This window comes from Ahaetulla prasina, chromosome 1, assembly GCF_028640845.1.
Source record: "Ahaetulla prasina isolate Xishuangbanna chromosome 1, ASM2864084v1, whole genome shotgun sequence".
Taxonomy (NCBI): Eukaryota; Metazoa; Chordata; class Lepidosauria; order Squamata; family Colubridae; genus Ahaetulla; species Ahaetulla prasina.
Genome location: NC_080539.1, coordinates 94341489 through 94859339, shown reverse-complemented (window position 1 = coordinate 94859339; position 517851 = coordinate 94341489). Strand labels below are relative to the sequence as shown.

Sequence of the window (517851 nt, the reverse complement as noted above, 5' to 3'; positions counted from 1 at the left end):
AAAAAATACTTTAAAAAAGTTCTGACGATCAGCTGAGCAACGTGAAATCGTCGGAACTTTTTTTTTTTTACTTTTTTTAAGCATTTTTTTCTACCTATTCACCGAAACTGGTAGCAAAAAATGCTTTTAAAAAGTTTTTAAAAAGATTCCCAAGATCGCGCGCTACAGCTGATTGGCACCCTCCCCCCCACTGTTCTACTTACCTTCCCAAGCCTTCTTTTGGTGTGTATTGTGCATGCACATGTAGCACGTTTGGTGCGAACTGCGCATGTGCGTGCACAGCACATGCGCAACCAGCAAACCAGTAGCAAATTAGTTCAGATTTCACCACTGCATCAAACCTCAAAAATACAAAAGGTTTCCACAATTTTGGCCACTACTATAGATAGATTGATTTATAAAATTTATTGTCGCTCACCTTACCACAGGGTAAGTCAAAGAGATGGAAGATCAAACAAAAATGAAAGGACAATATTGAAATTTTATATAATAGAGATATCAACATCCAAGATACCTTAAAAGATATTCTTACTTACAAAAACCTCTAGGACTAGAAGATGAAATTAGATCATCACTCTGGTCATTACCAGTTTGGAAGGCTACAGGAACTGATGGAATAACCACTAAAATATGGAGTTCAAATGCAATGATGTCTCTACACTTACAAAGATCAGTATTGTGCAACCAAAGCATTCCTGTAACTCTCTGGAAGCAAAAGTTGGACTTTGAAGAAGCAAAATAGGAAGAGTATTGATGCTTTTGAACTGGTATTAGAGAAGATTTCTGAGAATACCATGGCCAGCCAAGAAAACAAACTAATGGATTGTCTGACAAATCAACCCAGAGTTCATACTCAAGGCACAATTTACCAGGTTCAAATTATCCTACTCATTTTGCAAACACTTATCTCTCTGGAGAGGGCTCTGATGCTGGAAAAGTTGGAAGGAAAGAGAAGAAGAGACCAACCAACAACAAGGTGGGTAGACTCAGCAACAGTAATTATGAGTGCACTATTGAAAACACTGAAGGACCAAATTGGGGACAGATCATCACGGGAGAAAAAACCTATTGTGATCATTAAGAGCCGACAATGACTCAATGGCCTATTATCACCATCATCATAATCAAACCATTGCAGTCTTTCCGCTGAAAGATTGATATATTTATATCAGTTTACTAAGATTTAAGCCCCAGTTTACTGAGTATAAATAAAATTGTAACTTCAGAAATAAATAAAGGTTCCCTATCCCCTGAAATATTTTAGCATGTTTGTTTTAAAATGTGTTTATTCTGATGGTTTTTTTAACATCACTTGAAGACAGTGAGAGAGGAAAATCCTTTCAAGCTTGCTTTAATCAACAAAAGTATGTCAATCAGTACTTTCTTCAAATCTAAAACCGAAACCTGGCACAGGCTTCAAATACCTCAGGCCTCATTTTTGTTGACATATTTTCCTGCCAACTGGTACATTTACTAACATGACTGTGTTGGCAGACGTGGCAAAACATTTCCCCACTCCCATCACACGATGTGCACGCATGCATACGCACAGACGTACATACTAGGAATTGTCTTTCTGCCTAAAGCTCAAAGGTTGGGAGGAGCTGGTATTTCAATAGCACATTTTATAAACTAGGCCCAAATATTTTTGAGTAGTAAGAAGATGAAAAATAACAGTTGTAAGCGCAGAACAATGATTTTGTACACATCGTGGGTGATTTGGTATGTCTTTTGTAACAGGGAAAATTAGCCATGTTAAAGCAAATGGTCCTATTTTTATGCTTAGACCAGGAGTGTCAAACTCAAGGCCTGGGGCTGGATCCAGCCCACGAGGTGCTTAGATCTGGCCCGAGGAACCACCTTGGAAACAGCGAAGGACTGGCCCGTAGTGCCTCTGCCAGCAAAAATGGAGGCCCTTCAGAGTTCCGTTTTTATTGGCAGAGGATTGCAGGAGACCATCACAGGGAGCCCATTTTCACTGGCAGAGCACTCGGGCCACCACAGGTGCCCCCAACATGAGTAATGTTGAGCTGGTCATGCCCACCTTGGCCACGCCCACTCCCCCCAAGGTCAAACACAACCCTGATGCAGCCCTCAATGAAATTGAGTCCCTGGTTTAGACTGCAGTTTGATACTCACCAGCTGAAAATAAACTCCATTGAACTCACTGGGACTTCTTGTGGTCTGCCAACAGCCTGCAGAGCTTTCAACGGGGTCAGACAGCAATGAGGCTGAGGAGGAGTGTGGGCCAGTCCTGGAGGCTGGGAAAGGCCTGGATGAGGGCTCTGCATCAGAGGCTGAGGTAGGGCCAGGGCCACTGGGGAGTGAGTTCCAGACTCCAGAGCTTCCAGAGACTGACAGTAGCGAGGCAAAGGAACTGGAGGAGTCTGTTCCTAATGCATGCATGAGAAGAGATGCCAGAAGGTAAGAGCAGCTCAAGCAAAGAGGACGACTCGGGAGTAGGGCTAAGAGATGATTGGCCCCTCCCATAAGGCTTAAAAGACCAGCAACAGTGTTTGGGCTCTTTGCCGGAAAACAACGTTGATAGCTTCATTTATTTTCTATCGGTGTCTTCTGAACTTTTGCCAAGAAAAGCCTTTGGCAGTTTGTGTCAGCGTTCCAGAAAACCCCTTCCTGCAGAAAAGACTCCAAAGCAAACATCTTTCAAAGTTCTTTTACTAGCATAGGTAAACTGGCACAACTGGGGAAACTCCGAATCTGGGGATCCGGGTTTTTCCTCAGCAAGACAAACTCCAAAATCACCAGCCCCTTGATCCTCTGCCGATCACTTGCTTCAATCACCAACTGTCCCATCTCGAGACATCACTCCGGCCACTCCTTCTCCAGATGCTTCTCCTGACCTTGATCGGCAGGAAGAATGTTTTTATGTCTAATGGCTCCCGCTACCAAATTCCCCCTCCTACTTTCCCACACATGGTCTAGTATGGCTTCCAAAGCTGACATTTTGCTTAATTGGACCAAGGTTGATGGTTGATTGGATAGGATTGAGGAATTGTGTTGGGAGGAATTTGCTTTAATTTAGTTGAACTACGCTGAGAATGAAGTAATTCTCAGCTATTTGAATAAAGTTTGTTTGTTTTTATATGACTGAGTTTCCTACTACATACTTGGGCCTGGGTCACTATAGGATAACTTCTTAGGAGACCTGTATAGGCTTGACTCATGACAGGCTATTGTTGCAAAATACAGCTGTACCAATAAACCTGCAAAGGTGAGCCATTATTGCACCTTTATTAAAAAAAAATATCTCCAGACGCAGCAGGAAATAAGGGATCCTTGTCTTCTCTGCACACCTTTGTCCTTTCTTTGGTATGTGGCAAAACTGGAACTCTGATCAGTTGAAGCAGGTTGGGAAGAGGATGCTGATGGCAAGGAACAGGCAGGAAGGAGAAACCTCTGTTGATCCCCATGCTATATGAGAAGCGGTAAAGGTGTGCAACAGGTAGTCTTCGATTTTGACCCACAATTGAGCTGTTTCTGTTACTAAGCAAGGCAGTTTAGTAAGTGAGTTGTGCTTCATTCTATGACCTTTCTGCCACAGTTGTTAAGCAAACCACTGCATTTGTTAAGTGAATCATGTGGCCATTAAGCTAATCTGCCTTCCCCAGTTGACTTTGCTTGTCGGAATTACCTGGAAAGGATACAAATGGTGATCACGTGAGCCTAGGACTGTGTAAGTGTCATAAATGCATGCCACTTGCCAAGCACCCAAATTCTGATCACATGACCATGAGGATACTGTAATGGTCATAAAGTGTGAAAAATGATCATAAGTCACTTTTTTCAGTGCTGTTGTTCACTAAACAAATGATTGTAACTCGAGGACTACCTGAATTTATTTGTTTAATGACCAACAGCACTGAAAAAAGTGACTTATGATCGTTTTTCACACTTTATGACCATGTTTGAATTGGGAATTTCCCAGAGGATACTATTGTGCCAGGGAAATCTTCTAGAGCTGTCTTTCTCAACTCTCAACTCCCAGAATCCCCAACCAGCATGATAGTTTTAATGCCCAACTCACAGAGACATAGATGCTTTTAAAGAGGAATCTCTCTCAGTGGTTCACCGCTAAGGATAACTGATGGAAGAACATTGTAACCTGCCAAGTGGAAGGAAGTTAGGTACATCGGAGCTTACATTTGCTTAGAGTAAACCAAAGAGAAATTAAGAACACTACAGAAGCCAGACTGGCCCTCAACATTCATTATTTACTGCTTTAGAAGTGATCTGGCTTGCTCACAGCCCAAGAAACCCAGTCCAAGTCTATAATCATAGTGGCAAGAATGACTATCCCTCTGTAAGTATGTGCAAGAGTTAGTTTAGTTACAAAATGGGATCGGTCTAAATTTTCCACACAAACTAAATACTTTCAAATGTGGAGAGGAGCAGATGCATCTATAGGGACTCAAAGGGAACAACTAATAAAAGCAGGGTCATGCTATCGCAATGCAAACTCTGCTCCTTTTGTATGTATGAAAAAGATAGAGCTGACTGCATGAAATTGCTTTTTTGCACTTTGACAAAAGCATCAGATCCTGCAAATGCCTCTGTAGGACATTGGCCAATCCTGAATTAGATATCCACTTAGTTGAAAATTCCTTGAACTGTAGTTAGTAATTATTGGACCTCAACTCCCATTAGTCCCAGGCTGGAAGGCCAACGGTCAGATGATGTAGTCCCATAACTTTGGAAGACCACAAATTCTTCATCCCTGATCTATACTGACTGCTGGGAGTTGCTCTCCAGATTTCCAAATCATGTTTCCTGGCATCTGCTTAGAAATGCCAGGATGAACTTAGAACCTTTTGTACGAAAAGCCAAAGCGATATAGCTCTGTTTTCCATAGGCAGGTGTGATTCACTCTACAGAACTTGGAAAACCTAGCTCTTATTTAAAAAAAATGATTAATGCACAATGTATAGTAAATCTCAGCTCAGGACTTGTTCCATTTATTTTTCTCTTCTTCTGGGAAACAAATTTTCTATTCTGCAGGAACAGATAAAAAGCTTTACCAATTTAAGATCAACGTATTAACATGTGCATTTTCATCTTGCTCTTTTCCTCCATGAAGTTTATTTCAGGCACATGTCTGTTTTTTATTTGGATCTTTGATATGTTTTGATGACTTAGATACTTAACACAGCATTCAGAGCAGTGGTGGCTTTCAAAATGTCTTACTACCAGTTCTGGGGGGTGTGACTTAGTGGGCGTGGCATGGCCTGGCGGGTGTAACTTGGTGGGTGTGGCATGGCCTGGCGGGTGTGGCTTGGTGGGCGTGGCAGGGGAAGGTCCCCCTTTTCCTCCTGATCAGCTGGGACTTGGGAGGCAGAGAATAGATGGGGGGTGGGTCCAGTCAGAATTTTTACTACCGGTTCTCCGAACTACTCAAAATTTCCGCTACCGGAAACTGGTCAGAACCTGCTGAAACCCATCTCTGATTCAGAGTAGAACCCCAAATTCTGTCTGGGAAAGAGAAAGAAGAGTCAGCTTTCTGGGGTGTAATTTTGGAGAACCACAATAATTAATTATTCCCTCTTTCTCTGAGTTATAAACCAGATTTGCAAAGGAGTTCCTTTGGGTTCAACCTGGAATAATATGGTCTTTGTGTAAACAAGTTATATTGTCTTTCCCACTCTACTATATAGAATGAAGTCAGTGAGTTCAGTCTATTCAGGAAATAAAAGGTCCTCATTGTGTCTCATGGTAGCATCATCTTCATTAGTTCATATTCATTCATAGCTCTCCTGGGACAGACAGTGCTAGAGGAGTAGGGTGTGACAGAAGATGAACTGACTCATTGCGTTAGAAACAAAACTAGATTTAAGACCATGGGGCATCTTCCCCATTGTGAGAGTCTTCCATTGTGGGAGTGCTGGAGCTGCATCACACAAAACATCTGAGGGTGCCAGGCTAGAAAAAGCTATCTGAAATGATTCTCTAAGTTTTCCAAGACTACTGATTTGCAGTATGGACACAGAATGACCAAATGACTAAATGAATGTTCAGCCTGCAGAAAATAAAACTAGAAAATAAAAAATGGAAGAGGGGGATAAAGGGTAGTGCCATGGTAGTGCTTGGCTATGAGGGAATGGGAATTTGAACTCTTTCAGAAGGAAATGAAGGGAATAAGTTCCCAATTATTTTTGTATCACATGTTGGAAGGAACTCACATCAGAGGTGCAGAAAATCCTGGGCCTGAATTCAAATACAGATCTATTCCATAAGAGGGGCTGGCCATATATAGAAACTGGTCAGGTCATGGGACATTTTCCTTTCACTTTCAAAAACTAAGTGCTTCCTTATTTAAAGCCAAGAATACACAGAAGGATCCCTACCAAGGCAGAAAAATCAGAGTTTTGTAAAGGTTTCCCAGATTCAAAATGGATCTAAATGGATCAAGATTCTGATCCCTGCACTGATACCAGTTTCCGACTAAATCCCGAATGTTCTGAGGCATTATAATAGCCTTAGACTTAGATATTTGGCTAAACCAATGCTATATAATTCATTCTTGGGGGTAGGGAGGGTTTACACAAAGTTGGATTTGTGTAGGAAAAAAGGAGGGATAGAAACCTGATTTCATTGTTTTCAATTACCTTACTGTATTGTATTCATTAATGTAATCATTTTATCCAGAATTCATAGGACCACACCTTCTGCATTAAATAATTGCTCTCTACTGTCCCATTCGTCAGTGGCATGTTTTGGAGTCTCTTGAGAGTCATACCCAAGTCTTTTATTGGGGGGGATGCAAGGGCTGTAGGTGGTGCATCTGAGGTAAAAGCCACATGAAGTTAAGAGATGTCAAAATAGTTGGATTTGTTTTGCTCAGGCTGCCTGAACATGCCAAATTAAAGATCTAATTCAGTGTGCATACCAATGTGACTAGCAATTTCTCATAATACACAGGCTACTGGATTGGAACCAGGTGCAGTCGAGCTCAAAACACAACAAGTCTGTAGAGATTCTCCAGGTCTGTAGAGAGTCATCCAGGTCATAGTTGTCCCACAGGTGCTTTTTCAGGAGGCAACTGGACTTTCTTGTTTTTTCTTTGAAGACGTTTTGCTTCTCATCCAAGAAGCTTCTTCAGCTCTGACAGGATATTCCATATATAAATGACCAGCTGTCTGCAAGGAATATAAATCCTTCCATTTCCCACTATCCTATCAGAGCTGAAGAAGCTTCTTGGATGAGAAGCGAAAGTCTTCTAAGAAAAAACAGGGTCCAGTTGCCTCCTGAAAAAAACATTTGGGTCAAATCACAACAGCAAACTAAGAAAATTTAGTATCTATCTTGATACAAATGTGTGGAGAGCAATGGGAAGAAAGCAACTTATCCTCATTTCCAGATAGGATTTAGAAGTTGAAATCAGGTGGAAGTGGCGATTTTATAATCTGGGGCCTTTGGGAATCATAATACACTATACTGATTCAGAATGGGACGCTCTCAGCCCTCCTCCTTTTGTTGTTGCGGTGGTGGTAGTACCACCTTCAAGTCAGTCTTGACTCCTGGCAACTGCCTGGACCAGTCCCTACAGTTTTCTTGGCAATATTTTTTTTTGAAGTGTTTTGCCCTTGCCTCTTTCCTAAGATTGAGAAAAAGTCATTGGCCCAAGGTCACTTAGCTGGGTTTGTAACCTTAGGAAAATAACTCACAGTCTTCAGTGTCTAGCTTAGTGCTTTAAACAACCACACCAAACTGACTCCATAGCAATCTCATAACCATCTCATCCTATGGTGTCCCCTTCTCCTTTTGCCTTCTGTCTTTCCCAACACCAGGGCCTTTCCAATGATTTTTTTTTCCTGAACACTATCACTCTACTAAACAAATAATTCTCTCAACACTGTCAAACTATTCACTAAGGCCACTTTACTATTACTCTTCTCATCATTCCTATCATCCATCTGCTCTCACTCCTCTCACTGCATGACTGTAACTTTGTTGCTTGTATCCTTATGATTTATATTGATATTGTTTCCCGATTACTTATTTGTACCCTATGATTATCATTAAGTGTTGTACCATGATTCTTGACGAATGTATCTTGTCTTTTTATGTACACTGAGAGCATATGCACCAAAGACAAATTCCTTGTGTGTCCAATCACACTTGGCCAATAAAGAATTCTATTCTATTCTATTCTATTCTATTCTATTCTATTCTATTCTATTCTATTCTATTCTATTCTATTCCTCTCTTCTTATTTGTTGGCCAAACTATTTGAGCTTCAGCTTCAACATCTGTCCTTCCAAAGGACAGTCGGGTGATTTCCTTTAGATTGAAATTTCATGGGTAGTTCAACAATATTACAGTTAATTCTGTAAAATGTTTTGGTAATCTTTTAAAAAAGCATTCACATTGGTAGGCAACTTTCTAGAACATGCTTTCTAATATGGATGCATTTTCTCCTTAATATATGTTTTTTGTATGTAGTTTCTGAACTACAAACAACATCACAACCTATGGGCAAATGCAAAACCTGGTGATCTGCTCTGTTCCTTCTATATATTAATCTAGGAAGGGCAAATGAGGTTAGTTTCTGTAAAAATTACTGGCACCCTTTGTGCCTGTTTATGCATTTCTGGCTTGTAAAATAAAAAAGTATTATGGAGCAACTCGACAAGTCTTCACTATTGTTTTAGTCACAAGAAACCTGGCAAGCAGTCCTAAATCACCTCATCACTTGGAAAGTTGGGCATGCCAAACAATATTCATTTGGGTTTTTCATAAAAAAAAACCACCAGTTGTGTATGTGTTTGTTTGCAAGTTTATGAAACGTGGCTGATGATATATGGTGTGAATAAAAAGTATGTCAAAGGGAACAAAGGGAACATTAGGACAGGAATGGTAGGCACGTTGGTGCTCTTATGCACGCCCATTACAGACCTCTTAGGAATTATTTTTATTATTTTAATAATATTAATGTAACAATATTTTAATATTATTTAATAATATTATTAATATTATTTTAATATTATTTATTATTAGGATTATTTGTTAATCACATGTTTGTTCTGTCTTAATTTCTTTAATTCCTTTATTTCTTTTCCTGGCTTTTAACATTTTTCATCTTTTGCTGAATCCAACAGCAGGTCAGCAAATCTGGAAGAAGGTAGTCTCTGTTTTCTCAATGCAACCATCTGTCAGCGGCTGGCTGGATTTTTGTAGAAGGCAATGTAAGCTGTCAATGAATGGCCTAAATTTAACTAATGACATGGAAAGAACACTTTTCTAAAATAAAGAATGATAAAGCATATTAATGGTGGAAAATTATCTTTTCAAAATCTGTCTGATTCCTGACGTAGATTTAGTGGTCCCTAATAGGGTAGTAATTTTCTTAGCAGAAGCCTGGCCGCTTTTCCTTTCAGAAAAAAAAACAACCACAAAAAAATAACAAAAAAACCTCCAATACTGCTACATACAAAACCAGAATTCCCTGGTTCTTCAATAAGAAAGTGATTGTATTTCCTTTCTCATTTTAGAAAGACTAACTAGAGTCTGACATTATAATTAAATGATCTAAGACTTGGCAAAAAAATGGAAACTTGGATGTCAAGAATCTTGTTCTCTCTTCATGCCCTTAACACATTGTAGTGTGGTAAAGTTGCAAATATACTGTAGCTTCATAAAGCAAGAGTCAAGAACAACTATGACAATATATTTTGCTGATGTTGGGAGTCAAATGACCACATTAGAATCTGACTTTTTGCAATATTTTATACTTTTTAAAGGGTGACTTTCCTCAGGTGTTAGAACGTAACTGAGGGGGACGTCATGGCAAAATTGAAGTCTTAATAAAGAGGTTCTATAATCAAGAAAATGGGATTTGTTAAGGCTACCAGACCCAGGTTGGAAAAAATCCAGGTGGCCATTAATGGCAGGAAAAAGTACATGGTAGTGTTTTTCTGCTGTCTAGTGCAGTGTTTATCAATCTTGGCAGATTTAAGATGTGTGGATTTCAATTCCCAGAATGCTAGCTAGGAAATTCTGGGAGTTGAAATCCACGCATCTTAAAGCAGCCAATACTGAGAAACTGTGGTCTAGTAGCTATATGAATTTTTGCAGCCCAGATTTAGCAGTCTTGTCCCTCACCTATCGTAGGAAAACTAGGTAATATTCTACTTGAGGTATAGAGCATATTTTATGCAAACCTCAGCAAAGAAGTGGATAAATGTCTACTGTTGCAAATTCATTTATTAATTCAATTTATATATGTAGCTGCCTATCTCACATTCATGATTCTGGATATTTCATAATTTAAACAATACCAAAAATACAAAATAAAATAAATCATAAAAAATACAAAATATAGAAACAATTTAAAACAAAGCCATGCAATACATTTATTGGAAAAACACAAAAATTCACGAACTGTACACTTTATGGGATCTACATCTCTGTGATCCCCAGGCCGGATGGCAAAGCCAAATCTTCAAGTCCTTCTGAAGGCCATCAAGGTCAGGTTAGGGTTTAGTGGCAGTGACAACTTTGGTATGAACGATGTTCCTTGTTCTGATTGAATTCGTCTTAAGATGACCCTTGAAAATGCTAGAAAATGCTAAAAGTATTCACATATGTAATGCCTAGTGTAATTTTTTCAATAATGTACTCTAAACAATGTTTAACTTAACTGATCAAAAAAGTAGCCTGAAGCATTAAACCATAACAGAATGCTAATTAACACCTCTAATATAGAACAACTTTCCTGCAGCTACTACATATGGACTGCCAAAATCCAACCACTAGATGGCAACAAACAGCTAAGAGTTTTTTTAAAAATCTCTTTGCTGCCCTCTAGTGTCACCTGAATTTAGGCAGCCTAAATGTGTAAACATGCCTGACTTATTTCCTGCCAGATGGGTTTTGGTGTACACGATAACATGTTTAAGCATTAAACAAATGAGAATATCATTAGCAGTTTAGCTAAAGGCACTTTTACCAGATGGGATTTAATTGTGGTGTTTTCCATTGTGGATTCTTCCTTTATTGTCTTCTTGCCTGCAGCCTTAATATGAAGCCAGGTAAATACATTTGCCACTGTGAAAGTAGGAACCATTCCGCAATAATGCTTTTTTTTAAACTTCAAATTAAATGCAGTTTTGAGATTTTTGAATCATTTGAAAATGTTAGGATGATATAGGGGAAAAAAAGTATATTGATTACTTTAAGAGACCCATGTAAGTTGTAAATAGAGAGGAGCTGTTGCACTAAAGCAAGAGAATGCTTTGGGATACTAGAATTGAATTGCAAAATTGCAATTGCAAGATCTGGACAACATTTGCAGTAGTGTCATATATTTGTTGTCCCGCCTTAGTATATTGTACAAACCCAGATATTTAATAAACTGTGATTAAGCAACTGATAGTTTAGTTCAATGTGTTGAAGTCAGTTTGTCTTTCAGTTTCTCATTTATTGCCCAAATATAGACATTCCTACTCAGTGGAAAGTATCACTGAGTTCTATGGAGTTTCTTCCCAAGAAATCAGATCAGGCCAGCAAATTTAATTATTTCTTTGGGGCTTCAAAAATGTGATACTGAAATGAAATTCATGAAATATTCATAAAACATTTTCTAATATCTGGCTTGCATGTTTGATTATTATTCAAATGCATCCTTATACTTTTTAATTTCAGAAGATATTAAGATCATATTGATATAACAAAAATAAGTTACTAAAGTTGTACAATGAATGTTCAATTTAATATTTACAAAGGTTGACTATACCAAAGTACATGGAGTTTTTTATAAAATGAGAGTATGTATGTGAGTGTGTATGTGTATTTTATATATATATATATATATATATATATATATATATATATATATATATATATATTGGAAGTGTCTTGGCGGCGTTTGACGAAGTCTCATTCGTCATCTTCAGGCTTCAGCCGTGCTTCTGGGAGCAAGAAGCACAAAGCTGAAGCCTGAAGGTGACGAATGAGACTTCGTCGAAACGTCGCCAAGACACTTCCAATTTTACATGGGAGAAAACCCGAACAACCAAAGACCTACATACAAACACCCGTGAAAACCTCAGAAAACAAATATATATATATATACACACACACACAGAGGTATATAAATATAGGTCATTCTCAAGTTACAACAGTTCATTTAGTGACCATTCAAAGTTACAACAGCACTGAAAAAAGTGACTTATGACTGTTTTTCACACATATGGCCATTGAAGTTTCCCCACAGTCATATTACCAAAATTCAGACACTTGGAAACTGATACATATTTATGATGAGTGCAATGTTCCAGGGTCATGTGATCACCTTTCTCCCAATCAATGGGAAAGACAGATTCACTTTACAATCACGTTACTAACTTAACAACTTCAGTGATTCACTTGAAAAGAAAGGTCGTAAAATGAGATAAAATTCATTTTAACATCTGTCTTGCTTAGCACAGAAATTTCGGGCTCAGTTAGAGTCGTAAGTCAAGGAAAATACCTGTAAGTGTTTGTATTTGCCTTGCTGTGTAATATTTATGCTACACTTATTAAAAGAGGATGTAGTTACTAAAATAACAGGCACACTTTACTATATGGTCCTGGACATGTGACTAAATTGTATTATATGTAGTCCTTGCTTAAGTCACTTAACAAGTGTTACTATTGACCCTCCCCAAAAGCTATTAAGACTCGGTTTCAGAGTTCCAATTACTGCACAACAACCTGTGGTCACATGTCCACATTTCGGGCACTTGGCCACTGGTTCCCCTTTACAGATGGTTGCAGCACTCCATGGTCACAAGATCACAATTCATTTTTTTCTGGCTTCTGGCAAAACACACTCATAAAAATAAATGGATTCACTTAACGATCGCAGTGTTTGCAAAACAAATTATAAAATCAAATCCAGTCACATCGGTGCCTCACAACCATCACAATTTACAATGGACTCCATTACACGAAAAAGTACCTGTAAAAGTACCTCCATTACACGAAAAAGTACCTGTATAGTCCTTAGAATTACCCCAGGAGATGCAGGCTGCCCGTTATTGTCTTTACATTAAGATAATTTTCTCTGTATCAGGTCTGCATGGCTATAGGAATTTCTGCTGGCAGGGGGTATCAGAAATGGCTTCTTGGCTTAACTCTATAGCCTTTTTCAATTAATTAGGCTATAGGGACGCGGGGGCTCAGTGGCTAAGACGCTGAACTTGTCGATCGGAAGGTTGACAGTTCAGCGGTTTGAATACCTAGTGCCGTGTAATGGGGTGAGCTCCTGTTACTGGTCCCAGCTTCTGCCAACCTAACAGTTCAAAAGCATGTAAAAAATGCGAGTAGAAAAATAGGGACCACCTTTGGTGGGAAGGTAACACTGTTCTGTGCATCTTTGGCATTTAATCATGCCAGCCACATGACCACAGAGACATCTTCGGACAGCGTTGGCTCTTCGGCTTTGAAACGGAGATGAGCACCACCCCCTAGAGTCGACAACAACTAGCGATGGGAACCTTTACCTTTACCTTTTATGTTGCTGTTGTTAGTTGCGAATTCATGTCTGACCCATCGCGACCCCATGGACAATGTTTCTCCAGGCCTTCCTGTCCTCTACCATCCTCTGGAGTCCATTTAAGCTCACGCCTACTGCTTCAGTGACTCCATTCAGCGCCCTCATTCTCTGACGTCCCCTTCTTCTTTTGCCCTCAATCTTTCCCAAAATTAGGCTCTTCTCCAGTGAGTCCTTCCTTCTCATTAGGTGGCCAAAGTATTTGAGTTTCATCTTCAGGAACTGGCCTTCTAAAGAGCAGTCAGGGTTGATCTCCACTAGGACTCACCGGTTTGATCACCTTTTAGTCCAAGGGACTTGCAGGTGTCTGAAATACAATCACATTAGTACAGGGGAAGCAACAGTCATAACTTTAAGGATGGATCATGGCTTTTATTAAGCCCATCATAACTTTGAGCGGTCATTAAGCAATCAATCGTAAGTTGAGGATATTTGTTCTTTACTCAAGAGAAAAACAACTTGTAAAATCTGTTTCTGGAAAACTCAGATGAGCTCCAAATACAGCATGTATTTCTAAAATGTTGGCTATTTCTGCTAAATATCCAACATTTTAGAAATACATGCTGTATTTGGACAGCTTCTGCCAGGATTGTGCCAATATATATGCCTTGCTTCACTTGTTTTTCAGATAGCTCCAGTTTTTCAAAATTGAAATACTTTCCAAATCCATTAAAGCTGCAGTGTAACTATATCAAACTCCAATTAATTGTTACAATTCTTTTCTCTGCAACTTCAAATGAAACTGCCATAAATATGCATATATCAACATAAGTCAGTGTGTATGCAGACAAATATATATTGTGGCAGTTGAAAGACTTATATTATTCTCCGGTTACTCTGAGTGGGAAATAGGTTGGTTGCATTGTATGAATTCACCAGTAATTATCTTTGTCATTTTTTTTCAAGAAGTAAATATCTTGACACAAAATGGCATAATTATAGCAAATAAAGGAAAATGGTAGAAAATGTAACTTGGAATAATTACATTAACAGAGATGATTCACAAACCAGCTGTTGCTGCTAAATTATCTGTTTGGTTCTCTCAAGTTCAAAACTTGCCTCAAGCTTTCAAAAGAAATGTTGTGCCCATACTGATCAGTTGGAATTTAATATTTAAATAAAGGAAGCAAATAAAATAAGAAGAAATTAAGACTATGTAAACAGAACAACAGAACTCAGACTGACAAACTGACTCAGTGGGCCAGTTTGGTCTAGTGGTTAAGGCACTAGGCTACAAAATGGAAGACAATGATTTCAAATCCCTCCTTAGCCATGAAAGTGAGCTGGATGACCTTGGACCAGTCACTCACTCTCAGTGCAACCACCTCACAGGATAATTGTGGGAAAATAGGAGGAGGAAGGTACATTGAATATCTTTGCCATCTTGAGTTATTTATAAAAATAATAAGAGTATGATAATGAATTGAATTAATGAATGAATAAATGAATGAATGATCAGAAGCATTGGTGTATCACATTGCAAGCCCCATATCTCTCCAGCCTGCATTGCAGGGGTGAAATGCTCCCGGTTTGGACTGGATCAGCCGATCCGGTAGCGATGGTGGCGGGTAGTTCGGAGAACCAGTAGCAAAGCTGGCTGAGGAATTCTGGGAGCTGAAGTCCACAAGTCTTAAAGTTGCCAAGGTTGGAGACCTCTGAGCCAGAGGAAGGATGGCTTGACAGCTTTGCAGCTCCCCTAAACACAAACTGCTCAGATTTTTTAAAATGTAATCAAATGAATGACCACCACATACAAGATGGGGGATACCTGTCATTTTTTTCTATTTCTCTTTTCATGGAGAGGAAGCAAGGGAATATTTATTTTCAGACCAGTAGCAACTTTAAAGAAATGGTGAATGTTTTGCTCCTTCTTCCCTGTGTTGTGAGGTTAGCAAGACAGTCACAGATCATATACAGCCTTCCTTTGAGGAATGGAAGAAATGCCACGGTAGGACTACCAAAGATTTAATAACTCATAGAATTAGATTAACAGGTCATTTCCAATACCCTGAAAACTTTGCACACTTATCTACGCTTGAGAAGAGACCTTGAATGGAAAAGTCTCATTATCTTCAGAAAAAGAAAATTTTGACTGAAGTTTAAGGGAAACATTGATATTTAATCTGGCCTAAATCTTTTATCCATTTATAACAGACAAACCTGGCTCTTCCTTAAAATAGCCTCTTCTCTATTCTGTCGTCTCATCTGCTGTGATTCCCATTTAGCATTAAACCAGCTCTAAGTATTCTGCTGTCTGGATACAGCTGCAGTTCTTCTTTCTCATTCCCTGTATATTTCTTTGCTTGGCCAGGCAAATACTCCAGTGTTTTCTTCCAGGGTTTTAGCTAAAAAGATTATTTTATGTGCATAGAGTACTGTTAATTATCATTCCAAATGTTCTAACAGGGCTCCAGTTACTATTCAAACAATTGAATCTCCTGCTGAAATCCACACCACTTAATGTTAATGAGACTGAAATGACTTAAACCATATTCCCAATTCCGAGGACATCCTGTTTATTTTTCAAGGAAAGTTCATATTCTAGAGTATATATATGTTATAAAATGGAAATAAAACCAGTTTTGCTTTCCCAGTTTGATGCACTATGATAATTAAAGGTTTAAGTAATTCCTAAAAGAGGCTTTGCTTGCACTTTCAGTAAGGTGAGATAAAACACTAAAAAATACAAGTTTTTTTTAATCCCTTAAAGAGAGCCAAATTAAACCACGCCCAGTTACTTGGATAGTGAAAGGGGCGATGTTTAAATTTGATGAATGAATAAATAAATAAAAATTGATCCAAATACTTAAAAGTAAGTTTCTGATACCCCTGCCAACAGAAATTCCTATAGGCATGCACAACTGATACAAACATATTTCTGTCAACACAGAAACAATTAAAGGGTGCCTGAATGTATTTGGGAAACTTCAGAGGCCTAGATTAGATTATTGTACAAATTTGCTTCTGGTTTCAGGATCTGATATTAAAGTACATTGATATTTGAGCAGTTATCTCCTCTCCTGTTAGCATGCAGCAGCAAGAACATACTTGGACATTAAACAAGCAAACCAAACATTACATACTGTTATTTGAGAGTGTCCATACTGGGATATATGAGTAGAAGGTGGGATAGTGATTCTAAATCAGTTACTACCAGTATATAAAGATTGCTTCAATGATTTATCCCAGCTTCAAATTTAATTTAGTCTTCCTACTTCACAACAGTAACAGTATTTTCAGCTGAAGCATGCTTAAGCAGTCTGTCATTTGCACCTCTATAACTGTCTGGTTCGGTTCTGCAACCCAACAAGAAAAACACAGACTTCAGAGGATAATTAGAACTGCAGAAAAAATAATTGCTACCAACCTGCCTTCCATTGAGGACCTGTATACTGCACGAATCAAGAAGAGGGCCGTGAAAATATTTACAGACCCCTCGCATCCTGGACATAAACTGTTTCAACTCCTACCCTCAAAACAACGCTATAGAGCACTGCACACCAGAACAACTAAACACAAGAACAGTTTTTTCCCGAAGGCCATCACTCTGCTAAACAAATAATTCCATCAACACTGTCAAACTATTTACTGAATCTGCACTACTATTAATCGTCTCATAGTTCCCATCACCAATCTCTTTCCACTTATGACTGTATGACTATAACTTGTTGCTGGCAATCCTTATGATTTATATTGATATATTGACCATCAATTGTGTTGTAAATGTTGTACCTTGATGAACGTATCTTTTCTTTTATGTATGCTGAGAGCATATGCACCAAGACAAATTCCTTGTGTGTCCAATCACACTTGGCCAATAAAAATTCTATTCTATTCTATTCTATTCTATTCTATTCTATTCTTAATATAAGCCCAATGCATTGGCCACCTCAACAGTACTGGAGATCTTTTCTCATTTGATAGAATCCATGATGGAAGTTAAATGCACAACGTATCTGTAAGAAAAGTTCAAGAACATTTTTAAAGTGGATGTCACTTACAGATTAAAGAAATGGAACTTCCAATAATGCCATGTCAGTGGTCATAAGTCTTTAAGAAAATTAAATTTGTATTGACTGATTTGAGACTGAAATTGATTACAGATCATTGAAGACTATACGAGCCTGACTTACAGCTGTAAGTCATGCTGGTTGTTAAGTGGATCGCCATGTAACCATGCCTGATTGTGTGACCTTTCTTGCAGCAGTTATTAAGCAAACATACAATCTAGATTTGAAGTTCTGACAGTCACACCCCACCCTATTTGGGACACTTGGCACCTTTCTTTTATCTACCACCATTATATGTATATGTGTCATGTAGTCTTGAAATCCGAAATCAGAAGTAGTTTTCTGTTCCACAGAATATATTCACTGTTAACTACAGGAACAGTTATAGAAAATGACACATTAGTTATCTAGATAGTATAATAAGTATAGACAAACACCACATTTAAAAAAATAGATTTTCATACATATGTTACCTATAAATATGATCAGTAAGTATCTTGTGTGTAGTACCAATGTCATTTCACCAAATCATGAGACATGCATAAGTATAAACACATCAAAGACGGAAAGAGCTGACGAGACTTGAAAATCTGTGACCTGGTCACATGAATTAAAACAGAGGATTACGGTGGTTTTCCACTTCAGTGCTTTAGGTTATCTCCACTTCTGTATCTCTTGTCAACTCAAGTCAGATCAGTATAACTCTAGTTTCCAAGAAAAAAAGAATCACACTTTATTTTTGTTTAAAAAATAAATCTGCTGTATACCACCATATATCGTTATGATTATTTCCTGGCTGCCTTTCTGATCAAGCTAGAAAGCAGAAATTCAGACAATTGGCTAAACTATATTAGGAAAAGTCTGAGTTTGGCTAAATGTCATGATGTAAAAATCTCAGTGGATTTTAGAAAGAGAGAGAAGTATTAGAAGAAAGATTTAAAGCAGAAGATGTCTACAATATGTGTGCCTAAATCTGGTTCCCTGCCAAAATATTTAAACACAAAACTGGACAGGTTATCTTTCAGAATCTCACTCTGTCTTTGTTGAAAACACAATAGCCAATTTTTTTAATTTTTATTTTAATTCATTAAGAATCTTCATTCAATTGGCATACCAATATCTCAGGCAGTGGTGGGATTCAAATAATTTAACAACTGGTTCTCTGCCCTAATGATTTCTTCCAACAACCAGTTCACCAAACTGCTCAGAAAGTTAACAACTGGTTCTCCTGAAGTGGTGCAAACTAGCTGAATCCCACCACTGATCTCAGGTAATATGAAAGGCCACCTGCTAAAAACTGTAAATGCAAGGTAAGAATTAATGCAGTGGTTCAAATAATTTAACAACTGGTTCTCTGCCCTAATGACTAGCTGGGTGGGTGTGGCCATGGTAGGCGTGGCCAGGGGGTGTGACAGGCAGCACCTGTCCTCCTGCATCCTCTGGGATAAAAACGGGGCACAGGGGGTGGGGTGCTGCTGCCCCCATGCCCCATTTTGGGCCTAGTAGGCTTCCCTGCACTTATCTGGGAGCCAAAACGGGGCGCGTGGGGGCTCCTGGAAGGTTAGGGCAGGGCAGGGAGAGGCAGGCAGGCCAGCCAGCAATTTAACAACTGGTTTGCCTGAATTGGCCCAAATTGGCTGAATCTCATCACTGAATTAATGTAGATAAAAGAAATCTTGATAATTTTTATCTGGAGCTAATCTTTTCAGTCTAGTGCTAGCCCTTCCATAATTCATATTAACATAAGGCTTTTTCAACAACTTTTTAAACTTGATATACAATGTGATAATAGCATTCCTTAGCAATTTCAAATGACAGAAGGTCCTTTCTCAAGCCTATCTTTAAAAAATTAGATATTTACAGTTCTGTCTGCCTATTTCTTATGGCCTTTGACCACTAGATCTGGAAGAGAAGGCTATCTTCAGATCCCAAACCTAAAAGATCCCAGGAGACAACAATCCATTAAAGTTGGGAGTAAAGGCTTTCCCTCTGATATCTTTTCTTCTGGTTTTCCCTCACAGTTCTTAAGGACTGGCTTATGAGGTCTGAGGTGTTGTATTTGTTTTGTTCCCTCCTGCTAGGAGGGAACATTCCTAGTGTGGGGAAATGTTGTTCTTATTTTTCTTACAGATACCATTCTATATAGTTGAATCTTATTATTGGCTGTAGATCTGTAAGATGCTCAGCTATGACTGGAGTAGCATTTAAATGAAATAAACAATCGATTCAAGACTTTTTGAGATTTAAGTTGCAGCAATTTAAGATCAGCAATATTCCTCCTGAGATTAGTGTGGCAGTGATAATAAATTCCTGGGTATAATACTTAGACTATCTAGAGAATAACCAACAATGGTATAGTGGATGAGATCCATTTACAGGAGTAAAGTTCTGGGACTTTTTTGTTTTAATGCAAATGTGAGTATATAATCTGCTGGCCCACTAGGACTATGGAAGTTGAGGGACACAGCACTCCAGTTGCCAGTTTTTTCAACAAACAGCAGTTACTCAGCTTCAAGACTAAGAGGCATAGGACAGAAGACCTGTTAAACTGTCAGAAGGATAAAATAAAGAGTTAGAATTACTGTGGCTGCAAAGAAAAAAAATGCATATTTTTGTTGACCAACAGAAATCAAGTGTTTTGGTAGCTTCTTCCTAAGATGCTAAAAGAATACATATCTCAGACACATGTTGTATTGAATAACCTAAGTTCTAGTATGTACCTAGAGCCTAACCTAGTGAAATTCTGCTACAGTCTTGACAGTAAATCTGACAAGGATAATTTATAGGTTTTCCTTGTTCTAGTGAGTGAATTAAACCTTAGTAAATAGCCAGATTTCCGTGCAAGGTTGTATTTTTGATTAAAAACAAATGGTTGCAATTCAGTTAACTAAACGTATTTTGTGTAAGTTTATTATTTATTACATTAAATACATCTGAATTCAATTTAACTTTCCTTGTTTCTAGGTTTAGGATTATAGGTTTAGGATTATATTTTACAACTTGATTATGAATTTATCATTGATTTGTTTTCGTTGTAGTTTATCCTCTGGGCCTGGTATAGATTCTGTTTGGGAGGAGTAATTAAAAGAGCTGTATTGATGAACTCCTGCACTTCGCCATCATCTACCCATAACTTTTGGGATGTAATGAATAGCCAGGAAATATAGAGTGTAAATCTAGTGCTGTTTCATTAATGCCCTTAAAAGTTTACTGCATGCTTATATAATCATGTCTGACACATACGAAACAACTGTGAGGGGATGATGGAAATGACGGAATAGAAAGCAGGTGTAGTAAAGCATATTAACTTCTTTGGTTTGCTGGAGTTTGCACTTTTAAGTGTGTCTGTCCCTCAGAAATCCTTAGCATTCTTTGCAACAGCTGGATTTTTCCTCAATGAGTCAACATAGCTAGACTTTTGTGTTGGGAAGAAGGAATTCCTTCTAAACACTTGGAGTTGAGACATCCCTAATGAGAGTTTTCTCAGGAGTGTGCTGAACAGCTGTTGCGGGGATAATGAATTGTCTCCTCAAGTTTATGGGAAAGGACGGGTTGACAAGTTTAACTTCTCATAGAATCTTCTTGGCTGAAAGCCAACATGGGAAACTTGTGAAATGTTACTCATCATGAACATACCTGTTTTAAAATAGGTGCACAGATGGGAGCATTTTTAAAAGGCCAGAATGTTAAACAAATGAAAACATCGAAGCTGCTCAAGGAAACTGATATAGTTACAGTATTTATAAATGAACAAGAATATAATATATAAACCAGATTTTTTGGAGGCGGGTTGGGGGTAGGGGTGGGTGAGAGAGAGTGAGTCTGAAGAAGCAAATCAACTCTTGCCTGAATTGACACAAAGCCAGAAGACAAATTCAGGCATGTTACTTAGCCTTTGAGTGACATTTGAACTGTGTGGGTATTTCAGCAAAAATAAATTTCCAGAAAGTATCTGTCTTGGGGAAGAAGGATCCTATGTAATTGAATGTACTGAAACTGCCAGAATGATACAACGCAATAGCCTCTTTTCTGTTTCTAACGTCTGCAAAAGTCATTTTGGTTCAGCAATGAATAGCAGATAATCTACTCATTGCCACGGTACAAGCTAGGTACAGAAAGGCCTTTAATATTTTCTCTATAGGACCTTTAAGGAAGAAAGGGATGTAGATCAGGAACACACAACAGAGGAAAGACCATAACTCAAAGATGAAGCATATTATCAACATGCTCAAGCTATAAAAGCTTTCTTTGGATATTAAATTAAGATGTGAAAATTAAGAAAATGTCCTCTTAAGAAACTGCTCCCAGACCATACTAAGTTAGGAAGCCCAATAGCCTTGGTCAGAATTTGGCCTAAACCATGATTTGCTGAATCATCGTTTCTAGAACCAATCATGTTGGTTAAGCCAAAACCAACAAATACGATGGTTTAGAATTACATGTGAACAAAATCAGGATAAAGCAGATTTCTTTGAATCCAGCAGCCTCAGTAAATGAAGGGTAGGTGGAGAAATGAGACAGCTAACTATATTAGAGTAGCAAATGCAATTAAAGTTATTAACGTACAACTGCAGGATTTGAAAACAATTGGAAGAACTGCTTCAGACCCTGACTGTATGTGAGAATAGCACCTCTTTCTGATTCTTAAAGCAAATCTTTTTTTGGGGGGGAGGGGCTTCCATGTGCAAATGTTTATGGAGTCAACTATCCAATGTGACTCATAAAATAGCTATTTAGTAGCTTTCAGAAGCCCGAAGAAAGACAGGATGCTCTAATGAATAGCAGAGAACTCCAAAATACTTCTGAATCATTTTCAAATTGTGCTGTATATATGCTCTTAAGAGGGACGCGGTGGCTCAGGGACTAAGTCGTTGAGCTTGTCGATCGAAAGGTCGGCAGCTCAGTGGTTTGAATCCCTAGTGCTGCCGTGTAACAGGGTGAGCTCCCGTTACTTGTCCCAGCTTCTGCCAACCTAGCATTTTTAAAAGCACTTAAAAATGCAAGTAGAAAAAATAGGGACCACCTTTGGTAGGACGGTAACAGCATTCCATGCACCTTTGGCGTTGAGTCATGCCGGCCACATGACCACGGAGAAGTCTACGGACAGCGCTGGCTCTTCGGCTTTGAAACGGAGATGAGCATCGCCCCCTAGAGTTGGCAACGACTAGCACGTATGTGCGAGGAGAACCTTTACCTTTATCTATATGCCCTTATATTTGGGGTGGTGTATCATCTACTCTCTATCAGTGTTCTTTAGGTATGGTTAAAAAGGTAAAGAAATCCATAAGAAGAAACAAAAGAGGGAAGTAAGGGGCAGATAGTTAGACTGAGCTAAAGTCTTGTAGATTTATTCTTTGGCAGTTTTTGTCTTATGATGAAACTTGATGATTGGATAATAACAGTATAGTCAAGGTCTTCATTGCAGAGCAATCTTGGCAAGCCAGTAGTTTGCATTTGATTTTACATTTCATCTGATTTAATTTAATTAGTGACTCTGCTAACTGGTTATACAAACCAATCTGAAAGCAATGAAATGATCATACTTATGGAGGATGCCACTGGCTTGAACTTCAAGGATATTTGCCATTACTAATTCAGAGAAGAATTAAACATAAAATATCTTAACAATTGACTCTTAGAAAGAGAGTTGAAAAGGACTGCTATCCAAAGGACTTATAAAATGATGTAGACTAATTATCTACATCACGGGTTTCAAACTCACGGCGTCAAGTGATGTATCCTGATGTTTTTCCCTTTCGCGGACCTGGGGTGGGCGTGGCCTGTGCATGACGCATCCGGCCCACAGGCCGCCAGTTTGACACCCCTTGTCTGCATGCTCATTCTGAAGGGATAGGAATATAGTTCCAAGATTTCCCAGCCAGCAGAATCATAAGACAGGTAGTCTAATAATTAATTAGGTTATTCATAGCTACAATTAAGCCTCAAACAATTGTCAAGCATTAGAAGATCAGGGAAGGGCCTCTGGTGGCTCAGCAGACTAAGTCTGTCTGTTATTAACACAGCTGCTTGCAATTACTGCAAGTTCAAGTCCCACCAGGCCCAAGTTGACTCAGCCTTCCATCCAGGGGTGAAATGCTCCCGGTTTGCACCGGCTCTCCCGATTAGGTAGCGATTGCAGCTGCTGGTTCGGAGGACCGATAGCAAAAATCCCTGCCCCCCCCTCCGCCCCTGCTGAGCCGCACCATCTGCAGAGGTTTTTTTTTTTTAACTTTTAAAAGCCGGTTTTGCTTCAGCCAAAACAGGCCTTTAAAAGTAAAAAAAAGCCTTTGAGGATCCCGCCCCTCAGCTGAGACCGGCAGAGACTTAAAAAAAAAATATTAAAGGCTACTCTGGGGATCTCACCTGAGTTCCTCATCAGCAGAACCTTAAAAAACTCCTTTTAAAAGAGTCTAAGCCACTTACCTGATTACTGATCGACCTCATGGCTCTGCTCACAGCCCAAAAGCCCCAGTTTCGCTTTTAGCACAAGACAGAACTAATCTAAACTTAGCTAATCTATTTATTTTATTTATTTATTTATTTATTTATTCAAATTTATATACCGCCCTATCTCCCGAAGGACTCAGGGCGGTGTACAGGCATTTAAAAGACATATAAATACAATATAAAACAATTAAAAAACTGATTCTAACAGCCCGTAAATTTAGAATTAAAATATCAAATAAAACCCAATTTAAAACCAATAATTTAAAATCTAGCTCAGCCCTGCACAATTAAATAAATACGTTTTAAGCCCGCGGCGGAAGGTCCGGAGGTCCGAAAGCTGACGAAGTCCGGGGTAGTTCATTCCAGAGGTGGGGGCCCCACAGAAGGCCCTTCCTGGGTGTCGCCAGACGACATTGCCGCTACCGACGGCACCCTGAGGAGACCCTCTCTGTGAGAGCGCACGGGTCGGTGAGAGATATTCGGTAGCAGTAGGCGGTCCCGTAAGTAGCCCGGCCCAATGCCATGGGCGCTTTAAAGGTGGTCACCAAAACCTTGAAGCGCACCGGAAAGCCACAGGTAGCCAGTGCAGCCTGCGCAGGATGGGTGTTATCACGGGAGCCACGAGGGCTCCATCTATCACCAGCGCAGCCGCATTCTGGACTAACTGTAGCCTCGGATGCCCTTCAAGGGAGCCCCATGTAGAGAGCATTGCAGTAATCCAGGCGAGGCGTCACGAGTGCGTGGTGACCGTGCATAGGGCATCCCGGTCCAGAAAGGCGCAACTGGCGTACCAGGCGAACCTGGTAGAACGCTCTCCTGGAGCGGCCGTCAAATGGTCTTCTAGAGACAGCCGTTCATCCAGGAGGGCGCCTAAGTTGCGGACCCTTTCCATCGGGGCCAATGACTCGCCACCGATGGTCAGCCGCGGTTAGCTGACTGTATCGGGATGCCGGCATCCACAGCCACTCTGTCTTGGAGGATTGAGCTTGAGCCTATTTCTCCCCATCCAGACCCGTCGGCCTCCAGGCACGGGACAGCACTTGATAACCGTTGGGGTGGTCCGGTGTAGAAAAGTACAGCTGGGTGTCATCCGCATACAGCTGGTACTTCACACCGAAACCACTGATGATCTCACCCAGCGGCTTCATGTAGATGTTAAACAGAAGGGGCGAGAGGATCGACCCCTGCGGCACCCCACAAGTGAGGCGCCTCGGGGCCGACCTCTGCCCCCCCGTCAACCCGATTTCATCTCTGAGTGATTAATGCTGTCTGGCTATGCTTGCTGAGGAACTCTGGGAATTGAAGTCCACAATAAAATAAAATAAAATAAAATAAAATAAAATAAAATAAAATAAAATACTTGTGCAGCTTTCTGAGATTTGGTGTGTTTCTGTAGTGTTTCACTCTAACTACACAAACACACAAAATCTCAGAAAGCTATATGTAGTATTTGTGTGTGTGTCAGTTGTGTTGTGTGTGTGTAAAGTGTGAAAGTTGGTTTTTGAGCTTTTTTGTGGCTGTGTGAAGTGTGAAGTGCAGCTGCTTTTACATTGTGTGTGAGTCAGTTGTGTTGTGTTGTGTGTGTGTGTAAAGTGTGAAAGTTGGTTTTTGGTACCTCTTATTGTTTTTTATACTTTGTTTATTATTTTTATTATTTATTGTTATTGGCCACGCCCAGCCAGCCATCTGACCACCAAGCCATGCCCACCAATTAAGCCACGCCCACAGAACCGGTAGGGAAAATTTTTAGATTTCACCTCTGCTTCCATCCTTTATAAGGTAGGTAAAATGAGGACCCAGATTGTTGGGGGCAATAAAAGTTGACTTTGTATATAATATACAAATGGAGGAGACTATTGCTTAACACAATGTAAGCTGCCCTGAGTCTTCGGAGAAGGGCAGGATATAAATTCAAATTAAAAAAAAAGTTTACGGTCAAAACCATGGACTTTCTATGCTTCATTAGTCATTTGGCCTATGTTGCTGCATAACCTAGATTTCAGTTGTCACATAGTAACGTTGGGTGTGTAAGAAAAACTAACCTGTGCAGTAATTATTTATTTTGTTTAAACTAGAATAACTCATCACTTGCATGTATGAATTTAGCACTGAGTGATGCTGCCACTTGTGTGATGGCTTGGAATCTTTTATCCCCATATTAATTCTATTTAAAATATTTACATAGCTTTCCATCTTATATCAAACACTGAGCAGTTCCTAATCAATGATTAAAATATTAAAAATAAAACTTAATACGTATTTTTTTTTTTACATTTATATCCCGCCCTTCTCCAAAGACTCAGGGCGGCTTACAGTGTATAAGGCAATAGTCTCATTCTATTTGTATATTTACAAAGTCAACTTATTGCCCCCCCAACAATCTGGGTCCTCATTTTACCTACCTTATAAAGGATGGAAGGCTGAGTCAACCTTGGGCCGGGCTTGAACCTGCAGTAATTGCAGGCTACTGTGTTCTAATAACAGGCTCCTTACAGCCTGAGCTATTCCGGCCCAAGGTTGACTTTATAACTATTAAAGTAATAAACGTTAAAAACCTGGTACCAAAATTGATTACTTAGAATCTTGATGTGTTTGCCTTTCCATCCACCATTAGGTTGCATAGACCCAGTTAGCAATAAAATAAAGCAAGTAAACAAAATGTTATTAACAATAAAGTTCAGAAAAAAATGAAACAACAGTTACCTGGAACAGAGTTAATTATTATTTAACAATTCCATCCTTTGAGTTTACCATCTTAATGTCATAAAAAAATCAAGCAGTGAAAACATCAAAGACAGCCTTCTTGGGATGAAACATTGGCCAAATCAATGGAGTTTGCCCTTGATTCACCTGGAAATCAGAGTTATTCCGTGTGTTTGTGCGTGTGTGTGTGTGTGTGTGTAAAAACTGAGATAATTTATGTCAGTCAATTAAAGAGGCTCCTCTACTGGAACTGGACTCATGTACCTTGGATTTTGCCCTGGTGACTTACTATTGAGCTGTGATGTCCTGATGACTTACTATTAAGCCGAGGTGGCGCAGTGGTTAGAATGCAGTATTGCTGGCTAATTCTGCACACTGCCAGCAGTTCAATCCTGAGCGGCTCAAGGTTGACTCAGCCTTCCAAGGTTGGTAAAATAAAAACCTAGATCGTTGGGCAATATGCTGACTCTATAAACCGCTTAGAGAGAATTGTAAAGCACTGTGAAGCGGTATATAAGTTTAAGTGCTATTGCTATTGCTATTCTTGGCCTCTAATCCATTTTTCTTCAACCTGGCATATTCCAGATGGGTTACATTCATGGCTGGACACCAGGAAGAAGAGAAGGACTCTTTATGCTATGCAGCTTCTTGTAGTGGTTTCAACCCATTAAACTGGCTAAAGGCAGTAATGATGGGGAATGCTGAATGTTCCATGGCATCTCATAATTTGCATTGGGGGTTGAACAGAAGGAATGCTACTCTCTCATTGTTTGCCTCCTTAAAAAATATACCATGTAAATTTTGGGAGTTAACAAAAGCACTTTCCAAAATATTGTTTTTATGCTCCCCTTCCCTCATCTCAAAGGGTGTGGGAAGAGGGAGCTCTTATCATTACTAAATGAAAAATACACACTGGACAAAAAATTAATTGAAATTGAAGGAGTCAAAAGATAATAAGAAAGAAGACCTACTTTAATTCACATATATTCAGTTTAAGATTCTCTAAGATTCTCCTTTTTTTCTTACAGTAAACCTAGCTGACAAGATTTGGTAAAAAATCTAGCATTCTTGGTTACTTTTAGGGAGTAGATCATCTTAAGAAATTATTCTGATAGAAAGGGCTCTCTCCTTCTCTTCCCCCAAGTATTAATTTAATTTTAGATTCTTTAAGATGTAATAGCAGGAGAATCGTTTAACACATAGAGCTAATTAATTAGCATCAGTGGTGGAATTCAATTTTTTTTACTACCGATTCTGTGGGCGTGGCTTGGTGGGCGTGGTGTGGCTTGGTAGGCGTGGCAGGGGAAGGATACTGCAAAATCCCCATTCCTTCCCCACTCCAGGGGAAGGATACTGCAAAATCTCCATTCCCACCCCAGTCCAGGGGAAGGATACTGCAAAATCTCCATTCCCATCCCACTCCAGGGGAAGGATACTGCAAAATCCCCATTCCCTCTGCACTCCTGGGGGAAGGATATTGCAAAATCTCCATTTCCACCCCACTCTGGGGCCAGCCAGAGGTGGTATTTGCCAGTTCTCCAAACTACTCAAAATTTCCGCTACCGGTTCTCCAGAACCTGTCAGAACCTGCTGAATAGCATCCCTGGTTAGAACGCAGTCTAGCATGATGCTTAGCAATATGGATGTTACAAATATAAGAAAAATAATAGTAACAGCTAATAAAAATGAACCATTTTGCTGCTGTAGGCACATCCTGATACAACATCTCCACTCCTTAGTCCCTCTGAAACAGTTTAAATTTGACCTGCCAATCAGATTTGCTCCTCTTGACCTTCAAGTCACCACCAGGAACTTGCTAGAAAAACATCAGTCTGTGCCTTACACTCCTGTTAATGGAACAAGAAAAAAAATTCCCCCAAACCACAGAAAAAGTATTGAAATAAATTGCTAGAACTCCCCCCCATCCATGTTTTCAGCAGATGGTCATTTACTCCACATTTTTATCTTTGTATATGTTTGTATAGCAGCCTCGCTATCAGACTTTCCTTCGTCTGTCCCTTTGATCTCTTTGAGAGCTGAGAAGATAGTATGTGTCACTTATTTTGCAATTGTTTTTCCATTGTTAGTAGCTTCCCAACTTGGCAGAATGATTTCGTTCACAAACTGCAGTAAACAATTCTTTATTTAAATCAGGGGTCTCCGACCTTGACAACTTTAAGACTTGTAGACTTCAACTCCCAGAATTCTGGGAGTTGAATTCCATAAGTCTTAAAGTTGCCAAGGTTGGAGACCCCTGATTTAAATCATGGTTTCTTCAATGAGTTTGGGATCATGTATCTGTCGTGTCCCACTCCTCCGCTGACGGCTGGGTCCGGGAAATCCGAATCAGGCTTGCCTCTGCAGCTCTGCCCAAAGTCCTAGCAAAGTCCTCAGAGCAGGCAGGAGACCAGTAAGTGACTTCAGCAAGATAAGTTTGACTTTTGCCTGACTCAGAGACTGCCAGAAAGTAGCTCCTTTATATAGGCCATGGGGTGTGGCTCCATGACTCAGCACTCATTAAGGCCTGCCCCTCCCTTCCCTCTGTTGCCTCCGCCTCTCCAATCTTCTGATGCGAGGGTCACTCCAATCAGCTGTTCTTGGGAGTAAACCCTCCTCAGGCTCACCTGTTGTGGAGGAGGGGGAGGGGTCTAGCTGCTCCGTTTGCCTGGGCATGGAGTCAGGGCTGGGGCAGGGAGATGCTCCTTCTTCTGCAGTTTGTGGGGGCATGGAGCCAGGACTTGGGCCGGAAGGCATACATTCCTCAGTGTTGGGGAGCAGGTAAGAAGGCCCCGGCTGCTCTGAGGGCGGGCAAGACACAACAGTAGCTTTTCATACAACATACAGAGACAATACAGGTAGTCCTCAAATTACAACCACAATTTTGAGCCCAAAATTTCTGTTGCTAAGTGAGACATCGGTTACGTGAGCTTTTCTCCCTTTTACGACCTTTCTTGCCACAATTGTAAGTGAATCATTGCAATTGTTAAGTTAGTAACCCAGATACTAAGTGAAGCAGCCTTCCTCTTTGGTTTTGCTTGTCGGAAGGTCGCACAAGATGATCACATGACCTCAAGACATTGCCAAATGTCCTAAATATGAGTCAGTTGCCAAGCGTTTTGATAACATGGCCATGGAGAACTGGCTTATGACCATGGAGAAGTGGTCATAAGTGTGAAAAATGGTCATACATCACTTTTTTCTGTGGCGTTGTAATTTTGAACAGTCACTAAACGAACTTTATAAATCAAGGATTACCTGTATCAAACGAATCCTCTTGCTTCGTACGTGTGGATAACTGTTATAGCAGTGGCGGCGCAGTGGTTAGAGTACAGTACTGCAGGCTACTTCTGCTGATCACCAGCTGCCAGCAGTTTGGCAGATCGAATCTCACTAGGCTCAAGGTTGACTCAGCCTTCCATCCTTCTGAGGTCGGGAAAATGAGGACCCAGATTGTTGGGGGCAATAGACTGACTATGTAAAACCACTTAGAGAGGGCTGTAAAGCACTATGAAGCAGAATATAAGTGCTATTGCTATATTTCTTAACAGCAAAACATTAAACTGGTATGTGAATCGTTGGTAAACTGATGGAAACTCCACTGCTGATTCAATTCTGAAGCTTCCTTGGCCAATTCTGGGACCACCACTATCTCACAGTCTAATCTACTTTGGCAGATGACATGAGATTAAATTTAGAGAAAGGCAAAACAGAGACATGATAAATAAATGAACAACATAAATTACAGGAGGGAACTAAAAGTATGAGCTCATCCTTCTGTTCACTGATGACTGCAGACCTCCACCCTGGTTGAGCAACATTGTCCTAGTAGCTTTCTTTGTGTATATATTTAGCCACTTTTGTAACAAGCCAGCTTGACCCTAAGCTGTGTTTGATTCAGTTAATAAAAATACATTCTTACCCATGCAGTGAACTCTAACATCAGCCAAGTTTAAATTATTACCAGGAATATCTGTCAAAGGGAAGGAATTTCCCTCCAGTGCAGGCACAGACATACCATATACATATACACAAAGAGCAATGGATGCATAAATAAATGAATAAATAAATGTAAGCTTGAAATAGTCCCTGATGTAATTAAATACAGATGTTTCATAATCCTGAAGTTTTGGAGACAAGAAGGGGAGATATATTTGATATCTATCTATGACAACATTCAGATAGCATTTGACACTGATTTAGTATAAGTAAGTAAATTCAACGAGGCAGCTGAAGAATGCTAAATGAAGCTAATTCCCATGTCACTGAATTCTCAGTGTGTTTTCTGGTGCCAAATTTCATTTGTTAAACTACATTTTGTAATGCAGTAATAAAATTAAAGGATTCGGGGACTGTGAAGGTACTGAAATTAGAAACATTGAAATCTGAGCCAACTGAGACTTTTACAGAAAGAGGAGGTCAATCTCTCTTTTGGAAAAAGAAAAAATGTTGGCGATCTTGGAGAAAAATTGCAGCTACCAACCAGAATAGGTTACATTGCTCACTTCCTTGAAATCAACTCTACACTATAGAGTTAAATTGGAATATCATGGGGTGGGGTTTTTTTCCCCCTAATGTCCCTGAAAAGATTCATCTGGGAATTGCCTATCTTTATTATCCACATCAAACTGGCATGTTTCCAAGCCTGTTGGACTACTGTGTCTGTCATCTCTATGACTAGTAGAGAAAATAATGCAATGGATGAGTCATTGCTGTTCTGGAAGAGAATTTTTAGTAGCATTTATTTATTTCCTTTTATTTATTTTAGAAATTTAGAAGGCCACCCAACTGCACAACAGCTCTGGGCGGCCTGCAGCAAAAGCAATCATAAAATACAGGGGAAACCTCAGATGCCAGAAGAAAAACAATCATTAAAAAACAATCCAACACATAGAACCTGTCACCCACCCTAATCCAAGGCCTGGGGGGAAGAACTGTTTTCAGGAGTCTCTTAAATATAACCAGGGTAGGAGCCAGTCATATGTACACTGAGAGCATATGCACCAAGACAAATTCCTTGTGTGTCCAATCACACTTGGCCAATAAAAATTCTATTCTATTCTATTCTATATGTCGAGAGTAGGGGGATGATAATTGCTAAAATACAGAAGGCATACTCCCTAGGTCTCATCCTACTCAGGATTCCTATTGAACAGACCACAGTCCATTTAATGCAAAAATGGAAATTGGTGTCAGGCACTCACTTTCTGTCTCTTCTGTTTGCTGAGCCATACTGACTTTGATACGTTCTGCAGATGATCAGCAGTCCTAAAACAACCATATTTTTTTAAAATGATGATTGCCGTTAGATATTTGCTTTAACAAAATGAAAACAATGACCAGTGCATAGAATTCTACTGTCAACATTCCCTTGCAATCGTAATGAGTTCTCCTTTGTGTAAAAAATAAGGAGTAAGAAAGAGTTTTTCTAAGCCAACAAATAGGAAAGTATACAAAAAGGCTTTTCTAAGGGTATTATTTGAAAACATTGAGATAACGTGTTTACCTTCCAGAAAATCTTCCCATTTTGTCAAAGAGATTTCAGGAATTTTTAATGTCAGAATTTAGGACAAAATTTTGTACTAAACCAATTTGAATGAGAGGTTAATTTCTAGTCTAAATATAGGAATCATCATGATCTAGTTCATTCCCGTTTAGATTGTGAGAACACAGCAAAGTGGCTATGTTCACATAGCACAATAAGTCACAATGTGATTTGTTTAATCCCATTGCATGAACTATGCATTAAGACTTGGAAACCATTAAATCATGACTTAGAGTGAAACATGAACTTTTCCAGCAACAGACAATATTATTTTTTATGTTAGCTGTAGCTACTGACTTCACTCATGCCCTAGTCATCTCCTGTTTGGACTTCTGTAATGCTCTGTCATGACTGTCTATGGAGATTCTCAATCATCTAGGTCATGTTTGTCTCAAAGGTACTTTTTTTCAAAAAGCAATTGGACGTTCTTGTTTGTTTGTTTGTTTTTTCCTTAGAAAACATTTCACTTCTCATCCAAGAAGTTTTGTTAGATCTCTGTAATGTGTTCTACATGGGACTGCCCTCAAAGAAGCTTCCACGGGTATAAAATTCAGTGACAAAAGTATGTGCCCCTAAAGCAGCGGTTCTCAACCTATGGGTCGCGACCCCATTGGGGGTCGAATGACAATTTGCCAGGGCTCACCTAAGACCATCGGAAATATGGGAAGTATACTTGCGAGTCAAAGAATCGCGCTCCAATGGTTGACTCCACAAGCCAGCTGCAGGCTCTTCAAATCGCTAGCCGAATTCGGCTTCAGGCGCGATGAATTAAAAAAGAGAGAAATCTTTGCTCTGATGTCTCCCTCTCAAGCCAGCTGCAATCACTCCCAATCGCTAGCCTAATCTGGCTTCAGGCACGATAAACTTAATAGGGGAGGAGTCTCCGCTTTAATGCCTCCATCCTCAGGGCAATCGCAAGCAGTTCAGATCGCTAGCCAATACGGCTTCAGGCGCAATAAATTAAAAAAAACTGTTTGCCACTTTTTTTCCCCTTCTGTGGTTGGGGTCGCCACATCGTGGGGAATTGTATTAAAGGGGTCGCAGCACTATAAAGGTTGAGAACCACTGCCCTAAAGCAGTAAACATTACATTTCTGCTCCGCAAGCTGCATTGGTTGCCAGTTTGCTTCCAGGTCCAAATCAAGGTGCTGGTTTACGGTTCTTCATGATATGGGGCCAGATTATCAGAGGGACTACCTGCCCCCAATTACATCTGCCTGGCCCATCAGGTTTGGCAGAGAAGACAAGCTGCAGGCCCTGACTCAATTGTATTTGGTGGGTCTCAGAAGGCAGGCCTTTTCTGCTGCAGAGCTCACCTTGTGGAAATCTTCTCTCTTTTTAGTGAGTGAGATTAGCTCCATCTGTCCTCCCAGCCCCCACCCAGGACTGAGGAGATTTTGTGCTGGCTCTTTTATTGTGGGGTGTTTTTTTTTTGTCACAACAATATATGTAAGTATCATACAGAAAGGTTATATAGTATATAAAGGTTAGTATAATCCTCTTTTGTTTTGTGTGCCTTTTTATAGTTACCTTTTAAATTGTGACCAGTTTTATATATTTATTATTTTTAATTAAGTGTTGCATGCCATCCAGAGTCACTTTCATGTGAAATGTGCAGTTATACAAATATGATAGATGGATAGACAGACATATAGTAATATGACTTATATACTGCTTTACAGCTCTCTCTAAGCGCTTTACAGAGTCAGCATATTGCCCCCAACAATTTGGGTCCTTATTTTATCAGGGGTGAAATGTAAAATTTGTTACTACAGGGTCTGTGGGTGTGGCTTGGGGGGGTAATGTGACTGGGTGGGCATGGCCAACTTTTTTTTTTTTACTTTTAAAAGCATTTTTTCTAGAACCTGTTCGGCCAAAGAGGTTGTAAAAAAATGCTTTTAAAGGGTTCCGATGATCAGGCAACTCAGCTGGGATTGCCAGAGGAAAAAAAGCTTTTAAAGGGTTCTGACAATCCCAGCTGAGTTTCCTGATCGCCAGAACCTTTTAAAAGCATTTTTTCTACAACCTCTTCCGCCGAAGAACTTGTTAAAAAATGCTTTTAAAAGGTTCTGTTGATCAGGCAACTCAACTGGGATCGCCAGAGGACCCTTTTAAAAGCATTTTTACAGCCTTTCCGGCCGAAGAGGTTATAGAAAAAATGCTTTTAAAGGGTTCTGACGATGCCAGCTGATCATCAGAGGCATTTTTTTTTTACTTTTAGAAGCATTTTTTCGGTGGAAGAAAAAATGGTTTTAAAAGTAAAAAAAAACCCTCTGAAGATCGTGTGGCTCAGCTGAGGTGGGGGGCGCAGGGATTTTTGCTACCGGTTCTCCGAACCACCCGCCGCCATCACTACTGGATCGGGTGATCCAGTCCAAACCAGGAGCATTTTACCCCTGCATTTTATCCACCTCGGAAGGATGGAAGGCTGAATCAGTCTTGAGTCTGGTGAGATTTGAACTGCCAAATGGCAGGCAGCCGGCAGGCAGCAGAAGTAGCCTGCAGTACTGCATTCTAACCACTTCGCCACTGTGACTCATAGACAGAGATAGAGAGGGAGGGAGGGAGAGAGAGAGAGAGTGAGTGAGTCACAATCACTACCAATAAAGCTCAGCTGACCAAGGAAACTTCAGTTCCATCAAATTCTCACACCAAGTGTATCTCACTTGAATTACAAAGTAAGGCAGGATCTAAGGCAATTGTGCAAAAATGGCCACGCTCTTCTTCGTTTACTGAAGATTCTTTAAAAGATTATTTTGTGTTGTAAAATAAGTTTGGGTGGTCTTTCCTCTTTTTGAAATCACTCTGGATGTATGAAGACTCTTAAGAGTCAGGAACATTTGCTCCAACAGCTGTCCTAGCTGAGATAATCCAGGAAACACTTTGCTTTTCATGACCACTTGCTCCATCTACCACAGCGGTTATCCTTGTTCAAGAGGCATTTGGTGACATGGTGCATGTGGACTTGGCAAGGATATGTGTTGTTGTTCCTGAGAAAACATCTGCCTTCTAATGTTATTGCTAAAAGCCCTTTTAGTATAGGGCATAAAGGCTCTAGCAGCACAGAATTACTTCAAAGGAGTTTCACTAGGAGTACACAGCTTACTTCAAAGGAGTTTCACGTTGGCACTGAAAAAACAACAACCCTCCAGTTCCTACAGTAGAATAAAAGAGCCTAGAGCAATTATTAATATTAAGAGGAGCATTATAAAAAGTTAACCTAAACAAAGCATGAACAAGAATTTAATGCAATGACATCTACTTCTCCAGCTGTAACCCAGGACTGTGTAGCTCAAAGCCACATTAAACTAAAAGACATCTATCTTTGTTTTAAAAGGTATCCCCACTCCAGTTTTCACCCAATAGGTTTGATTGACAGCTTCCCAAATCTCCATGGAAATTAGCTAAGAATTCTGGGTATTGGCATTTTAACAAAATGTTTCTCAACCTTGGCAACTTTAAGCTGCGTGAACTCCAGAATTCCCCAGTCAGCAAGAAGATGAAGTCCACACATCTTAAAGTTGTTGAGGTTGGAAAACATTATTCTAATTCATCGGGAGGTAATCCGGTGGGGAAAATTGTTAAGGAGGAACCAGAAATTTTTCAGGAAATAGATGCCATAATGTTTTAATTTTCAAAAATAAATTCTCACAAGATGGTAGGATCTTCCAAAAGATTTCTTAGTTTTCACATGAGAACATAGACATCTTCAACATAGACAAAGTCCTATATGGTCTTCTGGGGATTTTGTGACATCCCCACTATTCTTTTTTTTTATAAAAAAACTATTTTTTTTATTTTTTTATTTATTTTGTCACACAATATATATAAACATAAGCTTGAAATAATTATACAATATATAAGCATATATATGAGTTTATAATAACTATATTAATTGGATATAACGAAAGGAAACAATAGGACAGGAATGGTAGGCACGTTTGTGCTCTTATGCACACCCCTTACACCCCTTAGGAATGGGGTGAAGTCAATGGTAGACAGTTTTTGGTGGAAGCTTTGGGGATTTTGAGAAGAGACCACAGAGTCAGGTAGTGTGTTCCAAGTATTAATAACTCTGTTACAGAAGTCATATTTTCTGCAATCAAGATTGAAGTGGTTAACATTAAGCTTAAATCTATTGTGTGCTCATGTATTGTTGCAATTGAAGCTGAGGTAGTCTTCGACAGGAAGGATATTTTGATAGATGATTCTATGAGTTAAACTCTCATGTCGAAGGCGGCGTAGTTCTAAATTTTCTAAACCCAGGATTTCAAGTCTGGTGGCATAAGGTATTTTGTTGTATTCAGAGGAGTGGATAACTCTTCTTGTAAAATATTGCTGGACACATTCAATTGTATTGATGTCAGAAATGTGGTGTGGGTTCCAAACAGTCGAGCTATATTCAAGAATTGGTCTAGCAAATGTTTTATATGCTCTGGTTAGTAGTGTAGTGTTTTTGGAGAAGAAGCTACGCAATATTAAGTTTACAACTTTTAAGGCCTTTTTTGTGATGTAATTACAGTGGGCTTTGGCACTTAGAACATTTGATATGAAAACTCCAAGATCTTTAACAGGGTGGGAGTCATCAGTAAGGTAATGTCCATCAAGCTTGTACTTAGTGTTTAGGTTCTTTTTTCCAATGTGTAAGACTGAGCATTTGCTGGTTGAGATTTGGAGTTGCCAAGTTTTAAACCATTCAGATAAAAAGTCAAGGTCTTTCTGGAGGATAGCTGTATTGTTGGTGGTGTTAAATAGTTTGACATCGTCAGCAAAGAGAACACAATTACTTGTAATATGGTCACAGAGATCATTAATGTATAATATGAAGAGTGTTGGTCCAAGAACACTGCCTTGGGGAACGCCACTTTTAACAGGAACAGGATTTGATGGAGCATTGCCAATTTTGACCACTTGTTGTCTGTTTGATAGAAAAACTGTTATCCAATTGTGGAGGGGTCCTGAGATGCCGTATGATTTTAGTTTTAGGAGAAGTTTATCATGTACTACTGAGTTAAAAGCTTTACAGAAGTCTGTGTAGATTGCATCTATTGCTTTGCCCTGATCAAGATTTGTAGTCCATACGTTTTTACAGTGAAGAAGTTGTAAATTACATGATAATTTTTTTCTGAAACCAAATTGTTTATTAGAGAGTAGGTTGTTTGTTTCTAGATGGATGGGTAATGGATTGGTTGATGATAGATTCCATTACTTTGCAGGTGACACAGCAAAGAGAGATAGGTCTGTAATTTTCAACTAGGCTGGGGTCTCCTTTTTTGAAGATAGGGATGACTTTATTTAATATTGGGGTTCTGCAGAAGATCACGTATGGGTGTTCTGTTGCTGTTTTGCTAAGCTCTACTGTATACTCTCTATAGCTGATCATTTGTTAAAAAACCAGAAGAAAAAAATAAGCAAACATTGAAATAAGATGAAGATTCATTCCCCATTATAAACCAAGAACAATACATAGCTATGGATGTCTCTCACAAACTTAATAACTTGTAGCCAGTATGTCACATGAAGCAGCCAACCCCAAAGTCAACCCAGTTCCTGGCTATGTTTTTGTAAGATCTTAGCTACGCATTAAGCTTAACATAAGAAATATGTCACTTTAATCATAATTAATTATAGTGAGAGAAATGGATCAGATCCTCCTGCCTCAGTATTTATACACAAACAATAGGGCTGAGAAGACAATTTCCCTCTTTCCAGAACTTCAAACAGAGATCAATAAACTCATTTCAAACTTAGCAATTTTTAAGATGTGTCAACTTCAACTCCTATAACTTCCCAGCCAACATGCATTTATTGGTCTCACATCTTTCACAAAAATTTTAAGCGGGGTGGGAATTAGGCATTGGTCCCTTGCTTTTGTTGTCCTACATGATCTTCTGCCATTTCTTCCATTTTTATGGCAGAAAAACCAGGAAAGCTGCCCAGTGCATTTTAATTGGAAGTCCTAAGGCCCATCCATCAACTCACCATATTAAAGAATAAAAGTATCGAGAGCAGGGGTGTCAAACTCAATTTCATTGAGGGCTGCATCAGGGTTGTGTTTGACCCTGAGGGCTGCATCAGGGTTGTGATGTTTTAAACTGTGATGTTAGCCATGGCACGGAATGCATCTAATATTGTATGGACATTGAAGAGCTACATCTTAATATTCTCCAGTGTGCAATGAAACACGTAAGGTAACTGAAGAAAGCCCATTAAATCACAGCATTGCGATGATTGCAAATACAGACATATGCAAGGATGCACATGTCAGAAAAACAGCTTTTAAAATGTACTGTGAAATTAATGCCTTTTGAAATGCAGGAATTCTTATTTTAAAAGTGATTTTAACACCAGTCTTTCTATCTGTCTTTCAAAATCAAAGTTTGACAGAATCATTCCAAGAAGGAAGGGAGAGTTTGGAGTGCACTCGTATGTCATTCGGCAATGCTTCTCAGCTCAGTGCAGTGGTGTGGGATAATTTCTTGCTTTTCCACTAAGAACTCAGAACAAGCTCGGAAGTAGAAATAGTTAGTGTTGTCATAAGTACTGAGCAAGCATTTCTCATATACAAAAATTATGCTTGCTTTTTAAATGTAACATGGATAGATGATTGGATTTTCCCAGATACAAAATACAGCTGTTCATTTTCTCTAGCAAAGGTGCACAAATTGCACGAAATATGCCTGGGATCCAAAAACTATCACATCCATATGACAGCTGCACAAGATTTGTGTTAAAACAGACTTTCTGGCTTGTCAGGAATTACAGTTCTCATTGCCTTATCCAGCTGCTCTTGATTGGAATTGTAGTTGAATGCTAGACATCAAGTTGGGGAAAGTGGCATTAAAATATCATGTTGGGGGGAAAAATGCTCCCTTTTGGAGTATTTGAGGCATAAAGAATCCTGGAAAATGGACAGATTAACTCCAGTTAAATGAGATTTTCACATCTTGTTTCCTTAACATTAGAGCATACAAAAGATATACACAAGCATCTGCTGTTGAGGTTAGTGGTCATATTTTATCTGGGGAATGAATAGAGGCATTTCCTGTCTATAAAAAGAAAGGAAACTTATAAAATACAGCTATTGCCTGTTGTGCAAAAGATTATTGAGGGATTAAGTGACAACGATATGTAGGTCCTTGATCAAATGAAGAGTTTGGCAACCTACTTCTTTCTTCTGGGGAATAGAATAGAATAGAATAGAATAGAATAGAATAGAATAGAATAGAATAGAATAGAATTTTTATTGGCCAGGTGTGATTGGACACACAAGGAATTTGTCTTGGTGCATATGCTCTCAGTGTACATAAAAAAAAAGATACGTTCATCAAGGTACAACATTTACAACACAATTGATGGTCAGTATATCAATATAAATCATAAAGATTGCCAGCAACAAAGTTACAGTCATACAGTCATAAGTGGAAAGAGATTGGTGATGGGAACTATGAGAAGATTAATAGTAGTGCAGATTTAGTAAATAGTTTGATAGTGTTGATGGAATTATTTGTTTAGCAGAGTGATGGCCTTCGGGAAAAAACTGTTCTTGTGTCTAGTTGTTCTGGTGTGCAGTGCTCTATAGTGTCGTTTTGAGGGTAGGAGTTGAAACAGTTTATGTCCCGGATGTGAGGGATCTGTAAATATTTTCACGGCCCTCTTCTCGATTCGTGCAGTATACAGGTCCTCAATGGAAGGCAGGTTGGTAGCAATTATTTTTTCTGCAGTTCTGATTATCCTCTGAAGTCTGTGTTTTTCTTGTTGGGTTGCAGAACCGAACCAGACACTTATAGTGGTGCAAATGACAGACTCAATAACTCAATCATTAGAGTCTGATCACCATATGTGGAACCAAGATGAATATATGATAGTATTTTGTTATCATAGCTGATCCACCATAATATTAACAGCTTGGTTTAAAGTACCACTAATCACATCTTATCCGCTGTATGTGTATTTCTCATGGTAAACAGCGCAACAACCAGATATGAATTCTCTACCATACTATATAATAGAGCTATGTCAGATTAGCAATGAGTAATATATATCCATACGATTGATTGCAGTGGGCTTATTTCATTCTCATCCTGGAGTAGGAGAACCCATTAGTAAGGAATTGAATTTCTCAAGAGTTAACTCCTTCTATTACAAATGCAGAGAGCTATGCAGAGAGCCCTGCTTTTGTGAAAGAAAAAGTCAAAACTGCTTTGTGTTACTTGTCTTTGGAGGGGTTGAATGGTTGAAAAGGCCAACAGTGCATATTAAGTCTTGTAGATGCTTAAGGTCTCTATTGTAGTTTTTATAACCTTCGAAATCTTGACTTGGCTTCACTCATTTAAGTGCAGCCTTTGGCCATGCCATGCAAAAGCTGGTGCACATTTGATGTTGCATAGCTCCACTTTACACTTTCTTTGCCTCCCAGCTGACCTCTCACTTGTTCAAAGTTAATGATCGTCTTAAATCACAGTCTTTGACTTGTCAGATACTTACTGTGTTGGGAGTCTTCAAAGCAGGGATTAGGGGTACCCATCTTAGCTTTCAAATTCCATTTTTCTTGTGAAGGAGAAAACCATGAAGGGTCATAGATCATTCTTCTTTAATAGCTATAATGCCATGCACTGTAATTACTTTTTCTTCGGCAGTGATTACAGAAAGCGTTGCACATTTTTCATCATGGAAGACCTGTACATATTGTTCAGTTCCAAAATACGTGTGAGTCCACTCCAAACTTTCAGAATTCCAGAACTGGATTTTTGGATTTAAGCCTATTTGTATACTTCTTTTTAACTTTTAGATAAAGGAAGCCTTTCTGAAGACATCCTTTATCTAGAAGTTGAGGTATTATTGCTTTTCTAGCTGCACACAGTAAATTAATAAAACACTTCAACTTGTATTCTTAACATAAGACATGAGAATCTACAGACCATTAACAGTCTGTCTCTCAGCCTGATCATCTTCCAGTCTGCTAAATTTAATTTTCTAGTATTCCTCGTCAAGCATGGTCATTGCTTAAAACTGCAGAAGTTGAAATCCATATGTTTTGATTAAAGTCAACACATGTCTGAGGAAGCGAGATATGTCTAGCCTATCAAAGAGAAAGATTAGGGGGAACATTACAGCTGTCATCCAGAACTTGAGGGGCTGTCACAGAGAAAAAGGGATTGAGTTATTCTTCAAAGCACCAGAGGCCAGGACCAGAAATAATAGGTGGAAGCTTGTTACAGACAGATCCAACCTAGAAGTAGGGAGAAATTTTCTGACCGTGATCAATTGAATAGCTTGTCTCCCAGAGTTGTGGATGTTCCATCACTGGAGTTTTTAAAAAAACAGACTGGACATTTTCGGACTATAAGACACACCGGAGTATAAGACGCACCTTAGTTTTTGGGGAGGAAAATAAGAAAAAAGCTGATTGGTGGGTGGATTGGCCTCCAATCAGCTGTTCCCAGAGGTGAACTTTAGCAACAGGTTCCTTGGTTGTGAGCTCTGCGCCTTGCTTTTTTTTTTTTTCCAGCCTCTGAAACTTCCATTTGAGAGGCTTTTTTCCCAGCCTCTCAAAAGGAGGTTTCAGAGGTTTTTTTCAGCCTCTGGGTTGGGCGGAGCTACATTCGGACTATAAGATGCACCCAGATTTTCACCCTTTTTTGGGGGGTAAAAAGGTGTGTCTTATACTCTGAAAAATATGGTATTTCACAAGGATAGTGTCACATCTCTTGCCTTAATCAGGGGGGTTGAACTCTGAAGTCCCTTCCAGCCGAGTGATTCTGCGTTCTCGGAAAATAGACTGATCAAGGAAGGCAGTCATATGAAGTCTACCACCTTACTGAACGCTTAGAAGGAAGGTCTGTGAATCCAGAAAGGTGAAAGTAAGAAGAATCACATGGCTAGAAGTAGCCTCACAGAAAGGAAGCTGAGCCATCTCATACAGGTGAATTACCTGGCAGAAAATGAGGAAGCTCCCTGTTATTCAATTAAGGTTCTTTCAACATATAAAGAAGATACATGGGTGACCATATCCACTGAGATGTCATTCATTTCCATTCAAAATATATCATATCCTACTTGGATCTTGATTAAAAAAAAATAGATCCCCATAATGCCAACAAGAACTCATGTATGTATGTATGTATGTATGTATGTATGTATGTATGTATATATGTATATAGGTCTTGGCATTTTTGGGTCTTTTTCCGTGTAAGATTGAGAGTATCTTGGCGACGTTTTGGCGAGGTCTCACTCATCATCTTCAGGCTGGTGTTTTTGGCTTTGTGCTTCTCGAGCAAAGAGTGGTCGGAGCTGCCGTCTCTCTATAAATACTGGTGGGGAGGTGGAGAGTGTTGCTGTGAGTGGGTTGGTTGGCTGTGTCGTTGCATCTTGATTGGTAGATGGAGTGGGTATTTGCAAATTGGTCGAGGTGGGGAGTGTTGCTGTGAGCAGATTGGTTGGCTCTGTAGTTGCATCCTGACAACAGCAATGCAGCTCACCAGCTCAAATCCCCCTGCAACTCAGACTAATCTGAGCACAACCAAGCCCCCACCCAAACAGGACACACCCCCAGCCAATCAGAGCACAAAAAACCCCCATCCAATCAGAGCACAGCCAAGCTCCCACCCAATCAGTTCAAACCCCCACTAGCAGTTAAAAAGGAAGAAACAGCTGCAATCCCAGGCTTAGGGCCTGGGTACTTACGGGACCGCCTGCTGTTACCACATGCCTCCCACCGACCCGTACGCTCTCACAGAGAGGGACTTCTCAGGGTGCCGTCCGCCAAGCAATGTCGGCTGGCGGCCCCCAGGGGAAGGTCCTTCTCTGTGGGGGCTCCCACCCTCTGGAACGAACTTCCCTCGGGTTTACGCCAAATACCTGACCTTCGGACATTCCGTCGCGAACTGAAGACACATCTTTTTATTCGCGCGGGGCTGGCTTAAATTGATTTTAACAAATTTTTAAATTCTTAGAAATTAATTTTAAATGGGGTTTTTTAGCTTATTATATATTTTACTTCTCAGGCCAATTTTAAAATAAGTTTTTTAACTGCATTTTAAATTTGTATATTGTACCGTCTGTTTTATTTTTGCCTGTACACCGCCCTGAGTCCTTCGGGAGAAGGGCGGTATAGAAATCAAATAAATAAAATAAATAAATAAATAAATCACACATTGCTCCCAGAAACACAAAGCTGAAGCCTGAAGATGACGAATGAGACTTTGTTGAAACATCACCAAGACACTTCCAATTTTACGCGGGAGAAAACCCGAATAACCAAAGACCTACACACACACACACACACACACACACACACACACATATATATACACACACACACACACACACACACACATATACATATACATACATACATACATACATACATACATATATATATATATATATATATATATATATATATATGTATGTCTTTGGTTATTCGGGTTTTCTCCACGTAAAATTGGAAGTGTCTTGGCGACGTTTCGACGAAGTCTCATTAGTCATCTTCAGGCTTCAGCTTCGTGCTTCTGGGAGCAATGTGATAGCAGCTGTTTCTTCCTTTTAACTGCTAGTGGGGTTTGAACTGATTGGGTGGGAGCTTGGCTGTGCTCTGATTGGATGGGGTTTTTGTTTGCTCTGATTGGCTGGGGGTGTGTCCTGTTTGGGTGGGGGCTTGGTTGTGCTCAGATTAGTTTGAGTTGCAGGGGATTTGAGCTGGTGAGCTGCATTGCCGTTGTTTGGCTTCGTGTTCGTGGTCGTGCTACATCTTCATAGTGGGTGTCAGTCTGCTGCATGTATGGATTGGGGGGGTTTGAAATGGCTAATGTTGCTGCTGGGGTCTGGCTTCTGGTCCTTGGTCGTGCTTCCTGATCAGTGTGGGTTTGGGCCTGCTTTCTGGGTGGATATGTGGTGGTGACATCCTGTGTGGACCTCGTGAGTGTGGGTCTGGTGTCATTCCTCGTGTTAGGGACTCGTTTGTCAATAAGGGCGGGTTTCCAAATGGCTGGTAGGCGGGAGGTATCATCTCGTTTGTTCATGCTGTGTGGGCGTTTTTCTATCTTGATGGCTTCTCTGATTATTCTGTTGTTAAAGTGTTCAGTTTTGGCGATAGTTCTGGTCTTTTTAAAGTCAATATCGTGTCCTGTGGCTTTAAGGTGTTGGACCAGGGAAGAAGTTGGTTCCTCTTTTTTGACTGAGTTCTTGTGTTCTTCAATGCGTGCACTTATTCTTCTGTTGGTTTGTCCGATGTATGTGGTGGGGCAGGCGGTGCATGGGATTTCATATACACCTTGATTTTCTAACTCAATTTTCTAACACACCCCCATCCAATCAGAGCACAAAAAAAACCCCATCCAATCAGAGCACAGCCAAGCTCCCACCCAATCAGTTCAAACCCCCACTAGCAGTTAAAAAGGAAGAAACAGCTGCAATCACACATTGCTCCCAGAAGCACGAAGCTGAAGCCTGAAGATGACGAATGAGACTTCGTTGAAACATCGCCAAGACACTTCCAATTTTACGTGGGAGAAAACCCGAATAACCAAAGACCTACATACAAACACCCACGAAAACCTCAGAAAACAAATATATATATATATTTTCATACATACACACACACATATACACACACAAATAGCCTTTACAATAGCAATAGCAGCCTTGGTCTTAGGACATTATTTGTTTGATCATTTCAGATAAGACTACAAATCTGTCCCTGTCAGGCTCTGCAAACAGACATCAGCCATTTTTCAAACAAATCAGCTCTTTAAAAGGAAGGCAGCAAATAACAGAGATATTGCCTTCAAACCTACGGTAAAGAGGGCCCAAACAGACCAAATGAAAAGCAAACAAAATTACAATTAGTTCCCTGCTGATATAAGGAAATATGATGAAAAGCATAAATGGGACACGCACAACAGTGAAGAAATTAAATTTACAGTTCTTTAGAAACAGGGGTCTTCTCAGGTTGCAAAATATCCTGTTCTTTAGATTGTATTTGCAAAATGATTGAATGGGAGAAATTGTAAAAATGCTAATATTTTGACAAAAAATATGCAGTTTAGAAATCATCCTTTTTTATCAAGGACACATACATTCACACAAGACACAAAGGAGATTTCAGACATAACTTTTATCAAAGGAGAATTGGTAGAAAAAACGTTTTCTACCAATTTTTTCTACCAGAAAAAACATACTTGGGGAAGCATATAAAGAAACTGATCAAAATTAGCAGCAGAATAGACTAATTCAAGCAAACTACATAATTAAAATATGGATTATTTATTTACTGCTAGAAGATGTATTGGGGTTGATAGACACCAAAATAGCAAAACCTACAGCTGAAACATTTAGGTCATGAATTCCAGTCCTCTGTTCATTGTAGGAATGTAGATGAACAGACCCTTGGCAGGTGGCTCTTTTACCAGATCCACTGAATGGAAAAGGCCATCAGTTTTCCATGATAATGGGTTCCTCTGACAGATAGTTCATGCTCTTAGTAATTCTTAAAAAATATTTTCAGTATTTAGTATTTTTAAAAAATATCAAGAAAAATAATAGACAAAATTACAAAAAAAGAAGGTAAAAAAGGGAAACAATATATAAATATACAAACTTATGACATACATATATAAATTCAGACCATGATTTATTATAGGCATCCATGGTTGGGTGATATTCATTAATTCTGCAAACCACGGAATAATGGGACCTTGTATTTGTGTTTCTGATGCTGAACAATCCTTTTTTTGGGGTGGGGGGAGTGGCTAGCTAGCTACGGTTAAGCACATTTTTTTCTTAACTTTCAATTGGAATCTTTCTTCCTGTGATTGAAGACCATCATTTCATGTCTTGAATGCTGGACGGTAGAAAAAAAGTCATGGCCCTCTTCCGTGTGACTTCCCTTGCCAATATTTCAAGGCAAAGCCACCTGATTCTACCATCTAAGACCAAAGTTTTTCCTCCATGCCCTTCTCTGAATCAATGCTTGTCTCAGTGGTGAAATCCAAATTTTTTTTACTACCGGTTCTGTGGCCGTGGCTTGGTAAATGTTGTTTGGTTTGGTGGATGTTGCAGGAGAAGGATACTGCAAAATCCCCATTCCCTCCCCACTCCTGGGGGAAGGATATTGCAAAATCTCCATTCCCACCTCACTCTGGGGCCAGCCAGAGGTGGTATTTGCTAGTTCTCCGAACTTCTCAAAATTTCCGCTGCCAGTTCTCCCAACTGCTCAAAATTTCCGCTACCGGTTCTCCAGAACTTGTCAGAACCTGCTGGATTTCACCCCGGTTTGTCTTAAACATTCTTAAAACATATTGCTCAGAAATTGACACTGTAGTTACAATGGAATCTAATCAAAGAAGAATACAGTAGAGTAGAATTATTACTTCCATCATCGGGCTTCCAGTACCAGGAGAGAACAACCATTTATACACTGAGAAAGAACTGAATTACTTGTTTATTTTAGTAGGTTCAAGTTTAATACTAATACCTGTTCAATGGCTATATTTGCATTTGATGTTAATTATTGTTAGCATTTTTGATAGGGCTTCAGCACCTGGATTGCAAATATCCAAATCTTCACTAGATAGCAGAATTCCATTTTTTTTTACTGTTATCTCTTTGCTACCATTTAATGATGATCTTGTTGCAGCCCAATTATGGTAATCTTAATGCTTGTAAGTTTTAAAGTAATAATGATAAATTTTATTAATATATCAGTACGTTTAAACCTTAGTTTTTCTATAATATGCATTTTAACAATTAAAAAATGTTTAATGGCAGCAGAGCAAGCAGATTTTATAATGAAGGGAGCTATAACTTTATCACTTATAAAAATTATATTATACTTTTCATTAACAAATTCAAAGATATATCCACCTGGTGAGGTAAGTATTAGTATTCTATCCTTTAAATACTGATCTAACAGTAATGGCCACTGAATCTGATGGATCTTATGCCTGAATTGAGATGAAGAAGACAGTGTTGTGGAGGTATTTGTTTTCTCGATCTATATATTTGTTAAATTTATTTGCCACCTTGATTTTCTTGCTTTTTTTTAACTCTTCCTTTCCTTTCCTTTCCTTTCCATCTTGTTTTTCTTTTTCTTTTTGGCCACCTATTGATTTGCTGAAACTTGCAGCATAAGATTTTGAGCCTGTTTACTATATTGTGGCAATATGGAAAAACCATATATATTCTGTATATAACTAAGCAGTAATAAGCAATAAAAAATCCCTGGGATCAGTGTGCTTGCACTTCCATTAGTACATTGGCCATCTGACTTTTATCTTTTATCAAAGTTGCATTAAGTATCTGCAACTTTTCCCAGGCTGGCTGCTCACTATGCAATCAAAGTGCCCATCCCTGTGACAAATATCTGTTCCTAATGAAACAACCAAGATCCAATCAGAATTTGAGATTCAGTAAGCCAAGTGCACTCTATCTGGATTTTCAATGTGGCGGCTCAAGTCAATTTGCATTGCTATTTGAATCATTACACAGAATTTATTAGATTTGAATAAAAATGTGGGTGTGGGAATGGATGTGCCTGCCTGAATCACTATGAATATGTGAATCAGCCAGGATCTAGTTGAGATCCCAGGTTTGATTTAAAGAGTCGCTTCTATTAGAAAGTATTACTCACACAAGACAAATCAAACTGGATTTGTAATTCAAATAATTAAACTGATTGTTTGAAAATTCAACTAAACTGTCAGTTTTAAAGTGACTGTACATGTGCCAAAGTAAATTGAAGACAACCTAATTTTATTTGAAATATTAGTGTAAAAGCCAGATTCAGCTGAATTTTTTTCAGTTTGAGGAATTACTCAGCCCAATGAAACTTGGTGCTCATAAGACCATTCGCTATTTATCCCAAAGGAAAGATTCTCATTCTCCCAGGATCTGTTTGTTTTCCCTCACAGAAACACTGTCTTCTTTTCTGGACAACAGAAGCACATCGCTGAATGTCTCATTTTTAGGACTTGGTAGAAGCTCCACCTGGAGCTTCATTGCAGATTATTATGTGAAATATATGGGCAAAATTTCCCAACAGTACCAATGAAGCAATCTTATTGGGGGTCTTCCTTGATGTACAGGCAACATGTAAAAAATTTTCTGGTTTGGTGGGAATTAACAGTTGAGTACTGGCAATATTTACATAGAAATTGGGCACGTCTCTATGATCTCAATGCTTGTAGTTTACGGTTCCGTATTTCTCCCAGCTTCCAACTGCACTGAACACATACAGGAAAAGCAACAGTTGCACTATTAGAGTGTCTCTAATTCTGCCACTACATGCCCACCTCAATTAGCATAATCTCATGATCTCAAGCAAAAATTCCAATATTTTGGTCAGACATAATAATGCTCAATAAAAATGCCCCATAGAGAAGAACTCCAAAATATGTTTGATCCCTGCTGTAACAGTCCAGTGTACAGTGTGCTGTATTATGGAGCACAAGAGAAAAACAAATAGCATATAGCACAGTTTAAGTAAAAAGTACTAAGATCAGCAGAGCAGAGCACACTAGAATTTTTTATTGGCTAAGTGTGATGTGAAACACAAGGAATTTGCCTTTGGTGCATATGCTCTCGGTACTAATCTGAAATGCAAGCATTTTAAAAATATTTTTTTAAAAGTATAATTGCCTTTTTAAACTTTACATACTGGCTGCATTTGGGAAGTCAAACTTGCAGGCTGACAATAATTTGGAAGGTGGCTTATTGTCAATTTTACTTCTTTCAGAAGTAATGGAATGAATTTGGGTGGTCTAGTGAAAGAAAAAGAAATGGCAATGACAGCTGTTGTATGTAATGGGGATTCTTTAGAAGGTCAAAATTCATAATTAGAGCTGCAGTGGGAAGCAAGGTCCTTGAATGTAAGTTCGTTTGTATCTGAATCTTTGGAGTCTTGCTCCAAAAATCTTGGACAATTCCTTAAAGACTTACTAGAGTAGATAGACTGAACTGTATAATATAATTAACAATGGGATTTATTTATTTTTTTTGCATTTATATCCCGCTCTTCTCCGAAGACTCAGGGCGGCTTACACTATGTCAAGCAATAGTCTTCATCCATTTGTATATTATATACGAAGTCAACTTATTGCCCCCAACAATCTGGGTCCTCATTTTACCTACTTTATAAAGGATGGAAGGCTGAGTCAACCTTGGGCCTGGTGGGGCTTGAACCTGCAGTAATTGCAAGCAGTTGCTGTTAATAACAGACTGTCTTACCAGTCTGAGCCACAGAGGCCCTGTGGCTATTATTAATTATTAATGATTAAATCTATTAATCACAGATTTAATAATCTGTTATGAGCTTACTGAAAAACTTGAGGTTCAAGATCTATTCAAGCGGGGAAACTTATTTTTCAACAGATGTTTGCCAATGCATGTTGCCAGCAACTTTAGAAATGTGAAGATATTCTATAGAAGTGATACAACATACTTTGCATTGGGAGCATGGCTTTAGTTCTACATGCACTTAGGCCATTCTCCCAGTGGTGACTTATAATGTCATCCAGCCATCACTGAGATAATATAAACCCTGTTCTTACTGTTACTATATCAACATGATGATGATTAGGTGAGTCCAGATGATGGTTTCAATCACTAGTGGGAATTCTGCTTTAGTGGAGGGTAATATCCTATGCTGAGCTAAGTGGGAATCCAGTTTCATGTATGAAAATAGAGAATGACTGAGAGATGGAGGGAGAAGTTAGATGCCACCTATTCTAATGTCATAACAGCGAAAGCCAAAGGCTGACATAGAGGCATGCAGTGCCATCCAAACCTAACACTTATTCTTTCTTTATTTATTCTCAGCTTTCTATCTCTCATAGAAAAATTATGTGAGCGTGAGATGAGGCCCGTGAATCTTTATATAAGGAAATTCCAGAGTCCATTCCATCAGCACCCTCTGCTGGTGCAGCTTCTGTAAGATTAAACAGATCATCTAATTGTGACAAAACAGGAGGCTGTATTTAGTACTACTGACTTCCGTAATTTGCTATCGAAGTCAAGAGAAATCCTATCTTTAACACTGCGGTAGGCATGCTTATCTCCAAATAAATAAGTCAGAATGCATAGAATGGCAAGAGTAGACTAGAACCTTTCCTGAGTGCAGTTATGGGACCTGGTGTTTGGTCATCTCAATATTATCTGAGTTGAATGCTGCTGCCATTATCTATAAATTCATAAATTTATAAATTAATTTAATTTAAATTAAGATTAAAGCAGAGGAAAAAGCAAAAAAGGCAAAAAAAGTGGAAAAAAGTATTTAAGAGAACATATGTATATAGAATTTGATCATTTTCATCAAGATGGAGACTCTGATAAAATCACCTGCTTTTTCTCCCCATGGATTACAATCACGGATGCTCCTCTTAGCTCTTTTCCTGCATCAACAAAATATTTTAGTGCGCTGTATTCCTATTTGTTGTTGTTAGTTACAAAGTTGTATCCAACCCGTTACAACCCCATGGATAACTTTCCTCCAGGCCTTCCTGTCCTCTACCATCCCCTGGAGACCATTTAAGCTCATGCCTACTGCTTCAGTGACTCCATCCAGCCCCCTCAGTCTCTGCCATCCCATTCTTCTTTTGCCCTCAATCTTTCCCAGCATTAGGCTCTTCTCAGTGAGTCCTTCCTTCTCATTAGGTGGCCAAAGTATTTCAGTTTCATCTTCAGGATCTGGCCTTCTAAAGAGCAGTCAGGGTTGATCTCCTCTAGTGTATTCTTATAGTAGGGTCCATTTCTGTCCTGTCCTCCTGCTTCCTTGTCCATCTTTTTCTTCCCTAAGCACTCTTCCCTAAGCACTGAGCATGTCCAGGTGTCTGTAGATTCGTTTTCTTCTTATAAGCTTTCATTTGTATTTTGGAACATTCAGGCATTCTCTCCCAAGGCTCCTTCTACCTACCTGTGGTTCATATCTGATGGCTTCAAGGCACACCTAGTGAATATACCCTCAGTAGGCAGAGATAGGAATCTGTTCTCTCTAGAATCCTAAGCATTCTGAGCACCAGAACACATGTAGAACTGTTCAGCTTGCAGATCCCATCGCAGCTCACTTGGTAACATGTCACGATCTGTCCTTTCCCTTTTAACTGGTTCAGTTTCTTTCCCTCAATACTCATACATAATAAAACAGCCTGGACTGAGAATAGGGATGGCAGCGGTTGAGATCCCGTAACAAAGATCCCGTCTTCTTTGCAAAGAAGACAGTGAAATGCTTTTATCTTTTGTAGGGATGCCAGCTCACTTGGCACTTCTTTGCCCTTCAATCTAAACTGTTTTGCTGAAAAATACATTACAGCATTCAGTAAGGTTTCTACATTATGCAGCTGAGGCCTGAATTATAATCAGAAAGAATTACTGCATTTTTTAAAAAAAAGAAAGAAAAAGAAAAATGAAAACCTTGTGACTTTGGCCAAGAGCAGAAGTCAGCTGCAGAATCAGGCCAAATAGTTTGTGCTGTTGAGACCATTTGATGGTTGACTTTACAGATGGCCATCTCTTGTTCCCTCCAGATGTTGATGACCCTGACTGCAGTGAGAAAGGCAGCACCTCTGGGTGGCAGCCATCCTACCCAGAGGAAGAGTGGTGGAGGCTAAAACAGACAATGCATGACAAAGTTTAGAAAGAGCAGTATAAACTGGAGTAAGTGGGAGTAACTGGAGGAGGGGAGACATGATAGCAGTATACCAATATCTCAAGGGCTACCACAAAGAAGAGGGAGTCAAACTATTCTCCCAAGCACCTGAGGGTAGAACAAGAAACAATGGGTGGAAACTGATCAAGGAAAGAAGGAACTTAGAACTAAGAAGAAATTTCCTGACAGTCAGAACAATTAAGAAGTGGAACAACTTCTTGCCTGCAGAAGTTGTGAATGCTCCAACACTGGAAGTTAAGGAAAATGTTGGATAACCATTAGTCTGAAGTGGTGTAAGGTTTCCTGTCTGGGCAGGGGGTTGGACTAGAAGACCTCCAAGGTCCCTTCCAACTCTGTTGTTGTTGTTATTTACTACATATTTGCTTCTAATTTATATCAACAGAGATTTTATTAGAACAAAGATAACTTAATATATTAAATATTGAGATGTTGAGACTCTAGAAAGAGTGCAGAGAAGAGCAACAAAGATGATTAGGGGACTGGAGGCTAAAACATATAAAGAACGGTTGCAGGAACTGGGTATGTCTAGTTTAATAAAAAGAAGGACTAGGGGAGACATGATAGCTGTGTTCCAATATCTCAGGGGTTGCCACAAAGAAGAGGGAGTCAGACTGTTCTCCAAAGCACCTGAGGGTAGAACAAGAAGCAATGGGTGGAAACTGATCAAGGAAAGAAGCAACTTAGAACTAAGGAGAAATTTCCTGACAGTTAGAACAATTAATAAGTGGAACGACTTGCCTGCAGAAGTTGTGAATGCTCCAACACTGGAAATTTTTAAGAAAATGTTGGATAACCATCTGACTGAGATGGTGTATGGTTTCCTGCCTGGGCAGGGGGTTGGACTAGAAGGCCTCCAAGGTCCCTTCCAACTCTGTTGTTATATTATATTATATATATTATTGCCTTGTTTGCCTCCTTATATATGGTGATAAGAAAGCATTCCCAGAACCCAAGCAATGGAAGCATTCTTGTAGGCATTCTTTGTAGGCATAACTTCTTGAAGTATAGATAAGTCTTCCTTGATTCCCATTGCAACTGGCAGCATTGTGCAGCCGCAATACAACTGCAGTATCAGGACTAAAATGATAATGAGGGGGCCTCTAAAGGGCTGCTTCCCCTGGCCATGTTTAATCCATGGTTAAGTATCTGTAATGCAATGGAAGAAGCCTATGGCTGTCATTTTGGTCTCTGAATGTGGTTGCAGCAAAGCCATGGAAAACAAAGACCACATTTACTTAATAATTTAGTAGACTGAAACTGCTACTGCCAAGAGCATGGGAAGAAGGAAACAGAAGGAATTAACTCTATGCTGCCTGGAGATGCACAGGAAAATCTCTCTTCCTGGAAATATGACAACAAATAAAAGGAAACAGAAAAAATGTAGTTTGGGGAAATGAAATTGAGTACACTGTTATTTATATGTATATACGTAAATAAATTAATATTAGACTTGTATGTAAAAAGGCTACTTTCAAATAAGGGAGAAAAAATGGACAAGTAAGAAATGTTTAACCGTTGCGAAATTCTTAGAAACTATCGCTTAAAGATTCTCTTTTGTTTTTTTGAAACAAAATTCAATTTAATAAAATTGTTTTGAAACAAAACAATTTAATAAAAATTGTGTTGTTTTTTTTTAAAAATATCTCTCTTCCTGGAATTGCTTGCATTATCATTGGTGGAGACTTCCCTTGCAGTATCAAGTAACAAACAAACAAAATCATTTATAACACGTGCACCAAAGTTTGATCCAATATAATAGAAATAAATATATAAAAATTAAATGACAGTTACAATTACATGTGAACAATAAGACCAAAATTCACCAGGGTATATTAACAGTCGCAGCAGAAGTAATACGGAGCTATGAAATTCTAAACCTATAAACCTAACACCCCTGTCACCTAATATTGCTAAAATGATTTATAACAAAACAGCCCATAATCTCTGTCATTCTCTAACCATCTTCCATCTCTACAAACTGCCACCAATTGGGCTGCTTTGTTAAATAGGTTTTCCATTTCTCTGTATAGAAAATTTTAGATTAGTTTGGCCTTTACTATTTAAACCACAGATTGACTCTTTCCTGTAATATCTTCCTGCTGTAATGCAATAGACACTCCCAAATTGTAAAAATGTCTCCTGAATCCTTCTCAAACATCCACGTACGAGTTCCTTTTTAAAAAAAAGAAAAATAAAGGAAGACTGACTTTGCCCTATCATTTTACTTTTATTATATATTTTTTAAATCTCCCCTTTATTACATTTCTAAGTAATTCAGGGTGGCGAACATACATAATATTCTTTTCTCCTCCTATTTTGGGGAGCCATCTAGAGTTTGTTTTAAGATGAGCAGCTCTGTAACTGTTCTAAATAAATAAATAACTTTTTCCCATAACAACTCTTTGAGATAGGTTGGACTGAAAGAAACTGACTGGTCCAAAGCCAGTTTTCATGCCTAAGGTGGAACTAGAACTCACAGTCTTCTGGTTTCTGGCCCAGCATCTTAATCACTACATCAAACTGACTTTCTAAACTCACATCTCTAATGTGTTTTTTCGGCATATATTGAATGAAGGCTTAGAAATATTTATTCTTCTTAAGAAGAATTATGCTTGGAGAAAAAAAATTCACATAGATGTAATTCACAGGTAGTTTTCCTCCTTTTCCTCAAATTGAAGGAAAGCTATTATACTTACCTTACATGATCAGAGAAACAAGGATGAGTCTGCAGTTGTGGAAAACAGTAAGTAACTCAAGCACCTGCACAGTTTGTTTCTTTTTGTCCATCCATCCAGCAAATCTGCCTGAATTTGGAACAAAGCAAACATTCTGCTTTGTTTTCCAATTGCTTCTCTATTTATACAATTCCGAGAAAACCATCACTATATCTATATATATCTATATCTATATACCGCTTGGTCTAAAACTTGGCAACTCCAAATCTCAACCAGCAAATGCTCAGTCTTACATATAGGAAAAAATAACCCAAACACTAAGTACTTGCTTGATGGACATTACCTCACAGATGACCCCCATCCCGTTAAAGACCTTGGAGTTTTCATGTCAAATGATCTAAGTGCCAAAGCCCACTGCAAATACATAGCAAAAAAAGCTCTAAGAGTTGTAAACCTAATCTTGCGTAGCTTCTTTTCCAAAAACACTACACTACTAACCAGAGCATATAAAACATTTGCTAGACCAATTCTAGAATACAGCTCACCTGTTTGGAACCCTCACCATATCTCTGACATCAATACAATTGAACGTGTCCAGAAATATTTTACAAGAAGAGTTCTCCATTCCTCTGTAAACAACAAAATACCTTATCCCACTAGACTTGAAATCCTGGGCTTGGAAAACTTGGAACTTCGTCGCCTTCGACAAGACCTAAGTTTAACTCATAGAATCATCTATTGTAATGTCCTTCCTGTCAAAGACTACTTCAGCTTTAATTGCAATAATACAAGAGCAACCAATAGATTTAAACTTAATGTCTTTAATCTAGATTGCAGAAAACATGACTTCTGTAACAGAATCATCAGTGCTTGGAATACTTTACCTGACTCTGTGGTCTCTTCCCATAATCCTAAAAGCTTTAACCAAAAACTTTCTACTATTGACCTCACCCCATTCCTAAGAGGACCATAAGGGGCGTGCATAAGCGCACAAACGTGCCTACCGTTCCTGTTGTTTTTCTTTTCTTCTATACCTTTATATACTATATAACCTTTCTGTATGATAGTTACATATATTGTTGTGAAAAAATAAATAAATAAATAAATATCTGTTTAAAGATGAAAAATAGTATGGACAGAGGTTAGCTAAAACTTATGAAGCATAGATCAGCTCTACTCTTCTGCTGCTGATATCCATAAAGAATCACTCCAAAATGTCAGTAATCTTCCGTTCCTTTCTTCTCCAAGATGAAACTAGTCTTATAAAACAATATCCTGATTTTTCCAGCATTTATAAGACAATAAAAAAATGTTGATAACCGCACATATTATGGCCAGGGGTGGGTTCTACTTACCTTTACTACCGGTTCACATCATGCCCGCTCGCACACGCTTGCTCTGCTCACATGCATGCTCTTCTGAGCATGCACAGATCACTTTTGATGACATTTAGGTCAGTGGGCGGAGCCTCCCGCCGGTTTTACTACCAGTTCTATAGAACCAGTCTGAACTGGGGGCAACCCACCACTGATTACGGCATGTCTTAAGTTAGTAGTTGTGTGATATTCCCAACTGTTGGCAATTTAAAGGGGTTCCTTTCTAATGTTACATTTCCTGCATTTTGTGTCAGAAGAAAGCTTGTACTTTGCCATAACTTCCTCAATAGAAATGGTATCTCCCGGAGTCCGCATTCTTATGGTCATTTTGTGACAACTGGTTTGACCAAGTCAAGAGTGTTGTTCTTTCTCCAGTTTCTGTTATCTTCTTTTCAGTCCATTGAGAACAGCTCACTGTAGCACTTGGGCGATCTATTTTTGCATATGTTGCTTGTTGAATGGAAATGGCTGGGATTTGCAAGTTTGTGGAGTTGGCATAAATAAGCACCAGATTTTTATTGTACAAATATTTCTCCCTTTTGCTACATATATCAGATGAGTTTCTGAGTCATAAGAGAGATGGATATTTTAAAATATAATTCTAGACTAACTGCAAAAGATGAAACATTTATCTGTGAGCAATTGTTTACTCTCTCTCTTTAACCAAATAGAGATAGGTCAAGATAGCAATAGCAATAGCACTGTGACTTATATACTGCTTCATGGTGCTTTACAACCCTCTCTAAGCAGTTTGTAGAGTCGGCCCTATTGTCCCCAACAATTTGGGTCCTCATTTTACTCAGGATGGAAGGCTGAGTCAACCTTGAGCCTGGTGAGATTTGAACTGCCAAATTGCAGGCAGCTGGCAGTCAGCAGAAGTAGCCTGTAGTACTGCATTCTAACCATTGCGCCACCAAGATGGCAGCTGCAGAAGTCCTACCCTTTTGTCTTAACATGTATGAAGGAGTTGGTCTTTAATTGCACTATCACTTCATTTTGACTTGTTGCTGTTGCCATATTTTGTACAATTTATAATATTTTAAGGCAATTAGTGTTTTTAATCTCTTAAATAAACCATTGTTGAAATGCTTTTGAGGGAAAGCAAAAGGAGCAACGGTTTGCAATTTATTAAAGAAGCTGCATGTTTTCCCCAGGATCACAGGATGGCTGGGCAATCCACAAAATAGACACGGCTGCTTTAAAGAGTTGCAGTTTATGCCACATCTTTTCATCTTTTCTGAATTACAAATTACTTTCGAAGCCCCGCACAGCTCTAGTCATGTCTCTTCTCTCACTGTTATTATTTTTATATCTAGCCTCTCTCTTCTAGGAATTCTTCCCATTTTTATCTTTGCCAATATTCTAATGGTAGAGCTGAGAGACAAAGCCTTCCAGTGAGAAATTAGGAACAGTTGCCAGTCTGTTTTAGGCTGGCAAATAATATCTGGGTCCAAATCTGACGATGTCTGTGGATTTCATTCTGTTGCCTTCTCCGTCACACCTTGGTCTCTAGCAATTGGTATATCTATACCAGGGGTCTCCAACCTTGGTTACTTTAAGACTTGTGGACTTCAACTCCTAGAGTCCCTTAGCCAGCAAAGCTGGCTGAGGAACTCTGGGAGTTGAAGTCCACAAGTCTTAAAGTGACCAAGGTTGGAGACCCCTGATCTATACTGTTTCCCTTGAAATGTTCTGTCATGATTATGATATTAACGTTTGATTTACAGGAAACCATTATAATTTCTAAGATATACAGTATGCAAAGGGACATTTGCACAAAGGAGATTATGTATTTACAAAACCTACCAATGTCTTTCATTTTTAAATCAGCCTGTAGACTTTAAAGAGAGGGATGCTTTCCTGGCCAACTAATCCCTGAACTCATCACGACCCTGATCTGACCCTATCAGTTCCATGGTATGAACGGTATGTGATGATTTTTACTTTTGCTTCACTTCATTATGCATGCAGCATTCCACTGAAGGGACACCCAGCTTCATCCCATGCAGGACGAAGCACTCGTGAATAACTCAGAATTAGGGAGCTGTCATGTACCTGCCTGTCTCCACTTGCACTTAACCATGGCACAGACATGCCCTGACTGCATTTTTCTTTCCACTGCTGCTTCTTCGTTATTATATTGCTTTCAGCTCATCCTTACAGCCAATGAGTAAGTTGAGCTTAACTATGTGGGTGGCAAAGAAAACCATCTGAGACACTTTCCAAGGGCAATCTCAGAAAAATGAAAAATTTGCGTAGCGTTGTTGCCCATTCTCTTGCAGAGTGCAGTAACTTGAAACGGAGGCAAAAGAAACAGGATAGGAACTGGCATTGGGGCACTTTAACTCAGCAGCGAAGAAAAGACCCTGTTGTGACCCAGGTTCCCGGACTCGGACTCCTGGAGGAGGATGATTCAGAGAGTGAGGAAGAGGAGCTGGCAAGGCCTGCTTCCCCTGGGCCCTCTCCCTCCCTGGAACCCACCCAGGAGGAGGAGGAGAGGCTGGCAAGGCCTGATTCCCCCGGGCCTTCTTTGATTTGGCAACACCCCAAGAACAATCTTGGCTTGATGCGAGACTGCGCAAACGTGACTGGCGTGCGCAGCAGAGGAGGCGTTGGGACAAGGTCAAAGAATGATGAGTCACGGAGTGATACCCACAGGCGCTATAAAGCAGGAGGCAGAGCTTCCTGGCTTTTTGTCTTGGACAAAGCAGTGAATTTGCGTGGGCAAACTGTTTCAATGGAGGGAAGAATATATTCGTGAGTGACTCTTGCCTTATCTATAATTTCCCAGTTATCTCCAGAGACTTGGCAGGCGCATGGGTAGACGTGGCCAGAACATCTCTGTGCCAGAAGCAATCCAGCCAAATGTAAATAAACTTGAAAAAAAGGCCTTTGACTGACTTTTTGTTGGGAGTATTGGGAGAGGGAAACAGAACAGACCCACAGGTACAGGTAGACTTACAACAGTTCATTTAGTGATGGTTCGAAGTTACAATGGCACTGAAAAAAGTGACTTATGACTGTTTTTCACACGAGCTTTGTAGCATCCCCTTGGTCACATGATCAAAATTCGGATTCTTGGCAACTGATTCATATTCATGATGGTTGCCGTGTCCCGGGGTCATGTCATCCCCTTTTGCGACCTTCTGACAACCAAAGTCAAAGTCACTTAACAACGGCTGTTACTAATTTAATGCCTGCAGTGATTCACTTAAACAATTGTGGCAAGGAAGATCATACAATGGGACAAAACTCACTTATTTATTTATTTATTTATTTGATTTCTATACCGCCCTTCTCCCGAAGGACTCAGGGCGGTGTACAGGCAAGAATAAAACAGACGGTACAATATACAAATTTAAAATGCAGTTAAAAAACTTATTTTAAAATTGGCCTGAGAAGTAAAATATATAATAAGCTAAAAAACCCCATTTAAAATTAATTTCTAAGAATTTAAAAATTTGTTAAAATCAATTTAAGCCAGCCCCGCGCGAATAAAAAGATGTGTCTTCAGTTCGCGACGGAATGTCCGAAGGTCAGGTATTTGGCGTAAACCCAGGGGAAGTTCGTTCCAGAGGGTGGGAGCCCCCACAGAGAAGGACCTTCCCCTAGGGGCCGCCAGCCGACATTGCTTGGCGGACGGCACCCTGAGAAGTCCCTCTCTGTGAGAGCGTACGGGTCAGTGGGAGGCATGTGGTAACAGCAGGCGGTCCCGTAAGTACCCAGGCCCTAAGCCATGGAGCGCTTTAAAGGTAGTAACCAACACCTTAAAGTGCACTCGAAAGGCCACAGGTAGCCAGTGCAGTCTGCGCAGGAGCGGTGTTATATGGGAGCTACGCGGAGCTCCTTCTATCACCCGCGCAGCTGCATTCTGGACTAACTGAAGCCTCGAGTGCACTTCAAGGGAGCCCCATGTAGAGAGCATTACAATAATCCAGCGAGAGGTAACGAGCGCATGAGTGACCGTGCACAAGGCATCCCGATCAAGGAAGGCGCAACTGCGAACCAGGCGAACCTGGTGGAAGGCCCCCTGGAGACGGCCATCAAATGATCTTCAAGCGACAGCCGTTCATCCAGGAGGACACCTAAGTTGCGCACCCTATCCTTTGGGGCCAATAACTGCCTCCAACAGTCAGCCGCGGCTGCAGCTGACTGAATCGGGTGCCGCATCCACAGCCACTCCGTCTTGGAGGATTAAGCTTGAGCCTGTTTCTCCCCATCCAGACCCGTCGGCTTCCACACACGGGACAGCACTTCAACAGCTTCATTGGGGTGGCCTGGGGTGGAGAAGTACAGCTGGGTGTCATCAGCGTACAGCTGGTATCTCACCCCAAAGCCACTGATGATCTCACCCAACGGCTTCATATAGATGTTGAACAGAAGGGGCGAGAGAATCGACCCCTGCGGCACCCCACAAGTGAGGTCCCTCGCGGTCAACCTCTGCCCCTGTCAACACCGTCTGCGACCGGTCAGAGATAGGAGGAGAACCACCGATACACGGTGCCTCCCACTCCCAATCCCCCCAACCGGTGCAGCAGGATACCATGGTCGATGGTATCAAAAGCCGCTGAGAGATCTAATAGGACCAGGGCAGAGGAATAGCCCCTGTCCCTGGCCCTCCAGAGATCATCCACCAATGCGACCAAAGCTGTCTCCGTGCTGTACCCGGGTCGGAAGCCGGACTGGAACGGGTCTAGATAGACGGCTTCATCCAGGTATTGGGGTAGCTGTCGCACCACAGCACTCTCTACAACCTTCGCAACAAAGCGAAGGTTGGAGACTGGACGATAATTACCCAAAATAGCTGGGTCCAGGGAGGGCTTCTTGAGGAGGGGTCTCACCACCGCCTCTTTCAAGGCGGCAGGGAAAACCCCTTCCAACAAAGAAGCGTTGATAATCTCCTGGAGCCAGCCTCGTGTCACCTCCTGAGTGGCCAGTACCAGCCAGGAAGGACACGGGTCCAGTAAACATGTAGTGGCGTGAAGTCTCCCCAACAACCTGTCCACGTCCTCGGGAGCCACAGGGTCAAACTCATCCCAAATGGACTCAACAAGACGTGTCTCCTCTCCCTCGCTTGGATCATCCCAATTTCGGTCCAGACCATCAGCTGAGCGATTTTATCGTATAGATAACCACTAAACTCCTCAGCACGCCCCTGCAACGGGTCATCCCGCACCTCCTGATGAAGGAGGGAGCGGGTCACCCGAAACAGGGCGGCCGGGCGGTTATCTGCCGACGCAATGAGGGTGGAGGCATATGAGCGCCTCGCCTCCCTCATTGCCACTAGGTAGGTCCTAGAATAGGACCTAACTAGTGTCCGATCAGCTTCGGAACGGCTGGACCTCCAGGTGCTCTCTAGGCGTCTTCTCCGGCGTTTCATCTCCCTCAGCCCCTCGGAGAACCAAGGGGCCAAACGAGATCTGCGCCGGGTCAGAGGTCGCAAAGGCACGACACGGTCCAAGGCCCCAGCCGCGGCCCGCTCCCAGGCCGCAACTAGTTCCTCAGTCGTGCCGTGGGCCAGATCCTCAGGGAATGGCCCAAGCTCCGTCCGGAACCTCTCAGGGTCCATCAGGCGCCTGGGACGGAACCACCGTATAGGTTCCATCTCCCTGCGATGGTGGATGGTGGTTCGGAAGTCTAGTCGAAGGAGAAAATGATCGGACCATGACATCGGTTCTGTTACTAAATCATCTAATTCCAGATCATTTAACCACTGACCAGAGATATAAATCAGGTCCAGTGTGCCTCCCCCCATGTGCGTGGGGCCATCATTTACCCGAATCAGGTCCAAGGCCATCATGGAAGCCTGGAACTCCCGAGCTGCAGTCGATAGCAAGCCAGCCGATGGCAAGTTGAAATCCCCCATGACTATAAGTCTGGGGGTCTCAACCGCCACAGAGGCAAGTACCTCCAACAGCTCGGGCAGGGCTGTGGTCACGCAGCAAGGAGCCAGGTACGCGATCAACAAGCCCAACTGATTCCTATGGCCCCACCTCACATAGAGGGATTCACAACCGGCAATCTGAGGAACAGTGGCCTCCCTCGGTTCTAGATCTTCCTTAATGACAACCGCCACCCCCCCACCCCTACCTTGGGACCTCGGCTGATGAAATGCTCAACGAGGGGAACCCCCCCCTCCGGACCCAACCAGGTCTCCGTAATGCCCATAAGGTCCGCGGACTCCCCCTGAATAAGATCGCAAATCAGGGGGGCTTTATTAGCCACGGACCGGGCATTACATAACATCAACCGAAGATCCAGGCTCTGAGGATCATGGCCGCCTGAGGAACGGGTAGGGACTGAGGGGCCGGAGCACGTGATCGCCGTCAAACATCGAGCACGTGCTCCCAACACTCGATACGCCCCCCCCCTCCGCCATATCTGCCTCTCCCACTTACCGTACAGATTGGACAGCCCTCTAGTCCTGGAACAGAACCCTCCCCCCCTGCCTTCAGACCAGATGTAACAATGTCGCGAACAAGCACAGGGGCTGGATCCCTCCCCGACGGGTTCTCTCCCCTACCCGTCAAATCCCTCCCCCCCTCCCAACCCTTAAAATCCCCATTAAAACTCCCCTAAAAATCTATTAAAACAACTAATTAAAAAACCCCTAAGCCTCCTATTTTTCGCATGCCACCTCTCGGGACTCCAAAGCCCGTCCTCAAGTGGGCCTCGATAATCTGAGGCCAAACCCGAGAGGGGCATCTCGCAGGGCAAGTAGGTCAGCCGCAGTAAATGTTCGCATCACTGAGAAGGTCCGGCAAAAGGCCCATCCTGGGCTGGTCAAGATGATAGCAGATGACAAAGCAGATGGTAAAGTGACCATGACCAGTCTGTCCTGATGGGAAACAGTTAGAGGTAATCCATGTGCGGTAGATGACCAAACCGCTGACTCAGTCAATTCACCACCCCATACAAGCAACCAGGGGTGGACTATGGAAGAAGGGGGGGAGGAACGATGATAAAGATGTTATTTAAAGATGTTAAATAATGGAGGGGTATCCGTTGGGCCCGTGGGCCTTCCTCAGGCACCACCAGATATCCACACCACTAGGGCAAGGCCACAAACCACCTTGGGCCTACCGGGCCATCCGCCGCCTCAAAGCACCGGGGCAGGCCGCCGCCGCCTACCGCCTCCACCCGGCCATCGCCGCCGGGAAAGCCCCATCGCCACCGCAAGCAGGCCACTGAAATCCCCATCATCCGGGAGGGGGCACCAGTCGCCAAGTCCCGCCAGCAGTCCCGGGGTTCCACCGGCGCCAACGCCCGACGAAGAGAACCAGGCCGCCGCCGCCGCCGAGAGTTCGAAGAGGCCGATGGAGCCCGGGCGGCCCTCCAGATCTTCATTGGGGCGCAGCCCCTCCGGGGCTCCTCCCATCGCCCCCGAAGACGCCCAGCTCCAAAACCCATCCTCGAATTGCCCGAGTCCTCCAGGCAGGGGTCCAGGGGGTCCGCGATACCAACGCCCCCCACCGCCACCGCCGCCGCCGCCAAAATGCCGAAAAGGCCGCCGGCGGCTCGGCAGGCCGCCAGGATTACCCACAAGGCGCCGTGACTCCGGGGCTCCTCCCAACGCCCCTCGGAGTCGCACAGCGCCCAGCCACCCCTCTTTCGGGTGGCTAGATCTTCCTCCATCAGGGCGGGGGCCCAAGATGTCACTAAGGCCCCCCCCAGACCCGGACAGAGCCCGAAAAGGCCCGTCGCCGCTCCCCCGATCAGCAGGGCGGCGCCATCTTGGACATGCGCCAAATGTCTCACTTGACAACAGAAATGTTGGGCTCAATTGTGGTCATAAGTCAAAGACTACCTGTAATGCTTGGGAGGGTAAACAGTACGGGTAGTCCTCGACTTATGACCACTGTTGAGCCCAAAGTTTCTTTGCTAAGTGAGACAGTCGTTAAATGAGTCTTGTCCCCATTTTACATTTCTTGTCATAGTTGTTAAGTGAATCACTGCAGTTGTTAAGTTATTAACACGGTTGTTAAGGCAATTTGGCTTCCCCGTTGACTTTGATTGTCAGAAGGTCGCAAAAAGTAATCACATGACCCCGGGACACTACAATCGTCCTAAATATGAACCAATTGCCAAGCACCTAAATTTTGATCACATGACTATGGGGATGCTGAATTTTGATCACGACCATGGGGATGCTGCAACAGTCATATGCGCAAAAAAGGTTGTAACGGTCACTTTTTTCAATGCCGTTTTAACTTCGACAAATGGGTGTTAAGTTGAGAGCTACCTTTACAATAGGCATATTTCTCAGAACTGAACAGTTAGGAGAGAGAAATTGCAACATAAAGAGAAAGGAGTTTTTAGAAACCTTTCTTCCACACTGAGATTTTCATAGCACTCACCCCAAATCATGAATTGTGTTCCAAGCAATTCTGCAAAAAATAATAAAAACATGAACCTTTCGTATTAAAGTTCTGTATCACCCTGCTTATAAGGATGTTCAAACATTGGTACTTTCCCTGTTTTTCTAGGTAATGGACAAAGAGAATTCACCAGTGTTATGTCTGAATTGCATTTTTGTGGTTAGTGAAATCTAAAGTGCAGAACTGAAAGTAACTTTGTGTGTATTATTTAATCTTTGACAGAGAGAGAGAAAAATCCTATTTCAAAGAAAAACCCTCCCTTTCCATTTCTTTTTTTGGGAGAAGAGAGGTTTTTGTGATGAACATACTTTGTAAAAGCTTTCTCTATTTGCTCGCTGTCACCAGCAGAGGCCATGAGATCATCTACCATTGCTAAATTGGTTTGATTCGGCGGAAACAAGTCAGTTACTTCAAAAGACCCCCCATAAACTTAATATCAGGAAATTTATTAAGCAATTCTTGGTACAGAGGTTGCCAACAGTTATAAAATCATATCATGTTTTGAGGCACTTGAGATAATACATGCTCACCGTGTTCAAACATTTGTTTTATAAAATAAGATTTTGCCAAATTGGAAGGCCCGCTTATAATACAAGAGAAAGGATGTACAAACTTGCACACTGCTTTTCATCATATTTAATAGCCGTAAGATAGCTTACAATAATCCTCTATTTTGAGCACCCTTTTATTATAGACAACATGTAGAGTTTTTCTGAGCACCCGTGTTTCCAGGGCCCACTGCTTTTTAATCCTTTAAATCCTTGATCATAGGTTGAATCAAGCACTCTGTTGAAGTCATGGGCCTTGTAGCTTATAGGGCAGCCATGAAAAAAACTGCCAAAAATTCCGGGAACCCCAGGAAAAGTAAGATCGGTACTGGATTGGCAACCCCCACACACCTGTAAGCAACTCCAGAGCTTCCTGAGGTTTGCAAACTTTTAGACAATTAATTCCAGCTTTTGCTGAGGTAGCCCTGCCCCTGATGGAACTGCTGAAAACACAGCTGAACCAATCACTGGCTTGGTCTCTGGGTTGCCAACAAGTGTTCAAAAACCTAAAAAAGCTCTTCGCAGAAGAACCCATCCTTCAGCACAAATGTTTTCACAAATTCCTTCAGACACTTATCACCATTTCCTAAAAGCACCATCATCCAGCATGTCCATGGCATAGACATAGTTTGGTATGGGTGTCCCTGTTTCTTGACAGCATTCAAAATCATACACAATGTACCTGTAGCTGACATTTGGCTTAAAAATCCTTTTTAGAAAACAAAAATGGCCTGTCAAGCTATCTACCTTGGTATCACACTGTCCACACTTCAACTTCTTACATTCATCATGTGGTGTAGGCACATAGATGCCACACCTGGACAAAGTACATTATCCTCACAAACAATTTTTCCTTCCTCAGACAACCGTTCATGTCTTTCAAGACATGCCTTAAAACGGCAAAACTTACAGCATATCACCCTCTCACCAGCCACTTCGCGACATTCTGACCCCGAACAGGCTCGACAAAAGTATTGACAAGTGTCTAAATTTGTTGTGATACACTGTGTGACATAGTTCTCAGAAATAATGTACACCCGTGAATCCTTTGATTTTTTTACCCTATAGTAATGCCTGTCATGTAGCAACATAAACACTACTCTTTCTTGTTGGGTCCCTCCAGTTACAAAAAACCTCCAACCCCCTTCATGATCTTTATAGTTATACCAAAGTGGTCCTCAAATATGTGAAAAATCAATTCTGTGGTCCCGAGAGTGTTATGGAGGTCCCTGGCTCTGGTAATAATGTCTTGTTTTTTTATCTAACAATGACAACAGGCTGTCTGCAAAACACAGAAATATCCCCTCTACATAGAAATCAACCAGGTGTTGTCTTTTCTTCTCCAAAATCTTACCGAATAGAACTGTACCTAATTTCCTAAGCCCGCCCTCCTCATGGTTCTTCACAATAGTGACTGTTAGTTCTAAAGAGTTCCTCCATAATATCTCCACATTTGCTTTGTAATAAACTCTCTACAAAACTAAGGAACTGATCAGCATTTAGTTCATCCAGAGGTCTCCTAACACTAAAGAGAGGCCTACCTAATTCCTCAGCATCCACCGCAATTGCACAAAATCACTTGATCTTATCTCGCTGGAAATATGGTTCAAAAGGTTCTGTATGAATAACACGTATAGCTTGTGTGAATGATCGAATATGTTCCACATTTACACATCTGTAATGTTCACAGTACTCTATAGCTCTGTAGTGTTGCACTTCCTTCTGCCATGATCAGTTGCTCTCCAGGTAGACATCAGGTTCTTCTGGTGTACTTCTGAGTGTTCTTATTCCTCTACTGATTGTGTTTCTGACATATCACACTCTTCACTGGTAATATCTGGGTGTACGACTGTAGGCTGTTAGTCCTCATTCCCCTTTTTTGACTTTTTACAAACAGGTTCTAGATAAATAAAAAAGACATATCGAAGAGATGTCACTGGTTTAATGAATACAAACATCCATATTTAGAAATTATTGTGCATTTTAATGAACCTTGTATGACACGGGATGTGGACGGCCAGGGTTCAATTTCCTGTCCCTGTACTTCCCATGCATTGCATAAAGCTGTTGTGGTTCAATACTCTATTGAACTCGTTGTGAAACAGTAAGCATTGGAATTTCTGCAGAGAACTGTTCACTGTCTTTATCTGTAGGTACATGAATAATTAACAGTTAGGATTCTTACTTATTATAGTACAAATAACATATTGAATGCAGAGTGGGGAAAAAAAGCCAGACCTCCTTACATTTCAATTATTTTGGAGTAGATTGGGCAAATGACAGATCAAAATTCATGTTTTCTAAATTTAGAAAAATTTAGATTTTTCTAAAACTTGCATGTGAATAACAGATCCTACCTTGCATTTCCATTTCTTCTGATACATATGTTGCGGATAGCTGCTCCATTTCCTGCATCTGTTCCTCCACAGGTCCATATGACATGCTTGGTTGTGGTTTCCCAACTCACTGAGAATCTGTGGGCATTGTAAATGCTGCAAACATTTCATCATCATCCCATTCTGAAAGAAATGCCAAATCACATAGGTGTCATTCTTGCTACAGAAATGTAGAGCCACCCTTAAAATACTAACAACATATAGCAGTGTTGGCAAACTTTTTCTGCACTGAGTGCCGAAACGGGGACGTGCGCATGCGCACGTACCAGAAACTGGAAGAGCAGCTGCCCAGTGTGCATGTGCACACCTGGAAGATGATCTTCCGGTTTCCGGTGCACACATGTGCGCCAGCCACCTCGTCTTCCAATTTCTGGCACACATGCGCACACTGGAAACTGGAAGATCATCTTCCTGGCTCATGCATGCGCACCGGGCGGCTGTTCTTCTGGTTTCTGGCGCTTCTGCATGCATGACCAGCTGGCCAGTGCACTGGAACCCGGAACAGCAACGGGCGACAGGTCGTGTGCCCAGAGAGAATAGAATAGAATAGAATAGAATAGAATAGAATAGAATAGAATTTTATTGGCCAAGTGTGATTGGACACACAAGGAATTTGTCTTGGTGCATATGCTCTCAGTGTACATAAAAGAAAAGATACGTTCATCAAGGTACAACATTTACAACACAATTGATGGTCAATATATCAATATAAATCATAAGGATTGCCAGCAACAAGTTATAGTCATACAGTCATAAGTGGAAAGAGATTGGTGATGGGAACTATGAGACGATTAATAGTAGTGCAGATTCAGTAAATAGTCTGACAGTGTTGATGGAATTATTTGTTTAGCAGAGTGATGGCGTTCGGGGAAAAAACTGTTCTTGTGTCTAGTTGTTCTGGTGTGCAGTGCTCTATAGCGTCGTTTTGAGGGTAGGAGTTGAAACAGTTTATGTTTCAACTCCTACCCTTTATCTCTGTGTGCCCTTTAGTGGCACACAGAGATGGCTCTGTGTGCCACTTCCGGCATGCGTGCCATAGGTTCGGCATCACGGACTTACAGCTTGAAACAGGAGGTCATCCTTACACATTATTGTTTGGTGATAGACCTTCATTGCATTTCCTAACAAGCAAGGTCCTTTATTCCAGGGGTCACCAACTTTTCGGACCTCAGGGACCACTAACTTCATAATTTTTTTTAAATTATTATTTACATTTATACCCCGCCCTTCTCCGAAGACTCAGGGCGGCTTACAGTGTATAAGGCAATAGTCTCATTCTATTTGTATATTTTACAAAGTCAACTTATTGCCCCCCCCAACAATCTGGGTCCTCATTTTACCTACCTTATAAAGGATGGAAGGCTGAGTCAACCTCGGGCCGGGCTTGAACCTGCAGTAATTGCAGGCTGCTGTGTTCTAATAACAGGCTTCTAACAGCCTGAGCTATTACGGCCCTTCCATAATTTTAAATCCTGTGGACTACTAATATGATCTGCCTAATGACTGGCTGGGTGGGCATGGCTAGGTGGTCATGTGACTGGGTGGGTGTGACCAACTTTATGTCACTCACATTGAGGGGCATCTTGCCAGCCTCTACTCGCCCCTCCCCTGCCAGCCACTCCTCGCCTCCCTGCTTGGGCTCCTTAGGGCCCCAACAGGAAGCAGTTGTTGGAGCTAAGCAGCCACCATGAGAAAGAGTTGGCAAAACAGCTCAGTTCATATTGGATCTGGCTGAGAAGGGGGCTCAGCAGAAGCACCTCACTGAGGACTACAAGCATAGGCTTTCTAAGCAGAGGGAAGATCTGTGGGAGTGCAAGGCCAGGTACTGGCACCTGGAGGCTCAGCACGCTGAGATGGTCAGCCAGTTCCAGGACATGATGCAGTCCCACTGGAATGAGGCCCATCGGCTCTTTGCCACCAGCAGCACTTCCCTTCAGCCTTAGCCCAAAGCCCCACACCAGAAGGCTGAAACAGACCCCAAGTTGGAATTTCTGCCCCCCTCCAACCCACACAAAAAGACCCTGAAGGGGGAGACTCTCTGCAGCAACACAAACATTCATTGCACGTATCTGGCCCAGGGGCTGTAATTTGAGGACCCCTGATTTAGTGCAATATAAAAAATGCAAATAATTTTTCTGCGGACCACCAGTTGCTGACCACTGCTTTATACAATAGTTATGTCTGCAAATTAAATAACATATCTCTATTTCCCTCTCCCTCATAATGTGGTTGCACTGCAACCCCTGTTATATATGCATCATTGTGAATCTGTGGGCACTGCAAATGTGGCAAACAGTTCATCTTCCTCACATTCTGAAAGAAAAATTGAATCAGACTGGAATCCGTATTGCTACATAAAAGGACAACCCGACCCTCTAATATTTGCATGTTAAAAGGAAAAAGAATACCTTCACATGCTTTAACACACTGCGAATCTGTAGCCTCAGCCTAATAAACCCCCAACACCTGATATAAATATTATTTAATACATCTATGCCATGCAATATCTTAAAATAGTTATAAAAACACATTTGTATCAGCCATCCTGAAGAGTTCTTCTTTACCGGTCAGCAGAGCAAGGCTTCTATGGTTAACTGACTAGCACCTTCTTATCTGTTTCAACTAGCTACACTTCCAGTGCTGTTGGCATCACATTTATTCCAGCAATCATTACCCATTACAGAACAGAAATAACAAGAGATTACCAAGTGTTTCAGTATACATGTTTTATTTGAAATTCAAACCCTTTACATTAACGTTTTCTTTCTTTTTTTTAGAAATATTTTTTTATTTTTTTAACACACACACACACATCAGCATACAATGCATTATTCTAGGACCTACCTAGTGGCAATGAGGGAAGCGAGGCGTTCTTACACCTCCACCCTCATTGCGTCGGCAGATAACCGCCCGGCCGCCCTGTTTCGGGTGACCCGCTCTCTCCTACATCAGGAGGTGCGGGATGACCCTTTGCAGGGACGAGCCGAGGAGTTTAGTGGTTATCTATACGATAAAATCACTCAGCTGAGGGACGGTCTGGACCGAATTTGGGATGATCCAAGCGAGGGAGAGGAGGCACGTCTTGTTGAGCCCATTTGGGATGAGTTTAACCCTGTGGCTCCCGAGGACGTGGACAGGTTGTTGGGGAGGCTGCATGGCACGACATGTTTACTGGACCCGTGCCCTTCCTGGCTGGTACTGGCCACTCAGGCGGTGACACGAGGCTGGCTCCAGAGGATTATCAACGCTTCTTTGTTGGAAGGGGTTTTCCCTGCCGCCTTGAAAGAGGCGGTGGTGAGACCCCTCCTTAAGAAGCCCTCCCTGGACCCAGCTATCTTGGGTAATTATCGTCCAGTCTCCAACCTTCGCTTTGTTGCGAAGGTTGTAGAGAGTGCTGTGGCGCGACAGCTACCCCAATACCTGGATGAAGATGTCTATCTAGACCCGTTCCAGTCCGGCTTCCGACCCGGATACAGCACGGAGACAGCTTTGGTCGCATTGGTGGATGATCTCTGGAGGCCAGGACAGGGTTATTCCTCTGCCCTGGTCCTATTAGACCTCTCAGCGGCGCTCGATACCATCGACCATGGTATCTTGCTGCGCTGGTTGGGGGATTGGGAGTGGAGGCACCGATATCGGTGGTTCTCCTCCTATCTCTCCGACCGGACGCAGACGGTGTTGACGGGGGGGCAGAGGTCGACCGCGAGGTGCCTCACTTGTGGGGTCCCACAGGGGTCGATTCTCTCGCCCCTGCTGTTCAATATCTACATGAAGCCGTTGGGTGAGATCATCAGTGGTTTCGGGGTGAGATACCAGCAGTACGCTGATGACACCCAGCTGTACTTTTCCACCCCGGGCCACCCCAATGAAGTTGTTGAGGTGCTGTCCCGGTGTTTGGAAGCCGTACGGGTCTGGATGGGGAGAAACAGGCTCAAGCTTAATCCCTCCAAGGACAGCTGGCTGTCGGAGGCGAGTTATTGGCCCCAAAGGATAGGGTGCGCAACTTAGGTGTCCTCCTGGATGATCGGCTGTTGTTTGAAGATCATTTGACGGCCGTCTCCAGGAGGGCCTTCCACCAGGTTCGCCTGGTTCGGCAGTTGCGCCCCTTCCTTGATCGGGATGCCTTATGCACAGTCACTCATGCGCTCGTTACCTCTCGCTTGGATTACTGTAATGCTCTCTACATGGGGCTCCCCTTGAAGTGCACTCGGAGGCTTCAGTTAGTCCAGAATGCAGCTGCGCGGGTGATAGAGGGAGCTACGCGTAGCTCCCATGTAACACCGCTCCTGCGCAGACTGCACTGGCTGCCTGTGGCCTTCCGAGTGCACTTTAAGGTGTTGGTTACGACCTTTAAAGCGCTCCATGGCTTAGGACCTGGGTACTTACGGGACCGCCTGCTGTTACCACATGCCTCCCACCGACCCGTACGCTCCCATAGAGAGGGACTTCTCAGGGTGCTGTCCGCCAAACAATGTCAGCTGGCGGCCCCCAGGGGAAGGGCCTTCTCTGTGGGGGCTCCCACACTCTGGAACGAGCTTCCCCCGGGTTTACGTCAAATACCTGACCTTCGGACATTCCGTCGCGAACTGAAGACACATCTCTTTATTCGCGCGGGGCTGGCTTAAATTGGATTTTTAATTGTGAAATTCTATTAATTTTTAAACGGGGTTTTTAGTTTACGGTAATTTTAATTTCAGGCTAATTTTAAATAAGTTTTTTAAATGGTATTTTAACCTGTATATTTGTATTGTTGGTTTTATCTTGCCTGTACACCGCCCTGAGTCCTTCGGGAGAAGGGCGGTATAAAAATCAAATAAATAATAATAATAATAATTTCTGAACAGAATAGTGGCCAGTTTTCAAATTCATACATCTTTTAGTTCTCATCCAACACATTTTATATATTTACATTTGCTTCATTCAAAGAATGAAGAAGGGAATGGAGGCTTGATGGTTAGCAATAATCCTTTATTAACAACAAACTAACAGCGAGTAAAACTAGGGCAATATTCCCGAACAAACCAACTTCACTCACAGTTGCTACTTATATAGCAGCTATCACGTTGGCCAATGATGGCCACTCATTTATAAGCCAATAGGCAACGATTCTCTAGCCTCATACGCTGCACTCCTCCCCCCATGGATAGCACATGCATAATCCTGCAAGTATGCAGGGCGCCGACGCAATCGTCCCAATCGACGCAGTTCAGGGCTTCCAGCAGGTTGAACAGAAGGAGGTAGCTCTGGAACCGCAGGAACAACCGGGACCGATGCGGGCGATACCACAGGAGGGCTGGAAGGCGGCACCGCAGGAGTACTGGAGGGCAGCACCTCAGGAGGGCTAGCCGACGGAAGTGTTGAACCATCCAATAAAGTAGTCATCGGAAACTTTGGTTGTAGTGAGACATCGAAATTGCCGACCGGCTGAAGAGTAGGAACCGAACGTAATCCATCAGGGGTTCTGCCAGGCGAATCTTGGGGTATTGCAGGGGCAATAAATTTACATCCCCGAATCTGGTCCACATGACGCCGCCAAATCCGCCCATCCCCGAGCTCCACCCTGTAAGAACGAGGCCCCGTTACTTGGACAATTCGGCCTGGCAACCACAAGGGATAACCCCCATGGTTCTGGACAAAACCCTGTTCCCCCTCAGTAAAGGTCCTGATACCGCTAGTCGAGGCCAACGGGGTATCAGAGACATAATTAGGATGTAATTTGTCTAGGGTCGTTCGCAGGCGCCAGCCCATAAGAAGCTCGGCTGGGCTGCGATTGGTCATCGGACACGGGGTAGTATGCTGCGCCAAGAGATATTTTGTTAATTTCCCCTTCCATGTTCCCGATCCAAACCGGGCCAGGGCATCCTTAACAGACCGGACAGCTTGTTCAGCCCGGCCATTAATGGCCGGATGGTAGGGCGCAACCTGGGCATGCCTAATGCCCAAACTAGCCATGAACATCTGAAAAACGGCCGAGGTGAACTGTGGCCCATTATCTGAAACTACGACATCAGGCAAACCGTGGGTGGCAAACAATTTGCTCAGCGCCCGTTTGATAGCCTCAGACGTGGTTGATGCCATAAGAACTGCCTCCACCCAATTAGAGTAAGCATCAACCACTATCAGAAAATTATGCCCATGGACCGGGCCAGCCAGGTCGATATGAACCCGGGACCAAGGGCTTCCAGGGACCTCCCACCTCGTGGGCATGGCCGCAGGCGGCACAGCCCGGGACAGTTGGCAACTCTGGCAATTCTCTACCCATTCTGAGATGGCCTGATCCACTTTAGGCCACCAAACATAACTGCGGCCTAAAGCTTTCATCCTGGCAATGCCCGGATGACCTTCGTGTAGGTATTGCAATACAGAGGTGCGTAAAGGACGAGGGACCACTACCCGACTGCCCCACTGTAAACAGCCCCTCAAGACAGACAGCTCATGTTGCCTAGTCTTGTAGGGTTGGAACTCCCCCGGCAGGCGGTCTTGTGGCCACCCCCGTCGTACCCAATCCAGAACCTGTGCCAGAATAGGGTCACGCTTGGAATGATATGCAATATCATCTGCAGTCATCAAGGCAGGAAGCTCATCCACACAAAAAATGGAGGAGGCAGGGGCTGGGTCCTCGACCCCCAAAGGGAGAGGACAACGGCTAAGGCCATCTGCATTGGAAAGCTCTTTCCCAGGGCGATAGATCAACCGATAATTGTACGCTGCCAAAAAAATAGACCACCTTAATAGGCGAGGAGACATGATCTGAGGGGTCTGTTTGTCACCAGCCAACAACCCCAAAAGAGGCTTATGATCAGTGATCAATTGAAAAAAACGGCCATAAATGTAATCATGAAACCGTTTAACGGCAGCTACAATGGCCAGAGCCTCCTTGTCTAGTTGACTATAATTCCTCTCTGCACCGGTTGGGGGGTTTAGGAGTGGGAGGCACTGTTTATCGGTGGTTCTCCTCCTATCTCTCCGACCAGTCGCAGACGGTGTTGACAGGGGGGCAGAGATTGACCGTGAGGCGCCTCACTTGTGGGGTGCCACAGGGGTCGATTCTCTCGCCTCTCCTGTTCAACATCTACATGAAGCCGTTGGGTGAGGTCATCAGTGGTTTCGGGGTGAGTTACCATCTGTACGCTGATGATACGCAGCTGTACTTTTCCACCCCGGATCACCCCAACGAAGCTGTCGAAGTGCTGTCCCGGTGCTTGGAAGCCGTACGGGTCTGGATGGGGAGAAACAGACTCAAGCTCAATCCCTCCAAGACGGAGTGGCTGTGGATGCCGGCACCCCGGTACAGCCAGCTGCAGCCGCAGCTGGCTGTCGGGGGCGAGTTATTGGCCCCAATGGAAAGGGTGCGCAACTTGGGCGTCCTCCTGGATGGGCGGCTGTCGTTTGATGATCATTTGGCGGCCGTCTCCAGGAGGGCTTTTTACCAGGTACGCTTGGTCCGCCAGTTGCGCCCCTTCCTTGACCGGGATGCCTTATGCACGGTCACTCACGCTCTTGTCACTTCCCGTTTGGATTATTGCAATGCTCTCTACATGGGGCTGCCCTTGAAGTGCACCCAGAGACTGCAGCTAGTCCAGAATGCAGCTGCGCGGGTTATAGTGGGAGCAACTCATTGCTCCCATGTAACACCAATCCTGCGCGGCTTGCACTGGCTTCCTGTAGTCTTTCGGGTGCGCTTTAAGATCCTGGTCACCACCTTCAAAGCGCTCCATGGCTTAGGGCCCGGGTACTTACGGGACCGCCTGCTGTTACCTTATGCCTCCCACCGACCCATACGCTCACATAGAGAGGGACTTCTCAGGGTGCCGTCCGCCAAACAATGCCGGCTGGCAGCCCCCAGGGGCAGGGCCTTCTCTGTGGGAGCTCCTACGCTCTGGAACGAACTTCCCCCTGGATTACGTCAAGTGCCCGATCTTCGGACCTTTCGCCGTGAGCTGAAAACATATTTATTTATTCAAGCGGGACTGGCCTAATATTTTTAAATTTTAATTGGGGTTTTATCATTTTAGGGTTGAAATTTGAAATTTGAAATTTTTAATACTGGCCATTTTTTCTAATTTGCTCGGTTTTAAATTGTTGTTTTAATTGTATATTTTTATATTTCTTATCTTTTGGCTGTACACCGCCCTGAGTCCCTTGGGAGAAGGGCGGTATAAAAATTTAATAAAACTAAAACTAAAACTAAACTCTCTGCCGACGACAGAGTCCGAGAAAAATAAGCAATTGGAGCCTCAGATCCATTTGGTAGTAGGTGGCTCAGAACAGCCCCTACGCCATATGGAGAGGCATCACAAGCTAAAGTAAGGGGGACACTGTCGCTATATTGGACCAACACGGCATCCGAGGTAAGGAGAGCCTTGACAGCAGCAAAAGCAGAGGCCTGGGCTTTGCCCCATGACCAAGGAGTCCTACCATCGAGTAATCTATGAAGAGGCTCCGCCACAGAAGCCTTATGGGGCAGGAACACGCTATAAAGGTTAAGGAGTCCCAAGAACGACTGCAAGTCTGCTTTGCAGGTAGGAGTAGGAGCATTTTTTATCGCCTCCACCTTTGACGGGGTTGGATGCAACCCATCAGCATCAATTACGAACCCCAGGAACTCAACCCTAGGCACCCCGAATTTACACTTAGACTTTTTAAGCTTAAGGCCCGTCTGTTGGAAACAGGTAAGAACCTGTCGCAGGCGGCTAATAAGGGCATCCTGGCTGGTAGCAGAGACCAACACATCGTCAAAATATGGAACGACTCCAGGTATGCCCTGCAAGAGCCGCTCCATAAGACTCTGAAACAACCCGGGGGCCACACTAATCCCAAACTGCAGGCGGCGGCATTTAAAAGCGCCCCTGTGAGTGACAATGGTTTGTGCAACCGCCGTTGCATCATCCACAGGAAGCTACTGATAAGCTTGTGCCATATCTAACTTAGCAAAGATAGACCCCTGGCCCAAAGAGTGGAGAAGGTGTTGGACTACGGGAACTGGATAAGGGTGTGCCTGCAAAGCACGGTTCAATGTGCATTTAAAATCACCACAGATGCGTACCGAACCATCCGGCTTAATGGGGGTGACAACAGGAGTCTCCCACTTAGAGTGGTCGGTGGGCTCCAGCACCCCTTGCGCAATCAACTTATCCAGTTCCTTGTCCACCTTTGGACGCAGCGCAAAAGGCACCCGTCGAGGCTTAAGCCTAATAGGAGACACCTGGGGATCAAGGTTTAGAGATATAGGGTTGCCCTTATATTGACCCAGGGAATCAGCAAATACCTCAGCAAACTCAGACATCAGGGCCTCAAACCCATCTGTGGTGGTAGAATGAATGCCTGTGATGTTAAGGCCCAATGCTGAGAACCAATCCAACCCCAATAAGCTGGGTAGGTCACCCTTAATTACAAGCAATGGGAGGCGACCGGAGAAAACACCTTTCTCCACCCGAAGGCAGGCACCTCAAGAATGGGAATATCGTTCTGATAGTCCTTCAGTCTGGTGGTACAGGCAGTCAACCGACTTTCAGTGAAGCTTGAGCTATCTTCTGTAAGGTGTTCCAGGCAATAATAGATTTAGAAGAGCCTGTGTCCACCTCCATTTTACAGGGCACCCCCTCCAACTTGATAGTAAGAAAAATTTTCTTGTTGGAGCCAGTCGAAGCCTGGCTGATCGACACTGCAGGGTTGGTGTTTCCTCGGTTCACGGTGAAGCAATCATCTTGGGACACAGGAGGACCTCTCTGGAACCGTCTAACCGGACGAGGACCTGATGGAATATTGTCCAGTGGGGTAGAACAACAAACCCTAGCAAGATGTCCCCGTTTGCCACATTTGCGGCAAACTGCAGTTTTGAAACGACACAACGAGCGAGGGTGATTCTCTCCGCATCCCAGGCAAGGCGCTGTCTGTGGTTTCCGCTCTGTTGGCCGCTTGGCTCCTGGGGCTACTCGGAGGCGACCCACCTCGTCTCCCTCACCCTCAAATTCCTCGGAGAGAACATCGGCATGGTGAATAGAAGCAGAGTGGGCCACTGTATGTGTGGCCGGAACCCTATGCATCTCCGCCGATGACTTCTCTGACATTTCATAGGCACGTGCCTCATCCAAGGCAGACTGGAGGGTAATGTCCGTTCTAGATAAAAGACGGCGTTGCAATCTCAAACTTCTCACGCCGCACACCAGCTGCTCAAGAAGGGAGTCATCCAAGTTAGGGAACTCACACTCTATAGCAGCGGTCCGGAGAGAAGCCATATACGAGTTGATGGACTCCCCATCCATTTGAACCCTCTGGCGAAAGGTAAACTGTCTGGAAATGCACGAAGGAGCAGGCGCATAATGAGCTCGCAATGTGCCCATCAAGGTGGCCCAAGGCACCGCAGAAACTGATTGAGGAGCCAACAGAGCTCTGGCCGTTGCAAATATTTGTGGGCCACAGAGCTCGGTGAAATCGTTGGCTAGAAGATAACAGTCAAAACGCTCAACATACGCATCCCACGTCTCGCCGGGTCATATGGAGCGAAAGATATCTTAGCCGCCATGGAGCAATGTGGATTGACAAGAATAGAGGATAAATAAACTCCCCTACTGTAACCAGTACTCAACCGTCGCCTCAGATATCCCACCTCCTTCGTCGCCAGTGCTTCATTCAAAGAATGAAGAAGGGAATGGAGGCTTGACGGTTAGCAATAATCCTTTATTAACAACAAACTAACAGCGAGTAAAACTAGGACAATATTCCCGAACAAACCAACTTCATTCACAGCTGCTACTTATATAGCAGCTATCACCTGTTGGCCAATGATGGCCACTCATTTATAAGCCAATAGGCAACGATTCTCTAGCCTCATACGCTGCAACATTAATATATTTTCTCTCATGTTTATTTTCCTTCTTTTATTTATGTTGTATATCCAATCTTACCCTTCACCCTAAATTCTAATCATTTATCAACTCCTCTCTATCCCCCCTCTCCTTACTCCCTTTAAATTAAATCCTTTATTTCCCAGTTAATATTTGTAATCTTTTATATATACTACTTATCAGAGTCATTCATATATTTACCATTAAATAACAATTCATATAGTATTAACCATAGTCCAAAAAAAAAAAGAAAACTCAATTTATCTTCATAGTATCATTTCATGCTTTAAGTAAATTCCATAGTTACATTTAAAGACTTTTTCTAGTTTCAAATTCCATTATTAACATTTAAGCCATTTAATATATTATCAGGTATTTTTTGTGCTTTCAAAGTCCATTATTAATATTTAAACCTTTAATATATTTTCAGCTATTTTTTAGTTTTCCTCTTTTCTCTCTTTCTCCTTTTTTTTTTCTTTTTTCTCTTTACTCTCTTTGCTTGTCCTGCATTTCCATCCCCTCTCCTCCTCCCCTCTTCTCTTGTTCTTATCTTCTCACTATTAATCCCAACGTGGTCCTTTAACTTTGTATTTTTTTCCTCCCCTCTTTTTTTTCCTCCATGTTTCTTTCTTCCGTCCCTGTTTTTATCTGCCCTCCTAGTTTGCAATGTTTTTCCAGTTGCTCTCCTTATTCCTTTAGTTATTCTTTTTTTGCCACTGTCAATCTCAGTGTAATCTTTTAAGTTTTTTGTTCTTTTTCTCTTCCTCACTTCTTTCTCCCTTTGGCTCTTTCCACCTTTTCTGTTTTTATCATCGTTTTTTCATCATTACTCCTCACACAATCATTTAATGTTTCACAATTAGTATTTTTTTCCTTTATCTTCCATAACACTCTCTTGCTCCTTCTTCATAGTTTCCCTGTTTTCTTGAGTCGATTCCAACACAGTTCCTGGTTCATCTGGTTTAAATTGTCCATAAGGTCCTGTAATTATTTCTTTTATTTCCCGCTTTAGAGTCATATGCATCCTTTTCATCATTTCCATTGTTTCCTGCGCCATTCTGTATTTTCTGGGTTATATTTCGCCTTCCTTAGTTATCAAAGTCAAACAGCTTGCAGACACACAAATCCTCCCCCAAAGTTCACACTGGTCTTATCACTTTAAAGAAAAAAATTTTTCCTCAACACGTTAGTTGTTGTAATTTTCCCTTCCGCCTGAGGGTGTCTTGCTCTAATCCACAATTCCAATCAACAATCTGCAAAAGTATCCATTTTGTTTTTTAAAACCAAATTTACTTCTACTTTTTTTTTTCCTCCAAAAGTTCAGTTTAAAGTCTGTGTTCAAATCTATGTCTTTTAAGATCTAGTCCAAATCCAATTTAACAAGGAAAAGGGAAAGTCAAGAGAAGCTTCACCAAGTTTTAGTTATAATTCCCCCAACTCTTCCTTTTACAATCCAAAAGGTGTTCTGAAATTTTCAAGCTTCTCCAAATCTATTTAAGGGTTTTTTTTTCCTTCCTTCTATTTTGGGTATCACAAATTAAATTCCAAAAAACCGAACTCCCTTTCAGGCTTTAGAGTTAGTATTTCCATTTCCTTTTGTGCTTGCTGTATTCACGTTCCTCTCTCAAGTTAGCCGCTGTTTCACCGCCGGGACACCTTTTACCAAATTAAAATTAGTTGAATTGGTATTCATTCACCCGGCTTCAATATTCCATCCAAATCACCGCTCCTGCTCAAAATCTTGATCCGGTTGCCCCAGCTTAATGGATGGCCGCTATGGCCACCTCCCCCGTCACCGAGTCAAAGAGTTTTCTCTGACCTTCGAGGAACTTGCCAGTTTTCTCTTGGTCTTCCGAGATGCCTCTCTCTCTTCCCCATCCCTACAGGATGGATCTGATCCAAAGACCCCTTGGCATCAGTTCATCAGCCCAGGATTCCGCAAAGCTTGTAAGAGCTCGCTATTCCCTGATTGTCTCGCCGTAACGCTTCCAGTCATCTCCCCTCATTAACATCTTCTTGTAATAAATTTCTGATACAGTTTGGCATACCAATCTCTTGACAGATATAGGCATCTCATCTCGAATCCTTGTCATTAACACCAGCGATTCCTTCACTTTCTCAATGCTTTGCATATGCCTTGACTTCATCCAGTGTATCCCTTGTGAAATATAATTTATTCATTTTGTTGGAAATACTAATGATTATCAATTCAATTTGAGGTATAGATATGTTATTATTAAACACGTGCTACACTTTAAGTGGCTGAAATACACTACTGCCTGCAGAGACCCTTTTTATCAGACCGTGAAAAGCAGGCCACACCTGGGGCAGCCCTGAGCACGCCTGTCACACACGCAGTCACATGTATCTACAGTGCATGCCCAGAATGCTAACTTTCTGGGACATGTCGTTTTCTTTATTGTTTTATCCTGTTACGTGCCTCTTTGATTGAATCTGCATTTGATGCATTAGTGCTAATTGATGTGATGATCCCCACATCTTATACACCCGTCCACTTTCTTAATTTTATTTTTTCCAGCCTTTTAATGCTACCCCTGAACCATTTCGGAAAGAGCAAATTGGGCTTTTGCAAAGTAGTATTTTTTACATCTCTGCAATGTAAAACATCCTAGAACAAAGAAACGGCAATGCCCAAATTTCCTTGCATTACAACAGGAAGCAGGTACTGGAACAGGGACAGGGTCTGTTTAATTTACATTGATAACGCCTTTATTCGCTGTGGTGCGCAAATAGGCTTTTTAATTAATTTTTGGGGCCTTCCCGCTGCTCGAACAGGCAACTGTCCAATCAGATATGCCTCTGGTTTTTTTTTTATTAGGCAGACTTGTGCTCAATTTGGCCAATGGAAAACCGATCTGAGGCATAGCAGAAATGTCATAGGCTGCTGCTACCAATTGTCGCCTCTACAAATACGGACCAATGAGAACGCTCTCTGGTGAATAATTAATACAGCACATTATTTTCAGTTGATAGGAATTGTGGGATGGTACAGACCCCTTGCTGTTACAAAACTTCTGAGTGAAAGGCATGTGGTTCCGTGGGTGGGATGGTTTGTGGTGATCTCACGGTACCCCTGTGGGAAAGGATTATGGGCAAGACAGAGTAAACCGGGACAGTGTTACACTACTTCTGGCAAATAGGATTGTGGGGCATAAAGGGCCAAGGGAAACATCATCTCACTGCTTCCGGTAAAAAGGACTGTGGGGCAGGTGGGGTGGAGGGGTATGATGTCACAGTCCTCCAAGGAATGGGGCAGAAGTGATGTCAAAAAGGGGTGGGGCTAAACCTCCTAGTAAAAATGGTATGTAAATGGTACCTTTCGCCGCGAACTTAAAACTTATTTATTCCGTATGGCTGGACTAGCCTGATTCTTATTTTTATTGGATGGGTTTTTAAAATTCTGTGATTTTATGGGGAAGTACGTTTTTTAATATTTTGGGCATTTAAATTAGTTTTTTAAGGGATGTTTTTAATTATTGTATGTATGTATATTTTATCTGCCTGTTCACCGCCCTGAGTCCTTCGGGAGAAGGGCGGTATACAAATTAAAATATTATTATTATTATTATTATTATTATTACATACTATTTCTGCAGGATCAGGGCTGGCTAAGCTTAAAGACTTCTCTGGTGAAAAGGCAAAGAGGATGGGGTTAGAGAAGAAGATATACCAGAGAATTACTTTGGCTTAATGAATTATGCAACTTGTGACAACAATAAAGTCCCTTATTCCTCAGCCTTTTCTAAAAAAGAAATCTGAGAAATTAGTTGTTAAATTTGTTTTTAGATCTTTCATTTGGTTTAGATTTTTCTTTCCACCATCTGTTCTGATGTCCAATTTGGGTCTTTTTTTGTTTTGTTTCTTGATCTATAACAATCTTTTTTCACATTCATCCTTAACAGCTTCTTTAATTTCATTTCGTAATTCCTCTGAGCTTCAGATCTTCAAAGTGATCTCTGATGTTCTTTTTGAAAATTGCGGAGATGTGCTCAAAATCATACCATAGAAACTGGCTGGTTTTCTTTTTCTGAGTCTTAGACTCAGAACATGCACACGATGAATTCATGATCAGTTCCACAGTTATTCCTGGGCCACATATTTATTGTTGTTAACCTATCTCTTCTGTTTCATTGTACAAATAACAAATGCAATTTGATTTCTATGTGCTTCCTTTGGCAATGTCAATCTATATAGATGTCATTTGGTTATTTGAAAACAATGTTAGCAAGTGAAGAAAGGATTAAATTGGCAGAAACTAATAAATCATTCTCCCGTTTCATTTCTGTATCCTGGGGCATATAGTCTAGCTATATTTTCCTCATTATTTCTATTCTGAGCATTCCAACCTGGAACCCCATGTAGCACATCTTGCTAGCATGTTTTGTCAATTTCAGATTGAGCGTGTCAGTTTCCTCTTCTTCTGCATCAGTGGTTGGAGGATAAACTTGGATAGCCATTATATTAAATAGCTGTCCACAAAGTCTGATATTATTCAGTCATTATTCAGTACTGTCTGTCGTATCTTTCCTGACTACAAAGGCAAAGCTGTTCGTTCTGTGTTTGTCATGTCCTGAATAGTAAACCGTGTGATTTTTCTCACTGAGTGTCCAGTTCCAATCCATTTTAATTTGGGATGTCTAACATGTCAATGTGTAATCAATACATTTCATTTGTCACTGCACTAAGCTTTTCCATATCCATGGCTTCTAACATTTCATGTTCACAATGTAATTCTGTCTTTGCAGTTTCTAATATTTTTTTCTTGCATAGCAACATCCGTAACTAGATACAGCAAAGGCTTTAATTTAACTGCTTTATAAACACCATTAGTACTCCCAAAGATCCTCAGCTGTTCCTTAGTAGCATGTTGAATGTCATATGATTTGAGTGCCCCATCATCCAGCGTTATATCATCAATCACTTTATCTAGCCATGTAGTTTTCTTGTTAAAATAGCCGTGGTGGTGCAGTGGTCGGAATGCAATAGTGCAGGCTAATTCTGCCCATTGCCAGGAGTTCGATCCTGATCGGTTCAAGGTTGACCCAGTCTTCCAACCCTCCAATAAAAGGAGGATCCAGATTATTGGAAGCAATATGTTGACTCTGTAAACTGCTATAAAGCACTATGAAGTGGTATATAAGTCTGAGTTGCTAAGTCTAAGTACTATTGTACTAGGTACTAAAATACAAGAGTAGTCTACTTTTGCCTTCTCCCACCTGTATGAAATGATGCCTTTGCTTTTGTCATAAAATAACTATCCACCTTCGGAATCTTCCTTTGTCACAGTTGCCTGATATAGGAACCAGCTAGTTATACCGGGCAGCTGGGATGGCTTTTACACCTTGGTTGACCTTGCTGGGAGAAACCACTCTTGGTCTACACCAAGGATCTCAAAACTCGCATTGTCATGGCAGCATCATGTGACACATCAGGACTTTTCCCCCCTTTACTAAACTGGGTAGGGGCAGGGCCAGTAAGTTTGACAGCCCTGCTCTACACTCCATGTTCTTTGCTCATTCCTCCCAGGATCACAATCCCCCCCATCCTACAGAAGATGAAGACCGAGGGGGGAGGGATAGGTTTCTGAAAACTAAAGTTACCAGGTTATAAGGCAGAGAAAATGACATTTTCTGTGGAACTTCACATGTAGGTTTCACCTCTATCTATTTGCAGAGATTTCCAAGACCTGATTAAGAAGTACCCTTTCTGGACCACTGCTTTTGTTGGAATGTAGCTGCACAATCTTTCCTCCTGGATAAGTAACCACAATATAGGCAATCTCCCTTTTCAGTCCTTTGTTCAGAGATTTTTTTAATAGTATGCCATTATAAGCCAAGTAGTCCTGGAAACAGCATCCACAGTTCTACAACACCCTGTACAAAGCATCCATTGGAAAGTCCGTTGAGAGGCTAGAGACTAAAATACTCTGGTTTCTTTTTCTGCAAAATCCTCCAAATATATTTTGTTTTTCTTTTTGGCCTTTTAATACGTTGATGAGTAACAGCAGTTTAAGATCTCAGATAAAAAGATTTCCCACCTCTTGCAGTCCGACACCTTTTTATTTATCTATCTCTATCTCTGTGGCATATAGTTATTAGTGGCCTGGCCTGGCTGCAGTTCTGCTGCTGTGAGTCAGCAAATGTTTGGGAAGAGCCTCTGTGGCTCAGGCTGTAAGAAGCCTGTTATTAAACACAGCTGCTTACAATTACTGCAGGTTCTAGTCCCACCAGGCCCAAGGTTGACTCAGCCTTCCATCCCTTTATAAGGTAGGTAAAATGAGGACCCAGATTGTTGGGGGCAATAAGTTGACTTTGTATATAAATATACAAATAGGATGAAGACTATCGCTAACATAGTGTAAGCCACCCTGAGTCTTCGGAGAAGGGCGGGATATAAATGCAAATTTAAAAAAAAGTGTGAGGAAAAGGGACTCAGTTGGGGCCTTGAAGGTTAGTTGTGCTATCCTAAGGGCTGATGAGTTGACTTGGCTAATAGCCAGGGCCATGGTGGGAAGGTATTGGTTCAGTCTGATATCATTTGAGTATTGAGTACTAGAACTTAGAGGGGACACCTGCACCTTCAGTTGCCGGGTGACATGCTGCCAGTCTGGCCCAAAATTGGAGAAAGATTGCATGAAACAAGAGTGTCTAAAGACAAAAGTTGGAGAGTGAAGTTATGTTCGCGTGCAGAGCAGCGGTGGGTTTCCAATATTCTTACCACTAGTTCGCGTGCACGCCTTCCATGCATGCACCTGGCCTTCTGCGCATGCGCTTTACTCACTTGTGCGTCTTCCACACATTGCCTCAGAAACATCCCTAAATAGGACGTCATAAATCCTGGGCGGCGGGAGGCAGCAGGCCCACCCACAATCTCCACTACCAGTTCGCCTGAACCGGTACGAACCGGCTAAATACCATCTCTGGTGCAGAGTAATGGGCCGTTCCTGCTCAGGAGAAAGAGAACAAAACGATCCATGGGTAGCTTCCCTGAAGGAACGAAAATGAAGACCCAGAAAGAAGACATCTTCAAAACAGAAAGGAGGGACCCAGGTGGCTATAGACAGCATCTTCACCTTTCAAGGACCAAAACAAGGAGGGACAAAGCCCTGGTCTCTGAGGAAGGACTGAGCCGAAGACCCAGAGAGAAGTTCTTCCCCCAATAAAGAAACAATGGTCTGAGCAGATCCAGGAGAAAGTCAAGCTGTTTTGTGTTTGTGCCCACCCGAGCCAGAAAGTGACTCGGACAGTGAGGGGGAAGGGCCATCAGGACTTACCTCTGGAGCACCGGCTTCCCTGGCTCAGCTCCAGGAGCCAGAGGCAGGCCAGGTGGAGGAGATAACGAGGCCTTCGTCCCCTGACTCTTTCCCCCCACCCGCCAGGCCATGCCTCCAGACCCAGCTGATGGCAGTCAGGCCTGGCTGGACCCTAGGTTTCGTAGGCAGGAACAACAGAAGCAGGGGTGGGGCAGGCGTAGGAAGTGCTGAGTCATGGAGCCACGCCCCACAGGATATAAAAGCAGCAAGGGCTGTTAGACCGCTTCGTGGCGAGCAAATCAACTGCTTAGAGGGAGAATTAGAACTGAAGTCCTGTTTGTTCCTGGTTTCCTGGCTGACTCATCGCATCAAGAGAGATAACAGAGACACTTGGCAGACGCTCGCTAGTTTGCTGCCAGAGCTGATAGTTGCCGGCTAATTAAGTCATCGCTCATGTCTCCCAGACTGCGGAGAGGGACAGAACAAGCTGTGCTGAGCACACTATAGTGAATTCAGCTGTTTCCTTTCTTTTCACTCTCTCTTGATAAGCCCAGAAAGGGGAAAGGAAGCAGGCGAGTTAGAGAGGGTTAGCCTTCGAGAGAGTGACCCGGAAGGAAACTATGTGAAAACCCCATCCCCATAGGTAGGTTGTAAATACCTATTGTAAATACTTTCTGTAAATGGCTTCATTGTAAATAGTAAAAAGTATCAGAGCCTATACTGTCTTATTTTGTGTGTCAATTGCCACCCTTTCAAACCAAAATACGCCTCTAATTCAAAAAAAAATAAAAAATCCTGTCACAATGAGACTATCTCAATGACAGAAATTGAATTTAGATCATTTTACGTACAAAGCAGTGAAAATAATTTTAAAAAGGATCCATCCATCAATTTAAAAAAAAAACCAATTCAAATTATTTGAGAAGTGCAACAGCACAGGCCATCGACCAATCCTGTGTACTCTATCAAAGACTCATTGAGAGGAGCTTGTTTTGATAAAGGGCCTTTACAAACACTAGTGAAGAAAAAAAGGCAGGAGACTTGGACATGGCATTGGAACACTCAAAGTTCTCAAGCTAAATCTCAGCATTATTCCAGAAAAGGGAAAAAAAATGTATCTTACCCCTGGAATGTTGGAACCGTTTGCTGGATCCAGATGGACGTTGCTGTGGTTTTGCAAAAGCGAATGTGGCTTTGCTTAAAGTACTCTAAACGGATATACGTTGGATGACCCTTAAAAACAATGCAAAAACTGTAGCTGGTCCAGAAGGCAGTGGGTTGCCTCGGGCCTCGTATAGATTAAAGAGAGTTGATCAGTTTTGATTTTCCTGCATTGGAAATCAAATCTCTTTTGAACCTAGTTTCCAATCCTGCTGCAAGCTTTTAAATCGCTTAATGGTTTTAAGCTGAAATCTCTAATTGAGTCAAAGATGCCTTACGATATTCTGGTACTGTCATTACAAGTTTGCAGATTTATTTATGTATTTCAGGTTATATGCTTCACTAATCCAGAAGGACCCTAAAATGGAATTGATCGCATATTATGCATTTAGATAGGACTTTTGAGAAAACTCTGGTTTTAAAATAAGTAAGGTATACAAGAATTTCAGTATTGCATAGTACAGGCAGTCTTCAACTTACAACAGTTCATTTAGTGACCATTCAAAGCAGTGGTGGATTTCAAAAAAATTTACCACCGGTTCTGTGGGTGTGGTTTGGCGGGTATGGTAGGGGAAGGATATTGTAAAATCTCCATTCCCACCGCACTCCAGGGAAAGAATATTGCAAAATCTCCATTCCCTCCCCAATCCAGGGGAAGGTTATTGCAAAATCTCCATTTCCTCCCCATCAGCTGGGACTCAGGAGGCAGAGAATAGATGGTCAGTCAGAATTTTTACTACCGGTTCTCCGAACTACTCAAAAACTCCACTACTGGTTCTCCAGAACTGGTCAGAACCTGCTGAAACCCTTTCCTTTTCTTTTTATGTATTTCCCTTTCTTGACTTATGACCATTTTTCACACTTGCAATCTTTGTAGCAGCCCATGATCATGTGATCAAAATTCAGATGCTCGGCAATTGTTTCATAGTTATGACCATTGCTGTATCTCCGGGTCATGTGAACCCCTTTTGCAACCTTTTGACAAGCAAAATCAGTGAGGAAACCAGATTCACTTAACAACCTTAAGTTAGTAACAACCTTACTAACTTGTCGACAAAAAACAACAGTGGCACGGTCGTAAAATGGGGCAAAACTTAACAAATGTCTCACTTAATAAATTTTGGGCTCAATTGTGGTCGCAAGTCGAGGACTATCTGTATTATCTAAATATGTCGTGCACTTGGAAAAAGTTGCTGAATTCTCCTTTGGCTCAAGAGTGACAGTTTTCTTTTGCATTAAAATGTAACTATTAGATTGATAAACTTGCAGAACACACATGCCCTTACCCTATTGTGTTATCCTCTGCAATTCCTTTCTATGAAGAGATGTCTCATTATTCACGGCCTTTCTGCTTTTTATAAATGCGTTGTGATATTTATATCCCTTTTATTTGTATTTCCTTGAGAATTCACAGGGGAGGTAATGGCTTTCATATTTTATGAGGGTATCCTGTTTCGAAGTGGGAGGAAATAATAGATGATTGGGCAAGATTGAAGGATATTGGATCATCCAAATGAAAACTATGTACTCTTCTTCGTTTACAGTTGGGATCAATTGTTTCCAAAGAGAATTTGAGGCAATTTCAGTGTTTTACCATGCAGAAATTATATTGAAGTTCTACAACTATTAGAGCTATGCAAAGCTTCAGGATGAAGATTCCCCAGTTTCAGAACCAAATTGTATTTGGGGGGAGACTCATTACATCAAACTGGATAAATCGATTCAAATTGTCAAATTCAGAATGAATCTTATGATTCAAATTGTGTCAGAATCATGTCCCAATTTTTCTAGATAAGATTAGAAAGTCATTTGTCCTTGGTCCTTTTTTGAACCAATACAGATTCCACCACACACACACACACCCGCCCTTTGTATCCTTTTTCTTCCCTGTACATTTTTGGTCCCTTTTCATCTTTGCACGCAATAGAATATTGCTGTTTCAAAACAAGCAGCGCCATCTAGCGAATTCAATAGATATGCTTTTCTTATATGTGAATACATCAGACCTATCAGATAAAGGACTTGAGTTTTAGATTCCCCCCCAACCGCCGGCTTTTATTACTTTTATAAATAACTCAAGATGGCAAACATACCTAACACTTTCCTCTTCTTCTTCTTGTGCCATATCCGTCATCGGACGTTGGCAATTCTATTTTTGTCAACAGCTGTATGAAAAAGTGCTGCTGAGTTTTGCCCAAACCAGTCCTTTAGGTTTTGAATCCATGATGTTCTTCTTCTGCCTGGACCTCATTTGCCTTCAATCTTTCCTTGGAGGTTTAAGTGAAGGATGCCGTATTTTTCTGGGTGTCACATCACATTTTGTTTTTGTTTACATTTATACCCCGCCCTTCTCCGAAGACTCAGGGCGGCTTACAATGTATAAGGCAATAGTCCAAAATATTCTAACTTTCGCTTTTTAACGGCTTTGATGATTTCCCTTTGCTTTCCCAGGCGGCTTATCACCTTCTCCTTTGTGATTTTGTTAACTTTCCTCTTAGAGAAATATATCTAATACTCCTTCCTATTTTTTAATTTATATTTATATTGCAAGTACTATTCATTTTATTTATCTTTTTTAACAAAAACAGTCTCAACTAGAAAAAACATTCAAAACTTTTTTTTCATTTGAGGATAGCTCATACCACCAGTGTTTCTACTTACCTTAACACAGTAGCTGAGAGCTGGTGGTCTTTACTCTTTGCAGATTTCTGCTGGTGTTCAAAATATCTCAAACAACATCATTTCTATGTTTGCGAAATGTAATATTCACAGATTATGAATCAATCAGTATTCATTCTCAATCCCCAGAGAGCCAAGAGAAAAGCACCGTCATCCGATCAACATCTTGACATCCGAGATGGCAAAAAGGAAATGATAGCCAACCTCCTTTCCTGGCAGAATTAAATACAGCTTCACATAAAAATGGATTTCTGGTGATTCCATAAACAAAGGCATGCACTGTTTTTAGCCTTCAAAGGAAAACACTTTGCCATTGCTTCCTTCCAGGATTTTTTTTAAACTTTTGAATCTAGCATGCAATTAGTTTTCTAATCAATGAATTGGAATCAATAAATCAACAATTGGCTACGTGCTTCCACCTCCTCTGATGGCTATTAGAGGTAGTCTCCAGGGTGAAATGCTACCAGTACAGGTGAACCAGTAGTAAAAAATACTACCGGTTCGGGTGAACTGGTATTTCCAACAATCAGCTGGGTGATGATCAGCTGTGACACATAATTTATATTAGGTAGAATCATCGGATTTCCTGCTTTCTAGCTAATCTAAATCACGTGGCACAGCGGATTCCCCTTCCCCCCGCTGTTCTACTTACCTTTGCAGACTGGGAAGGCTACAAAATGTTCCTTTTTCGCACTGCACAAGTGAGCCTCAGGCGCGCATGTGCGCGCAAAGCATGCACTCGGTAGCAGATTAACAGAATTGGTAGCAGACTTCAGAGGATTTCACAGCTGGTAGCCTCCAATTAATATTCCTATGCCATTAACACCCTCTTCTTATCATTTGAGTACTTTGTATAACTTTATGGTTATTTCCCTTCCTACCATTTCAGACCTATAACTCAGAATGGTCAGGGTGTTTTAACCATGTCATGACATTCTTTTAAAGTTGTCACGGAATGAACACCACATCAGGTGTCCCCAGTGTTATGGGTTAAAAAAAAAAACAACTTTGTGGCCTTTAGCCTCGCTGTTGAGGATGCATTGTTCTCATCCTTAAATAAGAACTATCTGACATTCAAAGGTGTATAAGCAACATTCTGCTAGAATTCTGTAAATGTGAAGCGGATTACAAATGAACAGGGCAAAAAGGGAATCAAAAGAACTTTTCTGTCCCTGCCAACCATTCATTCTTTGGTCATATCAACAGCATTTCCTGCCAAGTCAATGACACAAGCAGAAAGGGTTTTTTAAAAGTCAGATTCTGTTTAGCTGGAAATATAGCTAATTGTAGCTAATTGTAATATAGATACTAGAAGAAATAAGCACCTGATTTGTATTTATTGCCCAGATACCTAATCCTACAGTCTAATCTAGACCTAACACTGATTTCACATTATGCTGATTTCACATTACAGTAAGAATTCAAGGACAAACATTCAAATTTACAATGCCTAGATAAGAGGTGTCAAACTTGCCGTGCATCACGTTGCTGTCACGTGACATATCGTGATTTTTTTCCCCCTTCGCGGGACTGGAGTGGGCATGGCCTGCATGTGACGCATCCTGTTTTTCCACTGCATTTAAAGATCCTGTAAAAAGCTTTCCTAGCTGAGGAACTCTGGGAGCTGAAGTCCACAAACCTTAAAGTTACTAAGGTTGGAAACCCTTGATCTAAAAAATATAAATAAAATAAAATAATAAAATAAAATACTTGTGCAGCTTTCTGCGATTTGGTGTGTTTCTGTAGTGTTTCACTCTAACTACACAAAAACACAAAATCTCACAGCTGTATGTGGTATTTTCTGTGTGTGTGTGTGTGTCAGTTGTGTTGTGTTGTGTATGCAAAGTGTGAAAGTTGGTTTTTGAGCTTTTTGTGGCTGTGTGAGGTTTCTGCTTGTTGCAGGGGCCATTTTGGGTGAAGTGCAGCTGTTTTTACATTGTGTGTGAGTCAGTTGTGTTGTGTTGTGTTGTGTGTGTGTAAAGTGTGAAAGTTGTTTTTTGGTATCTCTTATTGTTTTATATACTTTGTTTAGTATTTTTATTATTTATTGTTATTGGTCACGCCCACCGTCATCTGACCACCAAGCCACGCCCACCAATTAAGCCATGCCCACAGAACCGGTAGGGAAATTTTTTAGATTTCACCCCTACCCTGGTTTGGCCCCATGGGAGTGTGACAATCAATCAGAATACAAGCTCAAATTCAAAGCCCAACAGAGGGCATAAAACCAAGGCACTCTCAGCATCTCTGCCCTTTTCTGCTCAGGAACTCAAGCCATGCGATCCTGTTCATCAATAAACCTTCTTTCCAAGCAACTTCCATGAATCCAGTGTCTTTGTCCCTACTAGGAACTGAACCCAGAAGGATATTTCTTCCAACAACAATTAAAAATATTTCCCCAAAACTATACCTTGCATTACAATGATTATCTCATCAAAATCATCCTACAGTACCAGGTTCCTCCATTTTTACAACTTTTATCTTTTAATAACTGATTTGTGCTAGTTTGCTATAGGATTCCTCAGTATTTTCTTGCATTGCCTCTGTTGTAAATTTGTATGTTGGTAAATGAAATTTACTACTAATTTACCACTAGTAGTAATATACTAATTTACCACTAATTCTAGTAGGTATGAACTTGTCAGTTATTGAGTTAAATCTGAGAGTTTACTCAGCAATATCCTTTTTGAATACCACTGTATCTCCATCTCTCTGGCTTCCTCCTTGGCTCTGTAGCCTTACCTGGCTAATGTGAATTACTCACGGTCTATCTCTGCCCCCAGCCCCTTTGACCTTGCCAGATGTCCCTCCTACTAGAATAGAATAGAATAGAATAGAATAGAATAGAATAGAATAGAATAGAATAGAATAGAATTTTTATTGGCCAAGTGTGATTGGACACACAAGGAATTTGTCTTGGTGCATATGCTCTCAGTGTACATAAAAGAAAAGATACGTTCACCAAGGTACAACATTTACAACACTTAATGATAGTCATAGGGTACAAATTTAACACTTAATGATACAACACTTAATGATAGTCATAGGCTACAAATAAGCAATCAGGAAACAGTATCAGTATAAATCGTAAGGATACAAGCAACAAAGTTATAGTCGTAAGTGGAAGGAGATGGATGATGGGAATGATGAGAAGATTAATAGTAGTGCTGATTTAGTAAATAGTTTGACAGTGTTGAGGGAATTATTTGTTTAGCAGAATGATGGTGTTCGGGAAAAAAATGTTCTTGTGTCTAGTTGTTCTGATATGCAGTACTCTATAGCGTCGTTTTGAGGGTAGGAATTGAAACAGTTTATGTCCAGGATGTGAGGGATCTGTAAATATTTTCACAGCCCTCTTTTTGATTCGTGCAGTATACAGGTCCTCAATGAAAGGCAGGTTGGTAACACTGCTACTACTGGTAGTTGTGGTTTCGAACTTAGTAGAACTTCTAAGTCCTTCCACCACATCAAAATAGTAATCCCCTGGAAAGGATATCTACATAATACCATAAGTACATGGAAAATACATCTATAATTAAAGATGCTAAAAGTTTTTTGTTGTTGGTGGTGATGGGTATGAGGGTTGTTTCCTTATTTCTTTGTTTCAGGTCATTATCTTTATCTTTGCTCCTTTCAGTTCCTGAGATCCATTAGCAAATTGCCTCACTTAAAAAATATATTCACTGAATAACAGCAAGTGGTTCACAAAGAATAGCAAATGGGTGGTGAAAAACTTTGTGGAAGCCTATCTCCATAGCAATGTACTAAGAGATCATTAACTGCAGCAACTGATTTTATATCACCTGTTATCACATGTTCTGCTTTTTAAAATAAGCATTAGCCATTTTTCTATTCAGTTTTCAAGTTGACATGGCAGGAAAGAGCGATGGAGAAAGAGTAACTGCCCAGCAGCTCTACACATTGCTGTTTCTTGCAAGGCAGATGAAGACTTTAAGTCCGGATCTTCAGCAGAAACTGCTACTGTACACAGCAGAAAGGGGCATAGCTTTCCTCTTCCCCGAGATGCTATAGAAGGGGCTTGGCAATACAGGTAGCCTTTGACTTATGACCACAATCGAGCCTAACATTTCTGTTGCTAAGTGAAACATTTGTTAAGTGAGTTTCGCCCCATTTTACGACCTTCATTGCCAGAGTTGTTAAGTGAATCACTGCAGTTGTCAAGCTAGGAACATGGTTGTTAATTGATTCTGGCTTCCCCATTGACGTTGCTTTTTATTTGATCTTAGAGAATCAGAAAGCTAGTGATTTAATGCCTGGGATGGGGGATGGATCAGATATAAGTGAATAAAACTAGAATGTAATCAGAAACACTCCTACGCTCTGCATCAACTGATCCAGAAAAAGATAGACAAAATCTAGACTAGTGTCTTCCCTTAATAACCAGATTTTTGCAGCTTGTTTTTGTGAAAATTGGGGGACAGAAATAAAGAGCACCTTTGTAGAGGAAAAATTGATGATATATTCCATACTACTAGACTGCACCCTCTCTAGGTAATACACAAAGGACTTGGCTACCTTCAAAATAGACTTCCTTGCTACTTCAATGAATGAGAAAATAGTAATTTATAAGGTGGCATCTTGCCATACTGACTCCACCAAGAAGGAAGATCAAATTGCATCCCTGCTCAAGTTCGGATATACATCACAAAATTGCTGAACAGTCAATTTTTACTTTCATCCGCACTAAAGGTTTTCCTGTCCAGTTTTGTCTGACAATGGGGCATGGTGCTCATCTCCGTTTCTTGTCTGAGAGAGCCAGCATTGTCCAAAGATATTTCCATGATCATATGACCAGCATGGCTATATGTTCCCATCAAAGCCAAAGCCAAAGCCAAGCAATGTCGGCTGGCAGCCCCCAGGGGGAGGGCCTTCTCTGTGGGGGCTCCCACCCTTTGGAACGAACTTCCCCCTGGACTTCGGCAACTGCCGGACCTTCGGACTTTCTGCCGAGAACTGAAGACCTATTTGTTTGTTCGCGCAGGACTGGCATAGGATTTTAATAGGATTTTAATTAGTTTCAATGTTTTAACATTTTAAATTTTGGGTTTATTTTAAATGTTTTAATTCGGCCATCTGTAAAATAAGTTTTTTAAATTATGGTTTTATGTGTACCCTGTTGTTGTTTTTATCATGGCTGTAAACCGCCCTGAGTCCTTCGGGAGAAGGGCGGTATAAAAATTTAATAAATAAATAAATAAAAATAAATAAAAGTGGTACCTATTAATCTACTTGCATTTGTAGGCTTTCAAACTGCTAGGTGGGCAGGAGCTGGGGCAAGTAACAGGAACTCATCCTGTTGCAGGGGCTCAAGTCTTTCCAGCTGACCAGCTCAGTGTCTTTAACTGCTGAGTCATTGTGTCCACTTCATCCACACTATGCTTCCTTAAATGTACACAGTTGCACACAGGACAGGACAAGAATACTGGATTAGGATAGGATAGGATAGGATAGGATAGGATAGGACAGGACAGGACAGGACAGGACAGGACAGGACAGGATAGGATAGGATAGGATAGGATAGGATAGGATAGGATTTTTTATTGGCCAAGTGTGATTGGACACACAAGGAATTTGTCTTGGTGCATATGCTCTCAGTGCACATAAAAGATCCTCAAGAATTCTAAGGTACAACACTTAATGATAGTCATAGGGTACAAATAAGCAATCAGGAACTAATCAATATCAATATAAATTGTAAGGATACAAGCAACAAAGTTACAGTCATAAGTGGAAGGAGATGGTGATGGGAAGGATGAGAAGATGAATAATTAATTACTCTGCAGGGGTGACCTACATCATTCTATCCCATCTCCAATAACAATATATGACTACCTAGCAGCACTGGCATAAATCATCATCTGCCATAATTATGCATAATGATGCCCAACTAGTTGACAATAGCTGACCTTGGTAGGTCTCAAAAAGCTAAGCAAAATAAGTACTTGGATGGGTTACCACTATGAAATATTAGGACAGTATGTTAAACATGAAAGCTAACAGAGGAAGGCAATGGTAAACTATTTTCAAGTTTTTGCCAAGAAAACTGTACGGATGAATCTGTAAAGTTACCAGAAATCAGGGTTTACCTGAAGGAGATTTCACTTATAATACTGCTGCAGGATAACTTGAGAACAGACTGAGTTAGGAACATTAGAAATTTACTGCACTTTTACAGTGATTTGGGGAATCGTGTTTTTCCCCCCACTCCAGCTGTTGATTAGAAAAGGTTTCAATTTTCTAGATAAGCCACAAAGCACACTGAATTCTCAGATTAAATGGATGACAACTTCGGCTTCCTGGAAGCCTTTGCTGACAAGCTGTATTAGAATGTGCATTATCTTTTATCTTTAAAACTGTTATAAACAAACAATGGTGGCAGGATTCAGGATTCAACACAAGAAACCAACCAAACTACTTTTTTGCTTGTTTGTTTTGTGCACTCGGCCAGTAAATAATCAAGAAGTACTATTCTTGGAAAAGGTGAAAAGTGCTTAATATGCCAAAAGGGTATCTAATTGAGAAGTCCTTGGTGCTCCCTGAGCGTTTTTTTCCCCTCACTGAGAGCAAAGCTCACTGCTCACTAGCACAAATGATGTTACCTAGTTTGAGTATTGAGATGCCTACAAGAAAACAACCAAGTTCAGAGAGCACCAAAGACTTCTGATTTCAACCCTGAGCCAGAGGTGGGTTTCAGCAGGTTCTGACTAGTTCTGGAGAAACGATAGCGAAAATTTGGTTACTTCGGAGAACTGGTAGTAAAAATTCTGACTCTCTGCCTCCCAAATCCCAGCTGATCAGGAGGAAATGGGGATTTTGCAGTAAACTTCCCTTAGATTGGGGGGGGAATGGAGATTTTACAGTATCCTTCCCCTGCCACGCCCACCAAGCCATGCCCACAGAACCGGTAGTAAAAAAAATTGAACCCCACCACTGCCTGAGCTACAAATATTTTCCTTTATTGGGATACATAATTCCACAAGTAGGCTAATGTGTATGTTTGGATGCAAATGTAGAAGTTATGGGTCTAATTTAAACTAAAATACAGGTAGTCTTTGAGTTACAGCCATAATTGAGCCTAAAGTTTATGTCGCTCAGTGAAACATTTGTTAAATGAGTTTGCTCCATTTTACCTGCCACAGTTGTTAAGTGAATCATTTTATTTGTTAAGTTAGTGATACAGTTGTTAAGTGAATCTGGATTCCCCAATGACTTTCCTTATCAGAAGGTCTCAAAAGTTGATCACATGACTCCAAGATACTGCAGCTGTCATAAATATGAACCAGTTGAAAAACATCTGAATTTTGATCATGTGACGATAGGAATGCTGCAACGGTTGTAAGTGTGAAAATGATCATAAGTTACTTTTTTCAGAGCTGTTGTAACTTTGAAAGGTCACTAAAAGAACTGTTGTAAGTGGAGGACTACCAGTATTATATATCTCAGTCTGCTGTTATTTAGGTTATACCCGATGGACAATTTTAAAACTCTGCTAATCCATTTAATAGTTATTTAAATGTGTCATTTTTGATTGGTGCAGGTCTCATTTATTCTTTAAAGGAACATTTTCTCAGGACAGTTTTCTGCAAAACGGGGTATGTGTCCTTCTATGCAAAAAAAGATGGAGCTCTAGAGAAAAAGAGTTAATGTGTATTTGCTCAGCTATCACAGGAGAAATTTCTTGGAACTTCAAGGTCCAGGAGAGGGACTATTTAATATATGGGAAATTAAATCTCTTATATGTAATTTACAATTTAATCCCAGACAAATTAAATGCTCCTGTACTCCTTAGAGCAATAACTTTAATTGAAAATGCCAGAAAAATTGTTTCCTTCCCGTCATTGCTTGAAATGAAACAGCAGCGGACTTTATTTAATTATTAAGGTTTATATACTGTCCCATTGAAAAATTATTTTAAATCGTTTACAATCTATAATACCATTTTATGACCCATGGTCTTCTGTGCGCTTTCAAATTACTGAACTCCAAAACTGAATTAGGTATAAAACTGCTCTCCCTCAAAATCAAAAGTGTTGATATGATTACATAACGCATTCTGATATTTCCCTAAAAGAACTGATTCCTCACTAATTGATTCTCTATGTATTTTAGGAGAGAGAATTTCTGCCTCTGTAACAAAAGGAAATATTTTAATGGATGCATCTTACAGCTCTCTTTCTCAGAGCTATTAAATAAATCTCTTATTCCTCCTTGTCATTCTTGCTCTGAATTATGGAATGGTAATGCCTTTGCTTATCTCCCAGTTTTTATGTAGATAAATCAACAGTTTTCATAGTTTCTTCTTAACAAGAAGTGTTGTTTTTTAAATGTATATTCATTCTTTCATTGCAGTTTTGAAAACCTTTAGTTCCAGTATAGACTGTACTGAAAGAAAGGCATTTTTAAGGTAATAATAGCCTTTTTATGTGAGATTCAATACAGTATACGGTAATAAACATTTGCTTGCTGTCCACAGTGATATTCACTAGATGGTGCTGTTGTTTTCCAGATGAACAATTTAAAATATTCTGTATTGCCTTCATCAGTATCCCTAATAGTATTGTCTAAATCAGGGGTGTCAAACTTGATTTCATTGAGGGCTGCATCAGGGTTGTATTTGAGCGAGGGGAGGGGGGCATGGTCAGCTCAACATCACTCATGTCGGGGTACCTGTAATGGCCCCAGCACTCTGTCAGCAAAAACAGGCTCCAGAGCTCCGTTCTCTGGTTTTTGGCTGCAACAGCCTCCTATGGCCCTCCGGAGCTGTTTTTGCTGGCAGAGGCACCGTGGGCCGGTCCTTTGCTGTTTCCAAGGCAGCCCCGCGGGCCAGATCTAAGCACCCACAGGCCGGATCTGGCTCCTGGGCCTTGAGTGTGACACTCCTAGTGTAGATCTAAAATAACATAAAATATTGTATTTTATATCAGTACAATATATACCCAGTATAATATTAATGATTAAGATGGTAAACTAGAACTGCCGAGATCCAGGTTTAGATTCAGGAAGATGTAAGCTACAACAATCATTCTCTTAGCCCAGCCTACTTAACAGAATTGTCGCTGGTGTGTGTGTGTGTGTGTGGGGGGAAATTAGAGGCAGTATTATATAAGAAAAACAGGATACAAATCTAACAAATAATCAGTAATTATTTCTTTCTTTTTACGATCCTGTAATCCCTTCTATCAGGTTGGAGTCAGGACGACTGAATGGAGCTGATCATTAACTGGCTAGATTGCCCTTCCTGATGCCTACATGGAATTTGCAGCAGATATTTTCTCTTTACGCTCTGATAGAGAAAAATCTATCGCTGCCTAGGATTGAATTCATAACCTCCCAAGTGTGAGACGAATGCCTTCACCTCTAGGCCACTCAGCAAATAAACAGTAAATAAATGAAAGTTAAGGATTTTTCCCATAGATTGTCAGTAATCTATTCAACAACCATGAAAGATGCTCTTATATTATTCCCCTGCTGCAGACAGGATTGAGTGAAAGAGGTTTGCCTGTAAAATTGACAGTATAATCTTTATTTAGGAAAAAAAGACAGATGTATGCAATACACTGTATTCTCTAAAAAACCTATTTACAATCCTGCTGAGCCCTTAATTCAAGTAGGAAATGAGAGTTGGAAAATTACTCATATGACAGTAAAGCATTTATCAACTGGATGATCCAAAAGAACACTGTTAACTGGAATCTACTTCTTAGACCAGGTCTGATTTTTATGCTATTTAGCTATTATTCTATTATGGCATAGAATACAGGTAGTCCTCCATGTACGATCACAATGGAGCCCATCTTGCTAAGTGAGACATTCGTTAAGTGAGCTTTGCCCCATTTTATGACTTTTCTTGCCACATTTGTTGAGTGAATCACTGCAGGTGTTAAATTAGTAACCCAATTGTTAAGGGAATCTATTTTCTCCATTGGCTTTGCTTGTCAGAAAGTCACAAAAGGGGATCACATGACCACAGGACACTAAAACCATCATAAATGTGAGTCAAGCGTCAAGCATCCAAATGTAAATCATGTGACCATGGAAATGGTGCCATGGAGGTAAGTCTGAAAAATGGTTATAGGCAATGGTAGGTTGCTCACGGTCGCGCAAACCAGTAGTGGCGGTGGCAGAAGGCTCCGCCCACCCACTCAGACACCATCAAAAACACTCTGCGCACAAGCAGAAATAGCATGTGCACCCACACGTTACCGAAAGCAAACCGGTAGCCTTGGGATTTGAAACCCATTATTGGTTATAGGTCACTTTTTTCAGTGCCATTGTAACTTCAAATTGTCACTAAGGGAACTGCTGTAAGTTAAGGACTACCTGTATACTATCTTGGCTGGCCAAAGGTAATTTGCTGGTCCAGGCAGATGTAAGATAGGACTCTTTACTCTGTTTATGTACAGAAATCAGTTGGGCTGATAACTGGATCTTATGTTACTAGTAGTATCAAATGACTTTTTCTTAATAACAATAGAGTAGCTGGAAGTGCATCTGATGCATTTTCAAGTGGGACAAACAGATGATTATCCAGATGTTGATTTGCTGAATGTCTTTTAGTCTTAATGTCTATGGGCAGTTGAGAAGGAGGTTTAAAATTAAATTTCAACTGCAGTAGGAGGGCCACAAGTTCCTCATTTCTATGCTTTAGTTGCATCCCATGCTTTTGGCCACTCCTTAAGTACCATTATCAATCAACTATAGTGAATTAAAGTGATGCCTAGTTTCTGATGAACAATTTACTGGGTACACACCTAGAACTGACTTAGCTAGAGTTCAGCAGGTGGCAAGCTGAGTAGAAGGGGCGTGCATAAGAGCACAAACGTGCCTATTATTCCCTGTCCTATTGTTCCTCTTCATTATATCCAATTAATACAGTTATTACATACTTATGCTCATATATATGCTTATATGTTATATAGTTATTTCATGTTAATGCTTATATACACTGTTATGACAAAAATAAAATAAATAAAAAAATAGAATCCATCCCGATGACCACCTGAATACCCAGAAGGGTCCAGGGCTGTTGGGTCAGCTTCAGATTTTTTTTTAATTGAAAAAAAGTAAATTAACTGATTGCTATGTTTTGTTTGGTTTTATTAAATTTTAGGATTGTATTAACAACCCTTCCCCAAATTAAGGCTACACTAGATATGGAATCTCAAAGTTTGCAGAAGGGAAATGTGGCGGAGGATGAGAACACATTTAGAGACTTCGGATTTTTGACAGATTTAAGCAAAAACAACCAAAATATTTTACCAAAGGAGTAGGAGAATTACTCATATGACAGTAAAGCATTTATCAACTGGATGATCCAAAAGAACACTGTTAACTGGAATCTACTTCTTAGACCAGGTCTGATTTTTATGCTATTTAGCTATTATTCTATTATGGCATAGAATACAGGTAGTCCTCCATGTACGATCACAATGGAGCCCATCTTGCTAAGTGAGACATTCGTTAAGTGAGCTTTGCCCCATTTTATGACTTTTCTTGCCACATTTGTTGAGTGAATCACTGCAGGTGTTAAATTAGTAATCCAATTGTTAAGGGAATTTTCTCCATTGGCTTTGCTTGTCAGAAAGTCACAAAAGGGGATCACATGACCACAGGACACTAAAACCATCATAAATGTGAGTCAAGCGTCAAGCATCCAAATGTAAATCATGTGACCATGGAAATGGTACCATGGAGGTAAGTCTGAAAAATGGTTATAGGCGATGGTAGGTTGCTCACGGTCGCGCAAACCAGTAGTGGCGGTGGCAGAAGGCTCTGCCCACCCACTCAGACACCATCAAAAACACTCTGCGCACAAGCAGAAATAGCATGTGCACCCACACGTTACCGAAAGCAAACCGGTAGCCCTGGGATTTGAAACCCATTATTGGTTATAGGTCACTTTTTTCAGTGCCATTGTAACTTCAAACTGTCACTAAGGGAACTGCTGTAAGTTAAGGACTACCTGTATACTATCTTGGCTGGCCAAAGGTAATTTGCTGGTCCAGGCAGATGTAAGATAGGACTCTTTACTCTGTTTATGTACAGAAACCAGTTGGGCTGATAACTGGATCTTATGTTACTAGTAGTATCAAATGACTTTTTCTTAATAACAATAGAGTAGCTTGAAGTGCATCTGATGCATTTTCAAGTGGGACAAACAGATGATTATCCAGATGTTGATTTGCTGAATGTCTTTTAGTCTTAATGTCTATGGGCAGTTGAGAAGGAGGTTTAAAATTAAATTTCAACTGCAGTAGGAGGGCCACAAGTTCCTCATTTCTATGCTTTAGTTGCATCCCATGCTTTTGGCCACTCCTTAAGTACCATTATCAATCAACTATAGTGGATTAAAGCGATGCCTAGTTTCTGATGAACAATTTACTGGGTACACACCTAGAACTGACTTAGCTAGAGTTCAGCAGGTGGCAAGCTGAGTAGAAGGGGCATGCATAAGAGCACAAACGTGCCTATTGTTCCTCTTCATTATATCCAATTAATACAGTTATTACATACTTATGCTCATATATATGCTTATATGTTATATAGTTATTTCATGTTAATGCTTATATACACTGTTATGACAAAAATAAAGTAAATAAAAAAATAGAATCCATCCCGATGACCACCTGAATACCCAAAAGGGTCCAGGGCTGTTGGGTCAGCTTCAGATTTTTTTTTAATTGAAAAAAAGTAAATTAACTGATTGCTATGTTTTGTTTGGTTTTATTAAATTTTAGGATTGTATTAACAACCCTTCCCCAAATTAAGGCTACACTAGATATGGAATCTCAAAGTTTGCAGAAGGGAAATGTGGCGGAGGATGAGAACACATTTAGAGACTTTGGATTTTTGACAGATTTAAGCAAAAACAACCAAAATATTTTACCAAAGGAGTAGGAGAATTAGAACAAATAGAGAAAGGAAGATCTTCTAGTTCAGCCCTCTGCTCAAGCAGAAGAATCTGTACCATTTCAGATAACCATTTCAGATAAGCGGCCAGGAGTGTCAAACTTGATTTCATTGAGAGCCACATCAGGGTTGTGTTTGACCTTGGCGGGCAGGGCAGGGCCAGCTCAATGTCAATTGTGTTGGGGAGCACCTGTGGTGACCTGAGTGCTCTGCCAGTTAAAATGGGCTCCCGAACTCAGTTTTCGGGTGCGACAGCCTCCTGCAAAAACCTGCTCTTCCAGCAAAAACGGAGCTCTGGAGGGCTGTATGTGGCCCGAGCTCCATTTTCACTGATAAGAGGCACCGCAGGCTGGTCCTTTACTGTTTCCAGGGCGGCCTGTGGGCCAGGTCTGAGCACCCCACCACCACATTGAGTTTGACACTCTTGGTCTAGACCAGGGGTCTCCAACCTTGACAACTTTAAACCTGGAGGACTTCAACTCCCAGAATTCTGGGAGTTGAAGTCCTCCAGGCTTAAAGTTGCCAAGGTTAGAGACCCCTGATCTAGACTCTTCTAAAAAACCTCCAGTGACGGAGCAAACTGAAGGCAAACTGTTCCACTGTTTAATTGTCCTGTTAGGAAGTTTCTCCTTAATTCAGGTTGCTTCTTTCTTTAATTAGTTGATTAGGAGATGATACATAACCCGTGCTGACCCAGCACCTCCTGGAAAATAAACCCTACTGATCTCAAGCAAGAGCAAGCATCACTTTCCGAAGAGCTCCGTTTAATGTATTTCAGCAAGGCAGGCTTTCTTTCCTAGACATGCAACTTTTCAGTCAGATTCCTCGCGTGTCCGCAAGCCGTTTAATCTTCGAATAGGCTCAACCGCTAAAATAAAGCCATGGGACTCCATTCTCTTTCCCAATTTTGCCCGTCTCCCCCGGGTCTGAATTGGGGGGGAACGACAGTCCCTCGGTGCTGCCGTCTCTCACTCCGCTGCAGTACCGCCGTTCTCCTGCGAGGGGAGTTCGCTCTCTGGCCGAGCCCTCTCTAAGGGTACCAGGATAAACCACCCTAAAAAAAAGACACTCCGCCCTCTACCTCGCTGGCGGCCGCCGCGCCTCTCCACGGCTCGCGTTCTGCCGCTAAGGAGCCGCTCTGGCCCGCGCGTCTCGGCTGCTCTCGGAGGGAAGTACGCCGCTGCGAGCCAAGAGCCCTCCCGCCCGCCATATTGGTGCCCGCGCCGCAGCTATTGCGTGTTTGTCCCTGCAGCGCCAGCCGAGCCAGCCCTGGGGCGGCCCAGCGGACTAGGGAGGAGCCCCCCCTTTTCCCGACCCGTCCGCCGCCGCCCCCTCCCCCCCTCTTGACCCCGTCCGCTACCCCGTCATGGCGACGAGGCCCGGTGGCCCATGAAAGAAGCCGACCGCCGTCACTCCAGCGGAGAACAACCCCCTTTCGGCGCGGTTCTAAAGGCTTTTTCCCCTCCGCCACACAACATGGAGGCCGTGAAAGCTTTTAACAGCGAGGTCTGTCTTGGGACTCTTTTTGAGGAGGGGATGCGGGGTTGGGGAAGAGGTTGTCGTCGCCCGAGATCGGGGAGAAGGTGCGGGGGGGGGGGAGGGTTTGCTGCGGCTGCTGCCATTCTTCTGCAATACTACGGGGAGAGAGGCCTAGATGCCGTTGGGGGGTGGAGACGACCAAGGCTATTCGAGGAAGAAAAGTGGAGCGGGGAATGTGGCGGGGAACGACGACGACGACGACGACGTCTTCCTACTTCCACTGGAGAGTCACGATTAGGGCTGGAATTGAGGAGGAGGGGGGAAATAACAACCCCAAACAAGATCGGTTTTTTTTTTCTGGGATTTTAACCACCCGCTTGGCCCAGCTTCTGCCCCTCCCCCCCAAAAAATTATTTTCAATCCCATTTTCTGCCCCTTTTAAAATAACCTTTTTCCCCCCTCTCGGCGGGGGCCCATATTTTTCCCAACAACCCCCTCCCCGCAAATAACAGTTGTGCTAGCTTACGTTAATATAGAACGTAGGTGAATAACCGCAGATGGAAGATTTGGGTCTGCTTGCAGCCGCCCTAAAGTGTAAAATATATATAAATCTCTCTCTATATATAGCCTTTGCTTACATTAGGTTGGGTTTGGGATATGGAGATGGAGACGGCAACACTCCGGATGATGGAAGAGGCCTAATGAGAGAAAAAGTCTGCATCTCCTTCCGTTAGCCTGGGAAAGCAGCCCATGCACAACAACTCCTAAGCAAAGGGTATCTTTAGGAGTTTTGCTATATACGCGGAATAGCCTCCTTAAGGGGGGTGGGGAGTGACTTAATTTCAACCAATCGAAACTGCTGAGTTCATAACAAGAGAGGCTATTTCATTTATTTTGGTTAATTTGGGGGGGTGGGAATGATGCAGAGATGTAGAAGAAACGCAGGTTGCTAAGAAAGAGGACCATCTATTTCCTGAGCTTATCGTATTGTTTACTTGGCTTTACCTTGTGCAGATATTATGCTACTTTATGAAGCAAATGGATTTGATACTTTGAAAAGAAAGTACCTTTTGGGAGAGTGGTGAAAGGAGAAAATAACCCCACATTTGTTTTATGAGGAACTCGGATATGGTTAAAACTTTTAGTAGTGCTACCATTTTTAAGTTCAGTTTGCAAGAAGATTTCTACAATTATGAAATTATATGTGGGCTGTTTAGATGATATGTGAAATCACAGATTTTTAGCTTGGTTTGTTATATGTACCCAGCTTCTGTGATTAATTGTTTTTTATATGAACCCAGCTCCTATGATTAACCCATCATTCAGTTTACCTTAAATTAAGAAAATGTAAGTAAACCATGGTTCACTTAACTATGGGTTAAGTGTCATAGAATACAGACATCAAATTGAATTACTGGTTATGCTGTATTGAACATGTTGGACCTACTTTTGAGTAAACAAAAAAACTAAAGGGGTGATAATTAATACATACCTACTTCAGAGTAAGTCACTTTGAAAGCCACCATGGAAATTGCTTCTCAGAGAATATTAATTGGATTAGTTAGACTATAAACATAAAACACACATCAGTTATAAATGAAGTATGATAAGCATTTAATTTTTATGTAAATCTATTTGCTTTGAAAACAAAAGACTTCATGTATGTTTTAGATGCTTTCAAGTGTACAGAGAGCTTGTATAGGTACCATTTGTGGTTAATATTAATTGTCCTAAAATGTGTGAATAAATTTACAACAACATTACATACATAGAATATTGTAGAGTGTAATCTAAAAAGTTTCATTAAATTTTACTCTTCACATTTACTTTTGAATAGACAGCTATAGGATTGCACTATAATTCTATTTTTGCCTGCATTTAGGTTACACCTATATGGAATAAGCATTATTAGATTTAATAGATTTTACTTCTGGCTAAACATGCCTAAAATTATATTTAATGAGATTCAACCTTTGTGATTTTACATTCAAATGTACATTTATAGGATTGAATAGTTCAGCTACAGATTATTGGTATCTGGCTTAACCCTAGATTCATAAATATATTATGATTTTCAAACTGTAATTGTTGGGTTAATAAAAGAACTTACGTGAAACCTAAAACATATTTAATGAACTGATTATCAAGGAATATTAACTCAGAAAAACAATCCAAGTTTGAACTGTTTGTCTTAAGTTTTTCAGAATTTTTCAATGCCCAGCCCTTCAAGATGTACTATAGGGGTGATATCCAATCAGTTGGCTGGATTTTTTTAAGGGTTATAATGCAATTTATGTGATCACTTTGTTTTAATGGTATATAATGTGGCTAAATCTAGTAGAAAACCATTTATAGATTTTTATTTTTAGAAAAAAACCCACTTTTTTTCTGTAGATCTTTTAATTCAGTTTCAAGCTTGGCAAGAATAGAAGGTTCCTTAATAAAACCCCAAATTCATAATAAATATAAATATTCTAAACAGGAATCATTTTATATAGTGCCAGTATTAAAGAAAAATTTCATTGTGCATCAAATTAAACTTCATATGCCATGGAAAATTGATATCCATATTTAGGTGAAATTATTCACAAACTTTGCAAATTGCTTTGTATATACAAATGTTCATCCTGTGCATTTTGAACAATTTTTAACCATTTAGTCATTGTAAAACAGAAAATATTGAATAATAAGATTGTTCTCCACTGCAAAATTTTCATTTCAGTTTTTCATCTTTTTTCCTGTATTTTTTTACAGGTCTTCAGATCTGTAGCTGCTATCATTTATACTTACATTTGAAACAAATATTCTTTATTTTTCTCTGTTATGTCCCTTTGAAATAAGAAACTTATTTCATTTATATATCTTTGTTTTGAGTTTAAGGCAGGTTAACTAAGATTCTTTAATGTTCTTCCATTCAGATATTTCCTAGACATGTTTGGCTTCAACAATATTGTAGAATCATGAACTGAACTGCTTCTGATTTCACTTAATTAATTCTGTATCCAGAAAATTAAGAAGGAAAACCTAATGTTGATTAAATATAAAAAACCCATGACATAACATGTGTGGGATATTGGAATAGGCAGCATAGCCTATCTGCAATATCTTGAAAGTAAATCCTTCTATAACAGAATATTTTCAAAATGTTAGCAAAGATTTCTGTGGTTAGAGTTTTGTAATACCATCTTCAAAAAAGCTGTCTATTGACAGTGCTAACCATGACTTGTCAGAGTTCCAGTCCAAAATATATGGAGGGCATCATATTGCCTTCTATGTTCATGTTTTGAAAATGATTTTGTAAAATTGCTTTGGGAAATACAGAAGTACCAGTACAGTGAGTTTTTCATACAACCCATTAAAGGAGCTGTGACTTTCTCAAGCTCATAAGGAAGATGCTTCTTCTTTAAAGAAGTCCTTGGGCATGGACTCCCATGCATTCCAAACTACAACTTCCTAATAATTTTCAAAATAAACAGCCTGTTTGTTGTTGATTTATAAAATACATTAGTGTTTATTTTAATAAAGCTTGAGACCATTTGAACTTACGTTTACTCTTGTTAATTGTATAACTGTTTATTCTATATGTTGAATTAATTTCAAATGAATGAAAAAATCTAGGCACAATTATCAGTCTACTTATAAATTTCCTGTGCAATCCTATCTGCAAATATGGTAGTACACATTAACATTGCCATTCATTAGGAATTTTAGTAAGGGGAAGCCCAATATGATTTGTAAAGAGAATTTGGACTATTTCTGCTAATATTTCTTGACTCAAAGTCAGTTCTATTTACTCTGTTTCAGCACCATGCTCAGCAGCATCATTGACTGTTTTCTGTTCCTCCCTGTGCATTTTACATTCTCGTTTACAAAGTGAACCAATAGAGATGGGGCAGAAGTCAGCTAGATGCAGATAACAAAAAACAACTACTTTCTTAGAATATGTAAACAACAAAAGCCATTCTTAAGTTTTAAGTAAACTATAGAAAGTATCTCTGTTTCACCTTCTGCTAAAATACTTCAAGTCTGCGAATTGCACATAGAGACATGTTATTGGCACTGAATAATGTAATGTGTAATATGTAACATAATTTGTAACATGCAAGTTTTCAATATCCATTTAAGTTATTTATTCATTATAGTTTATAATATTTATAGTACTTATTAAGTTTAAATTTATTTCCCCAAATACAAGGAAATAGTATCATTTAAAAAAAATCAGGTAGCTTTGGCCTAAATTTTCAAATTTGTTTTAAAATATTAGTTCACAAAGATTTCTATTAAGCAGTATTTAAGCTTGTTTCCTATACTGTATTTCTGTAAAATAATTTGGGAATAGCTGAGAATTTTTTAAAAAATAGATTTTATATTCACTGTTCTTTCTTTTACAGGGATACAGAAACAAAATCTTGTATATAAACAATAAAAAACATACCGTATATTATTGATTACCAACCAGATATTGGTTTCTCTAGTTGAGACATTAATAGATGTTAATGTTTATGTACGGTCAACCCAAAAAACTGCTTATTAGGGCTGTGTGGTTGTTTCAAGTTTGTAATGGGTTATTCTAACCATTTCAGAAATATTCTAATCTTGAAGTAGATATGATTTGAGGTCAGAGGGGGGATATTTCAGAATGAGAACATATCCAGATTTGTAAGACTATCCAGTCTTGTTCAAAATAACTGTTTTGAATTCAAATAGTAGTCTTTAGAACAGAGGTGTCAAAACTGGCAGCCAACGGGCTGGATGCATCATGCACAGGCCACATCCACCCCAGCTCCACGAATGGGAAAAAATGTGAAACGGCAACATGACGCAGCAAGTTTGACACTCGTGCTTTAGAATTACACACATTTAGAATTTGCAGTATTTTGCAAACCCCTACCGCTACATTTCAATGTTTTTCTTAAAAATAACCTTTATTTTGTACTGAAGTGATGGTAGAAATAGTGTGTCGAAGAATGCTTGTTTAAAAATTATAAATATAAAAGAATTAGATGGAACATATAGCATTAACTATTATATCTCTGGCAATTCTATTCATTTTACAAATAGTTAAAATAGTTAAAAGGTAGTTTGGAAGTAAGTACCGTATATACTCGAGTATAAGCCGAGTTTTTCAGCACGTTTTTTGTGCTGAAAAACTTCCCCATGGCTTATACTCGGGTCTATACGGCTTATACTCAAGTTTTTTTTTTTTAAAGCCCCTCGGCTTATACTCGAGTATATACGGCTTATACTCGAGTTTTTTTTTTTCTTTTTTTCACATTTTACCGGACGGAAGCCCTGCCGGTGCAGTGAGAGGCGGGCGGGGAGCCGCCAGCCTTCTCAGCTGAGGGAGGGAGGTTTCAACCGGTAGGTGCCTCATTTCCACCGCATACTGAGTCCCCAGTTTACCCCAGTTTTTGGGGTAAAATTGGGGACCTCGGCTTATACTCGGATCGGCTTATATTCGAGTATATACGGTAAATTGGCAGTGTGGTGGCTCAGTGTTTAAGATGCTGGACTTGTCAGCTGGAAAGCTGGCAGCCCAGATTTGAGACCCGAGTGCCACACGACAGGATGAGCTCCTGTCCTTACCCCACTTCTGCCCACCTAGCAGTTCGAAAGCATGCAGATGCGAGTAGATAGATAGATACCATGTTGGTGGGAAGATAACAATACTCTGTGATATCATGTTGGCCACATGACATGGAAATGTCTTCAGACAGCGCTGGCTGAATCGCCTTGAAATAGATATGAGCATTGCTCCCTATAGTTGCTAATCACTAGCAGAGTAAAATCCACAGGGATTGCTTTACCTTTATCTTATTGATTGATGGAGATGCTTTGGTTACCTGCTTTTTAAAAAGTTTTTTCAAATTTATTGTAAGATAAAATACAAGTAGAAATAAAAAATAAGAAAGAAAGAAAAGAGAAGTGCACAAATAAAGGTAAAAAAATATACAATCAAAATCTTTTGTATTACAGTTCTAAATGTTTCAAGCAATTTCTATAACAACAAAATCATTCTAATCATCACAACCTGCAATCATAATTTCAATTTTTTCAGTTTTGAGTATAAAATCCAGATTTAATTTTAAAATCAAAACAAAATTTGAAATTCTTCTCTGTAATTAGAATAGCCAATTTTGCTATCGTTGCCAACTCTTCCAATCTCTGCCTTTACCATCAGTTCTTCCATTGTGGGAATTAATGTGTTTTTCTACCTTTGTGCATTTAAGAATCTTACTGCTGTCAACATGTATAACAACAAAGTTCTGGATTTTCTATCAAGTTCCTTATCCTTCAAACCTGAAAAAAAACCCTTCTGGTTTCAGTTTTACATATTTTTTAAAAAATCTTCTGAATTAAGAAAAAAATCTGGTCTCGATATTTCTTTGTTTTTTAAGTCCACCAGAGATGACAAAAAGTACCATCTTTATAGTTGCATTTCTAGTTTGAAACTCCTTTATACATCTCTGACAATTTTTCAGCCGTTAAATACTAACAATACATCATCTTACAAAAATTATATTTCAGTGTAATTTTTATCCACATATTTTCCATTGATCAGTCATTATATGTTATAACCAAATCATACAATCTTTAACATACTCATTTTCTTAATTCAGTTTTAACATTTTATAAATCTTAGAAATAACATGTTCATCATTAGCACTCAATGCATTTCAAATTTACTTTTTGCAAATTCAAAACCATGCTTTTGTTACCTAAATTAAACCATTCTTTTTGTGATATATATGTGAATCAATGGCAAACACACCTTTCTGTCTTCAATTTTTCTTTGCTCAAAATTAGTTTTATCTTGAATAAAACCTAAAACCACTTTAAAACCTGATATTTTCATCAAAAATTCCTTATCCAGTATTGTTATATTATTAACCAACATTTTGGTTTTATTGTTTCTTTATGTTGATGCTGGCTGGAGTACCAAAGTCTTTCAGTTTCTTCATTAAATATTCCATTCCATTATTTGCTTCTTGTAGAATCAAAACTAATCGGCAAAAGTTCTCAATTTATACATCTTTTTTGATCTTCAAAACTAATATTTTCTTGTCCTGTCTAATCTCTCTAATCAGAACTTCTAGAACCAAAATGAAAAGTATAGGAGATACAGGACAGCCTTGCCTTGTAGCCTTTTCAATTTGACATGGCTTAGTCAAATCTCCATTAAAAAGATAAAAAGGGGTAAAGCAACAGGTTCATATGGACTTCAAAGTCAATATAGGTAATATCTTTTCCAAATCCATTTCCTGTTTTTTACATAAGTTGGGGAGAAAGTTATAAAAGTATCTCTGAAAAGATTCATTAACACAGTATCACCCCTCTTGAATTTTCTCTATGAGTTTCTTTTTCCTTTCTTTTGTTAATTTATATGCCAGTCATTTCCTTGGCTTTTAATACTCAAAAAAAACCCTTTAACTCTGAGATGAAACCTGGTTGTAAGGGTTATAGAGGATTGTAAAAAGAATCTGAATATTTTTTTGACAACAGTTTGTAAAAAGGTGCAGATTTAATGACTGTTTGAGATGCTAGTAATCTTGTTAAGAGCGGTTATCTTACTCAGCACAGTTGCCTTGTGAAAAAGAAATCTCAAGAGAAGATACAAACAATATTGGATAAAATAAAAAAAAAGATATTGAAGTACAGAAAATGGGAACAGACTCAAAGATTTTATTTCAGATAAAATTGCTAAGCTAGCAAATATCTATGTTAACTGTGGAGGAAATAGAAACTAATTGAATTTGGTTACTTGACTATTTCTGTCCACCTGTTTGACAGGTGGAAGTAAATTTCCCACTGCTCATTTTCAATTTACTACAGTAATAGTAAGAATAGTCAGAATATCTTCTTGAACTTCACTAACATAGTGATAGGATTTTTTGTTTAATTTGTTTTGTTCTCTAATAATAGTTTAATTGTGAATTGTTTCAGATTATCATGTTTTGACCATTCATACATATGTTTATTATTTCGTGCTTTTATTTACTAATGCATTTAGAAAGTGTTGCCATCTATTGTAAATTAATATATTGGTATAAATTCATACTAATTTTATTGCATCTGATTGATCAATTCATTCATTCTTTTTGTTCCTGTACATCAGGGGTGTCCAAACTTGGTCCCTTTAAGACTTGTGGACTTCAACTCCCAGAGTCCCTCAGCCAGCAAAGCTGGCTGAGGAACTCTGGGTTCCTTTAATGGCAATTTGAACAAACAGCATGCTGATGCACAGATTGTTATATTTGTGTACAACATACATAACGTAGTGTGAAATCCAATTCCAGAATTATGCTTTGTTATACCGAAACAAGTTAACATTTGTAAATCAGCTTTAAGTTAGAGTTTCTGGTTGATGTATAAATCCTAGCCTCTTTGGATACATAAAAGATAATTCCAAATTTGATACCATGTTAAGTCTGCTTATTTGCTTGCACATGTGGAGCAATAAATCTGTAATACAGGTTGCATGTGCAGACACAACTTGTTTACATTTTTCAGTAAAGTGAAAGAAAACCATTTTGTTTATAATTTTTATATACAATTGTAGACTTTGTTTTTATCATTACTTGCTGTTTTAAATATTCTCCCAATTTTTATGTATAGTGTGACAAAATCTGGACACCAGTCTATTGGAAGTCTGCTACTTGTAAAGAATTTAGAAAAGACACAGAACATGCAAAGAATAACAGCACATTATGATTTGATGATATTTTTCAGGTGTTCATTGCTATTAATTGGCAATTTACATAAATTAATAGATCAAGGCTATATGAATATCCCATACAGGAATCAAGTAACTTGCTTTCTCCCACCATATCAAGTATATTTTAGATATTTACAAAATAAAATATTTCTGTAATTCAAAAAACATAATGCAGGCAGACTTACAGTTTTATAGAATAGATCTATATCAGATGAAATATAATACAGAAAGAGCCATAAGGTGAACTATTAATGTTCCAATCACTTTTGGAACAGAATACTGGATTAAATAGATATTTAATCTAAATGAAGATAATTCCTTTTAAATGTAATCTCTAGTTTAATATATCTTCCTTTATCTAAACTATTTACCCTTTTCTCGCGATTCGTACATATTCTTAAAATAAAATTACCCTTTAAAATAAAATTTATTTTATTTATTTATTTTATTTGATTTTTATACCGCCCTTCTCCCGAAGGACTCAGGGCGGTGTACAGGCATAATAAAAAACCGACAATACAATATACAGATTTAAAATACGATTTAAAAAACTTATTTAAATTAGCCCAGTGATTAAAATTTACCATACTAAAACCCCGTTTAAAATTAATAAATTTAAGATTAAAATCCCGATTTAAGCCAGCCCCGCGCGGATAAAAAGGTGAGTCTTGAGTTCGCGACGAAATAGGCATAGCCTCAAATTCAGTTCTCAGGGAAGTTTATCTGGAATTAGGGTAGTTTGTGGTAACTTCTTTGTCAAGGTACTTAATTCCTCTGCAGAGGAAAATCAAGCAAATAACAAGGGTTCACAGTTATATATTTCCACAGGGGCGAGTATAGCAAAGAAATGTTATTTTGCTTCCTTAGTACATGTTCAGTATTTGTCCAGTGCAGTTTTTGTTGTCATCCATTCTGGAAAACAGAGAGAAAATTCTGCAACTCTCAAGTGCTTTCTGCAAAAAATGTGCATGAAAGATAACTTTTATATGGAAGGAAAACTCACTAGTTCCATAAGTTTATAATTACCACTAATTATCAATTTTAATATTCCTCTTTTGGGCAGGTTGATTGAACTTATATTTGTGATTCATCTACTGTATAAATATTTTTCAAGATTAATATTAGTATTTGCTTTATTTTATAAATTTCTGTTGTAATCCATTTGCTTTGGGATTTGCATAAATCAGAAATAGTTTTTCAATATTTTTAATACATGAAAAGTATTGGGTATACAGTGGGAAATAGCACTTAGATTTAGATATAGTTAACATCTGTATATGTTAACTTAGTGCCCCATAGTACTGTTGTATGTAAAGGGAACAGGAAGTAAGATCAAGGTTGTCAATCATTTTAATTAGGAGATCTGCTTGAGGCCTGCAAATAGCTAAGAATTTATTTTCCATATGTATGCAAGGACTCGTGCAAAATCCCTGAAAGCTTGTGCAATTGCTTAATTATTGTTTCATTGGTGGCATTTAGGGATGCTGGGTACTATGGTGGCCAGAGGCATTACATTGCTTATTTATGGACTAGGAAAACTGCATAACACTGAACAGCGTAAAAATATATGAACCTGTGTTGGTGTGTTCAGGAGTTGTGTCTAGAATATTTTTTGTATTTAAGAATAGTACATATGGCCTTCGTTTATTTAAACTTCATTGAACACAGGAAAATTTGGTCTAGCTATTTAACATCTTAAATTCCTGATTATGCTCTGAATTTTCCTATTGCACCCTCCAGGTGAAGTGGAATTATTCCATTCAAAAATACATAGTGGCAAGTAAAACACTTGATCAGATATAACGTTTTCATGGGGGAATGCTCAAATCCAGGTATTGTGGATCTTAGGTAGAAAGGGCATAAGAGTGAAAATCTCAAGAAGCAATCTGGCAGGCAAATATTGGTTTCAGTGAAAGAGTGAGATTACCTCCATACTATACATCAGTAAATCATCTTCATCTGTTAATCTTCGGGTAGAATATCCAATTATGATCAGCTGCTGATCATGATAATAATTGGTAGCTCTCCAGTGCAGACAGTATCATAATCATCTTTATGGTGGCTTTATGGTATCTATCACTTTTGATTTTTCTTTTTTTTTAAATTACATGGTTAACTTCTTCCTGATGTATGAATGTCAAGCTAGATTGTGCTGTAAGTAACATCATTGATGAACTGTACATTCAGATAATGGTTATAGTACTTCATCTGAATTTGTACCTTGCTCACACCAAGCCTTACCATAACACTTTTTAGTGGTGTTATGCAAATATATTTAATATTTATTCATTTATTGAATGTATATGTTGCCTGACTTTGGGCAGTTTTCAAAATGGGTGGGGGGAGGAGCAACATAACATAAACCAAAGCAAAAATGGCAGAGATAACTAACCCAGATGGGAATAAAAGAAAAAGAAGAAAAGGGGGCTGTAATAATTGTTAACACTTTGTAATGCATCTAGATCAGGGATGTCAAACTGGTGGCCCACGGGCTAGATGCGTCACGCACAGGCCATCCCAACCCAGCTCTGTGAATGGGAAAAACGGCAATGTGACGCTGTGAGTTTGACACCTGTGATCTAAATGAACATTGATTTCAGGCTTTACTCAATCTGATCCTTAATGTGGTGAAACTGAAAATGATTCTTTGATTCACTGTGACACATTTGACTTTAAGTTTAAATTCAACAAAAAAATTGCTAGCCCTGCTTCTATAAAAAACAGTGTCTTTTAAGGGATAGAGTTAAGGTAAGACAAAAGCTACTGCTTTTTTCAGTTCTAGACTTAACTAACAGATTCTCTACTTCTACTCCAAAAACTGGAGAATGCTACTATTTTTGTATTTAGGATCCATACTGTTCTCTCAATCAGTGCAAAATCATCCTGGGTTTCAAGAAAGTGCAATATCAATAATGGACATGATTAATTGCAATAAATTAAACTTCAATTGTGATCTGATGAAAATATTACTAGTGGATCTAACATTCTTACATAATTTTAATAGTTTTTTTCCATTTATATTCACAGTAATTTCTCTTTTCTTTCAGCTTTACTCACTGAATGATTACAAGCCTCCTATTTCAAAGGCTAAAATGACACAGATTACTAAGGCAGCAATCAAGGCCATAAAGGTAAGAAAATGATTATATAGCTTACAAATGTTTCTTAGCTTTAAATGATCCAGATAGTTAGTGCAGAGCAATACCCAGGTATCCTTGACATTATCTCAATTTCCATTTATTTATTTTTTTACTGTAAGTTAAAATTTAATGTGTGGAACCTTTAAACAGTTATATGTTTTCATATTGTTTGTGGCATTTTCTTAGTTTTGCATAAAGAAATTTGTCTGGAAATATGTTAAATATTAACAATTGCATGTATCCCTATAGCTCTAATACTTTGGGGCTTTTAATTCATAGCACACATACTGATACACATACATACATATACAAATACATACATGCACACACACACAAACACACACTAAATGGAAAGGTTTTGTTTACATCAAATAAATAATGTAATCAATAGATAAAAAAGGTCATTAATGGGTACAAAAGCCAAAAATAATGGATCCTAAATACCCATTCAATGAAGGATTTCCATTAGAAACTGTAAAATGCTTTTCCTTCCTACTGTGTCCTCCTTTCCCATTAAAAATAATGTTAGTATTTGGTTATGCATTTAGTCAAAAAGAAGAAGCCATTCCTTTTTTACTGTATTCTTAAACTCTATTTTCTATTAAAGGAATATTTTATAAAAAACAAAGAAATAGAGAGTAGGAAATCTTCCAAATGTGGGTCTTGAGGGTATCGTTCACTAAATTAAATAACATATATTAACCAGAAAATTGCTAAAACAAGAAAGAAGATAGTACATAGTGGAAACTATATAAACGTTAGCTGCCCGGAGTATAACCAATGTGTGTGTTGGATGACTATATCAATTTCCATTTATTTATTTTTTTACTGTAAGTTAAAATTTAATGTGTGGAACCTTTAAACAGTTATATGTTTTCATATTGTTTGTGGCATTTTCTTAGTTTTGCATAAAGAAATTTGTCTGGAAATATGTTAAATATTAACAATTGCATGTATCCCTATAGCTCTAATACTTTGGGGCTTTTAATTCATAGCACACATACTGATACACATACATACATATACAAATACATACATGCACACACACACAAACACACACTAAATGGAAAGGTTTTGTTTACATCAAATAAATAATGTAATCAATAGATCAAAAAGGTCATTAATGGGTACAAAAGCCAAAAATAATGGATCCTAAATACCCATTCAATGAAGGATTTCCATTAGAAACTGTAAAATGCTTTTCCTTCCTACTGTGTCCTCCTTTCCCATTAAAAATAATGTTAGTATTTGGTTATGCATTTAGTCAAAAAGAAGAAGCCATTCCTTTTTTACTGTATTCTTAAACTCTATTTTCTATTAAAGGAATATTTTATAAAAAACAAAGAAATAGAGAGTAGGAAATCTTCCAAATGTGGGTCTTGAGGGTATCGTTCACTAAATTAAATAACATATATTAACCAGAAAATTGCTAAAACAAGAAAGAAGATAGTACATAGTGGAAACTATATAAATGTTAGCTGCCCGGAGTATAACCAATGTGTGTGTTGGATGACTATATCAATTTATTTAATAAATAAATAAATAAATAATAAACCTATTGAACAAATTATTTATTTTTATTTTTAGTTCTACAAACATGTTGTACAGAGTGTTGAGAAATTCATTCAAAAGGTAAGTCACCATACAAAACATTATAGTTTTAGTAATTTAAATACTCATGAATCTAGATGTTTACATATAGATAAATATATTAAAGGCATTAATGTTAGTGGATATATTATCACAGTTTACAATCTGATGAGGTACAGTAGGTTATTTTTCCTCTGTGGTGCAGTTGTAAGGGCAAGCGTGAAATGAGAGATGTTACTTGAATGTCAGAATATGAAGAGTCCTTTATGTGATTCAGTTCACTTATTGTTTCCTTTACCTGGATTACTTTGCAACCAGTGTGTCCCTTGGGTCACAAAAACTAGCATTCTTGACTGCTTGCTTATCATAAAGGGTTTTATCTATTACATGGATATTATTTGAATTCAATTTAATAAAAGCTCAACTTCCTTTGGAATTTACCCATACATTTTCAGAGTAACAGAACAGGGCCACATATTTGCCTCAGATGATGCACTAAATAACAGCTCTACCAGAGGTTGAGAACAGATATTTGAACATCTTGCCATGTCATGTGCAGCCATTTGCCACTCATCTATCTACTTGAACAATAAATAAATCATGTTCCATAGAATGACAACATTTAGAGGAATCAGAATTGGTAAACCTCAGCCTGGCATTGGTTTGACATTTATTGTCCGTATGAGATTGAATTGCTTAGCTGTCTTACTGCATTTTTTTTGTAAGAGCACAGGTGGCAATGTCCATGCATGGAGATAATAAACTTGTTGCTTGTCCTATCCAACCCAATGCCATTCTATGTGAGCAAATTGTGAGCAACACAGTTAATACTAACAAACTATACATGATGGTGTGTTTTTTTAATACCGGCCCTACTCATCAATAGTTATTGCACAATTTCAGTTACCCCTATCACACAAGGGTGTGATCTCAGTTCCAGAAAAACTTTTATGAATTGACCTTCTGTAAATCAGTACCAAGCAATTGATTTCTAATTTGCCTTTTTGTTTTCATATAATCATACCTTCATAAATGAAAGAGTTCTCTTGGAGGGTAAATTTTGGTGTGCACTGAGCCAAAAGCTCAGCATGTCCAAGCTAAAGTATCAATTGCAGTAGAATTACATCAAGTCTGTAGAGGTGCAGGTAGCATATCATGGGTCTTAAGCAAGTTTGAAATGCTCCCATAAAATGGATCTCTGTGGGTGACAGAGAACAGTGAACATTACCATGTTTGGTACCACTCCTTTCTGCTGTGGACTCTGACTTTCACTCAGTGCTTGGGCTTTCAACCAATAAGAATGAATTGATAAGGGGAGCACTTAGTGTCACAATGTTTTTTGTTTCTTCCAGAGGAAAAGCCTCCCCACGTATTGAGTTTTGTCTTAATTTTACCCCCCTCCCCATAATACCAGCTGGTGCCGTAACTGCTGCCTAGCGTACATATTAGTAGAGTCATGCCTCTGGGAAATTGCTATGTTCCCTATGACTAGCTGTGTTATTATTTAAATAGTTAAAAAACTTAGAATATTTCAACTGTTAACATCAAAATGTAGGTACATTTCCCTAAAATTATCTAGTTTTTATTACCTTTATATAAATGAAGTCTGAAATTTTCCAACATGATTATACAATACTATATGCATGACTCATTGTAATATAAAACAATACTATATAGGAAAAAAGCGCATTCATAGTTTCTATAGCTTATCTAATAAATCTTATAGGAAATTTGTATTCTTATTGTATTTCTATGTAGTGTAAACCAGAATACAAGGTGCCTGGATTATATGTCATTGACTCAATTGTACGGCAGTCTCGGCATCAGTTTGGACAAGAAAAGGATGTCTTTGCTCCTCGGTTTAGCAATAACATCATTAGCACTTTCCAGAATTTATATCGTTGCCCTGGGGATGATAAGGTATGGATTCTTTTACATTTCATTCTTTCCCCAATAAACTATTTCAGTTTACATTAAAAATATAATTTTACAATTTTTAAATGAAGTCTGAAATTTTCCAACATGATTATACCATACTATATTTTTTTACTTGACAATGTTCCTGAGTAATAGATAACACTATTTGTGAATAGGGGAGAAAGAACTGTGTATGCCTTCACTGTAGTCCCTCTTGGGGTAAAAATTGTTATGCAGAGTACTGAAAAAGAATAAGAAATAATAAACCAAAAGAAAAAAGAGATGAGATTAAAAAGAAAAAGTAGGTGTAGCTAAACCATTCACTATATTTGTCTATATCTTTCTGCCCTGGTGTATTTTATCATGTTTTATATATTGCCTTATTTTTTTCTTTTTCTCATTTCTTTCTTAAGAACACATCAATTTATTATAGTCACAATTTTCTTTACCTTTGTTTTGGTAGATAACATCATCCAACATGTATTAATTTTGCAATTTCAGTCTCATTAATTCTTTCTGTAAGACCAAACCATCTCAATGTGTTTTCATAATGGTCACTGCCTTTTGTATTCTGTCCAGTGATGGATTGCTACTGGTTTGCCGCGGATCGGGTGAACCAGTAGTAGCGGGAGGCTCCACCCAACCGCCCAGTCCCGCGTAAGCGTGTGCACATGAGCAAGCCACTAGCAAACTAAATTGAAACCCACTACTGATTCAGTCCATATTAATTCCCTACTCATTGAATGATAATTTTTTATGGTTATACCACACATATCCTTCATAAGAAACAGTCCCATTACATTTAGCTTTTATGTTTTCCTTGCCCTACCAATACTCAATTCAGTATGATAAAATACTTTTGGCATAAACACATTCTTATTTCTTTTGGAAAGAATAGTTTTTTGCAGCAGTTCACATACTGCTTCCTATCTTTCTACCATCATCTGTACATTTTAAATGTTTTCCATTTTCACTCTTTGGAAGGGACACACATTCATCTTCTAATAAGTATTGCAGTATTCTGTTTCCCTTGCATTTCAGTACATTAAGTTTCAGGTTGTTACTCATCCAGGCAGATATTTGTTTATTTTGGAAAAATTAACACTATATCAATCAGCATTTTCCAATATTTTTAGTGCTATTTTTGATGTGTGGAACAAATGAAAGGAATATACCATATTTTTTGGAGTATAAGATGCCCTCCCCCCCCCCAAATGTCTGTGCATCTTATACAGTGAATATTGCGGAGGGGGGAGGGGGTTATTGCGGTGCTGTTCTAGAGCTGTTCTCTAGAACGGGCCGCGGCAGTGGCGAATGGGCTATGGCGGCAGTGGCAAATGGGCCATGGTGATCAGGTAGAGAACGGGCTGTGGCAAATGGGCTGCGGCGAACAGGCGGCAGCGAACAGGCCATGGTTAATGGGCGGGCACAGCAAACGGCATGGCAAATGGGCAGTGGTGAATGGGGTGCGGCAAATAGGGCATGGCAAACAGGCTGGATAGATACTCGGAGGCAGAGGCAGATTTTTTTTTTTTCATTTTCCTCCCCAAAAGCTAGTTGCATCTTATAGTTTGAAAAATAGGGTAATTTTATTGAATAATGAATTGCAGATGGAAAAAAATATAATTGTTTATTGGTACTTAATATCATTTCAACGTATAGCATGTGGGCCATATTTTTGAACCCCATAATGAAGTCAAAAGCATAAATAGACTTTGGCTCTAGCAGATGACCTGATTTTGATCTTCACTGTTATTGTACATCAAACATTGCATAATATAGTCATACCAAGGTAATCCAATAATATTCTTATAGAATGGATATAAAATTAAGCATGACAGTACCTAACCTGAAGCTATACATTATGTAATATAAATGAGCTAAACTCTATAAAATTGAGAAAAGGAGTTCTTGGGAATTTAAAATAATAGTTTAAACAGAATGCTAAAAATTTAGATTGGATGGAATCTAGGTTCACATAAACATTTTATTCCTATGAATGCACTAGAATCACATTCAGTGCATTCATAGGAATAAAATGAGGAAATCTAATGCAAATTGAACAAGTCTGTTAATTGTGTCTGTTAATAGATCAGGAGTCCCCAACCACTATCGGGCCATGGTCTGTTCAGAACAGGGGTGTGGAAGCGGCTGGCTGGAGCACGTGCACAGCTCAACATGTGTTAATGGCGGGCTGGTTCCCCTCTCCCCCCCCCCCCAGGCTGCCAACCCATAAAGGTTGTGGACCGCATAGACTATTTTTTTATTCTCTAAGACTGGAGAAGGCAACTTTTTTTCAAGTAGGGATTGGAATGTACCATCAGCTGTTTACTAATCTACCTTTCTTCTTGTTTTCTTCATTCATTTCTTGACTGTAACTATAGTTGGTTATGATGTCTGAATCAGTGGTGGGTTGCTACTGGTTCGCCCAGGATCAGGGGAACCGGTAGCAGCGGTGGGAGGCTTCGTCCACCCACCCGGACATCTCTGCATGTGCAGAAGCGTTGCATGTGAGGGCGCGCACGTCCATGAGCGAACCATTAGCGACAGCATTTGAAACTACTGGTCTGAATGTAATCAACTGATTATGTTTGTCTCCAGATCATGGTTTAATGAGTATGTCAAATCATAGTTTAGATCTTAGCAGTAGTGTTGACTGAAATATAGTGGTTGATTGAGACAAGTTAGGAAATAGTGGTTAATTATATCAATCAAAGAAAATAAAAGTTCCTAAGTAATAAATAGAGGTTTTTGACTCATCTGCTAACTCTATGACAAATAATTTTGAAGTTTCATGATTTCCAGTCCTAATATAAAAAGGACACTGAAATCCTTGTAACCATCATAAGGAATATTGAATATAGCCTCAGTAGTTTTATTTTAAAAGCTGTTTAACTTGGAATAGAAATTTGTATGATGTAAAGTCTAAAATTAAATATTATCTCTTTCCTTCCTAGAGTAAAATTGTTAGAGTGCTCAATTTGTGGCAGAAGAACAATGTGTTCAAAAGTGAAATTATCCAGCCTCTATTGGATATGGCAGCAGGAATTCCTCCTCCAGTTGTGACTCCTGTTTTGCCAGGAACAACTGCAACTTTGAGTAACAATACACCAGGTAACAAGAACCCAACATTATCCTTTTGTTTTACATGCATAACAAATATCCATGTTCAACAGCTTTCCCTTTGTTACATATTTAATATTTAAATTTGCAAGAATAATAGATTTTTGTTGCATTACTATTTTGCAGTTACATTCCTTTCTGATATGTATATATTTTTCCTTGAATAGTATTTTTTCCTGATATGTATACAGAAATATATATTCAAATTTCTTAGGTTTTTTATTTTGTTTCTTTGAATAGGGACTTACTTTATTTTTTATATTTTTATAGCTGTTTTGTATTTTATTTCTGGTCTTTGAAAGGTGCACCATAACTATGAGAGGGCATTATAAGGGGGAAATGAAAACAATATTTTTTTCTATAAGGATTTGAATGAAATAAATACTTAAATTGATTAATATTTGCTTGTGAAATTTCTACTGGTAGAAAAATAGATTATAATTCAGTATCAGACAGAAGAGTCCAGAGTTAAGACATACACATACATGTCTAATGAGGATGGTTAAGTTCAACATCATTTTTAAGTTAAAAGTGCCATTGTTAAGAACTTTATTTTTCCAGGAAAATAGTATATTTGCACATTAGCCATTAGGGGTCAGCATATCCTACAACATTAAGTCCACTAATCTAAAAGATAGGCTTATGCTCTCTCAATAATACTATAGCTTTTTATGTATAAAATCATATTTTATAACAATACGATGGTAATATGTTACAAGTTGTTGATACCAAAACCATATTTTGGAACCAGAGCACATGCTTTCATGCAATGTGTTGAGACTCACCAGATTGAAGAAGGATTTAGTAATGATTGGGTTGCACTCATAAGGAACCACTTTATGTTCATTGAGCCGTGGTGGTACAGTAGTTAGAATGCAGTATTACAGGCTAACTCACTGCTCGCTCCCAAGAGTTTGATTCTGACCGGCTCAAGGTTGACTCAGCCTTCCATACTTCCAAGGTCAGTAAAATGAGACCCGAGATTGTTAGGGGCAATATGCAGACTCTGTAAACCAGTGGTGCTTATATCTGGCCCATGGGGCTACCCTGGAAACAGTGAGGGACCGGTCCACGGTGCCTCTGCCAGTAAAAACGGAGCTTGCAAGCATTGTGTGTGGCCCTCCAGAGCTCTGTTTTTGCTAGCAGAGTGTTGCAGAAGTCCGTTGGAGCCAGAAACTAATTTCAGGAGCCTGTTTTCACTGGCAGAGTTCTCAAGTCACCAAAGGCGCCCCTGACACAAGTGATGTCTAGCTGCCAGACCTATCCTGGCCAGGCCCCCCCCAGGCTCCCCAAGGTCAACACAACCCTGATGCAGCCCTCAAGGAAATTGAATTTAACACCCCTGCTGTAAACTGCTTAGAGAGAGATATAAAACACTATAAAGTGGTATATAAGTCTTTTGCTATTACTATTACTATTTCTTCAGAATAGGTCAAGGGTACTGCTTTCAGACCCACTTTTTCTTTATGTTAGTCAACACTGAACACCAAGTCTTGATTACCCTTCTCAGACTCATTAAACAAATTCCCACCCACTTTTGTTATATGGAACTTAGCCTTAGTTTGGAAGATAGGGACTTTCAGTTAGTTAATCTGTACATATTCCATAAAAACAAATGTTTTTAGGTCTGATATGAATTTTGAGCTCTGAGTTATTCAAAATTCTAACAAGCACAAGAAAATATCCTTGCCAACTGATAACACATGGCTCAAACAAGATGTACAAAGGGCTCTGAAACTCAAACTGGAGAGATAGTTTGTTTCCTATAAATAGAGAATCAGGGAAAATAACTTTCAGTTCCAGAATTGACAGATGACTTGGAGAATGCTTTGTCCTTTTGCTCACAGCAAACACAGGGGATCATGCTTCACAGCATTCTATGTAAAAAATGACTATGTTGGCAATCTTTAATAGCAGGACTACCATTAATAGACATTTTTAGGGTGAATCTGGGATAAAGATACCTTAAAAATATTATGAAACAGGTAAAATTGCCTTTCAGAGGTGGGCTTTGATCTCCTTTGGGTCATGTGGAACACTGATCCAACCTGGGAATACTACTATATTATATTGCTTTTCTGTTCACTGTTATCTCCTCCAATCAAGAAAAGTAGGTGGACTTACTATGATGTACTGTCTGCTCACCAAAAGATAGACTTGATAAGCTCACTTTATTTAGGAAGGGAAGTAGCTTGAACAAGCATCCTAGTCACCCAAGAGTTGAGATTCAAGGTACTTTACTCCACTAAATATTATACATTATTTTTCTGTTCCCATGTGTGTTGTAATGGGGAATTTGTGGGTTACAATGGTATTCATATTAATGCATTGAATGCATGATAAAGAAGGAGCTGAACTGAACTCAGAATAGATGGGAGACATTTACGTATTGTATTTATATCACAACATTCAAGAGTTCAGATGCCTACAGAGCACTCTTGCTGTTTTTACCTTAAAAATCCTGTGAAGTAGGTCGGATTGAGACAGAAAGATTGTTCCAAAGTCAGCCAGTTATTTTTTATGGCTAAGAATGGATTAGATGAAATACAAATGTGATTAATTTCTTGCTATTTTCTACTTCTTTCCAACAAGTATCTGCTATATTGCTATATCTGCAATATAACTGCTTATCTTCTTTTCAGGAACTCCAGTAACTCCTGCTACTCCAGCCAATATAATCCAAAGTTTACCTGATCCATGGGTATCTCAGATAACTAATACAGATACACTTGCTGCTGTAGCACAGATCCTGCAAAGTCCACAAGGCCAACAGGTAATAAGTCCATTTTGGACTCTACTTCGAAATACATAATTCTGCTTTTCTGCTTCATATAGTTTAAATTGCTGTTGAAGAGTTAAATACTAATTTCTTTGTTCAGTCCTGGTCAGCAAAAGGCCCTTAAAGGGTTACTAGAGATAATAATATATCTGTTTTAACTTCAATCAAATAAACCAACTTTATATTCCTTCCCTGTAACTAACAAACTGGATTTTTAATCCCTTCAAATAATGTTTTAGAACTTGATTTTTTTTCATTTTTTCTACATCCCTTCTCCGACATTCCTTCAAAACAGAACAATTCTTGTAAACCTAGTGTAGAAAAGTTATTTCAGTTATTACCTTGTTATTTTTATATCTTTTCAAATTATTTTTCAAGGTTCCAGAAAAAACCTCTTCTGCATAAAAAAAACTCAGAAGCCATTGTTTTTCAGAGTTCTTTACTAGCATGAGGAAACTGGCACACGATGAGTGAAATTCCAAAACTGAATTTCCGGATTCTTTTCCCAGTTATACAAACCCCAAAGTCCCACTCTCCTGACCCCTTTGATGGTCACATGGTCCTACGTTCTCCCAGTACATTCGAATATCTTCTTGCCACTCTTCCTGCAGATGTGAACACCATCCGACCTTGACCGCTTGAAGAATGTTACCATACCCCTCAGCCCCCCTTCTTCCCCTCAGGGGAAAAATGTGGCAGCGTCTGGAACCCTAAAGTCTAGTATGGTTTCCAGGCCTGACATTATTAACACTTCAGTTGGTTTCATTTGTATATCCAGTTTATCATCCTTTTCCATATTCTTATAGCTTGTCATTTTTAAATCCATATTCAAATCAATTTCAGTCTTGCCAGTAGACCTTGTTCCTTTAATATTTATACAACATTTATCTATTATAACAACATTCTTAAAATTCACTTCTGAGTCCTTGTTCACAAGCATCTTTGAAAATACCCATTGTTAAAATATTTTGCTCCATTCTGAATTAACAAGATGACTAAGTATTCTTCTTTAATTGTAATTTTTAGTTTCTTTTAGCTTCCTCTAGTGTTTAGCTTTCAAACTCCCATTTTTCCATGTTTTTTTCCTAAGGAATCCAAACAACAACAACTTTCCATGAGAAGAATTCTTATAATTAATTTCAAAATCTTATTTCAAATCCTTCTGGACCCTTAGTCTGTTTTTAACTTTCCAGAATCAGTGCTCTAAATCCTTTGCTGTTTATTCCCAAAAATATTTCTCTCTTCTGTCTTTGTCATTGGCCACCTCTTCTGTCTTTTTTCTGCAGTGCAGGAATCAATAGGCAGAGCTGCCACATGAGAGGACACCTATCTCTCAGGCTCCGCCTGCTTCCCCCCCCTCCTTGTTTCCTCCTCTAAACCTAGATGCGTCTTATGGTCGGGTGTACCTTATAGTGCAAAAAATATCATATTTAAAAAGTAAATATAGTGTTTAAAAATTTAAAAGTAAAAGTAAAAAAATAATTTCAAAAGCAATTAAGAAATGAGGCCCAGCTAAATATTATGTCCATATAGGCTATATACAATTGTGAGCTGAGATGAAATTGCTTAACTTCCAGATGCTTGCATAAGCTGACCACTAAAATTTCGGTTCCTATGGTCTAGGAAGGAGCAGCTACGATGAGTTGTATCTACCTACCCACCTATCAAATCTATCATCATCTGTCTTGTTCTTTTCTTTCTCTGGAGAGATTTGATAGCCATGGTGCAAGATCTGGCCACTGATTTCTGCTGTAAACGATATCCTGCTCTTTCGCCATGTTCTCACCAGACATCTGTGCCAAATCAGATGCAAAATACTCTCTCTGATTATGACATGCATTTCCATCCTGTTTCTTTTGTGAGTGCATTGAAAATTGTTTATATTTTACAAAATGTTTGAAAATTTAAAATTAGGAATTATGTACTTGGAATTGAAATTTTGATTTAGGATATTTTATCCTATCTTTGAAAGCAGTGCTAGAATGGATGCTTAATTTCAGATTTTATTTATAGCAAAACTATCTTCTTCCGAACTCCATTTCAGCTTCAGCAGTTAATACAGACGTTGCAGATGCAACAACAAAAACCACAACCATCATTGCTTCAAGCACTGGATGCTGGTCTTGTTGTTCAACTACAGGCTCTCACTGCTCAACTTACGGCCGCTGCTGCCGCTGCCAATACACTCAATCCACTAGAACAGAGTGTCTCTTTTAACAAGGTAAGTTATTCATAAGATTTCTAAACAAAATATATTGATTAAAGTTATACTAAGTTCTCCACAGTGTAAATCCTTTTGTTTGACTCATTTCATAAATTTTCTCTTTACAATATTAGATGGGAAGTACAGTGGGATTCCATTCACTGAATGAATCTGGGACCCTTAGTCATACTCAATTTCTCTTTCTGTGGTAATTTACCTATTAACTAAAATCATCTTGGTTATGAAGGAAAAAAGTTCATTTCTACTCTCAGATTGAAAACTTTCTGACTAATAGAGTTGGGAGTTCTTATGTGCAGCAATTTCCATAAGAAGTTTAGAGATGTTCTAATCATGGAATGGTAATATGAAATTTTAAAATAGTGCTTTTCTTGTTCAACAGTGCCTTTTTAATGCATAATTTGTTTGTTCCTAGAAGCTGATAGATAGGTTTGGCGATTTTGGAGAAGAAGCTGATTTGAATGAAGAGTCCAAAAAGGAAACCCCAACTTCTCAATTGTAAGTCTTAATTTGTGATTGGAAGCACCTTGTTTTATATTTTAATTTGAATTTATTTGCAAAGTAAATCTGCAGTTAAGTCCAACTTCTTATTTTAATTTGCTTGTCCTAATCCAGAGGCTTTTCACCTATGCAAAATGGTTTTGGAGTATTTGTGACATTGACTGGTGATGGAGGAGAAGTTATGGATTTTTTTTAATTGCTTAGTTTTTTTAAAAAATTCAGACAGTTCAGACTTCCCCTACTTGAGATTTCCAGTACATTTCAGTCTTACTAAAATATTATTTTAAGTCATTTTCGTACATCTGAGAAAGAGGGAAGAAGGGAGACAGGAGTTGTTGAGGATAAACCATAATTTCTTAAATCAGCAGTTGGGTTCATTTAAGATATTAATCTATAAGTTGTTTAAAAGTCACAGTGTTGGGTTCTCCCTACCACATTAAGTGCAATATGACCTACAACAGTGTTGGAATCCCATTATAACCCCCTTAGATCAGGCTAGTCTTCTTGTCTTTCCTTTTCTCACCACATTTTGAGACAACATCGAATTCTGGTTCTACAAAGTTCTGTTATTCAATGAATTCTGAATTTATTTATACAATTACTGTAAACAATAGGGTAACTACTAAATTATTTATTTTAGGCCCCTTGTATCTGAATCCGTGAACAACTCACTTTTTCATCAGCTAGCTGAACAACTACAGCAACAAAATTTAGAACATCTTCGGCAACAGCTTCTAGATCAGCAGCCACCAAAGGTATATTATTTTTCTTACTTTTGAAAATATCAATTTTGCCATTTCCGCCAACTCCATCATCTTCAGCAACTATTCATCCATTGTAGGAATCAAAGTATCCTTCCATTCTCCTGTGCGCTGCTTAGAGAGTCCAAGCAATGGGTGTTAACTTTGTCTGATTGGCCAGAGACTGAGTTGGAATTTGTTTAACCACGCCTCCTTCTTCCTGTTGAGCTCCAGTTTGTTAACTCAGTCGGCCTAGAGAGACATAGCTCCATTGCTTGGATTTTACTTAACAGCACATTCGAGGAGAAGTAGATCATTTCAAGGAACTTCCTTGTTGCTGCAAAAGCGGCTCCTTGCCTCGCACCTGACTGGGCGCTAATCAGTTGAGCCGCAGAGCAGAGCTGGTTCATTCAACTCCGGCAGGCCTGTGTGGCAGTGCGGAATTGCTGGCCGATTCCAACAGGCCCAGCAGTCATCCAACAGTGAGTTTGCGTCCAGAACAGTGTCTTGGAAGCCGTGGTATCAGCTTTGCGCTGTCTGGGCATTGGGGATCGAGTCTGTGGTGTCAGACTCTAGTTTAGTCCCCGGGCACACTGCGGAGTCGTAGGCGCCTTTGAAGCTGTGGTGTCGGGTTCGCACCATTTTCCTTCCTCTCTACCCCCCACCAGTGATCTTTCGCACTCACAAGCCGTGGTGTCGGTTTGGCGCAAGTGGAAGCCCTAAGCCATTAAACATCTCAGAAGCCCATCTCTGTGAGGCATATTGGAGTGAACAGAGCAGCTTTTTTGAGGGCTGATTTCCAATCCAGGCCTCAATTTTTAGTCTGGACAAGGCCTCCTTTCGGCTCTCAAGATGGTGGATCATAATCGGTCTCCCTCTCACACCTCTGCTTCCTCTAGGTCCCAAAAAAAGATGCCCAGAGATGTCAGCGTGCATTAGAAAAGCAATTTGACAAGGCCCAAAAAAGGGCAGAGGCTGGCAGGAATTCCGCCATTCCTGAATGCAGTAGAGAGGCAAATGTGCCTTGGAGGAGGAAATCTTAACTCAGGCTCCTCAGAACAGCTAGGCTGGTTTCCTAATGATTCACCTGGCAGACAGGAATTTCAGGCAGGAGACATGGATCCTCCTTTGGAGGCAAACAACCCAGAACCAGGACCCTCCCATCACCTTGGGTCTTCCCATGCCTCTGCCACTTTTACTCCTATCGCGGCGGGGCTCCGCCCAGAGGAGGGGCATCAATCTGCATTTTCACAGGAAATGTATGACATGATTGCACAGACTATTTCTAAGGGCATTGATGCTGCCCTAATTCAAAGAGACATTTTGGCCCCATTACCAGCGGCAGAACCGGGTTCACGGGCCCTTCACCCAATCGATCATACTGACAGGGAGTATATGCAGGAGCCTCACTCTACTTCGCCTTCACATCATAGCGACATGTCACTTATGGGCAAAGAAGATATGGCAGACTATAATCTTTCCGAGAATGAGAGAGTCCTCCCTGACAAACCTGTTGCCACGGGCCTCTTTCATCATGACCTATTTAAAACCTTATTGTACAAGGCAAAAACAATGCCCAATATGGGAGCGTTTATTGGGCACTCTAAGGGCTCTGTGGGCCCTCAAGATCCCACTGCTCTTCTCTTCACGGTCACAGAGCAGGAGGCTATTCCATCGCTCAAGCTTTTTGTCAATGTTATACAACGACAATGGAATCAGTGCAGGTCCATTTCTGCCCCCAGTGGTATGGATAGAAAAATGTTTACAGTAGAGCAAGAAGTTGAGGAGCTCCTGAAACTTCCAACTGTTGATGTTCCAATAGCCAACTTGGCCTCATCTAACATCTTCCCTTCTGACTCAGCCGAAGGTTTGAGAACCGAGGACAGAAGGACAGAGCTCTCTACTTGTAAGATCCATCAGGCAGCCACCTGGGCCATTCAATCTGCCATGGCGGCATCCTTCTTCATAGAACGTCCCTAATTTGGCTTTGCCAAATGCAGTCCTGTACATCACCGGATGATGCCTGTGTGCACCAGGACATAAGCTGATTGCTGCAGCTGAATTTTCCGCAAATGCAATCCTCAATGCGGCAAAATTTGCCTCACTGGCCCTTGCGTCCAATGTCACCTCCAGACGCCTCGTATGGCTGAGGCAGTGGCAAGCCGACATAAAAACAAAATGGCGACTGGCAGCAGTCCCATTTAAGGGAGGCTTCCTCTTCCGGGAGGCCCTTGATCCTATTTTGGTGGAGGGTAAGGACAAGAGGAAGGTCCTTCCCCATGTTTACAGACGGACAGACAGAAGGTCCTCTTTTCCATATCGCAGGCAGCTTTTTCGGGCGCATGACACCGGGTTTCAGGCCCCAGGCTACCAAAGGTCCTTCCCACAACTACGGACAGATCAAATGACAGACAACTCTTTCAGGAACGTACCAGAGAATCACAGGCCAGGCGTCCCTTTCGGGAAGCCAGTTATCACAGGGCCCAGGAAGTCATCTTACCTAACTTTTGTCCAAATCCCGGGCATCCTAGGGAATGTAGATGGCACTCCTTAGATGTTTGCAGGGCCCTGCGCAAATACCTCACCGGGACAGCACCGTTCAGGAAGACAGAATCGTTATTCATCTCATTTCAGCCCAGGTCCATGGGCACGAAGGTGACTCCATCCACCATCAGTCGCTGGCTCAAGGCCTGCATAGCCCTAGCCTACGATTATCAGGCCCGACCACAGCCTGGCCATATTACAGCCCACTCAACAAGGAACGCAGCCACTATGGCAGCCTGGGCCATTCAAGCTTCGATACTAGAAATTTGCAGGGTGACCACCTGGACCTCGCCCTCACCCTTCATCAGAAATTACAAGCTAGACAAGTTTGACCTCGGCTGAGGCGGCTTTTGGGAGAAGGGTTCTACAGCAGGTCCTTCCAGTCGAAGGGACCCTGGACGCCTCAGCTTCTGGCCCTTGGGATAATTAGCTTGGGTATATCCCATTGCTTGGACTTTCTAAGCAGTGCATGGGAGAAGGAATGTTGCTCTTACCTGAACGTTTGTTCTGTGTGTTCTGTGTGAGAGTCCAACCCCTCCCTAATTCTGTATGGGTCCAGGAGAGAATGTATTTCATTACAGGCTACGTCTTCTCCAGATCCAGATCCTAGTTAACAAACGAGCTCAACAGAAAGGAGGAGGCATGGTTAAACAAATTCCAACTCCGCCTCTGGCCAATCAGATGAAGTTAACACCCATTGCTTGGACTCTCACGCAGCGCACATAGAACGAACGTTCAGGTAAGAGCAACGTTCCTTTTTGTGCATACAATAGTCTTGCTGTTGTGAACGTATATAATAACTAAGTTCCAAATTTTTTGTCCAGTTCTTTTTCCATTAAGACCAAAAGAAAAAGTTCTGGCTTCATTTTTATCTCCATTTTCAAAATTTTCTGTATTAAAAAATGGATCATACTCCAAAATGTTTTTGCTTTATCACGTCCACCGTAGATGATAAAAAGTCCCTCACTTTTACACTTCCAACATTCATTTGACATATTTTTATACACCTTAGATAACTTACCTGGTGTTAAATACAACGATACATCATCTCATAGAAAAATTATGTACTAGTTATTGAAACCCAGGGAGAGAAACAGACAGACAGACATGTGTTGTAGAGTTTGATGCTAAAAAAATAATGTAAACATTCTTCGCTGCAGGTAAGCCCTGAGGAAACTCAAGAAGACAATTTTGGTTCTGAGCATTCAGCATCACCTTCACAAGATAGCAGTCACCAACAGTTTTTAGAAGTGGAAACAAAGCTTGACAATTCAATGGATGTTCAACAGCAGGTAAAAATTAGTATTTCTATTTAAATTATGAATTTAGTGGATCATAAAATTGTAAAATAAACACTGTATACTATTTTTACTCTCATTGGTGCCTAATTACTGGGAATGTAAATGATTAACATTAGTTTTGATGTCATAATATAATCTGTTGGAGAGCAGGATGTTCTGTCCATGAGCATAATAAGGACACGTATATTGAGTAAGAAGATTTTCCTAGATGCTAGAGCAAGGATGTCAAACTCGAATTGTCATGGCATTGTCTTGCAACTTCCCCCCCTTCACTAAAGCAGGAGTGGGTGTGGCTAGTGCATGACATATCCAGCCATGGGCCTAAAGTTTGACACCCCTGCTCTAGAGCAAACTGATGTATTCAGGATTATATGAAAAAAACCTCCATTAACAAATATAGATAAGAATGAATGTATTTTCCAATATGTTGGCATCTCATTTCCTCCTTATTTTTAGGACATGGATATAGATGAAGCCCAGGAGATTATAGAACAAGAAGTCTTTGAGCAAGAAGAAAAGAAACCAGCAGTTCTTTCAAGATCACGAACACGTTCAAGATCACGTTCAAGGTTTTTGTAACTTTATTACGAAGATATTTGTCTTCATGCTTAAAACCCATATTTTGTTTCTCTTATGTATGCTATGTTTTACATTAACATAATTTTAACTGATTATTTTATAGGTCACCAAGAAAAAGAAGGTCAAGATCACGGTCTGGTTCTCGAAAGCGTAAACACAGAAAGCGTTCACGTTCTAGATCAAGAGAAAGAAAGAGGAAGTCATCAAGGTCATACTCAAGTGAAAGAAGAGCTAGAGAAAGGGAAAAAGAAAGACAGAAAAAAGGGTTACCTCCTGTCCGATCAAAAACACTAAGTGGTATGTATTATCAGGTTTATTTGATTATTTGTATGGGTATTTTCTAAAATGTTTGTAGTACATTTTCATTCTGGTCTAAGATTCTCAATGACTATTTCCTTTCATTAAAATTACATTACCACTCCTTAAATAATTTTGGGGTAAATTTTAGCATGATCGACTGTAATAGACAAAATAGTTTGATTTCTGGGATAACACACTCTAGAATTGATAAATCAGGGAGAAACTGGAGAAGCAGAACTATTACTACTACTGTTATTATTAACCTTAACGATCCCGGCCTGTAAAAGAGATGCAGTTCTGTAGAAAGATGAGCACTGTGCTAAATAGTACTGTTCAGTTTAGTGAGACTTCCTGGGTTTCAGGGTCAACTCAGAATTAAGAGCTGCTTACTATTTCTAGGACTTAGCTTGTCCTATGTGATATTTATTGTGGAAGAAATATTATTAAACAAATTTAAATTTTTCTGTGATTAGTTACTTGCCATTTCTATCCATTTTGTTAGTTTGTCTGCACATAATATTTTAATAATATATGCATGGTGTAAAAATAGTGCAAGATTTGATATAAATCTGTTTTTATTGTAATAATCCAATAAATTGGGTGTATTGTTAAGATACATTTAACTAATTTTAATGAAAGCATTTTAAAAACATTTCTTAAAAATATATTGCAAGAAGCTAAATAAGTTGCTCATAAATATTCAGTGGTATGCCCACTATAGCTTTCTATATTATTCCATAAATAATTTTTGCCATTTTTGTTCTGTAACGTGGGGACAGAAGTTATATTCTTCTCTCCCTAACTTAGAGGAGCTTCAAGAAAAGTTTTGAAGATAATAAATTGGTTTCTAAGAGGAAGGAAGAACTAAAGAATACTACTCCCTCTTTCATGGCATCACCTGCTATTTCAAACATACTTCTGTTCAGCATTGATTTTGATTCCTTTGTTAATCATTGCATTAGTAGTAACCAGATCTACAATATTTCTGTATTCTCCCCATGTCTCTGTTTTTTTATGTGCATAAAAGTATTCTTATTTATATGCAGCTTTCATAAAAAATTAGTGTTTCAGGATTTTGTTATCCTGCTATTCACTTCTCGGAAAACGGTTGACATTTTCCATTTCCACTGCTTTAAATTAAATAATTGTATTGATTTTTACATATAGGTAAGTGGTAAATCGTTTCAGCTTGTCTTTCCCTCTGTGACAATAAAAGATTGTAGTGATGATAAATGACAAATGATATGAATAAAATATAAACCTTTGCCATTATAATTTATCGTGGCAGTCTGCAGTACCACGCTTTGGGTTGGTCAAGTGGACAAGAAAGCCACACAGCAAGATTTAACCAATTTATTTGAAGAATTTGGACAAATAGAATCTATAAATGTAAGTAAAATAATCTGTAACTTTTAAAAAGAATGGTAATTTTGAGTTTTCATAAATACTTTATTTTACATAAAAGGAAGTTTTATATGATTTATTTTAAAATAAAGGTACCTAGAAGTTTTGTGGCTGGATGCAGAGAAATATAAATTGTAAGATATTTTTTTGTTACTCCATTTGTGCCTCTTAAAACATTTCTCCTGAATTTCAGGAAGTCATTTAGAATGGCATTGTAAATAAATTGGGGGTTGCTGCAAGAGGTTTTCTGAAATTCGGTTATTAATTTCTGTTTTAATTTTATTTGTTGCCTTGTTTTGTTTTTATTTTATAGATGATCCCTCCCAGAGGTTGTGCATATGTCTGTATGGTTCATAGGCAAGATGCTTATCGTGCTCTTCAGAAACTAAGCTCTGGATCCTACAAAATTGGATCTAAAATTATTAAGGTATAGTTTTAGTGGTCCTGCTTATATGCAGTCTGAATTATAGTTTATTATCATAATAATGTGCTTTTTGTATATAATGAAGGAAAGCCACTGTGTGTGGTCTTAAGATTTTGAACTAGAACTGGGGACAACAAGATTCAAATCCATTGTGACCCATAGAAACTCATTGGTAGACTTGAGCAAGTCATTGTGTTTCTCATCCTATTTCATATGGTTGTTATAATAATAAGTTGATCAGTTTGCAAGAATAACAAAGAGCAATAGCACTTAGATTTACATACAGCTTGACAGTGTTCTACAGTGGTTTATAGAATCCGCATATTGCTCCCAACAATTTGGATCCTCATTTTACCAACCTCAGAAGGATGGAAGGCTGAGTCAACTTGAGCCTGATGAGATTTGTGCTACCAAATTGCAGGCAGCAGGCAGCAGAAGTAGCCTGCAGTACCACACTCTAACCACTGCGCCACCACGGTTCATGGTGGAAAATAAATCTAACAACAGTAATAGTAATAGAAGAATGTGAATCAGGAGGTGAAGAAGTAATGTCCAGGACCAATAGAAAAATCTCTGTCCACTATACTCATCTCCAAATCATGTAGATGGGAGTTGAATGTGTTGGACGTTATTGGAAATTGGAATGTGTTGAGTGTCGTGTAAGTAGGGTTTGGCTAGGAGGTGGGCTGAGTGATTTGCCAGATTGTTAACTCCAAGCATAGGTTAGGTAGGAAAGATGGTTAGTGAGAATTGGGATGAAATAAGTGCTTGCCTTAGATCAGTGATGGCTAATCTTTTTGCCGTTGCGTGCCAAAAGCGGGGGGAGCACAGAGAGGTCACATGTGTGCATGCCCTCACCTATAATGCAATGGCCCCCCACACGCCTCGCCCCCCTGCACATGCACACGTGACCCCCCCTGCTCCCCCATGCATGTGCATCCTCCCCCCCCATGCATGTGGGCTGCACCTCCGACGTCCATCGGGCCTGGCAAGCCTCCCTGAAGCCTCCTGGGACCAAAAACAGGCTTCAGTGGGGTGCCGCCGGAACCCGGAAGGGTGTGAATAAAGTGTTTCCCCAGCCCGCCCCCAAGAACAAACCAGTGCAGCCCCCCTGCCCCTTCTGCCAAGAGAGCATGCCCACTTCCTGCCCGGTGCTTCTCTTATCCTGGCATAGGACAAATGTTCCTTTGGCACAGACTGTTTCTGCAGCACCGCTGTTTGCTCTCGGTGGCTGGCGGGGGAGAGGCAGCGATTCTCCTCCAGAATCCTGGCCACAAGCGGTAGGGTAAGAACCATTGCACAGCCCCGCAGTCCGAGGAAAGTAGCAGGGGAAGCACTGTTTTTTCCTCGGTGGCTGGTGAGGGGAGGCAGCGGTTCTCCTCCAGAATTCCGGGATTCTGGAGGAGAACCACCTCCCCCCCTCATCTGCCACCGAGAACAAGCAGTGTTGCTGCTGCTGCTCTTCTGGGACTGTGGGGCTATGCAGTGGTTCTCATCCTGCTGCTTGCGCCTAGGATTCTGGAGGAGAACTGCCCCCCCTTTTGCCCACCACCAATAAGAAGCAGCACTGCCCCTGCTACTTTCCTGAGGCTGTGGGGCTGTGCAGCAGCTCTCTTGTGCACAGTCACTCACGTCCTTGTGACGTCTCGTCTGGACTACTGCAATGCTCTCTACATGGGCTCCCCTTGAGGGGCATCCGGAGGCTACAGTTAGTCCAGAATGCAGCTGCGCGGGTGATAGAGGGAGCCCCTCGTGGCTCCCGAGTGACACCTATCCTGCGCAGGCTGCACTGGCTACCTGTGGCCTTCCGGGTGCGCTTCAAGGTGTTGGTGAACGTCTTTAAAGCGCTCCATGGCATAGGGCCGGGTTACTTACGGGACCGCCTGCTGCTACCGAATACCTCTCACCGACCCGTGCGCTCTCACAGAGAGGGACTCCTCAGGGTGCCGTCGGCGCGACAGTGTCGTCTGGCGACGCCCAGGAAGGGCCTTCTGTGGGGCTCCCGCCTCTGGAACGAACTCCCCCCAGGACTCCGTCAACTTCCGGACCTCCGAACCTTTCGCCGTGAGCTTAAAACTCACTTATTTATCTGCGCTGGACTGGGTTAGTTTTTTAAGTTTATGGGTTTTTAATGGGTTTTATTTCTAAATTTTAATTCTGGCCAATTTAATAAGTCTTTTAATAGTATTTTAATTGTATTTATAGTTTATTATGTATTTTTACCTGGCTGTGAACCGCCCTGAGTCCTTCGGGAGAAGGGCGGTATACAAATTTAAATAAATAAATAAATAAATCACCCTGCCGCTTCCGCCCGAGATTCTGGAGGAGAACCACTGCCCCCACCTCACCTGCCACCGAGAATAAGCAGTGCTGTTGCTGTTCTGGGGTGCCCAAGATTGCCTGGCGCTCTGGACCATGGACATGCATTGCCATGGGCTAGAGGGCTGAGGCCACGCAAGAAGCCCGCTCAGGCAGGGAGGGAGGGAAGCCCTGGCCCACCTGTCCTGGCTGACAGCTCTTTCCCCTAGGAAGCCACCGCCGGGATCCCATCTCCACATATTTGGGCATGTGAGCTGTTCTTCGCGCCTGCATGTGTGCCAGAAGATCAGGTGGCCAGCACACATGCGCATGCCGGAAACTGGAAAATCATTTTCACGGTGCACGCATGCACACTGGATGACTGCTCTTTTGGTTTCTGGCATTCCCGCATGTGTGAAGACCAGCTGGCTGGCACTCTGGAATCGGAAGAGCAACAGGCGATGGCTCTGTGTGTCCGGAGAGATGGCTCTGTGTGCCACTTCCGGCACGTGTGTCATAGGTTCGCCATCATGGCCTTAGATGAACAGGGTGGTTGGATGGGAAGAGTATAGAATACATATGCCAAGTACCAGTGTTTTCAGCTAGGGGAAATATGGTCAAAGGCATCGGGTTCACTATTTCAGGGGACAGATGATTTGTGGTGGTCTCTTTTTTTCCAATTCAGTAGCTCCATGCTGGGGACCTTGTGGTCAGATTATCAGACTACTTGGCCTCATAGTGTTCCAGGTAAACAGCAGATCTTTCTGTAATAAAGCAGCATCTATTCATGATTTAGTGATGGACAGACAAGTAGATCTGGTGTATTTTACTCATTCCTAACTGCATGAGAGTAGTAATATCCTTCTTTCAAAAATTTGCCCAACCAGGTTTTGGGTCCTGCCTCTGCTTGTGTACCAGGGTCAGGGAGATAGGGTGATGTTGATATGAGATCTTACCTGTGACCAAGATCATTATTTTGAAGGTTGCAGGATGTGATTGCCTTTTAAGTTGTGCCTAAGGACAAACTAGGGGTACTGTTGCTATATCAGTGCCCCTGATGTCTATCTGGATCTTTCCCAGGGTTTCTGGGCCTGGTTGTTGGGTTGATGATTGAGTTTCCTCCGCCTATGGATATGGGGGATTTTAACCTCCGTACAGTGGGTGCTGGGAAAGCCTAGGAGTTTCATGAAGATCTGCATACATAGGTGGTCATGAATTAGATCTAATTTTTACTTTGGAGCAATTGTCTTATGATCTGATCGATATGCAAGGTATTACCATTACTCCTTTGTCATGGTTAAATTAGCACCCTGTGTTATCCATGGGATCAGGTCCATTTGGCTTGTCAGCTGGATTTAATTTTAAATTTAAAAGTTGGCATTGGAAGGGACCTTGGAAGCCATCTAGCCTAATCCCCTGCTTATGCAGGAGATCTGTACTAGGGATTCAAACCGCTGAACTGCTGATCTTTCTGTTCAACAAACTCAGTGGATTGGTGAATCCATCAGTTAAAATAGAAATAGGTGCCTATTTCACCACTTGCAAGAAATAACTCAGACTCTTGCTCCTGAATGGCCTCACTCCACCGGCTGATCCAGGCAGCCTCTTGGGTTTTAGTGACCTTCTGGAAAACGAAGCAGCAGGAACGATGCCTGGAGCATAGGCGAAAGATGAATAGTGAAACTAACAAAGCACAGCTAACTGTCCAGGTTCAAGCTTATTCCAGAGCAATAAGAAAGGCAAAGCATTCCTACTTTTCTCTCTCTTAAGGGATTGTGGCAGGTAATAAATATAATAAATAAGTTTCTATATAGATTCTTACGTTGTGTAGATTTTTATATTTATATTACTGGGGGAAAAATGCTTCTAGGAAAGAATTCATTTGAAGAATGCATTTTTAATGACTCCAATTAAATGGAGATGTTATCCAAAAATAGAAAAGAAAAAATTTAAAATGAATTCAAAATGTTTATTGTTTGATTATTAGAAAGGAAAAAACTGTCCTGTAAAATAATAAAACATAACTAAAAATTTTGGATAAACAGTAAGCCTGTGATTGGGAAGAATAATGTCCAAATTCTTTGGGACTGAGAACTAAAATTCTTTAAAAGGTGACATATTGGAAGAATTTAAGACAAGCACAGGAAGGTTCTTGATAGATCAACCGATTGTCTTATGTTTTTCTGTGCTACGTAACTTTGATACCTCCTTTCCTATAAAAAGGAAATTTCATGATGAGGAATTAATCTTTTAATGTCAAATAAAAGATATCATTACAATGTATTTGGATACTGCATTTTTCTGTTCTGCAAGTATGTCCTGTTCAGCAAATGAATTGTTGATCAGGCTGTGTAAAAATAAACAGAATGCTATGATGCCTTGTAGAGATTATTATACTTTTTTTTCTACCACCAATGAATTTGCTTTATTTTCAGATTGCATGGGCTTTAAACAAAGGGGTGAAAACTGAATACAAACAGTTTTGGGATGTGGATCTTGGAGTATCATATATACCCTGGGAAAAAGTTAAGCTGGATGATTTAGATGGCTTTGCAGAAGGAGGCATGATTGACCAGGAAACAGTAAATAGTGGTAAGAACAATTTAAAATTCTTTGTAATTAAAACTTTTTTTTCATTTTTTCATATTTTGTTCCAGAGAAATGTGTTTCCAATACTCTAAATATCCACTACAAGTGTTTTTCCTCTCAGGCTATTTAAGAAGTAGGCTGATGGTGGCAGTCAAGCCGAATCACAGTTCCTCTTTGTGACATATGTAGAAATTTTTCTTCTTCAACTGGGATATATGCTAGTTTCCAAAGGAAATGTATTTACTTATTATTTATTTAAATAAATAAACTTGTTTGCTTACTTATTTAGTAAATAAACTTATTTACTAATTATTTAGTTTCCAAAGGAAATTTATTTATTAATTAAATAAATCATATATTTTAATATTTAAGATTTAATGTAAATATATCCTTAGTCCAAAATTGTAGAGAATTTGTAAATAGGAGAAATCAATTGCTACTTAAAAAATAATGCTTTGCCAAAAACTGTGGAGTTGGGTTGGGTTGGGTTGGGTTTGGTTTGGTTTAAGTTGATACACAGAAAAAAACAGGAAAAACATGCAAAGAAAAGAAAAATAAAACAATATATATTATGAAATACTCAGATCTAAATCTCCCAGAGGTGCTTTTGATCCAAATAGTGTACATGTCTAATAATATATTTAAAAAGTAGTTTTTAAACAGAGTTAAATTTTGTCTAAACACAGTAATATTGATCAGTCTTTCTGTTACACTGTTAAAAACTGAGCAAACTAATCCAAGGTTGTAAATTTCAAGAATCACAAAATACCCACCAAAAATCTCTTGCTCTACATCAGAGGTGTCAAACTCTATTTTATTGAGGGCTACATCAGGATTGTGTTTGGCCATGTGGGTGGGTGGCTGGGGTGGGTAGGTGTGGTTAGCTCGACATCACTCGTGTCTGGGGCACCTGTTTCCGGTTTTGGCCTGGGTGGCCGCCTGCAGCTCTCTGCAAACAACCCCCTCCCCAACAGCTCCGTTTTTGCTGGTAGAGGTACTGAGGCCTTGTCCTTCGCTGTTTCCACAGACCAGATCTAAGCACACCACGGGCCGGATCCAGTCCACAGGCCTTGAATTTGACACCTCTGCTCTACGTAAAACAGTCTGGGAATGTGCCGTTCATATAGTTTTTTTAAAATATATTTTTCAATCTCCATTAATTGCGAAAATGTAGGCTATTGTAGGTAGTAGAGCAAATGCTTATTATCTTCTAATGTGTTTTTCAAAACACTGGTCTGTTGTTGTTTTGTATAGACTGGGAAACTACAAGGACTTCAGAGACTGTAAAAGAGAATGTGCAGATAACCCAGAGTGCAACTGTGGAGAAAACCACAGTTGTCACAACACAGACAGAAACTTACACACAGTCTGTCGCTATGTTACAGGTTAGTATTGTACTTCATTTTCTGACTACACTTTTCTTCCAGGAGTAAAGGACATTCAGATTATTGATTAGATTGACAACTCTACTTTTGTATCAGATGCATATAATATCTTCTTGTACTTTCTCAGTGATTCTAATATTTGCTACTTGTTGAGACATTTTTTTTCCTTTTATTGTGAAAAACTCTCTAAACTTAAGCATGCACAAAACTGAAAATGCATTGGTTTGACACATAGAATAAAGAACTCCACTCAGACATCTCAGGAACATCTCATGTTGGTTGTTTCCTAAGGAGGCTCCCAAAAAGTACGTAGTAAAAAATTACCTCAACAAGAAAAAGTAAGAGGCAGCAAAACTGGGAATGATACCATGGCAAGTTGCCTCAAAAAAAAAGTTATGATTTTCTTCTCCTATATAAGTAAATCACTCTGTGAAGGAGATGAACGTTTTAAAAATGTGATAAATTAAATTTTAAAATCTTGAGCCAGAGTTATTTTGGGAATTAACTGGCAAGTTTTCAGTTTCACTGATAGGAGAGAGAGAATTTGGAAAGAAAATGAAAAGTAGTTATGTGGACTTTCTAGAAGTTCATTTGTTAGTCAACTATTAAAAGACTTAAGTCTGAATTTAAATAAACAGAACTACTTTTACATTGAAAAGACAGAAATAATACTACATTGCCTTTCCTGCATGCTTTTCTCTGACAATTTGCAAGCTATAAATCTCCTTATTTGGGGGCTCCAGCTGAAATTTAACAGCAAAATAGCCGAAGGAGGCCAATTTCCAGGGGTGCAATTTTAAAATTTCCTTCTTATAACTGTGTATGGATTAAATATCATCAGGAATATTTTCCCATTATAACAGATTCCTGTAGCTCCAACTGTGCCAGCTGTTAATTTAGTTCCACCTGCGTTTCCTGTTACAATGTCTGTCCCTCCACCTGGTTACAGTGGAATTCCTCCGCCACCATTCTTGAGAGCAAGCTTTAATCCTTCACAACCGCCTCCTGGTAAAGTTATCTTTCCATTCTATAATATATATCAAAATGTATTGGCAGTGTTATTTATTTATCTTAAGTTTACATTTGCTGAGAATTTTGCATAAATAGTCAGAAAAGCTTTTCTCCTCTTTGCAAAGCAGGGCCCAATGTTGTGAATAGGGAGTTGGATTCAATGGGAATCCCTTTCAGCTTATGAATCTATGACTCTCCTTAATTTTAAAATACTAATTTAATCTGTAGTCATCTATTTGCATAGTGAAGTGGCAGTAAACCTTGTTTAATTCAGTGGATCTTATTTCCATATATATCCGCATATATGCATTTAATTACAACACTTTCTTGAATTAGGTAATATATGCTTGAACATATTTATAATTCAGTTAAGAATTTAAGTTAAGAATTTGCTATTTTTCATAAACTTTAACAGATTTGTCTATTAATATTTATTCTTTCTTTCTTCTAGGTTTCATGCCTCCACCTGTTCCACCACCTGTTCCGCCACCAGTAGTTCCAGCATGTAAGCTGTTTTAACTTTTCTTCATAGGATTCCAATAAAACTGTCACAGTTGAAAAAAAGAGTTTGGTTGAATTGGCTAACGTTGGATTTATTTTTATAAATGACATTATAAAGCTTAGAACTGAATTCTTGCTACTCTTAAATAAGTGGACAAGTTTACCTGTATTAGGTAGGATGGCACCTGTACAGGCATTATCAAGAACTGTATATAAACAGTCCTGTTCTGTATGAGATTTTTTCCTAGCAAGACTTCCAGTTAGGGTTAGGATTAAACTGGAGAATATTGGAGTCCAGAACTTAAAAATTTTGCATGTAGATAACATTTCTTTGTTCAGGAAGTCATTGATTCACAATTACAGTTTGGATTGGAATTTCTGTCACAAATCAATGCAGTCATTGGGTTATTACAACCAGTTGTCAAGCGTCTTGTGATCATATGATTGCCACTGCCTGCTGAGAGGGCTCTCACTCAATTTCCGCAGGGTGGCTGACAGAGCTGCTAGCTAAGGAGAGCTGACATCTTTTCATGGGATGCAGAAAAAGAAGCTTAAATCATGAAGATCTAAGCTCTATTTCTGCACCCCTTGCAGATGTCAGCTCTCCTTCATGCATGGAAGGGAATTCCTCTGGTGTGGTGTAGAAAAGAAGCTTAAATCATGACGATCTAAGCCCCGTTTCTTCACTCTCCCATAGTGGGACTTACATCTTCCAGTCTTTGCACTTGTATAATATCAATTTAATAGTATTTGTGCTTAAAGTACAGTGTGCCTCCTACAGACAGGTTTTGGCCTTTCTGCCCATAAAATGAAATAAAGAGTATCATTCTAGAACAGGGGTAGTCAACCTTTTTATACCTACCGCCCACTTTTGTATCTCTGTTAGTAGTTAAATTTTCTAACCACTCACTGGTTCCACAGTAATGCACCATGTATTGTCGTCGGCGCATGCCTCTCGCGCATCGTCGATTGGGTTGGCGGGGGGGGGCACCGGCTACCAGCTCTGCTTGTTTGTTACAGCTGGGTGGTGTGGGGGGAGATGCGCGAGCTATTTTGGGACGAGGCTCTTTTGTTTGCGGTCGCACTTTAGCGCCATTTAGTTTCACTTACGTAATGTGAACCAAACTTATGCGCGGGCGATATAAATGGTATATTTTCAGAAATTTAAATTGTCATGGGGAATTTTATGAAAATCTAATGAAAATGTTTTTAAATAATGCTATGAAAATTTTTGAAAAAGTCAATTAAAAAAAAAAAAGGAAAGTGCTTCAGTATCGGACAAAAACCATAACGCCCACCGTGAAAGCTGGAATGCCCACTAGTGGGCAGTAGGGACCAGGTTGACTACCACTGTTCTAGAATATACCTATTCTATGAACTCTCAACTTAATTCTTTCTTAAAACAACAATTAATATCAGGCAGAATTGCAGAACAAGGTTGACTCAGCCTTCTATCCTTCCGAGGTGGGTAAAATGAGGACCCAAATTGTTGGGGGCAGTGTTCTGTCTGATCCCAAGAGGCTCATGCTGTTTACAGATAGCTGCCCTATCACTATTAACTGCCCCAAATTAATAGGTAATAGATTGTATTTATTGTTATCAATGAGTAGTGATTAGAATTTTTTAAAATTATAATCCAACTGTATAATTTTGATGGGTTTTCTAATAGCTTTCTTCACTCTGGATGTTTTAAAGATTATATTTTTAACTTACTTGTGATTACTTTTTTATACAGCAAGTAGAGAGATGTTTCAGAGTTTCATTAACATACTGGTGGATTCTTTTAGAAAGACATGCATAGATTTGCACAAGAATTAATGTGCATATGTATTGATTTACAGCTCTTGTACAGTCGTCGATGACTATTGCTCAAGAATCAATGAAAGATTTTAGCAGCCTTGTTCTACCAGGTGGTACTGTTTCTAGTAGTCTTACGACACCAACATTATCTGCCGGAAGTGTCTTTTCTTCTCTTTCAAAGAACAGTTCAGAATTAGATGAAAAAGGATCTCTTCGTGCTGATCTTCAGACCTCTTCTACCGAAAAGAGAACTGGTAAATAACATTATAAAACCTTTTGGGAGGGTTATATGTGTGCTTGCATGTGCATGTATATATGTATGTACATGGACAAATGCATATGCACATACACACATACATGCTTGCATAATATAGGAATGTCATAACTTTCAAGAATTCTAGTCCTGTATCAGATGTCACTTTTGGGAGAGTATTGAACTTACCGTATTTTTCGTAGTATAAGACTCACCTTTTTCCACCCTAAAAGAGGGTGAAAATTTGGGTGCATCTTATACACCAAATGTAGCCTCGCCCAGCCTCTGAAACCTCCATTTCAGAAGCTGAAAAAAAGCCTCCCAAACGGAGGTTTCAGAGGCTTTTTTCAGCCTCTCAAACCTCAATTTCAGAAGCTGAAAAAAAAGCAAGGCGCAGAGTTCACAACCAAGGAACCTGTTGCTAAAGTTCACCTCTGGGAACAGCTGATTGGGGGTATTCTGGGAGGCCGATCCACCCTGAATCAGCTTTTTTCTTATTTTCTTCCCCAAAAACTAAGGTGCGCCTTATACTCCGGTGCATCTTGTAGTCCAAAAAATACGGTACCTGTTGTTTCTAAGAGCTAAATAAAGACATACATACATACATACATACATACATACATACATACATACATACATACTAGAAGGATAGGAAATAGGATCAGCATAACTGGAGTTGTTTATTAGCCCAGTTGCAATATAATTTCTGGTTTTTTGATACAGTGGTCTGTTTTCAATTAGATCTGTTATTCACTCATCACTATATTGCCACAATACTTTTTTGTTCATTTAATCTGAATTGTATTAATATTAATATACAAATAATTAAAAAGCTTTTAACATAATTTTTATAGTTTCTATTCACTCAAATATACAAGAAGATAGGAAAATGATATGCCAAATCCTAGTTCTTTTTTTTAGTTCTCTATAATTTTCTAGATAAAATATTTTAAAAGCTTACAATTTTTCTAAACATTTATTTTATAAGCTATTCTTCAGTAAGAAATATTGTTTAGTTTTCCTTAAGTAGATATTGTTGCAGATTATAATGTGAAACCTACCAGTAGATGTTGAATTTAGTTTAATCTGACTCTATAACTAAACAGTTAAAGTATTAGTTAGGCATGGTTGTTTCAATTCTCTGATTTAAGTTTTTGTATTTCAGTTCAAGATGACGTTTCAAGCAGTTCTGGACTTACCGAGGGAATACAGCCACCTGGTATCACAACCAGTTCTGGGCATGTAGGGGGAATCCAGCCACCCCATGTCTCAAGTAGTGCTGGACTTGTGCAGCCAGTCAATGTTTCAAGCAGCTCTGGGCTTTTGACAAGAGTTCAACCACCCACTGCTTCAAATAGTTCCGGTCTTATAACAGGTGTTCAGGCTCCAAGTGTCTCAAGTAGCTCTGGGCTTTTGACAGGACTTCAGCCCATAAATGTTTCAAGCAGCTCCAACCTTTTAATGGGAATCCAACCACCCATAGTCTCAAATAATACTGGACGTTTGTCAGGAATCCAGCCACCCATTGTATCAAGTAGTTCTGGGCTTTTGACAGCACTCCAGCCACCCATTGTATCAAACAGTTCTGCAATTTTAGGATTGCCACCACCAATAGTTTCAAGTAGTTCTGGACTGTTAGGATTACCACCACCAAATATTTCAGGTGGTTCTGGACTATTAGGACTACAACCACCCACTGGAATGCAAAATTTGTCCCATTTAACTCTTGCTAGTCAACGGTTGCCTGGAATTCCTCTAGTAGAAATCCGATCGGGATTAATACCACAACCACCTGGTCCTAGGTTTCCACTACTGCAACCTGGGATGCCACCACAACGTACAATTCCTCCTCCAGCTATACTTGATCCATCCCTTCCTCCACCTAGAGTTCCTTTCCTTCCAGGAGATATTTTTACTCAAACAGAGAGGTCATTTGCAACTTCCAGTAGGCAAAATATGGATATTTCTAACCCAGATAAAAGATTGCCTGTTGGGGAAGATAGCATTCAACAAGAAGGAGATAGAGACTATCGATTCCCTCCAGTGGAAAGTAGAGATCGAACATCTTCAGTAGATATAAGGGATTCTATTGGAAGGCCACCACTAGATCCAAGAGAAGGTCTAGGTCGACCTCCTATAGATGGAAGAGAACATCTTATGAGGCCACATATAGATTTACGGGAGAACTTTGGAAGGCCAGGTATGGATAATCTAAGAAGAGAGCATTTTGCTTTCAACTCAGAAAAACACTGGGGTCAAAGAGGAGATTATGATGAAAGAGAACATCAGGCCTTTCCTGTATATGGTGGTCTCAAGGGGTTCCAGGATTTTCGAGAGAGATATCGGCAAACAAACTACAGATTTGAAACTCGAAGTGGTCCTATCTGGAACAGAGGACTTGAACAAGATGCTCACAGAGACTTTGATGACCGTCGTAGACCATGGGAAAGACAAAGGGACAGGGATGATAGAGATTTTAATTTTGGTAGAGAAATTAATGGAAACAGATTTGGGAGAGAAAGAACACAGAACAACTGGCTACACCCTCCACATCTAAGAGCGTTTGAATATTTTGAAGGTGGTGCTTCTCAACAAAAAGTTGATAGTGTACCCCAAGTTAATGGTGAAAACACAGAGACAGAGAATCAGCCATCTGCTGTGCAAGTGCAAGATGAATTGGAACTTTATGAAAAGTTGGCGACTTCAAATGAGACAAAAAAAGAGAAGAGTGACACAGAAGCTGAATTAGAAAATGAACCAGTGGTAGAAAGCACAGAAACTGAGGGGACATAATCATCACTCAGTAGGTAAAAAGATACCTTTTGTAAAGTTGTCATCTCTCTCTGTAATAGATGAATGGCTGACTGGACCTTAGTAGTTCATTTTTTTCCTTCCAGAATTAAGTTAATCTAATATTCATGTTCATCTTTCACTTAAATAGTTGTACAACTGACCTGTATAGAATATTGTTTTTAATTTGAATATGGTAGGTAAAGTTTGTCTTTCTTTTCTTTTTTCTTTTTTCCCCCCTGGCAAATTGCAAACTTTCCCCACTTGCTTTTACTTCTGAAGGATAAATTACAGCTTGTCAAACAAAGAAAAAGACTTCCTATGGAAGAATTTGATTTTTTTAGATGCTATTAGGTTGGCCATAGAAATTGTTATACTTGAAAACAGGCACTGGTATATCTTATCCAGATTTCTAGGCTGCTGCAAATTTTTAAAACGTAGGCAGAGCTGTGATACTAAATGTTCGCTCAGTTTGGCCCAGAAAAGGAGCATAAATAATACAGAGATGGTGTGTTTTTGAAATTTCTGCATTATAGTCTCTGTTTCTCAAAAAAGTGTCCATGATCTGTCCTCCTCGTACTGCAATGAATTAAAAAATAACATACGTTTTAAATGTTTTTTTAGATGCCAATAAAACATTATTTGTTTGATAAGCATTCTAGGTATTGTATTTTTTATATACAATCTATAACATTCTGGTTGAATTGTGCTTTAATTAATTGTTGCAAAAGGTTTATAATGCTCTTGTAAAACTAGTGCAACAATTATGTATGCTACAAAAGCATATGCCTTTCTACTAAAAAAATCATGGAATCACATTAGTTTGTGTATAATATATGTATGTAAATATTTGTGTAAAACTGTATGTAGATACCACTGTTTCTGTGTGTGATGGTGCATGCGCACGCACTCACAGAATAATGTAGACAGTTAAATAAAATGAAATGAATTAGGTTATGCAATTTCATATTTAATCTTCTTTAGGTAGAAAGAAACTTGTAGATGCTGATGTGACAGGTTAAACAAATTAATATTTGCTCTTCTAAATTCTTATTACTTCAGAAGGTGGACTGGCATGCTCTGAAGGCTGAAGAGTAAGATTTAAGGATGCTTTTTAAGTGTGGCAATATATGGTGCAAAAATGAAGCAAATGTTTGAATTGTCATTTTTGTAATGCTTCTGGTGTTTTGGGTAGAAAGTGATATATAAAAATACTTTGTTGATGATTTGCTTGCTGTGACTATTGAGTTCATAGTTGTTATCTAAAACATATTGAGCCACTTTAAGAACAAAACACTCTTGCTTATCTCAAATAACTGACCACGTAAGGTTTAGGTTTGAAGATTCTTTAGGCTACAATCGTGTATACATTTAACTTGGATTAACTTCACTGATATCAATATTGAATATTGGCATCTAGATATTTGGAATTTTTTAAACTCTGGGCTAGCTAGTTTTCATTATTTGAAATGGCCTCATAAAAATATTTCTGTCCAAACTAAAAATATGTTTTTAGGATCTACTCTCTAACAAGTTGATAGAATGTAACCATTTATCCTTTATTTTTTTCTTTTAAAAAGCCTTCAAAATCTAAAGAATATGATAGTTCTAGAATTTATATTGTGCTAACTTAATATTTTATGTAGAAAATGACATTCTTTAATTCAAGAAAATTTTGAATTTTCAATAATATGAATTATTCAAGTTCCACAAAATTATGCTTCTATAATACTATGAAATATATGAAAGTCACAGAAATTTCATTAATATTATGAAGTCAATACATTTTTATTGCAATAAAGTTTGAGAATTACAAACTTACAATTTGGAAATTCACAGTTCCACTACCATTTTTGCTTTTGGTCAACTTAAGTCTTAAATTACAAATGCATTATTGTTGCATACTTATTGGCAGTCTGCCTGTCAGGATGGATTCACTTTCACTGAATTACTGTTGCCAAATATAATAGCATTAAGAATCAGTATAATCTAGCTACAATGCCCCAGATTTGTGTTTGCTCATTGAAAATAATGCAACAGTGGAATATAATTGCATTTTTTACTTTGGGACAGTAGCTCTAATAAGATAACTGTGTTTGATTGCATTCTTGATTTTTACAAATGGCCAAAAACATGTTATGTGGTTTAAATTTAAATCTTGGAATAGCACTGGCTACATATCACTATCATATAAAAAGATACCTTGGAACTATATAAAAGCTGTATTTTTTTAAATTTTAAATAGCATAAAAGTATGTCATACTTTGTTATCTTTGGACATAACATCTCGTGAGTAAGACAGGCTTGGCATAACTCAGATCTACTAGTTGAGGAAAAAGTAGGATGAGGCAAAGATGCCTCTTAGATAGAAGGGATCTCCAGACAAGATAGTTATGTTCTGTTGGCAGAAAGTTACTGCTAGTGGTATTCCAAATTATGGTAGTAAACATAACACTTACATGAGTCAGTACCATTTTGAGAACTACTGAATTTGTAGCTGTTCCATTTTCTGGCTGAGAAATTGTAATTTACCTCTATCCATCAACATATTGAAAACAGGATCAGCTGTGAGTCTTTTTCTTGTTATGATTGTTTTTCTTATAAGGCTAAAGTTGATAACTTAAGTGAATGAAATTAATAGTCTAATCACTATTATAATAGCAAACTATTATGGTCTAGAAATTATTTGAGAGTATACTGCTTTTGCCCTATATTTTTCTCTTGTTCCCATATATGTAATAAACATTTGTATTATAGAGAAAAACTGTCCTTTTTCAGCAACAAAAAGGCTAATTGTTGTAAACATAATTTCTATTTCTATTTTTCAGGGGCATATTGGTTTAACATGTAACTTTTAAATGTGTTTTGATAAGTTTATTATAGAAAACAAAGTAAAATCTCAAACAAATGAAGTAACCAAAATAGAAATATAATTAGCAAATGAAATTATTATACTCTAATTCAAAAGATTGACAGGACTATAAAAGCTTCATTAGGCACCAATTGATCTCTTCAAAAGAAAATTAAATCATAACCAGAAATTTGCACTATAATTGACACCATACAGAATATGCATAGCATCTTTGAGAAGCTAATTTGACATTCCCAGAATGTTAAACTCATCATTTAAAAAGAGATTGCTCCCATATACATATTTAAATACAAATAATCCATGTGTCTGATTCCCATAATTCTATTTCCAGTGGTGCTCATGAAATTATAATTTATCAGGAATTTCCCATAGATTCTGTACTTCATGCAAAACGTGAAATGCCAGTAGTAGTTGCCTTGCTTTATTTTAAAAAATATGTATATTTCCAAATGCATTTTTTACTCTAAGACCTTTCAAAAATCACAAGCAAGCGTGACCACAAATTGATGCTAAAATTATAACAGTGATTTTCAGACTTTATAGTGGTTACTAATAAGTCTGCGGCACTTCTTTCTTGATGATTTTTTGTTGGTTTTCTAGTATGAAAAGATGGGTTTTTTGCTTTTAGTGTAGTCCAGTGCATGTTTGTTCAAACCTACTCCATTGAGTTGAGTTGAATTTGCATAGGATTGCAGCCTTGAAATGCAATGTATATTGAGCCATGAAGTTTTTCTTGCTTGGTTTTTAATTAATCTTGCTTATGAAATGCCCTGATATGTTTTTGCAAATACTTAAAACTGATTACAGTACCTATAAAAATGAATATGACTGGAAATTATATTTTAGTGTGTTATACTAGATGTTCCTAGTTTCTCACATGAGGAAGAATTTTATGAGCTTGACAGTTCCTAACATTCCATCCCTAATTTCTGAAAGAACTTTTCTTTTTGACAATTGTTTTGCTTCTTTCTTTCCATATTATTAGATGTGATTCCTTCCTTTGATATTTGAATAATCATCTTCTTTCGATAAAATCCAAGAATATACAAAAACAAAGTTTACTTCAAAATGTATGAACTACTTAACAAATTTAATACCAAAAAAAAGATTGATAATAACAGTATATTTCATTTGACACTGTGTAATCTACTACTCTGACACTTCCTCTTACAGTAAAGCTTACTCTTAACAGTTCCAGTAGGGTAATTGTCATCCAGTTTATAGTCCCAGTGGAAAAAACTGAAAAATCAGAATCATACAATATGAATTTTGTATTAGTACTACACGTTATGTGAAATAGAATCTATTTTGAAATGGTTTTTTTTTCTTGATATAATTGAAATCTCCTCAAAGTATGAGCCTGGAATTCTTTTAGTGTGCTTGAATAAACAACTCATAGTTCCAGAACTACAGTGATGAGGATATCCATATATACAGTGCATTCAAAAATTATTCAGACCCCCTTTACTTTTGTCAATTTTGTTATGCTGCAGCATGATTATACAGTTGTTGAAATTCATTTTTTTCTCATCAATCTACACTCAATACCCCATAATGACAAAGTGAAAACAGAATTTTAGAAATGTTTGTAAATTTATTAAAAAGAAAAAATTGAAATACAGGTAAAATTGACTCAGCCTTCCATCCTTTATAAGGTAGGTAAAATGAGGACCCAGATTGTTGGGGGCAATAAGTTGACTTTGTATATAATATACAAATGGATGAAGACTATTGCTTGACATAGTGTAAGCCGCCCTGAGTCTTTGGAGAAGGGCGGGATATAAATGCAAATTTAAAAAAAAAATTCTCGAGTTACGACAGTTTACGAATGACTGCAGAGATACTGCAATATTCACCCCATTCACCCCTCTCCCCACAACCGCTTCCCCCTCCCATCTTGTCATGTTGGATTCAACTTGCAAAGATCTGTCTCTTCTCTGCAGTGGTTTCTTTGCCTTTGAGAGAGAGGAGAGCAGGATGATTTCCCTTCCTGTATCCAGTCAGCTTGCAAATGCTTTTTGCTCCAAGAGTGTTCTGGGGGCCATGATCTTGTGTAACTTCAGGTAATCACTCTCTGCAAAAGGAGATGGGTGGCTTAAGTCGCGTGAGATTACAACCTCCAGAACATTTCACTCTTGGAACAAAAAGCATTTGCACACCGATTGGATGTTGGAAGGGAAATTGCCCATCTCTCCCTCAAAGGCAAAGAAACTGCGGCAGAGGGGAGACAGGACTTTACAAGTTAAGTGAGTCTAGCGTGGCAGGATGGGAGAGAGAAGCGATATCTCAGTGGGTTGGGGAGGTCTTGGGTGGCCTGTTCTATCACAGGCCCCCATGGCCTTCCCTACCCTTAAATATCTTGTGCACATTTGATTAGTGAATGCATGGGTAAGAGCAGGGAGTGATCACATTCAAGTTACACGATTCCCTCCTATGTATCCTTGACTTACAAATGTAATTGTCAGTCTCCATTACATTCATAACTCAAGGATTACCTGTATCACATTGGCATAAGTATTCAGACCTTTCACTCAGTAATTTTTTTGAAGCATCTTTGGCAATAATTATGGCCTCAAGTCTTTTTGGCTATGATGTAACAAGCTTTGTACATCTGAATTGGGGGATATTTTGACATTCTTCCTGGCAAATCCTCTCAAGCTCAGTCAGGTTGGATGGTGACCGTCAGTGGACAGCCATTTTCAGGTTGCTCCAGAGATGTCCAATAGGGTTGAAGTCAGGGCTCTGGCTGGGCCACTCTAGGACATTCACAGAGTTGTTCCTAAGCCACTCCTGCATTATCTTGACTGTGTTCTTAGGATCATTGTCATGTAGGAAAGTGAGCCTTCGGCCCAATCTGAGGTCCTAAACGCTGTGGAAGAAGGTTTTCATCGAGGACATCCCTGTACTTTGCTCCATTCAGCTTTCCCTCAACCCTGACCAGTCTCCCAGCCCCTGTGCTGAAATACAGCCCCACAGCATGATGGCTGCCACCACCATGCTTCAGTGTTGGGGTGATGTTGGGCAGGTAATGAGCGGCAATGCCCCTGTAGAATTGAGGCCAAACAATTCAATTTTGGCTTCATCAGACCAGAGAACCTTGTTCCTCACAGTCTGAGAGCCCTTCAGGTGTTTTTTTGCAAACTCCAAATGGGCTTTCATGTGTGGAGAGGCACTGAGGCAGTAGTGGGTTATAAATCCCATCGCTACTGGTTTGTTCATGTGCAGAAGCGTCCGTGCAGGTGGGCAGAGTCTCCCACCGCTACTGGTATGCCCAATCCGGGGCAAACCGGTAACAACCGATCAGAGGCTTCTGTCTAGTCATTCTGCCATAAAGCCCAAATCAGGGGAGAGCTGCAGTGATGGTTGTCCTTCTGGGACTCTCTCCTATCTCCACATAGGATCTCGAGTTCAATTAGAGTGACCATTGGGTTCTTGGTCACCATCTTACTAAGGCCCTTCTCCCCCAGTTGCGCAGTTTGATCAGGCAACTAGCTCTTGGAAGAGTCATGGCCGTGCCAAATTTCTTCCATTTGAAAATTATGGAGGCCATTCATTGCGCTCTTAGGAACGAACCTTCAGTGCAGCAGAAATTTTATTGTAGCCTTCCCAGATCTGGGCCTTGCAATAATCCTGTCTCTGAGCTCAGTAAGCGGTTCCTTTGACCTCATGGCTTTTGCTCTGCTACAGTATGAATTGTCAGCTGTGAAGCCTTCAACAGAGAGGTGTGTGCCTTTTCAAATCATGTCCAATTAATTTAATTTACCACAGGTGGACTCCAATCAAGGTGTGGAAACATGTTAGCACCGATCAAGAGAAATGGGAGGCACCACAGAGCTAAATTTCAAGTGTTGTTGCAAAGCTCTGAATACTTTACACCAATGTGATATTTCTGGTTTTTTTTCTTTTTAATAAATTTACAACATTTCTAAAATTCTGTTTCACTTTGTCATTATGGGGTACTAAGTATAGATTAATGAGAAAAAAATGAATTTTCAACAACTGTAGAAACAGGCTGCAGCATAACAAAATCGACAAAAGTGAAGAGTACTTTTTGAATGCACTGTATAATGATACTTTTGCTATCTTCAGTACATTAGTAGCAAAGGAATTTTAGTATGGCTGTAGAGGCAAATATATGGCACATGATTATAGGAGCATGGGTGCGATATGCTCTGGCATTGTAGTTTATTTGGTAATGCAGACTGGACTTCCTGGTTCATGATAGATATCTTAAGGTGAATTTAAAGTTCTAAACTTAAGGGAAATACCAAGTTGCTTATCTTTATACTAATTGAACTTGCTGAAGCATCTTGTGATCAGACACTACCTTTTACCCTGAAAGTAAAAGATCTTTTGTTATTTCAATTTTATATTATTGCTCATTTCAAATGATTCTGGGGGACTCCAGTAATTAAAATTATATATTTAAAAATACAAGAATCGGAAACGATTTTGATATCCATATAACAAAACAGTAGCCAAGGTATCAGACAATTCACCAATAATAGAGTTATCTGATGGGTGGCCAATGCATTTTATAAATAAATAAATGTCAACATTACTACTGCACAGCCTCTGCTGCACACCCAGATTCCCACATACAAGTAAAATTGTATCCATAAAGTTTTATGAAAAGCTAATAGGCTTTTCATTCAATAGCCTATTATTCAGTAGCCATTCCTTTGGGGAATGATTTCCAAAGGGTGAGTGCCACAACAGAAAAAGGCTTTCATCCTGAATCCAACCAGATGACATTCTGTAACAAAAGGGACCCAAAGCATGCTTGTCCTGCCAGACCTAATGGGACAGATAGACAAAACCAGAGAGGCATTCCCTCAAATAACCCCACAAAAATAAAAAGGGAGGAACACTAGCAAACAGCATCTAAATCTAATTTTGATTGTGAAACTATATTACTGCACATGCTAAATTATCATATAAATGCTTAAAATCAAATCATCACAAAGAAGGAACCATCAGATTGCTCATTTATAATGTAATACCTATCAAGATATACATTCTTAAAAGAAAGCAAGAGAAGAAGAATTTTTTCTCTGATGTTAAAAGTCCTTCTATTACCAGGTAAACCATAGTATTCCTTTAAATGGTTTGAAATAAGGCAAATGGAATTGTTTGGATTCCTTACTAAGTATTATGAATCTTGTTTTAAGAGTAACAATAAACTTGGGACAGCTGCTTGGACATTTGCCACCAATAGGATTTCCTGAAAATAAACATTTTTTTTCTAATTTATACTATAAAGAAAATTCTGGCTGTCCAGAATAATAATATTATTGACAATATTTTATTCCTGATAGGGAAAAAGTTCTTTTTGATGCTTTTTTGAGAAGGAAAGCAGTCACAGCATCAAGAACAGAACTTGGAATGCAGCTTTTGTACTGTAATACTATCAACAATACTATTAATGTAAAAGTATTTAGTATTGTAACTAAAATTATACTGAGGAAGTTAATTTAGGTTGCCCTTCTATATCACTTATTTTGGAGCAAATCTTGTTAGATTATTTGGGGTAAACATGTAGGTTTATTCTGTTGTTGCTGCTTTCAGGTTCTTACATGAAATAAAGCCAAGAATTTTAAATTTTTATCTATTCGCTGATGTTGGAGTTACGACACACATTACATTTTAAACTCATTCTTTATTATATATTCACTACTGTTAGAGGAACATAAAGTAATTTTAAAACTACATGAATAAAATTGCCATTTTTCTTGGGCAAATACATATCACTTTTAATTTTGCAACATTTCTTCTGTAAGCTGCTTCTTCTGATCTAGCTACTGATGGAAATTTCAGCTTTTACTGCACATTGGAAACTATAACTTTGCTGTATTTCAGTTCAGCTTGTATGAAATACATATTCCTTTTAAATGAATAATTTTCAAACATCGGTGTACAATTTGTTATATAACTTTCAACAAGAGACATGAGATGCAAATAACATTATGGTATATGTACTGTAACAGTTCATAGACTTAAGAGTCAAATACAGAGGAGAACACATCCATTTGTCCTGCATCAGACGTAAGTAGCCTACTTGGGGTAATACAAGTGAAAATGATACTCCCAAAATTTAAGAGAAAATATTCCCAACAAAGTTTACTTAAGAAAGTTAAGGGCTGCATTCTATAAGAAAATTCATAAACTCAGAGGAAGATTTGTCTGATAAAACACATCTATAGAAAGTTGGGCAAAGGCTTTGAAAGAGGGGTGATTAAGAAAGAATAAATAGCAACAAGGACTTTCCCAAATCTGAATCGGGCAGGCCATACCTTTTAACTTTTAAATAAATAAATAAGGAAGCTTAAAACAGAATAAACACATATGACATGAGAAATTTAGAATTGCCTTTTGCAATTCTTTGCCTAACAGATACAGTTTTGGTTCATAGATGAAAGGAACTGTGGCAATAAATATAAATTGTGTTGCTTAACTATAGAGAGTAAGCTGAATCCAGAATATTTTAAATACTCCTTAGCCCATTCTTGCAGAAATATTTTGACTTCTTACTGTCCCATAGATCATTGTATTAACTTTCAATTAATATCTAGGCAGTTAAGATTAATGCCTACTATGGATTTTTGTTGTTGTAAGTCACAAAGTCGTGTTCGATCCATTGTGACCCATGGACAACGTTCCTCTAGGCCTCCCTGTCCTCTTATCATCCTCCGGAGTCCATTTAAGCTCACGCCGACTGCTTCAGTGACTCCATCCAGCCACCTCATTATCTATCGTTCCATTCTTCTTTTGCCCTCAATTGTTCCCAGCATTAGGCTCTTCTCCAGTGACTCCTTCCTTCTCATTAGCCCAAAGTATTTGAGTTTCATCTTCAGGATCTGGCCTTCGAAAGAGCAGGATTTTACTGCTGATAATTCCAGTGAAGACCACAAAATTTCCTGATTCAGTACCTGCTGGTTATGATATCCCTTACTTGATCCCACCATGTATGTCAATTGCAAAAGGCAGTTTTACTTGGAACAGTTTCCATTCTCTAACAATACATCGAACAATACCTGCCTAACTCAGGTCCTTGGAAAGGACTCAATAGGCAGATTAAAAATTGCCAAATCCAGCCTAAACACCTGGCTGACTGTATCCAACCATAGTAATACCTTAATATTATTAAACAAAAACTTCTGTCTAGGGCCTCTGTGGCTCAGACTGGTAAGACAGTCTGTTATTAACAGCAGCTGCCTGCAATTACTGCAGGTTCAAGCCCCACCAGGCCCAAGGTTGACTCAGCCTTCCATCCTTTATAAGGTAGGTAAAATGAGGACCCAGATTGTTGGGGGCAATAAGTTGACTTTGTATATAAGATACAAATGGATGAAGACTATTGCTTGACATAGTGTAAGCCGCACTGAGTCTTCGGAGAAGGGCGGGATATAAATGCAAATAAATAAAATAAATAAATAAATAAATATTGTAGGTCCTTGGGAAGGACACAAAAGCTGGACAAAAATGTCAAATCCAATCTAAATATTGTGTACCAACCACATTAATAATAATTTTTAAAACGTATTCTTCCTGACTCCCAATGACTAAGCATCTTACAGCAATCAAATGAATTATAAGGTAAAGGTAAAGGTTCCCCTCGCACATACATGCTAGCTGCTGCCGACTCTAGGGGGCAGTGCTCATCTCTGTTTCAAAGAGCCAGTGCTGTCCGAAGACGTCTCCATGGTCATGTGGCCGGCATGACTCTATGCCAAAGGCGCATGGAACACTGTTACCTTCCCACCAAGGTGGTCCCTATTTTTTCTACTTGCATTTTTACGTGCTTTTGAAACTGCTAGGTTGGCAGAAGCTGGGACAAGTAACGGGAGCTCACCCCGTTACACGGCAGCACCTGGGATTCGAACTGCTTAGCTGCCGACCTTTCGATTGACAAGCTCAACTTCCTAGCCCCTTGAGCCACCGCGTCCCTTTTAAATTAATTATAGTAACCTATAAAAGATGGCTTGCATATCAGATCAGAACGAACAAAGCAAAGGATTTCACTCTCCCTTACCAAAACCTTTTATCCGGGGTGAAATCCAGCTGGTTTTGACAGATTCTGAAGAACCGGTAGCAGAAATTTTGAGCAGTTCAAAGAACCGGTAGCGGAAAATTTGAGTAGTTTGGAGAATCAGCAAATACCAACTCTGGCTGGCCCCAGAATGGGGTGGGAATGGAGATTTTGCAATATCCTCCCCCCAGGAGTGGGGAGGGAATGGAGATTTTGCAGTATCCTTCCGCTGCCATGCCCACCAAGCAACGCCATGCCCACAGAACCGGTAGTTAAAAATTTTGGATTTTACCACTGCTTTTATGAGGAGCCAGGTCTTCACAGCCCTTCTAAATAACAACAGATTCCAGCTCTCATGGGTGGTGGTGGTGGGGAACCTCATTCCAGAGGGTAGGAGTTATTACAGAGAAAGCATATTTCCAAAGTCTTGATAGTGATATTGTTTAATCAAGGGAATCTGGAGCACACTAAATACTGCAAGATCAAATTGGCCAGGTAAATATAGGAAACAAGACAGCAAACAGCCCATATGCTATATAGGACATTATAGCTAGCATCTTTAAATGCACCTGGAATCAAACTGGAAAGCAGTGCAATTCATGAAACAAAAATGTAACGTGCATACCATAGCAGCCTCATCTACAGTGTCTTGTAGTAGTTAGACCTCAAGGCTAAGTGTGAATTGACTGAAGACCTCCCCGCCCCCAATTTGGTGAAGAGTGTACGTCGGGGATCCCCAGGCCGTGACCCACTACCGGGCTGTGGTCTATATCCAATGGGCCATAGGCCAGCACATACACTCACATGCATACAGCGCAATTTGTGTGAATAGTGGTCCAGCGCACATGCACAAGTTGACCTGTGAAGCGGCGGGCTGATGCACCCATGGATGTGCATGCAGCTCGACTTACAGTCCAGCTGTGTGCATGCGCATGAGTGCCAGCCTGCCGCTCTTGTAAGTCAAGCTGCACACCTGGGTATGTGCTGGCCCACTACTCACACAAATTAAGTTGTGTGTGTGTGTGTGTGTGTGTGTGTGCTGCCTGTGGCCCAGTTGCGAATAGGCCACAGCCTGATTCCCCTCTTTCCCACCCCGCAGCTGGCCAAGCCACAAAAGTTGGAGACCGCTGGGGTAACTGGTGCAGCAGATAAAGTTGTAAAGTTTTCTTGGCTCCAGATTGTGCACCAACTTTTGCAGCTTAGTTGCCTTGATGGGGGATGGCGGAGAGGGGAACCAGACCACACAAGTGATGGTCCAGTAGGTATGTGCATGCAGCTCAACACATGCATGCACACATGGCTCAACTGCAAGTAGAGCTGTGTGCACATCCACCTGCATGTTGGCCCACCACTTGTGCAAGTCAAGCTCCGCACATGTGCTGCTTGCATGAGTTGAGTTACGCACAGTAGTGGGCCTGGGGATTGGGGACCCCTATGCTACCCAATTCATCAATGGAATATCCCAAATTATGGATAGTGCAAACTTTCACAGTCAACTGGTCTTGATAGGATTGAATCAGAGGTGGTTTCTCCTCATTCAAACTTCCATCTGAACAGCTTCACTTGACTGTCCCAGAGTTTAAAGATACACTTGGGTCTCACAAGGTTACTCGTGATACCAGATCCCAGATAAGTGGATGACAACAACTGGTGGTTTCATATAGTTGTTGAAAAGCAAGGAGAGAGATTTGTACCCTGCAGCATACCAAATAGGTTGTGGTCTCTTTATGATTGTAAGCTGGTCAGAGTTACCTTGAGGTAAGATGGGCAGTCAATCAATTTTACATATAAAAATATTTATATATTTTTAAATATATAAATAAATATTTTCACCTAATCAACACCGACTAGAACCAACCCAAGAGAAAAGAAGAGAACAACAGTAAAATGTTGCCCTTAATCCCTAACCCATGGACACTGACAGAAGGATGCTGTGGTTGATGGTATCAAAAGTGCTCAGAGATCAAGATACACAAGAATAGCATCTTCAATCCCGCAAGTTATCAGCAAATATAACTAAGCCTGTTCCAGTACAAAATCCTGGCCTGAAATCCAATCAAAACGTATCTAGATAATCTGTTTTCTCCAGACTCCTTATCAGCTGCAGACCAAACACCTTCTCACCAACCTACCCAAACACAGAATGTGGGGTACTGTTGGTAGTTGCCAAAAATTGCTGGATCCAAGATGGCCTCTTGAGGAGGGAGCACATGTTTTTTCTTCCAAGGCAGTCTACTAGTACTTCCTCCTTTAGGGAAGCTGATGCTAAGCCTGGAAATTATTATTATTATTTTTTATTATTATTATTATTATTTATTTGATTTTTATACCGCCCTTCTCCCGAAGGACTCAGGGCGGTGTACAGGGAAAAATAAAACAGATAATACAATATACAATTTAAAAAGCAGATTAAAAAACTTATTTTAAAATTAGCCTGATAGGTTAAAATATACTAGACTAAAAAACCCCATTTAAAATTAATTAATAAAAATTTAAAATTAATAAAATTCAATTCAAGCCAGCCCCGCGCGAATGAAAAGATGTGTTTTCAGTTCGCGACAGAAAGTCCGAAGGTCAGGTATTTGGCGTAAACCCGGGGGAAGCTCGTTCCAGAGTGTGGGAGCCCCCACAGAGAAGGCCCTTCCCCTGGGGGCCGCCAGCCGACATTGTTTGGCGGATGGCACCCTGAGAAGTCCCTCTCTGTGAGAGCGTACGGGTCGGTGGGAGGCATGTGGTAACAGCAGGCGGTCCCGTAAGTACCCAGGCCCTAAGCCATGGAGCGCTTTAAAGGTCATAACCAACACTTTAAAGTGCACTCGAAAGGCCACAGGTAGCCAGTGCAGTCTGCGCAGGAGCGGTGTTACGTGGGAGCTACGCGTAGCTCCCTCTATCACCCGCGCAGCTGCATTCTGGACTAACTGAAGCCTCCGAGTGCACTTCAAGGGGAGCCCCATGTAGAGAGCATTACAATAATCCAAGCGAGAGGTAACGAGCACATGAGTGACTGTGCACAAGGCATCCCGATCAAGGAAGGGGCGCAACTGCCGAACCAGGCGAACCTGGTGGAAGGCCCTCCTGGAGACGGCCGTCAAATGATCTTCAAACGACAGCCGATCATCCAGGAGGACACCTAAGTTGCGCACCCTATCCTTTGGGGCCAGTAACTCGCCTCCAACAGTCAGCCGCGGCTGCAGCTGACTGAATCGGGATGCCGGCATCCACAGCCACTCCGTCTTGGAGGGATTAAGCTTGAGCCTGTTTCTCCCCATCCAGACCCGTACGGCTTCCAAACACCGGGACAGCACTTCAACAACTTCATTGGGGTGGCCCGGGGTGGAAAAGTACAGCTGAGTGTCATCAGCGTACTGCTGGTATCTCACCCCGAAGCCACTGATGATCTCACCCAACGGCTTCATGTAGATGTTGAACAGCAGGGGCGAGAGAATCGACCCCTGCGGTACCCCACAAGTGAGGCACCTCGCGGTCGACCTCTGCCCCCCTGTCAACACCGTCTGCGACCGGTCGGAGAGATAGGAGGAGAACCACCGATACACGGTGCCTCCCACTCCCAATCCCCCCAACCGGCGCAGCAAGATACCATGGTCGATGGTATCAAAAGCCGCTGAGAGGTCTAATAGGACCAGGGCAGAGGAGTACCCCCTGTCCCTGGCCCTCCAGAGATCATCCACCAATGCGACCAAAGCTGTCTCCGTGCTGTATCCGGGTCGGAAGCCGGACTGGAACGGGTCTAGATAGACATCTTCATCCAGGTATTGGGGTAGCTGTCGCGCCACAGCACTCTCTACAACCTTCGCCACAAAGCGAAGGTTGGAGACTGGACGATAATTACCCAAAATAGCTGGGTCCAGGGAGGGCTTCTTGAGGAGGGGTCTCACCACCGCCTCTTTCAAGGCGGCAGGGAAAACCCCTTCCAACAAAGAGGCGTTGATAATCCTCTGAGCCAGCCTCGTGTCACCTCCTGAGTGGCCAGTACCAGCCAGGAAGGACACGGTCCAGTAAACATGTCGTGGCGTGAAGCCTCCCCAACAACCTGTCCACGCCTCGGAGCCACAGGGTCAAACTCATCCCAAACAGACTCACAAGACGTGCCTCCTCTCCCTCGCTTGATCATCCCAATTTCGGTCCAGACCGTCCCGAGCTGAGCGATTTTATCGTATAGATAACCACTAAACTCCTCGGCTCGTCCCTGCAAGGGTCATCCCGCACCTCCTGATGAAGGAGGAGCGGGTCACCAAACAGGGCGGCCGGGCGGTTATCTGCCGACGCAATGAGGGTGGAGGCGAGAACGCCGCCTCCCTCATTGCCACTAGGTAGGTCCTAGAATAGGACCCAACTAGTGTCCGATCAGCTTCGAACGACTGGACCTCCAGGTGCTCTCTAGGCGTCTTCTCCGGCGTTTCATCTCCTCAGCCTCGGAGAACCAAGGGGCCGGACGAGATCTGCGCCGGGTCAGAGGTCGCAAAGGCGCGACACGGTCCAAGGCCCCAGCCGGCCTGTTCCCAGGCCCCAGACTAGTTCCTCAGTCGTGCCGTGGGCCAGATCCTCAGGAATGGCCCAAGCTCCGCCAGGAACCTCTCAGGGTCCATCAGGCGCCTGGGACGGAACCAACGATAGGTTCCGTCTCCCTGCGATGGTGAGTGGCGGTTCGGAAGTCTAGGCGAAGGAGAAAATGATCGACCATGACATTGGTTCTGTTACTAAATCATCTAATTCCAGATCATTTAACCACTGTCCAGAGATATAAATCAGATCCAGCGTGCCTCCCCATGTGCGAGGGGCCATCATTTATTCGAATCAGGTCCAAGGCCGTCATGGAAGCCTGAACTCCCGAGCTGCCGTCGATAACAAGCCAGCCGATGGCAGGTTGAAATCCCCATGACTATAAGTCTGGGGTCTCAACCACCACAGCGGCAAGTACCTCCAACAGCTCAGGCAGGGCTGTGGTCACGCAGCAAGGAGCCAGGTACGCGATCAACAAGCCCAACTGATTCCTATGGCCCCACCGCACATAGAGGGATTCACAGCCAGCAATCTGAGGAACAGTGGCCTCCCTCGGCTCTAGATCTTCCTTAATGACAACCGCCCCCCCCCCCACCCCTACCTTGGGCCCTCGGCTGATGAAATGCTCGGAAACCTGGAGGGCACATCTCAACAAGGGGAACCCCCCCCTCTGGGCAGGTCTCCGTAATGCCCATGAGGTCCGCGGACTCCCCCTGAATAAGATCGCAGATCAGGGGAGCCTTATTAGCCACGGACCGGGCATTACATAACATCAGCCGAAGATCCAAGCTCTGAGGATCATGGCCGCCCGAGGAACGGGTAGGGACTGGGGGGCCGGAGCACGTGATCGCTTTAAGACATCAAACACGTGCCCCCAACTCTCGATACACCCCCCCCCACCATATCTGCCTCTCCCACTTACCGTACAGATCGAACCACCCTCTAGTCCTGGAACAACGCCCTCCCCCCCTGCCTTCAGACCAGATGGAGTAGTGCCGCGAACTTTCACGGGGGCTGGATCCCTCCCCGACGGGTTCTCATCCCCACCCGTCAAATCCTTCCCCCCCCTCCCAACCCGAACCCATCAGTTCCCACCCTCCCCTTAAAATTCCCATTAAAACTCCCCTTTAAAAACCGATTAAAACAATTAATTAAAAATCCCCTGAGTCTCCTATTTTTGGCATTGCCAAAATAATTGCAGGTCATTTTCCTGGATACATTATGATGTAGGAGAGGCTCTGATTCAGCAAAGAGGTGGCCAAACCGACAGCAAGATAATCCTGTTCACTTTCTTGGGAGTCACCACCTCCTTCCCAACCCATGTCCCCAGGGATCAGTCTGCCCTATTAAGTCTGAGTCCAGGTTGGAGCAAATCAAAAAGATTTTATCCACTAATGGCCCAACAGATGTTCCAAAGAGCCTACTTTACCTAATAGGGACCAAAGGAAATGGAGCATCTATAAAACACATTCCAACAAAATCTATGCAACTTTAAGAAAAAGTCCCTGACCACTCAACCCAACCACTCAACCAACGCAAACTCTAAAAAAATTACACTGCCAAACATAAAAAATATCTCGGAAACCACAATAGACAACCACATGGAATCAGTGTAGTACACAAGTCAACTAAAGCCCTTCAAAACATCTTAAGGAAACCATAAAACCCAGCAACAATGTAAGTACTGCAACAACCACTTTATAGGATAAACAGGCAGAAGACTGGCAGAACACATCCATGAACACCAACTGGCAGTCAAAAGACATGACGATTTTTTATTTTATTTTGCAACATATAAACAGATTTAACCATAGTTTCAATTGGGAAAATGTGACAATCCTAGCCCAGGCCAAGTCCAAAAATGCCGGGGAATTTCTAGAAGCCTGGCACTCTGACAAATCAGCCATTAATAGACACATAGACATTAACAACATCTATAGACTATGCAAAAGAGATAATCAACCAGCCCAAAAGAGAAAAAGATTCAAGACCTCGCCACCAGTAATCAACACTCAGATCAGCATAGATTAACTCCAAGGTCAACTTCAGACCAACAATCAAGTTAGCAATACCCCAATCAAGAAACTGCCAAAGAGCTATCAGTAAACAGCCCAACCAAAGAATCTTTAATCCCTAAATCATATAAAACACTTATGTTCAAAAAGAACTGAATTGCTGATGATTGATGTATAAACATACCCATTACCTTCTCTCTGGAAGTTTTTCAGCTTCTCCATCTAGTTTAGAGTCCTGGATTTTCCAAATGTTCACATCCAAATACAAACAAGGGCCATCTCTACTGAGGAAAAATGAGAAATGGCAACATGCATGTTAGTAAACATGAATATCTGTACATAAAAATATAGGTTTATTCCTGATTCGTATTTAGAGGTATGAAAAGTTTTACAAATGCTCAGGAAGGAGAGGTTTTGAAGCCATTTAGAGAATACTAAAGTTAGAAGGGCTTTATTACTGTTAAAGAATATACATTTTGTTAAAAAAAAAGTATACGGTTTAGAAAACAGATGAGAGACTAATGCAAGCAGTGGTGGGTTGCTCCCGATTCGCTCCGGTTCTGGAGAGCCGGTAGTATAAATCTGCTGGCATTCAGAGAACCGGTAGTAATGGCTGGCTGGCCATGCCCCCGAACCGGTTCCCCGATCATCAGAGGTTTGTGGTTTTTTTACTTTTAAAAGCCTCTTTTCTTCAGCCAAAAAAAGGCTTTTAAAAGTAAAAAAAAACACTCTGAAGATTGTTCGGCTCAGCAGGGATCATCAGAACCCTTTAAAAGTTTTTTTTTAACCACCTCTTCGGCCGAAGAGGTTGTTAAAACAAAAGGTTTTAAAAGGCTCCTCTGGTGATCCCAGCTGAGTTAAGAGCTTCTGGGCTGCTATTAGGCAACTTCAGCTGGGATCGTCAGAGAAGCCTTTTAAAATCTTTTTTTTCCTCTGGCCCACCCAATCCCCCCTCCCCACTTACATAATTATGGGCTCGCTTTCCTTCGGCTTCTGCAATCAGTTGCATCAGCTAGCAACTGAATCTGCCTGCCCAAAATCCATCTCCTCAGTGCCTTTGCTGACTGAGGAACTCTGGGAGTTGAAGTCCACAAACCTTAAAGTTACTAAGGTTGGAGACCCCTGATCTAAAAAATATAAATAAAATAAAAATAAAATATTTGTGCAGCTTTCTGAGATTTGGTGTGTTTCTGTAGTGTTTCACTCTGACTACACAAACACAGAATCTCACAAAGCTGTATGTGTCATTTTTTATGTGTGTGAGTCAATTGTGTTGTGTGTGTGTAAAGTGTGAAAGTTGGTTTTTGAGCTTTTTGTGGCTATGTGAGGTTCCTGCTGTTGCAGGGACCATTTTGGGTGAAGTGCAGCTGCTTTTACATTGTGTGTGAGTCTGTCATGTTGTGTTGTGTGTGTGTATGTGTGTGTCCCTTCGCAAGGACTTTGAGGCAGCTCCTCTGAGGAAAAGAGGAGGTGGCAAAGCTCTGGCTGTCCCCCGGGAGAAATTGCCATGTCTCTGCAGCATTGGTCATGAGACTGAGTGGGCGTGGCCAACTTTATGTCATTCACAGCAAGGTGCCACCCCATCTTGCCGTGAGTGACTTCAAATTGGCCACACCCACTCAGTCACATGACCACCAAGCTACGCCCACAAAAAAGCCACCCCCACAGAACCGGTAGTAAAAAAAATTTGGAACCCACATATATACGAGTGTCTAAATACTTTTCCTCACGAAACCGTAGTAATGTGGGACTAATAGTAAATTTGGACTTTTTATTACTTTATTGTTATTTTCTCTAGTCCATGTAAACCTTTAAGATTTGGTTTAAGGCAGGGATGTCCAAACTTAGCTCCTTGAAGAGTGGTGGACTTCAACTCCCAGAATTCCCCAGCAAGCAAGTTGCTCATATTTATAGCTCATGCTGGCTGGGGAATTCTGGAAGTTGAAGTCCACCACTTTTCAAGGGGCCAAGTTTGGAAACCCCTGGTTTAAGGGATTATCCTCACTTTATTTTCATAGTTGTTTCTTTCATTCTTCCTTTCCTTGTTTTCCACATCATCATAGATTTTCTTCTACACCCAATAATCTTGGTTTCAACTTCTTGAAAAATAAATTTAGTTGCTTGAGATTTTGTGACAACAGAGTTTACAGAAGCTTCACAAGCCTAGAGTTTTTATCTTTTTTCCAAAGGCATGATCCAAAAAATAAATAATTCCTGCACACATCCTGCTTGAAGCTTTAAAAATAACTTTTCGTAATGAATAAATTAGAAAATTATCAATCCCTGTGGAGATCTTCATCATTTAACAGAAGTCATGCTCTCTTAATATCCAGAAGTTAATTTGAAAGGTTGTCAGTTCTGCCTTTAAAGCATTTGAGTGTCAGACTACCTAAATTTAAGTAGAAATGGTATGGTTATTTATACCATAAAGATGGTCATGTTTTTCTCTGCATATTTTATTTTAAGAAAGACTAAATTTTCATTTCACTGTAAATGAACAATGCCATTTGACGCTTCAATTAATCTGAAACAACCAACTTTGTAGTTATTCTCATTTGCTATCAGGCAAAAAATGAAAGAGAAATACCAATTGTTCCTTTCTGAAGCTTCTCATTTTTTGAGGGGGGGGAGGGGAGAGAGATTTTAATCTCATAGTTTACCTCACTTCAGTTCCTTTTCTCAGCATATTAGAAGCTGAGCCAATCAGTTATTTATCTTCCCAATCCTTAATTGGTTCCTCTATTGTACTTCTCTTTAAAAAGTAACCCATTTTTGGTAGATTAAAGAAGTATAAATCCTTGCTAGGCCATTTTTTAAAAAAATTAATGACCTTTTAATTTGAAGACTAATAGGTTTCTACATAGCCTAGTATGTAAAGTGCTATATTATTTTCAGTACACATTTTGCATACTTATACTACCAAATACTTTGCTCTTGCTGTCTGCCTGACCTTGTTCCTTTAAATATTATTTTACTCCCACCTAGCTGAACTATTACACAAAGAAATCAATAAAAAATATGCAAGTTTTTTTTTACTGTTGTAATGACAGTATATGTGTGTATAAGTTCCTTATGCTACAAATGAAGAAGAGCAGCAAACTCTTTTGTTTGTTTTCCACTGAACTGCTAAGTGCTTCTTCTCTGGTCAGTGAATATTTTTAGCTCTACTTCTCAGCTTTCAGTAGGTCTTGGAAACCCTGAAATTATTTTTATATACCTTTCTTTTTTTTTTTTAATATTTCACATATATGTATGTACAGTATCCATCCAAGAATGCTGAAACCATTGCTTTATTTTTAATAACTGTTTTGTTTTTAAGTCAGCAGACCACCCAAGTATTTATCTTAGTTTTTGAAGGAAGCAATATATTTTATATCTGTTTTTAAATATTTATATTTTATTCATTTGCATTAGCAAATGATCTTCACACAGCAAATAATCTTCACACAGACTTTATAGGAGTGTTTACATTATAACCTACACCATTAACTTCCTAAAGAAATGGCTCTAAAAATGATGACAATGCTTTGAATTGAAAGTGCAAGCTCCATCCCTTCACAATACACAGCTTTGGACTCATCTCCAAGATATCAGTGAATGCTTGTTTCTGTATGTTAAGTAGGCTTAGAAAGCTGCCATATGTTTAGCCAAACGTTGTTCCATGTAGACATGTCTTTACTGAAGCTGACCTGAAGGAGCAGTTCTTTGTGCAAATACTTTCCACAGCACTGAAAAAGCATTTTCAGATTTTGCCAGTAAGCAAAATCAGAAATATACACACATCAATAAAGGAGAATATTTGTAGCTCAGGGTTGAAAGGAGGGGTCCTTGGTGCTCTCCGAGCTTGCTTGTTTTCTTGCATACGTTTCATTACCTATCCTAGGTAACATCATCAGTAATAGCAATGAGTAATGAAACATCTGCAAGAAAACAAGCAAACTCGAAGAGCATTAAGGATCCCTCATATACAAACATATTTATTTATTTGTATCTTGCCTTTATGATTTTTACACATAAAGTGGCAAATATATCCAATACACCTTCCTTCTCTTATTTTCCCTACAACAACAGCCCTGTGAGGTGGCTTGGGCTGAGACAAGAGTGACTGGCCCAAGGTCATCCAGCTGGCTTTCATGGCTAAGGCAGGACTAGAACTCAAGGTTTCCCAGGTTCTAGGCTGGTCCTCACAACCAATCCCAACAATAATTTTGACATAAAACTAACCAGAAAAATGTGAAGCATCCTATACAGGATTTGGGTTTTGTTTTGTTTTTTTAAAAAAGGAGGGGGTATTTAATTTTGTTTTGTTCTTCATGTTCAAATCTTTAAAGAAAAACTTTCTAGGTAGCCAAGCCATTCATTCATTTTTATTTGCCCTTTCATTACTTTGAACAGAACTTTGTATTATAATCCATCCAAGTTGGCAATTAAATTGTCTTCTCTTATACATTAGGAGAAATATTTTCTAATAGGGCTTCAAGCGATCTCAGAAGCAATTTCACAGTGCTAAATTGCATTTGAAATATAATGACTTTAAAATTTACCAATGAGCATCTCTCCTGTTTACATTAAATATTCTCTGCTGAACTAAAGTTCACCTTATCATAGTAAATGAAAAAAAACAGGAAAGAAAACTTTTTTAAAAATTATAACCAAAGTGGAAAATTTTTAATTTTAGAAAATTAAAAATATATTATGGGGGATCTTTAAGTATATATACAATTCTAATTAAAATATACTTAAAATATTTATCACTTGCAAGAAGATCTTGATCCTATTAGGTGTCATTGTTCAACACTTTGAATTCAGAAACAAAAAGGTACTTCAGAATGCATTCTCTTAAACTAAATGTATCTTTCCTGTAATTAAAAAGCAGCAATAGCTGTGCAAAGCCAGGAACAGGTGTGATTGCCTTAAGGAGTTTCAAATAGGTGTTCTGATCTGACCCCCTCCCCCCAGTGACCAAAGTACTGTGTAGTATCTCACACAACTAATCTGATGGTCTAAAAACGTAGTGCTGTTATGTTATGTAATAGGTCACACTTTCTAGTTTAAAAAAAGTATCAGAATTTGTAATAAGCATTTATTTGCTCAGCTCTTAATCATGCCGTGATTTTCCTACATTCACACCACCTCATGTAATTAACATCTAATTGCAGATGGATCACAGGTTTTTAAAATTACACTTTGTAGCATTACAGACTGAGAAGTTTATGTTGAAGTTGAATGACAAGGTTTTTTCCTGTGTCTTGCCTGCTGCTGTTTACCTAGACCCAGAAAGAGAAAGGAGATCGGTGAAAACTGGAGATTTTCCCTTGTGCAAATGAGAACACTTTCTACTCATACCAAGGGATTTTTCTTCTGTATGCTGCAATTTTTTTTTCTTATTTATTTTATGTGCTGATTTTTCTGTTTGAATAAACACTTAAGGTGTTGATGGAGATTCTCGATCATCCAGGTCATGGTTGTCCCAAGGTTGTTTTTCAAAAGGCAACTTGTCCAGTTGAAGAAAGCCTAGTTGGCTTTTGAAAAGCACCTTTGGGAAACGCTCGAGGCATTTGCAGTTGAAACAGTGCAGGTACAAACAAATGCAGAACACAGAAGATACGTTACAATGTAAATAAAAACATGAATAATATAATTTTCACTATCAAAGACCAAGCAGAAGAAAGGCATATTTGCAGAAAAGGCAAATTCATCTCCAAGAGTAAAATACAGTTTATAACCTGGGAGAAACACAGCAAAAAAATTGTCTCCTACCTGTTCTATAGGCAAACCTCTGAAAGTGGGAACACTTTCAGAAGGGCTCTTTGTACAGATCTTTAAAGTACGTGAAGGCAAGTTACTTCATATAGTTACAGCCTAAACGGTTTGAAGTTTTTCTGTGTACCATATCAGCTGTTCTCTACATTATGTATATTTTCAAATGATTCTGAAAAAAAATAGGCTTTTGGGACACGGTAATTTTATTTTGCTGACTGATATGAAGTTCTTCATTTGCACATCTCGGATGATCATGACGTTAGTCATGGAGCATGGATGTTCCTCATCTCTTAAATCTTTGGTCTATACCTGTCAATTTTGGCTAATAGCCTTGGCCTTTACAATCACTAGCTATATTTCTAGGCAAATCGCTTCTAATAAAACTGTCTTTACAAATAACTGAACTTGTTGTTTCTTATTGTGCCTCTCTGCATGCAAGTTAGTTGATGCAGTCACCAAACTGACTACCACTTCACAAGATTAGCATTTTTTTTCTTCCGTTCATAAACATAATAAAAGTACTTCTAATGTATTTTTTAAGCCTCCACATAGCTAGAGCCCAATGATTCAGAGCAATGTTTTGTATATGCACTAGACGTTTCCTGGTTCTGAAATGCCACTTTTGAAATATAGGGATTCTCTCCTGACATATATAATAGCAATAATGGTTCATTGTAAGAAAGAAAAGACATATTGACCAATTCAGATTCTGACCTAGAACATAGAAACATAGGAAATGACTTTAGAGTGGCTGGATTACCACATTACAGTAAGCCATTATGTTATTAGATTTTGGATTAGTATATGATATGAATTAGCCATGATACATTAACTCAATCAATTGTGACTTATCCAATAAACCACAGTTGTGCTTATATGTGAATCCAGTATTGTTTATGCTCATTGACATGAGCTTTTCAGGACTTCAGTCAAAAGCTTTTTCAAAATCTGCCAAGAGCTGAGTCTCGGAACGTTCTCATAATGCATTGGTTTTACAGCTCTTCTCTACTATTTCAGCTGACTCCAATATTCTTGTTCTAGAATTATCTGATCTGTGGTTGACAAAGAATTTAGCAATACATTCATATATATTGGATCAGCAACATTTTCTGATGGTGAGTGGCATCTACAGCAAGCTTATCAAAATGAAGACACGTGGGCAACGACATCACATAAATAACATCCTTAGGTACTTGTATCTCAATCTTTTATGCAAATATCTAAGTTGTGGCATACACATGATGACATCAAATATATTTTGTCATTCTACCCATGTAGATGTCCACATTCATTGTAGGTTCTACTATGCAATCTTCAATGATTTCACAATTGCAAAACATAGAAAAAATTAATTTTAAATAAGTGAAATCCTATGAAATCTTCCTCAAGAATTCCAAAATATCAAAAATGCAAGAGTGTTTTTCAAATCATATGAAGTCTCATATAAAAAGACTTTAAGGAGTTGGTTATCTTGCAATATTTTGGCCATTTTTCTTTAAAAGATAATGCATCTTTTAAGTATAAGGTGCAGCATTGCTGATTCCTGATAAACATATTTTTGCATTAGATGATTATCTAATGGTGCTGAAACTAGCTAAGGTGGATTTAATACCTTTTTTACATTGACATATGTAAAATATGTTCATTATTTCTCCTAACTTCAGCTGTAAATTAATCATTTCAACATATAATACAAACTGATATTGAAATGCTAACCAAATTCTAAGGAATATTTTTTCTATCACAAATGTTCACCTGAAAAATTGAGTATTAACTCAACACTACTGTTAACACTACTGGGCTGCAGTGTGGCTCAGGCTGTAAGAAGCCTGTTATTAAACACAGCTGCCTGCAATTATTGCAGGTTCTAGTCCCACCAGGCCCAAGGTTGACTCAGCCTTCCACCCTTTATAAGGTAGGTAAAATGAGGACCCAGATTGTTGGGGGGGGCAATAAGTTGACTTTGTATATAAATATACAAATAGAATGAGACTATTGCCTTACACAATGTAAGCCGCCCTGAGTCTTCGGAGAAGGGCGGGATATAAATGTAAAAAAACAAAACAAAACAAAACTAATTAATCACTATAATTTTAAGACAAATTCTTAGGGTACTTCTGCCTTTTCCCCTGAAACGTAGACATCTATTTATTTATTTATTTAATCAAATTTTTATACAGCCCTATCTCCCGAAGGACTCAGGGCGGTTTACAGCCAGATGAAATACAGAAATCAAGTTTGTATTCTTAATAAATGGCAAGAATTATTGAAATCCACTAAGCCAGAGGTCTCCAAACTTGGCACCTTTCAGACTGGTGGATTTCAATTCCCAGAATTCCCCAACCAGTATGACTGGCTGAAGAATTCTGAGAGTTGAAATCCACCAGTCTTAAAGGTGCCAAGTTTGGAGACCCCTGCTCTAAACACTAGATAAGGCCAAAGCTGGTGCATCAACTAAAATGGCTAGCAACAGCTTCCATATGTTGTATTAGGCACAGAAGGATTCCCAGATCCTAAACTTCTTGTTCGGGGTAGTGCATACCTATCCATACCTCCATCAACGTTGATGTTAAGAACGTTGAGAACCTCAGTAAACAAACAGTATTGTTGTCTTGTTTGTGTTCAGCTTCAACCTGTTTCCCATACAGACCGTGACACCTTCCAGACACTGGGACAAGATGTTGGCTGCATCTGTCCTACAGGGTAGCAATGTGCAGTTAGGTATTACCAGCAGAATAATGATACCCCCATCCTAAACTGACAGATGACCTCATTCAATGGCTTCATGATAGATATTAAAAACAAGAGACAGAAGATTGATCTTTGGAATTCTGCAAAATAGGTCCACCAAGCCAACCTTTGTTCCCTACCTCAGCAGCCTGAAACCAATGCCTCTATTCTCTAATCCCAGAGGGCATTCCAACAATATACTATTGTAGTTGACATCAAAAATTGATGAAGTGTCTAGAGAGACCGGGAGAGGTGCACTTTCCCCATCCAAATCCTGAATGAGACAAAATGACTAATTCTGTCTCCAACCAATACCCAATTCTGTTCATGTAGAATCTATTGGAATTGATCTGCCACTGCCATTTCAACAATGTTGACTGTTATAAAGACTCATGGCACAATATTTTTGTTGTAAGTTATTTCCTTAGAAGTAACTCCCATTGAGTTGGGTGAAGCTTTCAGCCTAGCGGTTTATAGTAGTGGTATAGTTGTGGTATTTTAAGGTACCAAATATTTGTCAAATTTAAAAAAAAAGGTGCATTATGTACCTGCTATTTCCAAAACCAAGCCTATTTTAAAGCAGATTTTGCCAATAATAATAATAATAATAATAATAATAATAATAATAATAATAATAATAATAATTTAATTTGTATACCGCCCTTCTCCTGAAGGACTCAGGGCGGTGAACAGGCAAGTAAAATACAAACAGAAACATACACAATATTAAAACAATCCTTAAGAAACTTATTAAATTAGCCCGGAAATTTAAAATAACATTACACCCTATAAAATTACATAAATTTAAAACCCATTAAATTCAATTAAAATTTAAAAATCAGGCCAGTCCAGCTATACGAAATAAATAGGTTTTAAGTTCGCGGCGAAAGGTCCTAAGGTCGGGTAATTGTCGAAGCCCAAGGGGAAGCTCGTTCCACAGGGTAGGAGCCCCCACAGAGAAGGCCCTCCCCCTGGGGGCTGCCAGTCAACACTGTTTGGCTGACGGCACCCTGAGGAGTCCCTCTCTGTGGGAACGCACCGGACGCTGGGAGATAGAAGACGGCAGTAGACGGTCCCGTAAGTAACCCGGTCCTAAGCCATGGAGCGCTTTAAAGGTGGTAACCAATACCTTGAAGCGCACCCGGAAAACAACAGGTAGCCAGTGCAGTCTGCGCAGGATAGGTGTTACGTGGGAGCTCCGAACCGCTCCCTCAATAACCCACGCAGCCGCATTCTGGACTAGCTGAAGTCTCCGAGTGCTCTTCAAGGGGAGCCCCATGTAGAGAGCATTGCAGTAGTCCAAGCGAGAGGTAACGAGAGCATGAGTGACCGTGCATAGGGCATCCCGGTCCAGGAAGGGACGCAACTGGCGGATCAGGCGAACCTGATAAAAAGCTCTCCTGGAGACGGTCGTCAAATGATCTTCAAAGGACAACCGCCCATCCAGGAGCACGCCCAAGTTGCGTACCCTCTCCATCGGGGCCAACGACTCGCCCCCGACAGACAGCCGCATCTGCAGCTGACTGTACCGGGGTGCCGGCATCCACAGCCACTCCGTCTTGGAGGGATTAAGTTTGAGCCTGTTCCTCCCCATCCAGACCCGTACGGCTTCCAAACACCGGGACAGCACTTCGACAGCTTCGCTGGGGTGGCCTGGGGTGGAAAAGTACAGCTGCGTGTCATCAGCGTACAGTTGGTATCTCACCCCAAAACCACTGATGATCTCACCCAGCGGCTTCATGTAGATGTTGAACAGGAGGGGTGAGAGAATCGATCCCTGCGGCACCCCACACATGAGGCACCCCTGTCAACACCGTCTGCGCCCGGTCAGAGAGGTAGGAGGAGAACCACCGATAAATGGTGCCTCCCACTCCCAACCCCTCCAACCGGCGCAGCAGGATATCATGGTCGATGGTATCAAAAGCCGCTGAGAGGTCTAATAGGACCAGGGCAGAGGAATAACCCTTATCCCTGGCCCTCCAGAGATCATCCACCAGCGAGATGCTCATCCAATATGAGCATCTCGCAAATACACAGACTTCAGCTTTCTGAATTTCCAAACAGCATGGTTATAGCTGAATTCTGACAGTTAAAATTAACATGTAAGCATTCATGTTTACTTTGTTTATTTATTTCACAGTTTTTTGTAACCTGCCCCTATCCATAGATTCTCTAGGTAATATACAAGAATAAAAGCAAGATAAACAATAGAAATTCCTCAGATCCTCATGAGAAATAAACATTTTAGTTAAGTGCACAATGGAATAGTGTTGCTTTAAAAGCTTTATGAAGCTTATGATATGCATACAGAAGGCCTACAGGAATTTGGTATTCCTGCCTCATGTCACTTTACAGACTGTAAGCAGGTTTCCTTGACACTGACTTAATAATATGAGGTCTTTGTAAGTACAATTCAGAATATGTTAGTTGTTGTATCTTAAATGTGGACATGGCATACTTTGGAACAGCCTATCAGATGCTACTAAACAGCAAAACCCAAATCCTCTGCAGATCTAAGTGTCATCCGGATTTTTGCAACCCAAATCTAATAGCCTTAACCTTCCTCAAATTAAGGATAGGTTAGGGAAGGTTGCTTGAAGTACTAATCCGATCATGTCATACTTAATACTCTGCTGCCCTTTACCTTTTTCAAAGTAGTGCTCTCAAGATGTTTTGGACAAAAATTCCAGACTTTCTCAGGCAATACAGGAATATCTGTCATCTCTACATAAAAACACATCTTCTAGATCAGGCGGATGGCTAATAACAGTATAAAAGAGTTGGAAGGGGCATAGGGGTCATCTACTCCAACCCTTTGCTCAATTAGGAAACCTTACACCATTCCAGACAAGTGACTGTCCAGTCTCTTCTTAAAACCTCCATCGATGGAGCACCCACAATTTCTGAAGGCAAGCCTTTCCACTGGTTAATTGTTCTCACTCTTAGGAGATTTCTCCTTACCTCTAGGTTGCTTCTTTCCCTGATGAGTTTCCATACATTATTTCTTGTCTTGCCTTCTGTGCTTTGAAAATAAGTTGAGTCCCTCTTCTTTGTAACAGCCCCTCAAATACTGGAATACTGCTATCATGTCATCCCTAGTCCTTTTCACTAGAATAGACATATATAATTCCTGCAACTGTTCTTCATATGTTTTAGCTTTCAACTCCCTAATCATCTTTGTTGTTCTTTTTTTTTTTTTGCATTCTTTCCAGTACCCAAGAAGTTAAGCATTTTGTGGACTATGATAACAGACCAGATAAGTTCAGGAAGCTTACAAGGACAGGAGGATAATAACCTTCTGTTGTGCCTTTTTTAGTAACTAGTTTTGCTTTATGTGATTCTGTAGCAAATAATCAGCCAATGATAACATGATCTTTCATAAATTTCTCCAACTCCTTTTTAAAGCTATTTTAAAATGCACCATACCACAGCATCAGAGATCCACAATTTAACTGTATTGTGCAATCAAGTACTTTATTGGTTCTGAATGTCCTTCATTGTGTTTGATGAGTGACTAGTTCTAGCTCTATACAATCCATGTGTGAGCTTATATATCTCTGTTATCTTCCCTTGCCCACTCTTATGCCAATCTAAAAAAACTCCAGGCACTGTAATATTTCCTTGTAGAATAATTCCTATTGCTCCTATGCTAATATTTTTAGTTTCTTTTTTTTTACTTGCACTTTTTCCAGCTCTTAAAATTCTTTTCAGATGCATGCAATACTCCAAGTGCAGTTTCTGTTACTATTATACTGTTATTTCCAATTGTTTTCCCAAAAGCATGGAATTTATTATTTTTTGTTTTATATGGGTATACAATGGATTTTTATTTTCATTGAACTGTCCATAATGACTCCATAATTTCTCCTGATCAGTTACTACTAATTAACTCCTGATAACTTTAGTTCCAATTAATGTGAGACGCTCATTTTTTGTGTGCTAATGTGCCTTAATTGTAGGTCCTTCCATTTTACTAAAATTACCATTTAGCAGTACAGTCCCCTCTTTTGGAAATCCTTTTTGGAGATTTCTTTAATTTTCTTTCAATTTTAATATCCTAAGTAGTTTGGTACCATTGGCAAATTTGGCTATCTGATATAAGAGTGTGGAAATTTCCCATACTCTAGAACAGGGGTGAAATGCTCCCGGTTCAGACTGGATCGCATGATCCGGTAGCGATCGGGACCAGTGGTTCGGCGATCCGGTAGCAATCATCCTGGGAGATTTTTTAAATAACAAATTATTAGAAAGAATTGGGTCCTTGACATATAGTGAAAAAGATGTTTGATTATGTATTACTGCTTATAGGTCTGCAATGCTAATTCCTATCATAAAACATTATATATGTAGATAAACTGGTACAAGTTTAGGTATATATCATAGTAGATAAAATCTTGCAGTGTTATGAGAAGCCAGTTTTAATCTTAACAGTTGGTCACACAACATCTCTGTAAAGATCTAGAATCTTTTTATATTAACTTTTTAGTTGCATATTTTGAGTCTTATTAAAATGTAGAAAAACAAAAGTGCTACACAGTATTGCAATGATAGTCCTCAACTTACGACCACAATTAGAACTTCCATTGGTAAGCAATTCTACCATTAAGTAGAATTAAGCAATTCTACCATTAAGTGAGTTGTGCCCACTTTTACAGCCTTTTTCTTGTTGCAGTTGTTAAGCGAATCACACTGTCATTAAAACGAATCTGGCTTCCCCATTGATTTTGCTTCTCAGAGAGCCCCTGGGAAGATGGCAAATGACAATCAAATCCTGGACACTGCAACCTCATAACTATATGTCAGTTGCCAAGTACCTGAATTTCTGATCACATGATTGCAGGACCATGATGATGACCAATCATGACTCTTTTTTTTCAGCATCAAATGACTGGTCGTCAGTTGAGGACTTCCTGTACTGAACTTCTAACTATTCTTAAACCCAGATAGTCATTAGCTTAATTAGGACTGTCTTTATTCCTTATCCAGACCTGTTTTTAATTCCTCTAACACAGGGGTGTCCAAACTTGGTCCCTTTAAGACTTGTGGACTTCAACTCCCAGAGTCCCTCAGCCAGCTTTGCTGGCTGAGGAACTCTGGGAGTTGAAGTCCACAAGTCTTAAAGGGACCAAGTTTGGACACCCCTGCTCTAACATATAACCTTAACATAGATGTGACAAGAAGATCCTCCCATAGGCGGGCGTTACTTTGCACTTTGGTATGAGGGTGCAGAAAGGAAATATATTCGAATCTTAAAGGTAGAAATTCAGGCCTTCCTAAATTTGGAGTCCTAAAACCTATATTTTTGAAGTCTATTTTTAATGCTGGCTTCTTTTTTTCCTCAAGCCCTAACATGTCAGGGCCATAAGTTCTTTATGCTTTGCGTTTTGTATTTTACTCACCACTCTTACCTTATCACTAAAAACTGAGAATTTGGAGCCCGCTCCCAATATGGTAACATAACATTACACATTTTGGGGTTACAGATATTTTTAAAATGATTAAACTTGAGATTTAATCCGTAAATTGAGAATGCGTTGATATCTGAGCTTTCAGCTCTTTAACGCTGCTTTCACATCAGCTCATGAGAGTTGTGCGCAGTGACTTGGAATATCTAAGAGTTGTCATCTATGTGGACTTTTGTTTGATAATTGAACAGATTGTAAGAATTAATTATAGGAGCTTAATACAAGGAAATCTGTTTCATGATTAAATGTCATTTGTCACATATTTCCTCACATACCGTATAAATAAGCACAGGAAAAGTTGCAAGCGTACATGTTTATGCACACCCACAAACACAGTTGCTTGATTAGAGCATCTGGTTAGCGTTTCATCTGAAAGGAATTATTATTATTCCCTATCCTCTTGCAAATGACTCACCGCAAGATTCATTTAACTATTTGAGATACTTATCATTCTTTCCCCCCATCTTCTTGCCAAGATTCTGAAGTACATCCAAATAAAAGACTGTCGTGTCCCACTCCTCCGCTGACGGCTGGGTCAGGGAAATCCGAATCAGGCGTGCCTCTGCAGCTCTGCCAAAGTCCTAGCAAAGTTCTCAAGGCAGGCAGGAGACCAGAAAGTGATTTCAGCAAGATAAGGTAGACTTTGCCTGACTCAGAGAATGCCAGAAAGCAAATCCTTTATATAGGCCATGGGGTGTGGCTCCATGACTCAGCACTTATCTCGGCCTGCCCCTCCCTTCCTTCTGTTGACGCCGCTTATCAATTCTCCTGAAGCGAGGGTCACCCCAGTCTGCAGCTGTTGGTAATTGACCTTCCTCAGGCTCACATGTTGTGGGGGAGGGGGAGGGGTCTAGTTGCTCCGTTTGCCTGGGCATGGAACCAGAGCTGGGGGCTGGAGGTGCTTCTTCTTCCTCAGCCTGTCTGGGCATGAAGCCAGGGCTGGGGCCGGGAGGCATGCTAGGACATTCCTCAGCGTTCGGAAGCAGATAAGAAGGCCCCGGCTGCGGGGAAAGCGGACGAGGCACAACAAAGACAAAATATATAGAAGAAAAGAAGCAAGAATTAAAACAACAACAACAAAAACTATTGTGCAAAGGCAGGACATCAGGGATAGTGTGAAAACTGGCATTTGGGTCCCCTGACAGCATTTTTAAAATAAATTTTGTATAGGTTTAATCACCTCTGGCTTCTTTATGATCACTTGCAGCTCATGAATAAGTAGGACAGGAAGAGCGCATGTTGCATAAAGATAAAATGTGCATGTTATTTATTTTTATTGCTTAGCTTAAAGTTACTTTAATTTACTCCTAGTTGAAAGACAATAGCAATGAATATAGCACCAATTTTTAACAGGTCACAATAAAAATAATTAGAGAAAAAAAATTCAAACCTTTGTTGCCTTCGCACATGGTGAAATCTTACCATGATCCAGTACAAATTATTTCTTTCTTTATAATTTGCAATCTATTATTACATTACAAGAATGAATCAGGTGCCAAGGCATGGTGTTTCTTAATTGATCTCATATATATATCAGCACTGGGCAGTAGTCATTAGTCTTCTCTGAACATCTTACCGAGTCTAGCTTACAGGAATGGCTAAAGGGACCTAAAAGGTCATATTAAAAAAGTTTGAACACTTGAACATTTAACTTATCATCTTTCTCCCTTCCATAGAAGAGAGGAATTCTCCTTAATTACAGGAGTATAATTGTATAAAATAGAATTACACTGTCCTTCAGATTCTATTTTAGATTAATACAAAATAATTGATAAAATGAGAGGTGAAAAATAACTGAAAAATTACCTAGGCGGTCTTCTAGGAGAAATTATTATTAGGCAATTTACATATAAGATTTAAATTAGCAGATTTAGACTTCCAGCCAAATCTGCTAATTTGTTCCATTTATGTACGGTGAAACATCATTACATTTAGTCTGATTTTAATCTTCAACTCAGTCAGTAGAGGCAGAGACTTGATTCCTAAACCTGTTATGAGGTTAAAAAAAAGAATAATAATTAGTCTAAATGAGGTTTATTGCTTTTGGGACACAGTAGGGTAAATAGGCATCCTCTCTAGAGTTCTTTTGTATCTGCGTATATTCAAAAAAATTGGACATTGCATCAATAATTCATCTACTTCAGTTTTCATTAATTGAAAATGTATTATTTAATTCTGTAAAAGAACTGTAAGATAGATCATACATAAAATAAAATAAATCATATAATCATTGTGTTGTCTCAATGAAACTTAACTGAAACTTAATATTTTCCTTTGTACTATGTCTGAATACCATTTCAACTTCTGGTCTTGAAAAATTCTGCTCCCAACACAGGGTACAAAAATTCAGCAATAGTAGTATGCAACATGTTTTATATTGATGACATTCAGAAATTGTTCCCAGTACTCAATTATTTATAGATTCTAGACCTGTACATATTTACTTTTGTTAGAATTTACTTTTAAGTAAGATCTTTTGTTCAATGAGCCCTAGTGCTAGGCTAACTATCTGATTTTTAAACTTAGTGTTTGCCATTAAGTTGGTCTCTACAAGACTAAAACTAGTCATTTTATACTAGTATTCCAACAATATCCTATTTAAAGTACTGTACAGTAGCATATTTAGAATAGGATAATTTTCACTTTCAATGCTGTGCAGATAGTCCTTGCTTAATGTTACTAATTGGGACAGGAAACTTTGTTATTAAGCAATGCAGTTGTATACTGAAAAACTATGTGACCATCCCCTTAGCAGCCTCAGTTGCAGTCATTAAATGAGGGTTACATGGGTCATTAAGTAAAGACTTCACATGATCCCAACTTCCTGCCAGCTTGCCCATTGATTTTGCTTGTCAGCTGCTGGCAGAAAAGGTCACAAATTACGGTCATATGACTGGAGGACACTGCAATATTGTAACTGCAAGCCAAGCACTGAGCATGTGGACCATGATTATGTGACTACAGGGATGCTGCAATGGCCATAAGTATGAGGATTGGTCATAACTACCACTTGTTCAGTGCCTTTGTAAAGACAAATGGTTGCGAACACATGGTCATTAAGCAAGGACCACCTCCATGACTTAGCCTATTGTTATGAATACTAACTGAAAATGGCATGTACATAACTTCTAACTTCTAACCCAATATTTTGCACACTCTTTTGATGCAAAAAGCTGCAATCAAGTACAGACTTCTATATTTCTCAACTGGCAATTTGTCACAGTCTTCTTGAGCAAACTGCTCCAATTGTCTTAGGTTTGATTGATTCCTTCTCTAAACTCTGATTTTCAGCAATTTCCATAGATGTTCTATGGGATTCAAATCAGGACTCATAGCTGGCTACTTAAAAATATTCCACTGTTTACACAGGACTCATTACTGTCAACTTAACTTCTGAACATCATTAATGAAATGTCTGGGCACTTTGAATTGAATCCAGAAGCTAGTAATACGTTTTCAGCATTGGGAAATTGTGAGCGAGCAGCTGAAATTATAGGTACCAGTTAATATCTGACCATTGTTTTTTGAACCATTTTGTTCAACATGTAACCTTGTATGGAGCTTTGGGTACAAGCATACAGATATTCTTATTGTTAATTAATCATGGCAATAACAAATCACATAACAGATATTGCTATAAATAATTCTAGAAAATTATATTTTTTTCCAGTAGGCATCATAGCACATCAGTTGAACTGGTTATGTGTTTGAACTATAGATGTTGTGGAATCATCATTTGTCATTATCATCATCATGTGGCAATGCCTTTAACACCAGCAAACCACATCTATCTAGCCCAGATCCTTCAGATGGATCTGAAAAGGTGGATAAAAATGCCAAATCCAATCTAAATATCTGGCATCCCAGACTATGGGATAAATCATAATAACAATAAAAGTTTATTTATTTTTATTTTATTTATAATTTAATTTCTATACCACCCTTCTCCCAGGGCGGTTTACAGCCATATTAAAAACCATCACAAAATACAAACAACAAATTTAAAAGCAAAATTAAAACCAAATATTCACAATAGGCCGAATCAAACTAAAACAGTCATAGACCGACATAAAACCCAATTAAAATTTTCCATTTAAAATTTTCGCTTAGGCCAGTCCCGCATGATGAAATAATAAAGTCTTAAGTTATCCCTTCAGATCTTAGCAGAAGAGCCAGACTAAGTGTATCCCTCAACCCATTTAATATGTGGGAAAATAGAAAAAGAATCCTTTTTTGAATTGTTGCCACCCAGGTCATCATGGACTATGTCAGATGTTAGAGTTTCTGGACGTCTGCAGGCAATGAGATTCAGGAACTATGGGTGGGCAACCAAGACTTAACCATGTAGGATTACTGGAAGAACAACCACAGGCAAAACAAACATACACTGTGAAAACTGCCCCATTATTGGTCTGCTACTATAATTTGGAACTGAAAAGTGCGATACTTGAAATGACTGTTTGAGCATTACTCAGACTCAAATATCACTGAGCAATGATTAGCAAACCTAAGAAGATTCGTTACCAGAAATAAAATACTTCTGAAAACTATTCAGAAAAATTGTGTAAATGGAAGACTTGAAAACGGTATTAGAATAGAGGAAGAAACTCAGCTAGGTTGGCATATTATAAATGAAAAAGCTGATATAAACTTTAGAAATGATAACTTAGAAGACGTAATAACAATAGAGCCAAGACAGCCAGCACTGAAACAATCTATGAAGTGATACCCCCCCCAGTTAGTACCAGAAAAAATGAAGAAGTTTTGGAAATTAACGAATAACAGCAATAGTGAGGAAAATTGAACAATATGAGGCATAAATCATCCAATTTAAACAAAATCAGCTATTTCTATCAGACCAGATACAATTGTACCAAAGTATAATATACTGAGAGCATATGCAAAGCAGGGGTGAAATGTTCCCGGTTTGGACTGGATCGCCCGATCCGGTAGTGATGGCAGCAGGTGGTTCGGAGAACCAGTAACAAAAATCCCTGCGCGCCCCCCCCCCCACATGCCCAGCTGAGCCGCACGATCATCAGAGGTTTGTTTTTTTGCTTTTAAAAGCATTTTTTCTTTGGCTGAAAAAATGCTTTTAAAAGTAAAAAAAAAGCCTCTGATTATCGCGCGGCTTAGCTGGGATTGTCAGAACCCTTTAGAAGCATTTTTTCTACAGCCTCTTTGGCCGAAGAGTTTGTAGAAAAAATGCTTTTAAAAGTTAAAAAAAAAAAAGTTGGCCACGCCCACCCAGTCACATTACACACACACACCCCAGCCATGCCCACGGAACCCGTAGTAACAAATTTTACATTTCACCCCTGATGCAAAGTATATATACACTGTGAGCATATGCATCAAGACAAATTCCTTGTGTGTCCAATCACAGCTGGCCAATAAAAAATTATATTCTATTCTATAAATGGCCATAGAAATTCTGAAAATGGAAAATCAAACAAAAAAGAAACAATCCAGTTTTGGAAAGATCTATGGGAAACTCATCAAGGTACTCCTTGACTTACAACAGTTCATTTAATAACTGTTCAACATTACAATGGTTCAGAAAATGACTGATGACCATTTTTCATACTTATGACAGTTGCAATGGTCACGTGATCAAAATTCAAATGCTTGGCAACTGGTTCATATTTATGACGGTTGTAGTGTCCTGGGGTCACTTTTGCGACTTTCTAATAAGCAAAGTCAGTGGCGAATCCAGATTCACTTAACAACCATGTTACTAACTTAACAAATGCAATGATTCACTTAACAACTGTGGCAAGAAAAGTTATAAAATGGGACAAACTCAAAAATGTTTCACTTAGCAACATAAATTTTGGGCTCAATTGTGGTAGTAACTGGAGGACTACCTGTTTAATGAAAATTCTGAATGGATAAAAGAATTTGTGGATGAATTTAATAAAAATTACATGGATCGACTAATAAGAATAGCAGAAATGGTTAAAAATCAAGTGAAAAGGATTAAAGTCCTTTTAAGTCCCTTGGGAGATAGGGCGGTATATAAATATGATTAAATAAATAAATAAATAAATAAATAAAAACTGAAAAGGATTCACTGCATGACTTTTGGCTCAAATATCTGAAAGCTTAGATGCAATTGTAGCTAAACAGTTTAATGAAGTATTACCGTATATACTCGAGTATAAGCCGAGTTTTTCAGCACGTTTTTTGTGCTGAAAAGCGCCCCCTCGGCTTATACTCGAGTCTACCCTTGCAGCTGGGCCGGCAGGACGAGCCCAAATGCTGCCGGCATGCTTTGCCAGCTCGGCCGGCTCGTTTTGGGGCGGCGGCTGGCCTCCGGCGTTTTCTTTCGCCGCTTTTTGATGGCGGCGGCGGCGGTGGTCGGCGGAGGGGGGGGGGGGGGGGGGGGGCGGTCGCCATTTTCGCCCTCTCACTGCCCTCCTCTCGCCTCGGAGGGGCGGAGGGGCGTTGTCACCCCGCCTCCTCTCCGAAAGCCGAAATTGAGTGCGGCGGCAGTGGGTGGGTGGGTGGTGGGGAGGCCGCCGTGAAGTGCCGGCAGGACGAGCCCAAATGCTGCCGGCATGCTTTGCCAGCTCAGCCGGCTCGCTTTGGGGCGGCGGCTGGCCTCCGGCGTTTCTTCCGCCACTTTTGATGGCGGCGGCGGAGGGGCGGGGCGGAGGGGCGTCGACATTTTCGCCTCTCACTGCTCCTCCTCGCCTCGGAGGGGCGGAGGCGTTGTCACCCCGCCTCCTCTCCGAAAGCCGAAATTGAGTGCGGCGGCAGTGGGTGGGTGGTGGGGAGGCCGTGAAGTGCCGGCAGGACGAGCCCAAATGCTGCCGGCATGCTTTGCCAGCTCAGCCGGCTCGTTTTGGGGCGGCGGCTGGGCTCCCGCGTTTTCTTCCGCCACTTTTGATGGCGGCGGCGGAGGGGCGGGGCGGAGGGGCGTTCGACATTTTCGCCTCTCACTGCTCCTCCTCTCGCCTCGGAGGGGCGGAGGGGCGTTGTCACCCTCGCCTCCTCTCCGAAAGCCGAAATTGAGTGCGGCGGCAGTGGGTGGGTGGGTGGGTGGGGAGGCCGTGAAGTGCCGCAGGACGAGCCCAAATGCTGCCGCATGCTTTGCCAGCGCGGCCGGCTCGTTTGGGGGCGGCGGCTGGCCCCCGGCGTTTTCTTCCGCCACTTTTTGATGGCGGCGGCGGCGGTGGTGGGTGGAGGGGGCGGGGGGCGGAGGGGGCGTTCGGCATTTTCGCCCCCCTCTCCCTCGGCCTCCTCTTGCCCGCGTGGGGGCGGAGGGGCGTTGTCACTCTCGCCTCCTCTCACTGCCCTCCTCTCGCCTCGGAGGGGCGGAGGGGCGTTGTCACTGAATACATCCCAATAAAATGCAAAGGTTTCAAAGCATGTTTTGGAAAAGCAGCGAGGGATGGGGGGAGAATGCTGCCTTGAATGTGAAAGAAACGTGGAAAACTCCAACTACAGTATAAAAAAAAAACATTTGCACTCAGTACTTTTTATTTTATTTTATTTTTTGCCAAGTTTTCCCCAGGGTTTTTTTTTCCCCCTATGGAAATTGGGGAGGTGGGGAGAAAGAGGTGAAAAAGAAAAGCCTCTTGGAAAGCGGAGAAATACGGCAAGAACAAACGATTTCTCCCCCCCGCCCCTCCCGGCGCCGTCCTTCTCTCCCGCCAGTCACACGGTTCAGTTTTTTTTCAGGCTAACTATACTTTGCGTTTCACTCCCCCGAGTGAACATTGTAACCCAGATCACCCGAGACTTGCTCGTAAACAGCGAGCAAAATTACGGTAATCTCCTCTGCCAAATCTATTCCCAAACCCTCCCCCCCCAACACCTCCGCTCCGCAAAGGCAAGAAATGAACGCCGAATCCGAGAGGGGGGCAGGAGGAGGAGGAGGAGGAGAGATGGGGGCATTGCAAGCTAGGGTGGGAAGAAGGAGGAGGAAGAAGAAGGGAGGCAAAAGAAACCGACCCTCGCGCAGATCAGCAAATTAGCTTTCCTTCTCCAAACCAATTTTTTTTTTAAAAAAAAAACCGTTCTACCCAGAGCAAATGGCAAATAAGCAGCCCGTTTTGAGTCTGATTATTGTTTCGCGGTGGTTGCCCTCTCTGATCTCCTTGTACATGACAAGGCACCTCTAACCCAGCGCTTTGTGTTTGTTATTGGTAATTCTCCTCTCCCTTCTTCCATTGGAGTCCTCTCCCCTTCCTTTCCGAACGGGGCGGGCGATTTACCTTCTCTGCCTCTTTTTATTTTCCTGGAGGTGGAGGTGTATTCCTAAGGATGCCTTCAGTGCTGGGGAAGGAGCCGATCCATGGAGGGGAGGGGGGCGACGCTGCCGAGAAGCCGCTGCTTACAGAGAGCGAAAGAGCCAGGGAGACCTTGGCATAGGTGGGCGGCTGGTGTAAGGAAGGAAAAGAAAAGAAAAGGGGGAGTGAAAATAAGAGCAGTCCGAGCTCTGAACTGGGGAACGAGAAGGAAAGAAAGAGGGAAAGAGAGAGTAAGGACTGCCACTGGGGTCAGGGAGCAGAGCACCAGGAAACAGGGTGGCCAACGCGCGCATACTACACACACACAAACACAGAGCCAGCTCCTCCCTGCCGCTGTTGAATCTTACTTCACCGCACTGAGTCCTTCGGGAGAAGGGCGGTATAATAATAATAATAATAATAATAATAATAATAATAATAATAATAATGATGATGATGATGATGATGATGATGATGATGATGATGATGATGATGATAATGATAATAATGATAATGATAATAATAATAATAATAATAATGATGATGATGATAATGATAATAATGATAATGATAATAATAATAATAATAATAATGATAATGATGATGATGATGATAATGATAATGATAATAATGATAATGATGATGATGATAATGATGATAATGATAATGATAATAATAATAATAATAATAATAATAATAATAATAATAATAATAATAATAATATTCAGCCGTGCTTCGCTTTGATGGCAGCCTGACGTAAAATGGGGGGCAGGGGGATACATACACGGTTAGGGAAAAATAACAAAACAACGTTTTGGGCTCAATTGCAGTCTTAAATTGAGGACTACTTGCAATTTGAACCTTATTGGACACTTCATTCCTGGAGGGTTTTTAAAGAACAGACTGGACAATCCTTTGTCTGAAACAGTATAGGATCTCTTGCTTGAGGAGTGGGGACTGGACTAGAAGATCACTGTTAGTTTGGGATATGTTCAGAGCCCACACATCTGATGACATAAAAAAATTGGCAAAGTCATCTCAAGTCACTTTGGCCGTTATTCCAGGTGGGCTTACATCTGTATTGCAGCCCCTAGATGTCAGTTTAAATAAACCTTTCAAGGACCGTGCGAAGGATGTGGCATGAATGGATGACATCTGGTCAAGCTCGTCTGACAAAAGTTGGAAATCTGAGAAAGCCAGACATAGAACAAATTTTACATTTCACCCCTGATGCAAAGTATATATACACTGTGAGCATATGCCTCAAGACAAATTCCTTGTGTGTCCAATCACAGCTGGCCAATAAAAAATTCTATTCTATTCTATAAATGGCCATAGAAATTCTGAAAATGGAAAATCAAACAAAAAAGAAACAATCCAGTTTTGGAAAGATCTATGGGAAACTCATCAAGGTACTCCTTGACTTACAACAGTTCATTTAATAACTGTTCAACATTACAATGGTTCAGAAAATGACTGATGACCATTTTTCATACTTATGACAGTTGCAATGGTCACATGATCAAAATTCAAATGCTTGGCAACTGGTTCATATTTATGACAGTTGTAGTGTCCTGGGGTCACTTTTGCGACTTTCTAATAAGCAAAGTCAGTGGCGAATCCAGATTCACTTAACAACCATGTTACTAACTTAACAAATGCAATGATTCACTTAACAACTGTGGCAAGAAAAGTTATAAAATGGGGCAAACTCAAAAATGTTTCACTTAGCAACGTAAATTTTGGGCTCAATTGTGGTAGTAACTGGAGGACTACCTGTTTAATGAAAATTCTGAATGGATAAAAGAATTTGTGGATGAATTTAATAAAAATTACATGGATCGACTAATAAGAATAGCAGAAATGGTTAAAAATCAAGTGAAAAGGATTAAAAACTGAAAAGGATTCACTGCATGACTTTTGGCTCAAATATCTGAAAGCTTAGATGCAATTGTAGCTAAACAGTTTAATGAAGTATTATATGAAGAAGACATCAGCGGCTGATTAATAACTGGGAAAACCTATTTGAGTCAAAAAATCCCAGCAAAAGTATAGCCAATAACATACTTGTGTCAATTGTGTAAATTACTCGCAGACATATCTAAAATAATTTAAGAAGATTATAACATCCTTCTAGTACAGGGTGGCCAAACTGGTGGCCCACAGGCCAGATTCATCATACACAGGCCACGCCCACTCCAGCTCCATGAAGGGAAAAAACATTGTGATACGTCAAATGACGACAACGTGACATGGCGAGTTTGACACCCATGTCCTAGTAGAACAGAAAGGAAATAAAAGGAAAAATCCACCTCTGATTAATAAAATGGTTTTGGAAAATTCCAATGGGGGAAAAAAATTTACATGTGGTCTGGATTAATTATAAAAAAAGTTTCATTGACTACATACCGGTAACTGGATCATCAAGTGTTTAGAAATAAATAAAAACATATAACGTTTGGAGAAAAAATAATGATATAGTGGAAGACAGATTGGTGGTTGCAAATAGTGTAAGAATTTTTAGCACGGTTATAGCAATGGAATTTGGCCAAGCGATATGTTTTACAGTAGCAATGAATTAGGGTTAAATCACAATAGTAATGGAATTGAAATGCTGAATGGCCAAACCGTCCAGAACCATTACAATGAAGTCTACAAGTATCTGCACATTTTACAGTTGAATAACATGAAGCATGCACAAGATATAATTGTTATTAATAGAAAATCCATCCAAAAAGTGAGAAACCTGATAAAGTTGAATACTGGAAACACCATCAAAGCCATCAATACATGGGCCATTCCTGTCACATGATATACTTCTAAAATTATTAACTGGACACAAGCAGAACTGGACAGTTTGACTCCCAAAAACAAGAAAGCTAATGACTATTCACCAGTGGTGGGATTCAGCCAGTGGGATTCAACCATTTCAGGAGAACCGGTTGTTAACTTTCTGAGCAGTTTGGCAAACTGATTGTTGGAAGAAATCATATGAGTAGAGAACCGGTTGTTAAATTACTTGAATCCCACCACTGCTATTCACTATGCATTACATCCCTATAGTAATACTGATAGACTATACCTGTCCTGCAGAATTGGAACAGAGGTTTACTTCAAGTCAAACCAACTGAAAAGAAAAAACATGTATTAACTGATTGCATAAAAAAGCAGCCAAGAACAAACACTGATAAAGTTAAAGTTTAGCTTAAAAAGTGTGTAGGAAGCAAGACCTGACTACTAAAATAATGTAATGTAAAGAAGAAGAGAATTCTGGCAAGAAAAAGCACTATATGGTTAATTTCCACAAAAAATCAAGGGGAAAGTGGGTAAGAGAATATTTCATAGCCTACGAACCACACAGAGGAAGGTCTTCTACTACATACCAGATACCTTGGTTTTAGGCAGTATAGGGTTTCTTTTGCTTATGCCCAGCAGTGTAATTAAATTTAACAGAGCCTCTTTTGCTTATGCTGACAATATAATTTAATTACCTAGAGTTGAACTAGTAATGTAACTGACTGAAAAAAGACCTCTTCTTAGAACATATCGACAGTCCGGTTTAAAGAATCAGGTGTAATATTTTAGAGTCCCTCTGATAACAAGAAATGTGGCTGGTTTCTTCTTTGCTCCTTTTGTACCAAGCAAGCCAGTTGGTCCATCTTACCCAGCCATCTGGTTGAGAGGAATCCTTTTGTTATTCCTCCTCTTTAATGCCTTCTTAACAAACACTCTGCTGGATGGAACTGTGGACTCTCAACATGCAAATAATGTCCTTTTGTAGTTATTTCTTATTGTTGTCTATAAACATGTTTCCCTGAAAACCATTACTTGGTGGTGTCTGAGCCATCTAATGTTTGTAGCTACTCAGAGAATTGTGAATGCACCTGTAAAGGAGAATATTTGTAGCTCAGGGTTGACATAAGAGGTCCTTGGAACTCTCTGAGTTTGGTTATTTTCTTGCAGACATTTTATTACCCATGGCTAGGTAATGACATCAGTGTATGATGAGGGTATCTAGTTTGGGTAATGAAACGTCTGCAAGAAAACAACCAAGCTCAAGAGAGCATCAAAGACCCCTCAATTGTGAATGTGTTTCAGTAAGAAACCCACAATAGTCATGATTTATACAATACTTATTGAGTATTAATCAGGGATGGGATGCTGAGGGTTCACAGGCATCTGTATCTAGCTAAGATACTCTGCAGTTTGGAAAACCCCCAAATCCCACTCCTGGCTGGCCCTTCCCACCTCACCCTGCCCCTCCCAGGAGTCCCCATGCAGCACATTTTGGATGCTGGTAAGGGCAGGGCGTACACAGAGGCTTGGGGAGGGTGAAAAACGGGCCTACCGGAAGTTCAGGATGGCCGGAAACAGGTCCATTTCTGGCATCCAGGGGACCTCCGGAGCCTGGGGAGGCCGTTTTCACTCTCCCAGAGGCTTGAGGAAAGCCTCCAGAGCCCAGGGAGGAACCCCCCTCCACCGCCACCATGGTGCAGGAGGCTGACTAGGACACGCCCACCATGGCCACGCCCATCCAGCAACGAGACAGAGAACCCCTTGCTAAAAATTTTCAAGCCCACCCCTGGTTAGAATGCTTTGTTGCCTGAACAACAGCAGTTTGGTAATTTCAGAAAGATACAAATTTTAATTTCATTTTCAGAGGTAGATTCACTATGGGAATTCCAAAGCCAGAGACAAACATGTGGACAAACATCTTCTTGGATCCCTCAACATTCCATAAGTTAATTGTTTTTGTTTTCAACTGTTGTGCTCAAGATATTTTTAAATGAGAAAGCCCTCGTAGCAATTGCAGCATCCATCATTAATTCTCAGAATTGGTCCAAAAAGTTTGCAGACCCCTGATTTAGGTGAGGAGAGCAACTTTCTGAAAATCAATGTATTTAGTATGAAATAGCCAGAAATTGGCAGTGAACTATTTTCACTTGAGGTTCTAAACAGTGGGTTTCTTACTTGTCATCTGCTGGGGAAATGTTGAGAATGGATGCGGAATGGTTGCAAAAATGTTGAAAATCATCTTTTCATGACATCTGTGTTGATTATCTGTATAAACCCATTACATCTCCAGCCTTACTGACTTCATTGTTTGATTTATGTTTAAACATTCTTCTGTAGGCCTTTAAACAGATACATATAACAGAAGGGCCATTTATTTCATCCTTAGCTCTCTTTGTTTTTATTTATTTATTTTATTTTATTTTTAATTTACATTTATATCCTGCCCTTCTCCGAAGACTCAGGGCGGTATAGAAATCAAATAAATAAATAAATAAATAAATGTATTTAGTATGAAATAGCCAGAAATTGGCAGTGAACTATTTTCACTTGAGGTTCTAAACAGTGCCGCAGTGGGTTTTTTACTTGTCATCTGCTGGGGAAATGTTGAGAATGGATGCGGAATGGTTGCAAAAATGTTGAAAATAATCTTTTCATGACATCTGTGTTGATTATCTGCATAAACCCATTACATCTCCAGCCTTACTGACTTCATTGTTTGATTTATGTTTAAACATTCTTCTGTAGGCCTTTAAACAGATACATATAACAGAAGGGCCATTTATTTCATCCTTAGCTCTCTTTGCTCAGAGATTCACCACCACCACCCGCTGTTTCAACACTTCTAACTGTAAATCCTGTACTACCTTGCTTTGATGGGGATCTTGCTATTTTACTACTGTACCTCCGATAAGTCTAAGCAATAAGACTCCTATATTTGCATTTCCACTTCTATAGCCAATGTATACCACATTGTAATGCTCAAGCATGATTCCATCATGTTTTATGCCAGGGCATAGGATGAAAAGTCTGTTCAGAGAATCAAGTACAGCTTTCCTACGTCAATGGCCTATGCCCGTGATGGCGAACCTATGGCACACGTGCCACAGGTGACACGCAGAGACATATCTGTGGGCACGTGAGCGTTGCCCTTGCTCAGCTCGAGCGCACATGCGCATGCCAGCCACCTAATTTTTGGGTCTTCTGGGCCCACAGAAGTCAGGAAACGGGCTGTTTCCAGCCTCTGGGGGACCTCTGGGGTGGGGGGAAGGCCATTTTCGCCCTCCCCAGGCTCCTAAAAAGCCTCTGGAGCCTGGGAGAGTGAAGGAGAGTCACACCGGAAGTCGGGAAATAGGCCATTTCCGGACTCTGGAGGGCCTCCGGGGGGGTTGGCCCACTGTGCCATCACATGCCAAAAGCGGGGGGAATGCAGGGGAGTCATGGGGGGGAGGTCACACGCGTATGCAAGGGGGGGGGTAGGACACATTATATTATGGGTGTGGGCATGCATGCGCATGACCACCACCACCCCGCACTCCCCCCTGCTTTTGGCACGCGACAGCAAAAAAGTTAGCCATCACTGGCCTATGCGCATAGGATTAATCTTTCAGTTTTAATCCATCTTAATATTTTCAAAGTTGCACCTTGTTATGCCCTTTGAAATATTTGAGGTAGCGAGAAAGGGGCTAGAAAGTAGTGCTCTAGATTTAAACTAGCTAGTTATTCTTACACTGTTCTGCATGAAGAGAAATCTTGCAATCATGACCTGTCTTGTGTTTTGTACATGCCACGTCAAATAAATGCATTCACAATTTATCATATTTGCATATGTAATTCATAGTGAGCATTCATTGCATTGCAACAAATTTACTTAAATTTTCCATTCTTTGAATGGGCATTTTAGCACTTTGCCAATTTGAAAAGAAATCTAGGAAAAATTTCCCTATATTCCAGTTTGTTATGTTACATTTATCGTACTGTAACCTCTGATATTTCAACTGTAGTGCTTTAGTGCAGCAGAAATAACTAACTCTGATTGACAAGTCTCTCCATGATTGCATTGGTCTGACAAGCAGATTTTTATTCATTCATTGAGCCTTAATGTGCTGGATCAATACTTATGGGCTTTTTTTCAAATAAGGATCTATTTGAATGGTTTAGACTGCAGTTTTGCAACTGCCTGGAATTAATGTTAGTAATTCACACTTCAAAGCAGGTATGTCCAACCCACAGCCCTGGATAGCTAATAATGCAGCCTCACAAGACAATAAAAATATATTAAAAATGAAGTTTGTTATTTATATACATTAACTATATTATATAGTTTATATGTGGCCCAAGACAATTCCTCTTCACTCAGTGCAACCCAAAATCATGCTTTAAAGCAGGGGTAGTCAACTTTTTTATACCTACTGCCCACTTATGAATCTCTGTTAGTAATAAAATTTTCTAATTGCCCACCGGTTTCACAGTAATGTGCCGTGCATCGTTGTCTGCGCATGCCTCTCGTGGATTGGGTTTGGGGGGTGCCAGCTACCAGCTCTGCTTGTCTGTTACAGCTGGGTGGTGTGGGGGGAGATGTGGGAGCTATTCTGGGACGAGGCTCTTTTGTTTGCAGTTGCACTATAGCGCCATTTAGTTTCACTTACGTAACGTGAACTAAACTTATGCGCGAGCGATACAAATAGTATATTTTCAGAAATTTAAATTGTCATGGGGAATTTTATGAAAACCTAATGAAAATGTTTTTAAATAATGCTATGAAATTTTTTTTAGAAGTCAATTAAATTAAAAAAAAGGAAAGTGCTTCAGTATCGGACAAAACCCCTACCGCCCACCATGAAAGCTGGAACGCCCACTAGTGGGCGGTAGGGACCAGGTTGACTACCACTGCTTTAAAGTAACATGTATAGGCTTTTATTGCTGCAGAATTGCAGATAAGAGTATCTTTTTTTAAAAAAAAAAAGTTTTTTATTTTTTAGAAACATACAAACATAAAAGCATCTTCCATTCAATTTCAAATACAGTGTGTCGGTGTGTGGGTTGCATTTTTGTGCAAACAACAATTACCTATCATTAATTTATTTAATCCTCCATTTTATCATCCAATTGTAGTCAAATGTTTTAATAATTAATCTCTAATAATCATTCTGGAAAGATAAGAGTATCTTATGTGACTTCATAGTCACATTCCCCATGAATTTCTTATTTCAAGCCAATGAAATACATAATTAATTTATTTTGTTCAATGTTGAGATTATTTTATTTTCTCATGAATTCTACAGGTAAAATAACGAAAAGTAAATGCCTTATACTGGGAGTCCTTAATTTACAACATTTCGTTCAGTGACCGTTCAAAATTACAGAGGCACTGAAAAAAATGACATGACCGTTTTTCATACAACCATTGCAGCATCCCCATAGCCACATGATCAAAATTTGGATGCAACTGAGTCATGCTTATGACGGTTGCAGTGTCCCAGGATCATGTGATCATCTTTTGTGACCGTCTGACAAGCAAAGTTAACGGGGAAAGCAGATTCATGTAACAACTGTGTTACTTATTTAACAAGTGCAGTGATTCACTTAACAAATGTGGAACGAAAGGTCATACAATGGGGTAAAACTCAGTTAACAATTGTCTCTAACTGTTTAGCAACCGTTGTGTGTCGAGCACTACCTATAATGAATGAATGCAATACCTGAATACCAGGTGAGGCAATTTTGCCTACTAGCTGGAAATCAGCATTTTGATATCAAAAGTAATTTTGTTAGGAAAAGTATGCACAATAATTATTGAATTTAGTGTGGAATAGTTATTGTAATAATAGTCATCGAAGTTCGTGGTTTTCTAGGAAGATGCTGAAAGAATGTTGAATGTGAATTCAAAGGTACTCTACATTTTTCTTTCAATGTTAGTGTCTCTGTATTTTGGGAATTGATTTTTTAAAAAGTCAAACCATATGTCCTGTGTCGACTAGTAATTATTCCTTTTGTCAACAGGCAATATGATGAAGGAGCTTGTGGCAACTTTACCGTATGCTGGGCTCGGCAGACTTAAATGAGAAGTACTTCAGTGTTCTAATGGGCACCACATCGCATCTTGATTATGAAGTATTAGAAGGAAGGAACCTGGCCTTGCGTATTGAGGAGGCAATGTGTGCCAAAACACACATTCTGATTCTTTAAAAAATAGAGATTGCAAACATATCTACCAGTATTACCTGTCTGGAGCAGGCTTAATTTTATAAATTGAAAGCAATAAACTCCATGAGTTTTTTTTAAAGAATACTCTTTTTTTCCTGTGTTTTTGAGGATTATTTGTTCAAATGAAAGTTTTTGCATCCAGTAGAGAGAAAGGCTCTTCTGCAGGATCAGAAGATAACACTGGACTGTAAATTATAATTAAACCCATATCTTCTAATGTTATTAATCAAAGGACAGGTTGCAAGAAAAATACTTAGTGGTTTTGCTTTTGGATTAGACATTTTGAAATGTGTCGCTAAGAAGTTCCATTTGATGTAACACCAAATCTGCAGTCACTGTATAGATACTGCATTAAGGATATACCCTTGGTTCTAGACATTTCCATCAGCAAGTGGTCAGTGTCAAACTACATGTTCTGCAATCTTTGAGTATATCGGTCCATAAGCACTTAATCTGTTATGCAGAAAGTCTTGAAGAAGTGTTGAGACAACCACAGAAGACCTGAGCCTTTTTAGGTTCTTGAATCCCAAAGCCTTCAGAATTTTAGAAAAATATGAAATTAAATCACAAAGCCAGTACTTGTCCTCAGTCAATTTTGAGGCTTTTTGTTAACATTGAAAAAGTGAGGTCCAAATAGAAGTGATTGAGGATAAAATGAAACGTTATAATGAATTCATTTTAAAAGGCACTCAGTGGACACCTTAAAAAATGACCTCAGTAAGCTCAAAGCTTTATCTACATTCCAGGTTCAAACGTGTAGACCTGGTTTACTGATCAGCTTTAGAGAGGAAAAAAGCAATGTGGTTATGCATCACATGCAGGGAGCTTCTGTCTCAAGTTTCTTTTCTTCGAGAAGTAATGGGACAGTTATTCAAAATGTTGTAGCTTATGATCTCGTGGAAACTTCAGCAAAACCATTCCCCTTATGCTGTATTTGCATGGTGACAAGAGCTTTGGACTTGTGTAACAATAAAAAAAAAATAGATGCAGCAGAGTCCTATTTTTGTCATCAGTTTCTTCATCTGGTAAGACTATAAATCGTACAGTTTGACCTCCTCACTGTACCATAATACCTTAACCCTAACCTTCTCCGATCTGATGCTGTTTGTTGAGATGGCAACCACAAAATCCCCAGCTCCCTTGACTATTCGTGATGCTAGCAGGGAATTGTAATTCTAGTCGATTTTGAGGGCAGCAGCTTGGGAAGCATTGCATAAAACCTACTCATTTAGGTACCTTGCCATTACAGTAATGATAAGCAACAGCATAGCAATGAACACAGTAAAAATCAACGTTCTATTGCATTTTTTATTTAAAAATGTAGAAATTAGTACACAGCTGTATTGTCAATATCAAAGCTGACCTTTTGAAGACCAGGTTCTACTTGCACATGCCCACATTCTAGCTACCACCACCATCCATAACACTGTTCCTCTGATATTTCTACTGCTCTGGTTCCTCTATTGATGGCTCTTGATTTGTGTGCAGCTTTATCTAAATTCTAATTTGTTTTTATCACGAACAAAACAATGTGAGCTTTCAAACACGATTACACCATGAGCCTACAAACTGTTTCCATGTTCTGTAATAGAACAAAGGCTTTATAAGAATCAACTGCCATTTTAAAAAAAAATAGCCACACTTGAATTGATTTTAATAGTGGTATTTTATTATATTGAGGTCTATGTATTTTCCCCTAATGGGTCAATTAAGCTGTTTCGATCTATTAAAGAAAAATAATGGCTCAGCAGAGACATTCCTGAAGAAATGTTTGGAGCAATGGATATTCTTAGGAGAAAGGAATACATGAATAATGTTTTAGCTGAGGAAATCATTACAAATGTGTGCCTGACTTTATACACCAGGGTGTTATGTTCTAGGATATGATTTCTAATTGTGTTCATGTTATTTAACACAAGGCACTTCTTAAGTGTAATTTGAATTTGCCAAGTCATGCTTGTGTAGTCATGCAGTTATAGTATTGTCCATCTGATGAATAATTCTTTGTGGCTAAATAGAGCATTAAGAAAAGAAAATTAAATAAGTTTACATTTTTCAGTCTGAAGTGTCTGATGATATTTGAATATTAAGCTATTCCTAGTAACTATTTTCAATTACTTTTTCCCTTTATCTGTCCATTGAGTAGTTGCCCATTTATAGAATAATCCAAATGTGGCATAAAAGTTGTCTCACTCCCAAAGAGACTATAGATTCCCTGTAATATGGCATAAAATTGTATCATATAGATAGAAACCCAGATTTCCTCATAGTAAATACTGTATCTGTTATAATTAACTATTCTCTTTCATTGTAAACATAGTGGAATCCTAACCTGCGTGATATACAGCAGTGTTTATTAAACTATGTGGCGATTATTGATATTTTTAGTAAAAAGATAAGCAGAAATGGGCAAGGTTTCCTCAAACAGAACCTATTCACATTGACTAAATTTCCAATTACATGAAAGTTCAAAAAAAATTAGAAATAAAAATGTTTTATAAGTTTGATTAGCCAACAGCCCTGAAATCTGCCTTCTGTGATTGAGATAAATTTGAACATCAACATTGAATGCAGGTAGTTTTCGACTTACAACAGTTCATTTAGTGACTGTTTAAAGTCACAATGACACTGAAAAAGTGACTTACGACTGTTTTTCGCACATGACCATTGCAGCATCCCCAGGGTCATGTGATCAAAATTCAGAGACTTGGCAACTGACTCATATTTATAACAGTTGCAGTGTCTTAGGGTCATGTGATCACCTTTTGCAACCTTCTGACAAGCAAAGTCAACCGGGGAGTTAGAGTCACTGAACAACTGTGTTACTCACAACTGCAGTGATTCATTTAATAACTGTGGCAAAAAAGGTCGTAAAATGGAGTAAAATTCACTTAACAGCTGTCTCACTTAGCAGCTGAAATTTTAGGCTCAATTGCGCTCATGACTACCTATAAAATTCCTTACCCTATTCACACATTTAAAAGACTAGGGAAGCCAAGAATTGTAGAAGTATGCTATTAGGTAAAATCAAGCCTGGCTTAAGGCTGAATCCCTGAATCCTGAAGAAATATATGGCCTTGGAAGAGAAACAATCGTCCCTTATCCAGTCTCTAGATCAGGGGTGTCAAACTCGTGTCATCACGGCGGTGCCCCGTGACGTATCGGGACTTTTTACCCCTTCGCTAAACCGGGTATGGGCATGGCCAGCGTGTGACGCATCCAGTCTGTGGGCCAGGAAATTGACAGTGTCTGAAACTCCAGTCTTACCTGAAGGGCTGACTGGAGTAAAAAAATAAGTCTAAGATTCAAAAGTTTGTTTGTTTGTTTGTCAACAAGTACAAGGAAATAAGTCACAGTATAGACATAGTCACAGGAAACATTTTTGGTGCAAATAAAAGAAAATAAATGAGCAAAATATAGCCATAAACACATAAAATGAGTACGTATAAATAGGAACAGTAGGACAGGGATGGTAGGCATGCTGGTGCGCTTATGCACGTCCCCTTAGGGACCTCTTAAAAAACAGGAAAGGTCCACAGCAGACTGTTTAAGGTAAAACGTATGGAGATTCAAACGTTCCAAGTTCTCTGCCATACTCAAAACCCATGAAATATGTAGATCATCTCCGTTATAACATGCTTCCTGTTATAAGCAATATAAGGGATTTCTTTCCATTTAGAACGGTTCTTTCTTCCTATTTTTGTACTGCTGGTCCTTTGATAGCAGAGCATCTGGAAGTGTTGGACTGCTCTGTCACCAGAGAATTCCAACCAGCCGATGGCATTGATCCATCAAAAGCCTTGAAGTGGCTGCCTAATGAATGAATCTTCAATGGCATTATTGTTCTCCTTGTGTGATTCGTAGACTTGATGTTTGCTTGTTTGTCAATTTATTTCTATGCTGCCTGAAGTATGGTGTCACTTTTTGCCATGCCTGTCCTCTAAGTCAGGAGTCTCCAACCTTGGCAACTTTAAGCCTGGAGGACTTCAACTCCCAGAATTCCCCAGCCAGCAAAGCTGGCTGGGGCATTCTGGGAGTTGAAGTCCTCCAGGCTTAAAGTTGCCAAGGTTGGAGACCCTTAGGACCCTAAGTCCTGCTGTCCTGCTGTCCAGCTGGAGCTGCAAAAGAGCTCTTCTTCCATGGGTTGAAGAGCAGTATTCTGACAAGGGTATGAATTGAAACGTTTTGTTCTCTCTGATTCAAAAGTCTTCACTTCTCAGCATTTGGACAAGCCCACCTTTGTGAATAACGTATGAATATTTACAAGGTTAACCCTCCTTTCTTCTCTTTCTGAAGTTTCAAAGACTAGCATTCAAATGCCATCGCTTTCTAGGGATTTCAGACAGTTGGACGCAAGGATTCATGCATAATATCAGTTGAATTAGATAAGCTGAATTGATTCCATACTTACACAATTAGAACAATATTACATTCACATTCAAATAAGATGATGGATGGATGAAGGGTTCTTTGATTGGCAGGGTTTTTTTAAAAAACAAATCTGGCATTATTTCAGCTTGATTTGAATGAAGACAGCCAGTTAATTTGAATAACAAACATTTTCTATCCACAGACAGAGTGAGGCTTAAAATTACAGCTAGTGTGTTCAGAAGGAAAGAAAGCATTCCAAAGTTTCTAATGTACTTTTGTAATATGTAGAGTTTAAAGTAAATTGCATTAGAAATCCTGCAGGGTCCTTTCTAGTTTATTTAACCCCATTTTTTGTCACTTTGGAAAAAAAGTTTCATTTAATTGTCCTTGTTGGCATCTATTGATTATATAAATTTGGCTAAACTTTTCTCTGTGTTGCAATTAGTAGATGATCAAAATTATCCTATTTATAGGCTTGTGATTCCTCATGTTAGCATCAGAGGGTGCTCTCTTCTAAGCTTAGCATATCTTGCCTATTTCATATCTCAGTTATGTGTTATGTGCACATGAAGTACACTATTCTAGACTATTCTGAGAGAAGAAATAAAAAAACACTACCCTCATAGATTCCCACAGATTATATATTTCTGCTGCTTTCCTGATATTTTAAAGCTCGGGAGATTTTTTTTTTCATTTTTCATTTTTTTATTACAATTCACTTGGCAGCTTCATTTTCAATTTGCTTGTTTTAAAAAATAAATAGAACGATGAGAACTTTCGTTTAACACCCAGCAAATCTTTCAAAACAAAATAATAGTTATAATCAAAAACCAATTGAATCTTCACAGAGAATTCTAAAAGAAGGATTGCTTATACTTCGGAAGAGTTTTGAATTTAGCCTACTCAATATAAAGTGGGTATTTAAATTCATTAACTAAGAACTGAGTAGATTTTCTAGGTATTCCCTATTGACACAAGAATGGCAAATAATTCTAGCTCCTTTAGAAGATCACAATGTTTTTGAACATCCAAATCCTCTGCATGCAAAGGTAGTTTAAAACAGGGGGTTCCAAGGTTCTTTTCAGACTGGTGAGCATATTTTGAATTTTGTGGATTAGTTGAGACTCTTCTTCCACAGTATTGCTGGAAGCTATTCATGCTATGAGGGATAATCTGCATCATAATGCTATCTGTCATCCTTTGAGCTTATTTTCTTGCACAGAATTCCACCTCTGGTTATTTCTGAGAAGGTGGGCACAGAGTTTCAACCATCCATTGTTTTTATTTCCTACTCAAATACCAGTGATTGATCAAGGATACCTTTCTGAACATAAAGAGTACCTCAGATCTCATTGTCTCCATGGCTGTGGCTATATGACCCACAGAGAACGGCAATGTGATCCAAAACTATACATAAAGGATATGGCAGCTACCTCCATGATGGCAGAAGCCAGAAAAAATAATAATCATAATCAAAAAAAAAAAAAATGGCTGCTCCTTCCCCATCAGTCATTTTTTTTTCTCCTGCCTGTTCCACATAGAGGATTTCATAAATTCCATAACAGCACAGCTCCTTCCATTGCCTTCTTGGCTGTGCTAATTAATTCAACAGCTGACATTTTCTACTTCCTGCTCACTCATACAGCTTCTATCCCTTTTTCTCTCAGATGCTTCAATATATGCACAAATCCTTCAGATCGTCTCTTGTCATTGCTATCATGAGTAACCGTTGAGATAATGCTCACCCCACCCCCAAATAAGACATTTAACTGTGAAATTAAAACCATACAATTGATACTGTAGTGCTTTACACTACTTCCAGGTGTAAAAGGATATATAGCACCCAGGCAATATGAAAGATAGGGATGGATCTGATCATTATTGCAAGACAGATTTAGTATAGTATAGATTTAGGAAAACAATGTTCCAATCATGTCTCAACCCAAGGCACTGCAATAGCACAGTTGGTGTTTCTGTGTTCTCATGGGAGATTGCCGGAAAAATTGGAAGAAATCAGGACCAATTTCTGATCTTCATGACTCAGTGTGAACTGTTTATTGCTGGTACACCAGCGGAGTTTCCTACATATAGCTCCAAGGTGACTAAGTTTATTAAATGAGTAGCACATGGGTATTTCATTTCCATGATGAATTTTCTGTGGAAACATGGGAGAGGGGACTGACGCTGAAGTGAGAAATGATGTAGAGGGAAGAAGGAAAGAAAGAATGGCCTTGAGGGACAGGAAGAAGAGTCTACCAAGACAATAATCAGTCAAAAGATAACTGAATCCAGGATAGGGAAGTAACCTGAATAAACATCTCAGACTAGACCAGGGGTCTCTAAACTCTTAAGCCCATCAAACCCATCATGAAGTTTCAGATTATTCATCAACTTCCAAACATATATTATACTATATGAAAATAATTTAATAAATGCTACTTTAATTAAAGACAGCCAGTTTTGTGGGATGGTTAAGGCATTGGCTGGAAATGGAGAGACCATGAATTCTAGTATTGCATTAGGTATGAACCCAGCTCGGTGACTTTGGGCCAGTCTCTCAGTCCTAGGAAGCAGGTAAGGGGAAACCACTTCTGAAATCTTGCCAAGAGAACTGTGGGGACTCGTGCAGGTAGTCATCAGGAGTCAACGTACACTCAAAGTCATGCATAAACAAATACACACTTTAACTTATAGTACCATGAATAATAATAATAATGCCAAGCCTTAAGATCAAGCCTTAAGGACAAATGTATACAAAGCCAGAATTGAGAAGACAGCAATAGACAGCAAGTGCAAAGAAGCTGAAGAAACAGTGGACCACCTGGTAAGCTGCTGTAAGAAAATTGTCCAGGCTGACTACAAACAGAGGCATGACAAAGTAGCAACAATGGTGCATTGGAAGATCTGCAAGAAATATCATTTGCCTGTAAGCAAGAACTGGTGGGACCATAAAATAGAAAAAGTCATAGAAAATGAAAAAGTTAAATTGCTCTGGGACTTCAGAATCCAGACAGACAAGCACCTTCCAGATAACACCTTGGATGTAACGGTTGTCGATAAGAAAGACAAAAAATCTGGAGAGTGGATGTGGCAGTACCTGGAGACAGCAGATTAGAAGAAAAAGAACTGGAGAAGATCACTAAATACAAAGAACTAAAAATAGAAATAGAACAACTATGGCAACAGCAAGCAAGGGTAGTACCAATAGTAATAGATGCCTTGGTGCAGTCCCAAAACAACTGGAGCACCACTTGAACACCATAGGCATTGACAAATTTGCCATCAGTCAATTGCAGAAGGCAGCTTTATTTGGAACTGCTTCCACCCTGCGAAGATATCTGTAACACTGTTAAATGTCCAGATTTGCCTATCCCAGATCCTTGGTAAGGACTCGATAGGTAGACAAAAATGCCAAACCTAGTCTGAACAGCTGGCTGACTGTGATTAATAATAATAATAACAACAGCAGCAGCAGCAGCAACAGCAACAACAACAATTCCCTTTTTACGACCCTATAATCCCTTAATTCTGGGTAAACTGGATGGACCTGAGCATTTATTAGCCGGATGCCCTTCCTGATGCTATGCAGAGTTTGCAGCTTATATTTTTTCTTTAGCCCTAGGAGAGAAACATCTGCTGTTACCTCGAATAAACTCTCAACCTTCCAAGTATGCAGGAAAACTATATTTTTCAATAGAATAGAATAGAATAGAATAGAATAGAATAGAATAGAATAGAATAGAATAGAATAGAATTTTATTGGCCAAGTGTGATTGGACACACAAGGAATTTGTCTTGGTGCATATGCTCTCAGTGTACATAAAAGAAAAGATACGTTCATCAAGGTACGACATTTACAACACAATTGATGGTCAATATATCAATATAAATCATAAGGATTGCTAGCAATAGAGAAGGAAGAAGAATAAGGAAATGAAAGGGCCATATCTTTCTTTCTTTAAACTAAATAGATGGAAACCTAGGACCAAAGATGACATGAAGGCAAGACTTTGGGTCAAAAATCCAGCCAACAGAATAAGCAAATCCTCCAAAGACAGAATGACTGGCGTACCACCTATTGAAGTAAGTGAAGCTAACCAGTTCATTATACAAGAAGTGTGGGTGAAACCACACTGTCCAGGCCTCAAAACTTTCCCAATTTGTAGAACCACTTACCTTGTCATTAGGCGCAATATTTCCTTTTTGTGTTTCCATATCCCTTATCCCCATACTAGTACGATCGCTTAATTATTTATTTATCTGTTTAATTAATTTGAAAAAAAATTATGGATGCCCAATTTATATGCCTTATCCAGGATGGCTCACAAAGCAACAGCTGCCATGGTTCAGAGGATTCCAAGGAGAAGACATGACAGCTAGCTACTAGTCAAAGACAAGAGCTTCCATGAAATAGCAACTCCTTTCTCAGTTTCTGACTCTTAAATTGGTGGGTTTCAATGTTCTCCACCATGTCTGAATGCTTGGGTGCAGCTGAACTTGAGATAAATAATTACATGCTTTTAAGAGAATTAGTGTTACCTCTGTACATTTCATCATCGTCATCATCATCATCATTTTAGCCATTTTTTATCCACTGCAGGATTAAGGCCTCTTCTGCATGTTTCCAACCAATATGGTCCTGAGCTTTCTTTAGCCAATTGTTTGTACTACCAGCACATTTTCTTTTCTTCCCTGACAGCATTTTGCAATGAACAAGCAGAAGTTGTAGTGTGCTTTATTGTTAATTTGTATCTGTAGTTGCTTTATAAAGGTTCCAATGAGCCGATGGACACTTGACTTTTTTTAGAGGCTAACTGCCTTTTGCGTCAAAAGTCTTGCAACATATATTTTGGCTGGTGAACGCATCATGTAATCTTTCTACAAAAATGACTGCTATGAAAATGATTTGGCACCATTCACATTATTACAGGATTTTTTTTCCAAGTTGGCAACTTCAGGTGAATGGGCTACCAATCCCATTATCCGCAGACAATAAATATAATGTTTGTGCTATTTGGGAATGGTGAAAAAGATTGCCAGGTTCAGGAAGACTGCCCAGCACAGATGTTTCATTGTTGAAAAAGATGATGCATGAAGGGGCCACCAGATCGATTATAGGCAAGGGCATAGCCAATGGACGTACCAGGCCCTCATGATTGGTTTTAATATGACAATCCTTTATGTTTGTATGGTGGTTATAATGACTAACAGCTTGGACTCCTGGACAGGACTAGGGAACATTTGTCATCGTAAAATCTCACATCTATGTTCATGAGGACTTTCTTATGCCTTCTCATTAATTTCAATGGGCTTGTGGAGACTGAGTCATGTTCTCAGAACAAAAAATGTTCCATGTGTCATCAGCTATCATGGATTCAGCTTCCACTCTCCAGATTTAGAAAGTGGCATTTCTCTTTTTCTTTCCTTCTTCCTTCCTTCCTTCCTTCCTTCCTTCCTTCCTTCCTTCCTTTCCTTTTCTTTTCTTTCTTTCCTTCTCTCTCTCTCTTTCCTTTCTTCCCTCTTCCTTCTTTCCTTCCTTCCTTCCTTTCTCTCTCTCTCTTCCTTCCTTCTTTTCTTTCTTCCTTTCTTTCTCTCTCTCTTCCTTCCTTCTTTTCTTCCTTCCTTTCTTTCTCTCTCTCTCTTCCTTCTTTTCTTCCTTCCTTCCTTCCTTTTTTTCTTTCCACCGTTTATTTAGTTTAGTGTTAATTTCATTTCATGCCTTTATAGCTTCTTCTTTTTTAAAAAAAAACCAAAACCTTAACTTACCCATCAAGTCTTGCTAGAGAGTAGAAAGCAGGGATATGAATCTATTTTATAAAAAATAAATGAATGCTTCTAAAAAAAAATACAAAGGGTTAGCTTTCTGGCTTCATAAATGGTTGCTCTTCTTTTAAAGCTGCATTTAATGTGTCACGCTTGTCATACATTCAATCCAGGTTTCACCAACACTGAGACCAATTCACTAGCATCAGAGGGAGGAAAAAGGTGATAACCCCAGACAATGCAGAATGGGTTTCCAGTTAGGAGTTCTAAAACATGCTAGTCCCAGACAGACGCAGAATGCCTACGTTGTTTCCCTGATCTTCCTGGTCTTCTTCTCCATTTGAAGAGGGCTCAAAAGAGAAGCTCAGAACAATGCAAAATAGTCCTAGCATCTCTGAGGGCAATAACTTACTAAAGAAAGATCTTGGGTTTGGTTCCTCGGAATATCCAAATCAAGTTATCCTATCCTTAGGCAATGAGTAAATTGCCTCGAGAAAGTGATCTTGGGTATAATGACCCAAGATCACTATAAATAACCATAGCAAATTGTAAGTTGCTGTTATTAGTTGATATTAGGTGGATATAGAATATCACAACCAAATATAGATACCCAAATACTTTGCCAATGGCTTTTCATATCACTTGGTAAGTGGAACCATAATTGAGTACTCTGCTTAAGCTGCAAAATATCTTAAGTCAATTTGATTTTGCTCCACTTGTATTATGGAAGATATAATAGCCTGAACCAGAATCTATGGAGGGTCATCATTAGTCCATGTAAAATGTTTGCGAAGAGCAGAACGAAGTGACCCATTGTTTTCTGATTCTTGTTTTTTCTTTGCCATATATAGTTCTAGTTTTAAAGTCGTGTTGTCACCAAGTTTCATGCACCTGATAAAATTTATAATCACATTTACTATTATTTCTTGCTGTATTTTTTGTTGTACACAGATTTTAGAAGGCTGGAAAAAATGAGAACATAGCCATGTCTCTGATTCTCATCACACTGTGGGCACTGAACATTGTGCAAATGTTCGTGAAACTCTGGCTATGAATCACACTTGGAATGTGTTGACTTGTTAAATTCATTTGGCATTGTGAGGTGATTTATCTTCAATTTGGGAAATAAATTTTTAATTATCTATGACAGAAAAAAATAAATCAAGACTAATATTACAACTCATATATAACTCATATATAACTATATATATCTACCAGTGTGTGTATGTGTATGTGTGTGTATAATATATATAAAACAAATTAGATAGATAGATAGATAGATAGATAGATAGATAGATAGATAGACAGACAGACAGACAGACAAATAGGGTGTGTATATATGTATATGTACACACACACATACATACATATATGAACATTTTCGCAATATACTTGAATATTGAATTGCATAGTCAAATATATATATATATATACCTAGGAACCTAGGAATCAGCACTGTCCAAAGATGTCTCTGGGTTATGTGACCGGCATGACTCAACGCCAAAGGCACACAGAACACTGTTACCTTCCCACCAAAGGTGGTCCCTATTTTTCTACTTCCATTTTTTATGTGCTAGGTTGGCAGAAGAGAATATATATATATATATTTGGTTATTCGGGTTTTCTCCCGCGTAAAATTGGAAGTGTCTTGGCGACGTTTCGACGAAATCTCATCCGTCATCTTCAGGCTGGTGTTTTCAGCTTCGTGCTTCAGCTTCTAGGAGCAATGCACAAAGCTGAAAACACCAGCCTGAAGATGATGGATGAGACTTCGTGGAAATGTCGCCAAGACACTTCCAATTTTACGCGGGAGAAAACCAAAATAACCAAAGACCTACATACACACACACACACACACACAATTTGACTATACAATTCAATACTCAAGTATATTGTGAAAATGTGTTTTAATCGTTAATAGATGGGATTTGACTGGGATTAGTGGTTTTGTGGTTAAGGTATTGGAACTGAATGAGGAAACTCACATTCAAGTCCATTCACAGCCACAGAAATTCACTTGCAATCTAACCTAGGATTGATATTGTTAGCAAAAACAAGAGTAGGAGTGGTAAGTATGCTGTCTTGATCTTCTGAAAGATTGATATAAATATATAAATAAACAAATTGTAGGATGATGCTGAGAGAGCTTGACTTTTTAGTGCATTCTGTATCACTTTCTAGCTAAAAATATATAGTAAATGTATAGGAATTGTTCCTTTCAAGCAAGTATATGTTCAAGTATATTGACATATTGCAGTAAATAAAAAGCCTTTGCCTGCACCAGGAATTCACACACAAACTGAAGGACAAGACATGGCATCTAAATCTTGTCCTTCAGAAAAAGCATGACGGAAATCTTGGAAGAATTGTGGTAGAGGGGTAGAAGTTGCTGCAGGTACCGGCAACTTCAATGTTGCAATAGCATTGAGAAGATTGTGAGACGTAATATGCGGGGCTGCCTGTGTCACACCACAGAACTGGGGAAAGTACCAACAGCCAAAAAGAGAGACTCTTCTCTCTTCCAGAATGTCCTATAGGCTAAGTTAGGAATGATAACATGGTATGGCTTTGGAAGCATCTGGATGACAGGTGATAGGAAAAGAGCGTGAGAGTTAATCCTTATTAGGCCCTAGCTAAAAGCCTACGTCCAATCAGCGGCTAAGATGCTGAGCTTGTCGACCGAAAAGTCAGCAGTTCAGTGGTTTGAATCCCTAGTGCTGGTAACGGGGTGAGCTCCTGTTACTTGTCCCAGCTTCTGCCAACCTAGCAGTTCAAAAGCACATAAAAAATGGCAAGTAGAAAAATAGGGACCACCTTTGGTGGGAAGGTAACAGCGTTCCATGCGCATTTGGTGTTTAGTCATGCCAGCCACAAGATCATATTAATGAACCTGTTCAATGCCTACTTTTTGTTCTTTTCTTATACATTTCCAAACTGCATACATGCGTGGTGTAGTGGATGTTCTTAAAGAAATATGGACTATTTTTATTATCCCTCAGTATTTCTACTCATCCTTGTCAGACTGGTATTCTGTTTTTTTGAGTTGTAGTAGGGTACCTTAAAGTGACTTTCAACAATTTCTTGCCCTTGTGCTTGTACTACATTTATGATCTAATACAAATTCATATTATCAGTGGCTTACATGTTTAAGGGCCACTAATAGGATGCTGGCTAAATGGAAATAATCCTGTGAGAAAAGAAAACACAGTAATGAGACTTTGTTCAAAGAACCCCAATGGATTTCCAGCAAGCTTGTCAACACTAGTTCCAGGAGAGCAGCTGCAGCAGTAGAATTGCTGGCTATTAGTCTTGTTTGTAAGCTTCCTGAAGACATTTATTGGTCATTATGGAAATTCAGATACTAGAAAAGAAGAACAATTGATTTTATGTAATTCCTAGTAAGTACGGTGCATTTATGATGAAAGCCAGTTTGCTGTAGTGATATGTATCAGGCTAGAAACTGGGAAACTGTGAGTTCTACTTCTGCCTGAGACACAAAGCCAGCTGGGTGATCTTAGGCCTTTCTCTCTTTCCCTCTCTCCCTCCCTCTCTCAAGAAGGGAAGGGGCAAATCACTTCTGAAAAACCATTGATTCGGGGGGTGGGTTCTACTTACCTTTACTACCGGTTCGCAATGGGGCCGTGTGCGCACGCTCGCTTCGCTCGTGTGTGCACACTTCTGCACATGCGCAGAAGCTTCCTGATGACATCAGGGTCCGTGGGCAGAGCCTCCCATCGGTTTTACTGCTGGTTCTATAGAACCGGTCTGAACCAGGGGCAACCCACCACTGCATTGACTCAAAGAACAAAATAATGTTTAGGATTGCAATCTAGACAGGCTTTCATATTAATTAATTAATGTTTGATATACTATCAAACAAATATTGGATAAAGTTTCAATAACCAATAGGTTCTGTTTATTTTATTTATTCCAGGTCTGACATTATGGGTGAAACATGGTTCTGGAAATGGATCACCATAAAATGATAGATAGCAAGAAAACCACACACATATCCCGTCTCAGTCCAAAGACTCTCTATGGTTTCCATAATTTGAAATGTTAATTAAAACATCCATGATACATTCAGCACAACTCATTTATTTCATAGTCTAGATTTAAAATGATGTGTATACAATTGCAGATCAAAATGGCGTAGGTTTTTATGAGATTTATTCTCGAGCATGAATATGCATCGTATCAAGGGCAATGTACATGATGATTATTTTCAACATGAGGCATATAGGGAGGCATGTTAAGATCCGATCAAGTTCTAAAAGCGTATATTGTAAGGAGGAATAGGATTAAAAAGGCATGTACACATGGTTCATATTTGATATGCCATTCATGTCTTTTCAATTAAGATAGTCATTTTAAGATTTGATCTAGTCCATAAACTGTCTGAAATAATTAAAAATGAGAACTTATTCTCACTTGAGCACCCTATTTGTCCATATTTTTATTCTTTTCTGTGTGTTCAAGTCCCACTTGGTAACAGTCTGGAAAAGCCTATGCAGTTTCCTAAATATTTTTTTGAAAGTGGTTTGTCCTATCTTCTTTCTAGGTTTGAGAAAGACTGATGGTCCCAAAGTCATCCAGTTGGCTTCATGCCTAAGGCAGGACTGTAACTCATAGTCTTCTGGTTTTGAACCCAGTGCCTTTAACCAATACACCAAAATGGTGCTTGTCACTCAATATATTGCATTTTTAACAGACGGTTGAGATATTAAATGAAGGGCTTGTAGCTCAAACCAGAAAAGGAGGGGTGAACCTGTATTTCAAAGATAGATCCCAACCTTCCTTTAAAGTAGATATAAAAGATTCACAAATGGTTAATGAGAAGCAGTTCTCATTTCCCTCTTTAAGATGCTGTTGTAAAAATGTGCAGGCAACTATGTGTGAAATTGCACCCTCCCCCCCATGTGCTGACACATCTGTGTTTGCTCAGACAGCTTACTTAGATATGTGATGGTTTTGGAAAAGTGGTACATTAAACTAATAATGCATCCCTTGATTTTTTCTTGTCCATGTATCTTGTTCTTGCCCCCAAAATACTGTTTTCCTGGTATTTCATGCTGGGGATTTGGATCATTTTTAAGGACATTGTGTTTATGAGAAAAAAAGAAAAGCATTTAAACTTCTTTGCAAGGAAATGAGATGTATCTTTGAAAGAGATGTGTTGCAATGAGGGAATGCATTTGTATGGCCTGGACCCTTTCCCCTCCCTCAGTTTAAACCTTTTTAACCAGAAAGTTTTCTCATGAGTACAAATCTATTTGCACTTCATTGGCGATCATATGTTACAGTTGGTTTCAATTTATACAACACATTAAATTGAAGAGAAGCAAATCTTCTGTTGGGCTGCAACCCCACCAGCCTCAGTAAATCCGGGCTATTGAAAGAAATTTGGGGAGTTAAAATCCAAACCATATGGAAGGCACCATGTTGTCTGCCCTAGCCCTGCTCTGACATAATTTGAAACAAGCCATTGGGTTTGCAGGTAGCTGAGAGTGGGATTTGAGAATTTTTTACTCTAAAAGGTAAAGGTAAAGGTTCCCCTCGCACATACGTGCTAGTCGTTGCCGACTCTATTTTTACTCTACTGAGAGTCAATTTCTGTTAGTTGCACTAACAAATTTAGAAGAGTTCTAACTACTACTAATGTCTGATTTTGGCAAAACAGCTTTGGAAACCATAATTTGAACATTATACATTTGATGTGCTGGATTTATTGGATTTTCATTCAGGAGTTCTGACAAATGGTAGTTTATAAAAAAAAATCTTGGCGAAAGTAAATCCTGTTTTGCATGGTGATCATTTAAAAGTGCTTCAGACTGTAGTAATCCACAATTCTCTCTCTCAAGTGTCCCATTCCTAGTCTGTGTAATTTATTGAAGAACCTATAGCAAAAAACAACTTCATTTTTTTTTGTAAGGAGCAGTTACTGAAAGAGATTGTAAAGAAGTTCTTCATGTGCTGAGTTAAAATGTAAATTTGATGTCTAGACTCATTTTGTGTCATCTCTGCGCAAATTTTTCTGGCACATTCAAGCCTTATTTTCTCTTTGTAAAATCCCAAAGATTGACTAACCTTGGAAGTAAGCATTACTGATAAAATATGTCCTACACAAAATGTAGTAACATTGATGGGGAAACATACAGGGCAGCTACTGTAGCTCTTAGAGTAATTATCTTTCCAAGAATTACTTAATGAAGGAGAAAGCAGTAGTGAATTTCAAGGGGTTTTCTTTGGCAAATTCCATCAGCAGCATGATTTAGAAACAAACATCAGACACACAGTTCAATTTTGGAAGGTCTAATTCTCCATTTCACTTATTTTTACGTGCATACAGATACATGTATCCACAACTAGTGTAAACCTGGGAGACTGGCAAACTAAATTAAGCTGATACCCTTTGCTATCTATAAATGTACCTGATATTCGTGTGCTGTGAACCTAACCAAAAGTTTGAGGTAATTAATTTTCCTAATGGTTCCACTCTTGTCCAGCTGCTGAAGAACAGAGAAGCCAAAATGTCCAAAAGGTTAACTTTACTTCCTTTTATTTGCAGTCATGGACTTACTTCCACAAAATATATAGCTATCGCAAGCTTAAGAATTTTTAAAAGAGAGAAAACCAACATGCATAGGGCAATCAGTGGCTAATGGACAGGCTGTTGGGGAGGTTGAACGCCACCACGTGTTTATTGGACCCGTGTCCCTCCTGGCTGGTGCTGGCCACTCAGGAGGTGACACGAGGCTGGCTCCAGGGAATTATAAATGCTTCTTTGTTGGAGGGGGTCTTTCCCGCCACCTTGACCCCTCCTTAAGAAGTCTTCCCTGGACCCAGCTATTTTGGGTAATTACCGTCCAGTCTCCAACCTTCGCTTTGTTGCGAAGGTTGTAGAGAGTGTGGTGGCATGGCAGCTTTCCCAGTACCTGGATGAAGCCGTCTATCTAGACCCGTTCCAGTCCGGCTTCCGGTCCGGGTATAGCACGGAGACAGCTTTGGTCGCGTTGGTGGATGACCTCTGGAGGGCTCGGGACAGGGGATGTTCCTCTGCCCTGGTCCTATTAGATCTCTCAGCGGCTTTTGATACCATCGACCGGTATCCTGCTGCACCGGTTGGAGAGGTTGGGAGTGGGAGGCACCGTTTATCGGTTCTCCTGACCGGTGGTTCTCTCTGACCGGTCGCAGACGATGTTGACAGGGGGGCAGAGATCGACCGCGAGGCGCCTCACTTGTGGGGTGCCGCAGGGGTCAATTCTCTCGCCTCTCCTGTTCAACATCTATATGAAGCCGCTGGGCGAGATCATCAGTGGCTTTGGGGTGAGATACCAACTGTACGCTGATGATACGCAGCTGTACTTTTCCACCCCAGGCCACCCCAATGAAGCTGTTGAAGTGCTTTCCCGGTGCTTGGAAGCCGTATGGGTCTGGATGGGGAGAAACAGGCTCAAGCTCAATCCCTCCAAGACGGAGTGGCTGTGGATACCGGCACCCCGGTACAGTCAGCTGCAGTTGCAGCTGACTGTTGGGGGCGAGTCATTGGCCCCAGTGGAAAGGGTGCGCAACTTGGGTGTTCTCCTGGATGGACGGCTGTCGTTTGAAGATCATTTGACGGCCGTCTCCAGGAGAGCTTTTCACCAGGTTCGCCTGGTGCGCCAGTTGCGCCCCTTCCTCGACCGGGATGCCTTATGCACAGTCACTCATGCTCTTGTTACCTCTCGCTTGGATTATTGCAATGCTCTCTACATGGGGCTCCCCTTGAAGTGCACTCGGAGGCTTCAGTTAGTCCAGAATGCAGCTGCACGGGTTATAGAGGGAGCCACACATGGTGCCCGTGTAACAAACCTCCTGTGCAGACTCACTGGCTGGCTGTGGTCTTTCAGGTGCACTTTAAGGTGCTGGTCACTACCTTTAAAGCGCTCCATGGCTTAGGGCCTGGGTACTTACGGGACCACCTGCTGTTACCACATGCCTCCCACCGACCCGTACGCTCACACAGAGAGGGACTCCTTAGAATAGAATAGAATAGAATAGAATAGAATAGAATAGAATAGAATAGAATAGAATAGAAGACAAGGAATTTGTCTTGGTGCATATGCTCTCAGTGTACATAAAAGAAAAGATATGTTCATCAAGGTACAACATTTAAAACACAATTGATGGACAATATATCAATATAAATCATAAGGATTGCCAGCAACAAGTTATAGTCATACAGTCGTAAGTGGAAAGAGATTGGTGATGGGAACTATGAAACGATTAATAATAGTGCAGATTCAGTAAATAGTCTGACAGTGTTGATGGAATTATTTGTTTAGCAGAGTGATGGCCTTCGGGAAAAAACTGTTCTTGTGTCTAGTTGTTCTGGTGTGCAGTGCTCTATAGCGTCGTTTTGAGGGTAGGAGTTGAAACAGTTTATGTCCAGGATGCGAGTGATCTGCAAATATTTTCACGGCCCTCTTCTTGATTCGTGCAGTATACAGGTCCTCAATGGAAGGCAGGTTGGTAGCAATTATTTTTTCTGCAGTTCTAATTATCCTCTGAAGTCTGTGTTTTTCTTGTTGGGTTGCAGAACCGAACCAGACAGTTATAGAGGTGCAAATGAGGGTGCCGTCCGCCAAGCAATGTCGGCTGGCGGCGCCCAGGGGAAGAGCCTTCTCTGTGGGGGCTCCTACTCTCTGGAACGAACTTCCCCCTGGCTTGTGCCAATTGCCTGACCTTCGGACCTTTCGCCGCGAGCTGAAGACGTATTTATTTACTCGCGCGGGGTTGGCTTAAATTTTAAATTCTAAATTTTAATTTTTTGGATGTATTTTAATGGGTTTTAAATTTTTAATATGTTTTAAATTTTTGCCCAATTTTGTAATAAGTTTTTTAACTGTTTATTTTAAATTGTATTTGTTACTGTTTTTATTTCTGGCTGTACACCGCCCTGAGTCCTTTGGGAGAAGGGCGGTATAAAAATCTAATTAATAATAATAATAATAATAATAATAATAATAATAATAATAATAATAATAATAATAATAATAATAATAATGGTCATTATTACCTACTTTTCCAGCATGCCTCTGACTATGACCCTGTGGAATGTTCCTAGTGGTTAGTGCTAGATTTCCTGCTTGTGCATTTTCCTTTGGTTGACATCTTTGTCTACTCTGACGATTAGAATACAGTTATAGCTTTGCTTTGATTCAGCTAGAGCAGGAGTGTCAAACTGGGTGCCCATAGGCCGGATGCATCACATACAGGCCATGCCCAACCCAGGTCTGCGAAGGCAAAAAACGCTGCGATACGCCACATGACATCAATGTGACATGTCAAGTTTAACACCCGTGAGCTAGAGTGTTATACCTTTATAAAGCTTTTAACTTTTGTAGACATTGCAATTCATTGTACAGATTTCTATCAGGCATTAGGTAAAGACATATTGTGTTTGTATGGCATGGTTAATCTAAACACAGTTTACTTAGTTAATCCAAATCTTTGAATTTTCAAGGGATTGGTTTATGAAACATAAGCAAAATACATTTGGCTAATTTGTGGCTCAGTGTGTATTGTATGAGCACAATTGTAGTGGGTAAGAAAATGAGAAGCAAAATTAGCAGAATTAGCCTGTAATCTTGGTATTTACTTGGGACAAAGTACTACCAATAGATTGTACCATAATTAATTATTCGCTTGACATTTATTTCCCTTTCTTGTGGTTGCATTCGCACTAAGTGTACTAATAATATATTAGTTTCAGTTTACCGTAATGTGGTAACTATTCATTGTGGCTTAGTTAAACTTAGCTTACCCTAGAGCAGGGCTGTCAATCTTGTAGCCTGTGGGCAGATGTGTCACACGCTGGCCATGTTCACACCTGGTTTAGCAAAGGGGGGAACGTCCCGATATGTCACATGGCAACGACGTGATGACACGGGTTTGACACCCCTGACCTAGAGCATTGAATGATTGTAATCAATTAAGTAATTTGCGTTAAGCAAATTATTATTAAAAAGGTAAAGGTTCCCCTCGCACATACGTGCTAGTCGTTGCCGACTCTAGGGGCGGTGCTCATCTCCGTTTCAAAGCCGAAGAGCCAGCGCTGTCCGAAGACGTCTCCGTGATCATGTGGCCGGCATGACTCAACGCCAAAGGCGCACGGAACGCTGTTATCTTCCCAGCAAAGATGGTCCCTATTTTTTCTACTTGCATTTTTACGTGCTTTCGAAACTGCTAGGTTGGCAGAAGCTGGGACAAGTAACAGGACCTCACCCTGTTATACGGCAGCAGGGATTCGAACCGCTGAACTGCCAACCTTTTGATTGACAAGCTCAACATCCTAGCCCCTGACCCACCCTATTAAATTATTATTAGTACAATGTAAAAATTGTATGCATACCTCTGATTTTGCATTAAACCATTCCTTATTTAAACAACTATAATTTGGCCAAAACAATTGGATAAACTATTGGTGGGACCGGATGAGAAATTAATAACTAAAATTTATAATTATTTACTAGAATTTGATAGAGCTGAAGATGTAGTAAAAGGAGCTATGATAGCCTGGTAAAAAATGTTGGGCATAATATTGGGCATAGAGGATTGGGAAAAAATTTGGAATAGAAATTTTAAATTAACCAGATTGGCAAAATATAAAGAAAATCAATATAAAATGTTTTACTGTTGGTATTTGGCACCCTCTAGATTGGCAAAAATATATCCAAATTTTAATCCCAAATGTTGGAAATGTGGACTAGAGATATCAAAGATTTAATTAAATTAGCACTCTGGTCATTATCAAGTCATAACTCTACAGCTATTGATGGCATATCTATAGAAAGATGACAAGCAACAGACGAGCAATCAGTAAAAGTTCTAACTATGTTAGAAAAAGAAAATAATTACACATCTAGAATTTGGGTTTGCACAATACATTAAATCAAAATGTGGTTTCTTTATGAATTAGCCTGTTGGTGACCTTGGAAAGTGTGACTTGTAAACCATGATTAAACAAATTTAGGCTCAGCTTGCATAAGCCCCACTGGAAACTCTAGAGTTGTGGAGGGTCACCATATTTTTATATTTTGTCATTTGACTAGACAAACCTGTAATAACAACCTTAACAGAGAGGAAAATATCTTCAGCATTCACATCAAAGACTATGCATTTGATAAAAAGATTGAAGTTTGCACCAACCGTTGCCCAAACTCTTTCAGCTAATGTTGTGGTCTGTCAGCAGCCTATGGAACTGGCAATAGAGTTGGACAGTGATGAGGCTGAGGTGAGGCCAGGGCCATCGGGAAGTGAGGTGCGGACTCCAGAGTCTCCAGAGACTGATAGTAGTGAGGCAGAGGAACAGGAGGAGCATGTTCCTAATGCTCGCATGAGAAGAGCTGCCAGAAGGCAAGAAAAGCTCAAGCAGAGAGGACAACCATCTCTTAGCCCCTCCCATAAGGCTTAAAACGGCGTTTGAGCTTTGCCGGAAAACAACGTTGTAGCTGCGTCTTCTGCTTCATCTTCTCCTTCGTCTACGTCAGTGGTAGTCAACCTGCTCCCTACCACCCACTAGTGGGCATTCCAGCTTTCATGGTGGGTGGTAGGGGTTTTGTCCAATACCCCTTTTGTCCTTTTTTTTAATTTAATTGACTTTTAAAAAAAATTCAGAGCATTATTTAAAAACATTTTCATTAGGTTTTCATAAAATTCCCCGTGACAATTTAAATTTCTGAAAATATACTATTTGTATCTCCTGCGCATAAGTTTAGTTCACATTACGTAAGTGAAACTAAATGGCGCTATAGTGCGACCACAAACAAAAGAGCCTTGTCCCAGAATAGCTCGCGCATCTCCCCCACCACCCAGCTGTAACAGACAAGCAGAGCTGGTAGCCAGCGCCCCTCCTAACCCCAATCCACGATGTGCGAGAGGCATGCGCAGATGACGATACATGGCGCATTACTGTGGAACCGGTGGGCGGTTAGAAAATTTTACTACTAACAGAGATACAAAAGTGGGCGATAGTTATAAAAAGGTTGACTACCCCTGGTCTACGTCTTTGTTTTTGTGGCTTCTGGACATTAGCCAGGAAGGGCCTTTGGCAGCTTGCCTAATTGGACCAAGGTTTGCGAGATAACTGAGGAATTTGTGTTGGGAGGCATTTGTTTTACTTTGAGTTGAAGGAAGCTGGGAATGAAGTAATTCCCAGCTGTTCGAATAAAGTTTGTTTGTTTTTCCAAGGACTAAGTTTATTACTACCTACTTGGGCCTGGGTCACAACAGCTAAAGCTAAGCAAATACCCTAATAGCAATTTGGAAAGGTGCCACTTTGTAGGCAGTTCTCTAGTCTAAGTAAGAGCTAGTTTAATGAGTGACATTTCAGAAATCTGTCAAGGTGGTGGTGGTATTGTCAGCCATTATTGGTCTTCATTTTTCTATTCAGGAAGTTTCAGCAAGAAACGCTGTGTGAAAAAGACATGATGTCAAAGAGACTATTTGCAATATGGGACACCTCAAGGCAAGAGAATCCTTCTGATCACCCTTAGCTCACACTTGTAGTTTCCTAGAAAGCAATGCCTTTTGGGGCTGCCAGACTAAACCTGGCACCCAGAATTTAGCTGCAGATTACATGTGCCGGGGAGAACATCTTGGTCTAGTTGTAGGAAATATTTGAATGTAAATGTAATGGAAATTTAGAGGAGCAACTCTTATTTTTTTTAAAGGTCATGATAAATAAATAGCTTCATTAAAAAATAACCTACTTAAATGACTTGGATTTGGTACAAATATATTTGACCCCTATGAGCTCTTCTCTTCTAAGGGTTTCTGACCAAAACAGTAGCTGGGTTGTTCTAAGTGTGGTTTGTTGTCAGCCCTCTGAGGGATTATCTTTATTGTTATAAGGAGAATAACAGAATCCTCAGAATTCTCTCTGCCCCATTTTATACAAAATAATAACAAGGCGGGTTATGTTAAGTTCAGAAATGGTGTAGGGCAGTGATGGGCAACCTTTTCCGGACCAAGTGCCCAAAGCGAGCATGCGTGTGCCCGAACCCCCAAAATGCAATGCCCGCATGCCCCCTGTGCATGCCCCCTCACGCTTGTGCATGCAGCCCCCCACATGCACCCTGCCATTCCATGCATGCGTGGCAGAGACCCGAAGACCAGCTGGCTGGTGGAAGGCACACACGCAAGTGTGGCAAAGCTGAACTGGGATGCCAGCTCACATGCCCACAGAGAGGGCGTTGCATGCCATCTCTGGCACACGTGCCACAGGTTCGCCATCACGGGTATAGGGTCTCCTGCTTGGGTGGGGGGTTGGACTAGATGATCTACAAGATCCCTTCCAACTCTGTTAATCTGTAGTCTGTAAATTTCTTTCTCATACATTTTTCTTCCTCAGGGAGCTGAATAATCTTTTCTGAAAGTGCCCCCTTCATGCTTTGCTCAATTCTTCCCCATCCCCTAGGCCAGGTTTACATTCCTTTGCATTTATTTTACCATGCCTTATTAAACAATCCAGAATGACCTGCCTCACATATAGTTTATAAACTGCAGTTGGATTGGGTTCATATATTGAGGTAAAACCCCAAAACACGACATTATAGCTCAGTATAGCAATTTTCATTAAACCATTTCAACCATCCAGAGTCTTTTCATATTGGTCCAATCGTTTATGTTATTTGGCCTTTTTAAAACAGGTTAAAGATGGGATTGGTAATTACCATAAATAAATGTTGATCTTTTTTTTTATAAATCCTAATACTGTGTATTTTTTGAATCAGTGTCAGGAATAACTAAACTAAATCCAAAAATAAATTGCTTAATGGACTATGACATTGGCTTTGATCCAGTGAATTTTTACACTTTGCTTGCCTAATTGAATTTAGAAATCTTTTTGCTGCTGTCTTTTTAAACCATAATATTTAAAATAGAGAAAGTGCAAGTTTGATTATAAGCCATTGCACATCAAATTTTGCATATCTACAGACAAGTTAGATTAGATTTCTAAAGTGCTGCTATCAAGTAGCTTCTCAGCAGTTTAGAAAATATATCAACATAAATATTCCAGAATATAATCATTCAACAATTTAAGTTATAAAAATAATTATCTTTTCCTGGAAATTTTTTTTATAGTATTATGTATTGGGATATGAACTGAGAGATTCATGCTCCAGCTCCAGCATAGGAGCGTAATGGCGAACCTATGGCACGCTATACTCGGTGGGCACACGCGCCATCGCCAGCTGCTCTTCCGGGTTGCAGCACCCGCATGTGCGCGCCGAAACCCGGAAGGGAGCAGCTGGTTGGCGTGCTTGCATGCGACAGAACCTGGAAGAGAAGCTGGCCCTCTGGCGTGAGAGCTCCAGTTTCAGCACTCGGTGCAAAAAGGTTAGCCATCACTGGCACAGGATCTTCTCACGCTACTCTAGCAACATGGAAGGAAATAAAGTGTCTCCTTTCCTGTTAAAAACTAAATGTTGAATATAGACAAGTGGCTGAGAAGCAAATTTATCTTGTAAATAGATTTATAAAACGGTTACATTGAACATTAGAGAGAATGCTAGTTTTTGTTTTCATAAAGATCTTAGCATACAGTAAAGTTCATAATCTGAATAATTTATGTATATCTGCACATAAATGATTTCAATCTATTTGGATTAATTTTCTTAATTTTTCAAAATGATATGGAATTAAATTCCAATTTGGAACTGTGGTAATAAAACTGCTATTAATGCTAAACTAACCCAGAATATTAATACTATGAGGTTCCTTTCCCTGGCTCAAATCACTTTTTAAAACAATTTCCCATTATTTAGCTGCAAGAGCAACTTGCAATGCAAAGTCTCAGAATTATAAGCCATCCATCTGGTAGCAAGTATCTGTTTTAAAAAAGCTTTAGTTTGCTGCAAAAACACATCTCATTGCTAGATATTTAATACATAGTAATGGAGACTAGTCCTTCCTAGATGAACCCTAGAACCATATTTTTTGGAGTATAAGACGCACCTTTTTACCTCCAAAAAGAGGGTGAAAATCTGGGTGCATTTTATAATCCGAATGTAGCCCCGTCCACCCACCAGCCCCCACCCTTCGGACATTTTTGGGCAGTTCCAGGTGGCGGGGATCTGGGTCGGGGCACAGCCTGAGGAACAAAACTCTTTGGGACAGTTTGGAAGGGGGGAATCTGCCCGGCGGCTTTGATGAACAAGGCAGGCCCCACGGTTTGGGTCTGGTCACCCCTCTGGCCGCCCAGCGGGCAGCTCAGGCCAGACAATGGTTGCAATAACTTCATTCCAAGTGGGAGCCCCTAAAGTGAAACGTCCCTCCTTTCCAGCCACCACTGCCCATTGGCCTGATTCCCCAATGCAATTCTCAGAGCCACATTTCAGGCGGCGGCCAGTTCCCCTGCAATGTGCAGTGGGGAACCGGGAACCATTTTGGTTTCGGGGAGGGGATCGCAGCACTGCTGCCTGAAAATGCTTTCCTTCCCATTGCACATTGCAGAGCCGCACACCCTCGTCCTCCTTATTAGCAGACTCACCTTCTCTTTCCTCCTGGCCAGATCCACCGCCTGAAACACGATGTACTTTTTTTGGAATTGGGAATAGATTCCAAAGACAGCTTTCCTTCACGATTCCAAAGGAAAGCATTTTTGGGCGGCAGACCCATGATCCCCTTCCTGATTCCAAAAATGGGGTGTGCAGAGGCAAAAAAAGTGCGGCCCGCAGTACCTCTGCCAGTGAAAATGGAGCTCAGGAGGGCTACGTGCGGCCTTCTTGAGTGATGTCTGTGGCCCACTTGAGCTCCATTTTCGTTGGCAGAGGACTGCAGGCCATAACAGTGGAAAACAGAGCTCAGGAGCCCATTTTCGCTGGCAGAGTGCTCAGGCCACCACAGGCACACCCGACACACCCACCCTGGCCCCACCCAACCCAGCCCCTCGAGGTCAAACACAACTCTGATATGGCCTTCAATGAAATCAAGTTTGATATCCCTCATCTAGACTCTAGAGACAGCTGGATTCCTTTATACAGATAAAGGACATGATATTCAGCCTTTCAGTGTACTTCTATGAAATAAGATATTCCAATTAGCATTCATTCAGATATCTATAGATTAGTGTGAATGCTACCAAACATAAACATTCAAAATTATGATACCATTTAATGAGTAATCTACCATAACAGCCTCAATGCAATACCCAAGAGTTCTAGGATACTCTCCAAAATCAAATCAAATCAAATAAAAATGATTTATTTCTTTTTAATACTCACAAGATAGCCAAGACTCATTTGCATGTTATGTGAATTCAGCCCATGGAGTTAGTTTAGAGTTCAGCGAGTTACATCAACTTAGGCAAGTGAGTTTAGTAAACCAGGTTTTAGTGTGCTACACAAACAGTGTGAGAATTAGGTCAATTGTCTTTTTTCACTAAAAATAAATTATTAGCTGATTTTTGTAGCTGCTTTCCATGTAACATGAAATAATAGAATTGTTTGCACTATCTTTTCCTCGCATTGTGGTTGGCAATTTAATATAGCAAACAAGTTATTTCCTTTTTGGCAATGCTGAACAATTATTAATCTTGAAATGTTCTAGTATAGAGAATTCTGACATTTTCTTTGTTTTGTTAGGGAACACAAAACAAGCTTCAACACTCTCACGGCAAATTTATTATCAAATTTATTTGGCCATCCATCACACAGAAAGTGTATCTGGGCAGTGTACAACAATCCATTATAACAGTAAATAAGTAAAAAAATCAATACCTAAAATCAAATTATAAGAAAATACCATACAGAGAGCTAGGCAAGACATTTCTCTAACGAGAAAAGAACAAGGAATGATTAGGGTAAAGATCCCCACTAAGAGATACACAGTATCTTCTAAAATAATCCAATCATTGGTATGCAAAAATAAAAATAATTATAATAAGTGACATATCACTCATAAGTTACCTAGATGACCTAGAATGATGAAAATCATTAGGGGGAATCCTGCTAAGTCACCTCCAAATAAAATGAAATCCAACGCAATCCAATGGATAAACTTTAAAATTAGAGTTTGTCACAAAAATGTGAAGTAACAAAAACTATAGGCAGACTAAGAAGGAAATATGAACTAAAGACTATACAGTATCTGAAGCATTAAGCAAGCCAGAATTCAGGAAAAACCAACTATGAAGTCAAATCAGAGCCTAGGAAAATCACATTAAATAATAAAACTCAAATCAAACATGAAACTCAATTATATTCTTTTCTGTCCAGATGCATGTGCCCATCGCCAGAGATAAAAATCAGAATTCTTTCCAGAAAAGGCTGCTTCTTATAATTCAAGGATTCACTATAGAGATCTGTAGGTTCTGATAAGTATGTATAACTCTAGAGAATGGCAACATACAAAAAGCAATTACAAAAAGTAATCTTGCAAGACTGTGGAACAGCAGTTTAGAGGCAAGAAAAAATGGCAATGTAAAAGACAGGGGAGGCAGAATCTCATCTCGAAAGATAGCCAGAGATATTTTTGATAAAAGCTTAACTGAAATTTGATCTCATAGTGGTTACACTGAAAGCCAAAATATTCCAATGGAGAGACAGTCTTGCCCTCAACACTACACAGTGGTGGGAGTGGTTTAATGTACTGTAAAAACATATATTAGGGATTATGTCATTGAGGAATGAATGCCACATTTAATCTAATCCTGCACTAGAGGTTTTTTTGGTAAACATTTCAGGATGCAGAACAAAATTGTTACATGGTTATTTTCAGATTCTTTGCTTTTACAACTCAAATATCCTTCAAGATTCCATCTGGGCTCCTTTAACTTTGCCATTGTTTTGTTGAATTAATGCACATTGGCTTAGTACAGCTGCCACCCTCATAGATCTGCTAGCTGGAAAATAGATGTATAGGGTCTCCTATTTGAGCAGGGGGTTGGACTAGAAGACCTCAAAGGTCCCTTTCAGCTCTATTCAGATTGATATTGATTGATAAAGGCCAATTTAAATGTTTCCAAATGAATCAATATGATACATTGCCTCTTTCCCTTGATTTCTATTTTTTATAATAGTTTTCTTTGTAGGGTTCATCTTCACATATATCCTTTGTGTGAGCAAATATAATAATGAACTCTGAGCTTGCAAAAATGGGCTAATCAACAACTACTGTAATTCCAATTTCAAGCGCTTATGCTGACTAATTGGGAATGGCAGCCTCTTCAGATTTGGAAGACCCACTGGCTTTCGGTAAATTTGGAATCTTGATTAAAAGGGTGTGCACTGGACAAGAGCCTAAAGTATTATTATTATTATTATTATTATTATTATTATTATTATTATTATTATTATTATTATTATTATTATTGAATTTTTATACCGCCCTTCTCCCGAAGGACTCAGGGCGGTGTACAGCCGGAGATAAAATACAAAATATGTACAATTAAAACAAATTAAAACATATCAAAATTACAAAAACGGCTAATAATTAAAATTAAATTTAAAATATTTAAAAATATTAATAAAACCCCAATTTAAAATCAAACTATTATGCCAGTCCCGCTTGAATAAATAAGTATGTTTTTAGCTCACGACGGAAGGTCCGAAGATCAGGCACTTGACGTAGGCCAGGGGGGAGTTCATTCCAGAGCGTCGATGCTCCCACAGAGAAGGCCCTACCCCTGGGGGCCGCCAGCCGACACTGTTTGGCGGACGGCACCCTGAGGAGACCCTCTCTATGAGAGTGTATGGGTCGGTGGGAGGCATAGGGTAACAGCAGGCGGTCTCGTAAGTACCCGGGTCCTAAGCCATGGAGCGCTTTAAAGGTGGTAACCAAAATCAAGTAGATGTATAGTACTAGTTCTAGAATATATAGACTAGTGTTAATTTGAAAGTAAAAATTGCTCCAAGTTTACTTGTCATGCATAATCACAAAAAAGGCATTGTGATTAACTACTAGCCCCTCGAGACACAGATAACAAGGCAGCATGAATAGTCCTTGACTGACAACTATTTAGCCACTGTTCAAAGTTAAAATTACACTGAAAAACAGTGACTTATGACCAGTCCTTATACGTATGAACTGGTATGTATTTACAACAGTTGCAGTGTTCCATGATTCACATGATTGCCATCTGCAATTTCCCAGATGGCTTCTGACAAGCAAAGTCAATGGGAGAAGCCAGCTTAGTTTAACAACTGTGTGACTCACTAAATAGTGGTAGTTTCAATGATTTGTTTAACAACGGTGGCAAAAAAGGTAATAAAAATCAGGCAAGAGTCACTTAATAACAGCCTTGCTTAGTAATGCAAATTCTGGTCCTAACTATAGTCTTAGAGGACTACTGTATTTATGTTAGCTATGCAGAATGCTTTATCCTGTTGTGCTATTACAGCTAGTTTATAAAAAAATTTGTTCCACGAATCCATCTAGTGTTTTGACTGTGTTGCACACTGTTAAATAAGAGTTTATATAGCAGCTAAAAGTTTTATCACATAGACTATGATTATGCAACCTACTAAGCTAAAATGTGGTTGGCTAGTCTATGGTTTATTGTGCATAAATTCAGCTAACTAGGTTAAATAAGCAGTGGGTTATCTTTACATCTAGCCCCTCAAAATCCCTTCAGATATACAAACAGATACTTCATGTTTGCAAAACACAGTAAACTGCAAGCCTCAATTTAAGAGTAATTTTTAAAGCAAAGTCTCCCTCCCCTGACCATGATAATTAAAGTGGTTTGTTTCGATCACATAGCACAAGCTAACATGCAAGCTTAATGTCTATGGAGATTCTCAGTCATCCGGGTCATGGTTGTCCCAAAGGTCCCAAATCTTCAGCTCTAAGTTCTGAGCTGAAGAAGCTTCTTGGATGAGAAGGGAAACGTCTTCAAAGAAAAACCAGAAAGTCCAATTGCCTGTTGAAAAAGCACCTTTGGAACAACATGCAGGCTTGTTTTACCCAACATTTGATTGGAGAGTGAGGGAGAACGATACGATTTTTGCTTCAGAGAAAAATGAACCTCAAAGAGTTTTTACCATCGGTTAAAACTAAACCTAGACCTATATAACAGATTTATTTATTTTTTACCATAGGAGAAAAGGAAGCTTGGTCACACTGTAGATTTTTTTATAATTATTATTTTAGGAAAGGGAAGATGCTGGAGATTAAACCTGGAGTCTTCCTGATGCAGAACAAGTACTTTCCGCATATATTTTCTTTAATCTGGCCATTCACGGGAGTAAACCTCATCTAGACCACCCTTTTGCTCCTCGGCGTCTGTTAGAAAAGTTGGCTAACCCAATCCGGGCGGAGGACGAGGAAAGGCGGCTATCTTTAACGCAGCCGCAAAAGGAAGCACAAAGGAAGGAGCTTGGAGACAGGGGGTGGGTGGGAGCGGCGAATAAGCTCACTCTCGCAAGCCCCCTTCCCTTCCCCTCGCGCCGCCCGCAAGCCTGTGGAGCGTGAAAAGGGGCGAGGCGGAGTAGGAGCGCTTCAGAGGAGAGAGAAGAAGGAGAAGGAGGAGGCGGAGGCGGCTCGCTCTTGTCAGAAGCGACCGCACGAGAGCTGAGTCCGGGAGGAGTCAGTTCTTCGAGCAAACTTCAGGCTCCGGACCGCCTTCCCTCCCGCTGCTCGGTTTATTTTTTTGCAAGGAGCCAGCGCTCCTGGAGGCCTCGGAGCAACACCCTTCCAGTGCGGTGGGCTTGGCTCAAGCTGGTTGGGTTTGGGATTCTATCAGCCCGGACTGACGGACGGACGGACTCTCAGGGTGGAGAGCGCGGCGTCCTCCCCACACCGCCCGAACGGAAGGTAAGCGGAGCGCTGGCAGGGGATGGGTGGGGAACGGCGTGCCGCCTTTTTGGCCCTCAGGGGCGCGCGTCAGTCGCGGGTGGCCCTCTGTAGGCGCGCGGACGGCGTGGCTGCCTGCAGTTGAAACTTTCGGGGATTGAAGACGAGGACTCCGTTAAAAGGGCGAGCCTTTTAAAGCCCGTTAAGGCGAGGCGGGCGGCGTCGTCCTTGTTGTGGGGTCCAAGACAAGGTCGAGTTGAGTTCAAAAGAGTTGCCTGAGTCCCTAGGGAGATAGGGCGGTATATAAATGTGATAAATAAATAAAATAAATAAATAAATAAATAAATAAAAGACTGCTGGGTTCGCCTAAACGGGCTTGGTTACTTTGCGACACGTGTAAACCCAGTGAAGGAAGGTTTGGTCGCTTTTCTTTCTCCCTCCCTCAAACCGAGGGTGTTTCTCTGCGGCCAGAAATTCAGCTGGGGTGGGGGGGTCGGAGAAGGTTGGGGCTAGCGTAGAAGTTACCATGTTATAGTTACTTTGTTCTCCTTTGCTGCGGGAAGCGTTCGTTCCGCCGAAAGCGACCGGGTTATTTAAAAAGGTTGATTTTTTTCCTGCTCTGTATTCTCCGCGTTGCTCAGAGTGTGTATGGGTGTATCCCGAAGGCGCTTTTCAAAAGGCACCTGGACTTTCTTGGTTCTCCCCCCACACCCCGGAAACATTTCGCTTCTCATCTAAGAAAAGCTTCTTGCTGGAATTGAAGAAGCTTCTTGGAAGAGAAGCGAAACGTTTTCAAGGAAAAAAAAAACCCAAGAAAGTCCAGGTGCCTTTTGAAAAGCACCTTTGGGACAAACATGACCTGGATGGCTGAGGATCTCCATAGACACGTGTGTGTGTGTTTTCGTTCATTTAGACTGTCTGTTTGGATGGCAGGAATATTAATGTCCATGTGTAATAATACCATCGTTGCATTGCTTTTGTGCCTTTGCGTTGGACAGAACTTGAACAATCGTCTTCATAAACCTCACCACATTTCTAAGTTGTGTGCATGGCAAACCACAGGTTTAAGAGTACAGTATCCTCCTGAATTTCTAGAGTGGCAGTGACTTACTTCCCTCCCTGTGTTAGCTTGACTATATCGTTCACATAGTAGAAGCTAGCATTGTAGACTTGTTTTACCCAACATAATTAGCACAACACATAGACTTGGCTAGATTCTCTTTTCCTGTTCTATATGAACAAATTATTCTCCCTTCAACACCTCAATATCACTGGTTAACGCCTGGGTCAAAATCCTGCCTTTTTAAAGACTATAATCTAAAGGTAATTCTTTTTCACTTCTCCTAATTTGTGATGTATTAGAGATCTTTGGCATTGGGCCAGTATAATGAGTAATAGTAGTTCAGAAATACATTTTTATTTTATTTATCTGTACAGTTAAGACTGCTGTCCATCTCGCAGCAATGTTCCTTGCATGTGTGGTGAAACATTCATGTGCCAATGTGCATAGGACAGCCATACTTTGCATTATTGCTTTCATTTCTGCAGTGATTTTACATTATCTTGAGTGGTAACTTCTGGTTATCGTTGTTTCAGAACAAGGCATTCGTTCTCCCAGAGTGCCTGGTTAATTTCACTGCAGCCTTTTTGTCAGAAAATATCCAAGAAGATACTAAAAATAAGCCTTTTGTTATGAAAATGTTTCTGAACTTTTGCTGCTGGGAAATCCTCAGTGCCTGAACTGTACAAATACTGATTCACGGGGTATCTAGTTTACATTGGCTTGTAAATATTTTTCTTACTGCAGTTTATAATGGTTCCCTTGTGTGGTGGATACTCTAAAAGCAAGAAAGGAAAGAGAGATACTATTTAGTAATCTTTAAGTCTTCTCTAGAATTGTTCCTGGGTTTTCCCTTATCAAAGGTTGAAGAGATTTATTGAGTTTGTTTTTATGGACTTGAATGCAATTGAAAAGAGGATTGTTTGCTTGGTTTGTTACTTATGGTATTTAGCTCATCTTTCTTTGTCTTTGGTATTTGGATTTTGCACAATTGCTTATATTTTCCAAATTGTGATGCACAGTAACTGTTGTGTTTGTGTGTGGGCTTGTAAGACAAAAAAAATGTATGTAGCGTATACACCCAAAACAACACATTTCTTAGAACTCGTTTCTGACTGTTTCTGATGGTTATGTAGGTTGAGATTTAACATTTACAGGAATAAATAACTGTACATTGGGGACATAAAAAATAACCAAATGTTGGCGATAGCAGTACATGAGATTAAAAAATGCAAATTTTCTCAGGAATGTAGTTAATTATAAGTACTCTAAGAGAGATGATTGTATTTCTCAGATGTTTCTCTTAAGCAGAGAAAACATTAACATACTTAGTAGATGATGGTGACAAAGAACATTTACTTTTATGTATTGTTATAGTCTTGTATAACATCTCCTGATATTTAGTATAATATAAACTCTTTAGATACCTGGAACAAAAAGGTAAGCATAGATTTATTTAGCACACTAATTGAAGCTGGCTCATGAAGTTTGCAATGCAGATATAGATTCTGCATAAGTGTAAACCAATCTGATTCTCTGGTACCTCTGAGCACTTGGTGATGCTTTTATTATTTAAGGCATCTGATATTGTGACAGAGTGATTATTCACATGTAAGTGTCTGTATTCCCATCTGTCTTCTATTAAGATTGATGGCTTGGTCTTGCCCCTATAGCTGGCAATACACCAGGAACTGCTTCTCTTAATCTGTTCTGATTTTTGGACTCCTGCCACCTGTATACATTAACATGTTTACAAATAAAGTATATTATTTCTACACTTAAAAAGTAGCTCTGCCAAGGGAGAAAGATAGACTCAGTTGCCTAAGGTTTCATTAAAACATAGAGTCACGCAGTTACTGCAAGACTAATATCACTTGTATACCCATTACTTTATTCCCCTTTGGATAAGCAACTTTTGCAAAGTATAGAAATAAATTGCAATTTGAGGAAAGTAGAGGTATTAAATTATATAAATCCTAATAGATTCATTTTTATATGGTAAAGGTTTCCTTTGACTAGTCATGTGCAACTCTGGAGGTCAATGCTCATCTCTGTTTCCTAGTCGAAGGAGACAGTGTTGTCCAAAGACGCTTTCATGGACATGTGGCCAGCATGACTATATGCTGGCGCACATGGAACACAGTTACCTTCCCACAAATGGTACCTATTCATCTACTCACAGTTGCATTTTTTTGAACTTCTAGATAGGTGGTGGCGATGCGGAAATGTTGCACGCACTCGTTGGGGCCACACTCCGGCAAAGCCGAACTTCTGGGTTCTAGCACGCATGTACAACCGACAATCAGGTGGCCAGTCCACATGCGCAGGCTGGCTTTTGGCACTGCCACATGCACAAAGGACAGCTGATCATTGCACGCGCATGCTCGCCAGAAACCTGGAAGACGACAGGCAAGGCTGTGCATGCTGGGCGACATGGCTTCGTGTGCCACTTTGAGCATGCGTGCCATAGATTCACCATCACGGTTCTAGATTGATGGGCTAGGGCAAGATCGGGAGTTCGTCTCATCGTGTGGTGCTTGGGTCTTCAACTACCAACCTTCCAGTCAACAAGCCTTCATATAGCTTTATAAATTGGTTGTTTTGTGTCTTATTTTATATGGTGTTTTTAATCTGTTGTTGGCTACCCAGAATCACTGTGGGCAGCATAAGTGGTTAGAATGCTACTTATTGCAGGCTACTTCTGCTGATCATCGGCTGCCAGCAGTATGGCAGCTTGGGTCTCACTGGCTCAAGGTTGATTTAGCCTTCCATCCTTCTGAAGTCAGTAAAATGAGGACCCAGATTATTGAGGGCAATATGCTGACTTTGTAAACTGCTTAGAGAGGGCTGTAAAAGCACTGTGAAGTGGTATATAAGTCTAAGTGCTATTGCTATATATATATGCAATTTGCACTAACAACATCACCATTTCCTTTCCTTTCCTTTCTACCTTTGGAAACCCTTCCTGTTTCCATCCATTTTCATATACTCTTATATATTTTCAATAAATCACTAGAGATGTGCTATGTTCCTTCTTGCTTCAAACGCTCTACCATCATCCCAGTGCCGAAGAAGCCCACCATCAAGGAACTAAATGACTACAGACCAGTTGCTCTAACATCTGTAGTCATGAAAACCTTTGAAAGGCTAGTGCTTTCCTACCTGAAAACCATCACGAATCCGCTTTTAGACCCCTTGCAATTTGCATACCGAGCAAATAGATCAACAGATGATGCTGTTAATATGGCTCTGCACTACATCCTACAACATCTTGAGTCTCCAAAGACCTATGCAAGGGTCCTTTTTGTAGACTTTAGTTCAGCATTCAATACCATCATTCCAGACATTCTTCTAACTAAGCTAAACCAGCTACAGGTACCGGAACAGACTTGTAAGTGGATCACAAGCTTCCTAACAAACAGGAAGCAGCAGGTGAAGCTAAGCAAGATCACATCAAATACCTGTACAATTAGCACAGGGCCCCCCCAAGGCTGTGTGCTCTCCCCACTTCTCTTCTCTCTGTATACCAATGACTGCATCTCCAATGATCCATTTGTTAAGCTACTGAAGTTCGCAGATGACACAACAGTGATTGGTCTCATTCGAGACAATGACGAATCCGCATATAGACGAGAGGTCGAACGACTAGCCTTGTGGTGCAACCAAAACAATCTGGAACTGAACACACTCAAAACCGTAGAAATGGTGGTAGACTTTAGGAAAAACCCTTCCATACTTCCACCTCTCACAATACTTGACAACACAGTATCAACAGTAGAAACCTTCAAATTTCTGGGTTCTATCATATCGCAAGATCTCAAATGGACAGCTAACATCAAAACATCATTAAAAAGGACAACAAAGAATGTTCTTTCTGCGCCAACTCAGTAAGCTCAAACTGCCCAAGGAGCTGCTGATCCAGTTCTACAGAGGAATTATTGAGTCTGTCATTTGCACCTCTATAACTGTCTGGTTCGGTTCTGCAACCCAACAAGAAAAACACAGACTTCAGAGGATAATTAGAACTGCAGAAAAATAATTGCTACCAACTTGCCTTCCATTGAGGACCTGTATACTGCACGAATCAAGAAGAGGGCCGTGAAAATATTTGCAGATCCCTCGCATCCTGGACATAAACTGTTTCAACTCCTACCCTCAAAACGACGCTATAGAGCACTGCACACCAGAACAACTAGACACAAGAACAGTTTTTTCCCGAAGGCCATCACTCTGCTAAACAAATAATTCCCTCAACACTGTCAGACTATTTACTGAATCTGCACTACTATTAATCGTTTCATAGTTCCCATCACCAATCTCTTTCCACTTATGACTGTATGACTATAACTTGTTGCTGGCAATCCTTATGATTTATATTGATATATTGATCATCAATTGTGTTGTAAATGTTGTACCTTGATGAACGTATCTTTTCTTTTATGTACACTGAGAACATATGCACCAAGACAAATTCCTTGTGTGTCCAATCACACTTGGCCAATAAAATTCTATTCTATTCTATTCTATTCTATACTATTTCACGTGTAAATTTCCCATTACAATGCACATTCTTAATTAGTCTGTAGAAATGATTATAAAATTCATGTTCTCTTCTACATAATAGTATGGGAAGAAGCAAATATTTTGAAAAAACATAAGTTTTAAATTTAGGGTTTGTAATAATTGCCTTTTGCTAGATGCTGACAGTGAGACATTACCAAGAATTATCTGTTAATTATCAGTACTGTAGTTTTACTGGGTTCATTTTCTAATATATTAATTAAAAGTGAGTTCATTTGTAGTGGGTAGCGTCATAAAAAACAAATGTACTCACATACTTGTGACAAAAATGAGAGGGTTTTAAGCCATGTGACAACAATGGGTCAGAAAAGAATTAGTTTTGGCATCCCAAAGGGGAAATGATTAATGCATTGAATTGACGCTTTCACCAAGGGGATTGATAGGAAGGGCTTATTTTCCCAGTTTTGTACATGGAAAAGTGACACAATGCACAGATACTTAATTTGCTTATTTCTTAGGAACATGCAGAATGTTCTGTGTAAGTAATGCAAGGCAGAAAAATATGTAAAATGGGCCAGTGGGCCTGCTTCTGCAGTGCAATACCCAACAAAGGAAATCCAGAAAAAAATCAGTGCTTCTTTCCAAGGCTCTCATGTACAAGCATAACATATCAATCTGGTTGTCCAGATTGCATAGTATTTTTTAAACCATGGTAATTCCTAACAGCTACGAGATTTACCTAGGTGAAAAGATTGCCAAAGCATATCTATAGAAATTTCTGTCATCTAGGACATAGTTGCCCCAAAGGTGCTTTTTCAAAAGGCAACTGGGAGTTGCTTTGTTTTGCTTGAAGACGTTTCATTTCTCATTTCTAAAGCATTCTGTTTCATTTTTCTCATCCTCATTTCAATTTCCAAAGCATCCTGTTTTGACTATTGCTAGAATCAGTAAACTGAAATGCTTTGGGCTTTGTAAACTAGAGCATTGAGGAAGTATTTTAGAATAGAATAGAATTATTTATTAGTCAAGTGTGATTGGACACAGTGCTCTCAGTGTACATAAAAAGAAAAAAGTTCATCAAGAAGCATAAGATACAACACTTAGTGATAGTCATAGGTTACTAAATAAGCAATCAAATCATACTAGGAAAACCTAGAGATACAAGCAACGAGGTTTATAGTTATAAGTGGGAGGAGATAGGTAATAGGAAAGATGAGAATAATAATAATAATACAGTCTTAGTAAATAGTTTGACAGTGTTGTGGGAATTAGTTGTTTAGCAGAGTGATGGCATTTGGGGAAAAAACTGTCCTTGTGTCTAGTAGTTGTTCTGGTGTGCAGTGCCCTATAGCATCGTTTTGAGGGTAGAAGTTGAAACAATTTATGTCCAGGATGTGAGGGGTCTGTAGATACTTTCACAATAGTATGGTATTTTATAAGAAAGATTTTTACTTCTAAACCCTTCCTAGCAATTTTATTTTTTCTGAGATCCAACCAGTATAAATGTCTCAGAGGAACTTCAGAGGAAGAAATTTCATTTATTTGGTGTTATGTGTTGCTGTATGGAAAATGTAAAAAAAAAAAAAAGTCTGCTCATTATACTAATAATCAATGTAGTGCCAAGGAAAGAGCATTTAAAATATTTACTTTTATGTGCTGTTATGGTTTTATATACCATCTCCTGGTGTGTAGTGTATAATGTGAATTCTCTAGATACCTGGAACAAACGTTGACATATGTAGCTATAAATCCCCTGCCAGGTGAGTCTCCATTGCATATTCAAACCTTGGTGGTCTCCATACGGATGGAATTATTGTCTGTTCTCGCTCATCAACCTGCCCTTAATTGACTCCATGTCCTCCATTGAGCCAAAGTGGAGAATTCAAGCTGAATAACATTTGAGTGTTTTATTCAAATGTTTGGACTGAAAGCAAGGCATCTAGGTTTGGATATGTGAGTAGGATGTATTGATTTTAAAGAATTAAAAACCAGTGTTTCAAGCTGTTTAACCTGTTTAGTTTCTTATATAAATATAAATTAGTTGACAGTTTACAAGAACTTTGTTTACATACACTGTTCAAAAAGAAATCCTTACTCTATACAGATGGAGGAGGATGGGGAGAAGCAACATGTTTTTATAATTAATTCAGTCTGTTCACATCATTAGATCATCACAAATGTATATGTTTCTTTTAAACAACAGAAATCCTGGAATAACAGCAATTTTGTAAGCTAACCCTATTAAAACCAGAGAATGAGTAGCATTGGCATGTAGATTAAATATATATTATGCCTAATAATTGTATTAACTTTTATGTCTGCATAACATGATTTACAATCAAATGTTTGGAAATGTATTAATTGTAAACTGAAACTATGATTGATCTTTCATTTACAGTCAAAGGCCCTTATATTTTCATAAACTATGCTAATAGCCTCTTTTGTAACCAATCCTTTCCTGTCTGTAATAAATATAATTTTTTTATGTTCTTTTTGGAAGACTTGCCTATCCTGGGGTATAGGAATACATTGTATGCTTGATAGCTGCAAGAAACAAGGGATTTATTCAACATTCACACAAACATGAAAAAATGCCATGGTTATAACAACTGTAAATGGACTTTGTCAATTTGCAGTTTGTTTCACCACATGACTTGGTTATCCTAGAGGGGCTGGAAAAGATTTCATGAAGAGGCGAAAAAGAATTCCATTAATATATGTGTATGTAGAATCATAGGGTAAAGCTTGGGATGATAAATAGAAATGAAGAAAACAAAAATGACTTGAATAACATTTGTGTCAATTGGAATTGGGACACAAGGTGAACAAATAACATTGCATGTATCATAGTTTCAATCATTTGGGTTGGTAATGTAAAATTATCAAAGTTCAAAAATTGTATGAGCTGCATAATGATGCATTCTCTCTCAACCCAACTTACCTCACAGTGTTGTGGGGGAAATAGGAGGAAGGCGTATTGTGTGTGTTCAGTGCCTTGAGTTATTTAGAAAAATAATAAAGGCAGTATATAAATAAGATATCAGTTACTTATCTGTTTACTGGGTTAACATTTCTGATTCCTTTGTGAACTGATGATATAGCCCTAGATATATTTTAGTATTAACTAACTATAGTGAAACAAAGATCCTGTCTTTAGTGGTCAGATAGGGACTTCTGCATTTTGGAGACAGGTTTATTTATGATAATGCTGAGTTTATTCAGAGAGAATGCAATTGGGCTTTAACTTGGTAAACTTGGAATTAAATATAATTCCTGTCTTATTTAAAAGAAGCACCTTTGGGGAAAAGTACCTTTGTTTCTGTGTAAGTTTTGTAATAAAACATACTTCTATATTTATTTCTGTTTATACAAATGTATCAACACAGTGGCTCAGTGGCTAAAACACTGAGCTTGTTTTTTTTTTTTTATTTACATAAAAAGCTTGTTGATCAAAAGGTTGGCAGTTCAGCGGTTCAAATCCCTAGTGCCATGTAACAGGGTGAGCTCCCGTTACTTATCCCAGCTTCTGCCAACCTAGCAGTTTGAAAGCACGTAAAAAAAAATGCAAGTAGAAAAATAGGGACCACCTTTGGTGGGAAGGTAACAGCGTTCCGTGCGCCTTTGACGTTCAGTCATGGTGGCCACATGACCACGGAGACATCTTTGGACATCACTGGCTCTTCAGCTTTGAAAAGGGGATGATCACCGCCCCCTAGAGTCAAGAATGATTAGCACATATGTGCGAGGGGAACCTTTACCTTTTATACAAATGTACAAAAATAGAAAATGTGTGTGTGGTAAAACAAAAGATGGGTCAAACAATAAATGAATATAGTCCTATATATGATCAACCTGCTTCTTTTTTTACACTGACCACTCATTTTTGTACCAATAAAGAAGAATATTTATCAGGGTTGAAATGAGGAGTCCTCATTATTACAAAGATTAAATCAATTTAAAGATGGGAACAAACATGCCTCTGAGAGGTCCTCTGAGCTTGCTTGTTTTCTTCCAGACATTTTATTATCGAAACTAGATAACATCATCAGTGCACTGTTGATGTTGCCTAGTTTGGATAATGAAACATCTGCAAGAAAACATACATGCACAGAGAGTACCAAGGACCCCTCACTCATTTTTGTATTCTATCTCTGTTCATTTATTAGCCATTCAGTTCAACCTGTCTGCTCTTATTTTACCATGCACACTTATTCCACCACAATCAAATGTTGTGCTTCTTGTGCCATACCAGATTCTCCCTTTCATATAACACAGGGGTCTGCAAACTTGGCTCTTTTAAGACTTGTGGACTTCAACTCCCAGAGTTCCTCAGCCAAGTTGATTTAAATCAAGCCTTTTTACTAGTGATTTAAATCATGATTTAAATCAAATCCACCCTGATCAGGGCTGCTTATATTAAAAATGTGTATTGTATTTGAATTACTGTGATGGAATAGTAAAAGCATTCTTCCAGTCATCTCATACAGGTTCAGTTTTCACACAGTTAATAAATCACACAGTCCTTCAGGGGACTACATCCACATTTTAATTTTTCTTCTATTACAATGAAGAGGTTAAAAGCATTCATCCTAATAAAGATTCCTTATTTGGGAGGAGTTGTTTTCTTTTCTGCAATTGTTTATCAGTGTATGTAACTTAATCAGTGCAAAGGAGAGTGAAGTTTTCTAGTTGCTTATATATCAGTATGCCCTGCCAGTCTTGCTTGGACTATGGCTTCTTCTTTGATCTTTAATTAACATTGTTCCTTTCATGATTGTTTATCTATTTACACAGACAGCAAACTCTTTTCTCCCATGTATTGATGATGTTATCTAGCCTGGTAATGAAATATCTGCAGGGGAAAAAAAAACTAAGCTTGGAAAAGATCAGAGACCCAGGAATTTAAATTTTACATGACAATTGTTTGTGCATACTGTTGTGACAAAAAGAAATAAAAAAAATATGGACTCTACTATTGGAGATTCTTTATTTAATATTAAATTTCTACAGTAGTTGAAAAGATTTCAAGATGGATATCTTGGACTGAAATATCATACATGAAATATTTTTCTGAATATGATTTTATTAAAGATAGGACTGAAAAAGGTTTATATGTGGGGTCATTGATGTTCTCTGAGTTTGGTTGTTTTCTTGCTGATGTTTCATTACTCAACTAGAATCCTCATTAATGCTAGAAGGGAATGGGATTTGCTCTCTTTCACTTATATATAAAAAGAGATATATAAAATCCCACTTTCTTCTAGCACTGATAATGTTATCTAGTTGGGTAATGAAAATCTGCAAGAAAACCGTCAAGTTCAGAGAGCATCAGTGACCCCACAGTTCAATCCTGAGCAGAGGATTCTATTGGAAGCCTTCTATTGGCAGGCTTATATTGTTGAAACTATAATAACAGGAGATCAATCAGTAACAATCAATTAAAGTTTTGGTGTTTAAATACTTGGTTTTTTGTAAACTCAGAAACTTGAATGGTCTTCTGGTTCTTCATTCTTAGTCATAAATACTTAACAACCTCTGACTAAACAATAATTGCATGGAAAATATTTTAAACAGAACATTTTGTAGACATTTTAAGACATGAAAAAATGCCAATTTCAATATAACGGTGGTTTGTTCAGTCATCATTTACGTTGGTTAACTTTGAATCTATAATTTCAGTTTGTATATTTATTATTAAATCATATATACTTAAGATTATTTTTAGTAATCGCTCCCTTTTAAAAAAAAAGATAAGGAAAACTTTTAACCAATAGTAAACATGTTATATTTAGTTAGTATAGATGGAAAGTTATATTCAATTCCAACTTTTGAGAAGTCTTTTGGGAGATTGCATGTGGATCTCCAATGCTAAACCATAGCTATCTGGGTTTACATACTGTGTTAAGTAAAATCCAAACAACTTGTAGTGTGATAAAGTTTGAGTCCATCCATAATTTTTTGATACTTTATGTATCAAGTACCATTAAATGTAACTTTGAAAGCCACATGAATGCATTGTATTTATTTTGAGAAGACTGAAACTATGATTAACACACCTTTGTTTTAATAAATCTATTTAATATAAAGCACACACATGACAGTAGATTGGTGTTAAATGGCTGGTTCTTTATCTAGTTTGATCAATAATTATCTTTATTCAGTATTCTCATTTTACATTAGAAGCTGCAATTGGCATTCTGTTGTTTGGTTTCAGATGAAAAGTTCTCAACCAGTAGTGAGATTTTCCTTTTATTTCCCCAAACTATAACCCATACATACCATATATATTTTCACATGTACATCTTTTCCCTTTCACATACATTTTATGCTGATATAAGACAGATTCAACTGTGTCTTACTTGGCACAGGAATTATATGCTTATAGCATATTGGTTTATGCATATTACATTTGCTCATTGTATATAACATAAAGCAGTACTAGGTAATGAGGAATATTCATTATGATTTAGTATCTAGGTGGTCCTCAGTTAATAAACTTGTACAGCAACTGTTTGAACATACAATGGCACTGAATTGACAGTTACAACCGATTGTTGTGCCTCGTCCGCTTTCACCGCAGCCGGGGCCTTCTTATCTGCTTCCGAACGCTGAGGAATGTCCTAGTATGCCTCCTGGCCCCAGCCCTGGCTCCATGCCCAGACAGGCTGAGGAGGAAGAAGTACCTCCAGCCCCCAGTTCTGGCTCCATGCCCAGGCAAACGGAGCAACTAGACCCCTCCCCCTCCCCCACAGCATGTGAGCCTGAGGAAGGTCAATTACCAACAGCTGCAGACTGGAGTGACCCTCGCTTCAGAAGAATTGATAACAGAAGGAAGGAGGGCAGGCCTGGATAAGTGCTGAGTCATGGAGCCACACCCCATGGCCTATATAAAGGATCTGCTTTCTGGCATTCTCTGAGTCAGGCAAAGTCTAACATATCTTGCTGAAGTCACTTTCTGGTCTCCTGCCTGCCTTGAGAACTTTGCTAGGACTTTGGCAGAGCTGCAGAGGCACGCCTGATTCGGATTTCCCTGACCCGGCCGTCAGCGGAGGAGTGGGACATGACACCGATCTTTGTACTCATGACTGTTTCAGGTCCCCATGTTTACATGAACTTGATCTGAGTGCTTAGCATCCAGCCAGTGGTGGGATCAGCCGGTTTGCCGAACTGCAGAAGTTTACCGGTTCATCAGGGAGCTGCAGCAGCGGGGTCAAAAAGCCACACGTGGCTCTAGAGCCACGGATTGCTGATCCTTGGTTTAGATGTATGGGGCTTCTTATTGAACATATCTTTATTTTTGCTTATGATTGTTCTGTTTTGTCTTGGATTTTTTATGGTACATTATATTGCGATCTATACAGAGTCATTGAATTGGCTGCAGTATAAATGGAAATAAATAAAAAAAATGGATTGAAAGCTCTGAGCAACTAATATTGCAAGGAAAAAAGATAGGAATATCTGTTTTCCCCCCTCTAATACAAGGTTGTACATACAGTATGCATAGACATAGACATGTCATTATTATTTTCAAAAGAATTGGTATTGCCTTGATGAAAATTGCCTTTCCAGTGTGCAGGGCTACAAAGCATAAAATGGAAGGATGGTATCTTTAGCTGAACCATAGGGAAATAATGTTAGTGGGGATGGCAGGTGTTGAATGTTCTGCTCCACTTGCCATTGGCAGACAGCTTGTTAGAGATTGGGCAGGATATTTATAGCCCCATCCCGTCTGTTAATTTCACAAGTCCTGTGTTTTGTGTCTTTTGAGTTTCTTTTGAAAAATTCTCTTAACGATGATGTTAATTAGTTGCATTTGTGTGACAAAATAATTCTTATTGTTTCTGAGCCTATTTTCCATTGTAAAGAAGGAGGATTTCTTTCCCTATTTTTTTTAGAAACATGAACCCTAGGAAGAGTTTTGATATGTCCCATTTGAAGGCACAAATCATAACTTGTTTAGCATGTTGAAATAGCCCAAATGATAAGATGTGTACAGTCTGGCAATGAATATCATTGTATGAGCAATATGTGGAATAGCAATAGACTTATATACGCTTCACAATGCTTTACAGCCCTCTCTAAGCAGTTTACAGAGTCAGCATATTTCCCCCAACAATCTGGGTCCTCATTTTACCGACTTCTGAAGGATGGAAGGCTGAGTCAACCTTGAGCTACGTGAGATTCGAACTGCCAAATTGCTGGTAGCCGGTGATCAGCAGAAGTAGCCCGCAGTATTGCATTCTAACCACTGAGCCACCACGGCTCTAACTGTACATGTAGTGCTTGGCTTACAACCATAATGGTGCCTGCCAATTATGGTTGTAAGTAGTGATGGTCATAAAGAGGTCACACGTGATTTTACAACCTTTTTACAGCAGACGTTAAACCAGGGGTGAACAAAATATTTTCCCAAGGGGCCATATGAGAAATTGGGAATGTTGTGGACAGCCACCACTGCATCATGCCCTCCAGTGCTGTACCCCCACCTCGCTACTATTGCTGCTCTGCTGCCCTGTCCTTTGTTGATGTTGCCTCCAACTCCCTCACCCCTGTTGCTGGTGCTCCACTCCCCGTCGCTGCCAACACTCCATCACTGCTGCTGATACAGTGAGCTGGACTAGGACTGTTTGCAGGCTGGATGAGGCCCACAGGCCATAAAATGCCTGCGTTAAACAAATGTAGCCGATTGTAATGTCAAAGGCGTGGACATTATGCAAATACCATGGTCACTAAGAAATCTGTTGTACGCTATAGGGTGTTTTTTTCTGGGAATTAGAAGTAAATAACAGTTTCCGCAAAAAATATAAATCATGTCTATGTGACCATGGAGCACTGCCTATGGCCATAATTGCAGGCATGTGAACACAGGTGGGGGAGAGACATTGTAACTGTGAATCTGGGTCATAAGTAGCTTTTGAAGGGTCCATTGGAACTTCATTACTAAGCAACTGATTATAAGTAAAGGACTACTTGTAATCTGGTCCAGAATTGTACTGTTGCAGCTTTAATGTAAATGATTCCTCTCCCTCCCCAAATTATTTTTGATATTTGAGATTGCATGCAATTTTCTTCGCAAGGTTTTTCAGAAGTGATTTGTCCTTGCCTCCCTCCTAGGGCTGAGAAAAAGTAACTAGCCCAAGGACACCCAACTGGTTTTGGTGCGTAATGTGGGACCAGTCTCCTGGTTTTTGACCTGATGTTTTAACCAGTTCGTTAAACTGGATGTCAATATAAATGATGCATTCCGGTAAATATGGAATGCATTGATTATATCCCAATTAAAATTACTATTTTTTTCCAGATCTATGTAGTTTTCAACTGACTGTTATGAATAGGCTGGAAAAGATGTGCAATATGGCATTAAGAGCTTTAGTACATTTTTCACCTTATATGGAAAGGTATCTGCAATTTATCCAGCAATCCAGTAATATTTCCAGCTGTTGCCATTCTTGGAAGTTAGAAGAAATTGTTTTCATTGAAAGTTTGCTAACTGGATGGATATTTAAAATTCATTAACCAAATCTGCACTTATTTTAGCTAATTATTCTTAAAGAAGAGGGTATCTTTGGTTTTCCTGCTATCTGGCTGGAGTCTTTTTTTTTTTTTTTGGTTCAGTTGTGGATAATTGCGGTTGAATCCATGATCCTAGTGAATAGTTCTGCCAGAGCCCTTCCCCATCCCAAACAACTCTACTGAGATTCCATTGTTAGCTCTGGATGGAGTTGTGCTTCCCAAACAGAGCCACTTTGCGAATCCTCACAAATACAATGCAAACTATAAATAAAATGAGAAATAAGCACATTAGGAAAGTAGAGCTTGTAGCAAAGTTTTTTTTAAAAAAATCAGCTTTGAACATCCAACATAGATAATTACTCTTGTATTTTGAATTATACCTGGAAGCCAAATAGCAGCCAGTGTAGTTCTCGTAGCTCTTCTTCGAAGAGACATTTGTTTGGCAGGCTGAGGCAAAGAGGCAGTCCTGGAACCAGCGAAATCTGGGGGCTGGGCAGGGGACACAAAGTATCTGCCCTCAGTGTGGAAGGGATTGCCACTCTCGAATTGGCCTTTTTAGCCACACTAGATGCTGTTTCCAGAGCACGATACCATAGTCTTTTGAGACTGAAGGATGCCAATAGTTATAATAATTCTTGTAGTACGGTAGTCCTCCTTTAATGGCTGGCCGCTTAATAATTATTCAAAGCTACAACAGACTAAAAAAAGTTACTTATGAACTCATAGTTATGACTGTTGCACACTCACCCTTGGTCAAGTGATCACAATTGCTTGAGGAATAGGTGGCCGATGTGGCCATGAAGACTTTTGCACAACTTCATTTCATGGCCAATTATGATCTTGGAACAGGCTACTTATTGTGACTTATTCAGTGTGCTCTAAAAGGGGCTGCAGTTGAAGGATATTTGAAAGCTTTCACGGGATTATATAGTAGTATCTTGAATAGTTATGGGTACATCTTAATTCACCCATATAATACCACTATAGGTAGTCCTTGCTTAACAACCGCAATTAGTCCTGTAATTTGGTTATAAATAATTGTGCTTGTTAAGTGGTCATGACCTGATTAGATTGTACAATTGTTTTTATGATGATTGTAAATGCAGTTGTTCAGAAAATCATATAGTAGTTAACAGCATATTCAACGGTTATTTTTTGCCATTTTCTATCTGAAAAAAATAATAATCACAAATCACACTTGTGTGACCACAGGACACCCGTCTTAAATGTGAGCCAGTTGCTATCTGCCCAAAATGTGATCACTTGACCAGTCCAGAAGTAAATAATTAGGAGGATATATAGTAACTTTTTTTAGTCTATTGTAGCTTTGAATGGTTGTTAAGCAACCAGTTGTTAAATGAGGACTACCTGTACTACAAGAACTGCACTGGCTGCTATTTGGCTTCTAGGTATAATTCATTTGGAGTGATTGCATCAGCTATGCTTGGTTGTTCAAAAATGATTTTTAAAAAACATTTCCTACAAGCTCCACTTCCCTAATGTGCTTATTTCTCATTTTGTTTATAGTTTGCATTGTATTTGTGATTTTAGAATCTTTGCTTGAAAATTTAATTTTAAAAAAATCTTCCATCAGTACAGTTAGTAAGCTTTTTAGAAATTTTGCCTACTATCTTTTAAAGGTGTTTGAATTGCAAAATGGCTATAATCCATAGGATACTTCTGTTCCGTATAGAATTTGCATGTAAAATGAAATATTTTATCATACCATTCATATAAGATTTCTGAACTATTTCTATATACTCTTGGGTTTCCACCCATGGGCTTAAGCAGTGCTATTTTAGTAACTTGAAGTCTATATATAGAAAAAGTGGTGTATTTAAATACTATGCATAATTTTGTCTTAAAAACAGAAACCTTTGAAAAAATCTAGTTATAAAACAAAATGACATTGTATGAAAACCAAATTTGAAGGATTTCATTTTGGTTTGTTACTAAGCAAATGACTAATGTCTCTCCTGGCACCGAGACCCTGTAATTGCAGAATGTAGCTTGTTTAAATACCAGTCTTGTTTCTTGTAAAGCTTGGAGACCAGGATATCCTAGATGCACATAGTTTAAACTAATGCATTCTTTTTTTGTTTTTAACTTTAAACATATTCTCAGATTTCTGCAGTAGGTTTTTAGTTTAGAAAACTAAGTTGTGCCCTACAGCGTTTGTAGATTGCATCAGGAAAAAAGAGAGATTTCCTTTCTTTATTGAAAGATAAATAGCATAAATCCCTTAACATTTACAGTTTACAGTTAAGTAAGTGAAGATATGAACTACCTTGTATTGAGTCTATCTAATGTAAGATATCTGCTGTGGCTGGTCACAGTTCCTAGAACGAGCCACCACATCTTTTTGCTGCTAAGGACTATAATTTCTGTAGTGTTGTTTTTAGTGACCGAACTCTCATATTTTGGAGGGGAGTGTCAGAGGAAGGTGGTGTGAATGCTAATTCTTTTGAAAATTGCTTGTGATAGTAATCTGATTCTGGGAGATTCTAGGCAACGGCACCCAACCTTTTGGGCAACGGGAACCAGTTCTGTGGAGAGAGGTTTTTCAGAGGACTGCAGGGGGTGTAGTTTCGCGTGCTACCTGCTTCCTGCGGATGGGGCTTTGCTTGATTGCACGGACCGGTCTCTGGCATGCCATGGACCAGTGCCAGTCCATGGACCAGGGGTTGGGGACCCCTGTTCTAGGGTATAAGAAATCCGGTCAAGAGACCACTCAAAGGCAGTGACCATCCATGCTCTAGGATTTTCTAATATGAGATCTTTAAACTAGAGATGGGCTACAGGTAGTCCTTGATCCACAATTGAGACCAGTTTGCTAAGTGATGTGGTCATTAAGTGAGTCATGCCCAATTTTACAAGCTTTTTTGCAATGGTTATTAAGCAAATCTGGCTTCTCCCATTGACTTTACTTCACAGAGGCCCCTCTGGAAAGGTTGTAAGTGGCTATCGCGTGACCCTAGGATGCTGCAACTATTGTAAATACATGCTAGTTGCCAGGTATCAATGGGAGCCAGATTTGCTTAACGACTGTATGATTCACTTAACAACCACACTGATTCACTTAACAATTGAGGCAGAAAAGTTCATAAAATGGGACACAACTCCTTTAACAACTGCCTGCTTAGAAATGAATATTTTGGGCTCAATTTTGGTTGTAAGTCAAGGACTACCGTATGCACATTATAATGTGACAATGCTAAGATTAGCAGATGTTATTTTTAAATAAGTAAATCAGATGCACATAAAATGTTACATGCAATCTTGCTATAAAGTTGAATTTGACTTGTTTTGTAAGGGGGGGTTTCATTAATCATTTAAAAACTATTATAGAATATGACTGGTTTTCATTTGATAAAATAAATTTATATTCAGTTTGATAATTTTGATTAAATTTAACAAGAAGATGGATGACTTTTATTTATTTTGCATTTAATTTGAAGAAGAAATTGCAATATTTTTCTTAATGTAATTTAATAAAATCAAGCTCATTTAAGTCATGGGAGTTAAGGAAGTAATTTGTGCTTGCTGCATTAGCCGATAGACCAGGAAACATCAATTCAGATAAAGTTCCATTATGGACTATGAACAGTAAAAACAATTATTTTTGGATGAAACTCCATTATGCAATTTTTTTTTTTTTTAAATCCCTTTGTGGATTTTCATTCCTAAGGATAAGCCCATATTAAGGAACCAAATTCAGTTTTGAAATAATTACGACAGATAATAAATACATCATGATATAAAACATCTGACTATAACATGGCAAAGTAGTAATGAAGCATGACGGGAATACGGACATATAAGTTCTTTGTACCCATATTTTAAAACTAAAGTGAACTCTGAAAATAGACAATATTCTGGAAGAAAGACGTTCAAGCTACTTTTCTTCTTTTGTCCAGAAAATTGCATGGATATAATCTATATCAGGAGTGTCAAACTCAATTTCATTGAGGGCCGCATTAGGGTTGTGTTGGACCTTGGTGAGTGTGGCCAGGATGGGTGTGGCCAGCTTGACGTCACTCATGTCGGGGCGCCTGTGGTGGCCTGAGTGCTCTGCCAGTGAAAACAGGCTCCCAAGCCCTGTTTTCAGCTACAGCGGCCTCCTGCAACCCTCTGCCAGCAAAAATTGAGCTCGGGAAAGCCGTGTGCGGCCCTTTGCTTTTTTCAGGGCAGCCCTGCGTGTCAGATCTAAGCACCTCGTGGGTCGGATCTGGCCCCTGGGCCTTGAGTTTGACACCCATGATTTATATCATTCACAGTGGTTGAGTTTGACTTGAAGGCATTAACCTTTAGAATTCTGAACCTGAATAATAATTCAGTCTTGTCTAGATTAAAAAGACCTCAAAAATAAAAATTAGCATGATTTTTTTTTAAAAAATGGGCAAATCTCAGACAATTATTGCATAGTGCCTGTTTTCATTCTTCTTTTATCTTTAGAGTTTCAGTAGTTCTTACAGTAGAGTACAGTAGTCCTTGACTTATGATCATAATTGAAAATCTGGTCATAAATCATTACTTTCAGAAGTTGAGGGACCCACATGACTGGAAGTAATTTTTTTGTGGTATGGGTTTTCATTTTCTTTCCTCTAAGATGATAGAAATGGGAGGGAAAAAGCTCCAAATATCCATTCTTATCCATAGACCTAAAATTACACTGCTCAAATTCAGCAGCAAATCCCAATTTCCCTCAATAACAAGTCCCCAAATCAAACCTGCCATTCACGTCAAACCGCCCATTCTCAGATATAAAACCCTCAATAATGCCAACACTTTGTTACTTAGAGTAATAGATTCTATTGGTAGAACTTGAAAAGGCTTTGTAATAATTGGCTCTTTGGGCCATCCAGTGAAAGATTTGTGTATCTAAAATGCTACATGGAGCACCCTTTATTCTTGAATCTATAATATGCATAACAGATGGGACAATTGTGTTCCTGAATAATTTCGTTTTCTGAGTGTTGGTTGCCATTCCTCATCGCTTAACTGATTACCCAGTAACCATGGGGTTTCTCTTTGCATTTGGAGAGACTGAAATCCTGCCAAGAAAAACCAATAGCTACTAATGGTACAGCTACTTATTTTCAGTGCCCTCTGAATTATTTTTTCAGTGTAAAAGTGGCTTTAAAAAGATGACAGTATTTTTTTGGAAATGATTCTTCTGCATTTAAAAAGGGAAAAAAATGTGAGTATAAATTGCACACAATTTAAATTAGTCATATTTTCTTATTGAAGTTGGGTTAAAAATAGTCTTACACTAAATAAACTCTGAGTTTATCGCTGAGTGTTCATCTTATTAACTTGTCCTTTTTTTGCTATAATTAAAATGTTGGCAACTGTTCAATTTGTTTTTGCAGTGCATTTTTAGGTGTATTTATATATGGATTAAAGAGCTGTAAGTATTTTCCTAAATTTACTGAACGCTGCAACATTTCTTTGATCAGGTTCTTTGCAGGAGTGAATCTGTTGACAGTAAGGTCTACAGCCCAGTTTTTATCTGTTTGTAAAAATAAGATATGTTTCACTTGTAATGGAATATATATATATATATATATATATATATATATATATATATATATATATATATATTCAGCTTCGTGCTTCTGGGAGCAATGTGTGATCGCAGCTGTTTCTTCCTTTTAACTGCTAGTGGGGGTTTGAACTGATTGGGTGGGAGCTTGGCTGTGCTCTGATTGGATGGAGGTTTTTTTGTGCTCTGATTGGCTGGGGGTGTGTCCTGTTTGGGTGGGGGCTTGGTTGTGCTCAATTTAGTCTGTGTTGCAGGGGGATTTGAGCTGGTGAGCTGCATAGCTGTTGTTTGGCTACACACAGCATGAACAAACGAGATGATACCTCCCGCCTACCAGCCATTTGGAAACCCGCCCTTATTGACAAACGAGTCCCTAACACGAGGAATGACACCAGACCCACACTCACGAGGTCCACACAGGATGTCACCACCGCACATCCACCCAGAAAGCAGACCCAAACCCACACTGATCATGAAGCACGACCAAGGACCAGAAGCCAGACCGCAGCTGCAACATAGCCATTTCAAACACCTCCAATCCATACATGCAGCAGACTGACACCCACTATGAAGATGTAGCACCACCACAAAGCCAAACAACAGCTATGCAGCTCACCAGCTCAAATCCCCCTGCAACACAGACTAAATTGAGCACAACCAAGCCCCCACCCAAACAGGACACACCCCCAGCCAATCAGAGCACAAAAAAACCTCCATCCAATCAGAGCACAGCCAAGCTCCCACCCAATCAGTTCAAACCCCCACTAGCAGTTAAAAGGAAGAAACAGCTGCGATCACACATTGCTCCCAGAAGCACGAAGCTGAAGCCTGAAGATGACGAATGAGACTTTGTCGAAATGTCGCCAAGACACTTCCAATTTTACGCGGGAGAAAACCCGAATAACCAAAGACCTACATACAAACACCCGCAAAAACGTCAGAAAACATATATATATATATATATATATAGTTGTTAGGAATGGAAAACAATTTGATGGCACATAATCAACAGAGATACATCCATGCAGTTTCTTTCAACAGTACAATAGTTGTGGGGGTTGTGACTTTTTTGTTGTTCTTGGCTTCCCAATCTAGCTTCACAGGCATGGGGATTCCTTGGTGGTCTCCTGTCCAATAAAGCCCAATCCTGTTTAGCTTCTGACCCAGAGAGGGTCTATCAGCTGTTACCATCTTCTAAAACAAAGAAGAACTCAGATATTATAAACAGATTACTTGGGAGAATAGAGTTAAGCTTCCCTTATTTTTCTAAATCCCTTCTAGTATCAAACGCTGGGTGAGATCATCAGTGGCTTCGGTGTGAGGTACCAGCTGTACGCTGATGACACCCAGCTGTACTTTTCCACACCGGGCCACCCCAATGAAGCCATCGAAGTGCTGTCCCGGTGTTTGGAAGCCGTACGGGTCTGGATGGGGAGGAACAGGCTCAAGCTCAATCCCTCCAAGACGGAGTGGCTGTGGATGCCGGCATCCCGGTACAGTCAGCTGAGTCCGCGGCTGACTGTTGGGAGCGAGTCATTGGCCCCGATGGAGAGGGTGCGCAATTTGGGCGTTCTCCTGGATGAACGGCTGTCTTTTGAAGACCATTTGACGGCCGTCTCCAGGAGAGCTTTCCACCAGGTCCGCCTGGTGCGCCAATTGCGCCCCTTTCTAGACCGGGATGCCTTGTGCACAGTCACTCACGCCCTTGTGACGTCTCGTCTGGACTACTGCAATGCTCTCTACATGGGGCTCCCCTTGAGGGGCATCCGGAGGCTACAGTTAGTCCAGAATGCAGCTGCGCGGGTGATAGAGGGAGCCCCTCGTGGCTCCCGAGTGACACCTATCGTGCGTCGGCTGCACTGGCTACCTGTGGCCTTCCGGGTGCGCTTCAAGGTGTTGGTGAATGTCTTTAAAGCGCTCCATGGCATAGGGCCGGGATACTTACGGGACCGCCTGCTGCTACCGAATACCTCTCACCGACCCGTGCGCTCTCACAGAGAGGGGCTCCTCAGGGTGCCATCGGCGCAACAGTGTCGTCTGGCGACACTCAGGGGAAGGGCGTTCTCTGTGGGGGCTCCCGCCCTCTGGAACGAACTCCCCCCAGGACTTCGTCAACTTCCGGACCTCCGAACCTTTCGCCGCGAGCTTAAAACCTATTTATTCATCTGCGCTGGACTGGGTTAGTGTTTTAATGGGTTTTAATGGGTTTTAGTTCTAAATTTTAATTCTGGCCAATTTTAATAAGTTTTTTAATTGTATTTTAATTTGTATTTATAGTATTGTATTTTTACTTGGCTGTGAACCGCCCTGAGTCCTTCGGGAGAAGGGCGGTATACAAATTTAAATAATAAATAAATAAATAAATAAATAAACTTAAAAAATGCTTGAAGAATTACCTAGGAACACAGTAGTTTTTCAATGTAAGTACTGCTCTGGAATGTTTCTGTTAAGTTTGGGTATTGACGAGGCAGGAGACCAGGTTAGTGACAACAGCTCTTTAATATAGTGTGACCCAGCAAAACTCTGGAGAAAAACCTCTCCTTATATACACTTCAGCCAGAGGCTGCATCCAATCAGAAGCGAGATACTTCCCGCCTAAAACTCCCGCCAAAACTTACAGTAATACATTACACTCCTTCCCTCCCAGAAGGCACTTTGCCAATATTTACATATTACTTCTCTACGTAGTCCCGCAGGTACGTGGGGCGTCTCCTGACTCTCCCGGACCTGCGCACTTCACTTTCTGGAGTTGAGTCGAGCTTGCCGGAGGGGTTTTTCGTTCCTCTGAGCTCCTCCTCCCGCCATCCGCCCTGGATTAATTGCCGGCTCGGACCTGCTGTCCTCTAGAGGGACCGGAGGGTGTCGCTGGACTTCGCCTGACTCAGATAAGTCTCTGTTTGGTTCTACGCTTTCTGTTTGTTCTCGGCTCCAGTCAGCTGTGGGGTTAATTAAATCATAGTCAGGGCTGGTCTCGCCTAATTCTGCCTTATCGCTCAATCTGTTTCTTAATTGATCTATGTGGCGCCTCCAAACTCTGCCATCGTCTATTTCCACTAGGTAAGATTTGGGGCCCGTTTTGTCTATGACTATCCCCCTCTTCCAGCTTGGGCCGTCGCTGTAATTATGTGCCCACACTGAGTCTCCTATGTTTAATTCCCGGATTCTATCTGGTTTTGTTTTGAACCCGTCCTGCACGTAGTTCGGGTGTAGCCGGTCTAGTGGGCACCGTAGCTTCCGCCCCATTAATAGCTCGGCTGGGCTGCGGCCGGTGGCCACACAGGGGGTCCTGTGTTGGACGGTTAGGAATGCGTCGATCTGTGCCTGCCAATCGCCGGGGCCGCCGTGATAGCGCTTCTTCGCACTCGAACAAAACGTTCAGCAAGGCCGTTCGACGCAGGGTGGAACGGCGCTGAGAGGGCATGTCGGATGCCCTCTTCAGCCAGGTACCCTTCAAATAATGCTGCGGTGAACTGTGGGCCGTTATCGGACACGAGGGTGTCCGGTAGCCCGTGCGTGGCGAAAAGGTGTTTTAGTGCTGCAATGACAGCTCCCGCGGTTGTGGATTTCATTAAGATGATCTCCAGCCATTTGGAGAATGCATCCACCACAATTAGAAATGTTTGGCCGTGGAAGGGGCCGGCAAAATCAATGTGTATGCGGGACCAAGGGCCTTGGGGTTTCTCCCACTCCAACACTGGGGCCGTAGGTGGTAGTGGTCTGGATTCCTGACATACCTGGCATCGGCCAACCCTGTCACCGATTTCCTGTCCATTAGGGGCCACCAAACATAGCTCCTGGCTAGCCCCTTCATCCTTACAATTCCTGGGTGACCCTCATGCAGTAGTTCCAGGACTTTTTTTCTCAGCTTCTCTGGAACTACCACCCTATCCCCCCAGAGCAGGCACCCCCCTTGCACAGACAATTCCCCTCTTTTCTTTGCAAACTCTCTAAAACGGTCGCCCAGCGGCCATCCCTTTGAACCCAACCGATTACAGTTCTTAAAACAATGTCGGTAGGAGGCCCGAGCCACTTCCTGCGATGTGACTGGGCCAGAGTCCCAAGAGTCAATTAGTAGAACGGGGTGCCCGGAGTAGGGTCCTCGATTTCCCGGCAATGGGCATCTGCTCAATGCGTCCGCATGCCCCAGCTCTTTCCAGGTCGATGCTGCAGTTTGTAAGAGTAGGCGGCCAGAAAAATAGTCCATCTGGTCAGCCGGGTGATAGTGCCACTGGCGTTGGGCGGTCGCCAGCCAGTAATCCCAATAGCGGTCTGTGGTCAGTGATAATTTCAAAGTCTCTCCCAAAACGTATTCGTGAAATTTTTCACCCTGACACTATTAGAGCCTCCTATCTAGCTGGCTGTAATTCCTCTCAGCCGGGACATCGCTCGTGAATAGAACGCTATAGGGGCTTCAGTGCCGTTTGGGAGTCTGTGGCTAAGTACAGCTCCTACTCCATAGGGGACGATCACAAACCAATACTAACGGCAGTCTGTTGTTGTATTGTATTAACAGGCTATCGCTTGATAGCAAACTTTTACTGCCTCAAATGCCCTATTCTCTGACTTCCCCACGACCAAGCAGTGTTTTTCCAAGCAACTTATGCAGCGGTTCAGCAACGGTTGCCTTGTCTTTTAAAAACACGGCGTAAAGTTTACCAGACCCAGGAAAGCCTGGAGTTCTGTCTTGTTTTTGGGTGCTGGGGCTCTCTTTATCGCCTTGACTTTGCTCTCAGTGGGTGAATCCTTTTTGTCTATTCTATAGCCCAAAATTCAACAGATTCGACCCCTATCTGACACTTGCTTGCTTTGACTTTTAATCCTGCCGCCTAAAATTGCCAAAACTTTCCTTAACCGCTTCCCCAGTTCTCTTAAATCTTCCCCTGATACCAACACATCATCGAAATAGGGTACGACTCCCGGTAACCCTTGTAGGAGCCGCTCCATCAAATTTTGGAATAGCCCCCGGGCCACCCTCACCCGAACTGTAACCGGGTGCACTTAAAGGCCCCCCGGTGCGTTACAATGGTCTGGGCTTCAGCTGTGCTAGCATCTACGGGTAGCTGTTGGTACGCTTGTGCCAAGTCTAATTTGGCGAAAACTTGTCCGTGCCCTAGTGAGTGCAATAAGTGTTGCACTACTGGAACTGGGGAGGCGCTCTTTGCAATGCTTTGTTCAAGGTAGCCTTGTAATCAGCGCAAATTCTTATGGACCCGTCTGGTTTTATAGGGTGACGATTGGCGTCTCCCATTTGGCATGGTCAACTGGCACTAGTATCCCCTGGCTGACTAATTTATCTAACTCTTTGTCGATTTTAGGTTTGAGTGCAAAAGGAACCCTCCTTGCCTTTAACCTAATGGGAGCTATTTGGGGGTCTAAATTGAAGGAGATAGGGGTCCCTTGTACTTGCCTAAACGGTCCTCGAATCGTCTGCGAATTCCTCCATTAGGGCGTTTGCAGGTTGCATCCGCTCCGGTGGGCGCCAGTCACCCCATTCCCAACGCCTGAACCAGTCTAACCCCAGCAAGCTTGGCAAGGTTCCTCGACTAACGTGATGGGCAGGGTCTTTTCGTATGTCCCGTACTTGACCTCGACGGTCGTTGTCCCTCGAACAGGGATGCGGTTGCCCTGGTAATCCTGCACCCGGAGCCGTTGTTTCTGTAGCTTGCGCTTTGCGATGTGCGGCAAGGCTTTCACAAAAGTGTCCCAGGACATGATTGTGATTGCTGATCCTGTGTCTACTTCCAGTCGGCACGGTACGCCTTCAATTGTCGGGTTTGTGAAGATCTTTTCTTCGATGCGGGTAGCTGCGTGGTCTATGGTAACAGTCATTCGGTTTGACTTCGCGCTCTTTCTTTCCTGGCCAATCGCTGGTCGCCTCGCCGATCTCGCGCTCTGATTGGCTGGTTTGAAATTTCGGCGGAATGTGGGTTTGCATCTCTGACTCAGAGCCGCTCTGATTGGCCGATTTGAATTTTCGCGGAAGGTTGGGGTGCTCGGCAGACTTGAGCCAGGTGCCCTTCCTTTCACACCGCCGCAAATGGCGCCCTGAACTTACATCTTTGGCGCTGATGTCGCCCGCAACTTCCGCATTCCTCCGGGTCTTCCTTGTCGATTTTCCGTGTAGTGGACTTCTTCCTCCTCTTCGCTGGTTGACTCACGATAGGTTTCTTCGTGGTGGACTGTGCTCGGCTTTGCGCCCGCCATCGGCGTGAGTCGCTTTTGTAAGGTGTCTGCTGCATGGTTGGACATCTCATGGGCTCTGGCTTCGTCCAGAGCGTTTGCCAATGTCAGGTTGCTCTTGGCTAGCAACCGTCTCCTCAAACGGATGTCTCTGACCCCCCGTATAAGTTGTTCCAGCAGCTCTTCGTCCAGATCGCGGTACTTGCAATGCTTGGAGGCTTGTCTCAGGGGTGCCATGTAGTCGCTGATAGACTCGCCTTCTTGTTGCCTCGCTCCCCAAACTCGTACCGTCGAACGTATTTGGACGGGGCTGGTGCGTAGTGATTCTTCAGGAGGGTCTGAAGGGTCTGCCACGATACGGAGTGTAGCGGTGTTGGCTCCGCTAGGGCTTCTGCGACGGCGATGACTGCGGACCCACAGTGGCTTATGAAGTAAGCCCGTTTGCGGTTGTCGGAGACTCCCTGTAGCTCGTTTGCCTCCAGGAAACTTTCGAAACGGGTCATATATATTCCCCATGTCTCCTGGGCAGGGTCAAACGGAGTGGGTGGCGTGTAGCCGGTCATCGCTGCATTCGCTATCACCTTGCTGGGTTTGATTCTCGTAGTGAGTTCAGCTCTGTTCTGGTGCTCTGCCTCAAGATCCCACCTTCGTCGCCAATGTTAAGTTTGGGTATTGACGAGGCAGGAGACCAGGTTAGTGACAACAGCTCTTTAATATAGTGTGACCCAGCAAAACTCTGGAGAAAAACCTCTCCTTATATACACTTCAGCCAGAGGCTGCATCCAATCAGAAGCGAGATACTTCCCGCCTAAAACTCCCGCCAAAACTTACAGTAATACATTACAGTTTCCATCTGTTCTGATAAATTGCAGGAATGGCATTTCCCTATATATGATCTGTATATTCAGAACCTCTTGTCAGATATTCAGTGTGAGCAGATTAAACATATATTGGGGAAGCTATGACGGTTTCCACCCAAATTTTCTTGTCTGCTGTCAGAATACATTTTTATACTGGCATCCAAAGCATACGGCCAACAGGTGTATACTTTTATGTATAGCCTAAGCAGGTTATATATCCTCCTCCTTATCACCGTGTAGAGGCTGAATGCCTACATTGTAATATAAAGCTGTTCATTGCTTTTTCTCATTTATCTATCACATGATATTTGGGAAAGGGAGAGAAGAAACCACAGATGCTCTGATAGAAGCAGAAGCAAGCAAGAATATTGGCTGGCAATATATGTGATCCAAGACAATAAATATTCAGTGGGAAAATAAATGGGGCTGGAAAAATCACTGCTCACAAAGAATAGAAGCTGTTTTATTTGACAAGCAGCATGATGGCCACATTAGACACCGGACTGCTTGTCTAAAAGCTAATTAGCTTTAGGGTACAGATTAAGGACCTGGCTTATTCATCATCCTGACCCCATTTGCAAAATTCTTCTTTGTTACTCTGCCATGTGCAAAACAAAGCAATTCTTATATTTGCATGTAAGATTTGTCTCTCGGGAGCTAATTGGTATGTGTGTCCATGAGGCAAGCAAGTTCCACTGCTTTTAATCACGACTGCCATGTTACAGTGCACCTCTCAAATGCTGATGATATGTACTGTATGTAACATACATCTGGTTTATGTTTTAGTATATGTTTTAGGAAAGCAGTGTGACTTTTTCTACAACCTGACATAAATTCAGGGGCCTTCACTTGTATTGTTTGGCTCCACTAGAAAAGGACAATTGTCTCTATTGATTTTTGTAGTTAGCATCTTAGTTATAAGAAGGAAACCAGTATCCAAGATCCATTGTCTTGGATACACAGTTCACAGTTACCGTGATCTTCGACAATGATGTGTTATAATTGCTTCAGGGAGATCTAATTTTGATAGCATGGCTAAGCTCTATTATACACTTGAATGATGTTGGAATACATGATTGCATTTCTCCAGGCAACTCTGTAATGAGAGCAAGTGAGCATGAGATAATTTAATCTGTAATTTCAACAGTCTTTTCTTTAAACGACAGGCAAAAAAGCCAGGTGTACACAGCACTTTTCCCCATCAATATTCATTGACAACTCTTTTTATTCCCTTACTTATAAAAGTGTGTTTACAGATTTATTTCTGTTAGTTATTCTTCTTCCTGAACTGTGAAAGAAATGTTCACTTTCAAAACAGTCATTTATTTTAAAATTGTATAAAGAAAGATCTGTGACAACAAGGAGCTAAATGTTAATAAGTTGGCAAAAACAGGAGTGTTAATGTCAGTTTCATATAAGAGGATTCCAGCAGTAAAAAAGGAAGGTGCCTTGCCAACTGGAGAGTGACTCAGATGATGTGGAATGAAAAGCTTCATTTAGCTTTTTAAATGTTTATTAATCAAGCTGCTTTATTTGGACAGAGCAGTAAAAAGATGATGCCATCGGTTTTATTATTACAAACAATATGGGAGAAGAAGGAACCAGAGTAAACGAGTCGTGGCCTATATAAAGTAAAATTTGTACATACAATATAAAAAACAAACACTCGGGTATTGTTCTGGTATTTTTTTCACTTTTATTGTAAATTTATTTCTTTATCAGATTTACACAGCCACTCATCTCACAGATGGAAGCATACAATAAACAACCAGTTAGACTTGGAATAAATTTTTTGTCGCTTTGAATGTACACTGATCAGCATGCATTAAAATGACATTTCATTGGATACAGCTCTCTCAAAGGGTCACCACCTCCAATATACATTACATAAACATGACAAATAAATTCAAAATTATGCATATATCCAAATGTATTATATGATACAGAGAAACAACACAGTCTAGTTTGGATGTATATACATGTACATGACGAGAAAAATAAGCCTTGCGAGTTTTCTTGATGGTTGGCAAAGCTGTGACAGAATCTGGTAGTTCTGCTAGAAATACTCTGGAATAGAATAGAATAGAATAGAATAGAATTTTATTGGCCAAGTGTGATTGGACACACAAGGAATTTGTCTTGGTGCATATGCTCTCAGTGTACATAAAAGAAAAGATACGTTCATCAAGGTACAACATTTACAACACAATTGATGATCAATATATCAATATAAATCATAAGGATTGCCAGCAACAAGTTATAGTCATACAGTCATAAGTGGAAAGAGATTGGTGATGGGAACTATGAAACGATTAATAGTCGTGCAGATTCAGTAAATAGTCTGACAGTGTTGAGGGAATTATTTGTTTAGCAGAGTGATGGCCTTCGGGAAAAAACTGTTCTTGTGTCTAGTTGTTCTGGTGTGCAGTGCTCTATAGCGTCATTTTGAGGGTAGGAGTTGAAACAGTTTATGTCCAGGATGCGAGGGATCTGCAAATATTTTCACGGCCCTCTTCTTGATTCGTGCAGTATACAGGTCCTCAATGGAAGGCAGGTTGGTAGCAATTATTTTTTCTGCAGTTCTAATTATCCTCTGAAGTCTGTGTTTTTCTTGTTGGGTTGCAGAACCGAACCAGACAGTTATAGAGGTGCAAATGACAGACTCAATAATTCCTCTGTAGAATTGGATCAGCAGCTCCTTGGGCAGTTTGAGCTTACTGAGTTGGCGCAGAAAGAACATTCTTTGTTGTCCTTTTTTAATGATGGAACCTCCTCCCAGAGGAGAACAACAGAAATAGACCGTAAAGTGGGTGTCAGGTCTCTAACAATGATTTGAGCTCTAAGCACATAGCGCTTATAAGCAGTATCCTGAATTAAAACAGTTAAAACAACAGTTAAAACAGTTAAAAGAAGGGCTACCTTTGGTTTGATTTGATTTGTGATACATTTTAATGTTCTTGGATCACTTGTGTCAGTCACTGTGAAAAAAAACAAATCATGCCATATGAACTAAAGTGGCTGTTTCTGACAATTGTTTCTGGTATTGTAATGTAACAACAAACAACCACATTGTAACTTCATGCAATGTATTTTTTTTTGTTAGAACCTCCCTCCTATATACAGTATTCTTGGAAAGTTTTATCAGTGACCAGAGGATAGACTTGACTGAAATATGGTACTTTGTAGAAACAGACCAACTGGTTGTTGCTATGGCTTTTGCTCATCACTTTTGTAGAGTCAAATCTTTGCTTTTGGGTTACTAAGATCTGAATGTGATAGGATATCTGTTACAGTGAAAAGGGACTTTTTAGATCAGATTGAATATATAGTGAAATTCATATGTATATAACTTGCACAGATACATTAGTATTGTTTTTAGTTTCCCACTCAAATCTGGCTTCTTAAATTCCAGTTGAGTTCCAATGCCTTTTGTCAGTTCCTCTGGGAGGTTTTATTTTGCTCAAAAGACTTCTTTTTCATAATTGGCAATCATTTGGTTTGATCTTACATTAGACTCTTTGTGATCTCTTACGATGATGTATTGGTCTTTTTAGTAATTCCACTTGTTTTCCATGTAATAAATGGCCTTTGACATATTGAGTGCCACATTTAATATCCTGTTGAGGCTTTTGATCTTGTATATTTATGAATGAATTCTTTAATTATTTGACATAGATAATACTGTGAAGCTAGGAATGTTGTGATTATCTATGTCTTTTGAGCAATTGCTACATTTTGAAGTTTTTTGATTTAAACTCAACTTGGGTTTTTTATTCTTTATAATTCTTTATAAAAAATTCTCTTCTGTAATTTTATTCTTTATAAATTATTTAAAAATTATAATTTATAGTTATAATTTTATAATTCTTTATTTATTCTGTAATTCTTATATTACAGATTAAAAGGTTATAGAGTAGTAAAATAGGGATTTTACAAGCATAACTTAAACAGTGTGATTATATTTATAAAATCAGATTATTCCTTCATATGGAATCATGTGACATTTGTATTTTTTTTAATATGGATCTGAAGGTTGCCTTTTTTATTAGAGTCTATGAGTTTTTTAGAGTGTAATTAATATCTTTCATCTTTATTTTGTTATAGAATGAAATGTTGGGATTTAATTCTGCTTACAATAAGCAATACTCAATTTTTCATATTATTTATATTTATGTTCCGTCAAGAACTGCATATTTGAAAAGTTCATTTTTTGATAAGTAATGTATTCTATTTCTGTTATTGTTGTCATGATCATATACACATTCACATACATAAACATAGATGTATATAATGAGTGCAATACTGAGACTATAAACTGCCTGAAGCATTTTCTTTTTTCTTTTATATTTTACTAAGATTGCAATTTAATAACTATTAATATAACTTGCCAGTAGGATCACACACAGAGCAAATATGAATGTGAGTCCCTGCTTTGCTTCAAGAAGATGCCACTCTTTTTAACCATATTTTTTTCACTTACCGTATATACTCGAGTATAAGCCGAGTTTTTCAGCACATTTTTTGTGCTGAAAAACGTCCCCTCGGCTTATACTCGGGTCTATACGGCTTATACTCAAGTTTTTTTTTTTAAGCCCCTCGGCTTATACTCGAGTATATACGGCTTATACTCGAGTTTTTTTTTTTTTTTTTTTTTTCACATTTTACCGGACTGAAGCCCTGCCGGTGCAGTGAGAGGGCGGGGCGGGGGAGCCGCCAGCCTTCTCAGCTGAGGGAGGGAGGGTTTCCCCAACCGGTAGGTGCCTCATTTCCCACCCTCGGCTTATACTCGAGTCCCCAGTTTACCCCAGTTTTTGGGGTAAAATTGGGGACCTCGGCTTATACTCGGATCGGCTTATATTCGAGTATATACGGTATTTGTCTTGGGATATTTGACACTAATCCTAATGATCTGGGTGTCCTATATAAATAAAAATATAAATAAAAATAAGTCTTTTAATTTGTATTTTAATTGTATATTGTATTGCCTGTTTTTACTTTTGGCTGTACACCGCCCTGAGTCCTTCGTATAAAAATCGAATAAATAATAATAATAATAATAATAATAAAAAGAATAAAAAGAATTTTTGGGTTTGGGAACTCTGTGTTCGGTTTGTGGGCAAACCTGAGTAGCTAAAATTTGAGTGTGGGTTCAGTATAACTTCCCTTTTTTTAACTACAGAAAGATTGGTGATAAAAAAAGCCTAGCTGAAGAGTGATTCCTCTGAAATCGATTTTTGAAATGTGTTTCTCAAAATAGCTGGATAATTATATTCATTAGCAAAGCATTTGGTGCTTTTTAAAGTACATTTAGCAAATGCTTCCATAGCTGAAGGTCCACCCATTTAAAAGGAAACAGGATGTGGGTAGAAACTGTAAGGAAAAAGTCTAAGCTAATAATTATAAAGGATCTTACTGTTCATTTTTTAACTTATTTAATGCTTGGAAGCAGTTCGACAGATGAATGCCTAAAAATGATGAGAAAACTATTTAAATACTTGAATAAAGTAAAATGGGATGAGCAAACAAACTATACTTGGTATTATGAACTAAAGGTGTTAGGAAAATATATATTAGGACAAAGGACTGGCTGTCTTGGAGAAGGGGAAGCATTTGAAAATAATCTGGATGTGAAGTTGTTTTAATTGGGCTCTAAAGGGAAGGTGGGATTGCTACCATTGTACTTTCTCCTCTGCTGCAAAATGTGCTTGTTGGGACAGCTGTAGCTGACCTCAAGGTTTTCAGTAGGGTTCCATTGGTGAGTGGAGCTGGTTGACTTCAACCTGTCTTCCCTTGGGCAGAGATTTGGCAGTTCATGAGTTCATGGCCTCCATTACAATCATGGAGTTGGCCCAGGTCATTACAGTGGAAGTCACAAATGCATTGCATCTGCTTTTTATCTTGAAGCAGATGTAATGTGAGTTGAAGGTGTAGGATATTAACATCTGACCTTTCTTATAGTCAGGTCACTTTTGATCCGTTCTTAGCATACTGTATGCTTGACTGCTGTAAAGAATTTGTGGGGCATCTAGAGGATAAAACTGTTTGAATTCTATCTGTGGTTACTTTTTTTTTTTTTAAAAAGTGATTGAGTGATATCTTGCTATCTGGGATGAGTTTGTGCCAGCTGGTTTCAAGCAAATGAAAAGAATTCTCTATGATATCAGCTGTGCCACCAATAATTTGGTTCCTTCCTCTTGGATAAAGCTCCTAGAAATATAATAGGTAGGATTGGATGGTGGTGAACACTATTGAAGAAGGCAGTAATAAACCTCCCCAAGAAGACATCCCTTTTTGACACAGATGAGACAGTAATGGGTTGTAGTTGCAGAGAGGTCTGGGGGAGGGGAAAATGTCTTATTGGAATTGTGAACACTATGAATGATGTATGGTGGAACTGGGAGAAAGAGAGTATGGCGTGCTTTGACTTGATCTTTCAATAGCTTTCAATACCATTGATCATGGTATCCTTCTGGATAATCTGTCCAGAAGGCTGGCAGTGCTCAGCAGTGATCCTCATCCTTCCAAAATGATCTTTTAATCTTGTTACTGCTTTTGAGGTCTATAAGCTGCTTGGAATCAGACATAATAGGAGTAGCACATATAATCCCAATTAAATGTGGAGAAATAAAATTAGTAACTAGAAATGCATAAAAATATATATTCTTTCCTTTTCACTCACGAATCACAAGAAGAGAACTTGACATCATTAGAATGTGACCCTATTAGTGACCTCCAAACCACTACTATGTTTATTAAGTTTTCTGGCTCCATTTTATGAAAATTCAAATATGTAGAATAGTCCTTTGTAAGAGATTAGTTTGGGCATCTGGTTAGAGGTTTTGTTGCGTTTGCTGACGTTTGCTGCTTGTGAGATAGAGGGAAGGGTGTGTCCGAGGGAAAATAGGTTGTTTCGTAGACTTTGGATTTTAAGCTGTTCTTTGCTTCAGCTCTGTCCATAAAACAATTTATTACATAATAAAAAATGTCAAAACATTTCCTGTGTGTTTGACTGTGCTACACATGGGCCATTTTCAAGGTAGGTAATCTCTGAATGTTTTCCAATAATGGCAGTAGATTGGAGGTTGTTGTAGGAATCTGGTAAGGAAATATCTCTGAAAAGATGGCCCAATAGGTCACATGTTAATAATATTCATTTGTTTTTTTAAATCATTCTAACAGTGTTGGTTATGAGCATGCAGGCTGTGCTGAATTAGGTTGGGTTTGTACAACAGGCTAAGCTATAAGTCAGTTGTAAGCCAGAGTGTCAAGATTCACACACAACCTCATATATTCCAAAGAGACAAATTGCATGCTGATTAATTTGTTTTGACTTTAGTCTTTAAAATGACTTGATAAAAAAAGCCAGTGGTTTCATTTTGTTCTTAATTGGCCTTTTGTTGGTATAAGGAGGCAGGATGTAGTCTCAGAATGGTAGTTCTCAATAAATGACAGAAGAAACCTGGAGTTTGTTTACTAGTATGAGGGGAGTCAGGGAAAGGAAGCAATGATGGACGGTATTTGTGATAAACACTGTGTTCTGACTTAGGCTTCCTTAGAAATTAAACAGCACAAACTTAGTCGCGGCAAAACTCTTTAATTCATAGGCTGTAAATTACTTTCATTCTCTCAGTCGGGGAAAACGGCCGTCAGGAATGGGTTAAATCTCCTCGTTGCTGATTGGACCAAGTCTTTAACTTGTTGCTTATAGCCCCCGCCTTCTCTTTCCTTCCAGCTTTTTCGACTCGGTTTTGCTCAGACCAGTCGTGTTTGGAATTGCCTCAGGCGTTTTTTTCTTACATTGCTAGAGGTTTCCAGACTTGTTGCTTTTTCTATTTTTTTCCATTTTTCTATTTTTTCTATTTTTCTATTTTTCTGAATTTTATTTGCCTTTTTGTGCATCCGGTTGAGGAGACTGGCTCCCAAGCCGCTGAGGACCGCCGCGGCGGTTTAGCGGCTTGCCGAACAGCTGGGAAGCGCTCACGGGCTAGTTCCCGCCGCGCTGAGGCCGCAGCAGCAGCAAATTACGAGGCATTTGTCGGAGGAGCTCACGGGCAGGTCCCCGACGCTCTCTCGATCGGCGGCTCGCTCTTTCCGCTCCCCGCTTCGCTTCAGAGATCGCAGCATTGGATTGCCTCAGGGAGCCCTGCTAAGCCGCGCCAGAAGCCACGAGGTGAGCGGCCCGCCCCGCCCATCGACAGGAGGTTTTTTTGGAGGCTACGGAAGCTTGGGAGAGCCTAGTCAGTGGCTATCGGGCTAGAGATCGAGCGGCGATACACAAAGCGCGGCAAAATAATAATAAATAATAAATAATTAAAAAAAAAAAAGAGGTCATTTTAAAATTTGCTGCTTGACTGCCAGCGATCAAGATCCAAGCTGGGCATTGTTCGGCAGCCTCCTCAAAGAGCCGGTGATTCAACAGAGAAATTGTGAGTAGGCCGCAGAGGCCGTAAATTGGCGGGAAAGTTGCAAAATGGCGGACGCCTGTATTAATCAGCCAGATTTAACGGTTTCACCTCCACAGTATTTAAGTCAGGAGGATCCTGGGGAGGGTCCATCTTCAGCCCCTCAAGTTTCCCCTTCTAGGGGGCGGAGAGTAGCCAAGACCAAAGCAAAAAAGGGGGTGTGGGCGGAAGAAAGGCGCCACAAGGCTCTTGAAAGGGTCTTTTCCAGGGCCTCCAAGAGGGCCCACAGGTCCCCTTCACCTGTTGATAAGGGGAAACAGATTAGGACAGACATTCCTACCCCCCCAAGCCCAGACCGTATCGCCCAGACCATGCAGGGATCTGGGGCCTGGTCCCTGGATAGGACATCCCAGTTGTCCATTATTCAGGCGGGGACTGCCCCATTATTCTGTACCCTATCGGAGATGGAATTTCAGGATAATCCTAGCTCCATTCCAGGCCAGGCGGTGGTTGTGTCACAGGGGACTGGGGCATCTGCACTACAACTAGAGACTAGTTTTCCCAGATCACCAGTGCTTCAGCTCCCTGACTCCATTGGGTTGATGATCCAACAGGCGGTACGCCAGGAGTTAGCAAAATCCCGAAGAAAGGAGAGGCAGAGTAGGTCTACAAGTTCTGCATCAGCCATGTTTAGGCCTCATAGGGAGGAATCCTCGGAGGAGGGCAGTCAATCCTCAATATCTGGAGAGGAAGATACTGGAGAAGCCTTGTCAGAGGACGAAGGCCTTGGGCCAGAACAACCTTCATTTGTGGGACTCTTTAAGCCACATTTGTTTCGTTCCCTTCTGTTTAAAGCATTGGCTACCACGGGGCTGGGTTCAGCTCAGACTCCTTTTACGGATTCCCAGGCCTTACCTAGTACTTCATCTAGCCTCTTTGTGGAACCCACGGTGGTGGCAGAAGCCATTCCTGCGCCAAAGATGTTTGTGGACGTGGTCCAGCGGCAGTGGTCTTATCCGGGTTCGGGCCCTCTCCCCAGTGCCACAGACAAAAAGTTCTTTAACTGCGCTCCTGATCTAGAAAACATTCTACAGGTGCCCACAGTGGATGCTCCAGTAGTCGCTCTCACGACGACCTCTCACGTGACGGGTCCTGAGAATGAGGCTCTTCGTCCGGAAGACAAAAGGGCAGACCAATCCCTGGTCAAATCCCACCAAGCCTCGGCCTGGGCCATCAGATCTTCAATGGCATCTTCATTTTTTAATAGAGCTTCCATTATGTGGCTTAGACAGCTTCAGGGTCGTTTATCATCATCAGACGTGAGAGCTCACCAGGACCTTAACAAGGTTATTGCAGCTTTAGAATTTTCGGCTGATTCGACGCTTAACGCTGCTAGATTTTCAGCCAAGGCTATTGGGTCTACGGTTACATCTCGCCGACTCTTATGGTTGCGCCACTGGAAGGCAGACACTAGAAACAAGTGGCGGCTGGCATCTTTCGCGTACGCAGGTTCGAAGTTGTTCGGAGCCTCCCTGGACCCAATCCTGGTGGAAACTAAAGACAAGAAAAAGGTGTTACTGTCTTTGTCGCGCAGAGGCGAACTGCGACAACAACCTTATTTTCGTCCCTCGGCTGCCTCTTCTTCTTCCTTTCGTAACCAGGAATTCGGAGGATCACGACGACAAAGATATTCACCGTACAGAGGAAACTCCCAACGGGCCGACCAGGTTAGAACAGGGTCCAAATTCTCCTCCCGTAAACCATTCCGGGGAGGGCGAGGTAAACCGTTCAACCGTTTCAAATAATACCTTACCAGATCTACCCATTGGAGGCAGACTAGCTTATTTCTATTCCCAATGGGAGTCTTCCACTTCAGATCGATGGGTCCTAGAGACCATCAGACATGGTCTAGCTTTAGAGTTCCTCTCCACCCCCCCGACGGTCTTCTTGCAGTTTCCTGTTTCTAACCGCTCTTCCAGTGTTTCCCTTGTGGAGTCTGCGGTCAAACATCTTCTATCTATCCGGGCCATCCAACAGGTCCCTGTTGATCAGCACAAACAGGGTTTCTATTCTAGACTTTTCGTTGTAAGCAAACCGTCCGGGGGATGGAGAGCTATTCTTGACCTGAAAGCATGAACAAATATATTGTTTACCACCGTTTCAAAATGCACTCGTTACGTTCCATCTTAGAGTGCATACGACAGGGGGATTACATGGCTTCCATCGATTTAACGGAAGCTTATCTGCATATCCCAATTAGAAGAGATCACCGTAAGTTTCTCCGGTTTTGCTTTAAAGGCTCTCATTTTCAATATAGAGCTTTACCCTTTGGGTTGTCTTCGGCCCCCAGGGTTTTCACTAAGGTTATGGCGGTGTTAATGGCCCATATTCGGGGGATTCCTGTCCGGCTTCAGGCCTACCTAGACGATATTCTCATTTTGTCGACCTCTCAGGATAGGGCATACAGGGATATCTCCTTGACCATAGACATATTACAATTACACGGGTTCTCGATTAACTGGGAAAAGAGCCATCTGGTCCCTTCCAACTCCATTGTCCACTTGGGGGCACAAATTGATTCACGTAAGTCGATGGTTTTTCTGTCGACAGATCGTCAGACTAGTTTAGCTGAGTTAGCTAGTATCTCCAGGATGTCACGGTCCGTTCCCTTAGAACGTTCCCTTAGACCAAATTTCCAAGCTCCTAGGGAAAATGGTATCGTCATACGATATTATTCCATGGTCTCGCCTCCATAGTCGGCCTCTTCAGTGGTTCCTCCTGCCACATCAAAGGAATCGGCGCAGCTCATCAAGGCTTCGGGTGACTCTTCCACGGGAGGTACTCGTTTCTTTGGATTGGTGGAATCCACAGAGGGTAGCCAGAGGCTCAGTATTCAGGGAGCCAGCGAGGGTCATCACCACAGACGCCAGTCTTTCGGGATGGGGAGCCCATCTCGATCAACATCTAGCACAGGGCAAGTGGTCTCTCTCGGAAATCCGCCACGGCATCAACTTTCTGGAGCTGCGCGCCATCCGCCTGGCTCTTCTAGCTTTCGAGGATCTCATCCGGGACAGAGATGTCCTTGTCCTCACGGACAACGTGACGACGAAGGCGCATATAAACAGGTGGGGTGGCACTCATTCTCGCAGACTGATGACGGAAACGCTCACCCTCGGTCATTGGACCGAATCCCACCTACGGTCATTGAAGGCGGAACATATTGCGGGGACGGACAATTGCACGGCGGACTCCCTCAGTCGTCAGACTATCGATCATTCAGAATGGTCATTGTCCCCAGCGAACTTCCACGAGTTATCAACCCGCTTCGGGCTTCCCCTGGTGGACTTATTCGCCTCCCAGAACAACAATCAGGTCCCTCGGTTCTTTTCAAGGTTCCATTCACGGGGGGCGGAGTCAGTGGACGCCCTCCGCAGCAGGTGGCCTCCGGGCCTCCTATATGCCTTTCCGCCAATTCCGCTGATCCCAAGAGTGATAAGGAAGCTCCTCGCAGAGAAGGCAGAATTGATATTGGTCGCCCCCTTCTGGCCCAGGAGACCCTGGTTTGCAGACCTGATGAATCTCTCAATCCAAGACCCGTGGAGGATCCCGGACAGCCAAGTGTGTCTTCACCAGGGACCAGTGCTGCACCCCGACCCACAATGGCTTCGTCTAGCCGTGTGGAGATTGAGCGGGGCATCTTAACTAAGGCGAAGGTTCCAAGTCAAGTCATTCCGACCATGCTGGCCTTGCGCCGTGACTCTACGAAGAGAATTTACGAGGCCACGTGGCGCACCTTTGATGGGTGGTGCTCGTCCCAGGGGATAGTAGCATCTACGGCTTCCGTCTTGAACATCCTGGCTTTTCTACAGCGAGGTCTCGACTCCGGGCTGGCGACCAATACACTCAAAAGGCAAGTGGCGGCTCTTTCCTCAGTGTTGAGATGCGGTTCACTGATTCCCCTATCAAAAGAGCCTCACATTCAACAGTTCCTCCAGGGGGCTGCTAATATCAACCCTCCAGTGGTACACCGTTTTCCAACCTGGCGATTGAACGCAGTACTCAATGCTCTGACCAAGACGTCATTTGAACCACTTAGGGACTCGTCTCTTCGGTTTAGGTCGCTTAAGGTCACTTTTCTTATAGCCATTACCTCGGCCCGCAGGATATCAGAGCTGTCAGCCCTGTGTGTCCATCAGGACCTCTGCAAGTTCTTCAACGATAGAGTAGTGTTACGACTAGACTCTACATTTCTTCCTAAGGTTAACAGTCAATTCCATAGGGCTCAGGAAATAGTTTTGCCAGATTTCTGTCCCAATCCCAAGCACCACTTAGAGAAAGTTTGGCACACTCTAGACGTAAGGAGGGCGTTGAAAATCTACATTGATCGAACAGCGACGTTCCGCAAGACGGAGGCCCTCTTTGTGTCGTTCCAACCGCTTTCTCTGGGTCAGAAGGTGACCAAATCGGTTCTGGCAAGGTGGATCAGGGCGACGATTGCCACAGCATATGAGAATCTGTCTCTTCCGGTGCCGCGCAATATTACGGCACATTCGACCAGGAGCGCAGCTTCTTCGGCCGCTTGGGGCGCCCAGGCATCAATTGAGATCTGCAGAGCAGCGACGTGGTCCACTCCGTCTTCGTTCATTCGACACTACCGAGTGGATTCCTATGCGTCGGCCGACGCGGCGTTTGGCAGACGCGTCCTGCAGACGGTTCTCTCTCAACAACAATGACAGGCCGCCATCATCCCTCCCGGTAGGACATTGAGCTTGGGTATGTCCCATTCCTGACGGCCGTTTTCCCCGACTGAGAGAAGGGAACGTTGTCTTACCTGAACGTCCCTTCTTGGAGAGGGGAAAACGGCCGTCAGCCCCACCCAAGGCGACTGTCTAAGCGGGTTTAGGGGCGGGAGGGCACTAATTTTTTCTCATTTCAGTACTACACGACGGCCTACACTTAGATCCTCGCCGAAAAAGCTGGAAGGAAAGAGAAGGCGGGGGCTATAAGCAACAAGTTAAAGACTCGGTCCAATCAGCAACGAGGAGATTTAACCCATTCCTGACGGCCGTTTTCCCCTCTCCAAAAGGGACATTCAGGTAAGACAACGTTCCCTTTACAGTCCGCAAGACTTGATAAACAGTCTTTCCTTGAATCGGCCAGATGAACTAATTGCTTCCTGCAAAAGCTCACATCCCAGTCACTTCTCTTTTATGTCTTACGGAAGGGGCCAATCATCTCTAAGCCTTACTCCCAAGTTGACCCTGTTTCCTTAATTGTTCCTGTCTCCTGGCAGCTCTGCATATGCGCACACTGGGAACAGGCTCACGCTGTTCTTCTGCCTCGTTGATGTCAAACTCTGGAGGTAGCAAAGAACTACCAGATGGCCTTGGCTCCCTCTCTGCCTCTGACTCAGAGCCATCGTCCAAGACTTCCCCAGACTCTAGGACTGGCCCACGTTCCTCCCCAACCTCCTCACTATCCGAATCTGCTGCCAGCTCTGCTGGTGGGCCACAACACACCAGAGGTGATTTCTGTAATTCTCCTGTTGCTGCTTAGAGTCCAAGCAATGGGTGTTAACTTTGTCTGATTGGCTAGAGACCAAGTTGGAATTTGTTTGGCCACGCCTCTTCCTCCCGACTGGGCTTCAGTTTTTTAACTCAGTTGGGCTAGAGAGGCACAAAATATGTATTCCCATTGCTTGGACATTTCAGTTAAAAGGAGAACATCAGGAGCTCTGTGGCTGCATTCTAACCGCAGTGACAGTGGTTTGGCGACCCATGCCCAGACGGGCACCGCTCAGCCAAAGTGCTCGGCAAACTTGGTGGCGGGTCATTCCTCCAGCCAGAGCACTGCATGGAGTCAGCGCACTAATGGAGACTGAGGCTTCGGTCCCATGTGAGTTGGTGGCCGGATTTAGCGCACAGTAAACCATGCTGGTTTCATGCTAGGCAGGGATCGAGGCTTAGTGACCGTTTTGCCGGTCTCACACCATTCTCCCTCATTCCTGCGGGTTGGTCTGCGTGCTTAGAACGGTATTGTCGGTTTCACGCCATTTTTTTGGAAAAAAATAATTTTTATTAAACTTAACTTTTAAAAACAAAATAAACAAAAATACAACAAAAAACAAAAACACATTAAAAACACATAACAGACATAACATTACATCATATATTATTTTACAGCTGACAAGCAAAGTCAGCGGGGAACTCAGATTCTTTTAACAATCAAGTTACTAATTTAACAGCTGCAGCGAGAAAAATTGTAAAATAGGGCAAAACTCACTTAAAAAATTCTCATTTAGCATAAATTTTGGGCTCAATTGTTGTCATAGGTTGAGGATTGTTTGTACTTATTTTGCTAGCCTTTGAATGATAATGGCAGAGATTCCAGAAATCCTAGAAGAAGTGGAAAGCTCAGATACATCTAACTACAGTCAAATCTTAACAAATATCCCATTTACTTTGTTGAAACTTTTATAGAACATTTAATTTCATGACAGTGAAGGTCAGGTATATCCAGGGGTGAAATGCTCCCGGTTCGGACCAGATCGGGTGATCCGGTAGCAATGAGGGTGGGTAGTTTGGAGAACCGGTAGCAAAAATCCCTGCCCCCCCCCCGCCCATGCCCACCCAATCACCTGGTCCCCACTTGCCTACTTGGCAGCTTGCTGCTTCTTTCAGGCTCACTCGCTTTTCCTGCTTTGCTTTGGCTGCTGCAATCAATTGCATCAGCTAGCAACTCAATCTGCCTGCCTGCAATCCATCTCATCAGTGAGCAACTCAATTCTGCCTGTCTAGTCCCTTCAATTGGGTAAGTAACTGGGTTTTTTTTGGGGGGGGGAGCTTTAAAAAAATAGTTAATTGGGGTTTTTTTAGGAGTTTTATTTTTTTTAGACATAATTTAAAGTTAAGGAAGTTTTAAATTTATCTAAATTATCTAAAAATATATGCAGTTTATGCAGTTTTCTGAGATTTGGTGTGTTTCTGTAGTGTTTCACTCTAAATATACACACACACACACACAAAATCTCACAAAGCTGTATGTGGCATTTTGTGTGTGGATGTGAGTCAGTTGTGTTGTGTTGTGTGTGTGTAAAGTGTGAAAGTTGTTTTTTGAGCTTTTTGTGGCTGTGTGAGGTTCCTGCTTGTTGCAGGGGCCATTTTGGGTGAGGTGATTTCACCCCTGGGTATATCCAACCTGTGTCCCATGGACCGACCGCATGTGATCTGTGGGGTCCCACAAGATTATAAACTTGTAACATGATTACATGATTTATATACATTAACTATATTATATATTAAGTATGTGGTCGAAGACAATTAGTTTTCACTCAGTGCAGCCCAGGCAAGCCAAAAGATTGGATACCCAGGGTGTAGGTCCCTTCCCAGATCCTTGGCATGGTGTTCATGAGTATACTACAGTGACTGCTAACTTAAAAAAACAAAAACACCAAGTTGTCAGACATTTGCAGAAATTTTTCTTCTCAGGAATTATACATTATTTAAAGAACACCCCCCAGCCCTATGTGATTGATTTATGTTCTATTCTTATATTTGCCACACTGCCTATTTGTATTCAAACATTCCTTCAAAGTATTCATTGCCTGGCAAAAACAAAATTTGGGGCCTGTTCCTATTTTTCAGGGCTTTGTTTCTTCAGATTTTTTGGTCCTGAAAGGCTTCTAGAAGTTGTATGTATGTAAAGAGGAGGGGAGAGTGAAAGACGGGGTGGGGGGGAAAGCAAGACAGATGGATGGCCCATCTGGCTATTTGACCATCACAAGTTTTAAGTGGCTTGCTTTACCCTACTGATTGGAGATAATAATCTTTCTAGTAAAAGGCAGGATAGTGGTTGAAATGCTATTAATTAATTTATGGTGAATGGAATGATGCATGAGATAGAACATAACATATGGTTCTAGATGGTGGTTTGAAGATTATGTGGACTTTTTAAAATTTCCTGTTTACTTTCTTTCCTACCATGACAAACTTCAAGCAGTGCAAAATAGTTTCAAACTGTAACAACAGAGGCTCATTTTAAGTTTAAAATGGACTAATCCGATAGACGTCTGCCTTGTGTCCTGCCTTAATACCACAGAGAAGGACGTATGGCATGGAGAAGGTCAAGAGACGTTCCCAGAACTTCTTGTTTATAGCAGAATCATCAAAAGCCTACTTTCACAAGAAAAAAATGGACTTTGTTAGACTAGGATTACTGAGTAAAGATACGGGAAAACAGGAAAGCCTCTATAAAAAGTGTGTGTGTAATATTTTCAGTTGCAAATGTTTACGTCTTTAGCAGTAGAAATACAGAGATCTGGAAACATGTCTCATCATAGGAATGTATATAGTAATTATTAGTAGATTGCACTCAGTAGATTGGATGTGCTTAATTAACTTTTAATGTTATCCTGAAACATTTTAAGTTTTATAAAATGAAGTTGTGCAGATAAGAGGTTTACTTAAAAGATTGGTAGATATATGAATTGCAAGTTGTGATCTTCATCTTTTATCTCACAAAATTATATGGAATACTAACTAGGCTTATGTCCATGTATCATTGTATCATTGGAGCCACTGATATTGAGTGCTATTTTTTTATTTTTAACTTGCCTTTAAAAATAACTTAAAAATTAAAAAGAATAGTTTTAAACAATAATTTTAAAAATAACAAAGGATGGCAAACAGACCTAAAACTCCTTCCTTCCCCTATTTTCCCTATAACAACAACCCTGCTTGGTGGGCTGGGCTGAGAGAGAGTGACTGGCCCAAATCACCCAGCTGGTTTTCATGCAAAAGGCAGAATTAGAATTAACAGTCTTCTGGTTTCTAGCCTGATGGCTTAGCTACTAGACCAAACTGGTTCTAAATTGGTATACAGGTGACACAAACAGTATGTTAAAACAAGGAAATCTAATGGCATGAGGCACCTATAATGTTCAGCAGGTAAAATGTTGTAAAGTTACTTTATTAGAATATAGTTAAATCTAGCTGATAGCAATGTCGTTCACTATATCTTTCCCTACCTTTGTGATCTTGCAAACCTGTTCTTGCTTCCATCACTACCACAAACTAATTCATATTTTACTTTTTGTATTTCAAACTTTAGGTTTTTTAAAAAAAATAATAGAGCTTTTTATTACACTTGACTTTGAACCCCCTCTAGAGCCTCTGGAACATGACAGCTTATAAACGTTATCTATTTATAAATGTATAAATAGTTATACACACATATTACTTTTCTACTGACATCCATTTTAAAAATGTTTTCAGCTTTTTTGCCATCATTAGTACTTGGTAACAACGACATTTTATGTACTTGGTATCACAAATCCATCTACAGCTTCCACAAGAGCTTGCAGTAGGGTGAATGCTGGCATCAAACAAAGTTTAGTAATGTTTATCTTTCCCTCAACAAATTACTGCAAAAAGTTCTGGAAAAACAGTACATACTGGAAAGCTGCTGCTTGTGTTTCAAAGGGGAACTTACATTTGAGGAATTTGAATTAAAAAAAAAACTGCTTGGGAACGAAAATGAAGTAATGTGCGTTTTAAGAAAGGTGAATAGTCTTGAGCAGTTTATATTCAAGCTTATATACATTGGAGATTCATGGAAAGCCTTCACATGTTTAAAGATATATAATCTAAACCAGGTGTCTCCAACCTTGGCAACTTTAAGCCTGGGAGACTTCAACTCCTGGCTTAAAGTTGCCAAGGTTGGAGACCCCTAATCTAAACAGTTATTCAAAAAGCTGTGTTTATATGTCTGTACCAGTGGTGGGTTTCAATTTTTTTTACTACTGATTCTGTGGGCATGGCTTGATGGGCGTGGCAGGGGAAGGTTACTGTAAAATCTCCATTCCCACCCCATTCCAGGGAAAGGTTACTGCAAAATCCCCATTTCCTCTTAATCAACTGGGACTTGGGAGGCAGAGAATAGATGGAGGCGGGACCAGTAGGAATTTTTACTACCGGTTCTCCAAACTACTCAAAATTTCCACTAACAGTTCTCCAGAACTGGTCAGAACCTGCTGAAACCCACCTCTGGTCCGTACATGCATGTGTGTATATGGGATAGATACCAGTGGGGTCTGTAATGCATTGGACAAGATTTTTAGCAATTCAAACATTACTTGTTAATGTACAGCAGCAGTTACATCTTTGATTCTTTTCATTTTTGTTCCACTGTCAGGATCTATCACCAAAGACCAAACTGCCTTTTTTGTAATCTGTATAAATTGGTGCCTCTGTCTAAAAGTAGGTGTGTGCAAATGCAGTTTCTGAACTGATGACGATGCGTTGTACATAGGGTTACCATGACTACAGTTGTAAAAGATATAAATAGTGTGGTTGAACTTCTTCCTTTTCCTTAAGGCGCCTTTCACACTTGAACCTATGCCAATTAGGGCTACATCTGGGGGAGGCTGTGCCATTTAAGTGCTGTCATGGTTCCTGCTCCAGATGAAGAAGTAAAAGCAGCTTTGCCAAGTTTCTGTGGGAATTGTAGGTTGGGAAGGGTTTCCTATTGGTGCCTCGTATCCTAGAATTCTGGTCTCCTGCCAGTGAGAAGGACCCTCCCTCCCCTCCTTCACAGCTGAATAGAGTCTTAATGTTTTTCCCCCCTTCACTATGAAAAGGAGCAGCACTGAGAGAAGAACAAGGAAGGGGTAGCTGCTACTAGTCCTTTCTCTGTTCACTAGATGGTGGATGGGGAATGTATGTGTGCTGTGTACTGTGTATTGATAAAATATGTTGGGGAGGTTCAAACTAAGTTGGAAGGTAGAGTCCTTGGTGCTATCTAAGACATTGACCTACTCCATTAATGAAACTTCTGCAAGCAAATGACTAAACCGGAGAGCACCAAGGTCTCTACAGTTCAACCCTGAGCTATTGATAGTCTCTTCTGTTGAACATTGAAAAGTTTATGGAAAGATTAAAAGTATTTTTGATAGATACAAAATAAATTCTGGCAATGGGAATAGGCTTATTTTAAAAGGAACCATCAAATAATGGTTGGAATGTGAGTGGATGTGGAAACAAACTAGATTCTTTGTTCCTATAATACTGTAAAAAAATGGAACCTAGGACTGATCCAGCACACTAAAAAGCTCACAGTAAAAGGAACTTTCAGATTGCTGAGATTGTTGACAAAGAATTAAGTAGTTGTCTTGTGCGCTGCTTGGAGAGTCCAAGCATGGGTTTCAATTTGTCTGATTGGCCAGAGACTGAGTTGCAAATTCTTTGGCCACACCTCTTCCTCCCAGCCGAGCCTCAGTTTTTTCAACTCAGCCCGCCTAGAGAGACTTATAGTGAGTTGATCCATCAATTAATTAGATTATAATTTGGATAATTACAAAAAAACCAAAAAATCTATTCTTTGAACTGGCTGGAGTGTTGAGGAAGTGATTGGCTTGCCTTCCATGTTGGGAGCAGCGCTGCGATTACGCTGGAGCTGCCATTGCCGCATGGTCAGCTCATTAGCTTAGCCGGGGTGGCTGAGGCCACAGGAGATCGAAACTAGCTTTTGGAGACTGAGGCATTGGTCTGGAGCTTGGCTGGCGACTGTGAGTTGTGGTTGAGCTTACTGTCGTGTCCCACTCCTCCGCTGACGGCCGGGTCAGGGAAATCCGAATCAGGTGTGCCTCTGCAGCTCTGCCAAAGTCCTAGCAAAGTCCTCAGGGCAGGCAGGAGACCAGAAAGTGACTTCAGCAAGATATGTTTAGACTTTGCCTGACTCAGGGAATGCCAGAAAGCAGATCCTTTATATTAGGCCATGGGGTGTGGCTCCATGACTCAGCACTTATCCAGGCCTGCCGCTCCCTTCCTTCTGTTGCCTCCGCCTATCAAGTCTTCTGATGTGAGGGTCACTCCAGTCGGCAGCTGTTGGCAATAGACCTCCCTCAGGCTCACATGCTGTGGAGGAGGGGGAGGGGTCTAGTTGCTCCGTTTGCCTGGGCATGGAGCCAGGGCTGGGGCATGGAGCCTGTCTGGGCATGGAGCCAGGGCTGGGGCCGGGAGGCATACTAGAACATTCCTCCGTGTTCGGAAACAGATAAGAAGGCCCCGGCTGTGGTGAGATTGGGCGAGACACAACACTTACCTGCGAAGATCGGAATGCTGATAGCCACCATTTTGTGGGCAGCAGCCACGATCGCCAAGCCGCTGTGGGCTCCCGCAGCCCACAGTGGCTTGGCGATCGTGGCTGCTGCCCACAAAATGGTGAGGCAGCATCGGTGCTGGGTGGAGCTCCCTTATGACCGAAGCTTCGGTCAGGAGCCAGGAAGACAGCATTTACTTGCAAGTAAACTGTGTTGCTGGTTTCAGGCACTGATTGCGGTGTGGCATTTGTAACCATGTTGCCAGTTTCACGCCCTTTTCTTACTGCTGCTGCTGCTTTGCAGGTTGTCTTGCGCTAACTAGCCTTGTTGCCGGTTTGGCACTATTCTGAGGACTGGACTGCATAGTGAGTACCCACCATCCTTGATCTGTGCTTAATCGTTCCTTAGGGAATTAATTGCAGTCTGTGAGTCCTTGGCAAGGCAATCACTAACAGTGGTTACAGCTATAATGGCAGACCACATGAATTCTGATAGCAGTAATTCTGGGGCATCTTCCCCCAGGCAGCACATGGCTGAGTGTTCTGAGCCCAAGAAGGCTAGATCAGTAGCCAAAGGGCCTTCTGCTAGATCCAAGACCACACATTCCAAACCAAGATCTTCAGCATCTGAAAAAGATGCCAAAAGAAGGCAAAAGGCCCAGGAAAAGCATTTTGCAAAACCCAAAAGCAGGCAGAGGCAACCCAGGATCATGGCTTTTCTGTGAACTGGGAGAAAAGCCATCTAACACCATCCACCAGTCTAACCCATCTAGGGACGGTGATCAACACCCAGACATTGCAGGTATTCCTGTCTCAGGAACGATGAACCAACATAAGAGAGATGGTGTCGCAGGTCAAGTCATTGGAGCTATAGTTCCCTTACTGCTTCTTTCCCAACTATTATGGAAAATGATATCCTGCCTAGCTATAGTCCCTTGGGCCCGCTTAGATACCAGGGCCTTACAATGGCTGCTCTTACCCAGTCAGAGATCAGGGCGCAGCAATCAATGTCCAAAGTCAGGGTTCCCAAGCAGGTACCTTGGATTGGTGGACATCAGCAGCCATGGAGAAAGGCTGTCGCTTCTGAGAACCTTCCTGGCTGGTTCTGACTTTGGATGCCAGTCTCTTCAGCTGGTGTGCCCACCTGGCCTCCAGGATGATTCAAGGTCATTGGTCCCAGCAGGACCTTCTCAACGATATCAATTGGCTGAGAACGGCTCATCTGGCGCTACGCCATTTTCAAACCAAATTGTCAGATCAGCACGTACTGCTCCTGACAGACAATGTGACAGCCAAAGTGCATGTCAACAGGCCAGGAGGTACCCACTCCAGGGTCCTGATGTGTGAGGCAAAGGTCTTAGGTCTCTGGGTGGAAAGACATCTGCGGTCCTTGTGAGCAGAATACATTTCTGGGATGGCCAACACCCAAGCGGACTGGTTGAGCAGAACAACCATCGACCAGTCTGAATGGTGCCTCCACCCAGACCTTTTCACCAAATAATGGAATGGTTCGATCTACCAATACTGGACTTATTTGCCAGCACAGCAAATGCTCAGCTGCTGAGATTTTTTCCCCGGTTCAGAACACATGCGGCAGAAGGGATCAATGCTCTCCATTGCCCGTGGCCAGCCAGACTGTTATACGCCTTTCCTCTAACCCCCCCTACTACCAAGGGTCATCAGGAAGATCTTGACAGAGGAGGTGGTGGTACTATTAGTAGCACCCCACTGGCCATGGCGCCCATGGTTTGTGGACCTAATGACACTTTCCATCTCTCACCCATGGAAAATTCCACCTCACAGGATCTCCCTCAGCCAAGGGGCCCTCTAACACCTGGACCCACAATGGCTCCAGTTGGCCATTTGGCACTTGAAAGGGAGATCCTCCGGAAGGGACCATTTTCCGGCAAAGTAATTTCAACTATTCTTGCTTCCCGAAGGCCATCAATGAACAGGATATACAAGGCCACATGGTGTTCCTTTTCTCGCTGGTGCGCTAAGGAAAACTTGGTTCCTACATCAGCGACAGTTCCACAGGGTCTTGGACTTTTTACAAGTGGGTCGTGAAAAAGGTTTATTCACAAACCCCTCCGCAGGCAGGTGGCAACCTTGGCCACTGTTATCCCAGGCAAGGGTGTGACTCCTCTTTCTCAGCACCCCCGGGTGTGTAATTCTTTGAAAGGGGTGTCCAACCTGTTACCACTAACAGTCCACAGATACCCAACTTGGGATCTGTCAGTGGTCTTGCAGGTGCTCACGTTCACCCCGTTTGAGCCCTTAGGATGAGCCAGCATCTGGCTGTTTACCTTCAAGGTTGCCTTTCTTGTAGCAATCACATCTGCACGCAGGATTTCGGAGCTGGCGGCTCTCTCTGTGTGACAAGACTTGGGCATTTTTTACCTAGATTGAGTTGTTCTCCATTTGGACCTGACATTTGTGCCAAAGATTAACACCTTCCACAGGGTGCAAGAAGTTATTCTACCAGATTTCTGTCTGAACCCCAGACATCTGCATGAATGACACTGGCATACCTTAGAGGTCTGCAGTGCAGTGTGCAAGTACATACACCGTACGGCATCCTTCCGATGGACAGAAGCTCTGTTTGTTTCATTTCAGCCCAAATCTACGGGCAAGAAGGCGATCTATGCTCACCATCGGATGATGGCTAAAGGCATTCATTGTGTTGGCCTACGAACAACAGGCCAGGTCAGCACCAAGCCATATCACGGCACACTCAACCAGAAGTGTTATGACCATGGCAGCCTGGGCTACACAAATCTCTTTGAGATTTGTAGAGTGGCTACCTGGGCTTCTCCTTCACCGTTTGTAAGAAATTACAAATTGGACATGTTTGCCTTGGTGGAGGTGACGTTCAGAAGACAGGTGCTCCAGTGGGTTTGGCCAGCCAAGGGGACCCTGGACCAAGGGGATCCTGCCCTATGAGAATTTAGCTTGGGTATATCCCATGCTTGGACTCTCCAAGCAGCGCACAGGAGAAGGAACATTGGACTTACCTGAACGTTCTTTCTATGTGCGCTGCGGGAGAGTCCAATCCCGCCCTGGTTCTGGTACTGTCTGGGGTCCAGGAGTGGTCGATTTCATCAGTTGGGCTACATCCTCTCCAGATCCATCTCTTCATTGAAAAAAATGAGGCTTGGATGGGAGGAAGAGGCGTCGCCAAAGAATTTACAACTCAGTCTCTGGCCAATCAGACAAATTGAAACCCATGCTTGGACTCTCTCGCAGTGCACATAGGTTCAGGTAAGTCCAACGTTCCATCTATATTGATATTAACTGGATATGTGTATTGTTATGTAAATTGTCTTTCTGAACAAAGATCTGGTAAGAAAGATGGAAAGGTCCCCAAAAGTAACTTCCAAAAAAAGTACTTCTATACTGTGTTACTAAAACATAGTCCTATGAAAAAACTAACTCCACAGAAATGTGCCTTTGCTTTAGCGGAGTCTTATTAACATAGGATGTAGTTATTGTTGAAAACTTCCCAAGGCTTAGTGGATGCATGGACTTTGGAAATAGTTTTCTAGACCTTTTGATCTATAGTCATGGAAGCTGAAATTATATCTCTTTTGAAAGCAGGAGCCCAAATCCTAAGAGTGTTTGAAAATCCCTAACCTCATTAGGATTTGTAAGTATCTTATGTAGATTCTATGTGGTTTGCTAGAGATGGAAGAATATACTTTATCAGTTGCATTATTAAGCACTTACTAAATGAAGGGCACTGACCCATATGGGAAAAATCATCGTTATTATCTTTGCAACTCAAAAACATGGTTGTAAGAAATAATTTACTTAAGGCAAAACCGACAAGTGTTACCAAGTGTTATGATATAACTTGAAATAATTCTCTTCGCGCTTACATTGTGTGGTGATACACTGAACTTCAAAGATTGTGCTATTTTATCAAAATGATGTAGATTAAGCACAGGAGGTTGACTTTCTGACCATGGTTGATAGAACGAAAGTAATTTTAAAATTAAAGGGCGAGCACCTCAGTTCCTTTGAAGCAGAGATTAGGGAAAGCTCTGAGTGTCTTAATTTTTTGCATTCATTATTTTTACATGTATTTGACCATTTAGTCTTTTGGCTCATTTGCATGTAGCTGGATAAACTTGTAGTCTCCAGAAATCTTGTAATAGTGCTTTGCTAATATCTAGTGTGCCACAAACTAGCAAGTCAGAACCATTTGCACCAATACTAACTTTAATTAACAGTAGGATGGACAGAAGGGGGGGGCACAACACACATCTTCTGTGCCCCCTGTTTCCAGTTTAGTGAGGATTACTGTCACTGGGGCAAATGTTGTTGGGAATTCTGTAATGAGTTCCATGGAGATTTCTTCAAGCATGCTGGGTCACTCAATAGTTTTTTGGCTCAAGCTATTTCAGTGTGTTGTTTTTTTAAAAACGATGTTGACCTACTTGGCTTATTACCAAGCTCTTCCTTATTCAGAAAAATGCAGACTAGGATAAGATTAGTTTACTCTTGAAACTAAGGTTTAGTTAGAAATGTTTATTATAGTAGTATAATATAATAATATAGATCTTTCTATACTGATTAATATAGAAAATAAATGCCTTTGGCATGCTTACTTTTAATAAAGCCACCTTATAGTGCAGGCTTTGTTGATCAGGCATCTTAAAGATATATGAGAGTGGCAACGTTCCTTACCCAAAGCCTGCCCCTTTGATTGGGGAGAATGGAAACTGTAGTTCAATACTCTTGAAAGGCATAATGTTTGGGAAATCTTCCCTTTTAAGTAGCTTTAGTGTTGCAGCCTTGTGTATTGGCTGTATTTTCACTTTCTTTTAAAATTCTTGCAGAGACAAATAAATTCAGTCATGCTATAGAATGATCATAAAGCATATAATAATTTATTCTGTAGATTTAATTATGTAGTGGCATGCCTTTTCTGAACAATTTGTTAATATTCTGTCTTCTTATATCTATCTACATAAAATACTTGGTGAATTTTAATATATGGGCCTTTGGAATAAGACAACTCTTAAATCCGAGCAGAATTATTTGAATAAGTCATATTCATATACCATTTTAGTTTGAGAATTCCATGTACTTTTTTGAAAGAATATCAATACTGTATTTATTATTTATCTATTCCTTTGATTAGTTTAGCCACTTACTCAATATATGCCTCTGAGTGGTGAATGGCAAGTTTAAAGCAGCAGTAGAAAGATGAACAGTAACTGAAAGGTATCATGTTTGGGGCAGCATACAAATCCATAGCAGTAACTCTAAAACCAGACTCATCTAACTTCCTAGAGTTAGATGGAAAAATTGAAGAAAAAACATTTTTAAAGCCTTATGGAAGTCCGTCAGGGTCTCTGGTAAGATGTTTGAATGGACAAAGCCACTTTCGACCCTTGCTGAAATAAGTCAAGCCTTTTACTCTATCCTTTCCAAATATTTTAGAACTATTTACCTGAGAGTTTCAGATTGGGAAGGTTGGTTTAAACAACTGTAGAAAGCCTGAAGACATTTCTGAGGAAACAAATATTTTTTACTTGGTGTTTATTTATTTATTTTCTTGCCACTGTACCATGTTTGTGTATTCTTCAAATCAATTGACAATAAAGGAATTCTCACTTCTGCTGGGAAAGGTGGAAGGAAGATCTAAAAGACCAGGCTGACCATCCTGGAAGAAATGTTGTATATGTTTTTTCTAAGAATTAACGTTTGTATAGTGGAACATAGAATTTTTCTGGGGTGATTTTATAGTTTACTTTTTAAAAAGTTATATTTTGTATGCATTTGATTAAAGCTAGATACCTAGATGCCTATGTAAGGGGTTCTTCTATTGTGGTTTGCTTCTTTCCTCCTCTCTTTTTTTTTGGGGGGGGGGAGGAGATAAAAGAAGTTTCTCACCTATTTAGCTCACATGATTAAAAGGGACCACATGGTGATCTTCTCCCTTAATTAGCATGATGTGTTGCAAAGGAGTAAAAGAACAGCAGTGTGCCACAGTTCTCATTCTTCTTTCCTCCCAACAGGTCTTTTGAGATTTGCTAAACAAGTCAGGCCATTAAGCACTTGTCAATTCAAACAAAAGCAACTCTGGCTAGCAAAATGATTGAGAGTGATTAGATTCTTTGGCAGATGTTGAACTTGTCTGTGCCATTAATTTTGTCTTGAGCAGCTTTTCTTATGGCAGCCAAGAAATTCCAGTACATTGTTCAACTTATGCCGAGCATTCATTCAGATGGACATATTTTGGGTTTCTTTTAATTTAATTTTACTTCATTTCAATTTGTAATCAAACATATATTTCATTCTCAGAAAAGGTAAGCTGTGTGATGACAAACTTTATAAGCACAAGAGGGCCGGTTTAGCTCACGCTGGTAAAGCCTGTTATTAAGAACACAGTAGCCTGCAATTACTGCAGGTTCGAGCCCGGCCCAAGGTTGACTCAGCCTTCCATCCTTTATAAGGTAGGTAAAATGAGGACCCAGATTGTTGGGGGGGCAATAAGTTGACTTTGTAAAAAAAAAATATACAAATAGAATGAGACTATTGCCTTATACACTGTAAGCCGCCCTGAGTCTTCGGAGAAGGGCGGGGTATAAATGTAAACAAAAAAAAAAAATGTATTGTGCTTGTAAGTTTGTCATCACCCAGCTTACATTTCTTGCGTTATTTCTTTCAAGTATCTAGCACAGGCATCCTCAAACTACGTCCCGTGGGATGGATCTGGCCCACCGATGCAATCTATCTGACCTGTGCAAGTGGTGATTAAGCCCCACCCCTTCCCCCCTTCCCAGCTGTCACCCTTATCTTCCAGTCCATGGGGGTCTGCTCAGTGTTAAGGTAAGGCTGAAGGGGGTGGGCTGACGGGTGAGGGCTGGTTGGCATAGGGACGATGCTGGCTTCACAGCCGCGTGATCCCTGGCTGCGCCTAGCAGTTGTGTTGTGGAGAGTCTGGGTGGAGATGCAGACTGGAGGAGTGGCTGAGCGCCGTCAACCTCACCTTCCAGCCTGCAGGGCTTGCAAAGCTCACCGCGGCTGCCCACAAATGACAGGGGAGGGAGACACGCTCTGTTCCCACTTGACTGGTGGGCTGGCAGGTGGGAGCGAATGGCAGGATCGGATCTTGCAAGGTGGGGGCCATCCCCCAAGCCCTCCCCCCCCCAGTTTCTTCCGGTTCCCAGCCTCCCGGTGTGCATGAAACCCAGCTGGCTGGCACACCGTAACCCGGAAGAGCAACAGGCAACGGCTCCGCGTGCCACTTCCGGCACACGTGCCATAGGTTCGTCATCATGGTCCTAGCAGACTAATATATTGCCATCAGTAAATTAATGACTTATTACATCAGTTTTCTTCTGTCTGTTAAAAGGCTTTGGAAATGTCATACATATGGTGTCAAACTGGCAGCCCTTGGGCCAGATGCGTCACGCACAGGCCATGCCCATCCTAGCTCCATGAATAGGAAATACGTCATGAAATGTCACATTACGACAACGTGATGCCACGTGTTTGACACCCATGTTTTACAGACTCTATTCTGAGCCCTACACATTGCTGGTCTACAACCTCCATCATTTCTATTAATGTAGAGCATATGTGTGTCAGCTGAAGATGGTGATAGATGGTAATGGTTCATATATAACACTTTTGGAGGCCATCAGTTTGGGGAATATGTCTGAATTGTGAGGAAAAAAATCTAGTAAAAGAAATTTGTCAGCTCTAGAGTCTTAGCTATATATGCATGAGTACATAAGGGAGAAGAAATCGGAATCATAATTAACATATTATGTAAATACCATAGAAATCAGAATTTTGTATCAGAAATACTGAAGACATAGTTTCTTCCCTTAAACTTTGAGCAAGGATAAGGTATTGAACTAGGAGGATGTTTGGTCTGGTGCCTGGTAGGAAAAAAAGCTGTTTTGTTTTTGTTTTTATTGATTCTGTAAAGTAATCATTAAATGAGATAGATAGCCATATACTGTAAATTCTGTAAGTAAAATAAATACATTCAGGATTATACCTAGAGAAAAATCTAGGGAAAATTTACCCGAGTAACATATAGTGCTGAACCTTTGCGTGGCTTGTTTACATTTTGCTTAGTATAATCTGTGGGATAGTGTGATTAGTATAAGTTGTGAAATGAATTAACATAAATATGTTAACCGGGATGCTTTATATATTTTGTTTTTGATACCGTTTATTGAACAATCAGGGACGCGATGGCTCAGTGGCTAAGACGCTGAACTTGTCGATCAAAAGGTTGGCAGTCCAGCGGTTTGAATCCCTACTGCCGCGTAACGAGGTGAGCTCCCATTACTTGTCCCAGCTTCTGCCAACCTAGCAGTAAATTTTTCTATTTTTCTATTTTTCTACTTGCATGTAAAAATGCAAGTAGAAAAATAGGGACCACCTTTGGTGGGAAGGTAACAGTGTTCCGTGCGCCTTTGGCATTTAGTCATGCCGGCCATATGACCACAGAGACGTTTTCAGACAGCGCTGGCTCTTCGGCTTTGAAACGAAGATGAGCACCGCCCCCTAGAGTCGGGAACAACTAGCACGTATGTGCAAGGGGAACCTTTACCTATTGAACAATCAGTGGAATGTTAATTCATTTCACAAATTATACTAATCACTAATTTAACAGTTTGAAGAAAGGTGTTTCATTCATGTTCATGTGTATTCTGAAGCAGCTTTTTTAGATAGCCTTGTTATGATAGCTTTAGATTTCTAATTGAGCTAGTAACCTGGGTAACTCTGTTGCAAGGAATTCCTGATACTGAAATACTTTGAAAAAATTGAGGTTTAAGTACTAGCAACAGCTCTTTAATAATGTAAAATGTCTTTCCTTTTTGTGCTATGGATTCTTTCTAGGAGCAGGTGATAATTTCTGGTCTCGATTATAGTCTAAAATAATAGCCTTTACTATTAATGTTTAACATTGCTAGCAAAAGAAAAAGGCGACAGTGTGACATTTGACTGTCTAATCTTATTTAATTTGTGTTCACACATAGGGCCTAGTGCAATAATTATAGTTTGTGGGTTAGTGTTTTGTGGAACCTAGGCAATTGTAATTTATTCAGTAAACTACAGCCAAGCAATTCATACCTTAATGCAGTGTATGAACCATTAAAAGATAAAATTATTCCTTATGGTTTTTCAAGCCTTCCTGGCTAAAACATTTTACTATACTTTACAGAGTTGCTTGTTTATTTAGGTGCACTATATTAAAAGAAAGAATGTCAAGAATTAAGCATAACTAATTAATCTTTTTTTTAAAAAAAAAAAAAAAGCACCAAAGATTTACCATTCCAGCAAGCCAGTCTTTTATTCCATTGAGTCTTTTAGTAGCTTCCCTTTAGCACTTTGGTGGTAATTCAGGAATGCAGGGCCAAACAACAGCCCAGTCATACAGTATTCCCTGATGGCTCAAAGGAATTATGGCAAGCTGTCCAGGCTAATCATTTCAAGCAGCACTTGGAAAACCACTTTCTGGGTAAATTTGCATCATCCTAGTCCACCAATGGAAAGAACTGAACATGAAGAGGGTGTGTACCTTGTAGACAAAAATATATCCAGCATAGCACAGGATCTGTTTTTAGCCCATAACGGTTCAACGTTTTGGAGTCCTAGACACAATTTCCTGGCGTGCTGCAAGTAGAAAGAAGGAAACAGAAAAATCTCAGCGTATACATGTGCTTAAACAACTTTGTGACATGCTTGAAAAAATATCAAATGGAGGTACTTGCAGAAAGTAAGTTTGAACCATGGGCATTGAGGACAGATGCTTTCAGGACACAGTCTGTTCAATTAAAGAAAAATTGGGAAAGGGACTCTGTGGAATCATACTGTTTCAAACTCTTGGCTGTGAAATTTTGCTTTTTTTCCCCTGAGATGTATTCCTCTTTCAGCATGCTTATCAGCTCCTTTTCTGAACTTGCTAGTTATAGTACTTTTCTTTTTTTGGGGGGGAAAACTGCTGAATTAGCTGCTTTGCAAATTGTCTTGCCATTTGAACACTGAAAGAATTATTTTCTTATAGGGAAAGATTCCTGTGGTAGAACTTTTATCCTGCCTGTAATACTACACACACTATGACTAATGCATAAATAACTCTTTTTCTTCCTTGGAGTTTTGTCTCTTCTGCCTTGTAATTTACAATGGAAAAAACACTATGCTTCATCATTGGAAAATTTACTTTCTTCTTATTGAATTTTATTTATTTATTGGCTCAAAAATAAAGGAAGTAGCTTAATGTAACATTGAACCACATAATCTCTTAAAAACAAAACAAAGGTGTTTTGCTTCTTCAAGAGGATGAAGCTTTAAAATATTGACTAGTTTTCTAGATGGAATGTTATCTCTAAAAGCGTAAAATACATTTAATGATATAGTTCCTGTTTCAAATTGTTTTAAGGTTATATTTTCTCCTGTTGAATGTGGACTCATGGAGTGATCCATCAGTGGTGTTTTTATAGCAGAATTTATGAAAGATTTGAAGAAGCCAAGAAGTATCTTCTAGCTATGTTACATTTTGTTCCTTTGTTTCTGTTCTTAAGATAATAAAATGAAATAAAGTTTCTTTAAGAATTGATCAGTGTTTGTCAGACTTGGCAACTTTAAGATATATGGGAGTTCAGCTTCTAGAATTCTCCAGCCAATCAAATACCAATTTTGGGAGTTGAAAGCCCCCATCTTAAAGTAGTCAAATTTGAGAAATACTAGTCTACATGTATTTTTACACACACACACACACACACACACACACACACACACACACACACACAATTTTGAAGTGAACGAATTTTTAAAGTATTCCTTTTATGGGAACACTAAGAAAGACTTAGTCCCTAAGTGGCACAGTAATAGAACATCAAACCATATATTAACAATTTTTTTTTATTTACATTTATATTCCATTGAGGCAAAATGTGAAATGCTAGGAATAATCATTTGGTTTTTTCAGAAAGAGTAGTTGGGTTTGATCTTGGATGTTATGAAGTGTCGCCACAAAGACAAGGCGTCTCAGAATATTTATCTGGCCTTTCCCACAGCTTCAGAAATGGCCAAGCTGCGGTTGAATCTTTCTTCCACACTGATGATAGGAAGGCATCATCTTCTGCAATTTAGGCAGGTGGATTCCAACTGCATGGCGTTACCCATTCTATCCTATCCTTCTATCCATGCCATCATTTGAAGACTTTCTTTTGCTTTGACTAATGGAAAGGACTAGCCCTGTTACGAATTAGGAAAATGAGAGAACCTATTCCTACACATAGAAGTAAGCTATTTATAATTCAGCTAAAGAATAATGAGTCTAAAAACAACAGCCCTTGTCAGGAACAAAAGATGGACACAGGGCATGAATCTGAAGGGATTGCTTTTTTGTTGCTAAAGCTAAAATAGCTTTTCATTTTACTGCAGTAGGAGGAAGAGAATCTTTGTCCGTAGTTGAAGGCAGAGCACTAAGCCTGGGAACTGGTTTCAGTGATTTGCATATTGGGGAAGTTGTATAGTTTAAAACAAAGGGGAGATCAATATAATAAATTATGAGTGACTTATGTCACAGTAGAGGTTTTTTTTATTTGTGCAGAGAAAAGTGGGATTTTACATATTTGGAGTATATATGGTAGCATCATTAATTCTTAGAAATGCTCTACTGGGCTTAGTACTTGCTATATATTGCTTTAATTCAGAATCAAATCACGTTTCTTATAAGAAATCTGACGTTTTATCCGGCCACTATATGACTGTCTATTGACCCCACATCACATTATATGTCATAATTATGGGTTTATTTTGCTTTTTGTTGAGATTTGTGTATTTTTAACTTTTGAGCTATTGATGTTCTGCAAGCTCTAATTTGTGTTAGTATGTTAATCTAATTTTGCAATGTAACAAGTTATTTGTTTTGGGTCAGCCAGTGCAGTTGCTAAGAGCTAGTCAGGCAATTCTACACTTGCTCTCGTGGCTTGACCACAAACGAAGTGTTATGCTTTTGGTATATCATTTCCATAATCTCATCTTCAGTATACAAACTGAGTTGGTGCCAGAGAGTGACATTGGAACAGCTGATGCCATCTACATAACCACACTGTCTCGTTAGTGTGTCTCCAGAAAATAATTTCCAGACTGATTAATAGTAAAATATTTTCCCCATGCTTTTATGATAACTGAAATATAATCATTACATTATAATTTATGTTATGGTCTGTGTTAGTTGCTGTCAGCTTAAATTGAGAAATTAATTAGCGTGATTTAATTGACTTAGATAAAAATATGAATAGTACATTCTAAAGCAAATGCAGCTGTTTCTGTGGCTGAAGTGTATTGTTTACTCTTAAAACTATTGTATGATTAGTGAAACAAAATTTGGATGCTTTAAATTGTGCACATTTGGCATGGCCATCAGGCAAAATAAGTGGAGACTTCTTGCTTCCAATGATACAAGAAAGAAATTGAAAATGAAATAATGGTATAAAAATGGTAATTTGTTGAAAGAGAGAGAGAGATTATGTGTGTGTATGTGTGTGTGTTTGTCAGTATAAAGTATTCTTGACTGAAAAGTATACTAAGCTCTTTAAGAAATCAGGATAGAATCTTTATTAAAACATTTATTTGTTTTATTAAACTTCTTTCCTTCTCCATTCTTCATCCCTTTTGGGTCTATTTCTGTAGTCTATTCCTGCAATAACTGAACATTAAAACTTTTAAAAAAGATTTTGTCTTTGCACATCTGGTAGTACTTTTCATTTTGTTGTTCTCGTTTAATAAGATTGTTGTTCTCTTTTAATAAGGTTCATTCATATGATGCCAAAGTCACTAAACATTCTCCACATTTACTTACATGTTATTGATAATGGTATGAGGGTTTTTTTCCCTCTCTGAAATAATTGAGGGGGTAGGTTTTCTCTTACTCTCTTATTTTTGCTGTTAAGTATAACAGAATTTGTTAGAAAGAAAACAACAACAAAAAGAGAGAGAAGCAGATGGTTTTAGACCTGGGACTTACAAAGTATGCCTTGAAATAATAGCAGTTGTTTGGGATGGGCAGTTGGCCTGGTGAATTTAACTCTTTCATAACACTGAAACAGAGCTTCCTTTCTTTTCCTTCTCTTTGTAGTTACCTCTTCCTTTTGCTTCATTTCCATTTATTTGTTTCTCCTTTTTTCCTCCATTGGTAGTTCAGATTCTCTCTTCCTGTATTTCATCTGATCCAGTTTTGGTCCTCATTATATTTCTTCCTTGAAAAGGTACCCTTCCCCTCAGCCCATTACCATCCTGTTTTCTTTTTTCTTTTTTCTTGGTTTGATTGAGCTGGGGAGAGAATAGTTTCTGACAATTCCGGTGGGAGCTGATTTCTTATTTCTAGATAAGAGTACACTTGCCCATTGGCTGTGTCTAGGGTTCCCTCAGTAATAGCATATATTTACTTTTCCTTCTGTTCCCTTCTCTCCTGCCATGTCCACCAAGCGAATGGGCAGCAGTTTCTCCACTGAAGCCAAAGGAACATTCTCCATTGGTGTTCCAATGTACAGGTAGTCCTTGAGTTATGGTTGTAATGGAGCTTGCCCATCATGGTAATAACTCAGGATGGTTGTAAAATGGGTTGGTCATCTGATTCAATTTTATGACCTTTTTATGATAGTTGTTATGTGATGCAATACTTCGGTATGGTGCAGTTTTGCCAAAACGTAGAAGTCAAAGCCAGTTTCCAGCAAAAATGTTGTAAGACAGGGTCATATGACCACGGGATGCTGCAAATGGCCATAAATGTGATCTGATTGCCAAGTGCCTGAACTGCATTCATGTGACATGGGGGGAGCATGACCATTGGAACTTCAAAATCTCAATCATAGGTACCTCCCGCCCCGTTAGGTCCATCACAACTTTGAAAGGTTGCTAAGTGACTTGTAATAATTGAAAGACTACCTATACTACCTAGACTACCTTGCCTCTCACTTTTTCTGAAGACTCTGCCCAATACTACAGTTGACAAATCACTGGCCACAAACATCATCGCTGCTATTGCTCCTTCAGGAACCAAGGGTCCAGGGCATCAAAAGGACAAAAAGCTGGATGCTCTAGAATTCAATATCTTTACCAGCTGTTGCACAGGTTTTTTTGTCTAATAAAATCTAGTAGATAGGGCAATATTCTGAAAGAATGTTACTCTTAAGAATCATAAGAGCATCCCATCTTCTTTGGAAAAGTGTTCTACCTGAAGTCAGGTCAGTACTTACCCTACCAGCATTTAGGAATTCCACTGATTTTCTGGCTTTAAATCAGTAGTGATTCTTAGCAACCACATGGATAAATTTTCTCATGATGAGCTATCCCTAACTTGGTCTTTCAGAGGTATATCTATTGCACTGAACTGAGTCCATGCACCTTGCTGCTGTTCTCTTCTCTTAGCTTCCTCCTTTCCCATCAGTAGAGCCTTCTCCAGAGAGCCAGATCTTCACATAATGTTATAGAGCCATAATGGCAAACCTATGGCATGTGTGGCACACAGAGGTGGCACGCAGAGCCCTCTCTGTGGGCACTTATGCTGTCGCCAACTACTCTTCTGGTTTCTGGCGCACCAGCCAGCTGGTCTTTGCGGGTGCCAGGGCGCTGGAAAACAGCCCAAAAAATGCCTCCAAACCAGGCCTTTTTCCAGGCCCTTTTTGGGCTGTTTTCAGATCGTTTTTCAGGCTGTTTTCCAGGCCAAAAATGGCCTAAAAAACGGCCTGAAAGCGGCCCGAAAAATGGCCTGAAAATGGCCAACAGTGGCATAGAAATAGGCATGTGTGCGCTGGCCAGGTGGGTTTTTTTTTTTTGTAATTTGTTTTTTTAAAAAACAAACATACATAAAACCATCTTCAATCCAAATAGATTGCGTCGGTGGATTGATCACCAATCTTTTGTACAACTCGCCATATTTATTCCAATTAATTTATCTAATCTTGTATTTTATCAGTCTAACATGTATCTCAGCACTATAATCAATTGATCTTTTAATTAACTGCGACATTTCATTCTCTCTCTTCAAAACAGCTTTCCTAAATTAATATTATACTTCTTCAATTCCATTCCCTAAACTCAATTATATAATTTAACATTTTCCTTTCTTCAACCTTTCTTAAATCTCTTTAACATATTTTCCCTTCTAACCATTGATAAAAGAGATCCCATATCTTGTACAATTGTTTCTCTTCTTGTTCTCTAATTTCTAATGTCAATTTACTCATTTCTGCACACGCCATCATTTTCCTAATAATTTCATCTTGCAATAGTAATTTTTCATTTTTCCAATTTTTAGCAAACACAATCCTAGCTGCTGACAAAACATTTACAATCAAATATCTCAATTCTCTATTGTATGTTTCATATATAATTCCCAGTAGAAAAACTTCTAGCTTGAAATCAGTGTGTTTCTTTATCATCTTTTCCAACCATGTGTGGATTTAAGACCAATATCTTTTAGCTTCTACACATGTCCACCGCATATGGTAGTATGAACCAGGTATCTGATGACACTTCCAACATTTTTCAGATTTATTCTTAAACATTCTGGTTAGGTGGTTTTTTGAGTTTCCGGTGTTCCGTCATGCGCAAAGACCAGCTGGCTGGCACACATGCTGGAAACCAAAGACCAGCTGACAGGCACATGCATGCGCACCAGTGTTGGGTTTCCGGCACTCTGGCGTGCGCATATGCACACACATTCCGGTTTGGGCACTTGGTGCCAAAAAGGTTCGCCATCACTGCTTTAGAGTAGGATAATTTGAACCTGGTCTCTCGTGCCTTGAGTGAGAACTCTGGGTTGATTTGTCTGATGATCCATTTGTTAGCTTTCATGGTGGTCCACGGTATTCTCGAAAGTCTTCTGCAACACCAGAGTCGAAAAGCATCAATATTTTCCTCTTCCACTTCTTCAAAGCCCAACATTCTCTTCTATAGAGTAGGGGTTTTTTTTGCCTTCTTCCTAGAACTGAGCGTAATTGACTGAAGGTCAATCATCTGGCTTCATGTCTAAAGAAAGACTAGAACTTACAATTTCCCAGTTTCTAGCTTGCTTTCTTAGCCACTAAACTGTCTCTTGTCATCAGCATAGCATAGTTATTGATATTTATTCCTCCAGTTTCTAAATTAGCTAACTATTTTGAAAAAACCTTTGGATATTGTTAGAATGGTGAGTTTCCCATCCTGCAATTGATTGCTTATTATTGAGATAATTATTCCTTGGTGTAATGATGAATTTAAAGATGGTTTTTAATATTATCGTTTTGGTTTATATTATAATATACTGCATTGTTTTAATTTTCCTTAATTCTTTTATTAAGTAGCAAAATGAATTTCTTGTAAGAATTAGGTACACTGAGACTGCGCAATTAACTTTATCTTGAAATAATATCTGATCACAGAAGAACTATGATGAATGTTAATCATAGTTTGATTTAAGGAGATCAGCTTCAAACATAATTTATGAAGCTGTCATCTCGGCTAAAAGAAAATGGTTAATCTTAAAATTATTCACTAAACTGTGGCTAATTTTCAGCCCCACTGGAAAAAATATCTGAATAACAAAATGATAATAATAAATAAAATATAGGCAAATGGATAATTCCTATCTCTTCCTTAGGGAAAAGGAGGGGGAAGTATGTGGGTTAAATGACTTGGGGCAGGCCAAAGAAGGTTTTTATGGAAAAAAAAACTTTCTGAAATCCCAACAGTCCTGATTAGTGAACTAAATAGATTAATTAATAGATTGCCTTACACACTGTAAGCTGCCCTGAGTCTTCGGAGAAGGGCGGGATATAAATGTAAATTAAAAAAAAATAAAAATTATCTATCTCAGTCCAAGACAGCTTCCTGAATTCTATTTGGATGCTTCTTATTCAAGCACATGCAACCTCATTATAAACTTAATCTGTTTCCTGTGAAGAATGCTGGAGATCTCTTCAAAGTTGGCATGCTGTAAATTTGCTTAGAAAGTTGCCTTTTATGATCAGAAAAGAGTTGCTCAATGACTGCACTTTTCACACACACACACACACACACACACACACACACACACACACAGACAGTGGTTGTCATCTTAACTGTTCATTGTGCCTTGTGTCAGCTCACTTTGCATACCTGCCTTTGATAGATGTATTCATTAATTTTCTTCTTTGTAGGAGGGCACAATGGAATTTGTATCACTGGCTCAAGTCTGAAAAATTGATGCTACTTTGTCGAACTTTCTAACAGCAGCTTGCTTGCTGCCTGTTCTGTTAAAAAGGATTACACAGTGAGTGCACAGCCATAGTGGGGACCAGATGGCCTTTCACTGATTCTTTAGACAAATTGAGTTTCAAGTCCTCTTATGAATACAAATAGATTTCTGAAAGCAGCTTTGTGAATGTGCTTCATGCTTCTGATACCCAGACTCTGAATATAAATGCCCTGATTGAGGATTATGCTCTGTTGCATTGTTCGCTAGTACTCTAGAGATTTACATTTACTCACTACCAGACGTGTGAGTTTTCCCCCTTCAAATCCTTTATATTGTTTTTCCTCTACCTTGTGCATGTTATCCTAAAGTGTATTTTATATCAGTGATACTTCCAATGGAGCAATTAGTACTTACAAGAAAAATAAAGGCATAATTCTTGTGAAATAAAGCAACAGATTGTTATAAAGTATATTTTGTAGTAAAAATGTCCTTGAATAGATATTGACATGCTTTAATATAAAAATCATTGTCGTTTGTGAAGCGCCTTCCTGCTAGGTATGTCTTTTTGTCAGTTTTTAAAGACAAGTTTGTAGTCAACTTGAACTTAGCTAATCTGTAGGGTAACTGAAACAAAGATTTGAATGATTAATAGAGAGATTTTTTTATAGCTTAAAAATGAGACTGTGCTTCATTTAAATGTTTTGAGAGCATTCAGTCCTTATTCAGTTGTACAGCAGGTACAAGGTAAATATTTTACAGCACTTCAAATTTCATAAAAGTTGGTCAACTGATAGAGAAATCTTCCCAAAAAACCTTAAACTTCTATCTTTTTGAAATCTAATCCTCCTGCAAGGGTATGTGAAATGGATTTCTTCTTTCTATTACAAGTTGCACCTTTTTGTAGGCTGTCTCTTGACGGATTTGATTGATCAGCTTACCAGTAAGGCTCCTTTCTTTTGAAGCATGCAGTGCCTAATACAGTCTGAACTGTTGCTTTCCTGGCAAATCAAGTTCAAGTTCATACAAATAGAGAAGTGGCTAACTGGTGGCATGAGTGAATTACCCTATGCTCTTTCACCTCTGGGTCACAGCTGCAACTTAGACTCATTAATCAACAATGACTTCAAAAATCCATGGGGATTATCCAAGTTGTAACAAGGGAGCTAGTTATATAACATCATTTAATATCAATTAAACCCTGGAGCAAGTTTGAATTATTGCTGTTTTGCCTTCAGTGATGTGAGGCTGGTTGAGACTCTGGGCATTTATTTATCTTGTTTTTAGTTTTTTCAACTTTTTTAAACATTTATTTAGGTTTTGTAATGTGCCCAATGGTACTACAATGGGTGGCCATGCCAAATTTAAATGAAAATTTAAATTCAAATGAATCAATAAAATATCTGTAGAGCATACAGTAAATATTAACTCCATGTTCTTAACAATTAGCTTTGTGTTAGATGGATATTCATATTAAAATATGAATTTATTTTCATTTATGTGACTAGGACTTTTCTTATTTATTTACAGGCAATCATATGGAATCTCATTTCGTGGCTGAAAAACATGAAGACCTTTTATCAAAATAATGACAAATATGAAAACTGCTAATTCCATCCACATTTGAGTGGTTTCTTTCAGGTATGTGTGAAATATACATTTTTACTTGAAAATGAGAAACACAAGCCATACCTTTACATGAAGTCTGAACAGAGCCCTAGAACTACATTTTTGTTACTAAAGTTTCTTACTCGTGCTAGATATGCTTTTAAATTGTGGTGAAACTGGTAGAGTTTATTAACAAATAAAAACATATTCATGTACTAGACCTTTTTATGCCATTGAATTCTAGATAAAAGCTTTTAGAATGAGAGAAAAAAATGAGTTAGTGACTGAGTCCTTTTGAGTTGATTTTAACTCAAACTTTAACTTTAGTCAAGGTGAACAAAAATAAAGGTCCATAAGATTTTTAGTAGATATCCCACAGTCTAACAAGGAGAGCCAGATATGCACTTAAAATTATGAGGGTGAGGATACCTCCCTAGGGTTTAGTCAACTTGGACATTTTCTTGCAGTATTGATCAAAGCCACTATTTCCACAAATATTTTTCATTTCAGCATTTTAACTTGAGAAGGAAGGACCCAGTGATGGGTTTCACATTTTGTTACCACTGGTTTGCCACGCTGGCGCACACTCGCTTTGCGTGTGTGGTCACCTTCCGCGCATGCGCCCAGACTTCTGTGTATGCTCTTTGCTCACGCGCGCCTTCCGTACATCCACCCTGTGCCTAAATAGGATGGCATAGAGCTGGGGGGGGCGGCCCTCCACCCGCGATCTCCACTACCGGTTCTCCTGAACCGGTACAAACCGGCTGAATACGACCTCTGGAAGGACCCCTTTTATTACTATTGCTTGTTCATTCTGAAAAATTAACCAGGGGTTTATACGATTAATCCCACATCAACTATTGCTTGACATAGTGTAAGCCGCCCTGAGTCTTCGGAGAAGAGCGGGATATAAATGCAAATAAAAAAAAACCTTTATCCTATTTTTAAAGTATTATTCCAGTGTATTTAATTATTTCTGTCTCAATTAAACATAGTGAACATGTAGTATCAGCTAGAAGCAATTCAAGGAAGTGGTCTTTCATTGTTTATAGATCTTCTTAGGCGTTCACAAGTAAGGATTAAGTTTTTCTTGGGCATGACTTTTTATTTTTAATAACCAAAACTATTTATATTTCCTTTTTAGTAAAAATGGGAAATTCAGACAGCCAATACAGTCTTCAGGGAACCAAAAATCACACTGTATCTACACCTGCTACCAAGCAGAAACCCTGCTCTCTGAAAATCCGTGGCATCCATTCTAAAGATGAAAAATCCTGCTCCACACGTGGGTGGAGTTACAATTCCAGTAACGCAAACTATAAATCCCGATCATTTGCCAGAAGCTGTCTTTCTCATTTTAAGAGTAATCAGCCATATTCCTCAAGACTCAGTGATACAGTAGTGAAAATATCTAAGACTAATAGCCATGCAAAGCCTAGAACTCCCACATCAGAGAACTATAGTCAGGGGACTAATAATGCATTTCTGCCTGAGAATGGTTTTCACTACATTGGCTTTGAAACTACCAACAGCTATGTTCCTTCCAAGGAATATAACGGGCATTTCTTAAATTGCTATGGGGAAAAAGAAAGTTCAGCACCAGATGACAGAATGAGTCCAAAAGTTCTTATCAAGACATTAGGGAAGCTTGATGGGTGTTTGAAAGTTGAATTTCACAACATTAACAATAATGGTAGCATTTCTAGAGATGAAGCCAGTGAACCAGTCCAACTCTTAAGATACTTCCCTACTTCAGAATCTGGAAAGAATAATGTGCTTGAAGGAAAGGAATCTTCTAGTACAGATTGTGCTGAAAGCCATAGTCTGTCAGCTACTGATTCGAGACTTAGATCCAGTAAAGGGAGCTCCATTAGTTCAGAGTCATCATGGTATGATGCTCCATGGGGAAATAATGGAGGGATAAATGAACTAGATGTGTCATACATAACCAGAAGCATTCCAGAAACAAGAATCCAAGTTGATTTCTCCCAGAATGACTGCAAAAAATCATTGAACCAAAGTTCATCTCTTTCTTCCCTCCGTGATTTATATGGGGATTCAAATCTAAGAAGTTGCCAAGCCTCCAATATTGGATTTTCTGCAGATTACATCAATACACATGCTAGTTTAAGCAACCGGGTTTCATTTACCTCTGCCATAGATGTTCCTTCTAAGGTGGAGCACAGAGGATCTCCACAATACTCTTCCTTCACTCTGCCTTGTAGGAAATCTAGAAATCTTAATGAGGATGCAGCTAAGAAGGAAACTTTAAAAAGCCGAATGCGTCGGATTAGTGACTGGACAGGAAGCCTGTCAAGGAAGAAGAGGAAGCTACAGGTACGTCGAATTTCAAGCTTAAAAAGTTACCTGAAGTATGAATTTTGAATTCTTCATTGTAGGGTATATGCTTAACTTACTGTAGATTCTTAAATTAAACTAGACAACTCATATTCCATTGGATCATTGTTTCAAAGATATTTCCTTACTTAAACTGGGAAACAGAATGACCATGGAATGACCACTGTAAACAACAACAACAACATTGGGAATGATTTCCGACTTCCTGCTGGCTTCCTTATTGAGTTTTCTTGTGGGAAGGTGGCAGGGAGCATCAGAAATCATCTTCCCTCCTCCCAGTGGTGAAATCCAGATTTTTTTACTACTGGTTCTGTGGGCATGGCTTGGTGGGCATGGCAGGGGAAGGATACGGCAAAATCCCCATTCCCTCCCCATTTCTGAGGGAAGGATATTACAAAATCCCCATTCCCACCTCACTCTGGGACCAGCCAGAGGTGGTATTTGCCGGTTCTCCAAACTACTCAAAATTTCCGCTACAGGTTCTCCAGAACCTGCTAGATTTCACCCCTGCCTCCTTTCTACTTCTTTCCTTCTCTTCTTCCTTCCTGTCATTCTGTTGTTTTCTTCCTTTCTCCCTCTCTTCCCCTCCCCAGAATTCCTACCAGCTTCTCCATTTATTTATTTAATTGTGTTCCACCTTTATTATTTTTTTACAAATAACTCGAAGTGGCAAGATCACCCAGCTGGCTCTCATGGCTACTTGAAGTAATGATATCCTGCTTTCTAGCCTGGTGCCTCAATCACTAGACCAAACTGGCTCTCATTTACTTTGCTTGTGGGAAGGTTGCAGGAAGTTGTAGGTCCAAAACCAGCAGGCAGGTAAGTGGGAGATTTCTTGCCCCTGAAAATGAGTGTATGTGCACTCAGCAAATATTTTTTTAAAAATGATTTTTCATCTGCTTTTTATATACAGTAAATGACTTTTCTGATGTAGCTATAGAATGTTAAATGTTTATATGCTTAGCGAATTAAGTAATTTTCACTTACTAAATATTTTGTCAATAAAAATATGTTATTTTAAGCTTTTCTATAATGATGTCAGGCAGGCGCGCTCTGTTCCTGCTCTCTTGACACCTCAGTTTAAAGCTATCTGTTCAGGGAAATTTTCACAATGGGAGTTAGGAATAATAATTGTGTTATACTATCATTTGCTTTTAAACTGCAAGGAGTTCTGTATAAACTGACACAAGATCCAGGAAATGAAGTTTGCCAGTTTAAAATTAAAATCACATGTAAAAATTAAAATCACATGTAAAGTATTCAATTCCAAATACCGTATATACTCGAGTATAAGCCGAGTTTTTCAGCACGTTTTTTGTGCTGAAAAACGTCCCCTCGGCTTATACTCGGGTCTATACGGCTTATACTCGAGTTTTTTTTTTTTTTTAAGCCCCTCGGCTTATACTCGAGTATATACGGCTTATACTCGAGTTTTTTTCTTTTCTTTTTTTCACATTTTACCGGACGGCGCGGGGAAGCCCTGCCGGTGCAGTGAGAGGGCGGGGCGGGGGAGCCGCCAGCCTTCTCAGCTGAGGGAGGGAGGGTTTCCCCAACCGGTAGGTGCCTCATTTCCCACCCTCGGCTTATACTCGAGTCCCCAGTTTACCCCAGTTTTTAGGGTAAAATTGGGGACCTCGGCTTATACTCGGATCGGCTTATATTCGAGTATATACGGTAGTTAATGTTCTAGCCATATATGTGTGTGTGTGTAAAAAAAAGAAAGATAATCACTGTTAGTGTAAATGGGTAACCTATAATTTTGCTCAAATGGAAAATAGTACTTGCTTAAAGCAGCAAACTCAGTGTTCTAATAGTATTTGCTAGAGAAGCATGCCTTAGAAATTCTGGGTAAAAATGTTTATATAATATTAAAACTAATGCACAGTCTTGTAGTATGACAACGTTAGGTTCCTTTCCAAGCGACAGTTCAAGAATTTCATTCTGGCAAGTGAGGCCTAGCCCTTAGCAAGCAAATACCGTAGTAGCTATGAATTGTTGGGCCATTAAAAAACCAATGGGCAGCCTATGTTTTATAGATAGACTAGCTTTAAGATTTGGTGCAGCAGTTTCAGATAGCTAAAGAAAGCATACTGCCCAACCACATTTGTGTCGGTTCTATTTCTGTTATCCTTATTATATCAACCTTCTGATGCAACTGGAATTGGCTCTGCCATTTTGTCTGCTTTTAGTTGTTTCTTCAAGGCATGCCTTTTTTATGCCCTCTGCATTATCACCCATTCCTTGGCTTTATTCCCTGTCATGCAATATATTCACATCATAATCCAGGAATTTTGAAATTGATATAATGGAGCTGAGGGAAAAGGAGGAATGGGGTGCAAAATTAAAGAATAAAGCAATTTTAAGAGATTTCTCAACTTGTGTGTTTGATTGGCTTTGTATGCAAGACAAAATGAACCCAGTATTTCCTGGGATAACTTGGCTACATGTGGCCCTTCAAGATTTGGATGTTTAAAGTAAAAAAAAATTATAAAATGCATAGATAGGAACCATATTAACTGTATGTAACTTGTTTAATTAAAATTAAATTTAAATATATGTTTCATGTTGGCTTGCTCGCTTCTTTTTCCTGGCTCGTTTTGACTGGCATGCTACTCAGAAGTTCTGTGGCTAGAAAACATTGGATACCTCTGTTGTAATGGAAGAATTGCATAAACCAAGCCCTGTTTTTTGCTTTCCCTCATGAGTGCTTTTGGTCTCCATCATAGCTAATCTTTTTTTTTATTTATTCAAAAGGTTTTACAGAAAATTTTTTCCCCCTTTCCCCCCACCTCCCCTCCCCCCTCCCTTCACACCCCCCCCCCCCGACTTCCCGGAACGAGCACAAGGTATAGTTAAAAATAAAACAAACATATGCTAAAAAATTTTCGGCCCAACTTAAATATACCCCTACAATCATCAATTCCTAACTTCCCCCGAAAACAATCAAAAATAATACATCGTAATCATTCAAAAACAGTCTGATAACTCTTAGTCTGATATCTACTTCGAATATAGTCAATCCATTTTTCCCATTCCTTTTCTTTTATTTCTTCTCTTATTTTCTCATTATTATCCATCATCTCCTTAAACTTTTCTTCAAAAACTTTCCCTTGTTCTTTAATCAAATCTTCTAAAGCTGGTTCAGAACCCCTTCTACCCCCAGTCTTAAGTGGTTTAGTAGCCATTTCAGTGTTTAAAATTCACAAAATATAAGTCTAGAAACTTCTCTTTTCCCCTTTAAGTATAGGAGAGCTCACTTCACTTCATTAGAATCCACACATAACATTTCTTAGCTTCTTAGTTACACAGGCTGTTTAGAATTCCATTCTTCACTTTCACTCCCTTTCAGGCGCCATCTTAAAGGGTCAGTTGAAACAAAGAAAAAAAAGTTTCTCTTTTTAAAAGGGTAGAAGTCAGGAAATCAAAAATACTTGCAATCCAGTAGTTGTTCACTCGTGCTCATTCCGTCTGCTTATAGAAATCCATAAAGATAAGACAATTAGCAGAGATGGACACTTTCTTCTTTTTCCTGGCTCGTTTTGACTGGCATGCTACTCAGAAGTTCTGTGGCTAGAAAACATTGGATACCTCTGTTGTAATGGAAGAATTGCATAAACCAAGCCCTGTTTTTTGCTTTCCCTCATGAGTGCTTTTGGTCTCCATCATAGCTAATCTTTTTTTTTATTTATTCAAAAGGTTTTACAGAAAATTTTTCCCCTTTCCCCACCTCCCTCCCCTCCCTTCACAACCCCCGACTTCCCGGAACGAGCACAAGGTATAGTTAAAAATAAAACAAACATATGCTAAAAAATTTTCGGCCCAACTTAAATATACCCCTACAATCATCAATTCCTAACTTCCCCCGAAAACAATCAAAAATAATACATTGTAATCATTCAAAAACAGTCTGATAACTCTTAGTCTGATATCTATCAATATAGTCAATCCATTTTTCCCATTCCTTTTCTTTTATTTCTTCTCTTATTTTCTCATTATTATCCATCATCTCCTTAGACTTTTCTTCAAAAACTTTCCCTTGTTCTTTAATCAAATCTTCTAAAGCTGGTTCAGAACCCCTTCTACCCCCAGTCTTAAGTAGTTTAGTAGCCATTTCAGTTTTAAAATTCACAAAATATAAGTCTAGAAACTTCTTTTCCCTTTAAGTATAGGAGAGCTCACTTCACTTCATTAGAATCCACACATAACATTTCTTAGCTTCTTAGTTACACAGGCTGTTTAGAATTCCATTCTTCACTTTCACTCCCTTTCAGGCGCCATCTTAAAGGGTCAGTTGAAACAAAGAAAAAAAAGTTTCTCTTTTTAAAAGGGTAGAAGTCAGGAAATCAAAAATACTTGCAATCCAGTAGTTGTTCACTCGTGCTCATTCCGTCTGCTTATAGAAATCCATAAAGATAAGACAATTAGCAGAGATGGACACTTTCTTCTTTTCCTGCTTTTGCAGGCGCGCACTGAAGGTCGGAGCTTGGCAGGATTATTTATGGGACTCGACCCTCAGGGCTCTGCTTAATAAAAAACAAAGCCCCTGGGGAGGTCTACCACACCCCCGCAGCTCTCATCTTTCCCTTTCATCCAGGGAAGGAGATTAAAGCCAGCGTTTTCCTGGCTTTTACGAAGTTCAGTATGGAGCTCCTTAATTAGGAACTCAGCAAAGAAGGTGGCGCCACCGGAAGCCCTCCATCATAGCTAATCTTAAAAAACAGAAGAGTTTGTGTAGGAAGGGGCTGCAAGGAAAGAAGGAAGGGAAATAAACTTGGAAGGAGTTGTGATTATTTCACTTTGGTATTGAAATGGATGCCTGCGGGATGTATAGAGCCACAGAACTAAACTCAGGAGGGTTCAAGGCAGTATTACATAGGGTTTCAGGAAGTATTGTGCATATTTGCTCCTCCTTCATGGGTATCAAAACTCTCCAGAATCTTTAGGGAAGAGAAAGCAAGGCGGCATCAAATACAACACTAGGAGAATAAATTCCAGATCGTTATTGCATATTGCATAGAGTTCCAGTAGGAAAAATCTTAATAAAATTTTAATAGTGATGTGTGAGGTAAGGCTTACAGGTAGTTCTCAACTTATGACTGGTTAATTAGTGATCTTTGGAAATTAGGATAGACCTACCTCGAAATTATACAAAGTTCTGATAGTCGCCCCTTCCCGTCATTGTTATATGACCAAATTTCAGGTGCTTGGCAATACGGCTGCATTTACATACTTTCATATATTTTATTTTATTATTTATTTATTTATTTATTTATTTATTTATTTGTCACAACAGTATATATAAGCATAAGCATAAGCATGAAATAACTATACGAATTTGATACAATCAAAGGGAACACTAGGACAGGAACGGTAGGCACGCTGGTGCTCTTATGCACGCCCCTTACAGACCTCTTAGGAATGGGGTGAGGTCAATAGTAGATAGTTTTTGGTTGAAGCTTTGGGGATTTTGGGAAGAGACCACAGAGTCAGGTAGTGCATTCCAGGCATTAATAACTCTGTTACTGAAGTCATATTTTCTGCAATCAAGATTGGGGCGGTTCACTTTAAGTTTAAATCTATTGTGTGCTCGTGTATTGTTGCGGTTGAAGCTGAAGTAGTCTTCAACAGGAAGGACATCGTAACAGATGATTCTGTGAGTTAAAATCGGGTCGTGCCGATATATTTCTTATATATATTTCCTATATCAAAATGTTTCTATATAAAAAAAAATCCTATATCAAAATGCCAAGATACTATCTCACTGATTTTTTATAATTATGATCAAGCAAGACTTAGTCAGCTATATAAAAAAGTGGTTTGGAGCTATCTACGGCCTTGAAACTTGGGTTGCCCCAGGCTGTAGACCTCCTTACAATCGTATGTAAAACTGGCACGGAAAAGAAATCTGGGGTGTATTTTATGTTACTACTGAAACTACTGAAACTTTATTTAGTTGCTGAAGGAGAGATCCCCTGTAAATCATGTAAGGGCCGGGATAGCTCAGGCAGTAGAGAAGCCTGTTATTAGAACACAGAGCCTGCAATTACTGCAGGTTCGAGCCCGGCCCAAGGTTGACTCAGCCTTCCATCCTTTATAAGGTAGGTAAAATGAGGACCCAGATTGTTGGGGGGGCAATAAGTTGACTTTGTAAAAAATATACAAATAGAATGAGACTATTGCCTTATACACTGTAAGCCGCCCTGAGTCTTCGGAGAAGGGTGGGGTATAAATGTAAACAAACAAAAAAATGTACTCTTGTGTACTCCACAGAAAGAATAAGTTATGAGTGGAATAATATTAATTAGAAATAGTACCACTTTACACTGCACTGGTGAGATCACAATTAGAATACTGCATCCAGCTTTGATCACTATGGTACAAAAAAGAGATTGAGATCCTGGAAAGTGTGCAGAGAAGAGCAAAAAAAGATGATAAAAGGTCAGGAGGTTAAATTGCATGGCAGAAGGCAGATGGTTGAGGGAGCTCGGTATGCCTATCAAAGAGAAGGATTGGGGGGAGCATGATAGTTGTCTTCATGGGGGGCTGTCACAAAGAAGAACGGACTGACTTATTCTCTAGAGCAGCAGAGGGCAGGACTAGAAGTAAAGGACGGAGATCCAACTTAAAAGTAAGAAGAAATTTTTTGACAGTGAGAGCTGAGGTTGTAGATCAGGGGTGTCCAAACTTGGTCCCTTTAAGACTTTTGGACTTCAACTCCCAGAGTTCCTCAGCCAGCTTTGCTGGCTGAGGGACTCTGGGAGTTGAAGTCCAAAAGTCTTAAAGGGACCAAGTTTGGACACCCCTGTTGTAGATACTCCCATCACTGGATGTTTTCAAGAATAGACTGGACAACTGGGCTAGAATAAGATTCCTGCCTTGAATGGGGGGTTAGACTAGAAGATCTTAGAGATCCTTTCCACCTGTATGATTCTAGATGGCTGGGATACAATAATATTGGCATGTTCTTAAGTTGGTCCAAGAATTGTGATTACATTAGCAATATCCTAACTTAAAATAAATCCAAAATAAATTCTGGCTATTTCTCAGTGCAAAGAGACGTAAATAAACATCTAATCCATAGGATGATTTTTCATTCTGCTTTTGACAGCAGATGTCATAGTGTCGATGGCTGTATTAAGAGATCACCTATAAGCTATTTGAATTGGTGAGCTCTGATATTCCTGGTATAAGCACATCCTTCTAATGTATTAACTTTACTGCACTGCTTTATCTGCATAAAGCACTATAATTCCAACAAATTGGAGTTTTGTGAATGAGCTTTTTAGCAAGCAGATACGTATGCACACACGTGAAGCAAAGCATTGCTGTGTGCCAGTTAATTGTGCCACTTTTCTTCTTTTACAGGAGCCAAGGTGCAAAGATTCAAATGAGTATTTTGATACTGGATATGAAAGCCTCTCTACAGACCTTTTTGCTCCTTCCCATTTCTCTGGTTCTCTGTGGTCCCCGAGCTCTGGCCAGATTTTGCCCCAAAGAAGTGAATCAGCTAATGCAATCAGCAGTGACATCCTAAGGCAAAATATTTATGAAAATTTCATGCGAGAGCTTGACCTGAGCAGAACCAACGTTGAGAACACAGACTCTTCTATGGAAACAGAGGACTCGAGCAGTGAGTCACTCAGCTCCTTGGAGCACTTAGACCTGCTGTATGAGAAGGAACAAGGAGTCATTCGTAAAGCTGGGTGGCTTTTCTTCAGACCTCTTGTGACCCTACAGAAAGAGAAGAAACTTGAGCTAATAACCCGGAAGAAATGGAAACAGTATTGGGTAACATTAAAAGGTCAGCCACAGCTTGTGATATTTACTGTTTTGCAATTCATTTCTAATACATTTCAGCCTCTGTTACAAATATCCTTTGATAACGTTAACAGGCTTTCCCCCATACTCATTCAACTAATTGAAGTACAAATACTCTTGTGATAGCAAAAGTGGCTGAATTATTTCCAACCACATTAAAGGGGTTTTCCACATAAGGACAAGCTTCTGTCTTTTCACAATTGATCTCTTTTGTAGCTGAGCTGATTGATTTCCTCCTCAGCTGTGAAGCAAGAGGGAGGGAAAAAAAATCAGTTTTGGAGTATTGTGCAAGACAGAATTTTTCATCCTGAGTTGTCCCCACTTGTCACCCTTGTAAATGTCAAGCAGCTATGGGGTCTTGCCACTGTTTTGCTATACTTTTTAATTGGGATAACTTTTTTCCCCTTGCTACAAAAACAAAGGCAGTGAGGCAGAAGCAAGGATGAGACCAAATCGATCATTCATGAACTGGATGCCAATTTTTATGCCTTCATCATTGGTCACTTAGAGGGAGTATTGATTGATTCATGAGCCCTAAGCACTGTCAAGAGTGTAATGATGAAGATACCCCTTACGTGCCATGAAAATGTTTCTAAGGAGTTGAGGTGTACTGCCAGATCTGAGATCTATATATATATATTCTGCATCTCTTAAGTATGAGATGTAGAGGCTAAATAGTCAGCCAGGCCTATTGACAATTGTTGAAATGAAAGAAATAGTAACTGTATTTTTCTGACTCTATTTAATTTTATAGTGCAAGAATAGAATCAAGCCAATTGATTGCTTCCGTGTTTCTTTTTTTATTGGAAAGTTATTCTACATTAAGTTTTGTATTAAATGATAAAAAATTAAATCTGTATTTCAGATGATGTTGGTATAATTCAGCACTTCTTTTTATTTTATGAAGGATGCACTCTACTGTTTTATGAGACTTATGGGAAGAATTCCATGGAGCAAAATAATTCACCGAAATATGCTCTGTTTGGAGAAGACTGTATAGTGCAGTCTTGCCCTGAACACCCAAAGAAAGAGAATGTCTTCTGCCTCAGCAACTCTTTTGGAGATGTCTACTTATTCCAGGTATTCTTCTACTATATAATATCTTTGTTCATTATCGAAGTATTAAGGTCCACAATACTAAATTTATGTACTATTTATCTGCCTATCTATCTGTCCATTAGATTTGTCCCACTACCAATTGGTTGACTCCTGATGGGTTACAGTCAGTAATTTGTAATAAGATATTTATTGTATAATCATTCAAAATTATGCAATCAAAAATTAAAATCACAGGGTAGGATCAAAAGATAAAGCTCTGACAAGAGCAAGCCAGAGGAAATAGATATTTAACACCAAATAGGCCTGGCTAATGAACTGGTAGCTTTCCATTCAAATTTCTGGTCCATTCTTTTCTAACCTAAGCAGCTATTAAATTTGTGGATTTTTTGCTCTAATCATACAAATCACTCGGCAGTCTGGGAAATCCTGGGAGTTGGTTACATAAGAATTAAGAGAAAGACGTTGGTTGATAAAGCTATTATTGAAGAATTCTTATCTGATCTAATGCTATGAAATTGAACCTAATTCATTAATTGTGCATAATTATGTTTATAAAGAACAACTTACTTTTGGTTGATTTCTTTTCGAGAATATATATGCATTATATAGGAAAGGTCGCCCTTCAATGGGTGTAAAGAAGAAATAATGTATTTTTGAAATTATGGTTCCATTCATGTTTGTTACATATACAGATTAGGTTCACAGTAGTCCTGTGCATTGATAGCTTGTTTTTGAAACTCAACAACATAAAAGAAGCCCAGTTGTGTTAATTGATAATTACCTCTATCCAACTCAATTAAATTCTAGACAGGATTCATCCCTAAAAATAAATTTATTTTTGAGATTAAATATGGAGGTAAATTAGAATATAGATATTAGACATACATTAGATGTTATAGAAATCCATTCAGAGATTTTGAAGCTGTACTTCTTTACATCCTGGTTTGATGAGCGTATTTTGAGAGAGAACATAATGATATTTTCAGAAAATTGAGAATCTGCAATGGCAGGATTTGTAACTGGCATAAAAGGTGGTGGAAAGAAACACTATAATTACAATCTTAATTTTGAATGTAGTAGAAAAGATTATTTTTACATCCTCTATAGGAAAACTATTATAATATTATAATATTTTTTAGTATATTGATCTAGTATTTTCATTTAATTTTATGTATTACCAGTCAAAAATGCATTGCCTGGAAATAAGAGTGCCACTTAAAGTCTGGATGTGCTGGATTCAGTCTGCGTTTCTTGTAATTGGCAAGACAGCATGTCTTTTGATATTGATAGATCAGTTTTGTCTGTTCCACAGATGGGCTGCTGTGATAGAAGTGCCAAATGAAGGCTACCTCAGACTTAAAAGAAATCAGTTAAAATCAATAGGAAGTTAACTAAGTTGGTATAAGGCTGGCATAATGACAGGAAGAAAACAGGTTGACTGGATTGCAATGAGTCTAAATGTTATAACGACTGCATTTTTCTGTATAATCAACCTTATGCAGTTCCTACATTTTTCTACACATAAAACATTTAGGCTCTTAATACATTACAGAGAAATTTAGGAGATGGCATAAACTGCTAATGGACAGTCACTGGAGTTGTCTTCCTGCTTCTTCATTTGCAATAATTTTCAGTACAATTTCCATTCAATTGTATTTTTTGAAATTAAGCTAATGATAGGTTATGTAATTGCCACCCTTGCAATCAAACATCCTGTGATGAATTTAATCTTTTATACAAAGTTCTTTCTTTTTAGATAAAGCCTAAGAATTATTAGCAATGAAAACTGCCTGTTTTTCAAGGCAGTATTAGTGTAGAAGAAGCCTTTCATTCGTTTGAGGGGAAAAATTGCTTGCTGTCATCACGGAATTGATCTCACTTTGTTGTCCATTGGTTGCGAAACTTGGTAAGTTGTATTTTAGCTTTCTGTTTATAATGTTTGATTTTTTTAAACTTTTTTAGGCAACAAGCCAGACTGACCTTGAAAACTGGGTTACCGCAATACATTCTGCTTCTGCTTCTCTCTTGGCAAAAAAACTTGGGAAGGAAGATACAGTCAGATTGCTGAAAAGTCAGACTAAAGCCCTTAACCAGAAGATTGACATGGATAGCAAGATGAAAAAGATGGCCGAGCTCCAACTCGTGATTGTTAGGGATCCTAAAAACAGGAAAGCAATCGAAAACCAGGTACTGTGAAGTTGATTAACCTTCTGCACATTTATCATTGCAAAATGTCTCTTCTTTAAGTATGCCCTTTGTTAATAATTTTAGGCTAAAAAGCAAGCGTTTTGAAGTCAATATGTTGCAGATGAGGAAATCACTGTTGTGGTAGAATTGACTGAGCATATGTTTAAGGAAGCTTTCATGGATAACTCTTCTTGGCACTCACTACTTGCACATGTGGAAGTAGTTATTTCTGTACAATTCTGAAAGAGATACATGAAAATATTCACATTCTCCTGTGTAAATTGGAAGAATCAACACAAAACAATCCTGCTGCTATCTGAACTATTGCCACCAGACATATTACACCCTCTGCTCCAAAGTCTTTCTGAAAAAGTTCTGCCTTCATAGCTCTCCTAAATCGTAGTTGGAAAGGGGGCATTTTAACCTCAGGGGACAAATTGTTTGCAAGCAAAGATTGGGAAGGGCTGTTTCTGGGCTACTTTAACTTTGTGGAAGGTCACCAGCATGTTCTCTTGGCCTGTACCTATTAGATACATATTTTACCTGGAGCAGATATTCCTGAAGTTACTAAAGCACTTTATAGGAAATAAGTAGCAATTGATTTAAGGCTATTAAAGGCTGGAACCAGTGCAGTTCCCACAATATTTGTGTTATTCTATCTTATTGTCTTGTACCAGTCAGCAGGCATCCAGTTACATTTTGCATCTTTGTAGCATCCCAATTCTCTATAAGGGCAGCCTCATGTCAAGGAAATTGTGGTAATCCAAACTTGAATTGACCAAGACATGAGTTCTACTTCCTAAAACATCTTGGTTCAGGAAAGGCTGCAACTAGCATATCAGCTGAGGCTGAGTAACATCAGTTATATCTGGCAGGAGCGCCATGTTCAGGAGAATCCCAGGTTGCTCATCTGACCTTCTGAAATAGTGCAGTCCCATCCAGGCTAAAGATGAACCTAGAAGTTCATCTGTAAAAGAGCAACACCATCTTACTGTGAACCAGTAGTCTAGCCTGTTTTGTCCCTCACAGTTTGCAGGCCAAAATTTTCATGAATCTCCTGTTTGGTGTGAAGATGTGTAGCTGGGTACCACCAATCTTCCAGAGTGGGTAGATATTAAAGAAAGTGGGGGAATGGGCCAGGTTCTGAGACACCTCACATTGGGATGTCTAAGGGTTCAGTCTGTTTTCTCCCACTAACAGTAATTGGAATTGCTGACTCAGAAAGATATGGAATTGTTGTAAAACAGTGTCTCTGATTCCCAGCTTACTGAAGACAGTTTCAGCGAAACCCTAAAACTATTGGGAGTTTAATAGAAGAGACAGCAAATCACCTTAGGCTAAATTTAAATAGAAATGCCACACATATTGTACAGTAAACATAAAAAGAATTGTTATCTAAACCAACTGTCTGTTTTGCCAATATTACTAAGGATGCCTCACAACCAGGTTGTTATACTTGTGTTCCCCAGCAACCGGTATTAAGAAGCTTAATCTCATTTTAGATGTCAGATTACAGCTCTTAATAGTGTTATCTTCTATCTGTTTGATTAGGTTTCTTTTAAACTGTTTTAAGTTGGCAGGCATTCTACAGTTTAATTATGCATTAAATTCAACAGCAGGTGAGAGCTGTCATTGAAGATTTATTTTGAAATTCTTTAGGCTAAAATGTTTTTTTTAATTTTAAAATACTTTAGTATGCTATTAAGGAAGAAGTAAAACATACCATTTCAGTCCTTAGATTTAAATACATATGCATATTCTCACATTCACTCTTTTGTAGTACATCTGGCTCAGCTAGAAAAGCTTAGATAAGGTAATTCTTTTATATTCTCATTTTAATATATATATATATATATATATATATATATATATATATATATATATATATATATATATATATATATATATATATATATATATATATATATATATATAAATTGAGACACACATCATCATAGTTTATACCTGCAGTCTCTTTATTCAGAAGCTCTGTTCCCAAGTGTGAATCGAAGTCCTTGCTTTTTGCCATATATAATGATATTGTGCCATAAGATTGCCTTTGACATATGATGCTTAGATGGAGAGCACAGCACTACTTTCAAGTCAAGAACATAATAACTATCTTTTTTCATATTTATAATGGCACTTAATTAAGCACATAAAAGATTTTTTTAATTTCACTGCGCATTTGTCAGATGTGATGAGAAACTGAACTGTTCTCTGAGTCTCAAGTCATTGGGGCAGATTTTTCTTGACTTTCAGAAGGAAGTTCTGCTTAAACTGCCTGAATCCAGATGCTTCTATATAAGGATCTTCTCGTGCATGTTCCTGTGGTTGTGCCCGTGGACCTTAAAATCAACCTTGACTCTGAGACTGCTTTGTCACATCATTACGGTTTTCTTGGCAGCATTCTCAGAAATGGTTTGCCCTTGTCTAGGGCTGAGAGGGAGAATGACTGGCCAAAGGTTGCCCATCTGGATTAGTGCCTGGCACAGGATTAGAATTCAGTCTTCTGGTTTCCAGCCTAGTAACTTTAACCACTCAAATACTTTGGCCACCTAATGAGGACTCACTGGAGAAAAGCCTAATTCTGGGAAAGACTGAGGGTAAAAGAAGAAGGGGACGACAGAGAACAAGGGGGCTGGATGGAGTCACCGAAGCAGTTGGCGTGAGCTTAAATGGACTCCAGAGGATGGTAGAGCACAGGAAGGTCTGGAGGATCCATGGGATTACGATAGGTCGGACACAACTTGGCAACTAACAACAACAACATCTTTAACCATTGCACCAAATTTGCTGCCCTTCAGTTTACCTACCTTATTTCTGAAATCCAATGAGGTGTTCCAGCCTTTCCTTGCTTGCCTTCTGCTGCTGCTTTCATGTCTACTAGTCAAAGGAGGCTTTAAAAGAGCTACTAGCATATTGGCAAGAACATTCCTGGTGTTTTTATAATTTTGGTGATCTAGAATATACACTCTCATTATTTCACATTAGGTTTGGATGTAAGAAAATATTGCAATAAGGTCTGGGACTGCAGCCTGAAAATTTGCACACTAGGGAGTAAACCTCACTGAACACAGCAAGTCTTATTTCTGAATCAGTATCCATAGCAGAGAAAGTAACTTCAATTTTGGCGGAGAAGCTGAAGGCTGTATGGGATATGATGGAGGTGACTCCAGAGCAATAACAGTCAGCATTTTTATTGCTTTTTTTCATATAGGTGTGGGTTAACATAATAAATATTTCCCAATTCCCCCATAATAAATGCTAAATGTTAATTGATGTTGATGTTGATGTTAATGGTCTTGTGGGCACTGAATACTGCCTGTGATTTCTTTACCCCACACGCGAGTCTATTTTTAATGTGAAGTTCACGAAAGAAAAAAATGTTTTTTCAAAGCAGTTACACAAGATATTTTCCAGTTGAAGACACTTTATAGGTTCTTTAAAATCCCAATTCTGCTTGTTATCAGATATATTTCCTATAAACATTCATTGGCTTGGTTAAGCAGTATTTGCAACATTCTAGAACCTATTATTTTCTCTCTTGGACTTAGTTGTATATATAATTGTGAGGTTATATGGAATGTTTGTGCTGCATAATTTTATGATTTGAATGTTAGTGAATGGGTAGATCACAATGTTATGATCAAAATCTTTCCTGCATGATCCTCAAATGAAGATCATTTCAAAAAGGAATTCAGTTTTAAATAAGGGGGAAAAAATCTAAAACAGAAGGCAATTTTAAAGGACTCTTAATAATTGCTTCTTCTACCAATAGTTTCATGCTGAAGTCCAGCGATACTTAAACAGCACAGTTTTCAGAAGACAGCTTTACAAAGGCTTCTGAAGAACGTGCAGTCTTCAGAAAATTGTGTTGTCTTTATAAAGCTGTGCTGTCTTTATACAGCTGTGCTTTCTTTCCGAAGAGAGCATGGCTTTCTAAAGGCTGCACTATCTTCAGAAAGCCTTTGGAAAGTCAGGGCAATTTTACAAAGGCAGGACAGCATTCCAAAGGCTCAAGGAACCATATGTAGGAAAAATTCACTGGAGAAGCTGGGTTCGAAAAGGAGACGGCAAAGGCAATGAGGTGCTTCTCCCTCTGCACAAAAGGAGAAGGTTTGGTACAGGGAACTGGGAACTGGGAAAGAAGGCAGCTGGATGAACAAATGCTTGCTAGAGGTTGTTGTGGTTTGACATTATGGTTTTGGGATGAGTGGCCACTGGTCTGAAAAGGAGATAGCAGAGACAGCAAGGCACTTCTGCTCTAGTCATGGCAGCTGGGCACAAAAAATTGGTGCAGGGAACTTGGAGGGAAGGCAACTGGGCAAACAGATGTTTCATTGGGCAGGTTGGGTGGGTGAGGCATTCCCGGAGTATGGCAAAGAACCCCAGATGCAGTTCCTGGATTGCTTGCCACCCCGCAGTGTAGCATTCTATGATGTTTTGCCTTACGACCGCAACAGCAATCCCAGTCCCAATTGTGGTTATAAGTCAAGAACTACCTGTATTAGAGAAGATTATAATTTGCTGAAATTGTTTGTATCTGTCACGATGAAGGGGGAAGTCGTGTATTTATATATATTGTTTGTTTAATATATTTTGTTCTTTTTAAAATTATTCTCAAATTTTTACTTTGTTACATTTTTCTTTGTTTATATGTATTTTTTACTTTTGTAATTGTAAACATTATTAAAATTGTTACAAACATGATTGCTTGGGTGGGGGTTGAACTAGATCAGGGGTCACCAACCTTTTGGACATCAGGAACCACTAAATTTATAATTTTAAATCCCATGGACCACTAATACCCTGGACTCAGACAAATACCTGACCTTAGGACCTTCCGCCGCGAACTTAAAACCTATTTATTTCGTCTTGCTGGACTCGCTTACATTTTATATTATTATTTATGGGTTTTTAAATTTTTTAGTAAATTTTAGAGGGAATATTTTTATCTATAAGTAGCCAAATTAAATAGGTTTTTTAAGGGATGTTTTTAGTTTTGTATTGTTGTTATCTTTCTGTATTTTATTTGTGGCTGTACACCGCCCTGAGTCCTTTGGGAGAAGAGTGGTCTATAAATAAAAATATTATATTATATTATATTATATTAATATGATCTGCCTAATGATCAGCTGGATGGTCATGGCTAGGTGGTCATGTGACTGGGTGGGCATGGCCAACTCGCTGTCACTCATGTCAAGGGGTATCTCGCCAGCCTCTACTCATCCCTCCCATCCACTCCTCTCTCTGCCCGCCCAGGCTCCTTAGGGCCCCAACAGGAAGCAGTTGTTGGAGCTAAGGAGCCACCATGAGAAAGAGTCTGCAAAACAGCTCAGTTCATATTGGATCTGACAGAGAAGGAGGCTCAGTAGAAGCACCTTACTGAGGAAAACGAGCACAGGTTTTCCAAGCAGAGGGAAGACCTGTGGGAGAGCAAGGCCAGGTACATGTGTCTGGAAGCTTAGTGGGATGAGATGGTCAGCCACTTCCAGTCCATGATACAGTCCCACTGGAACAAGGCCCTCTGGCTCTTTGCCACCAGTGGCACTTCCCTCCAGCCTTTGCCCAAAGCCCCATACCAGAAGGCTGAAGCAAACCCTAAGTCAGAATTTCTGCCCCCTTCTGACCCACATAAGATCCCGAAGGGGGAGACTGCACGCATCCAGCCCAGGGGCCGTAGTTTGAGGACCCCTGATTTAGTGCGATATAAAAAATGCAAATAATTTTTTTGTGGACCACCAAACTTTTCTCATATGCCACCAGTGGTCCACGGACCACCAATTGGTGACAGCTGAACTAGATAACCTACAAGGTCCCTTCCAACTCTGTTAATCTGTTAAAGTTGGGGCACAATTACTTATTGGAAACAAAAATCTCTAGGATTTTTCTTAGCTTTAACTTTTCCTATATTGTAGGATCTTGTTTTGTGTGTGACTGTTTTTGTGTGACTTACATTTTGTGTGACTCACATCTCAGTACCAGGAGAGATAAAGACAGCAAAAATAAATTAGAAAGATGAAAATGAAGAACCTTATGGACTACAGCCTTTTAATATGTTCAGATGAGCTACTACTTTGCTCACTGACCATTGCATGTTAAGCTGGAGATCTGAAAGAGAGCTAAAGTTGCATTTGGCTGTATACAAGGAAGTCTAACCTCCCATTATATTAGGGCCCTAAGGATTACGGAGAGGTCGTCTTACATTTTAGTTTGTGTGATCATAACTCATCCACACTCTCTGACAACTGAATGTGTGAAAGAACAGGCAATTATGGTGCAATTATGGACCAGTTTTCTACCAAATTGAAGGTTATCTACATATTTAGTTGAACAGAGCTCATGAATGCCATCAAAGTATATAAGAAGGCACTGGCAGGAAAAATTTCAAGAAAAACAGAAGGACCAGGAATGGAGAGAAAATTTGTGTTTCCCCAAACTCTCTTAACTAGTGGAAATCTAAATAAGGAACTAATCTCAAATTTGAACTCTGATTTAAGAAATCTATCAAGTTATAGCTTTATATTTTCTGAGTTTTAAAAGATTAGCAGGTTAAGGTGGCCTTTTAGCTGGGAATAGTAAATATTCTTCAGTGTAGTATTAAAAATAGCTAGTTGCCACCTCCATATCAAAAAGGTAATAGAGGCATTACTTCCTCCTCATCCTCCCCTCCCAAAAGTAATTTTTAAAATTATCTTGAACCCACCCTTTAAAGGCAGAAACTGGAGAAGACAAACTGGAGGAGCTGTAGGGCGGATACATTTCTATATATTTTCTTCTTGTGGTTCCAGGATTGTTGTTTTTTTGTAATAAGTTTTTATTTTATTTTATAACATATAAAAATTCCAATTTCAATTGAACAGTGTGTTTTCTGAGTACAAGTGGAAATAATAAAGTGTTTACAACAATACTCCTTGCATTAATATCAATTATACTAATAGTAATACTCATACTGTTTGCTTAACCAATTTAACATATCTTCCTTATATCACTGATCCTTTCATATATTTCCCTGTCTCTAGCTCCTGTTTTTGTCAACTAGCCATTAATAAAATAAGCCCCAAGTCAAAAAATATTCAGATTCTTTCTTTTCCTTAATTGTAAGTGTTAGCTTGTCCATTTCTTCACATTCTAATATTTTTCTAATCACGTCTTCATCTGTTGGGATGTTTTCACTTTTCCATTGTTGTGCAAATACTATTCTCACTGCTGCTAATACATGTAAAATCAGATACATATTCCCTTTATTATACTCGTCTGGTAAAATGCCAAAAAAAATGTTTCTGGTTTCAAGTCTATATGTTGTTTTAGCATTTTTTCCAGCCATGTATGTATTTTTGTCCAGTATTTTGCTTTTTGATATGTCCACCACATATAGATAGTACGAATGAGGTATCTGGTGACATTTCCAACATTTTGCAGAATTATCCTTAAACATCTTTGCTACCCTTGCGGGTGGAAAATGCCATCTATAAAACATTTTATAAAGATTTTCTTTGTATGCGGTAGACATTGTTAATTTATAATTTCTATCCCATAATTTCTGCCATTGATCTAACTCAATCGAATGGCCAAATTTTTTAGCCCATACTGTCATCGTCTTTTTTACTTATTCTTCTTCCATCTTAATACTTAACAAATAGCTATATATTTTCTTTATTAATTTTTCATCTATTCCTGTTAATATCTGATCTAATTCTATTAATTCTTTATTTAAACCATACATTTTAACATCCTTCTCTTATCTAGATTGTATCTGTACATATGACCACCATGTTACCTTAATCCCTTGATCACTCAATTCCTGTTTAGTTTTAAGTTCCCCTTTTTCATTTAAAATATCTTTATATCTGGTAACGTTCTCTGCATCAATAACATTTGGATAAATCAGTGCCTCCATTGTTGAAAGCCAGACCAGTATTTTCAAATAGTGTTGTTCTTTAATTTTCTCCCAAACTGATAACAGTGCATTCCTAACATAGTGTTTTTAGAAATAGCTTTGTATTTTGTTTTTCCTATACCATAAGAGGGCATGCCAACCTAATTCAAGATCATGTCCCTTCAATGTCAATAATACTTTGTTCCTCAAACCAATTCATTCTTTCACCCAAGTAAGTATCGAAACCTGATAATAACAATTCCCAAACTGGTAGCCCAAAACCACCTCTATTTTTAGAATCTTGCAACATTTTCAACCTTATCCTTGCTTTTTTCCCTTGCCAGATATATTTTAATATTGTTTTATTTAATTTTTCAAAATATTTTTCCAGTTTTATTGGTATTGTTTGAAATAAGTCTTGGCAAAATATTCATTTTTATAGTGGTTACTCTTCCCATCAATGATAGTTGTATGTTTTATTAGTTCTATTTGATTTTTTAAAATCATCTTGTTTGGTTCTTTCTGTAACTCTAGTTCCAGTCTCTTTTCTTCTATTCTTCTATTAATTTTCTTTTCTTCTATTAATTTCTTTTGTTTTTGTTTTTTTTTCTTGTTTTTTCTTTGTTTTTCTTTGTTTTCTTTGTTTTTTCCCCTGTATATGTTATAGGGGTTCCAGGTTTTTTGTTTTTGATACTATCAATTTTTATGGACATTTGGAACACAATTTGATTGAATGTGTTTTGAAAAGGATAAACTAATCAACTTTTATGTTGTTCCAGATGTAAATAACCAGAGTTGCAGAGTCATCTCCTTTCCACAATTTGTCCTCTTAATACTTCATTTGTGTTCCTAAACAGATTCAGCAGTGGGAGCAGAATCTGGAAAAATTTAACATGGACCTTTTCAAAATGCGCTGTTACTTAGCCAGTCTGCAAGGCGGAGAACTTCCAAATCCGAAGAGTCTTTTGGCTGCTGCCAGTCGTCCTTCAAAAATGGCCCTTGGAAGACTTGGCCTCTTCTCAGTCTCATCATTTCATGCCCTGGTAAGCTGGAAGGAGAGTAATAGAGGATATCTTTTCAGTCACGTTTGGTGGCATTATTTCAGAAAGGGGACTGGGGCCCATGCCAACCCTATATGGCCGTGATTTATTTATTTATAATTACATTTCTATACCGCACCATCTCCCGAAGGGTGGTGTAAAGCCAATATTAAAATACACATACCACTATAATATAAATATAATAAATAAACACTATTTAAAAACAATTAAAAGCAAATATTTAGTGGCTGAATCACTAAAACGGTCAAAGACCGATTAAAACCCATTAAAATTTCGCTAAAATACGTTCTTAGGCTAGTCCCGCTCGGTGAAATAATAAACTCTTCAGTTCACTTTTGAAGGCCCGGAGATCGGGGAGTTGGTGTAACCCCGGAGGTAGCTCGTTCCATAGGGCTGGTGCCGCCACAGAGAAGGCCCTCCCCCTGGGGGCCACCAACCTACATTGTTTGGTCGACGGCACCCTGAGGAGGCCCGCTCTGTGGGAGCGCACAGGTCGTTGGGAGGCAATCGGTGGCAGAAGGCGGTCTCGCAAATACCCCGGTCCTAAGCCATGGAGCGCTTTAAAGGTGGTAACCAGCACCATGAATTGCACCCGGAAGGCTACCGGCAGCCAGTGCAGGCCGCGCAGGATGGGTGCTATATGGGAGCAACGCGGTGCCCCCTCTATCACCCGCGCGGCCGCATTCTGGACTAGCTGGAGCCTCCTGGTGCTCTTCAAGGGGAACCCCATGTAGAGAGCATTGCAATAGTCCAGGCGGGAAGTGACGAGGGCATGAGTGACCGTGCGTAAGGAGTCCCGATCAAGGAAGGGGCGCAACTGGCGAATCAGGTGAACCTGATAAAATGCTCCCCTGGCGATGGCCGTCAAGTGTTCTTCTAAGGACAGCCGATCATCCAGGAGAACGCCTAAGTTGCACACCCTTCCCCTGGTGGTCAGTATTTCCCCCCTCCCACAGTCAGCGATGGCGTAAGCTGACTGTACCGGGACGCCAGAACCCACAGCCACTCAGTCTTGGAAGGGTTGAGCTGGAGCCTGTTCCTCCCCATCCAGACCCGCATGGCCTCAAGACACCGGCCCATCACCTCGACGGCTTCTTTGGGGTGGTTTGGGGTGGAAATGTACAGCTGCGTATCATCAGCATACAGATGATAATCCACCCCGAAACCACGGATAACCTCGCCCAGCGGCTTCATATAGATGTTGAACAGGAGAGGTGAGAGAACAGACCCCTGCGGCACCCCACAAGTTAGGCGCCTCGGGGTCGACCTCTGCCCCCCTGCCAACACCGTCTGCAAACGGTCAGAGAGATAGGAGTAGAACCACCGATACACGGTGCCTCCCACTCCCAATCCCTCCAACCGCCGCAGCAGGATACCATGGTCGATGGTATCAAAAGCCGCCAAGAGATCTAACAGGACCAGGACAGAGGAACATCCCCTGTCCCGAGCCCTCCAGAGGTCATCCACCAACGTGACCAAAGCTGTCTTGGTGCTGTACCCGGGTCTGAAACCGGACTGGAATGGGTCCAGATAAACAGTTTCCTCCAGGTGCTCTGAGTGGGGAAGTGCAAACCTCACCTACAGTTATGGGTCAAAAATCCGTAGAACTAGAATCTCGGGTTGGTGGGGTGGGCAGGTCAGAGCTGTGTCTTTTCAGGGTTGAATCGGAGTCTGTTTTTTGGCTATGCAATCGTCCCGCCTCCCACCAGAGTGGGATAAAGCAGAGAACTTCAATTGGTTGGCCTGGGGTAAAGATATATAACTATCATACTGATAAAATTTTCTCCCATACTGAGAGAAGGGCTTCTGGGAGCTTCAGTTATTGTATTTATTCTAAGAGATAGCAGAATTGCCACCTCCCAAGAACTTGCATTCTGTCTTCTCCTTATCTGCTCCAGTAAGAGGAAGTGTTGTAGAAGCCATCACAACAGTGAAGATAAGTCATTTTGGATCATAACCTTTGTCTCCTTCATGTGACTGATCTTGATTACTGTCTTGTTTTCTAAGAAGAGATAACAAGAGCTATACGGTTCAATGCTTGCATCTGACTTTCCCTTCTTTTCCTTGCCATTCCTGTTCTCCCCTATTCCCCCAAATTAGATCTGCTCCAGGGACGAGGCAGCTCTCAGAAAAAGAACGTGGTCTTTGTCACAGAGATTGTGGAGCAAGAAGGGTTTGTTCTCCTCCCTGAAGGGACTGGATACCCTTGCGAGAAAGGCAAAGGAGAAGAGGCCTTCTATAACCCAGGTAGTTCTCACTCAATCCATATCAATGGACATTTAGAAGTTTCAACAACCACTCCAATGCCTGTTGATGCTTTGCCAGTGACATAAAGGCTACATAACTTAAATTTTATGGTGTATTAAATTTTGCAAATAGAACCATGCAGAAAATCAATAGATTTACAATTGCATATTATGCAAAGCCAGTTTTATAAAGTATGATCTTTTGACCAAGCCAGAACCAATATTGCAAATGAGAAAGATAGGAGTGACTTGCTAGGTCTGTTCTTGGGGTTTCTTCCCTTTTTTTAGTAGCATTTGCATTGGATTGCTTAAAGCAAATAGAGAAAGTTGCCAGTCCCTGGGGATAGCAGCTCATCCCATTGACTAGCCCAGAGTATTGTAGGTGATATTTCTAAGGGAAATTGCTATCAGAGGAAATTGTATATAGGGTACAGGGTACAAAGTGGCTAATAATATTTATTATATTAGCTGATTTCATAGGCAATTTAAAAGTGAAGAATATAGGGAAAATGTAGCAAATATAAATAAGTGTAGTGACATATATCATGTCATGACAAAACCCAACTGGGGAAAAATACCATAATTGTAAACTTCTTGGTGAATCAAGCACATCAAAATTGATTAGTTCATTCTCATTCAAGATAGAAACATATTGTAGTAACAATACGTTACTACATATTGTAGTAATCATAGATAGTGGACATATTATAGTAACCAATTGCATAACTGAAATAGAATAGAATAGAATAGAATTTTATTGGCCAAGTGTGATTGGACACACAAGGAATTTGTCTTGGTGCATATGCTCTCAGTGTACATAAAAGAAAAGATACGTTCATCAAGGTACTGAAAATAACTGAACATAACATAACATAACTGAATAACATAACATAACATATAACATATAATAACATAACTGAAAAGGATAAGAGTAGCCAAAGATACTGAGATGTGGCTGTCTTGCATGATGTTTCTTTAAAAAGTCACAAGTACATGAATCATTTAGAAGCCATAAGCCTAGTTCCATATCTTAAGATGTTTAGCAAGATAATAAAGAGCTGTCAGAAGTTTATCAGGAAATAACAACTCTATCATTTTTGGTTGCCTCTCACATGTTCCTTATCAAAAAATTGGTTCTTGAAGAACATGAGAAAAGTAACTGCAGCAGTCTATCAGTAGATCACATTTTTAGTGGAATAATAATTCAGTAGAAATATACTTCATATGAACTTAGTCCTCAGTGTTTACCAGAATTACGGCAAATCTTGGTTAGTACCAACAGTAGGCTTCCGCTCTTTCAAATTCCCAAAATCAGAGAAGGCAGAATGATGAAGTGAATACAGAATTTTGAGTTTAGCTATTTTCAAATGTGGTTACAGCCTGGAAATCTTACATGTGTGCCACTAAATGTTAGTCATGCAAAAAAAAAAAAAAAAGCAGCCCACCCACCATTGAATTCTCTTGAAAATGGAGCTGTGTCTTCTTGAAGTGGACTTTCAAGAACAGGATAGGAAGAATAATGACACTTTTGAACTTGGGTGCTGGAAAAGACTCGTGAGTCAAGGAAACAAACAAATGGATCTTCAAACTGCCTTTAGTTTATCAGTTTATGAAAGTAAAAAATTCTGGCCTATCAAGGAGAAAACCCTTATCAACATATCAGTCAGGGGAAGCTATTGTATATAAACGGGGAACAAAAATCAGCTAATAAAACATTTGCTAGCAAATAACCAAGCTCAGAGAGCATTAAAGACTTCACAGTAAAAACATTGAAGTTAAATATTAAAGAATAACTTGTTCGGGCGTTAGCATAATCAATTAAGCTTAAGTCTTTCAGAATCTTGTAACTCTATGGTAGCAAAAAGTTTTCAGTTACTGAGTTAGTACTTTAATGGCAATCAAGCATGGGCTTATCCTTGGTTGTCATTTACTAGATTAAAACAGAAAAACAAACTTATTTTCTCATTTCACAGAAATAGATATTTTTTCACTGTTTTAAGACTATTTGGAGTACTGTTATTCACATTATCTTTAACATCCTTATTTTTAATGAAACAAAGATATGACATACGTTTAAGTCTTGGTCTTCATAACGTACAAATAGGCCTTGCTTAGTGACTTCCTTGGACAGTGACCATTGGCAATTATGGTGATGAAAAGATAACTCTCACTAATTCCGGCACCTATAACCTTCACATACCTATAAAGCAAAGAAACTCTGAAGTAAGATTGTAAATACAGTTGCAATTTCACTTAGTGATCACTTCACTTCGTGACCAAGTTGCCAGTCCCAATTGTGGTTGCTAAATGAGGACTACCTATATTTTTAAATTCATCTTTTCCTCATCCATGCAAGGGAAGAGTTGCAGGGAAGATCCATGTATTTCTAGGCATCTCATCCAGGTGTGTGTGGGTGTGTGTGTACACGTGTTTGTGTGAGAAATCTGACTATGATATGGGTCAGTTTAAAAAAAGTTCCGCTTCATTATGTGATTACCCTATTAAATAGGAGAATCTGGCTTCTAGCATTGCTTCGATTGTCCATGCCCTCGTAGTCCCTTCTGACAATATTTTTTGATAAAGGAAGCATAATGGTTTGAAACCGAGTTCAGGAGGAGTGTTATGCAAGGGACTTTAAACACCCAATCCCACCCCTCAGTTAAGCACATAGGATGCTACATCAAGGGCAGATGCAGTTCTAGAACCGCGTCTTCATGAAACAGCCTGTACCCATTGCTAGTAACAGGTAGATACTTTGGGGTGAACCAATGTGTATATTTACTTTATTCAGGGTTTTTTTTTTTTTGCCTTTTATGCAAGTGAAACAGCGATGCTGTGAAAGGTTTCATTATGTTAATATATGTTTTCTTTAATTAGATTTTTGACTCAACTGGAGGACATGGAATTCCTGGAACACAGCTACCTCAGAATTGCAGTAATTCTGCTGAGGTAATATAATAAAATGCAACAAATTTAATTTAACTTCCACCTGCTTAATGTGTTTGCAGATGTTATAAATATATGACAAAAGGGCAGGTTGGGTGCGTGTCCTTACTTGATTTGAGTTGTAATCGGGGGCGGGGGGGGGCGGAAAATACTTTATCTTTTTTATACAAGCTTCTGTAGTGGGCTGTTAAATAAATTATTGCATTTCCTGCCACTTCACAGTATTGTCGCATTAATTGGCACCATTAACATTGCTCAAATATTATGGATAGCCACTTGTCTGAAATGGTACAGGGCTTCCTCCCTGCGTAGGCATTGGAGTACAAGATCTCCAAAGGTCCCTTCAAACTCCGTTATTCTATGTTCTGTGTTTTTCTTTTACAGAAATAATATTCCTATGCTGGGATAGGAGTATTTACTTTTTTTTAAAAATCCCCATAGAGTGAATACCGGTCAGCAATATTTAATCAGTAAAAGATGTGATTTGTTTAATACAATTAATCAGTCATCTGTCCCAAACTACTAGACAATAGTTGTAGGTTGCATTCTTTTGTTCAGATATAATATAATCCTATCCTTTCCTAATATAATTACAGTGTGTAACTTTCACAGACCACAAACATGAAGCATGCCTTGTTCATTTTCTTTAAAGCCATAACTGCCTAGAGATCCTTATATCAAGCTCTTGGATTTGTGAACCAGGAATAGAGAAGCTAATATATTCTGTGGATTTATTTTCTTGGCCAACTCCTAAGGTTTGGATGATAGTGGATGACGCCAAAGCTCCCTCGAACAACTGTAACTTCTGGTTAGGAGCCACTTCACTGTGCTCAAAGCATTTAAATTTAAAGTGGATACTTACTCCTCCTACTGATCTCATTTTCTGTTACAATTCAAAAGAAGTGCTGGTTCAGAGCACTTCGGCTCACTGTTTTTAGGGTATCGAAGCCTTGGGAAATGCTGTCTTCCCCGTAAGAGGACAGATGGATAGCTTTGGGAAAAGGGAAGGAGCTCAACTGACATTTGAGCTTAAAGCAAATATTGTTGCTGGAAATCTTAATAAGTAAATGCTTCGATGATATCATAAATTAGTAGTTGCCAACTTTTTCTTCTATGATTTCCTAGATTCTCGTGCAAAATCTCAAGATTCTTGTAAGAAATTTGGGGCTTTAAAAGTATCAATTTCAACATAAACAATTAAACGAGGCCCTTTTTAAGAGTGTGCCTAGTTACTTGATAGTATCATTTACTGATATAATAAGTTGGTGTTCTGGTCTACCATTTTATTCTAAGCTTGAATCCCTTACAGACCCTCCCCTTCCCAACACTAGAAATACCCTTCACACACCTCTGTATCCAGTGCTTTAAACTAAATTAAAAAAATAAAATTACCGGTTGATACTACATATACAGATAGTCCTTGACGTACGACCACAATTGAGCCCAAAATTTCTGTTGCGAAGTGAGAAATTGGTTAAGTGAGTTTTGCCCCATTTTACGACTTTCCTTGCCACATTTGTTAAGTGAATTGCTGCAATTGTTAAGTTAGTAACACAATTGTTAACAGAATCTGGCTTCTCCATCGACTTTGCTTGTTGGAAGGTAACAAAAGGTGATCACGTGACCCATGGACACTGCAACCATCGTAAATATGACTCCAGTTGTCAAGCATCTGAATGTAAATCACATGACCATGGGGATGCTGCGTTTTTCATAAGTGTGAAAAATGGTCTTAAGTCACTTTTTTCAGTATTGTTGTAACAGTCACTAAATGAACTGTTGTAAGTCAAGGACTACCTGCATTTTTTTTTAAAAATCTTCCCTTGTAAGTAAAAGTATTTTAAATATAAGTCCTCTATATCTAAATATCTACTACTGTGGCATATGATGGCATTACTTTATGCAAGATGGATAAGTGTGCATTTAAAATGGTTCCATTGAAAATATCTTTGCTGTTACATGGTTGTACGGTCTTGCTTCTAAGGACAGTAGGAAAATACATCGATTGTGAGAATGCCTTGATGTAAAGCCAAATTCGTGGCACTTGCTTCACTGAATTAGCCCCAGTCTTACGTCTACTAAATGAATAAGCAGTGGCATTCCAGCTGTAAAAGTACTTAAATGAATTAAATAGCTGTATATAGAGGAGCTGCTGCAGGCTTCATAATGCCTCATTCACTTACTCAAAGAAATGATTAATTGTAGCGTGCTAAACCACTCGCCATTTCCTGATGGGTTTAGTGAAGCACACAGGTTTTCTGAGGTGTTTCATATAAAAATGGAGACAAAGACAGGAAAGTTAGGAAGCAACCAGCTGCTTTTCAAGCAAAATGTTGGGCACATTACAAAGTTGGCATAAATTGCTGGAAAACTCAATGTGTTGTCAGAACTCTGTGGCAATAAATGAATGAAGTATTGTGATATTAGTTACAGAGCAGACCTAACTGAGAGCAGAAATCTAGCCACTTCATTTTAAAGTTGGAAAATATAAATTGAACTTGAACTTAATCAGCCTTTTTTCCTTTTAAAAATTGTGTGGAATTTTGTTTCTACCACAATTTTTTAAAAAAAAAGTATTTCTAATCTTGGCAAACCTAAAACTATTTGTGCAGATATTTTATGAATGTTAAGAGAGTCACTTTGGTGTAGTGATTAAGGCCTCAGGCTAGAAACTGGGAGTGAGTTCTAGTTCTACTTTGGGCACAAAGCAAACTGGGTGATCTTAGGCCAGTCACTTTCTGAAATCCCTAAAACCTCTTCTGAAAAACCTTGCCAAGAAAACTAGATAGTCTCTGACAATCGGACACAATTGAACAAAAGGAAAAAAGAGTTATGAATGTTAGGCATGGAAAATAGGCTTAGGCAAACCTGTTGCATTTCACTTAATGTTCATATCTAATTATTGCAAAGATTAAATCAATTTAAATATGGGAACAAACATATCTCTGGAGGTCCTCTGAGCTTGGTTGTTCTCTTGCAGATGTTTTATTGTCCATTTCATTGTGCTAGTCAAGTCACTAGAACTGATGAGGTTATTTAGTTTGGGTAATGAAACGTTTGCAAGACCACCAAGGACCCTTCATTTAAACCCTTACAAATATCCTCCTTTATTGAAACATGTCTATAAAGTATAAAGCTATTAGACATATGTTATCAGTGTAAGTGCACTGAGTAAACACTACTGTGTGTTTTTTCCATTAAAATATCTCCTGCCTTTGTTTTTCCATACCTACATTGCAAATAAGGACAAATTTCTTTTTATAAATAGAGCTTTTCCTGCATTTCATTTTTCAGATTTCTAGCTGAGTGGAAATAAGCTACCTTTTCATTCTTTTAAAATGTGGTCTTTGTTAATGATTTCTTCCTAGATTGTGGAAGAGGATCTTTAACAAGGCTTGTTGGCTTTTGCTCCTAAAAGAATGATGGGATTCAAATATAAAAATAAATACATCTTTTGGATATTAAAATAGTAAAGCTTAATTAAAATGCTTTGAACATAAGTATCTTTGATGCTCTGAAAAAGAATAGGTTGAGGTTTAAGCACAAATTACAGTTATATAATCTGAAGCTGATCCCTGGTGAAAAGTTGCTGGGATCTGCTTTTATAGGTAGCTTTTGCCTTGTGTCTTTTAATAAAGTGGAGACATTTTCTAGTGTTCTTATAGTGATATTGGTCTAAATGTGGAAGGTTTTGACACTGGTTGCTGATTTTTTTAAATGAAGAAAATAAGAAAATCTGCATTCATTAATAAGTCCCAAAGGTGTTTTTTCAAGAGACAACTGGACTTTCTTTGTTTTTCCTTGAAGACATTTCGCTTCCTATCCAAGAAGCTTCTTCAGAACTGAACTGCAGAAGCTTCTTGGTTTAGAAGTGAAATGTCATCGAGGAAAAGCAAAGAAAGTCCAGTTGCCTCTTGAAAAAGCACCTTTGGGACAACCATGACCTGGATGAGTGAGAATCTCCCTAGACATTCATGAATGAGGTTTTGCTGACTTTTTCTAACTTTTTAATATGAGGGAAATAAAAAGAAATGTAGATTCATGTGGGTGCACCATGACTTCATAGTATTCTGTATGAGTGATATTGAACGATCTACTTTATCAAATGCTTTACTGAAGTCCAAGTAAATTATATCGACAGGAATGCTGTCAATATAATTTACTTGGACTTCAGTAAAGCATTTGATAAAGTAGATCATAACCTACTACCAGATAAAGTAGAAAAATGTGGGTTAGACAGCACCACCACCAGATGGATTCGTAACTGGCTGACCAACCGTACTCAATGTGTAGTCCTCAACGGAACTACATCCACATGGTGGAGTACCCCAAGGCTCTGTTTTAGGCCCAGTACTCTTCAACATCTTCATCAATGACTTGGACAAGGGGATAGATGGGGAACTCATCAAATTTGCAGATGACACCAAGCTGGCAGGAATAGCCAACACTCCAGAAGATAGGCTCAAATTACAGAAAGATCTTGACAGACTTGAACATTGGGCGCTATCTAACAAAATGAAATTCAACAGTGAAAAAAGTAAGGTTCTACATTTAGGCAAAAAACAAAAAAACAAAATGCACAGGTACCGTATATGTGGTACCTTGCTCAATAGTAGTACCTGTGAGAGGGATCTTGGAGTCCTAGTGGATAACCATTTAGATATGAGCCAGCAGTGTGCAGCAGCTGCTAAAAAAGCCAACACAGTTCTGGGCTGCATAAACAGAGGGATAGAATCAAGATCACGTGAAGTGTTAGTGCCACTTTATAATGCCTTGGTAAGGCCACACTTGGAATACTGCATTCAGTTTTGGTCTCCACGATGTAAAAAAGATGCTGAGACTCTAGAAAGAGTGCAGAGAAGAGCAACAAAGATGATTAGGGGACTGGAGGCTAAAACATATGAAGAACGATTGCAGGAACTGGGTATGTCTAGTTTAATGAAAAGAAGGACTAAGGGAGACATGATAGCAGTGTTCCAATATCTCAGGGGCTGCCACAGAGAAGTGGGAGTTGGGCTGTTCTCCAAAGCACCTGAGGGTAGAACAAGAAGCAATGGGTGGAAACTGATCAAGGAAAGAAGCAACTTAGAACTAAGGAGAAATTTCCTGACAGTTAGAACAATTAATAAGTGGAACGACTTGCCTGCAAAAGTTGTGAATGCTCCAACACTGGAAATTTTTAAGAAAATGTTGGATAACCATCTGTCTGAGATGATGTAGGGTTTCCTGCCTGGGCAGGGGGTTGGACTAGAAGGCCTCCAAGGTCCCTTCCAACTCTGTTGTTATTATTATTAGCTACACTGCCCTCTGTTGATGAAAGTTCTGAATTAAATTTTAACCTAATATCAAATCAAGTTTATGTCTCTGTATGTATATATATGAACACAGATACAAATAAATAGTAAATGTCATTTTGAAAACAAAGGCCCATGAAAATAATGCTGAGAAACTGAAAGCAAACTAACAATAGCAATTTCTTCATGGTCAAATAGTCAAATTTCAGTTATTTGCTCATTTGGTAGGAATAGAAATGAAAGCTACGTTGTTGTTTTTTCATAACATTCCATCTTAGTAAAAGTCTTCATTTTCAGTTAAAATTGATTTGAAAACATTTTAAAATACTGATTTAAAAATACTGACATGAAAGTCTGCTACAAATGTTTCATTTTTAATTATAGTTTTAAATCAAATCTATAGATAAACTACAAATAAAGATATCATGATCTGTGAATTTTTAATACTTTATTAGACAGCTAAACCTTTTACTCTTTAAAAGAATATTTACTAAACACTATATATTTTTCTCTCAGCAGAAAGTAGATGAATTTCTAAATGTTTACTACTCAGCTCCAGAAAATACTTCAAAAGAAAATATCTGGGATACCCAGTCATTGGTTCGGTATCCTGATGGAGAAGGAGTAATGTTAACCCTAAAGCCAAATCACAAAATTAATGATGTGTTGATCCTGGCTTGCAAGGTACATTGTTCTACACCTTAATATTATCATGTAATTATACCCATTTCTGTTAAGTAGAAAATGAAACAAGCAAAATATGAATAATTTAAAATTTAAGTATCTTCAAACAATATTTAGTAACTAACTGGTTTTAATGTAGAGAAAATAAACCATTCATTCATTAATTCATTTATTATGACACCATCCCACTCCAATTGACTCTACTGGCTTAAAAAAACCAATAACCCCTAGCAATATGCAATCCAGATAAAATAAGCAATGAATAAGATAGTAAAACTGGCCAACAGCAACATATTTGAATCATCTTGTCCTAAAAACTGGGAGAAAAGTATTCACCTTGTCCCTGTATCCCGGAGATAGTTTTTCTGATAATAATCTAGCTATTAAGATGCAGAGTGGATTTATAAACTCAATTTTTATCTTTTGCGCTTTTTATTTTGAGGAAAAACAGGCAAATGTAAGATATCATAGATGACCACTAGGTGGCAAGAGAGTCCCAGAGACAAGTGGAAAAGTTTTGTGAAAGGAAATTGCCTTAAAAAAATCTTTATACAATGTATAAAGTACCTTACTTATATTGTATAATGTTTAATAATAATTATTGTATAATGTACCTTACTTAAGGCATTATTGATCTTTAACCAGCATGTCACCTATAATGACTTTTTGGGGCTGTTCTTTGAAATAGCATGAGAAATGGTAGTGGGAATTTAAAAAATATTAGAAACTCTTGGTTACTAAAAGCAACAGAATTGCACTGATACGTAAATTGCACGATTTATTTATGAAGATGCATATTATTATTTTAGAAAGTGACACATTCAAGACTGAAGGAAGATATACCTCCGTATCTGCTGTGATAAATATTTGTACAAATAGTTCCTAAATGATAGATTTTTTCCCCCTCGTCTTTTAGATTAAGCAAATGGAGCCAAGACATTATGGCTTACAACTTAGAAGGTTTATTGGTGAAAACACTGAACACTGTATCCCTGAAATGTATGAATATATTCAAGACCAGGTAATGCACAGGATCAAGAATGCAGTTCCATGATCAGAATCCTTATTTGAGAGAGAATAATTTTTTTATTCTTACAGAAAACATGGCAAAGTTTGCAGGATTTTGTAACTGGACAGAACAACAGGTGCAATATTTTTTGAGCTGTCCACCTTAGAATAAGAGATACCTAAGGAATATAATTGGCCAGGGACTGTATAATCTCTAATCCCAAGAAATGAAATAGTACAAACACTTCTTAATGGAACAGTCCTCTCATAGTCAAAATGGAATTAGGCACAAATAACTGTTCTTTGAGATGGAGAAAAACCTTAGAATTCTTTCAGTGTTGGCTGCAGGCATTCCAGTGTGTTGGGCTATGTCTGAAGACAATGAGCAAAAACAAAACTAATACATATTGGCTGAGCAGACTGATATGCAATCCAGATTACATATCAGTCTGGATATGTAAAACTGAGCCCTAGCTGTACTTGGTGTAAAAGAACATGTTGCTAAAAATTAGTTGTTTTAGGCACATTCTTTTTCATAGTCTTTATTTAGCATTGCAAAGGCTGTTCTGAATATTTTTTGAATTGGCTAAGGAAAGAAAATAAGTGTGATGGGGAACAGAATAAAATGCATTTTAATTTGAATGTAATTAAAACTAAATCTGGATAGCTTAAATCTAGGCTATTTCCCCAGGAATTTTGTATTTTTTTTTCGTCACATTAAAATTTAAGAATTCTACACCTATTTTAGTAGGAGGTCAGTTTTTCATACTGCAATGCTCTCTACATGGGGCTCCCCTTGAGGAGCACCCGGAGGCTCCAACTGGTGCAGAATGCGGCTGCGCGGGGGATTGAGGGAGCTCCTCGTAGCTCCCATGTAACACCTCTCCTGCGCAGGCTGCATTGGTTGCCGGTGGTCTTCCAGGTGCGCTTCAAGGTGTTGGTTATCACCTTTAAAGCGCTCCATGGCATTGGACCGGGATATTTACGGGACCGCCTGCTGCCGACAGTTACCTCCCATTGTCCGGTACGTCCAGTGCGCGCCCACAGGGAGGGTCTTCTTAGGGTGCCGTTGGCTAGTCAATGTCGACTGGCGGCCCCCAGGGGAAGGGCGTTCTCTGTGGGGGCCTTGGCTCTATGGAATGAGCTGCCGGTGGGACTCCGTCTCCTCCCTGATCTCCGGACCTTTAAACGCGAGCTCAAGACTTTCTTTTTTCACCAAGCGGGGCTGGCCTGATTGATTTTAGTATGGGGGTTTTAGTGGGTTTTAATAGGGTTTTATTAATTTATTTTTGATAAATTTTAGCTAATATTTTAAGTATACAGCTATTGAATCAGTTTTTTAAACTTGATATTGTATTTTAATTTGTTAGGATTCTTGTCGTTTTATTGGCTGTACACCGCCCTGAGTCTTCGGAGAAGGGCGGTATAAAAATATGAATGAATAAATAAATAAATAAATATGCCTGGAACTTTAGGCCCTACACCTTTTTATTAAGTTAGGGTGAGGCACAACTCTATTTATAGATGAGAAGTTCTCACCATTCCCTCTGATATTCACTACAGTCTGCTAAACTGGCTGGTGATTCTAATCTCTGCGAGCTTTGTAACGTGCCTTCTTAATTTATTGCTGCACTGTTACATTAGGAGCCAAAAACAGAAGTGATAAGGCAGCTGCCTTTATTCATGTACCTGTTATCATCACATGTCAAGTGAGCTGAAGGATCTTATTTGTCTACGTAAGAGTGGGCAGCTAAAGAGTACAAAGCTATCTCCCTCTTCACCTGAGGATCACCTACTTGAGGTTTTTTTTTTTTAAGAAGCACATCCTTCATACTGAAAGTGTGACCAGGCCAGCGAGAAAATTATTTAAAGGATTAGAACTGAAGCTAGGCAATAACAGAGGTGAAATTTTGCTGCTTGTCCAAATATAGATTATGGCTAGATTCTCTATCATGTTGGTTTTAATATTTTAAATGATCCTTTAAATTAACTATCACAATTTGTAAATATAAATGGCATTTTTCAATGCTCTAATCCAAAATACTGTACAGTCACTGAAATAAAGTTTAACAAATGAGATACAGAATCCCAACAGAGTTGATATGATAGTTGGCAATGTTCTGCTCTTTAACAGCTTCCAGAAACAGCCTTATAAAGCAGCTGCTTAATGGAAGAGCTGATCCTAACAGTGACATTATTGTGCTTATTTGTTGAGTGTATTTTGGTCTTGTGCATCTATCCCCAGTTCAGCTTGAGATGATATTATATCTCCTACAGATATATGACGAAATAGAAATCTTTCCTTTGAACATCTACCATGCGCATCTTACTAAGAAAGAGGGTGTAGTTGATTTTGGTAAGTCAGCAGTTAACTAAACGAGGAAACTGTTTTAATACTTGCTTTGTTGACTTAGTTAGGCCTGTAGTTCTGTTCCCTATATTGTTAGCCAAGGATATAGTGTGACTTTGAAGTTAGAGTACTATTTAGCTTTCATAGAAAAGACTTTGATGGAATGGAGTACACAAGGCCTTTGGATAAATGGAGCCAAAAGAAATTATGATAAGAGTGATTTGATTTTGAAGATTAAGTAAGATAGCATGCCCTCTATTGAAGATACGATATTATAAGACTACCAATAAAGATATTCTGCTATTAATAATTATTTTCCAATGGCTTGTATTTTACTTCTATGTTATTTCAGATGTATATAATATTAATGAGGCACAACATCTTTAATAAAATAAAAATATATTCTTTCTATGGAATTGCTATTGAATACTAACTCTGTGTAGCTCGTTTTAAGATAGTGGTAATGACTCACACTTTTAAAGAAGGCAAATCTGATTTTTTTTTTATTCCAGGATTTGCAGTCACCGTGCAAGTTGATGAACACCAGCATCTTACCCATATCTTTATAAGTGATGTTCTTCCTGATGGGATAGCTTACAGAGAAGGTTTGTGCTCTCTCTCTCATTTTCATTATTTTCTAATGCCTACGCATGGCTCTAAAACTAAAATAAGCCACTTAAAATATAAGTTATGGGCAGGATACAAATATTCAAGGAAGGGTGGATGGGTGAATGGAGGGAGGAATCATTTTATCTCTTTCTTTTCTGGTGGTGGGTTGGTCTATCAAAACTTTCTTAGATTCTTAGCACTGATGGGAAGTTTTTTGTTATACAGATGGACAGCATAGCATTATCATAGCACAGCATGCTCGATCGATTGAATTTATATGGCAGTCTGTCTCACTTACATGTGACTCTGGGTGGTGTACACAAAATAAAAATACAAAATTCAACCATTAAACTCAGTTAATGACAGCTATTTATTTATTTATTTACCTTAGTTTGACTGAGAAGCAAATTGCCAGCCAATGCAACTCAGAGTAGAGGTGTAACCTGCAGATCTTGGAGTACACATAACTGCCTATGCCACTGCATTTTGTACCAGCTAAAGCTGCTAGATAGTCTTCGGGGACAGCCCCATATGAAAAACCCTCTTCTCCTCCCCACTCCAATTCCACTCCTATATATGCTTGTTGAGTAGCCATGCTAGAGACTTGTTCTCCAAGAAGCATACCCTCAGCAAGCAGATAGCTGTGCATTTATTGTATATGAATAGAGAAAACATGTTGAGTGAAATATCATCTACTTCATCTGACTGAAGTCACTGATTTCTGCAGCCCTATCCTAGACAACACATTGCTCGATCGATTGAATTTATATGGCAGTCTGTCTCACTTACATGTGACTCTGGGTGGTGTACACAAAATAAAAATACAAAATTCAACCATTAAACTCAGTTAATGACAGCTATTTATTTATTTATTTATTTATTTATTTATTTATTTATTTATTTATTTATTAATCGTATTTATATACCGCCCTATCTCCCGAAGGACTCAGGGCGGTTCACAGGCAAATAAAAACACATAAATACAGATTAAAATAACAATTAAAAAACTTATTCTAAAAGGCCGAATATTTAAAAACAATATAAAAAATAAAACCCATTTAAAACCAATAAGTTTAAAATCTAATCCAGTCCTGCGCAGATGAATAAGTGTGTTTTAAGCTCGCGACGGAAGGTTCGGAGGTCGGGAAGTTGACAAAGTCCTGGGGGTAGTTCGTTCCAGAGGGTGGGAGCCCCCACAGAGAAGCTAAAAACTACAATAATAAAAAGGAAGGGAGAGTGTAGTCTAGACTTATACACCGTGCACAATGCCATTTAACAGGCTCTACACTTTCATGGGGTTCCCAAGCCCAATAGCAAAACCAAGTTTTGAGGGACTTCCAGAAAATCAGTTGGATTGGGGCCAATCTCACCTCGAAGGAATGATCAGAAAAAGCACTCATCCTGAGTCTTTCCAAGTGAAGATCCTTGGCTAATGGGACCTACAGTATGTCCTTCCTGCTGGACCTGATGGCATGGGGTCCATGGAATTGGAGACAGGTGGTCCCTCAAATAATTTGGCCCCATGCCATGTAGTGCTTTAAAGGTCATAACCAGCACCTTAGTTTGACTGAGAAGCAAATTGCCAGCCAATGCAACTCAGAGTAGAGGTGTAACCTGCAGATCTTGGAGTACACATAACTGCCTATGCCACTGCATTTTGTACCAGCTAAAGCTGCTAGATAGTCTTCGGGGACAGCCCCATATGAAAAACCCTCTTCTCCTCCCCACTCCAATTCCACTCCTATATATGCTTGTTGAGTAGCCATGCTAGAGACTTGTTCTCCAAGAAGCATACCCTCAGCAAGCAGATAGCTGTGCATTTATTGTATATGAATAGAGAAAACATGTTGAGTGAAATATCATCTACTTCATCTGACTGAAGTCACTGATTTCTGCAGCCCTATCCTAGACAACACATTGAGTTAATTAGGGTTTTTTATGAGTAAATCAATTGCACTATAAGAATATTCAGAGAATTTCTTCTTGCCACATCAACCCATGTCTTTATTTATGCATCAAATTGTTATTAATTCTACATGACAAGGATGATATGATCAAATGCCGTTTTTCATGGCTGTTGAATCTACTCACTTCTTACATTCCTTTATTGCCTGTGTTCCCAGGGATTTTGTTCAGTTTAACTAGCTTCTGATTATTGTACTCATTGGATGAAATTCTAAGCTAAAAAGGAAGGGAAGGCTTTAGAATTTTGTCCATATTTATTTGGGTGCAATGGTGAAAAACACATTTAGACCAGTAGCTTTTTGTGCTGGTTCACTGCCTTGATAGTTTTATTAAATAATGGAAAAGTTACTCTCCTATTGTGCTTTTAACTCCTTTTCTAACAAGCAGGATACTTTATGTAAATCTTAATTTTTGCAAAACATTTGTTGGATTCTGTATTTCATCACAATACATTCCATAAACTTTCATGTTGAAAGATAAAAAAAAAATCATTTTTAACAGTTTGTTATAATATGTTTTATTGTGCCCTCTTGCTGTTGTGTCTACCCTGTCTGTCTTCTGCTTTTTCCTGCTCCCAGGCTTGTGTGTTGGCAATGAAATTTTGATTATAAATGGAGAATCTGTATCTGAGCTTGACCTCAGGCAGATGGAATTGCTGTTCTCGGAGAAAAGCGTGCATCTAACATTGACCACAAATCTCAAAGGCACTAAGACAGCATTATGTTCTTCTTTGCAAGATGGTATCATTTCCAAGGAGGCAAGAAAGTTCTTGCCCCCGCATAACCAATCACAACTCTTGGAGGAATTTCTGGATAACTTCAGAATGAATACAGCAAATGGTGAGATGATGCTTGAAGTTTTACAGTGAACTTCCTGCATAAAAAGAGCACATGCAATATTTTTAATGCCATTTTAACTTTTCCTTTTTCACCAAGCATAGAAACTTTTAGAAAATAATATTAAAAACATATTTGTATTTTTATAAACAACACCTTCATAGCGGCAGTTATAGGAGAATTAAGCACTTTTTAGATGAATGATCGATCAATTGATTAATTACCATGCTTCCCCAAAAATAAAACTCGGTCTTATATTTTTGGGGGGTTCCAAAATAAGCACTAGGGCTTATTTTCGGGGAAACATGATTTCAGGGTGATCAGCCCGGCTGGGTGCCCCACCCCCTGGCTCGCACACAAGAGGCAGCAAGCGCGTGGGGACTGATGGTATCTGGCAGCAGCTGCAGCCCACCGGTCCCTTGGTTAGTGCACTTTGGGGTTGCACAGCCTGTGCAGCGCAGGTCAGTTGATTTATTGTCCAAGCAGCAGATGGAGGCAGAGGTGCGGGGGGGGGGGGAGGCAAGCAATCCCGACACTTCTGGGGGGCAGGCAAGCCAAGAGACGTGATGACGAGCCTCCTGTGGCCAGCCAGCCATTCTGTCCCATTGACTTTACTTTCCTGTGGCCCATACGGCACATCGAGATTACGTGCCTCCCCCTCACCTCTGCCTCCATCTGCTGCTTGGACAGTGTAGAGGCTCGGGGTCTCGAGCCGACCCCCAAGCCTGCCTTCATGGAGGAGAGTGACACGGAGAGTGAGGGAGAGGAGCCAGCAGGGCCTCCCTCACCAGGACCCTCCTCGCTGGCACCACCTCAAGTTCCAGCTGCAGGCCAGGAGGAAGAGCTGACAAGGCCTCCCTCTCCCGGACTCTCCTCCTCCTCCCTGGCAATGCCCCCAGTCCCAGCTGCTGGCAGTCAATCCTGGATCGACCCGAGGCAGCGATGTAAAGATACGCGTGCGCAACAGAGGAAAAGGTGTGGAAGGCTCAGAGAGTGCTGAGTCACAGAGCCACACCCCATAGGGGATAAAAGTGGGGGGAGCTGCCATTGGGCTTCGTGACAGACAAAAAACTACCCAGCGTGTGTTGCAGCTCGGTCGATCGGGAGTTAAAGGCCTTTCTTTCCTGTAAGCTTGGCAACGGGACTGGGACACGAGTGCTTTTATCTCTGTTCGAGATTAAGACTTCAGAACTTGACAGGCCTCTGCACGGTCGCTGCCAAGCCTTGTGCTTCCTACAGAAGAATCAGGTCTGTGTCAATAAAAGGATTGTGAAACTCGCATTTCTCCGTGATGTGGAAGTGGGGACAGAACAGACATGTAATCAACTCACCTGTGCTGTGCAGGCTGTGGCTACTGCTGGGCACTGTCAGCCCGCAAGCAATCACTGCCTCCATGTTTATGTCCACTCGGTTACTAAGCTTATTGGGTGGTGTTGAGTCAGTCGCTCTCTTTCAGCCTAGTGTGTCTTACAGGGTTGTGGTGTCATTAATTGATGGGTAACCCTTAACGTATACTGCCTGGAACTTTTAAGGAAAGGTAGAATATAGATGCAATGCACCAATAAATAAAACAATTTGGTCAAACAAGTTAATGTTGCCATTTTCTGCTCAAAATTATAGAAAATTATATATTCAAATATTTAAAGAATTTAAAGCAATATGACATATCTTAGAATAACGTCTGTGTTGTGACATTATATAGCACTCACTACATGTAGGTAAAACCCGCTTGCAGTGTTTTTAATGAGATTTAGGTCATAGATGGGATGCTGTAAAAATATGCACTGGGACAATCGAAGGCTGATTACAACTTCCTTTCTAGCCAATTTTCTATGAAAAATTGCTTCCCAAACCTGTTCCTCTATTAATGTCATAAATAATGCGAGTAAAAAATTTTCTCCATTGCTGGAATATCGGTTTCCATTGCTGATTGACTTAATATAATCCACGAGAGGGCCGAGCAGCCTTCTGTTTAGTCCTTCAGTAAAGTCACACAATTCATGGTGACTTGGTCTGTATTTCTGTTTTGAAGTCATCAGGTTCCTACATCAGTAGGCACAAGTATTGCTCATTAAATGTGCAGCTTACCTTGGTTAAGTTAATTGAAATTTGCCTTTTTGGGGACAAGTGATTCATAATCCTGACACTGCTGAAGCGTTTTGCAGACTAAATTAAGTACAGTGTGTCATTTTGATATTTTTTCAGCTGAAACCTGAAAATGCTTTCTAGAAACCATTTTGTTTCCCATATAATAGTAGAGCAAGTAGTGTAACTCTAACTTCTTGGATGGAAGTATAGCATCCAAATCGCAAAAGGTTATTAGCTATGTTCAGGCAGTGACTTGAATATGCGAAGAGCTCTTGTGCTGGAAAATATGGGCTTAACCTGGTTTTTCTTCTCTCCTCACACAATGAAGGAGGACTTCTGAAATATTTGCACTGCCTTGAACATAGTTACTCCATGTAGGAGTAACTATGCAGGACCCAATTGTGCTGATAGCAACATTTAAGTTCTTCACCTGTTTAGGCAAAAGTCTGCTAAATATATATTGTTCTGTTCTACTCTTTTGTGGTCAGTTAGTACAGTGCTGTGTCCTATTCTGCAGTATATCCAGAATATTTTGCAAACTAGTCCTTGAAGCAAGGTTAAAGCTATGCTTCATTTATAGAAGAGAAGATTTAATAGAAGGGATGCTAGGCATTTTACACACACACAAAAAATCAGCAGTTTCATCAGGAGGAAGCAGACTGTCTTTCTCTGGAAATATTAAACAGATGGCTTTCTGACGGGTGTCATCATTGCAGCTTCTTACACTGAGCGGTGTTAGTTAGAATCGTTGCCTCTAAGCTCCATTCCAATACTAAAATGTAATTATTCTTTTGTAGTGCTAAATGTGAAAAATTGCTAGAGTGAGGTTTTTGGATTGATAATTATAAAGCAGCTTTATTAGGTCATGTTTAAAATAAAAACTTGATTGCAAAACGTAGCATACAATAAGTAGCATTTATCTCATAAGACTGTTCTATTTAAATGAAATTGGAGTATAAAAGCTCCTGCCATAAAGTGAAAATTATGGAGCTAATAAATTATAGTTCATTATTTAGGATTTATACTCAGTTTATTAGTTTGATGCAATAGGCAAGTATTACCTGGCATATTTACCATGTTAAGTGTACCTGCTGTATAACTAGCGATGCTGATCATCTAGAATACATTTTATACCTTTTATTTATCTCCACATATAGTGTTATAATAAAAATCTTATGGGTATCTGATTCAAAGAAAAGCTGAGGTAGACGTGTACCCAGAACAATGATTGGGAATGTACATTTGTTAAAAGTGACATTTATTAGATTAATTTAGCATATAGCAAATGCTTCTGCAAATGATAGAAACAAACCCCAAATGAGTTTCTGTTTTTCCTGCTCATATTCTTCCTCAGTTGCTGCCCTGGTTAATTTGAAGTGATCTATTGGCCTAATTATTACAATCTAACTTTGAAAATATTAATTTTGATCAATAGTATCCTGATATCCTATTCCCATTTTCTAAGACTACATCCTTAGTGGACGAAAATGCAAGATTTCCCATTTCTTGGTCAGAACAAAGATATGTTTACCCTTGATGTTTTCTAACTATGACTACCAGATGTTTTAAAGAAGCTCAAAAGGCTGTTAAGGCAATTTTTCCCATCAGATCTCTGAGAATTCAGTTTATGTTGTAGGAAAGAGGAGATATTTCCTTTTTGTTTCCAACTTTTTCCCCCCAGTCATGCAGTAAATTACAAAAAGTTTATGAAAAAAGATTTGTTTGTAATAAATATATGGTTAAACATAAGGTTATTTCTCTATTCACATGCCAAAGGAATTATTATAACTCTTAACACATGTATTTGTTTGTGATAGAGATAATTAGTGAAGGATGCATGAAGGAGTAAGAATTCATAGAAGGGAGAAACCATTTCTTGGTACTGTCTTGAGTGGATCTTGGGGGGGGGAAAGACATGAAAAAAAGGAAAGAAATTTAAAACACTAAAAGACGTGGAAGAAATTATGAAAGAAACGAATGAAACTAGAATAACATATGGATACAAAAATATATGAACTCATACAGGTAGTCCTTGACTTACAACATTTAGTTACATCATTTAATGACCGTTCAGAGTTACACCACCACTGAAAAAAGTCATTTATAACCGTTTTTCACACTTCTGACTGTTACAACACCCTGATGGTCACGTGATCAAAATTTGGAAGCTTGGCAGCTGATTCATATTTATGACTGTCCCAGGGTCATGCTATCATTTTTTGTGATCAACAAAACTTGGTGTAGAAGCCAGATTCACTGAACAACCATATCACTAACTTAATAACTGCAGTGATTCATTTAACTACTTGTATGGCAAGAAAAGTGGTAAAATGGGTCAAAATTGACTTAACAAATGTTTTACTCGGCGATAGAAATTCTAGGCTCAATTGTGGTCGTATGTTAAGGCCTATCTGTATTGAAGAATAAATTAATTAAATTGGATAGAAAGGTCAGGAAAGTCATGAGCATGCTGAAAAATGCTAAAGGGTACAGGTGTAAAAGATCTGACTGGAGTTATGTTAAAATATGGATGCAGTTTGTTTATGGAGTGACTTGTAGAATACATTTGTGCCCCACAATTGAAAGAACATGATTTTTCTGTACCAAAGGAAAAGTTGTAAAAACGAATGAGGAGAAAAGAAGGGACTAGTTGTGTGAACTGTTTGGTACAATTCTAACTGAAGCAGGGTTTTGTTTTTGTTTTTTTGTTTACATTTATACCCCGCCCTTCTCCGAAGACTCAGGGCGGCTTACAATGTATAAGGCAATAGTTTCATTCTATTTGTATATATATATATATATTTTTTTTTACAAAGTCAACTTATTGCCCCCCCAACAATCTGGGTCCTCATTTTACCTACCTTATAAAGGGTGGAAGGCTGAGTCAACCTTGGGCCGGGCTCGAACCTGCAGTAATTGCAGTCTCTGTGTTCTAATAACAGGCTTCTCTACTGCCTGAGCTATCCCGGCCCCTAAGGGGACCATCCACAACATTTGGGACATGCACAGCAACTTTAGGAAGGATAAGTCTTCAATAGAACATATTTTTCCCAAATTTTGTGGACTCTCCTCTTTATCAGGTCTTTGGGAAATTCATGAATGTGAGAAATAAAGTTGACTATAGATATATATTTAAAGTAAACTGGAGAGTTTTACATTCAGGATGGTGGATTCAGTTTGCTCACCAGTTAGCTATTTCCATTTTTGAGGATGAAAATATAATTTTTCATTTTCTTGAGTCTTATTTCTGAACCATTAAATAAAAGGCTCCAGCGTCTGTCTTCTTTTCAATAGAATAAGCTATAAAAGTATTTTAAATTTAGCATCCCAGGTTTAATGGCTTATTTTGCCCATACTTTGTAGAAACATTATCCCATGCAATGCTGTTTCCTTCTTTTTCTTTCAACCCAGAAACTGGGCTGAATTTATCTTAACCATTATGCCATAAATTATCTGGTCCAATCATGTCAGGCTCACTGAGTTGCTGGACTAAGCTTGAGGGCCTCCATCACTCTTCAGGGCATAGCTAAACAAGGATCTTAATGACATACTAGGAAAAAATGTCCATGTAGTTGACTGCCTTCTCTCAAAGGCTCTGTTGTTCTTCATGCTTTATTCCTTCTTCCCACTGCAGTTTAACTCTAATACTTCTTTCTTCCACTCTTCCAATACTTTAATTGAATTTTTGCCCTGGGCTTCATGGTCTTGTATATAAGTGTTGTTTTTTTTAACGTAATCTCTGCTCTAAAGAGCTTTGGTTTTCAATTTATCTCCCATAGGTCAAGATAATTAAATGACTATACAGTAGAACCTCTGGTCACGAACTCACAAATGCTTCTGACCATGACCAAATTGGGTTCCGACCAAAAAATTTCCACAATTTTTTTCCCCGCGGCCAATTTCCCCTTCTGCACCATTTTTTTTTTGCAAGCACCAAATTTCCAAAATTAGGTTCGGGTCATGACCAAATTAGTTTGCGACCAAAATTATGGAACGAATTATGCTCATGACCAGAGGTTCTACTGTATTTCCCTTCTCGTCTAGAGCTAGCAGACACAGTGGCCCTTCCATGCATTATTTTCACTGCCTGAAGAATGCATTGGATGAAATGAAATCCTAATCAAGTGGAAGAAGCTCAGTCTTACTTCACATCAATTGCATTCTGGCTCTAACCCTCATTGAACTAATGTGTGTTTTAAGCATATAAAAAAATTAAACAAAAAACAACAGTGGGCCACTTCAAAATGGCTTGGATATTGGACAGGGATTGATTGAGGGTGGTGATGTGGGGGAGCATTAATAGGTAGGAATGTTGTGTGAATGTGTCCATATATTGTGACTTTTTGAAAGTTTAATTCTGGAACCAAAATGTGTTATGCACACTTTGTTGTCTTCAGTTGCTTTCTGTCATTTTTTCTCATTTTATTATATAGATCAGAGGTCTTCAAACTTGGCAACTTTAAGACTTGTGGACTTCAGCTACCAGAATTCTCCAACCAGCCATGCTGGCTGGAGAATTCTGGGACTTAAAGTCCACAAGTCTTAAAGCTGCCAAGTTTGAAGACCTCCGATATAGACGATCCATAGTGGATCTTTCTGTGGTAAAATCCCTTCTGTGGGACGATCTGTCTCTCTTACATAGATTGTTCTAATATTCCTTGAAGTCAATTGTCTTTACACCATCTTGATTTTGAGAATTATTTCATTATTTATGAATCCTTACAGGTATCCCAAAGAAGTTTCTTGCTCTAAAATATATGTTGCAAGAACACATTAAACCCAAAATAATGTTTTGGAAAATGCTCCTTATTGCTAATTTCAGGGATATGACTTTTTGGAATCAGTAGGAACATTTTGAATTTCCTTTCCTTTTGCAAATATACTGGATTATTGATATAAGTCTCCTGAACATCAATTTGAGAATAAGCTCCAGTATAATGTCTTAAGCAATAACATTGAGAGTGGTTTATATCTGCCATTATGACATTAAATAACAATATATGTTGCTAGACTACAACTTTCAGTAACTTACACCTTCCTTTAGCTACCACTGGTCTCAGGAAGAGGAGGAGAATAGAAAAGAGAAGGAAAAGGAGTACTTTATTTCAAGGTACTAGACACACAACCCCCAAATCTATTTGCTTTCTGAAATTTGCACCTCTTACAGGCAAAACTGTAAGGTTTGGGAGACCTTTCCTACAGCTTTAGAGAACAGCTTTCAGCATGCAACCTGAAAGCCAGGTATGGTCTGTAGCCTAAAAAACCAATGATATATTTCTAGTTTAAATTTCACCAAGAACCACATCGAGTTTGAGGTAGAAGTTGAGGGCTATTCCCATTCTCTACCTTCCATCCATGATATTCCATTCAAAATCTGGACTGCATTGCGAATTTGAGTTTATAGAGCCTTCAAGAAGGGAAAACTCAACATAGCCAAATTGCCAGTATATCTGATTCTAAGTTGAACTGGCTTTTTCTTCAATTCCATCCTGCTTCACTGATGGTGTAGATGAATAGGCAAAGTCTAAGTCAGAACTCCGCCAAGAATCATTATGTGTGAATCAGAATTTACGTACAATAATGTTTCTTTGCGCATGACAGCGCTTTGTAAAAGCATTTTTTTCCTTGATGTACAATTGCACTAATATAAGGTTCTGGAGAGGAAATAGCTAATTGCAGGATAGCTAGTAGCAATGAGAAATGATTGACTTAAGAGTTCATTTCAGCAAAGTGATAACACAGAGAATCAGAAGTATGTTGAAGGACGGCTTATGTGGGGGTATTTGGTGTTAGAACGAAATGGAAATTGTTTATGATCAAACATTGCTGAGGATCTTGCCACCGGGGACAAGCAGAGTCTGGTTATTATGGGTAACAGAGTTTTAAATGGAGCAATGTGCAGAACTTAATTCTTTTTGCAGTGTTGAGCACTAAAACGATCCTTCTTTGAAGACAATTTGTTGCTTTTAACTATTCGCATTTCAGCTCTATCCCATAGAATAATTGGTTCTGCAATGCACAGCAGATCTTCCATTCTTGTTTGGTTAGTATATTTCTCCATTTCATTCTCTCTGTTCAAGCGATGTAGACTCTGATTCTCTCACCAGCATGATCTAAAATAGAAATAATTGACTATGTACTTTCCCAGTTTCTACAATGGTAGGGCATACCTAATTTTGCTATGCCATCTGCTTTTATTTTTAGTGCTCCATCCTACTCCCCTCTATTAGTGTCAATAAACTAAAAGGCAAGGCCCCATCCTCTTTACAGAGAGGGCAGCTTGCCATCTATTCTTGATGTTTATTAACATATTTTTGCTGCTGTGTAGTAGGGCACTAATTCAAAGGGGCAATATTCAGAACAGAGCTGTAAATGATGAGAAGTTATTTAGCAGGCTGGTACTTAAAAGCGCATCCCTCAGTTCCTCCTTATGCCTCACTGCAGTTTGCTCCTCATTTACAGAGAAAAGAGGGAGTTGGTAAGAGCAGTGTGGATTAGCATGCAATTAAAGCCTTGTTAATTAAATGGACTAAAGCATCATGAAAAGTTGCATCTGCCTCTTCTCTTTATAACACGGAGGGATCTGTTTTGTCCTTAAAACAGGGATGCATTTTCTTCGTTTCTCATTTGTTTTCTTGATTCCCAAATTTGATACCAAAGCCTCCGAAGCATGCACACAATCTGCTTTCTTCAACTTTAAATATGTCCAGATGATTATTACAGTGCCATCCATGTTCATTGCAAGGTTTGTTCTGCTATGGAGGTTTAGAGGATTGTGTTTTCTGATGTTTTCATGGGCTTTCTCTCTGCTGCTTTGCTTGTGATCCCATCTGTTCATAGTGTGCTCAGTATTTTATTGAATAATTAATGGTGAGGGAAACATTTTGTTCTTTTTGAAGTTTATCTTTTCTTTGAATGATAGTGAATCATATATGGCTTGTCAACACAATACAACATAGTGACATTCATGTAATGAAATTGGCAGCTCAAAACTATGGTGCATATGGACATGAATGCAGACAAAATGCCAATTATTTCAGTTTTTCTGGAGTTGCCTGGCATTTCTGACTTTCCAAGACTTTATTGCATCTGTTTTGCCTAAACTTACTGCAGCGAACACGTCCATTGCAGCCCCAATCTGGTAGCCCTAACCCATACTTCTAAATACAGGTAGTCGTTGATTTAACCAGTTGCTTAGTGACCATTCAAAGTTATGACAGACAAGGTAGTCACAACTCAGTTCTGAAGTTCCAGTGGTCAGTCCGCCCCTCCATAGTCAAATGACTATTTTGGCAACCAGTTTGCGTTTACAGTCAAATGACTAATTTCCTTTTTTTTTATTGAAAACCTAGATTAGTTTTCAATTTTCTGCAAAAATGCCCCATAGCGAACCATGGGCTTGCTTATGGCATTCATTTAACAACCATGGATTCACTTTACAGCCTTGATGATTTGCTTCATAACATGCTGTTTGATGACCTACTTTATGACCATCGTGACCTACGACTGTAATAGGTTCCCTCACAGTCATCAGTCGAGGACTACCTATATTGGCAAAATATTGTTTTCATTTACATTTTATCCTAATTGCTGCTATATGAAATAGTAATACAAAGAAGGAAGACAAGGATCTCTTCTTTTGGGCCATTAATAAGTTTAAGAACCACAGTAAGTTTTAGGACAATGTGTTCATCCAAGAAAATGATTTTATATGTATGCAGACATTTGTCCTGGATGTTTTTTTCAGCTAGCACACACTGTACCACACTGTAGACAGTTGATGCTGAGAAAGGCAAGCTTTGAAGTAGCAGCCCAAATATTTGTATTATTTTACACGGGATTATTTTAGCTTGAAAAGCCAAACAGATCTTCAGGAGTCTATGTTTCCTGTCACTTTAATGAAACAATTATATCTAAACGAAAGAAAATACATATTTCTTCTTCTGATATTTAGCTTTTCTCTTTTTAAAAAAAATATAGATTTCAATCATGTGCCTGATGTTAATGGAAGTCTAAAAAGGAGCAACACAGATGGCATGTTGGACCAGATGCCAGAGAAGGAGAGACTTGATTTACCATTCAGGGTAAGAGCGCTGCTTAAAAGTTAATGCAAAAAACAGAGAGACATGGAAGAGACATGCGGACTGCTTTTGTGGATGGGTTAGCACTAATTTTGTACATGCAAACTCACAATCTATATGCATATCCATGGATACAGCTACATATATAGCAATAGCATTTAGACTTACGTTCTGTTTCGCGGTGCTTTACATTCCTCTCTAAGCAGTCTGCAGAGTTAGCATATTGCCCCCAACAATCTGGGTGCTCATTTTACCCACCTCAGAAGGATGGAAAGCTGAGTCAACCTTGAGCCGGTCAGAATTGAACTGCTGGCAGTTGGCAGAATTAACCTGCAATACTGCATTCTAATCACTGTGCCACCATGGCTCTTATGTATCTCTTTGACTTGTTCAAGGTCAATGTAAGATGTACTAGAGTACTATTCCATCTTCAGCCATGAAAGCTCATTCGATGAATTTGGGCCATTCTTTCTCAGTCCAGTCTACCTCACAGAGCTGTTGTTATGAAGGAAGGGGCATTATATATGCTGTTTTAAGCTCTTGTACAAAAAAAAAGGAGGATATAAGTCTAATTAATTTCTTGAATCAATATTGTATAAGTAATACAAGTTTGATGCAATAGTTAAGGTGCTGATTTAGAAACTAAGAGACTGTGAGTTCTAGTCCTGCCTTAGACAGGAAAGCCAGCTGGTGGACTTTGGGCCATTCTCTCCAGTCTCAGCCCAGTCATAGGGTTGTAGTTGTAAGGAAAATAGGAAGAGGAAGGAGCATTGTGTATGTTTGCTGCTTTGACATATTTATAAAAATAATAAAGGTGGAATAAAAAACTAATAAATAGTAGAAATGAATATAGATGATAGCTACTGAAGTCTGGGGCTTGTATGTTCTAATTAATAACACACTGCTTAATGCAAATACTCTAAAATCACAATTTTGCTTTTGCTGACTGACGGAGATGATATTCCTTGCATATTTACATCTTCTTTTTAAGTTACTGTTAATACTGTGTTGTCTGTGTGTTAATTGTACTGGAGAAATTGATTTCTTTTTAAAGCTCAGATTCAGTTACTACTTTTGCATACATCAATGCTGTGAAAGTATCATTACCATCAGTGAAGAAAGAGTCCTTGTTGCAGGTCAGGTTCTGCTTTTTTCTTCTCCATTATGCTTAAAACTGACGGAACAACAGCAATGGCAGCAGCAGCAACAACAAAGGAATTCCCTAAAAGGAGATTAATTAAACACTTGGGAATGCAGTATATTTTTTAAAATGATTAAGGTTTCTACTATAGGAAGTGGAACACTATTGCACTATACCACATTAAGTGTGAAGGGGATCAGGAAGAGATTGTTACTAGATAAAGAACATGTTCTGAAGCAGAGAGTAAATTCTAATTGTTACAGAACTGCCTTGATCCACTGTTTCTTCTTTCAAGACAAGCAGAGTCGAAATTTACTTCTGTAAGAACAATTCAGTATTAGCCATACATTGCTGCTATATTGGCACTTATTTATTGTCAAGGAATTCTGAGGTTTTGAACTCTATCAAAATATATGCTTTTTTAATCGTTAAGTATCCTGAAATGTGCTATGGGAAATTATTGCTTTAAGATTCTTCATGTTTCAAACTGCATTGTATGTTCTGAGCCCCACAAGTAAACTAAGGGTCTAAAATTTAATAAAAGCTAACATAATGAAGCAATTCATATTTATGTAGGAAAATAAAAACTAATGCAAACAAATATAAAGATGAAAAAAATAAAAGAGAAAGCTAAAATTGCAAGAAAAGGGAAACTCAAGAGAAAAGAGAAGAGAAAAAGAGAAAAAAGAAAGAAAAGTGCTTCCTATATTCATATATTTATACTTATATAGCAGTTATAAGTACACTTATATGTTTACCTCTTAATAGTAAACAAAAATATTGCCATGAATGTCCAGTTTGTCTACTTTAATTTCAACTTATTCAAAAACACTTTCACCATAAAGCAATCTTTCAAAATAACTGTTCCCTTTATCCATTTTAAACTTTCTTACATCTACTCTTTATTAAGTTTTTCGCTGAAAGTTTTTAAATCTTGCTCAGAATTTCCTGTACTATGAGATGTGCAGCATATACATTTGATAAATAAATAGATAGATAGATAGATAGATAGATAGATAGATAGATAGATAGATAGATAGATAGATAGATAGATTTAAAACCACATATTTTCCTTTGTAATCCAGAAAGAATATTGACTCAACAGGTGGAATTCTTTTATCCTGCCACTCAGAAAATCTTTTTTAGCTGTAAATTAATAGTAAATTAATTATATCCAAAAGTGTTTAAGAGAAACACTTTTATAGCGCTTTGTGTCTATATAACCTGTATTACGGCTGTGAACCTGTTAATAATGGTAATAGTTTATTAATTGATTAATGTTATGACCATAGAAATAAAAGTAAAATACTGGATCAAATTCCAGGGTAAATACACCAAAGAAAATATAGTAACAAAATACATAAGTGGTAAATTTAAAGAATCAGAATTTAGATACATCACCTTTACATGATATCCCAATCTGTTCAATATACTTGATTGAATCCCTTCTCCAAGCTGCTCAACTCAGAAGCCAACTGCAAAAACCTCTGTTTCTGCAGTCTACTTACAAGGAACAGCTGTCTGAAGTAAAGTGGGTGATCTCACAATTTCTCCTTTATCTGGAAAGACTGTGCCATAGCCAGTATTCATTGTATGACCATGGATCTCCACCACAATGCTATCCACGTTCCTTCAGGTATATCGTGTCTGCCATAAATCATCACCAGGAAGCAATTCACATACATACACTAGCCAAAAAGGCAATCATTAGAATTCCATGTGTGGAATCAAATGAAGGACCCAAAGCAAGTAAGCCTTACTGCAGCATTTATAAGACAGCGAGTGCTGGTGGGATTGCCTCCAAAGCATATTGAGACAGATACTTTCCCCACCAACTAAGAGATGCACTTGTCTTTATGCATCTCAGAAAGATGGCAGACTAATGCCTAAGCAACAGATGACATAACCATACATATTTATAAGTAAAAGATCTCACATTACCGATGTATAACAGTTGAAAATGCACTGACGATGTCTTCTCTGATGGCGATGAAACGTTTGCAACTAAATTTCCAAGCTCGGAGCTCAAACCAACAGCCTAATGTATAACAGTGCTCAGGTTACTTCTCGCAGCTGTTTTCCTTCAGAAATGAAAAAAGAGAGGAGAAAACCAGTAAAACAATAAATCGGGAAGGAAAACTTCTCTCACAAATCAAGGGGAGGGGGCAGTTTGTGGATGCAGATTCCAACAAAGAGAAACATTTCCCATTACAAATCTGCCTATAGGATTGTTCTAATAAGATAACAAACTCAGGCCTTATATGTCTATAAATCAACTTGATTTAATTGACTCCACTTATCTTAAGAACTGGTTTTTCATGCATGTACTAGTACTTCTGAAGGATTTTCTCAGCTAGCTCTGCCACAGTTGTGTCAGACGCCGTGAGAAGAAACAAGCCAACTTGGTTTTCTTTCCGATAGTGACTTCATTTATTGGGTCTGCTACAAACCGGGTCTCAGTAAAGTCGAGGTCTCTCTGTATAAAGTCAGCGCTGAGAGCTTCTGCCTCTCAGCCCCTTTTAAACATCCCACACTGCTCATGTCCCGTCCATGGCTGAACTGCTCCGTTGATTGGACGCCCGGCTGCTCTCTCCCTCCTCGTCTGACAGTCTCAGCTGCCACATCATCTGCTAAATCCCGGAACTAAAACAGCTCTTCCTAACGCTCAGCCCTCATCTCCCTCTATCCCGGCCACCAGTGTGCTGATTCCTTTCCCATGCTTGCCAAACGCAGATCCCTGCAACCCTCAAACAAGTCCTTGATATGTCATCCCTTTGGATCTTTGATTAGGGGCTGCTCCCATGATCCGTATCCCTGCAGCATCATGTGTCGAGCCGGAGCTGGGCTCGACAGATTTGAAATAAAATCATCATCATCATCATCATCATCCCTGCCTGTCTGGGGAAAACAGTGTGGAGTTTCTTTTGGCAGCCAAGAGTGGCTGTAGGCTTGGTAGGGGAAAAGATGTGGAGCAGAAGCTACATCTTAAAAAGAAAATCTAAAAGAAGCTGCTACTTACGAAATGTATCAAAAATTTTAATGTATGTGATGCAACTTAATACATTAAAATGCCTCCCCATCCCCCAGTTACTATGTATGTCAACTATAATCAGAAGGAAACTACAGAAACAAGTGTAAGCTCAAGGGAAGACGGGAGAGGAGAACTGACAAAATTAATGAAGCAGAATCAATTCTTCCTTGGATTCTACCCGATGGCATCAATAAGCATCAATTTAACATTTTTTTCAAGGTTTATTTGCAATCGGATAAAAAGAAATATGAGTCAAAAAGTATTCCACCAGTCAGATAAATCAGGGAAAAGGATTTAGCTACATTTTAAAAATAAGCCATCTTTATTTTACATTTTTTGTAATATTCATAGATTTTGAATCCTATTTTCTATCATGGAAACCATGACAAAATATTTGCATGAATTTTAAGCTATGGCAAAGTAGTCACAATGATCTTCTGCTCATGCCAAGATCATTCTTCTTGCATGACAAAGCAAATCCACATTTTAAAATAGTTTGTAATGGCCTGTTGTAACAATGGCCAGTTTGTCCTTGCCATTTTGGTACGGTCCAGATAGATATGAGAGCAAATGAGGTTGGGTACCAATTCGAGTTGCAGGGGAGTTAATTCAATTGAAAGATGATGGAAATGCCTACATTTTTATTTTTTTTTGCTATTTTTCTTCTTCTGTGCTTGTCTTTTTAATGAAGTCAAAGTCATTTTGAAACAAGGACTCTCTCTATGTATCTATGTGGAGGGAGAGGAATGGCTGTTTTCTTTTTCTAGTTCAGAGTATAGATATAAAAAACTCATTTGAGGAAAAGATAGTTGCATTTATATCCCCAAGGGTTATAAGCATAAAGTATACTTTTTTGTGCTTTTTAAGTTAAAAAAAAAATGATGCAGAGATTGCTTACTTTGGGGAAACAACCCAGAAAGAGCAGTAGAAATGAATGCATTACATGAAAATAAAAATAAAGGATGCCTAATGAGATATACTATGGCTGTCACATCAATTCTGTAATCCTGCTTTGCGTTTTAGACGTCTTTGCTTCTGCTTAAACTCTGCTCCTGCTGGTCAAAATGTTCCTTCTCAGTAGTTCTATAGGTGGCTTATAGATCTGCTTGACTGCAGCAAATTTTCAGTGGATGAAGAGCATGCTCAGTAAAGTTCAGGGGCCCGCCTGTTTTCATTTCAAGCAAAGAGTTTCTATCAACTTCCATTCCTTCACCTGTTACGTCTTTTCTGCAGTGCAGTGCCCTAAAATGCCATTTTGATACAAACTGAAGTGGGGGGCTAATTGCTGTCTAGTAGACATCACTAGTTTCTTTGCATTGGGAAAGTAATCGATACAATACAGGTTGTCCTCGACTTACAACTCTGACTGTTCAAAGTTACAATGGCACTGGAAAAAGTGACTCGTGACCATTTTTCATACTTGCGACTGTTGTAGCATCGCCATGTTCACATGATCAGAATTCAGATGATTCACAACTGACTCATGTTTATGATGTTTGCAGTGTCTTGGAGTCATGTGATCACCTTTTGCGACCTTCTGACAAGAAAAGTCAATGGAGAAGACAGATTCACTTAAAACCGTGTCCCTAACTGAATGACTGCAGTGACTCCCTTAACAACGGTGGCAAGAAAGATAATAAAAAAGGGGGAAACTTAGCGAATTAATTTAGCAACATAAATGTACGGCTCAGTAAGTCGAGAACTAACTGTACTCAACAGTCTTCACATGGGGACATTTTGAAGCTCCACTACTGACTTTGCTACTGGCCTCATGCAACTGCATGTATGTCACCTGAAAATATCTGTGATCAACCTTGGATCCCTTTTCATGGATTTAAAATAGCCTCTGTGTTTCTTTTAGGATCAGCGTTCAAGTTCAACACCTTTGTGACATCCCAATGCATAGCTCTCCATCTTCACTTTAAATAATCTGTTGGAATCTTTCTTACTGTCTAAAAAGGAGGTCACAATCTGTTCTTCATCATGGTCCCAGTTTCCTTGCTTAAATTAAGATGGAGATTGTAGCATTGCGTGTGTTCTGTTGCCTCTGCTTTTTTTTAAACAGCTGCAACATGCTAATCAATAAATCATGTGAAGATGGAAGCAAACAGACTTTCTATCTCAAGGATTTCAAGACCTTTTGTGCTTTGTTCCATAAGCCTAGAATTAATAGCAAGTTCAGATGAATGGCTATACCTTAAAACAAAATGGTAATATGGATATAAATTGTAAGGTGGCTTCAGATATCTTCCTTTACATTGATTGTTGGGGCTGGTGGTTACATTGGGGTTGGTGGTTAGCTCCAGATTAAAGAGTTAGCAGGTCTTGTTTCTCCCTCGGTGTGTGAGGGGTTGTTCCTATTATCAAGGTCACAGTTTGATATTTTATTTAAATTACGCACACCTTAATAGATTAACTCTGGTTTTAGTGAGACTAGTATTAGTGGAATGGTGTGGAGTGTTATTAGTAAGTGTTCTTGTGAATGTGTTGGGTGTATTGGGGTATTTAATGTGGGTGTGCCTGTTTGTGTTGATAAGAATATATGTAGTGAGTATGATGCTGTAATTAGTATTGATATTCCTAGAATGATTATTGTTATTGGGCATCAGTTGAATAGTGATGATTCAATTGATAAATTGTAAGAAATAGTAGGAAAAAGATAGACAAAACTCTACATTTAATTCTCTTCCTCAGAAGACACATGATCATGTGTGTGCATGTGCATGGGTGCACATAGAAGCTTGGTAGGATTGTTCACAATGTATTATGGTTCATGTTACAATCTTTTGTCTTGGATAATGTAAATACTTTCAGTAGGACATCTAGGGACATCTAAGAGTGGAGAAGTGGTTCCACTTGGATGAACGTCCAACTAAAGCTGTGTGATTGATAACCCTACAATTTCCACAAATGATTGCCCTTTTCTTGGAAAGTGCCCATTAGAGCAATTTGGTATGACCCATCTTCAGCAGGGTGTGTGTGTGTGTGTGTGTGTGAGAGAGAGAGAGAGAGAAAGAGAGAGAGAGAGGGAGAGAGAGAGAGGGAGGAAGCAGGGAAATGGAGATGGGTGGGGAATTACAAAATAATGATTGCTGTAACAATCATGTGAATGAAAGCCAGGGGGAAAATGCATATCTTCCATTATTATTATTTTAAAAAAATTCTCTTTCTTAAAAAATAATAATAATAGTTTATTACAGCCATTCTCTTTCTTATAAATAGCCATAAGACTTTTGCAGCAAAATGCTTCTGGAAAAATGCTTGATTTCTGTCCTATTTCCTACTGATGTCGGATTTCCCTGGATGCATTTTTTCCCCCCAAAGTATAGTGGCAGAGGAATCTTATTATTATGTAATATTGTAAAGTGTGGGGTTCTGTGGAAGTGCAGTGTGGAGAAGAGGGTGGTGACGCCAGGAGTTTTTCAGTGCAGATTGGAAGAGCAATCATTTAGGGAGTATTTCGTGAAACGGAGATTGCAAGCGATGCTCAGCTCTTAGCAGACAACAGCTTGAAATAACTGGGCTTGGAGGGAGCAGATTCTTTTTCCTTTTTATATGTAAGTGAAGAAATAGACATTCTGTTTTATCTAAACTTCACAAGTGCATCTGTTTGTCTATGTATATAATGCATGCTTATGTTTGATGATGTTGCTTGCTTTGTTGGAAGCTGTATTGTGTTCTGTATTTTAAAACTTAAGCAAAGTAGCACCTTACTTTAAAAATAGCTGTTTTAGTTGTAGAAGATTTTTACAAAACACAGATTCATTGTTTGTGGGGTAGAGGAACTCTGCTCTTTAGTAAATTAACAAGTGGGTAGCTAAATTAATAAACAGAAATGACCTCTATCTGTAAATGTAAAACTGAGCTAAAAGAAAAGAAAACCGAGATGGTGATTAATTTGCTGAAAATAAAAATATTTTCTCTTTCAAGGACTGTGAAAATTTTGTTATGTTGATGATCCTTTAATTTTAGATTTTTTTCTCCAGTGATGTTCTTTTTTTAGTGATTCTTTGCTCTTCGTTTTTGTTAAAAATGAGCATGAAGATAGTTTTCTTTCACAACAGCAGTGAAATGTGCTACAAGATTAGGGACAGAAACACACTCAATAAGATTCAGCTGGATTACAATATAGATTTAATGAGAATGGTGCATCCTCAGCAATTGTCTTAAAACATGTAGGAGTATTATTAAAAGACTATAAGACCTTGACATGCCTGGGGATGCAGTCTAATTGCTGATTGAATTATGTGTGTTGAGTTGAGTCATCTGAGGCCCTGGGTGCTCTGCTTCCTTTTGTGTAAATCCTGCAAAAGTGAAGACCTATATCTTAGTTATACACTACAATGCTGCTGTTTTACATAGCATAGTTGAATCAAATCATCTGCCTTTATGCATGTAGCTGGTTGGAAGTTAAATTCTTTCTTATTCATGTCTTAATAAGTTCAGGCGAATTTGCTTCCAAATAAGTATACTGAGAATCACACATTCCTCAACTTCTTTAAAAGGTACTAACAATGATGCATCTTATATTATTATTATTAATAGAATATTTATATTGCATTGAAACGTAATATAAATTATTTAAAAACTTATATTGGTATTTCTCACTATCCTATTCATTGAGATAAAGGGTATTTTAAAATATTTATAAACCTTATAGAGTAACAATGCAGATGATGTGAATTTATGTAATTGTTTGACACTTGATCACATACCAAATAGTGAAGATCTGTGTCTGGAATGTAGTATGGCTTGATAAACTGATTTTTATATTTCAAACTAATATTTCCATATTTGTAAAAGATTGAGATAGAATTATATTTCCAAAGAAAATGGAATGTTACAATGTGCTTAGCCAACTTCTACATAATGAGTAGCTATATAGAAACCAGAAAGAAAGCATATGAAATGTTTTAATGAACAGTAAGCTGTGGAAGGTGAGGGAAGTCTCATTTTACTGTATATTTCTGGTCATTCAGTGCTGAAACCCCAATATTCTGTCAAGGAGATAGACATATATTTAGATAACAGAGATGTGAAAATTATGCTGGAGGAAGAACAAGGGGTGATTTTTCTTCCTTTCTTGTGTTTATAGTGTTGGGATTTGGGTGGGAAACATTATGAAATAACTTAGAACTTCTCTGTGTCGATGTACTGTACATCCATGTCCAGTTCCTGCCTGTGTTAAATTAATAAATGCTCAGGGTTGCTCTAGGTGGGTTTTGATTGTAAATCTGGAGACATGTGACTGTCAGGCAAAAGAAACCAGATCCAGGATAGAGTTCAGAAAACACTGTGAGTTTATTCCATGCAACCTGCATTCAAGAATCTGGTCTATCAATGGTCAAGGCAAGTTGGTGCCAGATGAAAGTCAACAGACATCAAGGGAAGCTGGACTTAGGACTTTTTTGAGGATGTAGAGACTCCCAACTGATGATGCATTTGACCCCACTGTTGGGCTCAGTTTGGTCCTCTCCTACAGTGACCAGTGGGCACAAGGGCAGTGGGAGCTGAACTGAATAGTATGACCCCACAAACACTTGTGTGTTTTTAATATGTCAGGAGGTTCATTTGAAATCTAGATGTGTGGTCTGCTAGGTGTTAATTCTTGAAATTCAAAAAATGTTTTAACAAAGGATCTTTGCCTAAAGATCTTGAATAAAGTTAGGTTTACTATTATAAAGCAGGAAGCAGGCAATAGGAATAAATTAACGATTTTGTACAATGTAAATAATTTAATTGTGTGGTTCTTCAAAGAATGGACTGGAGCTGATGACATTTTAATAGTCAGAAAAGTTTATGGAGTGAAACTGAGTGAAATTATCACCAGGTCATGGTTGTCCCAAAGGTGCTTTTTCAGGGGGCAGTTGGACTTCCTTGTTCTTTCTTTGATGACATTTTCATCCAAGAAGCTTCTTCAGCTCTGACAGGATAGTGGATACAATTTGGGATGAACACCCTTTGAATAGTGTGGAAGTACGAATGATTTCCAGAGGGGGGGGGAAATTGCAGACTACAGGAGCACTACTCAGGTGACCCTCAGGACACAGATAAACCTTCAAGTGCTTCAAAGACCCTCTAAAAGGATGCAAATGACCAGCTGTCTGCAGGGAATATAAATCCTTCCATTCCCCACTATCCTGTCAGAGCAGAAGACGTGTCTTCAAAGAAAAAAAGTCCAGTTGCCTCCTGAAAAAGCACCTTTGAGAAATAGAAATAGATTAGCCATAATGCTATCCTATGACATTAAAGGCAGGATAGTTAAACATAAAGCATATTATGGCTAACTCCATAATTAGGTGGAACAAACCAAGGTAAGGACAAACAGCACATGGACTTGGTATAACTGGAAAATTTTTCTACTGAGGTAAAACAAAAATCCATCTCCTAAAGCAGGGGTCTCCAACCTTGGTCCCTTTAAGACTTGTGGACTTCAACTCCCGGAGTCCCTCAGCCAGCAAAGCTGGCTGAGGAACTCTGGGAGTTGAAATCCACAAGTCTTAAAGGGACCAAGGTTGGAGACTCCTGTCCTAAAGGATGGTGAGGCAAATGAGTGAACATTCAATTTTCTACTTCAGTCTTGTCAGTTTTTGAGTTCACCACTTCCCCAAATTATCTTTAAAATATTAAGCAGCACTTTTTATTCATAAAAAGAAAATAAAAAATGTTTTTGACATCCCAATCTTACACATAAACATGCACATAAATGCACTCTTGTTGTCTGTGCATATGTTTTGTAGGTGTTTGGTGATTTATACAAAATAATTTCTTTTGCAGTGGGACAGATTAGCAAACTTTGTAGAGTGGTGACACAATTCCTGAGTTATAGAGCAAGCTTATAAATGGCCAAAACTCCCTTTTACAGCTTGAAGGCAGATTATGTCAAACTCCAATGGAAAATACAAATAATCCAATACATAAGAAACACATTTGAAAATTGCAGCCTGCATTTACCGCTATAAGCTTTCCATGTTACTGACAGTCCTATATGTTATCTAGTTATACAGCCATTGTTTATTTCAGCTTTCTCACCATTTTGTTTTTAAAAATTTTGTTTAAAAAGAGAAAAAAGAAAATTAACAATATATTAAGAAAACTTCAGACTTCAAAGAAATCCTCAAAATTTAATCTCACAGAAAAATGTTGAACTGTCTTTCTATTATGTTGATCAAATCAGTTTTATTATAAGCAGAGAATAGACATATCATAAACCCAAATTGGATGGCAGTTTATCCATTACAGAAAAGTAGCATTCCTTGCAATCCCCCAATTTATTAATTTTTAAAAAATATCTATTTAGCTATTAGTACTCCTGTTAGCTCATGAAGATGTTTTTAAAATATCCAGTGTATTCAAAGTGGAATTAACCAGATTGTAAATTTAGTTTGCCAAAAAGGATCGAAATAATATTTCTCTATCCCAATATCTTCCAAATGTGGAAAAATCTGAGAACATTGCAGAATCATAACTAAAAGTGGATCCCAGCCCCTGCCATGATATCAAAGATTTACATCATCATATCATAGGTTTGGGATGGTTACCTGGCTTGCAGAGAGAAGCAAAGCCAAAATATTTGCCTAGTTATAAAGCTGAAAGTCAGGAAAGTTAACCCCACCTTACTCCGATTTTATGAAGAACTTCTTGATGCTGTCCTTCTGTCAATTGAATCTTTACCCAGCCTTTAAATCCATACAAGCCTTTTTAAAGGTAATGCCACTCTTCTTCCTGACAGCATTTCATTTTTTTAATTAAAATGAAAAGAACAAATAGTGCTGCCTTTTAGAAATGTTAGTGTTAATTGCTCTGTTACATAAATGCATATTTTTTTACTTCTAATTAATCCATGATGTCATATTAAACATTTACAAATATACAGTTGAACTATTATATAATAAAAGGTTTTCAGAGACAATACACAGATTTCCCATATTTTAAGTACTTCTCTAGTTAATCACTTTTGATTCAAATATTAAATAGGTTTTTTTTCCCTCCAGTCTTCCATTTATTACACTCATAAGGATCCTCATATCTGACTTTCTCTTCAATACAGCATAGACTTTTTGAAGCTGTTGGAATTCCTATTCCTGAAAATTTCAGGGTTTGTCAAATCAACTGCTTCATTGTTCAGTCATTTATGAATATCATTTTATATAGCGCTGGTGCCCTTACAGGCGTTTAGGGCACTTTTGGCTGACCAACCGCACTCAACGTGTAGCCCTCAATGGAACTGCATCTACATGGATGGAAGTTTTCAGTGGGGTACCCTAAGGCTCTGTTTTAGGCCCAGTATTTTTCAACAACTTCATCAATAATTTGGACGAGGGGATAGTCGGGGAACTCATCAAATTTGCAGACGACACCAAGCTGGCAGGAATAGCTAACAATCCGGAAAATAGGCTTAAGATACAGAAGGATCTTGACAGATTTGAACACTGGGTACTATCTAGCAAAATGAAATTCAGTGGTGAAAAAAGTAAGGTTCTACATTTAGGCAAGGAAAACAAAATGCACAGGTACAGTATATGTGGTACCTCGCTCAATAGTAGTATTTGTGAGAGGGATCTTGGAGTCCTAGTGGACAACCATTTAAATATGAGCCAGCAGTGTGCAGCAGCTGCCAAAAAGGCCAACACAGTTCTGGGCTGCATAAACAGTGGGATAGAATCAAGATCATGTGAAGTGTTAATACCACTTTATTAATACTTACCAAGGGTAAGGCCATACTTGGAATATTGCATTCAGTTTTGATTGTCACAATGTAAAAAAGAAGTTGAAACTCTAGAAACAGTGCAGTGAACAGCAACAAAGATGATTAGGGGACTGGAAGCTAAAACATATGAAGAATGGGTATGTTTCCCATTAGTTTTTTTTTTAATTTGCATTTATATCCTGCCCTTCTCCGAAGACTCAGGGCGGCTTACACTATGTTAGCAATAGTCTTCATCCTATTTGTATATTTATATACAAAGTCAACTTATTGCCCCCAACAATCTGGGTCCTCATTTTACCTATCTTATAAAGGATGGAAGGCTGAGTCAACCTTGGGCCTGGTGGGATTAGAACCTGCAGTAATTGCAGGCAGCTGCTGTTAATAACACTGCATTAGCAGTCTGAGCCACAGAGTTTAATGAAAAGAACGATCAGGGGTGACATGATAGCACTGTTCCAATATCTCGGGCTGCCACAAAGAAGAGGAAGTCAAGCGGGGTGAAATGTAAAATTTGTTACTACCGGTTCTGTGGGCGTGGCTTGGTGGTGGGGGGGTAATGTGACTGGGTGGGTGTGACCAACTTTTTATTTTTATTTTTTTTCTTTTAAAAGCATTTTTTCTACAATCTCTTCGGCCGAAGAGGCTGTAGAAAAAATGCTTCTAAAGAGTTCTGGCAATCCCAGCTGAGCTGTGCAGTCATCAGAGGCTTTTTTTTTTTTTTTAAACTTTTAAAATCATTTTTTCGGCCAAATAAAAAATGCTTTTAAAAGTAAAAAAAAAAATCTCTGATGATCGCGCAGCTCAGTTGGGCATAGGCGGGGGGTGGGGGTGCAGGGATTTTTGCTACCGGTTCTCCGAACCACCCGCTGCCATCGCTACCGGATCAGGCGATCCGGTCCGAACCAGGCGCATTTCACCCCTGGAGTCAAGCTATTTTCCAAAGCACCTGAGAGCAGGACAAGAAGCAATGGGTGGAAACTAATCAAGGAGAGAAGCAACCCAGAACTAAGGAGAAATTTCCTGACAGAACAATCAGTAGAACAACTTGCCTCCAGAAGTTGTGAATGCTCCAACACTGGAAGTTTTTAAGAAGATATTGGATAACCATTTGTCTGAAGTGGTGTAGGGTTTCCTGTCTAGGCAGGGGGTTGGACTAGAAGACCTAGTTTTCTAGTCACAATTCATTATTACAGATTTAATTTGCATAGCACATTTCAAGCTATTTATCTTAGGTCTAATTGATGAGAATTCCTCTTGATTAACACAACCAGTATTTTTCCTCTAATTTTACAAATGTGGGAAGTTACAGGAGCGGATATGATGATTGAAATATTTAAAACAAATGGTTAACCATGCTTTGATTTTGCTAATTGAGAGTTTGTGCCAGCTGCCATATGGCCATCTTGCAATTCATGAAGTCGTTAAACCTGTTAAATTCCATTTTTCCTCCAAAGCGGAACCAGAAATAAGGAGGAAAGTATTGTTGACTTGAAAGCTAAGCAGCCTTTTCCAGTCATGGTGTAATGGTGTGGGCGTCTTTTTTAAAGGTCTCTTGAGAGAGCTATATATCTTGCATTCCTTTTTCTTTTTTAGTGTACCAAATGGAAATAAGGAGGTGGGTTGCTTTAATTAATTAAGGATTGTTGAAGAATTATGTACACAAGTTGTATATGAATGGCAGCTAATTTAATCAAATAGGTGTGGGTTTTTTTTGTATTTGGAGATGTCTTTGGACTGGTTTTCATTTGCATGTATTTCTTGTTATTACACATTTGGTAATTTATAGCAGAATCTGTGAACTGACTTCCTTGAAAAACACCATGCTTTTACCCTCATGGAAAGCTCTGGTTTTGAAGAATTAACATGTTGTTAGTGTAAATCAGTCTACAGTAACTTACAGCAAAAAAGCAGAACGTTTATTTTCTTGTTACTGCTTACCCTGCCCTTGAAGATTGTCTTTTGCTGAATTGAAGAGTTAAATCATATAGAAAAGTTTCAGCAATTAAAATACAATCATGTTTCTATAATATTAATGCTGCCTGGACTGTCAACTGATCATTTGGCCTGAGATTATTTTTTACAGCACCTAAGAGAAGATTAGGGATGCTGTGGCTCAGTGGCTAAGATGCTGAGTTTGTCAGTCGAAAGGTCGGCAGTTCAGCAGTTTGAATTCCTAGTGCCGTGTAACGGGGTGAGCTCCCGTTACTTGTCCCAGCTTCTGCCAACCTAGCACGTAAAAGTTCGAAAGCACGTAAAAAATGCAAATAGAAAAATAGGGACCACCTTTGATGGAAAGGTATCGGCATTTCGTGCGCCTTTGTTGTTTAATTATGCTGGCCACATGACCGTGGAGACGTCTTCGGACAGTGCTGGCTCTTTGGCTTTGAAACAGAGATGAGCACCGCTCCCTAGAGTTGGAAACGACTAGCACATATGTGCAAGGGGAACCTTTACCTTTACTTTAAGAGAAGATTTAGAGTTATATATTTTATATAAATAATGCCATGCATTTGTTCCTTCATCTCTTAATGTAGCGTTCAGAGACACATATCCAAATGTGATTTCCTCAAACTGATTTTCAACAGATGTGTTGGATATACTCCCTTAATTCCTCGCTGGAAAATCTAATACATGTGAAGGACACGAGGTTCAAAAAGACTTCCAAACATCTCTCTATTATGTACTATTTTAAGAATAATTTTGTACAGAGACCTTTGGACAAAAACCAGCAAAATATAAAACACTCTTTCCAGCATGAACTTATCAGTTTGGATACAATTTTCTACTGATGCAATTACAACTAGGATATTCAAATAAAGGTCATGTACAATTTTATAAATAGGGTATTGAAATATGTAAAATGCCTGGCTTTCTGCTTTCTAGAGTGGTGTGATTTTTAAAAAAATACAATATGCTTTAGCATTCAAATCACTTAACAGTGTGTCAGTGTCACTGAAAATTGCTCTGGGTCTTCAAGGCACCAAGTGCTTTATGTAATGTTATCTGATCTGATGGCTTTGTTTGTACTATAATTTTAATAAGGTTTCTTAGTTGGTGAGGGATTAGTTATATAAAAGTAATTGCTGTCTTGCAATATTTCCATTTGAATTTAGGGGATTCTCCTGGAGATGATAAAAAATAACATTGATTGGTTGGGCTTGGTTTTCACAGTGCTCTTTACATGCACTGCTTAATCTCTAAAGACTCCTGGTGATTATTTCACTATATAAAAAAAAGAGTTAAGGCAAACCTGTGAAGCGATGGACCTATCAGCATGCTTAGTATAACCTGTAAGCTTTACACAAGGGATCTCTGTTGGAAGACATGGAAAAGTAGGTTAGATTTAGGATTAGTTATTTTACAGTTGAGTAGTGCCTAATTTTAGAACATCTAGCTGAGAACTGTACCTTGAAGTACCCTTTATGTTGCTTTCATCAATTTCAAATCACTCTTTCAATTCCAAGGGATAGCTTATGGAGAAAGTAGGGCATTCTTTATTCAGGGAATAATATTATTCAGAGAATAAAATCCAGCTTCTACATGAAAGTACTTATCTGAGGATTCAATGTACAATGCATAGTTTCTTCAAAGCAAGGCATGAAACAGGGCTACGTATTAATTTCCTACCTGTTTAAATTCTGCATTAATTTGTTGGTTCAATTGTTCTCTGACCCCAGCTTTATCCTTCCAATGGTCAACAGGTAAGCGCTGAGTAGAGCCCTTTGTGTCTTAGGGTCAGTTGTTGTAAGACAAAAATTAGGGTTTTCTATAAATGTTTAACAAAGCATAGTTGTGTATTGGTGAACATAAAACAAAATAGATTAAGATGTATTAGATATTGGTGTTGTTTTCCAGTCTTCAGGCTCCTGGAGGACTCAGACTGTGTGTATTACAAAATCTGTTAGAGATCTGGGTCTGCAAACCCGAACCTTTTATTCTCAAACAGAAATTTGTACACTCGCTCTCTGATTAAGGCCTCCTAAGGCAAGGCAATTGTCAAGCTATTATATGGTGCATTTCCAAGAACTTCTCCGTCCTGGATACAATTCAGGCTGCTATCTTTGGGATCTGTCATTGTGTTCCCAGTGCTTGGAGGCACGATCTATTTCAGTAGCAGCACATATGTGAAGAAGCAAAATCATTTACTGGCTTAAACTGACATTCTGCCATGAGGGCTCAGACTCCTTGATTCTACTGGGTAATTTTTACTTAAGTTGGAAGAAGACTTTGGGGTCACGTCACGCTACCATGGCTGCCTTCAAAGAAAGCAAAACCAGAGGTGAGAATTCAGCTTTCGGGGAAAAGAACAAAGCAAGAAGCCTCTGCCATTTTCTTCCAGGGGAATTTCAAACCTTGTGTAGCAAAATTCAAAGTCAAAATAAGAAGAGGAATATATAGAGAGGAGGGTACATACGTGAACAGTTATAAACTGAGTCTGTGAACCCACAAGGGATCACTGCAGTAATTACCCAATTGGGTGTTTTAAGCACTTAAGAGAATGTTCTCGATGGTGTCTTCAGTGATAGCTTCTATGGTAGTTATCATTCTTTCTATTGGACTTTTCAAAGCACTGCAGTAATGAGTATCACTTTATAAATGGGCCACCTTTAGTTTTAGCTTTTATTAAATCCTAAGTCCTTCTCCATTCTGCATTATGGAGCTGTTTGGTAGAAATCCCACTCACGTTACATTATGAATGTAAAATGAAAGATGGCTTTTAATTAGAAAATCTGTCCCACAGACAATAATCTATTTGTTACATTGAATGAGGCGTGGGTTTTCTAAGAATTTGCCTGGTTTTATATTGACCCTTTTTATCGAAGGTGCTTTCCCCCCTTTCTAGTAATACTTTAGTCCAAAGGCCTATTCAAACAGTACTATCCCTGCCAAACTGCCAAACCAATGGCTTCTTACTTTAATGTCTCAGCTGGTAGCCAAGGACATTTTCTTCTGAATCAACTGCCAGAAATTCAAATCACAAAACTGAGCCATTGATGCTAAGGCAGGCTAGAATCTGCAGCCTTTCAGAAATAACTTTACATTAGAAGTATTCTTCAAATAAATTAATGAGTCACTAAACAAAACAAGCTACCATCTTCAGTACTGTTCTCTCTCTCTCCCTCCCTCCCTCTCCCTCCCTCTCTCTCTCTAATGTATGTACATATAAAGTATGTATATGTATAAAATGTTTGTATACATTTATGTATAGACCCAGTTTGGTGTAATGGTTAAGGCATCAGGTTGGAAATTTGGAGTCTCACCTTAGCCACAAAACAATTTGGGTGGCCTTGGGCCAGTTACTTTTCCTCAGCCTTAGAAAGGAGGCAATGGCAAACTACTTCTGAAAAACCTTGTGAAGAAAAACTGCAGGGACTTGTCCAGGCTGTTTCCAATAACTGAATACACTTGAATGGAAGAAAAAAACAGGCATATATGTATTTCTTTGGAATGAAGAGCTTAGATAACAAATTAGAATATATGTACTATTATAGATTTCAGCTGCGATCCTAGCCATCGTCTGCAATCTATCCATAACTGAACCATCACAGATGAGCCATTTGTAAGAAAAATACAATAAACTGTGCTCTTTTCAACCTGCAGAGCACTAGAGATATCACAACATTGTGTCCACATTTCCATGAAACTCAAGTGAATGAGATGGAAGGATTAAAAGATATTTCCCTTCTAAAGCCATTGGCAAGACAACTTACTGATGCAGACAGACTCCGGAAGGTCATCCAAGAACTTGTAGACACAGAGAAATCTTACGTAAAGGTATTAGGCATGCTTTACTGTTCCTTTTTCTCTATTAATCTTCCTCCCTTATTTTTGTGATTGCTTTCTGTATATCACCAGCATTTTAAGAAAAGAAAATAGTAGCCAGAGGTGCATTTCCATAATGTTATACAATCCTCTATCAAATATATTGCTTAGTGATGATAGAAGCTACAGTTCTACAAATTCGGAGGGCACCAAACCGAGGAAGCCTGAATTACATACGATTCGTCGTCAACTTACGATTATTCATTTAGCGACCATTCCAAGTTACAACGGCACCAAAAAAAGTGACTTATGACTGCTTTTCACACTTAACAATCGTTGCAGCATTCCCTGTGATCACATGATCAAAATTTGGCTGCTTGGCAACTGACTCATATTTATGATGGTTGCAGTTTCCCGGGGTCATGTGATCCACCTTTTGTCACCTTCTGACAATCAAAAGTAAATGGGGAAGCCAGATTCATTTAACAACCCTGTTACTAACTTAACCATTGCAGTGGTTCGCTTAACAACTGTGGCAAGAAAGACCATAAAATGGGGGCAAAACTCACTCGACAACTGTCATGCTTAGCAACAGAGATTTTAGATTTCAGTTGAAAACTATCTGTACAAACAAGCTTTGAAGGAGAGATAGAGGGCAGAAGAGGTAGCATAATGAAAGTGGAGAACAAGTCACCAGAGCGGATATAGCCACCATCTTAGCTTTGGTCTCTTTTGTTAAGGATTTCAAAGAAATTTCCTTTCTGGGAATGCTGCCTAATATCATACCTATACACATAGAATGCATAACTATTTAATAATATGCTCATTGTTTTGACGATTAAAACAGCATATAATAATTAAATACTCAATAAATAGGTTTTTTCCCCTAGAAGTGTTACAGCGACTTAGGTAAAAAAAGCATTATCTCATAACAATTACCTTGTTACCTCACATGTTAAGAAGAGGATGGTTTTTTAAAAACATGTAAATCTAAATAATGTTTGATGTTCCCTTAGGATCTGAGCTGCCTCTTTCAATTATACTTGGAACCCCTTCAGAATGAGACTTTTCTTACTCAAGACGAGGTGAGGTTATTTTAACTGCTCTCTAATCTTATGGAGGTTATGAGCATTTCAACTGTATCAGACATTTTAAGTGCATTTTCTTTTCTTTTCTTTTTTGCATTTGTTATGCCTTGATGATCAAAGTTGACCAACCTCCCTAGCAAAAGAAGTCTTTAGTTTCAGAAATTATTTTGTTCCTCTGCATTTACTAATGTTGTGCACCACTTTATTTATCTCTGACTTAACACAATTAAACATTAGGTATTTTTTTCTTGGGCAGTCTTATCTTCTCAATGTTTATTCTCTCCCATTTCCATACAGATGGAGTCTTTATTTGGCAGCTTGCCAGAGATGCTGGATTTCCAGAAAGTATTTTTAGAGACCCTTGAAGATGGAATTTCCTCCTGCTGTGATTTTAGCACACTTGAAACCCCTTCTCAGTTTCGGGTAAATACAATTTATTACATTTTAGAATATAACTATTCCCTTTGATTTCCTTTTTTTCTATATTTTCTCCAGTTATAATTTTTTATGCATAAAAACTAAAAATCACTTGTGTTCTATAGGAAGATTCCCTCCCCCGCATTACGGAATAAATTTTGAAATATCTTTTCCAAGGCCCTGCTGAGGTCAGGTGAACAGTTTGAGAACAAGTGACTAGCTGAGTCAATTAGTTTGTACATTCACACTGTAGCAGCATGAGTGTGAAGGAGTTTATATCAAATAATCCCTGTGTTTATCTCTAATATTTTAGAGGCTTCTGTCCCTAAAGCCCCTCACATTTCATAGAAACACCTCCAGAACTTTTCTGGTGGTGGGGGGGAAGCAGTGAAGGAGAATCAAGGAAATTTAAAGTCTATGGTGCCACATTTAGCAACCATTTGCAGTTACTAAGATAATGAAAAAAAAACCACAACAACTTGAGGACAAATCCTTGTATTTACAACCTGCGCAGGTCTGTAAAGCAAAGTAAGATCATAAGCAAACTTACCGTACCTTGATTACTGAATTGTTAGCCTGAGGTGTGGTTAATAAATGAGATCTACTTGTAATCACTATGGAAGTTCCTAAATTACTTTCAGATCCATAAATCAGAGTGCATGTGCACATTGCACATCAAACCTAAACTGTTGTGGTATTCTGGATGAATCCTAATAATTTTACTAGGACATTTCACTTTGCTCTGTAACTACTATCATATCTACTATTTACTGTATTTTTTCCGACTATAAGATGCACCAGAATATAAGACCCACCAAGATTTTGAAGAGGAAAACAAGAAAAAAAATGTTTTTGGCCTCCGGGTGTCTGGTTTTTGCCCTCCCCCGTTAAATAGGCCTATTTTTGCCCTCCCAAACCCCCCAGGCATCATGTTTTTGCCCTCCCTAGCACCCAGGAGCATTCTGCAGGCCTCCCAAACCCTCTCCGCATCCCATTTTTGTGAAAAACGGGCCTGTTTTTGACAAAAACGGGACACGTGGGGTGGTGTTTTGGGAGGCCAAAAAGGCCTGTATTCGATGTATAAGAAATGCACCAACATTTCCACCCTCTTTGGTGGGGGTGCGTCTTGTACTCCGAAAAGTGTGGTATATCTGAACCTCAACTGATAAACTATTTTAAATTTGTGATTTCTTACTAAAATTTCCTGCTGGATAGGATTAATTTCTGTCGTTCCTATTTTACTCTCTTACTTGCGTTTATCACAAGAGTTTTGTGTAGTTAATTGTTAAAAGCGTGAATAGTAAGATAATACAGTTTAAAATAATTGTTTATGATTTCTAGAATAATAAAGTAACTTTATTCAAAATATTCTCTGTCACTTTTTAAGTGCATTTAACTTCACAACAGTTTTTCCCCCTGATCTATGACAAGTTTTGCCATCTGTTTTCATAGCTTCTTTCTTAATCCAATTCTAGCAGTGAATTGAGCACCTGTGGTAAACAAGCAAGAAATTCTCATCATAGAAGGGCATAATTGAAATGATTCATGTTTTCAGTGAATCACTTTCCATCACATTTGTTGGCTTTAGTTCATGCAAATCTTCTATTCATTATCTAATTTGTTCTGTTGATTTGTGTTTGTTACATATCACTGACTTGAAACCACTAGAAAGACAAGATATATTCATACTCATAAATAGTAAAGGCAATTATATAATAACACAAGTTACAATCAATCAGGATTACAAAAGTTTTTTTATGAAAAACTCGTCAGGCATGCAAAACAGAGCAAAGGTAGAAGTAAAGTATAAAATAGAGGGAAACTACTGTATAATCATAATGCTTCTTTAGTCCAATGGCTTTCGTAGTTTTCTGTTTACTGTTACTCAGCTGTCAGAGTCCAAAAACTAAGAAAGAAACATTGGAACTCTTTTAAGCAGTTTTATTTTTCTCTCTCTCACATGTAGACAGAAACCTTGCCAAACAAAAGCAGACTATTATAGTATAGATAAGCCTTTGACTTACAACAATTCATTTAGTGATCATTCAAAGTTACAAAGGCATTGAAAAAAAGTGACTTATGACCGTTTTCACACTAACGACCATTGCAACATCCCAATGGTCACATGATCAAAATTCAGACCCATGGCAACTGATTCATATTTGCGACGGATGCAGTGTCCTGAGGTCATGTGATCATCTTTTGCCACCTTCTAACAATCAAAGTCAATGGAGAAACCAGACTCACTTAACAACCGTGTTATAAACTTCAACACCTGCAGTGATTCACTTAACAACTGTGACAAGAAAGGGAATAAAATGGAGTAAAAGTCCCTTAACAATCGTCTCAGTTAGCAACAGAAATTTTAGGCTCAGTTATGATCGTAAGTTGAGGACTACCTGTATAAAACATACACACTGGGAACTATTAGGGAGGAGCTGTCTTCATTCTCTTTCTCCTACACAAGTGTACAGAAACTGCTCTGTGTTTTGCTCCTCTGGAAATCACTCTTTCTCTCCTGAAGATCTCAACAAATTCCATCACATTTGCCTTGGTTTTGAATGGTTTCTTGCATTGTCTGTCATGGTTGCTCTGAACATGGAAAATTGAGTATTATGAAATTAATGAATGACTCCCTTGGAGAGAATTGTTAGTCTTTGCTTAATCACAAGGTAAAGGAAAAGGTAATGGGCATCCCTAAAATAAATTTCTCACCTTCTTCGTTTCAGAAACTGCTCTTCTCTTTGGGAGGCTCTTTCCTCTATTATGCTGATCACTTCAAATTATACAGTGGGTTCTGTGCAAACCACATCAAAGTCCAGAAAGTTCTGGAAAGAGGTAATTGTCTCCGTGAGGTAAACTTAAGCATATGGTAGAAATGAGGCAAAATAATGGTGTTGCTTTTAAAAATGTGCGTATTAAAAGCATTTCTTAAATTTTGCAGTTGGTCTTCTGGTAATGCGAAAGGGTTTGAAAACTGCATCTATTTTTGACACTTCTAAGCACAACACTTAGGACTACTTGTGTCTGTCTTCCTGTGGAATTTCTGGTGTGTGTGTTGGGGTATGCTTATTTATTTTCTTGAAAATAGGATAGATCTGTGATGGCGATGATCTGTGATCTGTGATCGATAGATCTATGATGTGTGCCATAGGTGGCACTCAGAGCCCTCTCTGTGCGCACGCGTGCTGTCACCAGCTACTCTTCTGGTTTCTGGTATGTCAACTGGTCTTCACGTGTGCCGGAGCACTGGAAACCCGAAGACCAGCTGGCCGGCACATATGTGTGCGCCAGAAATCCAAAGACCAGGTGGCCAATGTGCGCATGCACACCAGCCAGCTGGTCTTAAGGTTCTGGCGCTCCAAGGTGCACGGACATATGCACGCCTTCTGGTTTGGGCACTTGGTGCCGAAAACGTTCGCTATCCCTGGGATAGATCCAGTGCTAGTTATTAAAACAGGCTTTTTTTAAAAGAAAAGAAAAAAAAACCCTTATAAGCTTAGACTTTGAATAACTTTTGTCACTTCGAATGTACACTAATTGACATACATTAAAATGAAATTTTGTTGCATACAGCTTTCAAAGGCTCGCCACCTCCACCTCCAGTATACACTACATTAACATGACTAAATAAACAAGTAAACAAACAAATAAATAAATACAGAATTATGCATATACCTATATATATTATATGGCACGGAGAAACAACATAACACAGTAACTATAAATATGACAACATATGTAACCTGGAACCTTGAAGAAAAAAATTGCTTTTATTATTTTATTTATCAAATTTTTATACCACCCTTCTCCCGAAGGACTCAGGGCAGTGTACAGCCAGAGATAAAACACAGAATATGTACAATTAAAACCAAATTAAAAAATAGCAAATTACAAAAAAAGGCTGATAATCAAAATTAAATTTAAATTTTTTTAAAAAAAATATTAATAAAACCCCAATTTAAAATCAACTATTATGCCAGTCCCGCTTGAATAAATAAGTATGTTTTTAGCTCACGACGGAAGGTCCGAAGATCAGGCACTTGACGTAGGCCAGGGGGAAGTTCATTCCAGAGCGTTGATGCTCCCACAGAGAAGGCCCTACTCCTGGGGGCCGCCAGCCGACACTGTTTGGCGGATGGCACCCTGAGGAGACCCTCTCTATGAGAGCGTACGGGTCGGTGGGAGGCATAGGGTAACAGCAGGCGGTCTCGTAAGTACCCGGGTCCTAAGCCATGGAGCGCTTTAAAGGTGGTAACCAAAATCTTGAAGCGCACCCGAAAGACCACAGGAAGCCAGTGCAGACTACGGAGCAGTGGTGTTACGTGGGAGCCACGAGTGGCTCCCATTACTACTCGCGCAGCCGCATTCTGGACTAACTGCAGCCTCCGGGTGCACCTCAAGGGCAGCCCCATGTAGAGAGCATTGCAGTAATCCAACCGAGACGTAACCAGAGCATGAGTGACTGTGCATAAGGCATCCCGGTCAAGGAAGGGACGCAACTGGCGCACCAAGCGAACTTGGTAAAAGGCCCTCCTGGAGACGGCCGCCAGATGTTCATCAAAGGACAGCCTACCATCCAGGAGGACGCCCAAGTTGCGAACCACCTCCTTTGGGGCCACTAACTCGCCCCCAACAGTCAGCTGCGGATGCAGCTGACTGTACCGGGGTGCCGGCATCCACAGCCACTCCGTCTTGGAGGGATTGAGCTTGAGTCTGTTTCTCCCCATCCAGACCCGTACAGCTTCCAGGCACCGGGACAGCACTTCGACCGCTTTGTTGGGGTGGTCCGGGGTGGAAAAATACAGCTGAGTATCATCAGCGTATAGATGATAACTCACCCCGAAACCACTGATGACCTCACCCAATGGCTTCATATAGATGTTGAACAGGGTAGGCGAGAGAATCGACCCCTGAGGCACCCCACAAGTGAGGCGCCTCGCGGACGACCTCTGCCCCCCTGTCAACACCGTCTGCGACCGGTCAGAGAGATAGGAGGAGAACCACCGATAAACGGTGCCTCCCACTCCCAAGCCCCCCAGCCACCACAGCAGGATACCATGGTTGATGGTATCAAAAGCCGCTGAGAGATCTAATAGGACCAAGGCAGAGGAGCAACCCCTGTCCCTGGCCCTCCAGAGGTCATCCACCAACGCGACCAAAGCCGTCTCCGTGCTGTAACCGGGTCGGAAGCCGGACTGGAACGGGTCTAGATAGACAGCTTCCTCCAGGTGCCGGGGGAGCTGCCATGCAACCACACTCTCTACAACCTTCGCCGTGAAGCGAAGGTTGGAGACTGGACGGTAATTTCCCAAAATAGCTGGGTCCAGGGAAGGCTTCTTCAGGAGAGGTCTCACCGCCGCCTCTTTCAAGGCGGTGGGGAAAACCCCTTCAACCAAAGAAGCATTTATAATCCCCTGGAGCCAGCCTCGTGTCACTTCCTGAGCAGCCAGCACTAGCCAGGAAGGACACTGGTCCAGGAAACATGTAGTTGCATGCAACCTCCCCAGCAACCTGTCCACGTCCTCGAGAGCCACAGAATCAAACTCATCCCAAATGACCTCAACAAGACGTGTCTCCGCCATCTCGGTTGGATCATCGCAATCTTGGTCCAAACCATCCCGAAGCTGAACGATTTTATTGTATAGATAACCATTAAACTCCTCAGCTCGACCCTGCAGGGGGTCATCCCGTCCCTCCTGATGAAGGAGGGAATGGGTCACCCGAAACAGAGCGGCCGGGCGGTTATCTGCCGATGCAATGAGGGTGGAAACGAGAACGTTTCGCCTCCTCATTGCCACTAGGTAGGTCTTAGTAAAGACCTCACTAGTGTCCGATCAGCCTCGGAACGGCTGGACCTCCAGGTACTCTCTAGGCGTCTTCTCCGGCGTTTCATCTCCCTCAGCTCCTCGGAAAACCAGGGAGCCAAGTGAGATCTACGCCGGGTCAGAGGCCGCAAAGGAAGGACACGGTCCAGGAAACATGTAGTTGCATGCAACCTCCCCAGCAACCTGTCCACGTCCTCGAGAGCCACAGAATCAAACTCATCCCAAATGACCTCAACAAGACGTGTCTCCGCCATCTCGGTTGGATCATCGCAATCTTGGTCCAAACCATCCCGAAGCTGAACGATTTTATTGTATAGATAACCATTAAACTCCTCAGCTCGACCCTGCAGGGGGTCATCCCGTCCCTCCTGATGAAGGAGGGAATGGGTCACCCGAAACAGAGCGGCCGGGCGGTTATCTGCCGATGCAATGAGGGTGGAAACGTAGGAACGTTTCGCCTCCCTCATTGCCACTAGGTAGGTCTTAGTAAAAGACCTCACTAGTGTCCGGTCAGCCTCGGAATGGCTGGACCTCCAGGTACTCTCTAGGTGTCTACTCCTGCGTTTCATCTCCCTCAGCTCCTCGGAAAACCAGGGAGCCAAGTGAGATCTACGCCGGGTCAGAGGCCGCAAAGGCACGACACGGTCCAAAGCCCCAGCCGCGGCCCGTTCCCAGGCCGCAACCAGTTCTTCAGTTGTGCCGTGGGTAAGATCCTCAGGGAACGGCCCAAGCTCTGTCTGGAACCTCTCCGGGTCCATCAGACGCCTGGGACAGAACCAACGCATTGGCTCCATCTCCCTGCGGTGGTGAGCGGCGGTCCGAAAGTCTAGGCGAAGAAGAAAATGATCTGACCATGACACTGGTTCTTTCACTATATCTCCTAAATCCAGATCATTAACCCACTGACCAGAGATAAAAATCAGGTCTAGCGCGCCTCCCCCAATGTGTGTAGGGCCATCAGTTACTTGAATCAGGTCCAAGGCCGTCATGGAGGCCTGGAACTCCTGAACCACCGTCGATGACAAGCCGGCCGATGGCAGGTTGAAATCCCCCAAGACCAAAAGTCTGGGAACTCAACCGCCACGCCAGCGAGCACCTCTAGTAGCTCAGGTAGGGCTGTAGACACGCAGCAAGGAGCCAAGTACGTGATCAACAGCCCCATCTGATTCCGATGGCCCCACTTCACAAGGAGGGATTCACAGCCAGCTATCTGAGGAACAGTGGACTCCCTCGGCTCCAGACTTTCTTTAATCACGACTGCCACCAGCGAGCACCTCTAGTAGCTCAGGTAGGGCTGTAGACACGCAGCAAGGAGCCAAGTACGTGATCAACAGCCCCATCTGATTCCGATGGCCCCACTTCACAAGGAGGGATTCACAGCCAGCTATCTGAGGAACAGTGGACTCCCTCGGCTCCAGACTTTCTTTAATCACGACCGCCACTCCCCCACCCCTACCTTGGGCCCTCGGCTGATGGAATGCACGGAAACCCGGAGGGCACAGTTCAACCAGGGGTACACCCCCTTCTGTGCCCAACCAGGTCTCCGTAATGCCCATAAAGTCCGCCGACTCCTCTGAATAAGGTCACAAATCAGGGAGCTTTATTAACCACGGACCGGGCATTGCAAAGCATCAGCCAAGACCCAAGCTCTGAGGGTCTTGACCATCCGGGAACAAGTGAGGACTGAGGGGCGGTGCACGTGATCGCTTTTAAACATCGAACACGTGCTCCCAAAGGACGATACGGCCCCCTGCCTCCGCCATATCTGCCCCTCCCACTTTCCGTACAGATGGAATAACACTCTCTCCTCTGTACAATCCCCTCCCCCGTCTTCGGACCAACTAAAATGGTGTCGTGAGCGCGCGCTGGGACTGGACATACCCTCCCCGACGGGTTTCCCCAACACCGCCTCCCCCAACCCAAACCCGTCAATTTCCACCCTCCCCTTAAAATTCCCATTAAAATTCCCCTTAAAAAGACGGTTAAAACAATTAATTAAAAATCCCCTGAGTCTCCTATTTTTGGCATGCCACCTCTCGGGGTTCCAAAACCCGTCCTCAAGATGGGCCCTCGATAGTGTGGGGGGCCAAACCCGCGAGAGAGGGGAATCTCGCAGGGCAAGAAGGTCAGCCGCTGTGAATGTCCACATAGTAGGAGTCCGACAAACAGGCCCATCCTGGACCTGTCAAGGTGGTAACTGACAACACCAGCTAATCCGGGTGAGCCACAGTGAGGAATAGTTCTTAGGCGGTAGATGAATAAAACCGCCATGATTCAGTCAGTTCACCAGCCCCTTTGCCAAAGCCATTGTGAATAAACTTGCATTTCTGTAATGTGCAAGAATTGGACAGAATATTTTGTGTGGTTAGAGAAGTTCTTCATTGATGAGTTGTATATTCTGGAATTAATTGCTGACATTTTTGTATTTTAATTAATGATGATAATTATAGCTTTTACATATGACTAATCATTATGTTTTTATTTGATAAAACTGGCCTTGTGTAATGTATTTTTATTTGAAAGGTAAGCATATATATGCATGTGTGGGTGTGAGGGCGCATAGTATCTCTCTCTCTCTCTGTGTGTGTGTGTGTGTGTGTGTGTGTGTGTGTGTATTATACCAATCGCCTTAAGCAGCTAGTAGAGCCATATCCACAGTAACCTCAGCTTTTTACTTAAAGCAGCGTTTCTTCTGGAGAACAGTTTGTGGTGGAATATAGTAGTCTCTTCTACAGGGGCATAATTATAGATTGAAATGGAAAATTGCAAACTAATTATTTTTGTCTGCTCCTGTTTATTGAAATAACTAATTTTAACACTTTAAATTGCTTCTTAGCATCTACAGTATTATGTCCGATAAAAAGGCATCATGGTCAACAATGCTGTAAAAGTACAGCATCTTTGTCAAACCTAAGCAGATCTGGTCAGTGATTAGAGGAGGATCATGCAGAGATTGTCATGGATTTCAGAATGGAAAGATAGTAATAACAGTCTTCAACTTAACAACCACAATTTGGGTCAGCACATTGCTAAGCAAGGGGCTTGTTAAATGAGTTGTGCTCGATTTTACGGACACTTTTTGCCATGACTATTAAGTGAATCGCTGCAGTTGTTAAGTAAATGTCACAGCTGTTAAGCAAATCTGGTTTCCCCCCTTGAGTTTGCTTGCTGAAAGTCCTAAATGGAGCATGGAAATGCTGTTACAATTGTAAGTGTGAGAACTTGTCATAAATCACTTTTCTCAGTACCATTGTGACTTTGAACAGTCGCTGAAAGAATGTCTGTAAATTGAGGACTTTAAATAATATTAAAGTAATAATTTGCATTTTCTAATGCTGGTTTAAAAATATAAATAGAATTGTTCCCAATAATTGTAGGCTAACAGTATGGGCATATTGTTATGAGTGTGTATTTACTACTACCTAATGCAAATATCAACACACATAGAATAGCAAAAATACACAGTGCTTTAAGTATTGAGTGATCTACTTCTGGGTTGAGAGACATGTTTGGAGTTGTGAAAGTGTGCGCTTTCACAAAATAATGGCCATAGGGAAACTCTTTATTCAGGAGACCTTTTTTTCCTGACGACAAAATGTGGAAGATGCATTCATATATGAGTTACTATTATTTGGTATTATTTCAAGTTTTTCTTCATCAAATCAAATCAAATTAATGGGTTACAGGCACCCATTAATAGTATGCTCTAATTAAGTCACTAATGCCTTTGGAAAAATAGATATGGTTAAGCCAAGAATCTCCCAGCATGCTAGTTCTCTTTTAATTCAGGAACTTAAATTTTATATATATATTTAATGCCTATATAATATATAATGCCTATGTATTATATAGGCATTATTGGAGGTCTCTATGGATAGGCCTTTGCTCAGGTAATACAGCTACATATGTTTCCAATAGTATGGAATCCATCCTCTATGACTAGTTAGCTAATGCAGCTATTCCGATACACCGATAGCCTCCCAACAACCTGTGCACTCCCACAGAGTGGGCCTCCTCAGGGTGCCGTCGACCAAACAATGTCGGTTGGCGGCCCCCAGGGGGAGGGCCTTCTCTGTGGCAGCACCGGCCCTCTGGAATGAGCTTCCTCCGGGGTTACGCCAACTCCCCGACCTCCGGACCTTCAAATGTGAACTGAAGACTTTATTATTTCATTGTGCAGGACTAGCCTAAGTATAATTTTAATTGTAATTTTAAATGGGTTTTATGTCGGTCTTTGACCGTTTTAGTTGATCTGACCTATTAAATATTTGGTTTTAATTCGCTTTTAAAATTGTTACTTGTATTTGGCTGTAAACCGCCCTGAGTCCTTCGGGAGAAGGGCGGTATAGAAATTAAATTATAAATTATAAATAAATTATAAATTCGCAACCTTTTGGGGCTGAAATTTTACTATATTCACCTTGGGCAACATGCACTGATTAACTAGAATGCTTTCCTACCTTCCTGCCCCAGTTCAGCAAAATACACTCTACTGTCCTTACTCATATTCTTCCTGTTTCTGGGTAATAGGAAAACATCCAAACTCCAGGGATGGAGCCAACTATCAGTTTTAATTTCTTGGCATTCTTTGGGGAACTCGGGAACATTCCTGGAAATGATATTAGAATCTGGCATTGTGTTTTGATGTTTTTTCATTATTTATTAAGTCTTTCCTTTTTTAATATAAAAAGTCACAGGGAATGAGGAGCTTGGAGAATATAACAAAAATGTCAGTTGGCATAGTGGTATCTTCAAATATTATATTGGATACTTCAGAACTAAATGTTCTTTAATCTGCCAGAAATGAGATCTTGGCAATATATATAAAAAAATTATAGTGATAATTAAATCATCAGACACAAGGGAGTTTTTTGATTAATCCTGTTCATTTGGGGAAGCTATTATGACCCATGACAACTTTAATATTTTTGTGCCAGATTAACATTATTTGTCTTGTTACTTTGGTTGGATAGTTTGTCTTAATTTAAACAGTCTGTTGTGTTTTGTTTTGTTTGATTGGATTTTAGGATTATATTAACATCCGTGATCTTATTTTGTTAATTGCCCTAATATTTTTGAATAAAGACCAGTTAGGCTTTAACTATTGCAACATAGTTGTATATTATTAATGAAATCAACTACAACTGCTTTGTTCCATTTTCTTTTCTTTTTTTAGCCAAAACTGATAACACCTTCAAGGCTTTTCTGGATGCACGCAACCCCACGAAACAGCATTCGTCCACCTTGGAGTCTTTTCTTATCAAACCTGTTCAGAGAGTGCTGAAATACCCTTTGCTTTTGAAAGAACTTGTGTCTCTGACTGATGTAGAAAGTGAGGAGCATTACCATCTCACAGGTACTTCCCAGAAACTTAAAAGAGTTTTGGTTTATATTTAAATTAGTATTTGAAAACTGACACATGGATTTAGCACTGAGCTGCCCAAAGGAGAATTTATTATGCAATTTTCTCTGTGTCTGTATTTGAGCTTCACACTCACTAAGAGCCTTGGGTAGCTTTAGACTAATAGCGGCTTGTTGCATTATCCAAGTGCTTGATTAAGATTTGAGCCAGATTCAAACATGTCTTATCAATGGAATTATTTTACTAAACAGTATGTATGGATAGTCACTGTTAAAAAAACACGGCTACTGTCAAATCTCTTTACAGCAATTTTAGAGAGGGCCAGGCTATATGTCAAAGGGGAGGATAGATTTTTCCCAATCAGGAAAATTTAACAATGACTTATTGTGACACCATATTGTCGATCACATAGCACAATAAGCAGTGATGTGGAGCTTCTTTTTGGTTTTGTTTAATGCAATAAATGAGATCATTAATTATGGTTGTGAAGCTGATTTTTACCCGTTACTATAGTGAAACTAGTCATTAAATCATAGATGGGCTTGGTTTAGGGTAAGGATGTGTGTAAATAGATAGGTAGGTCTGAGAAATTCTTGAGTAAGTTTGCTCAGAGAAATCACAGGGGAAAATGAGTTAAAAGTTTCAGCCCATTTTGTTCCTGTTTTAAGAACTGTTAGTAAAACCAGGGGCAGGCTCCTCCCCCCGGGATGTCATCATAGACCATCTGCATGCGCAGAAGAGTGCGATCCCATTGCAAACTGGTAGTAAAGTTAAACAGAACCCACCTCTGATTCAGATGTTATAGTATGTCATGTCCCTGTGCACAGGGCTTTCTTTATTGTAGGGACATGGGTGGGTGGATAGAATTCCTGTTTTTGCACAGTGCTATGGGCGCTGAAACCTTAAGGGAAGCTGATATAGCTTTTGTATATCCCTTCCTGCAGACTCTTGACTGCAATCAAGATCTCCTAATGCTAATGCTCTGTATATAATCATCCAAGTGTGAGGGTGCATGAGTTCAGTTCCTAGTAGATGTTGAGTAGTGTACAAGTAGAAGGTTTGACCTAAATAGAATAAAGTCTGGCTATTTGAGCTTGTCGATCGAAAGGTCGGCAGCTCGGCAGTTCGAATCCCTAGTGCTGCCGTGTAACGGGGTGAGCTCCCGTTACTTGTCCCAGCTTCTGCCAACCTAGCAGTTTCAAAAGCATGTAAAAATGCAAGTAGAAAAAATAGGGACCACCTTTAGTGGGAAGGTAACAGTGTTCCGTGCGCCTTTGGCGTTGAGTCATGCCGGCCACATGACCACGGAGACGTCTTCGGACAGCGCTGGCTCTTCGGCTTTGAAACGGAGATGAGCACCGCCCCCTAGAGTCGACAACGACTAGCACATATGTGTGAGGGGAACCTTTACCTTTACCTTTATTTATGTCTGACAAGTCCCAATAAAGACACCAATAAGGTGGTGCCTCCTGGTGGTCAAAGTAATCAAAAGCACAATTTTTACGTAAAAATAGAAATTTCTCTCCCTGCCAAGAAGAAAGGTGAAATCATATAAAACCCCATACATGAGGGCAAACATGATGTAACATCTGCATCACATTGGCCTGAGACCTTAAGGCAGGTAAGTTAGATGTAACTATCTGCCAAATCACAGTCTTGTCTTCAAAACTGCAGAAGCGCTGAAGGCAATGGAAAAGGTGGCCAGTCACATCAATGAAATGCAAAAGATTTATGAGGATTATGGTGCCGTGTTTGACCAATTAGTTGCAGACCAGAGTGGAACTGAGAAAGAGGTAAGGAAGCCTGAATTCTATTTTTAAGTTTTATTCACAAATCAGTCGAACATTGGCCTTAGTTCTGGCAGAACAATAAAACTAAACATATTTAGATTGGGAAGTTCAAAACAATTTCCTGAAAGAAAGGCTATGGCAGACATTTGTTATTCTGTCAAGAAAACTGTTTGGATTGTTATCAGAGCCAGGCTTGACTTGAGGGTAATTTTATCTTTACTCTTAACAAGGAAAAAAAAAAGACAGCAACATCTTACTTCAATTGCTGATCAATAACTTGTGTATTAATGTCTGTTGTTATCTTCTCTGTCATGTAAGCTATTTTACACAGTACCATTAAAACATACAAAGAGGTGACATCCTAGCTTTTAATTGATGCTTATGATGAGCAGATCACCCATCACTTGTTCTGAAGGCAAATTCTTTAAACTACAGTCCTGTCCATGCATATATCCTCCTAGTAGTAAATCTCACTGCACTCAGTAAGATTTCGGGTTGCTGCAGTAACTGGAGTTCAAGACATGTTAAAAAAAATGCCTCTCCAAAGTTTGCTGCCTTAAAAAGGAGGATTGTATGTATCATGAGATACCTGTCACTGTCACGTCTTTCACATTAGCTGTTGAGATTTTTTGAAACCATTGGAACGGTGAATTTACGTTTTTCTAAAATCAGTGGGTATTTTGCAGTGAACTTGTGATATAATGTTGATTGTCCTCTATTGAGGAAATTGTCTTCCATCTTCCTTCTTTTTTAGGTCACAGAACTTTCCATGGGAGAACTTCTTTTGCACTCTACTGTTTCATGGCTGAATCCATTCACATTGTTGGGCAAAACAAGAAAAGAGTTGGAGCTCACAGTGTTTGGTGAGTGATTGATATCAATTTTATTAAAACAATCTCCCCCCCACAAAAAAAAAATTGGAGACTTAAGCTGTTTTAGGAGCTATGCTTAGGATAGACTTAACACAGCCAATCACTAATCTATTCAGAATTCTCATCCCACCAGAAAATTAAAGCATTGCCATTTGGGGAACATTAGACCTTGTCCAATGCCTGCTGTCTAGTATCCCTCAAGGCCTTGCTTTAGGAAAGTACCATAAGGATTCATAATACCACTAACTTTTTCCCATTGGCCAGAAAGGCAGCAGTAGACATGGTTTAATCACCATGGCAGTCAGGATTTGGAAGGTGCGCTGAGTGCCCTTAGACTTTGAAGATTAATTCAGTAATGGAAGGGATTTATTTTCAGCTGCTGCGTTTCTAAGCTTAGGTATGCAAAATGGATTAATGGCTGGGTTTAGGGATTCAAACTGTAGGGCTACCTGTCTGTGATAGGAACTGCTTGGAGTCAAAATTAACACCTCGGTGATCAATTATTTCTTTTTGGATATTCTCAAAATGTTATCCTTTGAGCAACCCAGTTAATCATTTCAAGAAACAAGGCTATGTAGATGTTACATATAAAATAAAATCCAAGGATAAGCAAACAGATCTATTCACTCCCATGAATTTTCCTGTATTTCATGTACTTCTTTGTATCAAATCTGTTTTAGGAGTGTTACAAGATCTCCCTTGGAGGGCAAGAGGTCTTCCTCTCGTTCCATTTCATGCTTAAGGGAGGACTAGAATTTGTGGTCTCCCTCCATCTAGTCCTGTAATTGAACTATCATACCAAACTAGGACTCTTACTTTCCGTGGCTTTGCAGGACACCCAGAACCTTTTAGTATGCTAGTTCTCAATATTTCCTTGGGCCACTTCAGACCAGTGCTTCATAGTAACAGTGGAAATCAACTGACACTTTTGCTGAGTGGAAGAATCCTTCTCATTAACTGATCTTTACATTTCTTTTCTTGTCACTTATTCAGCAGCACTTGGTGATGTTGCACTGTGATGGCAACTCACAGACTATAGTATTTGGAAGGTACCAAGATGGATGCTTTTAGCAATTTCATGTGGAAAGCAAATTCCAAACATTAGAATGTCATGTAACTTAGCAGCTATTATGTCATGTAGCTTAGCAGCTATTAACCCTCCTGTTGGTCTTGTGCAATTGAATGTTACTTACTGTATGCAGTATATATAAAATATAGTTGTACATATGGCAGAATTATTGTTGTATATTTAAACAAGTATGTTTGTATGCTATCTCAATGTTTTTAGTATTACAGGAAACTCTCCCCCTCCCAATGTTTCTTATACATGCATCTTCATACTGGTGAACCTGATTTTAATATTTTATTTTAATCTATACTGTATTTGCATAATCCTATTCATAGTTTGTATCCTATTTTGACATTCAGCTTGACATGTATGTGATAATATTCTCAGGAAATTACTGGCAGGCTCAGGAATTTGGTCCAAGACCTTGACCAAATAGTGAAGCACTTATCAAAGTGGCATTTGTGATGCAGAGTGTCAGTTCCTGCTGAATTTTAAAAAGTAATTTAGCATGTACTGAAAAGTATCGCAGTATACCAATAAAAGCTATCTTCTCTTTCTTAGTTTTCAAACGGGCAGTCATCTTGGTGTATAAAGAGAACTGCAAATTAAAAAAGAAATTGGTAAGTATTTAGATTACTAATAAATCATGAGTGGTAAGTATACAGTTGGAATTTAGAGTTATTGAATAAAAAGAGCACATATTTTAGGGATATAAATACTCCAGACATCAATTATCAAAAGAAATAATTTGGTAACAATAAAGGAATCATGTACCAGTATGTATCTTTAAAAGCCTTAGATGTTGATTTAAAATGATTATCCCAGCTGAATATGAAAGAGTTCGCAAAAACACACATAAACTATGCTGTTATCTACAGACCCCTCACATCTTGGACATAAATTTTTCAACTTCTACCGTCAAAACGACTATAGGGCACTGCACACCAGAACTAGACACAAGGACAGCTTTTTCCCGAATGCCATCACTCTGCTTAACAACTAATTTCCACAACACTGTCAAATAATTTACTAAGACTGTATTACTATAATTCTTCTCTTCCTTACTGGTATCTATCTATCTTTTCCCACTTATTACTATAACCATGTTGCTTGTATCTTTCAATTTATATTGTTATTTGTTTCCTAGTATGATTTGATAGCTTATTAATAATCTTGACTATCACTAAGTGTTGTATCTTTTTATTCTCTATTAATGTATTTTATTCTCCTTATGTACACTGAAAGCATATATACCAAATTCTTTGTGTGTCCAATCACACACATTTTACTTGGCCAATAAAAAATGCTATGCTATGCTATTCGTAATTGAGTAGCATAAATCAAGCAAGTTCCCTCTCTTATATTATGACAACACTTTTAAAAAATAGGAGTGAAAAGCAAAATTCTTAGATTGAACAACAGTTTTGGGGATATTTTTAATTGTCCTCTCTTTTTGTCCTTCTCTTAAATAGGCAGGAAATGTCCGTAATAATCAGAATGATCTGGATTTGTTTAAATTTCGTTGGCTGATTCCTTTATCTGCTCTTCAGGTTCGACTGGGTAATACAGCAGGTGACTTGATTTTACCAAACATAGAATTTTTAAATAATCTCCATTTTTATCATTTTGAAAGTTTGCCAGCCATAAATATATTCTGTTAAAGTTTTCATTGCTTCTTTCATAAATAAATATTGCAATGAAAATTTCAGTGTATCAAGCAGGCTATTCATCACAACATAGAAAATACAGTTTTAAATGCCAAAGAATTTTCAGAAAGAATTCACTCTAGTTTTAATACTTTTGTACATTAGGCAGTAAGCCTATTCTTACTTCCCCTGCTTATCTAAAAGCTTTTTCCACTGTAAGGTACTTTTGGTCCATGATGAAATACTTCTGACAAATGGAACAGAAAAGGCAATCTCTTTGGTGATTGCCCCTCTTTTCTGCTAGTTTCCCATGCCCATGTTACCTTTTACAGGGTTGGGTGATTTTTGGAAACACCGAGAAAGGCAGCAGTGGGGGGCTGCAGAGGGAAAAAGGAAGGGATTCCTGAGAGCTATTACATCCTAATTTTCGTTAACATGCATCCTGTGAGTAGAATTCGACTCAAGAAAGTCTTAGGAACAAAAAAAGAATCTTAGTCGAGTTCCAAAAAGGACACAAGGAGAGGAAAAGATGGCTTTACTTTACAGGAAAGTTTTCTTTAAACCAAATAACAATCCTCCTTGTTTTTTCTGATCAATCACTAAATGTGTTTCTGTGAATCACCAAATGCAATGAGGCCAAGGGTGTCAAACTCGTGGCATCACGTGACATATTGTGACTTCTTTCCCCTTCACTAAATGGCATGGGTGTGGCCAGTACGTGATGCATCTGGCCCTGAGGTAGACAAAACAATGATTGGTGAAAAGAACTCCCTAAAACAATGTCAAAACAATGCTTTGAAGTATGAATTGTTTCTAGTAACAAATAATATAGCAGTTGAAATGCTAAAGCATGTATAAAGTATTTTTCATACTTGCCTTTGATCAATTATAAATTAATCACAGAATAAATTGTAAACACCACAATATACGGCGCTTCACTGCATGCGCGCAGATCGGGGGTAAAATGCTACAGGATCGTACCGGATCGGGCGAGTAGGTAGCGGAGTTTGGTTCTGGTTCACCGATCCGGTAGCGATCGCTGGCTGGCCACGCCCCCGAACCAGTCCACGGCCCGCAGTCCAGCCTTCGCAAGCTGGACACCAGAACACCGGGAAGGCAGCTCGCCACCTGCTCACCCTCGGGTCAGGGGCCGGGGCCCATTCCCCGAGGCCCCGGAGCCGCCACCTTCCCCAACCAGGTCAGGGAATGCACCACTCCCCAACTCTGGCCTTTCCCCGGGGCCGGCGCCCGCTCTTCCTTCGCCCACTTGCTGCCCACTCGCCGCCTGTTCCCCCTTCGCCTTTGGTCAGGGCCCTCATTCCCCTGAGACCCAGGAACCACCACCTGCTTGCCGCCTGCCTCAAACGGGTCGGGGAATGTACCATTCCCCGACACCAGCCTTGTCCTGGAGCCACCGCCCGCTCTTCCTTCACCACACAGCATATACTTACTTTCTTCCAGCGGGCCAGGAAAGGCAAAAGTCCAAAAGTTAAGAGTCTCTCTCCTTGAATCTGCCGCCACCATTGCTGCGTGTTCCATGCACCGACTGCGCAAGCGCACACCCGTTTATTTCATTTATTTATCAGCGGCAGGTTGGGTGTGCACTTGCGCAGCCAGTCCATAGAACAAGGTGGCATATTCAAGGAGAGGAACTCCAGTAACTTTTGGACTCTTGCCTTTCCTGGCAGCCAGCCGCTGGAAGAAAGTAAGTATATGCCACGTGGTGAAAGAAGAGCAGGCGGCGGCTCCGGGACAAGGCTGGTGTCGGGGAATGGTGCATTCCCCGACCCGGTTGAGGAAGCGGCGAGCAGGGGGCGACTCCGGGGCCTCAGGGAATGGGGCGTCCCTGGGCCCCGGCCCCTGACCAAAGGCGAAGGGCGAGCAGGCGGCGAGCGGGCAGTGAGTGGGCAGCAGCTCCGGAGAAAGGCCAGAGTTGGGGAATGGTGCATTCCTCGACCCTATTGAGGCAGTTGGCAGCTCCGGGGTCTAGGTGAAGGGACAGCAGGTGGCGAGGGAAAGGGAAAAGGCAGAATAGAATTTTTTTTTTCCCTACTGGGTTCTGTGAGCGTGGCTTGGGGGGGTTGTGACTGAGTGGGCATGGCTGCAAGTGACAGAGTTGGCCACGCCCACTCAGTCACAGGACACACCCACCCACAGAGTAGGTAGCAAAAAATTTTAGATTTCACCCCTGGCGCAGATGTTTTATGCTTCTAAATTTAAGAAAAATTAACTAAATTAACTAAGCTTAAGAAGAATCCAAAATTTAAGAATGACCTGTGCAGGTAGTTCTCTATTAACAATTACTCATTCAGCAACTGTTTTAAATTATGATGATGCTGAACAAGTGGTACTTACCAACAATCCTCAAAAATTTCTGGCTGTCTCAGCAGCCATCTGGTCACGTGATTGTGACCTGGGTGCTTGGCAATTTTGAGGACTAGTTGCAAGTCCCTTCATTCTAATGCCCCCTTAACTCTTAATAGTTGCTGAACAAATGGTTGTAACACAGGTCTACTTGTACGTAGCAGAAAAGCCAGATCCCAGTTTTGTTCATGGTTTGAATTTTGGAAGACAGTGATAATGCCCAATAACTTTAGCAAAAGCCTTGTTGCAAGAAAAAACCATTGACATGATCTCTTGGATGAACTTGAAGTCCTAATTATATTCTCATATATGAAATTCTTTGGCTAGAGATTTGTAGGTATCATTAAATGTTTGTAATAAAGTGTCTTTCTATCCACAGGAACAGAAAACAGCAGTATTTGGGAACTAATTCATACGAAGTCGGAATTAGAAGGAAGACCGGAAACAATCTTTCAGTTGTGCAGCAGGTGGAACCAAAATTTGATTCCTAATTTCTAAGTGGATTATTTCTACTTTCTTCTCCTTTTTAAACAATATAAATTAATATTAATAAACTAATCTTTGTAAATGCTATACTATTTGTTTACTCATGTAAGAGTCCCATATACATCTCTCCTCTTTGGTCAGTCAAATGAAAGAGAGAGTTCACAAAAGTGAACCTAACAGAAGTGCTAATTTGGGGATATGCAAAAGACTAACCTGGGCCAGATGCCTAATTTTGTTTCCCAGAACAGAAATGTTGCTTTGGACAACGAAAGAATCAGTATATATAAAGAGAACCAGGCCTTGATAGCTTATCATTAACTTAACGTTTTGAATTGGGAAAAAAAATCATTCAAGATTTTTGCATTGACTTAATTACTGTTTTTTCTCTCACAACTACAGTGATTGTGAAAGCAAGACCAACATAGTCAAAGTGATTCGTTCAATTCTAAGAGAAAACTTCAGGCGTCAAATAAAATGTGATCTGCCCTTTGAAAAAGCATATAAAAATCGCCTCATACTGCATAAGAATCGAATACCTGTTTCAGCAAAATTGGGTAAGAAAATATTTTCTTAATATGTAAGTCAAAATTTTTGTGTATTAATCTGTGGCAATAATATTAATCACGATCAATTATGCTTCAACAGATGTTAGTTGTATTCCATTGAAAGTATTGGAGAAGCAAAACAAGATCTGTCTATCCCATAGAATGCCTTCCAAAATACTTATTTAGAATTCAACGGGGTGAGCATCATAGGGGCCTAGGATGTGGAGAAAGAGCAACCATATTTGTTCTCACAAAATACCCAAATATCAGTAGGCAATTATGTTTTTCATATGCCAAATATGCTAGTCTTGAAAGATTGCCTGCCCTCTGCTGTCCAAATTCTCAATGTTTATTTTCTGCAATCTCTCTCTTTTCTATAGCACTTAATTGCATCAATCATAATGTTTAAATGGTTACCACAGTTGTTGAGCACAGAAACTTGATGGATGTATTTTTACATTGGCAGCTTCTTCCAGATCACTGAAATTACTGAAGAATTCTCCCAGTAATGAATGGAACAGTAATACAAGAAAAGGAAATGAACCGGATTCTGATGAATGCAGTTTGAGCAGCAGTACACCAAGTAGCAGCTGCCAAACTACTGACAGTATCCTGGAATCTAAAAATTCATCTCCCATGAAGAGTTTGCAGAGCTGTGCATCCGATTTTTCAAATAGTCCTGTAAAGGAATCGGATATTTTAAGTGATGAGGAAGATAATTTCCAGCAACTTCTGAAAAAAAGCAACCCCACGAAAGACATAGAAATTCAGTTTCAGCGGTTGCAGATTTCTGAGATTCAGAATGATGATGTGGAGACAGAGTATCCTCCTGAGATAGAGTACAGAGGTGGGCAGAGAGCAGAAGAACAGCCTAAACTAGTTCGCGCTCACTTCTGCCCTATTAAACGAAAAGTGAACAGCACAAGACGTGACAAAGGAACATTGCGGGCAATGCAAGAACAGCATCTGTCGCTTGACAATCAGCCTGATTCTCCGGGTTTTGACCTGAATTCCATTTTAGAAAGGGAATTTAGTGTGCAAAGTTTGACCTCAGTGGTTAATGAGGATTGCTTTTATGAATCAGGAGAAAGACATGGAAAGTCTTAGCTATTTTGATTTGCATCTTGATAAAACTACTTACTCTTCAGTTTAATGCACTACCGGATTTTTCCATAAAAGTAGTTGTAAAGACTTAAGTTATTTTAATTTATTCCAAAACAAAAAAGTTTACCTTGAATTTGCAAATTCTGTAAAGTAATCTCTTCCCCCTTCAGTATTGGGTAACGTTTAAACATTTTTGAAAACATGGGGAGGTGAGATGTTCATTTTTTGACCTGAGTCCAATTAGTTTTCATTGAGCATTTAAGAGCATGTTAGTTTTTGCTTTATTTAAAGTCAAATTAAATTATTTCAATACAGAGTAACAAAGTCCTCTGTACATTGTACTAAAATGTATATGGTTGTTTATATTTGATTTTTATATATGGTTGTACATATAAAAAGCTTGTACTGTAATCTTATGTTATTTTTATTTTCTCTATAAGCTTGTACAGTAAAATGTTAATTGAAATAGGTAGCTTTGTGGGTCTTTTATTCTTGGGGGTGGGGGGTTGGTTGGTTACTTTTTAGTTATTTTACATTTCTTCCTGGGACTTGATTGCACTTAGAAGATAAGCAAAGTGGTATCACTTGAGTTTTAAGAAAATGATCCTTATTCTCATTCGTAAATTTCACGTACAATTTTGGATAATATTGAAGAATATATTGAAATGTCAAATTTATTTCAGTCCAATCCAAAAATTCATAAGACTTTGTGGTTGCCTAATTCTAGGGGGGGGAAAAGTAATCTTTGTCAGTCCATTTGAAGTTGGCTTCCTTTTTCTTTTTCAGCTCCTCTCTGTAGTTATATGCAAAAAGATCTGGATCTTCATCACACATTTTCCTGTAGGCATTACAAAGGTTTTTAAACTGAAATAAGGACAGTTTAGTTGGATATAGAGTTGGGTCAACATCTGCCTCCATGAGCAACTGTTTAGTTTTTTCAAGGCGGTCAGCTTCTGGAAATAAAATCCTGAAAGAAAACAATATTGGTAATCAATAAGGAGCATATATTAATTTTACTTCAGATTTCTCAGTTCAAATAATACTATCTTCCACAGCCACATTATGACTCAGGGGCATCTGTAGAAGAGGCGATGTTGATAATGTGTACGGCAACGTATGTACCCTTTGCATAGGTATTGTGATCTCATCTACCTAAATGGTGAAGTTGCATTGCAATGCTTTGTCATTCTGCTAAAAACAATTGGATTCTGGGAATGCTTTTGTTATGACTAATAGCAAAAATAACAATACAGTGGTACTCTGAAGACAGAAGCACACAGCATGCCTTTCACTAGGTTACTGCAAATGGGTGAAAAGAACAGGTACCCTCTTGCTCAAACGTTCAATTAAACTGTTGCACAACTAAGAGAAATAAGAGAAGTTGTGAATGCTCCAACACTGGAAATTTTAAAGAAAATGTTGGATAGCTATTTGTCTGAAATGGTGTAGAGTTTTCTGCCTGGGCAGGGGATTGGACTAGAAGACCTCCAAGGTCCCTTCCAACTCTCTTATTATGTTATGTGATGTCTTCAGAGGCAGATGCCACCAGCAATCTTGCTCTGCCCTGCTTTTTATCAAATTTATCATTTTTAAAAATCAAATTTCTAGGTTAGATCGCCTAGACATTGGAATCTGGATATAGAGCTTTTTAATATTCATATTTAGTGTGTTTTTTAAAACTAGGCAAAATGTTAATACATATTATAAGTCTATGTATGATATGCCATAGGCTAAATAATAAATAGCAAATTTCTGATTTAACAAAAAACAGATTCCTTCCTGACTATAAGGAACTAAGAAGCAACTATTTCAGAGAAGGAAATAGTTATATTTCTGATATATAACTGAATGAGGTTTGTGACATAAATATCATAACATTGTTCTCTTGTCTCTAATAAGGCAGGTTTTTTTTTTCTTTGTGTTTTTCTGAGGATTGTACCTGACTTCTCAATATATATGGAAAAGGCAACACTTCATATCATATTTTATGCAGCAGCATGTTGCTGAAAAGAATTGGCCCTCATTGAAAAGGAACTGAGGCAATATAAGTTAAGACCTTGAAATGTGGTTTTTTTTGGTAACGTCTTCCATTCCATGGCTATGTACAAAGTAGACAGTAGCAGATTTAATTTAGTCATGTATGTTTGCATTGCCTCAATGTTTTTCAGCATCTGTTTTCAAGTGCCAGAACATATCAGGTAATTCCTCGCTTATCTGCATTCAGTCACTATGCAGGTAATCCTCGATTTACGACCACAGTTGAATCTAAAATTGCTGTTGCTAAGCTAGATAGCTGTTAAGTGAATTTTGATCCTTTTTATAACCTAACTTGCCACAGTGAATTACTGCTGTTGTTAACCTAATAACACAAATGTTTAAGTGAATCGGCTTCCCCACTGACTTTGCTTGTCAGAAGGTCACAAAAGGTGAACCCAGGAAACTCTAACCATCATACACACACACCAGTTGCCAAGTGACTGAATTTTGATCATGTGTCCATAGAGTTGCTACAATGGCCATAAGTGTGAAGCACAGTTATAAATCACATTTTTTCAGTGTCATTGTAACTTTGAATGTTCATCAAACAAACTGTTGTTAGGCAAGGGCTACCTGTACTGTAAAAATCTACCTGAGCAGGTAAATATATTACAACTGTGTTCAAGGCTTATAGTTATGAAGAGAAATAAAACAGTGCAATACAAATGAGAAAATTTCTTGAAGGAAACACATATACACGTGTGAACCACTCCCCAAGAATTGCCCCAAGAACTGCCCCAGTGCAGTTCTTGAAAACAAATCTTTATATGTCTTTATATGTCACTCATTTTCTTACCTTGCACCATGATGACAGAATTTTCCTCTGTACTGGAAAATACTTCGAACAACTTTTTCCACCAGCTTAAATGGCTGTTTTATTTTTGGTTCCACTAGTGGTGTAAAATGGACAAGTGTCACATCTACCTGAGATTAAGATATATTAATAATATTATTACATTTACAGCAGTAAGGAGATATATTTATTATAAACTTATATACATAAATGTCATTTAAAGGAGGAGTTGCAGTTCTATTGACCAGTAAATCTGCAGCTTCCAAGTTCACTATGCGGGCCTCCTGCTGTTTCATAACATAAAGTAAAATAAAATATGCTTTCAGAGAAATAGGAACAGATAACTGAGAGAAACAGATTATAAAAATACTATTAAAATGAAATAACGTTTGCCATCAATTCTTCTAAATTAAAATTTCTGGATCTTTGATGCAAAAATCCAACTAACTTCTAGATTATATAATTTGATGTATCCATTTGCTGTCATCTAATGTTTATAGATTTTTGTTGCCCAGATCTTGTAGCCCTATTATACAGTAAACTCTTCTAGAACTAGAAGAATCTCTCTGTATTATGGGAAAAGGGAATCCTGTTTCTCATTCAATTTTCCTCTGCATGATTGAAAATGGTCGTCCTGGCAGCAGAATTCTGAGTAGAATTATGAATTAGTGGATTTCCCTCCCTGATAGTCACACTGCATGTTTACATGAAAATAAAAATAGGCTGAAATAAAGTATGGCATCCTCAAAGAAGACCTGCTTTTTTTTTCATCCTGTGGAAATGCAACACGGTTTACTGTTTATTCCATGACAGAGTCTGGGTTCTCAGAACACTTAGAAAGCTGCAGTGTTACTATGGAAACCAATATAAGAAATTACTGTTCACTTGTAATTGGTTGCTTTGAAATTACTGACATTATAGCCTATTTTTTAGTTATGCAAATTAAGAAGCTCCATTTCAATACACTGATTTTTGATAATCATAGTAGCTTTAGCATTTTATTTTGCAAATAGTTTTAGCAGAGAATAAATGTTTACTGCAAGCCACAAAATCAGGTTCACCTAACTGAGAAAAAAAATCTTGTACTTTCTGTCAACTGTTTTAAAAATTAATGCAAATAAAACCCTGAATTTTGTTAGGTGCTGTAATATGCATGTAAAATAAACAATTAAGTCTGAATTTTGAAATGTCTTGCCAAAAAAAAATTAATCTTAGGAAGGGACTTTCAAAGAAGAAATAACAAATTGAAGATAGGTCCGTTAAAAGGAATCAATCACAGCAGATGATGCAGCAGAGTGAAGAGCAGGCTCTCTATAATTCCTTTCCAGATAAGGAGAGGACATGACCTTGCTCAAAAAGTACTCCAGACAGCCGCTCCTTGCAAGAAGATTGCAAGTTAGTGGTCTCGAGTGGACTCAAGAGCTCTGGGAGAAGAGGGAATAGTCACCTTTTTGCTCAAACCATGGTGCCTTCAAACGGACACTAGGATCACATATCAATCATTTTTGGAAATCGATTGTTAACTGCTTTTCAGCTCTTGGGAACCCTTGGATCCAAAAGTTTGACAGCACTGGTGAATTTCCTTCAATTGCTAGTTAGAAGAAGTTTTAAATACAAATTTAAGGGCTTACAAATTCTTTTGAAATAAGCAGCGGAACCTAAGAGGGAAGCATAAAATTTAAACTTATAGGCAATTATCTACAGAAAATTATCCCAAGTTGCACTGAGCTATCTGCAAAACCAAAACAAATAAGATGACAAAAATTGTGGGTCTATGTTATGTAGGTACTAGATAAAAAAAATTATACACACACGTTCATGTTCTTTTTATATAAAAAAACTGAAAGAATAATATGATAGTTGTATAATATTAACCACTTCAAATTCTTCACCTTGGCAACTTTAAGCCTGGCAGACTTCAACTCCCAGAATTCCCCAGCCAGCTGGAATTCTGGGAGTTGAAGTCCGCCAGGCTTAAAGTTGCCAAGGTTGGAGACCCCGCTCTACATTGTTACAATCCTCATCCTTAAAGAAATACAAATCTAAGATGGATCCAACCCTTTCCAAGAAGCCCATTTAAATAGTTGGACTTTCTTTTGTCTTTCACTGGAGAATCCATACTTTCCAGAAATGTTCTGGAAATGTTCCATGGTTCTAAGCCACATTTTGGAGGTGCAGCATAGGATTAAAATGGGTGTGTGTCAGAGGTGGTATTCAGCAGGTTCTGACCAGTTCTGGAGAACCGGTAGCATAAATTTTGAGTAGTTCGGAGAACCAGTAAATACCACCTGACTGGCCCCATCCCCATCTATTCTCTACCTGCTGGGTCTCAGCTGATCAGGAGGAAATGGGGATTTTGCAGTAACCTTCTCCTGGAGTGGGGTGGGAATGGAGATTTTACAGTATCCTTCTCCTGCCATGCCCACCAAGCTACACCATGCCCACCAAGCTACATCCACAGAACCGGTAGTAAAAAAATTTGAAATCCACCACTGGCGTGTGTGTGTGTGTATCACTTCCCCATTGAGTTTGCTAATAGAAGCCATCACTGTTTTTTGCTCCTCAGCTTCTCATTTTTATCATCTCCCTTAGGACTGATAGTTTAAAATTAATAACTTCCTGTGGCAGGAATTGTTTCTTTCATAATCATACACAGAGAAAGAATAAATATATGTTAATTATCAAAGCCACTACACTCTTACCTTTAGCTTTAAGCACTGTTTAAACTTATATTAGCTCCTAGTTTCATTATATATTAAAGTTTAATGAAGTTAAATAGAAACGGAAGCATTTTTCAACTTTAAGTCTGATTTTGGGTTAAATACTATGATTATTACAGCTGACAGAAGATGAATTTACAATTTACCACAGAAACATAGAACTCAAGAATATGGAAAGCTCTTCCCAGGGTGATTGTCTTATGAGTAAAATGGGATTTTAGCATTGAGTAGAGATTTTAATTTCCATATTGTTACTTGGTGTTGGTTTGAATTTTATCAACATTTAGATAACAGTCTCATATTTTTCCGATATCTACCTCTGAAATCAGAGACAATGAAAAAATGCTATTTAATTTTTCCTCTCAACTTTTACCAAGGTCCTTGTGGAACTGGGAAATTCTGACATTCACAATTTCTCCTCAGGAACATGGTGAATGGCAAAGGGGGATCAGAGATAGAAGAGCAAGCCATCTCAATACTGTAACTCAAAATACTTAAGTCCTAGGAATATTTATTTGAAGTTAAAAACCTAATGTGGTACCAGGGAGGAAAGCTGATCTGATTAAGGTGAAGATGGCTATACTGAACTATATTATAGTCCACTGGGTAAACTTAATTGTTTCTCCCAGAAGCTGTAAGCTTTCTTGATTATGGTAAACAATTTTGAATTAACATGGAAAAGAACATTCTTCCAATTACTGATTCTTGAAACAAGTTATTTTGATCAAGGGGTATGACTAAGGGATAACTGCTCTCAATCTGCAAGCAAGAGACTTGGAAGATCAATTGGATCAATCTGTCCTGCTCAGGAATGTACTTTTGAATAGTCAAGCATCTTTCTTTAAATGACCAGATACTGAAATAATTATGCTCAAACTTTGAAATATTTTAATGTCCTTGCAGCAGCTAAGATTGTGTCCTTATGATGAAAGACTCAGTGAATCTAGAGTCCATATTTTGTTTTACTGCATCTTTTATAAGGATTCAAGGACTCCCTTTTAGGTAAAATACCCAGGCAATTCTAACTGACATTATGCATGGCTAGTCCGTTTAGATCTTTGACACTGATAGTCAATGTTGAATGTGGCAAAACTTTGTTATGCTGTCTGTATATAATTTTATTACAATTAGGAACTGCCTCATTTAGCAACCATTCACAGTTACAATGGTGATGAAAAAGAAGGTATGACCAATCCTATTTAAAACCTTCACAGACGTGACAATATACAGTTACAATTTCACTTAGCGACTGCTTTGATTAATGACCAAGCTGCCAGTGCCAGTTGAAGTAGTTAAATAAGATCTATACTGGCTATAAACCTGATTATATTTCGATCACCTCAGTGATGGAATTACACTTTTACCTTTGTATTTTGTTTGGAATTGAAACTGTTTGTTAATGTGCAGAATTCTGATGGGTGACCTTAAAAAAAAAACACATAACACAAAATACTTCAATTCTATATATATTTATTTTTTTTTTAAAAAAAACCAAGTACAAGTTAAGTCCTATCTGTTCAATTAGATCTGCTTCCAGACAATTATTTTAGAATTGCCAATTTACCAATCATATCAAACCTCTGAGCTATAATAATGCAAAGACAATATGAAGGATGAGCTGCTCCTTATTTTTTTGCTTAGAGAAGGACAGGAATTCATCCTTAAGAGTTACTCTGAGCTTGAAAAGTTCTGCCAAGCAGTCAATATGTTATGGCTTCCGTTATATAATAATAAACCTGCCCCAAGATCTACCCAAGACAGGCCAATGTCAACAACTATTTGGCTTGTTCAGAATTTGTAGGCAATCAGGCTAATAGGAACGGTAGAAATCATGTATAGTATAGTTTTCAAAAATAACATGGAGACTTTATGCAAAAGCAAACCTGAATCCCCACTGCTTGAAGATTAATGAAACCCCAATTACTACTATGTTACTGTCAATGCTCACTTGTTACCAGGGGAAATAATCACATGCCCACTAGATGTTTGAAACAAATAGCAGCCTCCTCAATTCTGGTCATTTTAGTGGGGCTTTTGTAAGCCAAAATACCTGGAGAGCACCTGATTTACTGTCTCCACTGGATCACAAATCAGTGATTTCCCTTTTCTAGACAGAAAAGTCCAGACAATAAGTGAAGCTCCTATTTATCATATTGCATAATCAGCAGGTTTCCCTTGACATTGCTTTGCTTTAGGGCTTTTTCTTGTTGACTTGTCGAAACCGTTACAGCTATGCTCTGTATTTATCATATAAGCTGCAAGCACTGCTTTTTCCCACTTAACCTTTAGAGTAAGACAAATAATTACGGTATTGTGAAGAAACAACTAGAAAAGATAACAGGCTACAAGCAGCAGGTATATCAAATTCAGCCACGTATGTATGTATGTATGTATGTATGTATGTATGTATGTATGTATGTATATGTATGTTACTTTATATATATTTCTCACAATGATTACTTAGAGGAACTTCTATCTTGCTGTGTAACTCTGGGGTTCTGAGACTGATTGGCAATATAAAAGACCTTAATTCTGCCTTTTACTTATGGTGAAGCTTATTATATAAACTTATTTTTTCCTATACTGTAGCGAAAAGAGTTTCTAAAAATAAAATTTTTAGATTTTACGATGGGCCGTAATAGCTCAGGCTGGTAAGAAGCCTGTTATTAGAACACAGCAGCCTGCAATTACTGCAGGTTCAAGCCCGGCCCAAGGTTGACTCAGCCTTCCATCCTTTATAAGGTAGGTAAAATGAGGACCCAGATTGTTGGTGGGGCAATAAGTTGACTTTGTAAATATACAAATAGAATGAGACTATTGCCTTATACACTGTAAGCCGCCCTGAGTCTTTGGAGAAGGGCGGGATATAAATGTAAATTAAAAAAAAATTGGGACAATCCCCGCCAATCCCTTTAAAATATTTTTTCTAATCTTCAAGCCTGGGATCTGGAAATCTTTATGTGCTTAAAACCAAGGTTTTACATGCCTTTTCTCTATAATCTTTTTTGCTTTTGTTAAGCAAAGTATTTTCTCCAATGCAGATTCATTAAACAAAGTAGCTCTTTATATTCTGGTAGATGGTACTAAGACAAGGAACAGGAAGCACTGCTGCATACGGAGCACCAGAGACTGACTTCTGGTTAATAAAATAACCAATGCAATTTTCGATGAGGAACAGCGACATTTACACTCAAAATAACTTGTGTTTTTACAACTCCTGCTGCCATGGAAGCATCTTAAACGTTTCCTTTATCAGTAAGTACTGAAACTTGTTATTACGTAACTGCATTATATAGCATCTAAATATTGTTAAAACATGGGAATTTAATATTTTTGTACATTTGTGTGATGTTGGCGTTTACTCAAAAAAGCTACTCTTTAATTCTGAGATCATGCTGCTTTTAATATTTAAAGCTGCAAAAACTAACACTCCACAGCGCTCTTGAGCAACAGTAAACCATGAGGTAAAAGTGGTACCATTCAGGGCTGGCTTCTCCCTCTATCACAGCTGATGAGGAGATGAAGCTGGTTCTATCACACTGGCAGAAAATAAGACACAAGTGATGTGAGAATTTAAAACGAAAAAAAATTCCCAACAACGTTGTTAATGCCCATTCAGTATAAGTCACTGACAATAAGTTAAGAAAGCCAGTATAAGATTAGGACATGGAAAGCAGTGAAGCTAATTAAATTGATAAGTTCAATATGAAAAAAAAATCATAGAGATATACTATTAACATTAACTACAAAAAAATTCATTCCCTTTCCATCGGCAGGACTTCCAGTTTTTACTCTTCAAAATCCATAATATCGGAACTGAAATAAAATTGAAACTAATGTAGAATTGTTAATATTTATTTAATGGGAAATATTTGAAAAAACTTTTTTAAGAAGCAAAGCTGTTCATAAGAGTGTTTAATTAAAATCTGTTGCAGGGACACCCATTTTATATGTTGAAAATAAACATTAAGTGAAATATTGGTTTTAACATCAGGAAGGATTGCATTTGTTAGTTTCATTTTGGGAGTGTTGTACATTGATATATGTATGTAAAAGATGGCAATATAAAATATGGTATTTATCCATTTTTGTTCAATGCTCAGTTGACTCCATAAGAATTTAAGGAAATCACCATTCTTGCAGAAGTGCCCAACTTCCCAATCAAATAAATCAAGAGCACATTTAAATCTCAAATATACAGTATAAATAGGAAGTTATAGATATTTACCTAGTGCTGTCCACTAGTGCTGTCCACTAGTGCTGTCTCATGAGCAAGCGACTATGGGTGGCATACAACAAAACCAAATATCTAAAATAATTAACATATTAAAAATTACTTTGTTTGGCTATTTTGATTAATATTGCCAACATTTCAATTCTATTTTGAATGGATTGTGTCTTAGGTTTTCAGGAACTATTTTGCTTGTCTTTAAGATATTTTTTTTTACCATAAATGTTTAATATGAAGCAAAGAAGAAGTTGAATTGAGTTTAAAGTTACAGGGGAAAAAAACCTTTTATATCTTGAATGTGCTCAAAAATAGCTTGATTTTCTAAAAAGGAGCAATATTAAAACAAAGGTCTCTGTAAATGCCAGGAGTATTTACTAAACTAAAAGAAAGAAAGTAGGGAAAAGACTATTTGAACTCCAGCCTCAATATTCCTTGCAAAAATTGAGAAGCTATATCGATATATATTTCAATTCAAATCCAAAACCTAATACTGATTATAGGGCTAGAATTACATTTTTAAAAAAACTTCCTCATATTGTATTACAAAATGGATTGGAAGCTTCCAAGCTGGCCAATAAGGACACAAGTCTTTCCTTGATTTTGGCACAGGACATACCTCATTTTTACATCTTACCATTTCATTTGCAGTTTCTGCCACTGTGGCTGATTATCAGCACCTCCTTGTGCTCAGTTGCTCTCACGCACTACTCATTTATAATCACGCCTCTCCAAGTGCCCGGTGTACATCTGCTCACTCCTTTTGTAGCCTTCTCATCTGCTGCAGGGTCACGTTTAGCAAGCCATTCAGTTAGCCGTTATTTCAAATGCAAGCACCCTTGTTTGCTCATTTCTCCTGCCTTTGCCCTTGCCACTCTCTCCCCTCCTCCTCCTATCACATACAGACAACTACAGCCTTGGCTGGGGAGCCATCAGACAGTAACACAGGTTTACAGCAACAGAAAAGAAACAAGCAGACAAAAGGTGACGGCAAATCTCATCATGGCATCAGCCGCTCTCCAGTTTTTTGCTTTTGTCCTAGCCTTGTTTGGTGTTTTTGGAGCGATCGCAGCCACCCTGTTGCCCAACTGGAAGGTGAATGCAGACACGGGCTCAAACATAATCACGGCCATCACTCAGATGCAAGGGCTCTGGATGGACTGCACATGGTACAGCACTGGGATGTTCAGCTGCACGCTGAAATATTCAATCCTGTCTCTCCCTGTTTACATCCAGGCAGCAAGGACCACCATGATTCTGTCCTGCATCCTCTCCATTTTTGGGATCTGCATCGCCACAGTGGGGATGAAGTGCACCCTTCTAGGAGGGGACAGAGAGACCAAAAACCACACGTCAGTTGCCGGAGGAGTCTTCTTTATTTTGGCAGGAATATCTGGCTTGATACCAACAGCCTGGTACACGAAAGAGATTATTTCAAAATTTCTGGACCCAACAATCCCAGAAAGCAGTAAGCATGAACCAGGAGGAGCAGTTTACGTTGGATTTATTTCGGCTGGACTTTTGCTTGCTGCAGGTGCTATCTTTGGCACTTCCTGTTTTAAGAAACAACAGAGAGCAGGGATTTATCCTAACAAGCAGCAGAACCTGCATCCAGCTGCCCGGCAAGTGGACACAGGCTACAGCCTGAAGGACTATGTGTAAATATGGTGGCGGACCCATCTATCAAGGTTGTTTATGTAGTCTGATTTTATAACAATGCGGTTGATGCAAGCCTTATAATTGCATTGGGGGAGGTGTTTATTTATTAAAAAAAGAAAAAGATGCTAAGAATTTAAAATAACTAACCAACCATTTATTACTGATACTGATTTGCATCTGGATTATACTGAGAATCGGGGGGGGGGGGTTTATAAATATAAATCAGTTACAATAGTTCCTATCTGTCACATGCCACATTTAGTATCACCAAGTGTCTTATTTGAATAATGACACCAGCTGAACTGATTCTGCCTTACTGAGGATTTGTGTGTGTTGTTTTTAAATGTTAGCTGCATTTCTCAATGTCAGTTTTCAATGACTATGATAAATGGTACAGCTCCAGATTTCTTTGAAAGAATAACAGTTATCCCAACATATTTGAGGATTAGCTGTCCTCAAGACTCCATGCCCCACAATAACCTGAACTCATTCTGCTTTCTTTGGAAAATGTCTACTTAGTACTTTGCCATTAATTTTAAGTGTCAGACACAGCAGAACTACAAGAGGTACTTATTTATATTTACAGGATATTTTTTTTAAATCTCCTTTTTTCCCCCAAGCTTGATTTCTGCCAGTCTTAATACTGGTAATCAGCTAAACATAATTAAGTAAATTCTTTCAGTTGTCAGTAATTAGTAAATACTTCAGCAGTATTTAAAGATGTATGTCATCTATATTATCTATACTTTATGCAAACTATTTACAAAGCAATCTTTAATCAGAATCCAAAGATTTTGGCTATTTGCCACTCAGAGATTTAGCAGGCAATAGTTTTATAACTATTTTGCCAGCATTAGTCTTGCTTCCTTGAATCTTTTTCTTGTGTCCATCTACAAAAATGAAGATTGGTCACAAAGTAACCACTCATTTCCATTCAAGAGGAGAGATAAAATTTGAACATGTTGGCATATAGCACAATATAAAGAGCAAAGTTTGGATCAAAAGCTTGAAATACAATTTGAGCTACCTGTAGATTTCTATAATTCATATTTTATAACATTAGCAACATTAAATCATTCCACCAAAAGATTAGTTTTTTGTTTCTTACATAAGAATTACAGCATGAATTTTTAGTTAGAAAAATAAAAGGATGTGTAGAGGTTTCTAAAATTATACATAATATGATAAAAACTGAGATGTAGTTTTTTCCCTTATCAAAAACCAGAATCATGGTTGGTTTGTTTTTTAAATGAAGAAATTTTCCCACAAATCAAAAAGAAAAAAGTGCAAAAAAATAAAAAAGGAATTAAAATTAATAAAATTATAAGTGACTTCAGATCTTCTTTCAATAGATAATTACAATCTTATTATCCCTCCTCCCTCAAGTCCCGTCAGTCCCTCATTTAATCCACATCTTTAATAATTGTCAAATCTATAAGACATTATGCTTCCCCCCCCTCAAGAGTCATGAGTAATATAGCAAAGCTGAAAAGTGGGGAAAGGGGGCTGGGAGTAAAGATTCGGGATAGATAAAACACATTGCTAAATTTTAAAGATGTAGTGGGTAAATTGTTGTTTTTAAAAAGACTCATCTCACTGCAGGGACAGTAAGATTATTAAGTATTAGTAGCCATGGGAGTTACCCATTATCTCCAGTAACAGAGGCAATAAACCTCTCCATGCTGCTAGGGAGCCACACTGAGTTTTGCCACTACCTTATCCGTGAAATCAGCACAAGGATTCTGATTAATTTGTAAACCTTTGTAAAGTGTAAAACACAAACTCAAAATATATAACCTATGTTGGCTAGTGTAGCACTTCAGTTTGCAAAACATTATTATATATTTTATTAAAATATATATACATATGATCTTTGTCCCTAAAGGAGCATTTTAAGGTATATAAATGCTGATTCATTTAATCACAAACATCTGCTTGTGCCAATTCTGAGACATATGCAGAAGTAACTTTAAAGCAAAAACAAAACTTCAGCTTTGAAGAGAAGCAGCCCTAAACCAGGAAAACTTTATAGCAGCAATATAACTGCAATTCAACAACAAATATCAATATGTTATTATTTTCATGATATGCGATAAGACCCAAATAAATTGATGTAGTAGACTGGTAGAGGACATTCTGAAAGCTAACAGTGATGAGCAATCTGGGAGCAACTTTACCAGTATACCATCTTGGAAGTAAGTGTTTCACTATAGCAACTGTTTCAAAATAAGGCCCCATGATAGCCATTTTGTAAAAGTACCCATGAAAAGCTATCTTGATTCCCAATGTCTGTGCATTCCCGCCACAGTACATGATAGCCAATGAATATCATCATTTTCTTATATACAAAAATCATTTTCTTATGAAAATGATTGCAAACAGTTCAGAAATGCTGCATTTGGGAAACTAGGAATTCATAGCTAGCATCTTAACAAATATAGATTAATAATCTAGTTATATTTTGTGTGCCACCCATTTTATTTCTGGAAATACCATTAATCATGTTTGAAAAAAAACATATTAAGAACCCTGTTCAAATATTTTAACATAAGTGGCAATCTAATTCTCTGACAAAAAAAAGTTAAAGTATTCTGTCAAATTCAGACAAATTCCAAGAAAAAAGACACCAGTAAGATCAAAACAAAATAAATAAATACTGCTTGCATAGAAATAGAGTAACAGTTCTTAAGAAAAAAGAGTACTCTCTCTGCAGACATACTGTGTATTATCACCACACCAATTTAACGTGAAGAAAGCATTAAAAAACAGAACAGATAACAGTACTTATAGGGACTACAAGATTGTAAAAAGGGAGGTTTTCAGCACATTTTGTGCTGAAAAGCGTCCTCGCTTATACTCGAGTTTTTTTTTAAGCCCTCGGCTTATACTCGAGTTTTTTTTTAAGCCCCTCGGCTTATACTCGAGTATATACGGCTTATACTCGAGTTTTTTTTTCTTTTTCACATTTTACCGGACTGAAGCCCTGCCGGTGCCGTGAGAGGGCGGGCGGGAGCCAGCCTTCTCAGCTGAGGAGGAGGGTTTCAACCGTAGGTGCCTCATTTCCCACCCTCGGCTTATACTCGAGTCCCCAGTTTACCCCAGTTTTTGGGGTAAAATTGGGGACCTCGGCTTATACTCGGATCGGCTTATATTCGAGTATATACGGTAACAGTACTTATAGGGACTACAAGATTGTAAAAAGGGAGGTTTTATATCAGTAATCATAAGGTGAGTTTGGCGCTAGCCCAATTCTTTTTTCTCTCCCCAAGAAAAGCAATTGGCAAAAATTGGTGTGCATTGCCAACCCAAACAAAGAACATTAATCAATAAACCAGGACAATTAATTTCAGACCTAGTCTATTCCATTTTCTTCTGCCTTACAGATGAAAGTTAACAATCAATCATTGGCTTGGAACACATGAAAGCCGGAATGTTTCTTACAGGAGACATTCAAATATAGGAGCAGGAATCTGTGGTCCCGCAGATGTTGTTAAAGTTCTCACCAGACTAGTCAACATCGCCAATGATGAAAGACACTGTCAAGACATCAGTAGGCCATCTCACCATTCAGCTCAATGTCATCTGCTATTCTAACCCTCTACTCAGCAGCAAGATTGCAGTACCTACCCAATCTCGATCTAAACACAGTAGGTCCAGACCTGGTTAATATTGGGAAAATTGGGAAACATTTGGGAAATTAGCTGCAGATGTTTGAAGAAATACCCTGAAATAAGGCAATTTTTTTTGTTTGTTTACATTTATACCCCGCCCTTCTCTGAAGACTCAGGGCGGCTTACAATGTATAAGGCAATAGTCTCATTCTATTTGTATATTTTTTTACAAAGTCAACTTTTTTTACAAAGTATTGCCCCCCCAACAATCTGGGTCCTCATTTTACCTACCTTATAAAGGGTGGAAGGCTGAGTCAACCTTGGGCCGGGCTCGAACCTGCAGTAATTGCAGGCTCTGTGTTCTAATAACAGGCTTCTCTACTGCCTGAGCTATCCCGGCCCCTAATCACCAATCTCCTCAAAACAAAAGGTAATATTAAACCCAAACCCAAACCATCCTTACCACTAGAGTGGTCATGACAGGCCATTTCCATATTGTTGCCAAGGAATTTGACAATTCTGATATCTGCCCTATTTATTCCAAAAGTACACAGTACTTTTGTACTGTATACTTTTAAGGTAGTAGCCACTTTCAAGGCTATTTATTTGTATGCCATCCCTTCCCAAAGGTTTTAGGAGGTTAACAATTTCAAGATTTCTTCAAGATTTCATAGATAGACAAGAGAAAGAATGACAAAGTAAAAAAAATGAAATTAAGAGATATACAAGTTATGTGCCTGCAAATTCCACCTCCAATCATAGCATACTCTCCTCCTGTGAAAAGAGGAATACGTAAGCCCTTTACACCTTGCCTAAAACCAAGATGGAACAATGCTGGCCAAATTTCTGGAAGGAGGGAGTTCCATAGAATAGGCGTAACTACAGAAAATACCCACTTTGGAGGGCAGACCAGATGCCCATCTCACAGAGGTAGGACCTGGAAGGAGTTAACCTTATTTGATCTAGTTGGATGGGCAGACCCTCAAGTCTTGAGTTACACTGGGCCTTTACAATGACAATCAGCAGCAAGAATCATACTTGGAAACTGTCTAGCAACCAATGCAGCCACCAAACAAACAGTGCCTAGTCCACTGCATTTTAAACCAGCTGTAGCTTCTGAATGCTCATTAAGGGCAACTCCAAGTCCTGGGGAAGTACTCCCATTGAGCCCATTTATTTCATTTTGCCTTAATGTGAGATGGAAACCTAGCTACTATAGTATGCATTTATTCAATAAACCATGGCATAAACAAATTATGACTTATGCAAAAGAAGAACACAATTATCATCAGCAATTTCTAAATTGCAATAAGGATGCAATAAAGAGGAGACATATGTAACATTACACGCAAACAAAAACTATCTCTATTTTGGATATTAGAGGGAATATAATAGGACTGGGTTTTGGAACTGGTTCAGGAAAACCTTAGAAAACATTTCTTTTTGGAATAACATTTTACTTGAGTTGTTATTCTCAAAATCAGGACGCAGCCACCTCTAAGGAAATCTTGTCTCCACAAAGTGACACACCAAACCAAAATAGCGATTTCCCAGAGGTACGTCAACCTTTATTGTTGCCACAAATGTGTGATTTCCTACAGATCCTACAAATAATTTAACTAAGAGTTTGATGCTCCTTTGAGATAGCCCTACAGGGCTTCCCACTACTCAAGACCTCTTAAGAATTTTGACACATCTTTGGGGTACTTAGAATTTATCTGAACATTTTCTCACCTGTTACTTTTTCTCTTTTATTGATTTGCCTACCTTTTCAACACTGCCTTTAAATCTTTCTCTGTTGTCTTCACTAAAAAGTTATCTCCCCCCCCATAAATGCCTTCTTATTACAACATTTACTTTTTAGTATTTTTGGGAGCTAATCCAACAACCTTCATGAATATTTGGTGAAATTAGAATATGTCTGAGTCTTCATGCTAATAGCTTTGCGAGTAGCTGAATGAAGCTTCAAAAACTGATTTTAATGCAAAAAGAATGAACAGACTGACCTCTGGCTTTGGAACAAAAGCTTGACCTGGAATTGTGAAACCTTTGTTAACAGTGCATAGGTGCTGAGACATTATAGAAAGCCTGCTTCGCTGTCTGGATGCTGTACTAGCTGTGAGTCTCTGTGGAAGAAAATTTTTTTGTAAATGAGTGCAAGCATTAATGTAGCACAATCAAATAAAAGTGCTCTTTAGAGCAGCCTGTTAACTAAAATACCAAATAGTTTACAAATCTTTTCATAGTTATCAGTAATAGAATCATACTTATTGCTATAACAATTAATGGAAGGTCTACATTTTACTGATGCTAACATTTCTCATATAAGTAAAACAAGCTTGAAGTAAAAGAAAGCAAATACAATTTTATTGCCATTGTATTTCTATACTTTTTGGATTCAGAAAAATAATGGTAACCTAAACACGGTATTGCAATAAATTCCTCAAATAGATTTGTTTGTATATTCCTGGAGCATTTGGAAATATATTTAAGAGGACCTATCTCAGAGTGTATTTTAGAAAAATAAAAAAATGTAAAAAGTGAAGAAAACCTTTTAATCCAGTCTATAAATCAACATGAATGGTTTAATTTATTTACTTATTTTACTTACAAAATGCTTGTAGTAAAGCAAAAAGAATTCTAAGTCCAGGAAGGATTATATTTTAGCCTACATTGTGTTTTTGAATAGACATATCATTGTTGTCTCTATACAACATGCAGATATAGCTTCATTAATGCTATAATTCAATGGCCTATAAGTAAGTGTATTAGAATATCCATATATGGATATGTCAATACATGAACAGTTTTATCTTTATAACCTTTTGCCGTAACTTTATAAGTCAGTCTAGCAGCTGCTAAGTTCCAAACAAAAATGCAAGCATGCATTACAATTATTATTATAAGCAAGCCTAACTAATACCAAAATAGATTGCTATTGAAAATGCTACATGACCTATATTTGAAAAACTTCTAGAAATTTAAACTGCTGCTAAATTAGTAGCAACTAGCTGGATGTTCTGAGCAGATTAATCCAATATTAGGGGATCTACAATATTGTGTTTCTGGAGTCAGTTCAAAATGCTGGTTCTTGCCTAAATCACAAACTTGATTCATAATTTTTAGCAAGCATTGTTGCTGCTTAAAGTTTCTTGGCTGTCTAGCAAAAATAAAGCCTTCCCAGTGCAACACAGGAATTATGGAATGATTTCCATGGAAAAATATGAAGTCTCAGAAAAAAAATCTATTTCTTATTGAAAGCTTACTTGGGTGGCCAAGTTTGTCCATAAATATTATTTTCTCTTTCTTGAGCTAAGACCTCAAGCTAGCTTAGCTTTATTACCACAGTTTCATTTTTTCTGTGGCTATGTTGATCTGTTTTATCATAGATGTGCTTGAGCTAAACATCTTCAGTTTAAAATGGGAAGCCATTTTAAATTTTGCAAAGATACATATGATAAATTGTTTTGAAATCTCAAAGGTGAAGATCAATCAATATAGGCTAAATTGGAAGTATTACTGATTGTGATTTAGAAGCAGTACTTTCATTGAGGGTTCCAAAATTTAAATTTTTCTTTTTTTCACCACTTTTTTCACCATTATCATAATGGTGATAATTCAGTGATCAATGACTATTCTAAGATCTTTTTTACAAACTGTCAGATACTTCCAGAGTTACTGTCCTATGGTAATTTGTCAAATGCATTATTAAAACCAACCTATCTAGCATTCTTACAGCCTAACAAGGAAATAATAATAATAATAATAATAATAATAATAATAATAATAATAATAATAATAATAATAATAATAATAATAATAATAATAATAATAATATAGTCAACCAGATGTTGAGACTGGATTTGGCATTTTTGTCAACTATCAAGTCCTTACCAAGGACCTAGGATAAGCAGACATGGATGTTTGATGTGTGAAATCTTTACTTGGAACAGCTTCCATCCTGCAATGATATCGGTAATGTTACAGATATCATCACAGGATGGAAGCTGTTCCAAGTAAGCTGCCTTCTGCAATTGTCTGATGGCGAATTTGTCAATGGTGTTCAAGTGGAGCTCCAATTGTTTTGGGAATGCATCCAAGGTGCCTATTACTATTGGCACTACCTTTGCTTGCCTTTGCCACAGTCATTCTATTTCAATTTGTAGGTCTTTGTATTTAGTGATCTTCGCCAGTTCTTTTCTTCTATTCTGCTGTCTCTAGGCACTGCCACATCCACTATCCAGACTTTATTGTCTTTCTTATTGACAATTGTTAAGTCTGGGGTGTTATATGGCAGGTGCCTAACTGTTTGAATTCTAAGTCCCAGAGCAATTTAATTTCTTCATTTTCTATGACTTTCTCTATTTTATGGTCCCACCACTTCCTGCTTGCAGGCAAATGATATTTCTTGCGGATCTTCCAATAAACCCTTGTTACTACTTTGTCATGCCGCTGCTTGTCATCAGTCTGTGTGATTGTCTTGCAGCAGCTTACCAGGTAGTCCACTGTTTCTTCAGCTTCTTTGCATAGGCAGCACGTGTTGCTGTCTTCTCAATTCTGGCTTTGTATGCATTTGTTTTTAAGGCTTGGTCTTGTGCAACCAGAATTAGTCCCTTGATCTCTTTCTTTAACTTTCTTGCTCTTAGCCATTGGCAGCTCTTGTTATTATCTGCTTTAGCTATACACTTAGATATACACTGAGTCCACACTGAGAACTAAAAGCAATGGATCGGAAGACCAGAAAAATAATGACAATGAATCATATCCTTCATTCTCGCAGCAACACTGACAGACTCGACCTACCAAGGGAAACAGATGGGCATGCAATGTTGCAAGTACATCAGATGACTGAAGAAGAAAAAAGGGCTTTGAAAGAATATCTGAAGGATTATGAAGAAGATGCACTAAAGTTAGTATGTCAGGAAGGCTTACTGACCACTGGAGAAACCAAACTGGCCTACATGAAAGACCATGAAGGCATAGGAAGATAAAGCACTTCATCATCATCATCATCATCATCATCATCATCATCATCATCATCATCATCATCATCATGATGATGAAAAATTAGCTAAAGTTAATCTGGCAAGATTTATTCTTCAGAAATCCATATTAATGGTTGGCAATTATCACACTGTTTTAAAGATGTTTACACACTGACTTTTTTTAATAATTGCTTTAAAAAACTTTCCACAAATTGACTTGTGAAATTGGCCTACATTTTCCCAAATTCTCTTTTTCAGCTTTTTGAAGATATGGACATTGTCTCTCCTTTAGTCATCAGGCATATTAGGCATTCTACAGAACTATTCAAACATAACGAGTAGATGTTCAAACACACATCAGCTAATTGTTTTAATTTCCTATCAAATATAATCCATGCTATTCTAGCAATGTGAACTTGTTTAAATGCAAAAATAAAGTCAGGTAATAGGAAGCTCAAACTTCAATCCTGCTTTTCATGGGGGACAAGCGAAACATATTTCTTGTTGCAGAAGATGAAACAATTAAAGAATTGAGTAGTTTTCCCTTTTCTCCATTAATTTTGCCATCTTTATTAACTATCTGGGATATTGATATTTTTAACTTCCTGTTAGATTGAACATACTTGTTAGTTTTTTGGCTTTCTTCGCAACCTCAGTTCACTGTGGCCTTTAGCTTTCCTGACATCATGTCTACAATTCTCAGTTACAGTTAGTCCTATAAAGTAGACCAGACTAAGAAACCAATGCCATATATGTCTAAAGCTAGTTTTATGGAACATCTATAATGAGAGAATCTTGCAAATCTTGCTTCCCCCACCCTCACTTTATCTCCATGTGAACTAGGGAGGGGCTTTTCTCCAGTTAGTTTCTTGGAGTGGACTTGAGCCACAATTGTCTGAATGTTGCTTTTCTTCCTGTTCTTCAAGGCTATTTCCTATGTCTTCTACAGCTACAAGTAGTAGTTGGTTAATGACAGTCTATTGTAGGTGATGTGGTTAAGCAAGGAATCATATGATCATGATGTGCAATGTTACTGCACCTTCTTCATGACTGTTAGAATCCAGTTATGAAACATGCAAATGGACATCACATGACTGTGGGTCACCGATGGTCTTAAACGCCTACCAGTTGTGAAGACCTGAATCTCAATCACATGCTGCAATGGCCATAAGCACAAGGACCAGTCATACAGTTACTTTCTTCAACACTATTGTAACTTTGAATGGTCGCTAAACAGGGCAGTTTTTAAGCAAGACTGTACTTCATGGAATGTGATAACAAAAATAACAATAACAACACCAAGTCCAAAATTTAAAAAATTAAAACAGGAACAATAATTATTGATCTATGTAAAAGATAATCAAAATGACGTGGGTGTGTTGGGAAAAGCCAGATCTTGAAAAATAATTAAAAAAATAAAAAATAGTAATATAGTAATAGAAAATCAGATATATCTAAAACCTTTAGATATGTCTAAGACATGAAACCTTCTCCCTTACTTCCATCAGATTAAGAGGGGCCATTAAAAATAACCTTAATATAGTGATCTGTTTATATAGTCCTTGAAGCACACCAACTACTATTAAGAAGGGTTTAAAGATTAGAAAGACCCCTGCAATAACTCTGAAGACAAATTTATTCTATTATCATAATTATGTCACTGATTTTGTTACATCAGTCTTGTCACTTAATATAAGAAATTTACCAACTGTGCTATTTTGCATCCCTTTTGAACTACATTATATGCAAAAACACTATAATTTTGATGTCACATATGAGAAAACTTGAAAGCATGTACAGCTGGCTCTTGCTATATAAAGCAGACTGCATTTATGTTCTTAAGTCTTTCCTTTTTCGCATAAATGCCAAGGGGCTGCTCTTCCCCTTTTCCAACCTGTTTAGCTCTAAAATCCTCTTCCATCAGCCATACCACTAAGCTTAGAATAGCAGCTCACATACCAATTATTTCAGAAAACTGAACTGAAATGCCAGAAACTACAGGAACCAAGTTTTGATAAAAGGGCTTTGTCTCCCTACCATGCCATCTGCAGAGGTTGGCACTGATGATCACTAAAACTCAACTAGAACATTAGGAAAGAAACGGAACATTTGCAACGCACATTACAAAAGGCACACTTAAAAAAAGATTCAGGACCCCATCTTACTGGGACAGAACTTTTTGTTATAGAAATAGATTTCTAGGACTGAATTAGTTAGGAGGAAGAAATCAGTTCAGATGTGTGTTAAAATGTTCCAGCTGAGAGATTCTTCTGAAATGCTCCTATTTTTCAGCCATATTTCTGGCATCAATTCAGAGAATTCTCAACAGCAGGTGTTTTTTTTTTCTTCATTTTCCACAGCACTGGTACATCTTCTGTCTTGTTAGGGGAAGGAGGCAGAAAAAAAAATAACCTCCCTCCTTACTGATTCAAAACCCTATTTACCCAGAACTGTGGACTAATGTAAGTACAGGTAGTCCTTGACATACAACAGTTCATTTAGTGACCCTTCAAAGTTACAACGGCACTGAAAAAAATGACTTATGACCATTTTTCACACTTAAGAGAGTTGCGGCATCCCCATGGTCACATGACCAAAATTCAGATGCTTGGCAAGTGGTTCATATTTATGATAGTTGCAGTGTCCTGGGGTCAGCTTTTGTGACCTTCTGACAAGCAAAATCAATGGGAAACCCAGATCCACTTAGCAACCAAGTTACTAACTTAACAAATATAATGATTCACTTAACAACTATGGCAAGAAAAGTTGTAAAATGGGCCAAACTCACTTAACAAATGTTTCACTTAGGAACATATATTTTGGACTCAATTGTAACTCGAGGATTACTTGTAACAGCTCTACCCTTTATGCCATGATTATTTTCATCAGAAAACATTCCTTTATTGGTGCCTTGTTTTGTGTAGCACGTTGAAAGTGTGTAAACACAGCCAATGTCACAAAATCATTTTAACCATTCCTACACATACAATTCAATGAAACTTTCCTCACAGGGTTAAAATAGAACAATGTACAGCCAAGGCTAATAACTGTGTTGCTATTATGAATGCCTATTGATGCATAATTAAAATTTATGTTCTGCTGCTGGTCAGTTCAAATACAGTAGTCCTCGACTTACAACCATTCATTTAGCAACTGGTCAAAGTTACCATGGCATTGAAAAAAATGACTTATGACTGGTCCTTGCAATTTCAACTGTCATAGCATCCTCACGGTCATGTGACCAAAATTTGGGCGTTTGGCAACCAGCATGTATTTTCAACAACTGCAACATTCTGGGGGTTATGTGATTGCCAGTTATGACCTTCCCAGCCAGCGTCTGCCAAGCAAAGTCACTGGGGGAAGCTGCATTCACTTAAGTACTACATGATTTATTTAACTATGCAGTGATTTACTTAACAACCGTGGCAAAAAAAGGTCCTAAAATTGGGTGCAACTCACTTAACAATCTCAATCTCTTGGAAACAAAATTCTGGTCCTAATTATGGCTATAAGTCAAGCACTACTTGTATAATGATGAAGGCATGATGAAATTCATGTCATGATAATCACAACACAAATTCAAATAACTTTTTGAACTTTCACCCCAATACAAGTACATTAATATGAGTACATTAATTATATTATTAGTATCATGACGCAGGTTTTGTCATTTCCTGCCCCTTCAGTTACCTATTATAGTCCTGTCTTATGAAAGCTAGCTGGTTGACTTTGAGCCAGTACCTTTCTCTCTGCTCAATCTATTTCACAATGTTGCTGATGTAGAGATGCTGATGTAGGAGGCCGAAGGAACAGTAGGTATACTAACCACCTTATTGATAAAAATAATAAAGGCAAGAAATAAATAAATAAAAAACAGTGATAACCACTAGCTTTGGAGCTCTCAATGTGTTGCAACTGTGGAATTACTTCCAGTTTATGCATTTCCAATCAAGTATGCAGTTGTCACATGCATACCCTACTGTCTTGAAAGGATCTTCTACCATCCCTAGAGATGCACAGGACTTGCAGGTTGAAGAGAATCGGTCCTACTGCTACAGACAGCTGATAACAAAATTTATTTAAACACGCTCTATATGGTGGAGAAGTAATGATCTATTCTCTAAGCCAGCAAATGTATTATTGCTTCCCCATTATACAAATGTACCAAACTACAAGAACAAATTAAACTTAATAATAATTCTTAATGTACCAATTGCTGATATTTATTGTTAAATAATTATATAATATTCAATAAAACAAACTCACCTCTGCAACTTCTTTCTGAAAGGTCAGGGTCATCCGTATCCTACCATAACTAAAAGGCCCATCTCGATTAGATATGTTCTCAAGCCACTGGATTATTAGTGGAGTTGAGACACTGAAAGGGAGGTTTCCAATAATATGTATGTCTGGAGGATCTATAAAAGACAAAAGTCAAAACACAAATGTATTTGCTTGATCATAAGCCTTAATCAGAATCAAGGATCAATATATTAAATTCTATTAACTGATAAACACTACTTTTAATATATATTCCAATAGAATATGACACATTTTTTAAAATCAAAAGATCATTCTCAGGTTCCAAATATTTTATTAATTTATAATAATATAAAATACAGAAATACAAAGAAAAATGAGAATAATGGGAAAAAAGGAAAGGAGAAGGGAAAGCGGAAAGTGTAGGATAAAGGGAAAAGAAAAAAAAGCATTGACTTTCGATTCTTTTTGGTGCAGTAGAATAAGCTAATAACATACGTTAACTTTTTATTTTACATAATAATATATACTAGCCATTTCTATACCAACAAACCTACCTAATTAGCAAAACCCAAAACCAATGTTTCATTTTTCCCCATCTCAAGCACAAGTGGTTTCCAAATAGAAACAAAATTAATTGCACTTTTTTTTACTCAAAACAGTCAATTTAGCCATCTCTGCCAACTCTTATCAACTTTTTCAGCCATTTGTCTGTTGTGGGAATCAAAGTATCCTTCCTTTTGTATGCACAGTATTCTTGCTGTTATCAGCATATCTAACACCAAAGTTCCTAATTTTTTTCAAGTTCCCTGTTTTTATATTTATATGAAATTATGAATACAAAGATAAAACCAGAAAATTACTAAATCATTCTAAAATCAAACAAATTTATGCATAATATTAAAGTGCCATGAATCTATGATTAATTGTCTCCTATTTTGCTCTGTCTTCAGAACAGAAGATATAGTTTTAATGATCCTTTTCTGTTATATAGGTATCACAAACAGGAAGGTAGAAATTCTCCTAACAACTTTTAGATTTATTTAAAAGGTATAACACTGAATCTTTTGCAGATCTGAGCAACATATCTATGACTGAATGCAATTTTCAACATTCTTAACCTTAGGGCAGTAAAACAGATAGTGAAAGAGAATGTCTATACTGCCGTATTTGCAAGGACAAAGATTTTGGTCATATGGGATCCCTGTCATTTCTCTCCCAAGGCATTAACTGAAAGCTTTCTAACATTAGTTCTCTTCTCAAACTGAATTTTCCTTCAAATAGGTCTCCTGAAAATTTAAGAGTTTAAACAATGGTGCATTTTTGTTAACCTAAACTGGGAAAATTAACTTTGGAAAATCTAGGTTTTGTATCTAGGTTTTGACCTCATGTTTAACAATTCCTATCCAAATGTGCAAAGTCTCTGCATCAATAGTTTAAAAGACTTTGACAGGAACTCAGTTAATTGCTGTTGTAGGCACAAGTTATAAAGGCAATATTCAGGAATCTCTTTGAGTTTTAGTAAATAACTGATGACGTCTTGATAAATGTCCTAGACCAGGGGTGTCAAACTGGTGGCCCGCAGGCCAGATGCATCACGCACAGGCCATGCCCACCCCAACTCCGCAAAGGCAAAAAACATTGTGATATATCATGTGACATCAAGTGAAGTGATCGAGTTTGACACCCATGTCTAGACCTATAAATAGCATTTATTCTAGTCTCAGAAAACAAGCAGATATGCTACTTAGGCATCCCAGAATGACTATTAAAACATGACTCTGAATAGTATTTAAGTGGCTAGTGAAATTCATTGCCCAGATTTGTGATTTACACAATACTTGATGTGAAACTTTACAATTTATTAATTTGATAATACCAGTCACTTGTTTTGCACTAATGTGCCCTTAGCTGTGCTTAGGAAAAAATGTAGGGGTGAAATGCTACTGGTTCACACCAGTTCTGGTGAACTGGTAGCGGCGGCATGTGGTTCGGTGAATTGGTAGTGGCGGCAGCACGAAGCTTCATCCACCCGCCTGGACGTCGTTACTTCCTGGTTTTAACCAGAAAGTAACCTGTTTTGACCCTCTGTGCATGCGCAGAAGGCTTTGTGCATGCAGAGAGGGTCCAAAATTGTATCTGGCGCATGTGAGTGGACCAAGCACAGGTACGCGGAGCACACCTATCCGAACCAGTAGGGAAAGTGAGTAGATTTCACCCCTGGAAAAATATATCTATCAGAGGGATCATTACTGGCTACTGGCAAAATTAAGAAATAGAACATAAAAATTAACTTCCAGTCTTATCACTATACTGCTATAGTAACCTCATGCAGTGAATTCATTTTAATAAATGTTCTGAACATTTGTATTTGAAGCATACTGACCATCTTCCCAGTTCTTTGAAAGATGTTTAGGGAAAGCTTCATTGAATGTATATGTTAAAATATCCTCATTGACAATACGGACTTTTCCTGGAGCTGCTTCGGACAGCAACTGAAATTTTTGAAAAAAGAAAAAAATATTAAAAAGCTGTTTAATTACATTTGAAAAACCTAAAAATTGAAAACTTTTTAGCATCTGTAATGTAAGAATTTGTACATTTGAGATTCTATTTGTTATACCAAAGATCAACAAATGTGCCAAAAGGAGAGCTAAATAAATGCTAACCTGCACAAATATAAAGAGTATACAAAGGCAACAATATTACAATTATTAATTTTAAGTTTAAAATCATTATTTGTTTCCTATAAAAAACTGAAGCAGAATTGACTAAGTGATTCTAAATTCAAACTTGTTTCCCTCATTTTAAGTGTGTTTCTCACTTTCTGGCAGGCAATTTTAAGTAGTTCCCCTCATTGATGAACAGCTCCAAATATTCCATTTACTTTAGAGCAGGGGTGTCAAATTCATGTCATCACAGCGTCGTCACATGATGCATCGTGACTTTTCCCCCTTCGCCAAATCAGGCGTGGGCCTGGCCAGCACATGACACATTCTGGCCTGTGGGCTGCAAGTTTGACAGCCCTGCTTTAGAGAAACAGGTATTTTGAAACAATATGGGAGATGACTTGAGGGACAGTAAGGCTGCAGAAATCAGTACAATGATTGAATTATAATATGCTATCAACTGAATTCCAAACAATTCAATGTAGATTTTGATATAATAGAAATTAGGAATTAGTTCAACTGTGTATAACAATTGACTATTCTGATTGTGAAAAATTGGTATTTTGCCTAATGCCTCTGGAGAACATTGAAAAGGCTGATTTCCACCGGTCACATTCTGAGTGAACATTGATTTTCTATATTAATTTTTCTCTGTCTCAGAGATTCATAGTCTGTTTCTCCCTTTCCTAAAATCTTGCTTTATTATTTACTTCAGACATCACTGTTTCTTAACCATGATCCAGGCTTCAGGAGCGTGCATCATGTAGATTGGTCTTTCTTTCCCCCCCTCTATCTTTGTAATTTACTACAGAATTTTTGGAAAATAAGTTAATACTGACTCAGCAACTGTCATTTCAAATCTGCCATGATATCCAAATTAGGAAAAATTATGTTTACATATAAACAAGGTTACCTTTGTCCATCTGTCTGTCTATCTTATATAACCACCCATGTTACACAAAATGGCTCTAAGCAACATACAATAAAATCAACAATTAACATCCATTTAAAACAAATAAAATAAAAACTGGATGATAAAAGGGAAAGTATCATAATATTATACAAGATGAGTTGATGAAGGAGCTCCTCACTGGCAGGGGATCCCAAGTCCTGCTGAAAAAGCCATTTAAAGAGATTTCCAAAAGATCACAAGGTCAGGACCAACCTCACAAGTATATATTAGTATAACTAGTTATTAAAACATAATACAATTTAACCTGTAAAAAGGTAATTATCAACAGTAGCATTTTGGAAAATATTTGGGTACCTGGAGTCCTGGAATAAAACGAGGATCTTTCTCAATTAATAACAAGTCTGCAACACCAGAATTTAAGATAGATCGAGTGATTCCTCCTGGCCCAGGGCCTACTTCACACACATATACATTCTCTAGATTGCCAGCAGTCTTTACTATCTTATCTGCAATAAAGAGCATACAGTAGTGACAGTTTTGGTTTCACAAGCACAGAACACCTAAAGCAGGGGTGTCAAACTCATGGCCTGCGGGCCAGATGCATCACATGCTAGCCATGCCCATTTCTGTTTTAGCGAATGGGGAAAAAATCGCGATACATAATGTGACAACTCCTGACTTAAAGTAAACAATACTATCACTTCAAAATAGTCATTCATCACTGCATCATTAAATCAAGTAAACTGTACAGTACAGCACAGCTAGTAAAAATTACAATAATTTACATTTACTTGGTCTTCAGATTATACATTTACTATGATAATATTACAATGGTACACATGTTTTTTGCGCTCCAAAAGTTAGTTCATTCTTTTGAGTACAGCATTGATAAGTTAAAAGTTAAAAAGTGATATGTATGCCCTCCCACAATTTGAAGTATTTTTTTTGGTCATATTAACAATGCAGATCATATTGCTGCTTATTTGAGACAATCAAGTGGATTAATTCAGCTAAAGAAACCGGAATAACAAAATAAAGCACCGATAACTACTTCTATGGGCACTCTTTAAATATTCATATTCAGAAAAGAAAAAAGTTAATTTTTCTTTATTTGTATTCATTTCTTTCATTCATATCCATGTTTCTATTTATACCTGCTATCTTGTATGTTTGACAAACTAATAAATACAAATACAAGTTAAGGTGGTTATTAAGAAAAAAAACATAAGCAAAGGCCGAACTTTTATTTCCTATCCAAAATCTGAATGGAAAGTTAATTCTAGAAAACGAATTAGAAAGAAAAAACGAGCAAATGTAAAAGAGCGTCATTTTGCAGGTACAAATCATGCGACGGTCATACTTTCACTTTTGCGTCAAGAAAATTTAATCGAAAACAGGAAAAATAATCAAAAGGTGTGTGTGTGTGGGGGGGGGAGATCGATAAAAACCCATATTCTGTAGTGAAGCTGTGTGATTTAATGCACATTTTTCTACACCATCTCATTTGCTATTTGCACCTTGGGAGAGTACTGCCACTTTTGCCAACGTCCAATCAACTGAGATTAAAAAGACAGGTATCTCAGTCTCTACCGACCCGGTGCTTCCCAAATGGTTGGACTACAACTCCCATCGTCCCCGCCCAGGTCAGGAATGATGGAAAGGGTATTCCGGCGTATCTAAGAGCACCCCCAAGTTGGTGAAGGGGAAAAAATGTTGGCGGAACGTTTTTCTCAGGTCAGCAAAGCAGCCATCGCCCTTCCAAAGATGACCCTCCGTTAACACCCAGGACGCCGGAAACGCCGCGAACGGCCAACCTGTGAGGCGCAGATCCAACAGAAAGTTCTGAGACAGTTGCTTCGTAGCTTTCAGTTTAAACAATTTGATGATCTCTCCAATGGTCGGAAGGACCGGCAGGCGGAAAGTAGCCACCTTCCCCGAGGCCGCCATTTGCCGAGCGCGGCGTTCGGCTTCTTAACCCTCGCCTCAGAGACCCAGAACGCCCTTGCGCGAGACGGAAGCATTGTGGGCCGGCTGACTACAAAGAGCGCCTGCTCAACCGACGGCGCAGGCGGACTTGATAGCCTCCAATGCTTTCCTCCTCTCGGAGGACCCCGGAGAGTCAAGCGGAGCTCCTCCCCCACGTTCTTACGTAGGCTTAACAATTAGGAGAAGGGGGGAAAAAAAAGAACGACGTAAATAAAGGCGAAAGGAGAAGCGAGCGCTACTTGGCGGCGCCTAACTGCCGAGTCTCTAGGAAAGTCACTCGCGCGTGCAGTGGGTGCTTTAGCTGGGAAAAGGGCGGGGTGGGGGGAAAGCTGAAGTCACCTGCAGTGGTCATCAAGTGAAATTTTATTTATTTATTTTTGTCATTCATATATAAGATAACAGGTAAAAGTATAAACATAATTTGGATACATGAAAAGAGTAAGTAAAAAGGAATATTAGGACAGGGAGGGTTGGCACGCAGGTGCACTTATGCACGCCCCTTACAGACCTCTTAGGAGTCGGGTGAGGTCAATAGACAGTAAGCTTAAAGTTTTGGGGGTTGAGGAAGAAACTACAGAGTCAGGTAATGCAGGGGTCTCTAACCTTGGCAAATTTAAGCCTGGAGGACTTCAACAAAGCTTTGCTGGCTGGGGCATTCTGGGAGTTGAAGTCCGCCAGGCTTAAAGTTGCCAAGGTTGGAGACCCCTGAGGTAGTACATTCCAGGCATTGACCACTATGTAACTGAAGTCATATTTTCTACAATCAAGTTCATGAATGCAACCTTAGGATACCAGAAATAATCTTATTTATAAGGAGGCATAAGGAAGAGAAATAAGGAGGCAGGTTACTTTGAGGTTAGAGGGAGTGAGTAACAGTTGCAGAAGATGCCAATATTCACCTGAGACACTGCAATTAAAAGCATTTTTTTAAAAAAGTTGCTTGTCCCATGAACTGTTTCCCAAATTCAGAGAATAGATTGTAGTGAGATTTTTAAAGCAATAGAAATGCATTCTTTTAACGTTTTACTTTTACATAATAGTATCAACTAGGTAGGAAGCATTAGATGCGAAGTCCTATGTTTTCAGGGAGAAAGAAGCAAGGGCTCATTGTCCAGCAAAAGTTAGGCTTAGACTTAGAATAACTTTATTGTCACTTTGAATGTACACATTAATCGGCATACATTAAAATGAAATTTCGTTGCATACAGCTCTCAAAGGGTCTCAGTGAATCCTGGTCCTCCCTTAGATATGAAAGCTTGGCTGGGTGATTTTGGGCTGGATGCTCTTATTAAGTTCAACCCAGCTCACGGGATGCTTGTGAGGAAATACGCAGAAGTATTATGTATGCCATCTTGAGCTGTATAAATAAAGTTGGGATATAAATGTAATAATAATTCACGATTGCTAACCTTTATTTATTATTGGCAAACTAAGCTATGATGACTAAACTACAGTTTTTCAGTTCCTAAATGTAATATACTTGGGATGGAAAGTAATGAAATCTATTAAACATATCAAAGAATAAAGTATACAGCATAATTTGGAGAATTACATACAATATTATGTTTTTGGGGCTTGGAGCACTTAGCAAAAAGGATCTCTTCAACCTGATAACATGCTCATGGGCCATCTATTTCAATGAGAATACCAGGTGATTCTCCATTTTTGACAAAAATCATGCCATTGTGTGACCTTTCAGATATTTGGAATTGGGGACTGCACAACATAAACTGATCCACAGTTTCTCCTATAATTAATTTGTATGTAATAATATTACTTTGTACAGTACATGTATAGTTAGGTATTGGCCATGCAGGAGTTAAAATATGCATTTCCTAAGGGGCAGTATTCAGTTTATTCTCTTCTTTCATTCATAATAACTGCTTTTGGTATACTTACATTACTGAGAGCAAATAGGACAGTAGCTGAAGACATGGTGTGCAATCCACCTAAAATTAATCTAAATATTTATTTTAAACAGCATAAAATAAGGACGAAAATAAGTCACATATGAGAGATGGGTATAAAAAATTTATACACACACACCTTCTTGTATTGGGAAGCTCTTTTGTCAGTCCCTGATAATTTGCTCATCTCCCATATGGACTATTGCAATGTGCTGTACATGGGGTTACTCTTAAAGAGTATCCAGAAACTGCAGCTGGTGCAGAATGAGCGTCTACAACTAGTTTTGGGACTCTGAAGACAGTATATCTAACACCTCCGCTGCATGAGTTGCTTTGGGTGCTGGTTTGCTTTCAGGTCCAATTCAGGATGTTGGTTGAGACCAGGTTACGTGAGGAATTGTCCCAATTACATCAATCCATCCCACTTGGGCAGGCAGGCAGGGAGGATATATTACGGATCTTAATGGGGTCTAAGAAAAGAGCCTCTTCTCTAATTGCCCCCTGCCCTGTGGAAAATCCTAGCCTCACAACTGAGGTTGCCCCTATTTTTCTGACCTTTTGGAAAAATATGAAGAGCTGGCTTTGCCAATTGGCATGAGGATCAAAGACTGGCACGCAACCACAGGGATTGTTGGTGCCCTGAGGTAGCTTCTTCTGCCTTTTTTAACTTGTCTTTTAACTTTGTCCTTGCTTTATTCTTCATTCTCTTTATAATTCTGTTTATAATTATATGTTTTTTATATGGTTTCATTATTTGTATCTGTAAATTGCCCAGAATCACTTGGAGAGTAAAACAGGCACCGTCTACATTTGATAAATAAAAAAAATAGATGGATGGATGGATAGATAACAGATCATTAATTTTCTAGTGTTTAAATTAGTGAAGTTCAAATGAACTGTTAACCTTAGCCAAACCACTTCTTTGGAATTTGAATGATACCAGGTCCTTCTGGATTCAGTAAAATATCTCATCACTCTTTATTGAAATTATGATAGATAAATATCATCATTTATATAATGATATCCTAACATTTTGGGTTTAGAAACATAGCTATGAGAATGACAAGTTAATGATGAATTACATATTTTTATCTTTTGGTCCAGACAAGTTCAATCAGTTGGGTAGAATTTTTCATACTGTACATCTAATTAATTTCAAGATTACCCAGGTCAGAAGACTGTTGTTATGCCCTAGCTTTCTTGACTTTGAAACATGGCAAATATTTATTTCATAGATTTCTATCCCATCTTTTTTCAGTTTTACCTAAGAACAGCCGCCCAGTGAGGTAGATTAAGCTGGTAGATTCATCCAAACAACCCCACTGGGGTGGGGGCAGAGGGGAAAAGGCAAAGGAAAAACAGATACCTTTGCACATCTTAAATCACATTTTGATTTGTCAAAAATCAAAATCTGTCCAGCTAAATTACCCTAAGTTCCTGAAGAAAAGCATAAGATATAATCATTATATATGCAACTTTACATTTTGGAATCAATTAAGGGAGAGCAAGATTTAGCAGAACATGATTTTTAAAATGTGCCCTTGAATTTGATATTTTTTAGGCAGGCAGGCTTAAATAACAAAATAATTAACATCTCTTGTGAAGATAAACATGAAAGGGAAAGGCAAGCCTGAACATAGAGTTTGCAATCCAATAATTAATGGGATCTCTTGATCTTTTATTCCTTGTCATACTTTGAATCTAACGGTTGCTACCAGTACATAAAAATGAAAACATCTCTGTTTTTGCAGCTTTATCTTTTTACCTGCACAGCTAGATCTTTGGGGAACTAGTTATTTAAAAAAAATATCTGGCCTCCTCTGTATTACATGAACAAAGTATGTTTGCATAAGTGCTTTGTAATTTTGGGTTTTTAAAAAAAATGATAGTAGTGTTAATTATCGACAAAGTCAAGGGAGAAAGAAAATAGAATGCTATATACATAATGGTTCGTGCTGCAGGCCTAAACATTTTAGTGCTTAACGTTTTAGATTAGATTATATGTACGTTCAGGATTAAGTGCTGGGTAACTTCCCTCGTTTTATTACCACTTAATTTAAGGTATAAATGGCTGGAGATAATCAATTTCACAAATTAGCACTTCAATTGCCAAACATTTTGGAGCTCAGATGCATGTACAGTACCTTTTTGGACATTTTAAAGAGTTGCTCATCAAAGGCCCTGCTGGCAAGACAAGCGATTTTGGCAGACCATGTGGGTCAAAGTTCAGCACAGCAGAAACATCAGTTCCTCTCTCTACACTTCAGGCTTTCCTTATGATTTTTGCCTGTTTTCATTGTCGCTCTTGTTCGTTTTGAGTGAAAGAGCAGTGCTTTGCAGTAACAGAATGTTTAATTAAAGAATTAATATAGACAGTCTGAAGTATCAGAGTACAGAAATCAAGGACTCGCTGAAACAGATTCAGGATGATATCCTTCTGCTTTGTCTCTAGCAGATGAACACACACACACACACACTTTTGACCCTGTGGAGACAACAGCAGTGAAGAGGACAATGGGGAGTCTTTCTTGGATCATCATGAGTAGAAAATCACTCAAAGCAGCTCCATCTGCTGCTCCTGATGTAGCTAAAATGATACCACCTCAGTTGAGTTTACAGCTGAAAAATTGGTCATAGTCAAGATATTTCTAAATGTCTAAATTTTCAAGGGGTTACAGGTCATACCCCAAACATAGTCTGTTGTTCAGTCGCTAAGTCATGCCCAACTCCCTGTAACCCTGTTGCAATATTAGCCATATGGAACCTTTGAGAGATTGCTTATGTGCAAAGATCAGCATAAGTAACCTTTGAGAGATTGCTTATGTGCAAGATCAGTATAAGTAACTTTGGCTAATTTTATCATGTACAAAAGAAATAAGCAGAAACTTGTTTGATGTCAGTCACGTCAAGGCTGCAAGGATGTTTGCCTCTACATGGTGTGAAATGTATCAACACTTTTGTGATTAGCCACAGGACATTCCTTTTCTGATAAGGTTCCTCTCACAAAGTTTCTTAAAAGTTTCTTCTACATATAACTATATGAGATTTATTAACATGCAGGGTCAGGATGTTACAAGATGTATTTCTGTTAGCTACGTGTAGCTTGAATAGTGTAACTGTAGAACGCCTTAGACACGTTTGGGAGTGATGTCCTTGTAGCCTGTGTAGGTTGCCATGCAGCAGTACCACATAGGCAATAAGCAGAGAACAAAGAGCAGCCACCTCATGGCAGAGAACAAAGAGCCACCTCATGGCAAAACTCCTCCCAAGAATCACAAGCTTTCTCCCAAAATCATAGGCTTATAGATGTGCGTGCAGCCACGTATTCACATGTTGATTATATGCTAATATGTAACCTCCCCTGCTTACCTTTTGTAACCACCCATTTTTACCTAAACACAATAAAAGGGGGCTCTGGAATTTGCTCTGGGCTTTTTTCATCCCAGACATTCTCTAAGCTCTCATCCCGAGAAGTCCATGAGTCTGTCGTTCATCAGCAGCCTTCATGAGAAGCCCACCAGATGATTCAACATAACCCCATGGACCACACATGCCAGACCCCCCCCCGTCCTCCACTATTTCCCGGAGTCCATTCAAACCTACACCCACCACATCGATGACACCATCTAACCATCTCATCCTCTGCCATCCCCTTCTCCTTTCCCCTTCATTCTTTCCCAACATCAAGGTCTTTTCCAATGAGTCCTCTTTTCTCATTTGGTGGCCAAAATATTTGAGCTTCAGTTTCAGTTTCTATCCTTCCAAGGAACAGTCAAAGTTGATTTCCTTTAGGATTGACTTATTTGATCTCCTTGCAGTCCAAGAGACTCCCTCAAGAGTCTTCTCCAACACCACAGTTCAGAAACAAAGTCTATTGCAGGGGTTTCCAACCTTGGCAACTTTAAGACTTGTGGACTTCAGCAAAGCTGGCTGAGGAACTCTGGGAGTTGAAGTCCACAAGTCTTAAAGTTGCCAAGGTTGGAGATCCTGGTCTAATGAAGAATCTGTATCCATCAGCATGGACTTACTCCTGTCATGGAAGGGCATTTCCCCCTGAAACATTTTATTTCATGTTCTGTTTCTTGTCTCCAAATAGTGGGTCTCATTGTGTAAGTGCAACCTGAATAAAAATGGCCAGGAAAAGACCTGAGAGTCAGAATCATACACGTTAACTGCTTTTTAAAATCCACTTGATAGATCCTGCTTGACAATTCCTTAAGGTCATCCTTGACGTTTATAAATAATTTGGCAGTAAAACAGAGACCAAAGCAAGATATTGAGGGAAAAAAGCATCTTGATTGTCAAAAAGTTACCTTACCTAGCTTGTCACCTGATAAGGCCTTGTTTTTTAATCAGTAAATAGATGAAAGCCTCACTTTGCCATATAATGTGGGAAATTCACTGGAGAAGGCATTGTTGTTTGGAAGAATTACTTGTAAAAGGAAACCAGGCTGTCAAAGAATACAGAGCCTGGTCACCAGCAAAGCTGACACCAGCCAGAGCATAGAAAGTAGTGCCTATCAGAAGATGTGGAAACACCTGGCCCATAGAATTGGCAAGAGTCGGACACAATTGAATGGATAACACAATTGTTATCAAATAGATCAGGTGTGTTAAACTCGCGGCCCGCAGTCTGGATATGTCACACCCTGGCCACACCCATACATGTTTTAGTGAAGGGGGAAAAGGTCACGATAAATCACTTGACAAACGTGATGACGTGAGTTTGACACTCCTGAAATAGATGAACAGAATCATACATGAGGAATTTGTGGCAAAACAAATTTACGGGACCACCTGCTGTGGCCTCCCATTGACCAGTGTGCTCCCATAGGGAGGGTCTCCTCAGGGTGCCGTCGGCCAGACAATGTCGACTGGCGACCCCCAGGGGGAGGGCCTTCTCTGTGGGGACCCCAGCCCTCTGGAATGAGCTACCTCCAGAGATGCGCCAACTCCCTGACCTCCGGACCTTTTGACGCGAGCTGAAGACTCTTTTATTCCACCGCGCAGGACTGGCCTAATAGTTTTTAACGGGGTTTTTATTAGTTTTTAGAATTTTCAGCCAATTTTGAATCAGTCTTTTAAATCTGTTTTTTAATTTTTGTATCTGTTGTTTTATCAGGCTGTAAACCGCCCTGAGTCCTTTGGGAGAAGGGCGGTATAGAAATTGAATTAATTAATTAATTAATAATTTTTTTAAAAAAAAAACCAAAGCAAAATGAACTGAAATGTCCAGATCAGTAAAAAGAGCTACAAGATCTTGAGTACTTCACACTGAAAAGTTTATTGCACTAAAAAATGTAAAGCCTTTTTAGCAAGTTCAGTGGAGTGAGTTGCAATAATGATTATAACATACTATAGTGGCATTTATTTCACTTAAAGTATAATTGTGTGCCATAGGTTGTATTTTAAGATTTTTAGTCAATTTACAACATATATTTTAATAATTAATCATCACCAAATGAGATAATAGATGTCATAAATCTTTTTTCCTTGAAAAACACCCTCTGCTCTGCTGCTTAAGGGATCAGTTTCTATAAACTACTAATCTATACACTATTAAAATCTATAAAACTCTTTAATTGGATGAAAGGGTGCATTATAGGGAAAAGCCTTTTCAACCAATATGTGCTCAAATATTTAAGATTTTTTCTATTACATTAAAAGCGCTGCAATTTTAATATTTAATATATACAATATACATTTATATGTAATCCATGGGTTATGAGTGTTCCCTTAGTGAATGTTCGAAGTGCCCCCTAGCTTTTATGAAGAAGTCTGAAATTACAAATGTTGCAGCATCACGGCAGTTGTTACAAACAACCACAGAGGCTCTGCCACATTCACCCCGCCTATCCCCCCCATCAAGCGATTTGGTAGTGCAAAATGCGGACCAGACGTGTATGTGAATGGCTTGAAGAATGCTTCAGTGATGAAAAGTAGGCATGGAAGGCCATGTGTGGCCCTCCAGGCCTCCTCTCCCACCTCCAGAGTCCTCATCAAGCCGTTCAGAGGTGAAAAATGTAAGCGCGCAAACAGCTTGACAGCTTTGCCGTGAAAAGTAGGTGCGGAAGGCCGCGCATGGCCCTCCAGGCCTCCTTTCCCGCCTCCAAAGCCCTCATCAAGCTGTTCAAAGGCAAGAAATGCAGACCGGAAGTGCCTGAGAATGGCTTGAAGAAGGCTTTGGTGATGAAAAAGGAGGTGCAGAAGGCCCTCCAGGCTTCATTTCTTGTCTCCAGAGCCTTTTTAAGCTCATGGTCCACATTTTTCACCGCCAAACGGCTGGAAGAGAGTTCTGGAGGTGAGAAAGGAGGTCTGGAGGACCATGCGTGGCCTTCCCCACTTCCTTTTTTAATCACCGAAGCCTTCAACCCCTTTGCTGATGAGAAAGGGGGAAGCAAGCAAAGAAACAGGCCGGAGAGGAGACAAATCATTAAGTCAGAATGGGGAGGAAGCAACTGGAACCCCAAGGGAAGGAAAATGAGGTATCTGTGGGTCAGGGGAGACCTTGGGTGGTCTGAAGTAGGTGGCCTGTTCCATTACTAGCCCCCCCACATGACCTTCCCCACCCAGAGATACCTCATATTCACTTAACAAGCCGCACATTCGATTAGCGAATGCGTGGGTAAAAGAAGGGAGTGATTGCGTTCATTGTTTGAGATTCACTACTACAAATCCTCGGGTTAGGAATGGAATGGGCAGGCTTCATTGCATTCATAATTCAAGGACTACCTGTAAAACATTTTAAAAAGAAAGAAACATGGCAGGAAGGAAAAAGAAATGTAAACATTAAAATATGTGTGGCTAACAAAGCTAAAGTATGGTATGTCTAATATATTCCAATATACCATTAACAAATTACAGGCACTATAAGGCATTTTATATCTAATATCTAGTCAAAAGACAACAGCATTGATCTATAAAAATATTTAGTTGGCATAACTGAAATAGATTAAAGGAAAAAACTAAATTATAAGCCATTCATTAAAAGAATACTATTTATTTATTTATTTATTTTTTAAATTTCTATACCGCCCTTCTCCCAAAGGACTCAGGGCGGTTTACAGCCAAGATAAAACAATTGATACAAAAATTACAACCAATTTAAACTGAAAATTCAAAATCGGATGGACACTATAAAACCAATAAAAACCCCATTTAAAAACCATTAGGCCAGTCCTGCGCGATGAAACAGAAATATTTTCAGCTCACGTCGAAAGGTCTGGAGATCAGGGAGTTGGTGGATACCTGGTGGTAGCTCGTTCCAGAGGGTTGGTGCCCCCACAGAGAAGGCCCTCCCCCTGGGGATCGCCGGCCGACATTGTCTGGCCGACGGCACCCTGAGGAGACCCTCCCTATGGGAGCGCACTGGTCAATGGGAGGCCGTTGGTAGCAGCAGGCGGTCCCATAAATAACCCGGTCCTATTCCATGGAGCGCTTTAATGGTGGTAACCAACCCCTTGAATTGCACCCGAAAGACCACCGGAAGCCAGTGCAGCCTGCACAGGAGGGGTGTTATATGGGAGCAACGAGTCACTCCCTCTATCACCCGCGCGTCCGCATTCTGAACCAGTTGGAGCCTTCGGGTGCTCTTCAAGGGGAGCCCCATGTAGAGAGCGTTGCAGTAGTCCAGATGGGAAGTGACGAGGGCGTGAGTGACTAAGGAATCCCGGTCTAAGAAGGGACGCAACTGGTGTATCAGGCGAACCTGATAAAAAGCTCCTCTGGCGACAGCCGTCATATGCTCTTCCAACGACAGCCGTTCATCCAGAAGGACACCAAGATTGCGGACCCTCTCTGGGGGGGCCAATGACTCGTTCCCCACAGTCAGCGATGGCATCAGCTGATCATACTGGGATGCCGGCATCCACAGCCACTCGGTCTTGGCGGGGTTGAGTCGGAGCCTGTTTTTCCCCATCCAGACCCGCACGGCCTCCAGACACCGGGACATCACTTCGACAGCTTCACTGGGGTGGTTAGGGGTGGAAATGTACAGCTGTGTATCATCAGCGTACAGATGACACCGTACCCCAAAACCACGGATGATCTCGCCCAGCGGCTTCATATAGATGTTGAACAGGAGGGGCGAGAGAACCGACCCCTGAGGCACCCCACACAAGAGGCGCCTCACGGTCGATCTCTGCCCCCCTGCCAACACCGTCTGCGACCGGTCAGAGAGGAAGGAGGAGGAGAAGAATACTGCGGATAATGTGTAAATTATATATCAGATTGAAATAGAAACTCTAGAACCTAAATTTGGAAGGTCACGCAATTCCATTTATAACTTTAATTGATTGATATCATTTCATTCATTCAACAGATACATTTCTGCTTTTTCTGTGGCCTTCCTTTACGCAAGAGAGAACAACTCTAATAAATGCTTAACTGATATACCATATTGTACAGTAATAAAGAAATCTCAGAAGTGAAACTTGTCTGGCAGAAAAGGTTTTTTGGACTTTTGGCTAAGGCATATTATGTAATACTTGTTCTTACCAAACAATCGAATCTTTAAAGCAGTCACTTCTTTTTCTTAAGCACAAGTGGTAATCTGAAAAATTAGGCTACTTTGAGAAGTGCTATGCTCATATTTTCATTTCCTGTCCAGCAGATCTACTAGGGATGACTGCAAACAAATAGGCCCATTTTTACTGGAGCTGCAAAAAACAACAACTACAAAACAAAACAAAACAAGCAGTCAAGAATTCCTTTTTATTTAAAATACTGCAATCATCAGTTAGAATGAGAAAAAGATTAGTAAGAGAAGCATAGGAAGATTCTGATGATCTTATGAAAATAAACAGATGTTCAAATTGAGAGAAGATACCATAGTTTAAACATTAATTATACTTTATTTGGGGCTTGAAATAATTTGGAGGAATTTCTTCAAATATGATTATTAAAAAATGAAATATCTTTAAACCAGATAGATTTTTTTAAAAAAAGAAAGCTTGTTTCCTGTAATCTCTAAACAAAATTCATACTTATTTATGAATTGCATTACCTCTAACTTAGCAAAGGGAAATACATCTGAGAAACCTAGTTGAGGTTTTTAAAAATAGGGCAATGGAAAGGTTTGAAAAGAGACCACTAGAGGGCAGTAAAAGAGAAAAAATGGGAAGTTGTGCAGAAAAACACTTGAGAACCTAGTTGGGGGATTGAAAAGAATACAAAGCACAGCTTTTACAAAGCTGTAAAAAGATGGACAATTCAAATGACATATTTTATCTGAGGTCTTTGTTTTGTTTGGTTTTTCCCCTATCTAGACCTAATCAACCCTTTCTGAATTTCAGGATCAGCTCAGAGAACGTTACAGAAATATAACTGGATTGACTCTTTCGGCCACTAGATGCTGCCCTTGTTTCATGATAAGTGAACTGCCTGTGGGGAGTGGGGGGGCGGGCGAGAGTGTTTTTACAGGCCTGTTTGAATAACTGAATGTCATAGATGGAATGGTTGCATGAATACAGTATAAAGAATCTGTCTAGGAATTATATTTGAAGGTCAATTAAATAATCTTGTAGTGAAAAATAAAGGAAATAATACCTAGCATAAATCAGATACCTTCCTGTAGAGAAGACTAGTGTCTCATCAAGTTTATTTGAAATGCAGGATGATTCTAGTTTGGTAGGTTTATTGGTAGGTGGGTTAGAACCTTTAGTTGTGGACAGCCAGAACTGGTTATCAAATGTCAACTCCTCTTAAGAAAGCTTCAAAATGGCAATTTTCTGGAGCATTTTCTCAGCTGGTGGCTGAGCAGCCTCCATGGAGGTACAGTTAGTCCTCGACTTATGACTAAAATAGGAACTAGAATTTCTATTGCTAAGCAAGGCAGTTGTTAAGTGAGTTACACCTGATTTTATGACCTTTGTTTGCCACAGCATATAATCGAATCACTGCAGTTGTTAAGTGAATCATGTGGTTATTAAATGAAAGGACATTTATGTATACCTACTTGGAAATCATTTTTTAAATACTAAAGTGAGCCTAATAATCTTCCCTAAACACTCATCATGGTTAAACTTTTGTGGAGTAACAACAGTAGATTTTAAGTTGCAATGCAGTGTGAAACTGGTGAAAGGGATTGTGATATTTGTATTGTCATGATTTTGATTTGGCTCACTGTGTCTTACTTCTATGTAGGATATAAGACTGCAATTTTAAGTTTCAGTTCATCAAGCAATAATCTACCAGAATTTGCATCTGTGAGTGTTATTTTGGTTCCAGCTTTTGAACTAAAATTTTGATTCAGTTTGACAAACTCAATCCCTTTTGCAAAGAACCACAATCATACTAATACTTCCTACTGCGACAACTGGTCACAGACTCCTTTCCAATCCCAGTAACTTTTAGTTCACTGTACTTTAGGACAGCCGTATGGTGACCAAAAGGCGTGCATCCAGTTTTAGTCACCATATTATTAAAAACAAAATCTAGAAAGAGCAACAAAGATGATTAGGGGGCTGGAGGCTAAAATATATGAAGAATATTTTCAGGGATTGGGTTTGTCTAGTCTAATGAAAAGAAGGACTGGAGGTGGCACGAGAGAAGTGTTCCAATATTTGCCACAAAGAAGAGGGAGTCAACCCGTTTTCCAAAGCAGCAGAAGGCAAGATAAGAAGCAATGGATAGAAACCAATCAACGACAGAAGCAACATATAACTAAGGATACATTTTCTGACAGAAAAATGAATTATCTGAACAGCTTGCCTTCAGAATTTGCAGATGCTCCATCACTGGAGGCTCTTAAGAAGAGACTGGACAGCCACTTGTCTGGAATGGTATAGGGTTTCCTGCTTGAGCACGGGGTTGGTGTAGAAGACCTCCAAGGTCCCTTTCAACTCTCTTATTCTGTTATTATTCTGTTATATCCTGGCTGCAAAATCCAGACAAAGCACTAGATCAGGGGTCACCAACCTTTTGGACCTCAGGGACCATTAAATTCATAATTTTAAATTCTGGGGACCACTAATATGATTTGCCTAATGACTGGCTGGGTGAGCATGGCTAGGTGGTCATGTGACTGGGTGGCCATGGCCAACTCAATGTCACTCATATCAAGGGGCACCTTGTCACCCTCTACTCATCCCTCCCACCCACTCCTCTCTCTGCCCGCCCAGGCTCCTTAGGGCCCCAACAGGAAGCAGTTGTTGGAGCTAAGCAGCCACCACAAGAAAGAGTTGGCAAAACAGCTCAGTTCAAATTGGATCTGATCGAGAAGGAGGCTCAGCAGAAGCACCTCACTGCGGACTATGAACATAGACTTTCCAAGCAGAGGGAAGACCTGGGGGAGTGCAAGGCCAGGTACCAGTGCCTGGAGGCTCAGCGGGCTGAAATGGTCAGCCAGTTCCAGGCCATGATGCAGTCCCACTGGAACAAGGCCCTCTGGCGCTTTGCCCAAAGCCCCACACCAGGAGGTTGAAGCAGACCCCAAGTCGGGATTTCTGCCCCCCTCTGACCCACACAAAAAGATCCTGATTCTCTGCAGCAACACAAACATTTATTATTATTATTTTTTATTTCTTTTTGTCACAACATATACACAAACAATTGTCATAGATAAAACAACATATTTTGAAGAAAATATATACATATATGTAAAAAAATATGCATTAACTATATCAATTTGATATGATGAAGGGAACAATAGGACAGGAACAGTAGGCACTTTTGTGCTCTTATGCACGCCCCTTATTGTATGTATCTGGACCAGGGTCATAGTTTGAAGACCCCTGATTTAGTGCAACATAAAAAAATGGAAATAATTTTTCTGTGGACCACCAAAATTTTCTCTTGGATCACCAGTGGTCCACGGACCACCAGTTGGTGACCACTGCACTAGATGAAATCTCCTTGCTGTCATTTAATGATTTTCCAGCTTTTGCAGACTAGACCTGGTATCCATAAACTCCTACAACTTAACCAGAAATGTTAATCCAGAGCTGTTTAAAAGCACGATTTTTGAACAATAAGACCATGCTCATTTAGGGAGGGAAAATTTTTCCGCTAAAAAGAGTTGCTACTTCTTCACGTGTGTGTTTGTATTGGGAGTCTACCATGTTAGCCTTAGAAATGAAGTTATGAATAAGAAACACAAGAAAAGAGAAAGAACATCTGAAGACTTCTGCTCTCCAACCATCTTCCAGTTTGCCCTCAAAGGTAATCAAAAATTCTAGAAGTAAGAGATCTTTCTCAGAAATAACTGGAATCAGAGACAAAAAGGAGTATGAGGAAATCTCTATACGATGGGCATTGTAACTGAGTTCTTGAAACTATAAAAGGATACAGCACTAGCAGTGTGAAATCATCAAATGCAATTAGATAAACAGATTCCACTTCTGTGGGAAGGTGACAGCATTCTGTGTGCCTCAGCATATAATCATGCCAGCCACATGACCACAGAAAATGTCTTCAGACAACGCTAATGTCAACTCGCAAAGCATTCCTGGCCTGATTAATTAGGGCATCGGTTGGAACCCTGGCAGCTGACTCCCTTGGCCAAGAAACAGAGATGAGCAGCTTCCCCAAGAGTCAGACACGACTGGACAGGGAAACCTTTACATTTTTACAAGGAAAACCTATTTTCGATACCAGATCCTGGTAAGGTAAAGATATAGGTTCCCCTTGCACATATGTGCTAGTTGTTCCTGACTCTAGAGGACAGTGCTCATCTCCATTTCAAAGCCGAAGAGCCAGCGCTGTCCAAAGACGACTCCATGGTCATGTGGCCTGCATAACTAAATGCCAAAGGTGCACGGAACGCTGTTACCTTCCCACCAAAGGTGGTCCCTATTTTTCTACTTGCATTTTTTATGTGCTTTCGAACTGCTAGGTTGGCAGAAGCTGGGACAAGTAACGGGAACTCACCCCATTATGCGGCACTAAGGATTCGAACCGCTGAACTGCCAACCTTTTGATCGATAAGCTCAGCATTTTAGCCACTGAGCCACCGCGTCCCTCAGATCCTGGTAGTATTTGGTATATATGTTTTATTTATACTGGGGTGGGGGGGGTTGAGGGGGGGGTTGAGTTTCACTTGGTAGTTTCATATGAGCTGTTGCCTCCCTTGTTTCAAATGTATGCACTTTGGCTGCTTAGTAGAAAGCTTCTCAAAGCTATTTTTGGAAGGATTCATTTTTCTACATTCACACACTTTCCCCTCCCCCAGTCTCTCTCTCTCTCTCTCTCTCTCTCTCTCTCTCTGTTTGTCTTTTATAATGAATATTTGGAACCTGACCATTAATGAAATCTTGCCTTGGCACTCGGGTAGGAATGATCACAGTCAAAACTGATAATTTGTTTTGCGCCTTGACCGCCACTGTAGTCACTTCAAGTGAATTTGCTTTCTGGCCATCTTGCCAAGCCTTCCAGAAGATCTATTTTTCAGAAAGCAGGCTCAAAAGAACATCACTGTTGGGGTTTCTTTTTCTGTTTTCTTTTCCCTCCACAAAATCTTTTAGTCTTTGCCAAAAGCTTGAGCAAGCAGGAAATTTTGCTTCCAGAAAGGCTGAGCTCTGCCAGTTTCCCTCTCTTTCTGTCCCTTTTCTTTACAACCACAACATTGCTTCTTTTAGGCCAAAGGTCAGATTACTAATTGAGTGATTGATTACGTGCCATTAAGTTGTTTTCGACTCCTAGCGACCACAGATTTCAAAATTGGGTATTAGGAAATCTCTTGATTCTTTTCTCTAATTCCAGGTACTTTAGCACCTTCTCTAAGGACGCTTTGCTCAAGCTACAGACTGCCTCAGTCAGGGCCCTGTGTGATTCCTGTCTGAAGTTTATTTTAGCCAACCCTTGAGCTCTTTTTCTTCGTTATAACCTTATATCAGTTACTTCCATTCTTGTGTCTTATTTAAACTTGCATTTTGATCTTTATCCTTCATGAATTAAACAGACTCCGTATTAGAATTTGAGTGGTAACATTCTCAAAATGAAATATGTATAAACTCTCTGCACATTCTGAGTATATCGGTACACTGCATGCGCCTCTTAATTGCTGGGCTGTGGGAAATTGTGCAGTATTCTGAATGGAGGCAAGCGGGGTGGGGTGGGGGGAAAAGTTATTCACGGGTAACATGAAAGTCATTTGAGCAGCATCCATGTTGAACAAATAAAATGAAAGGCTAGCTGGGAATAAAATGTGAGTACAGGAAAAGTAAAGACTATGGAATGTGTGATTGGCAATTGTTTGGCGAGTATCTGTTCGAAAAGTTCGGTTTGGTTTGGATACAAGGTTTAAGCTTAGTATTATTTATACATGCACATGGAAAATAGTGAATTGAAAAACATAGAACATAAAATAATAGGGTTGGAAAGGAGGTTCTTCTAATCCAGGGGTGTCAAACTCATGGTCCGTGGGCTGGATGCGTCATGCACTGGCCACGCCCATGTCCAGTGTAGCGAAGGTAGAGGTTGGCTGCATTTACTTTAGCAAAGGGTTCAGTCATACACGCCCCTTTGGGAGAGAAATGGAGCTTCAAACTTGCTCCTGATCAACTCAGGCAGTTCTGGGTAGTACAGCAGGGGCGGCGCAGATCACAGCTGGACCAGCCAACAAACCAGAAAGTTAGTTATAAATGGAAAGAATAGCATAGCATGATGGGTGGGTAGGCGGGCCCACCAATCAGAGCTAAGGGTTAGCCTCAGTGGTGGGTTTCAAATTTTTTTACTACTGGTTCTGTGGGTGTGGCATGGCTTGGTGGGCGTGGCTTGGTGGGCGTGGCAGGGGAAGGATACTGTAAAATCTCCATTCCCTCCCCACTCCATGGGAAGGTTACTGCAAAATCCCCATTTCCTCCCGATCAGCTGGAACTCGAGACGCAGAGAATAGATGGGGGTGGGGCCAGTCAGAATTTTTGCTACAGGTTTTCTGAACTACTCAAAATTTCCACTACCGGTTCTCCAGAACTGGTCAGAACCTGTTGAAACCCACCTCTGGTTAGCCCAAACCCTTGTGACCATGCAGCAGCCTATCACTGAACGAAGGGGAAAAAAGTCACAATACATCACGTGACGATGGTGTGATGATCTGAGTTTGACATCCCTGTTCTAATCCAACCCTCTGTTCAAGCAGGACAACTCATACCATTCCAGACAAAAGGCTGTTCTTTCTTTTCTTGAAAACCTCCAGTGTTGGAGCACCCAGTTTCCAGGATTAATATGAAAGTCATTTGCAAATGAGATGGGCAAGTATATGACTTCAATAAATAAAGAAAATTAATGAAACACCCCAAAGAATGAATGGAAATAGCATAAAGAAAGAGGATGTAAAAGGTTCGGTGAAACGGGTAAAAAAATGCTACAGAGCAGCATAGAATTGCAGGGAATTATGCAGTGGGAAGTTTGAAAAAGTTACCTGATGGAATAATTAAGTGGAAGAAGCTGATAAAAGATGCATGTAAGTGCATGCTGCAAAAACTGATAATGGGACAAAGATATAATGTAACCAAAAAAACCCCAATAAATTGTAAAGGTGAAAAATGGGAGAGAAAATGAAGAGCAAATCTGATAAAAATAAAATATTGGAAGTGGGTGAAGAGTAGAGAGCAATAGAATTAAGAATATTTTTTTAATTGGGATGAAGCTATTTGGATGAAAACTGAAATAAGAAAAGGTTGAGGAATAAGTGTAGACATCCATCCCCCAAATAATGAAAAGGAAGTGCTATGAAATGCTATGAAAATGTTGAAAAATATTAAATTTGCTGATGGAGATGGCATAACTGGAGAAATATTAAAATATGGAAGAGGCTTGCTTGTGAGTGTATAACTTGTTTAGTATGTTTATGAAGATGACATAAGTGCTTAACAATTTTTGTTAGTACTCCCCTATATAAATAAATAACAAGATTGAATGCAAAACCTATACGGAGATTAGTTTGTTAACGGTGCCTAGGAAGGTTAATTATATAGTATATTAATTTGACTTTGAGACAAAATTTAATATTTTTGGATGCCATTTTTTTTGAACTACTTACATGTTAGATGAAAACAGACAGCTGTACAGCGGAAATGGATTCTTAGCTTCTTGCTATGAATCTAGTCATCTTGACATCAGAAAGTCAATTTATAGTCCAGTTCCTCAGTAGACTGAAGACTTGATGTTAATTACAATTTATGAACAATTTAAAGAGGTAGCTATACAGATGGTTATGGTTTAGGGCTGGATACGTGGCTTGAAAACATCAAAACTGATACAAAGATGATCATCCAGCAACTGAAAGAAGCTGTGCTTGGCAGGATAGCATGGAAGGTTATTTGTCTAGAACCATGATGGCGAACCTATGGTACCAATGCCAGAGGCGCCCTCTCTGATGGGATGCAAGCCGTCGCCCCAGTTCAGCTCTGCTGCGCATGCGTGCTTGTTTTCCGCCAGCCAGCTGGTCTTCGGATCTCTGCTGCACATGCGCAGGGCCGGATGCATGTAGGGGGCCCATGTGTGGGGTGGGTGGGGCGCATGCGGGGGCACATGCACGGGGCATGCACACATGTGCATGCATGAGAGCTGCACACGCATTGCATTTTGGGGGTTTGGGCATGCGCTTTGGCCACTCAGCCCGAAAAAGGTTAGCCATCACTGGTCTATAAAGTCATCAAGAATTCAGCACAACTGAATGGTTAAAAAAATAACACCTGCGGGACCACATCTTCTCATGACATCTGGCCTCATCATGTTGATCATGTCAGTGGAAGCAACTAATTGTCTTATATTTCCAGGAAGATAGGAGGCCCAAAGTTCAGAAGGGCATTTTTCCAGTGATGTTTTTTTTTACAGGGAATGGACCCCAACATTATCTGCCTTCCAGAAAAGGCAGAACTTTTCCAGAGATCTTGGGGACCTGATGCTGTGTTTGGGACGGGTGGTCCTCGAATTAAAATCGAGTTCATTTTGTGCCCATTCAAAGTTACAAAGGATCTAAAAAAAAGTGACTTAGGACCATTTTTTACCCTTATAAGTTTGCAGCATCCGCATGGTCACATAATCAAAATGTAGATGCTTTGAAATTGAGTCATGTTTATGACGTTGCTGTACCCGGGGTCATGTGATTCTTTTTGGGACCTTATAAGCCAAGTCAATGGGGAAGCCAGATTCACTTAACAACTGTGTTACTAACTTTACCATTGCAGTGATTCACTTAACAACTATGGCAAGAAAGGTCATAAAATGGGGCAAAGTTCACTTAACAAATGTTTCACTTAGCAATAGAAATTTTGGGCTCAATTGTGGTAAGTTGAGGACTGCCTGTATTTATATTCTTATGTACTGTTATTCTCTGCTATTTTTTGAGCCCCCAAGAGTCTTTTTCTTGTGGCAGGATATATATTTGATTGATAAATAAACAAATAAAAAGCTGCTTAGAGCTGCAGAACCTACATGCACAATTATTGTGAAAAATGATCATTCTTTATTGAAACTATTATATAAACTTTTATCAATCCATAAATGAGAAGCACTTGTACCCATATACGCTTGCTGCTAGTGTGGTGCCTTCTTTTTATTTTTAGTTATTGTTTTATTCATCTTCTCTTTATTCTCTTTTAATTTGTTTTAAAACAAATGAACAAAGTATGCCTGGAAAAACATTTGGGAGAATTCTAATGGAAAACCTAGGAGAGTAAATTGGAGGGGAAAAACATGGGAAGGTTAGTGTAGCTTTATTAGCGGGCAGTGATGTGCAAACCACTTTTGACCAGGTCATTGAGAAAACGCATGAATATGAGAAATAACATACCAGTATATTTGTTGGTTTAGAGAAAGTATATGACAGAGTGAATAGATTTAGATTAGGGAATGTTTGGGCCAACTATGGAATTTAAAATGAAATATGCTTGAATGCAGTAAGAGCAGCACATGATAGAAATAAATGCCATTCATGCCTGGGCATAAATGAAATCTTTAGTGAATGGTTCATCTTTGAGCAGGGAGCAAAAGTGTAATCTTCCCTTGGCTGTTTATGTATTTATGATAAATAGTGAAGTAATGCTTGTACTTATGAGTTTGTGGTTGGAGGGCATGAATGAGTGCATAATTTTCCATTCAGACAATGCCATGTTGTTTGAGAATCTGAACGATTTGCAGCAAATTTTATAGATTATATTTTCTTCTCCATGCAATAAAAGCATGGAGAAGAAAATGAATGTATCAACACCCGAGGTAGAAAATGGATCGAATGATTGTATTTTATAGAAGTGGTGAAAATCAGAGCAAGTAAGTGAAATACGCACTTTACTATGTTTACTAAAATGTGAAAATGACTTAAGTATTGTTAGAGTTAGGGGTGTAAATGTTGGTAGAAAGCAGGAAAGGAATGGATTACATGAAATAAGTGAAAATGAGCACGCTTCGGCCTACTTCATTCTGTGGGAGTCAGAGGTGGTTGTATCAAGAGGAATATAACAGGACGTTGGAGGCATGTAAATATGCATGCACCTTAAACTCTTTGCTATTAACATCCCCAGAAAGCAATAACTTGAATATTTCAATTTTTGTGTACAGTTAGAACTGATCTTTGGCTTTGATGACAGAAAACAAAATAGGCAATATTAACCTAAATGAACGGCATGCTTATTTTCGCTCACTTGCTTCGATGAGATGCAAGTAATGATAGATAAAACTGTTGGAATTATATGATAACTTTTCATTTTTTGAAATATATATGTTGAAATATTTCTCATCTGATGCAAATATACAACAACCCATGTATTCTATTATTTTAGCCAATGCATAAAAAGGTTTTTTTTCCCCCTCAAGCAGGGTACTCCACATCCTTTTCCTATTATCCTTTTTGAGTTTAACGGCATCTGTAAGAAAGCGATCTTCCTTCATTCGAGTGCATCAACCTTGCCTATCTTCCTCCTCCCATTTCTCTCTTTTTTTCCCTCAGACACTTATTCCGATGCCAGTGAAATTTGCCTCTTGCAGCGATAACAGTTCTGTTCCTCACTGAACTACCACAAGGGCTCCAAAGGCATCTTCTGTCGCATAGCAGTGATTTGCAAAAGTGAGAATAAATCAAAGCAGTGGGGAGAAGCCATGCTGTGCCAGAAGAAAAACATTAGATCTTGTTGCAGGAGACACACTAAGTACTGATTGTGCAGGAATGGGGGCAAGCAGGAAATAGTAGTATAGGAGTATAATGTTGTTACTTCCTATACAGGACCATACAAGTAATCATTCAAGATTGGCAGGAAATGATCATCTCTCTTCTTTTATCGAGCAGCAGTGGATAATAGTTTCCATACAAGCATCCCATTGTTTGATCTCTCTCTCTGTCTCTCTCACACACTCCCTCCCTCTCCCTCCCTTTACCATATCAATATATATTTAAAACGTGTCAAGTTAATCTGAAGCTCAGGAAAGGGGATCACTTTGGGGCAAAGCCTCACAGATTCATCCATCATTTGCTTCATGGTCCCAGTCTATGGCTTACATTAATCATTTTTACATACACACGCACACATCTATGAAAACTATTTGGAAATAAAGTATGCATCATCATACTACAAAGATGTCTTTTACCTTCCTCATAAATTCAGGCCTCGAATGAATCGACTGTAGCATTCGATAATAAGTTTTTAGATTTCTGTGGGTTTTTGCTTGCCTCACATGTTTGCTGATGTACGCATCCTGGTTTCTCTCTCTCTCTCTCTCTCTCTTCCTCTCTCTCTCTCTCTCTTTCTCCCTCCCTCTCTGTCTCTCTCCCTCTCCCTGTCTCTCTCTCTCTCTGTCTCCCTCCCTCCCTCTCTCTCCCTCCCTCCCTCTCTCTCCCTCCCTCCCTCTGTCTGTCTCCCTCTCCCTCCCTCTCTCTCTCCCTCTCTCCCTTCCTCCGTCCCTCTCTCTCTGTCCCTCTCTCTCTCTCTCTCCCTCCCTTCCTCTCCCTCTCCCTCTTCTCCCTCTCCCTCCTCTCTCTGTCTGTCTCCTCTCCCTCCCTCCCTCTGTCTGTCTCCCTCTCCCTCCCTCTCTCTCTCCCTCTCTCCCTTCCTCCGTCCCTCTCTCTCTGTCCCTCTCCTCTCTCCTCCTTCCTTTCCTCTCCCTCCCTCCTCTCTCTCTCTCTCCCTCCCTCCTCTCTCTCCCTCCTCTCTCTGTCTCCTCTCCTCCTCTCTCCTCTCTCCCTTCCTCCGTCCCTCTCTCTCTGTCCCTCTCCCTCTCTCTCTCCCTCCCTTCCTCTCCCTCTCCCTCCCTCCCTCTCTCTGAGTGTGTCTCCCTCTCCATCCCTCCTCCCTCCCTCTCTCTCTCCCTCTCTGTCTCTCTCCCTCTCTCTCTCCCTCCTCCCTCTCTCTCTCCCTCCCCTCCTCTCTCTCTCTCTCCCTCCCTCCCTTCCTCTCTCTCTCTCTCTCCCCTCTCTCTATCTGTCTGTCTTTCTCTGTGTGTGTAATGTTGCCATTTGTCTTATTCACCTTGTAATACAAATAGGATATTTTACACTTCAGATTTTATTGCATACATCAATAAATGCATTATCAGATTTTCCCTTCAGTGAAACTGAAAGGCCTTTATTTTATTTAGTGTAGAACTCAACTGCGACCGGGGTATTCATTCTTTGGATTTTTCCATGGTTTCATTTATATTCTTCACTCTTTGAAACAACAATAAAACTTGATTGAGGACGGCATGTTCCCTATATGTATTGCACATAGTTTATCAGTAATCCTGCTAAAAATAAAACCAACAGCATTTTCAGGGAAAGAAAAGAGAAAGCAGGAATGAAACAGCAAAGACATAGAAGCTGAATAGTCATGTATGTGACTCTGGGTTACTAGCATCTCCACACAGGCCTAGGAAAGACATATGCCGTATAGACAATATAGACCTAAAGGAACCAATGGTCTAGAGGGCATCTTTCTATGATCCTACATGTAAAGAAAAGGGCAATGTGATGGATCAGTGGTTAAAGATGCTGAGTTTGTTAGCTGGAGAGCTGACAGCCTAGATTCAAGGCCTGAACTCCATGCAACATAGTGAACCTTCATTACCTGCCCAGCCCCCCCATCCACTTAGCAGTGGGAAAGCATGTAAATGCAAGTAGATTAATAGGTACCACTTTGATGCGAAGGTAACACCATTCTATGCATCTTTGGTGTATGGCCATGCTGGCCATGTGACTATGGAAATTGTCTTTGGACAATGCTGGCTCCCTCAGCCAAGAAATGAAGATGAGCACTCTAAAGCTATTAAATGAATCGTGTGATCATTAAGCACAGAGGTCTTCAAACTTGGCAGCTTTAAGACTTGTGGACTTCAACTCCCAGAAATCTCCAGCCAGCTGGCTGGAGAATTCTGGGAGTTGAAGTCCACAAGTCTTAAAGCTGCCAAGTTTGGGGACCCCTGATTAAGCAGATCTGCCTTCCCTCGTTGATTTTGCTTGTTGGAAGTTGGCTGGGGAGGTTACAAATGGTCGTCACACAATCTGGGACAGTGCGACTGTCACAAACATGTTCCACTTGTCAAGTGCTTGAATTTTGATCACGTCAGCATGGGGATGCTGCAACAGTTATAAGTATGAAAGATGGTAATAAGTCCCTTTTTTCATGCTGTTGTAAGTTTGAACAGTCACTAAACGAATAGTTTTAAGTTGAGGACTACCTGTGGTGTCTCCATTATCTCCTTCTCATCTGTTAGTGATAAACAGGTCTAATAAATCTATACAAATGATATGTTGGTACCTGGCTGATAAACGTCTGTCATCTTAATAAAATTAATTGATAGTGCTGGGGGATGAAATGTGAATTGATGTAAATCAGAATGAAAGTCCTAAAATGGGGCAAAACTCACTTAACAAATATCTTAATTTACTTAGCAACATACATTTTGGGCTCAATTGCGGTTGTAAGTCGAGGACCATTATTTTGAATGGAAGACAGCTACAAATAAACTTCAAATTATCAAACTTGATCTTATTATATTACGATTAGAAATAGTATGTTTTGATGGCAGGCTGCACATAGATACAAAGTTAGGGGGAAAGTCCATACTTTAAAGGGTACGATATAGATTAGCTTTGCAGCTAGGCTAACAGGGGTGTTAAACTCACGTCATCATGGCGGTGTCACGTGATGTATTGGGACTTTCCCCCCTTTACTAAACCAGGCGTGGGCGTGGCCATTGTGTGACACATCTGGCCAGGAGTTTGACAGCCCTGGGTTAAAACATGGAGAGAATACTGAGAACCTCTATCCAGGTCATTTTGGTGATAGCAGAGACTGTCTTCAGATATGTCACCATCCCAGCTAGTAAAACTACAGAATTTTCTTATGCTTTTCCTGAGATGTAAATTGTGTCTTATTCAAAGCTAATGAAGAGACAGAAAACTTAGTCTTGATGTCTGTGTTTCTGCATTATTTTACTTTAATTTATACTCCACTCTATTCCCAGAGGACTCTTATTAATGATTTACAGGAAATAATAAAGCATGCAGCCTATAACCGAATAGGGCATAACATTTAAGAATTTAAGATAGTAATAGAGATATAAGTTCCTTTACTACATAACAAACACTCATTTCAAAACGATGTAGTTTCATTGCTCCAAGCATGCAGCTATCAGCTACCATTTTTAAAAAAGAAGTTCTAGAAACTTTCCTTGTTATAATAAAATTGAATGCCTCTTGGATCAGTGGATGAATACCGGCTGCACATCTTTTGAAGATTCCGAGAAAGAGTTTTAGATCCACAAAAGAACACACCAATGCAGTTGCTGCAATGAAAATCAAGATTCACAAATTATGGTTAAGAACTCTTTCCTTGAATAGAAAAACTATACATATGTGTTTGAAGCAGGAGATTTGAGAGGGATCACAATAATTTGACTGAAATGGTTCAGTAATGTCTTTGTGTCAGTAAAATACAAAAGAGGCAACATTTAAAAACCTACCAGCAATGAGTTTCTTGTCAAAAAAAGCTTCCACATCCCTGGAGAATATCACTGCCTACACAATGCATCATGATGCTATTATGGAAATTATGATTGTGTTGTGACATGTGACATTGTGGCTTTTAGACTTATTGCCTTGACTATTGGTCAACCATCAACGTCTATTACAGGATGTTTTTTGCAGTGATCCCAAATTTGTAGAAATCCTTCCCAGAAGGGAGACAGGGAAGAAACATCACATATTTATCAACATTTAAAGGATTTGCATAGTTTAATTTCTGTTTAGTTGATAGTATGCTCCAAGCTAGGTTTTTAAGCATCTCAGTTGTTAGGATTGAAATTATTTTTAATTAGAATGATTGTTGTTAATTCTATTTTTTCTTTTTAAATTCTAAATGTATTTAGTTGATGTTAATTGCTTTCAGGACTTTGCCTTTAAAGGTATTTAAATGTTAGTTAGAAGAATAATCTTGTGCCTGTCAAGCTTTCTTGAAGAGAGAATTTCATAATTTTGTTATTAGCTACATCTATGGTAAAGGTGTAGTCCACATGTATTGATCAAGCTTTGAAATAGGTATCTAAGCCAAACTTTGGAAGTTACAAAGAGTACAGAGTATGTGATGTCCATTTTATCCTAGAGTCAATCCCTTGTTAAGCTAATTAGAAATATTAGAAATACAGATAATCCTCCCTGCAGTTTGGACCAACAACTTAATCACTAAGCAGTGGGGTTGTTAAGTGAAATGCCACATGGCTACACCAACTTATGATATCAATTCCAGCTGCAGTCATGAAGCGAACTACCACTGGTCATTAAGCATGACATCACATGACTGTGACTTACAACTTCTTCCTGGCTTGCTTATTGACTTTCACATGCTCATTGGAAGTTGGCTAGGAAGGTTGTAATGGTGATTTATGTGACCACCTGAGTTGACATTGTGACTATCATAAATATATGCCACCTGCCAAGCTCTCAAATTGTGATCACGTGATTATAAGGATGCTGCAACAAAAAAAGGACAAAAAAAATGTTCTTTCTGCGCCAACTCAGTAAACTCAAACTGCCCAAGGAGCTGCTTATCCAATTCTACAGAGGAATTATTGAGTCTGTCATTTGCACCTCTATAACTGTCTGATTCGGTTCTGCAACCCAACAAGAAAAACACAGACTTCAGAGGATAATTAGAACTGCAGAAAAAATAATTGCTACCAACCTGCCTTCCATTGAGGACCTGTATACTGCATGAATCAAGAAGAGGGCCGTGAAAATATTTGCAGATCCCTCGCATCCTGGACATAAACTGTTTCAACTCCTACCCTCAAAACGACGCTATAGAGCACTGCACACCAGAACAACTAGACACAAGAACAGTTTTTTCCCGAAGGCCATCACTCTGCTAAACAAATAATTCCCTCAACACTGTCAGACTATTTACTGAATCTGCACTACTATTAATCGTTTCATAGTTCCCATCACCAATCTCTTTCCACTTATGACTGTATGACTATAACTTGTTGCTGGCAATCCTTATGATTTATATTGATATATTGATCATCAATTGTGTTGTAAATGTTGTACCTTGATGAACGTATCTTTTCTTTTATGTACACTGAGAGCATATGCACCAAGACAAATTCCTTGTGTGTCCAATCACACTTGGCCAATAAAATTCTATTCTATTCTATTCTATTCTGCCGCAACTGCAACTTTGATGACCATTCATAAGTTCTTTTTCAATGCCATCATAACATGGTATGATTGCCGAATGAGTGATTGGCAAATGAGGACTAATTATAAATAAATACATTGTTACATTGCTCAGAAGATTTGCTGGGTCCTTACATGAGGAATTATGTCAATAAATTGAAGATACCCATTTAATTTTTTCATATTATCTTCACTCAGAAAATAGAGAAGAGATTTTAATAGGAGATATCTATGAATACTAGACATCTATAAACATTACTGTATAGTTCACAAAATTTGGCATATCATCTGATACAGATACAGATTAACAAAGTTGGAAGGGACCTTGTAGATCATCTAGTCCAACCCCCACCCAAGCATACCCTACACCATTTCTGACAGATGGCAGTCCAATCTCTTCTTGAAAGCTTCCAGTGATGAAGCTCCCACAACTTCTGAAGGCAAGCTGTTCCATTGATTGATTGTTCTCACTGTCAGAAAATTTCTCCTTATTTCCAGGTTGAATCTCTCCTCGTTCACCTTTCCATCCATCATTCCTGTCTGGCCTTCAAGTGCCTTGGAAAATAGCTTGACCCCTTCCTCTCTGTGGCAGCCCCTCAAATATTGGAACACTGCTATCATGTCTCCCCTGGTCCTTCTCTTCACTAGACTAGCCATGCCCAGTTCCTGTAACCATTCTTTATATGTTTTAATCTCCAGTCCCCTAATCATCTTGGTTGCTCTTCTCTGCACTCTTTCTAGAGTCTCACCAACTTTTTATAGTGTGGGGACCAAAATGCAGTACTCTAGGTGTGGTATTACTAAGGCTTTATAGAGTGGTATTAGTACCTCACTTGATCTTGATTGTATCCCTCTGTTAATGCAATTTAGGATTGTATTGGTTTTTTTGCCTGCCGCAGCACACTGTTGACTCATATTTAATTGGTTATCCACTAAGACTCCAAGATCCTTCTCACAGTTACTGCTATTAAGCCTGGTTTCACCCAGTCTATATGTGTACTTTTGTTTTTCTTGCCTAAGTGTAAGATTTTACTTTTCTCTACATTGAATTTCATTTTGTTCGGGTCTAGTATTCGAGTCTTTCAAGATCCATCTGAGATGTTGGCTATTCCTGCCAGTTTAGAATCTTCTCCTTTTATCATGAATAATTTTCAGAATTTTTCTGTCCTGCACAAATCCCTATTTCGCAATTCTTGGATTAAATATTGACTAGATTATATTGTCTAATTATAGTTTCCACTTATAAAATTGTGTGTTATGTACCATTTTAAAGAATCTGCATGCCTAGTTACAGATATTAGATAATACGGTTTGCTGAAATTAATGAGGTTTGCTTCTGAGCAGTCAGACTAAGTTTGCACCAGTGGTGGTATTCAGCCGGTTCTATCCAATAGCAGCGGCTACGGGAGGCTCCGCCCAGCCACCCGGATATCATTCTGCACACTCACATTGGCAAACCAGTAGCAAAGGAATGTCAATACCACCACCGGTTTGCACTAATTTTTTTTCTTCATTTGCATATCTTAAAAATAGTCCGATTCTTTCTTCCTTTCAATGGCACTGATTTTAGTTTCTGATCAACAAATAATTAAATATTAGGGTCTGATAAGTAATCAGAACTATTTTTCTTCCTCTTTTCTGAAGTTAGCAGTTGTAGCGATTGCTTCAGAACTCTCTGGGAACAAAGAAGCTTTTCTGAGACTTTCTAGCCCAAAACACCAACACCCACCCCGCAATTCTCTGTTATTCAACTTAGACCTTTCAAGCTGAGATGAACTAATAACATAATAGCATTGTCCTTAGGTCCACAGCCAATGAGATTGGGGAACAAACACATCCTTGACATTCTAAGAAAAAAGACCTCACTGTTTATCTTTTTAATAGCCATTTTCAATGAAAATTAATGTTACTTTGTCCTTTGTGTTGTACAATAATTGGATTGGGGCTTTCAATTATAGCTGGATAAATGCCAAGAAGCTGAAATACTTCTAAACATTAGATTCTCATGTCCAAAAATTAGATTTGATGGCATTGACTACCCTAGATTTCTTCCTTGAAAGCATTATAACACATAAATATGCTTTTAGTATAAATATCCAACTTAAATATATCAAAGAACAAGTTTCCTTACTAGCTTTGTACACTGAAAAAAACATAGCATGGTGAGATCATCAGTAGTTGCTAACATGCCTTACCCAGGATGATTTTCGGCTATTTGTTTGAATTCAGTGTCCCAGTTTGGTCTCCCATAGAAAGTTTTCTGTCTCAAGCCAGTAATTACATCCAACTTTTTCTCATAATGCAAGGCAATGTGCGTAGCCTATATTGCAGTGGATCAAAAAGTCAGAATTAAGAAAAAAGAGAATATTATTACTGGACAAATGAATATATAGATATAAGGGGAAAATATCATGTATTTACCACTCTTTAATTTGTCTGTAGAGATTCTCGGTCATCCAGGTCATGATTGTTCCAAAGGGGCTTTTTCCGGAGGCAACTAGACTTTTTTGTTTTTTCTTTTGAAGATGTTTCAGTTCTCATCCAAGAAGCTTCTTCAGCTCTGACAGGATAGTGTCCGAAGGACAGAATCCTTCCATTCCCCACTATCCTGTCAGAGCTGAAGAAGCTTCTTGGATGAGAAGTGTAATGTCTTCAAGAGAAAAAACAAGAAAGTCCAGTTGCCTCCTGAAAAAGCACCTTTGGGATACTGTTCAATTCCTGTCCAGGTTTTCTCTGAGGGTCTCTAAAGACTTCTCAGAGAACAGAAGGAATCAATTGAAAAATATAGAGAGATGATAGCACTGGTGGGTTTCACATTTTTTTACTACCAGTTCTGTGGGTGTGGCTTGGTGGGCGGGGTGGGGGAAAGATACTGTAAAATCTCCATTCCTACCCTACTCCAGGGGAAGGTTACCACAAAATCCCCATTTCCTCCCGATCAGCTGGGACTTCGGAGGCAGAGAATAGATGGTGGTGGGGCCAGTCAGAATTTTTACTGCCGGTTCTCTGAACTACTCAAAATTTCTGCTACTGGTTCTCCAGAACTGGTCAGAACCTGCTAAAACCCACCTGTGGATGATAGGGAGGGAGAGTCTCTGAAATTTGGGTTCATTCTGTCAACTTCCAGTGATTATTTTCCCCATCTCTCATTTCAAACCAGGATCCTCCAACTGCTAGAGAATTCTTTGAATGGAAGGCTCTTAGAGCAAAGAAAGAGCAGAAAAGTCTGCTTCCATTCTTTTTTGTTAGAAGCACAGCTTAATCCATATAACTGTTAAAACATCAACCAATATTATGATAATTAAGTATGATGGCCCAGAGCAGTGGTGGAATTCAATTTTTTTTTACTACTAGTTCTGTGGGTGTGGTGTGGCATGGTGGGTGTGGCTTGGTGGGCGTGGCAGGGGAAAGTTACTGCAAAATCTCCATTTCCACCCCACTCCGGGGAAGGATACTGCAAAATCCCCATTCCCTCCCCAGTCCTGGGGAAGGATATTGCAAAATTTCCATTCCCACCCCAGTCTGGAGCCAGCCAGAGGTGGTATTTGCCTCTCTGAACTACTCAAAATTTCCGCTACCAGTTCTCCAGAAGCTGTCAGAACCTGCTGTATACCACCCCTGGCCCAGAGGTTCTCCAGTCAATGAAGTGCCATTGACTGATGGAACCAGCATCTGATGTGAATCCAAACTCATGCTTAGATTTCTTTAAAGGCAGCTTCAAGTCTTTTTTTGTTCTCCAGCAATGGGTTTGACATTTATTTCATATAGTCTCATCTATCAATTCCCCCAAATAGCATGTAGGAACTGAAATACAAGCCGTGACACCGGTACTCTAGCACCATAAAGAAAAGTTCACTGATATCAGCAGATTGAGTGAATTGGTAGCTAGCTGAGCCTCAGGACAGAGAGGACGGGAGAGGAGAATGATAGATGAGATGGGAAGAAAAGGGCTTTGGAGAGCAATCACAGATCTGGATACCCCCGCAGTTACTGAGAACTTTGGCATTAAACCCAGCTTTGACATTTGCTTTGGCATAACTGGGACTCTGTGACACTGCACTGGGAACAGAGTCTTTCAAAAGACAAATGTAAGTATGATTCATTTTAAGAAAGCCATGCTTGATGCGATTAAGCCTTCATTTGATTACTGTTCCTTAGGCTGCAGTCCTAGAAAAATAAGATGCAGTAACTCAGTCCCAGAAGATTTCATTTATACCTGACTTTCATCCCAGTCGGTAAGAAATATGTGATAGCTCAGAAAATAGGCTTTCCCTTTCTTAGCCATTTGTGCTTCCAGCAAGCACAGGAGATCAGCAAACCACTCAAAGGCAGATGGATCTCGGCAAATCCAATAGAAATAAACCTGTCAAGGGAAAGTAAAACAATTCAGCCAAGTGCAAGCTTTCAGTGGGCATCCTATATGGCTCTTAAATTATTTATTTGGAGATAAGTGGCTAATCTTATAGCCTGCTACTGTGCTCAGGTTTAAAATTTACACTTGATTTTCTAGCCAGCCCTGACAGTGCAGAGCTCTGTTGTTCAATAATGTACTTCAGCAGTCATTTGTGTATGTTTTCAATTGATACCTTGAACATCATGCTTAAGGATGCTCTTAAGAGTTGATCTTAAATGGCTATTGGTAATTGGACAGCATAAGGGGATGTAGAGTAGGCAGAAGTGTTGAAGTGTTTACCAAGTCTTGGGCATATCATATAATAAGAAATGTATTTTTAGATTATGCAGAGCCCTTTTCATCTATGATTTCAGGATGAGGATGATGATATGATGATGACCTTTGAATCAGTCATGATTCCTGGTGATTGGCTGGGTAAATCCATACAATTTTCTTGGCATTAGTTCTCTTGCTTTCCATTGCTTTATTCCTAAATCTGAAAAAAATGACTAGCCCAAAGTCACCCGATGGCTTCAAATGTAAGATAAGGCACTCAATCTCCCAGTTTCTAGCCCCAGTACCTTTAATCTTTAGATAAAACTGACTCAATACAATTCTTACAGTCCTGTAAGGCTGAATATTTCTGCCCCGTCTTATACTGATGCTGAAGAAGGATAATGGCTCTCTTCAAGCTATCAGATAGATAGATAGATAGATAGATAGATAGATAGATAGATAGATAACCTTTATTGTCATTTTTACTGTGGGCATTGTTGCCTGCTCTCAAAAGTGTACACATATACAACACACATATACACATGCTTTACACACACACACACACACACACACACACACACACACACACACACACACACATATATATAAATATAAATATATATGTTTTCTGAGGTTTTCGCAGGTGTTTGTATGTAGGTCTTTGGTTATTTGAGTTTTCTCCCGCATCAAATTGGAAGTGTCTTGTGATGTTTCGACGAAATCCTATTCGTCATCTTCAGGCTGGGTGTTTACAGCTTCTAGCAGAAATGTGAGATCACAGCTGTTTCTTCCTTTTAACTGCTAGTGGGGGTTTGAACTGATTGGTTGGGAACTTGGCTGTGTTCTGATTGGGTGGAGGTGTGTTCTGATTGGTTGGGGGTTTGGCTGTGCTCTGATTGGATGGTGGGGTTGGCTGAATAAACAAGATGATACCTCCTGCCTACCAGCCATTTGGAAACTCGCCCTTATTGACAAACGAGTCCCTAACATGAAGAATGACGCAATACCCACACTCACGAGTGCCACACAACATGTCACCACCACACATCCATGCGGAAAGCAAACTCAAACCCACACCGATGATGAAGCATGACCATGGATTAGAAGCCAGACCGCAGCTGCAACATTAGCCATTTCAAACCCCTCCAATCCATACATGCAGCAGACTGACACCCACTATGAAGATGTAGCACGACCACGAACACGAAGCCAAACAACAGCAATGCAGCTCACCAGCTCAAATCCCCCTGCAACTCAGACTAATCTGAGCACAACCAAGCCCCCACCCAAACAGGACACACCCCCAGCCAATCAGAGCACAAAAAAAACCCCAGCCAATCAGAGCACAGCCAAGCTCCCACCCAATCAGTTCAAACCCCCACTAGCAGTTAAAAGGAAGAAACAGCTGCGATCACACATTGCTCCCAGAAGCACGAAGCTGAAGCCTGAAGATGACGAATGAGACTTCGTCGAAACATCGCCAAGACACTTCCAATTTTACGTGGGAGAAAACCCGAATAACCAAAGACCTACACACACACACACACACACACACACACACACATACCCCTTCATCCATACATATAACACACACACACACAGACACACACACAAACTTGAGTAAACGTAGAAATTAGGGCTTCCCTGGATCTTATTGACTATTTTTAGTCTAAACCTGACTCTGGTCAGGGGCCACAGTTATCAAAGTAAACAAATAATGTATACTGAACAAATACTGGATGGAGTAAGGACAAAGGCTTTACAGTACATACAATGGAAATAATTATTCACAATATCAATGAAGAATATATTTTTCTATCTTCTGTCACATTAAACCTGACATTATATATTTGGGGACTCGGCACAATTCATGGAAATCTTGGTGACAAAGGATACAAATTAGCTGCAATAGATAGGGCTTGCAAAAGCAATACTGAAATAAATCTACTTCTTTTACTAGCTCAAGGATGTTATGACCCCAAACATTAGCAAATAGCTGAAGAAGAATAGCAGAATCTAGTTGATATATATATAAAAAAAGTAAGGTCATACCTGGTTAGAATTTGGATAAGATCAGGTAATTCCACTAAGAAGTCAACATAATCACCCTCCCAAAAAACATAAGGGCAAATAATTTATCTACTGTTGTCAATAAAACAGTGAGTCATGTTGATCTAGTCACCAAAATTAAGCTCAACTTAATTACTGGTGACCAGTAGTAAAGCTCAACTTTTAATAGGATGTGTCACTAGGTAAGGCTAAATGGAGCAAGCTTTTGACTAAATGCTCTGTCTTACACATTGGCAGAAAGAATCAGAACACAAAGTACAATCTAGGTGGACATGATCTTGTAGATGACCCTCTCTCTGTCAAAGACCTTGGAGTTCTCATATCAAATGATCTAAGTGCCAAAGCCCACTGCAACTACATCGCCAAAAAGGCATTTAAGAGTTGTAAACCTAATCTTGCATAGCTTCTTCTCCGGTAAGATTACACTACTAACCAGAGCATACAAAACATTTGCTAGACCAATTCTTGATTACGGCTCATCTGTCTGGAACCCCCCACTCCATATCAGACATTAATACAATTGAGCGTGGCAAGAAATATTTCACAAGAAGAGTCCTCCACTCCGCTGATCACAACAAAATACCTTAAACCACCAGACTTGGAATTCTGGGATTAGAAAATTTAGAACTACGCCGCCTTCAGTATGACCTGAGCTTGGCTCATAAAATCATCTGCTACAATGTCCTTCCTGTCAATGACTACTTCAGCTTCAACTACAACAATACACGAGCCCACAATAGATACAAAGTTAAGGTAAACTGCACCAAACTCGATTGCAGAAAATATGACTTCAGCAACAGAGTGGTCAATGCCTGGAATGCACTACCAGACTCCGTGGTCTCATCCCCAAATCCCCAAAACTTTAACTTAAGACTGTCTACTGTTGACCTCACCCCGTTCCTAAGAGGTCTGTCAGGGGCGTGCATAAGAGCACCAGCGTGCCTATCGTTCCTGTCCTAATGTTCCCTTTAGTTGTATTCATTTTATGTTTTCAATTTATGCTTATATATATTATTTAATATGTATTTGACAAAATAAATAAAATAAATAAATTAGCTCACTTGCAAAAAGTTTAAAAGTGATGAAATAAGATAGATGAAATCCATAACCACAATATGACTTACCTTTTCCACTCTGAGTTGTGCATTTCGATTACAGTTCTTATACCAAATAGATTTCAGAATGGAAGCAAAAGGAGTGACTCCTATTCCTGCTGCAATGCACACACTAATCGGATACTGAAAGACATCAGTGACTGCAGCTCCCAAGGGCCCATCCACAGCAAGTCTGCAATGACATCCCAACTAATACTTACAAAATAGTAACTTTCAACATTTCCTTTCAACAACCATTTGTTCAGTAACTGTTTGAAGTTACAATGCTACTGAAAATTGTAACAGTTTACAGTTTACAGATTAACAGAGTTGGAAGGTCATCTAGTCCAACCACCCACTCAAGCAGGAGACCTTACATCATTTCTGACAAATGGCAGTCCAATCTCTTCTTGAAAGTCTCAAGTGATGAAGCTCCCACAACTTCCGAAGTCAAGTTGACTTATGACCGTTGCAGCATTCCCATGGCCATGTGATCAAAATTCAGACACTTGGCAACTAGCATGTATTTATGACTTTTGCAGTGTCCCGGGGTCATGTGATCACCTTTTGTGATCTTCTGACAAGTAAACTCAAGGGAGAAGCCAGATTCACTTAACAACATCACTAACTTAACCAAGTCAGTGATTCACTTAACAAATTTGGCAAGAAAGGTAAAAGAATGGGGCAAAATGAGTTTGGGCTCAAACTCAATTGTGGTTGTAAAATGAGGACTATCTGTACAACCACTTTGGTTTTTATGTTGCAAGTGCAGTGGAGTATTGTTATATCTGCCACCTGAGAAGGCTGTCCCACTCTGTCTAATATGAAGGCCATCTGACATGACAATGGCACTAGGGTCCAGGATTAGAGCGACATAATAGCTCTGCCTCTTCTCTGTCAATCTCTTCAAGATGTCTGAAAAGGAGTTAAAATTATGCTCATATGGAGAAATATACTTGTGATCAAGAGAACATGACTGTAGCTTTTCTTCAGACCTCACATCTGAAAGCATGGAAGTAAGAGAAAAGAAATGGTAAGAAGAGAGCTGCAGTAAACACAATCCATTGTTTCTTCATTAAGCCGCATTTTAATCATCAGCTATATTGCTATTTCACAAGTTATAGGTATTCCTTGTTTAGCAGCCACACATGGCACTAGCAACTCCGTTGTTAACCATAGTGGTGGCTGCTAAGTGCAGCTGTGACTCTGCTTAAGATCTTACTACAGCTTTCCTTTGCTTTACTGACCTGTGAAGGTTGTAAATGTGAGGATTGGTCATAAATTTACTTTTTCATCACTATTGCGATTCTAAACAATCTCTAAACAAGGCAGTCTTTAAATGAGATTTCCTATATTTTGGAGGCTGAATCCCTAATTCAGTGGATTAAAAATAATATCACTGATGTGACACGAATTAACCAGATTTGGACTTAATTCCTTTGGATCCTACCTGAAGCAAATCTAGGATTAAAAGGCAGATTCATCAAATACGTTAATATTAGCTAACCTGTCTTGTATTTCTCTAGGAATTTAGTGAGGCGTCTCTACAACACTTCTCACCAAAGCTTTGAAAAGGGGATACGTGGACTTGGGCTTTTTAATGCATACAGGAATTCCTTTCACGCAATCTAAAAGCAATTTTATGAAAACAGGCATCTGATACATTTCCAGATAATGCTGTTTCAGGAGCCAAAGGAGATCTATTTATCCAAATTCCACAACATTCTTTCCCCCACCCCCAAGTTCTCTCTAAATTGTGAGTACAAGTTCATAACAGTTAGGAAAGAGAAACAGTGTTGTGGCAAAATTAGAAATTCTATTGCCATAGAATAATAGACAATGCAGAACAGTATGGTTTTAATGTTAGGACATTGCATATTGGGATAAATATTATTTTCAGATAAAATCTCTCCCCACCTCCTCAATATAATAATGAGCTTTGGAGTAAATCTTAGAGAATTTGTGGTTTCTGGGACTGATGGCTTTTTTTATATACCAGACATATTTCCTCTTTCTTTCGGAGTGTTGTGGAAGTTCCTGATTCAATAAGAAAACGAGGTAGAAGGGTCAAAAGAAGAAGTTTAGATATTAATAAAATCTGATCCACAGGGAGACTTTGGGCATGCAGCCTTAAGCGAATTCTTAATGTTTCCCCTTGAAAAATGTGCTACTTCAAGATGCTTACTTTGGGCTGAATCAGATTCAGGTAAAATTACATGTGAAGTCTTTTTTTAAGTACTGCCATTTCAATAATCTTCTATTATCTATTTTTCCTACTAGATAGGAAATGGGGATAGGAAATAGGGAATGTAGATTTGGCTACATTTGCAGTTAGCCTATGAGCGTGGCTTCTTCAGATAATCAAAAATGAACAGCCAAGCCAATTAACATTGCAAAGTATTTCCAGACCTTGGCAGTTTCCAGGGTTCCTTATATGTTTCTTCATGGGCTTCAAAGGCCCTGAAAATGGCTTCTGTCCAGTTCCCAACTGATCGTATGTGCACACTAAAGAAGTCGTCTTCGGGAGCTGAAGTGAGGGTGAAAGGATGCCACTCCAGCTGGGAGATTGCAGGGCACTGGAGGAAGATGTACTGCCCAGGCTCCATTTTAAAGCCGCGCTTCTTCAACTGAAGCTCTAAGACCCCAGAGGAGTGAGACACCACCTAAGCAAAATGGCAACCATCATATTTTAATTATTCTGTTCATTAGCAGAGATCACAGGCGGAGGCAGATAAACTGGCGAAGGGTCATAAAACTGGAAGGATAGTCATTAGGCTACTTCTTTTGACCTCCAACCTTGTCTACCAAGAACATTTATTCATACTTTGTATTGTACTTTATAAACAATACTCATAACATGGAAAGCAGAGATGAATCAGATTGCTGAGTGAAAGAAGTAGAAATTATTCTGTTGGTACAAAAGTATTCCTGCCCTTATCACTATTTGATGGGGCCACCAGATTGGAGTCACCTGAATTCAGACAATTATTAGAGGGTAACAAAGGCATCCAGAATATTCTAAACAGTCCCACAGTTATTCTATTCATTGGAACGTGTAATAGTGGGCATTTGGAATTCTCCAGGTCAGGTTTGATAAGCCAACTCTTTTATCATAGGAAGTGCTACTGCAAGAACCAATGGATTTCACCTCATACAGTTAGTGGTGGTATTCATCTGGTTCTATCTGGTTCAGGTGGCTGCAGGAGGCTCCGCCCACCTGCCCGGACATCATCACATCCCGTTTTTACAATCTGCGCATGCGCAGAGAGCCCTCACATTTGCGAACTGGTAGCGAAGGTAAGTGAATACCACCTCTGAATATAGTGTTTCTCAGCCTTGGTAACCTTAAGAGGTGTGGACTTGCTGGGGAATTCTGGGAGTTGAAGTCTGCACTTCTTAAAGTTACCAAGGTTGAGAACCACTGATCTAGTAGATTTCATCTAGGATTTCATTATGGGGAACATTTAGCTTAGCTATAATCTGAATGACACCTATCTATGGGCAGAATACTATTAATGATCTGCAAGCATGATTATATGAACAGAAGAATTCATTTAAAATAAAATAAATGTCTTTGTCAATCTCATGAAGGAATATTACTGATCCCTGGGCCTGCACACACATATTCAATGTTTTGGAATATTCCTTGTTCTGATCAGCTGCTAGAGTTAACGCTAATCAGTTATGAATATGAGCGAGTTGCATTTTGCAAAGTAACAGGACTTAAATGTATAAACATCTAAAAGGTCAAGGTTCCCCTCGCATATGTGCTAGTCATTCCTGACTCTAGGGGGCGGTGCTCATCTCCAAAACCGAACAGCCAGCGCTTTCTGAAGAAGTCTTCATGGCCATGTGACCGGCATGACTAAATGCCAGAAGCGCATGGAACGCTGTTGCCTTCCCACCAAAGGTGGTCCCTATTTTTCTATTTGTATTTTTTATGTGCTTTTGAACTGCTAGGTTGGCAGAAGCTGGGACAAGTAACTGGAGCTCACCCCATTATGCGGCATTGCCAACCTGCTGAACTGCCAACCTTTCGATTGACAAGCTCAGTGTCTTAGCCACTGAGCCACCACGGCCCTTCTGTGTAGCTATATCATATTTCAGGGCCCGTAGTTCTTTACAGTCAAAAACAATAATTGTATGAAGTGAAAAACAAAATATTTATGAACATAGTAAATAGCATAAATATGTGAATAGGATATAGAATATACACTCTGTGCGCTCCCACAGAGAGGGACTCTTCAGGGTGCCGTCAGCTAGGCAGTGTCGTCTGGCGACACCCAGGGGAAGGGCCTTCTCTGCGGGGGCTCCCGCCCTCTGGAACGAGCTCCCCCCAGGACTTCGCCAACTCTCGGACCTTAGAACCTTCCGCCGTGAACTTAAAACACACTTATTCAGGTGCGCAGGACTGAATTAGATTTTTTAGCTTTTAAATTTTAAATTTTAAATTTTATACTGATTTTAATTGGTTTTATTATTTTTAGTTCAATTGGCCGGCTAAATATTTCATTTTAAAATTTATTTTAAATTCATTGTCTATCTATGTATTTTAATATGGCTGTACACCGCCCTGAGTCCTTCGGGAGAAGGGCGGTCTAGAAATTTGATTAATAAATAAATAAATAAATACACACCAAAATCTATAACAAAATAAAGCACAAACACACACCTTTGTAACGACAACCTCTTGCTGAAATCTCCATAATCTAATCATTCTTTCACAGATGTGCAATATCACAGGGCCCAAGACCCACTTCCAAGCCTGTTGGGAATTGTATAATAACAATGTTGTGGTTAAAAAAGTAATTTTACAATTTCAGAGGTAAACATCAGCAGATATAATATTATTCCAAGCTATCTTTATCTACTGCAGTGTTTCTCAAACTTGGCAATTTTAGGATATGTAGATGAACTCCTAGAATTTCTCAGTCAGCAAGTCCACACATCTTAAAGTTGCCAAGTTTGATAAACACTGACCTAAGAGGAGATCAATGTAAAACTATATGCATCCCCCTGGAAGTAAGCATACATCACAATGTACTATTTCATGGATAGGCTACCTTTTTTTTGCTTCAGTACGTTACCAGACTGGTATCCCATGCAGATATGTCTGTTCACATAACCCCTTTTCTCTTTTGTTATAAACAGTCACATTTTATCTTTAAAGGCAACGAGAGGCACAGTGGTTAGAATACAGCATTGCAGGCTAATTCTGCTGACTATTGACTGCCACCAGTTCGGCAATTCGGGTCTAACCAGCTTAAGGCTGATTCAGCTTTCCATCCTTCTGAGGTCGATAAAATGAGGACCCATCTGGAGGACTGCTGTACTATCTACTGTTCTATATCTGTCTACTTCATGGTTATTGGAGGTTTAACTGTGAGATTATGGAAGACATCTAAAGAAAGCAACTTTTAAATGACAGGATCTATGACTGAATTTACAGAGTGGATTTCAGGAGATATTTGGAAATCTTCCTGGATTACCTAAATGGAACTAATTGACTAACTGTGGGACACAAAGAACTATAACTATTACATTCCCTTGAGGAGCAATGCTAGGATTGAGCAAACTGTTTCTAAGATGGCTTTCTGAAGTCATAGATAATTAAGGCTTTGGGGTGGTGACAGCCTACTGACAGGCTATTGAGCAATATTTGGACCTATCAAAATAAGAAAAGACGTTGCATTCGGGGAGATGAGCGGATTTGAAAAAGAAATGATGTTGATCTCCAAAGTTCTTATGATATGTTGATAAAAAACCACAGGGAGATAAAAGATTTAATGTATGACATTGTGGGGAAATCAGAAAATTTTCAACAAGGGACAGATCTTCCGGAGGTACGGTGGCAAAAGATAGTAGAGATGATGGAAGAAATATTTGGGTTGAATAGGAAAGATGTAGACAAAGACCCAAGGGAGGAGTTTGGGAGGCAAGACAAAAAACGAATAAAAATTGAAATACTAAAGCAGGCAAGAGATGATGGTTAGAAAGGGAATGCTGTTTAATATAAGATTGGCTTTGAGAGCTGGAATAGAGACAGAAATAAGATCATGGGGGAATATTATTATACATATTTTTATATAATATACTAAAAATAATAGCTAGATGTAAAGATTAGAAGTTGAAAGATGGTATCACTATGTACTTTTAAATAATGTAATTATTATTAGAATGGCGCACAAAACACAGAACAACTAAACAATGAAGGAACATACTCTATTACAAATATGTATAATAACACCACAATTACATAAGTATGATTAATGTAACAAATATTATTATTATTATTATTTGTATTTAAATGAATGACACCCAGATGCTTTACTGTTCATATGATATTGATGTGTGTGTGTGTGTGTGTGTGTGTGTGTGTGTGTGTGTGTGTGTATATATATATATATATATATATATATTTGTTTTCTGAGGTTTTCACGGGTGTTTGTATGTAGGTCTTTGGTTGTTCGAGTTTTCTCCCGTGTAAAATTGGAAGTGTCTTGGCGACGTTTCGACGAAGTCTCATTCGTCATCTTCAGGCTTCAGCTTCGTGCTTCTGGGAGCAATGTGTGATCGCAGCTGTTTCTTCCTTTTAACTGCTAGTGGGGGTTTGAACTGATTGGGTGGGAGTTTGGCTGTGCTCTGATTGGCTGGGGTTTTCTGTGCTCTGATTGGCTGGGGTGTGTCCTGTGTTGGTGGGGGCTTGGTTGTGCTCAGTCTAATCTGTGCTGCAGGGGATTTGAGCTGGTGAGCTGCACTGCTGTTGTTTGGCTTCGTGTTCGTGGTGGTGCTACATCTTCATAGTGGGTGTCAGTCTGCTGCATGTATGGATTGGAGGGTTTGAAATGGCTAATGTTGCAGCTGCGGTCTGGCTTCTGGTCCTTGGTCGTGCTTCCTGATCAGTGTGGGTTTGGGTCTGCTTTCTGGGTGGATGTGGTGGTGACATCCTGTGTGGACCTCGTGAGTGTGGGTCTGGTGTCATTCCTCGTGTTAGGGACTCGTTTGTCAATAAGGGCAGGTTTCCAAATGGCTGGTAGGCGGAGGTATCATCTCGTTTGTTCATGCTGTGTGGGCGTTTTCTATCTCGATGGCTTCTCTGATTATTCTGTTGTTAAAGTGTTCAGTTTTGGCGATAGTTCTGGTCTTTTAAAGTCAATATATATATATGTGTGTGTGTATGTATGTATGTGTATGTATACGTATATGTATATGTAAGTCTTGGCATATTTGGGTCTTTTCCCGTTAAGCTTGAGAGTATCTTGGCGATGTTTCGACAAGGTCTCACTCATCATCTTCAGGCTGGTGCTTTTGGCTTTGTGCTTCTGTGAGCAAAGCGTGGTTGGAGCTGCTGTCTCTCTATAAATACTGGTGGGGAGGTGGGGAGTGTTGCTGTGAGAGAGTTGGTTGGCTGTGTGGTTGCATCTTGATTGGTAGATGGAGTGGGTGTTTGCAGATTGGTCGGCTGCCTCGTAGTATCCTGTGTGGACCTCGTGAGTGTGGGTCTGGTGTCATTCCTCGTGTTAGGGACACGTTTGTCAATAAGGGCAGGTTTCCAAATGGCTGGTAGGCGGAGGTATCATCTCGTTTGTTCATGCTGTGTGGGCGTTTTCTATCTCGATGGCTTCTCTGATTATTCTGTTGTTAAAGTGTTCAGTTTTGGCGATAGTTCTGGTCTTTTAAAGTCAATATATATATATATATATATATATGTGTGTGTGTATATATATATGTGTGTGTGTGTGTATGTGTATGTGTATGTATGTATGTATGATGTATGTATGTATGTGTGTGTGTGTGTGTGTGTGTGTATATGTATGTATGTATGATGTATGTATGTATGTGTGTGTGTGTGTGTGTGTGTGTGTATATATATATGTGTGTCTGTGTGTGAATGTGTGTCTATGTATGTGTATGTATGTATGTGTATATGTGTATATGTGTATGTATGTATGTGTATGTATGTATGTGTGTATGTATGTGTATATATGTGTATGTATGTATGTATGTGTATGTATATGTATATGTATATGTAAGTCTTGGCATATTTGGGTCTTTTCCGTTAAGCTTGAGAGTATCTTGGCGATGTTTCGACAAGGTCTCACTCATCATCTTCAGGCTGGTGCTTTTGGCTTTGTGGTCGTGCTACATCTTCATAGTGGGTGTCAGTCTGCTGCATGTATGGATTGGAGGGTTTGAAATGGCTAATGTTGCAGCTGCGGTCTGGCTTCTGGTCCTTGGTCGTGCTTCCTGATCAGTGTGGGTTTGGGTCTGCTTTCTGGGTGGATGTGTGGTGGTGACATCCTGTGTGGACCTCGTGAGTGTGGGTCTGGTGTCATTCCTCGTGTTAGGGACACGTTTGTCAATAAGGGCAGGTTTCCAAATGGCTGGTAGGCGGAGGTATCATCTCGTTTGTTCATGCTGTGTGGGCGTTTTCTATCTCGATGGCTTCTCTGATTATTCTGTTGTTAAAGTGTTCAGTTTTGGCGATAGTTCTGGTCTTTTAAAGTCAATATATATATATATATATTTATATATATATATGTGTGTGTGTGTGTGTGTGTGTGTGTGTGTGTGTGTGTGTGTGTGTGTGTGTGTGTGTGTGTGTGTGTATGTATGTATGTGTATGTATACGTATATGTATATGTAAGTCTTGGCATATTTGGGTCTTTTCCCGTTAAGCTTGAGAGTATCTTGGCGATATTTCAACGAAGTCTCACTCGTCATCTTCAGGCTGGTGTTTACAGCTTTGTGCTTCTAGGAGCAAAGCGTGGTCGGAGCTGCCGTCTCTCTATAAATACTGGTGGGGAGGTGGGGAGTGTTGCTGTGAGCGGGTTGGTTGGCTGTGTGGTTGCATCTTGATTGGTAGATGGAGTGGTGTTTGCAGATTGGTCGGCTGCCTCACAGCATTCTGTGTGGGTGTGGTCCTGGTCTTTTGTTCCTGAGCTTTGGTGTTGTGGCCTCTGGAGTTCTGTGATGTGATGTCTTGAGCAAATGGCTGTGATGCAGCATCCTGGGCCCTGGCCTGGCTCCGAGTCCGAGGTCCTATCATGTGTTCCTGGCGTGTGTCAGCTTGCTTTGTGTGGAGATCAGAGGGGGGCGCAGCAGCCAGTGGTGCCAGTATGGTCTGGCTTCTGGATGGTGGTTGTGTTTCATCTGTGGGATGGGTTTGAGTTTGAATCTGGTGAGAATGATCAGTGGTGGTGTTGTGTGTTATCTGGTGTCAATTTTTGTGGCTGGGACTCATTTGTTGACTAAGGCCAGTTTCCAAATGTCTAGTAGGCGGGAGGTGTCATCCCGTTTGTTCATGTTGTGGGGGTTCTCTATTTTGATGGCTCGAAAAGACCTGAATATGCCAAGGCCTACATACCTATACCTGTGAAAACCTACGAATATATATATATATATATATATATATATATATATATATATATATATATATATATATATATGTATGTATGTATGAATGTATGTGTATGTATACGTATATGTATATGTAAGTCTTGGCATATTTGGGTCTTTTCCCGTTAAGGTTGAGAGTATCTTGGCGTTGTTTCGACAAGGTCTCACTCATCATCTTCAGGCTAGTGCTTTTGGCTTTGTGCTTCTGTGAGCAAAGCGTGGTCGGAGCTGCTGTCTCTCTATAAATACTGGTGGGGAGGTGGGGAGTGTTGCTGTGAGAGAGTTGGTTGGCTGTGTGGTTGCATCTTGATTGGTAGATGGAGTGGGTGTTTGCAGATTGGTCGGCTGCCTCGTAGTATCCTGTGTGGGTGTGGTCCTAGTCTTTTGTTCCTGAGCTTTGGTGTTTTGGCCTCTGGAGTTCTGTGATGTGATGTCTTAAGCAGATGGCTGTGATGCAGCATCCCGGGCCCTGGCCTGGCTCCGAGTCCGAGGTCCTCTCATGTGTTCCTGGCGTGTGTCAGCTTGCTTTGTGTGGGGATCAGAGGGGGGCACAGCAGCCAGTGGTGCCAGCATGGTCTGGCTTCTGGATGGTGGTTGTGTTTCGTCTGTGGGATGGGTTTGGATATGAATCTGGTGAGGATGATCGGTGGTGGCATTGTGTGTTATCCTGGATCCGGTGTCAATTTTTGTGGCTAGGACTCGTTTGTTGACTAAGGCCAGTTTCCAGATATCTGGTAGGCGGAGGTGTCATCCCGTTTGTTCATGCTGTGTGGGGATCAGAGGGGCACAGCAGCCAGTGGTGCCAGCATGGTCTGGCTTCTGGTCCTTGGTCGTGCTTCATGATCAGTGTGGGTTTGGGTTTGAATCTGGTGAGGATGATTGGTGGTGGCATTGTGTGTTATCCTGGATCCGGTGTCAATTTTGTGGCTGGGACTCGTTTGTTGACTAAGGCCAGTTTCAGATATCTGGTAGGCGGAGGTGTCATCCCGTTTGTTCATGTTGTGGAGGTGTTTCTCTATTTTGATGGCTCGAAAAGACCTGAATATGCCAAGGCCTACATACCTATACCTGTGAAAACCTACGAATATATATATATATATATATATATATATATGTGTGTGTGTGTGTGTGTGTGTGTGTGTGTGTGTGTGTGTGTGTGTGTGTGTGTGTGTGTATGTATGTATGTGTATGTATACGTATATGTATATGTAAGTCTTGGCATATTTGGGTCTTTTCCCGTTAAGCTTGAGAGTATCTTGGCGATGTTTCGACAAGGTCTCACTCATCATCTTCAGGCTGGTGCTTTTGGCTTTGTGCTTCTGTGAGCAAAGCGTGGTTGGAGCTGCTGTCTCTCTATAAATACTGGTGGGGAGGTGGGGAGTGTTGCTGTGAGACGGTTGGTTGGCTGTGTGGTTGCATCTTGATTGGTAGATGGAGTGGGTGTTTGCAGATTGGTCGGCTGCCTCGTAGTATCCTGTGTGGGTGTGGTCCTAGTCTTTTGTTCCTGAGCTTTGGTGTTTTGGCCTCTGGAGTTCTGTGATGTGATGTCTTAAGCAGATGGCTGTGATGCAGCATCCCGGGCCCTGGCCTGGCTCCGAGTCCGAGGTCCTCTCATGTGTTCCTGGCGTGTGTCAGCTTGCTTTGTGTGGGGATCAGAGGGGGGCACAGCAGCCAGTGGTGCCAGCATGGTCTGGCTTCTGGATGGTGGTTGTGTTTCGTCTGTGGGATGGGTTTGGATATGAATCTGGTGAGGATTATCAGTGGTGGCATTGTGTGTTATCCTGGATCCGGTGTCAATTTTTGTGGCTAGGACTCGTTTGTTGACTAAGGCCAGTTTCCAGATATCTGGTAGGCGGGAGGTGTCATCCCGTTTGTTCATGTTGTGGAGGTGTTTCTCTATTTTGATGGCTCGGGAAAAGACCTGAATATGCCAAGGCCTACATACCTATACCTGTGAAAACCTACGAATATATATATATATATATATATATTCATTCGTAGTTTTTTTCACAGAAGCATGAAGCTGAAAACGCCAGCCTGAAGATGATGAGTGAGACCTCGTCAAAACATTTTGTATAGCCAAGGACTGCATACTGCCCTGGGGTCAAAAGTTGCTCATGCACATACTCTACAATAGGAATTACAAACTCACCAACATGCATAGATAATTTCAGGTGTGAGAAAGCTTTCTGCAAAGTGTTTGCTTGTAGACAAGCCACGTCCATTGATGGGCCTCAATGGACCCTCCTATGTTGACTTGACCATAAACCACAAGGAAAGCAACGTTCCACAGTACAAGACTGGTGTGTTCCAGTGTGTTATTTTATTTGGGCACAATGTTCTTGATGTAGCTTTGCTTCAGGGCAGTCCATTTTAGTTCTTTGCTTAGGATGTTGGGGTGGGGAAAATATTTTAAGGGGAAACTTACAGAACAGGTGTCAGCATTGGCTTTGCTTTAGCAAAGAGCCTCGACAGCTATTCTAATATATCCCCTTTTGTTTGGTTATTTAAAACCTATATTCTCCATAAGTTCTCTTCAACCCACATATGCATTTCTGAAATGGGCATAACGAGTGTAAGGAAGGAAAACTTTTTTTTCTCTGTGTTTCTACTGAGAAATCAGCAGAGTTTTGTAGTATAATTTATCATCAGTCAGAAATTGACCTAAGCAAGTCCTGTTACACTGAAATAATCTATTTTTATTTAATTGATTAGGCTGTTTTATTGTCAGTGATTATACTCAGCCAATCTATGACATTAAGTTGCTAAGATCTCCAGATATGGCAGCTTCATGGTTATATATACTGATCATCCTATTGATCAAAGCTACTTAGCTGACTATATATATCAGCGGGTAATTCTGTTCAGTTCAAAGTACAACAGCTTTAGATAATTAGATATAATAGAATGTGCAGGTTTTTTTAAAAAAGATTTTTTTTAGATGTGCAAGCATGCCTATTCATTTTAAGCATTTCCTATTAATGTTTACAAAAAGGCTTAGAGTAGCATTTTTAGACTGCAAAAAATATGGAAAATCTAATTTCTCCAAATTGCAACCCAATTACACCAAAGAAAATAGATTTAAATTTACTTTTAATGTACATATGAACAGAAAGAAATATAACACTGTACAACTGAACTCTAAACAGAATTATTCTAGTCTGTATCAAAAATGAAACAAAACTAGATTAATCATTTATAAACTGCCATTATTTACTCATTTTTCTGTTCCTTCATAATTCAGATTTTTCTATTCAGATAAAAAAAATAAAGGGATTACTTTTCACTTCTACATTTTTATTATTAATATTTATTAATAGTATTAATAAATTACAGAATATTAATATCCCTTAATATCCCTTAATATTCTGTTCAATTAATAGAAAGCTACTAGCTCTAAGTTTAATAGAGTGGACTTGTTTAATTAATCAAAATAATTATATAAAATAAAATTGATTACATCTGTTACATATTACCAAAAAGTCAATGTATCCTTTTCGGTATTTTTCATTTCCCTTTCCCTAATATTAATATTGGCTTTCCAAACCATAGCATTGTCACAGAATTAGTTAATAATAATTTTCGATGAACATTTTCATTAATGATACTGAAAATTGAACAGTGGCATCCTAATGTAGCTTTGCTCTAGCACAAACTATTTCCAGTTTTCACCACACAGGTTATGCAGAATAGTTTATACAGTTGCGTCTGCTTCACACTAACAGTTTGTTAACTTTTTCTTACCCAATTTAGTGGCAATAGATTGGTGCCACTCAACAGGCATCCCAAGGCTGTGTGAGCTACGTGGACGCCTGCTCCCCTATGCAACTCAAGTCCACTTCCCTCAAGAGAAGCAGTGCAAACCACTGTGGGTACTTCATTTCTGCTAATCCCAGATTCCACTCTCTGGGTATGTGAGCGCAATACATGGAAGAATCAGAATCAATTGAGGAAAAGCAAACCCTTGGCCATAATGGGCACAGACATTATTGATTTGATGACTCTCTGGATTGAGAAAAAGAAGGTAAGTTGATACAAAACCAGGTGCTTGTTAAAAAATAATTGTTCTTGGAAACATGGCCAATAGTGAGCAATGCTCAGAAGCATTGTTTGGCAATATATTGAGTGCTGTAAGCTGCTTGTTCCTGAACTAGGCTATTTAAAATGGCACCACAGATTCTAAACATGAATCCCATAATAGCAGGAGGGCAGAACCTTTGGCAGATGATTCAAATGAAGATCTCTGGTCCTTTCAGATGGGATCTCCAGACTTTTCCCAGAGTAGGACCATTCATTAGTTTGAAATCGTGCTCATGTTGTAATGGCCCAGTTAAATATATCCCATCATGCAGAGGATGGGTAAGAAGTGGAGTTAGAAGCATCTAGGGATCAGTAGTAACAGTGAACCCCATAACTCCACTCTTGAGCCAGTTCCAGAAAGTCCTCAGGATGTCTTGTCTATACCCATTGACAGTCTCTCAGACTCTGAAGTTTAGCCACCCAGTCCTAAGCAGAGATGTGTAATGATTCAACAACAACAAAAGTGGAGCTCTGTAGATTGATGACACCTGCCAAGAAATAACCCTGCAGAAGAGCCAATGTTGAGTGAACTCCCACAGTTTTGTGTACTAGTGGAGGCTCAGGGTGGCTGATTTATTGGCCTCACTCCTGGGGAGAAAACTCCAAGAACACAGTTTTTAAATGAATCTGGCTTCCCCATTGATTTTGCTAGTCAATAGGTTGCAAAAGATGATTGCATGACCTTGGGAAACAGCAACAGTCCTAAGTATGAAGCAGTTGCCAAGCTTCTGAATTTTGATCACATGATCATGGGGATGCTACAAAGGTGAAAAATGGTCATAAGTCACTTTTTTTCAGTTCCATTCTAACTTTGAATGGTCACTAAATGAACTATTGTAAGTCGAGGACTACCTGTATTCTAGATTCCTTTCCACTCTTTCTCTTGTCTTGTCCTTTGTCTATGGAGATTCTCAGTCATCCAGGTTGTCCCAAAGGTGCTTTTTTCAGGAGGCAACTGGACTTTCTGTCTTTTCTTTGAAGACATTTCACTTCTCATCCAAAAAGCTTCTTCAGCTCTGACTGGATGGTGGAGAATGTAAGGATTTATAGTCCTTGCAGAAAGCTGGTCATTTGCATTCTTTTAGCGGGTCGTTAAGGTCACCTGAGGTTTATCTGTGTCATCAGGGTCACCTGAGTGACCCTGATGACACAGGGTCACTGAGGCAAATTGGTGTGGAGCCTTCTTGGAACCATTGAAAGGACTGTGTTGTAGATTGGAGATAGATAGCATATAAAACCTTCCATTTCCCACCATCCAGTCAGAGCTGAAGAAGCTTCTTGGATGAGAAACGTCTTCAAAGAAAAAAACAGAAAGTCCAGTTGCCTCTTGAAAAAAGCACCTTTGGGCCTTATCTTTTGGTTTTGTCACGTTGTTTGGATTTCTGATCTTGACCCGTGCCAGGTCTTTTGATTATGTTTACAATTGCTATCTTAAGATATCGGTAAAAAAATTCTGCCTGAGTTTTGCTTATCACTGGGCAGGCATCCAGCTTGCTATCTTGTTGGCTGGCAACCAGCAATATAGGCACAGGAATAAAAAAAAAAAAGAAAATTTAAGAAGTTGAGGAAGGCAAACTTAACTATCCTTCTCCCCACTGCAAAATTAAGCAAAGTCACAGAGTAATGGATTACTTTCGGCTCCACAAATTTGTGGCTCTGACCACACCTGCTGTTCGTTGGAATGTGGTTTCTAACACATTCTACTGAGTGAATGCAGACTCTGGAGGATGCAAAATTACATCCGCTCCTTTGAATTCCCAAGGATGCTCCTTTTTGAATGTCTTCTAGCAGTGGTGGGTTTCAAAATTTTTTAGTACTGGTTCTGTGTGTGTTCCTTGGTGGGCGTGGCATGGCTTGGTGGGTGTGGCATGGAAAGGATATTGTAAAATCTCCGTTCCCACCCCACTCCAGGGAAAGGTTACTGCAAAATCCCCATTTCCTCCCGATCAGCTGGGACTTGGGAGGCAGAGAATAGATGGGGACGGGGCCAGTCAGAATTTTTACTACCGGTTCTCCGAATTACTTAAAATTTCTGCTACTGGTTCTCCAGAACTGGTCAGAATCTGCTGAAACCCACCTCTGTCTTCTAGATAGGAGGACTGTTAATCACTGTTGTCCTGCGCCTACCATGATGGAGAAATTGTCCATTGGTGGAAGATGTTACTGATAGAAGACAAATTTTTGTCCTAATGACTTGATAAAGAAAAGGGGGAATAATAAGATCATTTTTCTCCTTTTTGTTTATAGTGTCCAGACATAAAAATCACTGCGAAGGATTTTAAAGTATTTTATATCCTCCCTGACCATTCAGCCATGGTCTTTCAGATTGGTTCTTTTGATCCTTAGTGAGCTGCTCTGGAAAGTGCAACCTTTAATATGTCTATTTGTAGGAAATGATTAGCCTTTAATGCCCTGTTGAATGTTCAAAGTGATATTCATTATATTTAGGACACATGTCTTTTGCTAGGGTGGCAAGTCATCGATAATGGCATTAAATGATCCCAGGTAGACTGAGGAAGACTGAGGAAGAGACAAGCTTTACTACTCCAAGAAGTTTAATATAACTAGCAGAAAAGTTTGCTACAGGATAATAACCCTGTTTCATCTATCTTTTAAATGATAGTGAGGAAACAACAGTTTACAATTCCAAATAAAGAAACATTTGATTCCACTCTTTTGCCGACACTGAATTTCCCAATTCATTGCAGTGAACCAAGGATCTTTTTAAGGGTATGGATATTTATCTTAGATTTCATGCTACCTATTTGCCTGGAAACCGACAATTGTAATTTGGTAAAACTCAAATCACGTTACTGTCTTACTTTTAATGTGTATCTTTATAGATTCCCATTTGTGTTGTCCAGTTAAAGTGAACTAAAGGAATATCTGCAACAGTTTAATTGTAATTCCAGATCTTTAGGGGTCCCAGGAGGCTGCAGTTAATCTGATTATTTCAGTAACTAAAAGTAAAGGAGAAAAAAACGACCTTTCTTTTTTGTAACAATAAAACTGCAGAACTGATGGATAATACATTTTTCTATTTAAAAGAAATCCTAACTCACCAAGCTAGTGGTGCCCACAGTATGCTACTACCTTCTCTGAAGCACCTTGGTGCATTCTGTTGATACTTTAATTCATTTATTTGTTTCAGTGCAAGCCCAGGAGAAGGCATAACTTCTATTGGGAGGCACTAACAGAATCAGCATACATGACCACCACCTTTTCAGTTTTGGATCTTAACTGCAGCACATCCCACTTTGGGAAAAAAAAAATATGACTCAGATGGTGATGAAAACTATTTAAATGCCAGTTCAGACTGCTTGTGTCAGCATTATGCTTTCCGTGTTTGATAAGTTTACCAGCTGTTTCATATATCAAATCATCCTAATGGGCATTGATAAAAGAGAGTCGCAGTTCATTACTTTCGTATAAAGCGTTGGAAGATATAGACAGTATGCAGCCAGAATCATATTTGCAAGCGGGAGATGAATGCAATCATTTCTAGGGCAGAGCCACAATGTCTCATTTAAAGGCATCAGGCTGGCAGATAATCTGTAGGATTCAAAATCTAATTTTTTGCTACCTGTCCTTGAATACCAAATTCTGCAGCTGATTTTCCTGCTCAAGTTGTAAATCGTGGAAGTGGGACCACCATATGGATTATCATCCTTTGGGTTACGTGAGGTTACTCCCTTTGGGTAACCTTTGGCTCTCTTCGTTTTTCATGTGGTTGCTATCTCATCTTTTGAAGATGAAGTTCAAAGTGTTCTAGTGGGATTTGTGCGTATTAGTGTGTGTGCTAGATGCATGCAGTTCTAGATGCATGCAGATGCATGCAGTTCTGATCAGAAGGAGAAAAGATGTTTTGGATTGGTATATGATTTCCTGCCATGGACAAGAAGACCTGTAGCAGGGCCCCTTCCAACTCTATTATTCTATGTTCTGGAGTAGGGGGTCTCCAACCTTGGCAACTTTAAGTCTTGTGGATTTCAACTCCCAGAGTTCTTCAGCTAGCCAAGCTGGCTGAGGAACTCTGGGAGTTGAAGTCCACAAGTCTTAAAGTTGCCACGGTTGGAGACCCCTGTTCTAGAGAGTCACGTAACACCTCTCAGCTATGTAGTTCTTTTCATATGGTTAGGAGCATCTCTACAAGTCTGTAGACTACATTAATGACAAGGTATTCACAATATAATTGCAATTCTTACCGAAGGGCCGTTACCCGAAAACTGGGGCAGAGGACACTGTGCTGATCTTTCCCACTCCCAGTAGTGATCTTTACAGTAACTCACATTGTGAACCAACAGACTCTGATTGGTTTGACCACGGATAAGATGACTAGAAAAAAAATAACACAGTTAAATAGTATTTTATATTTAAATGTCACTTTTGCTGTGGTCAAAAAGCCTTTCTATTGTTTAAAACATCAGGAACATTTGATTCAGGTCTATATAAAAATCCCAGCCTTTCTAATAGGGCTTTTCCGTTTGATAATATTAGATTATGCTATAGTAGACATCCTAGATGATGATGATTTTATCCATGCAGTTGTGTCCGACTCTTGGCAATTCTATGTACCAGTGAAGTCTCTCCACTTCTTCCAATCTTGCACTACTTCTTTGAGATTTTCTATGCTCTGGTTGGTGTCAGTTTTGATGGAGTCCAGCCACCATGTTATTTGATGGTGGCTAGGCACATCAAAGCTGACACCAGACATCATATATAATGTATAATAACGTAGATTAGTTTCAGAAGAAAAGAGAGCTGAGATTGATTGGTGGCTCTCCTGGCTTACGTTGAGGTTTGATCTCAGAACTAGTCTATAACTCCCAGTTGGTCATCTCATAATTTGGACATCCAAAATATTTTGCTGTGTGACTATTATATATATGTATATATACTTACCCCATACCATGAACTACCAGGCCAGTGAAGAAAACAATGAATAGGTGATGGGTATACCAGAACACCTCATAGAAGGATCTTCTGATGGCTTCAGTAGATGAGGTCATTATCAGAATTAGCGACATAGTGATTAGGAGTCCAGTCACTCCAGCTATGCTTCTTAGGATTTCAGCTAATGTATTCTAAGGGGAAAATGGTTTATAGGAATATTGGATTAATAGTGTAATAAAAATATTAATTTAATTTAATTTTTTTAAGATCAGACCTGGGGCATTAATATTAAAACCTATTTTCTATTTGATACTAAAAATCTATCAGTAACAAGGGGTGAAATTCCCGTATTTTTGTGAAATGGTAAGAGGAAGCAAGACTGTCTTAGCAGTTCCTATTATACTCTACTTGGGTATTCTGAAGGAAAGACATGATTTGAACAAGATTTAATGTAGCAGACACTAAAGATGGGGAAAGCATAGCATTATCAATTAAAGGAATACGGCGTAATATATATGATTCTATATTCCTCCAGAAGGAAGAATATAGAATATGCCAGAAGGAAGTATGTCTTTCTGTAGCATTTGCAGAATTTCATCAAAGTTGCTTTAACTATGCTGTATAGTGATTGGATTCATCTGTCTTAAACACAATCTATTTTCACAGCAATTACAATGAGGACAAATCTTGTAGTTAATATGAATGAATATTTAATTGCTTAAAAAGTGTGGCTGCCCATTGGAACTTACTCACTGGTAAGTGAATTTTGGATGACAGTCTAAATTACTTTATTGGCAATAATAACTTGTACATTTGTACTGGTTTTAGAACAATGACAAATGATTGCTGAACATGAAGACTGTCATGGTATCATCATCTCTCTCCCCTTCCCCATCTCAAATCAAAGATATGTCGTCATGGGTTTCAAGAGAATATGGAATAGAAATTATCAACAATTAATATCAGCGGGCAATTCAAAGTCTTTTATTTTGATATTCTTATGCATTACTGATTACTATATCCCTGCAAAATGAGCCTTACTTGATTCCCCTTTTTACGTATTCTTTTTCATTTCTATGCTCCCAACATTTCTGTTAATTTAGGCTGTGAGTTGGATTGTGTCAACTCTCTGATGAATGAAAGCTAACCAACCACAAGACTAACACCAAAACCAACCTACTGTGTCGTAGCTTCTGATGGGGTTCAGGTAGCTTTCATTTGGGCTCCCGCCAATGTCAGACAGTTTCTTCCTCAAGTCTCCTGCTTGTTTCGAATGGCTGAGATGAAATTGTTCTATATTGACCAAATGTGCAATGATGTGAATAGCTATAAAAATAGGTTTTAGAAAGTAAAGATTATGACGTGTATTATTGGAACAAGCCATACATCAGTTTAGGAGGGACTATCTTCCTACCATAGTCAATCAGTACATCTGATAAAGTTTCCTTTCCTTGACTAAGAGACAACACATAGATTTATTTGTTATTGCTGAATGGAAGCCTTATTCATTTATCCTTGCAATGCAAACTACCGCCATGATTTTTCCTGTTCCTAATGTCAATCCCTATCTGGCCTCTATTACATCTCTTCTTCCAAATGGTATTGCCCTGATTTTGTACATGTATCTGTGTGTGCATGTGTGTCTATATAAGGAAATACACATGATAGTCATGCTAGGCATTGGTTTATTTCTTTGGCTTTGCTGCTTTCCAGCTTCAGCATATTATTTGCCAGGAGGGAAAACATTCACCAATACATTTATTATTTTTGAGTCTAGCTACGTTTATAATTTATTATTATAAGAGATATTTTATATAAACTGCAATTACAAGTCATTAGCTATCTGTTCAGTAAGCAAAGAAAGAATGAAACAAGAGTTAAGTTCTGTTGTTTTGTATTACTTTATGTTATCCTCAGTAAAACACATACAACTGTCATAGAATTAGTATTTGAGAGAGAAAGAATAGGAATTACAACATGGAGGTATTGGATAGTAGTTAGGCTGGTTTGTTGCTTTCTAATTAAGCACTTTACTATTCCCTGTATAATCAATCACTTGTCAATTTACCGGTAGACCTTGAATTACGACTGTAATGGTACCTACCCATCAAGGTTGTAAGTCATGATAGTCATAAAATGGGTCACCCAAGTGTCTGACCTGATTTGACAATCTTTTTTGCAATGTTCATTAAGCAAAACTATGGTCATAAGTTGAGGAGTACTTGTAAATTGCTGTAAATAGGAGGATCTCATAGATAGAAGGCTAGAAGATTCAAATCTGTTTCCCCAGAAACTTTCTAGAGCAGGGATCTCCAACTTTGTCAACTTTAAGACTTGTGGACTTCAACTCCACAAGTCTTAAAGTTGCCAAGGTTGGAGACCCCTATTCTAGAGCTTCACATTCTAGTTCCACCCTTCTATGTTTTGAAGCAGTGCTTTGATAGCTCTGCTGTTACTGCTCTCTCTCAGGTGACATCCTTTCCCTGTCCATGATGTTTTAGAGTGGTCGGAATGCTATAATTTGGGGAGTTTTATTGGTTATTAAAATGGAAAGGATGGAGTTGTAGAAAGAGCCAGGTTTTTAAGGCCCTCCTAGATTCATGGCCATGTGGTATCTGGAGGGATAGTTCTCCAAAGACCCAGCATGTCTCCTGGGTGCCATAATATGACATTTTTTTACTGATGGGACCCATGTCAATCCTGGGTATTTGGGTTCTAAAAGTTTGAATTTAAAATTATGGATAAATAAGGGTGTAGACGCCCTTCTGTAACTATCATGGGTTCTTTCTTCCATTTCTTTGGGATATATGCCTCAGGCAAGATTTTTAAATATAAATGGTTTATTCCATATAACAGTCCTTGCTTACACACACACACACACACACACACACACTGAAATGTATTCCCACTTTATGAATAACTTTAATGCCTAACCTCTTAAACTTAAATTGGAAAGCACAGCCAATGTAGTTTGGTGAACTTTTACTTTGTTACATGAGAAAACTAAAATAAGTCAAATTAATGGATTTCTATTCCTGGAATGACTTCTTAATTAAGAAAAAGAAATGTGTGCACATTTTTCAGGAATGTATTCATACGATGAAAGCAAATTGATAAATTGCTGTCCATGATAAAGAAGCATCTCATCGTATCGCTTTGTGGCATATTCTGAATTCCATACTCTTTTGAGGTTTTCAGCAAAACAAAGAACAAAAATTCAGCTCATTGATTCTGGCAGGAATTATGCCATATTAGATTCAAGAAACATCAGCACCTGTTTGGTAAAATGACTGAAACATTCATCTTATTGTTTAAATGTTCCTTATGAGCTGTGAACAAAGAGAGTAAGGGTAGGCAATGTGGAGATAAATTAATGCATGTCAGGCATAGAAGATGGGGATAGAAAGCATATTTTCCCCTTAACATTCTTACAATGTTAGAATTAGGCATTTTTAACTGAAACTGAATGCAAATGATCCAGAACTGATCAAAGGAAAGACTTTTTTTTATACATTGCATGATTTGTACAAGAGGGTGGTGTCATCAGATGCAGATATCCACCAATTTACATGGCTTTAAAAAGTTTTGGACAAAGTCAAGGAGGATTGGCTTATCAATGGCTTTTTGACACAGTACAATTTACTCCTTCTTAAGACACCCTCTCCTCATTTAGTTCTATCAATCAGGTCATTAAGCAAGATGCTCATGAAGTGAACATGAGAGAAAGAGAGAAGGAGAGAGGGAGGGAGAGAGACAGTCAGTCAGTCAGACAGACAGACAGACAGCAAAGATCACTCACTGCTGTCTCATTTAGATACAGTTCTCTCATACAGCTACGCCAGTGTTACTCTCCCTCAAGCATGCATTGTTGTCAGGGATATGAAATTGGGTGGTAAATGCATGCATTGGTTGGAAAATAGATTTTTAAAGTTACCATTTTTTGCCATCATATTTGCAAATGGTTGCTAACTGAGATAGTTGCTAAACAAGGAGTAACTATATATCTTAAACACAGCCGTGAAATCCACTTACCTTCACTACCAGTTTGGGGATGGGAGCGTGCAGGAGTGCGCACGCACCTCTTCTCCGCATGCGTAGAACCTTCTGTGCATGCACAGATAGTAAAAAAACGGGATGTAATGATGTCCTGATGGGTGGGCGGAGCCTCCCACTGCCGGTGCTACCAGTTTGGCACGGTGGGGGAGGGGGATTTCACCGCTGCTTAAACACCAGCTGTTAGGGAACAATCTTTGAAGACTATTGTCCTCCTGTCTATATTTGTGAATTTCCTGAATATACCTGGTTGGCTATGCTATAATACCAGAACATTAGACATGATGGATCAAAGGCTTAAAGTTCTTTTATACTTGCATTGTCTCTGTGGTATGGTATCTTTGTTGTACTGTATTTACAATAAACTGCTGGAAAATAAAGTAAGTAAAATCTACATGTACACTATACAAAAAGCACAAATATTCCTATTTCAATTAAAGTTAGAAATAGAAATGTAAATAATGGTGGTAATAAGGATTGTATGGGGTTCCCATTTTCAAAGCAAGTGTATTAATTCCAACTCCATTAAGCTAGGAGAGACTTCAGAAATGGTTTCCATCACAACAAAAGTTATTGCCATAGGAAATCCTGTTTGCTAACTCCAAGGATAGCAATTTAGTGTAAGTTTTTTCCAAAGTTAACTTCCACTGATCCACAATAATTGAGCATTGGGAGGTACGTGGAATTACTCAAGCATGCAGCTAATATGCTGAATTTGTATGATCCGGATAGAAACATGAATATTGCAGGCAAAATGTTTTCTAACGTACTTGCATTTACAGCTACTCCATAGGCAATTATCTTGTGAAATGTGATGTTTTTATCCAGTTGTCTCCTCAGTATTGTCCTGCGACACTTGATGAAAACAAAGATGTATTTTAAAACATGTTTATTTCATTTACATGACTCTGAGCTTGAATTTAATAACTGATACTCATTCCTCTCCTCCCTCCCATAATATATGAGAAAGAATGAGATTAGATATTTTTCAATCTAAAATAGAGTTTCTGTTCACACAATTATTTAAGTGAAGTACCTAATTCATAATATGAAGTTGACTTGGTCAGGAACTGCAAATGTGGATAAATCATAGTTTATCCATTTTTGGGGGTAATCAGCTGATAAAAATGGAAACAAAAATATACAACCTCTTCAAAAAGACAAAGAGAGAAGAAAGTCCATAGCTTAACAAGGCTCACTTCTTTAGTAAATGGTGCCAATATATAGCTTATTATATATTATATGTGAATGGAGCCTGCAATTCAAGAGGTTGAATATTAAGTTAGTCTTTTAGTTGCATCCCCAAAATATAACTTGTTTGCATACTGGAAAAGCAACAGTTTTGTTGATTAAAATTATATTGGTAAAATTATAAACCGCTCTATTATGGAAAAAAAAGATTGTATCATGTATTTAACTGATATAAGCTACAGCTGTTTTTCTTTAAAATATATTTTAAAAAGCACAGATAGAGACATATAGAATTGCTACTGCATCACAAGGCAGACAAATATATTTATTGTGCAGTTGTGTTACAAAAGGCTACTTTTGATTTATATTGATATATTGATCATCAATTGTGTTGTAAATGTTGTACCTTGATGAACGTATCTTTTCTTTTATGTACACTGAGAGCATATGCACCAAGACAAATTCCTTGTGTGCCCAATCACACTTGGCCAATAAAAAAAATTCTATTCTATTCTATTCTATTCTATTCTATTCTACTTTTTTAGCAGTCCATTTTATTTCTAAATATCTTTAATAATTTCCTAGTTGCAGATTTTTTTTCCAGAACTCATCCATTTCATAATTAGTACTTCCATTAAACTGGCAAATATGCAGTTTCTGCATTACATTGTTTAACCAGTTTGAAATAGGGATCACAGCTTTTTCCAGAGAATTATGTGAATGATAATAGTGAAAGGTTTCTGCTACACAATTGCCTTAAATCCTAGCACAGCAGTCTTTTGTTGTGAACCAAAAGAGTTAACTAGGTTGAAGATATGGTGCAAACAAGTCTACATGGTCATTATTCATTTGTGCAAGATCATCCTATTTCAGGCTTCATTTTATGAATGTTATAAGGTACAATGAAACAATAAATTCAGACAAGATAAAAATCACAATGGATAATTTCCCTGTGACTCTTGTCTGGTGAATTGGCTCTTTTCCATAATGAAAAGTGATAATAATCATATCTAACAGATGCATTCACGCAGCTTTTTCTCCTTGTTTCATTCCACCAACAAGCAAGTTACTATGTACCATGTTAATCAAAGTCTATCCAGACTTGTCTTCCGAACAATGCATGAGTTTCTTCCTTCCCTGGAACAAATTGAGATCTAAAGTTAACTACGAAAGAAGGGAGACACAATTTTTGCAATTCTTTTCCCTCTTGGAACTTTATCGTAGTTTCATGATTCATGATTCAATTTCATGAATCAAAACACTGTTTAGTGAATATAGGAATTTGCCATGGGAAAAAAGATACATCTGAAACATCTCTCTAGTGGGAAGGCCCTCTGGACTAAGCCAGTATTACGCATCAACTTCATTTAACGTGTTTTGATAAACTTTTATTTATTGTATTTATTCTTCACTTTCCTCTAAAAGGCCAAAGGTTATAGGAGGTCCTAAATTTTATGCCCACAATTATTCCTCTGTGAGATAGGTTGGGCTCAGAGAGAAGATTGGTCCAAAGCCACCTTTTGAGCTCCTGGTCCAGATATATTTGCTTACCAGCATCTACTTACCAATGTTATTCATTTACAACTAAATCTTACAGATTATCTTCTTCTTGAAGAAGAAGGGGCATTTCTAGTACACAATCTGAAAGTATACTAAAATGTTGAACTATGGCAATAAGAGTTAAAAAGACAACAAATGGACTATCACCATCACTAAATATTATTTACAAAAGTCCCAAAGGTGCTTTTTCCAAGAGGCAACTGGACTTTCTTGTTTTTCTTTGAAGAAGTTTCACTTCTCATCCAAGAAGCTTCTACAGCTGTTGGATGAGAAACACAATGTCTTCAAAGAAAAACCAGAAAGTCCTGTTGCCTCTTGAAAAAGCACCTTTGGGACAACTATGTCTTTGATGACTGAGAATCTCCATAGATATTACTTACAAAACTTCCCCGTAGGAAGGAGATGAGGTTCCTGCTGACAGGCAGGAGGATCAGCAAGCAGTTGAAGTTGAGGCAAGTAGCAGAAGCTCTTGCCCATGCAAGTGCAGACTACATACAAGAGAACAAAGCTGTTACTTAGGTGAAGTTAAGAATTTCACGTGCTAAAACAATCAAATCTCTTTTTGTTTATTTCTGAAGGTATAATTCCTAAACTGACCTTGGATGAAATGATTGATATGGTCTACAGTGAAAGAAAGAAATGAAGACATTCAGATTTAAATAGCACAGCAACCTTTTTTTAAAAAACATTGGCCAATTATTTGGTATCAGCAAAATATTTTGCAGTCACATTTCTGATCTTGCTACCTGGCAACTAAGTTCAGAGATATCAAATAAGGTAATAAATGATGCTTATGATGGTCAAACAAATAATCCTACTTTAGGAACATTGTGTGAAGGCCTAGCTCTCTGGAGAAGGCTCTAAGGCCGTGATGGCAAACCTATGGCACATGTGCCCGAAATGGCAAGCTGAGCCATGTTGCCTGGCACGTGTGGTGTTGCCCATTCCTCTTCTGGGTTTCTGGCGCACATGTGCATGCAATGATCAGCTGGCCTTTGTGCGTGCAACAGAAGAGCTGATCTTTCATTGTGCGGCATGAGCATGTGTGCCTGCCAACTGATCGGTGCATGTGCATGCAGTAACCAGAAGACTTGCTGCCCAGAGTGCATGCATGTGCCAGAAACTGGAAGTACCTCATCTGGTGTGCACATGCCCCCTGGGCAACTCCTCTTCCTGGTCGCAGCCCTGACAAGTAACCCCTTTTCGGCACTCGGCGCTGCGCATGCACTCCCTTTTCGGCAATCAGTGTTGAAAAGGTTCGCCATCACTGCTATAAGGCATACAATAAAGAAAGAAAGAGGGCAACCAGCAGAAAAGGTGGAAAGATTCAGCTACTCAGATTTACTGATATTGTTGGGAGATCTAAAAGTATCACTTTAGGGACAGAGAAAATAAGACAGAATAAATGGCCTCTGCAGCAAAGGAAGAAAGTAAAAGAGAAGGTTTGTTTAAGAAGTGAGGTGGGGAATGAAGAGTTTATAGATAATGGATATTTTTTTTTATTCCTCACTCCATACCTTATAAGATGCATTGCATGACCTATTAGAAACTTAAAAGTGCCACAGATGCATACAGGGAAATAATTGTAAAACAAATTTCCTTAAGACAATAATTTTGCTAAGTCTAGCCCATTGTTTCTCAACTTTGACAACTTTAAGGTATGTGTAGACTTTGACTCCCAAAAGTCCTCAGCCAGCAGGCGGGGAGTTGGACAAACAAAGTTGCCAAGTTTGAGAAACACTGGTCTAGGTAAAGAGATCGGTGCATACAGAAGCAAAGATGTGGTGGAAAGTTGAAGGGATTGGGTTGGCATAACAAAATAGATGGAGAGCTAAGTAAAAGATCCAGAAGGTATTTCAAAAGAAATGTACTCACACCCAACATAACACGTGTGTAGAGGTAGGCGTCCTCGTATTCATACCAGAAGAATGTGTCAATGAACAAGTAGAAGTTCATCCCCAACCACAATAACTAGAACAGAAAAGTTTTCACTAGTTGATTCCAAGTATTTATTTAAGCCCATTGGTTTAGAAATGTCTTTTTTGGTGCGTTGAGAAATTCACAAATGGTATGTGAAAAAAAAAATCAGAAAAGCCAGCTTCATCTTCTCCGTGGCCTCCCTTTTCCATTTTACAAATCCAGGAGGTGAATAACAGGACTGCACTTTGCCACCATAACTTATACACTATAGAAAACTTGAAAAATCTAGCAAAAAATCAAGAATTCCCCTCCAAACACCAGTGATTATCAGATTTATCAGATTCAGTAACTTGATTATGAAATACTTACAACTAGCAGAACTGACAAACTTTCATTCAAAATCCAAATCCCCATCTTGATTTTCTTTGTTCTGCACTATAGCAGAGATTTGCTATTTCCTTGTAATGCCAACTGAGTCCTCTGGATCTTCCCCGCACTGCATATTCAGTGCTACAACTGCAACCTAGGGATACGCTATTCTAATTAAGAGCTTTCTACCAGATGTCAATCTCCAAGGGGAAGAGACTTTGTGATTTGTGAAAGGAACAAGCAAGTCATGGAAGATACATCACGTGTATTCTAATCAATGAGGCCTTCCCCTCCCCCAGTCATCTATACAACTGCAAACAACAACTTTAGAGATGCCCTGGAGTTCTTCTTCCAGCTGCAAGCGAAGGGAGTGCGGAGAGAGCTGTGTGGAGTTTTTGAAAGGGGGAACTTTGCTTCAGCAAGGCTTTGATCAAAGTGATGCACTGATCAAAGCGGCCCCCTTGCTTGGGGGGTTTCTATACATGGCTGCACGTGCTCAGAGGCTTCTTTCCCTTGCATTACAGCAGATGGCTCAGTCAAGCTGGCCGGCTTTGATGTCGAGATATGTAGTGTAGAAGCTAAGCGACTCCATTTTCCTAGTAAAGATATTGCCTTGAATTGGAGCACTGTAATAGCAGAGATCAGCAGTCCTGAAGCCCAGCAAACCCACTTTAAACATTAATTAATATATGTATGTATGTATGTATGTATGTATGTATGTATGTATGTATGTATGTATTATAATGAAGTAAAACATTCAGATTGAGCCTGGATCCTGGTAACTTCATAACTACCATGTAATTTTCTTAGCTACAATAGAGAAGTGGTTCGACATTCTCTTATTCCATCTCCCCTCCCCCAACTTTCCAGACCTAGTCCACAGTCCTAGCGTTCTCCCGTTCAAGTACTAAACAAGTCTATTCTGCTTAGCTGGATGGTTGGCCAGGTGCTGCTAAGGGTTATTATTCTGAATCAGCCATATCCCAAAAGTAACAAATCAAGACTTTCATTTTTATTCCAAAGAATCTAAATTTTCTTCAGAGACCGGATCAGGACATGCAGCTTTTTGCATAGAAAAATGTTTTGTGCACATGTATGTGAGCACATGCAGAGACCAAAAAAGGATGACAGTCCTCAGCTTGCTCTGTAGACATTGATTGGATTAGCAAGCAAGTCTTTTTCAAGCCCAGTGATATTGACCATTTCTTCTGGTCCATCTGAGAATAGAAGCTTAGGGATCCTTGGTGCTCACTGAGCTTAGTTGTTTTCTTGCAGATGTTTCATCACCCAACTAAGTACCATCACCAGTGCTGGAAGGGAGTGGAGTTTGCTCTTATTTTATATTCTAGTGACTTGCCCTGCCAGGGTTGATGGGGACGGTTTTGATGGTCCTTTGATTTGCCTGTTTACTGTTGGCTTGTTTGGCAGTTCCTTGATTGGAGTATTGTTTACATCTTGATTGTTGATTTGATGTTAATCTTGGTGTTAACATCACTAATTAGGAAAGCCAAAAGAGATCAATCACATCCTCTATCTTATTGAAAATCACTTCGTTTCCCCCTTTATTATATACAGCTATGCAAAAGTCTACATTGCTCCCAGACATGGCTATACTTCACTCTAATGCCTGGGGAAAGTGTTACCAATCCAAATTCACCTTTCTAGGAAGTACAAGACCTTCATGATGTGGTGCCCTCACATGTTAGGCTACTGCATTTTTCTCCTCCCTCAAGCTGCGGGTTTAATTTAACTATTTATAGCAGGTGTCTCCAACCTTGGCAACTTTAAGCCTGGTGGACTTCAACTTCCAGAATTCCCCAGCCAGCTTTGCTGGCTAGGGAATTCTGGGAGTTGAAGTCCACCAGGCTTAAAGTTGCCAAGGTTGGAGACACCTGATTTATAGGGCATAATGTTGGGCATTTCAGATAGAAAGAACCACATATTCTTTCAACATGTATTGTTGTTTCTGTTAAGGGTAATCTGGATTCACAACCAAGGTACCCTACGCATGAAAACGACTGAGACTGGTTGTAGACGATAACATCACTACACAGACAAACTGGGGTTTGATATTCATTTACTTTTAGGGAAAGGCAAAGTCATAGTCCAAAAACAATTCCAGGTCATACACATATAAAGCCAGTCAGGGATGTTACGAATATCAAGTCTTCTTACCAAACGTAGACTTGCACAACAAACAAGGTCTTCTTTCAGTTTGGCAAAACATAGTTCAATACACAACAGTTAGTAAATATTGAGGAATCAGTAACTAGCCATGATCAAGCAACGATCATAAAGCTCAAATATACAGTTGCAGCATGTCATCAGGTAACAATGCTGTAGCATCCCTGTAGATTCCCCACAAGCCATAATTTAGTTTTCCTTTTATACATTGGCTACAGAGCTCAGCCAATCAGGATGCTTGATGATGCAGCACAGCCTTAAAGCAATATAATACCTTTCTTACTGCAAACATACATAGTTAGTTTATATATTGCCTGGCCAACTAGTTAGGCAAATAACAATTTCCTAACAGTTTCTAATGTTTTCCTTACAAACTCCTTGAAGCTGAGACCTCTCAGTCTAGGCCAGCACAAAAATGCCCTATATTAGATGGTACTATATGAAATGAAGACCAATCATTAATTATAAAACACAAATATATCATGATATTAGCAGCAGTTAAGTAAGTAAGCTCAAACTGCCCAAGGAGCTGCTGATCCAATTCTACAGAGGAATTATTGAGTCTGTCATTTGCACCTCTATAACTGTCTGGTTCGGTTCTGCAACCCAACAAGAAAAACACAGACTTCAGAGGATAATTAGAACTGCAGAAAAAATAATTGCTACCAACTTGCCTTCCATTGAGGACCTGTATACTGCACGAATCAAGAAGAGGGCCGTGAAAATATTTGCAGATCCCTCGCATCCTGGACATAAACTGTTTCAACTCCTACCCTCAAAACGACGCTATAGAGCACTGCACATCAGAACAACTAGACACAAGAACAGTTTTTCCCCGAAGGCCATCACTCTGCTAAACAAATAATTCCCTCAACACTGTCAGACTATTTACTGAATCTGCACTACTATTAATCGTTTCATAGTTCCCATCACCAATCTCTTTCCACTTATGACTGTATGACTATAACTTGTTGCTGGCAATCCTTATGATTTATATTGATATATTGATCATCAATTGTGTTGTAAATGTTGTACCTTGATGAACGTATCTTTTCTTTTATGTACACTGAGAGCATATGCACCAAGACAAATTCCTTGTGTGTCCAATCACACTTGGCCAATAAAATTCTATTCTATTCTATTTCTATTCTATTATTGTTTAATTGTAACAGGTGCCCATAATTACTTAAATACACCTCCTCCCACCCACCCCAGCTTTTGCACACCATAAGATAGAAAATGAGAAAGCGAAATAAGGTTGGCTACGATTGGGTGACCTTCTTTTCTCCTCCCCTCCTTCCCTTTTTAATGTCAGCATCTGAATTAGCCATACTTCAAAGCCAAAGGGGGAAAAAAAGTCTGCACAAGACATTCTCTTTTGAAGTACAGCTGATCCAGACACCGGTTTTTCTAAAATGAAAGTCTCTTTTTCTCTCTCTCCCTCCCTCCCTCCCTCTCTCTCTCTCTTTCTCTGTTTTTTCAAAGGCATCTGACTGGGATTTTTCCAAGAACAGCAAAGTCAGAGGCTGCTTTGGATTCCTAACCATGAGAGTGCTTCTAAGTATACTTCAAAGAAGAATTGTTCATGTAGCGTCTCTTTGAAGTTCATCTGATTCAGATCCAGATGCTAGCTTTCTGAAAGAATCCAGTATTTCCACAGGAATTAATAGCGCTCCTCTAACATATTATTTAACAAAAAGTAAAGTACGCTCTCAAACATAAAGTGATTTAGAATAGATTTTGAAATGGGGATGAAACAAGGGGTGCCAGATGTAGGAATCATGCCAGTTCATCAGTGTTTTATTTGTTAGAAGCGACAGCTCAAATCTAATAAACATACAGTCTAAACAGAAAGTATTGTCATCTGTATGCAACATTACAGGCTTTTAAAGACTTTGAGAGTCTTGAGGCAGATATTCCTTTGAGATCCATTGCCACTTTATTCTCACTGCATCTGGGCCAACATCGTATTTTTTTTCCCCCCATTGCTTTTCATCCATAGAAGTCAAATTTACTGCTGAGCATTTCCCTCGATATCTGTCCATGTAGTCTTCTCAGCTGAATACAGAAGTGATTTGCTTTTGCTTTCTTCTGGGATCTGTTTTAACTTTCTATTCTAGCATACAAAGTCCCTGCTTTTCTTAACCTCTTTTTCTTACCTGAAAAACCTCAAAATCCTGTGCACTCTTTCATGTCATTTGAGTGACTTGTAATAAAGCTATTATTACTCATCTGTGGATGCTGCTTGTGTGTGTGTGTGTTTGTGGGGATACATTAGCTCTTATTAGCTATGACTGTTCTTTATCTGAAGTCATTTTGGGATGATATTGTTTCATTGCATGCTCTGATTCTTTTGAATCCCGAAACATAACCTAGAGGAAGGACCTAGTCCACCTTATAAGTTGCTTGTGTAGCAGAATGTCTATGGAGATTCTGAGTCATCCAGGTCATGGTTGTCCCAAAGGAGCTTTTTCAAGAGGCAGCTGGATTTTCTGGTTTTTCTTTGAAGATGTTTCACTTCTCATCCAAGAAACTTCTTCAGCTCTACTTCAAAAGAAAGAATGTATACTACTTGCACCCAAAAGAATGTATATATCTACCCATACTCATACATAACACACATAACAAACAAAATGGATGTGATATATTTATATATATGTTTGTGTGTGTAGACAATCCTGCGGACCCTGCTCAAGCATTGCTTATATGCCATGTCCTGGACAGAAGGAAGTGAACTACCAATAAACTTTTCTGCTATCCTCACCACTCTCTGCACCACCTTCCTGTTTAAAGCAGTAATGCTCCCAACCAGACACTCAAAGGTCCGAGCTCCAACCCCCCCCAAAAAAAGCCAGGATGCCACTTGCTTGCTTTCCCAACAGTTTATTGTGCCAGAATCTCAACACACAGTGAGTTCAATGAACAAGGTTAGCACTGGGAGCCTCTGCCTCCCAGCTGCTTAAGAAAGGCTGGAGCTGCACCCTTCCTCCAGCTGATCCAGCCAAACCACTACAAACACTGTCAGCTGTTCATTGGTTCTCAGGGAAATGTGATTAGCTGTTGGTCAGCTTTGCTCCTGGACTGGCCTTGCTTGCTGCTCATATTTCTGGCTTCTGATGGTTGTGGTCCCCGCTCCTGATGCTGCTTGTCAATAGTAAGTCCCACCACCCACCTTCTGTGTTAGGGGTTCCCCCCCAGGTGTGGCAACCCTGAGATGGCACTTATAGTTGCTGCCTTTTTGGGGTTGACACAGACAGTAATGCAATTTAACAGGTTGGTTCGATTGTCCCTCTATATAAGGACAGGGGAAAGAAGATGTACTTTTCTCTAATGCAACACAGAAAATGCAGGCGCAAGATCCTAATCCTTGACCATGTCATAACCAGCATTGTTACTGTGCCTTTGCAATTCATCATACGGAAAGGCTTGTGTTGAGAAAAAGCGAACAACACTATTCTAAAATCAGAACAGTGAAAGATGAATTTCTACTGCCTTCCACGGTGGGCTGGGAATGAACGAGAAAAAGATCACAAGGGTATGTCCTCTAAAAATGATTAGCAAGGCAATTCCATGGGTTAGTTTGCTATGAGGAAGTGTCCACAGAAAACCTTCAGTAATAGAATGACAGATAATGAAAGCTTCAGAGCTCAGGCAAATCTTCCCCTGGATGTTCTTGCCTTCTGTGTGCACAAGCTCCTTCCCCCAGGGAAGAACTAAAACATGAAATCTTCCATCTGCAATGTGAAAAGCTGCTGCAGCAAATAGGACTTGCTTAAAGTCCCAGTGATTTTCAATGGACTAAATTACAAGATGCCTAGCCAGGTTACAGGCTCAGTTATCTGAAAAGATTGGGGCGGGGGGGACAATTGGTTGGTGTTGTTTCAATTATTCCCCCACCTCCTCCAAAGCCATATAAGCTTTAGGCTAGCTGAAGGCTTTTAGTGCTTCAAGAGAAAAGCATCAGAAGGCTTTTAAAAGATTGCAGCTTGTAGCAGGTAGATACCAAATGTTTCTTATTCTCCTCAAAAATGAATACTTCTGTTACTACAAGATTGAAAGGAGCCATAAAACATGCAGAGAGAAGGAGTCTTAATATTCGCTAGCAAAGATCATAGAAGGAAACAGAGTGAGTTAATTGTACTCCATAATGACTAATTCATTTTTAAAATTTCAGACGGACAGGTAGAGTGACAAATACTGCTCAGTAAAGAGGAGGACACTAAACTTTATGGCTAAGATGCCAGGTCCACCTTCTGGACCAAAATGCCTGGACTAGCGTGGGATTCTGCCGATTTGGACTGGTTCAGGCGTACCAGTAGCTCCAATAATCAGCTGAGAGCGAACCAGGTTGCTCTGATGATCAGCTGGCCCCGCCCGCCCCTGCGCTATACCTACCTTTATTCCTTTGTTTGAAGCCCAGCTGATCGGCGCAGCGGCGTGGATTGCCATGCTTCAACTGTTTTATTCACTGGAGCTGCAGTAGAAGGTGCTTGTTGTGGCTCCCGCCCCTGAACCTGGCCCCATGCCCGAAAGTGCCTTGGAGCCGGACCTGCTGCCAGAACGTGACTTGGACAGTGAGGGAGAAGGGCCATCAGGACTTACCTCGGAAGCACCGGCCTCCCTGGATCAGCTCCAGGAGCCAGAAGCAGGCCAAGCGAAAGAGATAACGAGGCCTCCTGTTGTGTCTCGTCCGATCTCACCACAGCCGGGGCCTTCTTATCTGCTTCCGAACACGGAGGAATGTCCTACTTTGCCTCCCGGCCCCAGCCCTGGCCCCATGCCCAGACAGGCTGAAGAGGAGGAAGTATCTCCAGCCCCCAGCTCTGGCTCCATGCCCAGGCAAACGGAGCAACTAGACCCCTCCCCCTCCTCCACAGCATGTGAGCCTGAGGGAGGTCAATTGCCAACAGCTGCAGACTGGAGTGCCCTCGCGTCAGAAGACTTGATAGACGGAGGCAACAGAAGGAAGGGAGGGGCAGGCCTGGATAAGTGCTGAGTCATAAAGCCACACCCTATGGCCTATATAAAGGACCTGCTTTCTGGCAGTCTCTGAGTCAGGCAAAGTCTAAACATATCTTGCTGAAGTCACTTTCTGGTCTCCTGCCTGCCCTGAGGACTTTGCTAGGACTTTGGCAGAGCTGCAGAGGCACGCCTAATTCGGATTTCCCTGACCCGGCCGTCAGCGGAGGAGTGGGACACGACACCTCCTTCTCCTGACTCTTCCCCCCCAGGCCACGCCTGCAGACCCAGCTGACAGCAATCAGGCTTGGCTCAATCCCAAGTTTCGTAGGCAGGAGAGAAGAGAACAAAAGAAGCAGGGGAGGGGCAGGCCTAGGAAGTGCTGAGTCATGGAGCCACACCCCACAAGATATAAAAGGCAGCAAAAGCTGGTGTGTCTCTTTGTATCAGGCAAATCCACGGACTGACTAGAGCTGAAGGTTGTGACTCACCAGCGTCTTGGCAGCCAACGAGGGCTCTTGGCAGACGCTGACTCTTTTGCTGCCAGAGCTAATTAAGCAATTGTTCGGACGGAGGCGAGGAGGACATAACAGTGCTGTTTTCAAATGTATTTTGTGCGGGGGGTGGATTGCCTTTTTGGTGCCATGCAAAGAGAACTGGTTGTTACACCGGTTGAATCCCACCACTTGTCAAAGAATGAGAAAAGGAACCATGGAAGCATGCATGTTTTGTGAGACCATCGCTTAGCAGTTGTCACCCTTTTGAAAACACAGTTGTCTTCTGCACTTATATTAGACATGGAGGCATCATGGCATACACAAATAGCACTTCATTCCTATCTTACCTTACTGTCTCCTCAGAGACCACCTTATAGGTATTGTAAGACCTGATAAGCACCGGTTCATAATGCTGATTATGACCATGAAGTAGAAGCAGTTGTTTATATCTCTTTAATTAAAAAAAAACTTTACTGAAGAATTTTTTAATTGAATAATTTTGTATTACTCAAAGATAATACAAATAAAAGTCAAAAATAAAGAAAATAATAAAAATAATAAAACCGATCTCCTATCTGGCTATGTACAGTACATAATTCACTCTTCCCATAACCTCCCTCCTTCCACCAGTCAGATTATTCAATCAGAAATCCAAAAATTGTCATACCTATCCTGGTATCAGTAGAAGTCCGAAAAGGATTTCCTGTGTTCTAAAAAGATAGTTCTTATTTTAAACCAGAACCAATAGCTCAATCTAATATACCTTCTTTTTGCTTCTACCAGTCTTAATAATCTCTAATTCATCAAGTTGCTGTTATGGGGTTAAATTTACTTTCAAACTTTCATTCTCCCAATTCAAAGATTTTGTCAAGGCTCTAGAATTTTTTTTTTGTAAATCCAATAAATCCTTGTCCAGATAATTTTCTAACTCTTGATTTGCCATTTGTATTTCCACTGTAACAATAATCTCTCTTTTATTACCCACAATTTTATCATCTCCCAATATTTCTATATTATTTGGGATTTGCTCTTCCACATATTTTACATATTTGACATTTTCTTTAAAATGTTCAAGAGATATATTGGCAGGTGTAGAAATTGTTGGTGTCAATTTAATTATAACGTTCTCTCCCAGGTCTTCAAAGATCCTTTGAAATGTCTCCAATGTCACATTTTTATCTCATTCTGCAAGTTTCTGCCTGAAACTTTAGTCTCCTCTAATGTCCCATTTCTGTATTCACAAAATCTCAAGTTTCTTTATTTTGAACTTTCCACCAATAATCTCTTTCCTGGTAGACTAAACAATTCTCATTCCAATGAAAATTGTTTCTGTACTCCATTTTTCAAAGCTCTTACAAAAATTGTATTCCAAATTCACCTGGTCCCTTAATCCATTTAAAATGTTTTGGGTTCAATTCTTATTTAGTTTTTTGTCATTTATTTTATGTTCTTGAATTCTTTAAACTATAAGTTTTTTTTTCTTCTGTTTTGGGATGGAGTTTTACTCATCAGATAGATTTTCAGAGTTGTTGTTTGTAAGACCTTTTCTAACTCTAAAATAATTTTTAATCCAAAAGTGATTAAAAGTGAAAACAGACAAATTTAGTATCCATAAAGACTCCACCAGGATAGAATAGAATAGAACAGAATTTTTTATTGGCCAAGTGTGATTGGAAACACAAGGAATTTATCTTGGTGTATATGCTCTCAGTGTACATAAAAGAAAATATATGTTCATCAAGAATTCTAAGGTACAACACTTAATAATAGTCATAGGGTACAAATAAGAAAATAGGAAACAATCAATATCAATATAAATCATAAGGATACAAGCAACAAAGTTACAGTCATACAGTCATAAGTGGAAGGAGATGGGTGATAGGAATGAGAAGATTAATAGTAGTGCAGATTTAGTAATAGTTTGACAGTGTTGAGGGAATTATTTGTTTAGCAGAGTGATGGTGTTTGGGAAGAAACTGTCCTTGTGTCTAGTTGTTCTGGTGGCAGTGCTCTGTAGCGTCATTTTGAGGGTAGGAGTTGAAACAGTTTATGTCCCGGATGTGAGGGGTCTGTAAATATTTTCACAGCCCTCTTTTTGACTCATACAGTATACAGGTCCTCAATGGAAGGCAGGTTGGTAGCCATTTTTTTTCTGCAGTTTTAATTATCCTCTGAAGTCTGTGTCTGTCTTGCTGGGTTGCAGAACCAAACCAGACAGTTACAGACGTGACTCAATAATTCCTCTGTAGAACTGTATCAGCAGCTCCTTGGACAATTTGAGCTTTCTGAGTTGGTGCAGAAAGAACTGTACAGTACAGGATTGAGAGTTTGATGGCTTCCCTCATGTCCTGGCACTCAAACTCACAAGTCAACTGTTGTCCTGTGTTCTACTTATGAGGAGCAACCATCTGGATTACAAATAAGCAATCTCTCACGCTCTCCTTATCCAGAAGGGCTCTCTTGGAATGAGCTTGACTCCAGTGCATCAGTCAACTCATCATCATTTCTGCTTATTTGGAAGCATCTAATTCACCAGCATTTTTTTTCACCTAGAAGTCCTGGGAACAGTTGTTTATTAATAATGGTACTGGGTTCCTTTGATGGGGAGGAAATTATTTTAGATTGTGTCGTCTGTTAGGGTGATTAAGTAGACTCAACATTGTCAAATAACTATCTGTCCCAAAATAATTATTTAACTAAAAATTGAATATCTTCAGAAGTGAACTGTATTTTGAAACATATACACTATCATAAATATATACATAATAAACAGACAAAGCAGAAATATTAGATTTGCTTAGCGCAATCATGGTCAAAACTCTCTTAAATTGCTTTCTTTTTATGCTGGCATTTAAGATAAACTCAATAAGTATATATTATTGTGTACTATTCTATCTAGTCTGTATACTCATTTTTCAGATGAAAATTATAGGTTTCTAATATAGTAGTGGATAGGCTCAGTGTGTCCTCCTGAATTATCAGTATTTTCCTCATAAGAATGCAAAGTAATTCAGTTAAATAGATCATGAAATTGCATGAGATAGCAGCAAATTATAATAGTATGTATTTTTCTTTAGCTACAAAGAAAATGCCTTTATATAAATTATTCAGTTCCTACATTATGATAACCCTCAATTTGTGTTTATTTTACTAAATTCTGGGAATTATGGAGTATTACTATGTTAACTTCCCTAGTCTAACACTTAATTTTAGAAAATCAATTTGGCCTTGTTTATTAAAGGCATAGATTATTGGATTAAAATGATCTGATTTCTGACTCCGATTCAAACAGGTTGATGACATATTTTCAAATAGTTGCATTACATTTGCAGTAGGATATTCAGAGGTTTTTCCTTTTTCAGCTATTGCCCTAATTTCCCATATATTCTATCTGAATAAAACAGATTAGGGTGATGTGAAGAGCTGAACAGGCACTGCAGAAGTTTAGATAAAATTCTTGTGAGCCAATTTAATTGCTGTTATACATCACGGTCAATAGATTGGAGACAGCTTACATGTGCTAGATTGCAAATAATTTTTTTCAGGCATGTTTTAGGGCTCCAGATCTAAATTAAGTGTTAGTTATTGGAGGTTTGCTTCAGAATATTTGTTGTTAGATAATTTGTTGTAAGAATGGAGTTTATCAAGTTAAATTGAATTTACAACATTTGATACCAAATTCAGCAGTAGTAAAGCACAATGCTTATGTTTTCAATAGTACAATCAGAGGTTGTATTAGCATCCTATACATAAACACTATTAAAAATTCTCCATGCTCTAAAAAGGTTGAGATATCTTAGAAGTTATCAGATGATATATTATGTTGCATGCATGCTGGCCTACTGCTCACATGGCCCGGTTCTGAATAGGCCACAGCCCTGTTGTGGGCCTTGGCCTGGGGGTTGGGACCCTTCCTTTTCAGCACTCTCTGGGTGTTTTACAATGCAGAAGCATAATTTGCATATTGTAAGTGATTGTTGTGGTCCGTCAGCAGCCTACAGAGTTGGCAACGGAGTCAGACAGCAGTGAGGCTGAGGTGAGGCCAGGGCCGTCGGGAAGTAAGGTGCAGACTCCAGAGCCTCCAAAGACTGATAGTAATGAGGCAGAGGAACAGGAGGAGCCTGTTTCTAATGCATGCATGAGAAGAGCTGCCAGAAGGCAAGAGCAGCTCAAGCAGAGAGGATAACTTGGGAGTAGGGCCAAGAGATGATTGGCCCCTCCCATAAGGCTTAAAACAGACCAGCACTGGTGTTTCAGCTTTGCCAGAAAACAACATTGTAGCTGCGTCTTCTGCTCTGTCTTCTGCTTCTTATACGTCTTTGTTTTTGTGGCTTCTGGACGTTTGCTAGGAAGGGCCTTTGGCAGTTTGCCTAATTGGACTAAGGTTTGTGAGATAACTGAGGACTTCGTGTTGGGAGGCATTTGTTTTACTTTGAGTTGAACAATGCTGGGAATGAAGTAATTCCCAGCTGTTCAAATAATAATAATAATAATAATAATAATAATAATAATAATAATAATAATAATAATAATAATAATTTAATTTTTATACCGCCCTTCTCCCGAAGGACTCAGGGCGGTGAACAGGCAAATAAAATAATACAATATATTACAATAAAACACATTTTAAAAAACTTATTCAAAATAGCCTAAATTTAAAATATCATACAAAATATAAAAAATAAACCCCAATAAAATCCATATTTAAAAACCCTATTTAAGCTAAAAACCCTATTTAAGACAAACCAAATAAAGTTTGTTTTTCCACAGACTAAGTTTATTACTACCTACTTGGGCCTGGGTCACAATAGTGATCTACCCACAGTGGATTTCAAAAGATCGTAATCTGAATCATTTTCCATCATCACATATATAATATGATCAAACTTTCATTATGTAAGATACTTTTATTGTACTATTTTTTTTTGTATAGAGGTGAGAAAGGCGTGGTAAAAACAACAACAGTGCAGGCATGATATTTCCTGTTTGACTTCAGGCTTGTGCTGTCTCCTAGTCTACAAACGATTGAGAATATAAAATAAGTTAAACTATGCATTTTGCTGTAGGCTTCTGAAGGATGGATATTCTATAAATGTGATTAAAAGATGGTATTAAAATATTGGCAATATAATTGACTAGTACAGTTTCTACCACACATCCTATTTTTAAGTCTCTAACTTAAATTTATTTTGGAGATTTGGGTTTCCTTCCTTCCTTATAAGAGCTGTGGTGGCACAGTGGTCAGAATGTAGTATTATAGACTAATTCTCCAACTGCCAGCAGTTCGATTCTGGCTGTCTCAAGGTTGACTCAGCCTTCCATCCTTCCGAGATGGGTAAAGTGAAGACCCAGATTGTTGGGGGCAATATGCTGACTCTGTAAACTGCTTAGAGTGGGCTGTAAAGCACTGTGAAGCGATATATAAGTCTAAGCACTATTGCTATTGCTATAGTGCAATTTGTTTCCCCCACCAAAGTTATCAATAAAGTATAATGAATTCACAACCCTATATTAAGAGGGAGTTCAAAGGTATATTCCAAACAGGACACTATTTATTAAAGCAGTGAAAGAAATAAAAGCAGCAGATTAAAATCCCAAAGCTCGCTAATGAATTAAACCATAACAATGAAAGTTATTGCTTAGGCAGGCTTGAGGTTTCTGAAGACACTCTTCATTCATTTGTAAATGCAATTTTTATGGAGCTTTTATGCATACATGCTGAACACAAAATGGAACCATTATTTCTCTCCGATATCCTGATATATAGGTGCTTCCAGCTTTAATGTATATCAAACTGTTTGTTCACTGCTTTGAAATCAAGTAAGATAATACACTTTATTTTGAACTCTGTAGCATGAAGCAATCTTGTCAGGTCACAAAAATGTCACTTCTTTGGAAAACAACTTGTGTGATTCATTCCTGATCTCCTTGCGTTTACAATGTACTCCATTGTGCCGGTTGTAGTTTTCTTTTTGCAGGTACTTCCTGTTGGTAACAAGGAAAATACTCGTTCACCTTTGTGAACTTTTAGGAAAAAAAGAGTGGAACATTAATAGCTATTCTGATCCTTGATTTCAGGCAGAGGGCTTCCTCAAATTGCCTATATCTATCTTCCTTACTTTGTTTGGACCTACTGACTGCCAGATGTAGAGAATCATAGTGAGAAGTTGTGAGCCTCTTATCATCTTGTGTCATGATGGCTCCTAATTCACACCCACTTTGAAATGTTTTGAATAGAGCAGATTTCCCTCAGTTTCTCCCTTCTAGAAATGTTGTGCTATACAGGGGTAGGCTGCTGGGGGTTCGCAGGGATTTGGGGGAACCTCTAGCTATGATTCTGTGAAGTTTGGAGAACTCCCAAATCCACTTCTGGCTGGCCCCGCCCACCCTGCCCCTCCCAGGAGTCCCCACGTGGCCCATTTTGGATGCAGGTAAGTGCAGGGCACATGCAGAGGCTCAGGGAGGGCGAAAAACAGGCCTAGTGGAAGTCTGGGAAGGCCAGAAATGGCCTTCTGAGGGTGTTCGGAGCCTGGGGAGGCCGTTTTTGCTCTCCCGGAGGCTCAAGGAAATCCTCCGGAGCTTGGGGAGGGCAAAAATGACCCTCTGCCATGGTGCAGGTGGGTGACTAGGCCACGCCCACCATGGCCATGCCCACCCAGCAACCAGGCAGAGAACCCCTTGCTAAAATTTTTGAAGCCCATCCCTGGTGCTATACCTCTTTACTTCCTCTTTATGGTCATCTCTCCAAATGTGTTGGACTGCTGTCCATCTGGAGAGCAGGATATTAGGCAGGATGATATACTGGATCATTATTTATTTATTTAGTCAATCATATATAAGATAACAGGTAAAAGTATAAACATAATTTGGATACATGAAAAGAGTAAGTAAAAAGGAATATTAGGACAGGGACGGTAGGCACGCAGTTGCACTTATGCACGTCTCTTACAGACCTCTTAGGAATGGGGTGAAGTCAACAGTAGACAGTTTAAGTTTAAGGCAAGTACGGAAGAATTAAGTCAAAACATCAAATCCAGCCACAATATGAACTTGGTTGACAGCAAAGTTTGTCTTTCATAGACAAAGCCAGAGTTGCAATCAGAAGGATAGCAAAGCAGTTTCAAACTGAAATTGCCTATTGTTCTTCTTCTCTCTTTCTTCTCCTCAATGGGCCTGCAACTTCTAACACGTCTTGCTGCTAACCTTTCCTTTTTCAAAGGCTTTGTAATATCACATTGTCAGCAGACTCATCCTGGTGGCTTGCATTTTGGAAATAGCATGGGACACTCTTGAAAAAAAGACAGTCACGGAGGGGCAGAGAGTGAGGAAGAGGAAAGAAACCAGCAGATGAAAAGAGTGGAACTGCTGACTGTCCACCACTAGGGCCAGCAGAGAAAAAAATAGGTCAGGCAGATTCCTCAGGTCTGTTGGTCTGATCATGATACAGAATATAGACAAGTAACCTATCCTTTATTGGCAGGTCCACAATGTGTCTTGCAAAATACATGAGCACACAATAGATACAAACTCAAGGTAAATCGACTGCAGAAAATAAGACTTCAGCAACAGAGTAGTCAATGCCTGGAATGCACTACCTGACTCTGTAGTTTCTTCCCCAAATCCCCAAAACTTTAACCTTAGACTGTCTACTGTACACCTCACCCCATTCCTAAGAGGTCTTAAGGGGCGTGCATAAGTGCACCAGCATGCCTACCGTCCCTGTCCTAATGTTTTCTTTTATTCGCATCCTTTAGAATGTATTTATAATTATGTTTACACTTGTATCTGTCATAAAATACATGCTTGACAAAATAAAAAAAAAATCTGCAGCTCTCCTATTCTCTTTCTCCAAGATTACTCACAAGCAGCATAGAATGCAAACTGTACAGTTCAGGATGTATGTTCACTTTTCCCGCTTACCACTGAATGTACTTTTTTATACTGTTATGGCACCAGTTTGTTCTGTTTGTTGCTTTACGAAGTGCGTGTATTCCATTGCTAACACACACACAACATAAGATTTTGATTTAGAGTTTGCAATTATAATTTGCAATTACAATTTGCAATTAGATGAAATGATTACAGTATCCTTCATTTCCTTCATCTTTGCTTAAGGGACAAAATACAATTGCAATGCATTACACTTCAAATGAATCAGGATAAAAGCCTCTCTGTAGCTTTAATATCCTTTCAGTTAAGGTCAGTGGGCAACAGATGTAGACACTATGTATAAGGTAAGGTTTATTTTTGTGATGCTAGATATCGCAGAGAGAACACACAATGGAGAATTACCAAGCATTCTACAGAATTGTGAAATTGTAACAATTCATTTAGTTTACCTAAAGCTTAGATTTTGGGATCATACCGGTAGTTAAAAATAAAGGATATTAGATTTCAAGTGTCTTTATTAAAGCAAACTGCAGATCTATGTGCACTTGGATGCTCCATTTAAAGCAATGAAATTTACTTCTGACCTAAAATCAGAAGATTGTTAAATAATGGGGTGATGTGATCTTACACATATCTTCTCAGTAATGTCTCAGGTGGACATCTGCATACTGTTCTGATAAATATTAGTGTTTATCAGTCTGAGAATTAACTGTCATAACATCTATATGGACAATTCTCTTTAGCTAATCTTGATGAAGGGTTCACTTTCACTCCTGAGATTCAAACAAATTCAGAGCTCTGTAATAAATGTCAGTGTCCCATTAGAGCTCATCCTACCAGTTTGGAGGCAATTTTTCAGGTGGGCATTGCCATCTTTAATGTCTACACTTCTTCATTTCTTTCCATTTTGCCCTATCATTGTGTCAGCTAAAATAGTGGGACTATACAGTGATTAAAAAGACATGGAAGATGTGAGTTGCAAGATAAGAATGAAAGAAAACCAGAAGCACTGAGCAACAGTGAAATTCTATCCTGCCCTTTTCAATGTTTCAAAAAAGATATTGTCTTCAATTAGCTAAGAATAAACAAATATCTGCTGCACACACTCATACCAGCTGGGACAATCACTTGTTATTGCACAAAAATATCAAAGTAGCTGCAAAGAGAGATACAGATTTTCGTTAAACACAATCATTTATTAATTCAAATGTTTATGCAGCCATAGGCAAAAGAATAAACTAAATAGCTGTGGAATGCATTGCAGTGTAGTGGAAAGGAATTATAATCTGGAGATCGTATACTTGTCCAATCTTCTGTCCAGACACTAATTTAATCACAGGGTCCTACTCAGCTTGCAAAGCACACGAGAAGGCTGGACAATTCAAAAGGAGCTCTGCTGTGATTCCTCAAAATCAGGAAATATTTATTTCTAGCTTAGTGTGAGATTATACAAATTACAACTGAAACAAATTAAAATTCATCTTTTGTTTCCCAGTTGCCTCATCCCCCTCCTATTTGCTGAGCTTTTGTTGCTTCCAGTGGTTTTTTTCATTGGACTGAGAGTGGTGGTACTATGGAACTGTCTTTACAATTACTTCTGGTTCTTGCAGTCTACAAAGGATGTGTTTGTCTGGAAGTTGTTGCCTCCCCCGCCCCTTTGGTCAATGTAGCAGACCACAACCATAAGGCATTTGGGAAAATGTCTGATGGCAAAACTGATGGCATCCAACTTTATAGCTTTCAATGAGAATTTTAATAGAAGAGGAATCTTGACTTGGTAACTAGAGAGCTATTCCAGATCCTGAGAATTTTTTTAATTTGTGTAAATGACCCCCCAAAATAATAATAATAATAATAATAATAATAATAATAATAATAATAATAATAATAATAATAATAATAATAATAATAATAATAATAATAATAATAATAATAATAGTTTAATTTATAGACCACCCTTCTCCCGAAGGGCTCAGGGCGGTGAACAGCCAGTTAAAATACAGGAAAACAGACAATATTAAAAACAACCCTTAAAAAACTCATTCAATTGGGCAAAACTAAAACACAGTTACACCCTATAAATTACAAAAAAATTAAAACCCCAATTAATCAAATTAAAATTTTAAAAAATCAAGCCAGTCCAGCGAGACGGAACAAATAGGTTTTAAGTTCGCGGCGAAAGGTCCTAAGGTCAGACAATTGTCGAAGTCCAGGGGGAAGCTCGTTCCACAGGGTAGGAGCCCCCACAGAGAAGGCCCTCCCTCTGGGGGCCGCCAGTCGACATTGTTTGGCTGACGGCACCCTAAGGAGTCCCTCTCTGTGAGAATGCACCGGTCGCTGGGAGATTGAAGCCGGCAGAAGCCGGTCCCATTAATATCCCGGTCCTAAGCCATGGAGCGCTTTAAAGGTCGTCACCAAAACCTTAAAGCGCACCCGGAAGACGACAGGTAGCCAGTGCAGTCTGCGCAGGATAGGTGTTACGTGGGAGCTACGTGCTGCTCCCTCAATAACCCGCGCAGCCGCATTCTGGACTAACTGGAGTCTCCGAGTGCTCTTCAAGGGGAGCCCCATGTAGAGAGCATTGCAGTAGTCCAAGCGAGATGTAACGAGAGCATGAGTGACCGTGCATAGGGCATCCTGGTCCAGGAAGGGACGCAACTGGCGGATCAGGCGAACCTGATAAAAAGCTCTCCTGGAGACGGTCGTCAAATGGTCTTCAAAAGACAACCATCCATCCAGGAGCACGCCCAAGTTGCGCACCTTCTCCGTCGGGGCCAATGACTCGCCCCCGACGGACAGCCGCATCTGTAGCTGACTGTACCGGGGTGCCGGCATCCACAGCCACTCCGTCTTGGAGGGATTAAACTTGAGCCTGTTCCTCCCCATCCAGACCCGTACGGCTTCCAAACACCGGGACAGCACTTCAATAGCTTTGTTGGGGTGGCCTGGGGTGGAAAAGTACAGCTGAGTGTCATCAGCGTACAGCTGGTATCTCACCCCAAAACCACTGATGATCTCACCCAGCGGCTTCATATAGATGTTGAACAGGAGAGGCGAGAGGATCGACCCCTGCGGCACCCCACACAGGAGGCACTTCGGGGTCGATCTCTGCCCCCCTGTCAACACCGTCTGCATCCGGTCAGAGAGGTAGGAGGAGAACCACCGATAAACGGTGCCTCCCACTCCCAACCCCTCTAGCCGGCGCAGCAGGATACCATGGTCGATGGTATTAAAAGCCGCTGAGAGGTCTAATAGGACCAGGGCAGAGGAGTAACCCTTATCCCTGGCCCTCCAGAGATCATCCACCAACGCGACCAAAACCGTCTCAGTACTGTAACCAGGTCAGAAGCCGGACTGGAACGGGTCTAGATAGACAGTTTCATCCAGGTACTGGGGTAGCTGACATGCCACCGCACTCTCTACAACCTTCGCCGTGAAGCGAAGATTGGAGACTGGACGGTAATTACCTAAAACAGCTGGGTCCAGGGAAGGCTTCTTGAGGAGAGGTCTCACCACCGCCTCTTTCAAGGCAGCGGGAAAGACTCCTTCCCGCAAAGAAGCATTTGTAATCCCTTGGAGCCAGCCTCGTGTCACCTCCTGTGTGGCCAGCACCAACCAGGAGGGACATGGGTCCAGTAAACATGTGGTGGCATTCAACCTTCCCAGCAACCTGTCCATGTCCTCGGGAATCACAGGATCAAAGCTATCCCAAACAGCCTCAACAAGACGGGCCTCGGAACCCTCGCCTGGATCTACCCAATTTTGATCCAATCCGTCTCGAAGTTGAACGATTTTGTCGTATAGATAACCGTTAAACTCCTCGGCACGCCCTAGTAATGGGTCCCCCCGCCCCTCCTGTTGAAGGAGGGAGCGGGTCACCCAAAACAGGGCGGCCAGGCGGTTATCTGCCGACGCAATGAGGGAGGAAACGTAAAAACGCTTCGCCTCCCTCAATGCCACTAGGTAGGTCCTACTATAGGACCTAACTAGTGTCCGGTCAGCCTCGGAGCGGCTGGATCTCCAGACACTCTCTAGGCATCTTCTCCGGCATTTCATCTCCCTCAGCTCCTCGGAAAACCAAGGAGCTGGTTGAGATCGGCGCCGGGTCAGAGGCCGCAAAGGCACGACACGGTCCAAAGCTCCAGCCGCGGCCTGTTCCCAGGCCGCGACTAGTTCTTCAGTCGTGCTGTGGGCCAGATTCTCAGGAAACGGCCCAAGCTCCATCAGGAACCTTTCAGGGTCCATCAGGCGCCTGGGATGGAACCAACGTATTGGTTCCGTCTCCTGTGGTGGTGGGTGGTGGTCAGAAAGTCTAGACGAAGGAGGGAATGATCTGACCATGACAAAGGTTAAAATCAGATCATTCAACCACTGGCCAGAGATAAAAATCAAATCTAGGGTGCCACCCCCGACGTGGGTAGGGCGGTCAACTAATTGAGTCAGGTCCATGGCTGTCATGGAAGCCATGAACTCCCGAGCCGCCGAAGAGGCCATGCCAGTTGATGGCAGATTGAAATCCCCCATGACCAACAGTCTAGGGGTTTCAACTGCCAACCCGGCCAGCAATTCCAGCAGCTCGGGCAGGGCTGTTGTCACGCAGCAAGGAGCCAGGTACGTGATCAACAAGCCCACCTGAGTCCTACGACCCCACTTCACGTAGAGGGATTCACACCCGGATATCTGAGGCACAGTGGTCTCCCTCGGTTCCAGACTCTCCTTAATAATAACCGCTACTCCACCTCCCCTACCCTGGGCCCTCGGCTGATGGAATGCTCGGAAAGCTGGTGGGCACATCTCCACTAGGGGAACCCCCCCTTCGGTGCCCAACCAGGTCTCCGTAATGCCCATAACATCTGTGGTCCCCTCCCGAATTAGATCTGATATCAGGGGGACTTTGTTAACCACGGATCTAGCATTACATAACATCAGCCGAAAGCCCAGGTCCTGAGTACCCTGGCCACTTGGGGAACGGGAAAATCCTGGGGGGCCGGAGCACGCAATCGCTCTTAAATAGTGAGGGCATACCCCCTGAACCTGATGTGCCCCCCCTTCCATCATATCTGCCTCTCCCACTTACCATATCGATGACCCGACCCTGATAAACGGGAACTAAACCCACCCCTGTCACCTTAGGACAGTTGCCGCCGCGAACATCAGCTGGACTTGGCACCCTCCCTGACGGGATTCCCCCCCACCCATCCTCCCCCCCAACCCCAACCCATCAATTTCCCTCCCCCTTTAAAATCCCCATTAAAAACCCCCTTAAAAAAACGATTAAACAGTTTGTTAAAAATCCCCTAAGCCTCCTAGATTTAGCATGCCAAAACCCATCCTCAAGATGGGCCCTCGATAATGTGGAGGGCCAGACCTGCGAGAGAGGGGAATCTCGCAGGGCAAGAAGGTCCGCAATTGAAAATCTCCGCATAACAAAAAAAGTACGGAACGGTTAGCTGCCCATCCAGGCCGGTCAAGATGTCACTGCAGCAGAACTCGGCTCCCCGGCTGGCAAGATAAACCGTGGACTTCCAGGACTCCATGGGGCCGTTACTCTACCACCAAATCCAGACGGCCACCACATTGCCCCAGGTCCAGATAAAACCAGCCACTCTCCTCCGAGCCAGTCCATTCAGTCTTGTTGTTAACAGTCGATATGTACCTTGCTGTAAAAAATCGATATGGGCCAGGGACTCCATACAATATAGACCGTGGTGTAAAAGGTCAATATGGGCCAGGGACTCCATACCAGGTAACTCCGGCTCTACAGGCCTAGCCTTAATGAGGACCACGGCCGTCCAGAATAAACCCCATCAGGTGAAGGCCGTCACGTTGCCGACGGCCGAAACTCCAGTCGTCACCGCTGCCGCCGCCACCGTCTTGGGCCATTCCGGGCCGGACTGCAGAGCGTCTGCAAGAGGGCCAGCCGCACCTCCAACTCCCCCTTCAACAGGCCGGACCCTCCAGGTGACTCATCCGACCCTCTGCCTCTCTGATGTCCAGACCTCTCCTCTCCTCTCCGGCATTGATGGAGAAAAAAACCCTCCGGCGCTGATGGAAAAGTCCTTAGCCCCTGGGGGGGGCACCGCCGCCGCCAAGCCCAGAAGTCCTGCCGCGGCCGCTGCGGCCGCCACCCCAACAAAAGTCCGAGGAAAAACGCCGAGGGAAACACCGTGGGAGAACATCCGACCATCCCCTCTCCGGTGTCGATGGAAGAGCCTCAGCCTCCAGGGAGGCCTCCGCTGCTGCCGCCAGGACTCAAAGGCCATGCCGCGGCCGCCGCCCCAAACAGAAGGCTGGCGGAGACACCCGGAAACGGCTGGAACGGACGGGAAGAACGCCGAGCGTACCACATGTCCTGGGCCCTCAACTCGGCCAGCCTCATCCTGGGCGCTCCTTCAGATGTTCCCCTGGCAGGGTCTGGGACCAGAAGGTCAAAAAAATGAACTCTCCCGGTCCCAGGCCCCTAAAATAGACATGTATGGAAAATGCAGACACATTTTTTAGTTCATTCGCTATTTGCACGAAATGGAAATGAAGGAATGTTTCTGGCTGCTGCACAACATATATGCCTACAGGATGAAATATTGGTAGACGGTCTTCGCGCAAGTATTTATTGGTCAACTAAAGAGAGAACACTGATTGATTCATGAGGTTATGAGCATGATCTTGGCCTTCTGAAGTTGGCAAGAATAATGACCATTAGGTTTAATTCAAATCACTGTGGAGCAGGAGTGAAATCTAGCAGGTTCTGACAGGTTCTGGAGAACCGGTAGCAGAAATTTTGAGTAGTTCAGAGAACTGGCAAATGCCACCTCTGGTTGGCCTCAGAGTGGGGTGGGAATGGAGAGTTTGCAGTATCCTTCTCCTGGAGTGGGGTGGGAATGGAGAGTTTGCAGTATCCTTTTCCTGCCACGCCCACCAAGCCATGCCCACAGAACTTGTAGTAAAAAAATGGATTTCACCAATACCTGCTTTGGAGGGATTGATATAGTGCAATGATTCTCAATTTTGGCAACATTAAGATTTGTGGATTTAAACTCCCAGAATTCCCTCATTCAGCATGGAGGCTGGGGAACTCTGGGAAATGAAGTAAAGTTGCCAAGGTTGAGAAGCATTGGTATAGTGTGTGGAAGCGGTGGCCAGGCCTTGAAACAGAATTCTGATACCCAACAGCCCTTTAAAGAAAGAATTATCCACTTCCAGTGCAACTGAATGGAGATTGCAACTGTGAGAAAACAGATGGAAAATACAGGACCAGACTACCCCAAAGTTGCAACTCAAAGAACACCTTCCAGCTCATGCTATCGGGATATGCTTATATATCCAGCATTGCACAATTTAATGCAAATATTTGTATTATAGAGATTAGGATATTTTAGGTTCATTTTGAAAATTTGCACTTGTATTGTCAAATTCAGAGTTGGGTGATTCTGCTGCTAAGTAGAGCACAATTGTACCTCATTATCACTTGTAAATGAACAGTCTTGGTTTTGGTACATTGTAGCCACTAACATTTATACATGTTTCTGTTCATTTTTATTAACTTTGCTCATGGCTGCTTAGGTGCAATGAAACAGCAATGCTGATTTTTTTTAAAAAAACAAATACAATACATTAATTATACTAATCTTTCATATTGCATAATGAGCTTGCATTAGAAATGAATTTCATCATAACCAATTTGCAATTTCTTAAATTTATGAGGGGAGACTCTGCTTCCAAGCTCTCATCATTCTTTCTTGTCAACATACCTATGTGCATTAGCTTTTTAAAAGTACTGAGAGACTGAATGCAATTAATACTGTGTTTCAGAAAGCAAGAAAAAGAAACCAAGAAAGAGAGAGAGAGAAAGGAAGAAAAGGAAAGAAAGAGAAAAAGGAAGAAAAGAAAACTAATATTTTACATATGGAAGTGGAAACCAGAATCCCTAGCAGATTTCTCATTTATCAGGAATTTATTTATTTGTTTATTATTATTTAGTTATTTATCTTTATATGTTCTCAACTAGTGACTCTAGTTCCAAACAGAATTGAAATAAAGGAAAAACAATTTTGCTAAAGATATAACAGTTTTGATTTTATGAGCTAGATCTGAATACTGACACACTATCAGGTACCCTTTTTATTAGCCTAATAAAATTAATGCCTAAGGATGGATTTTGGCTTTTTTTCATGATCGATCCAACTATGTTTGTTCTTAGTGTTTAATTTACAGTAAAAACCCATTTCATAAGGCTACTTTAGTTTAGCCCAGTGATGGCTCACCTTTTTGCCATCGCGTGCCAGGATGGGGGTGGGGATAAGGTTTGCGCATGAGCATGCCCACTCCCATAATTCTATGCACCCCGCCCTGCACATGCGCATGCAATTGCCCTCCCCCCCACTCCTGGCACGCAATGGCTCAGTAGGCCCATTTTTCTTTCTCCCCTGGGTCCAGGTCCTCTCTATGCATCTGGGGAGGGCGAAAACAGCCTTCCCCACCCCCTCTGTAGGCCCAAAATGGTCTGTTTCCCTTCCAGTTGTACAGGAAGTGACTTTTCTGCTGTCCCCAGCCGCCAGAGCCTCTCTAGGAGTCTCTGGAGGCTGGGGAGAGCAAAAAAGTCACATCCTGTCCAACCGGAAGTTGGGAAACGGGCTGTTTTGGGCTTCCAGAGGATCTGGGGAAGGCTATTTTCGGCCTCCCTAGATGCAGAGAGAGGATCTGGAGCCAGGTGAGAAAGAAAAATGGGCCTTCTCCTCCTCCACAGGCCATCCAGAGGAAGAAAACAGCCTATTACCCTACTTCTGGTGGGCCCAGAAGTCCTGAAAATCAGCTGGCTAGCGTGCGCATGCCCGCTAGAGCTGAGCTGGATGCCCACTGATATGACTACTGATGCCACCTTTGGCACGCGTGCCATAGGTTTGCCATCTAGCCTATTGTGAAACCACTTGAAAAAAAACAGTCGGAAATCTTTTCTCCTATTAAAATGTGATGCTCTTCTTTTGTTGCCTAAATGCAACCCTTGAGTTGAACTGTTATGGTACATAGGGTTTTATATGCACATACACAGAATCAAGATGCCTGCAAACTGTTGCCTCCATTGTGTAAAGGAATCAACTCTCTTACTGTCCAAGTAAATGGCTCTATGGAAAGGCTGTGTAAAGAGTAAGGTAGATGATCTTGATTGAGCCATTATATAAAATATAAAATAAAATTCAGAAGTAGATCTCCTTCTGAAGATTTATGGAGATAATGTATAATTTCATCATAACCAATTTGCAATTTCTTAAATTTATGAGGGGTGTCTCTGCTTCCAAGCTCTCCTTGATTCATGGAGATACTGTATAACAATGGAATTAGGAGAAAGTACAACCCATGCTGTCCCAGGAATTCTGGGAGTTGAAGTCCACAAGTCATAAAGTGGTCATAGTTCCCCACCTCTGGCCTAGGGGAATTGACAGACTGGGAGATGAAGACTAGGGAATTGACAGACTGGGAGATTCTAGTGTTGCTTGCGCAACACTAGAAATTCATGGTATGGAATTTTCTCTGTTTTATAGTGCTCCAGTCACTGAACTTTAGAGCATTTGTATGCTCTATACAATTATACCATTTCCAGAAATCTGCAGGTAATTTCCAAACATTGCAGGTTGATACTTGAGTAGTATAGATTGAGATCTCTGAGAAAGAACAAACTATTTATACAAGTTCTCCCCAATAGTTCTTCATCATTAACAGATTCCACACTTGTCTCTATGTACTAATAATTTATTCACCACAGAGTTCATATTTTTTCACTGCAGAGTTTATATTTTTAAGTATTGGACATAGTCATGGAATAAGTAGACCCATAAAAGCAAGTTGTGTGTTAATATACAGCATTTTGTGAAGACAAACGTATCTGTTGTATGCATGGACACTACACAAATACTAATACAGTGATAAAACAACCCACAAAAGTCCTCAAAGGATAACTTAAATGTTTTTAAATTTTAAGTTTGGGCTTCCAGCCCACAAAAACTAATAAAATATAAAAAATAATTCGAATTACAATCACATCTTTTATAAAAAGAAAGATCCCATAAAGTGCTGAGATCGTCACATTTAAATTGAAACGAAATGAATTGGAGGGGGGAGGGATGAAATTGTTAAAGTTCCCAAGCTATAATTTGGTTGCCACTTAATTTAATTTTTATTTTCTATTATTTAATCAAAACTATAGCAAGCAAGTAATTTGGGTTGTAAAACACATGAGGTCTGCCCTTTATTTCATACTCTCTTGATCACTTTTGGCAGGTGCGATTAAATCACTGAATTGCTGGCCAGACAAAATTGCCACTTAATCAATAGGGAAGGTCAAAACTGTGGTTAAAAATCATACAGAAAAGCATCTAATAGCAATCTAGGACAATTAGGCCACATAATATTTTGATATCTTTTAGACATAGTTATTGATTTCACAGCCATTATTGGTTGTAATGAAGTAGCTTAAAACTTAGTGGCCCGTTTGCAAATCTGCTAAATGGTCAGAACTTCCAGCCCTTTCATTGATTACTTCAAGTAATCTGTAATTTTGGGCCATTATGTCCCTGAATGCACATCTGTCGTATCTGAGTAACTTTAGAAAAATATTCGCAGCAAGTTCTAGATGTACTTATGTCTCTGGAATTTTCTTTTTATTTATGAAACTCTTTGCAGCACAGTGTTTACATTTCTTGGCATTGTGATCAGTAATAGTAAGCAATAGCCATGACTAATTTTGGAGCATTCTGTTATACTTTCTTGTATGTATATGCAAAACATTAAATATGATTAACTTTATTGTATGCAAAATATTGGAATGTCAAGGTCTAAAAGTTAGAAGTTTCATCCCTGATTCATGTCATGAGTCGTGGTAGCGCAGTAGTTAGAATGTAGTACTGCAAGCTACTTCTTTCTGCTGACTGCCGGCTGATTGCAATTTGGCAGTTCAAATATCACCAGGCTCAAGGTTGACTCAGCCTTCCATTCTTCCAAAGTGGGTAAAATGAGGACCCAGATTGTTGGGGGCAATATGCTGACTCTATAAACTGCTCAGAGAGGACTGTAAAGCACTGTAAAACAGTATATAAGTCTAAGTGCTATTGCTATTGCTAGTTTTGCTATTATTATTATATTGAGCAATGTACAGTTTAAGACTGGTGAAACAGTCTTAAACAGTTTAAGACTGGTGAAAACTTCATAATTCGAGTCCTAACCAAGAACCTAAGATTGATTAAGGTAAGTGTCTAAGATTAGTAGGGTGGGGTGTTTTTTTAAATAAAATTATAATATTCAGGTCTGACAAATTCAAGATTTCCAGATACTGAGGAAGTTCTTTAGGTATTGCTCCTAAGACTGTGTTAAAGATGGTGTTGAAAGTATTGTCATGGGATGTAAGCTATTCCAAATAGAGATACCTTTGGCAATTGGCTGATGGTGATATTGTCAATGCTGATGGTGTATTATTATTATTATTATTGTTGTTGTTGTTGTTGTTGTTGTTGGTGGTGGTTTCACAGTCAGCCAGATGTTTAGACTCGATTTTGCATTTTTCCCATCTATTAAGTCCTTCCCAAGGACCTGGGATACAGATAAGCTGTTCCAAATACAGCTCTCTTTTGCAATTGATTAATGGTGATTTTGTCATATACTTATTCATATTTATGTCACTTTCTCTATCCAAGAGATCTGAAAACAGTGCACTTATTTAAAAAAACTCAGTCCCTTTATCGGTTCAAACATGAGGCATATAAAATATAATAATTATAACATTTACTTTAAAGGTATTTAAAAATTGGAGGGAGAATAAATAAAATATCATTTACATACAACATTCGAGACATAGAAAAAACCTAGAGAAAGGAGACCTAGCAGTTATTCAAAACACATCTTGGGAAGGAATTCTCAGATATAAGAGCGGAGCACTCCAAAGAGTGGTCAGTGTTGTGAACACGCCCCACATGTGTCACTTTTGAACAGTGACCTAATTTCTGTTATGACAGAAACAGGTAGCTGTTATTTACAGGAATGTTGAATCATATGGAGCAGACCCCTTCCTCTCTCTTCATTTTTGTAAGCACACTTTTTCTTATTTGATTTCAATCTTATCTTCTGTTAGGAGTCAAGGAGCATGCAAAGCACTTCCATAGTGGAAAGTCATAAGCAAGATGGCAGACGAAGGGTCAGGATGCAAGCCTTGCCTTTTTGGAACATATTGACATAGCAGAAATGTTCAAAAGGGGTGTAACTGGCCCCCAGATGCTCTGTTCTCCATCTTTTTATTATTTACTAAATCAGTGGTGAAATTCAATTTTTTTTACTGCTGGTTCTGTGGGTGTGGTGTGGCTTGGTGGGCACAGGTTGGTGGGCGTGGCAGGGGAAGGATATTGGAAAATTTCCATTCCCTCCCTACTCCAGGGGAAGGATACTGCAAAATCCCCATTCCCTCCCCAGTCCTGGGGGAAGGATGCTGCAAAATCCCCATTCCCTCCCCAGTCCTGGGGGAAGGATACTGCAAAATCCCCATTTCCTCCCCAGTCCTGAGGGAAGGATATTGCAAAAACTCCATTCCCAGCTGCAGAATGCAGCTGCGCGGGTGATAGAGGGAGCCGTCCGTGGCTCCCATGTAACACCACTCCTGTGCAGACTGCACTGGCTACCTGTGGTCTTTCGGGTGCACTTCAAGGTTTTGGTTACTACCTTTAAAGCGCTCCATGGCTTAGGGCCGGGTTACTTACAGGACCGCCTACTGCTACCGATTGCCTCCCACCGACCCGTGCGCTCTCACAGAGAGGGACTCCTCAGGGTGACGTCCGCCAAGCAATGTCGGCTGGCGGCCCCCAGGGGAAGGGCCTTCTCTGTGGGGGCTCCCAATCTCTGGAATGAACTTCCCCCAGGACTCCGTCAACTGCCTGACCTTCGACCTTCTGCCACGAGTTGAAGACTTACCTATTTATTCGCGCAGGACTGGCATAAATTTTTTTAGTAGCTTTTAATATTTTGATGTAAATTTTATGGGGTTTTTATAGTTTTAAATGGTTTTAATTTAGGCCTGATATTCAATAAGTTTTTTAATTATTGTTTTATTGTGTATATAATTATTGTTTTATTCTGGCTGTGAACAGCCCTGAGTCCTTCGGGAGAAGGGCGGTATAAAAATCTAATAAATCTAAATCTAATCTAATCTATTCCCACTCCACTCTGGGACCAGCCAGAGGTGGTATTTTCCGGTTCTCCGAACTATTCAAAATTTCTGCTTCCGGTTCTCCAGAACCTGTTGGATTTCACCCCTGTACTAAATGCCCAAATCCAAATTGGAAATCTTTCCAAGCCTAGTATGAAAGAAAGTAAACATCAGAATATTTTTTTCCCTTATATGTATACCAGGGTTGAAATCTAATTTTTTTTGCTACCTACTCTGTGGGTGTGGCTTGGTGGGTGGGTGTGTCCTGTGACTGAGTAGATGTGGCCAACTCAATGTCACTTACAGCCATGCCCACTCAGTCACAACCCCCCCCACCAAGCCACGCCCACAGAACCCAGTAGGGAAAAAAATTAATTTCTATTCTGCCTTTTCCCTTTCCCTTGCCACCTGTTCTCCCTTCACTTAGGCCCCGGAGCCGCCACCTGCCTCAAAGGGGTCGGGGAATGTACCATTCCCCAACTCCGGCCTTTCTCCGGAGCTGCCGCCCACTCACCGCCCACTCACCGCCTGCTCGCCCTTCGCCTTTGGTCAGAGGCCGGGGTCCAGGGATGCCCCATTCCCTGAGGCCCTGGAGTTGCCCCCTGCTTGCTGCTTCCTCAACCGGGTCGGGGAATGCACCATTCCCCGACACCAGCCTTGTCCCGGAGCCGCCACCCGCTCTTCCTTTGCCACGCGGCATATACTTACTTTCTTCCAGTGGCTGGCTGCCGGGAAAGGCAAGCATCCAAAAGTTACCGGAGTTCCTCTCCTTGAATATGCCACCTTGTTCTATGCGCTGGCTGCCTGCCGCTGATAAATAAATGAAATAAACGGGTGTGTGCTTGCGCAGTCGGTGCATGGAAAACGCAGCAATGGCGGCGGCAGATTCAAGGAGAGGGACTCTAACTTTTGGACTCTTGCCTTTCCTGGCAGCCAGCCGCTGGAAGAAAGTAAGTATATGCTGCGTGGCGAAGGAAGAGTGGGTGGCGGCTCCGGGACAAGGCTGGTGTCAGGGAATGGTGCATTCCCCGACCCGGTTGAGGCAGGCAACAAGCAGGGGGTGGTTCCGGGGTCTCAGAGGAATGAGGTATCCCTGGGCCCTGACCAAAGGCGAAGGGCGAACAGGCGGCTAGCGGGCAGCAACTGGGCCAAGGAAGAGCGGGAGACGGCTCCGGGGAAAGGCCAGAGTCGGGGAATGGTGCATTCCCTGATCCGGTTGGGGAGGGCGGTGGCTCTGGGGCCTCGGGGAATGGGCCCTGGCCCCTGGCCTGAGGGTGAGCAGGTGGCGAGCTGCCTTCCTGGTGTTCCGGTGTCCAGCTTGCAAAGGCTGGACTGCGGGCCGTGGACTGGTTCGGGGGCGTGGCCAGCCAGCGATTGCTACCGGATCGGCGAACCAGAACCAAACTCCGCTACCTACTCGCCCGATCCGGTCCGATCCGGTAGCATTTCACCCCTGATGTATACAGATACTTGATCCAATCTGGATCTGTCTTTGGGACTAGCAGTTTAGTCTTCTGAGCTTTTGGAATAGTGCCAGAGTCCGAAAACTCAGAAGACTAAACTCTGGTCCAGGTGACAGACCCAGATTGGATCCTAAACATTATCCTAGGAGACATATATTTGCTTTCATTCATGACAGATATTTGAGCCAGATTATATGCTATGTCAGTTCAGCATTACAACAATTTAAAGTGCATTCAGTTTCAATTTAAGCATGATGCACTTTTTAATTGCAACTTTAAAGGAGTTGTCATGAACTCCTATCAATCAAAAAGAAAACTAGTACAGAAAAAGAACATAGAGTTGAAAAATGTAATTCAAAAATATATACTTCCCCTCTACAATTTTATTTAAAAAGAATTTAAAATAATACCAATAGAGAGGTTCTAAACCAAATTGCCAATCTCTCCAAAATTAACAAGACAGTAAATTTCACATTGCATAGTATTTGACATCTAGTGAATGACTATTTACATTTTATCTCAAAACATTTACCTGAGAAAAGGTCATGATGTTAAATTTGGAGACATTTACAGCAATTGCCAAATGCTCATTATTGACGAGAATGTCATGCTCATGATCAAAAAGAAGTTGACATACTAAATGTCAATTATTTCAATATGTTTGATAGCAACACAGATTGCCAGATGTCACAAATAGAGGTTTAATAAATGTTATATACACCGATAACCATTCATCTTGCTGAGCAGAGTTTAGATTTCACATGCAAAGAATTATTGACAAGAAGAAGGTTCACTTATGGCCATCCTGGACAAAACATACAATTACTGTTTACTTGTAGAATTTGCATCTTGTTTCCTTTCTGAGCCACATAGAAGAAAGCTAAGAAAACATGGACATTGCAAGAGGGAACTCATGACAACAAAGGCCCTTCTACTACTCTCCAATTAAGATTTGAAAGAGAATTTCAGACCTACAGATTACACATATGAAGGGCCAGGTTAAACACTTAACTGATGTAGTTTATTGCTATAATGGCAAAGAATGAGACATTTGAGGAGCTTAAAGTCAATTCATTTTCTACTTTTCTTATCATCTATTTCAAAATTATAGTCTATTTTATTCACCTATAAATCCCTTGCTAGTCTTCTTGGCTCCTGTAGAGACTCGTCCACCACTATAAAAGGCTCTTAGCAGTGATCAGCCATAAATCTTGGTTCAAAATCCATAGTGCCTGATGTCACCCAGTACATTAAACCAAAAACAAAGCAATCCCATGATAACCTATTGCAATTTGTGAACTTATGCCTTGTTTCTAAGTATTATGAACAATGAATTTCTTCTTAAAGAGTTTTCCTTCTATTCACAATTACTAAAGTAAGTTTAAGATAGAGATATTTAGAAGTAGAATTTGTGTATAGAGGTTAAATAGGATAGATACCAATGTAGAAAAGCTATTACTAGTATTGTAATTTTGATACATCTGTATTTGTTTATATATTTTTTGTGTATTATGTTTCTTTTTGTACTGTGTATTTTAATGTTTGGAAATTTAATAAAAAAAAAATTTAAAAAGAGTTTTCCTGTGGAATGGAATTTTTGTTTTTTTTTGCTTTAATTGTCCAATAATTTTGAAACAGAATTTACTTAAATTCTATAACAGAAGTTACTTAAACTTTTACTTTTAAACTTCTAAACTAACCCTCTCAGTGTCCAGTGCATATGCCTCAGTAATGAGAATATACAAATCTAAATTTGTGCAATCCCATTTTGCTTTTCTCTGGGAGCTTTTCATCTGACCTTACTTTTAGGTTACTTTAATAGATGTTACTGAGTTTTGGCCTTTCATCTGATGGGCAGTAAAGACATAAAATTTTATGTAAAGTTCTTTTACACAAGGTATTTCATAGAGCTGGTTATCTTATGTTTTGTGCTGCAAATTTAATTTCTGATCCTACCTAAAACATTTAGAATTTGTTTTGATTTAATTTCTTTCTTCTGCTTTCATCCCTTTTTTCTAATCTCTCAAGATCACATTGAATTTTATTAGCTGTCATCCCAGTTTTGTCCACCAGCATATTTGATAAGCATTTTTTCCATCCTTGCATCCAAATTACTAATATAATACATTGAATATTCCAGGATCCAGAACTAAACTCCGCTACCTACTCGCCCGATCCGGTCCGATCCGGTAGCATTTCACCCCTGATGTATACAGATACTTGATCCAATCTGGATCTGTCTTTGGGACTAGCAGTTTAGTCTTCTGAGCTTTTGGAATAGTGCCAGAGTCCGAAAACTCAGAAGACTAAACTCTGGTCCAGGTGACAGACCCAGATTGGATCCTAAACATTATCCTAGGAGACATATATTTGCTTTCATTCATGACAGATATTTGAGCCAGATTATATGCTATGTCAGTTCAGCATTACAACAATTTAAAGTGCATTCAGTTTCAATTTAAGCATGATGCACTTTTTAATTGCAACTTTAAAGGAGTTGTCATGAACTCCTATCAATCAAAAAGAAAACTAGTACAGAAAAAGAACATAGAGTTGAAAAATGTAATTCAAAAATATATACTTCCCCTCTACAATTTTATTTAAAAAGAATTTAAAATAATACCAATAGAGAGGTTCTAAACCAAATTGCCAATCTCTCCAAAATTAACAAGACAGTAAATTTCACATTGCATAGTATTTGACATCTAGTGAATGACTATTTACATTTTATCTCAAAACATTTACCTGAGAAAAGGTCATGATGTTAAATTTGGAGACATTTACAGCAATTGCCAAATGCTCATTATTGACGAGAATGTCATGCTTCGCAGTCAAAAGAAGTTGACATACTAAATGTCAATTATTTCAATATGTTTGATAGCAACACAGATTGCCAGATGTCACAAATAGAGGTTTAATAAATGTTATATACACCGATAACCATTCATCTTGCTGAGCAGAGTTTAGATTTCACATGCAAAGAATTATTGACAAGAAGAAGGTTCACTTATGGCCATCCTGGACAAAACATACAATTACTGTTTACTTGTAGAATTTGCATCTTGTTTCCTTTCTGAGCCACATAGAAGAAAGCTAAGAAAACATGGACATTGCAAGAGGGAACTCATGACTACAAAGGCCCTTCTACTACTCTCCAATTAAGATTTGAAAGAGAATTTCAGACCTACAGATTACACATATGAAGGGCCAGGTTAAACACTTAACTGATGTAGTTTATTGCTATAATGGCAAAGAATGAGACATTTGAGGAGCTTAAAGTCAATTCATTTTCTCTACTTTTCTTATCATCTATTTCAAAATTATAGTCTATTTTATTCACCTATAAATCCCTTGCTAGTCTTCTTGGCTCCTGTAGAGACTCGTCCACCACTATAAAAGGCTCTTAGCAGTGATCAGCCATAAATCTTGGTTCAAAATCCATAGTGCCTGATGTCACCCAGTACATTAAACCAAAAACAAAGCAATCCCATGATAACCTATTGCAATTTGTGAATTTATGCCTTGTTTCTAAGTATTATGAACAATGAATTTCTTCTTAAAGAGTTTTCCTTCTATTCACAATTACTAAAGTAAGTTTAAGATAGAGATATTTAGAAGTAGAATTTGTGTATAGAGGTTAAATAGGATAGATACCAATGTAGAAAAGCTATTACTAGTATTGTAATTTTTATACATCTGTATTTGTTTATATATTTTTTGTGTATTATGTTTCTTTTTGTACTGTGTATTTTAATGTTTGGAAATTTAATAAAAAAAAAATTTAAAAAGAGTTTTCCTGTGGAATGGATTTTTTGTTTCTTTTTGCTTTAATTGTCCAATAATTTTGAAACAGAATTTACTTAAATTCTATAACAGAAGTTACTTAAACTTTTACTTTTAAACTTCTAAACTAACCCTCTCAGTGTCCAGTGCATATGCCTCAGTAATGAGAATATACAAATCTAAATTTGTGCAATCCCATTTTGCTTTTCTCTGGGAGCTTTTCATCTGACCTTACTTTTAGGTTACTTTAATAGATGTTACTGAGTTTTGGCCTTTCATCTGATGGGCAGTAAAGACATAAAATTTTATGTAAAGTTCTTTTACACAAGTTATTTCATAGAGCTGGTTATCTTATGTTTTGTGCTGCAAATTTAATTTCTGGTCCTACCTAAAACATTTAGAATTTGTTTTGATTTAATTTCTTTCTTCTGCTTTCATCCCTTTTTTCTAATCTCTCAAGATCACATTGAATTTTATTAGCTGTCATCCCAGTTTTGTCCACCAGCATATTTGATAAGCATTTTTTCCATCCTTGCATCCAAATTACTAATATAATACATTGAATATTCCAGGATCCAGAACTAAACTTTGTAATTCCCTACTTTAATTTAACTTTGTAACCTCTCATTGTAATTTAATAAGGAAGCAACTAATAAGCTGTAATTGGTATAATATTTGAAAACAGTTATGTATTCTTTTCTGTATTATGGCATCCAAGTCCACATTTAACTGGCTAGATAATTATGCCATCTGGTAGTTTGTCAAATTCTTTGCTTAGATCAACAGATACAGCATATATAACGTAACATATTTACACTCACACATATACATACATACCTACACACACACACACACACACACTCATGTACATATACATACACAAGATACATACAGAATTTCTTCTATCTCCTTAAGACGTTATCTGATAAAGTTAAATGGACAAAGTTTCTTGACAAATATCTCCTTCTTATAATTACCCCATTTTTCTATTTAATGATCCATAATTTTATGATCTGCTCTAGATTTTTCCTTTTTTACTTTCCCCCATTGAAAATATGCACAGTATTTGCTTTCTTTTAACAATCTGGCACTTCCCCAGGATTTCTCAAAGTTCATTCATGAAATTTTGGTCACTAATTTTGGTCCCTTCCACAGCCTAAGATGCAATTCATTCAAGGATTTAAATTCATTCAAGCCAAACCTCTATTTCCTCAACTAAGACTTCTCTGTTGCTAGTAGCAAATCGAAGTGAGAGATCAGGAATTTTGGGAAAGATTTCTGAGGACAAAACCCCCAAACAGGGTAATTAACATCACATATATACATGTAAATAATAATGTTTCAAATATATCTCATTTCTCAATAAGTACCATTTTAAATGATGTCTTCTCTTTTATATTTTTTCCCCTAGGAATAGTTGTAAAATTTCCCTTATACAGCTAAACAGTGTACTAAAGTTCTAAGAGTTTTATTTTGCCCCTAGTCAATTGTCATTTCTTGGGTCATGACACTTCTTTGAATTTAGACATTACATAGAGAGAACTGTTCTGCTCCTGAGGCTGTTTCCATTTACTATACAGGTTCCATAAACGCTGAGCTCTGATAACTCATGGCTCACATGAAAAAGGATGCCCAACTTTTCTGCAAATCTCCTTGCAAAAAAACAACAACAACCCGAACAACTAAAAATCCTATCCTGAATAGAAACCAATCCCTCACTAATCCTTCCTCTGCTAACACACTTCAGAACCACTGGTTACAATACCTAAAAAGACTTACTTAAGGAAAGAGAAAGACATTTCAATTAATTTGCTGCTGATGCAGAAAATAGGCTTGTCTGTGAAATTGCCACTCTGAAATTTCTGTTATCATGCATTTTTCATTGTTATTATTTGGCTAGCCTGACTCTTAAGGGGCAAATTAAAATTCATTCATTCAGCACAAATAGAAAGACAATAGATAATTTCACATTATTTATTCGTCTTCCTGTTGGGGTTTGTACAACTATTTACAAAATAAGAAAACATGTTGGCTGCCAAAGAGCATTATAAATTTGGCATGATGTACTTTTTATGTTCTATATACAAATGTATAGTTGTCACTGTGTTTTCCTAGAGAAAAGAGGATAGGGAATTCTTTCCAACCCTACAATCTCCAACAGAGAGGTATATGTATTTTCTTCTGTGTTATGAAGTTATTTGTGTATCCTTTTTCCTTTACTTTAGGTCATGTGATCAGGAGGGAAGGAAGGCACAGCGTTCCAAGCCACAATTCAAGCAACAGTCCCACCACAATTCATGGGGAAAATTTTCTTTGCAAACTCTGATTGGATTTATCCCTCTTTTGAACTCAGACTGGTTTTCCCTGCATATTTCATTTGTCCTATTTGCTAATGATAAAAAAGACAACCAGAATTCCAATCCTGTTTTCACAACTCCTTTCTGTTGGAAAATTACTGCGAGTAATTGCCAGTTTGTTTGCTCCCTAGTCAATTCCAAAATTCACATTAGAGCAAGCACACGCATCACTCCATTCTATTTTTTGCTATCGGCAACAACAATAACATTAGCTAGATATTTATTTATTAAACTTCAGCTGACATCAAAAACATTTAACAGGCAAGAATGGGACAAAAGTAGGGGGAGAGACACGAGGCAAGAGAATAAAAGGGCCGAGGATTTAATATCAATGATTTAATTTGCCTGGACAGAGGTGACATTTGGTCACTCTATCTGCCCCTGGTTCAGACTGGTTCTATAGAACCAGTAGTAAAATCAGTGGGAGGCTCCGCCCACTGATGCAATTATCATCAAAACTCTTCTGCGCATGCGCATAAGCTTATGTGCATGCACAGAAGAGCGCACAAGCAAAGCAAGTGCACATGTGAAGGCACGATGCGAACCAGTAGTAAAGATTAGTAGAACTCACCCCTGTCTTTAACCCTTTTTTTTGTACGTAGGAATGACAGAATAGAGATGGAAAGTAGGACACTAGGTGATTCCCACTTCGTTTTGCAAGAATGAAAGAATTTGATGGCTTGTATTCTTTTGGAATGTTGGAAAGACTAAAAATGAAGATGTTGTCTAGCATTGCCTGCTGACCCAAGGAGTCTGCCATCATGACTGCAGTTTTCCTAGTCATGCTGGACATGACAAGCTGGTAGAAGTAATCCTAGAAACTCCTTTAAGATATAGGGTGCTTGCTTATCAACCAATATTTTTATGAATTAGTTTTACTGTAATTTTACCACATTTGTTGTGAACATCTTGAACAAATGACAGGGAATACAGTTAGTAGATAACTAAACAGTGAATGTGGTGTAGAATGCAGTAGGTTTAAATCCAAGACCATATGAGTAGGGATTTATGTCATAGAAAAAAATAATAAGGAATAAGGAATAAGACTGATAAAAAGAATAATGAATAAGACAGTAAGTTTTAGTACATTTAACCTGAGAATAAGCAGCCCAGAATACAGTGGGATTTAAAACTAGAGGAGGAGGAGAGGGAGGAGGAGGAGGCTTGTTTCTGAAATAGGGAGAGAAAACAGTGAGCAGAGCTAAAATGAAGAGATTTTCATGCTAGAAACTGTACTATTTTCTCTCCAGGGTTGGCATTTGAAGACTTGGAGAATTTCATCTTCACTTTCATCTTAAAAGCTCCCAGATGCTGAAGAAGTCAACATGGCCATTGAAGGCAATACAGTTGATTTCAGGATTTCTAGCAATTTGAGGAAATATCACCTAGAATAGATCAAACCTATCATTATGGAACCTATTTTGCATCTAGCACTGTAAACAAAATGTGCATCGATTCCTTTGTTTATGCCTTCCTTCCTCTACCTCTTCTTGAAACAATTACTTTTAAACTAAGGGATTGCTATATTAATTGAGAAAATCACCAGGAGTCAAATTTGGTACAAAGGAGATTTTTTGCTTTTACTTCTTTGAACTAGAACAGGATCCACAATGTCCGAGTACAAAACTGTACTTTCCAGGATATCATTAAAGTCCTAGTTTTAATTATAATTATAATGAAAAGGAGCCTTAATTTCCCCTTTCTTTAAGTACCATGGAGACATCTTTGGACAGCGCTAGCTCTTCAGCTTAGAAACGGAGATGAGCATTGCCCCCTAGAGCCGGAAATGACTAGCACACGTGCGGGGAGAATCTTTACCTTTTACACTGCTAAAATTCTCATTGTATTCATCGGTTTGTCTGTTTATACCAGTGCTTCTCAATTATTTTCTATCATGCCCCCCTAGAAAGAAGAAAACATTTTTCGCGCCCCCCGCGAATTGGGGGCACATCCATCGGGCAACAAAGTAAAGATGGCTCCAACAGGCTCGTGTCACAAGGGTTTTGGACAGCCAATCAGATGCTCCCGTTGTTCTCTGATTGGATACAGAGACATAAACACGGGGCTTAGCTTGTTATGACAGTGTTTGCCGAGGTCAAACACGCCCCCCTTTACGGAGCCTCGCACCCCCCCTGGGGGGCGCGCCCCACTATTTGAGAAGCACTGGTTTATACCCTCATATTAGTTGAAATGATACCTTATACTGCAACAATTTTTTGAATCAAGGGACCTAAAATCCTCTACCTTAACAAATATGTAAAAAAAACCAGGGACCCATTACCCTATTGAAATCTCCAATATGTTCAGACCAGGTTTATTCCTAAAGTTTTAGCCACGGAAGCAACCCCACACTTATGTGACTACGATTTCCAATGCTCTTTGCCAGTTTTCTACAAGCAAATCTGGCAGGAAGCCAGCAGGAAGCAGGAAATCACAATCACGTGATTTGCATTTCTCTTGCTAGGCATCTTTCTTTTTTGAAAGTTTGAAGCAGAGGTCTCCAACCTTAGCAACTTGAAGACTTGTGGACTTCAACTCTCAGAACTCTGGGAGTTGAAGTCCACAAGTCTTAAAGTTGCCAAGATTGGACACCCCTGGTTTGAAGGCTTTTTTTTTTTTTTTAAAAATGTTTTTTCTTCTTTAATTTTCAAAGCAAAGTGATATCAATACCATTCAGGAAAATATAAGGTTTATTCCAATCACGTCAGCCTTCTTTTCGTTCAAAGGATGGCCACAGGGTTCCCTAGTATTATTTTAATATTATAATATTAAATATTATATTATATTAAATTTAATATTATAAATCTAAGTATTCCTAGGTCTCCTTCATTCACATAACCTTCTGAGCAGTGGTAAAATTCAATTTTTTTTACTACTGGTTCTGTGGGCGTGGCTTGGTGGGCGTGGTGTGGCTTGGTGGGCGTGGCTTGGTGGGCAAGGTAGGGGAAGGATACTGAAAAATACCCATGCCTTCCCCACTCCTGGGGGAAGGATATTGCAAAATCTCCATTCCCACCCTACTCTGGGGCCAGCCAGATGTGGTATTTGCCAGTTCTCCAAACTACTCAAAATTTACGCTACCGGTTCTCCAGACCCTGTCAGAACCTGCTGGATTTCACCCCTGCTTCTGAGTCATTAAATATACATGCTTTTGTCACTTCCTGTAGTCAAGTTCTACTGTATTAGTACCCTTTCTCTAAGATACTAGAACTACCATTGAGCTTTTGCTAAAGTCGCGATGGGCAATTTTCAGATGATGCAGGAATATGCTTCCAAGTTTTGGGGACTGTCAGAAGCCACACTAAATGAAGATCAAAGGAGGTCAAGATTTTTTAAGTGGTCCTGTTTTGGAAGAACCATTTTGTAAATTAGGCTAAGCCAATATTAATATTTATGCTATAACTTTTAAGTATTCCCCAACTCAAAAGGGTAAGAAATTGTGCTACATTTTCATTAATTAGGATTAGAAGCTAGAGGAAAGCATTGTATGGAGCTGTAGGGCTTATCTAAAACAAAATTGGGAAATCCTTATCAGGGACAACATCTGATGAGCTACTGAGAAAGCCTGTGCGTAGATTACAGTGAATCTCTTTAATACAAGTCTCTACAGACATTGTTCTGTATTAAGTTACTACTCCAAGCATGTGCCTCCAAAAGCAGGCATCCCAGAGACTAAAAAGGGCCAAACACAATTATTGTACTTCAGCTTCATTTTTTAAAAAAATAATTTCATTAAAACATTAGTATAATCTTTATTCTGAAATAAATATATGTTCCCCTTGCACATACTTGCTCCCTACCCTAAAGCATTAACTTTGTCTAACATAACTTTCTCCTCCATTAGAGTGTTCTTAAAATGAACAGCTCTAATCCTGTATAAATCATTTGAAAATATGACTTGCTCCTGAATGCTTTGCTCTTAATTCAGGTTTTGGCTTTGCTTGAAAACCTCTATTAGGGGAAAGATTTTACAACTTGTTCCTGACCATTTTTCTAAAATTGCATAATTGCATAGTGACCCTAGTAGTTGGAAAATGATTCTTAGAAATTGATTTTTTTTTCTTTTTGAAAACCAGAAAATAGGGAAAATAGTGATTACAGTGAAAAAAGAAGA

General features: G+C 39.7%; 5 protein-coding genes and 1 long non-coding RNA gene across 17 annotated transcripts; 3 read left to right on the top strand and 3 right to left on the bottom strand.

Annotated features, from left to right (window-relative positions):
- Positions 1-64877: 64877 nt before the first annotated feature.
- On the bottom strand, positions 64878-108920 carry LOC131191200 (uncharacterized). Its single transcript, XR_009153447.1, has 4 exons — positions 104294-108920; positions 67248-67409; positions 66883-67037; positions 64878-66790 (listed from the first exon to the last, which is right to left on the bottom strand). It is a non-coding gene; the product is annotated as an uncharacterized LOC131191200 (long non-coding RNA).
- SCAF8 (SR-related CTD associated factor 8) lies at positions 103335-198225 on the top strand. 5 transcript variants are annotated; one of them, XM_058169014.1, is made up of 21 exons: positions 103335-103682; positions 115419-115502; positions 117099-117143; positions 118860-119021; positions 121976-122132; positions 124784-124914; positions 126965-127141; positions 127557-127639; positions 128283-128397; positions 132087-132218; positions 132684-132796; positions 132910-133103; positions 134395-134495; positions 134824-134937; positions 139668-139824; positions 141076-141206; positions 142070-142214; positions 142669-142722; positions 144560-144772; positions 145937-147578; positions 195990-198225. In XM_058169014.1, exons 1-20 carry the CDS (start codon positions 103566-103568, stop codon positions 147562-147564), a joined length of 4053 nt encoding a protein of 1350 aa, XP_058024997.1. In that variant the 5' UTR covers positions 103335-103565; the 3' UTR covers positions 147565-147578; positions 195990-198225. The 5 variants fall into 5 exon arrangements, with proteins under 5 accessions (XP_058024997.1, XP_058025005.1, XP_058025014.1 ...); XM_058169022.1 differs by lacking the exon at positions 195990-198225 and adding an exon at positions 154202-157877; XM_058169031.1 differs by lacking the exon at positions 195990-198225 and having other exon boundaries at positions 127560-127639; positions 145937-148787.
- On the top strand, positions 147556-386271 carry TIAM2 (TIAM Rac1 associated GEF 2). 7 transcript variants are annotated; one of them, XM_058168960.1, is made up of 27 exons: positions 147556-147578; positions 294010-294120; positions 295232-296424; positions 303811-304246; positions 305171-305343; positions 307285-307509; positions 316249-316434; positions 318553-318699; positions 321576-321647; positions 327455-327622; positions 328539-328643; positions 330908-330986; positions 331493-331585; positions 334133-334393; positions 344459-344562; positions 363043-363216; positions 364221-364289; positions 364590-364715; positions 367439-367547; positions 375714-375893; positions 377574-377692; positions 378444-378552; positions 380192-380250; positions 381103-381202; positions 384020-384107; positions 384526-384680; positions 385138-386271. In XM_058168960.1, exons 3-27 carry the CDS (start codon positions 295237-295239, stop codon positions 385776-385778), a joined length of 5166 nt encoding a protein of 1721 aa, XP_058024943.1. In that variant the 5' UTR covers positions 147556-147578; positions 294010-294120; positions 295232-295236; the 3' UTR covers positions 385779-386271. The 7 variants fall into 7 exon arrangements, with proteins under 7 accessions (XP_058024943.1, XP_058024927.1, XP_058024958.1 ...); XM_058168944.1 differs by lacking the exon at positions 147556-147578 and adding an exon at positions 226686-227126; XM_058168975.1 differs by lacking the exon at positions 147556-147578 and adding an exon at positions 226686-227126 and having other exon boundaries at positions 327458-327622; positions 385138-386270.
- A 160-nt stretch (positions 386272-386431) lies between these two features.
- Positions 386432-415772, bottom strand: TFB1M (transcription factor B1, mitochondrial). Of its 2 annotated transcripts, XM_058169052.1 has the most exons (7): positions 415465-415769; positions 414005-414156; positions 412455-412563; positions 410075-410226; positions 402830-402949; positions 388609-388736; positions 386432-386742 (listed from the first exon to the last, which is right to left on the bottom strand). In XM_058169052.1, the coding sequence occupies exons 1-7, from the start codon at positions 415595-415597 to the stop codon at positions 386499-386501; spliced, it is 1038 nt and encodes a 345-aa protein (XP_058025035.1). In that variant the 5' UTR covers positions 415598-415769; the 3' UTR covers positions 386432-386498. The 2 variants fall into 2 exon arrangements, with proteins under 2 accessions (XP_058025035.1, XP_058025044.1); XM_058169061.1 differs by lacking the exon at positions 402830-402949 and having other exon boundaries at positions 415465-415772.
- On the top strand, positions 392758-402259 carry CLDN20 (claudin 20). The gene is made up of 3 exons (XM_058169074.1): positions 392758-394580; positions 396459-400027; positions 400419-402259. Exon 2 carries the CDS (start codon positions 396556-396558, stop codon positions 397213-397215), a length of 660 nt encoding a protein of 219 aa, XP_058025057.1. The 5' UTR covers positions 392758-394580; positions 396459-396555; the 3' UTR covers positions 397216-400027; positions 400419-402259.
- Positions 415773-439930: 24158 nt separating the features above from the next.
- Positions 439931-477563, bottom strand: NOX3 (NADPH oxidase 3). Its single transcript, XM_058163832.1, has 13 exons — positions 477425-477563; positions 477011-477106; positions 475516-475623; positions 473155-473239; positions 469512-469657; positions 468341-468522; positions 467644-467773; positions 454632-454724; positions 452369-452622; positions 449990-450152; positions 446343-446489; positions 444322-444446; positions 439931-440238 (listed from the first exon to the last, which is right to left on the bottom strand). Exons 1-13 carry the CDS (start codon positions 477467-477469, stop codon positions 440112-440114), a joined length of 1701 nt encoding a protein of 566 aa, XP_058019815.1. The 5' UTR covers positions 477470-477563; the 3' UTR covers positions 439931-440111.
- Between the last annotated feature and the right edge of the window lie 40288 nt (positions 477564-517851).

Coding starts and splice junctions, on each gene's coding strand:
- SCAF8 (XM_058169014.1), top strand. CDS start 103,566: ATGAAAGAAGCCGACCGCCGTCACTCCAGCGGAGAACAACCCCCTTTC. Junction 103,683..115,418: donor TGAAAGCTTTTAACAGCGAG/GTCTGTCTTGGG, acceptor CTTTTCTTTCAG/CTTTACTCACTGAATGATTA. Junction 142,215..142,668: donor TCCTTCACAACCGCCTCCTG/GTAAAGTTATCT, acceptor TCTTTCTTCTAG/GTTTCATGCCTCCACCTGTT.
- TIAM2 (XM_058168960.1), top strand. CDS start 295,237: ATGGGAAATTCAGACAGCCAATACAGTCTTCAGGGAACCAAAAATCAC. Junction 296,425..303,810: donor GGAAGAAGAGGAAGCTACAG/GTACGTCGAATT, acceptor CTTCTTTTACAG/GAGCCAAGGTGCAAAGATTC. Junction 328,644..330,907: donor ATGAATATATTCAAGACCAG/GTAATGCACAGG, acceptor TATCTCCTACAG/ATATATGACGAAATAGAAAT.
- CLDN20 (XM_058169074.1), top strand. CDS start 396,556: ATGGCATCAGCCGCTCTCCAGTTTTTTGCTTTTGTCCTAGCCTTGTTT.
- TFB1M (XM_058169052.1), bottom strand. CDS start 415,597: ATGGCGGCCTCGGGGAAGGTGGCTACTTTCCGCCTGCCGGTCCTTCCG. Junction 402,950..410,074: donor TTCAGAAAGAAGTTGCAGAG/GTGAGTTTGTTT, acceptor TTTCTTCCACAG/AGACTCACAGCTAGTACAGC. Junction 386,743..388,608: donor TTCTGTCATCATGGTGCAAG/GTAAGAAAATGA, acceptor GTTTTCTTTCAG/GATTTTATTTCCAGAAGCTG.
- NOX3 (XM_058163832.1), bottom strand. CDS start 477,469: ATGGGGATTTGGATTTTGAATGAAAGTTTGTCAGTTCTGCTAGTT. Junction 473,240..475,515: donor CCTTCCTACGGGGAAGTTTT/GTAAGTAATATC, acceptor GTTTTCATCAAG/TGTCGCAGGACAATACTGAG. Junction 467,774..468,340: donor CTGGTAGTTCATGGTATGGG/GTAAGTATATAT, acceptor TTTTTTTTCTAG/TCATCTTATCCGTGGTCAAA.